Raw genomic sequence first — 576,716 nt, 5'->3', positions numbered from 1 at the left:
CATGACCACTGGAAAAACCATAGCCTTAACTAGATGGACCTTTGTTGGCAAAGTAGTCTCTGCTTTTCAATATGCTATCTAGGTTGGTCATAACTTTTCTTCCAAGGAGTAAGCATCTTTTGATTTCATGGTTGCAGTCACCATATGCAGTGATTTTGGAGCCCCCAAAAATAAAGTCTGATACTGTTTCCACTGTTTCCCCATCTATTTCTCATGAAGTGATGGGACCAGATGTCATGATCTTCGTTTTCTGAATGTTGAGCTTTAAGCCAACTTTTTCACTCCTCTTTCACTTTCATCAAGAAGCTTTTTAGTTCCTCTTCACTTTCTGCCTTAAAGGTGGTGTCATCTGAGGTTATTGATATTTCTCCTGGCAATCTTGATTCCAGCTTATGCTCATAAAGAGCTATTTTCAGGAAATGAATTTTTGTTTCTCAAGTCCACCAATCAAAACACTGCACCTTCTTTAATACAACTATACACTCACAATGCTCCCCCCACCCCCAATACGTAAGCCAAACCAGTTCCAAAAGGCTCAAAGCCAAACCATTTTCAAAAGATTTAATTAGATACAACAGCATAAAAAGCCTATGCATAAGGAATTTCATCACATTTTCCTTCCCTTTTATAAAACAGTTCTAGTTGAAAGATGATGTTATAATTTAGACAGCCATTAGTGTCCATTGTTCTCCATATCTCAAGGAGTAACAAGGCCAAGCAGTTTTAAAAATCTTTTTTCTTTCATGGGAGTATAGCTAAAGATCTCCCAGATCTACAAAATATACTGTAAGGGTCTACAAGATAGAGCTCAGGTTACCCGTCATTAATGATCCACGGATGGTACTGTCAGATATCCACCAGTAAGTACCAAAAGAAACACCAGCGCAATGAGGTCTCTCAGGATCACAGCTCCTTAGTTCAAGAGTGAGGAACCTCCTTTCTCTGTTCTAGATGGTGATGTGTGGGTCCTCGTCCAAACCAGAGATCTCCAGGTACAACACAGGTGGTACAAAAGGGTCAGAAAGACTCCTCAGTCCAAAAGGGAAAAGCCAATTAAAGCAGTGCTCCACTCAGACCAAAGCCAAATGACCAAGTCCCAAACACTGAAGAAAACTTCCAGCCAAGGCAACACAATAGGGAAGAAGACCCTGGTATCATCACACACAAGACTTCTGCTACTCACCAGACACTTCAACCACCTCCTTCAAATGCCATGTTTCCTTCACCACCAATATCAAGAGCTTGTGGGCCAATGACTCCCAGTCAGTGGCAAGCAACAAATGTGCTCAGGCGGCTGCTAGACAGAATCAGAACCACCACAAACTAGGGTCTAAGGTGCCACATGAGAGACACCCATGTGAGGTAATAAGTCCCTACGTGGTTGCAGAAACTGTTACCAAATCCAACTTGGGTCTGCTCATAAAGCCAACCTACTGACTCCAGGCTTTGGTATAGGAAAGTACAGCATTTATTTGCACAGTACAAGCCAAAGGCAAAGGAGGAAAGGAAAGGTATGGTATGCCCATTTGAATGCAAAGTTTCAAAGAATAGCATGGAGAGAGGAGAAAGCCTTTCTCAGTGATCAATGCAAAGAGATAAAGGAAAACAATAAAATGGGAAAGGCCAGAGATCTCATCAAGAAAATTAGAGATACCAAGGGAACATTTCATGCAAAGAAATAAAGGACAGAAATGGTGTGGACAGAGCAGAAGATATTAAGAAGAGGTGGCAAGAATACACAGAAAAACTATACAAAAAAGATATTCACGACCCAGATAATCACAATGGTGTGATCACTCACACTCACCTAGAGCCAGACATCCTGGTATGTGAAGTCAAGTGGGCCTTAGGAAGCATCACTACGAACAAAGCTAGTGGAGGTGATGGAATTTCAGTTGAGCTATTTCAAATCCTGAATGATGATGCTGTGAAAGTGCTGCACTCAATATGCCAGCAAATTTGGAAAACTCAGCAGTGGCCACAGGACTGGAAAAGGTCAGTTTTCATTCCAATCCCAAAGAAAGGCAGTGCCAAAGAATGCTCAAACTACTGCACAATTGCACTCATCTCACACACACCAGTAATGCTCAAAATTCTCCAAGCCAGGCTTCAGCAATACATAAACCATGAACTTCCAGATGTTCAAGCTGGTTTTAGAAAAGGCAGAGGAACCAGAGATCAAATTGCCAACATTTGCTGGATCATCAAAAAAGCAAGAGAGTTCCAGAAAAAGATCTATTTCTGCTTTATTGACTATGCCAAAGCCTTTGACTGTGTGGATCACAATAAACTGTGGAAAATTCTGAAGGAGATGGGAATACCAGAGCACCTGACCTGCCTCTTGAGAAACCTATATGCAGGTCAGGAAGAAACAGTTAGAACTGGACATGGAACAACAGACTGGTTCCAAATAGGAAAAGGAGTATGTCAAGGTTGTATACTGTCACCCTGCTTACTTAACTTATATGCAGAGTATATCACGAGAAATGCTCGGCTGGAGGAAGCAGAAGCTGGAGTCAAGATTGCCAGAAGAAATATCAATAACCTCAGATATGCCGATGACACCACCCTTATGGCAGAAAATGAAGAACTAAAGGGTCTCTTGATGAAAGTGAAAGAGGAGAGTGAAAAAGTTGGCTTAAAGCTCAACATTCAGTAAATGAAGATCATGGCATCTGGTCCCAACACTTCATGGGAAATAGATGGGGAAACAGTGGAAACAGTGGCTGACTTTATATTTTTGGGCTCCAGAATCACTGCAGATGGTGACTGCAGCCGTGAAATTAAAAGACACTTACTCCTTGGAAGAAAAGTTATGACCAACCTAGACAGTCTATTAAAAAGCAGAGACATTACGTTGTCCACAAAGGTCTGTCTAGTCAAGGCTATGGTTTTTCCAGTAGTCATGTATGGATGTGAGAGTTGAACTATAAAGAAAGCTGAGCACCGAAGAATTGATGCTTTTGAACTGTGGTGTTGGAGAAGACTCTGGAGAGTCCCTTGGACTGCAAGGAGATCCAACCAGTCCATCCTAAAGGAAATCAGTCCTGGATGGTCATTGGAAGGACTGAAGTGGCAGCTGAAACTCCATTATTTTGGTCACCTGATGTGAATAGCTGACTCATTTGAAAAGACTCTGATGCTGGGAAAGATTGAGGGCAGGAGGAGAAGGGGATGACAGAGGATGAGATGGTTGGATGGCATCACCGACTCAATGGACACGGATTTGTGTAGACTCCGGCAGTTGGTGATGGACAGGGAGGCCTGGCGTCCTGTGGTTCATGGGGTTGCAAACAGTCAGACACGGCTGAGCAACTGAACTTAACTCCTGTGATGTCAATCTTCCCTGGTTGATGAAACTCTCAGGAGAGAGAATTTATCATTTATGACAATTGTGTTCCTTTTAGATAATCTGTCTTTAGGTAGATAATGGGAATTCAGAGACAGCTTTTCTCTGCATTTGCTATTTTTTAAGGGCCTACTGATCAAAATAATCAAGATGCCAACATGGCATATTTTGCAGTGGTATACTCTGCTACCCTTCAGTATCATCATATCCTATTGGGCTCTGCACCAGGAAAAGCAATGTTCATTTTTAAAGAGAATTTGGAGGCGGAGAAGGGGGTGACTCAGAGCCTACATCAGGATGTCTTCCAGGAATTTACTAATAACAAGAGCATTCTGAAGCACAAATTGTGAAACTGAGCTGGAGCCTGTGGGGCCCTCCTGTTTCCTACCTGCAGAATAAGGCTTCAGTCTCCGAGATTCCTGAAGTTCCTGCTAATTAGGGAAGCGGGGGAATGTAGAAATAAAGGAAAAACAGTCAAGCAAGAAAAGTAATGACAATAGCTCTGTGATACAACAGCTCCTTCTCAAGGATATATATAACAATCTGATGCCTATCTCTGAGTTCTTCCACAGAAATTAAGACCCTCCCAACCAGGTAGACGATGGTAACTACATGCTGACCACAGGTGGTATCACAAAGTTGATGATGGAGATTCCTGAAACACCACTGCTACATTACCACCAACCAATCAGAACAATTTGTAAGCCCTCCTCCGACAACCATTTTGCCTTTTTGCATTTCCTTTTCTTGGGGATGGTCTTGATCCCTGCCTCCTGTACAATGTCACGAAGCACCATCCATAGTTCTTCAGGCACTCTATCAAATCTAATCCCTTGAATCTATTTCTCACTTCCACTGTATAATCGTAAGGGATTTGATTTAGGTCATACCCCAATGGTCTAGTGGTCTTTCCTACTTTCTTCAATTTAAGTCTGATTTTGGAAATAAGGAGTTCATGATCTGAGCTACAGTCAGCTCCTGGTCTTGTTTTTGCTGACTATATAGAGTTTCTCCATCTTTGGTTGCAAAGAATATAATCAATATGATTTTGGTGTTGACCATCTGGTGATGTCCATCTGTAGAGTCTTGTGTTGTTGGAAGAGGGTGTTTGCTATGACCAGGCATTCTCTTGGCAGAACTCTATTAGCCTTTGCCCTGCTTCATTCTGTACTCCAAGTCCAAATTTCCCTGTTACTCCAGGTGTTTCTTGACTTCCTACTTTTACATGTCAGTCCCCTATAAAGAAAAGGACATCTTTTTTGGGTGTTAGTTCTAGAAGGTCTTGTAGGTTTTCATAGAACCATTCATCTTCAGCTTCTTCAGCATTACTGGTCAGAGCAAAGACTTGGATTACCATGATACTGAATGGTTTGCCTTGGAATTGAACAGAGATCATTCTGTCATTTTTAAGACCACATCCAAGTACTGCATTTTGGGCTCTTTTTGTTGACTATGATGGATACTCCATTTCTTCTAAGGGATTCTTGCCCACAGTAGTAGATATAATGGTCATGAGTTAAATTCACCCATTCCAGTCCATTTTAGTTCATTGATTCCTAAAATGCTGACGTTCACTCTTGCCATCTCCTGTTTGACCACTTCCAATTTACCTTGATTCATGGACCTAGCATTCCAGGTTCCTATGCAATATTGCTCTTTACAGCATCGGACTTTACTTCCATCACCAGTCACATCCACAACTGGGTGTTCTTTTTGCTTTGGCTCCATCTCTTCATTATTTCTGGAGTTATTTTTCCACTCATCTCCAGCAGCACATTGGGCACCTAAGACCTGGGGAGTTCCTCTTTCAGTGTCACGTCTTTTTGCCATTTCATACTGTTTATGGGGTTCTCGAGGCAAGAATGCTGAAGTAGTTTGCCGGTCCCTTCTCCAGTGGACCACATTCTGTCAGAACTCTCCACGGTGACCTGTCCGTCTTGGGTGGCCCTACACGGCATGGCTCATAGTTTCATTGAGTTAGACAAGGCTGTAGTCCATGTGATCAGGCTGGTTTTCTGTGATTGTGGTTTTCAGTCTGTCTGCCCTCTGATGGAGAAGGTAAGAGGCTTAGGGAAGCTTCCTGATGGGAGAGACTGACTGAGGAGGAAACTGGGTCTTGTTCTGATGGGTGGGGCCATGCTCAGTAAATCTTTAATCCAATTTCCTGTTGATGGGTGGGGCCACAGGACTGGAAAAGGTCAGTTTTCATTCCAATCCCAAAGAAAAGCAATGTCAAAGAATGCTCAAACTACCGCACAATTGCACTCATCTCACGCGCTAGTAATGCTCAAAATTCTCCAAGCCAGCCTCAACAGTACGTCAACCATGAACTTCCAGATGTTCAAGCTGGTTTTAGAAAAGGCAGAGAAACCAGAGATCAAACTGCCAACATTTGCTGGATAATCAAAAAAGCAAGAGAGTTCCAGAAAAACATATACTTTGGCTTTATTGACTATACCAAAGCCCTTGACTGTGTGGATCACAACAAACTGTGAAAAATTCTTAAAGAGATGGGAATACCAGACCACCTGACCTGCCTCTTGAGAAATATGTATGCAGGTCAGGAAGCAATTAGAACTAGACACGGAATAACAGACTGGTTCCAAATTGGGAAAGGAGTATATCAAGGTTGTATATTGTCACCCTGCTTATTTAACTTATATGCAGAGTACATCATGCAAAATGGCGGGCTGGATGAAGCACAAGCTGGAATCAAGATTGCTGGGAGAAGTATCAATAACCTCAGACATGCAGATAACACCACCCTTACAGCAGAAAGCAAAGAAACACTAAAGAGCCTCTTGATGAAAGTGAAAGGAGAAAAGTGAAAAAGTTGGCTTAAAGCTCAACATTCAAAAAATTAAGATCATGGCATCTGGTCCCATCACTTTACGGCAAATAGATGGGGAAACAGTGGAAACAGTGTCAGACTTTATTTTCTTGGGCTCCAAAATCACTGCAGATGGTGACTCCAGCCATGAAATTAAAGATGCTTGCTCCTTGGAAGAAAAGTTATGACCAACCTAGACAGCATATTAAAAAGCAGAGATCAGAGACATTACTTTGTCAACAAAGGTCCATCTAGTCAAAGCTATGGTCTTTCCAGTAGTCATGTATGGATGTGAGAGTTGGACTATAAAGAAAGCTGAGCACCGAAGAATTGATGCTTTTGAACTGTGGTGTTGGAGAAGACTCTTGAGAGTCCCTTGGACTGCAAGGAGATCCATCTAGCCCATCCTAAAGGAAATCAGTCCTGATTATTCATTGGAAGATGCTGAAGCTGAAACTCCAATACTTTGGCCACCTGATGTGAAGACCTGTCTCATATGAAAAGACCCTGATGCTAGGAAAGACTGAAGGTGGGAGGAGAAGGGGATGACAGAGGATGAGATGGTTGGATGGCATCACCAAGTCAATGGACATGAGTTTGAGTAAGCTCCAAGAGTGGGTGATGGGACAGGGAGGCCCAGCATGCTGAAGTCCAAGGGGTCGCAAAGAGTCGGACACGAGTGAACGACTGAACTGAACAGAATCAGAACAAGGTCAAGTCCTTTGCAGTTTTTATCCCAAATGTTGCCTTTAAAAAACCTTTCCTGAAAGCCACTAGGGAGTTTGGGTCTTTGAGCACAAACTTCCCATTCTTTTTGCTTGGCGTCCTCCAAATGAATGCTGTGCTTTCCTTTATCACAACCTGGTGTCAGTAGATTGGCTTTGCTGTGCAGAGGATAAGCCAACTCAAATCTTCCTTATTTTGTTCCCAGTCACAGGTATTGTCAACACTGCACAAAGCAAAGCCTTGCTCAAACCTCTCTTCCAAAGTTGTTTATTTTATTTGAAATGCAAATAGTAAAGGTGAGTTCTGTTGTGTGTGAAACACAGCATTCATTTATCATAGCAAAGCACAACCGTTTTAATTTCTTGCTGAAAAGAAATGACACTTTTATTTTCCACTGTTTTATTATAAAAATCAACATTTCATTTGTTACAACTCAACTTATTGTAATAATCAAAAGGGGGATTTATACAAGGTATTTTTTATACAGTTTAAAATTAAAGCACTTATTTTACAAAAAGGGGGACGTGAATAGTGGACAAGGGCTGACCAAATGTTGGTCATTAAAATATAATTACATCCTTGCAAAGCACCATCGTACCAAAGTCCATGAACAAGAAACACCAGCTGACTTTAAGACAATGACGAAGATTAAAGCTTAAAAATTTTAAAAACACAGAGGATAAAACATCTGAAAGCAGCACCAGATCCTTCACTTGCAAATAAGGCTAGTCCAGCTTAAGCATCTCAGTATCCTCTTTACTCTCATTAAAATGTTCTCAATTAATCCTACTCAATTTCATGTAACCTTAATCAGACTTGTTTTATTTTCCTTTTCATATTCTTACTTAGGCATTAATATTTAGTGAGATACAATAGAGATCTCTCTCTCTCTCTCTCTCTATATATATATATATATATATATATATCTTTCTATATATCTATACCCCTGCCCTGCTTATATGTGATGTTTACAAAATTATTTCTTAAAGAATGGACAGTTAAGCAAAGCAGACTGTATAATTCTTTGGTGTTAACTTTTGGACAAACCTGAAGTAATGGGAAAATTAAAAGTTATTTCCACTTCTGAGTATAAGACATCACTTTCTTTATAATTGTATCTGCAAAGTCATGATGATTTTCTTTCAGCAGTAACTTAAGAATGGTTTAAGAATGGCTTATAAAAAAAGAAAAAGGAACAATAAAGTTTACCTTAAGAAGGATGAGGTCAGTAATTTCATTCTAAATCATCTAGATAAACTGAAGACTCTCCCTCCCTCTCCATTCAGGTACAGAATTAGTTGAAAAAGAGGCAGAATCCAGTCAAATGTCTCAAGTATATGGATTCACAATTTTAAAATCATGTTATGTGTTAGGGTCCAAAATCCTTTCAAACTTTTGAGAATTTCCAAAGCTAAAGTTTGAGCCCATTGTAAAATGATGCAATTCCAAAAGTTGGAAACTACATATATGCTACAGTACTTTGTAAAATCATCTGTTATTTCTCTGGGTTCACTTAAGGTGTGAAATAAGGAAAGGAGTACCAAACAAAATTAAATCTCTTGAGTTTAAGAATTCTGAGAATATATATTAAACAGTGCTTGATTATGAACTTCTTTAAGACTTGGTCCATGTCTACACTTAGTCTGTAGTCTCATTTATTGATGCTCAAACATTTGTCAGCCATCTGATAATCTCACATTCATATCCACACTCCAGGCATACTACTCATGTCATTATTCAGAATGAAGTACTACACATACTGAAAGTACGACATACTTGGGAGGTATGAAACGGCCAAGGTTTTTGTTTTTTTTTTTTCTGAATCTTGTTAGATGTGTAATAGTAATAACCATCATGCTGCTTTTATGACATGCAAAATCAATGAACTAACAAGTTTTCCCCTGCAAGAGATTAAGCAATTTTTAAAACTATACTTTTTAAGAATCTAGTCTAGGCACAAAACAGCAGCAGCAGACCTATCACAGAGAGCCAGGCTTGTTTGCTGAAGGCAAGCCTTTCCTGTACCCAAAATAGTCTCTATACTATGATTATTGATGTCGTGTCACATAAATATACACAGTTCATTAATAGGTTAGATAAGACACAGCTACTAAACCTACTGGCAGAATTCCTCATTAATGAGCCTCTATAGCAAAACCAAACAAAAAAATTATCCTGCCAAACTGACTGTAATCTAATGCAGACAGTGGCTATTTCTAGATCTTAGTATCAAGTGAACTGGTCTTATATAAATTATTAACTTTGGAATATTTTAAAATGATGAACAAAGTCAATCCTCTGCTCAAAGCGCCATCCCAATTAATGGTCTATATTAGATAAAAATGTACTGTAAAATCTTCATTTCTAAATATGAGTCCTTCAGAACAGCTGTTCTCAAACTGACTAAAGGGTCAGATATCTTTTGGTGGTACATCAGAGTATTTTTGTATTAAAATTAAAATAATGATAATTTTCTGCTAAACGTAATATCTCATGATATGCTAGATTTACAGCAAGTATCAGATGCATAATAAAATTTCCTGAAATAAAAATCAGTATTGAGAAAATTCTACGCCTTAATTGTTTTTTTGTTAATTGTGAATATGCCATTATCTGATATAAACAGCAAAATTCTTTGGGCCAGGGTTCAAAAAACCAAAGCTCTGCAGGAGCCAAGTTCAAGGTTATAAAAATTTAGAAGAATGAAAGACCACTTTAGTGAAGAAAAGCTTACTGTAGTGCACAGAAAGTATGCTATGCTAAAGTCCAATTCTCAGGTCATTTTAATCACATCACTAAGTGGGCACACTTCAAGATACACAATCACAAAAAATACTACTATATTTAAGGAATATAATGAAATTTTATTCATTGCCCCTCAGCATGGCTAATGCATCTAGCAATAATCCAAATTCAAAAATTCAAAATTGTTTTTTTCCCCCGATTTGTGCTTATGTTAATTTTTTATCTTCCAATTAAAGATCTTGTGTTTCATAAACAAGATGGTCTACTTTAAAGCTTAACTGTCCATATAACCTGAGGACCAATAAATCCATCCTGAATTTTGACAATTTTCTCAAACTGTACCTTTCAAATATTCCCCAAAATGTTAAGACTCCATCTCAAAACATTGAGAAAGAGGATTCTGAGACTAAGCTGAACTGCCTTCAAATAATTTCAAACAAATTGGCACACAAATTAGTATTTTGCAAGAAGAGGCCATTGCCATCGCAGTACAAGCACTTGAACTGAGATATAACAAGGCAATATTCTTCTTAGTTCATTACAGTGCAAGTTTCCACATGGGAAGCCCACCAGATAAAGATGCACATTAAAAAATGTAAACATCGAGAATTCTCATATTTTAATTGATACCCAGTTATTGCTAACCTTTCCATCTTCATGTGAGCATCAAGTGCCTCTGTGTGTCACAGAATGCAATTTCAATTTCCATTCTGTTAGAACTTGAGCACTTTGTTTCGTCAACAGGAAGAGTTAACGCTCGTCTGACTGAAATGCAAGACACTGATGGATTACCATTTATTTATACGCAAAATCAAATGCACCAGATTCATATAAGGTACCCCAATAACCGATGTGATATTCTGAAACAGCATTTTTTAATTTTTTAAGAAGATTACTTAGGTATTTTTAATTGCTTAAAAAGTTAGTTCACCTCCACCAAAATTATAAATCCTTTCTTCCATTGTTTTCTCTTGGGCCCTGAAATCTAGACAGGGTGGCCTCAGCAAAACAGAATTAAAACAAAACAAAAAAATCATCATTCATTAAGTAACTGACCAACATCTGTTAAGGTAAAAATACATTAGTTTAAAAACACATTCAACTTTAGCAGAGAAATGCTGGAAACATGTGAAAAAGCAGGAAACTGACTTCTGACAAGGTGGCAGAGCAGTGCCAGCATGGTTTCACGGGTCAGCCCTGACAGCTGAAGCAGCAGCGGCCCCAGTGCCACACGGGGCAGGCAGAGCACGGAAGAGCCTTCCATTATCCCCCTCTTCTCAAGTTCTGACAGCTGAAAAGTTCAGTTTTCCTTCTCATGTAAGCCATATCGTTAAATTTGTTAAATCACCTTAATCCATAATGGAGTAAGAGAGAAGACACAAAAAATATATAAGAGGTGACTATAAGAGTAATTCATGGATAATTTGAAAACAATCTAATATTCACATTAGGTTAACAGAAAGATACTGTATTCAACTCACGCCACACATTAGAAAGAGGTTATGTGTGTAGAGATCATTCTGAGAAAAATCAGCCTAAAGAACATGAAAATGTCACCAACAACTAATAAAGGGAAAACCTAACGATAACAAAAAAAAATCCTCTTTTAAAATAGATTGTCTCTAACCGGAACATATTTAAATGTCTTACTAGGAAAAAAATATATATAAAAATGATTTCATACTGTGATATTATATGCTGAAAGTACTGCAAGGATATATGATTAATTTACAACAAAAACTTAATGGCTAAATTTGTAACTCTTAAACACTTTCTATATGTGCTGTAAAAAGACACTGTATTGAGCATTAAAACAATCTTGGAATAAAGAGGAACCGTAACTTGTCTAACCTTTGATCCTTATGCAGACACAGCAGTCCAATTGAAGAGCTAAGCTGACTGGGGAAAGGAGTTAGTAGAAATATTAAAACAAAACTTTTATTTAGCAAATTCTATTTAATCAATCCCCAGATTTTATGGTGAATAAATTATGGTATCTTGGCAAAATATAATGCTGCTAAGGGAGGAAGCAAGGTGAAATCACCCAGGAAATAAACTGATGTATGACAGAGGGGTGACTTTTAAGATAGGGACAGAAGGCCTGCAAACAAAACGGCCCCATAGCATTCTACCAGACAGCTCATCTCTCCCACAACAGCAGCACCCCGAATGAATTTTTAGAAATATTTATCTTCCTCGCTAAAATTATTGGACCCCTAGAGAAAACAAAGCCTTTTATCCAAAATTAGTATTCTTTTCTTTTGCCTTTCGTTTCTTAAACTTGTTGGGATTCAAATGGTAGTTAACATGAAGGCCACTGGGCTCCTTCCGAGTATATACGGTTTGCTGCTGAGATGGACTTTAATTTCTTTCCTTTTTTTTTTTTTTTTTTTTAATTTTTGGTATCAATAAAACCCCAGACATTCCTGGTCAGTGATGCCGTTTTTTAAATTCCTGTTTCCTTTGTACTCAGTCACTTCACTGGGTTTAAGGCATGCTCTGTGTATTTAGTTTGCAAAAATAAAACTTTTAGTACAAATTTATTATTTATACAAATTTTTATGGCACAAGCAGCAAATCTGCTATTTTAAGAAAATATATAAATATCTTTTCCTTCTGTACAAATATCTCCAGTTTTCCCTACCCCATTTATAATTTTAACTGTACACGGTCTGCCTCATCCTTCAATAATAGCTCCCTCCCCCCCCTCCAGATCTCAACCAAATTCATATTTACACTTTTGTGTTGGAGGCAGTCAGAGGAGGAGGGCCCCTCCTCAGGAGGAGTCTGTACAGGGAGAGGGTGGTGGTGGGTAGAGGTGATGAGAGTAGCTCCTCTCCGTGTAAGGAGAAGGTGGGCAGCTTTCATAGTTCTCTTCTGCTGACAAGTACTGGCTTCGGGGCGTAGGAGGTGGGGGCACAGGCTCTGAGTCATAGTTCAAGTCACTAGTGTAGCCCTTGGCTGTCACCACTGAGGTCATCCTTCGGCTAGGAGCATAGTCACTGTCACACACGTCTGTGCTGCAGGGCGTGGTGGGGGGTGCAAAGTGCCGGTAGCTGTACGGCCTGTAGCTGATACAGGGAAGAAACCAGGAGAAGATGAATTAGTTTATAGAAGAGTGGTTTCTCTATCCAAATACAAAGGCATTAAATGTAAACCTGACTTGGAAGACAATCAACTATGACAATTTAAACTGGCACCAACCAAGAGGCAATTTTCAAAGGCAGGCTGAAGGAGGAAGACAGCATTATCTTGTGAATAATGAACTCATCCTAACCTCTGGATGTGTGCTTACGTATTTAAGTTGGGCTTCCCTGGTGGCGCCACAGTAAAGAATCTGCCTGCAATGCAGGAGATGTGAGTTCGATCCCTGGGTTTGGAAGATCCCCTGGAGGAGAAAATAGCAACCCACTCTAGTATTCCTGTGTGGGAAACCCCATGGACAGAGGAGCCTGGCAGACTGCAGTCCATGGGACCATAAAGAGTCAGGCTAGATTTAGTGACTAAAAAACAACATCTTTAAGTAACATTGTATCAATAAAAAGGAACCACCCAAAGTTGTATTTAATTGTCATCTCTGGAAAAAATCTCTCATTTTGCATTTAGTCTGCATGCTGCTGCTGCTAAGTCGCTTCAGTTGTGTCCGACTCTGTGCGACCCCAGAGACGGCAGCCCACCCTGGGATTTAGTCTGTATAGTGGACATCAATTTCTGCCTTTCCATGATCTGTGAGAATGTGTCTTTATGATTTTACATTACTCAAACATGTGAGCATTCCCTGAACATTCCTCAAACGCTCTATGATTTACCTGATTAATAATTTAATGATGACCAAAGACTTCATTACTCTCTTTACTTCATTCTCTCTTGTACAAATACTGTACAAGCCAGGCTGAATTTTGGTAGACAGCCTAAGGAACATATCTATCCCATTACTAATACTATCAGTACAGAGAAATTACCATGATTTGGGGAAAGGAGTGTAAATTTCCTATACTGTATGTAGACAAGCATGTTGTCATAAGAGCAGCTCTAACTGAACACCAAGATGACAAATTCTAGGAATCCATACAGAACCAGTGAGTTTTCCAAAACATATTTCACAGACCTAATTTATTTCTGTACACCCTTTAAGCTATCTTTTCAACCAATCTATAACTGTTAAGTCTGTAGCATGGCTACCTAAAGAAAAAGGCACACTGGAAAGAGAAATGTACTAGTAAAATTAAGAGCTGACTTAAAAAGTGTTGATTTTTCCATCTTTTCTACTATAACTTCTTATACCACTTTATAGTCTAAGTATAGTAAAGCTAATCTTATTTCATATTTATCCCAGTCAGGATTTATTCATATGCTTTCTCATCAAATAAAATGACTGCAACAGTGGGGCAAGAGCAAGTGTAAAACTGAAGCAACAATTTATAAAACATCTGACGATGTGCCGGGTAACACACCTCAGGATACATGCCATTCGAGGCAAGCCCTCCATATCAAAAGAAATGGCTATAAAAGACCAGAAGTTACACGACCTGCTAAGCAGGTTCTCAAGCACTTTTACTACCAGTATTGACATGATGTCACAGTATTTTTTATGTCTTATCTTTCTGTCCAATCAGGTGGTGAGCCTTGGTGAAATTTCTTGGCTCAACATTTAAAAGGCCCAATACTTCCATTTCCACAGGAGAGGAGGAAAAAACAAAACACCAGAGGAGAGAAATGAAATAGATTAACAAAATGTATTAACTTTTGCAACTTTTCCCCAACCCTCAAGAAAATTTAAATGATAAAAAGTTTCACACTGAAGAAATAAACTGGGCTTAATTTGAGATGTGGGAAACAGTTAAATAAGAACTGTTCTTCAGAGACAGACAGACAGACAGACATAAAGAACAAACTTAGCGCTGCTGGCGGAGGTAGGCGGCTGGAGAAACACAACATGGACCATGGGAGGAATGTACAGATGCAGAATTTGGGAAGGACATGTACACACTGACGTCTTTAAAATGGTTAACCAAGAGCCTCCTGCACAGCCCAGAGAACTCTGCTCAATGTTGCGTGGCAGCCTGGCTGGGAGGGAAGTTTGGGGGAGAACGGGAACAGGTGTTTGTACGGCCGCCACGCTGCTGTGCACCGACACAATCAGCGTAAACTGCTCATCAGCTGGTCCAGTACAGGACAAAACAGTTTTCATAGAAAAGAACTGTTTTTGATGCAATTATGTCTGCCTGAATCAAACAGTGTTTAATTTAAAGAGATTGTGTAAGAGTAAAATTTTAGCTCTTTCCTTTTGTTTTTTCAATTTTCAGGTTTCTGCCTTTCTATTTTGACTTTTTAGAACAAATCTGGGGTAGGGAAAGCAACTCTTTAAGTAAAACAAAATCAATCAGTTCGGAGTCAAAGCTATCTTATCCATGAAGCGACATAAGGATTCTGAATGAGATACGGTATAAACAGTTTCCACTTCATTTCTACACATCTATAAGGTTATATATACATCAGGGCAATCGATTGGAATGCCAGGAAACACCTTATTGAGAAGATAATGGGTGATGCCAATAAGCACGGGCACTAAGTGTCTGAAGAGAATGTAAGTTTTTGACTTTCTGTTGGCTTGTCTAGTAAGAGTAAGAGTAAGGATGACACACTAGGACTGATCCTGTCCACTCTGCTCCACAGAGTCACAAATCAGCACAGAGGCATAGGATCTCCCCTTTTCTGGCTTACAAACACACTGCAGTTTATTTTAATGAGTCATGATTTATTCCATGCAACTATATGAGAAAGCTTTCACTCCAGATTGTAATAACAACATATGTAAGCAAGAGCTGAACTTAAGCTTCTTTCAGCTTCTCTCAAATTCTGTGCCCTTAATACTTCTGCTATTTTAGAGCTCTCCTAACTCTCCGGACCTTCGTCTTATCCCAACATTCCACCGAGATGATCAATCAAACCTAACCTCAGCAGTAACATATTCTGAAATCAAGTCACTTTGGGGGTAACTTTTCCTTAGAATACTGCCAAAGCCTGGAGGCTCTATCTTAATACTACAAAAGCCAGCCACAAAAAAAAATTGCTGCTCTTTTTAAAAAATGTACAGTTCCCTGAAGGCCTGAACAGACATTTTTCCAAAGAGGAAATGCAGATGGCCAACAGGCACATGAAAAGATGCTTGATGTGGCTATTTATCAGCAAAGTGCAAATCAGAACCACAGTGAGTTATCACCTCACACGAGTCAGAACAACTATCACCAAAAAGAACACAAATAACAAGTGCTAGCAGGATGTGGAGAAAAGGGAATCCTTTTACACAGTTAGTGGGAATGCAAACTGATGTAGCCATTGTTTCTCAAAAAACTGAAACAGAACTATCATATGACCTGACAGTTCCACTCTGGGGTATATATCCAGAAAACTGCAAACACTAATTTGAAAAGATACACACCCCCCAATATTTCCAGCAGTATTATCTGCAGTTGCCAAGATATGGACACAGCGTAAGTGTCCATCAACACATGAATAAAGAAGATGTAGTGTGTGTATACACACATACACACACACACAATGGACTACACTCAGCCATGAGAAAGAGTGCAATTTTGCCATTTGCAACAACACAGATGGACTTGGAGGATATTCACTAAGTAAAATAACTCAGACAGAGAAAGACATATTCTGTGTGATATCAATTATACGTGGAATCCAAAAAAATACAAGAAACCGGTGAAAATAATAAAAAAAGAAGCAGGCCCACAGACATAGAGAACAAACTAGTGATCACCACTGGGAAGAGGGAAGTGGGAAGGAGAAATCAAAGGACAGGGGAATGAGGTATGAACTATTAGGTGTAAAATAAGCTATATGGATATACTGTACAACACAGAACTATAGCCAATATTCTGTAATAACTACAGATGGAACAAAACAACCTCTAGAAATTGTGAATCACTAAATTACACAACTGCAACTTACATAATATTGTGCAGCAACGATACGTTAATTAATGGAAGTCTAATGCCCTGAAAGAAAAAGGTTTGCGGTAGAGGCAATACCAGCATTACCCAGACAAGATGCCTGTTCTCTCTTGGTGACCATCATCTACTCAGCCAGGGCCACAGCAAACTCACAACTCAAGCACTTCCTTCTAATAAATATGTGGACTGACACTGGAGGAGGATGTGTATTACCTGTAGGACCTGTGAGTGGAAGGGCTGTTTGAAGAATAACCGAATTCCATGGTGTAATGTGATCGCTCTGTGGCTGGGGATGGCGGAGGGTTCAAAATCTAAAAAGGAAAGAAAACCAAAGGATTGAAATAAGAATAGTCTATCCAGACAGAGACTATTAGCCTTTTCTCAACTTCTCTTCTTTCATCTCTGTTCATATTCCTCTTCACTTCCTCTTTTTCAAAGAATTAACCTAAAACAGTACTTTAGGACTGTGGCTCTCCACCCCTCAAGACACAATTTCATTAGGGTAAATAACACAAGGTGATGAGAAGGAAATCTGCAACCTACAAGTTACTGGTTTAAGTGTAGCACAACTCGGTTCTGATTTTTAAAACTATAAATGTTTAGAGAAAGATTACTTACTTAGGAGAAATACCACATGTTCTTCCTTCTTTTGAGAGGTCACAGAATGACGGTCCTTAGCCTCTCAGGAGGTACTATTCAACAGTTCTACTTTCACCTGGTATATGAGATTAATGTCCAATACTTTCAAATATGCTGGTTGCTACACAGTCATTAAATTGAGCACATTCTAAGTGCTCACATGGTGGTGGTAAATCCTTTGGGCCTTGTATGTCTAAATTCTATATTAAAACCTTTTTACACTACCATCGCTAAGTACCCATATTTAATAAATAAGTTAAACATCTAAGATCTTATTTATCTCAGCATTCAAAGTGAACAGAGGAAAACAGGCTGCTTACTGCAGGGAAGTAAGTGCCTTTGGTGCTTGATGAACTACTTGATGACGCTCCTGTGACGTGGGCTCGGTCATAAGGGGGTCCACTGCTCCCCCCCATGATACTGAGGGAACTGATCATTGATTTACCACGAGACATTCCTAAAATGAAGGATAAATACTGAAGTTGAGTGCAGTCTATAAGAAGGCATGAAATCATTTTATTTAGTCCTAGAATTACAAATATCAATAGTCAAATAGCTCCATTTTCAAACAACAGTATGCCCTCTTTTCCCAATAATCACTGAAAACACTTAATGGAAAAGGCAAACAAATGTTCTCTAGAAGTGGGGACTTCCATTGAGAGCTGGCCTATCACACAAGGCCAAGAATAGCTCCTGGCCCTTCCTACTCGCCAGAGTGGAAGCAGAGCTCTTCAAGACGAGAGGTTTTCAGTCTCTTAGAGGACCTGAGAAAAAACAGAACTGTGAAGAGCAGAAGTGCAAAGCAGGCTAGACAAAGCAATCGGTTTGCTCAAAAGAAAAATAAACCCCTTGTTAAGAGCATAAATTCAATGTATGGGAAATTATTTCTTTATCTACTAGATGCAAATGTTGTTGTAATCACAACCACAATGCTAAAGAAGAAATCCTATTTTTCACAAGTGACTTCCCAAATTCCACCTTTAACAAACTAGGTATGGCAATAGGGAATCTATTAACAATTTAAAAATCATCTATTTCCTTACAGCTAACAACCAGAGTTAAGTTATTTTCACAGGGTTTTTGGCCTGGTATCTCTTTCTCCATATTCATTACAAGAAAGGCTTCTTTTCATTAAGGGTACCAAAAGACACTGAAAAGAAAGCTGTACTTTCCTAGAGGAATGCAGTCTTCCCCAAGGACAGAACATCTGGCACCCTGGCCATGCTTGAATAAACCCTCCTCCCACTGTCTTCATCTAAGTTAGGAGAAAACGTAAGACGATGTATTCCTCCCTGCTATCAATCAGGCATTTCTAAATCTGCTGAAAAGGAAACCTCATCTGTTTTTTGGCCTCCTCTAATTCCTGGGCTCCGTAGTACAGGTCTCTTGGTAGTGAACCAAATGAACTGTGGTTTATAACTCTTTTCAACAAACGGCCAGTTGATTAACTTTAGTAGAGCACATCTAGAAATGCAGAGTGCATGCATGCTAAGTCACTTCAGTCTCTCTGTGACCCCATGGACTGTAGCCCACCAGGTTCCTCTGTCCATGGACTTTTCCCACCAGGAATACTGGCGTGCACTGCCATGGTCTCCTCTAGATGGTCCCGACCCAGGGATTGAACCCGTGTCTCCTGCATCTCCTGCATTGGCAGGCAGGTTCTTTACCACCAGCGCCACCTGGGAAGCCCAGAAATGAAGTATACATGCAATAACTGTATGATATATTAATATAGATGCTTGTATGTGCATGTATTTGCTTTGTATCCTTTGCCAATTTCTATCAAACCATACCTAAGGTCTTCCGTGTAAAAAGAAGGTACTAAAAGTAAGCGAACATTTGTCCTTGTAACTGTTTAAACCCAAAATAGTCTACATTGAAGTAGACTGTAGGCAGTATTCTGTTTCCATAATGGAAGCTTGGCAAATTGCCAAGACTTGATTCTCAATGGGTCAGTCCTGGGTCAGTCCTGGCTCACCTGGAAGAGATCCCGACAAAGAACTGGGGTGTGGCACGTAACCAAGGGGCACGGAAGCTGGTCCATGAACCACATAGTCATTAGTCATGGTTTCCCCATCGCCCTTCATCCGTGGACACAACATCCTCTGGCAGATGAAGTATATGGTTCCAGACACAAAGATGGTAACAATTACTCCAATAACAGAACCCACTGTATTGGTGGCCTGTGGTGCTGGCTCCTCGGTTGGATCTAAAATGGGAATGCAGTCCAGTTACATAATGGAAAAGCAACTGTAGGTTCAAAACAGTAATGGAAAGAGGGTGTGCAAGCAGAATTTGAGCCTAACGAAGACAATCCATATGCATTTTTCCTTTTTGTGAATACATACACACCATGCCCCATGGATACGTAGACAGATAAATGTCACTGTTAGGAATCAAAACGAGACTCCTAGGTGAAAACAGACACAGGACAATACACTGGAAAGTATAACTGTAAATTGGTAACAAAAATGTTAAGTGAATTATAGATTAAAACACCATTAAGAAGTTTAAAAACACATATATAGACAAAATCTATCCTACTTCATTCTGTATATCATAAAAATCAATATTATTTGAAGATGTCTAACAAAATTTTAGGGCCAAACGTTTTACCTGGAATGGTAAAGAAGCCAAAATCAGCTCTGAGCTTGATCTTAGATCTGAAAAGTGACATTTATGCCTGGTGAAGAGAAATTTGAAGCTACCGATGAGCATCAGCTCTCAGGCCCAATATGCTGCTGCCTTAAGGGTGAGTCTAGTTGCCTGAGGGCAAGGAACATAAGGTCTCTGGTACCAGAGTAGCTGAGGGCTCACAGAGAAAAGTCGGAGCATGAGAGGACCATGTCAGCAACCTTCATGGGATTCCAGAGCTATCTGAGACTTTAAAACAGGGCATCAACATGAGAGAGGGGGGAAAATACAGTACAAGGGCTCACCAAATGCAGAACATTACTCTTCTACTGAGAAGGAAAATCCTTCCATTGTGAATAGTCAGACTGTATTTCACAACTGCGTATCTCTTAAAACTTTCCTTTTGTTCCACCTCACCTCAAAACCTCCCATCCTCCTATAAGATGAGCTAAACACATGATTAAATCTAAGAATTGAAAGAAAATGACATTACCAAGTTACATACCATGGAGGGGCTGTGGGTCACATATTATACCACCTATGGGCTCTGAGCCCATAGGCAACCAGCCCATCTTTCTCATTCCCCACCTCCCCCCTGCTTTGGCATTCCTTCTAACACCAACTTTCAAGAAAGAATAGTTTACACTCACTGTTTTCAATTTTTTGTCTCTGGGTCACATTTTAACTCATTGAAAGTAGACTTCTGTCCTTACTATTACAATGAAACTAGTCTGGTAAAGGTTAAAGTTCTCCTATATGCCATAGTCAATACACTCTTCATCTCACTCACAACTCTATACATTCAGTACTACTGGCTCGTTTTCCCCTCAAAAATGTCGGATCCTTTCCCCTTCCAGGACACCATTCTCTTAGTTTTACCAGGTCCAATTATTTGTTATGTTTCCTCTTGTTGGCTTCATTCTCTTCCGTCTCCCTCAAGTACAGGTGCTTCCTAGAGTTCTGTTGACCTCCTGCTATTTTCCTCCTCTGGAGAAGGCAATGGCACCCCACTCCAATACTCTTGCCTGGAAAATCCCATGGATGGAGGAGCCTGGTAGGCTGCAGTCCACGGGTTCGCTAAGAGTTTGGCACTACTGAGCAACTTCACTTTCACTTTTCACTTTCATGCACTGGAGAAGGAAATGGCAACCCACTCCAGTATTCTTGCCTGGAGAATCCCAGGGACAGGGGAGCCTAGTGGACTGCCGTCTATGGGGTCACACAGAGTCAGACACGACTGAAGCGACTTAGCAGCAGCATTTTCCTCCTCTGCTTCCTCTCCCTCAGGGATTTCATCAACTGCCTCAGCTATAATTATCAAGAAAAAACCAAAAAGCCCATCTCTCTCTCGAGCTACAGACTCACAGAGTTATTAACAGCTTTCTGAATAGCTTCAATGCGACACCCAAGGGGGCAGCTTCAATACCACGTAATCCAAACTGAACTCACAGTCACCACCATTTGTCAACATTTTCTAGATTCCAGGGACAAAGCAGATCATGAATAAATAATGGCATCGGTGGCAAATTATAAGCATTTAAATTTATATAAGAAGATAATTAAAAACCTACATCAGCTGAACATGATATCCACTGTCTTTTTAGTCTCTGCCATATAGTCTCATTTATGAGTGCAGTCATTCAATGAGGTTACCTGCTAATTCAACCTAAACTTATCACCTCTAAGCTGGGTTACTAAAACCTTTTCATTCTACTTCTAAAATAACTTTGAAATCTATCCGCTCCCTACTCTCCATCAGTGGTGCTTCCCTTGATTTAGACACCTACCATCTTCTGCTGAACTACAAGTCTCTGAAACATTTTAAAGGTACAGGCTGCAAGTCTTTAGTTGGTAAAAACAATTTAATGTGTTGAAACCAGCATTCTGAAACAGAAAACCTCAGAATGCATTCTACACAATACAGGTAAATACTGTTGCATGACTCTCATTTCTTTAAGTGTACATCCACATCTTTGTATTCTTCTCCATGTGGTCAAAACATTTGAAAGCACCCAAGCTAACAGATTTCTTTGCCTATCATCTTATCACCTCCAATCCATCTACTTTACTACTTTCACAATTACATAGCCATGCCAGTCCTTCACTTCAGGTTTTTAATGGTTCTTCATCCTTCTGGGGGGTTCCCTGGTGGCTCAGAGGGTAAAGAATCTGCCTGCAATGTGGGACACCCAGGTTCAGTCCCTGGGTTGGGAAGATCCCCTGGAGAAGGGAATAGCAACCCACTCCAGTATTCTTGCCTGGAGAATCCCATGGACAGAGGAGCCTGGCAGGCTACCATCCATGGAGTCGCAAAGAGATGGACACGACTGAGTGACTAACACAATAGCAACAACATTATTCTGGAATACTGTCTACAGACTCTTTAGAGGAAAAGCAAAGTCCTTTGTGATCTCACCTTTACATATATCAGCTTCTGCCGACACACCTCAAGATAAAAGCCTATATTTCGGCAGTCCAATTTACAGGTTATCTCTCAAAAGTGCCCATTTCACTCTGGTTTTGGGCAGGACAAGAGAGTCCCTCTACCTAGAATGCAATCTCTCCACTTAACTGCACAAGTAAGGCTATTCACTGATCAACACCCAGCCAACCTTACCACATTTTTCTAAGATGTTTTCCTTGCTGAATCCCATCTTCATTTCTAAAGATCTGACCATTCTCTTCTTTGTGCTACTCCTTGTACAGATCTCTATTATAGCGTATTTATCATTACTCATCACACTCCTTTATCAATAACACCTACTCTGATTTAAGCTGTTTCATATAGATTAAATCATTTAATCCTCTCACAATCACCATACTAAATATTATCTTCATTTTAAAGATGGAGAAATTGAGATCTAACAAGAACAAATAATTTACTGGTGGAGTTAGAATTCAAATCCATCTGCCTGGCTTGAACATCCCTCTTCCTACCCTCCTCTGGCCACAGAGAACTCTCAAGGAACCTCGCACAGGTGCAATGTACCCTCACCACATAGCAAGTACTCAGCAAGGTCTGCTGAATAAACGGAAACAGATCCCAGTAGTCTCAGTGAAGATCCCATTTGAATTTTGTAAAAACACCAGCTTGAAGTCTTTGTCACAATTGAAAGAGTTTTAAAACGAGCTCTGTCTAAATTCCAGAAAATCAGTTTTGACAGGGGAGACCTGGCTTGTGCTGAATGCCATCTGTCAATACTTGACAAATGGAATATTTGGATACATTTCACCTTAGAACGTTAGGCAGTAGCTGTGTACCTTAAAGAAACAACAGGCTATTTAGCCTAAGGTCTCTAGGCTCAGGAATATATATATGTGGTGGCTTAAGTATTCTCAGGCTGTGTTTTAAGGAAGCTCTTAAAGTCACTGAGAGACTGGTAGAAAGTTATGCAAGAAAAAAAAATGGGAAATTTTAAACATGTGTTAATGTGCAGAAGGGGCTTCCCAGGTAGCTCAGTGGTAAAGAACCCACCTGCCAATGCAGGAGACGCGGGTTCAGTTCTTGGGTTGGGAAGATCCCCTGGAGAAGGAAATGGCAACCCACCCCAGTATTCCTGCCAGGGAAAGCTCATGTAATGAGAAGCCTGGTGGGCTACAGTCCATGGGGTTGCAAAAAAGTCAGATATGACTTAGTAACTAAACAACAAATGTTCAGAAACTCTTAAGTTTAGACCACTAATTTCCACATATTGAAACTGAGAATTTCCTAACCTTAGTTTTCACAAAACAATATTCCTTTCTGATGCTTTGCTAAATGTTTCTGTGAAGATTTTTGAACATAAGAAAACTATCTTTAAGAAATTATTAAATGTAAAATGTAAGAAATCTCAGGTACAAATAACTAATATCAATAACTTCCTTAAGAAGAAAGCACTGGTCATAAGTGAACCTCACACATAATGAAAAGGAAAAGAACATTAAAAATTCTCCCTTATCCACCTGCAATGTGGGAGACCTGGGTTCGATTCCTGGGTCAGGAAGACCCCCTGGAGAAGGGAAAGGCTACCCACTCCAGTATTCTGGCCTGAAGAATTCCATGGACTGTATAATACACAGGGTTACCAAGAGTTGGGCATAACTGAGCAAGCTTCACTTTCACACTTTCAAGACTAATAAAGTTATTTTAAAAAAGAAAATTCTACCTTAAGAGTAATACAAGGTTTTCATCATACTTACAACAATCCAGTTCATCTGATTTGTCACTGCAATCCAAATTATGATCACATTTTTTGTGTTTTCCAATGCATTGACCATTGGCACAGCGGAACTGATCAATTAAACAGAGTACTGTGGGGAAAAAAATGTAAATAGTTTTCTTAGTTTTGCTATTGTGTAAAATCTGGCAGAAGTCAAAGAGAGCTTTCCAGGCACACGTGAAAAATCAGACTTTTAGAGAAAACTTACAAATAATTCTCTGGGGATTTCAACTGAGAGATAGAAAAGAGAAGAAAAAGCAACTTAGCAGGAAACTTCCTATTTTGTCCTTTATATTAAATTCCATCTTTCACTAACAATTCTGTTAAGAATTAAAAGAATTCTACATGCATTTCTAGACACTAAAAATTTCCAGAGAATATTTTTGTTGTGGTTGTTTTACACTCTGTTAAAAGTTTGTGGATGAGAAGAAAACATGAAACTACTTTATGTTGTTAATAAGTGCGTCGTGTGTGTGCTTAGTCATTCAGTCATGTCCAGCTTTTTGTGACCCCACAGACTGTACCCCACCAGGCTCCTCTGTCCACGGAATTCTCCAGGCAAGAATACTGGAGTGGGTAGCTATTCCCTTCTCCAGGGGATCTTCCTGACCCAGGGATCAAACCCAAGTCTCCTGCATTGGTGGGTTCTTTACCAGCTGAGCTACCAGGGATGCCCCATTCAGAGCTCACTGCAAACAAGGACCATTTTTACATACTGAAGGGCTAATCTTTTGGTGTCATTTCTCAACTTCAAAGCTTATTAATGTGTATAGATCTTACACACATTAAGTGAATTAAGACAATTTAGAACATGCTACTATGTTTAGAAATAATAAAGTCAAACACACTTGAAAAACCCCAAATCTACCACTGAATGAGCCAAAGTAAAAGTCTGAATTTCGAACAACTTAATTGAGAAAGGAAATCTGTAACCAGGCCTAGGAATTGAGGATACCTTCACAGTTCTTCTCATCTGACTTATCCTGGCAGTTCGCATCTCCGTTGCACCGCAGGGCACCATCGATACACTGTCCGCTGGCGCACTGGAACTGGGACTCTGAGCACACAGGACAATTGAGTTCATCACTGTGGTCTTCACATTCAGTAAACCCATCACACCGCCAAGCCACAGGGATACAGTCAATTTCTCCCGTGAAACAAGTAAACTGCTGAGGAGAACATGTTGGGGGTTCTTCAAATGAATAGGGGGAGGGGAATGAAAAACACAATCATAGTCACACAGAGGTACTGACATTTACACCTGAGTGAAGCCCATTTAATGATTAACATATACAAAACATTTTATAATAGATAAAAATCTACAAATTATCTTACTGAATCGGAAAAGATATAATTTTTACACTACTTCACTGAGATTCACTAACTTACACAACTATAAGGCAGAAAGTTTTCTTATATATTATAATTTAAGTAGGAGTACTGAATTTGCAATTTGTTATAATCTCACACATAACCCAGGAATTACCATTATAATCATCCACCTTCAAATATTTTAAAGTTATCTTAGAATTCATAACTTTTCCAGCCCTGAGGTTCTCAAAGAATGATCTACGAACCCTGGGGGTTCCTGACCTGCGACCTCCTTCCAGGGAACTGACAGACAGTATTTTACAATACTAACGTATCACTTGCCTTTCTCACTACATGTGCATTGATGCCACGGAAGGTAAAACTCTTGGCACCTTAGCAGACTCAGGGCAAGGGCCCCAAACTGTATCAGTAGCATTCTACATAGTCATATACCATACATACACACGGTGGTGGGGCATGGGGGTTGCGGTGGGGCAGTGTCATTCACAAATGTTCTTGATGAATCAGTAAAAAATACTAATTACATTAAAGTCAATTCTCTGAGTACACATCTCCTCCATACTATTTGACAAAATGGAAAACATGTACAAAGCTCAGGCTGCATATCAAGGTTTCCAAAGGGAAAAACACTGAGCTGTAAACGCAACCCAAAACGTGACACCCTTTTAACGTGAAAGAACAAATGGCAGATAAACTATTGATATTTGCTCTTGGGTATCTTGTGGGAAGTTTTTAAAAAATGAACCAGTGATTCAAACAATAGCAAATCATAACGTACTTTTGTGGCAAATTATACAACAATGGAACTTTTTTTCAGAAATTGTAATTTTAGAAGACCTGTATCCAACACTGTTAGCTTGACGGATTCCTAGTACTTAAAAATTCTTATGATGAGATTGGTGGTAATATTAATGTGATTGTTTTGCTACTGTATAATAAAATGCATCTAAACCTGATGATCTGGGAATTTCTGAATGGAATTCTAGTATTTCCAAATGACCGAGACACATAAGGTTATAAAATAGTGCATGGATAAAATATCCATTCATGGTACAAAATAATTAATGGATTTCAATATAAGAGACTATGAAAAGTGAACTGATATGGTTTCAAGTTCCACAATGCAACTAACACTATAGAAAACTATCATATGTCAAGGTTTGGTGTAGAATTCAATATGCATATACATAACTATTTGAAAAGGCTATTTAATTATAGCCTCCAGTTTCCAACTACGTATCTTTGAGGCCAAAATTCTTCATACAGTTCAATGAAGCTACATACTACAACAGACTAAATGCGTAAGTAGAAAAGAGAATCCAGCTCAACACTCAAAACATTTTTAAAAATGTAAAAACAATGCTATATTTCTCACTAAAATTATTTTGCTTTAGAAAATACCATCAATTTTCTTAAGAGTTTTAACTTGAGAACATGTAATGCTTTATTATTATTTTTAACAAGTATTTTTTAAAGTTCTTAGTTTCAAATCCTACCACAGTAAACATAGATAAACATAATCTACACAAACAAAAGCTCTCCTCAAAAATTTTTTAAAATGTAAAAATATGGTGAGACCACTTTGAAAACACATTCAGACTGGAAGAAGTACAAAATGAGATGATGGGGAGGTAACACAGGCTCAAATGAAAACATATCTTGAGAAGGTCAAGCAGAGAAATTCAGACTGTGTATTTCATTTGCCTCCACTGTAAAATCTGAGCTTCCCAGGTGGAATTAGTGGTTAAGAACCTGTCTGCCAATGCAGGAGGCATAAGAGATGTAGGTCTGATCCCTGGGTCAGTAAGTCCCCTGGAGGAGGGCATGGCAACCCACTCCAGTATTCTTGCCTGAAGAATCCCAGAGAGAGGAACCTAGCAGGCTACACAATTCAAGGGGTCGCAAAGAGTCAGACATGACTGAGGCATGCATGCATGCATGCATGTAAAATCTACATTAAATCACAAGAAAAATCTTGTATATAAATTCAAGATTTATTGAATTCACAGTTCACTGCAGTTTCACTCTTAATAACAAAAACTGCAAACAGTTAAAATGTCCCTGAACACAAGAATAATAAAACTGTGGCTTATTTGTATTGATACAATGAAACACACTATACAGCAATAAAAAGAAAACCACAGACTGCGGCACTCCACTCACTATAAAAATGAATCTCAAAATATTACAGTAAGCAAGAGAATCCAGACACAGAGTACATACATCATGATTCCTTATGTAAATTACGTTGAAAAATAAGTAAAGCTAAACCATGGAGATGGAAACTACTCCAGGAAGAGAACTGGGCGCCAAGACACAGGGAACTATTCTTAATGACAATACTGCATGTCTTGATCTGGGTGGGCTTCCCTGAGAGCTCAGCTGGTAGAGAATCGGCCTGCAATGGAGGAGACCTTAATTTGATTCCTGGTTCGGGAAGATCCACTGGAGAAGGGATAAGTTACCCACTCCAGTATCCTGGTCTGGAAAACTCAATGGACTGAACAGTCCATGGAGTTGCAAAGAGTCAGACATGACTCAGAGACTTTCACTTTCTTTCACTTGAAATGGGTGCTAGTAACATCACTGTACACATCTGTTAAAGCACACTGACTATTCGGTTAATACATATGTTAAAAACAATCACCAAATAGGAAGAAAAAAATACTGGTCTTTTAAAAGACACTTTCTAAATGAAAGGTGATATCATTGATTCAGTTTTATCTGTATCTACATAAAGGCATATTTTTCTAAGATTTGCCTTACTGGAGCAATAATCTAGCATTCTGACATGGAAACACTTGCTTTTTTTTTTTTTTTAAATTATGGCTCTGGTGGCTCAGATGGTAAAGAATCAGCTGGCAATGCGGAGATCCAGGTTCAACCCCTGGGTCAGGAAGATCCCCAGAGAAGGGAATGGCTACCCACTCCAGTGTTCTTGCCTGGGAAATCCCATGGACAGAGGAGCCTGGTGGGCTACAGTCCTTGGGGTCAGAAAGAGTTGGACACAACTCAGCAACTAACACACACTTTAAGCAACTAGATTCTGTTTTGGGGCCTTCCCTTATAGCTCAGTGGGTAAAGAATCTGCCTGCAATGCAGGAGACCAGGGTTTAAGCCCTGGATCAGGAAGATCCTCTGGAGGAAGAAATGGCTACCCACCCCAGTATTCTTGCTTGAAAAGAAATCTCATGGACGAGGAGCCTGGCAGGCTACAATCCAAAGGTTCGTGAAGAGTTGAACACAACTGAGCAACTAAGCACACACAAAATACATGTAACAAGTTTACCATTTTAACCATTTTTAAATGTACAGATCAGTGCATTATATATATTTACATCATTGTGTAATACCTGCTATTCTGGGGACAGATACTTCAAGAACCAGAGCTTAACTTTCCCTGTGCACAAAGCTGATCTCCCCAACCAAACTGCATTCTCTGTGCCAAAGATCTTCACATCTCCTGCGGTCCAGACAGAGATCCTCATAGCTACTACTCAATACATGTCATTTATATTTTTTTAAAAACTTGAAAGTTAGAAGAATAAAGTATTCTTATAATACCATCTTATCAACAATTTTTATATTTTGAATGTAAACCCTTTCAATCTTTTTTTCAGAGATTTACTTTTTATGTAGTTCTCATCACACAATAAAACACCATTTTAATATTTTTTTCCCACCTGAGCCAACTTTGGGCTACATTTTTACATCAGTTTATGATCATAATTTTTAACAGCTACATAAGCTCAGTTATTTTATTAAATCATTTTCCTATCATTAGAAATTGTTTTTAAATTCCCGCCACTATAGAAAACAGTCCTTTTCCGTTGGCTGAATTCACATAGAATTATCCCCAGCAGGAGAATTTCTGAATTAAGGGAATAAATATTATAATGCATTTGATGCTACTATACTATGCTTTAATAAAGGGATACACCTTTGTTGTGGTCCTATGAGTAACTGAACCAATTTCACTACAACATTACTACTACTCAGTGATACCTTAAAAAAATATTTTTTTTTTTATTGGCTAGATAAGTAAGAGAAACAACAGGCAACTGCTGATAGATCTGAACAGAAGAGTATTCTTTTCACTGGATACATTCGCAACAATGACACATAAACTGACAGAATTCAGTAGATTAAGATTACAGGAGGTGGAATTCATTCTTGTTACCCTTTGAGGGAGCAAAAACTACTTCATTATTAAGAAATACACTCGTTCACAGTTATGAGATTCTCCCTAAAAGGGCTCTTCTGCCTTAGGCCCAGAGTCACGTCACACCTATCTCTGGTCACGATGCATTCAATCTTAGAAAACCCCAAAGCCTAGGATAGTGCAGATGTATGAAATACAAGGCACCAATCAAGTTAGGAGAAAGTAATTTCACTGTCAAAGAATGCTAGACTAAGTTTTGGAACATGTGATTGGAATTACACTTTTAGAAGAAAATAACAACATATTTACCTCCACATAATAGCTCATCTTGAAGAAGAACCAAGTGCATGGGGCAAGAACACCTTGTAGTACCATCTCCCTTTACAAGACAGATATGTGAACAGCCACCATTATCCTGAGCACAAGGGTGCTGTCCTGCAAGAAAAGACGAAAGAGAAGAGAATGAGAGAGAAAAAAAAGAAAGGGAAAAGAACAGCAAGGGAGGGAGGGAGGAGGAAAAGCCCAGCCAAAATCAATTATTTATGAGTTACCAAGAAAATCAAATTCAAAGTTCCTTTGGACTTTATTTCCATTGAATATAATTACTCACACCATCTCTACACAATCTACAAGAAAACAAGGACAATTTAAGACACAAAATATTTATATGTAGCCACTGTCTTTACATATTTATACATAAAATATTTTAAAGTATTTAAAGTAAGGTAATGGTACAGCTCATGTTAATTTTTGTGAGTAGAAAAAGCTGATTACTCAAAGTAAAAAAATTGCTGGGGAGAATGCTGAAATCTGGATCTTATTCTCTCTAAACTATAAAAATTCTTCCAAAGATTTTTAACTTTCTGAGAGAGACGATGATTTTGCCCAAAAAGTGTATTCTAAGGAGGAATCTGCTAAAAATTAATAGCTGTTAGAAGAAAAAACAAGTTCACATGAATTCAACCACTCAGAGACCATCATAATTATTTGCTTGGTCAACCGCAAAAGAACTTGCAATGTTACAAACGTTTGATTTCTTCCTATTTGGGTTAAATTAAATAAATACACTGTCAGGCACATTTCAAAGTCTGTCTCATAAGTCTCATAAGTTATATTTAATGAAATCATTGCTCTGACTTCTCTACTTAGCTCACGTCCAAAGCAACTTGACAGCTATCATCCCAGAATACCAACAGCAAATGTGGCCACCCATTTATCATCTGACTCTGTCAGTAACACATCAGTCCCGCTTCACTGTATGTTGACAAGATGGAGAGAGTCAGCTATGCACAAACGAGCAGACGTGCTATACTACACAGACGTCCCAAAGCAGACATCAGTCCTCGGATCAGAATGTACAACCTATACTGCAGTGTTTCTCAACCTTTTAATTCCAAGATACTCTTGATAAGCAGTCTCCTTTTCTTTAATGTTTTTAGAAATTTTGAAAAATAAAGTTTTTCTAAATATAAACCAGATTTAAGTGTTGAACTATAAAAAAGACACTCCCCCTGAAATTCTGAAAACACCCATAGATTTTCTGTCATAAAAAGCTCATGTATCAACTGAATACGTAGCCATTACATCATCTCTACCTTATTTCTATTAAATACTCAGCATGAATTACACGTCATAAAATAGAATGACAATTCTAACTATTAAATCTCAAATACCTCTAATTAACTTCTAAGTTCACGAAGAGTGACAACCCAATAGACTTGAACAAGCTATGGCGTTCTCATTCCTGTTTCCTTCTTAAATACTCCAATTTGATTGGAAAACATTGTGCTGAGAAGTTCAGGAGTGAATACTTCTCTCACTAGTCCTCCATTTTAACATCTGCATTCCTGATGTAACTGTGTAAGACCTACAGTAGTGACTGCCGTGACAGTTCATCCGATGAGAGATATAACAGTATTATGTTAATAGAGTTAATAGTATTAATTACTGTTAATATTAACTTATTAATAATGTTGATACTAACTAAAATATTAATACTAACTCTAATATTAATACTGTATTAATAGAGTTAATAGTATTATATTAATACATATTATCTAAGCCAAGATGACTAGTCATTTTTAAGTTTTCAATAATTTATGGCCAATTTCCTAAGCCGTGAATTGAAAAACTTAACCAAAAGGGGAAAAAACAAGCACTTATTAAGCACAGTCTTCTCTAAGTTTATATACTAATTTTTAGTTTGTTTTGTTTTTGTCAAAGAATAGGTTTATTTTCATGATAACTATATTCATCATTATATAAATGTTAACTTCTGCTTCTGTTGAAACCATGGGGGTGTCCGGATACAGGCTTTACACCAGTATTCTTAAAACGGTGAAGGGGAGAAAGAGAAAACATGAAAAGCAAGTCCTTGCTGTTCCTGGGTGGGGAGATTTCTGAAAATGAGACACACCATTCCTTTCTCTAACTCTTGTTTTATAGGGAAAACAAGTTTAATATGAAAAAATTTCCAGGCAAGGTTTTAAAGACATGAAGACTTTTTAAAAAATGGCAAAACTAGAAGTGTATGAAAATCTTAAAATAGAAGACACACAACATCTTAATTTTTGTCACTTCTAATAACAAACATGAATCTTGGGACTAGCAACACACCATCAGCACTTACTATATTCCTGAAGATTCAGCTCCTTTACTGCGTGAATGTCACTAAGCTGGGCAATTCGAGCCTGGACTTTGGTTCTACCCTCTCGACCTGTCATGTCAATTTTTTCAATCATTTGCTGCTGCTTATCGATCCAGTACAGCCAGTTTTCAAACACAGTCAGTCCCACAGGCTGTAGAATGTTGGTGTCTTCTAATACTATTCGGTTGGCCCCTTGGAAAGGAGAATGTTCAACAGAAATGATTCATGTAGTCAAGTCATACATTCAACAGCAACTGACTGAAAACCCCGTTAAGATTCTAGAAGTACTGAGAAGGAAAATATAATAAGCTCTCCAACAGAAAACTTAAAAATCTTTCTCAGAAGATAACAGACTAGACATTTAAGTGCAATCAAGAGCAAATTAAGTGTCCAATACACAGCAAATACTGAGTTCACAGAAATGTAGAAAAGAACTTTAGAGCCATTTTCAAAAAATATTTTTTTAACCAGTCCATTTTTTTCCAAATAAATCTTATGAGGATCTCTAATACATAAAACATACAAAACAGTGCTTCTCTATATGAAGTAGTGGTGGTGGGCAGAGTACTCTGTGCTGTTGGCCACCCAGACGTGCTGAGCACACTCACGGCATCTGTGGAGAACAACAGCCTCACTCACGCACTCAGCCACTCAGAACACTGGCAAAGACTCATACATTACCTGGTTCAAGCTTCGCCTCAAAATAAGCATTTCTAAAATACCCCAGACACAAAGCCAGCCAGATTCTGGAACGGCAGCCAGTTCTATTACTGAACTATGAGAAAGTTTTTTCACACCATATGCTGAAATCTGTGCCCCACTCCTCACCACCCCATGACTGTTTCACCCTCATTCAAACAGAAAACATATATCCATTCGTTCCCTCTTCCTCCTAATCATCCTTCAAATATCTATAGAACTTTTCCCTGGTTCTTAATTGATGAGTTCAATCAAAGAAAGATACTAGCTTAATACTTCAGAAATATCAGGGGAAGTTCCAGGGAAGAGCCAAGCATAAAGCTAAGCTTAATAAATGACGAAAGGCGGGGACATACATACGAGAAGGCACTAAGTCAACACTCAGATCCATGGAGAGTTAAACACAAGTCTATTTACGAGCCCTCCTAAAAATCTACTAAAATGATAGTAAACAATGAAGGCATAATAGGCATAAGGAAAAATAGGACATAAGAGTAGAAAAGCAATAGAAAATTTACAAGCTGGATAAGAGACAAGCAACAGATCTAGAATATTAATCTCCTATGAACCTCCTTTCAAGTAGCTAGTAGAGGATGCGATCTCTCAGGGAAAAGGAATGAGCCAAAGAAACAGAAACTAGGAAATAGCAGGTTTAGCACCAAGACAACTAGCAAGCACATCTCCGGGATAACGGTGAAAGGAGACTGGCCAAAAGCAAGCCAATCCAGAATGACTGAATCAGGATGATAAAGAGGTATGTCTTCAGTGAAACAGGAAAAAAACAAAAAAAGATGGATTGGTTGCTGCATCTGCACATATTGAATCAATATTTAAATTAGACAAGAATAATTTCAGAGAGGAAAAAAGCTGCAAAAAGAAATGAAGGTGATGGCTATATTTCCATACCCATAAATAACAAATAATTATGAGCTTAAAAATTATGATTTAATTTTTTTAAAAAAACTCAGTTTTTAAGATGAATGGGACAATTTTTTAGCTGGGTGGATGATAGAAAAGTTCATATCGGTATTTTAGTAATATATGGTTTAAGACAGCAAATTCTCATCTTCCACCAAAAAAAGTCAAATTGTGATGTCTAAAATTTAAACATCAAGAAGCAGCTGTTTTAAATCAGATATTTTAAAATGACTCTTGATTAAACCATCAGAGATGCCTCTAAGAGTAGGAACTAACAGGAGGAAGGAGCAGAGCAGTAAACTTGGATTTTGTTACAGGTCAAGTAGCATCACTTGATTTCCATATTTACATGTATTATTTAAATAAAAATTAAAATTAAATTTAAAACAGCAGCAGAAAGAATGATTAAAAAAAAAATGAGTTGTTGGTAGTGTAAGGATGGCCTCAACTGAACAACTGGGGAAAATGAGGAGAAGTCAACAGTGTTGCTGGAGGACCCAAGATCTACTCTGAGAGCAGTTAAAAAACACCAGAACCAGCAATGAAAAAACATACTTATTCAACAAACTAAAGCATATACTAAATCTACTCCAGTATAAAAGACTTAAGTAGAAAGACAACCCATGACAAAAGTATAGGATTATTTGTGAATATATAAAAGGAAGGGGGAAAAGAAAGAAAACCCTATCAACATTAAATCAACCTTTTTCAGAAAACAGGAAAAAAGGAAATGTTTCTTTTTATGAGGCCAATGTAACCTTGATGGCAAAACTCCAACAAGTACATTATACTGGTAAGAAAGGAAAATCATGGGGTAATCTTTCTCATGAACACAAATGTAAACATCTTAAAACACTACCAAATTAAATTCAGCAATATAAAAAAGGGATAATGTATCAGGCCAAGTTTGATTTATTCTACAAAAATAACAAGAGTTCAGTTCAACTCTCAGTTGTGTCCAACTCTTTGCGACCACATGGAATGCAGCAGGTCAGGCTTCCCTCTCCATCACCAACTCCCGGAGCTTGCTCAAACTCATGTCCATAGAGTCAGGGATGCCATCCAACCATCTCATCCTCTGTCATTTCCTTCTCTTTTTGCCTTCAATCTTCCCCAGCATCCGAAGAGTCAGCTCTTCACACCAGGTAGCCAAAGTACTGGAGTTTCAGCTTCAGCATCAGTCCTTCCAATGAATATTTAGGACTGATTTTCTTTAGGATGGACTGGTTGGATCTCCTTGCAGTCCAAGGGACTCTCAAAAGTCTTTTCCAATACCACAGTTCAAAAGTATCAATTCTTTGGCGCTCAGCTTTCTTTATAATCCAACTCTCACATCCATACATGACTACTGGAAAAGTCATAGCTTTGACCACAGTAAGTTGTCTAGGTTGGTCATAGCTTTTCTTCCAAGGAGTAAGCATCTTTCATGGCTGCAGTCACCATCTGCAGTGAATTTAAAGCCCCCCCAAATAAAGTTTATCACTATTTCCCCATCTATTTGCCATGAAGTGATGGGACCAGATGCCATGATCTTAGTTTTCAGAATTTTGAGCTTTAAGCCAACTTTTTCACTCTCCTCTTTCATTTTCATCAAGAGGCTCTTCAGTTCCTCCTCACTTTCTGGCATAAGGGGTGTCATCTGCATCTCTGAGGCTATTGATATTTCTTTCGGCAATCTTGATTCCAGCTTGTGCTTCATCCAGCCTGGCATTTCACATGATGTACTCTGCATATAAATTAAATAAACAGGGTGACAATATACAGTCTTGACATACTCCTTTCCCAATATGGAAGCAGTCTGTTGTTTCATGTCCAGTTCTAACTGTTGCTTCTTGACTTGCATACAGATTTCTCAGGAGGCAGGTAAGTGGTCTGGTATTTCCATCTCTTGAAAAATTTTCCAGTTTGTTGTGATTCACAGTTACAGACTTTGATGTAGTCAATAAAGCAGATGTTTTTCTGGAACTCTCTTGTTTTTCCTATGATCCAACAGATGTTGGCAGTTTGATTTCTGGTTCCTCTGCCAAGAACAGAACTTCCTTAATCTGATTTTTAAAAGTTACCTGCAGAAAAACCTTAGCAAAAACCTAATAATGAAGTATTGGATGCTTTCTCCTCAAATCATGGCAAGCAAATACAAAATGAAACAAAAATACCTAGAGATTCTATTATTTTGTTCAATATTGTACTGGGCCGGGGGGTGGGGGTGGGGGGGGGTACCGGGGAGTGGTCCCCAGTCAATGTAGTAAGGCAACAAGGAAAAAAGGACTGAAAAAGAAAAAAATAAACTTTCCTCATTTGTAGACAAATGATTCCATAACACAGAAAATTCTATTAACAATTTAGCAAGATCACTGGGAACAAACTCAATGCACTAGGGTAGGAGAAGAAAAGAAAAACTGTATTTCTGTATTCCAGCCACAGCCAGAAAATGAAATATTAAATATTCAGAATATTCTTTACCACTAGCATTCAACAGCATTAAATACCAAAGAATAACTCCAATGAAAGATAGGCAACCTCAATAGAGAAAATTACAAAACACTAAGGGAAACTGAAGTTTTAAATATATGGAGGGATATACCATGTTCATGGTTTAGAAGACTAATAAAAAGATAACAATTTTTCCTAAATTGCTATAAACTTAAAGCAAGGCCACTCAGAATTCTACTAGGTGTTTTTGTTTTTGGTGGAAACTCAGAGGCTGATTCTAAAATGTATATGGAAATGCAAAGTGTCAACAACTGCCAAGGTAATCTCTGGTAAGAAGTATTAAGGTAGTACTAATCAAGGTAAGAAATACTAAGGATAAACACTGCTAGATAAATCTGCTATAAATTAAGGCAAGACAAAGACAAGGTGACCAAGGGAACATTAGGGTCCAGAAATACTCATACAAATATAATCACTTTATCTGCAACAAAAGTAACAGGAAAAAAGAGTAGAGGAAGAAGGGTCTTCTCAAAAGAGATGGTACTGAATCAGTCACAAGGAAAACAAAATTAAACCCGTCTCACATTGTGCACAAGAATAAATTCCAAATGGATTAGAGATCTAAAATAAGACAAGTTAAACAAAAAAAATGTTAGGAAAAAAAAAAACAAGAAAATATCTTTGTAACTAAGCAGTAGGCAAACATTTCTTAAACATAACATAAAAGAAACTAATCATACAGGGAAAACTTAATAAGCCGTGCAACACTAAAAATATGACTTTTCATCTAAAGACACCACTGGGAGAGTGAAAAGATAAATCACAAGCAAAGATTTATATAAAACATATCTTTTTCTATAGAGGCAAGTATAAAGATGTACCAAAAAGTATTACATATGACTTTTAAATGGAAAGATACACCAGTCATAAATGAAAAGATTGAATTCTTTAACCATAACAATTCTCCCTGAATATGTATGTAACTTAATAATGCATTAATACACTGAATAAAGAATTTCTAGAAATCAGTAATAGAAAAATGGGCAAAAACTAAGAATTGCAATTCACAGAAGAAACATGAGTGAACAATAAATTAATTTCAATAGCAAACAGAAAAATTTGTATTCTATTAATAATCAGATATACCTTTAAAATTATTGGATTGGTAAAAATTCAGAAGTCTAACAGTACCAAGTACCAAAGGAAAAACTCATATACTTCTAGAGGGGATTTTAAACTGATACAATCACTTTGGAGAGCAGTCTGAACAGATATATTCAAGTTGAATATATACATACCACATTACATGGCAATCCCACTACTAGGTTCAGACTACTGCTTTTAATGGCAAAAAAATTGGAAACAGCAGTTTAGATAGCAGAATAGAAATAGAGAAACTATAGAATGATCATACAACGAAACCACTATTTAGCAAAATAACTAACAGATTTGCGGCTCAATAGGGACCATCTCAAAACTGATATATCTGAAAAAGGCAAGTGAGAAAAGAATACATGAGACTATATTAAGTTTAAAAAGTAAAAAAGTTTAAATTTGTATCAGTATACACAGTAAAAAATACACACACAGAGAGCAAACCATGCATGGCAAAGAAACACATCAAAAGTTGCCTCTTAAGAAAAAGGAAAGAAAACAGAATTGGGGAAGGAGACGCAAGAGGTTCAAATTCTCCCTATGTCTTTTCAAGAGAGGAGGAAGGGAGGTTCAAAAGCAAATATGGCCAAACACTAAGATTTGACTAAGTTGGATGGCAGAAATTCTGTACTTTCTGTATGTTAGAACCATGTCATAATTAAGAGAGGAGAAACAAACAGAAAAAAGTATAGAAAAAAAGAAAGCTAATTCATTACAGTATCAATAATGATAGTGTTTTGGATTTTCTTTTTTCTTTTCTAAACTGTCTAAAGAACATGCATCACCTCTATTTAAAGAAAAAAAATCCTAAATGAAGAAAAAAGAGTAAAGGAAAAGTAGGGGAAAAAATCCACTGACATATTATTAAGGGCTAAAACATGAATATAAGTAACTATTAAACAAATGAGATGGGATATAAGAGATACAGGTGATCAATTAAAGTAAAGAATATACTGTGCAAGGCGTGTGCATGACAGTTTGGAATCAAAGAAAACATAGTGGAAGGGAGTCTTTTGAACCTGACGAGAGAACTTGTTTAGTTTTTGAAAAATTACAAATACATTGAAATATATAAAACTTTAAATGATATAGAAATACTCTTAACATTATTAGCATGTTAAACTTTTAAACCTTTCTCAAGATATATTTGCTTGCATATTTTTCAGGGAATACACAAACATACATGTTTACTAATAGTTTATACATATATGTGTAATGTATGTGTATATATATATATGCATGTATGTCTCTCTGTGTACAGGATATATTGCATTTTTGGAGGCAATCTGCCAGTGTATATAGTATATAGTGCGTGGGCATATATATATGTCTGTGTGTGTCTGTATATATATAACAGTTTTAAATTTTAAATAAAACTAAATCTTAATAACATTACACAACTTAATTTTAAAAAATCATCCTTCTATGTCACTACACACCTCATCTATTGAATGACTAATATTTCACACACTTAATATACTCAGATGTATTTCTGTACATGTATTCTTTGTACATATTACAAAGAATGCTCAGCACATACCCCTGTACAACTGGTTCGGTATGTCTGTAAGACAGCTCTCTGAAACGGAAATTCACCGGCACCTTTCCCTCTGAAAAGGTTCTACCAATTTCACTTCACAAAAGTATATGAGAGCATGCCACTTGTTACCTTTCTGGCCAATGCTGGGAATAGTCAACTTTACATTTTGTGGCTCTCATATAGTGTATTATTTTAATTTCATTTCCTTGATCACCAGTAAGGCCACACAGAGTATCTGGACTTCAGAAACTGGGGGTATGGAAACAACTGTGATTGTAAACAGAGGATCTCAGAGAAATGAAAAAGTACATTCGAAGATCAATAAATTATTCAATTTCATTAAAACACATCAAGAATGTTAAGCTCATTTCCATTTATGATGAGTTTGTGAAAGACAAATACCGGCGTAAGCATTCAACCCGACTTTTTCCTTTTTCCTTTGGGTCATGAGACTGCCCTGGAGGGTTTTTTCAGTATGGCAGTGACATGATTAGAAACCATGCTTTGGAAAATTAATTTAGGAACAGTGTGTAAACTTCCAGGGAGGAAAAATCAACAGGGAGGAGACTATTCATAGGCTAGAATTCAGGCCATAGATGATGAGAAGAAAAGCAGAGTGGAAGAATTAGAAAAAGAGAAGAGATGCATTCAAAACATACTATTTACAGAGCCCAAATCAAGAAAATTGGCAAGTTATTAGATAACAGATGGGAGTAAGCATTTTGATGGTTAAAGAAAAAGTGCTTCCCAACCGACTTGCTGCTGACTACTCTTAGCGAATAGAACTGTAAAGAAATGTGTACAACAGAAGGAAAATACAAATGCTATCAGTGAATCATCTCAATTATTGAAACAGAAATAATATTTCTTGGTTACCTGAAAGATCACTGCTTTCAATTCGCCGGAGATCTGAATCAGCCCAAAAGAGTTTGCCCAATCTGCTATCAAGAGCTAAAGCAATTGGTTTACTTAAACCACTGAAAAAGAGGACCTCCCGTTCTGTTCCATCTAAAGCAGCTCGTTCAATTTTGGGAGACCTTTCCTGAAGATTGGTAAAATACATATACCTGAAAAGAAAGGAGGAAACTCTAAGTTTACTGAAGTAAGAAACCACACAAAATGAGAATATTTCTGTTAAGACAAAAGCAAGTAGAATAATATTGTCATTTTTTAAGGTTTTAGAGTTTTTTAAAAGATCATGGAATATATTTCTTAATTTCAAAAACAGTAACAAAGGTTGCACAGAAGTTCTTAGAGAGTTAACTTTCAGGAATTAATAAAGCAAAATGTTAGACACAGGCACCCTTATGCTTTTGGAATAATACGATAAATGAAAGATATAGCAGTAATCAGATTTGGACACAAACTTTTAAATTTCTTTTCTAGTCCATTTCATAACTGAAAATAAGTCATATGTCAATTATTTCTTATATTTAACTTCTTCAGTTCATCTCTTGCCTGTAACTCTTCTGAAGTAAGCTACTTTCCTTGCTGAATTCCTTATCATTCATTCATATTCAATTAAGTACTATTAACTGAATGCAAAGCTCTGTATTAAAGACATACTAGTTAGCTCTGTATTAAAGACATACTAGTTCTTATCCTAAAGGAATCTAAAGCCGAGAAAATACAAGCCTGAAAATAATCAAGTATAAGGTAAACTGGAAAGGACTAAAGAGGCACAGACATAGACTAATGGGCATATAAGAGAGGAGGACGTCACATTCGGGGGAGGGGCGCACAGGGGAGATCAAGGGGAAATTACTGGAGGACGACATAGTTCCAACAGTTCTGGAGGTATGGGTAGAAACGACAGATGAAGCAGTAGTGACTAAGGAAAGACATTCTAGGCAGAAAAACAGAGAAAGCAAGAATATAAATGGGATAAACAGGAAGGCTGATGAGGGTTTCAGACTCCCCCTTGGTAACATACCCTTTTTCTGGGTTTACCACAATGGCTCGAGGTCTGTCTTGCTCGCCCTTTAGCACCACTCCAATTGATCTCCCATCTAATCTCGTTACATTAATGACATTGGTGGCCTCGCAAGTCCAATAGATGTAGCGGCTATAAATATCAATGCTGAGGTCATAGGGCTGGATTTCCAGGTTCTGATTCGGAACTGAGCTCACAACCACAGTAAAGCCCTAAGGAGGGAAAAAGAAACATACACAGAACATGAGACTCCAAGCCAGACAGCCCTGAGATCACTCACAATACTTACACGCACGTGGTCACACACCTGAGTGAAGTCTTAAGTTTCAAGGGACATTTCTTAGTGCGCATTTCAAATGTTCCCTTGGTTATTATGACATAAAGCAGAAGAGTGACAGAGGCTGTTTTAGTTGCTCTAAGAACATGACAGTGCATTGATGAGACACAGGAGTGAGAAGGTGGCAGCTGCTTCCTATAAACTCGAGACAGCTGTGGCTAGAAGAACACTCTAGAAATAGCTCTAAAGCAGTGGTGCTCAACCAGGAGCAATTCTGCATTTGCAAGTGCCCCTGGAGAAGGAAATGGCAACCCACTCCAGTATTCTTGTCTGGAGAATCCCATGGACAGAGAAGCCTGGCAGGCTACAGTCTAGTCTATGGGGTTGCAAGAGTCGGACACGACTTTGCAACTAAACCACCACCTACCAGGGACACTGGTCAATGGCTGGAGACATTTCTGACTGCTACACCTATGGGGGTATAACTGGCTTTTAAAGGGGCAGAGGCCAGTGCATGCGTGCTTAGTCAGTCATGTCCAACTCTTTGCAATCCTTTTGGACTGTAGCCCGCCAGGCTCCTCAGCCCATGGGATTTTTCAGGCAAGAATACTAGAATGGGCTGCCATTTCCTTCACTAGGGGATCTACCCGACCCAGGGATGGAATCTGTGTCTCCTGCATTGCAGGGGTGGATTCTTTAACTGCTGAGCCGTCAGGGAAGCCTTGCTGAACATTCTTTAGCTAAAATGTGATATATAGGTCAGACCTCCCTCACACAGAATTATCCAGCCAAAAATGTTAATAGTGCATAGTTGAGAATCTCTGCTCTAGAGACAACAGCAGTTAGTCAGGGCTACAAACCACATCTATCAGTCATGTCCTCTAATCCTCAAATCTACCCCCTCAAAACAATTAAAAAAAACACACACACCAGGCACTGTTCATCTGTTTTATCTGAATAAATGGTAGTTTATTTACTCGGCATCTCCAAGGTAACACTCCTTACTGAGGCTGTCTCATTTATTTGCTACGTCCTTGGCTATAAAACAACAGTTACAATTTCTATCAACTAGTTATCAGCCAATCAGTCCTGACCTACACAGTGTAAACTGCATCTGTAATATACAGCTATAACTATACCTTGAATTATCTCTCAGCAGACCTAAATACATTATCTCCTCGCTCTTTTTTTGGTCAGATCAGATATTTAAAAAAAAAACTAGCAATCTAATTTTCATACATTAAAAATCTAACAACATTAGTGCTACAAGGAAGATGATAAATAATTATTTATAGTGATCCTGGTGTAATACTGCCTGGACACAAAAAGAAAGCAAATTATGGACAGTGGTGTGTGACTCATGATTAGAATGTAAACACAGATAAGATGTGTTGATAATACTTTCATTCCTATGCCACAATCACCAAGTAATATTTACCAAAACAAAAACAAAACCAAAAACCATTAGATTAATAACAACATATCTTAGATGCTTTTAATTTTACTGAGATTGTGTTTTATGTTTCCCATTCTCTGAAACTTTTAAATGATAGTTACTAGTAAAAGAACTACTATTTATAGAGTACCTATTGTGTAATAGGTAATGGGCTATGTGCTTTACATTCTTTTCACCTAAAGATTTGTAAGAATCCTAGTGAGTGACAGAGCTGAGATTAGAACCAAGGGTCTGTTTGCTTTCAAAGTTTCCAACACTCCATGTAAACGAAACAAAATATAAAATGGAATATAAATGGATATGGGTGGACTGACAAAGTCATTCTAATATATGAGCAGAAGTTATTTTAATACAATACAATCTTCATTTCAATAGCACTAGCAAACAACTGTTTACTCAAAGATCATTTAAGAGAGAAAAAGTGCTGCCAGGTTCAAAATTCCAGCTTTACACACACACACAAGCAGAGTCACTGCATAAGTAGACTAGGATGGCCAGCTGGTCCAATAACTACACAGAAGAACCGGATTTTGAACTGAGCCCTGGATTACCTGGCTGCCATCTTCTTGTGCTTTTCGGATCATGTTTTGTCTTGAGTCAATCCAATAGAGTTGCTTGTCCAGGGGGTCATAGTCAATGGCCCGGACATTCCGAAGGCTGTGGATAGGAAGGATGATGTCAGGGCTCTGCTGTTCATCAATCACCATGCGGTTGATGGCGCTCTTCTGACTGAAGAGCAGGAAAGTAGTTGGAGCTTAAAGAGAGAAGGAAGCAAATATGAAACAGTTATCCTAAGTCTCAGATCACTCAAAGATTTGATTGGTCTGTTGTCTGTATCTCACAAAAACAGACATGTATGTTGAAGACCTGTATGAGACAAAGCCCTTTGGAATGCCTTCAGAACTCTTAGAGGAAACACTGATCACACTCTGGATACTAAACCAGTTATGAATTTTACGCTATGACACAGCCAACTAGCCAATTTTTCTCTGTCCAATGTCCACAGTGGCATCATCACAGGACACCTGATTTCAATGAAGCATTTGACAAACAAAATTCCCCTGTCTACCAAGTAAATAATCCTAACTCCTCCCTCATCTATTCTTGTGGGTGAAAGAAGTCTGGGTCTCCACAGGTCAAAAAAGAGACTTCAATAGTGGTTTTACTCTCAGTTCTCACATAATTTAGTCACTTGATCTTAACTACAGCCTTCAACCTCGTGGGGTCGAAATTTACTCAACTAGGTTATAGTTATGCTGTCCTGCTCACTGAGTTGCTGTAAGAATTTTATAACACGAGTAAAAATAAAAAGGTAAGGTATCATGTCAATTGTACAATGTTGTTGTTGTTTAGTCACAAAGTCATGCCTCTTTTACAACCTCAAGGACTGTAGCCCACCAGGCTCCTCTCCATGGGATTCTCCAGGCAAGAATACTGGAGTGGGTTGCAATTTCCTTCTCCAGAGGATCTTCCTCACCCAGGGACTGGACCCACATCTCCAGCACTGGCAGTAGGATTCTTTACTACTGAGCCACCAGGGAAGCCCCAATTGTACAATACCTGAACAAAAAAACTATAAGACATTATATAAATGTCAAGTAAAAATAGCTATTGCTTATTATCAGTAGTGGCAATAATAAATGTGGTGTTAGTACAAATGAAACAAACCCTCATGGGTTGTAGATATATAGGCTTTGTTTTACACTGTGGGGATGTAATGGTTGCAAGGAGAGGGAACCATTAAAAAAAAAAAATTCACACACTAGTTGATGCCTGAAGTCTATGAAACAGGGAAATGCAGCCGAGACAACACTTCCCTGTCCCAGGGACTAGGCCTCTGATTACTATGCAGTCATCTTTAAGGAGGAGAGTATCTAGAAAAGAACACCATCTGACAACGCTACCAAAACTTCAAAGTCTAACAGTCTTTTTTAAAATCTTCTTTAAAACAAATGTAAAAATTCCCAAATTATACACTCTACTCTTGTTGGTCAGTCATCACCTAAATCCAGCAGAATTTTGTCCTTATCAGGGATATAAACACAAATGGCCAAAACAGAACTCCTTGCTTTATCTCCTCCTAAACCCCATTCTTCACAGTGTTACACCTACACCCATATGTACATCAGTTTAAATCTTGAAGAAATCATTGCTTCTCACAAAGAAACTTGGTATTCACAACCCCGAAATTCTGCTTTAAGTTACCCACTGGCTCAAAGTCCACACCTAGCTTGGAAGATTTAAAAAATATTTCAGTGACTCCACTGCACTCTCCACTGTGTAGAGTCCAGAGCATACTGATTTAACAACTTTCAGCAATTTTAGTAGAAACAACACCTTAATTAGTAAGAATACATGTCACAACAGAGTAGTTAACAAGTCTCCCATTAAAAAAAAAAAAAAGAATTATTTTTTGGCAGTACTACTTCCTTATAAATCAAGAAAATAGGGGGAAAAAAAAAAAGGTCCTGATAGTAAGCTTCCAACAAAATAGCATATTAAGACATACAATGAAACTCAGAAGAAAGACCCCATAGTTTTAGCTGCCTAATTTTCCTGCCTGGGAAATAATTAATCAAATCTATATTGGGCTCCTAGTTATGTTTCACTTTGTATTGTTTTTTTCTTTCTTTGAGTCAAATTTTAACCTTTAGTAAAACATTTAGTAAGCTTTCACGATTAAGTGTTCTAGAAACATAGATGATGACAAAGCCAAATATGGCTCCAAACAAATACTCATTTCAAAAAGTCTATGGATGACATTAATTACAGTTGGCTAAATAGTTCCAGGAGGAAGCTGATATTTTGACTTATTTACAAAAGGGACAAAGAATATGCAGTTCTGTAAGCCTAAACCCATGCTAATTTATGTCACCTCTAACCACCACCCCCTCGTCTCTTGCAGAAGGCTTCAAAACGGTCCTGTCGGGCTGTCTCAGTGCTGCACTCCCACATGCAGAAGCTGGAGGAGGAGGTGTAAGCAGGCAGGAGCTTTTCAGCTCTCCTCTGAAGACACAAGTGTTCGCCTAAAGCTTAAAGAAAGGTACCACTCTGGTATAAGAACATTGTAAGTGACCAGCCCAAGCCCACCACGATGGATTGTGCTATCTCTGAGCTGTGCCAAAGGCCTCAAGCGGACTTAAGTCCAGGCTGCACCTGGGTAGCCAAGTCAAGCACCTGTGCAGCTGCATGTGCCCAGAGGAAACACCTTTTCTCAATCTGCACAAAGATGCCACAAAGGCCAACTGCTTCAGTACTGAACACAGGATTACACAATGTGGCCTCCTGCTTCCTCTCTGACTTAATCCCTTTACACTCTGTTCCAGAGACACTGGCCCCCAGGTGTTTCTCCAACATGCCAGACATGTTCCCCTCTGCTTGACAAGTCTTCTCCCAGGGAGCCAGCAAAGCTCATTTCCTCACCTCCCTCAGTACCTGACATAGTGTCACTTTTATGCCAGGACTTCTCTCGTGATCCTATTTAACATCAAGATCCTCCTACGCACCCTTTCCTGCTCATAATTTTCTCCATAACACTCATCTCCATCTACCTCATGATACAGTTTACTTATTTAGTTCATTATCTATCCTGATGGAACGTAACCTCCACAAGGGCAGGGATTAATGTCTGTTTCATTCAGCAATACATTCTTCATTGGCTCAAATAATGCCCAGTGTGGATTAGCTGTTCAGTAAATATTCACTGAAAGAATACACGAGTAAACAAATGAAGAAAAAGCATGAGATGACATCATTAAGGAGAGCCCTGTAGCCATGATTTTGAAAGAAAACAAAATTTTTTCCAAGAACTGGGGGAAAAAAAGAAACAAGCATTCATTTAGAACCTCCAACATGCCACACATCATACTAGATGTCTTCTAGTCCCCCAAATTATTCCACTTTACAGGTGAGCAAATAGAATAGTTAACTAATTTTTAAAGAAAGGTTAAGAAACTGTTCCCAGGTCACAAAGCTGCTGAATGGAAAAGCACCTGTTTTTCCAAATCCTGTCTTGCTTCTTCATTCTTCTACTGAACAATGATTTCTTGAATGACTATTATTTACTGAAAACTATTTTAGGCACCATAGATATATATCAGTTAAAAACACAGGGAAAAAAAAATTGCTTCCTGGAGTCTACATTTCAATAAACAGACAGTAAGTAATAAACATAATAAAGGTGCTATAGTATATATAAGTAATGAATTACACAGTATACCGGAGAGTGATTAAGAGTCATGGGAAAAAGAATTGTAGATAAGGGGGACTTGGCAACGCAAGACAGGGTGGAAGGAGGACTTGAAACTTTAAAGAGGGCAGATTAGGTCTCTCTGGGGAGGTCACGATTAAGTCAAGACATGGAGGTGAAGTATATGCATGCAAATATCTGCAGGAAAACATTCCAAGTAGAGGAGCTACACAGTACCACAGTCCTGAAGCAGCAGTCACTGGCACCTGTGAAAAGAGCACTGAGGCTAGCGTGACTGCCATGGAGAGAGAAAGCACAGTAAAAGCTGCAGTCAGAGAAGCAAGGCGGTGGGGACGCTGTGAAGGAAATTGTGCAGGAACTTGTAGGTCATTAGAAGAACGAGCTTTTCACTCCTCGTGAAATAGGAGCTTTTGAGCAGAAAAAGGCCATGATCTGATTTAGCTTTTGAAACACAGCTCCAGGAGTAAACAACACAACGTTAGAAAACTTTCTGAGGGCAAGTACTTTGTGTTAAACTTCTCTTGTAATCTCCTTTGGGATTTAATACACCTATGCGCAAATATTAAATAATACACGTTACAAAAAAAGAATACATGGACAGGAAGCCTCTGGAAACACTGCTGATCATCTCAGAAACAGCCCAAGAGAGACATCAGGGACACTCAGCAGTGATTTCTCATAACCTTCATTTACCACCTAGAACACACTGGTATAAACATCCCAAACAATGATCTCGAAAGGCCTTTCCATATTCTTCTATCTCCATCCTCCATCACTTCTTACCCCTATTTTCTCCTTCCAAAGTCAAACTCCTTTAAGAAAAAAAAAAAAAAAGTCTACATGACATATACACTATTGTCCCCTTTCTGTGCTCCATTCACTTGTTGATCTATTTCCATCTTTCACTGTTACTTTCCTGAAATTATGTTCTTTCAGGATTATTAACCATCTTGCCCAAATATCCAGTGGATATTTTAGGCCTCACCTTACTCAGCCTCTCAGCAGCAATCACAACACGGTCCTACTCTGAAACAGTCCTCTCTCCCACCTCATGGGTCCTATCCTTTGGCCTCTCTGGCTGCTGCTCTACAATGTCTACTGTGAACTTTCCCTCCTCCAGCAGAGCTCCTGAGGTTACCAGACCCCTCCTTTTCTCCAGACCAGGAACTGGCAAACTATGGCTCACAAGGAAAATCTGGCCTGCTGCCTGTTTTTATAACAAAGTTTATCAGAACTCATCCAAGTTTAAAAACACATCATCTGTGGCTGCTTTCACGTCACAGTGGACAGGGCTCAAGAGGTGTGTGAGAGACCACAGGCTTCACGAAGCCTAAATATTCACTCCCTGGCTCATTAAAGAAAAGGTTTGCTGACGGCCAGGTATACAGTTCAGTTCAGTTCAGTCACTCATTCGTGTCTGACTCTTTGAGACCCCATGAATTGCAGCACGCCAGGCCTCCCTGTCCATCACCATCTCCCGGAGTTCACTCAGATTCACGTCCATCGAGTCCATGATGCCATCCAGCCATCTCATCCTCTGTCGTCCCCTTCTCCTCCTGCCCCCAATGCCTCCCAGCATCAGAGCCTTTTCCAATGAGTCAACTCTTCACATGAGGTGGCCAAAGTACTGGACTTTCAGCTTTAGCATCAGTCCTTCCAAAGAAATCCCAAGGTTGATCTCCTTCAGAATGGACTGGTTGGATCTCCTTGCAGTCCAAGGGACTCTCAAGACTCTTCTCCAACACCACAGTTCAAACGTATCAATTCTTCGGCGTTCAGCCTTCTTCACAGTCCAACTCTCACATCCATACATGACTACTGGTAAAACCATAGCCTTGACTAGACGGACCTTAGTCTGCAAAGTAACGTCTCTGCTTTTCAATATGCTATCTAGGTTGGTCATAACTTTTCTTCCAAGGAGTAAGTGTCTTTTAATTTCATGGCTGCAGTCACCATCTGCAGTGATTTTGGAGCCCCAAAAAATAAACGTCTGACACTGTTTCTACTGTTTCCCCATCTATTTCCCATGAAGTGATGAGACCAGATGCCATGATCTTCGTTTTCTGAATGTTGAGCTTTAAGCCAACTGTTTCACTCTCCTCTTTCACTTTCATCAAGAGGCTTTTTAGTTCCTCTTCACTTTCTGCCATAAGGGTGGTGTCATCTACATATCTGAGGTTATTGATATTTCTCCCAGCAATCTTGATTCCAGCTGTGCTTCTTCCAGTCCAGCGTTTCTCATGATGTACTCTGCATAGAAGTTAAATAAGCAGGGTGACAATACACAGCCTTGATGTACTCCTTTTCCTATTTGGAACCAATCTGTTGTTCCATGTCCAGTTAGAACTGTTGCTTCCTGACCTGCACACAGATTTCTCAAGAGGCAAGTTAGGTGGTCTGGTATTCCCATCTCTTTCAGAATTTTCCACAGTTTATTGTGATCCACACAGTCAAAGCCTTTGGCACAGTCAATAAAGCAGAAATAGATGTTTTTCTGGAACTCTCTTGCTTTTTCCATGATCCAATGGATGTTGGCAATTTGATCTCTGGTTCCTCTGCCTTTTCTAAAACCAGCTTGAACATCAGGGAGTTCACGGTTCACGTATTGCTGAACTCTGGCTTGGAGAATGAAACGCCATTATGGTCAACAAAAGAATCCAAAATGCAGTACTTGGATGCAATCTCAAAACGACAGAATGATCTCTGTTCATCTCCAAGGCAAACCATTCAATATCACAGTTATCCAAGTCTATGCCCCAACCAGTAACGCTGAAGAAACTGAAGTTGAACGGTTTTATGAAGACCTACAAGATCTTTTAGAACTAACACCCAAAAAAGATGTCCTTTTCATTATAGGGGACTGGAATGCAAAAGTAGGAAGTCAAGAAACACCTGGAGTAACAGGCAAATTTGGCCTTGGAATGCGGAATGAAGCAGGGCAAAGACTAATAGAGTTTTGCCAAGAAAATGCACTGGTCATAGCAAACACCCTCTTCCAACAACACAAGAGAAGACTCTACACATGGACGTCACCAGATAATCAACACCGAAATCAGATTGATTATATTCTTTGCAGCCAAAGATGGAGAAGCTCTATACAGTCAACAAAAACAAGACCAGGAGCTGACTGTGGCTCAGATCATGAACGCCTTATTGCCAAATTCAGACTGAAATTGAAGAAAGTAGGGAAAACCACTAGACCATTCAGGTATGACCTAAATCAAATCCCTTATGATTATACAGTGGAAGTGAGAAATAGATTTAAGGGCCTAGATCTGATAGATAGAGTGCCTGATGAACTATGGAATGAGGTTCATGACACTGTACATGAGACAGGGATCAAGACCATCCCCATGGAAAAGAAATGCAAAAAAGCAAAATGGCTGTCTGGGGAGGCCTTACAAATAGCTGTGAAAAGAAGAGAAGCCAAAAGCAAAGGAGAAAAGGAAAGATATAAGCATCTGAATGCAGAGTTCCAAAGAATAGCAAGAAGACATAAGAAAGCCTTCTTCAGTGATCAATACAAAGAAATAGAGGAAAACAGCAGAATGGAAAAGACTAGAGATCTCTTCAAGAAAATTAGAGACACTGAGGGAACATTTCATGCAAAGATGGGCTCCATAAAGGACAGAAATGGTATGGACCTAACAGAAGCAGAAGATATTAAGAAGAGGTGGCAAGAATACACAGGCAGAACTGTACAAAAAAGATCTTCACGACCCAGATAATCATGATGATGTGATCACTAATCTAGAGCCAGACATCTTGGAATGTGAAGTCAAGTGGGCCTTAGAAAGCATCACTATGAACAAAGCTAGTGGAGGTGATGGAATTCCAGTTGAGCTCTTTCAAATCCTGAAAGATGATGCTGTGAAAGTGCTGCACTCAATATGCCCTCAAGTTTGGAAAACTCAGCAGTGTCCACAGGACTGGAAAAGGTCAGTTTTCATTCTAATTCCAAAGAAAGGCAATGCCAAAGAATGCTCAAACTACCGCCAGGTATACACCTTCTCCCTAAGTGCCCATTTTAAATACATGCTGGCATTTCTAAAACTTATGCCCCCTTCTCTGAGCTAGAGATTCCTCTATCTAATTACCTATTTAATGTTTCTATTTCCCACGGGAAAATCCACATAAACCTGACTAAAATTACTTTTTAATTGTTCTTGAAAATTAATCTTTCCCATTTATTATCAACTGCTCAAATAAAAAATCTAGGCATCATCCTGCTTCCTCCCTCCTCTCCTTCTTCATATACAATCCATTACCAAGTTTCGTTCATTCAAAATACATCCTGAATCCATCAACATCTCTCTACAACTTCCACCACTTCAGTTCAAACTGACCTGCGTTATCACAGCAGTCTGACTGACTTAGCTGCTCCCACTTATTTTCCTCCTCAAATACAGTCTCCAGAGCAATCAAATCATGCTATACTTTATTCAATTTTCACAGCAATCCTACAAGGTAGTTACTATTACTATTCCCACTGTCCAAATAAGAAAAATCAAAAGGCTTAAAAAAATCTCTGACTTGCTTTAAGTAAACACAAACTAATGTGTCACAGAGACTCCAAATCATTCAACTATAAATTGATGTTCTTTCTTTCTCAGAACTAAGCCTTGGGTGAGAACACATTAAATCCTTGCCTATGTGACCTCCTATACTTTCAGGCACAGAATAAAGTAATTTCAGTCATTCATTATATCCAATATCCTATAGCAACTGTTACCTTCTAACATAGTGAACCATACCCTACCTTTCTCCTACAAATCTACTTTTCCTGATCTAATTCTCTATTTCTTTATCGTATCTACCAATTTCTAATTTGTTCTTGTGTATCCAAAAGACATGGACGTTCACACACATGTGAGTCATACATCAGGATTCCCCAAGCCAACAATGTTTTGTCATACACTGTGTCCTGGCGTTCCAAGCAGAGTGTGTGTGTGTGTGTGTGTGTGTGTGTGTCTTTGTGCATGTGAACCCAGATTCATGGGCTGGATGAGACGACCTGCTACCATTAGCTAGAATAAGGTGGCAAGCACTCACTGTGTTCAGAGCCTGTGCTCTCTAGCTTGCCTCTCCATCTACTTACTATTGTTTCATACTGGCTACATTTACTCATAAGCCTGGCCTCTTGCACACTTACATTTTTCATCTTTCACCTATTCTGTGAATTTCAAAGGACAAGCATATTACATTTTGTAGAGTCTCTTTGTGTACTATTTGTACTGTTCTTTTCTTCCCTCACATGAATAAATATGAATTATGTCTAGCACACATGCATGTTCTCTCAAAGAAACTATGCAAATTTTGCTATTCATGTTTAATCCCCAAGGATAAAATACTTACTTTTCCTATAATATCAATTTTTCCATAAAATCAACCAGTTATTACTGAAAAACCTGCACTTTTTCACTTTTAGTCCTTCTCTTTTATATAAACAAATGATCAACTCTGGACTTTGACAACTTCTCCCTCTAGAAAGAATATGAACTACAGTGTTTTCAAAAGCACGCTTCCTTCTCTAACTTTAGTTTGCATTGAGGAGGGGAATGCAGCTTACCACTGCAAGTCCTGTTGTCAGCATTCAGAGAGTAGTGGGCAGGGCATCCACAAACAAAACCTCCAACTGGCACGGCCAAGCAGAGGTGGGAGCAGTGCCCGTTGCTGGAAGCACACTCGTTCCATCCTGCCTGCCGTGAGGAGTGAAACACGAGGATGTCCATCACATAATCCAAGTGGCCTTGAATGATGGTGCGGTTTTGGCCACTAGTTTTGTTGGCACGCTCAATGCTGCGTCGGCTCCAGTCCGTCCAGTAGATGTAATCTTGGTACTGAGTTAAGCCAAAAGGATGAGGCAAGTCATCTGCTATAACTTCACGGTTGAGTCCTGTTTTCAGAAAGGCAGCAGACAGGGGAGACGCAGAAAGATGTAATATGTGAAAAAGCGAGTCTTGTTGGCAAAGAAAAAGAAAAGGTAACATTTAAAACATTACTTTTGTAAGCAATTTAAAGTAGAAAAATTCCTTCAAAAGCAATTCTAAAACCAGACAAGTCTTCTGAAATCAATCCATCTGCAGTCTGACCCCACAACTCAAACTAATATTTTTTTGTTTTAAAAATCACTGAGTTTGTTTAAACTCATGTAGACGGTCTATTTTGACTGTGGTCTTATTTCCCTCCATAAAGGTCTACAGTTCAACTCTCTTTCCTTCCATAAAAAGATGGAAATGTATATATTTATTTTACTGCTACAAAAAGTCACTTCAGAAATATCCAGGGAGTTATAAATTTCAACATAAGCCCAACAGTAATGAAATTTCCACATATTAAAGAGATATGAATCCAAGTCCTTGGCCCACTATTAATAAACAGGATACAATGTGAGACAGAGGATGAACCTAGACATTCATATGAAGTTTTATTAACAGTATCATATCTAACCTATGGTAAACAGCAGCCACTGATTTTTTTCACAGAAAGGATTATATACTATCCCTCTGAACAACAACAAAAAAAAGAGTACAGCTTACCAAGCATATTTGAAGACTCTATCAAGTTGGTGTCCAGGTCTGTCCAATAAAGCCTCCTTTTAGCATAATCAATGGTTAAGCCGTTTGCTCGTCCCACATTGGGAACTAGCGTAGTACGTTCACTTCCATCCATGGCAGCTCTGTCTATTTTAGGTTTTCCACCCCATTCAGTCCAGTACATAAATCTAAATTCAAACCAATGGATACTTAACATTTCACTTTTGATTACTTGGGAGAAACGATCATATTCATGTATGGTAACTAAGTAAATTTAAAGAAAATATACACTAAATCAAGGAAATTGGCAAAGCAAAATCAAAGCTATTAATTTTTTCAATTACATTGGCAGTCTCAACTAAATATTTTTTCTCATATCCTAAAAAGGAAGTGAGTCAGCTTTCCTTAGTGTTTCCAATGAATCTGTTCCATCCAAAACCTAGGAATTGGACACAAACCCATGGTTTCCTTATTGCAGCACTTGCATTTATAAAACTAATATTCAAAAAGAAGATAGCAAAGGATTAAAGTGCTGGTCTCAGAATTTGACTCACTTCAGAACAAAATACATGTATTTCTGAAGACAAGAAATTCGAGTTTTTAAATTTTTAAAACTTACTTTCTGATTTGTGTAAATCACTCTCCCAAAAACCAAGTTGCCGCAGTACATCAAAGGTACAACTTAACAACTGTGAACTGAAGTTTAAAAGCAAAGTTTGAAATGCATTTGGTCACATTGTCCAAGGTAACATACTACTGAATCGCACACATCCCTTAGTGTGTCAGCTGAGCAATGAACACTACTACTACAGTCCCTGTGAATGTACTCTTTTGGGTTTTTCACATTAACTGTAGAGCAACCGCACAGTACAGACTTTTGCAGATGAGGATGACAAGGTCCAACAAGAAGTGCAACTGATCTGTCTAATGTCTTCAAGCCAGGCATACGGCAGAGCTAGAACTAGAAGGTAATTCTCAGCCAAATGCCTTTTGGACTGAACCAGTAGTGCTAGTTTCAAGACGCTTTGAATACTGGGTCTAGGAAAGTTCTCCGCGTGCCAGGTCTCATCAACTACTCAAAGGAGACATTCATTCACCAGCCCATCGGCTGATGGTTGACTTGGTAGCAATGTATAAACACATTTTTCTGAAAACTCAAGCTGTCTTGGGCTTTGTTCTTTGTTTGCATTTGTACTTGTCAGCTAACAGGCACGAGTACATCCCAAGAGCCAAAGAGAAAACAACTGTGGGAGAAACGTCACAGTTGCCAGCAGCCACGTAAACTAGAGTCCTTTGTCCCAACTACTAAATTTATCTGTCTGGTAACTAATAGCCAGAGTAAAAATCACCATAAACTAATCACAACATGTCAGCACAGAGATGGTGCCTTTGGTATGACTTTCTAACTGCATGGCCAGCAAGCTAACCAGGGAATTGACTGATTCAGGGAAACAACTTTGCAATATGGCCATGGTCAATGTGCTGCTATGTTCACAAGGTTAACTTCTGCTTTTTAAAATGGAGTTATTCTTCAAAATTCAGCTTTCTTACATGATGGATTTTTTTGTTGCTGTTGTTCAGTCGTCCAGTTGTGTCCAATTCTTTGCGACCCCATGGACTGCAGCACACCAGGCCTCCCAGTCCCTCACCATCTCCCAGAGTTTCCCCAAGTTCATGTCCATTGCATCAGTGATGCCATCCAGCCATCTCATCCTCTGACACCCTCCTCTCCTTCTGCCCACAATCTTTCCCAGCATCAGGGACTTTTACAATGAGCCAGCTGTTTGCATCAGATGACCAAAATACTGGAGCTTCAGCTTCAGTATCAGTCCTTCCAATGAGTATTCAGGGTTGATTTCCCTTATGATTGACTGGTTTGATCTCCTTGCTGACCAAGGGACTTTCAGGAGTCTTCTCCAGCACCATAGTTTGAAGGCATCAATTCTTTGGCATTCTGCCTTTACAGTCCAGCTCTCAAGACCATATGTGACCACTGTGAATACTGTAGCCTTGACTATACAGATCTCTTTTTAAAACTTGCTAAATCATGTAAGAAGGATCATCTATCCTTGAAAAACATGTCATGTTGTACATAAATTTATCAGAAAGTTCACTGTTTAATATCAAAGTTTCTCCAAGTTTATAATAATAACGAATTATCCATTTTTGAGTTAATGAACATTCTAAAGTAGAGCCTTTTAATGTAGTTATTTCTTAGCACACATTATTTCAGTGGGTTTATTTTCAGAGGTATAACTTGGGAGAGAGTGGAAGCAAATAGATTTCATGACACCTTTCAAAAGGCTGTCTACTTAGCATATAAATACAATCATTAATATTTAACTAATAACTCATTTCACTAATTTTTATTCACCTAATGCTAATAATGACAAAAGTAAAATTTAGCTAATTATTTATCCTACATCAGTGAAATCTCAACTAACGATTTTAAGATAAAACGTTGATTTACCTGTCAGCTCCCCAAAAAGCATGATTTAAAGACATCAAGAATACAATCCATAACTAGGCCATGTGCAATATAGTTGCAAAGAACGGATATGAAAAGCTGTTTACCCTTCAGCGGGGTCCAACGCAAGAGCTCTAGGACTATCTAGGTCTTTCCACACCAAAACTTGTCGGTGCTGCCCATCCAACTTTGACACCTCAATTCGATTGGTTCCCGTGTCTGCCCAGTACAAGTTCTTCCCAAGCCAGTCTACGGCCATGCCTTCTGGATAATCTAAGCCAAATTCTACCACGTGTTCCAGGGCACTGCCATTCATAAAGGCTCTGCTGATAGTCTGCAGAAATAAGATTAACAACGTCACACGGCTTAGGTACCAAACCCTAAGATTTTAAGGGAAGATACAGAAGAGCCAAAGGCACAGTTTCTCAATACAATTCACCTATTTTATGAGCACAGAAAAAAAAAAAAAAATGACGTCAACCTCCAATGAACACAACTGCGACCTCAAGTTTTATTGTCAATTCAGGGAGAAATTTTTCAAAGTCTTAAGAATCAGAAATTTATTCTAGTAATACAGTGGAGCGACTATTCTTATAAAACTTATTATTAGTAATCAAGCGAAAAAGATGTGACCAGAGTATTGTGGACTTTTAACTGGTTGCCAGTTTCCTGACTTCCAACCTGGTGGCTCAGATGGTAAAGAATCTGTCTGCATTGTAAGGGGCCCAAGTTCTGCCTCTGGGTCGGGAAGACTCCCTGAAGAAGGGAACAGCAACTCACTACAGTATTCCTGCCTGGAGAATTCCATGGACAGAGGAGCCTGGCGGGCTACAGTCTATGGGGTTGCAAAGAGTCAGACATGACTGAGCAACTAACACACACAGAGCTTTCTAAAGGTGCTTGAGAGTATGCGAAGTCATTGCATTAACTGAGGAAGAGCTCAACAACCTTATACCTTATAAAATGCATATGACACTACTCATATCATTACCATTATAGCTATGAATCACCTAAAAATTAAAACAGTCATAATTTAAGCTATTAATAATAGCTCCTACTTCATAGAAAGTACCATCCTAAGTGCTTGGTGTACATATATTTTCTCATTTAATGCTCACAAAAGCATCTCTGCTTTCAAGATGAGGAAAGTCACAAGTCCACATAATAAAGCATTTATTTACTCACTCATTTAACAGATTTTACTGGCCACCATTACAGTCTAACCCTGGCTCTAACATGATTTTTGCATATTAGACAAAGTTTTACATAAGCTATCTAAAACAGGTCCAGAAGAATCTGGAAGAAGGAAGAATTATACTCCAGATTTCCTGGTCAAGAGCTCCTCCTTACTGACTCAGTAAGCTTGTCAATATTTATTCTAGGGATGGGAGGGGTGGGGGAGAAAAGGTATGCTATAACTCATAATTGGCATTTTCTACCTCAGTCAGGTGCCAAAAAATTTTTAATGAATCAAGAGTCAAGTCTCTATAAGCCATTTGTGAAGCATACAAGTGCTTATTACTCTCTAGCTGAGGAAAACGTCACTTACGTATTCAAACAGAATGAAGCAGAGGAAGATTATGTCTTGCAGATTTAGAATACTCAAACTATCTTGCACTAAAAACACTAGAGATACTTAACAAAATACTGAGTGGGCCTTCTCCTTGGCTTCTTTTAAAACGTTAAGGGTTTTTTGTTGAACTCTTGCCTATTAAGTAATGAAGGAAGCTGGTAACATCATGAAGACTCAGACATTCTTGAAGCTCTCCCAATTAGTCCCCAGTTTTAATATTCCAATTCTTTGGCTAACCTTGAGTGATATGTCAGTCCAGTAAATCCGGTTGTCTGTCACGTCAAAATCCAAAGCAGAAGCTTCTTTGACACCAGAGAGTGGAATGGCCACATTATTATTATTAGTTTCCAAAGAAATTCTCCTGATGTCAGCTCTTCGTGAAAACAGAAGGAAAGCCTCTGGGACAATGCAGGTCTTCATGTCACTGATGAGTTCAAAGCCAATGGGGCAGGCACAGCGAAGGCCCTGGGGTCTATAGAGGCAGAGATGGCTACATCCCCCATTATCCTCAGCACAGGGGTTGGAACCTAAAATACAAATTCATTATAAAAGGACACACAATTGACATAATCAACATATTTTCAATTTAAATGACTAACACTTGTTTGACAAAGACATAGGATTATATTTGCTCCCAAATCTAGAGTTTCAGTTCTAATCTCACAAATAAGTATTATGAGGATTAACAGGGAATAAAAGGCCAGGCAGTGTGCAGGCCTGCAGTCCCAGCTATGCCAGAGGCTGAGCAGGATGGTTCCAGCCCAGGAGTTCTGACTGGAGCTGCACTAGGCTGACTGGGTGTCTGACTAAGTTGGTGGCAGTATGGTGACCTCCCAGGAGCGGTGAACTGGCCCAACCTGAAAATGGAGCAGGTCAGGAAGCAACCATTAGAACTGGACATGGAACAACAGACTGGTTCCAAATAGGAAAAGGAGTACATCAAGGCTGTATATTGTCACCCTACTTATTTAACTTATATGCAGAGTACATCACGAGAAACGCTGGGCTGGAGGAAGTACAAACTGGAATCAAGATTGCTGGGAGAAATATCAGTAGCCTCAGATATGCAGATGACACCACCGTTATGGCAGAAAGTAAAGAACTAAACGGCCTCTTGGTGAAAGTGAAAGTGGAGAGTGAAAAAGTTGGTTTAAAGCTCAACATTCAGAAAACGAAGATCATGGCATCCGGTCCCATCACTTCATGGCAATTAGATGGGGAAACAGTGGAAAGAGAGGCTGACTTTATTTTGGGGGGCTCCAAAATCACTGCAGATGGTGACTGCAGCCATGAAATTAAAAGACGCTTACTCATTGGAAGGAAAGTTATGACCAACCCAGACAGCATATTAAAAACCAGAGACATTACTTTGTCAACAAAGTTTCGTCTAGTCAAGGCTATGGTTTTCCAGTGGTCATGTATGGATGTGAGAGTTGGACTATAAAGAAAGCTGAGTGCCAAAGATTTGATGCTTTTGAACTGTGGTGTTGGAGAAGACTCTTGAAAGTCCCTTGGACTGCAAGGAGATCCTATCAGTCCATCCTAAAGGAGATCAGTCCTGGTTGTTCATTGGAAGGACTGATGTTGAAGCTGAAACTCCAATACTTTGGCCACCTGATGCGAAGAGCTGACTCTTTTGAAACGACCCTGCTGCTGGGAAAGATTGAGGGCAGGAGGAAAAGGGGACAGACAACAGAGGATGAGATGGTTGGATGGCATCACCGACTCAATGGACACAGGTTTGGGTGGACTCCGGGAGATGGTGATGGACAGGGAGGCCTGGCGTGCTGCGGTTCATGGGGTCGCAAAGAGTTGGACACGATTGAGTGACTGAACTGAAAACAGAGCAGGTCAAAACTCTTGTGCTGATCAACTGGGAATAAACGTATGACAAAATTACTTTCCTGTGCACCCATAGGAAGCTTTAAGCAAACTGCATTATTCATACAATAGTTCTTTTTCTGACAGTGTGTGGGTGTTAAGTTTAGCCCTTCAGTTCAAACTATGCAGCCAGTATTGAACCAACATTTAAAGATCCATCCTTGCCAATCGATCCAATGACTTGAGTTCTCATTTGTCCCTGGATAAACACTTTTAAAGAAACTTGATTCAAAAATTATTCATGGAAACCTAGATGGTACCCAGCACTGGGTCATCCACAAGTATCACTGAACTTGGTGATATGCTGAAAACTCGTCTGGAGGTTTCAGGAACCAGAAGAAAGTGATTTGGAGTATTTCTTCCTGGGACGTTTATTTGGGTTTGACTGTGGGATGTGGAAGGAAGTTGACTGATATAGCCTTGGAAATAAGGTAATTGTCTAAAAACTGTTCACTGTCTTCCTTGACTTAGCCATTATGAAACACCATGGGATATGAAGTGAAAGGCAACAAATTTTTAAGAAAAATGTAAAAATGTGCTTGTACCACAAAGAATTTATTAACTTTGTGAGCTTCAACAAAATCAATAATCTCCTTAAAAGAGGGAAAAAAAAAAAAAGGTCCATTTCTCATTACAGAAGGCTTAACAGATGATTTTTACATCCCCTCAAAACATCAACAATTTACACTGCTGACGTTATAGGCTGCTAACTATATCTTTTCTCATTCCTGGTTCATCCTCTAAGAGAACTGTGCAATTACCTACCAATGACTCGATGAACATTTGTGGCCTTCAGGCCCATGAGGTCAGGGAGCTGATCTATGATGACCTCCCGCTCTGCACTTCGTTTGTGTACTCTTTCGATGCTCCGCCTCTGCCAGTCAGTCCAGTAGACATAGTCCCCCAACAAGGTAAACCCAAATATGTGGGGGATTTTGTCTTCCACGAGCACTCGTCTCCCAGTCCCATCGGTATTCATAACCTTCAAGTTTAAGTTTAAAGAGAAGGAAGAAGAAAAGATGTGTACTTATTCTCTCTATACATAAAAAACAACAAAAATCAACCATACTTTTGTCAAAATCCAAGAGATCTTAGTTACTTCTATTACAATGCTTTCACAAAATGACAACATGCTGTTTAATAAGAATGATTTCAAAGACTCAATACAGGCTCATATTTAACTTCTATTTCTCCATTCTCTTATTAACCTTCCTTCTAGAAATTCTGACATTAGATTTAGTATGCATCTCCTATATTAAATGACCAAATAAAAGTACAATATTGTCACCTTGAGTTTGCTTGTCCATCTGTCTTCAAATTAGTGTACCTTTGCGAACATTATATCAGTATATATTCTGTTTTATGACACACTTTATCCTGAGAGTTTTGCCTTTTTAACATCTAAGGAAACATTCAAATAAGGTCACACAGCTTGTAAATAGAATTGGTGTCTTTTTTAGGACTCCTCCAGTGAATTTCTTATTCACTGTTCGAAGATTTTTTTTAACTACACATAATAGGATTCTCAATAACCTCTCAGTCCTCTAAGGTTCTAATCACAAAACTGTCAAGTGTCTGACATTCTAGATACTCTCTCCACAACTAAGTTTCAAATAACTAGGCTGTATCTACAGTAACATGATTAAATTCACCCTGACACTTTCATTACACACAGAAGCAATTTCTCTAGAAGTGGCAAAGGCATCTAACCTGTCTCTGACACTGCAGACACACGTATTAATATTCTGCTCTAAAAGACAGGAAGTCTTCCAAAGCACCAACTTTCAAATTCCCAAATGAGAACATTTCTAGCATTTAAAGTGGCCTGGGGGATCTCCCTGGTGGTCCTCTGGCTAAGATTTTGATCTCCCAAATAAAAGACGCTTACTCCTTGGAAGAAAAGTTATGACCAACCTAGATAGTATATTCAAAAGCAGAGACATTACTTTGCCAACTAAGGTCTGTCTAGTCAAGGCTATGGTTTTTCCTGTGGTCATGTATGGGTGTGAGAGTTGAACTGTGAAGAAGGCTGAGCGCCAAAGAATTGATGTTTTTGAACTGTGGTGTTGGAGAAGACTCTTGAGGGTCCCTTGGACTGCAAGGAGAGCCAACCAGTCCATTCTGAAGGAGATCAGCCCTGGGATTTCTTTGGAAGGAATGATGCTAAAGCTGAAGCTCCAGTACTTAGGCCACCTCATGTGAAGAGTTGACTCATTGGAAAAGACTCTGATGCTGGGAGGGATTGGGGGCAGGAGGAGAAGGGGACGACCCAGGATGAGATGGCTGGATGGCATCACGGACTCGATGGACGTGAGTCTGAGTGAACTCCGGGAGATGGTGATGGACAGGGAGGCCTGTCGTGCTGCGATTCATGGGGTCGCAAAGAGTCGGACATGACTGAGCAAAGGAACTGAACTGAACTGGGTTCAATCCCTGGTCAGGGAACTAAATTTCACATGCTTCAACTAAAAATCCCATTAGAAACAACTAAAACTCAGTGCAGCCAAATAAATAAATAAAAACTTAAAAAAAAAAAGTAGTCTGGGTGCCAGGCAAATCAGCTTTCAGAAATGTCATTCTGTGGCTAAAAACCTGTACATACAAACATCTGCCACCCACTCAGCTAAAAAGAAGTATCAGGTATAATCAATCTTAGGCAAGTACTAATTTTTTATCTATAAATTATATTCCATGTAAATCAATACTATGATGCCTAGATGGAATGATAAGCAAATACTACTATCTTTCTCTCTCCTCTCTAAAAATTTTAAAATATTTGCTGACCTTCCCAAAACAGCCAACTCTTTGAAACAAAATGTTTAAAATCTGAGCAAAATTGTGCTATATTCTTGTATCTTCAACTGCAAATATTGATTTATATCTGATGGAAGAGAGATTATAGTACATGTTCGTATCTGATACAACAGGACTTCTATTAATCCAACTGAATAAATCTATCCTTAAACAGAATGTTTCTAAAAGTAAAAAATATAGTTCAAAATCATTAATTACTACTCTAACCCCTAATATTAAACACTTTAAAGGTTAATAATTTCTCCTTGAGACATGAGTTTAGATTTTTTTATATTCACATTTTCTAGCAACAGACCATTCCTGGATATATTTCATGATGTCTATGGCTTATCTTGAAGTTATTTTGATGTTTAATGAAAGTAAAATGACTAAGTGGTCACTTTTGATAATCTGTTTACTTATCTAACTAGAAAGTCATCTCAAGAATACCAGGAACCTAAATCATCTACTCCCTTATTACATTGTTCATAGCTATGATTAGAGTCTGATGAAGAACTCAATAAATATTTTTAAAACAATTTTTAAAAGGAGAGCAGTTTCCTCAGACACTCAAGAAACCTTCTTAAAAATGGAAATGAAAATGTACAGAACAGTTCTTATCCTCAGATCCTAGTTTGGCCATGTGCATGAATAAAAATTATCCTTGCTCAAATTTTAAATTCATATAAAAATGCACACTACAGTCTACTTTGGGAGAATGAATACATTCCTGATTTCCTCCTATAACCAGAGCTCCAAGAAAAATTTCTGGCCCCATTTTACTACTTACTGCCTAGAAACTCTGATCAGGGTGAAAAACCTTTCCTATATAAGATCTAATTTTAAAAAAGACTGGCATTTCGAAGGAAGGCTTATGCATGTGTATTTTAAAAAAGTATATGTGAAATTTTAACACAGTATATTAGCATATTTTTCGTTGTTTCATCACTAAGATGTGTCTGACTCTTTGTGACCCTGCCAGGTCCCTCTGCTCATGGGATTATCCAGACAAGAATACTGGAGCGGACTGCCATTTCCTTCTCCAGGCGACCTTCCCAACCCAGGGGTCGAACCATATCTCCTGCTATGGCAGGCAGATTCCTCATCACTGAGCCACCAGGGAAGCCCTATTAAGATATTAAAAAACATAATTTAGAATAGTCGTTATTATAGGTAGGAAAAGCTTACTTTAAAACTTGGTCTTTTTTGCTTTCATCATAATATGGACATTATGTCTTGACTCTGGTATCCTCCTTTACCCTCCTTGCAAGAATTTCCTCCCAATACTATTTCCTTCCTTACCAGTAGCTCCAATTTCTCCCTCTCTATAAAGTCCTTCTTTTTTGCCTTTAACACAACAGTTTCCACCATCTTAGAAAGATGTTTAAAAGCTGAAAGATTCCGTTTTTATTCTTTGACAGTGATCTGTAACTGCTGCCTCTACCTAACATCACTCAGTCCCTTCACTTCCTACAACCGGCTGACAACCTGTGACTCAGACAAAGTAACTACTGAAAATGATCAATGACTACTTCCTTATTTTTCTCAGCTTTTGTTAAGGTTTGCCTCTTTTGACTCACTGAAACTCTACACTGGGTCTTCATGGCACGGATCTGATGTTACTTCTTTTTCTATACAAAGACTGCTTTCTAACTCTTCATTTCACTGGTTCCTCTTTCCTTTTTCAAACCTGGCTGGGGATTTTCCAAGATTTCCTGAGTTGTTCTCTGTAAAACATCATTTAACAAGACAATCAATTCTTATGCCTTTACTATTTATTGCCTTCTGCAGAAAAATTACAAATATGGCAAGCTCTGGTCTAAGACCTCATTAGTCTATGCTGCAGTATTTCCCAAGGCATCTCCCTGAAAATGTACTGTTACCTCACCCAAAATGTCATATACGGAACAGGAAACCTATCTCCTCCATTAGGGGCAGGAGTTCATCATCCTATTAGATAGTATCTAACACAGACTGCGGAACAGTCTGTAGTTTAGAACCCTAAAATAACAGTCTCTTCTAAGTGTACAGTACATTAACACGTTTTTATTTTATTCCTAGATTAAGTATTGTCTTGTATCAGCTATTTTACTTTTAATAAATTAACACTAATTTTGCTGATTACTACACTCAAATACTGGCCTTTCTGTTAAAATTTACTTGCTAATCTAAAAGTATACACCAGTTGCCCACTACTGAACTTGTTTTTAAAAATAAAACCTAAATTTCTACTTCAAAAATACTACAGGATTAACTAACTCTCCTTTTTCAGTTATGTGACCTGCAACATTCCTGATGGTTCATTTTGACAAATTAACAATTTAAACACAAGATAGCTGACTAAATATAAATTCAGATAACAGGCAAAGAATAAAACTGAAAATCACAGGGAGAAATATAACAAAGAAACAATTCCAAAAGATTCTCCTGGTTCACAAAACCCAGCATTTTCTCTTTAGCATTTACTCTTCATTCTTTTGCTCTCTAAAAATCACGTATGGGGAAATTCACTGGTGATCCCATGGTTAGGACTCTGCTTCCACTTCAGGGGGCACAGGTTCGATCTTTGGTTGGGGAACTAAGATCCCGCATGCCTCATGACTCGGCCAAACACAACAAAACAGAACATCTCTTACGATTATCTAACAATTTTCTGGCAGAATTCAATAGATCTGGATTTTACATATAAACTCTATCACTCATGAGATAAGGCAATTTCTCACACAAAAAACAGGAGAACATATCATGCTAAATTATTTAATGAATAAAGAATGTTTACTTATTAGCACAGTATCAGATGTGTAGTAGATGTTTTCTAAATGCTGTTTTTCCCCCTTTGTTCTTAGTAAAATGCTTTAGTCCCTAAAAGTAAATAGCTACACTTAAATGACTACATTTAATTTAGCAAAATAAAGCACTTCAAAATAAAAATAAATAAATAAATATAAAAGGATATGTGGAAATAAAAGACCAAACCATCACACACTTTTCAACAGAATAAAAAGCAACACAGACCTTTCTATATCCTGGCCACTAGTGGGAAACTGCGAGGCTACAGCCTTATGCTCATCTCTAACGCCCATTTTTACTGTTTGCTTATGCAACTTAGATGCACATTAACTAAAACAGTAAGCACAAAGGAGCAAACAGTTGGGCAACTTAACTGGAATACACTTTCACTGTTCTATCAGACCCTCACTTCAATCCCCACAATCAATGACCATACTTGCTAAATGCCAATCACGTGAAAAACATGATACATGCTGAGAAGGTCGCAACAGGCCCCTTCTGGCTAAGGGTCACCATCCAAGTGAGGGGGTAGTCTACGCTTGTATTACAACCACACACATGCATCCTTCTCTGGTCTACAGCTGATCAGAAAAAACTCGAGCAAGTAGCAGTTCAAATCCACCTCCAAGAATTAGAAGAATTTTGACAAAGAAAAAGAGAAAATGATTTAAATGAATGAAAAAGGAATTTATTTAAATGAATAAAAAAAGTAACACACGTTAAGATGCAGTCCAGAATGTCTTGTTTGACTAAAAGAAATGCTGTGAGGTAAAAAGAATACAAAAGGGACTCAAAGAGACAGCTTCAGGCAGATATCACCTATAAAATTCCAGATAAGAAAACTACAGAAAACAAAAGTGAAAGTGAAGTCACTCAGTCGTGTCCAACTCTTTGTGACCCCGTGGACTGTAGCCTACCAGGCTCCTCTGTCCATGAGATTCTCCAGGCAAGAATACTGGAGTGGGTTGCCATTTCCTTCTCCAAGAAACTTATGAAAGCCACTTTAAGGAGAGTGACATAACACAGCTGTGTTTCAGGAAGACCTCATGTAGCGTATCACTGTGTCCTGACTGTGCTAAAGAGAACTATCTCAAATGCAGAATTACGGTTAATAGGGCATTCCTAGTGGCTCAATAGGAAAGAATTTGCCTGCCAGTGCAGGAGACAAGGGTTCAATCCCTGGTCCAGAATCCCACTTGCCACAGAGCAGCTAAGCCCATGCACCACAACTATGGAGCCTGTGCTCTAGAGCCCGGGAGCCCCAACTACTGAGCCCATGCACCCCAACTACTGAAGCACCCTAGAGCCCATGTTCCACAACAAGAGAATGCACCACAAGGAGAGGCCTGCACACCACAACTGGAGAGTAGTCCATGCTCATCACAACGGAGAAAAGCCAGCACAGCAACAAAGACCCAGCACAGCCCCCTCCCCCAAAACTAAGTATTACAGTTAATAAAATATTTTCAATTTTCGTGGGATGATAACATGTCTGTGTGTACAGGTCTGACTCTTTGCGATTCCATGGACTGTAGCCCACCAGGCTCCTCTGTCCATGGGATTTCCAAGGCAACAGAAGTGGAATGGGTTGTCATTTCTTTCTCCAGGGGATCTTCCCCACCCAGGGATCCAAACCTGTATTGTCAGGCAGATTATTTACCACCATGCCACCTAGGAAGCCACAGAATAATAGAGGTCCAAAAATTCCCTTTTCTGAAAGGCTTGGGGTTAATTAGCCCTGTTTCAGAATTCAGAATTTTTTCCTGAAATATAGAAAGGTTAACACAATGCACACAGCATATCACCCCTACCTGGGTCCAGGGCAACACTTCATTGCCAAGCATGATAATATTTTTGCTGAAAGACATACACATATTCCCACAAAGGAGCAAAAACAGAGTCTACAATTAGTTTTACACTGCTTTAAGTCAGGGTCTTTACCAACTTAATTAACAAAAACAATTTTCAGTTTTGAGAGCTTTTTAGATTTCAGAATTGCACATAAGGACTGCAGGTTAGGAGTGCTTTGCTGACCTTTACTCTGATCCCCTGACAAAACTGAGGCTTAGATCAGTTAATGCTGCTCTAAGGTGGCTCAGAGGGTAAAGCGTCTGCCTGCAATGCAGGAGACCTGGGTTCGATCCCTGGGCCAGGAAGATCCCCTGGAGAAGGAAATGGCAATCTACCTCAGTACTCTTGCCTGGAAAATCCCATGGACAGAGAAGCCTAGTAGACTACAGTCCATGGGATCGCAAAGAGTCGGACACGACTGAGCGACTTCACTTTCTTTCTTAAGTGCAAGCAAGGGTCTCAGGAAAAAGAAAAACACATGCAAAGGACATGCTTAAAAGGTAAGGTAACTTTTAGCAACATCTGGCAAAACAACAATTGATAATCTTTAGAACAGCAGAGTCCAAGGACTCAAATACAGTTCCCTAAAAGCCACAGCTAAGGATTCTATATAGCTTTGCACATTAGAACATTAGTCCCTTCTAGCTAGCTATTCCTTCTTCTCTCACTTGAAAGGCAAAACTAAAAGTCTTTTGTTTTGGGGTTTTTTTTTTTGGGGGGGGGGGCTGGTTAGTAGAGTAAATACAGTACTCACTTAAAGCTAGATGTAGCATCTCTTTCAAATTCAACAGTGTAACTAAGATATGCTAAAGACACTTTCAATATAACTTTGTAAGCACACCTGTCCCCTTAACTATCTTCCCATTCTTGACTGCTGTAGCTTTTTACAACAGAGTTGAGTCTAGAATAGTGCTGGCCGAACAAAGAATAATACAAGTCACAAATATGAGTCCTGTGTAATTTAAATTTTTCTAGAAGCCAGATTTTTTTTTAAGTTTAAAAAACATATACTTAATTTATTCAAATATATCCAAATTACTTTTACTTCAAAATGTAATCTTTAGAACTTTTGCTGAGATTTTAATACTAATATTTACAGTCTTCTCAGTATGCATTTAACACTTTAAGCATCTCAATTCAGAGTAACCGCACTGTAGATGCTCTGTGGATACACATGGCCACTGACTACCACAGTGGACTGTGCAGGATTAGAATTTAATGGTGGTGACTATACAGCCCACAATAAAGTTAATTTATTCCTGCTTTAAATTGGACCTCCATCCCCTCTCAAACCTGCCTGCCACCTTCGAGGCTGCCCTAGACTCTCAGGCTCGGTAGAACCACAAACAAATGTTTTCCATTTGAGCTTTCTTCCCTCCCCAGCTAAACTAAATTCTAATATGGTTAAAATTACTTCAAAAAATGATTTCTCATGAGAAGAATGAACAAAACTCCACTTGTTTCATCTTTTATCACATTTGCAAGTTTACATTTCAAAGTACCAGCCGAGATTTGTTAAGAATGAAGACAAAGTCCAGATTTCATTTCTTTTCAGTTATCTCAAAATAGAAGTATTAAAACAACGTTTATATTAATAAGATTACTGCAGATGGTGATTGCAGCCATGAAATTAAAAGATGCTTACTCCTTGGAAGGAAAGTTATGACCAATCTAGACAGCATGTTAAAAAGCAGAGATATTACTTTGCCAACAAAGGTTCGTCTAGTCAAGGCTATGGTTTTTCCAGTGGTCATGTATGGATGTGAGAGTTGGACTATAAAGAAAGCTGAGCGCCGAAGAATTGATGCTTTTGAACTGTGGTGTTGGAGAAGACTCTTGAGAGTCCCTTGGACTGCAAGGAGATCCAATCAGTCCATTCTGAAGGAGATCAGTCCTGGTTGTTCACTGGAAGGACTGATGTTGAAGCTGAAACTCCAATACTTTGGCCACCTGATGCGAAGAGCTGACTCTTTTGAAAAGACCCTGATGCTGGGAAAGATTGAGGGCAGGAGGAGAAGGGGACAACAGAGGATGAGATGGTTGGACAGCATCACCGACTCAATGGACATGGTGGACATGGGTTTGGGTAGACTCCGTGAGTCGGTGATGAACAGGGAGGCCTGGCATGCTGCAGTTCATGGGGTCGCAAAGAGTCGGACACAACTGAGCAACTGAACTGAACTGAACCTGCCATTACATTTATATCTGCCATCTCCTTGGCTCTCCCCATCTCACTGGCTCTCACTAGGGAGAAGCTGGGTGGTTCCTGAGTATCTTTACTCTACAATGTGCCTGAAATTTTCCATAAGTAAAAAAAAATTTTTTTTAATTGAAAAAAAAAATGGAGGAAAGATAATAGTCCAAGGGCATGTGAATAAGTTATTAATAAATGCTGTTATCATTTTTGTTATTCATACAATATAGGAAGCAATTTATAAGAATAGTCTGAAGAGATTAAGGGATCAAAAGTTTAAACAAAACGTGACTGTGAGACCTCACACCTAAAGAACTCTGTATTTCCCTTTATACTGAGTCTAAAGATTACTTTGTGAAATCTTTTCCTTCCATTACTTTTGCAGAGTTGACACTTCTTAGCAAATTGGCTTCTACTCTAAACATTTCTTTTATCAACCACACAATCTCTCTTCTAGGCAAAAGCAACACAGTAAAACAAGATCATGTTGCTCTGTCTCAAAGAAAATACTGTTACATTCTCATACCCAAGGAGTAACAGTTTTGGACAGGTTACTAGGTTTGTAAATACCATTTTAAGCCTCTTTATGTTTAAAATAACAACTCAAATCCTGGTAAAAGACTGCTTGTACACTGTGAACCCAGAACAAATGCACCATTTTAGCAGATTCCAAAAGATTACCCTTATGCTTTAAAAGTTGAGCCAACACTAATTAAATCTTCTGGCAACTCTTGAGGTTGTGCTTCATCGTATTACCTCAGAGTGGTTTAATTAAACTGAAATTAGGCTTCTGTCACTCCTAAAATCTACCTCCAAATCTGAACCAGAGTCTCCAGTGGTTTCAGCTGCTTCAACCGCATTGTGGTACGGATTTAACATTCTGAGGCATTCCCCAATATTACAAACCACACTTAGAATATGGGCTACAACAAGAAACAGATGTGGGTTAACCAGAACATTATCTTCACAGATAGGAGGTAATGGCAAACCTTCTGTAGACATGACATCCGTTTTTGAGCAGTTTCGTCAGCTCATTAAAAGTCAACACAGGATTACCCATCTTGGAATGCAGCCAGTCTGCTACCAAAGTTGCTGCTATGCAACTTCTCTTGACTAGACATGTCCAAAAAATAGATGACAACAGGACAATCAGGCACCCATCATGAAATGAACTGGGAATACTATCAAGTTCCAAAAGAAAATTCAAACGAACCATTCCTCTTATAATAGCCCAGGCAATATTCAAAACAATCAGTGAATTATTAGTTTATATATTACATATGTTAACATAATTAATATATAATTATATATATATATATGACAAATAGGTATCATTGGGGCTGATTCATATACTCCATAGGGTATAAAGTATAATTTCACAGAAATGGCATTTTTGAAAACATACAACAATATATATTGATGGCAGTAACATTTCAGTCACGCAGAATCTCACTGGAGTGAGAAGTGAAGAGAAATGCTTTGCACCCAGTAGGGGAAACAGAGGCATACTCTCCATCTGTTTAAGAGAGCAGTAAGAGCAAATGCAGCGCTGCACTTAAAGACTTTAACCTACTTCAAGACATTCTAAGTCTAAGTAAATACAAGTGATCTTCAATACGGAAGGAGAAGGTGTCACACTTGCACCAGGTAGTTTTACAGTATTTTTACAAGGAGTCATGCTTAAAATACCAAACATTTGCAGTTACTATGCTCTTTTACAGACAAGTGAAAGTGAAAGTGAAGTCGATCAGTCGTGCCCGACTCTTTGCAACCCCATGGACTGTAGCCTATCAGGCTCTTCCGTCCATGGGATTTTCCAGGCAAGAGTGCTGGAGTGGATTGCCCGCATTGCAGGCAGACGCTTTACCGTCTGTGCCACAAGAGCTACAAATTGCTATTGTGACCGAAGCATTCTAAAACAAGAATTACTCAGCAAAACTATAAAACTGAGAACAGATTTTCAGCTAAAGGTATCGTTAATATGAAAACCAACACCACCTTAATCAATTTACTCAAATGCTTCAGAGACACCTCTGAGAATCCCACTGACCTGGAGCCTCTAATAAACCCTACTGAGGGAAATATCAGCATATAACAAGGGAAAACTGATCCCTTTCCTCTCACTCAAGAATAACTTATGTACACTCTATTTGGAGTCTCAGTAGGGAAAAAAATTGACTCTAACATCTTAGTAATTAAGGCAAATTACTCCAGTACCAATGAGCATGCCTTATGTCCAGATTCTGGTTTTTAAATACTCTTCTTCATTAAAAAGAACCATGGCTCCTTGGCATGGGAAATAAAAGAAAGCTGGACTATACTGTTGTTTCAAAAAGTGTTTTTAAAATGATGGGGACTCCTTACAAAATTAAGATTAAATTCCCATATGATCCAGCTATTCTACTTCTGGTACAGATTGCAAAATGGGATGCCAAAGAGGTATCTGCACCTCATATTCATTGTGGTATGGTTATTCACAATAGCCCAGAGGTGGAACTAACTTAAATGCCCATCAAAAGATGAATGGTTAGAGAAAATGTAGTATATGCATAAAATGGAATATTATTCAGCCAAGAAAAAGATGGGAATCCTATCACATGACACAAACATGGATAAACCTTGAGGACACTATGCTACGTGAGATACAGCCAGTCACAAGAAGGTAATACTGTGTAATTCCACTTAGACAAGTTATCTAAAGTAATCAAATCCTGAGAATCAGAAATAAAATGGTGTTTGCCAGGAGTTGTTCAATAGGAATGGAGATTCGATTTTGCAAGATAAAGTTCAAGAGATCTTGAACAGTAATGCACATACAATTAGCACCACTGTATGTTCTAAAATGGTTAAGGTGGTAGCTTTTATGTTATGCGTTTTTCACCACAATTTTTAAAAAAAAAGGACACGTGAAAAGAACATGGAATCACCTTGATGGTACTCCTAGTGCCAATTCTGGGATAATCTTTGCAACAATATAATGATGACAATGGAATGCAATCTGTGGAATAAAATGAACATCCATGGGTTCATACATACATATAGAAATGTGTACGTACAAATATACATGAATAGCGGAATAAATAGGAAAGGGGACACCTCTTCCTTATGAGAGAATTCCAATTAATATAACAGGAATAATGGAAATGGTATAAGTGTTCATTTCCTGGTGATCACTATTCTCTGAGTATATAAAACAAATCTGGGTGAAAGTTTCACTACTATTGCCAATTTTTTGTTGAAGTCTGAAATTACTTCAAAAACAAACAGGCAGCAGAACTCAACACAAGAAGTACTGTACAGGAAACCTGAATTCTATTGTTTTCTTTCTAAGTAGAAAGTTCTATGACCTTTGGCAAATAAAAGAAGCTAATCTGAAAGCAACAAGCACTGCTCCATTTTAAGAAATGAAACCTGGGTTAGAAAAAATAAATGTTTGCTTGAGTATAGGGAATTATGCAGAAACCATCTGATAATTATATCTAAACTGTCTGAACATGGCTTTTTTCCCCCAAAGACAATGATACTCTGAAGAAACATGAAATACTGTTTCCTTACTATCTGCAGACTAATGAAATCCACTGTAACCCAGCAGAGTTTGGGGTTTTCTCCCCCATATTTTAAGAACAACACTGTGACTAACACAAAAATAGTATTATAAATCTCAACCAGACATAAAAACCAAGTCATAAGTCAATCCAAAATCAAAAATGAATGAACAACAAAACTAAGTAACTCTGAGCAAGGGCTAGATTAATAGAAGCCTGGCAGATTTCAGAAGCTCAAAATAATAAATGAAATAACAAAACAAGAGTCTACTGAAAATCTAAGCACAATAAAAGGGATTCTAACTCCTTCCCTGAGATTATTATTTCAGATCATATCTACCAAAAAAAAAAACCAATCACAGTACAATGAATGAAGAGTCTGGGAACTCAGAGTTCAATCAAAAAATTAACAGGGCCTGCATTATAACATTCTTAACATTTTAAAACTGAAAACTAATTTAAAGTGGGGGGAAAAAAAGACTGAAGGTGAATCCTTTGCTCATTATGGATAACTTTATAAACAACTATTACACAAATTCCTTAAATAGCTGGTGATAAGGTGAAAATACTTGTCATTGTTAACACTGTTCAATGTTTTGCAAATTCCCTCCCAACAAGTCCCCAAATTGTGGTCCTCGCCATTTATATGACTGTTTACCCTTTCCAAATCTAATAACAATAAAAATAAAATCTCTGTGACCCCTTTAAAAGTATATATAATAGCTTCCAAGCTACAGGGAAATAACCGCCTGAAGAATGTTTTACATGGACTCTATTAGTATCTACATGTTTGGCAAGCTTCAAACAACAGCTTTCAACATTTATTTAAACCCGTCACACACGTTAATAATGAAGTAGTCTGCATAGAGGTCAATGCAAAATCTAAATGAGTAGCTTACCAGAAGTTAATATCAGTAAAACTGAGTTACAAAGATACTGAACCTCCAACACGCCAAGTTTTCCTTAGGTGAGAGGAATTACTGGCACAGTGTATAAGGAAAAATTTAAAAGAAAAAACAAAACAAAACAGTAATGTCATCTGTGATATACATTCCTTCTTAGCAATCTCCCAGGCAAAATGTTTTATTTGTTCTTACCCTATGATATGCAATTAGTATAAAAGGCATCAGAAAATGTTAAAGCTGGAAGGAACGTCAAGATCATCAGCTTCAAATGATATCAATGGTCAAAATACAAAGACCAACAATTATGTGAATTATCTATAGTCACCCAGGTAAATGGCAAAATCGTATGAGAACTAGGTCAAGTATCACAAAATGATTCAATAAAGATCTAGAGATTATCTCCGTAAGAACTAAAAACTGTTATAAATTGTAAAGAGGTTGACCTCTCTTCTTAAGAAAGGACAACACTGAAAGTCAGCATTCCTGCTACAGGGGTAAAGAAACCAAAGGAACAAAACAGGCACTTCCAAAATAATCAGACTGTAACTAAAAATAGCTCCCCACATATTAAATAGCTTAATACTAAAACATGAGATGAAAACGTATAATAGGATAATATTTTAAAAATGATACAAGTGCAAGTTCAAACTTGGTCACTAAAATACTTTCTAAGTACCAACGTATATCAGATTATCCTAATTTACACAGATAAAATTATTCTAACTCCAAAGTGAGGTAAATGCATCTTGCCTGGTGAGACTCACGGGTTTGTTGCAGCAGTTCAGGAAAAGTATGATTACACCTATCATCAAGCAAGTTTCTCTCATCATAAATATGTCCAATAATTATTTTAGAGCCAAAGTAGAGTGGATAATGAGATGACAGAGCTTATAATTGGATGATGTACTACTCTGCCTACTGCAGATTGTAGTAACAAGTTTAAAAATGTTGTTAGAACTGTACATCAACCTTCATATAGGTATGAAACAGGTAACTTTCATACAGAAGCTTAAAGATGTACATAATCGTAAGATACATCACAAACAGAAATAAGAAATATAATGGGAGAGCATCATGTTTACAACTCAATGAATACAGGCCCCAAAGCCAGGTGTTCTGTTGAGCTGAGGAATCTAACAGTGGAATTTATCAGTATTTTTCTGTTATAATATGTCGAGAATACATGGGGAAAAAAATATATGTTCACATACATATATACTGTGGTAAAGCAGTAGGAATGGGCAAAGATTCAGATTATTTAAGTTCATTATCTGAACCTTTCTCTAAAACTAGAAGTAAAATCAATTTTACAGAACAGTGTTATAAACTGGCAAAGATTTAAAAGGAAGAACTTGTTGGTACTTGTCATATACTCAGGAGAGCTTTACCTCAACAGATGAGATGATTACCCCAATAATGATTACATTATTATAATTTCTTAAGGAGGAATTAATCTTAGAAACAAACAATAAGGAAAACCATCATAAATGGGTCCTTGTGTGTTTCAACAGACTTTCACAATACTCAGGCTAAAGATGCCAGACAAAGAAATTACTTTAAAAAGAAATCTGAATACTTGGGAAACAAATTTCTTTATAAGAGTATTGATTAAATAGAGGAAGTTGTCATGAGAGGAAAACATAGCCCTGCAATTTCAGGCTTAGACTGTGAAACAGAACATTCACCAAAGGCCAAGTTTTCAGTACACATCCTACACAATGATACCCTCTTTATTCAAAAATTCCTTGGTACTCAAGGTTCTAGTAATCTCTGTTTCTCTTTCCCAACAGAATTGTGCCAGGCATAACTAGATTTTGGAGAAACTATCTATGGATGCTGTATTCTCTAAAATAGGGAAATTTACAATAAAAGAGATTTGAAAAAAAATTCTACATGTCTTTGACATAGATCAGAAAATCTTTATCTCCACTAGCTCTTGCTGCATTTGTCAGCATAAGCTCTGAAATAAAAAGGGGGAAAAAACAAATAACAAGTATATATTGAGAAAATAAATCGTGAGAAAATCTCAGAGATTTTAATACTAAAATCTCTATGATAGTATTATTATTTTCAATATAACCAGTGATTGAAATCACATTAATAATGTCAAGTTAAACTGGTATGTAAAAATCGTCAAGAAAAAACAAGCTAACAGTATATTAATTTTATATAAATATTTTAAACTTATAAATTTTCTATGATATGTCTTCACTATTGGTAAGCAATACTGCAGGCCAGTAGTGCAACAAATGCTTAATGCTTTTGGCATTAAGTGGATCAAGAAACATGAGAATATTGTTAAGACACAATGTGCTTCTGCCTACTGTAAGGCCTTACAACACAGAAATGAAGGCTTGTTTAATGTCACCTACCAGAAAAAAAGAAACAACCTTTTTGGCTAATGCTTTAGTATTTATTATCAGAAAGTATTTTAATGTTTATTATTTTAACACCTGAGTAGAGGGTAGAGGGGACTCCAGTGCAGGCAAGCAAACTAGAAGCCTGTGTGTAAAAGGTGATGAAATGATTTGAACATAATGTAGAAACATAAACAAGTACCTACAGTTTAGTGGTCCCTATCAGTTCACAAATACGAAAATCAGACATACACTCACAGAAACATTCTTAAAGCACCAGTCAATACAATGATCATCTTTTTTAAAAGAGAAAGGAAGGGAAAAAAGAGACATCATTAGCACTTCACTATATGGCACTGCTCTCTGAGGAAGTTGGTTATAAATCTCCGGTAAACCTATTTATTTTTTCTTGCAACTCTGGACAACAAAAATGAAGTCTGAAACCCAAAGCTCCCTATTAATTTTCTCTGGTTTTCCCAATCCTCAAACCTAGCTCCCCAACATATCCAGCACCTGGTTACATCACCACTTACCAAAAGAAGTGAGTGAGAATCTGGTCTAAGTCATCTCCACTGAGGGAGCAGAGAGCATAACGGAATGAACATTTTGAGCTCTTCCCATAAGATTCACGCAAAACACAAGAGCGTACTATGCCTTACAGTGCTACGTGATCATTTACCAAACCCCTATTTTTAACTCCCAAATGTACTGGAAACATACAACCCAGGTAAATTTGAAGTCTTCCAGAAGAGAACAGGGCCACTACAACTGTAATTTAATATTTTCTTATAGTCCCAGGAAAAAGCACCTTTCATTCTTAGGCATGACAGAAGAGGCGGGGAAGCTTTCTAAAGAGAAGGGGACTAGCAAGGAGCATGTGACCTAGACTAGGTCAGATGAGCACTAAGGATAAGTTGATTACTTGCGAGCTAGCAAGTAATCTAAGAAAAGAGAGCATTTTTAAAATTATGTATCTTCCCAAAAGTTTTATTCGACCTACTATCAAGTAAGGCAAGATGAAAAGCTGGGGTCACAGCTGCTCCTATAATCACTACTTGTCTCCGAGTAGGAACCTAACAGTTTTTCTTCCTCACTTATGCAAAACTGATTTAGATGGACAGCTGTGCTCTTTCCTTAGTTTGTCATATACCAGCAGTTTTAGATAACAGTATCAGCTCTATTTCCCAGATGCATCAGTAAAAAAAAAAAAAAAACTTATACTGTAATTGTAATTAAAATTACAAATGCATTGAATGCTCAATTAGGGAAACTTCATCAGAATCTCCAGGGGAAAAAACAAGGGGAGGTCTTTGTGTGTATGATTTGGTAGAAGGAGATGTATCATCAACCCTAAACAATCTGTCAAAAAGAGAACAAAGAGCAAATAGCAGTTGTGTTCCAATAAATCTGGAAGAAAACTGAGTGCCAAAGAATTGATGCTTTTGAACTGTGGTGTTGGAGAAGACTCTTGAGAGTCCCTTGGACTGCAAGGAGATCCAACCAGTCCATCCTAAAGAAACCAGTCCTGAATATTCACTGGAAGGACCGATACTGAAGGGGAAACACCAATACTTTGGCCACCTGATGTGAAGAACTGACTCACTGGAAAAGACCCTGATGCTGGGAAAGATTGAGAGCAGGAGGAGAAGGCGAAGACAAAGGATGAGATGGTTGGACGGCATCACCGACTCAACGGACATGAGTTTGAGTAAACTCTGGGAGATGGTGATGAACAGGGAGGCCTGGCGTGCTGCAGTCCATGGGGTTTCACAAAGAGTCTGACACGACTGAACAAGTGAACTGAACTGACTGAAACCTGCAAGAAGAGAAGCAGATCTGAAAGGACAGTTTAAGGATGATGGTGCAAGTCAAGGAAGAAAAAGGAAGTGAGAAAGCAAATGACATCACATACATTTATATACACACACAGCTCAAGAGGCCAGAATTAACCCTAATTTTTAGATCCTACTGCACTTCCCACAAAATAAGAAAATAAATCCTGTAAAGTATTCTATATTGTTATATGATATGTATGCATTTTTACTCTTAAACACTGTCATTCAGAACCTCCATAAATTCCCATTTCTCTACTTGAATCTCTCAACTTCTTGTGATTTCAAATAAATTTCTCTAAATAAAGTAACCTAATTTCAGCCACCTCATGCGAAGAGTTGACTCACTGGAAAAGACTTTGATGCTGGGAGGGGTTGGGGGCAGGAGGAGAAGGGGACGACCCAGGATGAGATGGCTGGACGGCATCACTGACTCGATGGACGTGAGTCTGAGTGAACTCCGGGAGTTGGTGATGGACAGGGAGGCCTGGCGGGCTGCGATTCATGGGGTCACAAAGAGTCGGACACGACTGAGCGACTGAACTGAACATAGACAAGACTTGAAAAATTCCTAGAAAGAAATCAATGTTTTATTTACAATCTAAATAGTCATAATAAGCTAAGAAAGATAAGATCAAATACGGAATTTTTTAAGTCCCTATGAAATAAAAAATCACGTTCTCTTCTCTAATGTAAACTATGTGCTCCTGCCTTATATGCAGACAGTCCTCTGGGACACATGGGCCGAAACTGTTTTTCTAAGAGTAGTAACACATATACACACTCATGGAGACTCCAGGGCGGATCAACAATTCGCAGTTCGTGAACTGGAGGGGAATGGTGTGTGATCTGTACCCCAGTGATGCTCACGGCCTGTCTGAAAAGTAACCTCAGCAGCACCGCACTCCAGTTGCTAAAAATTCCAACACTAAGGTGGATTTAGAGGGGGTGGGGGCAGTGAAACACTAACAACAGGGAAGATATTTGCATAGTCAAGTCTATGCAAAGTTTTCTATTAATGGAAACCAGCTGCAAGAGCAGAAGATGGTTTTCAGGATTTAAGCCCAGTGGAATGAGGTTTTTTCCTATTCCAAGATTCCAATCTGAAACGAAAGCCCTTCATCTCATTATTCCCTGAGAGTCCCTGTCACTCCCAAGAATTACCTTTCTAAAGTAACTGCTCTATAGCCCAAATTATCTATTACAAGATGTGTGCTGTGGCTTTGAAGAGACATTCAAACCTACACCTTATATAAGAAGTCATGTGTTCTCCAAAGAAACACTGCGATCAGAACTCTGTTTTAAGTATGTGACCCACAACACCTCTAGCAGAGCCCAATTTAAAGTTGTAGAATTCAGACTTCACATTCATTATCAGGGATTTTCACCCTTTACAAAACAAAGTAATAAAATATTCACATATGGTGGCTATTTCCACCATAATTCTATTCTGGCTGCCCAACTTAGTTCTATGATTTGTTAAATATTTTCCCTCAAGCCCTGGCTAATTAATTTTCCCCCCACATAGCTCATAAATCAATTTTAAAACTGTTTGCATGTAACCATCTTAATATATACCACCACCTTCCCCAACACCAACAAAAAGTATGCTTTGTTTTGCTGACAATGACTACCAGCTCTTCCAGTAGCAAGCTTATTTAACATCTGATTCACGCAAACTGCCCCTAGGAAATTCAAGCAGTGGTTTTACCCATAATGAGAAAAATCATTCACATAAGCTTTTAAGACTAGAAATAGATGAACATCTATTTCTCATGCAAGTTTAACTCAAAAATCTTCTGATGAGTTGAAAGAAAAGATGTTAATTCCTAGAATCCTAAAGGTTGATTAAAATACAAGAAACCTCTGGCATCCCACTGAAGAGACAAGAATATCTGCATCAGATCACCATCAACTCAAAAACCCTTATAAATGTGGTTTTAAAGTGAAAAAGCAAGAAACAAACCTCAATTTTGTCTGTTTTGGCATCTCCCCAGTATATTTTGCCTTCGTCATAATCCAAGGCTAAACCATTTGGCCAACCAAGAGAAGTGTTAACCAACACTACTCGATCAGAACCATCCAAAGCTGCTCGCTCAATTTTCGGGATTTCTCCCCAGTCAGTCCAATACATGTACCTACAGAAGTATACAGAGTATGAGCTAAAAACGGATAATAAACTGTAAATTTCAGATATCCTAAAGGTGAGATCCAACCTTCTTTTACATTGGTTACCAGTTAACATCTACAGAAGGAAAAACTAGTTAAGACTTAAAACATACAAAGAGTCCATTTAATACATTTATAATTGCAGGGTATAAGCCTTGTAAAAATTTTTTTCAGATAAAACAGTGTTTTCTAGGAGTGATAATGAAAAATGCCTTCCAATAATGAGATTCTATGTTTAGGTTTTTTTGTGTTCCTTACCAGGAACAATCTTCTCTCTCTTTCTAGCTTATCATCTCTGACAAAAAAAAGGTTATCCCAGTAGTAATATTCAGATGGAAAACCAATTTCCCCAAATAACTAACTCTTCTCGTTGCGCTGGTTCCTACGGCTCCTGAGAGTTTAAGGGGCTCAAAGGCATTGGTATGCACTGAAGTGTAATAATTTGCCATTATGTTCACCCTCAGAATGAATCTCATAATAACAAATAACACTGATGAGTATGTAGAAAGCTGTGTTTCCCTGGATCATGATCAGGGTGTAATAGCCCCCCAAAAAAGGAAGACAGACCAGGCGTATAGCTGCATGTCCTGACCAAGTTTTAGAAATCAGGCCATTCATATATTTAGGGACATTTTAAAAATACATATTCTTTACCAAACCATCCTAGAAGTACTGAAAATGAGATGAAATTAAATTTTCTAGGGGAAGAGAAAGAGTTCTGAAAACAATTTCTCTCCATATTTTTCATGGTCATGATGCAACCTTGGCAAAATCTGCAGCCAACACCCAAAGTCAGCAAGTATGGACTTAATTTAGAAAGCAAACGTATTCAAAACATTCAAGGAAAAAAACTAGCAATTCATTCACTTGAGGTTTTATTCCAATCACTGTATTCTAAATATGCACAGTCATTAAAGAACTATTTTTTGGAAAGCAACATATACTTCACGTTGTTTTTGTCAATGTTTTGGGTACCTGCGGAAATAGAAACCCCTGGCAAAATTTTCTGTCAGCAGAGCCTCTTACCCAACCATGGGATCTAGCACAATAGCCCGGGGTTCTTCTAAGTCCTCTGAAATCAAGATCTTCCTCATGGTCCCGTTGAGCCTTGTCACTTCTATCCGATCAGTGCCAGTGTCTGTCCAATAAAGATTTCGGGCAACCCAATCAACAGCAATACCATCAGGATGGGCAATTTGGGCAGTGACCACAAACTGACTGCCAGATCCATCTATGAAGGAGCGGCGGATGGCCCTCACTTCATCATCAGTCCAGTAGATATAGCCTTCCACGGGATCATAATCTATGGCAATGGCATGGCGGATGTCTTCTAACTGTAGAACAATGTCAGTGAAATCTGGTGTATCCAAAGAAATGCGTCTCAAGTCTGTCCTTCGGGCTAGAAGCAGTAATTCAGTGGCACCTAGAACAACAAAGTGAAAAACAATGAAGAAAAAATGGAAACCCACAGGCCAAATTTAGTCTCTAAATAAAGAGTGCAGAACTTTTTCAGGAACTGAGAAGCGAGTATAAAAGGATACTAGGGTCTATTTAGGGTAGAATAGAAAGTAATACAGTAAAACAGGAATAGCTGAACTGAGAGGTCATGCTCTGTAATGGCTGAACTCTCCAAATCAACTTCTGATTCTCTCTCTGGCTTCACTCATTATATAGCCCCTGGAATTAACAACAGCCACTTAAAGAGGAAACGAATATAACTAAGTAATGTCTAAGAAGCTAAGCAGCTAAATATTAGAGGAAGTATAGGATATAGGTCCTTTGTTCAAGAAAGATGTTTAAAAAGGTAAGGAATCCAGAACAAGGATCTTTTGTGATTAATGAGAATGTTCTAAAATTGGATGGATTGTGATGGTTGCACAACTCTGTAAATTGACTAAAAATCACTAAATTATACACTTGAAAAGGCTGAATTTTATGATATGTAAATTACCTCAGAGAAGTTGTTTTAACAAAAAGAACTATAGGGCAACGTCTGACAGAACTAAGGACAAAAGACGCTATGGAGGAGGAAACAGCAGCAGAAGAGAGGGAATGTGAGGGGAGGTAACCAAATAAATGTGACCCAGTGGATAAAGGCGAGAGCTTTGTATGTAACAGAACCAGATTCAAGCAGTTACACAAAGTCAGGCAAAACACCTCGTCTCTCTAAGCCTGATATCTTCGTCGATATCTCATAGAATTGCTGAGACTTAGAGGAAATAAATATAAAACTCAAAAATGTACCAAATATATAAGTACTCAATAAATACTAGCTAATACATTATTTTCTAATAAACTCTTATATTTTATTTCGCTGAGTTTTTAAAATCAGATTTATTTATCAAGTGTTTTAAACCCAAAGCAGCAATCAATACAAATACAGCTCAGAATGAGAACATTAACTCAATCTTGTTTTTTTTATTTTAAATGCTCAAGTCAACCACTAGCAAAAAATCATCTAACATTATACAAAAGTTAACAAAAAGACAGCAAGCAAGTTGACACCTGAAAGAGTGAAAAAAGATTCCCAACCAAAGAAATGAGTCTGAAAGAAAATACTGATATTAAACTTCAAGCATTAACCTGGAATTATAGTAGAAAAAATTAAGGAGAGAAGAAGCTCTCAGCATCAGCTTTTTGACTCATGGATTAATTATAAATAAACCCTACCTTGGAGAGAATACAACCCTAAAGGCCACAGTGGGCACCAAGCAGGAATAACTTTATAAAATTCACTGCCTCCACTAACTACCAAAAGGAGCCAGCACCATAAACTCTTCAAACAAAGAAGTCTTAGAAAGTGAAGCTGTTAATTTGGCAAGGTGATCAAAACAAAATAGTTAACTTAAGGCTACTACATGCCAAATGTATTTCTGAAATTAAGATGCTCGTTAAACAGGTACATTTGCACTGCTTTAAGGCTGTACCAGACCACTATGGCTAAAATAAATCCACTGTTTTAAAGTCAAGCTACATTTTTTAACAAAAAAGCAACATTACATAAACCTTTTGTTTTAAATTGAAACCAAATTATTGTTTTCCATGGAAACCTCTCACAAGAATCAGCCAGTTTCACCTCTGACTAGGAGGATAATTTATCAATGCCAACTCATGACAAATATCCTGCACACCAACTCAATCCCATCTCTCTGACTCCCTGATCCCCTTGCCAGGAACTCTAACCCACTCCTAAATAAAGGCTTATACTTTTCAGAGTTAGATAAAGAAGCCACTGCTAAATACAATTTTCTTACCAGGTCTTGCTGGTGGCTAGAGAACCAGATGGTGATCCATAGGGTTAAGAATGAAGAACAACATTCTCATTAAGAAGAAAATGAGAACTGGCATTCTCCCAAACCAGAAGTACCTTGAAATGTCCTAAATCAGAACATTTCTCCTACATGCCCTCTCTCTACAGGGGACTCAGAGTAAGGAGAAGAGGCAGTGTGGTGGTTAAGGACAGCAACAGGTTGCTTTGAGCAGAACAATAAGGAATTCTTTTCTTCTTCTGAAGGCACTTCTCTGTTGTTAAAAGGCAATTAAAAGTATCATTCAATCATTTTTCAGAAAACGTATCTATCCCATGATAGTCTTTATAATTAAAAGTTTAATATACATCTTTTCCTTGTAACGGTTCTTTATTTACAAATGTTACCTGTTAAATATATATTCTTTATGAGAATATTCATTTCCACAAGAAAAATACTAAAATAATTTATAAAACAACATTCAAGAGATGCCATAAAATGCAAAACACTCCTATTATATAAGCCACTGTGAAGACTGAGGGATTAAGTGACTAGTTTCCCAAAGCGCTGTAATTTACAGAGCTAATTATAGAGAAATAAAATAATCATTACTATCCAGAATTCTTCCTTCTTGGCAACCAACTTCTTACCATCTTTGCAGGTTTTTCCATTCTCCAGGAGTGTGACCCCAGTTGGGCAAGCACACTGATAAAAAGGCTTGACTGGAGACATCAAACATAAATGGGAACAACCACCATTATCAATTCCACATGGATTTGTAGCTGTCAAATATAAATCACACTGGTTAATACCAATGATTATGGATGACTTCCTCCACTCTAGGTACACAAAGGTTAACGACCATAACATGAGCACCTCTGATAAACCAAATTATTACCAAATGTCATCTGGGTGCTTGACAACCAGACCATCTGCAAGGAAGGGAATTAAACGGAGAAAAATCTACTTAGCATTCTGTATCCAAAAAGGAATACACAAGAAGTAAAGCAGGCTGTCCCTGCCCCCAAAAGAGCTTGCAATCTAGCCAGGAAGCCAAAATTCATGAACAGTAATAATGGAAAACAGTACAGAACAAAGAAATTGAGATCTTGCACATTCAGACTGTAAATAAGTAGAGAGTCAAATGGGAAATAAAGTACTAAAGGATTGAAGAACTGAAGAAAAGCTCCATAGCAGATACAGGACATGGCAGAAGCCTTGAAAGATAGGAAGGACAGATAGGAGGACAGTCAAGTGTGGCAAAACCACATGAATGAAAGCCTGGAGGCTGTACACTGTGTGAGATTAGTAAGGTGATCGAGTAATTAAAGATTAAGATTTGACTAACAACAATAAAAGCTGAATGAGCACAGAGAAGGGAATGTCTGTGGTGGAGGCATTGAGAGGCAAGAAAAGCTACACCGTGGAAAGATTTACATGGAGCAGGTAAGCATAATGGATTTTAAAAGGGGAAACTTAGAACGAGAGATTAATTAGAAAATCTGAAGCAACAATAGAAAAGGATGGATTTAAACAATATTCAGAGAAAAATCAACATGGAAACAAAAGTATGAAAGATAAAAGGCAGTATCACATATAACTGCAAATTCTCAAACAAGTAAAACAAAGGCTCAACAGCGCCATTAAAAAGCCGAGAATGATAAGACATTTATTCTCGTGAGTAAACACTCTTTTTTTTTTACAAAAGAGTAACACAAACATTTTAAAAAAATTTTATGAACTCATGATCACTGGATTCCAATATGACACACTCAATATTTGACTATCTCCCCTTCAGTAGAAAGAGCTAATACAAAGTAATGCATAATCCAAAAGCCCTGCATTTTTGGCTCTGGAATACAATCTGAAACACACTCAGACACACGTCAGACATTTATTTACACACAAGTGCCAAACACTTAACATTCTCCTGCAAGAAACTGTTGTCAGCAGTCACAGTCCAAATCATTATACAGGGCGACCAGAAACAGAAGAAAAAGGAGGGGGAGACACACACAGAAAAGGGATAAGCACGTACTTACTGAAGCAACCCGAGGCACTTAAATGAACCAGTTACAGTAATAGTTACATTAACTAATAATTAACAGGTTCCACTCAAGGAAAGTGTCTGTTTCTAAACATACAATGGATGAAATCACTCATTAGTGAGAAATAATATGAATACAAAATGTATTTGCACAGAATCTTAATATATGAGCTATCTCAATTTTTTTTCTCTCTTCTTTACCTTCATAACCCCAGACTAAAACAAAGGGCTGAGGTGGTCTGCAGCGATAGATACTAAGCTACAAATGGTTTAGACTACTGTCTTCCTTGAATTTTGACATCTTTCCAATTTTTTATTCCTTTCCACTCTGAATACATCCTCTCTCCTCTTGCCCCCTCAGTAAAGCTAGACATCAGAGTGCTACAAAGCTATTCCAACTTGCAATTTAAAAATCAAGATCACTTACCATTTGGCTGCCTCTGTTGGCTGAAGACATGTATATCCATGGGAGAGAAGATGTTAGAATGGATTTCACGCAGACCCTCGCCAGTGTACTTGTTGCAAGCCAAAATGGAATGTGTATTCCAGTCAGTCCAGTACAATGTGTCCTCAAATAACGTCAGGGCAAAAGGATGTGGAAGGGAACCTTTAACCACCGCCTGCCTAGTAACCCAAAGAGAAAAGCGCAAACATTTCTAAATTTTCTTTTTTAATCAAAACTTTTTCACTCCCACTGAAATGGTCTTGTAGTCCACATTAACACATAACAAATCCTGGATAACACGTATCTTAAAGTCAAATATACCTATGAAAAATAGTCAGAGAGTAAATTCAAAGTTATTTGAATTCATGGGCGCCAGGCACACACTCCACACAGACAAGGTGAGCGCTAACGCACGAGCACTGCTGTCAATTCCCATCCCCCACCCTGCCACACGATTCATGTCATCAGAAGGAGAAAGGCAGCAACATGAAAAACCCCAGGGTTTAAAGATGCCACTGGGAAGTAGTTTTAATTAGCAGTAAGTTTCTCCCTTCTTCATGCGGAAGAACAAAGAATCTGAGCCTGTTTCTTCAGTCACTTTTATGGGTTTCATAAGTGAAAAGTAAACACATGCACATGAGGCTAGAAAGTCATTCTGGGAGAGCTCTCTCTCTGCAAACTCCAGATTAGCTTCAGCAAATAATCATCTTAGCTGGCTTTCCGCTCTACCGTTACTTCATCTCCACAAGCCAGGGGGCAAAGAGGAAGCCCAACCACTGGCAGAACATGTTCAAGAGACAAAGCAGATCCCCAAATTCACAAGCAATCCTAACTATCGGAAGGAGAGGTAGAGAGCCTGACCAGTACTCAAGATACAGAACTTTGCAGTCTCATGGAGAGTTATGTGATTAGTAAATAAGAAAACTCTTGAATAATGAATAAATCACATGTAAACCACAGTAATAAATCAAGAAAATAAATGCTTTGATATTTTCATAATACCAAATCTTAATATTTTCATAAATCACTCAGCGAGGAGAGAAAGAAGAAAATGTAAGCAATTAAAGAGAAATAAAGGAAAACACACTCAAAGACAATCCAACTTTTACGTCCATAAGGTTATCTGATGATCTCTAATACCTAACAGACCACCAACACTAAATTAAAAAGCAGTAAGATCATTTTCAAAGACTATCTCAAGGCTGTATATTTTCACCCTGCTTATTTAACTTCTATGCAGAGTACATCATGAGAAACGCTGGACTGGAAGAAACACAAGCTGGAATCAAGATTGCTGGGAGAAATATCAATAACCTCAGATACACAGATGATACCACCCTTATGGCAGAAAGTGAAGAGGAACTAAAAAGCCTCTTGATGAAAGTGAAAGTGGAAAGTGAAAAAGTTGGCTTAAAGCTCAACATTCAGAAAATGAAGATCATGGCATCTGGTCCCATCACTTATGGGAAATAGATGGGGAAACAGTGGAAACAGTGTCAGACTTTATTTTGGGGGGCTCCAAAATCACTGCAGATGGTGACTTCAGCCATGAAATTAAAAGACGCTTACTCCTTGGAAGGAAAGTTATGACCAACCTAGACAGCATATTCAAAAGCAGAGACATTAGTTTGTCAACTAAGGTCCATCTAGTCAAGGCTATGGTTTTTCCAGTAAGTCATGTATGGATGTGAGAGTTGGACTGTGAAGAAGGCTGAGTGCCAAAGAATTGATGCTTTTGAACTGTGGTGCTGGAGAAGACTCTTCAGAGTCCCTTGGACTGCAAGGAGATCCAACCAGTCCATTCTGAAGGAGATCAGTCCTGGGATTTCTTTGAAGGAATGATGCTAAAGCTGAAGCTCCAGTACTTTGGCCACCTCATGTGAAGAGTTGACTCATTGGAAAAGACTCTGATGCTGGGAGGGATTGGGGGCAGGAGGAGAAGGGGACGACCCAGGATGAGATGGCTGGATGACATCACTGACTCGATGGACGTGAATCTGAGTGAACTCCGGGAGTTGGTGATGGACAGGGAGGCCCGTCGTGCTGTGATTCATGGGGTCGCAAAGAGTCGGACACGACTGAGTGACTGAACTGAACTGAACTGAAGATCATTTTCATCTAAGCAGAATTAGCATGTGTTATCATTCATGGAATGATTCTAGCCTAAGGTGTTTAAAATTTGAGCCAGATTTTTAAATAACTGAATTCAAATTAGAATGACTAGTTTCACAAACTTTCTATTTTAAAACCTCACAACTATGCCAGCCATCACCACAATTTCCTCCTCTCATTTTTCTTCTCATTTCCCTAGCATATTACTTTCTCTCTCTTTTCCCAGTAACAACTGTCACAATGTCTACTTCTGAAGTGGACTTTCTTTCACTTTTTAAATGAACAGCTTTATAACATTTACGATTGTTACTATGTGAGTGATATCATATAGTTCAAGTTCAAATTTAAATAGCCCTGCATATTTTACAGTTAAGTATCCCAAAATTCATTATGGTAAAACATAAACAGAGAGAGTTCTGAGAAGCTTCCAAGAAAGTAAAGTAACATGACTGAGAAATATAAGTAATACTAAAGATGAAATTACTTAGGCTTTCATTAGACATCTTAAAGTATCAGAAATTACATAATCAGTTCTCTGAAAGACTTTGGGGAGAAGAAATGAGACAGAACTGAGTTCAAATGTCCCCCTGCAATTACAATAGCTTATTTCCACAAATTCCTCACCATTAAAAGATGATAATCTAACCTGAGTTACTGTGAAGATTAAATCATAATATATGAAAAATCGTTTAGGCATTATGCTTGGTACTTAATAAACATTTCATAAATGGCTCCTCAACTTTAGGATGTCTGTTTTCAGTATTTTAGTATTTCTGATTCAGGGATAAAACTTTACAATTTTAGTAAACATTTCATGTGCTAGTTTTTAAGTCAATAAAAAGCTTACTAGAGTCAAGTAAATACTAGACTTTGGCTTATTTATATTCCCAGGATCTCACACAATACAGTATGTATGAATTAGTTAGATTTATTACACACTTAGTAATGCCTGATAAACTGAAACATTTTAAATTAAATATGAAATTAACAAAAAGCACAGCTAAGATGGCTATCATGCATTGTCATATTCTTTGGTAATTTGTCTAGCCAATGGTGATCTGCTCCTAAAAGTACAGATTAGTGTACATTGTCTTCCCTCTCATTGGGATTACTCCCCTGGAAACTGAAGTGAAAAGGAGAAGTTGATCATGGATACTGAGAACAAATGTGGCAGGCAAGATTGAAGCCCAGTTCTTCAGTAGTATGCCTCAACTATAACAGGAATTAAAAAGTGGATCCCTACCATGGGTACCGAAAGAAAGAAATCAAGACCCCAAGTGATGTCATGCTTCAGTGCTGGCAATCTCTAAGCATCATCTCCTCTACCTGTCCATCATTTTCTTAAGAGTTCACTCTCACCGGTATCCCAAGTACAGGTGTGCACTTGCTATCTATCTCAGATTCCATGGCTGACAGGTGCCTCTTTCAAATTCTGAACCAACCAGACTTAGCCTTTATAAAACACCTGTGCACTTGTATTCATTTTCTGTTTCTGGACCTCCTCCCAGAAAGTTGTCCTCCGCCCCTGACTCAGAACTCCCCATGTGTGTAGGAAACAAATCTTCTCAATCACATCAAAGTACTACTCTGATAAATTCTGACATCTGAACTTAACCTTAGAAGATAGTTTCTCCATGTCACAGTGAGGTTTTCATAACACCTAAAAATATGACAACAGCAGTAGCAGTATAGTGTTTGAAAAAATCTCTACAAGTCTTTCACAAGAAAACAGAACAACTAGGAAGGAAAACCAAAACCTCATGGACAACACTTACAATGAAGACAGATAAGAAGGTATTACCACAAAACCCTAGACACAGAAAGGAAAACTACCAACAGCTGTTAAGATCTGATTAGCATCAGCACTTCTGCAGGAGGAATCAGAAGGAAAAAAATAGGGCATTTGGCAGATCCAGGCCCAGGAGAACACGCAAACAGATAGCAATGGAAAGGTTCACAAACCAATCTGAGAATAGCAGCTGACAAGGAATGGTTCTGGCCACTTGGAGAGTGAGTGAATACAAAGACTGGATGGATGGTACGGAAGGGACTGGCATCCTAACAAGGAACTCTCTCAGTGACCCAACAGAGCTCCCTTCCAGACAAAGGCCCAACCTGACCATACACTACTGGGAACAGAAAGACAGTGAGGATGACAGTGCAAGAGATATAATGGAAAATAAGGTGCAGAAAAAGTGGCAGAAGGAAACAGAGCCAGGAGTTCACACAAAGCAAGCTGCCAACTTTTCAAACACACACACTCAAGACTTCTGTGAAGTGAATGAAGTTATGATAAATTCTGCCTTCTTCAACAAGTTTCAGAAAAACAATTTCATGTGAAAATATAAAAATATATTAAGATCAAGCCCTATTTTAAAAGTTAGTATTAAAGGGACTTCTCTGGAGGCCCAGTGGTTAAGACTCTGTACATTCAATTGAGGGGCACAGGTTCAATCCCTGGTCAGGGAACTGACATCCCACAGGCCACAGACATGGCCAAAGAAATAAAATAAAAAGTTAATATTAAAAACAAAAAAGAATAAAGAAAATAACATCCCTAAAGACAATACAAATATGCCAGAGAAACTGGCTCTAGAACAAATAGTTCACAACCTATTACAATATTTTAAATTTTAAATGCTTGAGAGTAGTATACTTGTGATAAAAGAATAACAAAAATTTAAATTTAAAACCTCAAACTGAGGTGAAAGAACTAATGAAAGAAGTCACTTCAGAAGTCAGAAGTCACTTCAATGAATTATCAACTAGAAATAACACAAGAGTGAATAAACAAAACAGATAAGGAAATAGAAACAGCTGGTGAAAAGAATTTTTTTCTTTTTTAGTGATTTTTTTTCTGTTTTATTAAGTAATAATTAACATACTGGGTTGACCAAAAAGTTCATTTGGGTTTTTCTGTAAGATGTCACAGAAAACATCTTACATATTATTATACATATTGTGTGTGTGTGCACATACGTATATAAAAGGCAAAGGTTGCTAAACTGGGTAACCTGAACAAGATCCAGGTGTATGCTGTCTGCCAGAGACACACATACCCAGAGGCCCAAACTCGCTGAGGGCCAACAGTAACCGTAAGCGAGACGAAGCGGCTTCAGACAAAACATGCTTCCAGACAAAAGAATACTAGAGCTAGACCAGCACGCTTTACGATGACGGTCGAATCAAGAAGATGCAGCGATTATAAACATGCACAAGTGAAAACAGCCCCAAACAAACGAAGCAAAACCTGACAGAACTGAAAGAAACAATAGGACAACAGTAACAGTCTGAGATCTCAACCTCCTATTTTCATTAATAGGCAGGACAACTAGAGGATATGGGACTTTGAACATTAGGACAAGTATCAATCAATTTTAAAACACTGAAATTATGTTCATCGCAGCACTGTTTATAATAGCCAGGACATGGAAACAACCTAGATGTCCATCAGCAGATGAATGGATAAGAAAGCTGCGGTACATATACACAATGGAGTATTACTCAGCCGTTAAAAAGAATTCATTTGAATCAGTTCTGATGAGATGGATGAAACTGGAGCCGATGATACAGAGTGAAGTAAGCCAGAAAGAAAAACACCAATACAGTATACTAACACATATATATGGAATTTAGAAAGATGGCAATGATGACCTTGTATGCAAGACAGCAAAAAAGACACAGATGTGTATAACGGACTTTTGGACTCTGAGGGAGAGGGAGAGGGTGGGATGATTTGGGAGAATGGCATTGTAACATGTATACTATCATGTAAGAATCGAATCGCCAGTCTATGTCTGACGCAGGATACAGCATGCTTGGGGCTGGTGCATGGTGATGACCCAGAGAGATGTTACGGGGAGGGAGGTGGGAGGGGGGTTCATGTTTGGGAACGCAGATACACCTGTGCTGGATTCATGTCAATGTATGGCAAAACCAATACAGTATTGTAAAGTAAAATAAAGTAAAAAAGAAAAAATTCAAAAAAAAAAAAGAAAACACTGAAATTGTACAAAGTGTACTCTCTAAGATCCTGATCAATGGCGAAAAAAAAAAAAAATCACTTCTTTCCCCCAAAGGTCAGGAACAAAGCAAGAATGTCCTCTATTCAGCAGAGGGTCTAGTGAGTATTATGAAATAAGACTAAAAGGCAACCAGATGGGAAGGGAAGAAATAAAACTGTCATTATTCACAGATGACATGATTCTGTATGCAGGGAACACTAAAGAATTTAAAAGAAAAAAAAGCCTCAGATGTACTTAATTCAACAAGGTTGCAGCATACAAGATCAATATACAGAAATAAATTTCTACAGACTAGCAGTGAAAAATGGAGAAGGCAATGGCAACCCACTCCAGTACACTTGCCTAGCAAATCCCATGGATGGAGGAGCCTGGTAGCCTACAGTCCACAGGGTCGCTAGGAGTTGGACACCACTGAGCGACTTCACTTTCACTTTTGACTTTCATGCACTGGAGAAGGAAATGGCAACCTGCTCCAGTGTTCTTGTCTGGAGAATCCCAGGGACGGGGGAGCCTGGTGGGCTGCCATCTCTGGGGTCACACAGAGTCGAACACAACTGAAGCGACTTAGCAGCAGCAGTGAAAAATACAAAAAGTGATAATAGCCAACCAATATTTAGCAAGGGAACCAAAAACAGCCAATGGAGAAAAAGCAGTTTCTTTAATAAATGGTGCTGAGAAAAATGGCAAAATAGAAATTTATTAAATAATTTCTTCATAACACCACAAAAAAATAACCAAATATTCGGAAGTGAATTAATAAAAGACTGTTAAGACATCATACATAAAGTGGATCACAAATCTAAATGTTAGGAATTAAAACAATAAAACTCTTAGAAGAGAAAAGCATCAATCCTATGACTTTGGTTTAAGCAAAGATTTCTTAGTACTTCAAAAACACCTAACAAAACCAAGAAAAGCTAGCAGATTGAACTTTTATTTCTAAATAATATTTCCAATGAAGAACTCGTATCTAGAATACATAAAATTCTTACAGCTGAATAATAAGAGAAATAACCAAATTTCAGTTCAGTCGCTCAGTCATGTCCAACACTTTGCGACCCCATGAATCGCAGCACGCCAGGCCTCCCTGTCCATCACCTACTCCCAGAGTTCACTCAGACTCACGTCCATCGAGTCCGTGATGTCATCCAGCCATCTCATCCTGGGTCGTCCCCTTGTCCTCCTGCCCCCAATCTCTCCCAGCATCAGAGTCTTTTCCAATAAGTCAGCTCTTCGCATGAGGGGGCCAAAGTACTGGAGTCTCAGCTTTAGCATCATTCCTTCCAAAGAAATCCCAGGGTTGATCTCCTTCAGAATGGACTGGTTGGATCTCCTTGCAGTCCAAGGGACTCTCAAGAGTCTTCTCCAAGAACACAGTTCAAAAGTATCAATTCTTCGGTGCTCAGCTTTTCTCAAAGTCAAACTCTTACATCCATACATGACCACTGGAAAAACCATAGCCTTGACTAGATTTACCTTTGTTGTCAAACTAATGTCTCTGCTTTTGAATATGCTATCTAGGTTGGTCATAACTTTTCTTCCAAGGAGTAAGCATCTTTTAATTTCATGGCTGCAGTCACCATCTGCAGTGATTTTGGAGCCCCCCAAAATAAAAGTCAGACACTGTTTCCCCATCTATTTCCCATGAAGTGATGGGACCAGATGCCATGATCTTCGTTTTCTGAATGTTGAGCTTTAAGCCAACTTTCTCATCCTCCACGTTCATCAAGAGGCTTTTTAGTTCCTCTTCACTTTCTGCCATAAGGGTGGTGTCATCTGCATATCTGAGGTTATTGATGTTTCTCCCGGCAATCTTGATTCCAGCTTGTGCTTCTTCCAGCCCAGTGTTTCTCATGATGTACTCTGCATAGAAGTTAAATAAGCAGGGTGACAATATACAGCCTTGATGTACTCCTTTTCCTATCTGGAACTAGTCTGTTGTTCCATGTCCATTTCTAACTGTTGCTGCCTGACCTGCATATAGGTTTCCCAAGAGGCAGGTCAGGTAGTCTGGTATTCCCATCTCTTTCAGAATTTCCCACAGATTATTGTGATCCACACAGTCAAAGGCTTTGGCATAGTCAATAAAGCAAAATTGATGTTTTTCTGGAACTCTCTTGCTTTTTCCATGATCCAATGGATGTTGGCAATTTGATCTCTGGTTCCTCTGCCTTTTCTAAAACCAGCTTGAACATCAGGGAGTTCACGGTTCATGTACTGCTGAGGCCTGACTTGGAGAATTTTGAGCATTACTTTACTAGCATGTGAGATGAGTGCAATTGCGCGGTAGTTTGAGCATCCTTTGTCATTACCTTTCTTTGGGATTGGAATGAAAACTGACCTTTTCTAATCCTGTGGCTACTGCTGAGTTTTCCAAATTTGCTGGCATATTGAGTGCAGCACTTTCACAGCATCATCTTTCAGTATTTGAAATAGCTCAACTGGAATTCCATCGCCTCCACTAGCTTTGTTCGTAGTGATGCTTTCTAAGGCCCACTTGACTTCACATTCCAGGATGTCTGGCTCTAGGTGAGTGATCACACCATCATGATTATCTTGGTCATGAAGATCTTTGTTCTATAGTTCTGTGTATTCTTGCCACCTCTTCTTAATATCTTCTTAATATCTTAATATCTTCTGCTTCTGTTAGGTCCATACCATTTCTGCCCTTTATCGAGCCCATCTTTGCATGAAATGTTCCCTTGGTATCTCTAATTTTCTTGAAGAGATGTTTTCCTCTTTCTTTGCACTGATCGCTGAGGAAGGCTTTCTTATCTCTTCTTGATATTCTTTGGAACTCTGCATTCAGATGCTTTTATATCTTTCCTTTTCTCCTTGGCTTTTTGCTTCTCTTCCTTTCACAGCTATTTGTAAGGCTTCCCCAGACAGCCATGTTGCTTTTTTGCATTTCTTTTCCATGGGGATGGTCTTGATCCGTCTCCTGTACAATGTCACGAACCTCTGTCCATAGTTCATCAGCCACTCTATCTATCAGATCTAGGCCCTTAAATCTATTTCTCACTTCCACTGTATAATCATAAGGGATTTGATTTAGGTCATATCTGAATGGTCTAGTGGTTTTCCCTACTTTCTTCAATTTCAGTCTGAATTTGGTAATAAGGAGTTCATGATCTGAGTCACAGTCAGCTCCTGGTCTTCTTTTTGTTGACTGTATGGACCTTCTCCATCTTTGGCTGAAAAGAGTATAATCAATCTGATTTCGGTGTTGACCACCTGGTGACGTCCATGTGTAGAGTCTTCTCTTGTGTTGTTGGAAGAGGGTGTTTGCTATGACCAGTGCATTTTCTTGGCAAAACTCTATTAGTCTTTTCCCTGCTTCATTCCGCATTCCAAGGCCAAATTTGCCTGTTACTCCAGGTGTTTCTTGACTTCCTACTTTTGCATTCCAGTCCCCTATAATGAAAAGGACATCTTTTTTGGGTATTAGTTCTAAAAGATCTTGTAGGTCTTCATAGAACCGTTCAACTTCAGCTTCTTCAGTGTTACTGGTTGGGGCATAGACTTGGATTACTGTGATATTGAACAGCTTCCCTTGGAAACAGAGGTCATTCTGTCGTTTTTGAGACTGCATCCAAGTACTGCATTTTGGACTCTTTTGTTGACCATGATGGCCACTCCATTTCTTCTAAGGGATTCCTGCCCCCAGTAGTAGATATAATGGTCATCTGAGTTAAATTCACCCATTCCAGTCCATTTTAGTTCGCTGATTCCTAGAATGTCGACGTTCACTCTTGCCATCTCCTGTTTGACAACTTCCAATTTGCCTTGATTCATGGACCTGAGATTCCAGGTTCCTATGCAATATTGCTCTTTACAGCATTGGACCTTGCTTCTATCACCAGTCACATCCACAACTGGATATTGTTTTTGCTTTGGCTCCATCCCTTCATTCTTTCTGGAGTTATTTCTGATAATTGACCTCACTTGAATAGTGTCTTAAATATTTAACTGAGCCTCATGTGAAGGAAGACAGAACTCAACTGTATTCAAGAAGATTATAAGCAAAACAGATTAAAGGAATGTTAATAATGTATCTTCTGGAGTAGAGGCAGAAGAGAAGCATAAAGGATCCTAAACCACACTGGCAAAATCTGGTATTACTTTGTCCAAAGTAATCGTTTTCTCCTGATTGCATAAAGAATACATGTATGTTCACTAGAAAAAAACGGGAAATAGAAATACAAAGTGTATCTTTCCATTCCTTTAGTAGGCGCACGTGTGCAACGTGTACATGTATATACACAAACACAAGCGATTTCCAAAGGTCAAGGCATGGAAAACTGGTTTCTGTTACAAAGAGCTGCGGCACAACATGAAACCAACTAAGACAGTACAGGAAACCAACCAACCAATGGAATTCTGAATTAATAATTTGGTAAAATTCATTAGCTCTAAATCACAGCCCCCAACAGGACGAAACAAAACAGCTGAGCCAAAGCAAGAAATAACTGAGGCACCCGCACCAAACCATGAATAAAGAGCATTTATGACCCATCATTACTGAGCTTCTTCACAGGATTATACGCAGTGGCCCCAAGGACCTTGTTACATCTTAATAATGATTAATATGCCCTGAGGAAAAAATGGTTAATTTATGTATTCTGAAAGACTCCACTGTCATCTTATTTAAACAACATCTTTTTTTTTTAAAGAGAGTGAATTTCTGTAAATGCCCAGCATTTAATACATCATAATGACCTGTCTTCATTTCATAATGTAAAGATTTTTATATTATTAAATACTGGTTTCATATTAACTTTAGAGGCTATATAACACTGCACTGAACGTACTATAATTAAAAAACCCATATTTCCAACATTATATATTAAATAAAGCATCTTTAAACATAAACATATATTTTTAAAATTATATAATCATCAGTTGACAAAAATTTTTTGACCACAGTCTAGCAGGAACCTAACTGTATTTCTCCTGAGAACATGGTTCACTACCCACTGTATTTCAGTGTTCTGCTCACACCAAGAAGTCTGCTGATACCATGATCCTGCTTATTCTCTGGCACCACTGAACTCACTCACAGCCAGCTTTAACTACACCTCTGATCTTTGCCTAACATGTTCAATCATGTCAAGTTTGGCTGCCATAAGGTGCATGTCCTTTAGTGTCTGGTATATTCAGTATTTCCCAGAGATGCTAACAGAATCCAGATGAGGCCCATCTTCCACCCTATCCCATCTGCCTCTCACCAGCCTCACCTTCAGCCCTCCATCCTAGAGTTGTGGTTATTACTGTTTATGTGGGTAAATCTCTTCAATTTGCTTCTGTGGGAAGCAGATTCTTCACAGGCTCAGTAGATGACCAACCATGCTGATCTGCCTGGGTTTGAGGGTGTTCCTGGAAACCAGGCAAACAGGGATGGCTGATCAGGAGCAGCTCGGACTGGGACATCCCTCAGTCTTGAAGAAATTCTTCAACATATCTGGTATGTGGTTGTTGTCTCTGCCTAAGTCTCTAGCACTCATGCAAAATACCCCTATGTTTACAGTCCATGGCTTTAACAACCATTAACTTGATAATGGCTATAAATCTAAGTCTCCCTCTGAGACTACCCTGCTGAGCAGCAGGCTCATCCATCCAAAGCTCCCCAGACTTCATCATCATAGTTTTCCATTAGCAACTCAAATGCAAATGCAAACTTGTCCAAATTTGAATTCAATCTCATTCTCTTTCTACATTTAAAAAAAAAAAAAAGGAAGGAAGGAAGGAAAAAGAATCTATCTTCCTTTCCAGAATCTTCTATCTCACTGAATGGCATTTCCATCGAATAATTCTGAAAGAGATGGAAATACCAAACCACCTAACCTGCCTCTTGAGAAATCTGTATGCAGGTCAGGAAGCAACAGTTAGAACTGGACATGGAACAACAGACTGGTTCCAAATAGGAAAAGGAGTATGTCAAGGCTGTATATTGCCACCCTGCTTATTTAACTTCTATGCAGAGTACATCATGAGAAACGCTGGACTGGAAGAAACACAAGCTGGAATCAAGATTGCTGGGAGAAATATCAATAACCTCAGATATGCAGATGACACCACCTTTATGGCAGAAATAACTAAAAAGCCTCTTGATGAAAGTGAAAGAGGAGAGTGAAAAAGTTGGCTTAAAGCTCAACATTCAGAAAATGAAGATCATGGCATCTGGTCCCATCACTTCATGGGAAATAGATGGGGAAACAGCAGAAACAGTGTCAGACTTTATTTTTTGGGGTTCCAAAATCACTGCAGATGGTGACTGCAGCCGTGAAATTAAAAGACGCTTACTCCCTGGAAGAAAAGTTATGACCAACCTAGACAGTATATTCAAAAGCAGAGACATACTTTGCTGACTAAGGTCCGTCTAGTCAAGGCTATGGTTTTTCCAGTGGTCATGTATGGATGTGAGAGTTGGACTGTGAAGAAGGCTGAGCACCAAAGAATTGATGCTTTTGAACTGTGGGGTTGGAGAAGACTCTTGAGAGTCCCTTGGACTGCAAGGAGATCCAACCAGTCCATTCTGAAGGAGATCAACCCTGGGATTTCTTTGGAAGGAATGATGCTAAAGCTGAAGCTACAGTACTTTGGCCACCTCATGTGAAGAGTTGACTCATTGGAAAAGACTCTGATGCTGGGAGGGATTGGGGGCACGAGGAGAAAGGGACGACCCAGGATGAGACGGCTGGATGGCATCACTGACTCCACGGGCGTGAGTCTGAGTGAACTCTGGGAGATGGTGATGGACAGGGAGGCCTGGCGTGCTGCGATTCATGGGGTCGCAAAGAGTCGGACACGACTGAGCGGCTGAACTGAACTGAAGCCATTCAAAGCAGAAACCTAGGAGCCATCATAAACACCATCAGGGAGCCACAAGCGGTTTGACAGGATTGGGGCATAGCAGACAAGGGCGGAAGTGGTAAGAATATTGTCTAAAACAAGGTAAATAAATGAGATCATGTAAATTACAGTGAAGAGATTGTACTTTTTTGGAGAATGATGATGACTAACTGGAAGACTTAACGAAATGAAATCATTAATCTTCATTCTCTATACAACTACCAAAGGTATTTCTAAAAGACAAATCCATCCATGTCAATCTGCACCTTCAAAATCTCCAGTGACTCAACACCTACCAGCTAAAATTCAAATGCCTCATTTTAGAATACTAGACCCTGTGTGATCTGGCTCTTAGCCAGTTCTCTACACTTGCCTCCAACCATCCCTCACATTTCCAACTGCATTTGAACAGGAGGAACACTGACAAACCAAAGCATTAATAACCTTCATAACTTTAATAACCATAACTTGAAAACCTGACTCTAGTCATCAGGAATTTAAAATTTTTCACAGAAAGAGCTTTTATATTCCTCCCAGTTTTGAGTTTATTATCTTTCTTCAGTGTCTGTCAAGGCCGGTTAAAAGTGTGTATTTATCCAAGATATCCAAGATACCTATGTCACAAAGTCAACTAACCATATACATGTACGCTACCTTCTGAACCGTATTCTGTTCCACTGACATCTATCTAGGCTCAGATTTAGTACCTCATTGTTTCAACTACTCTGGCTTTACAGGAAGCCCTGAAATCCAGTGCAAAGTCATAGTACCTGAAGTCCACAGTTTACCTTAAAGATCAGTCTTGGTGGTGGTATACACATATACCTATCATTATCCTACAAGTTTTTTCACTGTCCTAAATTTAAATCTGCTGTGCCTATTCATGCCTTCACCCACCCTCTTTTCAGTCTCTTTTTAACTGAAATATTGATAGCTGATTTACAATTCTCTGCTAGTTTCAGGTGTACTGCAAAGTGATTCAGTTCTATATATATGTAACATACATCTATATATATTCTTTTCAAGATTCTTTCCCACTATAAGTTATTAAAAAATATTGAATATAATTCCCTGTGCTATACAGTAGGTCCTTGTTGGGTATCTATTGTATATATAGTAGTATGCATATTTTAATCCCAAACTCCTAATTTAATCCCTCCTCTCGCCCTTTCCCCTTTAGTAAATTTCTTTTCTATGTGTGTTTTAATCTCTAAGTTCCCTTATCATCTTTGCAGCTTATCTGTTCAACAACCCATGTTATTTGACCTGTTGTATGTCAGAATCTGCTGACGCATACCCATGGTACAGTTCAATGTTTCCCTGTCCTCTACTTTTCCCACAAATTTGCTGCAAATACCAAGTCTGATCAGACTCCTAATGAACTGATCCTTTTGGCAAGATAAAAGGGGGTGACACTCTTTTCTTCCATCAAACAGTGTCTGTTCTTTTCCTTATGAAGCAGCCACTGATGTTCAATGCCTAGACCGAACAGTTCACTGGAAGTAATAAAATGCTGATATTCTAATTATTTCTCATTTACTAGCTGGAATAGCTTTTTTATATCTACTAATTTGTTAGCTACTGGTAGACTCCTATAGAAAAGGGGGGATAAACTGCTGGATTCTTTCTCTTTATTACCAACATTCAAGCTAATGAACTGGTTGGTTCCCTTTCATCCTCTGAAAGTAACTACTTCCTTTTCTTAAAATTTAAAAAAAAAAGAAAGAAAGAAAATCAGTATGAACTCAAGGATTTAAACAAACTTGGTGGGTTTCAATCAATCTCTGACCAAAGAGAGACTTTTCAAGTTATTTCTCTGGGCTTTACAAAATGACGCTAATAGCCTATAATAGCTTCCATGCTATCCACTATGATATAACATCCCAGCTCAACTTGGATATTTCCTGTAAGAGACTTAGGGTTAACCAAATCATACCTAAGGTATGATTTCTTTTAAGGTGGAACAGTTTTCCAAGAATGCAGTCAGGGTGGGATTTTTCCCCCCCTAGTCCTCATCAGTGGTCATAAGAAATAAACATACATATTTCTGTGTATTTTTATAACTTACAATAACTAATGAGCTCACACCAGTATTCTCAATTAAAACTCAGAATTATCAATTTCTCTTAAACTCCACAATACTACATCTATACATCTTTTCTTCCACTTAGAGAGTTCTACATATTCATTGGCATTTGAATTAATATATCCAAAAACTACTCACTTATTTGATCCAAAATTAAAAATATTTATACCAATACACCAATGTAATTACTATAAAGAGTTAAACAAAATCTCTGAATATAGTACCTGTACTTCTCACTCTGATTTTTTATTTTACTCCATTTTTTATTTTTTAGCTATGCTGCAAAACATGCATGATCTTAGTTCCCCAACCAAGAATCTAACTCATGTCCCCTGCAATAGAAGCCACGGCACCTTAACCACCAGATGGCCAGGGAAGTCCCTTCATTCCAATTTTTCAGAATGGTACTTTATTTACATTATCTAAACATACAATCATTACATACCATACTCTCAATTTTAACCATCCGTTAATCTTCACACAAGTCAATTATATGTTTACTGCTCTTCACCAAGCCTTATTTTGTCATCTTGCTCATCACTGTGACTATCTAAAGCTCAGCCACTAGTTCATTTCCACAGTGACTCCGGGAAATAGTGTTTCTTGATTTCTTTCATGTTCATAACAGTTCATCCATAGCTTTGTATACGGAAAGTCAATTTTGCTGGGGGTAAAAATAACTGGCTCACACTCTCCCTGAGTATCTTTTAAAAATACTACTTCACTTAATTCTGACAGGGAGTGTTGCTGTGAGAAAGCCTACTGTGAATCTAATTTTCTTTTCCATTTGAAAAATTATTTATTTTACTCTTAAAGGCCCAGAGAATATTTTCCTTTTTCTACACAGCGTAACTTTACTAGAATATATCTTGGTGCTGTTTGCTTTAACTTGTATTACCAAGTACATAATGTTCTCTTATCAATCTGTAGATTCGAATCTCCTTTTAAGAAACTTTTCCTGAATTACAGTTCCTTATATTTGTTCTCTTACTTTGCTTAGCTTACCTTCCTAACAGGGTTTATTATCTATGTGTTTTTCCTTCTTTGCCTATCTTTAATATTTGTCACTTTCTCTCAAATCCTTTTCATCTATTTCCATTTCTTTTTAGTCCTTAATTTTCCCCCCTTTACAACTTCAATTTAAAATCTTTTTGGGTAAGTCACTCTTGTGTCCCTTCTAGTTTAGCTGGCTTTTCTGAAATTAGTTTTTTCTTTTATTTGTAATTATTTCCTCAGTTCTGGTATCTCATCTCAGAACTTTCTCATCCTAACTTATGTTGGTCTGTCATATGTAATACTGGTGTCTCAATTAGTGATAGTGCATTTTAAAGTGGAGGTTTGATCTGTTCTGGGCTTCCCTGGTAGCTCAGTTGGTAAAGAATCCGCCTGCAATGCAGGAGACCCCAGTTCGTTTCCTGGGTCAGGAAGATCTGCTGGAGAAGGCATAGGCTATCCACTCCAGTATTCTTTGGCTTCCCTGGTGGCTCAGCTGGTAAAGAATCCACCAGCAATGTGGGAGACCTGGGTTCAAACCCTGAGTTGGGAAGATTCCCTGGAGAAGGGAACTGCTACCTACTCCAGTATTCTGGCCTGGAGAATTCCATGGATTGTTTAGTCTATGGGGTCATAATGAGTTGGACACAACTGAGAGCCTTTGGAACAACAGACTGGTTCCAAATAGGAAAAGGAGTACATCAAGGCTGTATATTGTCACCCTGCTTATTTAACTTATTTGCAGAGTACATCATGAGAAATGCTGGGCTGGATAAAGCACAAGTTGGAATCAAGGTTGCCAAGAGAAATATCAATAACCTCAGATATGCAGATGACACCACCCTTATGGCGGAAAGCAAAGATGAACTAAAGAGCCTCTTGATGAAAGTGAAAAAGGAGAGTGAAAAAGTTGGCTTAAAACTTAACATTTAAAAACTAAGATCATGGCATCACTATTCCATCACTGCATGGCAAATAAATGAGGAAACAATGGAAACAATGAGAGACTTTTTTTGAGGGGGGTCCAAAATCACTGCATGGTGACTGCAGCCATGAAATTAAAAGATGCTTGCTCCTTGAAAGAAAAGTTATGACCAACCTAGACAGCATATTAAAAAGCAGAGACTTCCTTTGCCAACGAAGGTCCGTCTAGTCAAGGCTACGGTTTTTCCAGCAGTCATGTATGGATGTGAGAATTGGACTATAAAGAAAGCTGAGCACCAAAGAATTGATGCTTTTGAACTGTGGTGTTGGAGAAGACTCCTGAGAGTCCCTTGGACAGCAAGGAGATCCAACCAGTCAATCCTAAAGGAAATCAATCTTTAATATTCATTAGAAGGACTGATGCTGAAGCTGAAGCTCCAATACTTAGACCACCTGATGAAAAGAACTGACTCATTTGAAAAGACCCTGATGCTGGGAAAGATTGAAGGCAGGAGGAGAAGGGGACAACAGAGGATGAAATGGTTGTATTGCATCACTGACTCGACGGACATGAACTTGAGTAGGCTCCAGGAGTTGGTGATGGACAGGGAAGCCTGGCATGGTGAAGTCCTTGGTGTCGCAGAGTTGGACACAACCAAGCGACTAAACTGAACTGACTGAACTGAGCGTCTTTCACTTGATCTGTTCTATAATCATATTTTTCTGGGGAGTTTTCTACCTAAGGACATTATTTTTCTGTTTCCGCCCCCCCCAGCTTTACCAGGTATAATCAACAAACAAATCTGTATGAGAAACTGTATACAGTGATGATATGATACACATATGCAAGAATACTGATCCAGCTATTTATAGTATCTCACACACTGACGAGGGTTTCCTTTTTAGGGTTTTTTTTTAAATGGGAACATCTATTTCCTCCAACTCCTTGACAGCCAGTTTTCTTTTGTTTCTATGAGTTTGTGACATTTTTTAAGATTCCACATATATGTGACACACCCAATATTTGTCTTCCTTTATCTGGCTCATTTCACTGATCACTATGGCCTCAAAGTCCGTACATGTAACCACAAACAGCAGGATGTCCTTCCTTCTCGTGGCTGAACGATAGTCTACTGAATGCATATATTCCACATCTTCTTTATCCTTTCATCCACTGACAGACATTTTGATTGTTTCATGTATTGGATACTGTGAATAACGCCACTATAAACATGGAAGTGCAGATATCGCCTCAAGATTGTTCTCATTTCCTCTGGATAAGAATTCCAGAAGTGGGATTACTGGATCATATGGAAGTAATATTTTAAATTTTTTGAGGAGGCGCCATACTGTTTGCTTGAGGTTTCAAACACATGCTCACAAAGTCATAACCAACACCAATGTCAAGGAGCTTGTCTCCTGTTTCTTCTCTAAAAATAGTTATAGTTTCAGGTCTTATACTGGCGTCTTGAATTCATTTTTAGTTGACTTTGTGTGTGGTATAAGACAGGGATCTAGTTTCATCCTTTCAGGTGTGGATATCCAGTTTTCTCACACTATTTGGTGAAGATGCTACAGTAACTGTAACGAAGACATTAGTTTCCCCACTGAACATTCTTGGCTCCTCTGCCATAAACTGACCAAATATGCATGGGTTTGTTTCTGGGCTCTCTACTCCATTCCACTGATCTAGTGTCTACGTCTTTACGCCAGTACCATACCACTTTGAGTAATACAGTTTGCAAATATAGTTTGAAGTTAGAAGTATAATGCCTCCAGCTTTATTCTTTCTCAAGATTCCTTTGGCTATTTGCATTTTTTTGCAATTCCACACAAATTTTAGTATTGTTTGTTCTACTTCTGTGAAAAGTGCACTGAAAATCTGATTTGTGCACTGGACTGCACTACATTTACAGATGGATTTCCACAGTATGGATGTTTTAACAAATTAATTTTTCTAATCTGTGAGCATGAAATCTCTCTCAATTTATTTGTGTCTTCTTCAATATCTTTCATCAGCATCATAGTTCTCAGTGTCTTTTACTTCTTTGGTTAAACTTGTTAGGTATTTTTTTGTATGATACAATAAATAAGATTGTTTTCTTAATTTCTCTGACAGTTATGAACACACAGAAATATAGGTGATTTTTGTATATTGATTTTGTATCCAGCAATCTAACTGAATCTGTTTATTAGTTCGAACAGTTTTGTGGTGGAGTTTCCAGGATTCCCTATGTATAACATGAGACCATCTGCAAATAGTTTTACTTCTTCCTTTTTACTGAGATGCATTTTCTTTCTTTTCCTTGCCTAATGACTCTGGTTAGAACCTCTAGCACCATGCTGATTAAAAATGGCAAGAGTAAACATCATTATCTTGCTCTGACCTTAGATGAAAAACTTACAGTTTTCCACTTTTGAATATATTATTAGTTGTGGGTTTGTCATACAAAGCTTTCACTATTGAGGTATGTTCCCTCCATACTCACTTTGTTGAGAATTAATCATGAATGGATGTTGAATTTTATCAAATGCTTTTTCTGCATCTATTGAGATGATCACACGATTCTCATCCTTCATTTTATTAATGTGCTGAATCACATTAATTTGCATATACTGAACAATCCTTGTGTCCACTTGATTGTGGAGTATGATCCTTTTAATGTGCTGCTGAATTCAGTTTGCTAGTTCTGAGTTGAGATTTGTTAAGAATATTGGCCTGTAATTTTCTTTTGTAGGTTTCTTGTTTGGTTTTGGTATCAAGGTAATGCTAACCACATAAATTGAGTTTTTAAGAATTCCAACCTCTTCTATTTTTTCAGGAGACTTTGAGAAAGATTGGTATTAATTCTTTTTCAAATGTTCGGTAGAATTCGCCAGCCAAGTCTTCTGGTCCTTTACTTTTGTTTTGGGGAGGTTTTTGATTACTGATTTAATCTCCTTTAATTGGTTTGTTCAAATTTTCTATTTCTTCATGATTCAGTCATGATCCCTTTCTTCTAAGCTGTTCAATTTGATGGCATATATTGTTGACAGTAGTCTCTTATGATCCTCTGTATTTATAGTTGTAACATCTCCTCTTTCTGATTTTATTTCAGTCTCCTCTCTTTCTTATTAAGTCGAACTAAAGGTTTGTGTATTTTGTTTCTCTTCAAAAAACCAACTCTTGCTTTTTCACTGATCTTTCCTACTGTATTTTTAATTTCTATTTCATTTATTTCCACTCTGATTTGTTATTCCCTTCTTTCCGGCAACTGTGGGCTTACTTTGTCCCTCTTTATCTAGCTCTTTGAGGTATAACGTTAGGTTGTTTATTTGAGACTTTTCTTGTTTCAAATGTAAGCATTTATCACTATGAACTTCCCTCTTAGAAACCCCATAAGTTTTGGTATGTTGTATTTCTATTCTCATTTGTCTCCAGATATTATTATCCTTTGACAGCTTCCTTCAACCACAGGTTTTTCAGGAGAATCTTGTTTAATCCCCCATGTAATCCTGAATTTTCCACTTTTCTTTTGTTTTTAATTAAGGCATAATTGACATACAACATTAGTTTCAGGTTTACAACATAATAATTTAATACTTGTATATAATGTATAATGATTGCAACAAGTCTAGTTAGCAACCACTGCATACCCTGCTAACTGGAAAAGACACATGCATCCCTATGTTCACTCAACATAATTCACAACAGGAAATGAAAAGGAAACAACCCAAGTGTCACTGATGGTGGGATGGATAAAGAAGATATGCTATAATATGTACAACAGAATATTAGTCAGCCATACAAAAGAATGAAGTATTACTAGTTTTGACAATATGAATAGACTTTGAGGGCATCATGCTAAGCGAAATAAGACAGAGAAAGAGGAATACTGTATGATCTCACTTATATGTTGAATCTAAACAACAAACAAATGAACTAAAAACCAAGCTCACAGATAGAACAGGTTGATGGTTGCCACAGGCAAGGTATGGAGGCTGGTGAAATGGCTAACAGGAGTCAAAAAGATACAAACTTCCAGGTATTAAAGAAAAAAAAGTTAAGTCCTGAGAATGTAATCCACAGCATTGCCACTATAGTTAATAATACTATCATCTTATATATTTCCAAGTTCAGTTCAGTCCCTCAGTCACGTCCGACTCTTTGTGACCCCATGAACCACAGCACGCCAGGCCTCCCTGTCCATCACCAACTCCCAGAGACAACCCAAACCCATTTCCATTGAGTCAGTGATGCCATCCAACCATCTCATCCTCTGTTGTCCCCTTCTTCTCCTGCCCTCAATCTTTTCCAGCATCAGAGCCTTTTCCAGTGAGTTAGCTCTTCGCATCAGGTGGCCAAAGTATTGGAGTTTCAGCTTCAACATCAGTCCTTCCAATGAACATCCAGGACCAATCTCCTTAGGATGGACTGTTTGGATCTCCTTGCAGTCCAAGGGACTCTCCAACACTACAGTTCAAAAGCATCAATTCTTCAGCACTCAGCCTTCTTCACAGTCCAACTCTCACACCCATACAGGACCACTGGAAAAACCATAGCCTTGTAACATTTCAAAGTTACTAAAACAGTAAATCTTAAAGGTTCTCATCACAAGAAAAAAATAAAAATAGTGCAACTATATATGGCAACAGATGTTTTCACTTCGACAAATTCCTTCAATTATCTAAGGCTTTCTGTTTCTGCTGGGGTCTTAGAATGAGACCACTAGAAACCCAAATAATCTCCCAAGCACAAGGACATCAAGCGTCTTTAAAAATATGAACACAACAACCTTGTAAATCAACTACTTTTGAATAAAAAACTTAATTAATTAAATAAAAAAAATCTGAACATGATCTGAGTAGGAATTCCATGTTTATATATTATATCTTTGTCTTCTGGGGACACCAGGATACAGCAAACCTGCAGTAGGTTTTCTCCTGATCTAGAGGTCAGCAAACCAGAGTCCACTGGCTCAAAAATGTTTCACTGGAACAAAACCATGCCCATCCCCTTAAGTATTCTATATAGCTTCTTTCACACTACAACAGCAGAGGTCAATAGTTGCAACAGAGATATGGCCCACAAAATGTATAATGACTTCACTCTTCACAGGAAAAATTGGCCAACCCTATCCTGGTTTAGAGGTTTATCAAATAAGCTTCCAGAAACAGCACCTGGTAGGCTCTGTCAGCAATTCGAAAGGATGAACTCTTTGTCCTTCTAGGAGTCCAGCACATTACAGAATGTTTAGTATCCCTGGCCCGCCAGGGAACTAAAATGTTAGCAGTACTCCCAGTCTCTGTGTCAACCAAAATTCCCCACACACTTCCAAACACTCTGGAAGAGAGTGGAAGTATTATCCCTGATTGAGAACCACTGAAGAACTAAATTAGCTCAGAGTAAAGGAGGAGAAAATATAGTCCATAAATTCTAAATGCCACCAAGACAGATGAGAAATGTCATTACCTTTATAAAAAGCAAACTAAAAAATCTATTCTTCTTCACTTTTGACACTTAAGCCAAAAATATGTTAACAACTTCTTGATAAAATTAGGCTTTATAATTTGATTACTCTATCATGGAGCTGACTTAAAGTGGTGGTTGTTTTTTTGTTTTTTTGGGTTTTTTTTGCTTTACAATACTGTATTGGTTTTGCCATACATTGACATGAATCTGCCACGGGTATACATGAGTTCCCAATCCTGAGGCAATCTTACCGATTCGTTCCATCCAGATTTGATCGGTGAATGAAATTAAGTTTTGCATCTGCCCAATAAAGCTTCCGTTCCTCATAATCCAAAGTCAGTCCATTTGGCCAGTAAATTTCAGTGTTTATTATGACGAAGCGATCTGAACCATCCATTCCAGCACGTTCTATCTTTGGTACTTCTCCCCAGTCTGTCCAGTACATGAACCTAAAAAAAATATCAAAAATAAACCCATGACATAAGCAAGTTAACTACCAAGTATCTTACAATCATCACTACTGGATAAAGAAAGCTCTCTCAGAAACACTAAAACTGAAATTCCTAGAAATTGTTATTGAAATTTTAATCATCTATCTTTTTGCTTCCATGATGGTAATAACTGATTCAAGTCCAGCATCATCCATGACAAGAAAACCATGTGATCAAAGCTTTTAGGAGAAAAGGGTATTTACACTGTCTCAGTGTATCTCCCCATAAATTATTAATAACGTAAGAGAAAATAAACTTGGTGGACAACACCTTACTCACACCATCCATCATCAATTAAGGAAAACACTGGCATTATGTATGTAGTATGTTGGGGAAAACTGTACCATTTTTTATGTTAAGTTCTCTTACATAGTATTTCTGCCCAAAAATGCGTAACTTGAACAAAATTATGAAGGAAACAGACTACCAAATTAAAGAACATTCTAGAAAACAACCACCTTTGAACATATCGATGTTAATAAAGTCAAAGAAAGGCAGATAAATTAATCTGGGTAAAAGGAGAACAAAGAGACATAGTAACTACTGCATACAGTGTATCAATCTGGTCTGATAGGTTGGGGAAACTGCTGCTGCTGCGGCTGCTAAGTTGCTTAAGGCGTGTCCGACCCCGAGCTATGGACGGCAACCCACCAGACTCCCCTGTCCCTGGGATTCTCCAGGCAAGAACACTGGAGGGAAACTGCTACAAAGATATTATTGGGAAACTTGGCAAAATCTGACGGTATGTCAAATTCTATAATAGAAATGTATTAATGTTAATTTACTAGGTATGATCATTTTACTGTGGTTTGGGTAAAGAAAATTTCACTGTGAGAATGCAAGACTTCCCAGTTTCCAAACAGTCTTATATGCAAGATAACCTTACTAAATACTTTTTTTAAAAAGACTGCTTAAGGTGATTATTACAACACAGTATTATACAATATTAGAGCTTTATATACAGAACCATAATATATGACAGAAGCAGCAAAACAGAGAAGGAAAAACAAAGATTAGTACTGAAGCAAAGTTTCTGTATTTTACTGGAATTAAATTAGCATTAATCTTAAGTCCAATGTGATTAAAAATGATATTATAATCTCTTAAATACTAAGGAAACATCTAAAAAATTATAGCTAAAAATTTAACCAAGAAATTAAAATTATACCCTATAAAAAATCTGCTTAATGGAGGCAGTAAAGTTAAAGCAAAATAACAAAAAAGCAGGACATAAGGAAAACTTAAATTGAGGAAAGTAGAGAAAACCACTAGACCATTCAGGTATGACCTAAATCAAATCCCTTACGACTATACAGTGAAAGAAAGTGAAGTTGCTCAGTCGTGTCCAGCTCTCTGCCACCCCATGGACTGCAGCCTATCAGGCTCCTCCGTCCATGGGATTTTCCAGGCAAGAGTACTGGCGTAGGTTTCCATTTCCTCCTCCAGGGGATCTTCCTAACCCAGGGATCGAACCTGGGTCTCCTGCATTGCAGGCAGACTCATTACCATCTGAGCCACCAGGAAAGCCCACGATTATACAGTGGAAATAGAAATCCCTTACAATTATACAGTGGAAGTGAGAAATAGATTCAAGAGATTAGATCTGATAGATAGAGTGTCTGATGAACTATGGACGGAGGTTCGAGACATGACACAAGAGACAGTGATGAAGACCATCCCCAACAAAAAGAAATGCACAAAAGCAAAATGGCTGTCTGGGGAAGCCTTACAGAGAGCTATGAAAAGAAGAGAAGCAAAAAGCAAAGGAGAAAAAGAAAGATATACTCATTTGAATGCAGAGTTCCAAAGAATAGCAAGGAGAGATAAGAAAACCTTCCTCAAGATCAGTGCAAATAAATAGAGGAAAACAATAGAATGGGGAAGACTAGAGATCTCTTCAAGAAAATTAGAGATACCAAGGCAACATTTCATGCAAAGACAGGCTCAATAAAGGACAGAAATGGTATGGACCTAACAGAAGCAGAAGATATTAAGAAGAGGTGGCAAGAATACACAGAACAACTATACAAAAAAAGACCTTCACAACCCAGATAATCACAATGGTGTGATCACTCACCTAGAGCCAGACATCCTGGAACGTGAAGATAAGTGGGCCTTAGAAAGAAAGCATCACTATGAACAAAGCTAGTGGAGGTGATGGAATTCCAGTTGAGCTATTTCAAATCCTGAAAGATGATGCTGTGAACGGCTGCACTCAATATGCCAGCAAATTTGGAAAATTCAGCAATGGCCACAGGACTGGAAAAGGTCAGTTTTCATTCCAATTCCAAAGAAAAGCAATGCCAAAGAATGCTCAAACTACCGCACAACTGCACTCATCTCACATGCTAGTAAAGTAATGCTCAAAATTCTCCTGCTGATGCTGCTAAGTCGCTTCAGTTGAATCCGACTCTGTGCAACTACAGAGATGGCAGCCCACCAGGCCCCACCGTCCCTGGGATTATCCAGGTAAGAACACTGGAGTGGGTTGCCATTTCCTTCTCCAGTGCATGAAAGTGAAAAGTGAAAGTGAAGTCGCTCAGTCGTGTCCAACTCTTAGCGACTCCATGGACTGCAGCCCACCAGACTCCTCCGTCCACGGAATTTTGCAGGCAAGAGTACAGGAGTGGGGTGCCATTGCCTTCAAAAATTCTCCTAGCCAGGCTTCAACATTACGTGGACTATGAACTTCCAGATGTTCAAGAAAAGGTGGTTTTAGAAATGGCAGAGGAACCAGATATCAAACTGCCAGCATTCACTGGATTACTGAAAAAGCAAGAGTTCAAGAAAACATCTACTTCTACTTTACTGACTATGCCAAAGTCTTTGACTGTGTGGATCACTACGAACTGTGGAAAATTCTTCAAGAGATGGGAATACCAGACCACCTGACCTGCCTCTTGAGAAATCTCTATGCAGGTCAGGAAGCAACACTTAGAAACGGACATGGAATAACAGACTGCTGCCAAATAGGAAAAGGAGTAGTCAAGGCTATATACTGTCACCTTGCTTATTTAACTTCTATGCAGAGTACATCATGAGAAATGCTGGGCTGGAAGAAACACAAGCTGGAATCAAGATTGCTGGGAGAAATATCAATAACCTCAGATATGCAGATGATATCACCCTTATGGCAGAAAGAGAAGAAGAACTAAAAAGCCTCTTGATGAAAGTGAAAGAGGAGAGTGAAAAAGGCGGCTTAAAGCTCAACATTCAGAAAATGAAGATCATGGTATCTGGTCCCATCACTTCGTGGCAAACAGATGGGGAAACAGTGGAAACAGTGGCTGACTTTATTTGGGGGGGGGGGCTCCAAAATCACTGCAGATGGTGACTTCAGCCACAAAATTAAAAGACGCTTACTCCTTGGAAGGCAAGTTATGACCAACCTAGATAGCAGACTGAAAAGCAGAGACATTAAACATTACTTTGTCAACAAAGGTCCATCTAGTCAAGGCTATGGTTTTTCCAATAGTCATGTATGGATGTGAGAGTTGGACTATAAAGAAAGCTAAGTGCCGAAAAATTTATGCTTTTGAACTGTGGTGTTGGAGAAGACTCTTGAGTCCCTTGGGCTGCAAGGAGATCCATCCAGTCCATCCTAAAGGAGATCAGTCCTGGGTGTTCATTGGAAGGACTGATGTTGAAGCTGAAACTCCAATACTTTGGCCACCTGATGGGAAGAACTGACTCACTGGAAAAGACCCTAATACTGGGAAAGACTGAAGGTGGGAGGAGAAGGGGACGAAAGAGGATGAGTTGGTTGGATGGCACCACCGACTCAATGTACATGAGTATGAGTAAACTCTGGGAGCTGGTGATGGACAGGGAAGCCTGGTGTGCTGCAGTCCATGGGATCGCAAAGAGTCAGACGCGACTGAACTGAAGGAAAACAAAATGACAGACATAGCTACATTCAAGTAAATAACAACAATAAAATATAAATGGATTAAAGATTCCATTCAAAAAAGTAATCAGAGGGTAGAGCCAACAGGTATTTGGGAAGAAAAAACTGACAGGACTTGGCTTGAGTAGTGACGAAGAGCAGGAACTAAAGATGATTTCTAGGTCTCTCGTCAAAAAAGGGATGCCTTAAAAGAGGTAAATATTAATAAACATTAAAATAAATATACAGCTATTAAAGTAAAAGATGTTCAGCCATATACCACCAAGCAGTATGATGTCACATTTGAGATATCACTATAACAGGAACTGTTCCTTTGTTTGAACTCTTCAATTATAAATCATCTAATTTATAACTACAAGTACTTTAAGTGTGGAAAAGTTAGATTATAAAAGATAAGGAGCGATGATGTAAAGCAGAGATTCCAGAGCTAAGGTGCTCAGGCCCGCCACTCCCAGACACATGATTTTGAGCAAGTTATTTCACCTTTCTATCCCTCATATTCCTTATAACACAAGGATTAAAAACAGATGCATGTCAAACGGTTTCTGTCAGAATATAGTTAATATATGCAAAGCACTTAGAAGCTGTATCTATGCCCTATTGTTTTTTACATCATAAATCTCTTGTTCATGGTTTCACTTTTAGAATGAACGGCAAAGTTATTAACACAATCTTTATACTATCTGGCTCCTAACCATCTCTTCAGCTTCAATTAACACCACTCTTCTCTTCATCACCTTGGGTTTCCCAGGTGATGCACTGGGAAAGAATACACCTGTCAATGCTTGAGATGAAGGAGATGTGGGTTTGATCCCTGGGTTGGAAAGATTCCCTGGAGTAGGAAATGGCAACCGACTCCAGTATTCTTGCCTGGAAAATTCTATTGACAGACGAGCATGGTGGGCTATAGTCCATGAGATTGCAAAGAGTCAGACACAACTGAACACACACACATCCTTATTTATTATATGCCAGGTACCATACTCCCTGGCAGTACAGGGCTTTCCCTTTACCTATTATCTTCTCTTTCAGAGTTCAACTTAAATCAAGGTTTCTCTAACAGGCCTTCTTTAAATTACAAATTAGGTCATACAGTCCCATGTAAGCTCTCAGAGTACTTTACAGTCATAGCATTACAACTATACTTAATCATTTGCTTCATGTTTATTACCTCTAACTTACACACTTATGTTTTTGGCAATTTCTGGATTAAGAAAAGGTTTTTTTAAGTAAATGAGGAAAAAATTTTCCATTTGCTGATTTGGTAAAGTATTCCTTTTGCAGAGGCATATAAATACCTCTTAATAATGCTATTACATGAAAGAACTCTTGTCTACAACAGTCAGCAGAAAAGAAAACAACACGTTCAAAGAATAAGCTGGCAGAGAAGCTGACGAGAGGTTTCCCATGGTCACAGACTGAATCTGATGGCAGTATTTCTCCATGTCCTTTGACATGCTAATCTCATGTCTCAGTGCCAACTGTTCAAAGGTCATTCTATCAGTAGATATTTTACTAATGTTCTAGCTAACAGCTCACCTCTGGTTTATATCTCATGAAGTCAAACATAAGAAAGCTAGAATGCAATTATCCTAAGAATTCAGATCTCTTACCATAAGAATTTTAAAAAAGAAAGCAACCAGTCAATGACAAAATACTAAATCAACCCATGTATTATTTGTTCTTTTATTACTATACACTCCAGGTCCAAAGTTTTCCTATCCTGAATGTTTTTTCCTTCTTTAAACTGAAATATAACTGACACATAACATCATGTGAGTTAAAGATGTACAACATGTTGGTTTGATACTTATATACCAAAATATGACTATCATAGCATTAGCTGACACACTTATCACTTCACATAATTACTTTCTTTTGTTCAGTGGGAACAAATATGATCTCATTGTTTATAAATAGCATTGTTGACTATAATCTATACATTGTGCATTTGATCTCTAGGACTTATTTACCTACTAGCTCTAGGTTTGTACCCTTAAACAACACATTCGCAATTCCTCCAGCTCCCAGCTTCTGATAACCACCAGTCTACACTGTTTTTGTAAGTTTGGCTCTTTTAGATTCCACATGTAAGTGATGCTATATAATATTTGTCTTTCTCTGACCGACTTATCTAACTTAGAATAATCCCCTCAAGGTCCACCTATGTTTCCACACATGGCAGATTATTTTTTCTCAATGGCTAACTTATATGCAGAGCACATCATGAGAAACACTGGGCTCGAAGAAGCGTAAGCTGGAATCAAGATTGCCGGGAGAAATATCAATAACCTCAGATATGCAGATGACACCACCCTTATGGCAGAAAGTGAAGAGGAACTAAAAAGCCTCTTGATGAAAGTGAAAGTGGAGAGTGAAAGAGTTGGCTTAAAGCTCAACATTCAGAAAACAAAAATCATGGCATCCAGTCCCATCACTTCATGGGAAATAGACAGGGAAACATGGAAACAGTGTCAGACTTAATTTTGGGGGGCTCCAAAATCACTGCTTCCCTGATGGCTCAGAGGTTAAAGCGTCTGCCTCCAATGCGGGAGACCCAGGTTTGATCCCCGGGTTGGAAAGATCCCCTAGAGAAGGAAATGGCAACACACTCCAGTATTCTTGCCTGGAGAATCCCATGGACTGAGGAGCCTGGTGGGCTGCAGTCCACAGGGTCACAAAGAGCCGGACATGACTGAGTGACTTTACTTACTTACTTAAAATCACTGCAGATGGTGACTGCAGCCATGAAATTAAAAGATGCTTAGTCCTTGGAAGAAAAGTTATGACCAACCTAGACAGCATATTCAAAAGCAGAGACATTACTTTGCCGACTAAGGTCCGTCTAGTCAAGGCTATGGTTTTTCCAGTAGTCATGTATGGATGTAAGAGTTGGACTGTGAAGAAGGCTGAGCACCAAAGAATTGATGCTTTTGAACTGTGGTGTTGGAGAAGACTCTTGAGAGTCCCTTGGACGGCAAGGAGATCGAACCAGTCCATTCTGAAGGAGATCAGCCCTGGGATTTCTTTGGAAGGACTGATGCTAAAGCTGAAACTCCAGTACTTTGACCACCTCATGCAAAGAGTGGACTCACTGGAAAAGACTCATGCTGGGAGGGATTGGGGGCAGGAAGAGAAGGGGACGACAGAGGATGAGGTGGCTGGATGGCATCACTGACTCAATGGACGTTAGTCTGAGTGAACTCCGGGAGTTGGTGATGGACAGGGAGGCCTGGCGTGCTGCAATTCATGGGGTCGCAGAAAGTCGGACACGACTGATCGACTGAACTGAACTGAATATTCCATTGTGCATATATACGGCAACTTCTTCATCCATTTATCTACTGAAGAACGTGTAGGTTGTTTCTGTATCTTAGCTATTGTGAATATCTAACAATGAATATAGGATTACATACATCTCTTCAATTCCTGTTTTCATTTCCTTTGGGTATACAGCTGAGCTGTGAACAACAGAAATTGAAACTGCACAGGTCCACATACAAATTTTCTTTTCAACAATGAAATACTACAGTACCACACAATCCAGTCAATCTTAAGAGAAATCAATCATGAATACTTGTTGGAAGGATCATCTGATGAGAACAGACAACTCATTGGAAAAGTCCCAAATGCTGAGAAAGATTGAGGGCAGAAGGAGAGGAGGGTGTCAGAGGATGAGATGGCTGGATGGCACCACCAATGCAATGGACATGAACTTGGGCAAACTTCAGAACCTGGTGAGGGACAGGGAGGCCTAGCAGGCTGCAGTCCATGGGGTCACAAAGCATCAGACACAACTGAGTGACTGAATAGCAAAAACAGTGACAACCACACAATCCCTGGTAGGTTAAATCCACAAATGTAGAACCTCAGATACAGAGCAATCATGTATATACAAAAGGAAGACTACAAGTTACAAGTGGATTTTCAACTGCACAGAGGGCCGGCACCCCTAACCCACATTGTTCAAATTCAAGTATAGACCCTCCCTGGTGGTACAGTGGTAAGAATCCACCTGCCAATGCAGGGGTCAAGGGTTCAATCCTGGTCCAGGAAGATTCCACGTGCCATGGAGCAACTAAGCCTGTGCGCCACAACTGCTGAAGCCCAAGCACCCTACAGTCTGTACGCTGCAGCTACTGAGCTACTGAGCATGTGCACCTAGGGCCCAAACTCCACAATAAAAGAAGCCACAGCAATGAGAACCCCAAACACCAAGAGGAAGAATAGCCCCACTTGCCACAACTAGAGAAAGCCTACATGCAGCAACAAATACCCAACACAATCAAGAAAAATTAAAAATAATAATAAGCTCAACTGTACATCCAGAAGTGGAATTGCTGAATCATAAGGCAGTTGCATTTTTAATTTTTTAAAGACTTCCATATTGGTTTCCATAGGAACTAAACCAATTTACATGCCTAACAACAGTGTACAAGAATTCCCTTATCTCCACATCCTCAGCATCAGTTATCTCTGGTCTTCTTGATAATAAACATTCCAACAGGTGAGAGGTGATATCTCATTGTGGTTTTGCCTTGCATTTCCCTAATGATTATCAATACGGAGCACCTTTTCATGGCCATTTAGGTTTATTTTCTTTTGAAAAATATCTATTTAGTTCCTCTGCCCATTTTTTTAAATGGATTGGTTTAAGTTGTGTTAAGTTCTTACTCTATTTTGGATACTAACCCTTATCTAATATATGACTTACAAACATTTTCTCCCACTCTGTAGGGCTTGGCAGGGGGACTATTTCCTTTGCTGTGCAGAAACTTTAGTACGATGAAGTCCCACTTGCTGATTTTTGTTCCAGTTGCTTGTGTTGATCTAATTCTTTTCACTTTTACCTGTGAGTTTTTTCACTGTTCTGGATCTCAATAAACAGTAGTAAAAAGAGGCAGGTGGGAAGATAAACTGAATATCTATGTTTATCTTTTCCCAATCAGCTATTAGACCCATAAATTAAGTGCTTGGCTAAGAAGTAGTCATGTATATGGACAACAACATAAAAATGGCAAAATCATATAGAAGATTTCTTCAAAAAAAATTGATGTTTAAACTCTATCTGTACCAAAATACACAATTTTTCAGACTTTCTTTAGTTCATCATTGTATATAGCATGTAACCACTCAGAAGCAGATCTACCATAAATGAAGCATAAGTAAACTTCAGGATTCCTCGTGTAGGTTCATTCTAGTACCTTGCCTTTAATTTTGCACAGGAAGTCACTGCTTTGCACGATTCCACCATAGATGAATTTCAGTTAAATAACATCATCCCACATACACACAACATGGTCAGATTTCACTTATGGTAACCACAAATTTCACTACCAGCTCCACAAATCACTGTGTAAATGACAGATGTGTTTCATGATCCATCATCAATCACACTCCTCTTTCAAAATCTATTACTGGTTTCCACTCAACTGTTATTCAGCTCACACACAGACAGCAAAGTGCATGGCTATGCTGTCTCTTTGTGCTGATAAAGCTATGTGACATTCTATGAAAATATATTATCAAAAGAAAATCGGCCAAGATAGATGAAAGTGCAGCAAAGAAATGAAAAGTGGTAAGTATAGGAGATGAAATCTGTACTGAATATAGAGTTATAGAAGGAACAGTTGGCTATGGGATGTTGACACCACTGTCATTCAACATTCTAGACAGATACGGAGCCAGGAGAACTTAGTCAAAGCCAGCTTACCAACATAAATGAGCAAAGTGGTTGTGCCCAAAAGGATAAACACATCCCAGAGTGATGCCACCAAAAATAACTTCACATTGAAGGAACTCTTTCAGATAATTCACAACACTGGAAACACAAAATTAAATTTTATTAATATTAAATATTTTGAAAGCTTCCTCCAAATACAGAGAGGAATATTATAATTCACCAGGGCACAGAAAACATGCTTGCTCTATATAGTAAGTTATACAGTGAGAAGACAGTAGCATTCTCTGCTCAAACTATTTTTAATGATACTTCTAATATTTTATAGTATGTAAATACATACTAGTTTTACTGTTTTCCTACTTCCCTATACATTTACAGACAGTAATAATATTTAATATTTTGATGAAAAATTTTTAAGTCACAAAAGAACTGTTATTTATATACTAATTAGTAAGATTGCTTTATGTAATTGTGGCTTTGCATGGTGTTCCCCCCTTTTTGTTTTTAATTTTTTGTTTAATTACTTACATTGCTCTTCCCTGCTATGCAGGCTTTTCTCTAGTTGTGGTGCACCGGCCTCTCATTAATGTGGTTTCTCTTCTTACAGAACAGGCTCTAGGCAACGAGAGCTTCAGTAGCCACGGCACAAAGGCTCAGTAACTGTGGTTTCCGGGCTGCAGAGCACAGGTTTAGCTGTTCTGAGGCATGTGGCATCTTCCCAGACCAGGGATAGAACCCATGTCCCATGCAATGGCAGGTGGATTCTTTACCACTGAGTCACCAGTGAAGCCCAATGTTGCACACTTCAGCGTTTGTCTCCATACAAAAAGCTTTTTCTCTTTAGTTAATCTTGTTTCATTTTCATCAATTCAGTTCAATGCAGTAGGATTAACACTGAGCACCTCACCCCAGTTCAGTTCATTGCAGTCGCTCAGTCGTATCTGAGTCTTGGCTACCCCACGGACTGCAACACGCATGGACTGTCCATGGACTGTCCATCACCAACTCCCAGAGTTCACTCAAACTCATGTCCATTGAGTCAGTGATGCCATCCAACCACCTCATACTCTGCCATCCCCTTCTCCTTCCGCCTTCCATCTTTCCCAGCATCAGGGTCTTTCCAATGAGTCAGTTCTTCCCATTAGGTGGCCAAAGTATTGGAGTGTCAGTTTTAACATCAGTCCTGCCAATAAATATTCAGGAATGATCTCCTTTAGGATGGACTGGTTGGATCTCCTTGCAGTCCAAGGGACTCTCAAGAGTCTTCTCCAACATCACAGTTCAAAAGCATCAATTCTTCGGCGCTCAGCTTTCTTCACAGTTCGACTCTCACATCCACACATGACCACTGGAAAAACCATAGCCTTGACTAAACGGACCTTTGTTGGCAAAGTGATGTCTCTGCTTTTTAACATGCTGTCTAGGTTGGTCATGGAAATTTGGAAAACTCAGCAGTGGCCACAGGCCTGGAAAAGGTCAGTTTTCATTTCTATCCCAAAGAAAGGCAAAGCCAAAGAATGCTCAAACTACTGCACCATTGCACTCATCTCACACGTTAGTAAAGTAATGCTTGAAATTCTCCAAGCCAGGCTTCAGCAATACATGAACCGTGAACTTCCAGATGTTCAAGGTGGTTTTAGAAAAGGCAGAGGAACCAGAGGTCAAATAGTCAACATCCACTGGATCCTGGAAAAAGCAAGTTCAGTTCAGGTCAGTCGCTCAGTCGTGTCTGACTCTTCGCAATCCCATGAATCACAGCACGCCAGGCCTCCCTGTCCATCACCATCTCCCGGAGTTCACTCAGACTCACGTCCATCAAGCCAGTGATACCATCCAGCCATCTCATCCTCGGTCGTCCCCTTCTCCGCCTGCCCCCAATCCTTCCCAGCATCAGAGTCTTTTCCAATGAGCCAACCCTTCGCATGAGGTGGCCAAAGTATTGGAGTTTCAGCTTCAGCATCATTCCTTCCAAAGAACACCCAGGACTGATCTCCTTCAGAATGGACTGGTTGGATCTCTTTGCAGTCCAAGGGACTCTCAAGAGTCTTCTCCAACACTACAGTTCAAAAGCATCAATTCTTCGGCACTCAGCTTTCTTCACAGTCCAACTCTCACATCCATACATGACCAATGGAAAAACCATAGCCTTGACTAGACAAACCTTTGTTGGCAAAGTAATGTCTCTGCTTTTCAATATGCTATCTAGGTTGGTCATAACTTTTCTTCCCAGGAGTAAGCGTCTTTTAATTTCATGGCAGTAGTCACCATTTGCAGTGATTTTGGAGCCCCAAAAAAGAAAATCTGTCACTGTCTCCACTGTTTCCCCATCTATTCGTGATGAAGTGATGGGACTAGATGCCATGATCTTAGTTTTCTGAATGTGGAGCTTTAAGCCAAATTTTTCACTCTTTCATCAAGAGACTCTTTAGTTCTTTGATTTTTGCCCTAAGGGTGGTGTCATCTGCATATCCGAGGTTATTGATATTTCTCCCGGCAGTGTGTTTTTTTCCAACCTGTGTTTCATCCAGCCCAGAGTTTCTCATGATGTACTCTGCATATAAGTTAAATAAGCAGGGTGACAATATACAGCCTTAACTACCCCTTTTCCTATTTGGAACCAGTCTTTGTTCCATGCCCAGTTCTGACTGTTGCTTCCTGACCTGCATACAGATTTCTCAAGAGGCACATCAGATGGTCTGGTATGCCCATCTCTTTCAGAATTTTCCATGGTTTGTGACGATCCACACAGCCAAAGGTTTTGGCATAGTCAATAAAGCAGATGTTTTTTGGAACTCTCTTGATTTTTTGATAATCCAATGGATATTGGCAATCTGATCTCTGATTCCTCTGCCTTTTCTAAAACCAGCTTGACCATCTGGAAGTTCACAGTTCACGTACTGTTGAAGCCTGGCTTGGAGACTTTTGAGCATTACTTTACTGACATGTGAGGTGAGTCCAACTGTGCAGTAGTTTGAGCATTCTTTGGCACTGCCTTTCATTCCAAGGGATTGGAATGAAAACTGATCTTTTCCAGTCCTGCGGCCGCTGCTGAGTTTTCCAAATTTGCTGGTATATTGAGTGCTGCACTTTCACAGCATCATCTTTTAGGATTTGAAATAGCTCACTTGGAATTCCGTCACCTCCACTAGCTTTGTTCGTCGTCATGCTTCCTAAGGCCCAGGAATTCACTTCGCATTCCAGGATGTCTGGCTCTAGGTGAGTGATCACACCATCGTGATTAACTGGGCTGTGAAGATCTTTTTGGATAGTTGTTCTCTGTATTCTTGCCACCTTTGTCCTTTATTGAACCCATCTTTGCATGAAATGTTCCCTTGGTATCTCTAATTTTCTTGAAGAGATCTCTAGTCTTTCCCATTCTATTGTTTTCCTCTATTTATTTGCACTGATCACTGAGGAAGGCTTTCTTATCTCTCCTTGCTATTCTTTGGAACTCTGCATTCAAATGGGTATCTATTTCCTTTTCTCCTTTGCTTTTCACTTCTCTTCTTTTCACAGCTATTTATAAGGCCTCCTCAGACAGCCATTTTGCTTTTTTGCATGTCTTCTTCTTGGGGATGGTCTTGATGACTGTCTCCTATTCAATGTCTCGAACCTCAGCCCATAGTTCATCAGGCACTCTATCTATCAGATCTAGTCACTTAAATCTATTTCTCACTTCCACTGTACAACGGTTAAGGGATGAGCACCTACCAAGTGACAAACATCCCTTGAGGGATGGTCCTGGCATTCAAAGGGTTCTCAGAATAGACAGTTTTCAAATATCATAGGGCTATAAGACAGGTAAGTATAACCTCTCTGCACTGGCAGCAACAGAAGAGGGGCCTTGAGGCCAATCAAGAGATAATGACACCTGAGCTGAGCCTTGAAGGAGAAGCAGGTTGGATTATAAGAAATTAGAAGGAAAAAACATTACAGTGAAGCACAAATTATATGTGAAAGGAACTACATGCATTCCAATATTACTACAGCATAAAATGAAAAGTCTGAGGTCAGGGATGAATTCTACTCCAAGACCCTGAGCAAAGCGGTAAATGAAAAAAACAAAGTATTACAAAAGCACTCTTTCCACTGCTGTATACATGCTATTTTATTGTGAATAGTATTATGGTTCCAATTAAACTGAGGCATTATTTTGAGACCAATCACTCAGAGTTTAAAGAAAAATGAACTGCCTAGGTTAAATGTAAATATGACTTCATTAAAAGCCAAACAATGTTTATTACAGCTTTCCAGGTGAAGAAACACACAAAAACTGGGAGACTAACAAAGCTTTCTCCAGCTAACATTACTGAATTCCTCCTACAAGAAAAGTCAATAAAAGAAATCATAGTGCCACCAATTTCCAAAGATACAGTAACACGAAATTTAAGATTTAGCTGCAAACACACACACAGAAGATCATCTAAGAAACTGTGCTTTCACCTTAGTGGTGGTGGTGGTGTAGTCGTCAAGTTGTGTCTGACTCTTGTGACCCCATGGACCGTAGCCCACCTGGCTCCTCTGTCCTCCATGCATGGGATTTCCCAGGCAAGAATACTAGAGTGGGTTGCCATTTCATTCTCCAAGGGATCTTCCTGACCCAGGGATCAAACCGGGGCCTCCTGCATTGCAGGCAGATTCTTTACCAACTGAGCCACCAGGGAAGCCCCACCTTACGTAAGACTGAATCTAAGGAGATGGCCAGACTTATGTTTTGTTTGTTCAACAGGTGTCAGTACCAACTAATCATCAAAAATCTTCTATGTGAATGTTCAGATCAATAAACATTCAAAGTGTTGAATAACTCTGTTGAATTGCACAGACTGCCCTGAATGAACTGTCTTTATTGTTGTTATTCAGTTGCCCAGTTGTGTCCGACTCTTTGAGACACCATGGACTGCAGCACACCAGGCTTCACCATCTCCCAGAAATTGCTCACACTCATATCCATTGAGTCAATGATACCATCCAACCATCTCATCCTCTGTTGTCCCCTTCTCTTCCTGCCTTCAATCTTTCCCAGCATCAAGGTCTTTTCAAATGAGTTGGCTCTTTGCATCAGGTGGCCAAAGTATTGGAACTTCAGCATCACTTCTTCCAACGAATATTCAGGGTTGATTTCCCTTAGGATTGACTGGTTTGATCTCCTTGCAGTCCAAGCAACTTTCAAGAGTCTTCTCCAACACCACAGTTCAAAAGCATCAATTCTTCAGTACACAGCCTTCTTTATGATTCAACTCTCACATCCATACATGACTACTGGAAAACCCATAGCTTTGACTAGATGGGCCTTCGTCGGAAAAGTAATGTCTCTATTTTTTAATATGCTGTCTTGGTTGGTCATAGCTTTTCTTCCAAGGAATAAGTGTCTTTTAATTTCATGGCTGCAGTCACCAATTGCAATGATTTTGAAGCCCAAGAAAATAAAGTCTGTCACTGTTTCCAGTTTCCCCATCTATTTCCCATGAAGTGATGGGACCAGATGCCATGATCTTAGTTTTGTGAATGTTGAGTTTTAAGTCAGCTTTTTCACTTTCCTCTTTCACTTTCCTCAAGAGTTCCTCCTCACTTTCTGCCATAAGGGTGGTGTTATCTGCATATCTGAGGCTACTGATATTTCTCCCAGCAATCTTGATTTCAGCTTGTGCTTCACCCAGCCCAACATTTCTCATGATGTACTCTGCATATAAATTAAATAAGCAGGGTGGCAATATATAGCCTTGACATACTCCTTTCCCAATTCTGAACCACTCCATTATTCCACATCCGACTCTAACTGCTGCTTTGTGATCTGCACACAGGTTTCACAGGATGCAGGTAAGGTGGTCTGATACTCCCATCTCTTTAAGAACTTTTCACAGTTTGTTGTGATCCACACAATCAAAGGCTTTAGCGTAGTCACTGAAGCAGAAGCTTTTCTGGAATTCTCTTGATTTTTCTATGATCCAACGGATGTTAGCAATTTGATCTCTGGTTCCTCTGCCTTTTCTAAATTCAGCTTAAACATCTGGGAGTTCTTGGTTCACATACTGTTGAAGCCTAGCTTGGAGAATTCTGAGTATTACTTTGCTAGCATGTGAAATGAGTGTAATTGTGTGATAGTCTAAACATTCTTTGGCATTGCCCTTCTTTGGGTTTGGAATGAAAACCGACCTTTACCAGTCCCGTGGCCACTGCTGAGTTTTCCAGATTTCCCAGGCAAGAATATTAAAGTGGGTTACTACTTCCTTCTCCAGGGGATCTTGCCGACCCAGGAACTGAACCCATGTCTCCTGCACTGGCAGGCAGGTTCTTTACCACTGAGCCACCTGGGAAGCTCCCTGAACTGCCTCCCTGTGTTGATATTTGCACTGATGGAAAAGCAATGGTGGGTAAAACTGCAGGGAGTGACAATCAACTGTATGAACAGTCACTGCATTTACTCTTCACCACATACAAAAGAAAAGCCAGTATCAATGAATACTGACATTGGTAAGGTGGAGAATTATTAATGTCATTAAGTCACCTTTGACTGTGCATTTAATACTCTGTGTGACAAAATGCAATCTACAGAGAAAGGACTTCTGCTGTACATGAAAGTAGAATGGTTGTCTTGAGAAAAAGCACCTGGCCAACTGAGATAGATGTTTTCATGGAATGCAATTTCTCACTTTAAAAAAATTAATGACAAACCGTGATTAATAAAACTTAGGTATCAGGCAGATACTTTCGTGGAAATAGATGAAATGACCTTGTCACTTCAATTTGTTGCCAGTAACAAAATCTGAGCTTTCCGCATTCAATCTGTTGCAGTACATTATATATATCTGACAAAGGACTTATATTTACAATGTATGAAGAACCCCTAAAATTCAGTAGAAGACAAACAACCAAATTAAAACCTGAGCAAAAGATCTGAACAGAAAAATCAACAAGACATACAAATGGCAAAGAATCACACAAAAAAGGAGTCAACATAATTATTCATCTCAAAAATGAAAATTTAAACTCTAATGAGATATTACTACGTATCTATCAGGATGGATAAACTTAAAAAAAATAGACAATACAAAGTACTAGCTAGCAAAGATGCAGAGCAACTGAAACTCTTAGACATTCCTAGTGTTAATGCAAAATGGTGCATCTACTTCGGAAAACTGTTTGGCAGTTCCCTATGTTAAGTAAACATCCCCATAAGATCTAGTAACCCCATTCCTCTTTTCAAGGGAAATTAAATATGTATTCACACAGGAATCTGTATGATAATATTTATAGCAAATGTATTCATAGTCACCAAAAATTACGGAATGTTCTTCAAATGGGGGTAGACAAACTGTGGCACATTCGAACAATGGAATACTCTAAGCAATGAAAAAAAAAACCACTGTAATAAAAATAAAATTTAAAAAGACATAAAGCAAACCATTTTAGCTGTTAGAAGTCAAAGTAATGGTTATTTCTGGGGAAGGAATGGAACATGGCGGGGGGGCTTCGAGAGTGCTGGCACTGTACTGTTTTTTAATCTGTATGCTGCTCACATTGGTGTGATCACATTTATAAACTTAATTTGCTCTCTTAATATGATGTGTACATTTTCTGTATCTGTGTTATAATAAATGTTTACAGTTTTAGGGAAAAGAACCACCAACACACACAACAACATATATAAACTTCAAATGCTTTATCACAAGAGAGAGTAGCTGGAGTCAAACACTAGAAGATACAAGATTCCATTTATGTTACTTTCTGGAAAAAACAAAACTGTGTGGAGTCAGAAAACAAATCATTGGTTGCCTAGAGCTGCAGGTAGAGGAAAAGGTTAATGACAAAAAGAAAAAAGTTTTGGGAGCCCATGAATTACTCTGTTTTAATTATGTCAGTGATTACCCGAAGGCATGTGTGTGCTCAGTCCCTCAGCTGTGTCCGACTCCGAGACCCATGGGCGGCAGCCCACCAGGTCCCTCTCTGTCCACGGAATTTCCCAGGCCAGAATACTGGAGTGGGTTGCCATTTTCTACTCCAGGGGATCTTCCCGACCCAGGGATGGAACCAGCATCTCTTCCATTGGCGGGGGGATTCTTTACCACTGCACCAATGAGGATCAACACCCAAATGTATATATTTGTCTAAATTCAGGAATGGCCACCAAAAAGAATAAATTTAATGTATACAAATTTTACTCTTTTTTAATAGGTAGAAGACTTCACTAAATACTTTACACAAGAAGATATATGAATGGACAGCTGGCACATAAAAAGATGCTCAATCTTAATCATCACAGAAGTAGAATAAGATACCACTTCACACCCACTAAAATGGCTAACATTAAAAAGATCAATAATTCCAAGTGTCGGTAAGGATGGAGCAAATGAAACTCTCATACACAACTAGTATAAACTTTGAAAACTACTTCGGCAATTTATTACAAAGTTAAATGCACACTTAACCCTATGAACCAGTAATTCTAGTTTTAGGTGTTTACTCAAGAGAAATTAAAACATATCCACACAATGATCTCTACATTTAAGTTCAGAGAAGTTTTATTCATAATAACCAAAAACTGGAAATAACACAAACACCCATCAAGAGGATGATAAACCAACTCTAGCATATTCATACAATGGAATATGAATTCCATTGTACTCGGCAATGTAAAAGAACTACTTACATATTCAACAATAAGGATGTCTTTTTAAAATCATGGTAAACAAAGAATTCAGTCTCAAACGAGTACCTACACAAGGACTCCACTACATCAAGTTCTAGATTCAGCAGAACTAACCTACGGTGATAGACGTTAGATCAGTAGTTGTGGCGGTAGAAGTAGGAACTGACTTGAAACAGACTATGGCAGTTTTCTGGACTGACGTGATAAAACGGGTTTGTTGTTGTTGTCTTTTTTTAAGGGGGTTAATGGTAGATACACACATATATGAAAACTCATGAAGCTTTAAATATTAAAAAATATATATTTTATATGTAAATTTTATCTCAAAAAAGTTGCTTAAAACACAAACAGGAAACAGACTATTTTCTGAGTTACACAAAGATACCTTCTTCTCTACAGAAGCTTTTCCCAGCCTGTCTAGACAAAGCAGAGTTACTCTCTCATGTTCCAATGGCTTGTTTTGCTAGGTCGGAATATTAACACTTATCATGGTTTGTAGATCAACTATGAAGAACTCACAGTGGCAGACCACAAGCAATTTGCACACTACCAAAACGCAGACCACAAGTAAGCACTACTGTCCTTTCTGTATAATTTACAGAGGTCTCACAACTGTCATTAAGCTTGTCTAAAGAAGCACCAAATTTATAAGAACTCAGTGTCTAGTTTATGACATAATAAAAAGTCACAAATGAACTAGTCAGCTCAAGAAGAATTTTAGCAATAAGTAAAATTATCTGTATGCCTCTGCTCATCAAAACTAATAAATAATACTTCCATTACTTAATACTAAGAAATATATCGTGTCATGTTACTTCACAGGTCACATTCATATAAAGGCTTCAAGTGCAACAAATGAAACGGAGGCATTTGTCAGGCGACAATTGGATAAAAATTTAGAATTTTTAAATGAAGCCCGTTGGTATTTTCATTTGTTCTAATGTTTCAAATCTGAAGTAATAAATTTCATCTATAAATACTAAACACTTCCATGTGTAATCTGATTAACTTTTAAGTTTAGAAACTCATTACAAACTTAATAGAGAAAGGGAAAGAGAAACAGGCGGCAGAAAAAGACAATTTTATAAGTTACTAACGTATTAATTTTTTTTAATGTATTGAGCATCTATTAGAAGCTTTTTGGCATCATGTCTGACATGGTAATACAAAAATAAGCAAGGCAAAAATATTGGTAAAATTATCCTTTTACAAAATCACTGATGATTACATTGAGGTCCTGGCTAGAGGGAGAAGCAATTAGATAAAGAGAAAGCACAGAACTTCTCAAATATTTTAAATGAGAACTGAAGAAGATAAAAGTTGAGGGATGGATCCATGTGGGAAAGGAAAGATAAAGGACAGGGTAGGCTGGCAGTCCATATTGGTGTCATTCAACAAATACGCAATATAAACAGATTAGGAGGCAATGTATCAAGTTCAGATAAAGATGGAATAAGCACACTGACCTCACTGTTCTTCCTTCTATTAATATATTCAAAGAATCAGCCAAAAGAGTAACAAACAAACAAAAAAGTGCAAAAATTAAGGAAGGGCTGGACTGAAAAAGCAAATAAAATAAAAAGTAGTTAACAGTCATTGAAGTTGAACTATAGCATTAACAAGGCAAAAGAAACAATTAAGAGCTGCATATGAAACCAAGTGAGCTCCTAAGTGTAAGCAAGAGTCAGGCCACCTTTTAAGGACACAGTGTAACAGATATTTGGTAAAAATCTAACTATAAAAAGCCATGGAGGCCTCAAGAACATTCTCCTACTATAAAATCTGTTTTGAGAAAACTTCTAAAATCACATCCATAATTAATCAAACAGGAACTAAAGCCAGTGAAAAAAAATCTGACCTAATGAGAGTGAAAAGAAAAGGGCCATGTAGAATTCACACGGCCTTCCTCTTCATCCCTGAAGCAGTTCCGTTATACTTTGGTTACGTAGCTATCTCTTTTCAGTGAAATTTTTACGGAGAAGATATAGTAACCAGATTAAAAAAAAAAAAAGATTCTATTACTGAGGCACAGGAAAGAACATGGGTTCTATTAAACACAATCCTTGCTCTGAAAATATGTATGCATCATAATGGAATTCTGCATGTATAAACTGATTACCCTGGAGAAAAATGATCCTCAGGCACCCAGTCTGGCTGACAAATTTAAGAGTGAGTGGACACAATACAAAGAACATATTTAATTCAGAAATAACATCGATGTAACACTACTGGAAAATAAAGCTTATAAATCTGAATTAAATAACAGGCCAAATCAATTTAATTCCCTACTCTTATCAAAGAAAATGTTAACTACAGCAATTCTACCAAACTGCTGTTATCCACATTCCTTTCTGAAGAAAACAAGGTGATGCATTTTGAGCTCCTTTGAAAATAATAAAAATGATACATTAACTTTTGGAATGTCATCCTCCTCCTTTTAGACACTCACAAATATCCTGAAATGTCACACCTAAGTGAAAGCATTTCATGAGTTCCTCAAGCATACCCTCCTCTGTACTCCTCCAGTGCTCTGTACATATCAAACACATATAATATTAGGATGGTTTTCACATTTCCTACCCCTCTATACTCCAGGGCTTTGTTTCATTCATAACTGTATCCCCTATCCTAAAACCATCTAATAAAATGGCAAGCATACTTATATCAGTACTCAAATGTTTAATAATGGTCTGCACTCATCAGCTCTTGGACCATCGTGCATGTGGGTCTCATTAGAGATGATATTCTTGAAAAATACAGGTAAGCTTTTATTTTAATGAATACCATTATTCCTCTACTATGCTCCAGTAACAACAAGCTGTTTGTTATTTCTTGAATGTATAATGAATGGCATGACAAAGGTCTGGTACATAGTGTTCCTACTGACTAAAATCCATTAGTCATTTCCATACCTTGTCCCTCTTGCCAACAACTGCTCACCTAGAAAGCACAAACTGAAATAGCCTCCTGAGTAAAACTGATCACTCCCTCCACTGCACGGATTCCCAAAGCGACACCTACAAAGCTTTATTACACACATTATTTCCCTAAATTTAAAACTGCTGCTGCTAAGTCGCCTCAGTCATGTCCGACTCTGTGCGACCCCATAGACGATACCTAATAAATCTGTGTAATTGGTCTCGTCTCTGTGCACATTTTGTTACCAGGTCACCTCACAGAATGTATTGGAATATCTCATTGCTCAAACACAGAAACTATACAAATAGCTTCACTGACTGCTTTTTTAATGGCCTGGTGAAGAGAACAAAGGTAAAATTATTTCAATCATGCCCTGTGAGGACTTCAACTACATGTCTGATGTACTACAGGAATCCCAAAATTAAGTTTCTGGGAGAATCTTGCCCTTGCCCCTGAGTGCTCAGTGACATTTCCAGCTCCTCTTACCTGCTTTTACTGAACTGCACTGTGCCCTGATGCTGGGAAACACTGAAGGCAGGAGGAGAAGGGGATGGACAACAGAGGATGAGATGGTTGGATGGCATCACCGACTCAGTGGACATGAGTTTGAGCCAGCTCCGAGAGTTGGAGACGGACAGGGAAGCCTGGCGTGCTGCGGTCCATGGGTTCGCACAGAGTCGGACAGGACTGAGGGACTGAACTGAACTGACCTACTTTTACTAAACTGCAATATGCACTGATGCTGCAGGACAAAGGCCAAACTAATGTGTCACTGGTGATACTACAAGGGTGCTGTTCACACTTCATACAGCAGCTTCTTTATGAGGACTACTGGGGCAGAAACTGGTTTCAATAATATGAGTAAAGATGATTTCCCACTGAATGGTATTACTCTTATAATCAGTAATCTGTTCTTTAGACTGGCTTAGATAATTCCTAAGGCCTAGCCCACTTCCAAATTTTATATTTCTATTAAATTCTTCTTCCTTTATATCTATCATCCCACTCCATTCATTCTTTCAACATCAGAAAGGAAAATAAATATAACATTCACGGCATGGGACACATACAGACAAATCCTATGACCATTCACTTACAAAATGTGCTGTCATGGATAGTCAGCATCTAAACTACCCTCCTATGGCTGAAGAATCCTCACCTTATGAGGCAGAACCACTAACTGGAACTAAAGAAACTGAAAACACCAGCTATTTGCCTTCCAAACCTTCCTTGCAATTGGGACAGGTGCATGAGATCTGGGTTGACCAGTCAGACAAACCCAGGAGAGGAGAAGGAAACAGCTGCAGGAGCAGCAGGGACCACAGCCACTCATTCTGGTGAGGCTGTGGGTAAGAACAAAGACTAGTTAAATCCAGTTTAACCTAACTCATCCAGGGGCTTCCCTCCTTCTTCAGTTGGTAAAGAATCTGCCTGCAATGCAGGAGACCTGGGTTCGATTCCTGGGTCGGGAAGATCCCCTGGAGAAGGAAATGGCAACCCCCTCCAGTATTCTTGCCTGGAGAATCCCATGGACAGAGGAGCCTGGTGGGCTACAGTCCATGAGGTCACAAGAGTCGGACACGACTGAGAGACTAAACCACCACCACCATCCTTCTTTTATCCAATTTTTCAAGGGAGCACAGGCATACCTGTTGCCTCAGGTGAGAGAGAGAGTATAAAGAGTGGTGAGTATGCCACCCAACAGTGGTGCCTTCACCACACCAGGTACGTGCTATGATCTGTTACATAGCTCCTGGATGCGGATTCCAGCCTGGTTCTTCTACCATTTAGGAAATTCTATGAGTAACCCAATATCTTCTTTAAAAATACTTTTTCTGTTTAAATTAGAGGAATCTTCCATCTGTACACTGAAACAACAGCTTAATGAAAACTGATGAAAAAGCAACAATTTGGAAAAGCCAGCTTAACATTAAAACATTATACGTATGTCCCCAAACAATAAGGCATAAAACAAAATTTAACTTAACTGTTTGCTTTATCTACATGTTTATAACTTCAAAATCCAATAATCACCAATATATAATGACCATGAGATAATCAGTTCTTGAATATTCAGAAACTAGAATTGTACGTTTAACAGTTCTTGTATGTACATATAACATGTAACGGTTATGCTATGGCCTGAATGTCCCCTCACCCTCTACAACCATATGTTAAAATCTGAACTCCCAAGGTAATGGTTATTAGGAGGTATGGCCTCCAGGGTGGAGCCCTCATGAATGGAATTAATACTTTTATTTAAAAAGCCCCCAAAAGTTCCCTTGCCCCCTCTACCATGTGCAGTCAGAGTGAAGAAAAAAAAAAAAGCCGACTAGGAAGCAGGCTCTCACCTGACCCCAAATCTGCCAGTACCTTGATCTTGGACTTCTCAACCTCCAGAACTGTGAGAAATAAACTTCTGTTGTTTATAAGCCACCAGTTATGGTATATTGTTACAGAAGCCCAAACATACTAATGCAAGTTATCTTGAACACCATATTTCTTATATTATGCACCCCCTTCCCCACACAGACACAACAGTAATAAAAATAATGGTAACATGAATACCACAAATACCAACAACAATAGCAGCAACAGCATGATATACCTAATGCATATATTTTTTAACTGTAGTAGCATTTGAGAATGATCTGAAAAACTCATTAAAAATACAGACTAATTGAGTTCCTCCATCAGAGATTCTGATTAAACTGGTCTGAGCTGGGGACCAGGCATCAATATTGTCTAAAAGCTTCCAAAGCAATGTTAGTACACTCAGATGGGTTTACAAACAGTAAAGAGGAATCTGGCTTTCCCATCTGCCTGTCTATCCATAGCACTCTGCTCTCATACAGGTGGTGTTGATGTGTTTAAATCATTAACCAGCTGACCCTAAATATTAGCTAACAACTAGCCCCAGATGGTACTCACTCAAGCTGCAGAAGACTAATGAGAAACGAAGTACCATACAAATTCCTTCCCACACAATAGCTTTCCATGTTTCTTTCAAGTTCTATAATGTAAGAACTAGGATTCTGAAAGTTCACAATTAGTTTAACTTCTACTAAGAATACATATACAAATATCTGTGAGGATAAAAACTGAGTTTTCAAATTTCTTCTAAAACTTTTCAAGCTTTTGGTATCCCATTCTTTATATATACACTGGCAATTCTTCACTGGAGGTTTAAATTTGCTAATTGATTCAATATTACACATAACATGGTCTCTTTCTACTTATAAGATATGAAAAGTATGGAGGTTCCCGAAAAGTTTCTTAAAATAAGAAAACAGAGCTACCATCTGATCCAGCAATCCCATTCCTGGGCATACATTCAGAGAAAAACACTGTTTGAGAAGATAAATGTGCCCCCAGTGTTCATTTCAGCACTCATTACAACATCTAAGACATGGAAGCAACCTAAACATCCATCAACAGAGGACTAGATAAAGAAGATTTGGAACATATATACAACGGAATACTACTCAGCCATAAGAAAGAATGAAATAATGCCCTTTGCAGCTACAGAGATGAACTTGAAGATTATTATACTAAGTGAACCAAGTCAGAGAAAGACAAATAGCATATGCTATTGCTTATATGTGGAATCTAAAACTAAAAAATAATACAAATGAACTTATTCACAAAACAGAAACAGACTATGGTTACCAGGGGGGAGAAACAGATTGCGACTTTGGGACTGACATGTACACACTGCTATTCTTAAAACAGATAACCAGCAAGGACCTACTGTATAGCACAAGAAACTCTGCTCAGTATTTTGTAACAACCTAAATGGGAAAAGAATTTCAAAAAGAAGAGATACATGCATATATATAAATGAATCCCTACACACCTGAAACTAACACATTCATAAATCAACTATGCTCCAATATAAAATAATTTTTAAAAAATTTTAAAAAAGCCACCATGCCTTAAACAAAACTGCATTGTTCAAAAAACATGTGGTAATTCTGAATTTGATATGCCCCAAAGCTAGCCCCTTCTTTTAAGTATGTATGGAGGCATCATTAAGATTCTTTGACTAAATCACAAAGTTTCTGCCCAAGAACCCAAGAATCAGAGTGAAACAGCATCCAGAGGATCTACAGTTGTCTGATACATGTCAGTTTTAGAGCCACCTGGATACTACCTAGTGCTAACAGATACCTCCAATTTCACCTCGAGGTCAAGCAAGTCCACAGAATAAACATCAAGATAACCACCAAAAACACAACAGAAATACTTTTCTAAAAAATAAAAATAAAAATCACCAGAAACATGTATTTTAGATTTACTCTCCAGTTAGAAAAGGAACTAAGTAAAAAGGTTATTTTAAATAGGTGCAAAATAATTTATAAAGTATTAGGTGAAAGATTAATTTGTTAATAAACTCTACACAAGATGAACAATATGTTTGAGTAGGCAATTCATTAATCTACCAGAGGTGGAAAGCAGGTGAAACAGAAAAAGGGTAAAATCAACTGAAAGCTAACAGAATCAACTTTTTCCTTAGATGAAATAACTGAGAAAAGGAAAATGGCACCAGATTAGGAATTAATTTCTAATCCAAGTCTCAAATTTATTCAAATTAAAATCCTAATATGTATTTCAAAAGCTCTTGGTTGGAGCAGCTATTTATAGTCTCACTCGACTTCATATTCCCCAAAACAAAGAACTAATGTATGGTATAGGAGGCAACCAGTACAGGGAGCAAACTGCACTAGGAATGTTCTTTTTTCTTTTTTTCACTAGGAATGTTCTATTGCTTAGCTGACATAGTAGGCCCAGTGTTCATTATGTTATTCTTTTTATCTTCTTGTATACATGAAATGCAACTATGTGAATGATATATGAGGTTGGTACAAACATAACTGCGGTTTCCAATCATGAATTTTAAACAATCATTACCAGGGTCAAGCACATCTTTATTAACCAAAATAGGAACCATTACAATCAATACAATTTTGCCAATGATAAATAAGTTTGTTTATTCTTGCAGCATAAAAATTTGTGCTTTGGGAGTCAATGAACTCTTGGAAAGTATTTTCTGCCTCCTGCTGACTGTGGAAGCATTTTCCCTGCAAAAAGCTGTCCTGTCGACATGCTTGAAGTGGTAGTCAGCTGGCGAGAAGTCAGATGAATATGGCGGATGAGGCAAAACCTCGTAGCCCAATTCATTCAACTTTTGAAGCACTGGTTGTGTGACATGCACTCAGGCATTGTCAAGCATGTGTCCACACACGTGCACACACACACTCACTCACTCACACACCCGGGTTGGTGGAGAGGGAAATGGTAGAAATACATTACTGTATGAAGAGATAAAGACAGGTTATCATAAAAAATACATGGAAGAGTAAGGAAAACAGATGTCTACTTAAGAGTTCTAAAAGAAAATAAAGGGAGAAAGGCAGTATTTGAAGAGAATTTTCTATAGTTAATGAAAGACATCAGCCCACAGAATCAAGAAACCCAATATATTCCAAGCAGCAAAATAAGAAATAAAAATCTAGACAAACTATATGAAACTGAAGTCTGTAAGAACAACAGATTATTTTTTTAAAGAAAAACTACAGAAAGAGACACATGTACCTCAATGTTCATCACAGCACTGTTTATAATAGCCAGGACATGGAAGCAACCTAGATGTCCATCAGCAGATGAATGGGTAAGAAAGCTGTGGTACATATACACAATGGAGTATTACTCAGCCATTAAAAAGAATACATTTGAGTCAATTCTAACGAGGCGGATGAAACTGGAGCCTATTATACAGAGTAAAGTAAGCCAGAAAGAAAAACATCAATACAGTATACTAACGCTTATATATGGAATTTACAAAGAAGGTAACAATAACCCCCTTTATGCGAGACAGCAAAAGAGACACAGATGTACTGAACAGTCTTTTGGACTCTGGGAGAGGGCAAGGGCGGGATGATATGGGAGAATGGTACTGAAACATGTAAAATATCATATGTCAAACAAATCACCAGTCCAGGTTTGATGCATGATACAGGGTGCTCGGGGCTGGTGCACTGGGATGACCCAGAGGGATGGGATGGGGAGGGAGGTGGGAGGAGGGTTCAGGATGGGGAACACATGTACACCCATGATGGATTCAAGTCAATGTATGGCAAAATCAATACAATATTGTAAAGTAAAATAAATTAATTAATTTAAAGAAATAAAGAAAAGAAAAACTACAGATTATTTCAACCATGAAGAATGCCAATAGACAGGAGAATGCCTGCCATCAACATGGTAAAAAAAAAAAAAAAAAAAAACCTATTGACTTGGAATGGGGGCATAACAGACAGACAAAACCTGAAGAAAGCCAGCCACCAACACATCTTTACTAATGTACATTCTAAAGATTCAGTAAAATTATCTCAACTGAAGGTCTAATGTGCAAGATGACATGATAAATTTAAATTTTAACAATGTCTAGTGAGTTATAGACATGCAAACAGAACTGAAATGCATGGTAATGACATTATATAAGACAGGAAGGTAAAAACCAGAGGTCAAGTGTACTAAGAATTCATAAGTATACATGTGAATAATTCCCAGAGTATCTTCAAAAAGAACAGAATGCATACAATTAATTGGCAAGATGGGGAAACAGTGGAAACAGTGTCAGACTTTATTTTTGGGGGCTCCAAAATCCCTGCAGATGGTGACTGCAGCCATGAAATTAAAAGACGCTTACACCTTGGAAGAAAAGTTATGACCAACCTAGATAGCATATTCAAAAGCAGAGACATTACTTTGCCAACTAAGGTCTGTCTAGTCAAGGCTATGGTTTTTCCAGTGGTCATGTATGGATGTGAGAGTTGGACTGTGAAGAAGGCTGAGCGCCGAAGAATTGATGCTTTTGAACCGTGGTGTTGGAGAAGACTCTTGAGAGTCCCTTGGACTGCAAGGAGATCCAACCAGTCCACTCTGAAGGAGATCAGCCCTGGGATTTCTTTGGAAGGAATGATGCTAAAGCTGAAACTCCAGTACTTTGGCCACCTCATGTGAAGAGTTGACTCATTGGAAAAGACTCTGATGCTGGGAGGGACTGGGGGCAAGAGAAGGGGACGACAGAGGATGAGATGGCTGGATGACATCACTGACTCGATGGACACAAGTCTGCGTGAACTCCGGGATTTGGTAATGGACAGGGAGGCCTGGCGTGCTGCGATTCATGGGGTCGCAAAGAGTCAGACACGACTGAGCGACTGAACTGAACTGAACTGAGAGGGGGAAAACTGAATGACAAATGTAATCAATAAGAAAGAAGCCACAGAAGAACAGAAAAAGAAACAGAAATGGACAGGACAAACAGAAAGCTCAAAATAAGATATCAGTAGTTAATCCAAATACATCAGTAACTATAATAAGCACAAATGGACTAAAAGCTTCAGTAGAAGACAAACTATAATGAACTTAAAAATCAAACTACAAGCTACATAAAAAAGAAATACCAGGAAAGCAAAGGCACAGAAAATTCAAAAGCAGGTAACTATTTATCAGCCAAAATGAACTGACAGAAACTGAACATAGTTAGTAAAACTAAACAAAATAGACCTTAAGTCAGAATGCATTAGTAATAAAGTCAGTCACTAAATAATAGTATGTAGTACATAAGAAGATAATCTACCTACACTTCAAAAATGCCTCAAAGCACACTTTTTAAAAGCAAAATAGGCAGATCGATCGATAGAAACTGTCAGATCAAGATTTTTAACACATTTCTCTCAGCAACAAATAAATCAAACAATCATAAACCAGTCAGACGATTTCAGCACAACTCAACACAACACACATGCTTGATTTAATGAATACACCCAGAAGACTGCAGTCAGAAACTGTAGTACAATCTTTTCAAGCACACATGGGCTATTTTAAAGTCTAACCACACACTGGACCATAACGCAAATCTTAAATATTAGATGCCTGATACACATCACACAGGATGACTGCAATGTAATCAAGCAAGAAATAATAATAGAAAAAATCCATATATGTCAGAAAATTTTAAATCACATTTCTTTTTTTTTTTTTTTTTTATACAAAGGCTTTCAATTTTATTTTATTTTTAACAAACATACATGGGACTCGATAAAGGTTACTAACTGAATGAGCTCTAACAGACAGGTTCTCTGTGGCTTTGACACACTCAGCTTCTAAATGATCAGCTAGCTAGTTAGGACTGTACACTTGGTACTTTTTGCGGTTGTTCAGTCATTCAATCATGTCCAGCTCTTTGCCACCTCATGGACTGTAGCCCACAAGGCTCCTCTGTCCATGGGATTTCCTAGGCAAGATTATGGGAGTGGGTTGCCATTTCCTTCTCCTAAATCACATTTCTAAAATAACAGAGCTCAAAGAAATAAAGCTTAGTGGAAATTATAACAAGATACTAAGTTACTAGATGCAGACAATAAGACCCCTGAGGTACAGGTAAAACAGCACTCGTGTGTGCCCAGCTGCTCAGTCACGCCCAGCTCTCTGTGACTTCATGGACTGTAGCCCGTCAGGGTCCTCTGTCCGTTGGATCATTCCAACAAGAATACTGGAGTAGGTCGCCGTTTCCTCCTCCAGAGGAGACAGGGATTGAACCCATGTCTCCTGCGACTCCTGCACTGGTAGGCAGATTCTTTACCACTGAGCCACCTAGGAATCCTTAAGACAGCACTGAAGGTGTGTAAACCGGAAAAGCTGCAAGGATTAAAAAGAGCTACGCCAAAGAAAGTGTAAGAAAAATAAAGAAGGGAGAAGAAATCCTTAAAGTTTTTAAAAAAAAAAAAAAAAAAAAGGAAAAGCACTACAGAGAAAAGTAAAGGGGAAAAAAAAACGTGCTAAAAAAAAAACTGTGTCAAGATAAAAGTTTTAAAAACCTGAACAGAGAAGGAGAGTAGTTCATCTTTTCCAGAGGGGGAGAAACAGGGAAAACAAAGCCCAAATATTTACTGGTAAATTCTATAAAAATCTGAAGAACCAAATAACTTAAACAAAAATATGTCAGTGTACAGGAAAGTAAGACAGCCCAAAACAGCAGAATAAACAATCTTGTCAAGCACATATGGAATATTCAAAGACATGAGCCATGCAACTAAAAAGAATTAAATTCATTCAAGTATATTTTCTGGCCACAAATATGTACAACTGATCTCGGTAAGAGAAAGATATCTAGATAAACATTAAAATTTCAAAATTAACTAACATACTCCTCTGAACACATGTAGGCAGTAAATTATTAACCTTGTCTTTGGCCCTCAGCTACTAGCAGGTAATGTCTAAACTGCTGGACTGTCTGCCCAGTAAGTGTGCTTTTGCTTATGTGGAGCCCTGGGCCAGCACAGGCAGCCTATGCTAACAATGTGATTTATGGTGGGTGCTTTGGGCCACGCAGTATCAGCTCACTCTCTTGGAGGGGCTGCTGCTGCTGCTAAGTCGCGTCAGTCGTGTCTGACTCTGTGCGACCCCATAGACGGCAGCCCACCAGGCTCTGCCGTCCCTGGGATTCTCCAGGCAAGAACACTGGAGTGGGTTGCCATTTCCTTCTGCAATGCATGAAAGTGAAAAGTGAAAGTGAAGTCGCTCAGTCGTGTCTGACTCTTCGTGACCTCATAGACTGCAGCCCACCAGGCTCCTCCGTCCATGGGATTTCCCAGGCAAGAGTAATGGAGCGGGGTGCTGGAGGAGACTAAAAGGTCAGTCAAGCAGGCACTCTGTCTGCCCCAAGAAAACTGCACTATAGGCCTCAGGTGAGCTTCTCTCATTTGCATTGCTCTGCATGAGGTCACATAACTCCACTGAGAGAAGACACCTGGAGGCTCTCTTCCCTTGGGTGACTTATTTGAATCCTTTCATTGAAATAAATTAGAACAGGCATATTACAATTTCAAGTGATTCCATGAGTTATTCTAATTCTCCAGTGAATAACTGAACCTAAGAGTAGTCTTGAGGACTCCAAATTTGCATCTGGTATCAAAAGTGAGTGTGATTTGGGGGACTTCTTCCAACTTCTCGTAAGAATCAAAATAAAGTAAAGGAAATTAGAAAATATTTATAATTTAATGAAACCAGAAACACATCATATCAAAATAATATGGTGCAATTAAACACGTTCAAAGAAAAGTAAGATTAAATGCTTATATTATAAAAGAATAAAGTTTCTCAATCAATGACCTAGGCTTCCACCTTAAGGAACTAGAAAAAAATTAAAATTGAAGCATAAGGAAGGAAATAAAGATAACATAAATCAATGCAATTGAAAACAGAAAAAAAGAAAATCAATAAAACAAAAAACCAAGGCATTTGAAACTATCAGTAAACTTGATAAAACTTGAACTAACCAAGAAAAAAAAAAGCCACATTCCTACTAACGTCAGGAACAAAAGAACTATACAACACACCAGATAAACATTAAACAGCTATCAGTTACAGCTTAATTACCCCAAGTGTGACAGACTGAAGACACGAAGTATGAAAGCTCTCCTATGAACATTTAATATGTCGATTAAACAAGAGCTTCACAATTTAAAGTCTTACAGTAAAGAAAACTCAAGGACGGTCTAGATGGCTGAATTGGTGAATTTCACCAAAGATTTCAAGACTAAATACCAATCTGACACAAATTTGCCCCCAAAAACAGGAGGGAAAAACAAATATCCAATGCATTTTATGAAGTCAGCATTACCCTGATCCCCAAATCTGAAAATGACAAGAGGAAAAAAACCTATAAACCAGAATCTGTCATGAAGACAAACACAAAAAGGCTCAACAAAATTTTAGCAAATCAACCTAATATATAAGAAGGGTAACTGTCGTTGTTTAATCACTAAGTTGTGTCCAACTCTTTTGTGACCCCATGGACTGTAGCCTGCCAGGCTCCTTTGTCCATGGGACTTCCCAAGCAAGAATACTGGAATGGGCTGCCATCTCCTCAAGGGGATCTTCCCAACCCAGGGATCGAACCTGCATCCCCTGCACTGGCAGATGTGTTCTTTACCACTGAGGCACCAAGGAAACCCCTATAAAAAGTTTCAAACTCCTAGACTCAGTATGTGAGCTGAGCAAGATCTCAGAATAGAAAGTTAATATAAAAATCAATTTATTCTATACAAAAGCAATGAACAATTGGAAATTAAAATTTCTAAATAGTATCATTTACAGTAGAATGATAAAACAAAGTTTTTTAGTAAAAATGTAATAATGTGTATGACCTATGTGCTGAAAACTACAAAACAGTAATTAAAAAATCAAAGACCTAAATAAAAATAATCTATGTTCATGGATGGTGGTTAATATGTCAATTCTCCCAAAACTAATTAGGATTTACAATCAAAATTCCAACAAGATTTAATTAGAGTTTGACAAGCTGATACTAATATTCATTCAAAACATCAAAGACTAGAGTTGCCACAACATTTCTGAAAATGAAAACAATCTTGGAGAACTCATAATAACTGCTTTCAAGACTTCCTATCTTGACTACCGTAGTCAAGAGAGCATGCTATTGACAAAACAATGGACACAAAGATCAAATGAACAATCCAGAAACAGACTCACATATTTGGTTTTCAATAAAGATACAAAGACAGTTTAATGGAAGACAGTCTTTTCAACAAAATGATGCTAGAACAACTGGATATTCACATGCCCAAAGACGTACTTCAATCACACCACAAATTATACACAAATTTTAAGTTAAAATGGGTCATAGAGTTAAATGTAAAACCTAAGACTTCTAGAAGAAAACACAGGAGAAAACTGTTGCGATCCTAGATTAGGCAAAGGTTTCCAAGATTTAGTGTCTGTGTGTGTGTGTGCGTGTGTTTGCATGTGCGTGCTCAGTCACGTCTGACTCTTTGCAACCCCATGGACTATAGCCTACTAAGCTCCTCTATCCAAGGGATTTCCCAGGCAAGAATACTGGAGTAGGTTGCCATTTCCTCAGTGATCGATGCAAACAAATGGAGGAAAACAATAGAATGGGAGAGACTAGAGATCTCTTCAAAAAATAGAGATGCCAAGGGAACATTTCATGCCAAGATGGGCACAATAAAGAACAGAAAAGGTATGGACCTAACAGAAGCAGAAGATATTAAGAAGAGGTGGCAAGAATACACAGAACAACTATACAAAAACGATCATGACCCAGATAATCACGATGGTATGATCACTCACCTAGAGCCAGACATCCTGGAGTACGAAGTTCAGTGGGCGTTAGGAAGCATCACTGTTAACAAAGCTAGTGGAGGTGATGAAATTCCAGTTGAGCTATTTCAAATTCTAAAAGATGATGCTGTGAAATTGCTGCACTCAATATGCCAGCAAATTTGGAAAACTCAGCAATGGCCACAGGACTGGAAAAGGTCAGTTTTCATTCCAATCCCAAAGAAAGGCAGTGCCAAAGAATGCTCCGACTACCACACAATTGCACTCATCTCACACACTAGTAAAGTAATGCTCAAAATTCTCCTTGTTATTCTTGCTAGCAAAGATATACAAGTAACGTTAAATATATAAAGACAAGCTCACCATCATTAGCTATCAGAGAAATATAAATTAAAACCACAATGAGATCACAATATACATATAATAATAGCTCTTGGTAAAGAATCCACCTGCAATGCAGGAGATCGCAGTTCGATTCCTGGGTCAGGAAGATCCGCTGGAGAAGGGATAGGGTACCCACTCCAGCATTCTTGGGCTTCCCTTGTGGCTCAGCTGGTAAAGAATTCGCCTGCAATGTGGGAGACCTAGGTTCGACCCCTGGGTTGGGAAGACCCCCTGGAGAAGGGGGTGGCTGTCCACTCCAGTATTATGGACTGGAGAATTCCATAGAATGTATAGTCCATGGGGTCACAGAGAGTTCGACACGACTGAGCGACTTTTACTTCACAAAGGAAATTGACATTACAAATGCCAATGAGGCTGCAGAACAACTGAAACTTTCAAAGACTGCTAGTGGGAATAAAATACGATATAACCACTTCAGGAAATTTTCAATTTCTTATGAAGTTATTTACAGTTACCACAGAATCCAACAATCCGACTTCTAGGCATTACCCAAGAGGAGGAAGAGACATGAAAACTAATGTTCACACAAAAACCTGTACGTGAATGTTTACAATGGATTTGTAATTACCAAAACTGAAAACAACTCAAAAATCCTTGGACTAATTAATGGAAAAACTAATAGATCAATATCACAGGATACCACTCAGCTACAACAGAAACAACAAAAACTACAGCTACTCACAACAACACAGATGAATCTCAAGTGTATCATGCTGAGTCAAAGAAGCCAGTCTCAAAAATCTATATTGTTTCATTTACATCATTTCATTTACATGACAGTCTGGAAAAGACAAAATAATAGGAACAGAGAACAAAACAGTAATTACCAAGAGCTGAGGACGGGACAAGAAGGTAAGTACAAAAAAGCATGTGGAAATGTGGGGGATGTAGGGGGGGTGGTGCGGGATGATGATAAAACAGTTCCACATCTTGACTGTTTGACTGTGGCGGTGATATGACAAAGACTTCAAACTCTAGCCGGCTCCTGAGTCCTTTCTCAACTATGCCTATGAAGACTTATGTCTTTATGGCTGATAAAGACTTGCATAAAACACTAACACAGTTTCATAGCTGCAGCCCTAGGATGCCCCAGCTCCTCCTAAAGCACCTGCCTGAAAACACGCAAAGCTGCAAGAATTTACTGTTTGTTCCAGCAAACACCTGAGCTGCTTCTGTCTGGCAGGATGTGTGGGATGGGGAGAGCTTTTGATGGGCAACAATTAATCAATCCAGGTAGTTTCACATGAACCAATAACAAAAAGCTTCTCTTCCAGTTTTTTGTTATTTATCACTTCCCCGACTCCAGTGAACCCCCACTAATCCCTTCTCAATTGCACCATTCTCCCTTTAAAACCCCAAGTCACTGCTGTACAAATAAAAGTCCAGTTCCAGTCACACTGCAGTTTCTTCCATAACGCAATAATAAATTACTGATTAAAATCTGTCCTTACAATTTTAACTAGGGTCCAGCTTTGTTCATCTTGAACAGTACACAACTATATCCATTTGTTAAAATTCATAACACCATACAATAAAGATGATAATTTTATTGTATGTAACACTATACCCCTATTAAAATAAGAGAAACTTTTGTAAACAACAAAGAGCTTCTGAACCATCAGCAATAACGCCTTGTAAATGTGGTCCACAGACCAACAGCCTTAGCAAAATGTCAAGCTCCATCCAAAACTACTAAATCAGAATTTGCGTTGTAATAAGAGAATGAAACCACAGTATTATCTTTCATTATATATCTGTTTTTGCAACATCAGAAAATACACAGTAAAACATAGTAGTATACACAACTCTAGAAAACACTAAGCAATATTCCTAGGATAAATCTATAAAGCATTTGGCAAAATGCTCCTTGGTTAATTTGGAAAAACCATCCACTAAATTTCAATCATATTGTGACTATTTTCTGAACCCAAAATTATAGCTGACACAGTCCAACACCAAGATAAAATATTTTAAATCATTCTTCCCAAAAATGTGGTTAAGTATTCATGCCATTAGCCAAGCATAAAAATTATAAAGACACTCCAAGGTTTTAAAGAAATATTTCCCCAGTCATTTCATTCAATCAAACCCATCCTTTCATCAAAAGAAAAAACTGAACTTGAATTTTCCCAAATCTTTATATGCACGTTATAGCCATTTAGCTCAGCCTCCCAGAATGACTAGGAAATGGCCATTCTACAGTCTTTCCACACACTGTTTAACTGAAAATCACATACAAGTATTAGCGCCATTCAAACACTGATGCTGTGTTTCCCTCTGGGAATGAGAGCGAGAGAAGGAGCATATCACATATATTTAAAAATAATTTATATAAAATTACAAATACTGCAACATATGATCATAACTGTGATCAAGGGATTGTATTTGTATCAATAAAAAATCTCCAAGAGATCATTCAAGAACATGGCAATAGTATTGGCCAACACTTGGGTCTGGATTTCAGTCAGTTCAGTCGCTCGGTTATGTCCAACTCTTTGCAACCCCATGAATTCCAGCGTGCCAGGCCTCCCTGTCCATCACCAGCTCCTGGAGTTCACCCAAACCCATGTCCATTGAGTTGGTGATGCCATCCAGCCATCTCATCCTCTGTCATCCCCTCTCCTCCTGCCCCCAATCCCTCCCAGAATCAGAGTCTTTTCCAATGAGTCAAGTCTTTGCATGAGGTGGCCAAAGTACTGTTAGCATCATTCGTTCCAAAGAACACCCAGGACTGATCTCCTTTAGGATGGACTAGTTGGATCTCCTTGCAGTCCAAGGGACTCTCAAGAGTCTTCTCCAACACCACACTGGATTTAGGACTCTCTAATTCTGTAAGATGTGAAAAATCCCACAATACTTATTGAGGCAAACACCTAAAATATTAGCTACAATATACTTTTCAACTACTCCCACCTTGATTATTGGAGAAGGCAATGGCACCCCACTCTAGTACTCTTGCCTGGAAAATCCCATGGACGGAGGAGCCTGGTGGGCTGCAGTCCATGGGGTCGCTGAGAGTCGGGCATGACTGAGCGACTTCACTTTCATTTTTATACACTGGAGAAGGAAATGGCAGCCCACTCCAGTGTTCTTGCCCAGAGAATCCCAGGGATGGGAGAGCCTGGTGGGCTGCTGTCCATGGGGTCGCACAGAGTCGGACACGACTGAAGTGACTTAGCAGCACCTTGATTATAAAAAACCATTCATTCTAGGAATGAAATTTCTGTTTTTGATTGCTCTGAGGCTAATGAACTAAACTCGTATATGATGTATACTTGTATCGACATTAAATTAAGTGTGAGCTCATACTAATGTCTCCAATTCTAATCCATGACCACATGGATCACTGTAGCCTCCTTCCCTTGCTTGTCTGTAACCACCTACTCCAACACTGAGAAACTTTGTTCCCACCACCTACCACCTATCTTCCTGACCTGGTGAATTCTAGTATAGAATCAGAATTGTTAACTATTCCTCTGTGGGAAGAAACATTCAACTTGAGGACACTACTTATGCGCAGTTCCTTTTGCCTTCAGTCTAACAGGTTCCATGCATTTCCAAAGTTACTTAGGTGAGCCCCTTTCCTCCCCCATTCTATTCAGATTTTTTTCATACATTTCTAACAGAATTAGATTTGTTTGGCTCTATCTACATTTTATCCTGGGATCCTCCAAACACCTACAAGGTTGTTTTTTTTTCTTTTTAATTTGCATACGGTAAGGTTCAATTTCTGCTGTAGAGTTCTATGAGCTTTGACAAATTAACAGTGTGCTCTTTGATGATGCTTCTCATCTTCTACATACATACAACAGCTTACAATTTACTACTTATTCTTCAGGCAAACACACAAACTTCCAGAGTCCTCTTTAATTCTACTAAACAGGGTGTAGGGTCTCCATGTTGCAGGCTTATCTCCATCCATATACCACTGTTTTCACTCTCGGAGGAGACATTTCAGAAAACTTACTTTCAGATTACAAACAGTTGTCTGCTCATGATTAGGCTTCAAAGGAAAATGTTACAGAGTTGTAAGAAAACAGATTTCATATCTTATTTTACAACCAAGTTCTGAGAGTTTCACTTAAGCCTCTATCATTAATAAATTAATGAAAACTTTAAAAGACAGTTATGAATTCATTTCACTGCTTTCATTTCCACTTCGGTTTTCTTACATATAAACTGAGATGATATGGGTTCACTTCCTTAGTTCAGTCTCACTGTAAGGAGTCTTAAAGTCAGTCTAGTCTAAAAGGTATGTTTACTGTAGTTAAACAGTATGTAATAAAGAAAAGTTATCATCAGACCCATTATCAATGGCTTAGGGAACTAGAGACCATGACTAAGGATATAAATAAGATATAAAAGCATATAGGTTCTATTCCCTGGATGCCTGCCCCAATCCAAATTAAAATTTCTGAACATGTCTGAAGCTCATCTATCAAAATTAAGACTCTAGATTATATTATGTAACATTCTTCCAGTTAATAAATACTGTATTACTTAAGACTTATGTATTTGGATTTTTAATACAAAAAAGCAAAGCCCTAACTTTCAATTTCTGGTACAGCATGTAAGAAGCTTAGAACTCATCACTCCATCCTAATGACAAACACAGACCTGAACAAACTGAAAAAATGTCAACAATTCTTAGATCCATCAGAGAACTGCGTTACAGAACAATCTGCTGATCCAAAAATTGGAGAGACAAGCAGATACAGAGACTAATAATTGAGCAGAGCAAAAATCCGAAAGGAGAAACCTACGTGGGAACCAGAACCAGGGCAGTGAAATCTGAACTGCTGAGTGATGAACTGCTAGAGGCTTGGTATAAACAAACCTCAGAAACTCTCGAACGCCAGCCAAGAGGTGAGCCTCACACTCTGGAAGGTCCTCCCCCAGCAACTCTGCCAGGCGCTCACTGTGAGGACCAAAGCGAAACACTCTCCCCCTTGCAGCAACGGCAAAGACGAAAATAGTAACTTTTGAACTACATCGGTATTCTATTCTTCTTAACAAGGCCTGCCCTCAAGATCAAGAGAGACTATCTCAGCCTACTGGGTGCTTCATCAGAGCCTTCCAGACCTGAGAGGAAGGAAATCCAAACTCAGCCCCCTCCAGCCATCCCACTGCTCTCATGGGGATGAAAAACATCAGAGATGAATTTGTGGTGCTACCACCCCAGCAACTAAAAGACTCACTAAAAGACCGAGACCTACTCACAGAACTATAGAACACATCCCCTCTCCTAACACTTAACACATTCAGTTCAGTCGCTCAGTCGTGTCTGACTCTGTGACCCCATGAATCGCAGCACGCCAGGCCTACCTGTCCATCACCAACTCCTAGAGTTTCCCCAAACACATGTCCATCAAGTCAGTGATGCCATCCAGCCATCTCATCCTCTGTCGTCCCCTTCTCCTCCTGCCCCCAATCCCTCCCAGCATCAGGGTCTTTTTCCAATGAGTCAACTCTTCGCATGAGGTGGCCAAAGTACTAGAGTTTCAGCTTCAGCATCAGTCCTTCCAATGAACACCCAGAACTGATCTCCTTTAGGATGGACTGGTTGGATCTCCCTGCAGTCCAAGGGACTCTCAAGAGTCTTTAACACATTACTAAATATTTATTTACCACAGTTCTTTTTGCCCAGTATATAATGTCAGTTTTCAACAAAAAAATTGTAAGTCTTACTAAAAGGGAAAAAAAAATTGGACAGAGCAAGCATCAAAACCAGACTTAGATATGGCAGCAATGTTGGAATTATCAGACCAGGAATTAAGACACAACCATGATTAATATGCTAAGGACTCAAATGAGAAAAAAAGGCAACATGCAAGAACAGATGCAATAACCAGAAAGATTCTAAAAAATTCTAAGAAAGATCCAGAAAGAATCACCGGAGACTGAAAACACTGTAACAGAAACAAGTGTCTTCAATGGGCTCTTTGGTAGACTGGAGAGAGCTGAAGAAAGAATCTCTGCATTTGTGAGATGTCCATTCAAATTCCCAAGCTAAAAAGCGAAGAAAAAATAGACTGAGGGGGCCGGGGGAATAGAAAACAATATTCAAGAACTTCGGGACAACTACAAAAGGTGTATCATACGCAGGGCTTTCCTGGCAGCTCAGCTGGGAAAGAATCCGCCTGCAATGCGGGAGACCTAGGTTCGATCCCTGGGTTGGGAAGATCCCCTGGAGAAGGGAACAGCTACCCGGCTCCAGTATTTTGGCCTGGAGAATTTCATGAACTGTATAGTCCATGGGGTCACAAAGAGTCGGATGTAACTGGGCGAGTTTCGCCTTTCACTTTCATACCATATGCATAATGGGAATTCTAGAAAGAAAAGAAAAAGAACTACTTGAAACATATTCTAATTTGAAGAAAATTCTAATAACTTAGAATTTTCCCAAATTAGTATCAGATACCAAACCATACACCCAAGAACCTCAGAGAAGAGCAAGCAGAAAAAATGAATTATGAGGGGAAAACCTACCAATCAAGAACACTCTACCCTGCAAAATTATCCTTCAAAAGTAAAGGAGAAATAAAGACTTTCTCAGACAAACAAAACTTTAGGGAATTCATTATCTAGAGACCTACTTTGTAAGAAGACATTCTTTCAGAGAGAAGGAAAATGATTACAGGTAAGAAACTCAGACCTACATTTTTTAAAAAGTAAGCGTTATTACAGAAGGAATAAATGAATATCAAAAAAAAACTGTTCATTTTACTTATTCTTAATTGATCAAACAGCAATTTGTTCAAAATAACAACAGCAACAATGTACTTGATAATTTCATATATATGTGTGTATGTGTGTGAAACAAAGGACAGCAGTAATGTAAGGTACAGAAGGAAGGAATTAGGAATATCTGTCCCAGTCAATTCTGCTGTGAACCTAAAAAACTATAAAAATAAAGTCTATTTTTCTTAAAAAAAAAAAAAAAAAAACGGCAAAGCTGTTTCTACTTCAGTTTACCATTCCATAAACCCTGGTACTCATTTTTAGTGGTAAGACTGGTACCAAATCTTCATTCTGTGCATTTCCCCAAAGGCAGCTAAATTATGTCTCCAAAGGAAAGAATAAGAAAGAGAGACTGAAGAGATTAAATGTCATTCCTAAAATGCAGTGACCTTCCTGCAGAATGAGGCTCTCTGATGCGTCTTCTCCTCAATACAGTGTTTCCTAGGTTTCAGCCTCAGAATCTGCTTTATGAGACTTTGTCCTTCTCCGGGGAGTACAGGGAAAAAAATGGCAATGGGCCCTGGTGAGCCAGGAAAGCGGAATTCATGGCACTTGGGGATGAAGCACTGAAGCTGATTCAAATGAATGGAAGCTACTGAGCCCTGTGCTCAAGACCCTTGCACAGGTATGTGATGTTGGACAGCTACAACAGCTGATCTCGTCACCAGGTATTCCATTTCTGTAAACCCAAACTCATCATTCAACATGAGGGGAGGAGAAAAATCCTTAGGGGAGAGGGGGAAACAACCCACTGGTATTTTCCTCCAAAATCAAAGTATCCTCTCTATCCAAAGTAGACACAGAGGATTTACTACTCTGCATTTTCAGTTTGATTATCTAAGAGCATTATTTGGTCCAGGTGAGGGGACAAAGTTTGAGTTACAACATTTTAACACTGTTAAATGAATATCAATTTACATCCCTTAGTACAACACAAGACTAGTATGCTCTGCTTTCAAATATATGTAATCCAGACATGGCACAAATATACAATATTTCTATAAATATAACAGACTCTAGTATTCTAGGTACTGGAAGAAACTTAAGGTTTATTCTATGTATCAGAAAGATTATGTAACTTAGAAAAATTCCAAGTAAAGTCTACAAAAGAGATTCAAAATTTACCAGTTAATTTTAACTTTACGATTTTTCACATTAATTTATTATACAGTATATAATTTAAAACAAAATTGAACCCTTTACAAGTTTGTTGTTTTTCAAGATGATTCTGACTGCAAAATTCCCAGAAGAAACTTTACACAGTTAGAAGACAGGTGCCAACAGAAAGCATCATGGGGGTAATGCATGTCAAATAAGCCATCAAGAGTTGTATCTGCACTGGAGAGGTGAGGGAATGTCATTTCCAGGACTAAAATATGGAACATGAATACAGACTCTTGCTCTAACTATTAAGCTGCATAAAACAATATGAAGAAATTAGGCTGATACGGTAAAGAGCATCTTCTAAAAGCTTGAACATCATAGATACTAGATTTAATAAAGGCATTAGGTTTAATGAAGAACAATATTTAGAGGCTACTTCTTCTAAGACAGTTACTCCTAAAGGAGGGTGTGCACCAGCCAGTAAAAGAAAAGCATAAACTTTTTATCTAAAGAGCAGCTAGTAGAATGGAGAACATCAAGACTGCTAGCAGACTAGAGACTTCATGATGTAGAGAAAAAAGAAAATTCCTGAAGAAGAAAAATAACATTCTCCAGATTATCTGGAGGATATGATATAAACAGTTTCAATTATTAGAATGAATAATATTTAACATTGGGGCCTGAAAACCTCCACCCTTAACCCAGCTGCCTAAAAATTAGACTATTAGGTAAACTCCTGGACTATCTCATTTTATTCTGGACTCTTTCCAAAAATAAATAATTGAGGTACACATACTAACTAGCCAGTTTGGTTTTGCTTGTTTTGTTCTTGTTTGGATAGTTAACCTGGCTTAGTAACCTAGGGTTATCCAAAAGCACTTAACAGTAAAGCTGCTAAATTTAACTAGCTGTGTAATATATTCTGCAAACACTTTTTTATCAGCATCATATTTAAAAGCCAAAAGGGTACTTAAAGTATCCTCTATGAAATGCATTAAGTGTTTGATAAATATCTCCCATGGCTTCGTAAAAGCCAAGTAACAGGCTCATTCATATAAGAGAAATCTTTCTTCAGCAACAATTATCACTAACTTTCCAATTATGTAGCCTATTTGGCCTCTTATTTTGGCTTATGCATTTTATCTTGGCTTTGAATTAAGAGAATATAAACGTATTTAATTGATACTGAAGAATTAAATATATGTGGTTACAACTCCACTTTGCAATAGTATGGACATCTGCTATCCATCAAAAATCAGGAAAACCAGTACTAGGTTGTTATGTTCACTACTTTCCACACAAATGCAATTTTATTGCTGTATCTGGCATGATACCCATTTGCAATGCTTTCTGGAAAATAATTTTTAAAATGGAGTGAAGGGTACAGACAGGGTTTAATTAAGAAATAACTAATGTAAGTAAACAGTGACTTTTCAAGATACCAAAATTTCTTATGCCAATAAAATTAAAATATCTCAAATGTCAATCAGACTAGATAGCAGCCATTTTAGACAAATTTATTATGATTCTAAGCATGTAACTTCTAAGATTATATAAGGAAAAAACAATAAATTTTCCAAAATATTCACAAACTCCTAATCTAGTATGTATACTTAATCTGAATCCAGCTTCCCCTAACAAAAATACTTAGAAATGTTCACTTTCAATAAAGCTGAACAGAAGGGATAAATTTTCATCCTTTACAAGATGTAATTACATACAAAGGTGGCTAATTAAGACAACATTTAGAATTGAGTCATAAAAACTAAGTGAACCAGATCTATACTGGGTCATAAATCACTCCATGATCCTTGAAGTTACTTACATAACCCTACCTATAATTAAAAGAAGTCATTAGCACAGATAGTACTAAGTATGAATAATGCCCAACTATCATGCACATTTATTCCCAAGAAGAGAAGGTAATATTTAAAAACATAAAAGTTAGAGTTTCTATTTCTGGTAGTTTGTTAACAACATAACCAGAAAACCTTCCTTTTCCTAGAATCAGTGGCGAGTCTTTTGATTTATACATTGCTATGGTCTGAATGTTTATGTTTCTTCAAAATTCCAATGTTGAAATCCTCAGAGATGATATTATTAAAATGTGGGGCCTCTGGGAGGTGCTTAGATTCAAAGGCAGAGCTATGAGGAGCAGGATTAGTGCCTTATGAAAGAGAGATCCCTGAAGCCCTTCCACCACATGAGGACACAGAAGGAAGGTGCATGAACCAGGAGGAAGGCCCTCACCATAAGGGGACCAAGCTGGCACCTTGACTTTGGACTTTTCAGCCTCTAGAACTATAAGCAGCAAAATCTCTGTTGTTATAAACTACTCAGTCACTGAGGAGCTTCTGGTGTGTTATAATTGGTCAAATGGACTTGATACCTATATATACACATACACAAAATAAAAATACATAAACACTACTTTAAATGGACAACTAAGGTATGAAAGCAGAGGAAATCAAATCTCTCAAGAGCCAAAAGGTAATAGGGAAGCAAAAAGAAGTACTTAGCAAGTAAACAACAACAACAACACAGCAGGACATGCTTGATGCCACAGCCACCCTGAAGGACATTCTCAACTCAGAGTTCTGTTTCAATGGCAAAACAGGAAAATAAGGCCCGGACGCACAAGAAGCACTGTGTTATAACTAAGATTTTTGCACAAAGCACAGACCTTCAGGGAACAATCAAGTACAAAAACCTGCCACTGGTAGAAGGAGGCAAAGAAATTTTCTGCCTTGGCCTAAGCTCTGAAAAGGTAGGAAAAACCACCAAAAACTCTAATCACAATGCCCTCACATAGGTTTAAGCGTCTGAATTTATTCTATCTACACTGTACGGCAACTCCTAACTCCAAAATTAAACACAAAAAATCATCTCTGCTTGAACTGGGTAGTAATACAGGTACATACGTATATCAAAACAGCACAGAAAACCTGTGCATTTTAGTACGTCTAAGTTATACTTCAGTTTAAAAATAAAGTGGTCCCTGGAAACACCTGTAGTGTGCGTGGCAAAAACAAACCTCTCTTCCTGACCCTCTACCTGAAGCCACTACCTGAAGCCACTCAAGATTCACACAAACAACCCCTCTGAAGATCAACTCACATTTTATTTTTTTTAAGTTTTATTTGCATTTATTTTTTGTGGCATTTATTCCCGGGCCATAAGTTTTTGTTTCTTTAGTTTCTTCTGGGATATCTCTTTCTTCTGTGCAACCTCCTCTTCTGGTTTAGGAACAATCTGTTCTTTTTCATCTCATCTCAATGTGGCAGGGAGAGCTCATGTAGAGGTTGATCCGACTGTGAGCTCTGTAAGCCCTGCGTCGCATCTTGGGGGCTTTGTTCACTTGTATGTGCTCAATGACCAGAGAATCTACATCTAAGCCCTTAAGTTCACCATTACTCTCTGCATTTTTGAGCATGTGTAGTAAAAACTCATCACTCTTTTTGGGCCACCGACCCTGCGTCCGGCCCCACTGTTCAGCCTGTGCACACCTACCAGCTCCACCATTGTAACGACGGAACAGCACACATTGCTTCTTTAACGTGACATCCTTCAGGTACTTGGTGGCTTTTCGGATATGCATATCCTTTATGGCCTGGGCGGTTTCACGAGTGTTCTTAAAAGTGAACACGAAGATTTCAACCTCTTGATTTGCATGATTTTGTGGGGTTTTCTGGGTCAAGTGAATAGCCCGCCATTTTTAGGGGTCACTTCAGTCCACTTACTGGAAAAGGAAGCCAACTCACAATTTAAAACTATACAACACCGAAGGAAACAGTTCACCTTAAGAATCAGGAAATATAACAAAGAACAGAAGTGGATGTCTAAGAACTTCAGACAACTGAATAATCTGGATAGAGACTGTAACTATTTTAAATTACCAAAACACATAAAAGACAGACTAAAACACATGGGACAGACATCATAAAAAAGTAACAGACATCCTTAACAAAACAAGAAGTGATCATCAGTGGATGTTAAAATAATCAGTAGATGAGGAACTGGATGTTGGCACTGTACAAAAGGGTCATTGCACAGATTACTTGAAGGATATAAAAGGAAAAGCTCAATATTATGATAAAAATATAAACTTTCATCATCTATTGAGCCATCTTAACATCGCTACAGGTAGAACAAAATACTATGCACTTCCTGATGTGATAAAGTACTCAATACTACCTATGACGCACTTGTGCCAAAACAATGAATTCATTAACCAAGTCTCCTATCATAAATTTTAATTTATACAAGAAACGTAAAGGAGTAAAAATAAATCAAACAGCCCAAGTATCTCTTAGAAAACTCCAAATCGTAACATTCTACAAGACAACTATAGAACCTTCTCAAAAAAAAAAAAAGACAACTACAGAACCTTCTCAATAAAAGCATGAGAAAAAAACAGATAGGGAGGGACTATTCCACAGAAACTAAGAGACATCATCAAGTACAATCTGTGAACTTTGTTTTAAATCCTCATTCAAGTATACCAACTGTAAAATAGCACTTCTGAGGCTATGACAGATATCAGAATATGGACTGAGTCATCTACAATAGTAAAGACTTGCTCATTTGGGGTGCATGGAAGAAGATGGTATTGTGGTTATAGAGGAAAATACCCACTTTTCAGAGTGAGATGTCACTGTGTGGATTTGCTTTAAAACACCTCAGCTAACAAAACAGGAGAGTAGCTGAATACATTATGCTATAATCACACAATGGAATACTAGGCAGTCGCCAAAAAAAAAAAAAAAACAAGGAAGATCTCTACAAAGTGATATGGAGTGATATTCCGGATACATTGTTAGTTAAAAAAGAAAGTGCAAGAGAGCATCTTTAGTATGTTCCTCTTTCATGTAAAAAAAATTTAAAAATTTACATGAAACAGCTCATCTGTGCAAAAAGGAATTCAATTAGATAAAACCAGAAATAAATAATAATAAGATATCCTAGGGGGTAAACAGGGAGGGACAAGCTGGAAAGAAAGGGGAAATGGGACCATCGCACAAGGATCAGGAGGAAGGATGCTACTGAGTCAAGCTTTTTGTGTTATTTCTAACTCTAGGAAACATGGCAATTGCTTCACACAACCCAAAAATAAATTGATAATTAAAATCAACCAGGATACAGGCAGACATTCCAAAAGGAACACAAACAGTAATATATTACAAATGCCACACTGCAACTGATGAGAAGGAAAATTTACCTAAATACATTTGGAAGACAGCATTCTGACTGACAGGATTTTCACAGTAGTGTATTCCAGACAAAAAATTTGTTTCTCACAAGAGTACAGGTTGGCAATTCTGAAATTTGTACACTAGGATTGAGGAAATAAGAAAATACATTGTGGACAATGAGAACCCTGTTTCTCACTATCATAAACTGGAATAACAAAGAAAAGGTGTTGGGGAGAAAGGGGAGAAGACTGTAACATAATTTTGTAAGTGGTGGGTTGGAACTGGAGATAAACATAAGTTCATTTTTTTAATATGTAGATACAGACATACACACACGAACTAGGTGTGTGTGTGTGTACACACACACATGCACATGTTATTTCCTACATGTATCTCTCAACTATTCACTGCAATGAAAATCCAGTGTGAACACACCCAACTCCCAGATCTTAGTTTCTCAATAGCATCTTCCAATAAAGGAGACAGAGCTCCTTGGAGAAAGGGTTGAGTCAAAGGGTGAAGCAAAAGGACAAGATGAATGTGGAACATCTTGTGCTCTGCAGATAGTAAATAAGTGTTTAAAAATGATGAGGGCCTCTCAAAAGAACACAGGAGCCAACCTGAAGAACTCCCAATGGCAAAATCTAGGGCAACTGGAGCAAGAAATAATGACAGTAATGGATTATAACTTATAGAATAAACAAATGCCCCTGAGTCCATATTCATATAAATTATTGGATAAATGCCTAAGTAGGAAAGACAAGACAGTTCTTCCTTAAGGTGGAATTCTAGCTAGTAACGCATGTTTACGAGAACAATGGAACTACAAATATCACCATTTGGCAGAAAACCATAGTATTAACTGTTGCAGGCAAAAACCAACAAAGGTTGCTTAAAAGTAATGTAAGAAGTGGACTTCTCAGGTGGCTCAGTACTAGAGAATCCACCTACCAGCGCAGGAGACTTCGGAGATGTGGGTTCGAGCTTATGTGGGTTCAATCTCTGGGTCGGGAAGATCCCTTGGAGGAGGAAATGACAACCCACTCCAGTATCCTTCCCTATAAAATTCCATGTACAGTGGAGCCTGGCAGGCTATGGTTCATGGGGTCACAAAGAGTCAGACATGACTGAGGATGCAGGCTGTAGCTGTATGATAAGCAGCAAGATAGCTGCACAGTTTCAGGCAGTTATTATAAGGGGGAAAATGTAAACACACACACAAAACCTGGCAGAGAAAGCCGTAAGTGATCAAATAATACATCACCAATACCCACATCACGTATCTGCCGATACGATGCCCTGAGGGGAGAACGTGACCTCTGCTATGCCAAAAACATATAGCTGATCAAAGGAAAACCTCAGACGAGTCCTAAATGAGGGACATTCTGCAAACTGATTGGTCAGTAACCTTCAAAAGGTCATGGTTATGAAGACAAAGACTGGTAAAATGTCCCAGATTAGAAAAGACTAAGGAAATAACAACTAAATGCAACATGGAACCCTCAACCACAAAAAGGACCCTTGTGGGAAAATTAAAGAAATTCAAGTACGGTCTAGAGATTAGTTAACCATATTGTATCAACATTAATTTCCTGATCTAGATAACTCTTCTATGATTACATAAAATATAATATTAAGGGAAGCAAGGTAAAGATTATGGGTTTCTTAAGTGGCTCAGGGATAAAGAATCCACCTGTCAATGCAGAAGCCACAGGAGATTCAAGTTCAATCCCTGGGTCAGAATGATCCCCTGGAGAAGAAATGACAACCCACTCTAGTACTCCTGCCAGGAAAATCCCAAGGACAGAGGAGCCTGGCAGGCTACAGCCCATGAAGCTCACAGAGAGTTAGACAAGACTGAAGGACTGCGCATGCAGGTAAAAGTTATACAAGAACTATTAACTATTTTTCTAACATTTTGTAAGTCTAATATTATTGATACAATATTTCTTCTTTTATGTAGGGTAACCATCTCATAGTAAGTTTTAAATGAAGGGCATAAAGAAATTCTACAAAAGCAAAACACAATCACTGATACTAAGCTGCAAAATTAGGCACAGCTGAACAAAGAATTATCTGGAAGGCAGGTGCAAAAAATAACCGCAAGCCCAGAGAGATAAAGTGAGAGAAGATATGAAAGCAAGATTAAGGGGCATGGAGCATAAAATCAGGTGGTCCACATACATCAAACAGGAATTCCAGAGCAGACTAAAGAGAATAAAGGAAAAGTAAGAAAATGATGGATAGCTTTCTAGAAGAAACAACAATGATGATTATATTCTAGAAACAAGGGTTCTAAGCAGGATAAGTAAAACACAGCCACATCTGGACACAAAGTGAACAAAGCTGAAAAGTATCAAAAATTTAGGAATGCAGGGGCTGCTTTTAATAAACCAGAAAAAAACTAATTACAAAGCAACAATAATTAGAGAACAGACTTTTCACAGCAACAATTAAAAGTCATAATACCCTGGAAGGACTGAGTGAAATAACAATCACAGAGAATTCTATAATCAAATAATTATCTTTCCAAGAATGAGGACAAAATAAATATATTTGCAGACAAACTCCAGAAACTTACCATTAACAGACTTCTGCTGAAATATTAAACAACATACTGCAAGCAGAAAGAAGCTAAAACCAACTGGAATAAGTGGGATGCAAAAAAAAATAGTAGAAGAAATCAGTATGGTGAATATATCTAAAAACACAGAATTTATAAAATCCTCTATTAAATAAAACAACCAGGTTGCATTTTTAAAGTAATTCAACGTGCAAAAAAGACAAGAAAAAAGAAAAAGCTTCAGCAGGACACTTTTCATGGGGAAAAAAAGGACCTAACGTGGAATTGGAAAATCTCAACCAAGAATCTGACTTTCTCTTATTTTACCCAAAGGACAAGGTTTGTTCAGCCAAAAAGTAAAGGTCATTTATCAAGAAGATCCTTAAAATTCCCTACCACTCCCAGGATTTAATTGGCAGAAAACAGGCTTCCCCAACTGACCAAGAGGACACCTTTCAAAATTGTACGTTATTGAGAGTTCAGACAGATCGAGAGCTTTTATACACAGAACTAGTGTTTCAGGATATGGAGCTTTATGGATAATTGGCTATCTGCTTCTATGCAAAAGCTGTGGGAATGTATACGATCTTAGGCAAAGAATAAACGATATACTTTTAAACTTAAGAGTTATTAAGAAAGGAAAAGGGTGGTCCGAGAGGTAGGAAAGCCAACAGTATAAAAATCAGAAAATCTTGGGAAGAATTTCTAAAAGGAATATGGTATCAATATCAAACGCTACCAAAAAAAAAAAAAAACTAAAGACAATCATTTCATTTCTACTTCACAAATTAGCTGTCATAGACTCCTTCCAAAATCTTAAAGATTCAACAACACAAATATCAGGTGTGCTGAAACTAATTTGCTAAAATTTCTAAAAAGCCAATCACTGAAATACAGCAAGGATATATAAGAGCACCACAATGCAGAAAACTCAGTTAAAGGTACCCTATATTTATTACTCTCATAGAATATCATTCTTCTCTTTTGCTAGGATAAATCAAAAGGTCAATGTGCAAGCAAGGAAAGCTTGTATTTATTGATAAAAGGCAAAGAAAGCTATTGAGACTAGGCTGCTGCTGCTGCTGCCGCCGCTAAGTCGCTTCAGTCATGTCCGACTCTGTGCGACCTCATAGACGGCAGCCCACCAGGCTCCCCCGTCCCTGGGATTCTCCAGGCAAGAATACTGGAGTGGGTTGCCATTTCCTTTTCCAATGCATGAAAGTGAAGAGTGAAAGTGAAGTCGCTCAGTCGTGTCCGACTCTTAGCGACCCCAGGGACTGCAGCCTACCAGGCTCCTCCGTCCTTGGGATTTTCCAGGCAAGAGTACTGGAGTGGGGCTACTCAGAGTCATTCAGTCATATTGCAAATACTCCCTTTTAATATTCCCTCAATAAAAGTAGGCCTGGAGACACAGAACATAAAAATGGTAAACCACACAATCAAAACTCAATGAGATGTGATATGTATCACTAGATGTAAAGGATTAAAAGCTGGATGACACTCAACACTAACATTTGAGAATACATACAATTAAATATACACATTTATTTATTCTTAAAAAAAAATTTTACCTTCCATGGGCCTTGATTTCTATCCCAGAGGCTAATAAAGTAAACCTATAATACAGGTTTCCTGGATTAGTGTCTTTCCAACACACTCTTTTTAGGTAATTTCAAAAACACCTATCTACAAGCATATCTGAATATATATAACCTGCTTGAAAGTAATGGGCCACATTTTCCATTCTTCATACAAAACATATCCTTTGATATTTTAAAGTGCTTTTCAGTTTACATCAAGTGGAACTGGAAAAAAGGTTTAAGCTAGTTTTAGAGGTGAAACAGCCTAAAAGAGGAGGCTGAATGTGACAGCATGTGCAATAAGGGCAGTAGAAACAAAATCTAAAGAATCTTTTCTGAGAAACACAAGTATAAAATATCTAAATTAGACTGAATGTGTAACGGTAAAATACAGTTTTTAAAATGAGAGTACTTTCTTTAAATGCCTGGCTTTTAAAGCTTAAATAATGTATTTAAAATGAGATAGACTACTTTTTTTAAATGTCTGGCTTTTAAAGTTCAAAATTGAAAGGAACTCATTTTAGAAATGAGGAAACTGATATCCAAGAAAACAAAGTGACTTGCTTGATAAGTAACAAAGCTAGATGTGACATAAAACATTCTCCAATGAGTGTATCTTTAAAATACGATTTGGATAACTTCTAATGAAAAGACTAAAACTCTTAACCATGTTTCAAATTAACAATTGCAATCAAAGCCATACTGATTTAGAATTCACAAGACCATACTAAAGTTTACATTGCTTAGGAAACAAATGTCCCTCACAAGGACGATTAATAAAGGATTATAAAAGAAATATTTACTGAAATTTTTACTGAACATCTACTATGTGGTAGCAACTATTTTAGCTATCTGGGATACAACCAGTATAGAAAATACTTTTAAACATACTCAAGTTATGACAATTACACATACTTAACTGACAGGGAAATTATAAATCATTCTCTTTCCACTGAACTAGTTCTGCAGCTCCTCAACATCTCTAAGATTAGAACAGTCGCTGTGGATCAGATTCAGGAGCTCCACCATCAGGAGCAGCCACATAAGAATCACCTCTCACCGTAAAGCAAGGATACTGCTTTCTCTAACTACGACTGTTCACTTATGGAACCATTTCCATACACGTTTTTCCCGTTCCTTATTCAGAATTCTACACTGCCAGTCACTCAAAAGAAAGAAAGAAGAAAAAAAAATCTCAGGCTAATAGAAGCCAAATTTAGAGAGGGAAATAAAAATCTTCCTTCAGTCTAGGCTAAATGGACTGACTGCACAAAGAACTCCATACATCCGAAAGCACACAGATGTCTGCACCAGTTCCCAGGGCTCAAACAATGCCAGCCATTCAGGAGCTTTGCTTTTACATAAGCTGATGTGAGAGCGCTCAGTCAGCTCTTCTGAACCTCATAGCCCAGGATCCCGGAACTCTGATACAGCCACCGTTTTCCTCAGCTCTGTTTTCATGTGCTTTCTCTGGTAAGCAAACTTCATTTTTCCCCAAAAAAACAGATCTGGAAATCATCTCTCCTGTTTGCTACTAACTGATACGAGTGACATAATTTAATCCAAAACTACTATTCCATTAAAACTAAAAGTGTTAACACAAATCTAAGATCAACACTGAAAAAACTATTTGAAAAAATAAATTTTTAAATACAGAAGTTTAAAATATAATTTTAAACATGCTTCATCACGCTAAGTATGAAATGACACCATTTGGCTGCATTCTATCTGCTTCCAGTTGCACAAAGTAAAAAACAGCCATACAACACAGAGTAACTTTCCAAAAATTAAAAGAAACTTTCGGAGAACTGCTAAAGAGTTGAAAAAGTGAATTTACACATGCACACTCACACATATGCAACACTAACTACAGACATCAAAAATAATGAAAGGTATTTGACTGTTTTACCAAAACCCCATTTAGACCTCAGGAAAAATATTTTTCAGTGAATGTCCCTCAGAAGCTTAAATAACAGTACTGTCACCTTCAAAGTACATTACTATTGATTCTTTCAATAATATCCTTTACTTGCTGAGTCTGGCAAATTTGAGATTCAAACATTAGTAAATATTTAAGCCACAGAAACGCTAATGTACTTTTTCATCACATGGGAAACTTACTTCCTAAGACACTTATCAGACCTGCCAGCAAGAAGTTAAAGCTCAAGTTTTAAGGGACAAAATGAGAATGACTCATTTAGTTATTAAATTATTAGATCCCGAATAGTCAAAAGAGTTCCCTATAAATTCACCTCCCTTAACTATGTACTATCCTTAAGAGATTTGTGGCTCTTATAATACTCTTTCCCTCTCCACATACACACTACATAATGCAAATAAACATGCTCTGAAGAAGGAAACGTTCTCTAAGTTTTCTCTCCTTAAACAGTAAATCCTTAAAGATATTCCCCACCTCTCCCCAAGGAACACAAAAAAGCAGAGCTCTGAACATACTAACCATTTAATAGATATTTGGGAAATTTTCCATCATCCTTAGAGTTATAAGACTGAATCTGTCAAAAAGGAGATGGGGAGAACTATTTATCTTTTCATCAAAGTATTACTTCCTAATAAGCATGGAAAGCAACAAAACCCTGTATGTTCTACAAAGCAGTAACCTCAGAGACATTTCAACACTCCCTGAGACTTAACAACAAACTTTGTTGGCAAAACAGATTCCATTTCTCAAAAACACCTTGCAAGTTCTCGAGAACCAGATTGTTCAATTAGGACAGTTTACCATACATTCAACATATATGACCTTCTTGGAACACACAACCGTTTCCTACCACTAGAGTCAGTATAATATTTTCTGATGCTTTATTAAAAGAACATCTGACTTTAGCGGACACCGCCTAATGCTTCTCTAAAAATACATCTTTATATATTATATAAAGTATATATATATGCTTTCTAGAACTTCTCGCTCTAAAATTTCACTCACTATTGCCCATGTTATCTTTTATAGTCAGACAAAGCTTCTCATTTTCCTATAATATGGCACTGTCTTAAGACTTTGTTACCAAAAGGACCTGATATCAAGACAAAAGAGCATACATAAACTTTTTATTTTTTCCCAAATTTTAATTTATTACATAATGTTAATCCACTCCCTCCATAAATGAGTTTTAAAGCATTCCAATATACTTGAAAGTCAAAGAAGAAGTAGTACTAAAAGAGTTATTCACAGGTATTTATCTTTTGATTTTAACCAATTAATAGTAGTTCATTTCAGGTTCACACTTTACTATCTATACCCGGCCATGGCAGACTCTGGCGTGACAATGTGGTCAGCAGAGACACAGCGAGGACTCGCACAGGCAGGACCGAGACATGGTAAGAGAGAGGCACCTGGGGGCCAGGTCACATTCTACACTGCAAGATTTGCCCACAGGTTTAAGTTTCTCTCATTAGAAAATAAACTTCATGACAATAACATGTTTAGTGAACTAGATATGAGTGAACAACTTACATTTCATTCAACACTGAAATACTAAAAAATCAGCTTAATAAAAAAACACTAGTATTATAAAATAATGGTGTATATAATAAAAGGTATAAATTCAGAAGATTTGATCTATCTCAGACCACTCTTGTTATCATTCCTTTTTCTCTGCCTTCTAATGATTCTCTCATAATTATGAAATATGCAGAAGATAAAACAAGAACTATAAACATGGCTATCCCCTGATACTAGAAACACAGAACTATTTATAGACACACCTTACTTTAAGAACATGACCTAACTTCCCACATTCAAGTCTACTTGACAAAGAAGTCCAAAGAACCTAAAAGTGGGGTCTCGTGTTTCTTTTCTCTTGGAGTGAGGGGTGTCTATGCTAATGGAAAGAAAACAGCCAGGAGGAGATACAATGACCTTTGTACATTATACAAAACTTACCCACTTGAAGGATCTAAGGCAATTGCTCTAGGTTGATCCAACTCTTGCCAAAATAAAACTTTTCGTAAAGATCCATCTAAATTAGAAACTTCAATACGATTAGTTTCAGAATCTGTCCAGTACAATTTTTCTCCAAGCCAATCACATGCCAGCCCATCAGGGGACAATAATCCAGAAACAACAACATTCTGTACACTCTCAGTTTTGTTGAACTCTATTCGTTTAATGGCTTCTTCGCTGACATCACTCCAGTATATCAAGCCATGACTAAACACAAAGTCCAACGCAGCTGCATCCTCCAAGCCTCCAACTACGATCGTAGCATTCTCTTTGCCATTTGCAGCATCAACCAATCGCAAGTCCCGTCTGTTTGCATAAAGCAACAAAGGGGCCGCTAGAACAAAAAGAGAAAAGTACGTAAGTCAAAATGAACAAAATGTATTGATTCCCATAAACTGAGTTTCAAATCAGAAATGGTAAGCAAATACTATCAAAGAGTAAATAAATGTATAGGAAAACTGTCGAAATCTTTTCACAAACAAAGCATTATTTCTGCAGCATTTTAAATACAAAAGACTTGTAAGAGGGGGAAATCAATTCTACCAGGACAGTCTGTTCTTATTAAAACAGTCTGTCAGATAAAATAAAAAAGCTTGATCATGTCAAGAATTTGACAAGGATATGGAGCCAGTGGACCACTCATACTTTATTGAGGGGGGACCTGTAAAATGGTGCAGCATTTTTGGAAAGCAGTTTGGCAGTTTCTTAAAAGAGTAAATAAACAACCTACTATATGATCCAGCCATTCTATGTCTAGATATTTACTTCAGAGAAACAAAAGTGTAATGTCAGTACAAAGACCTATGTATAAAGTTCATAGCAGCTTATATGTAATAACCCAAGCTGGAACCAACCCAAATGTCATCAACAGACTAATGGATGAATAAACTGTGATATATCCATACGATAAAAAGTAATGAACTATTGGGACTTCCCTGGCAGTTCAGTAATTAAGACTCTGAGCCTCCACTGAAGGGAGGCTGGGTTCAATCCCTGGTAGAAAAACTACTGATAAAATCCTACATGCCACACAGCATAGCCCCCTCCTCCCGAAAAAAAGTAGTGAACTATCTGTTCATGTAACTTCAGCGAATCTCAAAATAGTTATGTAGAATGAAAGAAGTTAGACAGAGAGAAGTATATATTGCATACTCCATTTATACAAAATTTTAGAAAACTGAGATTAATCTATTGTGACAAAAAGCAGTTCAGTGGTTATCTGGAGGTGGGGAGAGAAGGTGGAAAAGAAAAGGAAGGAGGAATGATAGCGGAGCATGAGGAAACCTTTGTAGGTGATGACTATATTGTGGTGACTGATGATGGTTCCAGAAGTGTATACATCTGTCAAAACTTATTAAACTTCACTTATGTGTAATTTACTCTATTATCAAGTATACCTTAATAAAACTGTTCAGTCCGGCAGATATAGTTAATACAACTATTTTTATTGCTTTATATTATTATTAAAATGATCTTCAAATAAGACAATACTAAAAATTATACATAAAGCCTATCCTAAGAGACAATATTTAACTCTGAGAAAGCAGAAGCCATTAGGAATAAAGCAGTATAAATGGTGTTCTTTTTTTACCCAAAATATTGGTTTGGGTTTTTTTTTAAAGCATTTAGTCCAAGCTTCTGACATTTACTTTCCTGGTATCAATAGTTACTAAAGATCCAGAGCACCAATATCCAACAGAAATTTCTACAATGACAGCTGTGTTCTCTCCACTGTGCAATACAATAACCACTGGCCACATGTGGCTATTACAACTAAAAAATTAATTTTTTAACTTTATTTAATCCTAAGTCATTTAAATTTAAGTAGACAAGTGGTCAAATGGACAGCACAGATCCACAGGCTAAGATGAAGAACACAAATGAGGCATCCAAACAAAAAGCCCAGGGTTAAGAAGAAATGACCTACACGGTCTTCTCTCACAATACTCACTAAGGGCCTGTCATCCAAGGCGAAGGCCAACTACCACTGAAAACTAACCACGCCCCATTTAAGAAATTAATCTTTGAAAAAGTAAAGTGTTCAAAAGGAGTAAATAAAAAAGTGATGTTTAAGCCAATTTATGGGCTGTGCTGGCCAGACAGACTTATGAGGGCCACTATTTTCATCAGTAAGCACAACATGAATTTTCCTTCTAAGTCTAAATCCAACTTTCTTAGTTAAAACCAAATGGGCAGATAGCTTTTTCTGAAAGTGATAGCCCTTTCTGCTTGTTTGTGTACCTACAGCTGCTATTGGCAAATTAGTAAATTTCCATCACAGATTCCCTTTTGGCTCACTTCAGCCCTTAATACATCACACTATCAGTCCGCATTGTGTTCACGGCACTGTCTAAAACTGAGTCCCTCATACTATGCATCCATTACAAAAACCAGGAAAAAGGTCATATTAGTCAAGGATATAACGCTAAGTGCTGCATAAGGCTAAGAAACAGCCCCAAAACATTTACAATTTAAAATGCAAGGGTGGTAATAATCCGCTATTTACTGGGCACCTTTCTTTATGGTACTTTCCTTGGAAAACTACAAAATCTGCATACAACATTAAGTGGCAGCTAAATGCCTTTTATGACTTTCAAGTCAAACATTATAATTTCTACTAAACATCTGGTCTACAAAATCCAAAGAACCTTTCTGGTCATTTAAGTCCTCACAAGTCTTAAGAGTAACAACAAAAAAAAGCACGGGGTGGGGCGGGGGGAGGAGTGGACAAGTCAATCTAAGTTAGCAATACTGATTACAACCAAGGATTTCTAAAGGACTATGTATAAACCTATACAAACTATTAAAAAGAAATCCCAGAGTTCATCCTGTCCAAACATCCTTCTGATACTTGAATACTTTCTACAATATTGTCATCAATATCTATTTAGCAATATATTAAATGGGATATCTAAAAGGTGTAATTTGATTTCCAATACTGTTTTAATCTACTAAAGAAATACGCTGGATCCCCACACACTTTCTGAGTTGTAGCATATATGCCATGCATTCAATATTTTCATTCCAAGGCACTTACCTTCAGACTTCCTAATACCCAGACTTCCTAACTCAAATAATCACCACATCTCTTTAATGAACCCTCACAAGAGCTCGGAAATCCTTATTTCCCTTTATTAACTTCCTACCAATCTTTCTCTGTTGCTGCTGCTGAGTCGCTTCAGTTGTGTCCGACTCTGTGCGACCCCACAGACGGCAGCCCACCAGGCTCCCCCGTCCCTGGGGTTCTCCAGGCAAAAACACTGGAGTGGGTTGCCATTTCCTTCTCCAATGCATGAAAGTGAAAAGTGAAAGTGAAGTTGCTCAGTCCTGTCCGACTCTTCGCAACCCCATGGACTGAAGCCCACCAGGCTCCTCCATCCATGGGATTTTCCAGGCAAGAGTACTGGAGTGGGGTGCCATCGCCTTCTCCGAATCTTTCTCTAGTGCCATTCTAACCTTTTTCTGCTTTCCTGAAGACAAATTCCATGCTCTGAATCCTTCATCCCACATCATCTCACAAAGAATCTCAACGAAGCAGGAAATGAGGTAAACATTATACATCCCCAACATCTTAAACCTCTCAAAAATCTCTTTATATCCCATCCATCAGCCTCTATGTTGTCCTCAGTCTCAAATGACAAGTTTCCCTTCCTCCTTTCTCAGTCTATACCTATATTTGCAACTAAAAGGCAGGTTAAGCATGACCAGAATAATTAACACTATATTATATGGAGAACATTCTACATAGGTGGGGATACGGTCAACATTTTTTTTCCAACTGGAAATAGACCTTTTAGGAAGCTCAATGATCTCATCCTCTCATATACTCTCTCGTTTGAATGGTATATATATATTGGTCATTCTGTGAAATCTTTTTTCTTTTGTATATATGTTACATCATTTATATTCAATAAAATGCACAGATACATATTTAAAGTGTACAGTTCAATAAACTTTAATAAATGTATGCAACTGTGACAACCACTCCAATCAAGACAGAATATTTCCATTACTCCCAAAGTTCTCTGTTCCTTTGCCATATATCCCAGTTATTCCTGGCCCTGCCAACCACTGATCTGCTTTCTGTTGCTACTGATCAGCTTTGCCTGTTATCTAGATTTTTGTGGAATCTTGCAGTGTATACTCTTTTGTTGGCATATTTTTGAGATTCATCCATTTTGTTGTATGTATCAACATTATTGTTGAGCAGAATTCCATTGTATGTATATACTAAAATTTGTTTATCCATTTTCCAGTGTGTAGACATTCAGACTGTTTACAGTTTTTAGCTATTATTAGTGAAGCTGCTGTAACAATTCATGTACAAATTTTTGTGGAGTCATACATTTTCACTTCTCTTGAATAAACAAGTAGGAATGGGACTGCTGGGTCACATAGGAAGTTCGTATGCTGATCAACATTTTTGAATGCTGCAAAAAAGTCAAGAATTAAGGACAGATTGGCAAGTTGGATCTGGTTATGAAAACTTGGAGAAAGCAGTTTAGCTGAGTGATAGATGGGAAGTTGGACTAAAGGAGTCAATAGCTGACAGATGGTTAAATGACGTGTACATCAATACTGTAAGATTTTGTGGTTAATTATTCTCTTGGTGATATAAAGGTTAGCTTTATTAAAAACAAAATGTTTTGATAGAGGGGACCTGGCAGGAGCCATTGCAGATATAAGCAGCAGGATGATGAGATGGCCAACCAGAAGCTGTATGGGTAGACCTGAAACTCGGGCTGGAGATGACTTGAAAATCACTGGACTCGAGCTGCTTGTGATCAGGTAAACTCAGCTAACCTTCTCTTCTATACTTCCGTACTTAAAGAACAAGAGAATGGACAAGAAAATTTTACAAGTTGGCCATTTCTCCCTGCCATAAAATTAAATTCATCACCTTTCTCCCACAGGAAACCCTCAAGTCAATGATATCACAATTTTCCTAATTTCTCTGTTGTGTCATGGAGCCATCCTTGAGACCTTCCTTTCCCCCTTCTCTCCGGCCCCCATCTGCCAATTACAATCTTCTTGATTCTTCCTTAGCAGGTCCTTATCTCTGCCTCTTGTTCTGCACTTTTTAGACCACTACCCTACCCTACCCCTTCATTACCCCATGCTAAACTACCTCAACAGTAAAAGATCTCAACACTCTCCCTTCCCTTTTCTACTTCTTGTGTGTGTGTTAGTTGCTCAGTCGTGTCTGACTCTTTGTGACCCCATGGACTGGGTCCTGAGGGGTCCTGCCAGGATCCTCTGTCCATAGCATTCTCCCGGCAGGAATACTAGAATGGGTTGCCATTCCCTTCTCCAGGCGATATTCCCAATCCAGGGACTGAACCGGAGTCTCTTGCATTGAAGGCAGATTCTTTACCATCTGAATCACCAGGAAGCCTACTTCTAATACTTGTTATTTTATCCAATTCAAAAAGGTTTCTGATTTCCTTTGCCTAAAATTAAAAAGCCTCAATACCTCAGGGCTCCACTAGGTGACTTTTACCTATAACTCTACCTTACCCTGGGAGAAGACGATGGCACCCCACTCCAGTACTCTTGCCTGGAAAATCCCATGGACGGAGGAGCCTGGTAGGCTACAGTCCACAGGGTCGCAAAGAGTTGGACACGACTGAGCAACTTCACTTTCACTTTTCACTTTCATGCATTGGAGAAGGAAATGGCAACCCACTCCAGTGTTTTTGCCTGGAGAATCCCAGGGACGGCAGAGCCTGGTGGGCTGCCGTCTATGGATGGGGTCGCACAGAGTCGGACACGACTGACACGACTTAGCAGCAGCAGCAGCAGCCCAGCTGACACACTGACTTGGTCTGACCAGTTTAGTCAGGCTTCTCTGTTCCCCACAGACCCCTAAACTTTGGCTAGCTCTAAGCTTAAGCAAGCCCATCCAGAACACCCTCTCTTAAGAACTCATTTGAAGTACCAGCTGACCACACACACACACACACACACACACACCCCACCCCACCCCTCCTGTTAAAACTGCCCGGGTCATGTCATCCACTAACCTCTAACCACTTGTCCCACTTTCCCACAAAGATCCTGCTGGTACTATTCACTGAAAGCCGTTTTTGTGTTTGATTCTGAGATACCTGCATACCTTGAGGTCAGGGCAATCTCCTTATTGCAAAAGCCTTTTCAAACAGAATCTCTCCTTGCCAAGTAGGAATTTATTTTTATTTGACATCTGTATAGTGACATGACTTGGATGAGGATTGGACCTCACCCATGCCACCCCCACCTCAATAATCATATTTCGAGAGTCTTTTCAACTCCTCTCCTGCTAAGAGATTCAGGTATCTTTCCCGGAGTTTAAATCCTGAACCAGTGCTGCTGCTGCTAAGTCACTTCAGTCATGTCCGACTCTGTGCGAACCAATGCTATAGCCATCTTATCTGCTACAACATGGTGAGAAGTTACTTTAATATTTTCCAGCAAAGAATTTTTTTGACTCTCTGACCCCAACACACCTCAACCATCACATTCCAATTCTTGAGTGGGAATATTCCCAGCTCTTCTGTGAGGCCTCTTTCCTGACTCCTACAGTGGAGATGACAGAAGGGAATTTCCTTGGCTCCTGACAAAGGAATACTCTTTCCCAGCTCTTTCAAAGTCTCATGTCTGGTTTAACTATCTAATCCCATAGATAATTCTCACTACACTGAACGCCCTTCCATCTTACCCAACATGCTTCACCATTACAGCACTAATTCAGTCCAGTATCTTCAAAAAGTGGCAGACTTTTACTACGACAATTTAGAACTTCCATATCCTCCTTGAGAAACAGGATGGATCTCCCTAAAACCTCACCTTTTCCACCATCCTCTCCCTTCCTCCTTTTTACCACCCTCAAGCTTCCCTTCAGATCCGCCTGAATCCTTAACTGTCCTCCTTTAATACCTCAATCTCCTCCACCCTCCTTATCCACTCTTCTCACACCAACCCCTCAGCTCCCTGTAGTCACTATCACTTTAAGGCTCCCTTTAACTCACTAGGGACTCTTGGACCTGGAGTCAAAAATACAAATTGGAAACAGGCTAGATCTTTTATCCACTCAAATTGAGCTTCTGAGACACCCAGACAGCCTGTGGTCTCTCTTCCACCCCTCACTCAAAATGCAGTCCACAGTCTCCGTGAGATTACATGTCAGGGCAAAGAAAATCCAAAAGGTCTCCTCCACAAATCATGGTGGGAAGACGTTAGCCTTCACAGTGACTGAGTAGGTAATCTCAACCTGCCCTATCTGCCAGAAACACAATTAAAAATAAAGGAAGGAAGAGAACGAACTCTTCTATACAAACCATCAGTGAGCTGAAACTTTAAACTGAAGCTGTAGTAAGCTCTCTATTTAAGTGTTCCTATGTGTACATGTGTATGCATGTTATATGTATATGTGTAGATGTGTGTATATGTACATACATATGCATACATGTATCTATATACGTGTGTATATATATCTATATATAGAATATATTAAAAAATTACTTCCCTACCTTCAGTTGGTATTGCCAAGTTTAATCTTACATTATGAAATCCCTTAAAGGAGTTCTATTCTGAGTAGAACTGATGGTGGTGGTAGTGGTGGCAGCGGCACAATTCTGTGAAAAGACTAAAAACTACTGAATTATACACTTGAATTGTATGGTGTCACTAAAGCTGTTAAAATGAAAACAACAGAAAGTGCTCATAGAAGATATTTCCAGAAATTAAGGAAATTAAAATTCTTAAACTTTCACAACTTTAATTATAGAAACTAACCCAAATGTACATTTAGGCAAATCTTTGGTATGTGAGACTAGTTTGATATCATAGGTTTAATAAAAACAGCTATGTCATCTGAGTTACAGGTATTAAGTATAACACAAGAGTACATTTTTGTTCTACTTGAAAACTCTCTTCCTAAACTTTTACAGGTTTATTGATAGAATAAACTAGCATTATATCTATATCTGTATTTAGACAAGTTGAGTCATTATTCTGACAAAGTGTATTTTGAAAGTAATTATATCTTGTAATAGCCCAACTTGAAGATCATTTCCAAAATCTTTTAGCATAAGTCTAAGGCTTTAAGTTACTAAGTTAGTTCGTGAATATTCATTAAATACCTAGGTCATTTCTATGTAAGACAGAACACTGAGGCATAAGCATTTCAAGTTTATATAGGTTTCTGATTCTTATTTTCATGGCACCAAGAAGCTATGTATATTTGAGTCTTTAATAAATACATTCACTTCTGCCACACTGAGAAGTTGTACTATTTGGAAGAATATGACTATAAGAAGTTGTTAAGTTGTAAGATGTATATTCATAAGCTCCGCCAGCCTACTACAAAATGCTGGTGTATGACAATTCACAATTCTTTACCTCATAGTTCTCTCTGTAAAACAGAAGTTACTGTAATTATAAATTACAATCTTGTATGTAAAGGAGACATTTTAAAGGAGAAATGATAACAGAGAGGAACAACTCTGTACACAAGTTATGCAAGATGTTGCTGTTAAGGAAAAAGAAAACAGTACTAAAGTAAAATGACTAGAAGTGTTTCCGAATGAGAAAAAGGAACATGTATACAACAAAACCTGAATAGAACAGAATGTTTTAACAAATTCATGAAAAAAATAATTTTGTCATCAAAGCCACTAAGACCTGACAGATTTGTAAGATTTTCAGAAAATGCTTCACTATCAAATATACTTATATAAAACTAAAATCTGATTTTCTACTAAAATGACAAAAATTTTTTGGGTTACTGATCTGCTCTTAAAGAGGTTATAAAAGGTTTTTCTTTGCCTTCTGAGTAACCAATCTCCCAGGAAGCCAAAAATTCGGTGTCTTTTCAGAATTTCCTGTACTTGGTCTTAATTTTATCACATCTTACTATTTTTAAAAAGTCTTCTCACTTTTGAAAGAGCTAAGGTTGCTTCCTATGTTCACTTTCAAAAAATATTTGTTTTTGACACTGATCCATGATCCTATTTAATAGAATGTTCAAATTTCCTGACAGTTTTTGACATTCTGTTTTTTTAAAATAAAATACTAAATGATGTGTTTTGCACCTATAACTCTTTAGAATTTCCTAAAGGGCCTCTGGAAGTTCACAAAGGATTAAGCCTTTCACCTTGTAAAAAGAGAGGCATTAAAAATAATTGGTTTATTTGATCAATGTTATGCTTCCAATGTTACGGGAAGCACAGTCAAGTCAGAAGAGATGCTTACCCTCCCTAAATTAAATCTGAATGGGTAAAATGTCAATATGATTAAAAGTTGAATGAGGTTCCTGGAAATTCATCATTAGTCTCAGCGTCCACAACGTTTCTATTAATCAACAGACTGAGCAGTGCTTTCTCCAATATTACACAATAGTACAGTGTCAATTACAATTTTCATTACTCTTTTATCATTTTTTTTAGTATTATCTTGGTCATAACTTCATTTCTTTAATTTGAATACAGTATATTCTTGGTAGACCACTGAGGGTTCTCCATCAGGGACTCACACAACTTATTTATGGAATTTTATTAGACAGATGTTCACGACTTACTCCAGACTTAACTAAAAAAGATTTACTTGATAACCTTGATATTATTCTTCATATGCTCTAACTATACGCTTTAAGATACATTATGTCTCAGGATTACTACATACCTTTAAGTCTTCTTCTCTGCAAAGATTGTATTCCTTTATACTCATGAATCAATGTAATATCTACTTCTTAAAAATAAGATTAATCATTATGTTTACAGGTATTTTGCCTAAAACTTCTCTGAACTTATTTTGGTGTGCATACCATAAAAACAACCAAACTTATTTATCAGCTGCATTATTTTCTATAACAAACTCTCATCGCATCTTTCAGTTTTGAAATTACCCATAATAAACTATCACCATCACTTTAAGTCTTGTCATTAGAGTGCTGAGTGTTGTTTTACTTTGATGTTTCTCTGAAAGCACCTGCAAACCAGCTACAGGCCAAGCATTTGTCTTCAACAAGTATTGCTGAAAGAGGACTGTACTCTTGGACACAAGCTTCTGATGGCATCACTGAAATAACTTTGAGACTATACTGAGTCAGGATTATGAATCCATGAGACTGCTAACCCAAGATCTAGCAGAACAAGAATTAATCACTCAGGACTGAATAAACTGACACAGTGACTGTGAGTTTTAAAATACTGCTGATGCTTTAATGTCCTATTCTCTAGATATAAGGAATGTTTCTCTTTTCTCTTAAGCTACCTGTAATTCAATGACAATGTAAGTAAACTACAATGCAAGTCTACTTCTGTAAATGAAAATAAGACATTTATCTTTATCTCCCTGATTCCATCATTCAAAAACAACACTCAGGTATTAACTGAGTTTTCTTATTTTCATGGCAATATAATTATTTGCATAAGTTCAATAAGAGTCTGAAACATTATTATGCAACCAAGGCTTTGACTGGATGTCATATTTGAAAGTCATGTTCCTTTAATCTAATACCACCAGACACTTTCAAGGAGCTGTGGTTGATTTAATGGAGCAATGCTTACAGTCCTCTTGGGAAAACCAGACTGGTACTTGGCTTACATAGTTCTCAGACTTAAAGGTAAAGTAAGCAAAGTTAATTTCAGGCAGGAACCCCAGGATATTCTGGGGACTTCAAGAATTCACCCAAATCTCTAAGTACTGCAAGTGAAATCCAATGGTGAGTACCTGACTTGGCTTTCTTGGCCTCAAGGGGCTTTTAAAGTTCATTCCAAGATTCCTTATTAAAAAATCCCACTGAAGCAAACTTAAAATGCCTACATCTACATAAATAATCAGACCAAACTTACAATGACTTTAGCCTACCTTGTTGTGGACTGAATGTTTGTGCCCCTCAAAATTCACATGCTGAAACCTTACACTCCCCCTCAAGTGAATGTTATCAGGAGGCAGGGCCTTGGGGAGGTCATAAGGGCGAAATCCTCATAAATGGGACCAGTACCCTTATAAGAGTCCAGGGAGAGCTCTTTTCTCTCTGCCCTGAGAGGATACAAAATGAAGTCTTAGCTGTTGCAACCTGAAGAGAGTCCTCACCAGAATCTGACCATACTGAGACCCTGCTGTTGGGCTATCAGCCTCCAGACTGTGATAAATGAAGTTCTGTTGTTTATAAGTCATCCAGTCTATAGTCTGTTAGAGCAGACTGAGTGGACTGAAACATATTCCTAAGACTGACAAATTTTGTTTTAAGCAACAGTAGGACTGACCAAGTGCTCAAAATGGCCCCTGCTTAGCCACTGACTTGGCTCGACCAAAAAGTCTAACTTTAGTCAGAATTTTCTCTTTCCTACAAGCCCCTAAAGTTTGGTTAGCCCTAAATTTAAGCAAGCTGATGTTAGGTCCCCAACAGCTCTTTCCAGGCCATCAACCGACTCTGCAGGAAATTAGAAACTCCAGTTTCACTTTCCTCATCTTGAATCTGCTCACCATCACCCACTCAGCTCACACTCCTACAAAGTTCCTGCTAGACTGCTCACCCTTCATACAAATCTTTTTGTGTTTTATTTTGAAATGCCTGCAGATGGTGCAGTCAGAGCATTCTCCCTATTGCAATTATCTTTCTGAATAAAGTCTTTCCTTACTCAAACCTGGATTGGCTTTTACTTATCAGTAATACAACAAACCACCTACATGCAAACTCCAAAATTTAGTTCAGTTCAGTCGTGTCTGACTCTGCAATCCCATAGACCGCAGCCCGTCTGGCCTCCCTGTCCATCACCAACTACCGGAGTTTACTCAAACTCATGCCCGTTGAGTCGGTGATGCCATCCAACCATCTCAATCCCTATCGTCCCCTTCTCCCGCCTTCAATCTTTCCCAGCATCAAGGTCTTTTCCAGTGAGTCACTTCTTAGCATCAGGTGGCCAAAGTATTGGGAGTTTCAGCTTCAGCATCAGTCCTTCCAATGAATATTCAGGACTGATTTCCTTTAGGACTGGTTGGATCTCCTCGCAGTCCAAGGGACTCTCAAGAGTCTTCTCCAACACCACAGTCCAAAAGCATCAATTCTTCAGCACTCAGCTCTCTTTATAGTCCAACTTTCACATCCATACATGACTACTGGAAAAACCATAGCTTTAACTAGACTGACCTTTGTTGGCAAAGTAATGTTTCTGCTTTTGAATATACTATCTAGGTTGGTCATAACATTTCTTCCAAGGAGTAAGCGTCTTTTAATTTCATGGCTGCCGTCACCATCTGCAGTGATTTTGGAGCCCAAAAAATAAAGTCTGTCACTGTTTCCACTGTTTCCCCATCTATTTGTCATGAAGTGATGGGACCAGATGCCATGATCTTAAGTTTTCTGAATGTTGAGTTTTAAGCCAATTTTTTCACTCTCCTCTTTCACTTTCATCAAGAGGCTCTTTAGTTCTTCTTCGCTTTCTGCCATAAGGGTGGTGTCATCTGCATATCTGAAGTTATTGATATTTCTCCCGGCAATCTTGATTCCAGCTTGTGCTTCTTCCACCCCAGGGTTTCTCAGGATGTACTCTGCAGATAAGTTAAATAAGCAGGGTGACAGTATACAGCCTTGACGTACTCCTTTTCCTATTTGGAACCAGTCTGTTGTCACCCTGCTTATTTAACTTATCTGCAGAGTACATCATGAGAAACCCTGGGGTGGAAGAAGCACAAGCTGGAATCAAGATTGCTGGGAGAAATATCAATAACTTCAGATATGCAGATGACACCACCCTTATGGCAGAAAGCGAAGAACTAAAGAGCCTCTTGACCTCCAAAATTACAATGATATTTATTTTCCCCTATCAAAAGTGATTGGTATCACTTTCAAATCCATAAGGTACAGGTGAATTCAGATGCACACAGAAGGCACTGTGTGTAAAATTACTGTCCAGAGTACAAGCAATCTGGCCTTAGGTCAGTCATTCATCTTTCTAGTGTCAATTAGCAACTTAAAAATGCACTATTTTATTTTTTTGTCTAAAAGTATGATTTCACTCCACATCCCCAAGCTCCTGGCCCTTTCAAGCAAGGTATTACAGAAACAAAATTTAGCACTGAATTACTTAGTTTTCACTAAACTGAGCCCAGGCACATTTCAGAATTTTCCAATCTCTCATGTGAATGACCTAAACCTTTTGTGCGAAAAGTCACTACTGCCACAAATAACACTAACAGCTTGAGAAACAAAAGCAAGTACTAATAATAACAAATAACTGGTTTCCTTATACTTATGATGAATTATGTTTTAAATCAATACTCTCAAAGGCAAACATTCTATTCTTTAGGTTGCCTAGTCCAGGTATCTGACTAAATTTCCAAGTTATTCACAAGAAGCAGAATTCTATTCATTAAGGGGAGGCTCCTTTTACAGAGGAAATATAAAGACTCTCTCTCATATAAAGCATGAAACATACAAGGCAGGAGCTCAGTATAGTATTTACCCACCCTACAGGGAGAAGTCCATCAATCGAATGATTTTAATTATTATAAACAAATAATACAATGACAAACATTTCAATTAGAAATACTTTATTTTCTCCATAAATATGGGCAACTTTAAAATAAATATCATAACCAACTATTTAGTCTTATTTATAATAATCACATAAAAGGTTCAAGTTGTAATCCCTTAAAAGGTAAGATAATTTAAGTAGATAGAGGCCATGTTGTTTATTTAAATTAAAACAGAAAATATCGAAGTATTTCATGTAGTTCTAGTTGCAGAATAATCAAGTTCAAAACCTACTGGCCTAAAACAGTGCCCAAAACATGTTTTGTCTTTCCTGAGCATTAATATTTCTTTTAAATTAGCCATTTAACAATAGAAACTCTTCACGCAAAATCTACTACTGACCATGCATTATGCTATCTATCCCTTTGCAAACAAAAAATGAGTTCTCACAGAAATCTTGGAAGATACTATCCCCATCTAATAGTAGGAACCAAAGCTAGGTAACCTGTCCAAGGGTGCCAAAGTGGTAGAAGACTTGAACTTGGTTTGTCAATAAAGCCTATAGCTTTCTGCTACAGTGCCCCTCCGTATAGTCTTCTCAGAATATGTTTGCAATAAAATTTCCATGATAAAAATCAATTTTCTCATAGTACTTACCCATGGCCTAAACATAACTATAACCTGTTTACTTATTTTTCCATTATGTTCAGTTTATAAATTCACATAGAATACTTTCCATTTATATACTCCTTCAAAGAACCTTCCTTGATACTCAAAAAAAGACTAACCTTTCTGATAGTCAGAGCATATACAATTAACTATACAGAAAAGCATTTCAGTTCAGCAAATGGAAAAATTTCAATTAAAGAAAAGAAAAATTCTCTGAAAAACTGAACCATGGGAAATTACTGTTAGGCCTGATGAAAACAATGAGCTGAAACCCAAAAGTTTCATAACCAAATTATTTCCTAGCCAGATGAGCAAATCTAAAGCCAAGTAAGTAAGCAGGGATTAAAGTATCAAATTTAATTATATGAAACTGTCATCAAATATCAATTCACATGACTCACCCTAATGCTTAAAAGGCTACCTAGCTCAGGTTCTCTCTACATGTGTTCTTGGAACACAGGTTCAGCAGAATGTTACAAAATTACAGAATTCACCAAAAAAAGTTCATTGTTGAGTTTGGGAAACAGTAGATTTTAACAAAGTTAAAACTGGTCTCTACCCTATAACTTCTCAGAGCCCTTAGTGTGTTACTATGAATTAAGAACCTGCAAAAGAAGATTCATTATCCTAATGAAGCTAATGAAGGTGTACAAAGATGAAATGACCTATCCAAGGTCACACAGCTAGCTACTGGCAAACTTAGAATGAGAATCAATTCTGATTCCCACTCCAAAATTCATTCTATCCTCCTAAGGTCTCATTATACTGGATATTAATTAATTTGCCAAGGACCACTCCTATAAAAATTTGAGATGGAAAACACTAGTGGCTTGTGCTAACAGTATTTACCACCACCCCACCCCCAACCCCACCAAAACAAATTAACAACAAAAGATGAGTAGCACAGGATTCTTACAAAACAACAAAGCCTTCTCAAAATATGCTGGGACACAGTATTTATAAAATTTACACACCTACGGTATTTCCAAACTTTTCAGTTCAGTCGCTCAGTCGTGTCCGACTCTTTTCGACCCCATGAATTGCAGCAAGCCAGGCCTCCCTGTCCATCACCATCTCCTGGAGTTCACTCAAACTCATGTCCATCAAGTCGGTGATGCCATCCAGCCATCTCATCCTCTGTCGTCCCCTTTCCCTCCTGCCCCCAATCCCTTCCAGCATCAAAGTCTTTTCCAATGAGTCAGCTCTTCGAATGAGGTGGCCAAAGGACTGGAGTTTGAGCTTCAGCATCATTCCCTCCAAAGAAATCCCAGGACCGATCTCCTTGCAGTCCAAGGGACTCTCAAGAGTCTTCTCCAACACCACAGTTCAAAAGTATCAATTCTCACGTGCTCAGCTTCTTCACAGTCCCACTCTCACATCCATACATGACTACTGGAAAAACCATAGCCTTGACTAGACAGACCTTTGTTGGCAAAGTAATGTCTCTGCTTTTGAATATGCTATCTAGGTTGGTCATAACTTTCCTTTTCTAGGAAATCAGAGCTATAATCTTTTCTAACCAGTAACTGGATGGAAGTTAAGGATGGCAACCTAGATGGTGAGGTCCATCAGAGCAGGGCCCATGTTGATTTTGCTTACCAATGTACCATCAGAGTCTGATACACAGTAGGTATTCCACAGCTAATCGCTGAAAGAATGAATAAATCCATGCTCTAATATTAATCAGCCGTAAGATTTTGATCAAGTTATAATCTCTCTGAATGTGAGTTTCCCCACTTGCAAATGAAGTGGTTAGACCGGAGGATCAAAATCTTTAAGAACTTGTGAATCTCACAGAAATTAAATCTCAAATCCCCAGCATCTGAGGATATGTCTACCATTGAAAATTGTAACAAAAAATAACATTTGCAAATCACTTTATATTCAGTATTTCATTTAATATGACCAAAAAATTTGCAAACTAGCTTGGTAATACTACCCACATTTTACATATAAAGAAACTGGAGCCCAGAGAAACTGACTAGATCAGAATCATAAGGTTATTTGGTAGTGAAGCACGGACTTTAGGAGAAGGCAATGGCAACCCACTCCAGTACTTTTGCCTGGAAAATCCCATGGACGGAGGAGCCTGGTGGGCTGGAGTCCATGGGGTCGCGAAGAGTCAGACAGGACTGAACGACTTCACTTTCACTTTTCACTTTTCTGCATTGGAGAAGGAAATGGCAACCCACTCCAGTGTTCTTGCCTAGAGAATCCCAGGGACAGGATTCCTCATCTGTGGGGTCACACAGAATTGGACACAACTGAAGTGACTTAACAGCGGCAGCATGGACTTTAAACTCAAGATTTGGGTGCTGAAGTCCCCCAATCTTTCCATTACACCTTGTCCTCTGATGATAAGGATGAGGACACAGTCCAGATAATGATAGCATTATTTCCCGGCTTTCAGCTATTGATTTAACTGGGCCAGAGGACCAAAGGTCTCCCAAACTCTCCCATCATCCCATCTTCCCAATGTTAAACCTCCAACTCTTCTGTGAAGAAAAGTGATCTTAATACAACAAGTGATCTTAATACAACAAAGTAATCACTTCTCCCTGGAGTCCAAGATTAACTAATAACACAATTTTAAGAGGATGACATTATCAAGGAATGAGAAGAACCTAAATTATGAATAAAAATCTTTCACAGTAAAAATAGTTTTAGTTCAAATATATACCCATGGTTAAGTATGTTAAATTCAAAGGCCACCTTAAACCATGATTAGACTATATTTAAAATAAAAGCTTCACTTTTGGAAATTCTGTTGGTGGAAATGAAGCAATTTGCACTATTAACTTTTCTAGGTCTTCTTACATAATATCATACGTCACAATATTATTTCAAATGTAACTTCTCTTAACTCCAATAATGAATAAACTCAATTCTGGGCTCAATTCTGGTGTTAAACAAGTGGCATTTACAACATAACCTCCTCTTCCAAGAAATACAACTGGGCAACCAGAAGCATCTGGGTAATGGAATGCAATTTCACCAAGGCTTTAACCCAACAGGGGACGCTATTTGTTAATTCTATTAACCTTCTGTCTTAAAATATACCCATATTCTATGTCAAATAAAATTGTTTCTCACAACTATAGCAAAATCCCCTTCAATAGGAACTATATCATACTAAAATAAATATATAATTACTAGACCTCTCAAGTACATACCACTACATCCAATTCTCTGCCAAGAAAATAAAATAAGCACTAGCTTTCTAACGTTTACACGTGGAAATAGTTTAGAATATGCTTACAGTGAGTTGTAATTAAGTATAAGTATATAAAACAGGCAGACCTAATAATCCTGCTGTTGCGGCTGCTGTTCAGTCACTTCAGTTGTGTCTCAGTTAAATCAACAGCTCTTTTGTGACCCCCAAGGACTGTAGCCTGCCAGACTCCTTGGTCCATGGGATTTCCCAGGCAAGAACATTGGAGTGGGTTGCCATTTCCTTCTCCAGGGGATCTCCCTGAATAATCCTGAAGTGTAACTAAAGAAAAAAATTCCTCCTCCAAAACAATGTCAATCACGCTCATCCAATAAACATATACTCAGAAATGGCATATCCAGCTCATTTATAACACAAGACTGTTACTACTGTGTTCTGGAAACTAAAGTAAGTGTGCACATTGAACATAAATTTAGCCTATTAAATTAACAGCTAAAAATCTCCTTAGACCCAAGAGGTCCCATACCTGAAAAGAACTGACCGTGAACACAAGTGAGAATTGTTAACTGAAACCAAAGCTTCAAGTCATTCCATCAATTGGTACTTAAATTCCTCTGCTAGTAAATGCCCCATAGCATCAGAGTCATCACCACTTCACCACTGATGTGAGAAGAGCTGTTGAAATCTTGCAGGCCAGTCAAAAACCTCAGTGAACTGTCACAAAATAAAAGTCGCAGCATGTATGACAGTTTCGCAGGCCAATCTAAAAAACAAAACCTGGGACCATCGAATTTACGCGATTCTCAGGGCAAATTACCTAGAATAGCCTATGTTATTTACCAACGTGCCACGCAGTCTCCAGGGGAGCGCAGCAGATGATAACTTAGGTCCCAGGACAGGCTCCTCTCCACCAAGGATGACTTTCCTACTTGGTGCCAACTGTACACTTGCATGCTCCGAAAATAGGGGCAAGTCCTGAATGCCAGAGGTTGCAAGGGCAACGTTTCTATTTTATTACGGGCTGGAGCCCAGGCGATTCCCCAAGGCTGAAAACACTCGACCTATAACCTCGGAGTCCCTTTCCAACTATGCTCTCACCCACGATCATTACATCCTCCACGGAAACCAGTTATTAGTTGCTACAAGGCCTGGAAAAAATAGTAAGAGGGCTCTAAAAGTTCACGGGACCCACAGGGAAAAGGTGGGGGCTTGGAGGGAGAAATCCAAGCGCTGAAGCATCTTGGGCTCCAACGTTCCGAGAGCCAAGATCCATACAAAGCCCCTCGTCCCCGGTGACTGCAGGCAGGAGACCCACCGATCTCCAGTCACTCGGACAGGATGGGGCTCCGGGGGGAGGTCACCCCGCCAGGCAGCCCGGACGAACGCTCTGTCCGGACGCGGTGGGGCAAGCGAGGCGGGGGCTGCAGCGTGGCCGGGCGGAGCGCGCAGCCCCTTCTCCCGGGCCCCTTGCTCCCTCCTTCCCCACGACCAGGCCTCTCCCGACTCCTTCCCCAGCTTCGCCTCCCCCCCTCCCCTCCCCCCCGTAGACACAACAGAACGAGACCCCCTCCGTCCCTCCCGCAAACCCCACCAACTTTCGCGTCCCCCCGCTTTCTCTCCCACCTCTCAGGAGCACGCAGAAACTGCAGGCCAGGAGGCTCCTCAGGACGGCCCCCATCTTCCCTGCTCGCGTTCGCTTCTCTCACCGGCGAGGGGCGGCCCGAAGAGGGGGAGGCGAGGAGCCGGGGCGGCCGCCGCAGCGGCAGGTCTGCACGCTCATGCTTCCCAGCTTTCCAGAGAGAAGAAAGAAAAGGGGGCCCGTCAAGGCTCCGCGCGCGCCGCCGCCGCCGCCGCCGCCCTCTCTACCGCGCCGCTCCGCCCGGAGCTCGCGCGACGCCAGCGTCTGCTTCCATCCCGCCGCCTCCTCCCCCGGCGCCCCGCTTCCCCCGCGCAGCTCCTCATTCAGCCTCTTCCTCTCACGCAGCGGCGCAGGGATACGCCTCCCACCGTCACGGATCGCCGCCGAGGTCTCCCTGCGCGCGGGCGAGCCCTCCCCTCCCTCGGTGCCGCCTCCCGGGCAGGTTAGAAAAGGAGAGGAAACCGTGCGCACAGCCTCGGCGAGGAGACCCCGGGAGATCTGCGGGACCAGTAGAAGCGGGCCAGAGGGGACAGGCCGCCCAGTGGCGCATTCCGAAGGGATTCTTTCCCGGGCCGGACCCTTCGGCCCTCCCCGCGGAGGGCGTGAAGCGACGTCGAACAACATCGGGAGCCGGCGTGGTCGGGACTACTTTCTGCGGCTCGGCCCGGCAGCCGCCTGCGCCGCTCTTTGTGCGGCCGCCGCCGACCGAGCCAGGTGAGGCTCCAGGTCCACGCCGGCCGCCACCTGGGCCGGGGCCAAGGTGGGCGGCAGGAGACGGCTGGCTGGGCCTGCAGAGCCGCAGGTCCACGCTCGGAGATTCACCTAGATCCCGATACGAGGCATGACTTTAGTCCCAGGGTTGGAAATCTGTTTAAGCATCTTTTTTTTTTTTTTTTAAGGAAAATGAAAACTAATATTGCTTCCATCGGCTTTCAACATGGATCTGGTGAAGGGTATTCAAACGCCAACAGAAAACTGAATTTTTTTTTAATTTTCTCCTGGTTTCCCAGAACTACAGACTGCTCCCCCCCCCCCCCCCCCCCCGCCCCAAGGACTAAAGGATTTCTAACCCGGCAGATAAAATTCCAAGATAAATGCGTCAGCACCTAACAGAGCAAAGGGACGGTGGGCAGAACGGTGCTAGGATTTTGCAAACTGCGTTTAGTGATGAATGTCTGGCATGTTGTGACGATCCGCTCTCAGATTGAGGAGGAAAAGATTCCTCGGAATCTCAGACTCGATTTTGCACAGCCTCTGGCCGGCTGCTCGCCGCAGCAGCCGCCTTTCACTGGGCGTTCAGGAGTAACGGCCCAGAAGCCCTTGGAATCACGTGGCAGCTTGGGGGTGGGGGGTGCGGGTGAAGCTGGGATGGCACCACTGAGAGTTAACCTAAAGGAGCCATCAGCAGCAATCCACCCACCTGTCACTCAACCTTACTGTGGGCAGGTGGCGCGGAGCTGGAGCTACTCCAGCAGTGGTACTCAATATCGTAGTAACACTGAGGTTCACCAAGTGCTGCTCACAGTCAGATTTGACACTCATAACTACCCTGGGGTAAGACAGGTTGTGTCACTTGGCATCCTCATTGCAGAAGAGGAAAATGGGAAACTAGGGGATTCAATGACTTTCCCAAGGTCACTCACGTAGACCATAGCAAGTCCTAACCTAACCCAGGTCTTCCGACCACAGATGCTCTGCTATTTCCAGGAAATGGACACCGAGCCAAGGTGATGCGTGTCTGTAAGCAGATTGTTTAGCGAATCAGTCGTGTCCGACTCTCATGGGACCCCGGAGACTGTAGGCCGCCAGGCTCCTCCGTCCATGGGATTTTCCAGGCAAGAGTACTGGAGTGGGATGCCATTGCCTTCTCTATCCAGGCAGGCTCAGTTCAGTTCAGTCGCTCAGTCGTGTCCAACTCTTTGCGACCCCATGAATGGCAGCCCGCCAGGCCTCCCTGTCCATCACCATCTCTGGGAGCTCATTCAGACTCACGTCCATCGAGTCTGTGATGCCATCCAGCCATCTCATCCTGGGTCATCCCCTTCTCCTCCTGCCCCCAATCCCTCCCAGCATCAGAGCCTTTTCCAATGAGTCAACTCTCCACATGAGGTGGCCAAAGTACTGGAGCTTCAGCTTCAGCATCATTCCTTCCAAAGAAATCCCAGGGTTGATCTCCTTCAGAATGGACTGGTTGGATCTCCTTGTAGTCCAAGGGACTCTCAAGAGTCTTCTCCAACACCACAGTTCAAAAGCATCAATTCTTCGGCGCTCAGCCTTCTTCACAGTCCAACTCTCACATCCATACATGACCACAGGAAAAACCATAGCCTTGACTAGACGGACCTTAGTCGGCAAAGTAATGTCTCTGCTTTTCAATATACTGTCTAGGTTGGTCATAACTTTTCTTCCAAGGAGTAAGCGTCTTTTAATTTCATGGCTGCAGTCACCATCTGCAGTGATTTTGGAGCCCAAAAAAAATAGTCTGACACTGTTTCCACTGTTTCCCCATCTATTTCCCATGAAGTGATGGGACCAGATGCCATGATCTTCATTTTTTGAATGTTGAGCTTTAAGCCAACTTTTTCACTCTCCTCTTTCACTTTCATCAAGAGGCTTTTTAGCTCCTCTTCACTTTCTGCCATAAGGGTGGTGTCATCTGCATATCTAAAGTTACTGATATTTCTCCTGGCAGTCTTGATTCCAGCTTGTGTTTCTTCCAGTCCAGCGTTTCTCTTGATGTACTCTGCACATAAGTTAAATAAGCAGGGTGACAATATACAGCCTTGACATACTCCTTTTCCTATTTGGAACCAGTCTGTTGTTCCATGTCCAGTTCTAACTGTTGCTTCCTGACCTGCATACAGATTTCTCAAGAGGCAGGTTAGGTGGTCTGGTATTCCTAGAAAGAGCCAAATCTTTCTCCTAAATGCACCTGTGAAAGTCTAGCCACCACTGATCTAAATTACCTTCTTCCATTAACCGTGTCAGGATTCTGCAAGTTTTGTATTCTGTCATCCTCAAATCACTAATAACCGGATTTCCACAATAACCTAGAAAACATTACCTTGAAGCTATGAGGCTGTGGAGACACCCTGATGTAGTCAGGAAGGTATGAGCTTTGGAATAAGACCAGAAGGGTCCACCCCTTTCAGTCACTAGATGTGTAACTCTGGGCATACGATTTAAGCGCACTGCAACTCAGTTTTCTCATCTGTAACATGGAGATTTTAGTTTTCAGGCTTGTGGTAGGAATTAAATTTAAAAATATATAGAAACTGGTCGTTATGTAATAGGTGCTCAATAAATGACCATTTCCTTTCCCAACCCCCACAAGGCAAATGGGATCCTGGTAACTGGGAATCCTTTAGACACCATGGAAGCAAAGGGGAAAACAAATTCAGGCTCAAAATGTTTAGTCCAGGATTATTTCTAGTTGGAGGTCAATAACTGCAAAGCCAATGAAAATTAACCTTCAGGACTCCCTTCCCACTTTCACAGGCCCCTGTGAAACACAATGTGTTCACATGGTTCTATTTGCAAAAGTAAGATAATTTTGTGTTCTTTTTCTGAAAACATCACTCAAAATTGTATAAATTTCAGGTTCACAAAACCTGATCTATTCCTATTTATAATAGAAAACTGGGTATAACCTAAGTCTCATTTAGACTATCAACCTTAGTAGGGAGTTGAGATATTTGTAGTCCTGGAAAATAATAATTTGGAGGCTATAAAACTGTTAGAAAAATGTTTACAGTTCGCTAAGCTTGAAAACTTATAAAAATGCTTTTTTTAAAAAAACTTATTTATTTGGCTGCACCAGGTCTTAGTACAGATTGTAGGATCTTTAGTATGGCATGCAAAGTCTTAGTTGTGGCATGTGGGATCTAGTTCCTGACCAGGGATTGAACTGGGGTCCCTTGCATTGAGATCACAGAATCTCAGCCACTGGACCACCAGGGAAATCCCAAAGTGCATGTAGATTTTAATTGCTGCTGCTGCTAAGTTGCTTGAGTGGTGTCCGACTCTGTGAGACCTCATAGATGGCAGCCCACCAGGCTCTGCCGTCCCTGGGATTTCTCCAGGCAAGAACGCTTCTCCAATAGACTTTAATTACAGCTATATAAAATATAAATATATACATACATGTTTCAACATAAACATATATATATTAATATCACATGCTTGAGAAAAGATGAAAACTAAATGCACTAAAACAGTGATTAGGATAGTGTAATAATAGGAAATTTAGTTTTCTGTTCTTAAATTTGCTTTAATGTATTATTTATTTTTTGCAATTTCTTTAAAGCTACTTAGGTGAAAATCAATAGCTTAAGTTCAGTCAGGTTGCTGTTCTTCTTAATAATTTGTTTCACATGCATTCACGTGCCTATTAAAAATATTCAAGGCCAGTCTCAGTAAAGTGCTGAGCATGCAAAGATGAGATTAATCATATAGTCCCTACTGTCTAGAAGCTCACAACCTAGTTTAAAAAATCCAATTAATGAAACAAAAATAAAGTTAAAATTTATTTATAGTGCATGTTTGTACCATATCAACAAGGAACTCAAGTACACAGCACATATGGCTAACTGAACAATTTAAAGAAGGGAAAATAACCCTGCAGTTGAGTCTTGAAATTTAAGTCAGAGTTTGTCAAGCCATCACGACTGACAAGGAATTCCAAGCAGAAGGAGAGCAGGTGCAAAGGCACTGAATTATTAGAGAGAGAGCTTGGCATGTTGGGAATTTGAAAGTAGATCCATATATCTGAAGCCTAGGGCGCTTTCAGAGAATATCAGGAAATGAGGCAAGACCGTTAAGTAGGTATTGGATAATAAAGAGCTTTTAAAGTCATGCTAAGAAGTTTAGATTTTCACCTCTTGACAGTATGGATATTGAAGGATTTTTCTCATGGTGAGAATTGATTTGAATGTTAAGTAATTCCTCTGGCAGCAGTGTGGGTAACAGAAGGGAGGCAAGGCAAAAAAAAAAAAAAAGTAGGAAGACCAGTGATGAAGTTATTTTTAGTCTTTGAAAGAGATGGTCAGGACAGCAGCACTCGAGTTTGAAAAGAGGTGGTGGATTTCAGGAATATGAGATCAAAACTGCAGGACTTGGTGACCTATCAGATGTGAATTGGGAGAGACAGAAGTAGACTAGGATGAATTTCCAGGTTTCTAAATTATGCATCCCAGTGAATGGCAGTCTAATTTACTAAGAAAAGAAATGCATAAGGAGCATTTCAAGAGGGACTGATGGTAAGTTCAACAATGGGCCTTTTATACTGGCAATGTTTGTAAAACACCGAGCTGCAGCTATCCAGGAGAATGTGTTGTGCTGTTTTTCTTAAATTTTTATTGGAGTGTAGTTGGTTTACATATAATGTGATGTTAGTTTCAGGTATATAGCAAAGTCAATCAGTTACACATATATGTACTCCTGTTTTAGATTCTTTTCCCATATAGGCAATTACAGAATATTGAGTAGAGTTCGCTGTGCCATACAGTAGGTTCTTATTAGTTATTTATTTCATATAGTAGTATGTATATGTCCATCCCAGTCTCCCAGTTTATCCCCCCACATACCTCCTGATAACCATAAGTTGGTTTCTACATCTATAGTTCTGTTTCTGTGGCTTTTTTTTTTAATAGATTCCACGTATAAGCCATCAGTTCAGTCGCTCAGCCATGCAATATCATATGATATTTGTCTTTGTCTGATTTAATTCACTCAGTATGACAATCCCTACGTCCATCCATGTTGCTGCAAATGGCATTGTTTCATTCTTTTTTTTAGGGCTTCCTAATGGTAAAGATAATAAAGAATTTTCCTGCATTGCAGGAGACCTGAGTTCAATTCTTGCCTGGAGAATTCCTGAATTCCATGGAGCCTGGTGGGCTATAGTCCATGGGGTTGCAAAGTCAGCTGAGTGATATTCCACTGTATGTATGCCCCACATCTTTATCCACTGCCCTGTTGAACATATAGGTTGTTCCCATGTCTTGGCTATTGTAAGTAGTGCTGCAGTGGACATTGGGGTGCCTGTATCTTTTCAAATTATGCTTTTCTCTGGATATATGTCCAGGAGTGGGATTGCTGGATCATTTTGTAGCTCTATTTTCAGTTCTTTGAGGAACCTCCATACTGTTCTCCATAGTGGCTGCACTAATTTACATTCCTACCAACAGTACAGGAGGGTTCCTTTTTTGCCACACCCTCCAGGAGAGCGTTTTGATATAGAAGTTTAGACTTGGGAGAGGAATGGAGAACACAGCTATCAATGGTAATTGTGGAGCGTGTACACCATACAATCCAGGGGACTTACTATAGAATGTTAAATAGTAATCAAGAAGTTATTGCCACAATTTTCTGGATAATGACTGTATGACATCTTCAGGAAGGGAAATTCTTTTCTAGTTCAGGTGAAGTCACCTTGGGGTCAATTCATTGGCAGGCTGAGTGCAGAGATGATATAGTTGAAACCATAAACTTCCCTAAGGAGAGAATAGAACATTTAGTGTGACTAGACTCCAGTGTTCTTGCCTGGAGAATCCCAGGGACGGTGGAGCTTGATGGGCTGCTGTCTATGGGGTTGCACAGAGTCGGACACGACTGAAGTGACTTAGCAGCAGCAGCAGCAGCAGCAGCAGTGTGACTAGAAAAGTAAATCTTGGCAGAACCGTGGCAAATCTTGGAAGCCAAGCAGAGTTAGGCCTGGTTAGTACTTGGTTGGGAGAGGTTAGGACAAGAGACAGAAAGAGGCAAGTGGAAAGCTGGTTGAAAGTGATGCCAGGATAAAAAGTGATTAACCATAGCAAACACAGTGGTGGTTTAGTCACCAAATTGTGTCTGACTCTTGTGACCCCGTGGACTATAGCCCACCAGGTTCTTCTGTCCATAGGATTGGGATTTTCCGGGCAAGAATACTGGAGTGGGTTGCCTTTTCCTTCTCCAGGGGATCTTCCTGACCCAGGAATCGAACCCTAGTCTGCACTGCAGGCAGGTTCTTTACTGACTGAGCCACCAAGGAAGCCCAGTTGGCCTTCTGTATTCTGGGTTCTGCATCCAGATTCAACCAACCCTGGAGCGGATGGTAAAGCAGAACCGGGGATGTGGAAGGCTGACAGTACTACACCGCTTTATATAATGAGCTTGAGCATACCAGGATTCTGGTATCCAGGGGGATCCTAGAATCAACCCTTGCAGATTCCAAGAGCCGACTGTACAGCTTACTGCGAAGTCTGCTGAGAGAAGCACTGAAAAGAGGTCATTGTGACGGATAACTTCCCAAAAGGCTGTTGATGGGAACGTACATTATGTCACCATTTTAGGAAAGCAATCTAGGAGTAAAATATATACACCTTTAACACTATGGTTCCACTTCTTGGAATTTATTGGCAGAAAGAAAAGATCATAGAGATACGCACAAATAGATATTTATTATCACATTGTATGTAATAGAAAACAAAACAAAAAAAAAACCAAGCCTACAAAAGTGGCACTTTTATATGCTTCAACCTAGTCGAAAGAACCTGAATGCACTCCAACAGGGTGTAGCTGAATCAACAACAATACATCCTGGGACTTCCCTGATGGTACAGTGGTTTAAAATCTGCCTTGTAATGCAGGAGACACAGGTTTGATCCCTGGTCAGGGAACTAAGATCCCACATGCTGTGGGGCAACTAGGCCCGTACGCCATCACAACTACTAAGCTGGTATGTCTCAACTAAGACCTGACTCAGCTGAACAAATAAATATTTTTTAAAAAGACAAAACAGTGTATCTTTAGTGTGGGATACCATACAACCGTCAGAAAGAATTGTGTAGATTCATATCTGTTGGTTTGTAAGTGTAGCTGTGATGTATGACTGATTGAAGAGAAAGAAGATTCAGTGTGATGAGATTTATGTTCTGAAGGAATGAAGGGAAGGAGAAAGGGAAAAGAGAGAGAGAAATCCTATGTAATGGTATATGTGTTTGTTTTAGATATGGATGAATAAAGCAAAAAGTAAGGAGAAGTAACCATTTCTAAACATGAAATTGTTAAGAGTAGGCATTCCGAGGCATGTACTTAGTGGAGGTAATGGGAAACTTAATTAGACACTTCACTGTTTGAGATACTAGGAGGACCATTACTTTTTAAAATTCTACTGCTTGGGTTGTTGTTGTTTTTTTTAATCACTAATAAAGTGAACAAAACAGTCATTGATGACTTTACCCAAACCTATTTCAGCCAAGTTATGAGAGCCAAAGGAAGAATGCCATGAATTGGGAAACGAATGGGGAACAGGGAGAGAGGCCAGTGGTTTTCCCAGAATTTTGTTGTTAAAGGCAAGGGAGCAAATTGGGTGGCTAGAAAGGAATTTGGAGATGGAACAACCGGGGAGCAGGGGTAGGGGTGGTTGACACTGTTAGGATTGATTGGCTACTTTGTTTTTAAGTTTGAGAGGAACAGAGTCACATTTATAACCTGAAGTGGGTGATTCAGTAAAGGAGGAGGAAATAAAAGAGTGAATCAGAGGCTTCCCAGAAGATCTGGAGCTTGACAGGGTAGGTGGCCCTGGGATGAAAGGAGGACCAGGAGGAGGATGGGGACGAAGGGAAGGAAAAGGAGAGGGGTGGGAGGGGGAGAGGAAAGAGGAAGGAGAGGGGGGAAGATGGGAAGGGAATGGGGAGGGAATGGGGAGGGGAGAGGAGAGAGGGAGGGGAGGAGGAGGGAGGGAGGGGGAGGAGAAGAGGAAGAAAGGGGAAGATGGAAGGGGAAGAGGGAGAGGGGAAGGGAAGGGGGAGATGGGAGGGGAGGAGTAAGGGGGGAGGGAGGAGGGAGGGGGAGGGAGACCACTTCTGGGTAAAAGGAGAATCCAGGGGAGAATGTGTGTGCCTATCTAAGGCTGCCAAAGCCCCAGCTCCCTTCCTCCCACCCCCATTTTCTATAGACATCTTCCAAAGGCCCTCGGAGGGACCCTGGCAAAGATTTAACATGCTCATGTGTTTTTATAAACTTTGCAAAGGTAAATATTTTTGCATCCATTTTTTAAAAAAGTTCTCCCTTCTCCAGCTGTATCTGCTCAGGCACCACAAAACTTCAGTCTGTCCCTGGTGGCTATTAGTAGGTTTAGGGGAGAGTGGAGACAACACTGAGAGAAGCTGACATTTGTTAGCCTGTGTTTGCTTAACAAACAAAAAGCAAAGTTAATTTCTTCAGAGTGAAGTTAGAAAGAATATAGTGGGGGCTTGAGGAAAGTAATGAAGATCTGGAAAGCTGCTGAAGGCATGGATGAGGGTGCTGACCAAGAATTCCCCAAATCACAGAGGGTGCTGCTGTAACTGGTTACCATAAATTTTGTGGGTACCATGGTGAGTGGCCTTCTTCCTCTATTTTCCTGTCACTGAATGGAAATCATATTTGTTCCTAGCTACACCATGAGAGCATTGGGGTGGGTGGGGGGATACCTAAGAAGAATTCATGAAAATTTGAAAAGAATTATACTTTATTTCTAGTAGTAGTTTTTCTTATTTCAAGATCAGCTATATAAACCCCCAATAAAACTAATAAAATTAAAACATGAACAGTAAATAAAGTACTTAGTCCTAGCAGAAGCAGATGACATCTGCAGTAGAGGGTACCCCTGCCATAGGGAACCAGAGTCAGTGCAAAGAAGAGGATGTTCATGCAGGGATGGCGATAATGGTGAAGTTAGAATACTGGATACACACAGAGGAATTGGGGCTTCCCAGGTGGTGCTACTGATAAAGATCCCGCCTGCCAAAGCAGGAGACATAAGAGATACAGGTTCAATCCCTGGGTCTGGAAGATCCCCTAGAAGAGGAAAAGGCAACCCACTCCAGTATTCTTACCTGGAGAATCCCGTGGATAGAGGAGCCTGGCGGGCTCTAGTCCATGGGGCTGTAAAGAGTCGGACATGACTGAAGTCACTTAGCACACATGCACAGAGGAGTTGATCAAGTAAGTAAACACATTAAGGATAATGGAAGCCACGTTTCTAACTACTGGAAAAGGAGTTGCAAACACAAGCGAGATGCATTGCTGCCAAAGACAATGAAAACGGTAGAGTTATTCTCTTAGGTCCACTGAAAAAGCCTGGCAGAAACTGTCAGAGGCAACTTCATCAGAACTTCAGAAGGTCGTGAAGGGTTTACAGAAATGGAGCAAATGCTCGATCGGGAAAAGGGCCCCTGAAGCACGGTAGAGCAGCGGCAGCTGTGTATTTCTTTGCCCTTGCCCAGCCTTGCCTCCTTGGTGTAGCAGCATTCTAGAAATCAGCATCCAGTGTTCCCCGAGGGGGTTCCTTGTTCTGAAGAGACCAGAGGGTACCTTGTCCCCAAGGAACTGTGTTTTTTATCTTTTGACCTGTTTGGAGACTCCCTGAAGGACTGAAAACAAAGGGCTTGCCTTTGCACCACCTAACTCAGGACCCTCTTAATGAACAGAAGTGGTTGTCTGGAGGAGATTCTTCAAAAACTTGGAAAGACGGGTCAAACCACGGACATGTAGAAATCAGGGAGGAAAAGCTGAGGATTGATATACTTGGGGAATAATAATTTAAAAAGCTTCTGTATATTCAGGGGGATCGGGAACACCGTACACATGCTCAGGACATGTCCTCAGGAAAGACCTGGACAGGCCACACAGTTTCACCTCTGGCTGACCTTCAGGCTTAGCACAAGCGACAGGGAAGGCTAAAGCCAAGTTACAAATGGCCTGGCTAAGCACTGAAGCATTGGCTGCAACACAGCCAATTTGCAAAGACCTGGAGAGGATTTACTTATTTATTTTGGCTCTGGGAGTTTAAGAAAGTCTGTTAACCCATCAGTTGACCACCAGGATAAAGAAACAGAGACTTCAGAGACCCCACAAGATAAGGAAAATGACCTTTACAAAAGGAGTTTGGGAAAGTCGCTCAACAAATGACTGCAACCCACAGCAAGCAGCAACAACAAAACCTGGGAAAGAGGAGAATTTGATTTCCGAAGTAGTTGGGGGTGTCAGTCAAGTATGCTTCCTGTAGCAGGAGACTGAGAGACACATATTTATAGCCATCAGAGCAGACCTGGGAGCAGGAGAGACCAGTAGAAACGAACACACTTAGTGTCGAGATCTTGCATCTCAATCACAACTTTCCTTTGAAAGGAACCAGAGATTCCTAGAGAGATGGCTGATCTCACATTTGAGGCAGGGAGTGTGTGAGACTAGAACATCTTGTTGGGACAGAAAGCAAGAAAGGGCTTAAGGAATGATGTGAACATGTCAAAAGGGATACCAGCTTGAAGAGGCTTCCACTGGCCACATCAAGAACAATTCGAGCATCAGAATTTAAAATGACAGGGAAACTTCCCTGGTAGTCCAGTGAATAACACTCTAAGCTTCCAATGCAGAGAACATGGGTTTGAGCCCTAGCTGGGGAACTAAGTAGTATGTTAGTCATTCAGTCGTGTCCAACTCTTTGCGACCCCATGGACTGTAGCCCACCAGCCTCCTCTGTCCATGGGTTTCTCCAGGTACACAGGTGTAGCTAAAATTTTTTTTAATTTTTTTAAAGGGCAGGAAATATTATCACTCATTAATAAAATAAGAAAATTTAAGAACAGACATAAATAAATAAATACAGCAATATTTGGTGAAGAATGGGATGTTTACAGGTTTCAAGAGAAAAAAGGATATATTCACAGAGAATATGCCCGGCAGAGACCACCTTAAGCAACGGATCAAAGGAAACATCATTAGATGTGGGACGAATTGAAATCCTGAGCCACCCGACAGGATGTAATGGGAAGAAAGCAGCATCACTTGTACGATATATCTGGGAAATACCAGTAAAGCCCCAAACTAAGGGACAAGTTACAAAAGAACTAACCCATCTTCTTCACAAGTCCCAAGGTCAAGAACGTCAATGAAAGTTCAGGGAATTATTCCAGGCTGAGGGAAACAGGAGAGGCATGACGATCCACTGCCATGTGTGATTCTGAACCAGATCTTGTTGCTAGAAAAGATTTTATTGAGACATTTGGTGAAACTTGTGTGCACGTGGAGAATTAGGCAGTAGCCATATTTTAAGTGGTAAAGATCCACCTACGGGGACTTCCCTGGTCCTACGGGGACTTTACCTTTGTCCAGGGAAGACTAAGACTTCACCTTCCAATGCAAAGGGTACAGGTTCAATCCCTGGTTGGGGAGCTAAGATCCCCCATGTCTCACAGCCAAAAAACCAAAACATAAAACAGAAGCAATATTGTAACAGTTTCAATAAAGACTTAAAAAAAGAATCCACCTACCAATACAGGAGATGCTGGAGACTCTGGTTCAGTCCCTGGGTTGGGACGTTCCCCTGGAGGAGGAAATGGCAACCCACTCTAGTATTCTTGCCTGGGAAATCCCATAGACAGAGGAATCTGGTGAGTTACAGCCCATGGGGTCACAAAGGGTTGGACTCAGTTGAGCAGGCACACAGGTTATCAGCGTTAATTTTCTGGTTTTAATGGTTACCTTGCAGTTATATAGGAGAGAGTCCTTATTTGTAGGAAATAACACAAAGATGTGTTCGGGGATGTTGGGGCATCAGACCCACACATCCTTTCAAACGGTGAAGGATGAAATGTTCTTTGTATTGTGCTGTGTTGTATTAGTTGCACAGTCATGGCTGACTCTTTGCGACCCCATGGACTATAGCCCGCCAAGCTCCTCTGTCTGTGGGATTCTCCAGGCAGGAACACTGGAGTGGGTAGCCTGTCCTTTCTCCAGGAGATCTCCCTGACCCAGAAATCGAACTGGGGTCTTCTGCACTGCAGGTGGATTCTTTACCAGCTGAGTTACCAGGGAAGCCCCTCTTTGTATTGTACTTAACTTTTATTTAAAACTTTTTGAATGTTTCGAAATAAAAAAGAAAAGTACTTACACTATTTGAAAGATAAATGTGTTATAAATATAATGTGTCATAAATATAAGGTTTAATTTAAATACAAAGAGCCCTTGAACATTTTTTAACGTGATGAGTAACTACCCCCTTTCTTTTCTCCTCATCCAAGATTACTGCACTTCATTTACGAGACTGAATGGAATCTCAACATTTAAATACCTAATCGCTTGCTTTCATCTCTGGCACAAGTGAACTGGATTTCCCCACACATATGAGTCACCTGATAACAAATTTCCCGGCTTAAATAGCTTTAAAATGGCACTATTAGTTATGCAGCAGTATGAACTGTGTCTCAGAGTCAAGGATTTATAGGAACAATATGTTTTTAGCATTCATGTTCTTTCTCAACATGCGCGTTTTTCTTTCATGCTGTAAAAAAGTTTTTCTGATGCTGAAAAGTGTTTTGTGCAACTATTTCAGAATGAAGCCCCTCTCCTTCTTCTGGCTCCCAGAAAAATCAGACAGCCTGATGTGTTTTTCACTTTAATCTGAATTGTAAAACACTGCATTCTTGCAGTTTTCCCACAAACTGAAGTGAAAGAAATATGTACTTGCTATTTTGGGGGGCATATGTCTGGGTAAATAAAACATGCTCCCAACCTCCTGTCTGCCTTTGTGCCATTTCTGAGAGTGAGAAGGGGGAAGAATTCTGTCTTCAGGGAAGGACAAATTCTCCTTCATCATTGTTAGAATCCATCGCCTTTGGAGGGATATCAACCAGCTTTTTGCCTTAGAGATAAAGAGAGAAAAATCAGGCTACCAAAATTTGCTATATCTGAAAATTTTCCCAAGATCAGTCCTTCTCAACAGCGGGGAAAGGAAATAGGTTCCACTCCCCCTCCTCCAAACTTTTAGCACTGCGTAGAGACATTGTAGGTTGTCAAAACTAAGGGTGGCAGATGCTACCGGCATTTCGTGGGTAGAAGCCAGCGATGTTGCTAAATATCTACGGTCACAAGACAGTCTCCACAACAAAGAATTGTTACTGCTGGCTTGAGAAACCCTGCCCAAAATGAATATAGAGAAGACACAGGAGGAACAAGATACCAACAAACACAAACACAAAACACAATTTAAAACTCATATTCAAAATCTACCATATGACCCAGCAACCCCACTACTGGACATATACCTGAGAAAACCACAATTCTAAAGGACACATGCACCCCAACGGTCATTGCAGCACTGTTTACAATAGCCAGAGCATGGAAGAAACCTACATGTCCATCGACAGATGAACGGATAAAGAAGATGTAGTGCATACATACAGCTGAATATTACTCAGCCATAAAAAGGAACAAATTAGAGTCAGTTCCAATGACGTGGATAAACCTAGAGCCTGTTACACAGAGTGAAGTAAGTCAGAAAGAGAAAAACAAATATCGTATATTAACATGTATAAATGGAGTCTAGAAAATGGTATTGATGAACCTATTTGCAGGGAAGGAATAGAGACCCAGATATAGAGAAGGGACTTGCAGACACAGTAGGGGAGGGAGAGCATGGGACAAATGGAGAAAGTAGCATCAACATATATATACTATCATGTGTAAAATGGGTAACTGGTGAGAAGTTGCTGTATAATACACAGAGCCCAGTCTGGTGTTCTGTGATAACCTAGAGGAGTGGGATGGGAGAGGGGAGGGTGGCTCCAGAGAGAGGGGAGCTATGTATAACTATGGCTGATGCATGTTGCTGTATGTCAGAAACCAATACAATATTGTAAAAATTAAAAAAAAAAACATATTCAAACTATGATTTGCACACAGATTTATAAAGACACAGATTTTTAGGGATTAAATTACTATTTTGTGACCTTTCTGGATATAGCTAAGAGGCCATTAAAGCTAACTCTTTTGAGTTTTCCCATATATTTTTATCAATTCATTGGCCAAACATTTCTTGAGCATCTAGTGTGCATCAGATACTAAGAACACAATGATGGATGAAGCTCTCTCTTCCTGGAAAAGCTAAGAGATTTTAGTGGTTGAAATAAAACATTGTAATACAAATGGCAAGATCCAAAAGGGCAAGTAACATATTTATCAAGCATCTTCTCTAAGCCAAGCACTTCTGCTTATCCTGAGTAATTCTGATATCCACTCTCTCCAGTGAGTTTTATCCCCATTTCACAAGGAAGAGAGAGTGAGACTAATAGCAGGAGCTAACAAGTATGTGGCAGGTGCTGTTCTCTGTGTTTTTTTAGTGCATGAATTCACTTTATCCCCATAACTGCCCTATGATATGATTACTGATATTGTCATCCCCATTTTACATACGTGCATACTGAGAGACCAAGAGTTTGGTTCCAAGGTCCTGACACTAGGTCATTTGGCTTCAGAATCTATATAGCCACTTCTTTATGTGGCTATATAGCCACTTCTTTATAGCTATGTATAATCTATAAAGCCACTCCAGAATCTGGCTTTTCACAACCCACTCCAGGGTATCTCTTGTGCTTTGCCACAGATGGTTCATCTGGGTGTAAAAGTCAGAGTGACGGAAGATGCAGGGCTCTCATCTGCTCCTCAGCATAAAACGCAATGCTCTCATCTGCTACCTAGCATTCCATACCCTTCCCTGTACTAGCAGAGCACCGAAGGTCATATAGGCCCACTGATGCTTGACTTTGCCTGGGGAAACCAAGGAGGACTTCTCGCTGGAGGAAGCATGTGAACTCATACCGGAAGTCAAGGAGGAAAATCAGGGAGAGGGACGGCACAAGGACAGCACAAGTCAGAAGAAACTAGGAGGGATTTCACTGTGTTTAAAGTTGGTTGTGGTTGGAATGTAGTACATGGAGGAAGGACTAAAGAGAACCTGGAGAGGTAAATAGGGGCCAGATCAAGAAATGAGGGACTTCCCTCATGGTCCAGCAGCTAAGACCCTGTGCTTCCACTGAAGGGGGCATGGGTTCGAGCTGTGCTTGGGGAACTAATATTCCACATGCTGCAAGGTGCGGCAAAAAAAAAGTGAACTTTGTCGCATGGGCATAAGGGAATAATTAAAAGGCCATAAGCACGGTGTGATCTGACTTGATGTCAACTTGATATCAACCCTTAGAATGGTATTTGGAGATCTAGAACAAATCTCTTCCATTCCTTTCTCTCCCCACACCCCACTCTTGCTCTATTTTTTTAATTGAAGTATAGTTGCTGTGGGCTTTCCAGGTGGCACTAATGGTAAAGAACCTGTCAGCCAGTGCAGGAGACATAAAGAGACGTGGGTTCAGTCCCTGAGTCAGGAAGAGTCCCTGGAGGAAGGCATGGCAACCCACTCTGGTATTCTTGCCTGGAGCATCCCATGGAGAGAGGAACGTAGTGGGCGATAGTCCACAGAGTCACAAAGATTCAGACACGACTGAAGTGACTTAGCATGCATAGTTGCTGTATAAAATTATACAGGTTACAGGTGTACCATATAGTGATTCACAATTTTTAAAGGTTACATTCTATTTGTGGTTATTATAAAATATTGGCTGTATTTCCTGAGTTATACAAGATATCCTTGTAGTTTATTTCATACCTAAGTTTGCACGTCTCACTTACCTACCCCTATGCTGCACCTCCGTTCTTCCCTCTCCACACTGCTAACCACTAATTTGTTCTCTGTCTCTGTGAGCCTACTTCCTTTTTGTTACATTCACCAGTCTGTTGTATTTTTTATATTCCACATATAAGTGATATATATAGTATTCGTCTTTCTCTGAGCTTTCACTTAGCATAACGCCCTCCAAGTCTACGTATGTTGCTGCAAATGGCAAAATTTCATTCTTTTTAATGGCTGAGTCATATTTCATTGTCTATATATCACATCTTTTTTTTTTAATTGAAGGATAATTGCTTTACAGAATTTTGTGGTTTTCTGTCATCTATCAACAAGAATCATCCATAGGTATACCCGTGTCCCCTCCTTCCCAAGCCTCCCTCCCATCTTGCCCCCCCCACCCCATCCTTCTAGATTGTCACAGATCTTGATCCATTCTATATACCATATCTTTATGCATTCAACTGTTGATGGACACTTGGGTTGCTTCCGTATCTTGGCTACTATAAACAGTACTGCTATGAACATTGGGGTGTCCATATCTTTTTGAATTCCATTCTTGTTCTTTTTAACTGCACTTTACCAGGTTTGAATGTTCATGGTTGGAGGAAGAACAGAAAGAATCTGAATTGCCTCTTCTTCAGCAGTTCTCCCCATCAACTCTCAACCCCTCTGAAGCCGGCTGACTTACAAGAGTTGTTGATGGTGACTCAGTGCTGGGGAACAGCAGGAAGCAAGGCAGGGCAATTACAACCAAAATCACACTCTCAGGGTTGATGTGGTTGGACACATTGTGAGTATCATAGTAGTCCTATTAGTAATACTCATATAGCGCTTTATAGCTTACCAAACCTTTTCATACACACTCTCTTGTTTGATCATCAAAACCAGACAAGGAGGTAGGTATTATCCCATTTCATAGATGTAGAAACTGAAGCTCACAGAGAGTGTCTGAGTAAGTGGAAACAACAAACGCCCAACTCCAGAATTCGAGTCTTATGCTCCCTCCCTGGCTTCCTGACTTTCCTCGCTTGTCTTTAACAATGCCTTTTATGTGTGTGTTAATTTTCCCACTTGTGTGGGACAGCAAAAGCCAGGAATCTTGACTTTACTTTCCCTTCCCTGTGGAGGGTCAGCCCACTTGGGCCCCGTTCTTGTGAATGCAGCCCTGTAAAGTGACAGTCACTCAGTCATGGACAACTCTCTGTGACCCCATAGACTATAGCCTGCCAGGCTCCTCTGTCCATGGGATTCTCCAGGCAAGAATACTGGAGTGGGTGGCCATTCACTTCTCCAGGGGATCTTCCTGACCCAGGATTGAACCCAGGTCTCCTGCCTTGCAGGCAGATTCTTTACTGTCCAAGCCCCCATAAGATGTTCCCAAGTTTATCCTCTTGCCTTCAGTGACTGTTCCATCCTGATGGATCAAGTGTGAATTACTTTTCATGATCTTCTGCTTTCTGGCTCCCATCCTACTGTGAACACCCACCCTGGTTTGCCCAGAAAGGCACCAGGGACTTTCTGTGCTGAAACTGAGTTCTGGGGAAAGCCAGACGGCTGGTCACCCTCTAGCTCCTTCATCAGCTCCCTGACCTGCCACTCCCCACTCCAGCTTCAGAGAATCTCTGTTTCCGGCCTCTGTTGTCTTGGTTTTACTCCCTATCTTCAACAACGCTATCCTTTAGTCAGAAACACATACCTCTACCTTTTGTTTTTCCTTAGCTACTTCCTACTTTTCCTTCAAGATTATGTTCTAAAGTATAGGTATGAGTTTCAAAATTGATGCTTTTGAACTGTGGTGTTGGAGAAGACTCTTGAGAGTCCCTTGGACAGCAAGAAGATCAAACCGGTCCATCCTAAAGGAAATCAATCCTGAATATTCATTGGAAGGGCTGATGCTGAAGTTGAAGCTCCAATACTTTGGCCACCTGATGAGAAGAACAAACTCATTGGAAAAGACCCCGATGCTGGGAAAGATTGAAGGTGTGAGGAGAAGGGGACAACAGAGAATGAGGTGGTTGGATGGCATCACCAATTCGATGGACATGAACCTGAGCAAGCTCCAAGAGTTGGTGATGGAGAAGGAAGCCTGGTGTGCTGCAGTCTACAGGGTCACAAAGAGTCAGACACGACTGAGAGACTGAATTGAACTAAACCAGTTTCTCCAGGAAACCTTCCTTGACTTAAACGTCTTTTCTTTGTCCTTCTACATCACTCCCCCCAGATTTTTGTGATAGCATTCACATTTACTGTATTTAGGGACTTCCCTGGTGGTCTAGAGGCTAAGACTCCTCACTCCCAACGCAGGGGGCCTGGGTTCAATCCCTGGTCAGGAAACTAGATCCCACATGCTGCAACTAAGAGTTTGTATGCTACAACTAAAGATCCTGCAGGCTGCAACTAAGATCTGGTGCTGCCAAAAAAAAAAAAAAAATTACTGCATTTAAATTATCTGCGTTGTTGGTCATCTCTTCCAGAATATATTTTACTCCTCTGTAAAGCATCTTTTTATCCCTATTCCTAGTAGAGTTCCTGGCTTATGGTAGGCAGGTTATAAAGGTCTACGAGCAGATCAAATGGTACTAGAATTCTGTAAAAAATTTTCTCAGTTCCTTCCACATACTTCTTGCCAAACAGAAGAGGTCCCCCTCATGATCCATGCTTGCACTGCAGGAGGTGCAGGTTCAATCCCTGGTCAGGGAACTAAGATCGCACATGCAGCATGGTGGGGCCAAAAAGAAAAAAAGTGTGTGACTTTTGTCCCATAGGCACAAGGGAATCATTAAAAGGCTATAAGTGGGGTGTGATCTGACTTGGCAGATAGTCAAGAAGTGGGCAGAGGCAAACTCACAGGAGCCTTGACCTTCCGTTCTCAGGAGTACAGACTTTCATGGTTTAGCAATGGAGACTCATTCACGGAACCGAGACGCACATAACACAATCAGTGGGCTTTTCTCTCTGAACACGAGAAGAGCCTGATTAAGAATAAAGGAAACATGGGTAACCAGCCCCGCTGGAATAGAAACAAAGATGCTACATGGAAGACTTCCTAGTCTATCTAGGGAGTTCTGCACACCCTCCTCAGGGGTAAAAGCATCTGAGTGTGTCTACCTGGGCCCACAGGTATACCTGGCCGGAGTGAGCAGTGAAGAACAAAGAGGGAAACATTTCCCGACAAGAAGACCTCAAATAGTTCAGTTGCAGAGGCACGCAGAAGGCAGATAATGTATAAACAATTTCCTGGCACAGTGGTTCTCAAACTCTGAGCGTGCATCAGACTCAGCTGTGGAGCTTGTTAACACAGAGATGGCTGAGCCCGTCCCTGAAGATTCTGAGTGGGTGGGTCTGAGGTGTGGCCAGTGAATTTGCCCTTCTAAGTTCCCAGGAGGTGCTGCAAATCCGGGGACAACACCATGAGGACCACCACCCTAGCATCCACTCCATGTCTCTTTCCTCAAGAGGCCTGTCCTTTCACAGAGGCCAGCAAGGTCTCCTGCGAGCCAAGACTTAGCAAGACCTCTGTCTTTGCTAACAATCTCCATCATTTTCACCGACTCATTTTTCTCTCCACATTGTCAGATCTCTGCTATGGGGGTTGAGGGGGCAGGGGACAGACAAGAGCACCTTCCCTTAATAGCAGGGATGGACAGTTACTCCTTGACTGTCACTCTACTCCTCTCTCTTTTCCTTGCAAACTTTTTATTTTTGGCCATGCCACATGGCTCGCAGGATCTCAGCTCCCTGACCAAGGATTGAACCTGGACCGTGGCAGTGAAAGTCCAGAATCCGAACCACTTGGCCACGGGGAACTCTCTTTTGCAAACATTTTAAATTGTTTACAGCAGCTATTTTTATTTCCTCACCCTTCATTCTCTCTTTAATGTCATGTAATCTTTCTCCTACTCACATCCCCCACTTTACTGATCGTCAGGATTATTTGTAACTTTATGATCACCAGATCCAGTTGTTGTTTTTCAAATGTGTTACATGATACAGATTTGATTTTATCGACCACTCCTCAGTATTTATAAGAAAAAGCTCTGTGTTTAGAACTTTCCCCATATGCCTCCATCCCTCCATTAACTCATGTTACTTCTGCCTACTAATACTACTTGCTTCCCTGAAATATAGGCTCAGTGGTAAAGTATCCACCTGCCAATGCAAGAGATGTGGGTTCGATCCCTGGGTCTGGAAATTCACCTGGAGGAGAGAATGGCAACCCACTCTAGTATTCTCGCCTGGGGATCCCATGGACAGAGGAGCCTGGCGATGTTACGGTTCATGGGGTCTCAAAAGAGTTGGAGACAACTTGTGACTAATCAACAAGAACAAGATACTTACCTGACACGGATGAATGCTCCTTGATAACAGAACCCCAATTCGGTTCAGGTGTCCAGATGAGAAAAAGTTCCCCTATCTCCAGGGGATAAACCATGATTGAGCTAAGCCACCACATTAATCGCTTTGCCCACTACCAGTGATTAGTTGATCATTCTGCTCTGGCCAATGAAACAAAGGAGAAGCCTGGTGTGGAACTCCTGGGAAATATTTTTTTCTTTAAAAAAAAAAAAGCACAAGGAGAGATTACTTTTCAATGAGGGTGTGATGGAGCTGCAGCAACCATTCTGTTACAATGAAGGGTTATATCCAAGGACAATAGCAAACACGTGGAAGATGTGAAAGCAGAAAGTTGGAAAGCATGTGGGTTATCAGCAACATCATTTTGCAAGTGAATTCACAAACCCCAGAATTATCTATCTCCAGACATCTGCTACGAGAAATAATAAGCCCCTCTTTGGTCTGAGCAAGTGCTTCTCAAACTTTAATGTGCATATGAGTCATCTGGGGTCTTGGTAAAATGCACCTTCTGATTTAGTAGGACTGGGGTGGAGCCTAGCTTCTGCAGTTCCATTAAACGGCCAAGTGATGCCTCAAGGACCACACTTTTGAGTGGCAAGGATCTAAGGTATTATTCTCAAGCATTCTGTTACTTGCCACATAATGCATCCTGACCTCTTAGGAAATCTGATTATTTGTTACAAATGCAGTTGAAGTGCTCCTCACGGATTCATTAAAAAAAAAAAAAAAAAAAAAAGCTTAAAGGCCCAAATCAAACGAAAGGAAAAAAAAAAAAAAGAAGAAGAATTTTGAAGGCCATAAGATCCAGGATATTTCGGGTCCTGGGTATATGTTAGTCGGACACAGATAATTGTATCATTGTATTTGGGGTGACCATGAATGAGGTTAAGGACTAATTTTTTTCTCATTGCTTAGGCAGACTTCTGAGAAACATTTCTCTTCCTGTTTTCACATAGAGAAACCTAATTTCTCTGTGCTTTCCCCCCCCCCCCCCATTGGAGTTAAAAATAGCATGGATCTATTTATTTTGTGCCAATTTCCCTTAGGATGTCTGCAGATGGTAGCAGATACTTCAAAGTCGATAAAGGAACCTCAGATTTTCACATTGGAGTGGGTGGAGAATGGAAGCCCTTGATCCCTATTAATTAATCTAGCTGGGTGCCACCATCGTTTTCACTGCTAAGAAATTTTTCTTTAATGAAAATATGGATATTTAAATTTTAATGGCAGTTTTATATCTACAGTAAACTTGCAGGCATTATGTATACTTCTCAGAAATGTATACTTCTCAGAACCAAGACACACAGGCCATTTAACAAGATACATTTAACATAAGAATAAATTAGACAAGCAGGAAAAATGAAAATTACATCCACCTAGAACTGCAGAAAGGACTTCAAATCACCAGATTGCATGTTACTGCCAATTTTTTTTTAACACTAAAATAAAATACTTTAATTTATTTTTTTATTTTTGGCTATGCTGGGTCTTTGTTGCTGCAAAGGCCTTTCCCTAGTTATGAGGAGTGGAAGCTACTCTGTAGTTGCAGTCCACGGGCTTCTCACTGCAGGGGCTTCTCTTCTTGTGGAGCACAGGCTTCAGGGCACTCGGGCTTCAGGACTTGTGGCTCCCAGGCTCAATAGTTGTGGTGCACCGGCTTACTTGCTCCGTGAAATGTGGTATCTTCCCAGGTCAGGGATCGAACGCGTGTCTCCTGCATTGGCAGGCAGATTCTTTACCACCAAGCCACCAGGGGAGCCCACCAATTCTTGATTAGTGATATTCGTGCAGTCAATTCATTTATTGATTCATTAAAATCCTAACTGAGCACCTCTTTGTACACAGAACTTAGGTAATATGGATGAATACAAAAAAACAGATCTTGAAGTCAATTACATTTTTGAGAAGTGTAGTGTAGTTGAAGACACTTGACATACGCATAGGAAAAACCAATTAATAATTCATAATGGAAAACAACCATATAAGACATTTTGAGAAAGAGTGTGCGATCTAAGTGAAGACAGTCAGTGCTTGGAAATCACAGGCATTAGCTCCTTCGTGACTTCATGAAGTAGTAAGATTCCTTCACAGGAAAGAGAGGGGGAAATAGAGTTTAAAAATATCTAAGATTTCATCAGCCAGTTCCCTGGAAGAAATCAAGATTGGAAGGTTAGTGTGACTGATCAGCATCTAGTGAAGATGAAAATGCACATCTTATAGGTACCGGTCAGTGTCTTGGCACAAAAAATGTGCCCTCAGCCTGGGTCTTTGTGGAAAGTTTAATAAAAGGACCATTTACAGGGACTTCTCTGGCAGTCCAGGGGTTACTTTGTGCTTCCACTGCAGTGGACATGGGTTCAACCCTTAATCAGGGAACTAAGATCCTACATGCTGCACTCAGCCAAAAAAAAAAAAAAAAGATTATTTACAGACACATGAATAGGGTTAATGGAAACTTTAAAAAGCAATAGTAGGGTAGTGACAGTGGGGAATTTGGGGAACTTCATTGCTGCCCTTAGGCCTGCAGGGACAAAGAAATGAGCATCACCAGGTCCAGACCCCAAGGGTCAGCGGCCTTGGGGAGCCTCAGGAAGGGGAATGCTGTCCATTTACAGACATCCAGCAGGAGGGGAGCCAGGAGGATAAATGCTCAGATCTCACTTTGCTCTTCACCCACCCTGCTTTCCTGATGATACTGCCCACTGGCCAAATGGCCAACAGAAAGCCGGAAAGAAAAGGAAATTCACTGGTGCAATCCACAGAGGTCAGTGCAAGTGAAGGAGAGAGTGGCTCTGAGGGGCAAATGGAGATACCATGCAACCCACAATGCCCACATGACCCAGGTTTACACCATACAGAAAGTCTTCCAACATGTGTACAAAAGGACATGCACAGATATTGTCTTGCAGAATTGTTCACAATATATAGCGGGGAAACCTGAATGTTCACTAATAAATGGCCAGATAAACTGAGACATTTTCATTGGCTAAAATATCATGAAGCCATTAAAATGAATGAACTATATATACATATATACATGTAAGTATGTATGTACAGGCTCATGTATGTGTATTGTGGAGAGATACATGCAGTATGATAGATAACTGTATACAAATACTTATATTTGTAGAGAAGTAGAGAAGGCAGATGTTTACACCTACATATATGTAGAAGATCTTCCCTGGTAGCTCAGTGGTAAAGAATCCACATGCAACGGAGAAAACTCAGTTTTGAACCCGGGTTGGGAAGATCCCCTGAAGAAGGAAATGGCAACCCACTCCAAAATTCTTGCCCAGGAAATCCCATGGACAGAGGAGACTGGCGGGGCTACAGTCAATGGGGTCACAAAAGAGTCGGACACAACTTAGTGACTAACCAACAACAATATGTAAGAGAAGTACAAAAACGTGAGAAGAAGAATATGTGAAGTCAGAGAGGCCAGAGTTGGTTTCCTTTGGTAGAGGGAGAAAGGGAATGAGACTGGGGATAGATGGGCTAAAGGACCTTCATCTATACTCTTTACTTTAGAAAGATCCAAAGCAAATATGGCAAATATGATAACTTCCAGGAAGGGCAGAGAAAGGAAAAAAAAAAAAAACAGAAATGAGACAGAGAATGCTGGTGGATAATACTTAAAATGTAGATAGAATGATTACAAATGGCCCCTCTGGGGAGGTGACATTGGAGGAGAAATGCAAACGAAGGGAAGGAAAAGCAGGCAAACACCCAGGGCAGGCGTGCTGCAGGCTGAGCACAGCAAGTCAAACATTGAGGGAGCAACGGGTTTGGCCTGCTCAAGTTCAAGGCCAAGATCAAAATTTTATGGTCACGTTATTCATAATAGACAAAACATGGAAACAACCCAAATGTTCATCAGCTGACAAATGGTTAAACAAATGGTCTGTCTGTTGTTGTCATTGTTCAGACCCCAAGTTGCATCTGATTTTTTGTGACCCCATGGACTGCAGCATGCCAGGCTCCCCTGTCATTCACTAGCTCCCATAGTTTGCTCAAATTCATGGTCTGTCCATAAACAAATATTCAGTTCAGTTCAGTCGTTCAGTCGTGTCCGACTCTTTGCGACCCCATGAATGGCAGCACGCCAGGCCTCCCTGTCCATCACCATCTCCCAAAGTTCACTCAGACTCATATCCATCAAGTCCGTGATGCCATCCAGCCATCTCATCCTCGGTCGTCCCCATCTCCTCTCGCCCCCAATCCCTCCCAGCATCAGAGTCTTTTCCAATGAGTCAACTCTTCGCATGAGGCGGCCAAAGTACTGGAGCTTCAGCTTCAGCATCATTCCTTCCAAAGAAATCCCAGGGTTGCTCTCCTTCAGAATGGACTGGTTGGATCTCCTTGCAGTCCAAGGGACTCTCAAGAGTCTTCTCCAACACCACAGTTCAAAAGCATCAATTCTTTGGCACTCAGCCTTCTTCACAGTCCAACTCTCATATCCATACATGACCACAGGAAAAACCATAGCCTTGACTAGACGGACCTTAGTCGGCAAAGTAATGTCTCTGCTTTTGAATATGCTATCTAGGTTAGTCATAACTTTTCTTCCAAGGAGTAAGCATCTTTTAATTTCATGGCTGCAGTCACCATCTGCAGTGATTTTGGAGCCCCAAAAAATAGAGTCTGACACTGTTTCCACTGTTTCCCCATCTATTTCCCATGAAGTGATGGGACCAGATGCCGTGATCTTCATTTTCTGAATGTTGAGCTTTAAGCCAACTTTTTCGCTCTCCTCTTTCACTTTCATCAAGAGGCTTTTTAGTTCCTCTTCACTTTCTGCCATAAGGGTGGTGTCATCTGCATATCTGAGGTCATTGATATTTCTCCTGGAGTCTTGATTCCAGCTTGTGTTTCTCCCAGTCCAGCATTTCTCATGATGTACTCTGCATAGAAGTTAAATAAGCAGGGTGACAATATACAGCCTTGACATACTCCTTTTCCTATTTGGAACCAGTCTGTTGTTCCATGTCCAGTTCTAACTGTTGCTTCCTGACCTGCATACAGATTTCTCAAGAGGCAGGTTAGGTGGTCTGGTATTCCCATCTCTTTCAGAATTTTCCACAGTTTCTTGTGATCCACACAGTCAAAGGCTTTGGCATAGTCAATAAAGCAGAAATCAATGTTTTTCTGGAACTCTTTTGCTTTTTCCATGATCCAGCAGATGTTGGCAATTTGATCTCTGGTTCCTCTGTCTTTTCTAAAACCAGCTTGAACATCAGGGAGTTCACGGTTCACGTATTGCTGAAGCCTGGCTTGGAGAATTTTGAGCATTACTTTAGTAGCGTGTGAGATGAGTGCAATTGTGCAGTAGTTTGAGCATTCTTTTGCATTGCCTTTTTTTGGAATTGGAATGAAAACTGACCTTTTCCAGTCCTGTGGCCACTGAGTTTTCCAAATTTGGATTTCCAAATTTGCTGGCATATTGAGTGCAGCACTTTCACAGCATCATCTTTCAGGATTTGAAATAGCTTAACTGGAATTCCATCACCTCCACTAGCTTTGTTCATAATGATGCTTCCTAAGGCCCCCTTGACTTCACATTCCAAGCTGTCTAGCTCTAGATTAGTGATCACATCATCATGATTATCCGGGTCCTGAAGATCTTTTTTGTACAGTTCTTCTGTGTATTCTTGCCACCTCTTCTTAATATCTTCTGCTTCTGTTAGGTCCATACCATTTCTGTCCTTTATGGAGCCCATCTTTGCATGAAATGTTCCCTTGGTATCTCTAATTTTCTTGAAGAGATCTCTAGTCTTTCCCATTCTGTTCTTTTCCTCTATTTCTTTGCATTGACCGCTGAAGAAGGCTTTCCTATCTCTTCTTGCTATTCTTTGGAACTCTGCATTCAGATGCTTATCTTTCCTTTTCTCCTTGGCTTTTTGCCTCTCTTCTTTTCACAGCTATTTGTAAGGCCTCCCCAGACAGCCATTTTGCTTTTTTGCATTTCTTTTCCATGGGGATGGTCTTGATCCCTGTCTCCTGTACAATGTCATGAACCTCAGTCCATAGTTCATCAGGCACTCTATCTATCAGATCTAGGCCCTTAAATCTATTTCTCACTTCCACTGTATAATCATAAAGGATTTGATTTAGGTCATACCTGAATGGTCTAGCGGTTTTCCCTACTTTCTTCAATTTCAGTCTGAATTTGGTAATAAGGAGTTCATGATCTGAGTCACAGTCAGCTCCTGGTCTTGTTTTTGTTGACCGTATAGAGCTTCTCCATCTTTGGCTACAAAGAATATAATCAATCTGATTTCGGTGTTGACCATCTGGTGATGTCCATGTGTAGAGTCTTCTCTTGTGTTGTTGGAAGAGGGTGTTTGCTATGACCAGTGCATTTTCTTGGCAAAACTCTATTAGTCTTTGCCCTGCTTCATTCTGCATTCCAAGGCCAAATTTGTCTGTTACTCCAGGTGTTTCTTGACTTCCTACTTTTGCATTCCAGTCCCCTATAATGAAAAGGACATCTTTTTGGGGTGTTAGTTCTAAAAGGTCTTGTAGGTCTTCATAAAACCGTTCAGCTTCTTCAGCGTTACTGGTTGGGGCATAGACTTGGATAACTGTGACATTGAATGGTTTGCCTTGGAGACAAACAGAGATCATTCTGTCGTTTCTAAGATTGCATCCAAGTACTGCATTTTGGACTCTTTTGTTGACCATGATGGCTACTCCATTTCTTCTGAGGGATTCCTGCCCACAGTAGTAGATATAATGGTCATCAGAGTTAAATTCACCCATTCCAGTCCATTTTAGTTCACTGATTCCTAGAATGTCGACATTAACCCTTGCCATCTCCTGTTTGACCACTTCCAATTTGCCTTGATTCATGGACCTGAGATTCCAGGTTCCTATGCAATATTGCTCTTTACAGCATCGGACCTTGCTTCTATCACCAGTCACATCCACAGCTGGGTATTGTTTTTGCTTTGGCTCCATCCCTTCATTCTTTCTGGAGTTATTTCTCCACTGATCTCCAGTAGCATTTTGGGCACCTAATGACCTGGGGAGTTTCTCTTTCAGTATCCTATCATTTTGCCTTTTCATATTGTTCATGGGGTTCTCAAGGCAAGAATACTGAAGTGGTTTGCCATTCCCTTCTCCAGTGCACCACATTCTGTCAGACCTTTCCACCATGACCTGCCCGTCTTGGGTTGCCCCACAGGCATGGCTTGGTTTCATTGAGATAGACAAGGCTGTGGTCCTAGTGTGATTAGAATGGCTAGTTTTCTGTGAGTATGGTTTCAGTGTGTCTGCCCTTTGATGCCCTCTTGCAACACCTACCATCTTACTTGGGTTTCACATGCTACAACGTGGATAAATCTTGAAAACCTACTAAATGGAAGAAGCCACACAAAAGGCTGTGCATCTTATGATTCCATTCACATGAAATTTCCACAGCAGGGAGATCTACAGAGACGGGAAGCGAATTAGTGACTGAGGAGCCCCAGGTGGCACTAGTGGTAAAGAGCCTGCCTGCCAGTGCAGGAGATGTAAGAGACGCGGGCTCAGTCCCTGGGTCAGGAAGATCTCCTGGAGAAGGAAATGGCAACCCACTCCAGTATTCTTGCCTGGAGAATCCCATGGACAGAGGAAGCTGGCTGGCTATAGTCCATGGTGTCACAAAGAGCTGGGCAGGACTGAAGCAACTTAACACAGAGAACAAGGCTGAGGATGCCGGGGACATATGAGGGTGACACCCAGAGGGCATGGGGTCAATCGGTGATGATAAGATGTTTAAAAATTGACTCTGGTGAAGGTTGCACATATTTGTGAATAACGGAAAAACCATAGAATTATCCACTTGAAATGGGTGTATTGTATACCTATGGATTATGTATTAGAGTTGTTTTTAAAAGGGAGGGGAGAGATGTTAGAAAACAGGATTTTGAATTCAAGAGTGACTAGTTATGGGGCCAGAGGAAAAGGAGACAGAAAATGCCTAATACCCATCCATAATGACAGGGAGAATATGATAGAAATAGGGCAGTGTGGAAACAGAGGGAAATAAAAAATGCAGGAAGGTAGGAAGAAGAGCTCTAATAAGGTTAAGGAAAAATATCAGCACACTCTTATTTTTAGGTTGATTTGCATTTTCCTAGCTTCTTTCGCAGAAGCTCCCAGAAAAATGTCTTTTTCATGTATTTTTATACCACATGGGCCTCTGTTAAGTCATGGCCCTGGACCAAACATCAGATCAATCTAGGTGTGACTCAATTGCCCCACTTCCCTTTTTCCACTTAACAGAACCATGCCTTGCTCCAGTTTTAGCTGAGAACACGGCCATGTCCCAGCTTCTCTTTCACCTGTGACTGAGTTCAGCCGGGAAAATGATGTTCTACAAGTTCTAGATCATCTCCCTAAGAACAAAACAACTTCTGGCCGTGAACTCCCTCTGCTCTTCCTGCAGACTGGAACGTGGACATCAGCCTCCCCTGCAGTATATGTAGTTTTATGGAGAAAAGGGAACATTTGAATGGAAAGTCAAGCTGCTTTTCCAAAGAAGAATAGGGCATGGACACTAAGCCACCAAAAGCAGAAACTGTTTACTAAACCCTAGATCAGGGTTTCTTACCTTCGAGGCTGTTGTTATTTGGGGCTAGATAATTGGGCTTCCCTGGTGGCTCAGACCGTAAAGTGTCTGCCTGCAATGCGGGAGACCTGGGTTCGATCCATGGGTTATGAAGATCCTCTGGAGGAGGAAATGGCAACCCACTCCAGTACTCTTGCCTGGAAAATTCCATGGATGGAGGAGCCTGGTAGGCTACAGGTTGCAGAGTTGGACACAGATGAGCAACTTCACCGGTTCACTGGAATTTTTTTTTAATTGGGTTATAGTTCCTTTACAATATCGGTCAGTTTCTGCTGTACAATGAACAGTACAGTATACATATATCCCCTCCCCTCTTGGACCTCCCTCCCACCTCCCCCATCCCACCCATCTAGGTTATCATAGAGCACCAGGCTGAGTTCCCTATGCTATATAGCAGCTTCCCACTAGCTACCTATTATTAACACATATATGTGGAATCTAGAAAAATGGTTCAGATGAACGTATTTGCAGGGCAGAAATAGAGACACAGACAGAATGGACAGGTGGACACGAGGAGCAGGAAGGAGGGGTAGGGGACCTTGGGACTGATGTATATACACCACCATGTGTAATTTGGAGAGTTCTTTCTTGGGGCTCTTTATTGCCCTGTACACTGTAAAATGTGAGCTGTACCGTTGGCCTCTACCCACGATATACTCTCCGGTTATGAAATAAAACGTGTCTCTAGATACTGCCAAATGTCCCCCGGGATGGGGTGGGGGGCAAAAATCTCCTCTGGTTGAGAATCACAACTCTAGAAAGAGTCTTGAAGCTGGCTTTTCTGCCTCTCATCTTTAGTCTTTTTCTTCCACGGCTGGAAGATAAACATGTCATGCTTGGAAATCATTTTTTTTCTGTGTACTCACAGCACAAAATCTAAACTTTCAAGCAAGGCCTACAAAAACGCCTCACCCAAAACTACCTTGCTAACCTTATGTATAGTTTTATTCCCACATACCCATTGCTCTGGGGCTTTCCATGTGGCTCAGTGGTAAAGAATCTGCCTGCCCATTCAGGAGATGCAGGAGACTCAGGTTCGATCCCTGGTGGGGAAGATTTCCTGGAGGAGGGCATGGCAACCCACTCCTGTATTCTTGCCTGGGAAATCCCATGGACAGAGGAGCCTGGTGGGCTACAGTCCATGGGGTTGCGAAAGAGTTGGACTTAGCAACTAAGCAACAAAACGCATTGCTCTAGTGATAACTGAATTTCTCACTATTCTCAAAGTTGCCCTGCTTTTTCTTTCTTTCTTTTTTCTTTTTTTAAACTCATATGCCTTTGTATATCGTATTCTTTCTGCCTAGAATACCATTCTCCACTTTTCTCTTAGGGGAACTCCCCTATACTCTTCAAGACCCAACTTGAACATGCTTCCTGTGTTCAAAAAAAAGTCTTTAATTTTCTAAGAAAACTGTCTCTCTGCAGGGCTTTGCTCCTCCCTCTAGGGTCATGTATGGCACAATTTGTTGTAATTGTTCATTCATTGTGTTTTTTCCACTTTGGGGGGCGGTGTTCTGGCCACACCACAAGGCATGCTGGATCTTAAGTCCCCCAACAGGGCTTGAACCCGCGCCCCTGCAGTGGAAGTGCAGTCTTAACCGCTGGCCCTCCAGGGAAGTCCTCATTCATTGCGTTTGAATCTCTGGTATGCCTGACACAGAGAAGGGGCTCCATCGCTGCTTGGTAAATGGATACATGAAGCAAGGAAAACCGTCTCAGGTCCCTTTGGATTTAACCAATACAAAGGCAGCTTGGCTAGAGATTACTGGCTTTTAAGAACTCAGAGAAGTTTACAATAGGCATCTCTGCCACTGAACTGGAAAGCAGGTGGGAGGTGAACCTCGGGATGTGGAATTAAATACTTTCTGCCCTGCGCCTTGGTAGCCAATGGATCAGTGAGCATGAAATGTGCGAGCAGGCATTTCCAGCTGCTGCTGCCTGGGAGACATTGAATGGTGTTCCCCAGCGAAGACCATGGTCTAATTTGTTACGGGGGAATCTCTGTGAGACAAAACTGGGCACAGTGTGTGCATTCCAGAGCACGGGCTCAAACAAATCCATGTGTCCATTATCTTTTAAAGTCTTGATTTATTGATATTTTAATTATTTATTTGGCTGTGCTGGGTCTTAGTTGCGGTGTGCGGGATCTTTAGTTACATGCAGCATGTGGGATCTGGTTCCCTGACCAGGGATTGAACCCAGGCCCCCTGCATAGGGAGCATGGAGTCTTAGCCACTGGACCACCAAATCTTGATTTAAAGAATTTAAAATATATGTTTTGGCGATAGGACAAGAGGAGTCCTATATCAGTATCTGAATCATAATGTTAGTGTCCATGTAGCTCTGTAAGTCCAAGAGTATGCCCTTTCACATACTCACAAGGCTGGTCTTAATATTATTGCATCTCAGGTCTGTCTCCACTATAGGAGAGGTTTCCTAGCAGAAGATGCCCATAACAACCTAGAAACAGACTCCGAACTGCCTTTGCTGCTTCTCATCACTAGTCTTCTCGCCAAGCTGGCAGAATAACCTTCCCATTAACACAAATATGCCATGTTTGGGAACTGCAGAGTCTGTTTAGGCTAACAGAAACCCAAGTCGGGTCTGAGAATAATAAAAAATGTCAGAAGTGATTCACCAACTCTGGCGAGTTTTTTTAAAAACTACAACTCTCCACTTTATAACATGGATAAGCCAGATGGAAATTCACCAGCGAGAAGACGGAGAATGGGCAGGGGGTAGGAGAGTCCCTTGAGTTGGTGAGAGATAGGCAATCCCAGGGTCCCACTGTCACAGCTTGATTGCCCTGTCTAGTGGATCTCAACCTGTCTTCTGCATACTAGGACCGTCTGGGGAACTTAAAAAATAATGATACTCCTGCCCCTGTTGAATCAGAATCTCAGGGCATGGTGAATACAGCCTCTGCTTAAATGTCTAATCATATAATATCTGGAGTCTGAAAAGTCTTCTCTTTCATAAGCAGAGTACTGTGAGAGTTCCACCAAGTCTATATGGGGCCAAGGAGGCATTGACCCTCTGACCCCACCCTCTCTGATCCCCTAAGCTTGCCAAAAAAATAAAAAGGATAGTGTTACCCAAGAAGTAGAAGGGATGCTGGGCAAGGAAAAAAAAAAAAAAAGAAAACTAATTACTGTAGGTTTTATAATTTTGCTAGGGTGTAAATTTCATAACACTGGGCCCAAGCAGAAATTACTAGCTTCCTGAGTCCTGGTGGCTCAGTGGCAAAGAATCCATCTGCCAATGCAGCAGATAGGGGTTGGATCCTTGGGTCTGGAAGATCCTCTGGAGGAAGAAATGGCAACCCATTCCAGTACTCTTGCCTGGAGAATCCCATGGACAGAGGAGCCTGGGAGGCTACAGTCCAAAGGGTTTCAAAGAGTCGGCCACAACTTAGTGACTAAACAACAAGTCCTATTTTAAAATGGGTCCAAACTTGCATGGATTTGAGCTTGAACCTCTAAGAAAACAAGGATGGGGAGCAGAATCTGATACAGGTAACAGCAAAAGGTGGGGGCCTATCTTACCTGCTGATACAGGTAACAGCAAAAGGTGGGGGCCTATCTTACCTGCTGATACAGGTAACAGCAAAAGGTGGGGGCTTATCTTCTTAACTTTGAGTGAAGGGCATAGAAATTGGTAGGGGAAATTCCCCCTTTTTTTCGTTTGTTATGGTTCTATCTTATAATGTTGGAAATTTGAAGGTAAACATTTATAACACCTCAAAAAAGGTTATACAAGGTCTAGTCAACTGGATTAAGGTATGATTCATAACTTACATGTGTAATTCTGTTTCTTAATCCAAAAAGGCATGATGGTTGTCAGCATTATAACTTAAAGCTTAAGAGAAGAAAGTGAGTGCTGCTTTGGTTCCCTCCTGTTCCAGAGATGCAATAATGAAGGCGGTAACGCTTCATTTTGTGGCTGTGTATACTGGTGTGATGCAGAGATGGTGCTGACACTCCACATGAGAAGACTGATAGCCAGCGATGTCACTATGAATCACCCGTGACCTCGGTTCCTGTCTGGACGCCACCTAGGTGATACTTTTTAAATTTTTATTTGTATTTATTTTATTATTATTATTGGCTTCAGGGGATCTTTGTGGCTGCACGTGGGCTGCAAGGGTATCTCATTGTGGTGGCTTCTCTTGTTGCAGCTCATGAGTTTAGGATCCCACAACACATGGGATCTTCGTGGACCAGGATCGAGCCTGGGTGCCCTGCCGTGGCAGGCAGCTTCTTAACCACTGGACTACCAGGAAAGTCCGCACCCAAGTGGTTTTTAGTGAAGAATGTCTAGGCTTTGTCTGTTAGGCAAAGCGTCACCAGAGAAACCATGATTCTTACTCACATATGCCAAAGCCCATTTTATGAGAGTCAAGAAAGGCAGAACAACAACAATCATAAATATAACAACAATAATGAATATAAACAGTAATGTGCCTTGGACTTAGTTGTACTATGGGGGCTGTCTGCTGAATATTTCACCTGCCATATTTCATCTAACCCCACAATAACCCTGTGAAACAGAAATTAGATCCAGGTCACTTGGCTGAACTTTGTATGTCTGAGTGAGGTCTTTCAAGTGTTTCTCTGAAACCAGGCTTTCCCACTTTTATCCACGGCCCCTTGAATTGGGGACCGTAGCACTGGCTCCTTAAATGCCTCAGCTCACCCCTGGGATCGATGCCTGACGCCCTATCACCATATCTCCCTGTTGCCAATGGCTTCTTTGGTCTTCTTCCAATCACCTGCTGCTGCCTGCCCCACCCCAGCTCTGGCTGACTCTCAGATTCTACAGGGACTTGGCTTATAGAAGTGAGAGTCCATCTATCTTTTCCTCTCAGGCTTATCTTTTCATCTTGGCATTTTCTCCAAAGCCTGTGTCCTTAGTCATACATCTATACTGAGGTCAATGACCTCTGCCCGTTCCCCCTGGTGTGACTGATTTCTGGACTATCCCATGGCAGTTTACAAAAAGAGGTGTTTTATGAAAAAGATGACTTTTCAGACTCCAGGCACACGATTATATATTTAATCTGTAGTTATATATGCTTTTGGCTCAGTGGTAAAGAAACTGCCTGCAATGCAGGAGACGCAAGTTCAATCCCTGGGTCAGGAAGATTCCCCTAGAAAAGGGAATGGCAACCCACTCCAGGATTCTTGCCTGGAAAATCCCATGGGTAGAAAAGCCTGGTGGGCTACAGTACGTGACGTCTCAGTGAGTCAGACTCAACTAGGCGACTAACACACATACATACACATACACGCTTTCACGCTTATTGTAGCAAATGCTTCTTCTCCCAAAAACGTAAATTATGGATCCTTATCCGTTGGGAAGGTTAGATGCTTCTGTATTAAAAATATAAATGTGATGTTATAAGTGTTTTTAAAAATAACTTCTGCATTTTAAAATTATGTTGTTATAAGTATAACAACATTATAACCTCAGATATGCAGATGACACCACACTTAAGGCAGAAAGTGAAGAAAAGCTAAACAGCCTCTTGATGAAAGTGAAAGAGGAGAGTCAAAAAGTTGGCTTAAAATTTAACATTCAGAAAACTAAGATCATGGCATCCGGTCCAATCACTTCATGGCAAACGGGTGGGGAAACAATGGAAACAGTGACAGACTTTATTTTCTTGGGTTCCAAAATCACTGCAGATGGTGACTGCAGCCATGAAATTAAAAGACACCTGCTCCTTGTAAGAAAAGCTATGATCAACCTAGACAGCAAATTAAAAAGTAGAGACATTACTTTGCCGACAAAGATCCCATCTAGCCAAAGCTATGGTTTTTCCAGTAGTCATGAACATATGTGAGAGTTGGACTATAAAGAAAGCTAAGAGCTGAAGAATAGATGCTTTTGAACTGTGGTATTGGAGAAGATTCTTGAGAGTCCCTTGGACTGCAAGGAGATCCAGCCAGCCCATCCTAAAGAAAATCAGTCCTGAATATTGGAAGGACTGATGCTGAAGCTGAAACTGAAACTCCAATACTTTGGCCACCTGATGTGAAGAGCCAAATCCCTGGAAAAGACCCTGATGCTAGGAAAGATTAAAGGCAGGAGAAGGGGACGACAGAGGATGAGATGATTGGATGGCATCACCGACTCGATGGACATGAGTCTGAGCAAGCTCCGGGAGTTGGTGACGGACAGGGAAGCCTGGCGTGCGGCAGTCATGGGGTCACAAAGAGTCGGACACAACTGAGTGACTGAACTGAATTATAACATGATATTTTTCATTTCTTATAGAAATTTGTAAAATACAGGTAAATGTAATGAAACAAAATCACCTTAAGTCCAACGACCCAAAGATGGATAATCACTGTTAAGTTTGGTGTATCTGGTAAATGGTCTTTAAGCCTTTACACACCCATAAAACAACATATATACAAAATCGGGATTATACCTAATATAGTTTTATATTTCATTTAATATTTTCCTGCTAGCATTTACCCATGTCATTAACATTATCTTTCCCAGATTTCTTGAGGGACAATTAACAAATAAAATTATATTTAAAATGTACAATGTGATGCTTTCACATAGATACACATTGTAAAATTATCACTACAAACTGAGTTTCCCTGGTTGTCCAGAGGTTAAGAGTCTGCCTTATAATGCAGGGGACTCAGGTTCCATTCCTGGTCAGGGAACTAAAAATGCCACATGCCTCAGAGTTACTAAGCCTGTGGGCTGCAATTAGTGAGCCCGCGAGCCACAACTAGAGGGTTCCCGCACCGCAAGGAAAGATCCCCTGTGCCGCAGTTGAGACCCAATGTACACAAACAAATATTTAAAAAACTATTACTACGATCAAGTTAATTTACACACTCCCCACTTCACAGTTACCTATTTGAATGTATGTGAGAATGCTTAAGACTCACTGTCCTAGCAAATTTCAAGAGTACAAATTTAGTTGTAGCATACAAGATCTTCGATCTTCGTTGTGGCAGGTAGGTTCTTTCCTTGCGACATAGGATTTATTAGCTGTGGCATATTATATCTATAGTTTCTTGACCAGGGATCCAACCCTGGCCCCTGCATTGGGAACAGAGTCTTAGCCACTGGATCACCAGGGGAGTCCCCAAGAGTACGAATGTCATTCATCATAGTCAGTACGCTACACATTAGATTTTCAGAAAGTATCCATCTTAGATTTGAAATTTGTTCCTCCCTCTCCCCGCCCCCCAGCCCCAACCGGCTTTTTTGGTCACCCCACTCAGCTTGCTCAGATTATCGTTTCTGGACCAGGGATCAAACCCATGCCCTCTGAAGTGGAATCATGGAGTCCACCACTAAATTGCCAGGGAATTCCCTGAAATTTGTACCCTTTGACCAACATCTCCCTGTTCCCCCAGGGCCCCCAACTTCTGGCACTACCATTCTGCTCTGTTTCTATGAGTTCAACTCTGTTTTTTAAGGGTCCATATATAAGAGATAGAATGCAGTATCTGTCTTTCTCTACCTGACTTGTTTCAGCACAATATCTTCCAGGTTCATCCTTGCTGTTGCAGATAGCAGAATATCCTTTTTTCCTAAGTCTATGTAATATTTTATTATAGATGAATAGATAGATAGGTGTTAATAGATACCACATCTTCTTTTTCCATACATCTGTAGATGGACATTTAAGTTGTCTCCATATCTTGGCTTTTGGAAATAATGCTGTAATGAACATGGGGGTACAGATATCTCTTTAAGACCGTGATTTCACTTCCTTTGGATGAAAACCTAGAAGCGGAATTGCTATATCAAATGGTAGTTTTATTTTTAATTTTTTGAGAAACTTCCACACAAGTTTCCATTATGGCTGTACCAGTCTACATTCCCACCAACAGTGTACAAAGATTCCCTTTTCTCTATACATGCTTATCAGCACTTATCACTTGTCTTTCCGATAATAAACTCCCTATCTGGTGTGGGCTGATACTTCATTGAAGTTTTTATTTGCATTTCCCTAATTAGTGATACTGAGCATATTTTCACGTGCCTGTTGACCATCTGTATATCTTCTTTGGAAAAATGTCTATTCAGGTTCTCTACCCATTTTTTTAAATCTGATTGCTTATTTTTAAAATTTTGAGTTGTATGAATTCTTTGACTATTTTGAATATTATCCCCTTATTGGATATATCATTTGCAAATATTATATTCCCACTCAGTAGACTGCCTTTTCATTTAGTTGAAAAAGTGCAATAGCTTTTTAGTTTGATGTAGTCCCACTTATTTATTTTTGCTTTTCTTGCCCTTGCCTGAGGAGACAGATCAAAAAAGATACTGCTGAGACTGATATCAAAGAGTTTACTGCCTGTGTTTTCTTCTAGGAGTTTTATGGCTTCACATCTTAAATTTAAGTCCTTAATCCATTTTGTGTTGATTTTCTTTTACAGTATAAGATGAGGGTCCAATTTCATTCTTTTGCATGTGGATATTCAATTTTTCCAACACCATTTATTGAAGAGATAGACCTTTTCCCATTGTATATTCTTGGCACCTTTATGAAAATTAGTTATCTGTATCATTAAAATTCTTTGCATGTTCACTAACTATATAATACTCTACCTTATAAATGTACTATGAATTATTTAATCATATTCAGATAAACTAATCATATCCAGAGTCTTAGGTTGATTCTACCAATAAATGTGCTGCAAGAAACAAACTGCATAAATTTTTATGTGCAATTCTATGTCCTTAAATGGAATCCTAGGTGTAGAATCATTAGATGAAAAAAAAAAGGATAAGATTATCTAAAACAGTAGTTAATGGATATTTTGGTCTCAGGGTACCTTTGCACTCTTAACTACTGTCGAGCTATAGAGATTTTGTTTATATTGGTTATAATTACCAATATTATATTAGAAATTTTAATGACAAATTAAAGATTTATTACTTCATTTAAAACTAACAACAAGGTCTTCCTGGGTGGTCCAGTGGTTAAGAATCCGCCTGCCAATGCAGCAGACACGGGTTCAACTCCTGGCCTGGGAAGATCCCACACGCTGAGGGGCAACTAAGCCCATGCACCAGAACTAGCGTGGAACCCTGTACACCCTAGAGCCTAAGTTGTGCAAAGAGAAGCCACCGCAACGAGAAGCCCAAGCACCGCAACTAGAGAAATCCCTCAAGTAGCAGTGAAGACCCAGCAGTGAAGTGAAGTGAAGTCGCTCAGTCGTGTCCGACTCTGTGCGACCCCGTGCGACCCCACAGACTGCAGCCCCCATACCTCCTCTGTCCATGGGATTTTCCAGGCAATCGTACTGGAGTCGATTGCCATTTCCTTCTCCAGGGGATCTTCCCAACCTAGGGCTCGAACCCGGGTCTCCCGCATTGTAGACAGACGCTTTACCGTCTGAGCCACCAGGGAAGTCCAAAGACCCAGCAGAGCTGAAAGAAAGATTAAAAAAAAAAAACCCAAAACCTTACAACAAGACACCCATTCTTTTTGAACAGATGGATGAATCAGTGGGGGTACAAGTCGAACATGCAAACTGCCTGCAAGGAACTAAAGAAATTTTTAAGTTTCTAGTGACCCTACTCACAAAGATGGAAAATGGAGGTGCAGGGAATTCCCTGGTGGTCCGAGTGGTTAGGACTCCGAGCTGCCAAAGAAGAGAGCACCAGTTCAGTCCCTGGTCAGGAAACCAAGATCCTGGAAGTCGAATGGCGTGGCAAAAAGGAAAAAGAAAACAGAGGCACAGAGGTGTGGGGACGAGGCAGCCCTAACGGAGGCAAAGGTGGGACAGGTGGGGAGTCTGAGAGAGTTAGTCTGTCTTCCCACAGGACACACAGAAAATTTTCAAGACTCCAGCCCATGCCGTGAAACTTCAAAGGCTTAAGCTACAGTCTTCCTTCTCAAACTTCTAAAATGCCTTATAAAATACCTCCTTTACAGAGTTTTAAATACCTGCTTTATGGGGTTCTTTTACAAACATGAAGCCACTTATTCTCAAAACCCAACAATGAGATAGGCTAGACAGATAGGAATTCTCTCCCTATTCACAAGAAAACTGAAGCCCTGAGAGGTTACCTGACTCGGCTCAGGTCCCTGGGGTGTTTTGGGGGGAGGACTAGAGTCACCACCCACCCATCTGCCCTCCCTACCCCTCTCATTGTTCATCCAGCCATGGTGCCCATTGATTTCGCAGAGTGAAATTGTTGGTCCATCAGTCTGTCTTCTAAATCTGCTGCTTCTAAAAGTGAAGAAAAGGTATAAAAAGTACAAGTTATTCCCTAGGCTACTAGGCAGGTGTCTAGTTTTGATCTGGGGTGATCAGACTCTCTCACCTTCTATTCTTCACTGAGACCGAACATACAAATAGACAATGGCCAAACTGTCTAAGACAATCGAACTCTGACTCACAACTTTTACCACAACTAGCTGGGAAAACCAAACCAGTCAGCTTCCAACTCAGCAGCCCCAGAACCAACCTGAGAAAGCCGAAGATGCCCCCCAAACCAATCACACAGGATGCCTCACTTTTTGGTAGCCCAAGTCCACCCTCCCCATGCCAAGGACCTCCAGCCAGGGCACCTCCAAAGCCTTCCCTTTTTCTCATTATGAAACATCCCCCCTCCCCTCTCTGCCCTGAGGCTCTGCCTAATGCAAGCGGCGGTGGCTGCCTCCCTCCCCACAGCAAGCTCCACATAAATAGCCTCTGTGCTCATTTGGCTCCTCAGCTTATTTCCACACCACCGAATGGGTAATGAAGGATGTTACAAAACCCAGTTATGAAAAAAGCATCAGTTCTTCAACATTTGTAAAGCGCTTTACAGTCGTCCTAGTACGACTTATAAAAACCCTTTGTGAAGTCCTGCTAGCCCCATTTTAGAGCTGAGAAAATTGAGAAGGAACCAGAAGATTAAGCCCTTTGGCTGATTTGCTGGAGCTGGGATCAGAACAGAACACCCCTTCCCTCCCCACCCCCACTGTTGTTTGAGGTCTGTTGTTTATCCACCGAGCTCAGCCTGCACTTTGGGATCATTACCATTTTAAAGCATTTTACTCTGGGTTGAGTGAATATTAAGAAGTAGATCACATTTCAGCCTGGCGGGTGCTAAAGTATTGTTTTTGGTTTGTTTTTCTAAGTCTTAGTAGACGCCATATGGCCTCTATTAACTTTACTATGTAGCACAATTTGGAAGATCGTTTCTTTTCCAAAATATTTTTCACCGTCATTTAGCATTTTAAAGTTCAGCACACACATCAACCCTTGATACTTGTTTTTCTCAAAGCTGTGCCCTTTCTCTCCCAGGCAAGGGGGGAGCGAGGGAGGCCATAAATCCAGCCAAGTGTATATTGTGTTATTGCGGCTGGGTGGGGTGATGGGGGCGGGGGAGTGTAACCTGCCCTTGCAGGACAAAGTCCTCCTAATGCAAAGGCTTTCCTTTTTTTAAAAAAAAGAGCAGCTTTTGGCTTCCCCTCTCCCCTGCCCCGCTTCAAGGCCAAAGATTGCTGATGATGTTGACTGAAGGAGATGAGAAGAAAGCCAAGATGCTCAGAAAACTGACTTGAGTTTCGAGAAGGGCTGCCTGGAAGGCAGGGGCAGGAGGGACTGGATAATTGTAGTTCCATGCCAGCTCCCCAAAATGCAACAGCCCCTGCTCCTCTTCACCTGGGGGCATCCAAAAAGGAGGCTGTGTGGCAGCAGTGTTTGGTCTGTATGCCGCCGCACCTGGTGGGCCCAGCAAGGGACACTGTGAGTGCTTTGTTATGGACATGGGCTGAGGCTGATAAACTTTGCACCATGTACAGTTTCATTAGTGCTTCCCTGATAGCTCAGCTGGCAAAGAATCTGCCTGCAATGCAGAAGACCCTAGTTCGATTCCTGGGTCAGGAAGATCCCCTGCAGAAGGGAAAGGCTACCCACCCCAGTATTCTGGCCTGGAGAATTCCATGGACTATATAGTCAAACACGACTGAACCACTTTCACTTTTCACTTTCATAGTTTCATTAAATAGTAAATAATGACATCTTTTGTGGGCTAATGGTTCTTCTGGAGTCCTCTCATTCACCTATGCACCCTCATTGTCTCCCTAGCCACATCTTAGTTGCAGCAGGTGGGATCTCGTCCCCTGATCAGGGATCGAACCCAAGCCCCCTGCATTGGGAAGGTAGAGCCCTAACCATTGGACCACCAGGGAAGTCCCCTTCATTCCCTCACTTCTTATATGCTAGTGCCTACTTCTATTTTTTTATATTATCATTTTAGATTTCTTAGGTTTTGGGTTTTTTTAAATTATTATTGTGTATAAAAATGCATCAAGGGGATTCACTGGTGGTCTGGTGGTTAAGACTATGCTTCTACTGCAGGGGGTGCAGATTCCATCCCTGGTCAGGGAACTAAGATCTTACATACCATGAAGTGTGGCCCATAAAATCAAATGTCTGCAAATGTGTGTGATCAGGTATGTGTTGTGATGGCTGGTCAGGGCTTCCTTTTACCTCTGATGCTGGGAGTGAGTTTTCAGCGACTGTGAGAACAGGCCCAACACTAAGGTGGCACAAGGGTAAAAAATCCGCCTGCCAATGCAGGAGATGCAAGAGACGGGATTCCTTCCTGGGTCGGGAAGAACCCCTGGAGAAGGGAATGGGTACCCACTCCAGTATTCTTGCCTGGAAATCCCATGGACAGCGGAGCCTGGCAGGCTATAGTTTATGGGGTCGCAAAGAGTCAGACAAGACCACAACTGAGCATGCACACACACACACACGCACACACACACACACACACACACACATACACACACACACCCCTAGATGAAAAACAATAGCAAGTCTAGAACAGGTTCAATCTAACCGACATTTACTGGCAACTTATTCAACGCACGAGCTGGCAATACTTGTCACAACATCAAAAGCAGGGATGGAGAGGCAGAGGAAACTGGGCAAGGCCTTCCATTCTCTGAGCTGTATCTTTCTTATCCCTCACTGCACTGTAGTTAGGACTGATGAGAAAAAAATAGGCGTGAGCGCCAGCCGCAGGTGGGAAACAATAAGTGACGCTAGTAGATAAGAAGAGTGAGATGGAGTGCTGGTTTTCCAGTATTTCTCAGTATTGCTGCGAAAACAGACTGTCCATATAAAAAGGTGAACACAAATAAAATGTTACAGAATCATGCTGCTGGCTCTTAACAAAGACAGCAGTTGCATATAAGCACTGACACAGAATTTAGACTTTAACCAGTCCTCTGCATCCTCATTTTCGAATATTCAATTGTAAATGGACATTTCTCATTGAGAACAGATGAAAAACAAAGGTTTACTGGGATTTCCTTGTTAGTCCAGTGGTTAAGACTCTGCGCTTCCACTGCAAGGGGCCCGGGTTCAATTCCTGGTCGGGGAACCAAGGTCCCACATTCTACATATGTGCACATGCTGGATTGCTCAGTCGTGTCCAACTCTTTGTGACCCCATGGACTGTAGCCCGCCAGGCTCCTCTGTCCATGGGATTCTCCAGGCAAGAATACCGGAGTGGATTGCCATGCCCTTCTTCAGGGCATCTTGCCCTTCATTGCAGGTAGATTTTTTACCATCTGAGCAATCAGGGAAGCCCATGAGGGACAGCCCAAAACAAAATGTTTACTAAAGATATTATAAATTACATAAGATATAATGAGATTGAAACTCAAAATTAAACGCCTGCTTCCCCAGTGTCTGGGTATGTGTATTACAAGATGTGCTATTTCAATAGAGACACAGTCCTGCTCACAGTAGGACAGCTTGGTGGAAACAATATGAGTTAGAAGGTTTGGACTCTTGCTAAACAACATTATAATCTGGGGACAGATAACTTAGATTCTGGGCTTTATTTTGGCAATAAATGTGCTTTAAAAGTTGCCTTAAAATTAAACAAAAATGTAGCCACTGTGGAAAAGAGTATGGAGATTCTTCAGAAAGCTAAAAATAAAGCTGCCAAATGATCCAACAGTCTCACTCCTCGGCAGATATCCGGACAAACTTATAATTCAAAAATATACATGCATGCTTATGGTCATAGCAGCATTATTCACAATGGCCAAGACATGGAAGCAACCTAAATGTCCACCAACAGATGAATGGATAAAGATATGGTATACACACACACACACACACACACACACACACACACACAGGAATATTACTTAGCCAAAAAGAAGGCAGTAATGCTATTTTCAGCAACATGGATGGACCTAGACATGATCATACTAAGTAAAGTAAGTCAGAAAGACAAATATCAAATGACATCACTCATATGTGAAATCAAAAATATGACATACATGAACTTATCTATGAGACAGAAACAGACTCACAAACATGGAGATGAGCAGGTGCCACAACACTGTACACCAACTATCCCTAAATAAAATAAACTTTGAAAAATTAACCGAAAATATAAAAGCACCCACAAAAACCCATTCTGGCAGCCCACCTTCTCTGAAGGCTAAGTAGACTGTACTACTTTAACCCTAAGAAGAGAAATAAACAGAATCAAAATGCTAATCTACTGATTCCTCCGCACATGGTCTTCATTAAAATAAGAGTACACATTTCATCACTGTACACCTGGATTGTATTCCATTCTCCTAAAAACTATGCATAGGACTGCGGTCCTGCTGGATTTTCTCTTCATGATATAGAAGCTGTTACACATCCAGTCGATTACATTACTGCCGGTTGCTGAAAGGCATGAACTTCAACGAACAGGTTTTAAAATTCACTCATGATCATTTATTGGGTGTAGTGAGTTCCAGGCACACAATGAATATAAAAGAACCAGAGGAGTATTGCTCTCAAACACATAATATTATATATAAACTGATACACCTTAAGAGACCATGGAAATGTCCTGCTGATGGTATATATCGAGAACCATGCCAGAAATCCAAGAGGAAGAATACCTCTCCTGGGGGATGCTGGGAAGACTGTGGTGGAGGTGATGTTTGAGTTGAGTCTTGAAAGAAGAGTGGAAATTTGCCAGGTGAAGGGGGGCTATTTACAAGCGGAGGGAACAGGATGTCTCATGAAGTGCTTGGCACTTTTGGGAAATAGTGAGAAAGTGTGTGTAGCTGTAGCCCAGGTTTCATGGGAGGGAAGGCAGCCGGAGGCCAGTTAGGTTGGGGCTAGAACATGGGAGCCTTGTTAGCCTACATTCAGTGGGGGATCGCCCCTACAGGTAATGGGACACAGAGGTGTAATGCACGAAGTTGTGCTTTTAAGGGAACTAGAGGTTGAGCAGAGAGAGTACGTAATTTGGGAGCAGAGGAAGGAGAAACAGGTTAGGGAGACCAACCAGGAGGCGGCAGTGCGAAGGGTCGACTCTGAGAAGCATTTTTGAAAAGGAATAGATAACACATGGTAAATACTGGCTCTGGAGGCTGAGGGACAGGGAGAACCCAAGTATGACTCAAAGCTGCTCAGTACAGGGGAGACTGGGTGGCTGGTGTTAACCCAGATGTGAGAACATGGACACGATGGATTCTCTACAAAGAGTGACCACTAACTTTGGCACAGGTGGCCAGTGACCGATCAGGAAAATAGGACAACAGCAGCTGAGAAGCCTGCTCCAGACTGAGACCTCTGATCTCTTAATTTCCATGCTCCGGCTCATGGTATCTATTACTTGATTCAATACTACTTAAAAGCTGTTATCTAAAATATGTCTGACCTCCCGCAAACTTCTTTTGTTGTTGTTGTTATACTGCTTATCTTTCCAGTTATAAGGCTCTAAGAGTGGGAACTCTGGAGCCAGATCACCCAGCAAGTTGTTCTTGCCTTAGTTGATCAGCTGTGCCCGACTCTTTGTGACCCCATGGACTGCAGCGGGTCAGGTTCCTCTGTCCATGGAATTCTCCACTCAGGCAAGAATACTGAAATGGGTTGCCATTCTCTTCTCCAGGGGATCTTCCCAACCCAGGGATCAAGCCCAGATCTCCTGCATTGCAGGCAGATTCTCTACCATCTGAATCACCAGGGAAGACCTCACCCAGCAAGTAAGCTCAGGCAAATCAGTTAAGCCTTTCTGTGCCTCAGCTTCCTCACCTGCAAAATGAGGATAAAAATTCCTCATGAGGTTGTTACAGGAACAAAGTGAGTTAATATACGTAAAAGGGTACCTGGCATACAGTATAAGTATCTTGTGAGTGTTTGCTATCCTTATTAATAAGTAATGGAGTATTTGACTGGAAGTAGTACACATCAGTTCAGTTCAGTCGCTCAGTCATGTCCAGTTGTTTGCGACCCCATGAACCTCAGCACACCAGGCCTCCCTATCCATCACCAGCTACTGGAGTTTACCCAAACTCATGTCCATCGAGTCGGTGATGCCATCCAACCATCTCATCCTCTGTTGTCCCCTTCTCCTCCTGCCCTCAATCATATTAGAGATTTATTTTCACAAAATAAGATTGGAAGTGGGCAGTTACAGGTTGGAGCTGTTGCTTCACCAACTTATCAAGGACCAGACTCTTTCCACATTCCACTCTTCACTGTCAGCTTGTTAGGGATTTCTTCTTCATGGTGGCAGAACGGCTGCAGTAGCTCCAAGTAGTAAGTCCTCACATGACCATAATTCCAAGCAGGAAATAGGGGCTCTTTACCTTGTGCAGGCCTCACTTACCAAGGAGGGTAACCTTTCCTAAAAGCCCCCAGTAGGTTTTCTTTCAGCTAGAAGGGTCACAGGCCTATCCCTAACTGCAGGAGGGGCTGGGAAAGAATCTGGCACTTCCAGCCAATAAACAAATGAGGCAAAAGTGGAGGTGGGCTGCCTGCTGCCAGGAAAATCCACAGTGCCCCCCACAGTCTGGAAGCCAAAGATTTCACGGCTGCCTCACTCAGGCCAGGGGGAACTGAGAAATAAGAACATAGGGGTATTCATCCAGAGCCAATAAGCTTCATAGGCTTTATCCTTCAGGTTTATCCTTTATTCCTTTATCCTCTTTTAGCTTTCTTTTTAAAATAATTGTTGCTTGTTTATTTATGGCTGTGCTGAGTCTTCGTTGCTATGTTTATTTATTTATGGCTGTGCTGGGTCTTCGTTGCTATGTGGACCTTTCCCCAGCTGTGGGGAGTGGGGACTACTCTCTGATTGTGGAATGTGGGCTCCTCACTGTAGCGGCTTCTCTTGTTGCAAAGCATGAGCTCTAGGATGCCCAGGCTTCAGCAGCTGGGCTCCAGCGCACAGGCTGAGTAGTCGTGGTGCACCAGATTAGTCGCTCCATGGCATGCGGGATCTTTCCAGACTAGGAATGGAACCCAGGACCCCTGCATTGGCAGGTGGGTCCTCACCACCGAGCCACCAGAAAAGCCCTGGTCGTTCGCTTTTGTGACAGTTTGCTTTTTAACCTAGGTGAGTCACTTGAGGAAATATGGAGAGAGGATATCTTTGAGCTGGGGGACCTTCCTAGTCTTCTCATCTGTTCTAGGCTGTCACTTTCCTTCGCTTGAACCAAAAGAAGAGGTACATAAATTTAGTTCACTTGGTCGAGAAGCTTGGATAGGCCAGTCACTCTGAAAGGTATTTCAAAGGAAAGAGATGCAGGCTTTTCCCCTCTTTGACTGCCCAGTGCAGCATCTCACCCACAGTGATGGGTTAATAAGCAGAGAATGATGTCAGAAGAGCTATTCTTTCTCCCAGGAAAGCACGTCTCAGCTCAGCGGTTCCCCTACAATCCGAACCCTCACAGTCACAACCAGAGGTGTGGCCCATAGCATCTCTTGTCCAGGTTCCCAATTCAGGTTCTCCATCACAAGAAAGACTGCAAGCTGGGTGGAGAACTACAGAAGAACCAGGAGGAGGCCTTTATAAAAGCCATTGAAAGCCTTATTTTCACTATCCAATTCTGTTAACAAAAAGAGGAGAAACGTTCAAATTCCAAGGCACTTAGTTACTAATCTGATTCTGGTGTACATGTGGATATTCAATAAATACTTGTTAAATTAAATTGAGTCAAGGTTTTATTTATTCAACCTACTTAAAGCTTATGTAAACCCCTTGGAGATTTGTGTCAAGCTGTTAAGTTGGAAAATATATGAAAAGTAGTATTTTCAATAGGCCAGCTTTCCTCTTAATGAGCTTTATGAGCTTAGTGTAAACCAGGGAGGAGGGGGAGGGGGTACCAGGCAAGGGGATGGGAAGAAGGGAGGAGAAAAGCCAAGCCTGCTTCTGTCTTTGTCTACATTTGCCTTCCTGGGCTCTACTTATTAACCAGCTACTGCCCTCTAGCGGTCAGTGTATAAATTCTCACATGAATCCCACTTTTAACTTTAAAAACCCTGAGACACCAGGAAGGGACCAAAATCTCTTGCTTTGCAAGTTAGTAAAGTTCAGAGAGGTGAGGTGTCAAAGTGACCCAGGCAGCCTCCTGGATTCCCGGTTACCCTGGTTTCACTTCAGACGCTTTCATAACTAATCAATAAAAATTGCAGCATACTAATCAAAGGTCCGTAAAGTCAAAGCTATAATTTTTCCAGTAATCATGTGTGGATGTGAGAGCTGGAGCATAAAGAAGAGAGCCAAAGAATTCATGCTTTCAGACTGCGGTGCTGAAGAAGACTCTTGAGAGTCCCTTGGACTGCAAGGAGATCCAACCAGTCGACGCTAAAGGAAATCAACCCTGAATATTCACTGGAAGGACTATTGCTGAAGCTGAGGCTCCAATACTTGGGCTACCCGAAGTGAAGGGCTGACTCGTTGGAAAAGACCCTGATGCTGGGAAAGATAGATTGAAGGCAAAAGGAGAAGGGGAAGATGAGACGGTTAGATAGCATCACCGACTCAATGGACGTGAATTTGAGCAAACTCCAGGAGCTAGCTGAGGACAGAGAAGCCTGGTATGCTATAGTCCACGGGTTCACAAAAGAGTCCGATATGACTTAGCAACTGAACAACAATAAAATCATTCAATAATGCAGGCAGACCTCAGAGATGCTCTGGGTTCGGTACCAGATCACTGCGGTAAAGTGACTACGGCAAGAAAGTGAGTCACACAAATTCTTTTGTTTCCCAAAGCCTACAGAGTTACGTTTACACCATGCTGAGTAGTAAGTGCAATAGCAGTGTCTAAAAAAAGAAAGTATACACCTTACTTAATATTAAAATATTGCTAAAAAGAATGCTAATCATCATCTGAGCCTTCAGCAATTCATAGCAGTAATATCAAAGATCATTAATTACAGATCCCGAGAACCAATACCATCATTATGGAAAAGCCCGAAATATCATGAGAATTAGCAAAAACGTGGCACAGAAACAGGAACTGAATGAATGCTGTTGAAAAATGGTGCCCACAGACTTGCTTGAAGCAGGGTTGTCATAAATCTTCAATTTGTAAAAAATGCAGTGTGCAGTGTGCACACTGCAACGTGTGATAAAGTGAAGAACAATAAAATGGGGAATGCCTGTCATTTTAAGTGTTATCTGTTATTTCCATTGTTATTCCAAATAAGGCCAAAATTGACTATTGGGCCAGTTTAGATAAGGAATTATCAATCATGCTGTTACATTTTAAACTTACTTAAGTTTAGAAAATGCCTATGTATTTTATTTCTTTGGAAAAAAAAAATATTTAGCTAGAACAGACCCAAAGTAGATTTGGCCATGTATCAGAACTCACTTATCATTGTCTCCATGCAGACTAATATTCTGCTAGAATTCTCCCTAAGGACACCCTTTTGCTCACTGATGGGAAAAGGCGGGGGGGAGGGGGTTGTCATTTTAACTTAGAACACATATTTTCATCATTTAATCATTTTGCTGGTGGGAATAAATTTAAAGTTATCCAACGGGATGTGTCATTTACAGGAACATTACTGAGTACCAAAAGATTTATTCAAATACTTAATTGGAAGGAACTACATCTGGAATAAGTTTTATTGGAATTCTTATAAAAAGGAAAGTAAATCCATTAGAATTAATATCATACACAGTCAACTTTATCGGGAACCAGAAACATTAGTGAAATGGAGCCTAGGAATCCTAACCCTTTTTCTCTGTAAAAAAGCCAGTCGCTTTCCAATTTATGTGGCAATTATTCTTTATTGCTTTAGGTAGAGCTTTGTTTTCATCTAATGGTTTAGAGACAGATCACTCAGGCCACCCCATTTGTTTCTTTGCCCCCTTTCTCTCTAAAGAACAAGCAAAAAGAATGCAGTAAGAGGCATCTGCCTGTCTTCAAAACACTTGAAAAATCCTGCGAAGATCAGAAAGTCCCCAGAAACTTGCTGCAGTGAGGCTAGCAGTAACTACACGAATTATGAGACAGCTAGTGTTCTCTTTAGATGTCAACGTAGATGCCATTGATCAAATAATCTAGCCTCGAGTAACGTCTTCTGCGGAGGGATTCTAGGAGCATTCTGCCCAACAGGGCCAGGCCTATGGCAAGAAAGAGGACCCCGAAGAGCACAGTCCCAATCAGGAGCCACTGCTCAATGGTAAGGCCTTGCTGGCTTCCTGGGGCATTGCTCAGGGAGGGGTCGCCTGCACTGGCCTTCCCATTCTCTTGGGAAGCTGTCATATTTGTAGCTGTCAAATTTGCCACATTTGACAAAGGAAATGTAACAGACTCCCCGGCATCCTCCACGCTCCAAGTCAGATTGGCGATGTCTCGAAAGGGCACCGTGGTGGGTGGGCCTCGTGAGTCCGTGGATGCCCTGGAGAGGGAAGTCGAAACCGCAGTTGTGGTCGTGCTAGTGATCGTGGCTATGGCTGGGGCGGAGGTGGCTCTCCGAGGCTGCCAAGTCAGAGGTGGCATCACTGCCGTGTTGGTGGCAGGGAGGGATGCAGAGAGAGACTTCGGAGTGGCCAGGATGGTGTGCAGAGAAGACACCGCCATTGTAGAGGGAAATGCTGTCACATTTTCAGGCAGCAGATTAGCTATTGCTGGTCCTGAGGAAGACTGTGACGTCTGAGAGTGGCCTTCTTCTTTATAATCAGATGACGGTGGACTCTCCAGATCAATCTTGAGTAGTTTCTCCAAGTGATCCGAGGATCCAGACGTCTGAGGAAATGAATCTCTCCATAAGACCGTGGGCTCTGAGTCACCGGTTGGAGGCTGGGGAGTGGGAGTGATGGCATGGGAAGACCCACCAGAGAAGATGGAGCTTTCCTGGGCTACCCCTGGGCTTGGCAAATCAGTTCTGGCCAAAGATGGGAAATCTGAAAATGGAAAGAAAATAATAAGAAGACTTCGACATTTTCATATGAAGGGAGGACAGAAGAGACAACTGTCATCAGCTTGTTCAATAAGACCTCAGACTGTGGTATGCGCATGGGGGCTAAGACACTTCAGTCGTACCAGACTCTTTGTGACCCTATGGGCTGTAGCCCGTCAGGCTCCTCTGTCCATGGGATTCTCCAGGCAAGAATACTGGGGTGGGTTGCCATGCCCTCCTCCAGAGGATCTTTCAGATCCAGGGATCAAACCTGAGGCTCCTGCATTGCAGGTGGATTTTTTACCACTGAGCAGTCAAGGAAGCCCAGTATTTCATGGTGCAAGGACCTGGCCTCTCCTGCAGAAGCTCTGGTTAATTTTTAGAGTAATGGCACACAGGTTGATTTCTAGAGTGATGGCACCTTCCTTCTAGAGGAAGGAGGAGATGGGAGGGGCCAGCAAAGATGCTAAGAGGAGTTCAGTGGGGGCAGCAAGGGCTTCCCAGGTGGCACAGCAGTAAAGAATCTGCCTGCAATGCAGGAGACAGGGGTTCAGTCTCTGGGTCGGGAAGATCCCCTGGAGGAGGAAATAGCAACCCACTCCAGTATTCTTGCTTGGATCTTAGTTCTCCAGCCAGGAATGGAACCCATATCCCTAAGTGTGAAGTCTTGCTCACTGGACCACCAGTGATCGTTTTGACTCTTGAAGATTAAAATTATATAGCCAGTATCTCAGGTTCTGAAGACGATGGACCAGTATCTGAAGTCATGCTGGCCATGTGGCTGACATAAAAAGCAGACAATCACAGTCCCAACTCCTGCAGAGGAGGAACTAGCCTCAGATGCTCCTCCTGCTTGAGAAAGGTTAGAATTTTGCTCTTTGTCACACATGCTGTTTATGAAAACTCAAACTGAAAAGGCCAGTTAAAGCAATCTGGGGCAGGGAAAGACCAGTTGAATTGCACCATATTATTCTGCTACTTAGGATTTCCCAGGTGGCATTAGTGATAAAGAACTCGCCTGCCATTGGAGGAGACATGAGACTTCGGTTCCTGGGTTGGGAAGATCCCCTGGAGGAAGGCATGGCAACCCACTCCAGTATTCTTGCCTAGAGAATTCCATGGATACAGAAGCCTGGCAGGCTACAGTCCATAGGGTTGCAAAGCTGTGCACACAACAGAGGCAACTTAGCATGCGCTCACTCTGCTACTGGGCTAATCATTACACTTCAGTAAGAACTGCAGAAACACAAGGAAGGAAGCAAAGGAATTTTCTAGAATTCACTGGTTCATTCTCCTCTGTTCTCTTTCCCCTCTTCAACTTCCCTCAATACCAATTCTAAACCCCTCACTCTCCTCTCTCCTAACAAATAGATCCAGAGGCACATTCACACTTGTGACATCTTTGACTACTCTCTAAACGTCACCACTTGAGGTCCTTTAAAACTGTCACTTATTAATGCATCTAGGACAGGGGTCAGCAAATTATGGCCTGAGAGCCAAATCTAGCTGGCCATCTCTCTCTCTCTCTAATTCCCTTTTTTTATTGATTTGCCTGTGCTGGGTCTTAGTTGCAGCAATTTGGGGTCTTCAGTTGCAGCACTCGAAATCTTAGTTGCAGCATGTTGGATCTAGTTCCCTGACAGGGATCAAACCCAGGCCCCCTGCATGGCAATTGCAGAGTCTTAGCCACTGGACCACCAGAGAAGTCCCTGCCACCTCTCTTTATAAGGCTTGCAAGCTAAGAATGGCTTCTACGTTCTGAAATGATTGAAAAAAAAATCAAAAAGGATATTTTGTAACACATGAAAATTATATGAAATTTACATTTCAGTTTCCATAAATAAAGTTTTATTGGCACGCAAGCATGCTCATTTGTTTACATATTGTCTATGGCTGTCTCTACTACAAGGACAGAGGCGAGGATGTCTGACAGATTGCATATGGCCCACTAAGCCTAAAAGACTTACCTGAAAAGCCTAAAACACTTATTATTTGGCCCCTGACAGAAAAAAAGTTTGTGGGCACCTGCTCTGGGACACTCTCAAATAGAATGCTGACGCCTGAAATTCTTCCAACAAAGCTGAAGAAAAGAACTTCTGCTGCAGGTGATATGACATCGGCAGGCATAGTGTCACCGTGAGATAAACAGCATCTGTAGTTTTAGGCTGTGTCAGATATTTTTAAAAAGAGCAGGACTCATCATATTTCATTTTAAAATTTAAAAAAAAAAAAGGCTAAGTAAATGCTCTGTGATGTATGTGAACTCAGAAGTTAAGCCCATTGACAAGAATGACCAAAACAGCTGTTTCCTTTCTCAAGAATGCAAGGTTATAAATAAAACAAAGCGAGGGCTAGTCCCATTTCTTGATAAGATTCATCTATTGGCTAAGGTCCTAGAACCAAGCTGGGACCCTCCACACCTGTTCCATTTACCTCACCCTCTGATGTTTGCCATTGGGGTGTGGTGTTTTCTCTCAGTCACATAGACATGAGCTACAGGAGGTGCTGGGAAACGGCCCTGTGTACTCAGCCCCTCTTTTGAGTTTCATATGCGAGCAACTTGACTAGATAAAACAATTTAAGTATGGACTATTACCGTGGAGACCAGCTGAGCCAACAGACTCTCAGTTTATTCTATTTCTGAATTCCCCTATTCTAGTCTATTCTAGTCCTTGGTGGCATGACAGACCACCAAGCTGCAAAAACAAACAAACTGACATTGAATAATGTCCAGCTGCAATGGTTTTACAGAATGAACAGAGTGCATTATCATCTTTCGAACTTTTGGTCTGTAAATATTAATCACAGGAAATTGAGTTCATCTCTAAACAAACCGCCAAAAATATCTACTGGATTTCACTGGAACCGAGAGGCAGATAATTCATTTTTATGGGGTAATCTCAATCCAGCCACATGGGCAGATTCAGAAATAGTATTACAAACACAATTTGTAAACATCTGTGAATACAGACAGGACACCCAGTCCCGCGTAGGTGACAGTTTGTCCCTAGTTATCAACCTGCTCTGGGCTGGTGGTGCCCCCTGGTGGCTGCCACAGGAACTGTTGGATTCTAATTTCACTTCATCACCTTCACACTGGTGGCTCAGGCGGTTAAGTGTTTGCCTACCATGCAGGAGACTAGGGTTCGATCCCTGGGTCATGAAGATGCCCTGGAGAAGGAAATGGCAACCCACTCCAGTACTCTTGCCTGGAAAATCCCATGGACACAGTCAACAGGGTTGCAAAGAGTTGGACACGACTGAGCGACTTCACTTTCACTTTCACACTGAACCCACTCCAGTATGGCTTGAAAAATCCCATGGACAGAGGAGCCTGGCAGGCTAGAGTCCATGGTGTTGCAGGAGTTGGACACGGCTTAGCGACTAAACCACCACCTTCACACTGGCCGTTAAAAAAACGGTTTCTGCAAGAGCCAAGCTTTCCCTCCCACTTCCAGTGGAGAAAATCTTTACCACTGCTCTCTGTCTCTAATATATGTATCATCAAAGCAACAACATGACAGAAGTATTATGGAAGTTATAAAATAAATTCCACTATCATGTCCATCATGATGTCCCAACAACTATTAATATTTATGTATACCTTAAAACTAAAACTTTTTTCATGTAACTTAAGAACAATCAGGTGTTTTTCACCTGGAATTTAGGTGACCTTTTACTTCTACACCTCAAACTTATTCTTTAATATCTGCATCATATTCCCTCAGGTGGATACATCCTGTTTTACACCCTACCATTCCCTAGCATTTGGACATCTAAGCTGTAGAAACTTTTAAACCAATTTCCTTTAACAGTCACTCCCAGAGTGCTACTTTCACTTTTAAAACTAATTACACAATAAAAAGTTTCACACCAATGCCTTTTTCTTTGTTATAGATTTTATGGATCAATGATCAATGCAAAGAAATAGAAGAAAACAATAGAATGGGAAAGACTAGAGATCTCTTCAAGAAAATTAGAGATACCAAGGGAACATTTCATGCAAAGATGGGCTCAATAAAGGACAGAAATGGTATGGACCTAACAGAAGCAGAAGATATTAAGAAGAGGTGACAAGAATACACAGAAGAACTGTACAAAAAAGATCTTGACGATCCAGATAATCACGATGATACGATCACTCACCTAGAGCCAGACATCCTGGAATGTGAAGTCAAGCGGGTCTTACGAAGCATCACTATGAACAAAGCTAGTGGATGTGATGGAATTCCAGTTGACCTATTTCAGGTCCTAAAAGATGATGCTGTGAAAGTGCTGCACTCAATATGCCAGCAAATTTGGAAAACTCAGCAGTGGCCATAGGACTGGAAAAGGTCAGTTTTCATTCCAATCCCAAAGAAGGCAATGCCAAAGAATGTTCAAACTATTGCACAATTGCACTCATCTCACACACTAGCAAAGTAATGCTGAAAATTCTCCAAGCCAGGCTTCAACAGTACATGAACTGTGAACTTCCAGATGTTCAAGCTGGATTTAGAAAAGGTAGAGGAACCAGAGATCAAATTGCCAACATCCATTGTATTATCAAAAAAGTAAGAGAGTTCCAGAAAAACATCTACTTCTGCTTTATTGACTATGCCAAAGCCTTTGATTGTGTGGATCACCACAAACTGTGGAAAATCCTTCAAGAGATGGGAATACCAGACCACCTGATCTGCCTCCTGAGAAATCTGTATGCAGGTTAGGAAGCAGCAGACATGGAACATGGACATATAACAACAGACTGGTTCCAAATCGGGAAAGGAGTGCGTCAAGGCTGTATGTTGTCACCCTGCTTATTTAACTTCTATGCAGAGCACATCACGAGAAATGCTGGACTGGATGAAGCACAAGCTGGGATCAATATTGCTGGGAGAAATATCAATAACCTCAGATATGCAGATGACATCACCCTTATGGCAGAAAGCAAAGAACTAAAGAGCCTCTTGATGAAAGTGAAAGAGGAGAGTGAAAAAGTTGGCTTAAAATTCAACATTCAGAAAACTAAGATCATGGCATCCGGTCCCATCACTTCATGGCAAATAGATGGGGAAACAGTGGAAACAGTGATAGACTTTACGTTTTGGGACTCCAAAATCACTGCAGATGGTGACTGCAGCCATGAAATTAAAAGATGCTTACTCCTTGGAAGAAAAGCTATGATCAACCTAGACAGCATATTAAAAAGCAGAGACATTACTTTGCCAACAAAGGTCCATCTAGTCAAAGCTATGGTTTTTCCAGTAGTCATGTATAGATATGAGAGTTGGACTATAAAGAAAGCTGAGCGCCAAAGAATTGATACTTTTGCACTGTGGTGTTGGAGAAGACTTTTGAGAGTCCCTTGGACTGCAAGATCCAACAAGTCCAACCTAAAGGAAATCAATCCTGAATATTCATTGGAAGGACTGATGCTGAAACTGAAACTCCAATACTTTGGCCACTTGATGTGAAGAACTGACTCATTGGAAAAGACCCTTATGGTGGGAAAGATTGAAGGTGGGAGGAGAAGGGGATGACAGAGGATTAGATGGTTGGATGGCATCACTGACTCGATGGACATGAGTTTGAGCAAGCTTTGGGAGTTGGTGATGGACAGGGAGGCCTGGCGTGCTGCAGTCCATGGGGTTGTAAAGAGTTGGACCCGACTGAGCAAACTGAACTGAACTAAAGTGATAGGCATTATGGAAGTATAGAATTATTGGATTGCATTATAATTTCTAGAATATTCCATCATTTCTTTAATATTCTGTGTTAATCATGAAATAGATGAGAGAGAGAAAGATGACAGAGGAAGAAAGGGCACAATGAGGAAGAGGTAGCGAGAAGGGATCAGAGAGAGGGATGTGATGGCCCAGCTTCCAACTGATGGGAGCTCTTGAAAGAGAAAAACCAACATTCCAATTAGTGTCCTGCGCCCTGCCACCTTTGGAAACTCAAACCAATGTGTTAAGATCCTGCTAGATCCTATCCCCAGGTGTTCAACAGGCTCTGCAGTGTTCCAGGTGATGAAAAGAGAGGATCAGCTATATCCATACATTACTGGTGGTCCCGGTGTTTTCTTTCAGGATTATATATAGACACGAAGAAGCCAAACAGTTAGGGGCAGCCGCCCTGCCCAGCGTGAAGCCCAGAAAGTGCAGGAGGCAACAAGACTCTTTCCATGCAAGGTAAGATCCTGGATGTTCTGAGAAACCTAATTTGTTCTGTTATCATATGTCACAACTGTCGTAAGATACACTTCATACAACATACTACTTAAACCCTTTTTAGGAGAACAGTCCCGTGGCATTGAGCGTACTCACATGGTTGTACAACCATCACCCTCATCCACCTCCAGAGCACAACTGAAACTCTGTACCTTATCTGCCAATCTTTCAGGACCTGGGCTTCTCTCACCATGTAGGAAGAGTTTACACAAGCAATCTGAGCTTTATGCTCCTATTCAAAGGAATGTTGGATATATCAAGCTTCCCTAGTTCATGAACAAAACTCAGACACAGCTTCATCCAGGGAACAAAGCAAGGTCAGTGTACGGGCGCCCTGGGCAGCACCATGCCCCAGAAAATCTGCATTGCACTCTCCCTCCAACCCTCAAACCGCTTCTCTTCAAATCTTCCCTAGTTCAGCAGACAGCGCTACTGTCCAGCTAGATGCTCAAGTCAAGAACTACAACTCGGGGCTTCCCTGGTGGTCCAGTGGTACAGAATTCGCCTGCCAATGAGAGGACATGGTTCGATCCCTGGTCCAGGAAGATCCCACATGCCTAGGAGCAACTGAGCCCATGCATCACAACTACTGAGCCTGCACTCTAGAGCTCAGGAGCCACAGCTACTGGGACCACATGCCCTAGGGCCTGTGCTCCACAACAAGAGAAGCCACTGTGATTAGAAACCCATGCATCGCAACTAGAGAGTAGTCCCCACTTTCTGCAATGAGAGAAAGCCCACGCGCAGCAACGAAGACCCAGCACAGCCCAAAATAGGTAAATTAAAAGAAAAAAAGAACTAGGATTCAGCTTCACTCTTTTCGTTTTCTCATTCCCCACATCCACGCCAACCAGTAAGCCCTGCCAACACTACCTCTGAAACGGCCCATAGTTTACTTCCCTCCATCTCCTCCACCGCCTCCCTGGTCCCCAAGGCCATGGCCTTCCACTATGATCTTCATCCCGCCTCCCCGCCAGCCTTCCCACTTGCCCTCTTGCTGCTGATTCATGCTTGTCCATTCCGAACAGAGCAGTCAGGGTGAGTTTTGAGAAATCACCTTTAAAACAGCACGTTATGGAGGGGGGATGAACTGGGAGACTGGGGTTAACACATATACACTATTGATACTATGTATTAAATAGATAACTAACGGGAACCTACTGTAGACCACAGGGAGCTCTACTCAAAGCTCTGTGGTGATCTAAACGGGAAGGAAATCCAAAAAGAAGGGATACATGTATCCCTATAGCTGATTCACTTTGCTGTACAGCAGAAACCAACACAACATTGTAAAGCAACTATGTTTTTGTTTAGTCGCTAAGCCACGTCCAACTCTTTGCAACCCCATGGACTCTAGCCCACCAGACTCCTCTGTCCATGGAATTCTACAGGCAACAATACTGGAGAGGATGGCCCTTTCCTTCTCCAAGGGGTCTTCTCAACTCAGGGACTGAACCTGTGTCTCTTGCATTGGCAGGCGATTCTTGACCACTGAGCCACCAGGGAAACCAAAGGAACTACACTCCAATAAAAATTAATCAAAACAAAACAAAACCCCAGCATGTTACATGCCTCCCAAAAAACTCCCAATGGCTTCTTATCACGCCTCTAAATGAAAACTCCCTACCCTCTAACAAGTTTGATGGGCTCGCCCCACTTTCCTCCCTTCTTGCATATCACTCTTCGAATGCTTCACTACGAGTCAGCCACTGAGACTGCAGTGTTTGAACAAACACTCCCAAACCATTCTGCCTTAAGATACTGGATCAGGTTGTTTCCTCGGCCTGGAAGGTCTTCCCACTGTTTTCTCACATCTGGCTCCTCAGTGTTCAGATCTCGGCTTACGGCTTACAGCTTCACAGATGTGTCCCCCGAGCACCTAATCAAGACGGTCCACTCAGTGATAATCTATTACATTGTCTTAGCTTAATTATCTGCTCTTGTGACTCTATTTTTTTTAATGGGAATTTTATGTTTTCAGTTTCTCTGCATTGAAAATGTATTCTTATATAAAGGCCCTGTTTCATTTTTTTCATGATCACTAAGTGTTATTTTTTTAAATGGAGGCTAACTGCTTTACAATGCTGTGTCAGCTTCTGCTGCAAAACAGCTATAAGTATATATTGATATATATCCTTCTAGTTGAGCCTCGCTCCCCTCCACCCCAATCCCACCCTTCTAGGTCATCACAGAGCACCAGGCTGAGCTCCTTGTGCTACACAGAAGCTTTCTACTAGCTCTCTCTTTAACTAAGTACTATTTTTTAATTTAAAATTTCTTATTGAAGTATAGTTGATTTACTATGTTGTGCTAATTTCTTCTGTACAGCAAAGTGGTTAAATTTTGAATATAATACATTCTTTTTTATATTCTTTTAGGATACATTTTTATATTCATTTATATATACATTTTATATTCTTTATAATTTTTTATATAAAATGTATAATCTTTTATACCTTTTATATTCTTTTGTAATACATTCTTTTTTATATTCTTTACCATTATGAATTTTCATAGGATACTGAATATAGTTCTCTGTGCTATACAGCAGGACTCTGCTCTTAAAACGGTTAAAGTAGTGCATTGTATATAGGACCTTATGCTGTATATCCATTCTATATACAATAGCTTACATGTGCTAGCCCCAAACTCCAACTCCATCCCTCCCCCAAAGCCATACTCCCTAGCAACCACAAGTCTGCTCTCTATGTCCATGGCGACTCTATTTTTAAAATTATTTATTTATTAAGGTTATTGTCTCTCTCTCCTAAAACATTAGTGCCAGAAGTGAGAACCCTGTTTTTCATGTTTAATATCATATCTTTGTATCCTTAGGGTATTAAAAATGCTTGCACATAAGAGATGCTAAGTAAAATTTGTTGCTTCTTGAATAAATGAAAAAAACATGATACTGTTTCTACCTAAGGGTATAAGGATAAAAACTTTCTAAAACTTAAAGGAAACTTGAAAGCATTGCATCCTGAGAAATTAACAAGCCAAAGCCTCACCAAGACAGATCTAAATGATTATATTATTTTTATTTGGTTATTTTCTGTATTCTGAGCAAATACGTAATTTCCAAGCATAGAGACTCTATCTCCAATGCCTTGCACAAAACTTGGCACATGGCAGATTCTCAAGAACTTCTTAAATGCGCTTCTTTTCAGGTCTGGATAACAAAATCCAGTAAGTCTGATTTCAGGGAATGTGATAATGAAATAGTAGTACCTAATAACAAATGGAATTTTATATACTGTATTTACACAGGTCTTAACTCTTTCAAAATAGTCACCCTGGAGACCTGTGTACATATTCCAGTGTTGCTGGCATAGTTTACAGAGGTGTTTCAAAATGTTTTCAAGAAAGGTCTGTGTGTCTTTTAGCTTCCGAAGGAAAACAGAAACAAAAGCAAAGCAAAACACCATCATTCCTAAGTCTTTCACTGGGGAGAAGAAAAGATGTTGGGCTGAATCAACTGAAATTTAAATCATGAGATTTTTCTGATGTGCCCCTGTATTTGTGATCCCCTTTGGTAGTTTTTCTTCAACCCTTTGGTAGAAAACCTTTCTAAGTGAACCATATCCTTAAATAATTCCAATCACAAAAGACAAAGAACAAGGTTCTTATTACCTCGAATTATCCTGTAACTCATAAGTCCCTTCGCTGGTTTCAGAGGACAGGCTTCCTCACTGGGACAGAAGAACAGGTAGCAATTGGGTAGTTTAATTTTTTTTTGAGTGTCGAAGATCATCAAGTTACATGCTTTGTCCCCTGTAATGAAAGGTTTCACAAGTAACTATTTTGAAATAGGATTTTCCAAAGAGTATGGAGAGCAGGAAAACTTCATTTATTCTGGTAGCCAACACAAAACCCTTTTTGTTTGCTGCCTGCTGGCTGCTGAGTCATTTCCTTTTCCTTAGTTTAATCACAGAAAGCAATTTTTAAAGACCTTGGGTTTAAAACTCTGAATGGAGGTAACATTGGCAAAGCATATTAAATTTTGTTTAATTAAAAAATTTTTTGGCTGCGCAGCATGTGAGATCTTAGTTTCCCAACTAGAGATTGAATCCCTGCCTCCTACATTTGAAGCTGAGTCAATCACTTGGCTACGAGGGAAGTCCTGGCAAAATACATTTTTTTAAATTATGAAAGTACAATAACACATTAACAAGAGACTTGGAAAATACAGAACACAGTTATATACAGTTCTACTATATATTACAATTATGTTTTTAAGTAGATAAAGATTTTTCGTTGGAGTTTCAATATCAGGCTCTCAAAAATTAATAGAAGAAATAGAACAGTAGAAGAATACAGTAGACTTGAAAAAAAAAAAAACAATTCAACCTAAATAAAGATTTATACAGTTTTCACACAATAGCAGGATACAAAGTCCTATTCAAGTTTCCATAGACTATAAACCAGGAGACACTGGAACATAGCAAGGCGCAAAACCTTCGTGGTCTAAAGGCATTGAAATCATACAGAATCTGCTCTCTTGTCACTGTGGAATGATGTTAGAAATCAATATCAAAAGAGATTTGGAAATAAGACACATTTTCAAGTGTAATGTGATATTTACCAATTGAGATCATCACAATAGTTAAAGATGCTGGCAAAACCCATTTTTAAAAGTACATTAAATTCTTTAGAAAGAAGCCTTCCATTTGCCAAAATATTTATCAAAAATATATATAGAAATACTGACTCTACAATTCAGCACTGAGTTGGACTTCAGGAAATGGATTGATCCCTAATGATTTTACAAGTCTCTTGCATCCTGAAGGCATCTTAGATGCCTATGAAGCCATCAGTTCTGGTTTTCTTGAGGGGAGTAGAAACAGTAAATTTAACCTTATATATATCATGCCTCCTTCCAATGAATGAATGAATCTGCAAAGCTTTACTTTTATCAGTACCATTCTTCTTTTGGGTCTTCAAATTTCCGCTCTTCGTTATCATTTTTGTTTGTCTCCCAATCAGGCAGAGGTCAGAGATCACCCTTGATTCCCTCAATGGGAAATCAGACTGAGTTCGCTTCTGCAGGGGTTTTTATCCTGTCGTCTCTCCACTACTCAGATAACAATAAAGGCACTCCAGTTACTCCGACTTTTCTTCTCCCCGCAATGTGATAATCCTGCAGTACCATTTACGGTGTCACTTAGGTAATACGGAGGGTTCATAGGGTTCACAGTTCAAAAGCATCAATTCTTCAGCGCTCAGCCTTCTTCACAGTCCAACTCTCACATCCATACATGACCACAGGAAAAACCATAGCCTTGACTATGGACTGCAAGGAGATCCAACCAGTCCATTCTGAAGATCAGCCCTGGGATTTCTTTGGAAGGAATGATGCTGAAGCTGAAACTCCAGTACTTTGGCCACCTCATGCGAAGAGTTGACTCATTGGAAAAGACTCTGATGCTGGGAGGGATTGGGGGCAGGAGAAGAAGGGGACGACTGAGGATGAGATGGCTGGATGGCATCACTGACTCGATGGACGTGAGTCTGAGTGAACTCTGGGAGTTGGTGATGGACAGGGAGGCCTGGCATGCTGCGATTCTTGGGGTCGCAAAGAGTCGGACACGACTGAGCGACTAAACTGAACTGAACCGATAGGGTCCACGTTGTACACAGAATTTTGTGTCCTTTGTTTCTGTGGGCATTTTTCTAGAGTCTGTGGCTATGGGCAAATTATCAAACTGGTTTTTTTTTGAGCCCCAAACAGTTGAAAACCAATGCTCTCTGCATAGGGCATGGCAACCTACTCCAGTATTCTTGCCTGGAGAAACCCATGGACTGAGGAGCTTGGGGGGCTACAGTCCATGAGGTCACAAAAAGTTAGATATGACTGAGCAACTGGGTATGCACGCATGTACAGTATAGCAGCGACAGTGTTTTTGCTTGTAGGACAAAGTCTTACACCCTAATTTCTTACTGAACACCCCTCAAGGAACTGAAGAGAATGGCCAGGTGTCCTGTGTGGCCAGAAAACACCCATGTGGCATTCAGTCCTGTTTGCAGGCTGTGTTTCTATTTCATATAAATGTTGGTATCAACATTTAGAGAAAAACTACAAGTTTAAATGAGAGCTCTATCAATTACTTCTCTATAAAGAGTGTCCAAAAGCATGCTTGTCAATTTGAGATCACTGAAGGATTTTTTTCCTCCTGACAGCAAATATAGGTGCTTTCCAGGTGATGCAGTAGTAAAAACCCACCTGCCAGTACAGGAGACACAGAGATGCAGGTTTGATCCCAGGGTGGGGAAGATCCCCTGGTGGAGGAAATGGCAACTCACTCCAGTATTCTTACCTGGGAAATCCCATGGATAGAGGAGCCTGGTGGGCTATAGTCCATGGGGTCGCAAAACAGTCCAGTACAACTGAGCAACTTAACAGGCATGCATGACAGCAAATATATGGTGTCCTTTCTACGTGAATTCTCTGGTTCTCTAACACCAATGGGGTGTCTTACAATTCAACGAGATTCTGATACTAATTGCCTGGAGTGTCAGACCCCACAGGTCTAAGGCTCAGTCCCAAAAGACTGTTCCCACTCAGATGCCAGTCACAAAGCACAGTCACAAGACGCCCCAGGTCACTCACACATACGCCCAGCTAGGCTACCACCTCCCATCCCAGGCTCAATAATTTGCTAGGGCTACTCACAGAACTGAGGAAAATGCAGCACTTACTGTTACACTTTATTATAAAGGATACAAATGAACAGCCAGATGAAGAGTTACACAGGGTGAGGTCTGGGAGGATCCCGAGTGCAGGAGCCTCCGTCCCTGGTGGGGCTGGGGTGCCTCCCGACACATGGATGTGTTCACCAACTTGGAAGCTCCCTGAACTCACCATTTAAGGGTTTTCATGGCAGTTTTATTATGTAGGCAAAATGATTAAGTCATTGACCATTGTGACTGAATTCAGTCTCCACCCCACTTCCCTTACCTGGAGGCAGGTGGGAAGACTGAAAGTTTCAAGTTTCTAAGCAAAGCTTGGTCTTTCTGGTGACTAGCGACCCTCCCAAAGCTATCTGTGCTGGGCTTAGTCACTTCAGTCATGTCCAACTCTTTGTGACCCCGTGGACTCTAGCCTGCCAGGCTCCTCTGTCCATGGGATTCTCCAGGCAAGAATACTGGAGTGGGTTGCCATTCCCTTCTCCAGGGGACCTTCCCAACCCAGTTCTTTACCACTAGAACCACCAAGGAACCCCATCTATCTAGGACCCCACTAAGAGGCACCTCATTAGTATAAGCTCAGGTATGGTGGAATGGGGCTCATTATGAATAACAGAAGAAGCTCCTTTGCTCAGGGAATTGCCACGGTTTTAGGAGCTCTGTGCCAGGAATCAGGGACAAAGACTAGAAATAAATATGCAAAATTTGTGTCCTTCAATTTCATGTCCATATATATTTATATTACCATACCACAATCATTACAGAATGAAAAGGAAATAAAGATCTAAGAGAAAGCATATGATTTTGTTGGCTGATAAATCAAGTAAGGATCACGAGTCCAGTGTTCACTAGCTCTCCTAGGGTCCTTGACAATGGGCCTTTTCCATCTTATTAATGGTTTATCTCCAGCACCAGCAAGCCATTAGATGCTCAATAAATTTAGGTGGTTTTTTTTTTCCAATTAGGGAATTAGGACAGGATCATAAGGAACTAAAACATGATCACTGTTTTCACTTATATATATACTTCTGTTTTCAGGTCATATGTTTGGAACCTGAAATGTCCAAGGACGTGGTTCAAGCCTGTGGGCCTCAGTTTTCTTTTGTGTATTGCAAATGGGTCACTCCAAGCCCCTTCCTGTACCTCTTAGAGTCCTAGAAGCTGCAATGAGTGGTCAGTGGCTTGCTGACTCACCTACGCCACCAGCTTCAGGAAAGGGAGGGGAAATGGAAATTTTGTGCTTCCACTTAAAATGCAAATGCTGATTTTCCTATGAGATGACTTAAAGTTTTTATTTTTTGTCTCAACTCCCTTTCTGTTTAAATGTTCTTTCTTTTTTAAAAATTATTCATTTATTATTTTATTATTATTATTTTAGAATACAGTGTGACTTTAATTTTATTTAGTTATTGGCTGTGCTGAGTCTTTGCTGCTGCTCACGGGTTTTCTCTACTTGCAGCGAGCGGGAGCTACTCTAGCTAAGGTTCACCGGTTTCCCGTTGTGGTGGCTTCTCTTGCTGTGGGGCACTGACTCTAGAGCATGCGGGCTTCAGCAGGTGCCGTCCACAGGCTCAGTAGTTGCAGCTAGTGGGCCCTGGAGCATGGGTTTCATTGCTCCACGGCATGTGGCATCTTCCCAGACCAGGGATCGAACCCATGTCCCCTGCATTGGCAGGCTGATTCTCAACCACTGGATCGTGGGGAAAGTCCCTAAACATTCTTTCTAAAGTCACACTGGGGTTTCCCCAGTGCCTTAGCAGCAGAGGATCTGCCAATGCAGAATACTTACATGGGTTTGCTCCCTGGTCCAGGAAGACCCCACATACCATGAAGCAACTAAGTTCGTGTGCCACATCTACTGAGCCTCTGCTCTATGCTCTAGAGCCCGGACACCACAACTACTAAGCCCAGGTCCCCCAGCTACTGAAGCCTGTGGGCCCTAGAGGCCACGCTCGGCAACAAGAGAAGCCACCACAATGAGAAGCCCACGCACCAAAACTAGTGAGTTAGCCCCGGCTCACCACAACTAGAGAAGAGCCCGAGCAGCAGTGAAGACCCAGCACAGTCTGTAAATAGACAAATAAAACTAAAGTCACACTGTGTTTCCAATATTCCACGATAATGATAGCCAAGCACCTAGGCAGGATTTTTGGTTTCACTATCTTAGATGCCTGTTAGACACCAGTGGTTTTCAACCTTTTACTACCCAGATATCTAATAATACATATACACTCATAGGCAACTTTGACTCAGCTTAGGCGAGAGGAGAGCACACCGTGGAACACTCCCGAGTGACTGTGCCACCCATTTTTCTGAGAATCCCTAGTACAAACTATTCAGCCTCATCGACCAGGTACTTACATCACAAAACATGTGGAATAAAGAGTCATCAAGGCATTGTTACTTACCTGATATATTTTTTGTTGAGCAGCAAGAATTAATGCAGTCCTGATGAGTTAATGTATGTATGGGCTCATTGCCTCTGATTCCCTTGGAAAGAGACGACTGGATGTCAATGACCACATCTTCAAGGCTTTCAGTGAGGCAGTTCTGACTGGTGGACAGTCTTAGTGTCAGGAAACAAATTATTACAAAGGTGTAAGTCAAGATCCATCTTCCCTGGAAGAACATGTTAAATTTCAGCTTAGTCTTAGTCTTCAAAGGTCAGATAAACTCTTCCTCCTGCTTGAGTCTGCTTCAAGAAGATAGTACAAACGATGGAATTCTCTAGGACAAAAATAGGAAATCATCAATGAGTTTTGTTTCTTTGAATGAACCTAGAGAAGCTACATTTCATTTCCTTCAAATCAATGTAAATGACTCACAATTCATAAAAGGCCAGAAATAAACAAGTATTTTTTGTATTCATCTCACTTTTAATAGATTTGAGACAACCTTTCATTAAAAACTTGGCAAAAAGCTAGTAAGCACACACACATATATTGGGTTGGCCAAAAAAGTGCATTGAGGTTTTTCTATAGGATTGTACAGGAAAACCCTAATGAATTATCTGGCCAACCCAATGCTATCCTATTAATTATTAAAATCTGACAAATGTCTAAGAAAGAGGAGTAAAATATCATAGTAGTCTGCCTTTCAGTTTTAGAATCCTTCCTCTTCCTGTCTCTCCTAACAAGAGGGGAAGAGACATAAAATCTGCAGTCATTGATGAAGCGGTAAATGATCGCTGATCATTGGTTTGGACATATTTTCTCTCTCAGTAATAACAATTAACATTTTAAATCACCTACTGAGTGGAAGACAATGTGCTAAACTTTACATATATTATCCTAGTTAATTCTTACACCAGCTCTGCAAAAAAGCTATTATTTTCCTCATTTTACAGATGAGGAAACCGAGGCTGCCTTTTTTTTTTATTGCTGTCTCCTTTTAAGTATCACACCAGAGGCAGGTTAATGCCAATAATCTAATTCTAGGAATTAGCACGTCAGCAGGATGATCTAGCTTCATCTAGCTTAGTTGAAGGAAAGTGTAAGGGCAAGAGTTCTTTTTGACATCCTTAAAAACACAAAAGTCCTAATATGTATTAATCCCAACTCCATGGGTGAGCTGGTTCTTCCAGGAAGAAAAAAAAAAGTTAAACTGGCAATGCTATACCGGAAACTATCCTCATTTCCAGAATACAAATTGTTCACTAATGATAGCCTAGATCAGAATTACCAATTAAGTTTTCTTTTTAGGTCATGAAGCCTTTGGTAACCTTTCAGTCATGCACCCTTTGGTACTCTGGTGATGCTTAGGTTCTCTTCTGACATGTTTTAAAATGTATAAAACACATGTTTTAAAAAGTATAAAATGAAATATATAGAATTACAGAGGAATATAGTCCTATTGAAATGTAATCATTGCAGAGTTTTTTTTTAAGTGTCTTTACAAATCTGATGAAAGATACCAAGAATGAACTAAGAAATCAAGAGATATTCCATGTTTATCAACAGCACTACTCAATATTGTTAGGATGTCTGTTCTTCCAACTTGGTCTACACATTCAATGCAATTTCAATCAAAATCCCAGTACATTATTTTATAGATCTCAACAAACTAATTTTTTAAAATTTATTTTATTTTTTGGCTGCATTGTGTGGCTTGTGAGATTTAGTTCCCCAACCAGGGATGGAATCCTAGCCCTGGGCTGTAAGAGCGCAGAGTCGTAACTACTGGACCACCAGGGAATTCCCTCAAAGAGCCAATCTTAAAGTTTACATGGAAATGCAGAAAGGCCCAGAACAGTCAACACAACACTGAAGAATAACAAAGCTGGAGGACTGACACTTCAACACTTCACCATAAACCACCAGTAATCAAGGTGCTATTGGCTAAAGAATAGACAAATAAATCAACGGGACAGAATAGTGAGCCCAGAAATAGACCTGAACAAATATAGTCAACTGATCTTTGACAAAGGAACAAGGCAATTCAACAGACAAAGGATAGTCTTCTCAAAAATGGTGCTGGACAATTGGACAAAAAGAAAAAAAAATCTAGCCACTGACCTTATGCCTTTCACAAAAATTAACTCAAAATGGATCACAGACCTAACTGTAAAATGCAAAGCTATAAAACTCCATGTAACATAGAATAAAGGCTCTGTGACCTTAGACTGGATGATGAGTTTCTAGATACAACACCAATAGCACAATCTGTGAAAGAAAAAATTGGTAGGTTGGATTTCATAAAAATGAAAAACTTCTGCTCTGTGCAAGACACTGTTAAGAAAATGAATAGCTAAGCCACAGGCTAGGAGAAAGTATTTTCAAAACACATATTTGATAAATAACTGACAGCTAAAATACACAAAGAACTCTTAAAACTTAACAAAAAGAAAACAAACAACCCAATTAAAAGTGGGCAAAAATCTGGACACCTCCCCAAAGTAGCATACAAAAAGGTGCTCAACCTCACTGTCATTAGGGAATTGCAAATTAAAAGAACGAGATTCAGGCTTTCCTAGTGGCTCAGTGGTAAAGAATCTGCCTGGCAGTGCAAGAGACCAGGGTTCAGTCTCTGTTCTGCAAAGATTCCACATGTTGTGGAGCAAATAAGGCCATGCAGCACAACTACTGAGCTTGTGTTCTAGACCCCGGAGCCACAACTACTGAAGCCCATGCAGTCTAGAGCCTGTGCTCCACAAGAGAAGCCCCCTCAATGAGAAGCCTGCACACATCTAGAGAGTAGCCCTCATTCACAGTAGCTGGAGAAAACCTCACGCAGCAACGAAGACCCAGCACAACCAAAATAAATAAATAAATAAAATTACTTTTAAAAAAAATGAGATATCACGACATAAGAATGGCTAAAATTTAAAAAAAAGTTAATACTAAATCCTGACAAAAACCCACAAACAAATATTTATAATAGTTTTTTTTTATAATTGGCAAAAAAAACTAGAAATAGCCAAGATGTCCCTTACTAGGTCAAGGGATAAACAAACTCTGGTATATCCCTACAGTTAAATATTATTCAGCAGGAAATGAGTTATCAAGCCACAAAAAGAGGAACCTTAATTGTATATCATTTGGTGAAAGAAGGAAATGGCAACCCACTCCAGTATTCTTGCCTGGAAAATTCCATGGATAGAGGAGCCTGGTGGGCTACGGTCCGTGGGGTCACAAAGAGTCAGACAGGACTGAGTGACTAACAATTTCACTTTAAGTGAAAGAAGCTGGTATCTGATTCCAACTCTATGACATTCTGCAAAAGGCAAAACAACATTGACATTAAAAGATCAGTCGTTGTCTGGAGGAAAGGGTGGAGTACAAAGGATTTTGAAAGCAGTGAAACTATTTTATATGACTCTGTATTGAAAAGCAGAGACATTACTTTGCCAACAAAGGTCCGTCTAGTCAAGGCTATGGTTTTTCCAGCGGTCATGTATGAATGTGAGAGTTGGTTTTTCCAGTGGTCATGTATGAATATGAGAGTTGGACTGTGAAGAAAGCTGAGTGCCGAAGAATTGATGCTTTTGAACTGTGGTGTTGGAGAAGAAAGACTCTTGAGAGTCCCTTGGACTGCAAGGAGATCCAACCAGTCCATTCTAAAGGAGATCAGTCCTGGGTGTTCTTCGGAAGGAATAATGCTGAAGCTGAAACTCCAATATTTTGGCCACCTTATGCAAAGAGTTGACTCATTGGAAAAGACTCTGATGCTGGGAGGGATTGGGGGCAGGAGGAAAAGGGGACGACAGAGGATGAGATGGCTGGATGGCATCACGGACTCAATGGACGTGAGTTTGAGTGAACTCCGGGAGATGGTGATAGACAGGGAGGCCTGGAGTGCTAAGATTCATGGGGTCTCAGAGTCAGACACGACTGAGCAACTGAACTGAACTGAATGATGAAAACATACCATTATATTTGTCAAAACCTATAGAGCTGTAAAATACAAGAGTGTACCCTAATATAAACAGGTAGATTTTAGTTAGTAAAAAAATTAACATAGTTAAAAAAATATTATATGATAACAAAGCACAATACTTTCCTTGCTAACTGTTATATCTAACTTCCCAAAACAGCAAAATGAAAATAACACTATTTCTTTATGTAAGCACATCACATACATTATGTCATTTAATCCTTACATGAATTCTAGAAGCTAAATCCCATTAGCGTCACTTTCAGTTAAAAAAAAAATAACTGTGTGATAAATGACAAGTGGTACATCTAATCACTGCCATAATTTTTTGAATGACCCATTTTAAAATTAATTTTTCATGGAGTATAATTGTTTTACAATGTTCTAGTTTCTGCTGTACAATGAAGTCAATCAGCTCTAAGTATACATATATCCCCTCCCTCTTGAGCCTCCTTCCTACCCCACCCCTGTAGACGATCACAGACCACCGAGCTGAGCTCGCTGTGCTATATAGCAGCTTCCCACTGGCTCTCTATTTTCCACAGGGTAGTGTATATATGTCAATCTATTCTCCCAATTCGTCTCACATTCCCTTTCCCCCACTGTGTCCACGTGTCGGTTCTCTACACCTGCATCTCTATTCCTGCCTTGCAGACAGGCTCGTCCGTACCATCTTTTTAGATTCCATACATATGTATTAATTCACATAGGATATTTTTCTCTCTGACTTACTTCATTCTGTATGACAGACTCTACCCAGGTCCGTCCACATTGACACAAATGACCCAGTTTTGTTTCATTTTATCACTGCCATAATTTTGAAGTAGTGTTGAATGTAATGATTTTGAGACATATTCAGTAAGGAATGCAATACGGAAATAAGCACCACTTCTGCCAGAGGCAAATCAGAGCTACCCTACCACTAATCCCACTGCGGCTTTTGCCTACATGCCTCTTAATGGAAATACAACACTGCATTTAGAGGTTAGCAAAATAAACTTTTCCACCCAAGTTCACAGATTTTCTGAATGCTGTCCATGGACTCCCCCCAACCCAGGGTAAGAATCCTGGCACAAGTTACTTTGTATGCTACCACACTTTGCAAATCTTTTCTAGTCACTGGAAGGAAAAAAAAAAAAAAAACCCAACAGAAACAAAAATAACAAAAACCAGGCACACATTTAGCTTTGAATGGATTCCAAGAGTCTCTCCTGAAGTTGCTGCAATGAAACAAACTGTAATGTGGGATGCAGGAGGAAAGCTGGGCTTCTAGTACCAGTATCTTTTCTGTGCCTGCAAGCAGGAATGAAGAGCTTATCTCATTAACAATACCTGACCATTACTAGGCAAATTAATTTTTCCAATCCATTTATTATTTAGGCCTTGAAGGTCCAAAGAGGAACAGATTTTTATATGTGGCATACACGTGCAGTAGAATATTATTCAGCTACAAAAAGGAATGAAATTCTAATACAGGCTACCTCCTGAAAGCTTTATGCTAACCAAAATAAAATGGACACAAAAGGACCAATGCTGAACGTGTGCACTTTACTAAGTATCTGGCTTCCCTAGTGGCTCAGATGGTAAAGAATCCACCTGTAACACAGGAGATCCAGGTTCAATCCCTGCGTTGGGAAGATCCCCTGGAGAAGGGAATGGCAACCCACTCCCAGATTCCTGCCTGGAGAACCCCACGGACAGAGAGCCAGGTGGGCTACAGTCCATGGGGTGGCAAAGAATTGGACATGATTAAGGGACTACTAACACTAACGCACCAAGTATCTAGAAAAGGCAAAGTCATAGAGATAAAGCAGAATTGAAGTTACCAGAGGTTGGTGGAGGAGGGAGGCAGAGCTATTGTTTAACAGGTACAGAGTTTCTGTTTGGGGGTGCCCCAGATACACTGAAAACGGGTAGTTGTGGTTTGGGCTTGGGTTGGAAAAGAATTTTCAAACATGAGACAGAATGAGAGGGAAATAAAGTTTATTAGATTGGGAGACATTGTTAGAACAGCAGGCCAGCTCAAGAGAGAACCCATGTTGAACAGGGGTCCTTAGTCCACTTTATACCCAGCATACAAGGAGTGGGATGGGGTCTTGTGGGTCACTTGCTGATTGGATGAGTCACGTATACTGGGTAGAAGGGAGAGTAAGGCAAATACCTTCTCCCTATGGGTAGGAGGGGAGCCAGGTTATACTGCTCAGGAGGATTTGACATTCATTAATAGTTATCATGGGGGAGGGAAGGACGATAAGGGTCTGGTTTTTGCATTCCAAGACCCTCCTTGGTTTTTTTCTGCTCTTTCATCCTTGGGTCACCACAGTAGTGATGGTTACCCAATAATGGGAATGTACTTAAAGCCACTAAACTCTACCCTTAAGAATGATCAAAATGATACATTTTGTTACCTGTTAGGGAGTGAGTGAAAGTCCCTCAGCCCTGTCCAACTCTTTGCTGCCCCCAAGGACTTTAACCTGCCAGGCTCCTCTGTCCATGAGATTCTCCAGGCAAGAATACTGATGTGGACTTCCTCCAGGGGATCTTCCTGACCCAGGGATCCAACCCAGGTCTCCCGCATTGCCGGAGGTTCTTTACTGTCTGAGCCACCAGGGAAGCCCTTGTTATGTGTATTTTACCACAATAAAAAGATCAAAACAAGCATATAATTAAACAAAAAAAAAAAAAGGTTCAAAGTGAAGTTGAATTCTGTTGAAAACCAGTGGGAAAGGGATACAGGTGGGAAGAAGACGCACCTGAGCTTTCATACCTGCTGAGGAGAGTCATGGGATCTTACCAGCAATCACTCGGTCAAATATTGTAAATCATTTTTTCTCGTAGCATAATCTAACTTAATTTATCAAAGTGTTTATAACTGCACACACACACACCTTACAGAGTATTAGACAATCAGCAGGTTGGATGAATACAAGAGACAAAGTATACAAAAGAACAAGGGGAATTTGCCCTTTCCTTGAGGAAGTGTACGGGGCTCACGAAATGATTCTTCTGCCGCAGCAGCTGGCTTGCCCGGAGACCCCCTCGAGGATACAGGGGTCACCAGCATCCGCTCAGCCCATCCCCGCTCCAGCCCGGTGGCCCGAGCTCCCGGAGGAGCGGGGGAACCTCGCTCCGGGAAAGGTGGTCAGGTGGTGATGCTGTCCGCGGGGGCTGGGGGCGAGGGAACGATGGAGAAGAGCCTTTACCTGGCAACGGGAGGCCGAGGTCTTGCTGCCCTCCAGCTTCAGGGCAGCCCTGCACGTTCCGGGAAGCAGCGGCAGGTCTGCGAAGAGCTCCGGGGCTCCGCAGCTCCCGCTTATCCTCGGGTTTGTGGTTCCCGAGTTCCTGCTTCCGTTGCGGCGGCCGAAAGTTTGCCGGAGGGGGAAGGGCACGTTCCCGCCCTGCAACCCGGAGCTGCTTCCCAGCAACCTGGAAAGGTCCCCTGGGCACCGCGGAGAGCCGGGAGCCCCTCCCACACCTCCCCACTCACCCATCGATGCCCGGGGTCCAGGCTGTGCGTGCAGCCAGGACGGGGGGCTCAACCCTGGTGTATGCTTGAGGGTCTGCATCTTCGGATTCCCTGAGAACAGGGCAAATAAGCCATGATGGAAGTCAAGCAATACAAAATATGATCAAACATACCTCCTTTGATTGCACTTAGCAGATTTTGCATTAAAAAAAAAAACAAAACAACTGAAGGTTTGTGGCAATCTTGCCTGGACTGAGTCTATTGGTGCCATGTTTCCCACAGTATCTTTATCTCTGTGTCACCTTTTGATGATTCTCCCAATAGTTGAAACTTTTTCATTATTATTATGTTTCTTAGGGTTGTGATTTGTCGTCAGTGATCCTTGAGGTTACTGCTATGACTTGCTAAATGTTATGATGATTGTTATTGTTTAGTCAATAAATCCTGTCTGACTCTTTGCAACCCTGTGACTGTAGCCCACCAGGCTTCTCTGTCCCTGGCATTCTCCAGGCAAGAATTCTGGAGTAGGTTGCCATTTCCTTCTCCAGGGGATCTTCCCCCTCCACCCAGCACCACCCCCCACCCCCCCCACCCCCGCCCCCGCCCAGGGATCCCCCCAGGCGGATTCTTTACCACTGAGCCACCTGGCCTTGCCCAAACATAACTTTTATAGGAAACCAAAAAAAACCAAACCAAAAAAAAATTGTGTGACTTTATTGAGATTATTTGCCTGTTTTGGTGGTCTGATACTGAACTGTGCTGAATCCAGATACACCTGTGGAGTGAAAACCCTGCCTCTCACCCTGTGTCCCAATCTAGTTCTCCTCCCCAGAGGCAACCTCTGATCAAACGTTCTTCACATTCAAGAGTTTGCAGTGCCTTCTATATGCGGCATAGTTGAGAGAATCCTATTCAATCGTTCAAAGCATGGAGAGTTCTTCATTAGGTTGGCAATACTTGAGCTTATGTGCAAATCAAGACCCCAGGAAGGCATTGGGATTTGGCAGGATTGATTGTTTATAGGTATGAATAATAATGATGAAAACAATGGTTGTTTTTCACTCGCTAAGTCGTGTCTGACTCTTTGTGACCCCATGAACTGCAGCATACCAGGGTTCATGTCCTTCACCATCTCCCCAAGTTTGCTCAAACTCATGTCCATTGAGTCAGTGATGTCATCCAACCATCTAGTCCTCTGTCGCCCTCCCTCTTCTCCTCCTGCCTTCAATCTTTCCCAGCATCAGGTTCTATTTCAATGAGTCAGCTCTTCGAATCAGGTGGCCAAAGCATTGGAGCTTCAGCTTCAGCATCAGTCTTTCCAATGAATGTTCAGGATTGATTTCCTGTAGGATTGACCTGTTTGATATCCTTGCAGTCCAAGGGACTCTCAAGAGTCTTCTCCAGCGCCACAATTTGAAAGCATCAGTTCTTCAGTGCTTAGCCTTTCTTATACTCCAGCACATGACCACTGGAAAAAACCATAGCTTTGACTATACGGACCTTTGTTGGCAAAGTGATGTCTTTGCTTTTTAATATGCCATCTAGGTTTGTCATAGCTTTCCTTCCAAGAAGCTAAAAGCTTCCATCTTTTAATTTCATGGCTACAGTCACAGTCTGCAGTGATTTTGGAGCCCAAGAAAATAAAATCTGTCACTACTTCTACATTTTCCCCTTCTATTTGCCATGAAGTGATGGGACCGGATGCCAAGATCTTAGTTTTTTGCCAGCTTTTCACTCTTCTCTTTCACCCTCATCAAGAGGTTTTTCAGTTCCTCCTCACTTTCTGCCATTAGAGTTGTATCATCTGCATATCTGAGGCTGTTGATATTTCTCACAGCAATCTTGATTACAGTTTGAGTCATCCACATTTTGCATGATGTACTCTACATATAAGTTAAATAAACAGAGTGACAATATACAGCCTTGTCATACTCCTTTCCCAATTTTGAATCAGTTAGTTGATCCTTGTAAGGGTCTGACTATTGTTACTTGACCCGCATATGGCTTTCTCAGGAGACAGGTAAGGTGGTCTGATATTCCCATCTCTTTAAGAGTTTTCCACAGTTAGTTGTGATCCACACGGTATCTATTATTGAAAACAATGGTGTCTGTTATTAAAATGTCACCCCTAATATTTAGCATAGTACCTGGTACATAATGAAGGCTTCCCAGGTGGTACACTGGTAACCTGCCTGCCAGTGCAGGAGACATAAGAGACTCTGGTTCCATCCCTTGGTGGGAAAGATCCTCTGGAGAAGGAAATGGCAACTCACTCCAGTATTCTTGCCTGGAGAATCCCATGGACAGAGGAGCCTGGCTACAGGACTATAGTCCATGGGATTTGCAAAGAGCCAAACACGACTGAGTGACTGAGCCTGCACTCACACACTGGTACATATAACAGGTAAATATTTTACACATACAGTAAATATTTAACAAAAATGTATTTGTTGATTGCATGAGTGGAAAAGAAGGACGAGGTTACAGATTTTATAAGTGTGTTTCTAAATCAATGCTCATTCCACCCACCCCCATACACAGGAGAACAAGTGCGATGTTACTAAACCTTTGACACTTAACTTGCTGAAGTTCTAACCTTTCACAGTATCCCTACTTTGAAATAGGAAAGAGCTTTCAAGCCTAAGGCACCGTGCAGCTGTAGATTGTTACTCTAGGCCTAAGAACCACAGCTCTAGTGTTAACCAATAGCTACTGGAGGCATGTGGTGCTAGAGATGCCTGTGAACAATGGTCCATTGTGTGAAACTAACTCGACTAGTTATATCCAAAGGATGACCCGCTCTTGAATTTCAATAACATTGCAAATATTTGTTTTGAAAGGTTACCGAAGGAAACTCCAGAGTGAATTATCATTGGAGCAATTTTCCTATTGCAATCAGTGACTAATGTGCTCAGTACATTTTATCTCCATAGATGATATAGACGTGGGTCCGGTACCTAGCAAGGTCACACTCTTGGACTCTCCTTTCACAGATGATCCACTCTAGGAACTAAGTAGATCTTTCTTTCCCCACTTAGAAACTTCAGATTCATGGGAAGGGGCAGCAGGTGGCCTGTCGGGCCACGAAGGTGGCAAGAAGAAGCCCCGAAGCAGCCCACAAAGCAAGCCAAGGAGATGGATGAGGAAGATAAGGCATTCAAGCAAAAGCAGAAGGAGGAGCAGAAGAAACTCGAGGAGCTAAAAGCAAAGGCAGAGGGGAAAGGGCCCCTGGACACCAGTGGAACTGAGAAATCTGGCAAAAAGTAAGCTGTTCCTTATGCCAGAGACAATGATGACCTTTATTTCCATTCCTGTTTAATTACCTGGATTCCCTGCCATAATATCTGTTGCCACCTATAGCTAGAATGATGTGTTGTCTTGGAAGATATTGTACATTTAAGAATAAACTTTTGTGGAAAAAAAAAAGAAATTCAGATTCAAGGCTTGGATACAACAAATGGTAATTATTAAGTGATTTTTCAGTTATGACAGTGAACAGAAGACATTGATGAAAATAATGATTAAAGACAAATTTTCTATTGATACAGACCAGGAGTTTAAATCGGAGAAGGCAATGGCACCCCACTCCAGTGTTCTTGCCTGGAGAATCCCAGGGACGGGGGAGCCTGGTGGGCTGCCATCTATGGGGTCGCACAGAGTCAGACACTACTGAAGTGACTTAGCAGTAGCAGTTAGCAGGAGTTTAAATTAGAAATGCCACCTCATTGCTGAAAAGATTCTTGTTTTGAAAATAATTTTTATTCGAATATAGTTGCTTTACAATGTTGTGTTAATTTCTGCTGTACAGCAAAGTGAATCAGTTGTGTGTATACATATATCCCCTTTTATTTGGATTTCCTTCCCATTCAGGTCATCGCAGAGCATGAGTAGAGTTCCCTGAGCTATCTAGTAGGTTCTCATTAGTTATCTGTTTTATAAATAGTATCAGTAGTGTGGACAAGGGAATGGCAACCCACTCCAGTATTCTTGCCTAGAGAAATCCATGGACAGAGGATCCTGGAGAGCTACAGTCCATGGGGTCACAGAGTCAGACTTGACTAAGCAACACACACACACACACACACACACACACATACACACACACCCATCAATAGTGTATATGTGTCAATCCCAGTCTCCTAATTTATCCCACCCCTTCCTTCACCCTTGGTGTCCATACATTTGTTCTCTATGTCTGTGTCTCTATTCCTGCCCTGTAAATAAGATCAGAAGACCCGAGTTCGATTCCTGGGTCAGGAAGCTCCCCTGGAGAAGGAAATGGCAACCCACTTCACTATTTTTGCCTGGAGAATCCCATGGACAGAGAAGCCTGGCAGGCTACAGTCCATGGCTTCACAAGAGTTGAACACGACTTAGCAACTAAACCACCATACTATTTTTCTAGATTTCATATGTATGCAATAATATATGATATTTTCTCTTTCTGACTTACTTCACTGTGTATAACAGTCTCTAGGTCCATCTAGGTCTCTACAAAAAAACAATTTTGTTCCTTTTTATGGCTGAGTAATGGCTTCCTGGTGGCTCTTATGGTAAAGAATCTGCCTGCAATGCAGGACACCCAGGTTCGATCCCTGGATTAGGAAGATCCCCTGGAGAAGAGAATGGCAACCCTCTCCAGTATTCTGGTCTGGAGAATTCCATCAGCAGAGAAGCCTGGTGAGCTACAGTCCATGGGGTCGCAAAGAGTCGGACACAACTGAGGGACTGATACACATATACAATATTCCACTGTATACAAAGAGAGTCTTAATCCTCTTCTGCCAATACATACCTCTCCATTTATGAGGAGGCAGACTTTTTTAAGGTGTTTTAGTCAGAAAATATACATTAAGCACCTGCACTGGGAAATTAAAGACCAATAAGACACGGATCTGTTAACAAACACAAGTTCATGTGCCTGATGCACAGTGAGACCAAACAAAGCAAAATATCAGAGTTTGGAGTGTGGAGCAGAGACAGGTGTATGGCAGAGCCACGCTAGGAAAACAGGTGGCTTGAGCCCCCTGCCCCCCGCCAAAATTCCCTAACTCCCCAGAGGATTCCAGCAAAGCATTTTTAAAGGCCAGGTGATGGAGGGTCCCAGGGTGAGTGATTGTTTCAGCATATTTCTCTGATTGGTTGATGGTGAGGTAACATTATCAATCCTTAGTTGCCAAAAGGATTAAGAGCTATTTGCTTACTATCATCAAGTAGTTAATTTCTTCCATTTGGAAGAAATTGGTGGCGGTTTTTAGCATCTGAAAACCTCATTAAATATGCCTGAATTACCACAGAGGAGGTTGGGGAGGGGCCTGTCCTGGCAAGGCCGCAGAGGGTCCTGCTCAGCTACACACCTACCTTATAGTTCAGTTATAGTTCGGTGGGGAGAAACACAGGTAAATTAATGATTGTGTAAAGACTGCACATTATAATAGAAAAAGCTAGCTAAGGAAGCTCACGAGGGGGATGTCTGATCTGGACTTCTGGGAGGAGGTGCATAAGTTCAATAATTGTTAAGACTTTGTGTTTTAAGAGCACCTTTGTTGTTTGGTTGCTAAATCATGTTGGACTCTGCAACCCCACGGACTGCAGCATGCTAGGCTTCCCTGTCCTTCACCATCTCCCAGAACTTGCTCAAACTCACGTCCATTGAGTCAGTGATGCCATCCAACCATCTCTGTCGCTCTCTTCTCCTCCCGTCCTCAACCTTTCCCAGCAACAGAGTCTATTCCAATGAGTCAGCTCTCCACATCAGGTGGCCAAAGTATTGGAGCTTCAGCTTCAGCATCAGTCCTTTCGATGAATATTCAGGATTGATTTCCTTTAGGATGGACTGGTTTGATCTCCTTGCAGTCCAAGGGACTCTCAAGAATCTTCTCCAACACTACAATTCAAAAGCATCAGTTCTTCGGTGTTTGGCCTTCTTTATGTTCCAACTCTCATATCCATACGTGACTACTGGAAAAACCATAGCTTTGACTACATGGACCTTTGTCGGCAAAGTAATGTCTCTGCTTTTTAATATGCTGTCTAGGTTTGTCATAACCTTTCTTCTAAGGAGCAAGCATCTTTTAATTTCATGGCTGCAGTCACCATCTGCAGTGATTTTGGAGCCCAAGAAAATAAGAACCCCGTAAACAGTATTAAAAGAGCAACTTTAGGTTCATAGCAAAATTAAGAAGAAGGTATAGCGATTTCCCGTAGGCCCCACTCCTCCCATGCATGGCCTGCTCTATTACCAACATCCTGTAGAAGAGAGGTATATTTGTTACACAGGTTTCCCAAGTGGCTCTGTAAAGAATCCACCTGCCAAGTGCAGGACATGTAAGGGACACAGTTTCGATCCCTGGATTGAGAAGATCCCCTGGAGTAGGAAACGGTAACCCACTCCAGTACTCTTGCCTGAAAAATCCCGTAGACAGAGGAGCCTGGCATGCTATATAGCCCATCGGGCTGCAAAGTCAGACAGAACCGCACAACGGAGCTCACACACATGTACGTACAATGAACCTAGACTCACCCATCAAAATCCTTCCGAGTCTGTAGTTGACCTTAGGTTCATTCCTAGCGTTGTACATTCTGTAGGCTTGGACAAGTACATAATGATACACCATTACAATTTTCTACAGAGTATTTTCACTGCCCCCCAAATCCTCTGTGTTTAGCCTATTCATCTCTTCCCCTTTTCCTAAACCCTGGCAAATGCAAGTCTCCAAATTTTTGTCTTTTCTAGAATGTCATGTACTTGGAGTACAGCATGCAGCCTTTTCAGACTGGCTTCTTTCACTTTCTGATATGTGTTTGAGGTTCCTCTGTGTCTCTTCATCTTTCTCTTCCAATGTCTAGATCAGAGGTTGTTTATATACCCACCTAAGGATACCTTGGGCTTCCCAGGTGGCTCTAGTGGTAAAGAACCTGCCTGCAAATGCAGAAAACATAAGAGCTGTGGGTTCAGTCCCTGGGTGGGGAAGATCCCCTGGAGAAGGAAATGACAACCCACCCCAGTATTCTTGCCTGGAGAATCCCATGGACAGAGGAACCTGGCAGGCTGGAGTCCATGGGTTTGCAAAGAGTCAGACATGACTGAAGTGACTTACCAAGGATACATTAAAAGCTTCTTCGCTCAGTTGTGTCCAACTCTTTGCAACCCCATGGACTGTAGCCTATCAGGCTCCTCCATCCATGGGATTTTCCAGGCAAGAGTGCTGGAGCGGATTGCCATTTCCTTCTCCAGGGGATCTTCCCGACCCAGGAATTGAACCTGGGTCTCCTGTATTGCAGGCAGACACTTTACCATCTGAGCCACCAGGGAAACCCATTGGGAAGGATACACTGGTGGCTTCCAAATTTTGGCGTTTATGAATAAAGCTGCCATAAACACCTGTGTTCAGGGTTTTGTGTGGACAGAAGTTTTCAACTCTAAGTTAAACCTTGAAGGATGAAGTTCAGTTAATGAGATGGACAGAGAAAAACTGAATATTCTAGACAGAGGAAACACAGCCTGACTATTCAGGGAATTTCATCCTGATCTGATCAGCATGAAGTTTGACTGTATGGAATGGAATAAGAGGCTGGGGTCAGAGCAATGAGATTCTCATATGCTAAATTTGAAACTTTATCATGAAGCCATGACGAATATTGAAGGTTTTTAGCAGGGCAGTGACAGGTTCAGAGACCTGACTAATATTCTAGAAAATTCTCTGTGCCAGTCACATGAATGATGCATTGAAGGAAGTGAGGCCAGAGGCCTCCTGCCTTCCAAGGAATGAAAGAAGTCAGGAAGCCCTGAACTGTGCATGGAGACAAAAGATAAATTAAGGAGAGAGGCTTTACAGATGTGGTGACAGGTTGGATATGGTGGTGAGGTTAACCAGATTTCTGGCTTGGGAGCCTCCAAGGATTCTGGCATGGAGTGTCCGGCAGGATAAAGACACAGGAGAAGACGCTAGTCTGGAGTAGATAGAGGCATAATGAGTTTTAGAAAATCTGAACCCTGGTTTTATCACTCACAAGTTGTGTGATCAAGAATAAACCCTTTAGGATTTCCCTGGTGATCCTGTGGTTAAGACTTTGCCTTCCAATGCAGTGGGTGTGGTCTCAATCCCTGGTCAGGGAACTAAGATCCCACATGCATTGTTGCTGTTGTTTAGCCACTAAGTGGTGTCTGACTCTTTTGGGACCCCTATGGACTGTAGCCTGCCAAGCTCCTCTGTCCATGGAATTTCCCAGGCAAGACCCCTTTCAGTTCCATCAGCCTGGTGGTTTATATAAATCTCAAGGGATGATTGTATTGTAATGATGAGCAAAGGAAAGAGCATGAGTCCTAAATCCTAGTTTCACCACTTACGACCTAGTTACCAGGAAGAGGTTATCTGTTTATGGGCATCAGATGAGCTTAAAATATATAAAAAATATAAAACAATGGAATATTACTAAGCCATTAAAAAGAATGAAATAATGCCTATTGCAGCATCATAGATGGACCTAGAGATTGTTATACTGAGTGAAGTAAGTCAGGCAGGAAAAGAGAAATATCATATGATATCTCTTATATGCAAAATCTAAAAAGAAAAGATACTTTTATCATTTCTTTAATATACTTCTTTAATGATACTTTTATCATTTCAACATAAATGAACTTATTTACAAAATAGATACAGACTCACAGACCTAGAGAATGAATTTATGGTTGCCAGGGGGGAAGGGATAGTTAGGGAGTTTGGGATTGACATGCACACACTGCTATATTCACAATGGGTAACTAAAAAGGACCTACTGTACAGCACAGGGAGCTCTGCTCAATGTTATGTGACAGTCTGGAGGAGAAGGGAGTTTGCAGGGGAGAATGGATACGTGTATATATACGCCTGAGTACTTTTGCTGTCCATCTGAAACGATTAAAACATTGTTAATCACCCAAGTCACTTCACTTGTGTCTGACTCTTTGCAACCCTATGAACTATAGCCCACCAGGCATCTCTGTCCATGGGATTCTCCAGGCAAGAATACTGGAGTGGGTTGGCATGCCCACCTTCAGGGATCTTCCCAACCCAGGGATAAACCCGCAGCTTTTATGTCTTCTGCACTGGCAGGTGGGTTCTTTACCACTTGTGCCACCTGGGAAGCCCAATTGGCTTATACACCAATATAAAATAAAAAGTTTTTAAAAATTAAAAAAATTAGATTTTGACTCAATTTGTAAATATATGTATAATGAAATCATAGTTGATTTGAAAACTCAGGGCATTAGCTAAAATTTCACGAAACAAACAATACAATCTGTAAAGTTCGGAAAATGCCATAGCCACCCAACTCCTGAATGGGAAAGCATTGCTACCTTGACATCCTTGACCTGCCAAAGTTGACAGTCTCTGTTACACACTATCTCTACTTCCTTCTTGCCTTTTCTACTTTCAGAATGCCTGTGGGTAAACGTCAAGGTTCCCAGAAAGTAGACCTGGGGCATCCACTTTCTTTTGAAGATGCACAAACACCCTAACACAAGAATCAGCATTTTCTATTCATTCGTCTCTCATTTCCAGCTCCTTCCTTCACCATCTAGTGTTTCTCTTTTTTTTTGTATGGTTGCCACTGCCAAACTCCCAGCTTTGGGAACTAAAATAGGAACTTTGTGCTTTGATGTGGATTCCAAACCTAAGTCTATCCAGCACCTCTCTTTTTCCATCTGTAAAAGAGGATTTAAAATTTTGCAGCATACATATGCAAATATCGAGTCATACATCTGAAACTAATATAATGTTGTATGTCAATTACATTTCAATTTTTAAAAATATCAAAAGGGCTTCCCTAGTGGCTGTGATGGTAAAGAATCTGCCTGCAATGCAGGAAACCTAGGCTAGATCAATGGGTTGGGAAGATGCCCTGGAGGAAGGCATGGCAACCCATTCCAGTATTCTTGCCTGGAGAATCCCCATGGACAGAGGAGCCTGGTGTGTTACAGTCCATGGGGTCGCAAAGAGTCGGTCAGGGCTGAGTGACTAAGCATAGCACAGTGGCTTAGTGGTAAAGAATCTGCCAATCAATGCAAGGGGACAGGGGTTCAATCCCTGGTCTGGGAAGATCCTACATGTAGGACAACACCACAACTACTGAACCAGTGATCTAGAGCCCAAGCTGTGCAACAAGAGAAGTCACCTCAATAAGAAGCCCAGCAGGCCCCTTAGTAAAGAGTAGCCGCTGTACCACACAGCTAGAGAAAGCCCTCCAGCACAACCAAACATAAATATAAACAAATGTCATTTTAAAAAATGAAAAAGAGCAATACGTTAAAAAAAAAAACCCGCAAACTGAGGTAAAAACAACTCCCTCAAAAACCTATTAGTAAATCTCCAACTATAGAGGTAACTTGCCTAGCTTATAGATGATGCTTAAAGGTGACTCGCATCACTACCATAGCAACCAACTCAATCTTAGGAGCGGCTCTGCACTTGAGGCGATCTGGCCCTTTAAGGCTGCGCCCGCTGTACTAGGTAGCTTGAGTCTCCCTGCCCTCCCTCGGGCAGGGGGCGGGGCACTCTAACCCGGAACTGACCGCCGAGCGCAGCCGTCGCTGCCAATCCGCGTCGCGGAAGGAACGAACCTGCGGGCCGTGGAGCGAGTGAGTGATTGCGGCGCCGCCCGCGGGTCGCAGGCGTGGCTGGTTCCCGGCGTTCACCCGCCTCCTTGCCTTTGGTTTCCCCAAAGAAGGCGGGCGGGCGAGCGGCGTGCATCCCCGCGGTGCTTCCCTGCAAGCCTTTCCCTAAATAGGGCCTCTTCGTCCCCCACCGTCCGCGCCCCCGCGTGGGCTGGGCGCGCCATCCCCACATCGCAGCCGGTGTAGCCTCTGCATCTCGGTCCCCCGTGCCCTGTTCTGTTGCCCCTCCGCCTGAGCGGTCGCCGCCCGTTCCGTCGTTCCTCTGCTGCCACCGCTGCCGGCATCATGGGCAGTGAGCAGAGCTCCGAGGCCGAGAGCCGACCCAACGATCTGAACTCCTCAGGTCGGTGTGCTAACTACTTTCACCCTTCTCCAGCCAGCCCTGCCTGCATGCCGGGCGGGCTGCCTTCCCTGCTGGGGACTAGGGCTGGCGGACAGGAACGCACAGAAAGCCCTCGCCGTGCTTTTTTCTTAAAAAAGCAAAAAAAAAAAAAAGCCATCGTCTGTCCTAGCCTTCATTCCCCCGATGGAAACCACTGCTGTGATTGCAAGCTAAACCAGCGTGGGCGCCCAAGCCCATTTTTGATTTTCAGAACAGCTATTCGTCTCAGCTGCAGCTTACTCCTTGAAAGACGTTCTAATTAATATTTGGCTTTAGTATTCATGCCTGGCAGGGTGAGATTGGGGTCGCACAGTGGATGGGTCATAGAACCTCAAAGAACAGATTCGTCCTTAAAAGTGGGTCCTAGAAATTCCTTTTGAGAAGAGGCGTGTGACAGGTGTACAATTGCTTTGAACCCTTGCCTGCGAACATGTCCAGAAACTGCATCTTCCCATCGGAAGGTGTCTCGGCTCCCTTTTTCATATAGAAGTTGGCCATGAAGGCAAGTTCTGATGTTTTGCCCTACTTTTTCCGCATCCGTATTTTTTAGATTTCTCTTCGAGTTTAATGTAGAAATGGGACGATTTTTGTTCCTGTAGTGAGCGCTCAAACAGCTGATGCTTAATTGAGGATCGTTTTTGCCTTTATTTTTTTATTTGCTACACGCTAAACCCTAGGACCACTGGGGCTGCCCTGGATAATAAGCTCTGGAGTGGTTAATCCAAACTGGCTTATAACTGGGGCCTAAAAAGGGTTCTGGTCATAAATAGGACTGCTCTGACCTTGGTAGGACGTGTAATTCAGAAATGTAGAAGTTAAGAGAAGGTCACTGAAATGTGACCTTCAAGGCTAGTTCAGACCATTCTGGGGGCTAGATTGAGATAGCTTTTAACTGTGAACAGTATCTATGGCTACATTTTTATTTCTTTGGAAGATCCAGAATGCAGTATCTTATAACAAATACGGCAATAATTGTTATCCTTTACTTTCTTGCCTCTGGGTCAGGCCAGAATCATGTTTTGCAAGAAGTGTGTCATCTTTTTAATAGGCTTGTTCGCCTTCTAACCAACAGCATGGGTTCTGACCAGTACCAGAGCATACTAACCAATACTGCCAAATAGTATAGGCTAAGTGCATCACATGTGTTCATGTTTAATCCTCTCAGTAGCCCCATTTTACAGACAAGTAGTAGAGGCTACCTTGGAGAAGGCAATGGCACCCCACTCCAGTACTCTTGCCTGGAAAATCCCATGGACGGAGGAGCCTTGTGGGCTGCCGTCTGTGGGGTCGCACAGAGTCGGACATGACTGAAGTGACTTAACAGCAGCAGCAGTAGAGGCTACCTAGAATCTAGTGAAGTCTGTTATCCTCTGGAGTCTGGGGATGGAGGAATCACTTTGTCCCAGGAAAGATTTCTGGCTTGAGGTTTGTAAAAACATTAGGTAAATTACCAAAAGAGGCTAAGAGAGATTTCTTGAAGAGCAGTGAAAGCAGCTGAGATTCTAAGAGTGAAGGCCAAGTCTCCAGAGACTTTAGCCTGCAGGAGGCAGGATGGTTCTATGGCATGTTTGGATCAACCTTTGAGACATGATTATGGTAAGCCTGCAAATACTACTTTCTAGAGTGTAAAACAATAAAGATTCATTCTTGCCCCAACCAGATGTTTGGGAATGCAGGATGTCTTGGTCTGGGGCGTCCTTAAATCACTTCCTTCTAAATGGCTTACATTTGCCTAGAAACCTGAAATTGATCTGCCTTTTTAGCAGTCCTTCAAATTTCTTAATTTTGGCTCAGCCTACTGTTGTCCCACTGGTTCTTTCTGCCCTGTGACTTTAAGGGGTGAGGGGGCTGGTGTGGTCATCTAGGGTTGAGAATCAGGGTGTTTTTTGTTTTTTTTTGCCATAACTAGGATCTATTCAACATACCAGGCTTACTGTGGTAGGGTGGCTACAGCTTTGGAACCCCAGCATGGCAGGAATGGGCCATGTATACCAATAATCCATTTACCTCCCATTTCCTTCTTAACTCTGTCTCTAGCACTGTTGACCTTGAGTAAGTAAGTAAGTAAGTAAAGTCACTCAGTCGTGTCCGACTCTTTGTGACCCCGTGGACTGCAGCCCAGCAGGCTCCTCAGTCCATGGGATTCTCTAGGCAAGAATACTGGAGTGGGTTGCCATTTCCTTCTCCAGGGGATCTTCCCGACCCAGGGATTGAACCCGGGTCTCCCGCATTGGAGGCTGACGCTTTAACCTCTGAGCCACCAGGGAAGCCAGCTAAATCTTGTACCCTTATTTTCTCACTGGGAAATAGGGACAAACATCAGGAGGATCAAAGAAACAAAAATTAAAAACAATCTGCTTATTTTGTGTGTTGAATAAACTTTTAGTTACAGAAGCACTTTTATAGATGGCACGTGTGTGTTAGTTGCTTATTCGTGTCTGACTCTTTGTGACCCCATGGACCGTAGCCCACTAGGCTCTTTGGTCCATAGAATTCTCCAGGCAGGAATACTGGAGTGGGTTGCCATTTCCTTCTCCAATGGATGGCATATGTTCCTGTAAAGTTTGAGGATTTTTTAACACCATAGAAAACAGAGGTCCTCTGTAATTCCATCTCCCCTACCCCAGCCCCCACCACAGGGTAAGTACAGTTAGCATTTTTTTGTGTGTAAGAATGTCCTTTTTAATGACTACAGTGAAAACAGCCTTGTTGAGACAGAGGTGGCTAAATAACATGCAACTCCTGAGCGATGTAACTTTATTTTCAGTGACTCCTTCTCCAGCTAAGCATAGAGCCAAGATGGACGATATTGTGGTTGTAGCTCAAGGCTCCCAGGCCTCAAGGAATGTCAGCAACGATCCTGATGTCATCAAGTTGCAAGAGATTCCAACCTTCCAGCCACTTTTGAAAGGTAAGGGTTTGCATTAAAGAAAATTTATTTACATATAGTTGATTTACCAGATTGTGTTAATTTCAGGTATACTGCAAAGTGATTCAGTTATGTGTTTCTGTGTGATATATTCTTTTTCAGATTCTTTTCCATTATAGGTTATTACAGGATAGTGAATATAGTAAGTCCCCCGCTGACATCAGGGGACAGACCTTCCAGACAGAAAGTCAGTAAAATAACAGAGATCCTAACTGACACAACAGAACAATTATACTTAATTGATATCTCTAGGTCTCTCTGGGCTTCCCTGGTGGCTCAGATTGTGAAGGATCAGCTTGCGATGTGGGAGACCTGGGAAAGACTGGGAAGACCCCTTGGAGAAGGGCATGGCAACCCACCCCAGAATTCTTGCCTGGAGAATTCCATGAACAGAGGAGCCTGGTTGGCTAGAGTCCATGGGTCACAAAGAGTCAGACACGACTGAGCAGCTAGCACACTTACAAAGTATATGTGGGTGTCCCAAAGACCAATGATTTTTCTCTTAACTGAATGGGATTTCTGCTGTAAGAATCACTCTTTCTGTTTTCCTCTCCTCACAAAAAATGAGGAACTATAAATGATTTAGTTGACCTTCCCTGATTTACTTACCTGGTCCAGTATAATAGAAAACATCTTACATTTATAGAACTATTTATATTAAAAGTTTCCTTCCCCTACACAGCAGATATTAACTCTTTAGTTCTTACATCATTACATATGTTTGAATGATTTGTGCCTGATCAGACAACTAGCAGATAGAGGCTGAACTTCAATCTGTATCACTGATGTCAAATCTACTAGTTACACTATTCCACGCTGTTCTTAAAAAACAAAAATAAACCCAAATGGTGCTTTATAAATGGTCCATGTACCATCTCATTCTTCCCAGTGCTTTATCTGCTTTACAGATGAGGAAATACAAGCTTTCAGTCTTTCCCCGCAGGCCTCTGTGTTAGACTTCAGTAAACTCGTCTGGTTCTTACACAGCTTGTTGTATCTTGTTACCCACCTTCTCATTAGTTTCTGTTGTTTTAAGGAATATGTGATTCTCCAAAGAAGCCAGCATTAATGAATTTTCCATCTTCATATATCCTTGTGCAATCAGATTTAAAAGATACACCTTTATCTTTAGAAACTTAGAGGAGGACACTTGTATTCTGTCCTTGATCGCTTCTGGAGTTGCAAGTAGTGCTGCTCATAGTCACCCTGATCATGCCTCTTCTTCCTGTTAACTATGCCCTCTCTCCTCCCAAAGTCTTTCTGTCTTCCTCTCCTCACAAAAAATGAGGAACTATAAATGATTTAGTTGACCTACCCTGGTTTACTTAACATGGTATAGTGTAATATAGAAAACATCTTACATTTATAGAACTGGATGAGGCCTGTGTGATCTATTTTTGACCCCACTTTAAGAAGTGAAAGTGTTAGTCACACAGTTGTGTCTGACTCTTTGCGACTCATTGCACTCTAGCCCACCAGGCTCCTCTGTCAATGGGATTCTCCAGGCAAGATTACTGAAGTGCAGAGCCATTCCCTTCTCCAGGGGTATCTTCCAAACCCAGGGATCAAACCTGGGTCTCCTGCATTACAGGCAGATTCTTTTACTGTCTGAGCCACCAGGGAAGCCCCTGTCCCACTTTCAGTTCAGTTCAGTCGCTCAGTCGTGTCCAACTCTTTTTGACCCCATGAATCGCAGCACGCCAGGCCTCCCTGTCCATCACCAACTCCCGGAGTCTACCCAAACCCATGTCCATTGAGTCGGTGATGCCATCTAGCCATCCCATCCTCTGTTGTCCCCTTTTCCTCCTGTCCCCAATCCTTCCCCGCATTAGGGTCTTTTCAAGTGAGTCAACTCTTTAGGGAAATTCTGAAAGCAAACAAAAAACTAAAAGAAAAAAAAAACAAAAAAACCCCAGAACTTTGAGATATATGTAATGTTTTTCTGGAATTACTGTTTCTTCTTTGAGCATTTGAACTAACTTATACTTTATGATAAGTTGACTAGTATGGGAAGCATCTACAAGAAGGTTTAGTGTTAAGGCAAGTTAACCTCAGATTTAAAATCGTCCCTGGGAACTCTGGGAGTGAATAGTTAGTGCACTGCAGTTAATACAACACAGCTGGATGTGGTTGCATCGCTCCCTGGATTTTATTATCTTTTATCCAAGTGTAGTTCATTTGCAGTAGTCTGTTAGTTTCAGATGTACAGCATAATGATTCAGTATTTTGTAGATTATGTTCCATTATAGGTTATTTCAATATAATGGGCATAATTTCCTGTGCTATACAGTGTATCCATGTGGCTTATCTATTTTACGTGTAATAGTTTGCATGTGTTAATTTCATACCTCTAATTTGTCCCTCCCCACTTCCTCTCCTCTTTAGTAACTACAAGTTGTTTTTTTTCTACATCTGTAAGTCTGCTGTTTTGCATATACTTCATTTTTACTATTTTTTAGATTCTGCATATACGTGATGTGATATATAGTATTTGTCTTTTCTCTGTCTGACTTCTGTCATGAAGCATAATATTCTCCAGGTCCATCCACATTGCTGCAAATGGCAGTATTTAATTCATTTCTAAGGCTAATATTCCATTGTATATATATTACCACATCTTAATCCGGTAATCTGTTGATGAGCACTTGGTTGTTTCCGTATCATGTTACTTGTAAATCATGCTGCTGTGAGCATTGGGGTGCATGTATCTTTTCAATTTAGTGTTTGTTTTTTCTGAATATATGCCCAGGAGTGGGATTGCTGGATCATATGGTAGTACTATTTTTAGTTTTTTAAGGAACCTCCATACTGTTTTCCCACAGTGGCTGCACCAAATTATATTCTCACCAACAGTTTGCAAGGCTTCCATAACCTGGATTTTAAGTGGGACTTGGCTACCAACTGGCTGTGTTGCCCTGGCTTTGCTTTTCACCTCTTTGAACCTTGGTTGTTGAGATCATTGAGAACAGGTGCCGGAGAGAGGAAAGCTCATGAAAAGCAGCTTGTAGTTAAGAGGAGTCTTGGGATTTGGCTACTGAAGGTAGAAAAATCACTTTATGAGAGTGCTGAGAGTGATGTGAAAACAGAAATGGCAACAAGAGGTAGTGGCCAGGCTGCCGGGAAACAAAAAAAGCCAGTGAATATTTAAGTTACTGCTCATGCTTCACTCGTGAAGAAGAAACGTCTCAGACAGTGATTAGAAGAGGTAGGCCAGGGGGACGATTGAGTGGAAATAATAAGTATAGTCATGATATTAACAGTAATTGTAGCTAATCCTCACCTCCCATACTATGTGTGACCTTTTTTTCTTTCCCCACTTCGTCCCTTCTTTCTTTCCTCGCTTCCTCCTTTCCCTCCTTCCCTTCTTTTCTTTCTTTCCCTCCTTCCTTTCTTTTTCTGCAGTGGGTCTTAGTTGTAGCATGCAGAATTTTCCTCGGCGGTATGTGGGATCTGGTTCCCTGACCAGAAATTGAACCCTGAGCCCCCTGCACTGGGAGGGTGGCATCCTAACCACCTGACCGCCAGGGATGTCCTGTGTTCTTTCCGCTTTCTAGATTAAACATTGGCATTTTAGAGAGCTTCAGTTCATGGCCTAGAGAACTGCCATCTCAAGTTGGCATCTGGATATCGAGTTTTAACTATTTTGTACGTGGAATAAGACTCAGTTTCAGACTCAGATGCAGAGAATGCATTAGTGGTTGCCAGAGGGGAGGGGAGTTGTGGGGGAGGTACAGACTTGCAGTTATAAAATAGACAAGTCCCAAGATGTAAAGCACAGCAGCAGGAATATAATTGGTAATACTGTAATAACTCTGTGTTGATAGATGGTACCTAGATTTATCATGGTCATCTTTTTGTAAGGTATACAAATATCAAATTACTGTTGTACACCTGAAACAAGTATAGTATTAGAAGTTAGTTATACTTCAAAAAAAAAAAAAGACAACTCAGTTTCCAATTCTAGGGAAACCCATGGTAAAAATCACGAGGCTGTAAAGGGAAATAGCATGATGGATGTCAGCTGGTTTGGATTTTCAGGTGCCTTGTTCCTTACAGAGCCTCCTGCCTTTAAAAAAAAAAATTATTTACTTATTATTTTTGGCTGTGTCGAGTCTTAGTTGCAGTGTGCAGGTTTAGTTGGCCCATGGCATGTGGGATCTTAGTTCCCCCGACCAGGGATGGAACCCACGTCCCTTGCATTGGAAGGTGGTTTCTTGAACGCTGGACCACCAGGGAAGGAAGTCCTGAGCCTTCTGCTTTGATGATCTGCCGCCTGGTATAAAGCCCCGAATCTGCCTACAGGACTGGGCCGGGGTGACTCATCACGGTTGCCTTTATTCCTAATCTCTTTTTTCCCTCCTCTACTGCTTTCGGGATGAGGCTGTTTCTCAAAGTAGTAAAAGGGCCACACAGTGAGGGCTGTGCCCGCAGGTTTTATTTCAGAAAGCTTTATTCAAGTTAATGACAGTGTATTCTTTCAAAACAATATATTCAAGCCCTGCACAGAGTTCAGTATTGTTCTGTAATGTCATCTGATACAGTGCTAATGCTGGTGGGTGATCTGCGGAGGCTGTGCCTGGGCGAGTTTGGGGCGATTTCTCTGACTGAGGTAATGTGTGCGTTTTTGTTTTTTTCTTTATAAGCAAGCAGATTCTTTCTTTGTTCTTAACCCTTTTGGGTAAACATCCCAGGGTATAATTTATGGTCCACACAAATGCCAAGTAACTACATTAGCAAGGTTCCTCTTTTAAGCCTAAAGAATTTCCTTTCTTTCCTAGAAGTCTCTGAAGTAGCAGCTTATTTTGACATGTAACACACTTAAGAGAAAAGCAGAAATTAAAAAATTAGAGAGTAGCAACAAATGACTGTGACAGAGCACAAAAGTAAAATGTAGATTTGATGCAAATTAGATTCCCAGAGGATTTCTTACTTAAAGTTCAACCACTCCTATTTTTTAATGAATCTCACTGTTTTTTATGTCATTCTGCAGAAATGAAATACAAGAGAAATGCAATATTGATGTTTTGCATATCAAAGTTATAAGACTGTTCACTCCTGATGATAAATATATGCGCATGGGAGTGAGGACATGATGGTGCGTACACATATGATGCTTTTGCAACTGACCTTGGATACAAACATAATATTGTCTTGTTGCCTAGGAAGGGGACAGTCTTATTATCAACATATTAGTGTAAAAGCTTCAGTGGTACTAAGCAGATCTGTTGGGAGTTCTGTGCTTGGTTGTTAAGAAGATGATATACATGAAGGTGGAGAAGGCAATGGCACCCCACTCCAGTACTCTTGCCTGGAAAATACTATGGACGGAGGAGCCTGGTGGGCTGTAGTCCATGGGGTCGCTAAGAGTCGGATACGACTGAGCGACTTCACTTTCACTTTGCACTTTCATGCATTGGCGAAGGAAATAGCAGCCCACTCCAGTGTTCTTGCCTGGAGAATCCCAGGGATGGGGGAGCCAGGTGGGCTGCCTTCTATGGGGTCGCACAGAGTCGGACATGACTGAAGCGACTTAGCAATACATGAAGGAGGTTTTGACAATTAAAAAGAGCCTGAGGCTTTCCTTGGTGGAGCAAAATCTCGCAAAACATCAGTGACGGTTCTGAAATCATGTGTAATGTAGAGAGATAGTGCTTGAAGTTTTAAGTGGAAGACGGTGGGTGGGAGAAGCATGAATCGATGGAAAAGGTTGATATGAAGAACACGAGGGAGCTGGACTTCAAATGACCAGTTTATTCATGTCTTTCTCACTCACCCACCTATTAGCCTGACAAATAAAATAATAAAGGATGTTGGCCCTGGCATTCATCAGAGACCTGCCTCTGCCACCTGCCAGGCCTTACCTCCCTCCACATTGGAAAGTGGAGTGACAAAGGAGGCAACCAGGGGTGAGTCTTAATCAGAGCCACAGTCTTCTCTGAGTGGCTTAACGGTGACCTCCAGACCCATGGTTGCTCCTAAGAGTATAGTTTCCCCCCCAGGTACTGTCTTGGGAAGGTTGATAATTCATTCCTTTATCACCTGTTACATTGTATGTGTAATAGCGCTTCAGTTAACTTTTTAAACATGGCCGCTAACCAGCAAAGTGTGAGTCTTATTCAGAAGAGTGGGACGTACCAGGAGGATGGTCACGCTAAGCCGTAGAGAAGATTTGTGAGAGCAACCTCACTTTGTTCCTCACGCCAGGAAATCTCTGTGCCTGTATCCGTTCTTGTTTCTTTCTGTGAAGTCTCTAAGAAGGCGTGTCCGTGTCTTTTATTAAAGACCCTTGAATAATATGTTTTAAAGAAATTAAGAGAAGGAAACCTATATATAGCATATTTACTCGTGTGCTTATCATTTCAGGAATTCTTAATCCCTTCCTATAGACTGAAGCTTCCATTGATGAAATTTGTTCTTAGTTTGAAGAGCTCCTTGTAGCATTTCTTACAGTGCGGGTCAGCTGGACGCAAATTCTGTTTTTATTTATATAAGAATGTTGGTTTTACTCATTATTGTTATAAGGTTTTTTCCTTTTTTTTTTATGATGACTGTGTTTTTGAGGAGATATTGTGAGACTGGGTAATTTTGTTTTTCAAGACCATTTCTTTCACCAGTTATAATATTCATTGATATTTCTTGCTTGAATTCATTGTACAGTGATGGTTTCCAAATAGGGGTTTTCTGACTTTATCATTCCTTCTACATTTATTGGTTTGCATTTTACTGTAAGGAAGACCCTTCTCTTCTCCCCAGTATTTATTCATTTATTTAAGTGGAACAGTGAATTCCTATTTTATTCAGTGGGTTATGATCTGTTAAAGTCATTACACTCAGCCTTCCATATCTGTGGGTTCTGCACCCACAGATTCACCCAAGGGCAGACTGAAAATATTCAGGAAAAAAAATTCCAGAAAGTTCCAGAAAACAAAACTTGAATTTTTCTGAGTACCAGCAACTACTTACACAGCGTTTGCATCAATTTCCATAGTATTTGCATTGTATTAGAAACTATAAGTAATCTAGAGATGTTTTAAAGTATATGGGAGCACTGCGTAGGTTATGTACAAATATTACACCAGTTTATATAAATGACTTGAGCATCCAGGGACTTGGTAACTGTCAGAGTCCTGGAATTAGTGCCTCCATGGATGCCAAGGGACGACTATTCGTTTTCAATCTCAAAATGCTCCAAATTTGGCCAGTTGAAATACTGTCAGTTTAGCTTCCTGTGTTCTTTTCATGTGCTCTCATTATTCTTTGAGCATATTTTTAATTTCTGGCACATTATAATGTTCCAGAGTTACTTTGTTCTTCTCTGGCCCCAGCACTAGAACTGAGTATTTCTTTAGGAGTGCTGTTCTTTCAGTGGAGAGGGGTGTTTAGAAACCACTTCCATACCTTCTCAGTGTTTAAGCAGGAAATATACACATGTGTATATATACAAACTCACACATTAACATCAGTATTTATTTTTATATTTACTTATATATATTGAAAGAGGAGAGGGAAAAAGTTTGCTTAAAACTCAACATTCAAAAAACTAAGATCAGGGCATCTGGTCTCATCACTTCATGGCAAATAAATGGGGAAACAATGGAAACAGTGACAGAGTTTATTTTCTTGGGCTCCAAAATCACTGCAGATGGTGACTGCAGCCGTGAAATTAAAAGACGTTTGCTCCTTGGAAGAAAAGCTATGACCAACCTAGACAGCATATTCAAAAGCAGAGATATTACTTTGCCAACAAAGGTCTGTCTAGTCAAGACTGTGGTTTTTCCAATAGTCGTGTATGGATGTGAGAGTTGGACTGCAAAGAAAGCCGAGCGCCGAAGAATTGATGCTTTTGAACTGTGGTGTTGGAGAAGACTCTTGAGAGTCCCTTGGACCGTAAAGAGATCAAATCAGTCAATCCTAAATAAAATCAGCCCTGAATATTCTTTGGAAGGACTGATGCTGAAGCTGAAACTCCCGGTACTTTCACCACCTGATGCAAAGAACTGACTCATATGAAAAGACCCTGATGCTGGGAAAGATTGAAGGCAGGAGGAGAAGGGAACGTCAGAGGATGAGATGGTTGGATGGCATCACCGACTCAATGGACATGAGTTTGAGCAAGCTCCAGGAGTTGGTGATGGACAGGGAAGCCTGGCGTGCTGCAGTCCATGGGGTCACAAAGAGTCAGACACAGTTGAGCAACTGAACTGAGCAGATATATATTGAAAAGGATGAGTTCATGCTTATGGGCTCCACATGGTCTTTGATCTGTAGGTTTATAGCTTTCTAGCAAATACTTTGGCCATTATTTCTTCAGTATTTTTCCTGTTCTTGCCTCTCCCAGTTTCTGTGTTTGACTAGTTTTGGTGTTTTCTCACACCGATGCACCATTTTTGGTTTTTTAGTTGTTTTTCTTTCTGTCCTGCTTTGGATAGCTTTTATTGCTATGTTTCCAGGTCCAGTGGTCTTTTTTTCTGTTGTGTCTGTGCTGCCCTTAATCCCATCCAACGTATTTTTGGTGGTGGTGGTGATTTAGTCTGACTGTTGCGTGTCTGACTGTTGCGACTCCATGGACTGTAGCCTGCCAGGCTCTTCAGCCCAGGGGATTCTCCAGGCAAGAATATTGGAGTGGGTTCCCATTTCCTTCTCCACGGGATATTCCTAATCCAGGAATCGAACCCAGGTCGCATGCATTGCACGCAGATTCTTTACTGACTGAGCTATGAGGGGAAATGTATTTAATTTCAGATAATTGTGTTTTTCAGCTTTTGATTTTACTTCCCCCTATTAAAAAAACACTTCCATTTCTTTATCGTGCTTATGTTCATTTGTCTCTTTTTTGAACATATCAGATATTTTTATATTAACTCTTAACTCTTGTCAGTCTATCATTTCTGGATCTTTCTTTTTTCCTAAACGAATGAGCTTTCCCAGGTCACATTTTCCCATTTTCCCACTTTTTTCATGCCTGGAAATTTTTTTACCATATGCCAAACATTGTAAATCTTGTCTTTAGATGCTGGATTTTGATTCCTTTAAAGGATGTTGGACTTGGTTCTGGCATTAGTTGTCATCAGTTTGGTTCTTTCTAGGCTTGCTTTTGAGTTTGGTTAAGTCTCATCTAGAGCAGCCTAGCCTGGTTTATTAAGCCTCCCTCACAAGGCAGTACCCTTCTGATCATGCTGCCTACTGCCTTGTGTATTATGACATCTTTCCACTCTGGCTGCTGGGAACATGAACTACTCTGAGCCCTATGTGAGTTTCAGAAATTATTTGGCTTACTGCTGTCCTGGGCCTTTCTCCAACCTTGTGAAATTTCAGCCCATAAATTGTTAGGTTAGTGCCAAGTGTTTGGGGGTGCCCTGTGCACTCTTCCAGAGTGTGCTCATGGAATACCCTCCCCTCCCATCTTCTGTCGTGTAAGTGCTAGACATCTTCATCCTGGCAAGCTCTGTCCCTCTTCAGCTCACTGTGGCTGCTCTTGCTCCCTGGTTTGCATCCTGGGAGCTGCCTTCCAGCAGGAAGCTGGGGAAGCAATAGAGCCCACTTGTCTCCCTTCTCACGGGGCTCACAGTAGCACACTGCCTGTTACACAATATCTGAAAAGAGTGTTTTGCGTATTTTCTCTGGTTTTCTAACTGTCTATGGAAGGCATAATAGCAGGTAATCCTTCATGGGCAAGAAGAGAAATCCTCCCCAAAGATGCTTTTTAATCCGTGTTTTTCTGTCAGTTGCCACTTCTTCATTTTGCTTAAGCCCCTCTTGCCCACAGCTTTTGATTACTACACTGGGCATTCATCTCTGGAAAATCCTGGTAAACTCCTGTCCAGGTTCTAGTAGTCCTCCAGAGAGTGGAGGTACTAAGAGTGTAAGACACAGCTGCTGCCCTTTGAGAGCGTGTCGTTTTGTTAGTTATTTCGGCAGGTGAATAACTCATAGTGTTATAGTATGTGTAATACTGGCCAGGACCCAACAGACTAGGTAGGCACGGATGAGAGACTCATTAATTTGACCTGGAAATTTAGGGTAGGCTTCACAGAGGAAGTAACACTTCAGCTGCGCTTCCAGAAATGAATGGAAGGTAGACACCTTGAGAAGACAGGGTCAAGGAGGGGATTCATGGTTTAAAATCTTTCAAGTAAATATTGGTTGGCCAAAAGGTTCACTCACATTTTTCCCGAATGAACTTTTTTGGCTAACTTACTAAAGAGAAATAAAAGATGCCTAAAGAGTTCTTGACTAAAATTACATCTCAGACATACTGCTTGAATTTTCTGTTCTTAGCCAATGTATGCAGGTTACCCAAATGTATGTGGATTAAATTCTGATTTTAATTTTAAGCCGTATGACAATAATTTACTGGAATAATTATTAGATAGTTTATGTACTGACTATTCATTCTGTTCTATTTCTTTAAACTTTTAATTTGTGTTATGTTATGATTTGAAGCAAAATATACATGGTTTATTTTACTTTAGCTAGAACCCAAGGATATATCTTTTGGCTTCGGGAGACGATGAAGGACAGGGAGGCCTGGCAGGCTGCAGTCCATGGGGGCGCAGAGAGTTGGACACAACTTAGCAACTGAACAACAACGACGGATCTATCTTTCTAAGCAATAACTTTCCCTGCCTGAGTCAGCCTTTTACCCTGGAATATGGCACTGAAGATGGGTGTACAGTATATATTTCCTTTCAAGGTTCTAGTTTTGTCAGTAGTTTCTGCTCAGTGACAGCCTAGAGGAAGTCTAAGGCTGAACAGTATAAAATTTTGTTAGTCATTTTCAATTTTTCTTTTTTTCCAAAAATCACATATAAAAATTCTTCTATTTTAGAACACTCTGGCATTTAAGACTGAAATAGTTTTTCAGGAAAGTCAAAGTTTAAAAGGTATTTGCAGAATTTTGAAAAAATTTGATTTCTCCCAGCCCCTAAATTTTAACTGATTATTAGACATTACTTTGATGTTAATTTAATCATATTTGGAATTGGTACTACATAAGGTTCCTCACTCTGAGCACAAGTGGAAGCCACATGCTTTTTTTTAGAACTGTATACTTCATACGTTTGCTTATTCATTTAACCAAATTCATTAAGCTCTTGCTGTTCGTTGGATATTGTTGGGCTAGACACACAAAAACAAAAACCATAACTCCTTCCCATGAAGAGCTCACAGGTTTAGTGAGGGAAATATATATACATATATATATAGTTTTATAAAGATTCATATATATATTGTTCTTTTAAAAAATGTTTTATTGTACAGTTGCTTTTCAATGTTGTTTCTACTGTACAGCAAAGTGAATCAGCTATACATATACACAATATCCTCATTTTTTTGGATTTCCATCCCACTTAGGTCTCCGGGGAGCATTGAGGAGAGTTCCCTGTGACATACAGTAGGTTCCTATTAGTTATCTATTTTATACATAGTATCAATAGTGTATATATATCAATTCCAATAGAGGGGAACTATTGGATTGGCCAAAAAAATTCGCAGGGGTCTTTCCATTACGTCTTACAGAAAATCACGAACACACTTTTGGGTCAACCCAATATGTTGTTAACAGATAAATTGTGACCCACATGGTAAGTGGTGTAAATAAAGTGAACCTAATGAGTGGAACCATCAGAGAACCTAAGGATGGAACAACTTGCTGCGTCTGAAAGAGGCCAGAAAGGTTGACTAGAATCAGAACAACTTAGAAGAATTCATATTTGTTGTCTTGATAGTAATTATTTCCAGAACTATATTATGCATAATAAAGCCACCTGGAAGAGCATTTTAAAAATTGCTGATTTTAGGGCCCCAAAACTCAAGGGAGTCTGAATCAGTAGGTTCAGATGTAAGACAACCAACCATCTGTGTGTTGAGCTAGGGATTCTGAAATGGGTTCATAAGCAACACTTTGGAAAACAAGGAGCCAAAGTTTATGACCTTGAGTCCTCCTTGAAATCACAAAACCTAATAGATCATTCAACTAAATGATTTAGACATCTTTTTTTTTTTAAAGAGATGTGGTTATCAAAAAGGTATTTTGGAAAATGTTACTAGGTTTTTTACTATTTTTGGATGAAATCAATTATTAAAACAATGATTCACATTTAATACTTGTGCATTAAATTTTAAATTCATTGGTAATTCATTGTAGAAAAATCTGTTAAAAGTCACAGATTTTTTATAATGTTTAAGTGTTTTTCTTTCCACCAAAATTCAGTTTCATAGAAATTCAGTGAAATGCAAAGTGATATTTTAAAAAATGAGTTTGGATAATTATTTACCTTATATAGGCAGATGAAAATCAGTAACAAAGGTTTCTAAACATGTTTACTTACATATGAAATTGTCAATAGACAAATGTGTAGAAATAAAAGTGCAGTTTTGATTTCCCAGATATTTGGAACAGACATACAACCATTGGGGATTTCTTTGTTCTTCATTCAGTCTTTTAAATCGAGGGCTTTTCTCTAACTTATAACTAAAATATTAGTATCATTTATTTCCGTAAATTTTATGTCAAAATTAATATTTAAGCAGCTGCAAGAATGGGCTTTCCAGATGGCTCAGTGATAAAGAACCTGCCTGTAGTGCAGGAGATGCAGGAGCCACGGGCTTGATCTTTGGGTCAGGAAGATCCCCTGCAGGAGGAATGGCAACCCACCCTATCTAGTATTCTTGCCTGGAAAAATCCATGGACAGGGGAGCCCAGCGGGCAGCAGTCCATGAGATCCAGCTGAATGAGCACCCACGCATAGCTTCAAGAGAAGGAAAAAATGATAAATTCCAATGAGATGGGTTAATAATTAAATAGGCCAAAGAGACATTAAAATGTTTTTTAATGCTGGTAAGTATCATAGTTCTTTCTCATATTTTGCTACTTGTTTTCATAAGATGGCTTCCCTGTAATGTGGTTTAATTTATAGCAGTGTTGTTTTTGACACTTTTGCCGCTAGATGTCACTAAACTAAAACGGTTGGCGAGCTGGTTAACCCTTGCAACCTGTGGCAATATTTGCTTTGGTTAAATTAAGTTTAGTGTGTATCTCCTCTGGATTTCTCATAAAACCAGGTTACGGCTTGCTTCGAGCACAGGCTGGCTGGAAAATATACATGTTCTGTGACACATCAGTAATCTATAATTAGTTATTTTACTGCTTATCAGGACAGAAAAGGAAAAAAGTTACTACTGCAGGAACCTTTCAGTGACCTTAAGTGTCTGGAGAGAAATTCCACATTCAGTCTGTCACTATACTCAAAGAAAAATTTATTACATCAAAAATTTCTGAAGAATTAGGATTGTGTGTTAATCGTCTCTAATTTCTCAGTGGTTCCCAAAAGCTTTGGGCTTCCCTCGTAGCTCAGTCAGTAAAGAACCTGCCTGCAATGCAGGAGACCCGGGTTTGATTCCTGGGTTGGGAAGATCCCCTGGAGAAGGAAATGGCAATCCACTCCAGTGTTCTTGCCTGGAAAATGCTATGGACAGAGGAGCTTGGCAGGCTACAGTCCATGGGGTCGCAAGAGTCGGACATGACTTAGCGACTAAACCACCACCAAAAGCTTGGCAATTGGTAGGTATTCAGTAAATGATGTTAAGCATTGAGGTGGTATGTGCTAAGTCTCTTCAGTCATGTCTGACTCTTTGCAGTTGTATGAACCATAGCCCACCAGGCTCATCCATCCATGGGATTCTCCAGGCAGGAATGTTGGAGTGGGTTGCTGTGCCCACCTCCAGGGGATCTTCTGACCCAGGGTCAAACCCGTGTCTCCTAGGTCTCCTGCATTGACAGGTGGATTCTTTACGACTAGTTCCACTTGGGAAGCCCCTAAGGTAGTATATATAGGGGATGTCAAAGGTAAAGGAAGCCACACATCCTGCTCTCAAAAAGCCTGATTTGGGAGACAGTCTGCAAAAACATACACCTATAGCTCACAGTGGTGTATATGTAGCAAATGACTAGTGTAGTCGTTAAATTCTGTGGGATTTCAGTGGATCAGTAGCTCTTGGGAGCTAGGGGCAGTGGTTAAAGGTGTCTTCAAGAAAAGGTATTTGAGATGAAAAAGGAGGGCAGGTATAAATGAAGAAAGCTATGAACCAGGGTTCATGGGTAGGAAAATGTGGGCTGTAAAGATTGAGGTGGATTAACAACTTAAGGGCTCTGAATCTGAGGCTTGTACTTGGGCTTAATATTTTCTAGCAGGGTAGGGAACATCAAAGGATATTGCAGTAGGGGAATAATAATCTGTTTGGTTATGCTTTGTAATTTACAAAACACTAGCGCTTGGAGAAAGGTGAGTTAAAGGTGATTACTCTTTGATTTTTAAAATGCTTCTGCTGTAAAGTCTGTTAAAAACACTTATTTAAAAAGATGATAGAGGGCTCAACATTGTGCCTGATATTTAGTAAACTCTCAATAAAAGATTCTTGTTAATAGTATTATTAAACAAGGAAAAAATGTTAGGGACACTCTATAAAGTGACTACTGTTCTTCATAGAAGTCAGAAGTCATGAAGGACAGGAGTGGCTGGAGAATTGTCATAGATTGGAGGAAACTGATACAGCTGAGCACCAGAGAATTGATGCTTTTGAACTGTGGTGTTGGAGAAGACTCTTGAGAGTCCCTTGGACTGCAAGGAGATCCAACCAGTCCATCCTAAAGGAGATCAGTCCTGAGTGTTCATAGGAAGTACTGATGTTGAAGCTGAAACTCCAATACTTTGGCCACCTGATGTGAAGGGCTGACTCATTTGAAAAGACCCTGATTCTGGGAAAGATTGAGGGCTGGAGGAGAAGGGGATGACAGAGGATGAGATGGTTGGATAGCATCACCAACTCAATGGACCTGAGTTTGAGTAATCTCTGGGAGATGGTGATGGACAGGGAGGCATAGCATGCTGCAGTCCATGGGGTCGCAAAGACTTGCACATGACTGAGCAACTGAACTGAACTGAACTGGAGGAAATTAAGGAGACCTAGTAATGTTGGGTCCTGAATTGGATCCCAGAACAGAAAAGGACATTAGCAAAAAAAAAAAAAAAAAAAAAAGGGAATGTGAGTGAGATGTGTAGTTTAGTTGATTGTATTGTACCATTGTTAATTTCCTGGTTTTGATCATTGTACTATGGTTATGTACTATGTTAATATTAGAGGAAGCTCTGAAGGGCAGATAGGAATCCTATACTTTATACAACTTTTCTTAAAAGTATTTAAAATATTTAAAGTTTAAAAATATAATGATGGCTTACAAAAGGTTGCCATTCCATGTTTGAACTAGGTGTGGTTCTGAGAGTTCAGATATTGGAAGTTTTACAGTCTCCTACCTTGTAGAATTTTTAGGATGAACTTCTACTAGGATGGCTTAAGTCAAGAGTGAGTTCCCTTGAAGACAGGGAAGTAGAGCTTTTGAAGACCCTTAGTCCATTTTAACCCCTGTAGACATATTGTAGCTAATACATAAAATTGTTCAGTGTCTTGGCCTTTAAGGTCACTTGAATTTTGGGTCTTCAGACTGCAGTTTAATACCCTCAGTGCCCCTTTGCAGAATGTTCACAGTAATCTAATGAGACTTCCCAGGGATTTGCCCTCAATCCCTTTGTTGCTTTTCAATTAAAAAATGATTTCTTATAGCACTCTGCCTATGAGCCTTTGTTATGTGTTTTCATCATCTTTACTCAGGTTCCCTGTGGGCCCAGAACAACAGTGGAGGAACATCTCGTGTTTGTAGAGCTGTTGGGTATAATTAAGTCAGTGTGAGAATCTTATATATTATTGGGTTGGCCACAAAGTTTGTTCTGGTTTTTCTGTAAGATGTTGTGGAAAAGTCCAATCAAACTTTTTGGCCACCTCTATATTTATAACGTTGGAGAAGGCAATGGCACCCATGGATGGAGGAGCCTGGTAGGCTGCAGTCCATGGGGTTGCTAGGAGTTGGACACGACTGAGCGACTTCACTTTGACTTTTCACTTTCATGCACTGGAGAAGGAAATGGCAACCCACTCCAGTGTTCTTGACTGGAGAATCCCAGGGATGGGGGAGCCTGGTGGGCTGCCATCTACGGGGTTGCACAGAGTCGGACACGACTGAAGCGACTTAGCATACTTATAACCTTGGGAAAAAATTTTAAATTATCAGTAAAGCATACTTTCAAATATTTATGCTTCTGTGCTCCAGATGTTTAAGAGGAAAATCTACATGGATATATCTGGACATCAGAGCTTAGGAACCTAGCATAAATAAGGGATTCGTTTCTAGTTTTTTTCTTCCTCTTGTGATTCCTTTGCTATGAGGAAACACTGGATTCGTGAAATCAGTTGGGAAGTACTTCCTCCTTCCTTCTCTGTAAGAGTTTATGAAGGATTGGTTTTATTTTATCTTTAAATACTTTTCATAGTGAAGCCCATGGGCCTGATATTTTCTTTACTTGGTATAGATCTATCTATTCAGATTTCTATCTTCTTCTTGAGTCAGTTTTAGTACTTTTGGTCTTTCTAGAAATTTCTGTCACTTATCTAATTTATTGGCATAAAGTTTTTCATAATCCCTTTTAATCCTCTAAATTTCTATAAGGTCAGTAGTGATGTTCCTCTTACATTGCTGATTTTGATCATTTGAGCTGTTTCTCCTTCTTCCTTGATCATCCTGGCTACAGTTTTATCGGTTTTGTTCATCTATAAAGTGAAGTAAGTCATATATTACTGATTTTCTCTATTGTTTTCCTGTTTCTCTTTTATTGCTGCATTTTTAGGTGTGAAATACATTTATAATTATATCTTACTAATGTAGTCACTCTATCATTATGAAATGTTCTTTTTCTCTATTAATACTTTTTGCCTTAAAGTCTGTTTTATCTGGTTTTAATATAACCATTCTCCATTATAGTCCTCTGTACAGTATACAAGGAAGTTAGAATAAATGAGTAAAAACATATATATATATGTATATATATATATATAGAATCTTTTATATAACCCACACATTTACTATTTTTGGTGTTCCTCATTTCTTCTGGTGACTTCAAGTCACCAATTGTTGTCACTTTTTTTTAAACCCTGAAGAGAATTCCTACCCTGGAATGCAAAAGTAGGAAGTCAAGAAACACCTGGAGTAACAGACAAATTTGGCTTTGGAGTACAGAATGAAGCAGGGCAGAGGCTAATAGAGTTTTGCCAAGAGAACTCACTGGTCAGAGCAAACACCCTCTTCCCACAATACAAGAGAAGACTCTACGCACGGACATCACCAGATCGTCAACACCGAAATCTGATTGATTATATTCTTTGCAGTGAAAGATGGAGAAGCTCGATACAGTCAGCAAAAACAAGACCAGGAGCTGACTGTGGCTCAGATCATGAACTCCTTATTGCCAAATTCAGACTTGAAGAAAGTAGGGAAAACCACTAGACCATTCAGGTATGACCTAAATCAAATCCCTTACGATTATACAGTGGAAGTGAGACATAGATTCAAGGGGTTTGGTTCTGACAGACAGAGTGCCTAAAGAACTATGGATGGAAGTTCATCTCATTATACAGGAGACGGGGATCAAGACCATCCCCAAGAAAAAGTAATGCCAAAAAGCAAAATGGCTGTCTAAGGAGGCCTTACAAATAGCTGTGAAAAGAAGAGAAGCCAAAAGCAAAGGAGGAAAAGAAAGATATACCCATTTAAATGCAGAGTTCCAAAGAATAGCAAGGAGAGATCAGAAAGCCTTCTTCAGTGATCAGTGCAAAGAAATAGAGGAAAGTAATAGAATGGGAAAGACTAGAGATCTCTTCAAGAAAATTAGAGATACCAAGGGAACATTTCATGCAAAGATGAGCTCAATAAAGGACAGAAATGGTATGGACCTAACAGAAGCAGAAGATATTAAGAAGAGATGGCAAGAATACACAGAAGAACTGTACAAAAAAGAGCTTCACGACCCAGATAATCACGATGGTGTGATCACTCACCTAGAGCCAGACATCCTGGAATGATGTCCTTTTCTTGAGTGTAAGTCACACTTTGCTGTTTCTTCTGTCTTAATAATTTTTGTGTGTGTGTGAGAACTGGACATTTTTGATGAGATATTTAAGCAGCTCTGGGTTCTGATCTCCTCAAGATTTTTGTTTTGTTTTTTAAATTGAATATATAACAAATATTGTGTATATTTGAAGTATATAATTTAATTAGGTATACATATTCACTATGAAATAATCACCACATTCAGGGTAATTAACATCATATTATTGCTTTTTCTTTGTTCACTGTTTCTTTGTTTAGTAATATGTTTGCGAAACCTGTAAACTCTCTCTTCCCTGTGATTTGTAGCCACTGATATCTCTGCTTCTTTTTAAATGTGTTTTTAAGTCTGCTTTCCCAGGGATTGTCCTTATGTTTCCAAGGCTTGCTAGTCAGCCAGCGATTAGAGAGATTATATTCAGCCACCTTGATCCAGTAAGGTTTCTGTCATCTGTCGTATTTGACTGTTTTGACAACCCCAAAAAATAAAGTCAGCCCCCCAAAATAAAGTCAGCCACTGTTTCCACTGTTTCCCCATCTCTTTGCCATGAAGTGTGGGTAAGTAGCACATTCAAAGTTCAAGTCATTTTCAAGACTCTCCCATCTTTTGCATTGGGTCCTTTCACCTTTCCTCTTGGCATACACACAGCCTCACTCTCAGCCAAGAGTTTGTGACTGGTTAGACCCTCTTGACTGTATTTTTCTGGGCTCCAAAATCACTGCAGATGGTGATTGCAGCCATGAAATTAAAAGACGCTTACTCCTTGGAAGTAAAGGTATGACCAATCTAGACAGCATATTAAAAAGCAGAGACATTACTTTGCCAACAAAGGTCCGTCTAGTCAAGGCTATGGTTTTTCCTGTGGTCATGTATGGTGGTGAGAGTTGGACTGTGAAGAAGGCTGAGCACCAAAGAATTGATGCTTTTGAACTGTCGTGTTGGAGAAGACTCTTTAGAGTCCCTTGGACTGTGAGGAGATCCAACCAGTCCATCCTAAAGGAGATCAGTCCCGGATTTTCACTGGAAGAACTGATGTTGAAGGTGAAACTCCAATACTTTGGCCACCTGAAGCGAAGAATGGACTCATTTGAAAAGACTCTGATGCTGGGAAAGATTGAGGGCAGGAGGAGAAGGGGATGACAGAGGATGTGATGGTTGGATGGCATCACCGACTCAATGGACATGGGTTTGGCTGGACTCTGGGAGTTGATGGACAGGGAAGCCTGGCGTGCTGCAATTCATGGGGTTGACACGACTGAGTAACTGAACTGAACTGAGACCCTCTTGGATCTTTGCTATAAATGCATGCAGCCTTAGCCAGGAATAAACTTGACCCAGTCATGACCACAGGGCTTCCCAGGTGTCTCAATGGTAAAGAATCCGCTTGCCAGTGCAGGAGATGCAAGAGATGTGGGCTTGATCCCTGGGATAAGAAGATCCTCCGGAGAAGGAAGCGGCAACCAGCTCCAATATTCTTGCCTGGGAAATCCCATGGATAGAGGAGCCTGCCCGGCTACAGTCCATGGGGTCTCAAAGACTAAGACGCAGCTGAGCACATGTGCCGTCATGACCTGGTAGAGCTTTTAGCCCTTCCCACCTGCCCGTCTCTGAGATTGTGAATTCTGCTGACACCGTCACTGGGCATGGGTGTTACCTGCTGCTCCAAATCAAATGAACCTCTTTCTCCTGCAACAGAATAATTGCTTATTCTCAACCTGCCCCGTTCTGGGACAACATCTGCTTCAACTGAGGCAGGAGGGATAGGAGAAGCTCCAGGTTAGAATGCCACAGATTCCCACTGTTCTCGACCACGTTCTTCTGTTTTCAGGCATAAATGCTTCTCAGATTATTGTACGCCTTTGGTTGATTTCTCAAGCTTCAAAGTGATTGTTTTTTTAAAATTTGTCCAGCTTTGTAGTTGCTTTTTATGGAGAGGACTTGTTGATCACCTCACTTAACTATAGTAACAAATCATGCCTGGCCCATTCATTTGCTTTTAATCTAACTCTGTTCTTAAATTTCTTACCGCTTTCTTATTCATGTTGAAAAGAGCCTTGCTTTCTTACTCATGTTGAAAAATCTCTGTCTTTTAAATAATATCTTTAACTTTCTTATATTTGATGCAATTTCAGCATGACTGGATTAAACTCTTCACCTTTCTGTTTTCTATTTACTCAACTTATTCTTTGATCCTTTCCCCCTCTTTTCCTCTCTACTTTAGCATTAATCACATCTTGTTATGACCCAGTTTTTATCTCCGCTGTTGGCATATCATTGAAACCTTAGAAGCTTTTTGTGTGGTTGCCTTTGGGGTTATAATGCACGTCTTTAATTAATCACTGCTTCACACAAAGTGTAGAGTTTTTATCGCAGGAAGGTATTTATACTTGTTTCCTCTTCACATTTTGTGCTATTGTTGTTATACGTTTTTCTTTTACGTATGCTGTAAACCCATAATACATTGCTATTTTTGTTTTAGACCAGGGGTGGCAAACTTTTTTCTATAAAGGGCCTGATAGTAAGTATTTTCAGCATTGTAGGCCATCTGGTCTTTGTCTCAACTGCCCAACTCCGTCATGAAAGCAGCTATAGACAATACATAAAGGAATGGGTGTTACTGTGCTCCAGTGCAACCTTACTTACAAAAGCAGGAAGAGGGTGCAATTTGGCCCTTATACCGTAGTTTATTGACCCCTGCTTTAGATGATCATTATTGAGAGCCATTAAAAATAAGAGAAAAGGTGGTTCATATTACCTTCATCTCAGCCATTTCTGGAGAACTTTTAATTCTTTGTATTGGTCTAAGTTTCTGTTTGATATTACATTACTTTTGCCTGAAGAACTTCCCCTTAGCGTTTCTCATAGTATGGATCTGTTGGAAATATGCTCTTTCAGGTTTTGTTGGTCTGAACAAGTCTTTTTTCTTACTTTTTAAAAGACAAATTTTTATTGTTCTTCTCTCTGTAGTGTATTTCTTTTTACTGGCTGCCTTCAAGATTTTCTCTTTTTTTCCCCCCTTTTTCTTTCAATTAAGATATAATTTAAATTCGGTAAAATTTACTGATGTTAAAATACAGTTCTGAGTGTGTTGATGTATCTATACAGTTGTATAGCCACCAAACAATCAAGGTATGAAACACTCTCCCCAACTCCTCCCATACTGCTTTGCAGTCAGTCTTACTCTTCCCCTGCCTACCATAATAGTTCTACCCCTGTAGTTTTGCCTTTTCTAGAATATTGTTTAAATGGAATTATATGGTATGCAGCCTTTTGAGTCTGGCAGCTGCTGCTTTTTGTTTTTTTAATTGGCTGTACCAAGTCTTAAGGGGTTCCCTGGTGGCTCAGTGGGTAAAGAATCTGCCTGCAATGCAGGAGACATAGGTTTGATCTCTGGGTCAGGAAAATCCCCTGAAGAAGGAAATGGCAATCTGCTCCAGTTTTCTTGCCTGAAGAATCCCATAGACAGAGGAGCCTGGTGGTCTACAGTCCATAGAGTTGCAAAATTCGTCCAGATTAGTGACTAAACTACCATGATGTGGGATCTTTAGTAGCGGCATGCACGCTGTTAGATGCAGGATGTAGGATCTAGCTCCCTGACCAGGGATCAAACCCAGGCCCCTGGCATTGTGAGCATGGAGTCTTAGCCATTGGACCACCAGGAAAATCCCTGAGTCAGGGATTTTTTTTTTCTTTCACTTAATAATAATGCTTCTGAGATTCATTCATATGGTTATATCAGTATTTTGTCCCTTTTTTGTTGCTGATCAGTATTCTATCATATGAATCTACCATGTTTTGTCTATGAAGACACTATAACAGCAATTTCATATCTGTCACAATGTATGGCAGGATTGTTTTCCAAAGATTTAATAAGCCAATTTATAGTAAAACCAGCAGGGCCTGGACATGTTAGTTTCATAATATCCTCTTTAACACAGGGCATTATTTACATATTTTTTAACCCAAAGTGGAAATGTCTTTTTATCTAACCATAAAAGTCATACATGCTCATTTAAAAATTATAGACCAGGCTCTTCTCTAGACAAAACAGTTTCAGTTCCTTGTATAAAATGGCACTGCCTCTTCCAGCCCTCTGAACTGAAACTCAGACATCCATTTTCCCTTTTGGAGGGTGACCCCCAGCACTGAATAGAGTGGTAAGGGCCAGCCTACTGCCTGCTCTGCATACTGTGTTTCTTTTTTTTTAATTTATTTATTTTTAGTTTTTTATTTTTTAAATTTTAATATCTTTAATTCTTACAGCCCAAGTTTGAACTTGCGCTTGTGGCAGCCTCATGCAGTGGAGTCACACCGAATCATCTCAAATCTTAAGGCCTCTTTCAAATGTGCTAATATGAAGCCATACCTCCCTCTTTCCATATTTCTCCAGATAGCCATTTGAGCCTTCAGTGAAAGGCTTTACAGGCATGCATAGTTCAGTGTCAGATGTAGCTGTGTCTCTGATTTCTGGGCTATTTTTGGATCCCCACGATTAACAGACTTTGCAGGAGCTCATTCAAGTCATTGAAAAATCTTAACAGGATGGGACCCACCTCAGAGAGCCAGAGAAGAGCTGAAGCTATATTACAGTCAACAGACACAGAACTCTTGCCATCTCTTAAGGATATATATATATTTTTTATTTTCTAATTTCTATTTAGTGTTCCTTGGGATGAAGAGACTTCCACCTTACATGTAATTAATGAGAGGTAATGTTCAATATTGTAAAGTTTATCGAGTCTTATTTTGGTATCTTTTTCTTAGCGCTGTGTTTTATTATATATATCACTGGTGCAGTATTTATTATGATATCCTATGCGTAACCCTATGTATATTATTACAGTACTCATTTAAATTGTTGAGGTGTTTTTCCTGAGACTTTAAACCACATTGAGGACCATGCTTTCCAAACACATAGTGAGAGTCACCAGAGAGATAAGAATTGTATGTACCATTGAGGGGAGAAAAAAAAATCGTATTTTAAGACTTGCCCCAAACCTGAATAGGCTAGTAGTGTCGATGGCTGCCACTAATTTAGATGACATGAAATCAACGAAGATTAACTGCTAACCAGGGATAGTTAATATTCAAAAGCAAAAGAAATATATCTGTCACTAAAGAAGTTAAAATGTTTCATCATGACATCTACTGTTTTCTTTGGATGTGGTTGTTGAGCAGTAGTAGATAAGGGTATTAGTAAAACCACCGTGACGGCTATTCCACAGTAATGCAGTAAGGAAAAATAGGCAAGGTGTGAGTAACTACAGAAGGGAAACCGGGGTCGTGAGTGGCACATATAAGAGAAGGTGTGCATCATTTGGAAGTCTGGTCCAAGGACCAGAGAGGAAGACTAACATTAACATTGTGGCCAGATGGGCTTTATCTTTCTGCTGTTCTTTCCATTTCCTGCCAATGTACTGGAAGAGATGGAAACACAATATCAAGGCAGTCCCACACATTAGAAGTGTGAGATGGAAAAAAAAAAAAAAAATGTTCCCAGACATGAGCCTAACTCCCTTTGGTTAGACAACTAAGCCTTTCTTCTAGCAAGTTGAAGCCAGCCCTCCTCCGACTTACAGCAAATCCTGGCAAGAAGCTGCAGATCTGGGCCATCTTTATTTTGGCTTTGTTTGATCCCTCCTCTTGTTTTGAAAACACTCAATGACTTACTCTTTCCAGCACGGGGATGGGATGCAGGTTGCTGAGACACATGTTGCAGGTTCAAAGAGAAGGCATGTTAGTCGCAGCACGTGACATCTTAGCTGCAGCATTTGCGAGCTTTTAGTTGCGGCAGGTGACACAGAGTCTGCATGCCACAATGCAGACAAAGATCCCGTGTACCCCAGCCAGGACTCGGCGCAGCCAAACAAATAAATTAATTAAAAAATTGAAAACAACAGAGGAAGTATGTTTTTGTTAGTCAGTCAGTCATGTCCAACTTTTTGTGACCCCATGGACAGTAGTGTACCAGCCTCCTCTGTCCATGGGATTCTCCAGGCAAGAATACTGGAGTGGGTTGCCATGCCCTTCTCCAGGGGATTGTCCTGACCCAAGGCTCGAAGCTGTGTCTCCTGGATTGCAGGCATATTGTTTACCATCTGAGTCACTAACTAACTATCCCCAGCCAAATAGTTTCCCCTAGGCCCATTCAAACAAATCCATTTTAGATGAGCATTTTAAATTCTTTCTAATTAATTACGTACACCTTGTGCGAGAATCTTTTTTAAACCTAGCTCAAGTTATGTGATTCCTGCTTAAAGGATTGAGTTGCTCCATACTGATAGCCAGAGTCAGATCTGAACTCCCGGGCTCAACATGAAGATTTTGTTGTTGTTTAGTTGCTAAGTCGTGTCCTACTCTTAGTGACCCCATGGACTGCAGGATACTAGGCTTCCCTGTCCTTCACTGTCTCTTGGAGTTTGCTCAGACTCGCGTCCATTGAGCCGGTGATGCCATCTGACCATCTCATTCTTTTTTTTAAATTTTTTAAAATTATTTTTTAAATATGCATTTATTTATTTTAATTGGAGGCTAATTACCTTACAATATTGTATTGGTTTTGCCATACATTGACATGAATCCGCCACGGGTGTACATGTGTTCCCCATCCTGAACCCCCCTCCAGCCTCCCTCCCCATACCATCCCTCTGGGTCATCCCAGTGCACCAGCCCTGGCAACCACCTCATTCTATGTTGCCCTCTTCTCCTCTTGCTCTCAGTCTTTCCCAGCATCAGGGTCTTTTCTAACTAGTGTGTGCGTGCTAAGTTGCTTCAGTTGTGTCCAACTCTTTGCAACCTTATGGACTGTAGCCCCATCTATAATTCTTTAGAACAGAAGAGGTGCTGGAAGCTTAGACGTAGAAAAAAGTATTTTCACTAAAACGTGGAGGAATGAAGGAAGATGGGGCAATTGAAAGAGGGAAGATAAATCAAAAATTTGGGTCACTGTAAGATTCTATCCGATGGGAACTCTTTGTACCTGCAGAGCTCGCTGCCTTTGAAAATATGGACTATTGTGCCTTTATCAGCCTTGTCTTTTGCAAACTAAACATTTTCAAGGTAAGTGCACAAGAAGATTGCAAATAAGATGCCACAAGGTTCTGACTTTCTTTCTTATTCAACATTGTATCAGTTATTTAGCTCCTATCAAAGGACTCTGGGCATACTGTATAACTCAGTAAAGATTTGTCGACTGACCTTAAATAAAGAGGTAGGAGCGTATTAATCACACTTGCAGATGATAAAATGTTAGAAGGAATATCTAACATGAGGGAGGACAGATCCAGGGATCAAGGGTTCAGAATGATCTCAGCAGATTTGAAAGATGGGCTGAAACCACAATGACATTTAAAAGCAATAAATGTCAAGTCCTGCATTTAGATGAAAAACAGTCAGTTGCATAAGGACAGGGTGTGGGAAAACTGGCTCAATGGCAGTTCAGTAGGGGTTTCTAGCAAGAGCAAGATCCGGACGTGGAAGTGATAGTCTCCGGCTGAGTACTGTACCTGCGAGAGTGTTCTGGGTGTTGCATTTAAGGTGTTTGTTTATAAGCTAAGGTATATCCTGAGTAAACACCCAGAAGGGCGTTGTTTGGAAACCTTGTCATGTAAAGAAGTCTTGAAGCAGATATGAGTTTTTAGGTTGGAAAAGAAATGAATTAGGGGAATATATCTCTTCTAATATTTTTTAAAAATTAATTTTTAAAAATGACTTAACATTTTTTTTAATTGAAGTATAGTTGCTGTGGTCTTTTTTTTTTTTTAGGCTGCACAGTGCGGCTTGTGGGATCTTAGTTCCCTGACCAGGGGTCAAACCTGTGACCCCTGCATTAGGAGCGGGCACAGAACTGCCAGGGAAATCCCTACTCTCTTTTAATACTAAATGGCTGCTGAGCAGATGTGTGATTAGATCTTTTGTGAAGTCCCAGTGATCAGAACTGAGGTCAGAGAAGTGATTGGGAGGTGGAGTTTGGTTTGATGTAAAGGACTTTCTTTATTGAACAGTTGCAGTACATCAGGCCATGAGCTAAGCACTTTTCGTGCAGCCTCTCACATTTAATCCTCACAGCAACCTTGTCATATGAGTACATTTTAGTTCCATTTTACAGGTAAGGAAACCTGTTCAGTGAAACTGGTTTGTTCAGTATTGTGCAGCTAAAAAGGAGTGAAACAGCTGTTCATAACCTAGATTTGGCTGTGCTCATAACTGCTAAGCTGTCTCACAAAGTCATGAACTCTCCATTTCTAGATTTGTATAAGCAGAACTGAAAGGATCTTCTCGCATAACTTAGGATCACTTCTTAAAATTCACAAGGGCATGGAGGAGCAGTGTGGCATGATGGAAGAAGAACGCCAGCTTTGGAGTTAGCTCAGAGGTGGAAATTGTCACACATGTCATGTGATCTTGGGAAAGGCACTTAACCTCTCTGAGCCCCAGTTAATATCGATGCCTGGGGGCTAGAAGGAGGATTAATCTATGTAAGCAGCATGGCTTATGTGTTATATTTACTTGGTACGTATCAGGGACTTGATAAATAATTGCTTTAGTCATGCAAAACATTCTTTTAACTTTTTAACAGTTGTGATCATTAGACTTAGACAACCATCATTTTAATTTTGTATGGTTCTGTATTTTTTAACAGAGAAATTTATCTCTGAGATACTTTATCTCTGAGACAATACATGCTAAATACCTGAATTAGAACAGAAGCTTTGGTTGCTAGACTTGATTTTGTTTACCATTTTGTACAGATCAGGTGTGTATGTTTACTTTTTATACTTTTTCTGTTATCTTCTTTGCTGATAAATAGCAGCCACCTCCTAATTGCTACTGTCAGCTTGGAAACCAAAATAAAAATCAATAGGCCCTCAGAGGCCATCTGAAGGGCTTCCTATTAATAAAAAACATAGGCATCAATGTGGGGGATTTATAATAACTGTTTGAGCAATCTGTAAGCCATTTTGTTTGTTTTTCCTTGTTTTCTTTGCTTTCTAGGGAGGTGAAATCACTAAATAAGTGAAATGCAATTGGATGTGACAGTTTTGCTCCTGGATAGTTTAACAATGTAGTAGAAAAATCAAAGCACAATTATTGACTTAGAGCCTAGAATCGTAGAAGCATAGTTACTCATATAGTATGGTGTGATGTTACAATACCTACCATTTGTGGAATGCCTGTACCATGTACTCAGCTACACTAGTTGCTCTCCATGCAGAATGTTTTGGGTTTTTTTTAAATCTGTGAAAGTCTTATGAAAGAAGCATTAATGTCATCATTTTGTAGGTAAGAAAGTTGAGCTATGAGAAAGAGAAATTAGACAACTTGATCAGTTTTCCACAGAGATTGAAACTTAGGTCTGTCACAATCCAAAGACCCGGTTCTTTTGATCACACTTTTGGACACGGTAGGCCATGGTCCTGGGAAACAGGCATGCAGAGGAGTTATTAATTGAGCCGCGCCTATGGGAACAGGCAGAACTGTGGTGGGATGTTTTGGCTGGTGTTGGGTGGGGGAGTGGGGTGGGAGGAATTCCTGGGTGGGTGGGTAGTGTGAGCAAAGTGGGCCTGAGTCTGCTGCTTTTAGGGAGCTAGAGTGGAGACAGTGAAAGAAACGTTTGAGCAAAGAGAAAGGTGCACACATCCTAAGGAGGAGTAAGAAGTAAGGTCTGAAAGCGAAACCATGGGCAGATCATGGGTGCTCTTGAAATGCATTTGAGAAAGGAATTTGGAGGTGATGCTGTAAGAAGCAATTGGTGTTTTATATTCGTTGGAGTAGGGAACAGGGTGTTGACAGGTTGAGAGCTGTGTGTTTTGGATGCTAAGTATGGCAGTAACCAGAGATGGACACACCAGTTACGAGGCTGCTGTAGTATTCTAGTTTTGAGGAGCTGAGGAAAGTCCAGACTGGGATGGGGACAGTGGAAGGAAGAACGAATTTGAGAGACGTTTTCAAGGAAGCAATGACAGGACCTGACAGATTGGGTGCAGGAAATAAATGAAAGGGAAAACACCTGTAGGGTCGCTTGACCGGGAGAGAGTGAAATGACAGAATTGGGAAGGGAAATTCCTCTTTTAAATTGGCCCTGCAAAACCACAGCCAGGAGGCATTTTGGTGCTGCACACAGAACGTTCCCTGGCTGAGCACTATTCTAGCACCCCCTTTGGTCCTGGAGAAGATACTTTAGAAGGAGGTGGTAGGGTGGGGTTGTAGGAGGCAGTGGAGGGGCAGGTGTGTTTCAAAGTTTGCTCTGTTTGGACTTCCCCGGTGGTCCAGTGGTCAAGACTCTGTGCTTCTACTGCAGGGAGCGCAGGTTTGATCCCTGATTGTGAAACTAAAAATCCCACATGCTGCATGGCACAGCCAAAACAAAAACAAAATCTGCTGTTTTCCTGACTTGATTGGCTGTGGGTCCATTGAGTTCAGTCAAGGCAAATGCCTCCAGCCTGATGTGCGTAAACACAGATGTGACGTTTTGTAAAAGACAAGCTAAAAATCTTGGGTAGGAGTTGGGGGGATTATGACTGTTGAGGTTATTATTTTACTGCTCAGGCCAAGGACTAAGTCACTCTTCTGGGTCTGTGTCTTCAAACAGAGTGAGAATTTACAGTGCTCAGGTTGGAAATTGCCGCCCTTATTTAGAAGCCATTAACCTTTATGTTGATAAAATATTATTCTTCACTGAGCATTGAAATCCGCGCCGAACAGCTGCAGCCTTTCCGGAGCACTAACTTAAAAAGCACTCGTCATAGTTTTGGAAAATAAAAAGCATGTGGGTGGGATGAAGTCACCTGAACAATCTTCTATAATTACAACTCTCAAGGCCTTTTCCTTTGTGTTTTTCTGGCTGACTTCACACACACATGCACACACACACACACACACACGCACACACATTCGCAAAGCTATGATTTTCTTTTTCTCTATAAACCTTTTGTGCTTGTTTTTGTTAAATAGTTGCAGTTCCCCGGGAAGGTATATACTTCCTCGTTCCTCTCCTGTTTATTATTTGAAACCTGGCATCTCCAAGGGCTGGAAACCCCAGACAGATCTAGCTGTCTATCTAGCCTTCTGAGCTATGAGGGACCCCTCTGAAAGTACGTCCGAGTGCCTTGGAACAAATGCCTTGATACCCTAGACAATGCACTGGGAAAATGTGAGTGTCATCACACGTTTTGTGTGTGGATTAGGTTCCTCTGCGCCATCCTAGTCAGCAAGTCCTGGAATGTGACAGAATTGGCAGTCGTGCCCGGGGCCAATCCACACTGGGAGTTCACGTCTGTCTTCTGATAATTAAGTGAGGTTAGCTGCTCATATTCCCCGAAGGAAGGAGAGCGAGGGAATTAATGTTGTTTCCAGTCGTATCTTTTAATTAACCAATGGATGGAATGGGAAGGGTTTTAAGAACGATTTCATGAGGGACGATTAGTACCTTACATAGCTCAGTAGTTCCATCACAGTTGGACACACTTTAGGAATACCAGCACCGACTTTTCCAGCAAACTAACTGAAAATAATTCTGAACTGTAGCTTATTTCATGTGTGTGTTATGTATGTGCTAAGTCACTTGAGTCATGTCCGACTCAGTGCATCCCTATGGACTGTAGGCTGCCAGGCTCCTCTGTCCGTGGGATTCTCTAGGCAGGAATATTGGAGTTAGTTGCCATTTCCTTCTCCAGGGGATCTTCCCGACTTAGAGATTGAACCCACATCTCTTAAGTCTCCTGCATTGGCAGATAGGTTCTTTACCACTAGTGCTACCTGGGAAGCCCAATTTTGTGTAGAATATAATAATTAAAACAAATAAAATTGTTGGCTTTTCAAAATTGTGCATTAAGTAGTGCCTTGCCAGAGTGATGTTGAGCAGGAAGTAGTATAATACATCTGTCTTATTATTTTTTAATTTATTTTTAATTGGAAGATAATTGCTTTAAATATTGTGTTGGTTTCTGCCATACAAGAACATGAATCACCCATCAGTATATCTATATCCTGATGCTGAAGCTCCAATACTTTGGCCACCTGATGTAAAAAGCTGACTCATTAGAAAAGATCCTGATGCTGGGAAAGATTGAGGGCAGGAGGAGAAGGGGGCAACAGAGGATAAGATGGTTGGATGTCATCATTGACTTAGTGGACATGAGTTTGAACAAACTCCTGGAGACAGTGAAGAACAGGCAAGCCTGGTGTGCTGCAGTCCATGGGGACTGCAGAGAGTCAGACATGAGTGACTGAACAATACCCATATCCCCTCTCTTGGATCGCCCTCCTCCCCCGCGAACCCTTCTAAGTTGTCACAAAGCACCAAACTGAGCTCCTTGAGTTATAGAGCAGCTTCCCATTAGCTATCTGTTTTACGTATGATAGCGTATGCGTATCAATGCTACGCTCTCAATTCGTCTCACCCTTTCCTTCCCACTCTGTGTCCACAGTCTGTTCTCTGTGTCTGCATATCTTACTGTTTTAAAGACTATCCAGTTTTGCTCTTTTCCCCCCTAAGTAACAAAAATTCTTTACCTGGACTAGACTTTTGGGGCTCGCATTTTCTTTAATATTGATAGTTCTTTCTTGTTACTGAAAGCAGTGGTATTGTTTTCAGGGAGGTTAAAATGATCATGTTACCTTATCAAGTTCTCTTTCACCATCTTAGTAACAGAGGCTATATTTTGTCTTCCTGAAGCTGTTAGAAGAAAATCTCTGTATACAAGCACAGTGCCTCAGGTCATAGAAATGAGGTGTTATGTCATTTGCTTCAGAAGATAGCCAGTGCATCAGCAACAGCGACAGGGCAAACAAAATGCAGTGAGTAATCTTGCTTCAGAGTAAACGTTTAGGAAGAGCGAGTTCTCAGTGGACATCACTAAATAAGAATGAGTTGATGTCACACTTGGCAAGAAGCAGCTCCGAAAAAAAATTTTTTTTTTCCAAACAAATAGTACAACATGGTGGGGAGGAGGGATTTCGGGCAAAGGGTAAAGAATGAGGGGGAAAAAATAAGCTGGAGAAGGAGTAGGAGAATGAGTTACTTGTTACAGAAACATTACTATGATGGAAAAGCCATGTTTGTTTTGTCAGAAGGCATCAGCGTTGGAACTTGAACTGCTGAAGGAGAGAGAGGTCCCTGGGGCTCTTCCCACACTCCCTGCGAGCCTGTTGTGTGCAGATCCCTGGGGAAGGGGTTGTGTAATCGCCTTGACTCATTTTCAGGGAAGAATGGCCCCTGTGGCTGTTTTGGCTCGGTAGAGGGCTGCTGCAAGTATGAGTGAAGACGTCCCCGCAACCCAGTAATAGCAAACGCAAAACATCCTTTTTGTTAGGATTTGCAGGCACCTGGAGGTAACACTGCAGACTGTGTGGGGTATGTGACACCCGCTGCCTCCATCTTCCCAGAATACTATGCAGCCTTGGGAATGGGGGCAACCTGATGACCAATTTCACGTATTCCTAAACGCCCCTATTCCATGGGGGAATGGCTTACTCACTCTAGTATTCTTGCCCAGAGAATTCCACGGACAGAGGAGCCTGGTGGGCTATAGTCCATGGGGTCATAAAGAGTTGGACATGACTAAGCGACTAATACTTTCACTTAGAGACTCTCTCAGGTACTGCTAACCAACTTTCGTGTCGTCTTGAACTCACGTGACACATTTTAAAGAAAGCACCAAACCCTGATGAACCTTACCTTTCCAGCAAGGTTGAAGAAAATCTTTCTAGAGGTGTCCTTTTCAGTATACAAAATTCCAGGTTACGAGATGTGATGTTTAAGATCTTCGTCTCCTGAGAGCATGCTATGAAAATATTACTCTACCAAAGATGGTTATTAAAAAAAAATTATTCATTTGGGTGCAGTGGGTCTTAGTTGCAGCAGGTGGGTCCTTCCATCTTTGCTATGGCATGTAAACTGCTCACTGTGGCATGTAAGATCTACTTCACTAACCAGGGCTCGAACCCAGCCCCCCTGCATTGGGAGCACGAAATCTTAGTGGCTGGACCACCGGGGAAGTCCCCCAAAGATGGTTTGTTTTTTTTTTAAATTTTATATGACATACAACTTTTTTTTTTCTCCCCCACGGGTGTACATGCGTTCCCAAACTTGAACCCCCCTCCCACTTCCCTCCCCATAACATCTCTCTGGGTCATCACCGTGCACCAGCCCTAATCATGCTGTATCCTGCATCAGACATAGACTGGCGATTCGATTCTTACATGATAGTATACCTGTTACAATGCCATTCTCCCAAATCATCCCACCCTCTCCCTCTCCCTCTGAGTCCAAATGTCCGTTATACACATCTGTGTCTTTTTTGCTGTCTTGCATACAGGGTCGTCATTGCCATCTTCCTAAATTCTATATATATGTGTTAGTATACTGTATTGGTGTTTTTCTTTCTGGCTTACTTCACTCTGTATAATCGGCTCCAGTTTCATCCATCTCATCAGAACTGATTCAAATGAATTCTTTTTAACGGCTGAGTAATACTCCATTGTCTATATGTACCGCAGCTTTCTTATCCATTCATCTGCTGATGGACATCTAGGTTGTTTCCATGTCCTGGCTATTATAAACAGTGCTGTGATGAACATTGGGGTACATGTGTCTCTTTCAGTTCTGGTTTCCTTGGTGTGTATGCCCAGCAGTGGGATTGCTGGGTCATAAGGTAGTTCTATTTGCAATTTTTTAAGGAATCTCCACACTGTTCTCCATAGTGGCTGTACTAGTTTGCATTCCCACCAACAGTGTAGGAGGGTTCCCTTTTCTCCACACCCTCTCCAGCATTTATTGCTTGCAGATTTTTGGATCACAGCCATTCTGACTGGTGTGAAGTGGTACCTCATTGTGGTTTTGATTTGCATTTCTCTAATAATGAGTGATGTTGAGCATCTTTTCATGTGTTTGTTAGCTATCCGTACGTCTTCTTTGGAGAAATGTCTATTTGGTTCTTTGGCCCATTTTTTGATTGGGTCGTTTATTTTTCTGGAATTGAGCTGCATAAGTTGCTTGTATATTTTTGAGATTAGTTGTTTGTCAGTTGCTTCATTTGCTATTAAGATGGTTGTTTTTAACAGAACCAATTAAACCTTTATAGTATTGAAGTATATCTCCTTTTATCAGCTGCATATCAAAAGGGGCAGGGGCTAGATGCATTGGATGTCCCATGATTCTATCAAAAGGTAAGAGCTTTTTAGTTCCAGAAGTTGTGAATCTGAAATTTAGAAGGTCCAGTGGTAATGTTTTTGGTCAAAGTATTTGAAGAGTCCTCACAGATTTTGCCTGTTGAGTCTCAGTAGCGCTATCAGTGCATTCGACTAACCGTGGATCCAAATGTAGTCCTTGTTCTGAGATCTAGTGCCTTAAATATTGAAACTGAGTTTGAGCAAACTGTTATTTTTCTTTGGAGACTTTAAGCCCCCTCAAAGTCAAAAGTTGTTGTTGTTGTTTTTTAAATAATTTTCATTGAAGTATAATTGATTTACAATGTTGTTAGTTTCAAGAGAGGATCTGTTATACATATATCCACTCTTTTTTGGATTATTTTTTTCCATATAGGTCATTATAGAGTGTTGAATTCCCTGTTCTGTACAGTAGGTCCATATTAGTGATCTGTCTTATATGTAGTAGTGTGTATATGTCAGTCCCAATCTCTCAGTTGGGATTCCTTGGTGGCTCAGATGGTAAAGAGTTTTCCTTCAATGTGGGAGACCTGGGTTCGATCCCAGGGTCTGGAAGATCCCCTGGAGAATGAAATGCAACCTACTCCAGTATTCTTGCCTGGAAAATCCCATGGACAGGGGACCCTGTTGGGCTACAGTCCATAGGGTTGCAAAGAGTTGGACACGACTGAGGGACTTCACTTTGCATTTGCAATCTCTCAGTTTATCCCTGTCTGTCTTCCCTCATAGTAACCATAAGCTTGCACTAAGCATAATCACAGGCAGTAGTAGGTACTGTCATGAAATTTTAAAGCTGATTGAAAACTAAGGGCTTCCCTGGTGGCTCAGATGGTAAAGCATCTGCCTGTAGTGCGGGAGACCTGGATTCGATTCCTGGGTTGGGAAAATCCCCTGGAGAAGGAAATGGCAATCCACTCCAGCACTCTTGCCTGGAAAATGCCATGGACAGAGCAGCCTGATAGGCTACAGTCCATGGGGTCACAAAGAGTCGGACATGACTGAGCGATTTCACTTCAGAAAACTAAGAGAAAGAAAAATTCCATATGATATCATTTATATGTGGAATCTTAAAACATGGTACAAATAACTTATTTACAAAACAGAAATTGAGTCACAGCTGTAGGAAGCAAAAGTTTTTAAACAAAATTCTTAAAATTTATTTTTGGCTGTACTGGGTCTTGGTTGCTGCTTGGGGGGCTGTTCTCTAGTTGTGGTGTGGGTTTCTCATGCAGTGGCTTCTCTTGTTGAGGAGCATGGGCTCTAGAGTGCAGGTTTCAATAGTTGTGGCGCGTTGGCTCAGTTGCTGCACAGCGTGTGGAATCTTCCAGGCCAGAGATGGAACCTGTGTCCCCTGCATTGGCATGTGGGTTCTTAACCACTGGACCACCAATGCCAAAAGTTTTAACAGGTGGATGCTGTCTTCTTGTGAAGAGGTTTGAAAAGGGGAGCAGAGAAGCAAATAATCTATGTATTGTAACAAAGTCGAGTCTGCAAAAAACTATATCATCTAAATCAGCTTTCAAGACTTGTGAAAAAATAAGAGGGACTTTGTAAAACCTTGGGGCATAACCTGGGGTACTGCCTTTCTTGTCAAGGGAAAGCAAAAAGGCATTGGTTAGCCTTATCAGCTGGAACACTAAAGACTGCACTGCATAAATCAGTTGGAATGGAAACTAAGCTTTCAGTGAAATGGATGTCAGTAGCCTGTTCAGGCTAAGAGCAACCAGCTGTCAAACAATAACCGTATTGTTTCTTGCTCATAAGTTCTGCACAAACCTCCATCCTTGGCCATTGGGTTTTTTCACAGGTGAAATAGGGGTATTACAGGGGCTAGTATTGATACTATTGTGGCCCTGGGCCTTATAATTCTCTGTTATGGGCTTGATGTATTAAATGGTCTTATTTTTTTTTTCTTCAAGATATTGGTTAATTCTGGGAGGGGTTTTGAGGGATCTCTTTGGATCTTGATAGGAGATGAACTGTGAATTCTGCCAATATTAGTTGGTGATTTTTCCCGTAAGGAGGATAGCAGCTGATCCATTAGGGACAATTGATTAGCGTCCCTAAATTCCACTGTAGTGCCATCAGAAATGGAGCAAATAAAAGATGTCAAAGGATCATTTAGTTCATTTGGTTGGCTATATTGATTGTTACTGTCAAATTCCAGAATACTTTCCCCAAAAGGGGAAACTATTCCAAGAGGTCTCAGCCTCTTGGTTACTTTAGGAAACGCTTTGACTATGGCTCGCAATTTGGCCTTCACCCAGGGAACATAAGATATTTGGGATTTATTTGGATCCTCAGAAGAGTTAAAGGGGCACATTCTGATAGGCTCAGAAGGGAAGGAAATGGAGAGAGGCTCAAGGGGAGGTATGGTGAAAGAATTAGAATTTGGAAACGGTGTGGAGGAGGTGGAGGTGGTGCAGAAGGAAAGGGGCATGAGGGCCCTGGAGGTGGAGGCAGAGAAAGCAGGGGAGGTGAAAGGGAGACCTCAGAAACCTTTTTCCCTTCTTTAATTGTTTGTCTCAGTTAATTTATAATTTGCATTTTGCAGAGAGGCAGTTTTAGGCCCTTGATAGCATTTGAAATCCTCAAAATACCAATCAAAATAGGTGTCTCATTCAGTCTTAACCATTTTAGGGCCATGACTATCCAATTCTGTTTTAAGAAAAGTAAGTCTGGGGAGTTTGGAAGTTCTCTAAGATGGCCACTTTTGTTCTCAGTTATTAATATTTTCAGATTAAGTTGTTCTATTTAATTAGAAATGTGCATGAGGCAGGACTGTAGTTTTAAAACATAAAACTGATTAAGGTTGCCAAAGAGGAGGCACCCTCAAAGCATTTTGATGACTGGGATCTGATTTCTTAGATGTTTTTCTCTAGAGCAAAAAGAAAAATTCCTAAACACCAGCTTCAATAAGAAAAGCCTAATTCCAAGAGGAATTGGATCAAAAGCCAGCATAGTTCCAATAGAAACAGCCCCCTTCCTAAAGGAATTGGGCCAAAAGCCCCAATAGTAGTCTCAGAAAAGACAAGGCCTGTAAACAGATTCCAAATAAAGCTTGGAGAACTGAAAATGCAAAGACAGCAAAGCTCAAAATCCAAGAGAACTTGTATTTGAACCTTAAACTTGAATTTGGCCCTGAAACTCCAAGGTTGGTAAGAAACTAGTGGGCCCAGTTGGCTCTGTTCACTTACCAGCCTCAGAGGTTTCTGGGGGCTTCATTTCTGGATCCCACTTCTGACACCAAGTAATATTGACCTTAAAAATAAAAGTTAGGTATTTAACCCCCAAAATGGGTTTATTCAGGAATAGTAGGGAATTGGAATTCAGGACAAGCAAGCCACTGCAAAAACCATAAGCAGGTCTAATAAATAAAGGTGAGGGGAAAATTTACGTTGTAGAGAGAAAAAGAAGGAAATTGGAAGGGGTTGTTTTGAATGAAAGTCCATTGGAGAAAAATGAGAGTTCAGGGTGATGATGATTTCTCACTGGTTAAATTGCTGGGGTAGTTAATTTCTTGTAGGAGGTACAATGTACCTCTTTTCCTATCTGGTCCTATAATGAATGACTCTTTGCTGTTGGTGATTCTTGAGTTGAGATCTGAAATTGACAGTTCTTGTGATTGATGTCAAGTGGTACCACTTGAGAATTCCCCCTCCCAACTTCATATTAGTGAGGTTTCTCTTTATTAATTTTCACACCCAAAAGAGTTTAAGGATGTGGATAAAGAGCCTTGCCTTAGTAGAGATTGCCAGCTGCTACCTAAATCTTTTTTTTCATTTGAAATATCTTAGCATGTAGCAAAAATAGCAAACACCTGAGTCTTTATTTACCAACTTTGTCAGACTTTAATATTTTGATATATTTGCTTCAGATCTCTTTCCCCTCCCCCTCCAGGAGAAAAATATTTCAAATGAACTTAAAGCCTCCCTCCCTGTCGCTTGTAACCTTCCTTAATATTCTCTCTTTGCAAGGAATCATTGATCTGATTGGTGTTTATCATGCCTATGAGTTTTTTTCATTGCTTTACTTTTTACCAAATATTATGTGTCTCTAGACAGTATCTAATATATTCTTTAATGTGTTGTGTCTATATTAAGTGCATTTTATCATATGTTTCCTTCATATACTTTTATAACTTTTTTTTGGTTTATATTTTTATATTTGTCTATGTTGATATCTCTTACTTTTACACTGCTGCATAGTATTCCAATATTTCACAGTTTATCCATTGTCCTGTTAATGTTGGAGTTTCAGACTTTTTTTAAACTGTTAAACAGTTTTTCTGAGGGCACCCTGTACGTCTCTTTGTGCACATGTATGAGAGTTTTCTTTTTTAAAAAATGTATTTATCTTGTTTTTGGCTGCACTGGGTCTTCGTTGCTGTGCAAAGGCTTTCTCTAGTTGCAGCAAGTGGGCAGGGCACTGCTTTCAAGTTGTGGTGCTCAGGCTTCTCACTGTGGCAGCTTCTCTCGTTGCAGAGCGTGGGCTCTAGGCTGCTTAGGCTTCCATAGTTGTGGCATGCAGGCTCAGTAATTGTGGCTTGTGGGCTCTAGAGCTCAGTCCTAGTACTTGGGGTACATGGGCTTAGTTTCCCTGAGGTATGTGGAATCTTCCTTGCATCAGGGATTGAACCTCTACCCCTGCATTGGCAGGCAGATTCTTAACCACCTGGACCACCAGGGAAGTCCGAGAGTTTTCTCTAGGGTATGTAGCTAGGAATAAATTGCTATCTAGTAGATCATGAACTCCTTATTGCCAAATTCAGACTTAAATTGAAGAAAGTAGGGAAAACCACTAGACCATTCAGGTATGACCTAAATCAAATCCCTTACAACTATACAGTGGAAGTGACAAACAGATTCAAGGGATTAGATCTGATAGAGTGCCTAAAGAACTGTGGACAGAGGTTCGTGACACTGTACAGGAGGAAGAGATCAAGACCACTCCCAAGGTAAAAGAAATGTAAAAAGGCAAAATGGTAACGTACTAATAGCTGTGAATAGAAGAGAAGCAGAAAAACAAAGGAGAAAAGGAAAGATATACCTATTTGAATGCAGAGTTCCAAAGAATAGCAAGGAGAGATAAGAAAGCCTTCCTCAGCAATTAATGCAAAGAAATAGAGTAACATGATAGAATGGGAAAGACTAGAGACATCTTCAAGAAAATTAGAGATACCAAGGGAACATTTCATGCAAAGATGGGCACAATAAAGGACAGAAATGGTATGGACCTAACAGAAGCAGAAGATATTAAGAAGAAGTGGCAAGAAGACACAGAAGAACTATACAAAAAATATCTTCATGACCCAGATAATCACAGTGGTATGATCACTCACCTAGAGCCAGACATCCTGGAATGCAAAGTCAAGTGGGCCTTAGGAAGCATCACGATAAACAAAGCTAGTGGAGGTGATGGAATTCCAGTTGAGCTATTTCAAATCCTAAAAGATGATGCTGTGAAAGTGCTGCACTCAATATGCAAATTTAGAAAACTCAGCAGTGGCCACAGGACTGGAAAAGATCAATTTTCATTCCAATCCCAAAGAAAGGCAATGCCAAAGAATCCTCAAACTACTGCATAGTTGTACTCATCTCACATGCTAGCAAAGTAATGCTCAAAATCCTCCAAGCCAGACTTCAACAGTACATGAACCTTGAACTTCCAGATGTTCAAGCTGGATTTAGAAAAGGCAGAGGAACCAGAGATCAAATTGCCAATATCCATTGGATTATCAAAAAAGCAAGAGAGTTCCAGAAAAACATCTATTTCTGCTTTATTGACTATGCCAAAGCCTGACTGTGTGGATCACAACAAACTGTGGAAAATTCTTCAAGAAATGGTAATACCAGACCACCTGACCTGCCTCCTGAAAAACCTGTGTGCAGGTTAGGAAGCAGCAGTTAGAACTGGACATGGAACAACAGACTGGTTCCAAATCAGGAAAGGAGTAGGTCAAGGCTATATATTGTCACCCTGCTTATTTAACTTTTATTCACAGTGCATCATGTGAAATGCCAGGCTGGATGAAGGACAAGCTGGAATCAAGATTGCCAGGAGAAATATCAATAACCTCAGATATGCAGATGACACCACCCTTATGGCAGAAAGTGAAGAAGATCTAAAGAACCTCTTGATGAAAGTGAAAGAAGAGAGTGAAAAAGTTGGCTTAAAGCTCAACATTCAGAAAACTAAGATCATGGCATCCAGTCCATCACTTCATGGCGAATAGATGGGGAAACAGTCGAAACAGAGATTTTATTTTGGGGGGCTCCAAAATCAGATGGTGACTGCAGCCATGAAATTAAAAGATGCTTACTCCTTGGAAGAAAAGTTATGACCAACCTAGATAGTATATTCAAAAGCAGAGACATTACTTTGCCGACTAAGGTCCGTCTAGTCAAGGCTATGGTTTTTCTTGTGGTCATGTATGGATGTGAGAGTTGGACTGTGAAGAAGGCTGAGCACCGAAGAATTGATGCGTTTGAACTGTGGTGTTGAAGAAGACTCTTGAGAGTCCCTTGGACTGCAAGGAGATCCAACCAGTCAATCCTAAATAAAATCAGTCCTGAATATTCACTGGAAAGACTGATGCTGAAGTTGAAGCTGAGTACTTTGGCCACCTGATTCAAAGAACTGACTCATTGGAAAAGACCCTGATGCTGGGAAAGATTGAAGTCGGGAGGAGAAGGGGAAGACGGAGGATGAGATGGTTGGATGGCATCACTGACTTGATGGACATGAGTTTGAGCAAGCTCTGGGAGTTGGTAATGGACAGGGAAGCCTGGCGTGCTGCAGTCCTTGGGGTCACAAAGAGTCAGACACAACTGAGTGACTGAACTGAACTGAAGGGCACAGTATTTTCAACTTTACTAGACACAGTCAACTCTTCAAAGATGGTGTCGATTTATATCCTTACTAGCTGTGTATTAGAGTTCCTGTTGTTCTGCATCCTCAGGCACACTAGATATTGTCCCAGCTGTTCCTTGTTTACTGATTCATTTAAAGACAGCTCTGTGCTTAGCAACCAGCTCAAACATGAGTCAACAGATGCAAACTTGTTTTTTTATATCAGCCTTTCTCCTTTTAAAGAACTGTTTTCACTCTCAGAGTTATAGAATCAGGTAACCATAACAGGTTACTTTGCCCACATTTATTTTTAACAATTAATGTTTCTTTTTATGATCATAAAGTGAATACATAGGTATTTTGGATAGTTCAGAAAACAGAAGTTACAAAAAATAAGATTAAAAATTCCACCACTTAGACATAGTCATTGTTAACATTTTATTATGTATTTCCTTGTATTGTAAACATATAGGTGATATACATTTACTCTACAATTAGAATCATGCTAAATTTATTTTATATCATAGTTTCACTTAAGACTATATTGTGGCATTTCCTGTCATTGACTGTTATTTTAAAACACTATTTTAATAGCTGCATAACGTTTCTTTGTATTAATGTTATAACTTAAGCATTCTACCCTTAGAGGACATCTTTGATGTTAAAATAATACAGCAGTAAACAGTCTTGGTATAAAAATCTGATGCATTTCAGGTTGTTTCTTTGGCATAGACTTCTAGAAAAGGTCAGTATATGTGTGTGGAGTTAGACTGAAGAAAGAGATTATAAGAAAGGCATCCATACAAAAGAAAAAGAATCAGTTGAGAGAGGAAACAGAGGGGTCATGAGATCTATTAATTTAGCTTCTCTTATATTTGAATTGAGTTAAGTCACTGTGTGTGACTCTTTGCAACCCCAAGAGCACCAGAGTGGGTTGCTATTTCCTTCTGCAGGGGATCCTCCTGACCTAGGGATCGAATTCTGCCTCCTGCCTTGGCAGGTGGATTCTTCACCACTGAGCCACCAGAGAAGCCCTTTGAATTGAGTGGCAAATCTTTAATTGAATCTTTCTCTTAATAGGGATGATTTTAGAGGTGAACTCCCTGGAGAAGGAGATGGCAATCCTTTCTTGCCTGGAGAATTCCATGGACAGAGGAGCCTGGTGGGCTACAGTCCGTGGGGTTGCAAAGAGTCAGACACAGCTGAATGACTTGCAGTTTTAGAGGTGAACTCTACCTGACCATGGATACCGCAGAGTTTCTTGTGTATTGTAGTGTCAAGGTTTGTAGAATTTTAGAATTGGGAGGGAGTTTTAAAGTTTTATCGTCCAGTCTTCTACTTGCAGAGTCCTTAAACTGAGTGTATTTTTTAGACTATCTCATTGAAGTAGACTTACAGGTTTGACTTGCTAAATATCTAATTCCAAGCAGATTGTTGCAACATAAGGCAATCTGTTCCCTTATTGCTCAACTTTGATGAGTTAGTTGAATGTGGTTCTGTCACTTAAGCCCAAGTTTGATTTTCTGTAACTTTCACTTACCATTTCATTTGTTTTTTAATGAAAGGCTCCCTAAAAGAATTGCTGGAAATTCTTCACCTGTATTTATTTGTTAGCTTCTACTATAACGGATATGAAAACAAACATACGTTTGACCTACTTTTTGTCTTGTTTCTTTCCAAGATACAATTTAGCTTTATCTTGACTTTGTAGTGAAAATTACATATGTGAACACAGGTAGGCTAGAAAAACCTTCCACATATTTTTATACTTGATAGGAAAGTTCCAAAGTGTCTATAGGGACTATTCGTTTTATTATTATTTCTAACTTGCATATGAGCAGAGGTTTTGGTTTATACAGTCTCACTTTTCTGCTACTAATAATAGCAACTTTTATCTTTTTCTTTCTTTCCCACAAAGGTTTTACATGTATTACTTCCTTTAAAACCTGTCTAACCTCTTCGAGTGGGCATTTTCCTTATTTGGCAAATGAGAATGATGAGGCTCAGAGAGGTTTAAAGACTTTTTCTGCCACATAGCTATTAAAGGTAGTGCCAGTTTTAAACTCGGGTCTAATTCTCAAACCTGTGTATTTAAAGCAGTTTGCAAGTCTGTCTCTGTAACATTTCTATTAATTTTGCCATCATATTTCATTAATTACATCATAAAATCAGATGTATTTCTGTTAAAGGATGTTCACATCTTTGGCTAACCCAGTTGGGATATCATATTGGTAGTATGGCATGATTATAGGACATGTGTTGCTTCTGCTTGCTTCCCATTTGATAACCCCAGCTCCTCGATCCGTGGTTTGGACACACCAAGGATTTCCTTCCTGTGATAGCCCATCTCTCCCTAGTGCCCTATGGGGCTCCTTCCTGTCTCTGGGGAAACTGAAGCATAGGGTGAGAAAAAGTCACAAATGAATACTTTTTTTTTTTTTTCTGAATGCTGTCAGCTGATACGTTCCATAAAGAAGGATGTTTTCACAGCTGTGTGCTTTAGAGGTAGTGGGGAAAGTCTGAATTTTTATAACTTGGGTGTCTTCTACCACAAAGGGAGTGACGCACATGGTTTGATGAGCTTAGAATGTGGAAACGCGCACTCCGAGCCCTGTCATAGTGACCTGGCATTTGTGGTCACACTGGGATCCAGATATGTCACCTTAGTGAACTTGAGTCCAAGGGTCAGGAGACCGAGGAGGGGACTTGTTGAGTACATGGTTTAATTACACGAGATCAATCAAGCTTTGAGTGAGTGATGACAGGCCAGAGTGTGTGTGTGTTTCAGTAGTTGCTAGGGGAGGAGAACAGAGTTTAATCTGCGGTTTTGTTGACCTTTGTTATCACTTTTATCTGTAGTTCCATAGACCTGCCTTTGCCGAGTTTTCAAAAGACCACAGTCAAGTGATTTACAGATTAAGGCCTCCTGTGCTGCTTGCACAAGAGGAGCCTATATCTTTCAATGTGGGTGACGTAAGTTTACTTTAGAGGCAGGAATGAGTTCATGTCTTTGGAGAGATATGAACAGAATGTGCGTCTCTTGCTCTCATGAGAAATAATTTTCTTTCTTTTTTTTTTTCTGGCAAGCACACTTGAAAGTTTTTTTTTTTTTAACTGAATAGTGTATTGGTTTTAAAATTTTATTTATTTTTGATTGGAGGATAATTGCTTTACAGTGTTCTGTTGGTTTCTGCTGTGCAACAACACAAATCAGTCATAACTATATATATACATCCTCTCCCTCTTGAGCCTGCCTCCTTCCTCCCACTCCACCCCTCTAGGGAAAAATAAATTTAAATCAGAACTTTGCTTTGAGGAAATGGAACGGAGTAACCAAGCCCACAAGCCTCTAGAATTTGGGAGCTTCAGCCAAGGCCCAAGGGGGTACCAATTGGGTGTTTGCAGAATTCATACAAAAGTGAGCGTTCCTCAGTATATGAAACAGCAGACATCTATGGAGTACTACTTTGTATATATCTGTGAGCCACCTATGTGCCTTGGGTCTGAATTTCAGAGACAAAAGTACACGATTCCTTCCTCAAGGACCTTACCCAGTTACTGGAAAGAGAGCAAGAAGGTCAATAACAATATACAAAAACAATGCGATGATAACTGCCAAAAATGAATCTTCCACCAGAGCTCCAGCCCCTTGAAGAGTAAGATTTAGTTATAAATGAGCTATGTTGCAGCTGAAAACATTTTGACTCCAAACTATAACCAAGTTTCAAATAAGCAAAACTGCCTTAAGCATAAATCAGAAGGAAAATGGTATTTTAAATTAATTCCTCAAGTGAGTTGCCAAATTGAGGACACTAGAATTTCAAGAATTGGCAGCTCTACAGCTCTCTTGGTTTGGCTATTATCTCCTTTAAATTACAGTACTATTTCTGTCACCAAAAATCATTAATTTACAGTATTTCTTCTTTGTTAATCCCGTCACTGTGGTTTGTTGTCATGATCATTATTACTGTTTATTTACTTTCTTAGTAGAGAAGGTACTAAAATCTGTCTCCTAAGGTCATTCTGACAATTAAAATAAAACATATAATATGTTTAGCACAGTGCTTGGCTAAGAGAGTGCCATCATTAATGTTAACTGTTGTTTTTCTTGAAATTTAATGCTTTATACAGTGCCTGCCATGTAGTTAAGTTTTAGTAAATTTTGATACTATGTGGTTATAAAGGGCTTTCACATATCTCGTTTAATCCTCTCGGCTGCCTTCAAGGTACATAGTCTTACCCCTCTTTTACTGACAGAGAAATTGAAGTTAAGTGTATCAGTCAGATTTTCCATCTGATTTAAGCCGAGAAAGAATTTACCGAAAGGACAGTGACTGGTTTACAGAATCTCCTGAAGAACTCGAGAATCAGATTTTGAACAACCTACTCAAGCAGATGGCCAAAATCAGGCCACAGAACTGACCCGGTGAGGTCACTGTGGGTGTCATGACCAAGTGCTTGACGCACCTTGTACCACAGACAGTGACGGCTGGCCTTGGAGACTGGGCTTTGCCACTCTCTCTGCTTCTGTTGCTTCCTCAGAAACACTAATTCTCCAGAAACCGGAGAAAGTACCTCTTGGAAGGCCCCTATTTTGCAACATTTGCTCCCTCTTTAGTAGCTTGGGCGGATGGACAGATGGATGGAATTTCAGCCATTGAGTTTGTGTTCTGGCTGCAGGGCAGGTGGGGAAAAAAAGAGGCTTTTTGGCTCTTCAGTTTGGATATAATAGGTGACTAGGCTCTCACGTGTGACGCTTTGCCTTATTGCCAGCTGTTTGGGTCCTAATTCTCCGTGTTAAGAAAAAAAATACTCTTGTTTCCTGTTGATTGTATATAAGCTGAATAGAAATCAAGATTGTTTTCCTTATTAGTAGGCCTCATGTGTGGAAAAATATCAGTTTTTCTCTAAAATCCATCTCGTACTTAGAAATTAGCTGTTAATTTATAACAGTATTGCCTGAGCATTTTAAGCTACTAGTGAGTGTGAGAACATTCTGTCCTTTCAGGGTGTTTTGTTCAGTGTAAACAATTTATTCAATGTGTCCCCTAATCCATGGGACAGAGTGTGTAATCTTTCAAGGAAGGCATGAGTTAACACCGATAAGAAAGATGACTCCTTTGAACAAAGAAGTCCTCACATTAATATTTCCAATATCTTTTTCATTGCATCCTTTTCTTAGTACTTCATTTGTTTTTATATAAAGCAAATCTGCGATTCACCTTTCTGAAAACCTTAAAATTCAGGTCCCCAACGTGCTTGCTGTTGACTCTATAAAGACCCTTGCAGAGTCTGTACTGTGAGGAGCTGTGTACACACACCTCAAACTAAGTGTCGGTGGAATCAAGTGTTAGAACACTTTGTTCCTTGAAGCAAACTCTTTTAGAAAGGAAAGAAGCCCTTGGTGCTCAAAAAAAAGCTATCCTTACTTTGTCTGGAAAGCTACATTTTGAGGGTATTGATGTTTCAGTAAGTGGAGAACACCTGGGCGTGGTGGATGCTTGCTGCCAAGTTGCACGGAGGACCCAGGTGCCCAGTTTACAGGCTGGCATTCATTCTTCGGAGGAGGGAGGCAGAATGGGCTTTCTGCATTCATTTAGTGAGAGATCCTGAAAACCTGTGGCATCTGAACTACGTATGTTCATCAGTTCAGTTCAGTTCGGTCGCTCAGTCGTGTCCAGCTTTTTGTGACCCCATGAACTGCAGCACACCAGGCCTCCCTGTCCATCACCAACTCCTGGAGTTCACTCAAACTCACATCCATCAAGTCGGTGATGCCATCCAGCCATCTCATCCTCTGTCGTCCCCTTCTCCTCCTGCCCCTAATCCCTCCCAGCAGTAGAGTCTTTTCCAATGAGTCAACTCTTTAGACTGCATTTCTCTAATTATTGTTTTAACTTTTTATTTTATGTTGGTGTGTAATCGATCAGCAGTGTTGTGATAGTTTCAGGTGGACAGCAAAGGGACTCAGCCATATATATGCATGTGTCTCTTCTCCCCTTTCATTATCTTTTATTTTCATACTCAGAGTAAGAGTCTTCTGAACTTAAATATGTTCCTTTCTGCAGATAATTCTAAATTAGTCTTAAAAAAAAAAAAGAAACGTGGTATAGCACTCTAGAATAATACTTTCTCTGCAGAAAGTGAAAGTGAAGTCACTCAGTCGTGTCCGACTCTGTGACCCCGTGGACTGTAGCCTACCAGGCTCCTCTGTCCATGGAATTCTCCAGGCAATAGCACTGGAGTAGATTGCCATTTCCTTCTCCAGGGGATCTTCCCAACCCAGGGACTGAACCCGGGTCTCCCACATTGTAGACAGAAGCTTTACCATCTGAGCCACCAGGGAAGTCAGAGAAACTTGGAAGTTTTGAAGTTTAGACTTGGAAGCAAACATGGTTCAACTCACTCAATTTTCAGAGAAGGAAATGAGACTTAGATGTTTTCCCTTGGTTTATCCTTTTATAGTTTTCCTTTTATTCCCTATTGGCCACACATTTTTGGCCACTTTATTAGGTATTGTAAAATATTTTTGTTGAGCGAAAGTGAAAATCAACCTACTTGACTTTTTTTGTTGTGTGGAATATACAGGAACAAAATTTACCATCTTAACCCTTTTTGAGTGTGCATTTCAGTGGCAGTAAGTACATTCATCAAAAAAGCAAGAAAGTTCCAGAAAAACATCTATTTCTGCTTTATTGACTATGCCAAAGCCTTTGACAGTGTGGATCACAATAAACTGTGGAAAATTCTGAAAGAGATGGGAATACCAGAGCACCTGACCTGCCTCTTGAGAAACCTATATGCAGGTCAGGCAGCAACAGTTAGAACTGGGCATGGAACAACAGACTGGTTTCAAATAGGAAAAGGAGTACGTCAAAGCTGTGTATTGTCACCCTGCTTATTTAACTTATATGCCAAGTACATCATGAGAAATGCTGGACTGGAAGAAGCACAAACTGGAATCAAGATTTCCGGGAGAAATATCAATAACCTCAGATATCCAGATGACACCACCCTTGTGGCAGAAAGTGAAGAGGAACTAAAAAGCCTCTTGATGAAAGTGAAAGAGGAGAGTGAAAAAGTTGGCTTGAAGCTCAACATTCAGAAAATGAAGATCATGGCGTCTGGTCCCATCACTTCCTGGGAAATAGATGGGGAAAAAGTGGAAACAGTGTCAGACTTTATATTTTTGGGCTCCAAAATCACTGCAGATGGTGACTGCAGCCATGAAATTAAAAGACGCTTACTCCTTGGAAGAAAAGTTAGGACCAACCTAGATAGCATATTCAAAACCAGAGACATTACTTTGCCAACAAAGGTCTGTCTAGTCAAGGCTATGGTTTTTCCTGTGGTCATGTCTGGATGTGAGAGTTGGACTGTGAAGAAGGCTGAGTGCCGAAGAATTGATGCTTTTGAACTGTGGTGTTGGAGAAGACTCTTGAGATTCCCTTGGACTGCAAGGAGATCCAACCAGTCCATTCTGAAGGAGATCAGCCCTGGGATTTCTTTGGAGGGAATGATGCTAAAGCTGAAACTCCAGTACTTTGGCCACCTGATGCGAAGAGTTGACTCATTGGAAAAGTCTCTGATGCTGGGAGGGATTGGGGGCAGGAGGAGAAGGGGACAACAGAGGATGAGATGGCTGGATGGCATCACTGACTTGATGGACGTGAGTCTGAGTGAACTCTGGGAGTTGGTGATGGACAGGGAGGCCTGGCGTGCTGCGATTCATGGGGTCGCAAAGAGTCGGACGTGACTGAGCCAACTGAACTGAAGTACATTCATATTATCATGCAACGTCACCACCATCCATCTCTATAACTTCATCATCCAAAATTGAAATTCTGTACCCATTAAAGGGTAACTTCCTATTATCTCCTCTCTCAGCCACTGGCAACCATTATTCTTTCTTTCTCTATGAATTTGACTATTCTTTGTACCTCATGTAAGTGGAATCATACAATATTTGCCCTTTTGTGTCTGGCTTATTTCATTAGCATAATGTTCTCAGGGTTCATCCATGTTATAGCATAAGTCAGAGTTTCCTTCCTTTTTAGGCTGAATGATATAACATTGTATGTATATACCACTTTCTGCATATCCATTAGCCTATTGATGGATGCTTGAGTTGCTTTCCTTTCTTAACTCTGATGAATAATGCTGCTGTGAACATGAGTGTACAAATATCACTTTCAGTCCTGGCTTTCAGGTATATACTCAGAAATGGAATTGCTGATAATCATACAGTAATGTTTTGAAGAACTACCATGCTGTTTTCCACAGTGACTGTACTACACATTTTAAATTCCCATCAGCAATGCAAAAAACACTTTGGAGGATTCCAATTCCTCCACGTTCTCAGTAACTCTTATTGTTTTCTGCTGTTTTGATGGTAGCCTTACGAATGACTGGGAGGTAGTATCTTATTGCAGTTTTAATTTGCATGTCCCATATGATTAGTGATTTTGACCGTTTCATGTGTTTATTGGCTATTTATATATATCTTCTTTGGAGAAATATCTATTCAAGTCTTCTGACCATTTTTGAACCAAGCTGTTTCGTTTTTAATGTGAGTTTTAGGAGTCTTTTTTTAATGTATTCTAAATGTTAGCCCCTCATCAGATGTATGTAAGTAAGTAAGTAAAGTCACTCAATTGTGTCTGACTCTTTGTGACCCGTGGACTGCAGCCCACCAGGCTCCTCAGACTGCAGCCCACCAGGTTCCTCAGTCCATGGGACTCTCCAGGCAAGAATACTGGAGTGGGTTGCCATTTCCTTCTCCAGGGGGTCTTCCCAACCCAGGGATCGAACCCAGGTCTCCCGCATTGGAGACAGACGCTTTAACCTCTGAGCCATCAGGAAAGCCCTATCAGATATATATGATTAGTGTATATTGTCTCCCATTCTGTAGGCTCCCTTTTAAATCTGTTGTTAGTGCCTTTTGTTGCATAAAATTTTTAAATTTCCATGAAATCCAGCTTGTCTATTTTATCTTTTGTTGTCTGTATCTTTCATGTCATAGCCAAGAAATCATTGCCAAATCCAATGTTGTGAAGCTTCTGTCATTTCCTCGAAGAGTTTTATAGTTAAATCTGATCTATTTTGAATTAATTTTTGTATGTGGTGTTAGATAAGAATTCAGCTTCCTTCTTTTGTACCTGAATATCCAGTTTTCTCATCACCGTTTCCTAAAAAGACGGTTCTTTTCCCCATCCACGGTCTTCACACCACTGTAGGGAACCATTTGACCACATATGTGAGGGTTTGTTTCCGGGCTCTCTCTTCTATTCCATAGGACTTCCCTGGTGGCTCAGTCAGTGAACGGTCTGCCTGCAATGCAGGAGACCCAGGTTCAGTCCCTGGGTCAGGAAGTTCCCCTGGAGAAGGAAATGGCAAGCCACTCCAGTATTCTTGCCTGGAGAATTCCATGGACAGAGGAGCCTGGTGGGCTGCAGTCCATGGGGTCACAGAGAGTCAGGCAAGACTGAGGGATGAACACTTTGACTTTTATCCTGTTCCATGGATCTATATGTCTGTTTATGCCAGTAGCACATTGTTTTGTTTACTGTAGCTTTTTAGTAAGTTTTGAAGTCGCAGAGTATGAGTCTTCCACTTTTGCTCTTCTTTTTTAGGATTGTTTTGCTTATTGAGGTTTCTTTGAGATTCCATATAAATTCTAGGTTGTGCTTTTCTATTTCTGCAGAAACTGTTGGAACTTCAGTAGGCATTGCATTGACTCTGTAGATCACTTTAAGTAGTATTGATACCTTAATCATCTTGTCTTTTAGATCGTGAAAGATGAGTTGTCTTTCTACTTATTTATGTCTTTTTCTACTTCTTCCACCTGTGTTTTGCAGTGTTCATTGTACAGATCCTTCGTCTCCTTGGTTAATTCCTAAGTATCCTTTTTTCATACTTCAGTAAATGTAATTGTTTTCTTAATTTCCTTTTTGGATTGTTCATTGTTAGTATATAGAAATGCATCTGATTTTTGTGTGTTAACTTTGTATTCTGCTACTGTGCTGTCTCTCTGCTGAGGAGCAGGGCTTCCCAGATCTTTTCTAAGCCTGAACCTTTCCTGGGCAGACACAGTGAATTTCTGATTTCTCCCATATATGTGGTTGCTTTTGATTGTTCTCATGGCCAGTGTCTAGCTCCAGATGTTCTCATGTTTAATATCTAGCTCCAAAAGGGGAAAAAAGAGAAAAATGAAAGGGAAGAGAAAAGGTGCCAGCACTTTAAGTCCCCAGAAATCACTTCAGCTGGAGGGTGAGAGGCCTTGCAACAGTGCGGGGTGTGCACCACGAGTGGCCACTGCCTCCGTGTCTGCCCCTTTGTGATCAGAACCTGGACCCCTGGTGTTCGGAGGGACAGGCTCCTTATTGCCCACCCTGGCTCCTACAAGCTGTAAGTTGTTCACCGCTGCCTGCCACGGGTTTGGGGATGGTAAGATGCTGCTGTGCTAAAAGGCTGAAAGTGACTGAAATCAAGCACAGTTTACCATCCAGACCTTCCCCTGGAAGTTGAAGCCTTCAGTAGACTCCAGAGTTCCAAAATAGTTATATCAGACAGATTCTGCCAGTGCAGTTTTTGTCTAGGTGGAGAGACGGATTCCTGCTGCATCCCATTCTACTGTCTTCCCAGAATCCTCTCTGTTTAATTTTTAAAGGAACTACCGTATTGTCTTCCACAGTGGGGGTGCCATTGTACATTCTCTCCAGCAACCCCTAAGGGTTTCAATTTCAGCAATGTTTTCAAACATTGTTTTCAAAACATTTTACATCCTCATCAGAACTTATTATTTTCTATTATTTGGATAATAGCTGCTATGTCAGTTACAAGTGGATCTCATTGTGGTTTTTTTGTGTTTTTGTTTTTTTTGCATTTCCCTAATGAGTAGTGATAATGAGCATCTTTAATGTGCTTAGTGACATTCTTGTATCTTTGGTGAAATGTCTACTTAAGTCCTTTGCCCATTTTTGAACTGGCTTTTGTTGTTACTTTTCATTTGAGTCCCTGTTCACCTCTGTGTTCTTTGTATTTAAGTCCTACTGCTTCTGGTAATCTGCCTGAGGAGGGAGATCACTTTTTTATTTTTCACAGTCCTGATGTATATAGTATATGTAGAAGGCAGTGCTAGCAGATAATCATATATGGTAGGATTGGCCCTGCTTATTTGATTACAGCAACAGTTGGTAATTGGGGACTTGAGGACATTGAGAAAATTAACATGAATTGAGTGCCTACTCTGTGCCTTACACTATGGCAGGCATCAGTTCAGTTCAGTCGCTCAGTCACGTCCCACTCTTTGTGACCCCATGAATTGCAACACGCCAGGCCTCCCTGTCCATTACCAACTCCCGGAGTTCACTCAGACTTACATCCATCGAGTCAGTGATGCCATCCAGCCATCTCATCCTCTGTCGTCCCCTTCTCCTCCTGCCCCCAATCCCTCCCAGCATCAGAGTCTTTTCCAATGAGTCAGCTCTTCGCATGAGGTGGCCAAAGTAGAGTTTCAGCTTTAGCATCATTCCTTCCAAAGAACACCCAGGGCTGATCTCCTTCAGAATGGACTGGTTGGATCTCCTGGCAGTCCAAGGGACTCTCAAGAGTCTTCTCCAACACCACAGTTCAAAAGCATCAATTCTTCGGTGCTCAGCTTACCTTGGTATAATTTTCTCAGTACTCCTTTAATGTAGGTAGTATTTAATTTGCAGATGAAGGGTTTGAGTTCAGGGAAGTTGAGCATCCACCCTCCCATGACACAGGCGGTAAACAGCAATTCCTGGATTCAAATTCCCAGGTCAGTCTGATTCTAAAGCTTATACTTTCTTCCTTCTGTCAAGCTGCCTCCCTTCCTTGCCCTGTAAGTTCAAAAAGAGTACAAGGCTTTGAGCCTGAAGACTATTTAAGAAGGATAATGAGTTGAACCTTTACTTAACTCTTTGGGAGGAAAAAGTGGAGGAGATTGTAAAAAGCTAAGTTAAGTTCATATTAGTGGATAGGATTCCTTGAAGATGGTGAGGTTTCTCATTTGTAGGTACTGATCGCACTTGGAAAACTTGTATCTGCTTTGGGTTGTTGACATTCTCTGTTCTTGTTTCTTTAGTACCATAAACCAGGGCATTGACCGTGGACAGATGGGTGCCTGAACCTGGAGGGGTGAAATGCTTTCTGTGCCCGACTGCTGATTCCCCCCAAGCCTGAGTACCCCTTTACCTCCTGAGTCTTAGGACAGGGAAGGTGATAGGGAACAGATATTTACCAGGATCCTACTGTATGCTAGGTAAATCCTGAAAGGGAAGTGATTATTATCCCAATTTTACATGAGAAAACTGAGGCTCAGAGGTATAAGGTAAATTGTCAAAGTTTACACTGTTCATAAGTAATGGGACTCAAATCAGCCTTCCCCATGTTCCCTGTCTTGGTCCATTTGGGCTTCTATAACAAAATATCATGGACTGGATGTCTTCAATCAGCAGAAAATTATTTCTCCCAGTTCTGGGGGCCGAGAAGTCCGCAATCAAAGTGCTGGCAGATTCAGTGTTGGTGAGGGACCACTTCCATTCACAACCAGCAGTCTTTCTACTGTGCCCTACATGGGGAATGAATCAGTCGTACCCTCTGGGGTTTCTTTTATGAGGGCACTAAGCCCATTCGTGATGGCTCCAGCCTTATGACCTAATCACCCCCAAAGGCCCTGCCTCCTCATACTTTCTCATTAGGTCTTAGCACATGTATTTTGGGGGATACGGACATTCAGTCTGTATGTAGCACTCTCTCAATGAGGAAGTTCTTTCTTGGCCCTCTGGTAGTTAGAGCCTCTGGTAGAAATGATTAGGAGGGAGCATTCTCTCCACACTGAAAGCTGTGATAGATTGGCTGTTATACTGGGGCTGTCTACACTTGCAGTCTCTTCTGCCACATGGATTAACCGAAACAATAATGGTAGCCATTCTGGGTGGCTGCTTCTCCTGAGTGAGATTGGTGTGCCTCTGAGATGGACATAAAAAGTCCTCAGGGAACCAGTCATGGAGGGCACACTTTTCTGAATACCGCAAAAGAATCGATCACTAACGTACATCATAAGGTCCTGTTTAAATGGGCAGGTGTTTGTAGACCTGAATGCCTTTGGGATCTAGAGTTTAGGTAAATAATACACATGGCTTATGTACTTCTGACTTTGAAATATTCTGTGACCAATAGAGTAAAAAATCCTTGATTTTGTGGGGAGGTGATTTCTTTTTTTTTAATAATCTGTTGCTTAGTTGTACCTTCACAATAGCTGTTGTCAAAGTTACATAGCTTCTGCTTTCTGGTTCTGCAGAAGAAAATGACGCTTGTTATACTATTTCCCAAATTTGAGTGCTATTACTCATAATACTGATTTCTACTCCTGAAAGTAACTAAGTTTTTAAAAGTTAAGGAATTCAGCTTGGTAATAGCATAGGTTAATAGCCATATGGCTCTGTACTATACTTTTAGAAAAACTTTTTTTTCCCACCTGACATTTCAGAAAGAAAAAGATGTCTCAGCAAAAATCTTTTCCAAATTTCTAACCCTGATGGTTTTTCCACTCAACACTTTACAAAGAGAGGTAGGTACAAATGGCAAGTTGCTGTATCTGTGTAATACTCAGACGTGGTCCTCATCCATTCCCCAGAGCCCACTCTTCATTCCTGGGTAAATAGAGTGGTTTCAACAGGATCTTAGGGTATGCCTCAGTATTTACCGTTTGCAAATGTGGAATCTATTAAATCACGTCTTTAGGTCAATAAACATCTACGTTGTGTACATCACTGTGTTAAGCTAAAGAAGAGTTAGAAAGCTGAGGGTAATGGCTGTTCCCTAACACAGTAAGGAAGACATAATTTAGAAACTTTTGTTTAACATGAAAAACTAACCATAAATCGTAAAAGAATAGAATATCAGGGATGAAGTGTCATGATTGCTAATTTTTTAACGGCTTAGGAAAAGACAACGAAAGGATGAAGTATTAATAGATGTGATAAAATGTCAGTGGCTGATTCTAGATCGTATTTGGGTATATAGTTTTTCCTTTCTGTATATTTGAAAATTTATGTAATAAAATATAAAAAAGGAAAAAAAGACAACCATAAAGAGCATTTATAAAACTATACAAAAGATCATTTCAAGGGTATATAGGGTTCATTGTCTGTTACCTAAGCTAAGGGTTTAGGTTATCACTAGAGTTGGTAAGTAAGACTCAAATAGAGGTATAAGCCTAGAGGCCCTCAGAGGCCAGGCAGGTAATGTGAATGAGGGATGCTGGTTGGCTGTGTTCAGGTAGAGGATGACAGAGCAGGAGAGCACATAGTTAAAGCATCAACAATTTTTTAAAATGAACATGTGTTCCAAATAAAAACCTCTTGGAGGGCAGGCAATATATGGTCTCCTGCAAAAGAAAAAAATTTACCATCTCTGAATGTACCCAGCTTTCTGCCTGCTCTCCTCCTTTCATCAGAAGATATAGGGGTGCTTCAGGCATCAGAATGGGGGAGCTGAGTTCCTGACAGTTGAGAACCTGGGAAAACTTTATTCTCATTGCCTGCAGGACCAGCCTGTCCTGTTGGAGCTCTGTAACTTCAGGAGTAGAAAAAGTGGCCCATCTTTTTTTTTTTTTTTTCCTCTTTTTGTCTTGCTCCTTTGGTGTCCTGGAACTGGATTTATGGGCCGATTTTCAGATTCCTGTGAGTCTAAGAAGCACGTTCTGATAATAGACCTGTGTACCTGGGCTTTATTTTTAGGTATTTAGGGGAGGGTGCAGTTGCAGTTTATAAGAGTGATTTCTTTTTCTTTTTTAAATTTTATTTTATTTATTTATTTACTTTTTGGCTATGCAGCATGTGGGATCTTAGTACCCCAACCAGGGATAGAAGCCATACCCCCTTAGAAGTATGGAGTCAACCACCGGACCAGCAGGGAAGTCCCTTCAAGTGTAATTTCTCTGACCTTGGAGTTGCTGAGTGGCTTCCTTTGAACACCTTAGGGTGCCTTCTAGACTTAGCAAACTTTCCCCCCACCTCCCCATTTTTGTAGGAAGAAGGGTCAGGGTTTTGATTAAAGATCCGTCGCTGGTTTGGAGGCTCTCTGTTTCAGCCTCTGGTGCCATGGGCCAGTACTGGCTGGAGCTCTCTTCCCTGCCACTCTTCAGGGCAGGCTCTGGAATCTTCCTCATTCACCTTGGAGGAGCAGGTGCAGGCTGAGAGCAGGCCTCACTCTGAAGTATATATGGGAACACGGAGCAGGGACCCAGAGAAGCCTTTCTCCCCGTGAAGATTTCCTCTCTCTTTTTAAAAATAATTAATTAATTAATTTGGCTGCACCGGATCTTAGTTGCAGCATGTGGGATCTAGTTCTCTGACCAGGGATTGAACCCAGGCCTCTTGCATTGTTAGCCTGAAATCAAAACCACTGGACCACCAGGGAAGTCCCCCATTCTTGATAATTAAACTATTTAAATATGGTAAAGACTATTTAATAACTGCCAATAGCAATTACACAATGAACAGCAAATACTTAAATCTTTACATTTTAGTTCAAAAGCTTGACTGAGATTCCAGCAATTACCACTTACATTTAACTGTCTAAGAGAGTCTTATAAATACAATAGGGGTATAAAATAAGTACTATAGACATTATACATAAATGAAAAAAGTCTTTTTAAAGATATCACCTGAAAAAGCCAAGATACGCTAGAAAAACTTTTACTATATTAATAAGACAATTTGAACATGATAAATTCACCAAGGCAATGTATTTTCTTTATTTTCTATATACCTTTCTTTTATAACTTCATATCCTTGGGAGATTTTTCCATGTGAATATGTACCAGCCTTGGGTTTCCCTAGTGGCTCAGATGGTAAAGAATCTGCCTGCAGTGCAGGAGATATGGGTTCGATGCCTGGGTTTGGAAAATCCCCTGGAGAAGAAGCAGCTACCCACTCCAGTATTCTTGCCTGGAGAATTCCATGGACAGAGGAGCCTGGTGGGCTACAGTCCCTGAGGTCACAAAGAGTTGGACATGACTGAGTGACTAACACACACACGTATAGACCATCTTCATTCTTTTCCGTGGCCATGTAATACCATTTATGGATGTACCTTGATTGATACTGATAGCAAGCTCCCTTGATGGATATTGAGGTATTCTCTTTCCTTTTATTATTATAGTCACTACTACAATGACTAATCATTTAAATAATGATACATCGTTTAGCATGTGTGCTAACGTATAAATTCCTAGTAGAGAAATTGCTGCATTAATGGCTTTATGCATTTATAATTGCATAAATTGATATCTTTACCAAATCATCCTCTGTGATGACATTAGCAGCTTACATACAAGTCAGCAATGCCTGTTTCCTCATAGTTCCACCCACAGAGTTTTTAATCACACTTTTGGATTTTTACCAGTTTGAGAGAAGAATGCACTTCCAGTGAAGTCTTCTTCTCTATTTTTCTTATTATGAGTGAACTTCTGCATCTTATTGTTGTGGCATTGGTATTTACTTTTTTGTGAAATGCCATTCATATCCTTTGTCTGACTTGCTTTTGCTGATTTTTTGCTTGCCAGTTTCTAGGAGCTCTTTATCTAATAGGAAGCTTGCTGTTTATGATACATATAGCAAATATTTCTCGCAGGTTTTTTGTTTTGTTTTAGCTTACCCTGCTTTTTGCCATGAGGAATCTTGATTTTTATCTTTTGGATATATCAATGTTTCCTTTATGGTCTTTGTGTTATCGTGGCCCACTTTTTTTTTTTTTTAAATCCTGGCCCACTTTTGATGGCACAGAATCATTTAATTCCTCTTCTCACAGTTTGTCTTCAATCTTTTTATGACTTCAATCCTAGATTGACAACAAAATGCTCTAGGTGCCTTTCTTCCCAAGTCTGTGTTCCTGGAACTGTACTCTTTGTCAGTAGTGGCGTAGCCATGGATAACTTTGTTAGGAGATTTGAGTGGTCTGAAAAACCCCACATTTTCTCAGGATGGACACTCTAGAAAAATGTTTGGCAGTTACTTATAAAACTGAACATGCAGTTGTCATGCAACCCAGCAATTGTTATTGCTGTCCAGTTGCTCGTGTCTGACTCTTTGCGACCCCATGGATTACAGTACGCCAGGCATCCCTGTCCTTCACCATCTCTAGGAGCTTGCTCAAACTCATGTACATTGAGTCAGTGATGCCATCCCACCTTCTCATCCTCTGTCATCTCCTTCTCCTCCTGTCTTTCCCAGCATCAGGGTCTTTTAAATAAGTTGGCTGTTTGCATCAGGTGGCCAAACTATTGGAGCTTCAGCTTCAGCATCAGTCCTTCCAATGAATATTCAAGACTGATTTCCTTTAGGATTGTCTGGTTTGGTCTCCCTGCAGTCCAAGGGCCTCTCAGGAGTCTTCTCTAGTACTGCAGTTCAAAAGCATCAATTCTGCAGCACTCAGCCATCCTTATGGTCCAAGTCTCACGTCCATACATGACTACTGGAAAAACCATAGTGTTGACTAAACGGACCTTTGTTATCAGAGTAATGTCTCTGCTTTTTAATACTCTGTCTAGTTTTGACGTGGCTTTTCTTCCAAGGAGTAAGTGTCTTTTAATTTCATGGCTGCAGTCACCATCTGCAGTGATTTTGGAGCCCCAGAAAATAGTCTGTCACTGTTTCTACTGTTTCCCCATCTATTTGCCATGAAGTGATGGGACTAGATGCCATGATCTTTGTATTTTGAATGTTGAGTTTTAAGCCAGCTTTTTCACTCTCCTCTTTCACTTTCATCAAGAGGCCCTTTAGTTCTTCTTCACTTTCTGCCATAAGGGTGGTGTCATTTGCATATCAGAGGTTATTGATATTTCTCCTGAGAATCTTGATTCCATTTCGTGCTTCATCCAGCCTGGCATTTCACATGATGTACTCTGCATAGAAGTTAAATAAACAGTGACAATATACAGCCTTGATGTACTCCTTTCTCAATTTTGAACAGGTCCATTGTTCATGTCCAGTTCTATCTGTTGCTTCTTGACCTACATACAGGTTTCGCAGGAGGCAGGTCAGGTGATCTGGTATTCCCATCTCTTTAAACAGTTTTCCACAGTTTGTTGTGACTCCCACAGTCAAAGGTGTTAGTGTAGTCAGTGAAGCAGAAGTAGATGTTTTTCCAGAATTCTCTTGCTTTTTTGATGATTTAACGGATGTTGGCAATTCCACTGGTTCCTGATTCTACTGTCTTTTCTAAATATAGCTTGAACATCTGGAAATTCTTGGTTCATGTACTGTTGAAGCCTGGCTTGGAGAATTTTGCTAACGTGAAGTGAGTGCAATTTTGTGGTAGTTTGAACGTTCTTTGGCATTGACTTTCTTTGGGATTGAAATGAAAACATCTTTTCCAGTCCTGTGGCCACTGCTGAGTTTTCCATATTTTCTGGCATGTTGAGCGCAGCACTTTCACAGCATTGTCTTGTAGGATTTGAAATAGTTCGGTTGGAATTCCATCAACTCCACTAGCTTTGTTTGCAGTGATGCTTCCTAAGACCCACTTGACTTCTCACTCCAAGATGACTAGTCTAGGAGAGTGACCACACCATTATGGTTCTCTGGATCATTTAAGAGTTTTTTTTTGTATAGTTCTTCTGTGTATTCTTGCCACCTCTTCTTAACATCTTCTGCTTCTGTTAGGTCCACACCATTTCTGTCCTTTATTGTGCCTATCTTTGGATGAAATGTTCCCTTGGTATCTCTGATTTTCTTGAAGAGATCTCTAGTCTTTCCCATTCTGTTGTTTTCCTCTATTTCTTTACGTTGTTCACAGGAAGGCTTTCTTACGTCTCCTTGCTATTCTTTGGAATGCTGCATTCAGATGGGTATATCTTTCCTTTTCTCCTCTTCCTTTCACTTCTCTTTTCTCAGCTATTTGTAAGGCCTCATCAGACAACCAGTTAGCCTTTTTGCATTTCTTCTTGCAGATGATTTTGACCACCACCTTCTGTACAGTGTTATGAACCTCTGTTCATAGTTCTTCAGGCACTCTGTCTATCAGATCTAATCCCTTGAATCTATTTCTCACTTCTACTGTATAAGTGTAAGGGATTTGATTTAGGTTATACCTGAATGGTCTAGTGGTTTTCCCTACTTTCTTCAATTTAAGTCTGAATTTTGCAATAAGGCGTTCATGATCTGAGCCACAGTCAGCTCCCTGTCTTGTCTTTGCTGACTGTACCCTTTGTTTTGTTTTGCAGTTGTACTCTTGGGCATTCATCCCGGAGAAATGAAAATCTATGTTTACAGAAAAACCCGTATGGCGACTGTCCATAGCATCTTTGTTTTGTCATAGCCCCAAACTGGAAACAACCCAAATGTCCTTCAACAGGTGAATAGTTAACCAAACTCTGGGTGATACATACCATGGAGGACTACTCAGAAATTAAAGTGAACAAACTACTGATACATGCAACAAGTAAATGAATCTCTGAGGGATTATGTTAAGTGAAAAAAGTCAATCTCAAACGGTTACATTTTGGATTTTTCCCTTTTTGAACATTTTTGAAATGGCAAAATTTTAGAAATGGTGAACAGATTAGTGTTTGTTGGAGCTGAGGATAGAAGAGGGGTAGTTGTGGTTATAAAAAGCAACAGAACTTGTGGTGTTGGAATGGCTCCATATCTGACTGTGGTAGTGATACCCAAACCTACGCATACGAAAAAACTGTACAGAGCTAAACACACGTCCAGGTAAAGTGGGGATATCTGAGCAGATCAGTGGGTCCTACCCATGTCAGTGTCCTGACTGTGATACTGTATGATAGCTTTGCAGAATGTTGCCTTTGGGAGAAGCTAGGTAAAGGAATACACAAGATCTTGTACACAGGATCTCAATAAAAACTTCAGATCTAAAACATAAATCCTTATTGCTGCCAAAGTCAGCCCTGTCAAAAGCTCCTAGGGGGAGGCAGGCTCTGAGGAACTCCAGGCTGTCCCGTGCCAGGGTCGGCAGTGGAGGTGGGGGAGCAGGGCCCTGCGGGGTGCAGCGCGCACTCTGCTGTCAGGCCAGAGGAGGAGCTGAGAGAATTCTCTGGAACAGCTCCATCGGGTCAGCCAGCCTCCATCTTCTTTAGGGGATGAAGAACTTGGCTTACACCCCAGTTCCTCAGAACCAGTGGAGGTTTGACATTGGTGGTTGGGAGGCAGCAGTGGGGAAGGCTTCCCAAGACAAGCTTGGGTGCGCGAGTCCATGCTGACAGTGCCCAGTGCGTGTGCTTGTCATGTTTATTTCGGATCTGCGCTGTGCCATTGGCTCTGGTGTGAGTGTACCACTCTGGGAGTGGAAGGGTGTCCGTGAGATCCCCAGGCTCCCAGTAGGAATTCTCAGAGGTCAAAACCACTTTCACAGTAATACTTAGATGATTGTTAATTACTCACATCCTCTTACAAAAGTGTACAGAAGAGTTTTTCAGAGGCTTCATGATGTAAAACAGCAACATATTAAATGCAGAAGCAGGTCTGAGACTCTAGCTGTTTGCTATGAAGCCAAGACAGTGAAAAGACTAACAAAAATGTAAATGAATGCCACTCTTCTCACTTCTTTGTTTGAGAAAGTAGTTATATCCTTTAAAATATGTTATTTACATTAACACATATGGGGCTATTATTATTAATTTTTTAATTTTAACTGGAGGCTAATTACTTTACAGTACTGTAGTGGTTTTTGCCATACATTGATGTGAATTAGCCATGGGTGGACATGGGTCCCGCATCCTGAAACCCCCCTCCCAGCTCCCTCCCCATCCCATCCCTCAGGGTGTCCTGGTGCACTGACTTTGAGTGCCCTGTTTCATGCATCGAACTTGGACTGGTGCTCTGTTCACGTATGTTAATATACATGTTTCAGTGCTATTCTCTCAAATCATCCTACCCTCGCCTTCTCCCATAGAGTCCGAAAGTCTGTTCTTTATATTTGTGTCTCTTTTGCTGTCTTGCATATAGGGTCATCATTACCATCTTTCTAAATTCCATATATATGCATTAATATACTGTATTGGTGTTTTTTCTTTCTGACTTACTTCACTCTGTATAATAGGCTCCAGTTTCATCTACCTCATTAGAACTGATTCAAATGCATTCTTTTTAATAGCTGAGTAATATTATTTTTAAAAATGATAACTGTTCAGGAGTTTTCTGTTTTTTTTTTTTTTCCATTTTTTAATCGGAGGACATTTGCTTTACAATGTTGTGTTGGTTTCTGCCATACAGCAACATGGATCAGCCATAGGTATACATATGTCCCCTCCCTCTTTTCTCCCACCCCATCCCACCCCTCTGGGTTGTCACAGAGCACCAGATTGAGCTCCCTGAGTTACACCAGCAACTTCTAACTGGCTATCTGTTTTACATACGGTAATGCATATGTTTCAGTGCTACTCTCGATTCTCACCTTCTCCTCCCTCTGCTCAGTTTTAATTTTTAACAGCTTTGAATATTGCTTTAAACTACATACACAAGTGCTTTGGGGTCCTTGATAATTTCTGGGAGGATCAAAGTGTCCTGACACCAAAGTTTGTGAACCTTTGAGTTGGAAGGAAGCACTTGATCAGAAATCAGGGGACTTGAGTTCTGGTCAGGACTTTGTTGTGTGACCCTTAGTATGTCATTTAAGCTCTTTAACTGATATTTCGTGTTTTGTAAATGCTGATAATTATCCTGGTCTATATACCTTAAAGAAAGGTAAGGTAATTCTGTGTGAAAGGCTTTGAAAAATAATATCCTGTTCAAATTTAAGGGAATTTAATAGTTATCCAGCTAAACTGATGTTGGAAGAAAATGTAAAGGATGAGGCTCATGGCATGTTAGTGGACATCTTGCTCAGGTTTTAAATGTCTTCATGTTTGTATTTCCTCCTAACAGTTTCCTTATATATATTTTCTTCTGTTTCTCAGACAACCGTTTTAAAGTTCTTTTGGTCAAGAAGGGATTTATATTCTTAATATCTTAAAGTAGTGCCATAATGTCAGGTGCTGTGTCTTATAGAAACCACTTACTGTGTGACTTTAGGTAAGTTACTTAACCTCTCTGTATCTTGGGTTCCTCACTTGTAAAATGCAGCTAATGGTCATTTACTTTCCTGGGCAATTATAAGTCTGAAAAATAATGCCCAGGAGGCACTTTGCCAAGTGCTTGGTTCCTACTAGACACTCCGTAAATGATAGTTGCTGTGATTGTCACTAGCACATGACAATAGATGCAAGGTTAAGTTTAAACCTCTTACTCTATCTTCCGTGAACTTGTTATTAAACTACTTTATTCACAAGTTTACTAGTAATTTTCATTTCATTTTTTTTTTCTTTTTTTCTGCTTTGAAGGGCTGTTGAGTGGCCAGACTTCCCCAACAAACGCCAAACTGGAGAAACTGGACTCCCAGCAAGTGCTGCAGCTCTGTCTCCGCTACCAGGACCACCTCCATCAGTGCGCCGAGGCCGTGGCTTTCGACCAGAACGCTTTGGTGAAACGAATCAAAGAGGTAATGGATCGCGAGAAAGTAGCATGGCTGACTCAGTCTTGTGATTCCCTGTGACTCCTGGGTCCTCTTCTCCTGGGGTGTAGCACCACTGACCCCAGTTTTTTGGGAGGTAGTCGTTTTCTGTTTCGATGTCTTGACATTTGTCCCCATGACTTTGGGAACATTGTCTTTCCCAGCAGTACAATGTGGTGATAGAAAAGAGTGATCTGTGGAGTAGACTAACCTGAAGTTTGAATCCTGGTTCTCCATTTATTTGCTTGGGAAGGTTACCTCCCTTCTCTTCGACTCAGTTTCCTCATAAGCAAAATGGGTCTAATAGTAATAACCTTCCAGAAGGGTTGAGTGAAGATTACATTGCTCAGTACGTGTTAACTGTTGTTAGTATGTGTGAAGTCCTGCCATACTAATTTGCTTTGACTGACACTTCAGCTCTTTCCTGTGTGTAGTTTATATTTTATATACTGATACTGAGAACTGATACTCCAGTTGAGTATCAGTTCTTTGGGAGCAAAGCATCTGACATCGTCCTCAATTATATTTTTCACTGTGTCAGCAGGAAGAGCTCAGTGATTCTTATTGGTTAGATAAAAACAGTTGTGCCTACTTAACCCACAGGGTTTTTGTGAAGAAAGACACAAGATAATTCACGTGAAAGTACTTAGTAAATGAAAGAGTGTGTGGTACAAATGTTAAGTAATTATGAATAACAATAAGTGGATTCTTCTTTCAAACATTTAAATATATCATAGACTGGGCCAGCACATCACACAGCTCTGGGAGCACCAAGGTATAAGTAAGTATGTTTACAAAAATTTTCAATCAAGAAGGAATTTCTCTTCTGATACCTTGAAGTGATGTCATATAAAGAAAAGGTAAGAAGCTGTAACTTGGAGAAACCACCTGTGTGAATGGCATTTCCTGGCATTTACCAAATTGGTCCTGGTCATTGATTCTGGCAGGAGAAGATGGACAGGAGGAAACACACAGGGAGAAAGTGGAGAATCACTGCAGATTAATGATCAGTTAGTAACAGAAGCACTGCATCCTTGAGGGGACAGAGTAGTCGTTAGCTCTGCTAATAGATGTAAATGTGCCGACACCTCCATTATTTTACTATTTACTCTCCATGGAATGTTGTGTGCATGTATGCTTTTCTTATGGACTGATGACTTTTATATGGAAAAGTATTAAATATGACCTTTTTTATTGATCAGCATGCATGTGGCCTTTTCGATATTAAACTTATTTTACTACATTATGGTCGGTAGAACTTGGAAGTTCCAAACAGGACTATGCATTAGAATCACTTGGATTTTTTTGTTTTAGTGTTGAATTCTCTCCTCTCCAGTAGGCCTAGCATGTGGTCTGTGAATCATTATCTTAATCAACTTATTGAATGATACGAACGTGATTCTCCATTACATGGGATTTGGGAACCACTCATCTAGAGCATTATTTTCCAAGATAAGTTCTGTAAAACTGGTTCCATACAAACAAGGCCAGACTTCTTGCATATTTTATTACCATCCTCAGAAAGTCCCAATACATCAGTTCAGTTCAGTTCAGTTCAGTCCCTCGACTCTTTGCGACCCCATGAATCGCAGCACGCTTCCCTGTCCATCACCAGCTCCCGGAGTTCACTCAGACTCACATCCATCAAGTCAGTGATGCCATCCAGCCATCTCATCCTCAGTCATCCCCTTCTCCTCCTGCCCCCAATCCCTCCCAGCATCAGAGACTTTTCCAACGAGTCAACTCTTCACATGAGGTGGCCAAAGTACTGGAGCTTCAGCTTTAGCATCATTCCTTCCAAAGAAATCCCAGGGCTGATCTCCTTCAGAATGGACTGGTTGGGTCTCCTTGCAGTCCAAGGGACTCTCAAGAGTCTTCTCTAACACCACAGTTCAAAAGCATCAATTCTTTGGCACTCAGCCTTATTCACAGTCCAACTCTCACATCCATACATGACTACTGGAAAAACCATAGCCTTGACTAGACGGACCTTAGTCGGCAAAGTAATGTCTCTGCTTTTGAATATGCTAACTAGGTTGGTCGTAACTTTTCTTCCAAGGAGTAAGCGTCTTTTAATTTCATGGAGGCAGTCACCATCTGCAGTGATTTTGGAGCCCCCCAAAATAAAGTCTGACACTGTTTCCACTGTTTCCCCATCTATTTCCCATGAAGTGATGGGACCGGATGCCATGATCTTCGTTTTCTGAATGTTGAGCTTTAAGCCAACTTTTTCACTCTCCTCTTTCACTTTCATCAAGAGGTTTTTTTAGTTCCTCTTCACTTTCTGCCATAAGGGTGGTGTCATCTGCATATCTGAGGATTGATATTTCTCCCAGCAATCTTGATTCCAGCTTGTGTTTCTTCCAGTCCAGCGTTTCTCATGATGTACTTGGCATATAAGTTAAATAAGCAGGGTGACAGTATACAGCCTTGACGTACTCCTTTTCCTATTTGGAACCAGTCTGTTGTTCCATGTCCAGTTCTAACTGTTGCTTCCTGGCCTGCATACAGATTTCTCAAGAGGCAGGTTAGGTGGTCTGGTATTCCCATCTCTTTCAGAATTTTCCACAGTTTCTTGTGATCCACACAGTCAAAGGCTTTGGCATAGTCAATAAAGCAGAAATCGATGTTTTTCTGGAACTCTTGCTTTTTCCGTGATCCAGCAGATGTTGGCAATTTGATCTCTGGTTCCTCTGCCTTTTCTAAAACCAGCTTGAACATCAGGGAGTTCATGGTTCATGTATTGCTGAAGCCTAGCTTGGAGAATTTTGAGCATTACTTTACTAGCATGTGAGATGAGTGCAATTGTGTGGTAGTTTGAGCATTCTTTGGCATTGCCTTTCTTTGGGATTGGAATGAAAACTGACCTTTTCCAGTCCTGTGGCCACTGCTGAGTTTTCCAAATTTGCTGGCGTATTGAGGGCAGCACTTTCACAGCATCATCTTTCAGGATTTGAAACAGATCATCTGGAATTCCATCACCTCCACTAGCTTTGTTCGTAGTGATGCTTTCTAGGGCCCACTTGACTTCATATTCCAAGATGTCTGGTTCTAGATGAGTGATCACACCATCGTGATTATCCGGGTCGTGAAGATCCTTTTTGTACAGTTCTTCTGTGTATTCTTGCTATCTCTTCTTAATATCTTCTGCTTCTGTTAGGTCCATACCATTTCTGTCTTTTATTGAGCCCATCTTTGCATGAAGTGTTCCTTTGGTATCTCTAATTTTCTTGAAGAGATCGCTAGTCTTTCCCATTCTGCTGTTTTCCTCTATTTCTTTGCATTGATCGCTGAAGAAGGCTTTCTTATCTCTCCTTGCTATTCTTTGGAACTCTGCATTCAGATGCTTATCTTTCCTTTTCTCCTTGGCTTTTCGCTTCTCTTCTTTTCACAGCTATTTGTAAGGCTTCCCCAGACAGCCATGTTGCTTTTTTGCAATTCTTTTCCATGGGGATGGTCTTGATCCCTGTCTCCTGTACAATGTCATGAACCTCCATCCATAGTTCATCAGGCACTCTATATGTCAGATCTAGGCCCTTAAATCTATTTCTCACTTCCACTGTATAATCATAAGGGATTTGATTTAGGTCATACCTGAATGGTCTAGTGGTTTTACCTACTTTCTTTAATTTCAGTCTGAATTTGGTAATAAGGAGTTTATGATCTGAGCCAGTCAGCTCCTGGTCTTGTTTTTGTTGACTGTATAGAGCTTCTCCATCTTTGGCTGCAAAGAATATAATCAGTCTGATTTCAGTGTTGACCATCTGGTGATGTCCATGTGTAGAGTCTTCCCCTGTGTTGTTGAAAGAGGGTGTTTGCTATGACCAGTGCGTTATCTTGGCAAAACTCTATTAGTCTTTGACCTGCTTCATTCCGCATTCCAAGGCCAAATTTGCCTGTTACGCCGGATGTTTCTTGACTTCCTACTTTTGCATTCCAGTCCCCTATAATGAAAAGGACATCTTTTGGGGTGTTAGTTCTAAAAGGTCTTGTAGGTCTTCATAGAACCGTTCAACTTCAGCTTCTTCAGCATTACTGGTTGGGGCATAGACTTGGATTACTGTGATATTGAATGGTTTGCCTTGGAAACAGAGATCATTCTGTCATGTTTGAGATTGCATCCAAGTACTGCATTTTGGACTCTTGTTGACCATGATGGCTACTCCATTTCTTCTGAGGGATTCCTGCCTGCAGTAGTAGATATAATGGTCATCTGAGTTAAATTCACCCATTCCAGTCCATTTTAGTTCGCTGATTCCTAGAATGTCCACGTTCACTCTTGCCATCTCCTGTTTGACCACTTCCAATTTGCCTTGATTCATGGACCTGACATTCCAGGTTCCTATGCAATATTGCTCTTTACAGCATTGGACCTTGCTTCTATCACCAGTCACATCCACAACTGGATATTGTTTTTGCTTTGGCTCCATCCCTTTCCAGTGCATATTATCTTATTAAAAGTTCTTAGCAATGTTACAGTAAAGAACATAAGCACTTTTCAAACTTATTTGATTTTGGAACCCTTATCTTGGGTAGCATCTGTTAACATCTTATATGATTAGTCTTTTTTTTTTAAAGTTGATCTTTAGCATCTTCACAGTACACATACCCTCTGATTTCTCTCTCTCTCTCTCAAAACAACAAGAGTATTTATTTGGTTGCGTTGGGTCTAAGTTGCATCTTGGAGGATCTTCATTCCGGCATGAAGGCTCCTCACTGCAGCATGTGGGCCCAATTGCCCTGCATGATAATGGGATTTTAGTACCTTGACCAAGGATTGAACCTGAGTCTCCTCTATTGGAAGGCAAATTCTTAACCACCAGACCACCAGGGAAGTCCCAGGAGTGTGTTTTTTAGAGCCACCTTTGGGAAGTGCTTCTGTAGACGTAAGACCTTACCATTTTTGACTGTGTTAGAAATTAACTATGTCATTAATTTTCAGATTTTAGAATAAATCAACATTTTACTGTTTCCTGTCTTCTTTTTGATAGGGTCCTCTACTCCATACCTGTCGCTTCATGGTTTAGGAAAATATGGTACGGAAAGATTAAGTGACTAGCTCACTGTCAAAGATCCGGGCAGAGTATTTTGTAGTTGATAGTACCAGACAGACAGAGTTCATTATACCACACTCTCAACTCCAGAGTGGTTTCTTGGGCCCGAGTGAGTGTTAGAATCACCTGGGAATTTTCACTCCAGTATATATGGTGGAAACCTTTACACAGACACTGAAGCAGACAAATACTGGGGCCTTTCCTCTCCTCACTGCTACTGTCCTGTCCTGTCCGGCTACTACAGGCATCAACTTGTGAAGACCTCTGTTTCATCCACATCCCCACTCACTCCCTTCCACCTCCCCAACTGGTCTCTTTTGCAGAAAATCTCAGGCATATTATTTCATTCATGAATATTTAAGCGTATATGTCTTTAAAAATAGAGGACCCCTTTAAAAAACTGTTTAATTTGAATTACTTTCAGACTTAGAGAACAGTTCAAAACATAATTCAGAGGATCCCTTATATGCCTCTCATTATTTTGTCTAAAGCGAGCATCTTACAAAGCCTTAGTACAATGACAAAACCAGGAAATTCACATTGGTACAATACCATTAACTAAATAGAGATTTTTTTTTAAAACCAGTTTTTCCATTGACAAAAACTCCTTTTTGAAAACACAGCCAGAGTACCATTATCATACTTAAAATATCACCTTCATTCATGCAGTATAGCTGAGATGCTTTTAAATGACATGTTGATTTCACTCCAAACCAGTTAGATGGAAACTTCTGAAGGGAGGTGGGTAGGGGAGGGAGAAAGCCAGGCCCTGGTGTTCATGAACACCCTCTGGATAATTCTCACAAGTACCCAGGGTTGAGCACCAGTGCTGTGGAGCGTTCATTAAAAACAGTTAAACTAAGTTTAAAATTCTGTGTTTGAGGAGCCTTGGAATTCACTTTGAGCCATCAGTAGTGGCCAGAATTGTTGCCAAGCAGAGAGAGCAGGACCGGTACAAGCAGTGCCTCATTAGCTCTCTCAGGGCCAGAGAGGTGAGCACAGTTTGCAGGTTTTCAGCAGAGACGTGTCCTCTCTCTTGGTGCAAACTCCTGAAACACACGTGTCTGTGTGCACTCACTTCAAACCCCAGGGTTGAAATTAGTCACTTCCAAAGGAATAAAGCAGAGGATGTCGTTTTGATCAAACACCAGCTCGCTTGTATTATTCCAGATGTTTCCTGGAAATTGGGTTGCAAGTGTAAGGAAGTAACATAATGCTACATGCATGGAAAAGTCAAGGAACCTAATAACCGTGGAGAATGTGTATTAGTGGAAGTAGAACCTGGATCAGCCAGAAGCTCTGAAAGCTGCAGCACTTGGGATCACTTCCGTTTGGCTCAGAGGGAAATGTGGCTGTAACCGTTGCTGATTCAGAGAGAAGAAAACCAAGAAGCTAGCCGGGCTTTCCTATTACTAAATTTGGATGATGCTCTTGAATAAAAAGTTGATGGGAATTTGTTTTATCAGAGAGGAGTGAAAGCTAGGGGTGTCTTCCTTCACACCAGAGAGTCTTGTCCATTGACCACTAGTTTCCCTAGTAGCTTCAGGATGACCCTCAGCCAGCCAGCCAGCCAGCATGGCCAAGCAGCTATTGTCAACTGACCTAGAGTGAGGGGCTTTAAGGGTGATGGAGAAGCGTAATATGGTCCCTGTTCGCTGAGAGCTTCATTTAGGTGAGGGAACGAAGATGAAAGATTGGTGCCATCGATGTGGAGTACTCAATTGTGGTTTACAGCCGAAGGCCTGGAGAGTTCAAGATTCTAATATTCTGGATTGGGTGAGGCTAAAGTCACGTCTTCTAGGAAAACTGGGATTTGGGAAATGAATGGAGAGAGGGGAGTGTTGCCAGCTATGGGACCAGCTGAGAGTCTCAGAAGAAGATTAACCTTGGGGCTTCAGGGGGACAGTGGAGAAACTAAACTTGTTCCAGGAAATCTCTCCAGTAAGAAGCAGGTGTCAGAACTGGAAGGATCTGAGAGAGCTTCTGGTCCAAGGCCCTTGTTACGCAGATGCAGAAATTGATACTATGGAATTAAAAGTGGATGAAAATCAAATGAAATTTGGGGTTTTGGGTTTTTTTTTTTTGTGGGTAGTACATTAGAACAGGCTAGTGGGTTGAGGGTGAAGAGTTAGGAGAGAAGAGGTGGATAAAGGATACAAGGTGAATTCTGAGAGTGAGGCCCCTGAGGTAGCAAGAGCCCTGGGGGCATTTGTTTTGAAAGAACGGGGGGCGGGGGGGGGGGGACTAGGCAGGTTTTTAAAAAGAGGGCGCGGGCACAGACCAGCCACACCTGAGGAGCCTGTGTATTTTTTCTGAAGGAGAGGGTTTGTTGAGAGTGACTGTTGAGGAGGAGCACAGCTGTGAATCCAGGAGTTACTGAGGGCTCAGCAGAGGTGGGAAGAACTCGGGCCTTGATTTTGTGAGTAGTTCTGTGTGATGGTTCTAAGTGCGAACTGCAGAGCCTCATTCCTGCGTTCAGACGCTGCCACTGCCTTTAATGAGCTGTGTGACCTCGAGCAAGTTACTTGATTCTTCTTATTTTTAAATTTGGCTGTGCCCAGTTGAGACATGTCTCTTAGTTGAGACATGTGGTATCTGTAGTTGTGACATGCAGACTCTCAGCTCTGACACGTGCATGAGATCTAGTTCCCCAACCACGGATGGTTTTCCCCTTGCACGGCGAGTGCGGAATCTTGGCCGCTGGACCACCAGGGAAGTCCTGCGACTTGATTCTTCTAAGCCTGTTTCCTCTTCTGTTACGTGAGTATAAAAGTAGTAGTCTGCCTCAGAAAGATTCTGGTGAGGGTTAAATGAGTTACTCTGTGTAGAGTGTGGGACCGTGTCTGCCATATAATAAACACTGTGGTATTAGCTCTTGTTATTGTTTTGAATAAAAAAAATGACTAATAGAAAAAAAATAACAACAGAAAATAATGACTGAGAGAGAAAAGCCTAACCTTACTGCTCTGAATTGGCCTGTGTGAACTTTCCTGATACCAGCAGCAGCCTAAATATTGACTCATCTTAAATTACTATCAACAACCTGAATATCACAAAGAACTACACAGAGGCACAGCTGATCATTTTTAACCCGGTCTGCAAGCCCTGCCTGATTTCCTTCATGCCACAGACATGTGCTGTCTGGAGTCTTTGTAGTTAATTTAACTGTTTATTCTGCTCTGTAAAACACAAACCGGTGCCTGTGGAGCGTGGACCATGGGAAATGTGAAGCTGGACGTGGCACGTGAGTGGTCCTCGGCCTCTAAGCTGTGACTATCTCGCCTCTGATCGTTCCAGTGATTTCTGTTGGTATCTCATCATTTCTAGTTAAGGATTCAGGTTGGCAGGCAGACACTTTCAGTTTTAGGTCACATCTTCCATTGAAATCGGGGTTACTGAAAGGTAAGGAAGAAAGGAACGTGCATCCCCCTAATGTAAGGGCTTTCCGCAGGGGCCGGGGTCGTGGGGAGGAAGGCCAGTGGCAAAGACCTGGAAGGAACCCCAAGGAAGATATAGTTGAGACAGCTGAGTGGCTCACAGTCACTGACCTGGATCTTGTTTCTGCCCCAGTCTAGTTGCTGTCAGTGAGGGAATGTGTTCATGGTTTAGAATACCTTCCTAGCTGAGCTGAAGCTACTAGGTTAACTTTGTTACAGTTTCTGTGTACTTGCTTGCTTCTGGTAGCCTCGGTGTGTTTCATTGTTACCTGTGTTGAAAGCATGCTCTCTTAACATTAATCCAAATGAAGCATTTTCAGATGGACACTTAGGCCACATGATTAGGTGGGATTATAAAGACACCCTCAGATTTCTCTAATTCAGCCCTTTCATGGCACACTGAAAACCGAGGGTCCCTGAGTTTACTGGGGATTTGTCCAAGCTTTTTCTCCAAGTTAATAACTAAGACAATAGAAGATGAATCTTTCTGATTTCCCCTCCTCTTTTTTTGTTTTACCCTACTACTTACATTCCACTTCCACAGAACTTTATCATTGGGTTTTTATTCCTTTTTCATGCTGTAGGCTCTCAACTAGTGTTGGAAGGAATGAGCTCCTGTTCTTGGGCAGGGATTTCTTTCAGTTGACAATACTGTAATGTTTGAGACCCAGCTGGAGCCATTTTCCAAGTATTTGACCTGACTTCCTGTACCATGTTTCCTCCCATGGGGCTGGCGGAGAGGCTGACCAAGGTTAAGTGAGTTTCTCACAGTTTGCACAGAGAATCCATGTCCGAATTGGTGTTAGCATTCACTCTGAGCCCCTTCAGCAAGAAGCCTGCCTCGTGTGAGCCGTTGGCCAGGTGAGGATATTACCCTTTGCCTGCCACCTTGAACCAAATGTCCCCCCAATGACAACACTGTTAGATTCCTGTTGCTGCTTTTAAACATATCCTGGCATTGGTCACTGCTTGCTCGACTTCACATTATAAAATGGGTTTGGCAGCATTGGTTAAAGCTATAAATTTTGACAAGAGCATTGAAATGTTGGGTTTCTTTTTGCTGAAAGGCTGAGGGCGAGGCATTTCTGGAACGTTCCAGATTTCCTTTCTGTCTGACAAGCTACCCTAGTGTGAATTTCAGGTTGAGCCCTTGGGACAGAGTTGTGCCCCCTTCTTGTCCTTTGGGCAGCCTTTCTCACCAGTAAGAAACACAGCTGGTCCCCTGCATGGCAGGAAATCCAGCTAAGGGATTGGGCACATTCTGGTGTATCTGGCTGTAAGGGACGCTGTACAGCACTTCCTCAGACCTGGCCCCTTACTTCCTCTGCACCAGCGCTGGCCTGCCAAAAGGCAGAAATCCTGGACGAAAGCCCAATCGAGTTTATTACTCGCCTCTTGGAAATGTGGGCCTGTGTGCTTTGGCGAGGCCCGAGCAAAACCCAATTATGCGACTGCTTTGAGATTCCCCTCCATTCAGGCTCTGGATCCTGATGTGAAGCATGTGTGAGCAGCAGCCCTGTTTGCGTCCAGGTCAGCGGCCCTAGTCGTGCCCCTGGACAGCCGGCTCGGCCAGCTTTCCTAGCACAGGCCTCACAGGCCAGGCACTGGAGCCCCACTCCACTCTCTCCCCCAGCTCGTGTTCCAGCCTGTGAGGATGGGTGGTATTGGAGGCCCCTCAGCCGCCTCTCTCGTGAGGAAAGCCAGAGGAACTGCAGTCTGTAAGCCAGCAGGTGAGCAGTATTCCGGGCACATGGTAACAGAACTGGAAGTAGGACCAGGGAAAGACAGTCCCTTCCTGTGCCTCTTTCATGAAGAAAAATACGGAAGTGTAACACATTATTGGCCAGAGATGTATAAATAGGTCTTTTGTTACCCAAACATTACTGACTGGAGACTTTCAGTCTTCACTTGCAAAATAAATCATCAGCCACAGGCATTAGCTTCTGCAAAAATCTCCTGATCAATAATGTGTTAATACATTTGAATGTTGCTGCGATGCTCAGCACATGACTGGCACATGGTAGACATTTAATAAATGCTTGTTAAAGGAACAAGTTAGTATATTCTTCACCTGTGTCAATGTCTTTGTCATAGTGACTGATAAGCTTTCTGATTATGTTACAGAAAATAAAGGTTATGAGAGTTCTGTTAGGTAAATGTCCTGATGGCTCAGTGGGGTAAAGAACCCGCCTGCCAGTGCAGGAGACATGGGAGATGTGAATTCGATCCCTGAGTCAGGAAGATCCCCTGGAGGAGGGAGTGGCAGCCTACGCCAGTATTCTTGCCTGGAAAATCCCATGGAGAGACGAGCCTGGAAGGCTCCAGTCCAAAGGGTCACAAAGAGACGACACGACTGAGTGATTAAGCACACAGCACACGCATTAGGTAAATGTAGGCTAGACTGCAGCTATAAATAGACTCAAGAATGTGTAATGGCTCAAATGCCGCTGAAGTTTATTTTTTGCTCGTATTCAGGGTGGATGTTTCTGATTAGCAGGTGACTCCTCCATTGAGTGAGGAATTCAAGGCTTCTCCCATTTTATGGCCCTGCCATATCCAAAGGCCACATTGCTGATAGCATTCCAGTTGGCAGGAGGGGAAAACAGTGGAGTAGCACAGATGCGAGGTTCTCCTGGATCAGACTTGGAAATGTTGCAGGTCACTCTGGCTGGAACTCAGTCACATGGCCACAGCCAACTCCAGAGGAGGCTGGGAAATGTAGTCTGTCGTGTGCCCAGGGTGGTTTGGTTGACTTTTGACTGTGCTGGGTCTTTGTTGCTGTGTGAGCTTTTCTTTCATTGCAGTGAGCGGGGGATGCTCTTCTTTGCTGTGTGCGGGCTTCTCGATGCAGTGGCTTCTCTTGTTCCAGATCACAGGCTCCAGAGCGCTCGGGCTTGAGTAGCTGCAGTTCCTGGGCTCTGGAGCACAGGCTTAATAGTTGCGGTGCATGGGCTTAGTTGCTCTTTGGCGTGTGGGATCTTCCCAGACCAGGGATTGAACCCATGTCTCCTGCACTAGCAGGTGGATTCTTTACCACTGAGCCACCAGGGAAGCCCCTCTTTGCCATCTTTGAACTTATAATTCTAAAATGCATCTTCATTCTGACTTTGAGACTCACAGGGGTTGGTGCAAGGCCCTGAGGTCCCAAGAAAATTTCACTTGATTTAGGTCCTCCTGTCAGTGAAAATCAAGTGATATTAAGCAGTTAAATCATTAAGTGGAAAAAATTAATATACATTATATAGTTAATAGGATTTCAGATATGTTAAATCTCTTTTTTAAAAAGATTAAAAGGAAATATGACCGTTGGCCATGGTTGCTAACTTTAGTGATGAGATGACCAGTATTTGCTTTTAGCCTGGTTCAGTTTGTTTTCCTTTTTAATAAATCTCTATCTTGAACGTGCATTTTTTTCCCCCGAGTTAGAGTAATTCTCTTCTCTCTTTCTCATTTATATGAGCCTTATTAGGGTTCTGTCTCCTTGGCTGCTGCTTTTTCACTCACTGTGATAGAATATGCTTTTCAGAATGTTCTATGCATGTACCTCTACATGTTCATTTCATTTCTGAACTCATTCAGCTCTGAGCCAGGCTCTGCTCCAGGTGGTAAGGATGTATCGCTGAACAAAAGAGACAGACTCCCTTCCTCATAGACCTGAATGTTCCATTGAGGAAACAGATAATAAACAAGATGAAAAAAGTAGTTTTACGTATCACATGTAAGAAAAATGCCGAGAATCAAAACAGAAAGCAAGAAAAAGGATTTGAAATGTCAGTGGGGTGTAAATTTTAGGTAGGGTAGGCCCAGAAGGTCTTATTAGGAGAGAACCATTGATATAGTGACCTCTTGGCTAGCACAGAGCAAGCCAGGAGGGCTCTTCCTCGCAACTGTCTACACCTAAAAGTGATCAAAAGTGTTTCGACCAATGACAATCACAGTACCTAAGTCTATCCACTGTTAACAGTCTGTTCTTTATCACACTGGTTGGGATGTCCTGAACCAAAGGCTCATTTGCTGTCTCTATTGTTTCTTGGGAAGACACTTCCAGAGCCAAACTCCTTTTAAAAACATCTCTCCTTCTTTCAGGTCTCAAGGATTCCCAAAGGTTTTCTTGAGGAAGTGTCCGTAGAGCTTGAGACAACAGTTAACTTTTTTCTGCCCTTGTTGACAGACTGTATTTTGGTATTGTGAGATTTTTATATTTTTAATTTAATTTTTAAAATGCTCCATCATTTTATTTTCTTTCAGCCTCGCCATGTGGCACATGGGATCTTAGTTTCCTGACCAGGGATCGAACCCATGTGCCCTGTAGTGGGAGCACAGAGTCTTAACCGCTGGACCACCAGGGTAATCCCAGTATCATGAGATTTTAGATGCTGTCCTGGCCTCACTCCCCAGGGCTCATTCTGCACGTGAGTAGAGAGCTTGACACTTGTCCAGGGATGTATCCAACCATTGCTAGAGCTGCTCTTGCAGAAAATTAAGGCAACTTGCATTCCAGAGCAAATGGGACAGTGAAGATGCAAGCTCTCTGCAGGAATCTAAGAAGCTGTGTAAATGAAAGAATTATTTTAGTGAGTAAAAGTCATTTCTTTAAAATGCAGCAAGACCACCAGTGGGGTTCTTATAGGATGTTACTGTAGAAGAATGAGCATTAGTGACACAATTAAAAGAGCGTTTAGTAGGGATTTATTCCCACATCCTAGCACAAAGTGAAAGTGAAGGTCGTAACCCCAAGAACTATACAGTCTGTGGAATTCTCTAGGCCAGAATACTGGATTAGATAGCCTTCCCCTTCTCCAGGGATCTTTCCAACCCAGGGAACAAACCCAGGTCTCCTGCATTGCAGGTGGATTCTTTACCAACTGAGCAGGGAAGCATCTGTGCCAGGGAAGCATCCTAGCACACCTCAGCTGTTTTCTTTTTTTTTAATTTTTTATCAAAATATAGTTGATAACAATGTTGTAGTAATTTCAAGTGTACAGCAAAGTGATTCTGTTGTACATACATATACATACATATATATTCTTTTTCCGACTCTTTTCCCTAATAGGTTATTACAGAATATTGAGTATAGTCCCCGGTGCTATACAGTAGGTGTATCTACTTTATATATTGTAGTGTGTATATTTAATCTTTCTTTGTCCGACTTTACTTAGTTTGATAACCTCTGTGTCCATCTATGTTGCTGCAGATGGCATTATTTCAGTCTTTAATCAGCCATTTTCTCTTTCACCTTTTCTGGGACCAAGACTCCCTGTCACCACATACCTGCGTTTCCATCTTGTAATTGTCACAGTTGTGTGCCACAGAATCCACTCGCTTTGGGTGTTCCCTCTGGTCTCCATTCTCACTCCATGCCATCTGTGTGCTCCCTTCTGCTGGACTCTGCTCCCGTCTCTGCCCAGTGCGTCTCCATTCTTCTCTGGATATGCCAACAGCCTGTCTAAAAACACTCCTGCTCTGCCCGGACAAGGGGTCTCTGCCTCATTTTTCCCCTTGTGCCGAGGAAGTGTTCACGGCATGAGTCTGTGTAGGGGAGTTGAGGTGTCAATGACATGGGCCGCTGGACTCTATGCCAGGCACTTGCATATCAGGAGACGTCACCTGGCACAGTGTTTAAGAGCACAGACTCTGGTGTCACTTGAGGTCGACTAGGTTATGTTAGTATAAACATTATCATCAGCATCATCACTGTCTCATCTTGGGTATCTCTGGTTCTTTCCCCAAGCATAGTATAGAGGATGTTAGGTGTAAAATATTTACCTGCACACTACCTCCAAAGTCTGTTCTCTAAGTCAGAGAAAGGGTTATATTCATGTCCAGTTTGCATAAGTGAGGGGATTATAGAACACATTATTAACCCAGTTTTACACTGGTTGGTTGTCTTAGCTCAGGTTTTAAAATAGTGAATGTGTTACTTGGGTCATACAAACTTACTTTTATTTCCCTAAAATCTTGGACACTGGGAAGGGGAGTCCAGGTTACCGTGTGCCTGCCAGATTTTCTTCACGTCCACCCACTTCCATCTATTACCAGGGCTCCTTCAACTCTTCTCCTAATGTGGGAATAAGAGTAGTAACAGTAAGACCACTGTAATTTCTTGTACGTGTTTACCATGCGCCAGGTCTAGAGCAGGCATTTGATGTACCTTGTCATAGACTTCTGACAGCTACAAACCAGGGTTCAGAGACCTGAAAGGCAAACCATTTAATGGCATGTGGTTGTTAAATGGTGGAGCCGGACACTCACATCCAAATCTGAAACCCACATGGAAGACCCCAGGGCCCTTGCTTTTCCTACTGTCTTTTTCTGCTTCTTTTTTTTTTTTTAAGATCTTTTTTATATGGACTATTTTTAAGGTCTTTGTTACACTATTGCTTCTGTCTTATGTTGTGGTTTTTTGACCGCTAGGCAAGTGGAATCTTAGCTTCCTGACCAGGGATTGAACCCACACCCCCTGCACTGGAAATAAAGTCTTGATTACTGGACCGCCAGGGAAGTCCCTCTCTTTACTTTATCCAAAGGCTTTTTACCCCCCAGTTCCTCTCCTTGATAAAACTTAATGCTCTCTTTCCCTTTTCTCATATTCCTTTCTAGTATTCTCCCCATGGTTTCACAGCACACTTTTTTTATTTCAAACGCAGTTCTTATGGGATGCAGCCACACTTAAGAAAATAACCCTGAAGATCCCATGTATCCATCTCGAAGGTGCCAGCTCTGCCAATTTAAGGCTAACTTTTCCATGCTCCTGATCAGTCACTTTTTTGAGAAAGGGGTTTTTACCAGTATCCCAGAGGACTGTGGCAGAAATGAAGGTGGACAGAGGGACGCCATCAGGGAAGCTGGATGGTGGTTTCGTGCTGCCCCCCTCCCACTCAGGAGGGCTGCGGAAAGTGGGGCTTTAATGAGAGAGAAAGCAGAACAGGGACTTCCCAGGGAGGCAGAAGATCCTCTGGGACTGTGGTCCCCAACCTTTTTGGCATCAGGGACTGCTTTTGTGGAAGACAATTTTCCCATGGACCAGGGGGCAGGGGAGAGCCAGATGGTTTCAGGGTGATTCAAGTTCATTATGTTTATTATGCCACCGCTGATCTGATAGGAGGTGGAGCCCAGGCAGTAATGTGAGTGATGGGGAGCGGCTGTTAACACAGATGAAGCTTTGCTAGCTTGCCTGCCTGCCCACTGCTCATCTCCTGCTGTGAGGCCCCGTTCCTAACAGGCCATGGACCAATACCGCTCTGGGGCCTGGGGGTTGGGGACCCCTGTTCTAGGATGTTTATGGGCCCTGAACTAGTATCTTTTGTGGAGTCCAGGGAAAGTCTCCCAGCGGGGAGGGAGGAGTGGTGTTTCTGCCCTTGAGCTTTGATTTTGACCCTGATGTGCTTCTCTTCCTTTTTGGCTGCCTTTCAGTGTCACTTTCTAGCCCATTTCCAGGGCAGGGCAGCAGGGTGCGGGGTGATCCGCCTGACACTGATGTATTGAGCTTTGAGACCCACTTAAAGGTTTTGAGGTTTCTTCGCTCCCATCCTGCCTGGACATAACACCTCCAAGGGTAAGAAAGCACAAAGGAAGTTGGATAAGTCATAAAATAGTTACTGGGGCAAAGTGATGCAATTATTCCTGAGATTCCTGTCTTTTCATTCTCTTAAAGACCCAAATAGAATGGGTTCCTTTGCTGAGACATTTAGATACATTGTTTGAACAAAGGAAGCAGGGTCACTGTGAAATGTCCATTATGTGGTAATCGATGCCATTCAGCCTGTGGTATAATTAATGAAAACACTGGCAACCGTCTGCCCATTGTTTGTCCCTTGCACGACAGGAAATGGCCGACTACTCAGGAGCAGGAGGAGGCTTCTGTGATTCCAGAAGGACACAGAGACTGCACACCACTGTGAGTGATAACCCTCCTAGCTGCAGGTTGAGGCCACCTGAGCATGTTCCTTTTCCTAATGGACGTGGAGACACTTGACTGATTGGACCCTATCATTTGATTTTGACGTCAATTCACGATAGGCTTTTATTTTCCTTTTGGCCAGAAATGGTGTCTTGAGAAGCTTTTATTTATTTATATATGTATTTCTTTATGATGGAAGTATAGAGCAAGCAGGCACATCATCATAGTTGGTTTGCGGTCTTGTGTCTGCTCTGCAGCAGAGTGATTCTGTTACACACATATACTCTTTTTCTGTATTCTTTTCCATCATGGTTTATGCCAGGATATTAAATATAGCCCCTAGTGCTATACAGTAGCACCACGTTGCTTATCCGTCCTGTATGTACCAGTTTGCATATGCTAACCCCAAACTCACAACCCATCCTTCCCCTTCCCCTCCTGGCCACTGAAGTCTGTCCTCTGTGTCTGTGAGTCTGGAAAACTTCTGTTTTAGGTCACGATTGTGACATACACTGACAGTCCGTTTGACCAGGTAGAGCTCGCTGTGGAAAAGCTGGTGGTAGTGTAACGGGGCGGCCCTTTGCCTTCAATCAGATCTGGAGCCCATCCTGGCGCCGGCAGTCCCTGCCATGTGGACTGACCCTCTCCGGGGTGGCCTCCTTCTGTGAAGTGAGGAGGGGTGGGACGAAATGATCTCTGAGGCCCCCTGCTGTGCTAAACCTCCCTGTTCTGAGCCCCCGGGTGAAGTCAAGGATTGTGAAATGCTTGTATAAGTGAGTGTCAGAGTACAAAATGTAACAGACTTTGCCAGAGAAAATGTCACTCAAGTTTATCTGCTAATAAATAGTGTATTCCCTTTGGTCTCCTCTTGGTTTTTGTTTTGTGAATGTTCGTGTTAGGTCTGGCAGCTTGTTCTCCTTGTTATTAAAAAATGAAATGGTGGTGCTTAAGTTAGGAACAAAAGTGTCCTTTCACTCTGCTGGAAAACTGTGAAAATTGCCATATTAACGCATCTGTCAGGGATATCAAAAAGATCCCGAACACGTGGCCCAACATGGTATATATTTCACTGAAGTGAATCGACATTTGAATGAATGGCCTCTGAAGAAAAGATAGGGGGAGATTAGGCTAAAAACCATAGGTTTGAATTCTGACTTCACTGCTAGGATGAGCTGTGTGACCCTGGACACATTTTATGATCTCTGACCCCTGATTCTGCAGCTCTAGTAGAAGAGTATTTTCCTATAGGCCTTTTGTGAGAAATAAAGATAATGTATCTGTGGTATATAGTACAGTGCCTGACATTTAACTGGTACTCACCCAGGTGGTGCTAGTGGTAAAGAACCCACCCACCACTTCAGGAGACTTAAGAGACGTCAGTTAGATCCCTGTGTCCGGAAGATCCCCTGGAGGAGGGCATGGCAACCCACTCCAGTATTCTTGCCTGGAGAATCCCCATGGACCGAGGAGCCTAGGGGGCTACAGTCCATGGGGAGCAAAGTCGGACATGACTGAAGCAACGGAGCATGCATCCAGAGTGGACAGTAGTTGTAACTGTTAAGCATTATTTTATTTTAAAAAATGCTTTTATTTATTTGGCGGCGTCAGGTCTTAGTTGCATCATGCGGTGCATGGATTCTCTAGTTGTGATGCTCAGACTCCGTAATTGCAGTATGTGGGCTTAGCTGCTCTGCAGCGTGTGGAATCTTAGTTCCCCAACCAGGGATCGAACCCGTGTTCCCTGCACTGCAAGGTGGATTCTTCAACACTGGACCACCAGGGAAGTCCCTGTTATTATATGATTTTATTACATTCATTAAAATATCTGGGGAATTACTAAATTATACACTGTGTTCTGCCTTCCTAGTTATCTAATATGATGTACAAGATGACTGAAAGAAACAGTCCAGCTAGTATGGCTTCTAGTTCCTGTTTTTGGTAGACCTTGTAGACTGAGATCTGCCAGGGAAGGATTTCCCTGCTTGACTGACTTACAGATCAAAGGTGTGATATGAGAATAAGTGGCAAGAGTTTACTCTTAGAAGCTGTCACCATAAGCGATTGCCTTTGGAAGCAGTCACTTCAGAACATCTAGTGTGTGGTAATTAATCTCATTGTGGCGTAATTGATGAAAACATCTGCCTGTCATCTGTCTGTTGTGCGAGAGGGCGGCACCCTGGACAAGATTCCCACAGAGAGCTCCTGGTCCTCTTCATGGATGGTTGTCTGGAGAAGGGTCAGAAATCCAGAAACCACAGAGTTGCCTCAGGAGAGTTTTTGTTGCAACCTAGGAAACCCTCACTTTTATAATCTGTCAATCCCCATGAGAATGGATGGATGATGGTGGGCTAGAATGGGTCAAACTTTGGTTGACGGCAAGGGGCAGTCCATTTTCTGAAGCGGAGAGAGCTGATCCTATGGGTCGCACGCAAAATCAGGAGGTAGCGGATATGTGAGAGCTCGAGCAGTGAAGCCACAGCGCCAGGTCTCAGAGCTGAGGAAAGACCTCTGGAAGATGCGTCCAGTCAGAGTGACAGTAGGAAAGTGGCCATTACAGGGTCAGTGCAGGGACAAGTCGGGAATGCGACTTCCCGGGTGGCCTGGTGGTTAGAGACTCGGCTCGGCCACTGCAGGGGGTGTGGGCTCCACCCCTCGTTGGGGAACCGAGATCCTGCATGCCATGTGGCATGGCTAAAAAATAAATTTAAAAATTTTTAAAAAGAACAAATCCTAAAGGAAATCAGCCCTGAGTATTCATTGGAAAGACGGATGTTGAGGCTGAAACTCCAATACTTTGGCCACCTGATGTGAAGAGCTGACTCATTGGAAAAGACCCTGATGCTGGGAAAGATTGAGGGCAGGAGGAGAAGGGGACGACAAAGGATGAGATGGTTGGATGGCATCACCGACTCAATGGACATGGGTTTGGGTGGACTCTGGGAGTTGATGATGGACAGGGAGGCCTGGCGTGCTGCAGTTCATGAGGTTGCAAAGAGTTGGACACGACTGAGCGACTGAACTGAAGGAAGGTTCCAGGCAGTGATCAAGAATGTGAGTTTGAGGTACCTCTCATTGTTTTATAGGATACACTTCAGTGGTTTTTGATGTATTCACAAACTTGTGCAGCCAGTATCACTATCTAATTCCAGAACATTTCATCACCCCCCAGAATAAGCACTGTATAAATTAGCCATCACTCCCCACACCCCATTCTCCCACCCCTGGCAACCACTAATCTCCTTTCTGTCTCTCTAGTCGCCTTTTCTGGGCATTTCACATACATGGAATCATATGGTGTGGCCTGTTGTGTCTGGCTTTTTCACTTAACATAGTGTTTTCCGAGTTCATCCGTGGTGTGGCTTATATCAGTGTCACTTCCCTTTCTGACTAAGCACTACTCTGTTGTATGGATATATCACAATTTGGTTTGTCCATTTCCCAGTTGATGGGCATTTGCGTTGTTACTGCTTTGTGACTATTATGAAATAATGTTGTCATGAACATTTGCTTGCAGGTTTTTCTGTGAATAGACATTTCAGTTCTCTTGAGTATATATATCGAAGAGTAAAATTGCTGGGTTGTGTGGTATTTAATGGTTACCCTGTGTTTAATTCTTGGAGAAACTGAAGTGTGCCGTACCGTTCACGTTCCCACCAGCTGTGCACGAGGATCCCAGTTGCTCCGCATCCTCACCAGCGCTTACTGCCTAGCTTTTTATTTCAGCCATCCTAGTGAGTGTCAAGTTGTAGCTGTTGGTGGTTTTGATCTTCATTTTCCTAATGACTGAAGATGTTGAGCGCCTTTCTGTGTGCCCACTGGACAGAATTTCAAGCTGTATTTTTGCAGCCCCAGATTTTGCCCTTGGGACAGTACTAATTTACTTGGTTATGTCAACTGCTCTCTAATCACAATTGGTAATTCTGAGATTCAGAATGGGAGAAAGAGTGAAGCTTTTTATAAAGCACTGAAGCAGTTTCTTTTGAATGTGATCATATAATTGGGGAATTTCTTAGTTTTATGTTAGTACTTACGAAAAATAGATCTCCAAACAGATTTGGCCATCCAATGGTATTTCTTATAATAATATAACTTTACATTTTTATAGCTCTGGTCTCTTTTTAGGTCATTTTCAATATATCATCTCATTTGTAATCTTCATAACACTACTGTAAAATAATAGGTGGATGGATGGACGGGTATTACTATTCCCATTTTTGAGAAGTAGAAACTCAGGCTCACACAAATAGTAGGCTTTAAATTCAAGCCTTCTGACTTCTATCTTTCTATGGCAGTGAATTATTAGCCAAGTCAAGGATTGGGGGGTGAGCCTGCATTGCTAAAAATCAGTGATACGCCCATCTCCAAAAAGACATTAGAGGCTTGGCCACATCCCTATAGATTGTTACAGACCTGAGAATTCATTATTTGGATATATGTAAACTAGAATGAATTCTCAGTTTTCAAATTTAACCCCTCTAGCTAGAAACAAAAATTATAATAAAAGAGCAGAGTTGTGTATCCCTGTGTATTCCTCACACTTGGGGGTGCTATACAAAGGATATCTATACAAAGGAACAAAGCTGGGACTGGATTTGAAATGTGAGGAGAGGGCAGAAAGCCCTTGGTTCCTGGCCTCCGCCTATCGTGGCCTCCAGCTCCCAACCCCCATATTCTTAAATTGATCAACTTGGGAAACCAGAATTTAAAGGCAGAATGAATGCAGAGAAAGTGGACTGCTGCTGCTGCTAAGTCGCTTCAGTCGTGTCCGACTCTGTGCGACCCCATAGACAGCAGCCCACCAGGCTCCCCCGTCCCTGGGATTCTCCAGGCAAGAACACTGGAGTGGGTTGCCATTTCCTTCTCCAATGCATGAAAGTGAAAAGTGAAAGTGAAGTCACTGAGTCGTGTCCAACTCTCAGTGACCCCATGGACTGCAGCCCACCAGGCTCCTCCATCCATGGGATTTTCCAGGCAAGAGTACTGGAGTGAGGTGCCATTGCCTTCTCTGAGAGAAAGTGGACTATTTGAGACCAAATAAAAATTGACCTTGAAGCTTAAGTTAACTGCGATATCACATTAAAAGCTGAACGTTACTTTTAAAGGATGGGAAAAATGAGTGACTTTTAAAAATAGAGTCTCAAGTTCTTGAGCAATCTCTTTTAAAAAATATTTATTGAGGCTGCATTGGGTCTTAGTTGCATCATGTGTGATCTTGTGCTGGGGGCGCACAGACTCACTAGTTGCCATGCGTGGGCTTACTTGCTCTGAGGCATGTGGGATCTTAGTTCCCTGACCAGGGATCGAACCTGTGTCTCCTGCATTGCAAGGCAGATTCCTAACCACAGGACCACCAGGTGAGTCCCAAGTCCTTAAGCAGTCTTTTTTTTAACAGTTTTTTAAAAAGACTTAAGTAACTTAAGAAGAGGAGGAAAAGCAATAATTTGTTGATTGTATAGGGTTGAATTTTGTTAACTGTGAAACACAGTTTGTCTACTCATTTTCTTTTGATCTGTGAAAAGGTTAAATTTACCATCTTGAACTTATCTACAGCTTAGGGTTTTAGAATTTAGAAGATGTACACTCTTCTTTCTGAAGCTCTTGCTGTTGTCATGTATCTTTTTTCTAACTTAGAGCTATTTACTCTTGAAGTATGTATCACTACTTTGACAAGTTTACCTTTACTTTGAAAGGGAATTTCCATGAAGCATTTAGACATCTTCCATAGGATGACCTACCTTTCCCAAACCAGCATCAAAGCTTATTCTATCAGGAAATTTTAAAAAATAATTTTTGAAGCCGTGTACTCTCGCTAGAGAGGATATCATCTATTGAAGCTCTTCTGCTTGCTTTCAAAATATTTTTTTGAAAAATGTATATATACACGCAAGTATATGTATATATTTTTATTTTACCATGTTGGTAGCACCAAACAGTGGTAATAGTAACTCATTCTCATGACTGAACATATAAATCAAAAGCATACGGAAGGACTTGTAGGTAAATAATGATTTCAGTTATTACATAGTGTGAAATGTTTCTGTAAGGGAACTTGGGGGTAAGTAATGTAAGTGTGTTGTAAGATTTTCAGAAGTTGTAAGATTTAGCAGAAGTGCAGAACAAAAATAAAACTTACCAGCAAAAAACATAATGGTAGATTGTCCTCTGAGTGATTGTGTAAACGTTGAAGATAGTGTAATAGTGATGAGGCATAAAAACTGCTCACCCACCTTTGAAATTCCTTTTTTTTGTTTTTATTTCTTTATGTATTTGGCTGTATTGGGTCTTAGTTGCAGCATGAGAATTCTTAGTTGCAACATGTGGGATCAGTTCCCTTGATGAGGGATCAAACTCAGGCCTCCTGCATTGGGAGCACAGAGCCTTAGCCACTGCACCACCAGGGCCTTTATGAAACAGAGATACATGCGCCTATGTGGATATCTTCAAAGGTCACCATTTTCTCTGCCCATACTTACTTAATCTTGCTTTTCCATTTTTCATGTAAAGAGGTTTCTAGACATAGTTTCTCTTTCAGTTCTCATGTTTTTGGTAATGTGTTTATCTGGGGCTCTTCTTTGTGTTTTGTGCATGTTATCTCATTATTCCTCACATTAATCACATGAGGTAAGCCCTACCATTATGCGTAGCTTAAGGGTGAAGAAACTGAAGCTCAAAGGGGTTAAGTAATTGATTCAAGGTCACAAAGATGATCAGTCATATTCACAACCGAGATTTTGACCCAGTTTTGTCTGACAGCACTGTCTTCAGCTGTAAGCTATATACAGTCAGCCGCAAAGCTAGAATGGTAACATGTTCACAGTAATCCTTTATTTTGTTGCTTCTACTGAAGCCCCTGCCCCCCTTCTGAGAAGCCCACTGATCTCAGAGCGACTTGTGAGTCACTTAGCTCCAGCTCAGAAATGCCTCAGATGTCTGAGCAGGTCATTTTGCAGGGTCTGGATGGTCAGTTCACACCTTAGGCGAAAGCTCTGGCAAAACCTTAGGAGGTCAGCTATTGAGGGTTTAAGCCAATGGATCTGAAAACCACCGAGTGCTTTTCTGCCACCCCAGCTCAGCAAGGACGGGAGCATCTGTGAAACAGGTCCCTGCCCGGTGAAGTGTTCAGCCCCGTGGGCACTGGTGTTCTGAGTAGCCACTTCTCATCTGGGAGCAGTAGCTATGTAGAGACAGGGGTGGCATCCGGGGGTCATCTTGATCATGGACAAAAAGCCTGCAGTGTCCTCACAGTGATATGGCCACTGACCACGATGTCTTCCTTTCCACACTGCGTCAGGGCTTCCCCCTGGGCGTTCTGTGGAAAATGCTGTCTGGTTAATATCTAGCTACTCTTTTTCCTGATCTGTAGTCCAGCTTACTTAGCGGTGCCCATGGGTTCGATCTCCAGGCAAGGTTTACTTTTTTACCCAAGAGATCCAGATTCTACTTCAAGCTCACCTCCGGCAACCTTTTCCCTGGGCTTCCAGACCATTTCCAGTGGCTCCCCTCCTTTCCTTCATAATAAATTCAGTTGACATTCAGCTGATCAGTTGGAGGCTTACTTTCCTGGAAGGGACCTTGATTCTCCTTTTTAGGGCTTCCCTGATGGCTCAGGGGTAAAGGATCTGCCTGCAATGTAGGAGATTCAGGAGATGTGGGTTTGATCCCTGGGTCGGGAAAATCCCCTGGAGAAGGAAATGGCCACCCATTCCAGTATTCTTGCCTGAACAATCCCATGGACAGAGGAGCCTGGCAGGCTACAGTCCAAAGGGTCTCAAAGAATCGGTTACAACTAAGTGATTAAGCATGCATGCAAAAAGATCTTAAAAGCAGATTTTCTTTAGAAATTCAATGAATGTTTTAATGAAACAGAGGCCCAGGTCAGTTCTCCTGGGGAAAAAAAGAAAAACTTGGATTTTTTTTTTTCTTACTATTGAGTTGTAAGAGGTCTTTATATATTCTGAATATATGTGTGTGTGTGTGTATATATATATATATACACACACATATATATATAATACCTTAGTCTGTGTCTGTGTCTTGCCTTATCATTTTCTTAATGGTATCTTTCAAAGACAAGTTTTAAATTTTGATGATCAGTTTAACCATTTTTTGTTTAGAGTTAATGTTTTTCAGACCTAAGAAATCTTTGCTGTCTGTAGGGTAGCAAAGGTTTTTCTCCTGTGTTTTATTCTAAAAGTTGTATAGTTTTAGATTGTGTGTTTAGGTCTGTGATTAGTTTCATGCTAATCTTTGTGAAGGGAGTGAGATGTGGGGGTTCAGGTTTTTTTTTTTTCTGCATAGATACCTAGTTGTTCTATAAATTATTGAAAAACTTTCTTTTCTCTAATATATTACCTTGGAAACTTTGGTTAAAAAAAAGGTCAACTGACCACATATGTTTAGATCTGTTTCTGTACTTGGTTCAGTTACACTGATCTATAGATGCCTGTCTCCATGCCACTATCACACTATTCTGAGTACTGTAGGTTTATATTAGGTCTTGAAACAAGTACTATAAGTCTTTCAAACTTTGTTCTTTTGTGCCTTTTTTTTTTTGCCACATCTTGCACAGCTTGTGGAATCTCAGTCCCCCAACCAGGGATTGACTCTGAACCACTGCAGTGAAAGCCTGGAGTCCTAACCACAGTACATCAGGGAGCTTCCCACATTTGGTTCTTTTTCACACTTCTTTTGACCATTCTATTTAGTACAATCAGCCAATCAAATCCCTAACCACCCCTCCTCAAAAAAGCCATCTAGAATTTTGATTTAGGTTGCAAATGAATCTATAAATCGATTTGGTAAAAATTGACATCTTGATATTTAATCTTCCATGAACGTGGTATATACCTCTCCATTTTTTGAGATCTCTTTTTTCACAGCAGGATTTTGTAATATCAGTGTTCAGGTCTTATACATGGGGTTGTTTTTTTTTTGACATTTTCTCTAAGTTGATGTTCATGCAGTTGTTAAGTTTCATATATATTTTTTCATTCCATTGTTGGGTTGTTCACTGCAAATATGTAGAAATGTAATTGATTTTTGTATATTAACTGTGTATCTTGCAACCCTGCTGAATTCACTTGGTTTTATTAGGTTTTAGGTCTAAGTTTCCATAGGATTTTCTAGGCACACCAGCATGTCGTCTGTAGATTAAGACCACTTTATTTATTCCTCTCCAGTGCTTGTGCCTTTTATTTCCTTCGGTTGTCTTATTGCGCTGGCTAGGATCTCCAGCACAATGTTGAAGAGAAGTGGTGAGAGTGGGAAAGAATCCTTGCCTTACTCCTGCTCTTAGGGAGAAAAGTGTTGTCTGCCACTAACTATGATGTTAAGTGTTGGTTTTTCATAGACACCTTTGTCAGACTGAGGGAGTTTCCTTCTGTTCCTAATTTGCTAAAATGTTTTATAATTGAATTTGTCAAGTGCTTTTTCTGCATTGATTTGAAATGATCGTGATTTTTAACTTTTATTATATCAAAATGACAAACTTTGATTTTCAGATGCTGAGAAAGCTCACATCCTTTAGATAAGCCCCACTGGGTAATGATAGACTGTCCTTTTTGCATATTGCTGCTTGGATTCGCTAATGTCTTGGACCCATTGCTGGCAATGGACCAGCCAGATGGGCAAATCCACATCAGGTATTTGGAATGAGTCTGAGCCCCCTCTACAGATGTCTCATGTCTTAGTAAAGCTTGTACTTGTTCAAATAATCTTGCCTCCTTTTTCACCTGCCTTTTAAAATATACTGCTACCAGTGACAGTGTGTGAATATGTGGGGCAAGTTTTAAAGTATGAATTTTAGAGTAAACAGCAAGTTCTAAGGGTAGGGACTCTATCCCATTCATTCTATCAGTGTAAGATTAAATCCCACTGGTTTACCGAGACCGGAATTACAGTGGCTCATACAGAATGGAAATTTGTTGTTCTTTCCCACTCGTCGTACAAGTTGCATTGGACAAAAGTCCTCATAGGCCGAGACGTCATCTGGTTCACCACTGTGCCAACCCAAGGATTGTGACGTTCGTTATTCTTGTGACCCACGAGGACTGCATCTGCCTTTGAGCATCAGCAGAGGGAGGGAAGGGTTGAAGGAGAAGAGGAGGAGCAGGCCTGCTAACTTTTAAGGAAGACGCCTGGAAGCTCCATGAGAGACTTCCTCCTGTACGTGCCGCTGACTAGTCCTTAGTCATATGGTCACAGCAAGGCCAGGGTTTTGAGGCAAGAGTCATGGGGACTAGTCATTCTCTGTCTGTTGGAAAAATCTAATAGTTTTTTCTCTTGAACTTAAATGTTTTGCTGACAGTTCCTGAAACAAGGTTATGTGCAACATTTCTCCTTCTGGGCCTGAGTTTCCTAGAATAGTAAAGTCATGTTAACAAAGAGAGTGGAAGAGAAAAGTCATGTTAATGTACACAGTCTGCTGTGTGGATGGAAACAGTTGATTCTCAATATCCGTATCGCTAGGACCCCACATGATATGTGGCAGTAAATGTCTGCTGTCTCTGTATATTGTATTTACGCTTCCTCGTTGGAATCTCCATGCTAGAATAAAAATGGGAAAGGTAAACTTGTTCCAGTTTGTCCAGATGGTAAGATTCAGGGCAGAGTCCCTCTGCTGTGCACCTGAAACTGTCACCACATTGTCAGTCAGCTGTACTCCAATACAGAACAAAAAGGGTTAAAAAAAAAAAGGTAAAGGTTCCGAATTGTATTAGATACTGACAGTGCCTAAAGCTGTGTCAGATATGCGAGAGGAAGTCTGTACCTGGGGCTCATGGGTACATACTAGAGTAGGGATTAGGGCTTAGTGGTCAGGAGCAGTGGTAAGAGAGTGAAGGCCAGGCCCTCTTAGAGGTTAGAGTGTTTTGTGCTTGTCTTGATCACACCATGCTCGCAGGCTCTGCGGAAACAAGCGTTGAGCGCCTGCCAGCACTTTGCCTGGTACCAGGGCTCGGAAGGGCCTTGCTTCTGGGAGACACAAGAAGGAAGGACTGAGGGAGCATCTGAGCTTTGAGACAGAAACTTGAGTCTTGGTGGTGTGATTGTTTCTTCCCTGGTCAGGGAATAGCAGCAGGCAGAGAGGGAGTGGATGTGGGCCCGTGCAGAGGAAGGGTACGGGCATCTGACACTCTGGTGGTGCACTCTCCCTGTTTTTATCCAGATGATTGCTTCCAAAGAACCGCATCAAGAGAGGAAAAGAGATCCCAGAAGGGGAGCCCAGAACCCCAAGTCTGTTTGACTGGAGGGAGGGTGCATGGAACAGTCCTATTTACCTCTTGAGGTGCTGACTTGGCTCGGCTGACATTTGTGGTTCTGGCAGAGAGTGCCACTCCCTCCAGACAACTCATGTAGATTGGCTGTGCTCTGCAGCAAGGATGGAGGACCAAGCGAATTGTAAAACTCCTCAATGCCAGGCCGAGTCCTGAGCTGGGGTGGTGGTGGTGTTCAGTCCCTGTCATGTCTGACTCCTTGTGACCCCAAGGACTGCAGCCCCCCAGGTTCCCCTGTCCTCCACTATCTCCCATGCATGGGTGCGTGTCTGCTAAGTCGCTTCAGTTATCTCTGACTCCCTGCAACCCTGTGGACTTTAGCCCACCAGGATCCTCTGTGCACAGGATTCTCCTGGCAGGAATACTGGAGTGAGTTGCCATGTCCTCCTCCAGGGGATCTTCCCGACCCAGGGATCAAACCCATGTTTCTTATGTCTTCTGCATTAGCAGGCGGGTTCTTTACCACTGCGCCATCTGGGAAGCCACCACTATCTCCCAGAGTTTGCTCAAATTCATGTCCGTTGAGTCGGTGATGCTATCTAATCATCCCATCCTCTGCCACTCCCTTTGCCTTTTGCCTTCAGTCTTTCCCAGCATCAGGGTCTTTTCCAATGTGTCAGCTCTTCACAGCAGGTGGCCAAAGTATTGGAGCTGGTGTGTTAGCACACCTCATCCCATTTTGTCCTCCCAACAGCCCTACACATCTGCCGTCAGTCCCCTGATTTTTGCAGATGAGAAACCTGAGACAGGAAGGATGAGCATTAGCAACTCAACTGGCAGGTGTTGTTCAGTCGCTGAGCCGTGTCTCACTCTTTGCTGCCCCATGGACTGCAGCACGCCAGACTTTTCTGTCCTTTGCCATCTCCCGGAACTTGCTCAAACTCATGTCCATTGAGTCAGCGATGCCATCCAACCATCTTTTCCTCTGTTTTCCCCTTCTCCTCATGCTTTCAGTCTTTCCCAGCATCAGGGTCTTTTCTAATCAGTTGGCTCTTCGCATCAGGTGGCCAAAATATCGGAGCTTCAGCTTCAGCATCATTCCTTCCAATGAATATTCAGGACTGATTTCCTTTAGGATGGACTGGTTGGATCTCCTTGCAGTCCAAGGGCCTCTCAAGAGTCTTCTCCAACACCACAGCTCAAAAGCATCAATTCTGAAGCACTCAGCCTTCTTTATGGTCCAAGTCTCACATCCATACATGACTACTGGAAAAACCATAGCTTTGACGAGAGAACCTTTGTCGGCAAACTAATGTCTCTTTTTTAATACGCTGTCTAGGTTTGTCATAGCTTTTCTTTCAAGGAACAAGTGTCTTTTCATTTCATGGCTGCATTCACCATCTGCAGTGATTTTGGAGCCCAAAAAATAAAGTCCCTCACTGTTTGCATTGTTTTCCCATCTATTTGCCATAAAGTGATGGGACCAGATGCCATGATCTTTGTTTTTTGAATGTTGAGTTTTAAGCCAACTTTTTCACTCTCCTCATTCACCCTCATTAAGAGGGTCTTTAGTTCCTCTTTGCTTTCTGCCATAAGGGTGGTATCATCTGGATAGCTGAGGTTATTGATATTTTTCCTGGCAATCTTGATTGTAGCTTGTGCTTCATCCATCCCGGCATTTCACATGATGTACTCTGCGAAAAAGTTAAATAATCAGGGTGACAGTATACAGCCTTGACGTACTCCTTTCCCAATTTTGAACCAGTCCATTGTTCCATGTCCAGTTATAACTGTTGCTTCCTGACCTGCATACAGTTTCACAGGAGGCAGGTAAGTTGGTCTGGTATTCCCATCTCTTGAAGAATTTTCCACAGTTTGTTGTGATCCACACAGTCAAAGGCTTTAGTGTAGTCAATGAAGCAGAAGTAGATGTTTTTCTGGAATTCTCTTGCTTTTTCTATGATCCAGTGGATGTTGGCAATTTGATCTCTGGTTCCTCTGCCTTTTGTAAATCCAGCTTGTTGGTTCACGTACTGTTGAAGCCTGGCTTGGAGAATTTTGAGCATTACTTTGCTAGTGTGTGAAATGAGTGCATTTGTGCGGTAGTTTGAACATTCTTCGGTATTGCCCTTCTTTGGGATTGGAAGGAAAACTGATCTTTTCTTGTCCTCTGGCCACTGCTGAGTTTTCCATATTAGCTGGAAGATTGAGTGCAACACTTTTCACAGCATCATCTTTTAGGATTTGAAATAGCTCAATGGGAATTCCATCACCTCCAGTAGCTTTGTTCGTAGTGTTGCTTCCAAAGGCCCACTTGACTTCACACTCTAAGATGTCTGGCTCTAGGTGAGTGATAACACCATGGTAGTTATCTGGGTCATTAAGATCTTTTTTTGTATAGTTCTTCTGTGTATTCTTGCCACCTCTTCTTAATATCTTCTGCTTCTCTTAGGTCCATAATGTTTGTGTCCTTTATTGTGCCCATCTGTGCATGAAATGTTCCCTTGGTATCTCTAATTTTCTTGAAGAGATCACTATAAGTCTTTCCATTCTGTTGTTTTCCTCTATTACTTTGCGTTGTTCACTTAGGAAGGTTTTCTTACTTCTCCTTGCTTTTCTTTGGAACTCTGCATTCAAATGGATATATCTTTTCTCCCTTGCCTTTTGCTTCCCAACTATTGTAAGGCCTCCTCAGACAGCCATTTTGCCTTTTCGCATTTCTTTTCCTTGGGGATGGTTTTGATCTCTGCCTCCTGTACAATGTCATGACCCTCTGTCCATAATTCTCCAGGCATTTTGTCTATCAGATCTAATCCCTTGAATTTATTTCTCACTTCCAGTGTATAACCATAAGGGATTTGATTTAGGTCATACCTGAATAGTCTAGTGGTTTTCCCTTCTTTCTTCAATTTAAGTCTGAATTTTGCAATAAGGAACTCATGATCTGAGCCACAGTCAGCTCCCAGTCTTGTTTTTGCTGACTATAGAGTTTCTCCATCTATACAAACGGCAGAGCCAGAGTCAAACCCCATCTGCCTGATTTCCCAGCCCAGGATTCTTTCTATAGAGAAAAAGAGCTAGAAACTCCCTGGGCCTCACCTAGGACTAAGTGGCTTATACACCCAGAAATGGAGCTGGAGGCCTTCACCTCTTACCCCCTGCAGAGGGTTCCAGCCACATTCCACAAGGTTTTCGTCCCCCACGCTTCCACTTCCAGGAACACTGGTCGTCCCCCACGTGGCCCGTGGTCCACACCTGTTGCTGACCGCACCACCAACCCCCCCCACCCCCCACACCCCACCCCCATCCTCTTGCCGGGACTTGTTTCCAGGGGACTGAACGTGTCTCATTTCTCTCGCCCCTGCAGATGGATCTGTCTGTAGAAACACTCTTTAGCTTTATGCAGGAGCGCCAGAAAAGGTACGCGAAATACGCCGAGCAGATCCAGAAGGTCAACGAGATGTCAGCCATCTTGCGACGCATCCAGATGGGCATCGACCAGACGGTACCGCTGCTGGAGCGCCTCAACAGCTTGCTGCCCGAGGCCGAGCGCCTGGAGCCCTTCAGTGTGAAGCCCGACCGCGAGCTCAGGCTGTAGCCGTGTCCCCGGCACCACCAGGGCCGCGGGGCCTTTGGAACCAGAGACACGGGAAGTGACCTAGGTCAGGGGAGTGTGGTGCTCCCCGAGGGCATGGGAGGCAATCCGTTGTCCTGGAGACCTGTGATGCCCCAGCCCTCCCCTTGACGCGCTCTCCCCTGCAAAGCCAACCAACCTGCCCTCGATGGTCTCCGAAGTGGGAATATTTGAACTCTTAGGAATTCTGTACAGAACCCTGCCTTGGGAATTATTATTTTTTAATTTAGTTTGCTTTTTAAAAAATTGACAGTGTATATTATCTAATCTAGCTTGCAGACTTAAACTATGAAGAGAAGGGGGAAGAAGATTTGAGGAAGCCCTGTGTCCCTGATGTCTCTGTGACATTTTTCTCCACAGGCTGTCCGGGTTGCAAACATAAAGAGCTAACTTAATCCAGGTGTGCGTGTCATGTTTCCATCGCAGCCAGCCTCGATCCTGCCTGGCAGGGCGCTGGCATCGCTCCTGTGTCAGCTCAGGGTGTCCCTGCCATGTCGTCACTGGAAACCGAAGCCTCCCTTTCCACAACCTGGTTGGGTTTGTCTCCCACTGATAATGGGTTTCCTTGATGCAAACACAGTTTAGGTTTCCTCTTGTTACATCAGCGATGGCAGGACTCCAGTTTCTGAAGCAGGTTTTAGCCAGCGTTGCTTTACTAGTTTCGCAGACGCCTGGAGCAGAAGGGAAGAGCGCGCACCCAGCAGGCATCCACGGGGCCCACTGCCTGGGCCAGACACTGTGTCTGCATACAGAAAGGGCTGTGTAGTCCCTGCCCTTCTTTTCTGAAGAGAAAAAACAACTCAAGCGCTGCTGAATTTCTCTGGGAGTTTAGGAAATGAAGCAATTTGAGGAGCCACAGAAGTTCTTAGCACAGTACTTTGCACGTTATAAAGGTTCTAGTGGAAGAGAAGACTGCAGAAGCTAAGAAATGGAACTTAGGACCGACCCAGGCCGGCAGACAGAGACCAGGAGCTGGGGATAGAGAGAGGTCACGGGGGCCCACGGGGCTCCCAAGGTTTCTCCAAGCCTCAGAGGATGACTTTTTATGTGTCCAAACAGCCTTTAGTATGTTTATAAGGTTACAATTGATCCCATTTAATTTAGCATCTCTCAGGTAAACATCATCTGATTCTTCTAATCAGATTTTGATTGAGTTTGATCAGACTCCTGTAAGGTTCTTAGAACCCAGAGTAAAATATAGAGGATACAACAACTGCATGATGGCTTAAGTATAAACATTCCAAGCTCAATGGAAAATGTAATTTTCTAAAATTTTAGACACGATGTAAAAGTCAACAGCGTCTAGAATTCTCTAAGGCCCAAAACATATGAAGATGGTTCACTCTTTCGGAGCCGGAAAGACAGGTTGGAACCCAGAGCCAAATGAAGAGGCCAAGATGGTGTCTGCCTTCCTCGGAGAGCACCCTTCTGGGAACCGCTTCTTTGCACCATGAGGAAAATGGGTAGACAGACACCCAGCCCAGGAAGGTGAAGTGGCCTGAGGGAGCCAGGGAGGGGTTGGAAGCCCTGCCCTGGGCGTGGGGAGCTAGACTTTCAGAGATCAGAGGTTTGGGGGCCATTCTGGTGAAAGAAGCTCTTCTTTTTCTGCCTTTTCCAAGTTGTATTCCCTCCTTTTTTTTCTTTTTTAAATTATTTAATTAGAGGGTAATTACTTCACAATATTGTGGTGGTTTTTGCCATACATCAACCTGAATCAGCCACAAGTATACTTGCGGTCCCCCCGCCTCCTGAACCCCCTTCCCACCTCCCTCCTCACCGTCCCTCTAGGTTGTCCCAGAGCACCAACTCGGGGGCCCTGAGAAGCTTGTCCTTATAAATGCCTTTGACAGTCAGGATTTTAGTGGGGCTTTAAACCATTTCTAGAGCAGTTCATCAGAGTTCACATCAGGAAAGATGCTCTGTAATTTTAGAAGCCTGCTGAGTAGCTAAGGTTATTCTAGGAAACGTCATGGGGATGGGGAGGCCACAGTGTTTGTTAAATAATGCCCCCACCCCCACCACTGCCACGTGCTTCCCCCCCCACACACACACTTTTAATATTAAAATTTCATAATACCTTTTAGTATCTGATGTGGCTACATAAACACCCCCTTTTTCCTAACTTCACTTTTTTTTTAAACTTCAAACTGGCAGAAAACCTGAAAAAAATAATACAAGGCATTCTCATCTTCCCTTCCACTAGACTGACAGAACGTGGCATTTTTCAGCTCTCACCATCTTTGTCTTTTAAGTTCCTGTGATATCAGAACTTGGTTCTGAACATCAAGTAGCTTGTAGCCTTCAAAGAAGGAAGGGCTGGTTGTCTACCAAGCTGTAAGAACAGCTCAGGGGTGAGGTCCCATTATCCTCACTGCACTTAATACAATTTATAAATAAAAGCACATAACACAGTGACAAACTATGTCGCTAGGCCTATGTCACTAGCGCTTTCTCACTGTTCCGTTGCAGCTGAGATGGTTTGTACGTGGCAAAAAGGCAACCTAGCACAGCGTGCAAAACTTCTCTGTCAGCCACCTCTCCATCCAGTTCTTTTCCTTCTTATAAAGATGCTAGACAAAACATGGTATTAACTTAGATTTGGGTCCACAGGCTACTTATTACTGGGAAGAGGCAGTAAGAACAATAGGCAGATCTGATGTGTTTTGAAATAATTCTAGTCAATTTAATATTTATGGTATGTGGTGGTTTTGCAGTGTTGTCCACTTTGGCCAAATTGGATTACGTTTCCCGGAATTCCCTTCCCTGTCCCTTTTTGAATAGGGTTGGCCACAAGAGGAATTTGCATGAGATTTGCTAGTGGAAGTAAAGCAACATGCATGCGTGCTTGATGAAAGTTGCTGTTGGTCAGGCCCTACTGCATCTTGTGCACATTTTCAGGGATCTGTTGCACCTATGGTGTGGGCAGCAGCTGGGCCAGCTCCCCAGAACTCTGCCTGCAGCTTTTCAGCGTCTTGGATCAGGTATGAGTACCAGCGTCTCCTTAGGTCTTCTGCAGCACAAAGGATGAGGGCTTAGAGAAGGGACGAGGCCAGCGTGGGTTCTGGTGGAGCCAGATGCTGGTTCTAGCTTGTTGCAGGCTTCAGGTGTCCTGGCTCTCCCCCACCACCCATTCTTCCATCCTCCACCACCCATCCCTCCGCGGCCCACTGCCCATCCATCCCTCCATCCCCCACTGCCCATCCCTTCATCCTCCACTGGCCATCCATTCATCCCCACCACTCATCCCTCCATCCTCCACCACCCATCCATCCCCCACCACCCATCCCTCCATCCCTCCGCCCACCACCACCCATCCCCACTGCCCATCCATCCCCATCACCCCATCCATCCATCTCCACCACCCATCCATCCATCCTCCACTGCCCATCCCTCCCCACTGCTCATCCAGCTGCTTTCCCGACCAAAGAAACAGCTGAACCAGGACTCTGACCAGCTCCCGTAATTAATTGCTTAAGGTAAGTCTCTTGAACAACCTCCTTATTCTATTTCATTCCTAACGGTTCTTCATGGATTGAACACTGACTGGTAACATTTCACTTTTTCCTCCTCAATACTTTCCCAAAATCTGTTCAAGAAAGTAATGTAATGGGTTTGCTGTTTCCTAGAGTAATTGAAAATTTTATCTTCCTATTTTGTTTACCTCTCAGCTAAACCTGGATATGTAGTACGCAGTCAGAAATTACTTGAAATGTTGATGCTAAAAACTGAAAGGCAGAGTAGAGAGAAGGGAAATGTTTTCTTGTGGAATTTTTAGGTGTAGGTGTTTTCTTAATTTTGAGAGAAATAATTTTGCTTTCCCCTCACCCTGACTTTCATTCCTTTGTTAAGAGCTACACAGTGCCTAAGAGATGTCATTGTTGTTTTCTGGTTTGTGGTTGGTAACACTGAATTTCTTGCACACACACAAGGCATGTACCTCCCATGCAGATGTTGGGACTACAGAAGGAAAGGGTAACCAGAAAACTTAATTATTCCCATGCTTCAAACCATAATGTTAAAACTTTTTTGGCAACTAAATCTAGTTGCTTATTAGTATAAGCAGTACTCATGTGGTGGGCTGGCTGTGTGTGTGTGTCCATTACTCTAAGGAGTTTGTTCAGGGTCATCAGTGTCAACATAAGACAGGATGGAACTTATTGATGATTCGATTAATTTTCTTCACCAATCAAGGCAAATTCCTGTTGCTACCTTTTATTATATAGTGAAGCAAGATTTATGCTAAAAGCTTTTAATACGTCTTTGAAACTGTCATATTTCCCCTGACCAGAGAAGCTAGGCCACCACTGAGCTATTAACCCTCTCCTAGTTATCCTGTTTGCTTGTGACACCCTCCTCCAAAGTCATACTCTGCATGTCCTACAAGAAAGCATTTTGAACCGACTCCAGTGTGTTAGCCAGAACCAAAGGAATAAAAACAAGTTTCATTCCTTTGGTATAGATAACCAGCTTGGTATCTGTGTACATAAACTGTAACAATATGATTGACTTGCAGACTTCTTCCAAGTTGGTGCTGTGGTGATTTTCATGGTTGATTTTTGCAACATTTCAAAGATAATAACCAAGTATAATTTTGCTGTACAAGGATGAATGAGCCACACACAATGCAAGAAATAACTCACTTTCCTCTTTCATTGAGAGAAGAAGAGTAATATTTATAGAGAAAAAGCCCCTAGACCTAAATTTTGACTGTAGCCTACCAGGCTCCTCCATCCATGGGATTTTCCAGGCAAGAATACCGGAGTGGGTTGCCATTCCCTTCTCCAGGAGATCTTCCCAACCCAGGGATTGAACCTGGGTCTCCTGCACTGTAGGCAGACGCTTTACCATCTGAGCCACCAGGAAAGTCAAATTTTGTTTACTAGACCAAAAACATTTCTGCCTAGTGTCAGAAAAGGAAAACCACCAGACGGGAGCATCTACGATAAAATGACGGTGAGGGTCCTGATGATGAAGTTCTTGTCCCCTTGTCCCATTGTGTACGCCTGACCCTTCACATCTGCACCCACTCTGCTTCCCCTTAGCCTGAGCCCTGGTCTGCTCATGTCACACCCAATCTAGCCCTTCGATGCCAGCCTGCTACAGCTGGTGGTCCCCAAGAGGCCCTCAAGTCTGTCTAAGTCGTAACTGGCTTGACCTTCGGGCCTTTGAACCCCTACAAGTTCCCATCCAAAGCCTCTCACCGAGGCATGTTCTCCCTCCTGCCACCTTACATCTTAAGGCAGTTATTCCTACGCCTTCCCTGGTGGCTCAGACAGTAAAGAATCTGCCTGCAATGCAGGAGACCTGGGTTTGATCCTTGGGTAGGGAAGGCATGGCAACCACTCCAGTGTTTTTGCCTGGAGACTCCCATGGACAGAGGAGCCTGGCGGGCTACAGTCCGTGGGGTCACAAAGAGTCGGGCCCAACTGAAAGACTAACCCTTTGTCTTTCTGTTCTTCTGTCCCACACCCACCTCCACTTTTTGGCAAGGTCCTAGCCAAGACAGCTCTTTCTGGTCTTCACTCACTCCATCCAGTCCTTCTTACTTTTAAATTTTCTTAAATCTGACTTCAACTCGGAAGCCTTTCACAACCAACTGAAATGATGTCACCTGCGATTACCGGTGTCATCAGTATCCTGTCTGCTTGCACTGAAGGTAAATGCTTTATTCCTTTAAAGCATCATCTTTTTCCTTTTAACTAACAACCTGATGAGGTTGAGCTTCTTGTCTCATGAGTCGTCGCGCCATGTCATCACTTAGAAGCGGAGAGGTCATTAGGACGTGCATGATGAGGATGGAGAACAGATCTTGAAATAACTACTTTCCCTCGGTTTTTCCTACAAGAATTCTAAAACTGTACAAAATGGACCATGAATGTCTGTCTTTTTTCTTCCTACCCTGCACCATTCTGGATTCAGCCAGTCAGCAAATGTTTACCTTTGAGGTTTCTGTGCCATAGTGTGCATCTGAGGTACCCATAAGAGGATGAAGATGACGGCAGTAGACTGTTAGCTCTGATGCGTGTTCCCCGTGCAAGGTGGAGCCTGTGACACAGGCTGAAGACTCAGCATTTCGCCTTGAGCTGAACCCTCTGCAGGCCAGGCCCCACCACGGCCTCCCTAACCCCTTGAACATGCTGCAGAGAGAGGTCCCTTCTCATGTTTATGTATAAACAGGTACCAGTTTTGATTTTATTTCATCATATTAACATTCATGACACATCAGAATGAGAAATGCACAATTGTAACCATTCAACAGCTTGCCTTACTCCAAAAGAACACTATATTCATATTAAACATTTATACAGTCTTCCCACCCAACTTTACAAATGTCCTAAACCATTTTCCAGCATTTCTCACATCGAAGTCTAGTTCTGCTGTTTAATATAACCATTCTGTATCATCTGGTAGGCTCCAGCACTCCCTCTCCGATTCACGGTGCAGAGAACCAGCTACTCGGGGCCCATGGCCACCCATGTGGCTCCAGGGCTGACCTGAGAGGCTGTCTCCTCAGCTGGGAAGTCTCCATTCTGAGGGCTGATTATCTGACATTAGTGACCAAGAACTAACAGCTGTAGCATAGGACCACACTGGTCACAGGAAGGAAGGGGACCATGGCCAAGAGAAATCCCGAAGGTTGGAAGGCCTGTTCAGCCCAAAGATCTCATTAAAACCAAATCCCACAGCCCTCCTGAAACAGACAGCACTGGAGCCATTGCTTTCACTTCTCAAAAATGTTCCACAGTTGTGACCAGACTCTGGAAGCTGGGAGCTGTTACGTGGTTGGTGCGTGTGTACGTAACTCATCAAAAATCAATGTGTGAAACCTTGACAGTTGGGTCTGATTACACCCAGAATTTGCATGTATAGAGAAAAGCTAAACTTAACAGAACCTTTCCAGTATGGCAACAATGCACTCCCTACAGTTTACTCACTTCATTTTACACCCATATCACAACCCATTATTTGTGCATAACCAGTTATGTTCTATGAAGCTCAGAATTGTCACGATCAAGTCAGTTTTGAATCATGTCATTCTATGCTGGTTTTAGCAGTCACCATAAGAAACATGAAGTCACATCCGACTCAAAGGACTGTCCATTTCTCACACGTAGAAAAACCTGAGATATGAGTCAGCAACTAGCTACACTTACAGTAAAGAACAACACGAACACCCACCCACCACCCTTAAAAAAAAAAAAAAAGCTGCTGACGTGAATTAAGGCTTCAAAACAGGACCAGACTGTAGCTGACGAAACTCAAGCCAGGAAGTTTAAACGCAGGTAAGTACTATCACTTGTTTACTTGTTCTAATCACCTAGTTTCAGCTGCCAGGGTTGATTCCATACAGTGATTGTAGGTATGGACTGAGACCACTTGGTCCCGCTCCATTTTGGTGTCCCTTCTACTAAAAAATGCTGCGGGTAGTTTGAGAATAGTGTGGGTGTGTCTTTCCACTCTGCTTGCGATGAAACAAAATTTGTCCGCCTCCTCCTCACCTTTCTATACCGTTTAGTTCTGAGCATTCCTGGCTTACGAAAGCCTCTCAGCCCTAGCGGTATGAAAGCCTAAGGAAATCGTAGAAAATACCACCTTCGTCACATGCTAAGGGGGGGAAAAAAACCACTGAGAAAATAATAGCCAACTTAGCAGTAGCAGCTGCTCCTCAGTAGTTTGATCTTGTCCTTCCACAATTTTCTGCCTCTTGTTGTTTGCAATAAAATTCCACTTTATTGTTCCATTTTCACAAAATACCTCTGTGCAGTGAAACCAAAATAGAAAATACCTAGTTTGGCTGAGACCTTGAAGGGGGTGCTTCTCTGCTACCAAATAAATTCACATCTGGCTTGAAACCAGGTTAACCTTTACTTCCCAGGATTAACAAGCCCACCTTGAACAGTTCTTTTGATTTAGAAAGAGGGAGGTAGACTCATTTAGCCTCCCAACATTAGCTTAAATCACCATGCTGCCAGATTCCTGGCTGTTCAGTTGATCTCAGATAGCTTTGTCTTCCTTCTTCACAAAGCTGAGAAGAGGAGCTGGACCACTTCCATCCAGGCCTAACTGGAAATGCCTGCAGAGATCGTCTAAACTGGTCGAAAGGTGTGACTAGCTACCTACCTGTTCACAATGCCTAGAAACCGGGCCACCAGGCCTGGTAGTGGTGAAAGCCCCGACTTTCTGTCTGAGGTACTGGGGTTGCTCTAAAGTAGGTCTTGGCAAGGCCGCCTAATGGTCGGTCAGCAGAATGACGCTGGCCAGCTCAGCGGCTGGCGGGTGCGCTTGGATCTGTGCCTCAGCTTTGGACGTGATGGTTCCTTGTTGATTTACCATTAGGTTTTGTTCCTAACGGGGTCTCCCCGCCCGACCCACAGGCTGGCTCAGTCTCAGCGCTAAGGTGCACTTCGGAAGGGACCAGACAGGACTAGGATCTGAGATCTCTTTGTAGCACAACAAGAGAACGGTGGGGGCTTCCGTCCTCCAACTCCAAGTAGAACTCAATCTAGTAAGAAGGGGAGGATGTGCAATCCATTGCATAGAACTGTGTGACGTGTCTGGCGGAAAGCTGGCCTGGGCCCTTCCATTTGTGTTGAGAGAAGTATTAGCTGCTCTCTCAACTGCAGATGTTAAAAAAAAAAAAAGAATGGTGTGGATCCATGTGTTGTTTTTACACCATAGCTCCATTTTCCAAAAATATATATGTACATATATATATTTCAGATTTACAGGGAATTAGTTTTCGTGAACAAGACAAGCCCTGTCCACGGGAGTCACAAGTGTCCTCCTGCTCAGGAGACCTCGATGATTTCCATGCTGCCTGAAAAGCTTGACTGGCTGCCCACCTTGCCCAGTTCCTCCCGCGACCGGTTCTCGGACCTGATGCTCTCACCGAACTCCATCTGGCAGCTTCGACGCTTGAATTGCTTCTCGAAGGGGCTCTCCTCGTGCCAGCTGCGCCGGGAGTCGGCCCTGTCGCCAGGCTTGTGGCGCCGGCGCACCGAGTGCCCAGGGTCCCCGCCGCACGTGGGCAGCTGGCTGCAGCTGAAGGCAGGGTGGCCCGCGCGGCCCCCGTAGACGGCCGAGGCCGAGTAGAAGTGTGGGGGCTCTGGTGCGAAATACCAGCTCTTGGTCAGGGCCGGCGCGGAGGTCTGGGGGGCCAGGAGGTCCGAGTGCCAGCCTTCCAGGCCCAGCCCCGTGGCCGACGTGGCCAGGTGCTGCTGGCTGGCCGAGAGGCCGAAGAGGAAGCGGGGCTGCCCGCGGTCCTCCACGCTCCCGCTGCGGTGCAGGGGCGACCACAGGGGCCTCCCTGGCCGGGGCCGCGCACCCTGGCCGCTGCCGTCAGAGGGCCGGGGCGGCGGGGCCTCCTCCCGGTCCGGGCTGGCCTCCGGCGTCTGCTCCGACACCTCCTGCACCGGAGAGAACTGGCAGGGCTTGCCCGCGCCTTCCAGGCTGGAGGCAGCGGGCTTGTAGAGCTCCAGGGCGGCCTCGGGGGATGCGAGCCCGCCGGGCGTCGGGGACACCGACTTGATGTCCAGCGAGAAGGAGCGCTTCAGGCGGCCGCTGTCCTCCAGCCTGTCTGGGGGCAGGTGGAGCCCGTTGAGCGCCTGGACCAGGGGGCCGTCGTCGGGGGCTGTGCTGGGGGGCGCAGGCCGGGGTCCCGCCCCCTCGGAGGGAGCAGGAGCCGGGTGGCCCGGGGGCGGCCCTGGGAGCAGCTGGCTCCCCTGTGCACCCTCCACGGGGCCGGGCCCAGCGACTGGCTCGCTTGGCTTCTCCAGGGGCAGCAGCTTCAGTTTGCTCTTGGGCCCAGCGGCCCCGGTCTGGCTCTTAATCCTCTTCTCGTAGTCCAGGAGCTGGCCCAGGAAATTGAAGTTGGGAGATATAGTAGGTCTTTTTTCTTTCACAAATCTGTGAGGAGAGGGAAAAACCAAAAAGGCTTGAATCTGACAGCTGACCTGTTAAAGTGATTAAGCTAGAGTAAGTGAAGAGGTGAGACGGAATTATCAGAGAGGTCCTCCCAAGACCTTTGGAAGATGGCTGGTTTAGAAGTTCAGGGAGTGGGTGGGGCAGGTGAGGGCCTCTGCCTTGGGGAGCTTTACAGACGACCCTGAGGATGTTAGAAAGCAGGGAGCCCAGCCCCAAAAGTTCTAGGTTCATCCTCCCTGTTTTCAAGGACTTAAGGCTTCCAGTGGGCTTCCCTGGTTAGTTCAGCTGGTAAAGAATCCGCCTGCAATGCAGGAGACCTGGGTTCGATCCCTGGGTTGGGACAATCCCCTGGAGGAGGGTATGGCAACCCACTCCAGTATTCTTGCCTGGAGAATCCCCGTGGAAGGAGGAGCCTGGTGGGCTATAGTCCACGGGGTCACAAAGAGTCAGACACGACTGAGCGACTTCAGCATGCGCAGTGTTTCCAGTGCAGCTGGTAACAGATGATTCTCTCCTCACCACCTGGGACACCCTCACCCCCACCCCGCCCCTGCACTGGTGTTCCCATCAGAAGTACAGCCATGCCACCTTCAACTTTCCAATGTCACAGTCCCCACAGTGACTTCGAGACATTTCACATTTTTAATTAATGACCAAAAGAGAGAGGCTATCAGACGGCCAGAGCATCAAAGCACACACTTTCCAGTTCCCTGCTCTTTGTATTTAATGGGACAGAATAACGAGTCACACAGTGGACTTCTGCTAAGCATGTTAATGCACTAACAACAGTATTAGCTCAATTAGCCCTCAAAACTACCTACCATCACAGAGGTACACACAGTCCTTATGTGAACTGCCCCAGTCACACAGTTATTAAAGTATGGGGCTGGGATTCAAAACCAGGTCTAACATCTGGATTCATTCCTGTAACCACCTTAAAAGAGTTAAAAGAGTCACCAAGGGATCAAAACTAGTAGTAAACAGCTTTTCCATTTCGTGGCAGAAACAGACTCAGAAGTGGTAGATACGTTCTTTAGTGGCCCCTGATTCTCACGGACATGCCTCAGAAGATGCAGGAGTGAAACTACCCTAAGAAGTTGAATAAGGAAGGAAAGAGAAAACTCAAAAATAAACTCCTTAGAAATATGTAACCTAAAGCAAATTAACAAAGCCAGAAATAACTGACTCAACTGTGACAAGTGTAAATACAGGGTCTTCATGCTAAGACCCCCATGAGGATATGAGGGTGCCTTTCCTGCTGGTTTGTGTGGCGTTCAGGAGGACCTTAGAGGGCTAAGCCCGAGGGGAGGACCTGCCTCCCCACTTTCTTCCTCCAGTGAGAAGCTATTCGAGTAGCTCATTTCTTTGTTCCAAATTTTCCAAGCTGAGGAAAAAATCCTATTGTTACAACAGGTCTGGTTCTGTGTGCATATATTTATTGATCCATTATCACATGGAGATAATCCACCTCTATCCAACAAGATACACAGAGGGCTCTGCTTCAAACATCCTTCAACAGAACCCCAGTCCTTGGTGCTGCTGTCATTGGCTGCCTTCTGTCTGGAGAATGAGATTGGGGACAACCCAGTCAGAAGTATACACTGCAAAATCTGGGCAAGTCTGGACAGCCACATGTAAATCAATGAGGTTAGAATACACCCTCACATCATACATAAAAAAATAAACTCAAAATGGCTTTAAGACTTAAATATAAGACATGACACCATATAACTAACAGAAAACATAGGCAAAACATTCTCTGACATAAATTGTACTGATGTTTTCTTAAGACTGTCTCCCAAGGTAATAGAAATAAAAACCAAAATAAACAAATGGGACCAATCAATCTTAGGAGCTTTTGCACAGCAAAGGAAACCATAAAACAAAAAGACAGCCAAGGAATGAGAGAAAATATTTGCAAATGATGTGACTGACAAGGGCTTAATTTCTAAAATATACAAACAACCCAATCAAAAAATGGGCGGAAGACCTAAATAAATATTTCACCAAAGACGACATACAGACGGCCAACAGGGACATGAAAAAGATGTCTGTCATCACTAATTAGAGACATGCAAATCAAAACTACAGTGAGATATCACCTCCCACAAATCAGAATGACCATCACTGAAAAGTCTACAAATAATACATGTTGGAGAGGTTATGGAGAAAAGGGAACCTTCTTACACTGTTGATGGGAAGGTAAATTGGTGCAGCCACTATGGAAAACAGTATAGAAGTTCCTCAAAAAACTAACAATTGAGTTGCCATATGATCCAGCATCCCACTCTTGGGCATATACTCAGACAAAAGTATAATTTCAAAAAATACATTCACATCAATGTTCATAGCAGCACTATTCACAGCAGTCAGGACGGAAACCTAAATGTTCACCAACAGATGAATGGATAGAGAAGATGTGTGCACACACACAAATATTACTCAGCCATGAAAAAGAATGAAATAATGCCAGAAGCAGCAACATGGGTGGCCCTCAAGATTATCATAGCAAGTGCAGTCAGAAAGAGAAAGGGAAATACCATATGTATCGCTTCTGCGTGGGATCTAAAACACGAACATATCTACGAAACAGACATAAGAACAAACCCGTGACTGCCAAGGGGGAGGGGAGTCGGGGAGGGAGCGATTGGGAGCTTGGGATTAGCGGGTGCCAACTATTACATAGAGGCTGGCTGAACAACAAGGTCCTACTATATTCAACATCCTGTGATAAACCATAATGGAAAAGAAAATAAAAAAGAATATGTGCCTGCATAGCTGAATCACTTTGCCACACAGCAGAAATTACCAACACTGTAAATCAACTATACTTCAATACATATTAAACAAAACTGGGCAAGTCTAGATTGTGAATGGAGTTTGACAGTTGTTTGGTTTGATACTTAAATATACTGGACTTTATCCTCAGTGAAAGCGAGAGAGTCTGAAGCACAGTAGGAATTCTATAATGAGTATTCTCTTGGAGCATTTTTTCTCATGTGTAAATTAGAACAAATGATATTTCTCCAACTAGGGAAAGATCTCTAGATTTGCTGGTTCTTAAAAAACTCAGGGCTTCCCAGGTGGCTCAGATGGTAAAGAATCTGCCTGCAGTGCAGGAGACCTACGTTCGATCCCTGGGTCATGAAGATCCTCTGGAGAAGGGAATGGCAACCCACTCCAGTATTCTTGCCTGGAGAACCCCATAGGCAGAGGACCCTGGCGGCCTAGAGTCCATGAGGTCGCAAAGAGTTGGGCATGACTGAGCATCTTTCACTTTTTTCAAACTTAATAAAGCAGCTGAGGATGCACTTCACACATGGGAGGGCAGAATTAGTGCTAAATTATAAAAATACATTTTTCTCCAATCTTTAAACATTTAAAAATCAAGTCACCTGTAGAGTGTTAACTAAAATAATCCTGGTCACCCACTCTCATAGCTCATGATTCAGGTCAAAGGAGAAGCCACTCACATAGGGCGTGTTCCTGCCCTCACCTGTAAGCTTCATCCAAGGACATATCCATCCTCTTCATAATGTAGGCGATGGCAATGGTGGCGGAACGGGAGATCCCCGCCAAGCAGTGCACGAGGACACATCCATTGGAGGCTTTTGCTTTCTCTGTAGGAGTCAAATTCAGAAAAGTTCACTAACAACTTTGTTCAGCAGTGAAACGGTGTTTCCATTTACTCACACAATGTCCTTCACCTGCCGATGCAAAGTAAAGCCCCTCTTCTTGATACTTATCTATTTTTCCTTTCAATACTCTTTTAAGGAGGTAGGGGAACACGATTTCCCCACCATTTTCATAGAGAACAGAGAAAGTCCCCACATGTGTTAATAAGCAATTTGTCCCTAATCCAGGTTGCCTCTCATTCAATACATTTCACTGCACTTTTTACATTATGTATTACTTTAATTACTCTGAGTATAAATCATACACTGTGATCACATGATTCTACTTGCTTGGCATAGAAAACTTCAGAAATACAGAATAGTATAAAAGAAAATAACATCCAAAATCCTAAGATTTTCGCTAATATTTTGTTTACCCATGTCTGACCCTTCAGCTTTTTGCTAATTACATAAGAGATGTTCTTCCAGTTTTGAGGAATCAACTGACATATAACGTTGTATTTTAGGTGTATGACATAATGATTTAAACATGAGATTAAATTTTAAAAGCACTTTTTCATTTTAAACATATGTGATACACATTACTGTGTAAAAAGCAGGGTGGTGGGGAGGGGAGAGACCTAGTCACAGTGAGACTACATCACAATGTAAAAAGATGCCACATCAAGATCTTCAAACACCAGCTCAGAACCCATCTTCCTCACAGAAAAATGGTTTCCCCATTTTTCTCCAGGAGACTTTGCTACGACATAAAGTGGCTCCTGAACTTTATTTGCTGAACTCAAGGGAGAAACCATGTGTGCACCATGAATCAGGTTTAGTAGGTCACTTTAATGAGGACCAAGGGAACTCTGACCTCTTCCCTGAGATCATACTGTCACACTGCGTCATGCTAATTGCCCATAACATGGTAGGACTCTGTTAGAACCAAGAACCAAGTAAATTCAATCACACAGTCCTGCCACCTCTCACTGTAGATGAGCTTTAAAAGCTTTCTCGTGGGTAAGGATGAAGTTACCCCAGAGCCTGGAAGCAGCCACCGTTTCAGTCGGTACTATGACTGCCTCAGTTCTGAACAGTTTTCCTGTGTGCTTACCTGCTGCCATCAATTTCTCTTTTCATTCCTGTTTTCACTGATTTTCAAAAGTTTATCAAGCCTTATGTTAATATTCTTGTAATTAACAGGTATCCCAGAGACTCTGCTCTGGCAGTGGAGTAATACAAGGCAACTCCAGTCTCACTACCTCTGTTATACATATTACAAACAGCTAACGTACATGATGCATTATTTGTTATGTACAGAACACTGAAGGGCTTTGAGGTAGTACAGGAACAATCAAGCAGCTCCCCTTTAAATAGCGAGATCAAACACAATAAAACAATAACAAAGGGATACAAGACAACACTGAAACAAAGAAATAAGGACACGCTAGACAACATAATGGTATATAAACTCATGTCCACAAAGTCCACGACTTCCTGGGCCTCCACAGCTCTCTTCCTCCTCTTTCCCAGGCAGTATTTAACCTAGACTGCTCTTAGTACTTCCTTTTTCACTTTGGCTACTGAGAAGCTCAAAGCCAATGTTATCACTCAATTTCAATAAGGAACTATGGTTTGGATTTTACTATACCTTTGCTAGCCACGTATTACTTGGTTCTTGATCTTCCATCCCATTTTAATGGTAATAGGGGTGAATGTGTGTTACCTTCTGATCCCAACCTCTTCCTGTAAGCTGCTTCAAATTCTTACCGGAAATAGGCTGGCTTGAAACATTTTTAATATTTTTTTAATGTTGACAGTATTCTCTGATTTTTAATAATTATCTCAGAACTAGACTCGAAGGGCCGAGAAGGGTTTTGCTTCTAACACTCTCTCAAAGTCCTGAACACTGAGCACACAGTATACACCCTGTGTACACAGGCTGGCTGGCCGATACATATTTTAAAAAGTAATCTTTATAAAAACATTGAAAAAGGCCAGAAGGAAATAAAGCTATGATGATAACAGATGCGTTAGGATGTTGAGGGTATAGGCTTCCTTTTCTCTGTTTTTCAAATTTTCTGTGTGGTACTTATACTGCTTTTACAGTTACAACTGTTTGGATGGTGTATTTTAAAAATCTAATTAAAAAGTGATTATACTGAAGTGGAGCTCATTAGAATACATTTCTTGTCAGAACTGCGTGCTAAGCTGAGTCTCTTAAGGCAAAGGAAGGAATGCCCACAGACCTGGAGGAGAGAAGGGAAACATTCAACAAAGAGCCACAGTGGGGCTGGACCACTGCTCAGAAAAGAGGCCTGCCTGGTGCGTGTTGGGTGGGAAGGGACTGGAAAGGAGGTTCAGAGGTGGGGAGCAGCCGCTGGAGAGTCTAGGAAACTCGGGCAAAGGACCCGAGACACTTAAGTAGCCTCTGCAGGTGCTGAATAGGGGCAATAAGAAGGCATGGATGGGGAAAACTGGAAATTAAAAGCAGGTTGCCACTACAACAATCCAAGGATAAGAAAAAGATATATTTCAATTTTGCCTATTTTTTTCTTTTATCAATTCTAGGTTAAAAAAGAGGAGGTGGGGGAAGTTCAAGAGGGAGGGGACCTATATATATACCTATGTCTGATTCATGTTGTTATCTGGCAGAAACCTACACAATTCTGTAAAGGAATTATCCAATTGAAAAATGAATTAATTTAAAAAAAGATAGCAAATGAAATGGATGAAGGGGAGAAGTTACAAAGGTGAAAATGGAGGAAGTAATAACTGAGGTGACAGAGGACACCTCTAAGAGAAAAAAAAGGCTTCTCAGATAATTTTTTAGTTCAGCTACTATTTAAGACCCAGTTACAAGTCGGGCACCGTGCAAAGTGTTTATATGTATTATCTATTTTAATCCATACACTATCCTTATAAGGTACAATATACCTTATAAGATAAATACATTGTCTTCAGTCATCAGATCAGCAGACTAAGGAACAGAGAATTTTCAGTAACTCACCCAGAATTACTTAACTGATAACCAAGGGAGGCAGGATTCAAATACAGTCTGGCTCCAAAGTATATCCTCTTAATTACCTCCCTGTATTGCTTACAAAAGCCCTGAGTTTGCTGTGGGTGAAATGGGGCAGGAGTCTGTACCAACAGCCAGGTGGGCTGGGGGCCTGGTCAGGGTCCCAAGCACAGACAGCCAATTGTGCTCACCTCTGCCTCCCTCTCCTAAAAGCAAAGGCAACACTCAAACCTGAGCCCTTCCAACAAACCCAGGAACTTAACTGAAATTTAATCTGAATAATAAAAAGTACGAGCCTGTAAGTTAGTAAGTCCTCGTATGAGGGTACATCTTTATATTCTCTGCCATGACTAACCAAGGCTTTAAATGGCCTGGAGGAGATGAACACCTCTAGTGAACACAGGCTGAATTCCACAGTGGGCTGGAGGTATTGCACTGGATGGTCTGGGTCTGGGCGGGAAAAGGGTGGTGAGCCTAACAGTAAATAGGGCCAAGCAAGTGAACTACTGGTAAGTAAAAATATCTTCAGATATACAATTACAATATATATTTGGGTATGTATCTCACCAACTTGGAACATAGTAAAGTTCCTTTTGTATGAATTAAAAGTGGCCAATAGCTCTCATGAAGTCGAAGAAAAGTAAGCTGGAAGCAAAGTCCTCTCTTTGTTACCTACCCTCCTAAAGCTTAGACACTGTCATGACTTAACAGAATCAGGTTTTCTTCTGAATTTAGACTCTGAAACCGTACTTTTAGCTGAAATCAGAGCCAATTATCTCCGGATCAATGTGACGCTTAATGGGAACATTAACTATAATCGTCATCTTTCAAAGAGGCAAACACTGAATGATACTCTGAATACTTCCTAGAAGTAGAATGGTGGGGAAAATTAATTATGGGAGTTTTGTTTGTGATGATTTTCATGCAAATTATCTAAGCCATTTACCTTCTGGTGTTTCACAGGATGCATGCCTATTAAAGAGAAGAAGTCTTGGCAATCTGAAGTCTTGACAAAAGGGGGATCTGCTTCAGAATTACCCAAAGTTCCAAAAGCACTGTTTAGAAAATTCCTCTCACAGATGAAAGGATAGAGTGAGGGGCTTCATTTACACAGTTACATTGTTTACAAGGAATCAGTTCTTTAAAAAAAAAAAACTTTCAGTAACCAATTCAAGAGTATATTTAATTATGGATGAGGGTGCTCCAGCTCATGACTGGGGGGAAAACCAAGGAAAACTCCTCACATGGACATCAAGAGTCACACCTCGTTGTGCTGCCCAGGAGCAAGGAACCCATCTCATTGCTTTAGCCATTTTCCACCAAAACCACATTTCGAGTAAACGTCACTGATTTCCTACCAGCAGACCAGATTTCAAGGCACCAAAAATGTCATAGCAGTGCCAGAAGCTGGGAGGTGGGGAGGCTCCAGGGCTGACGGGCCCAGTGAGCAGAACAAAGTACCATCCAGACCAGACCCTGTCACAGTCATCGCCAAGGAACGATCACACGAATGTGAGTGTGTGTGTTGGAATTTCATTAGACCCAATACTATTAATACTTGAAATTGCTGGCACACAGATGGAGGCTTAGGAATCTTGTGACATAAAAACTTTAAATGTAATGGGATTAGTTTCCACAGGACTTGGCTGTTCTCTGGGGAAAGCACAGCAGCAAGGCAGAAACACGTTAAGGAATGCCACCAGAGTTTCCAAAAGTCTTTTATAGGATCTGATGAAGTGGGTGGCAAGTTTAATCCCAAAAAAGTTTAACCCATTTTCAAACGCTCGCAAATCTGTAATCCCAGATCCCATCAGGCTTAACCCTGGGAATGTTCGAGTTAGCTAAGCTGTCACAAGGCCAGTCCCTCAGGGACACACGGCGCACACACATCACCTGGCCCCTGAATGAGATAAGCACCATCATGCTTGTTTTCAGACTTTCGAAAAATCTGGGAAGTAGGTTCCTTTTCTCTAATGAGAGAAAGGGGGAGGAAGGGGTATACTCATACATGAGACTATAACCCAAAGGATTTGTAATATGACTTGAGCTACTTACCAATAAAATCCACTGATTTGTCCAACCACGGCAAAATTTTCTCACAAAAGCTATCATTCACAGGCACTCGCAGGAAATGAGATTCGGGGATAAAGTCAGGCTTGGGGCAGGTGTTGCTGGCATTTAACACATAACCAATCCCATTCTGTTGCATCAGCTCCTAAGGAAGGAAAGAACAGTTAAAGTGACATAACGTAATAGCATGATCATTTTTAAAGAGAAAAACTTAACACGATGATTAAAATGACTAGTTTCCTTGAAGCGATCAGATTTCATTCAGTCGGTAAAATCCAAAAACCTAGCACAATGACACGTGAAGACAAGTTTAAAGCAGAATTTTTAAAAACTGAAGTATAGTTAATTTATAATGTTGCGTTAGTTTCGAGTGTACAGCAAAGGGATTCAGGTATACATATTACATATTCTTTTTTTTTATAGTTTATTACAGAATGCTGAATTTAGTTCCCTGTGCTATACAGCAGGTCCTTGTTGTTTATCTATTTTACATACTTACATGTTAAACCCCAGTTCCGAATTTATCCTCTCCCTCCCAGCTTTCGCCTCTGGGAACCAAAAGTTTGTTTTCTTCACCTGTGAGTCTGTTTCTGTTCTGCATATAGGTTCATCTGGATCATTTTTCTTAAGATTCTGCATATAAGTGAGATCAGATGATACGTCTTTCTCTGACTTCATTGAGTATGATAATGCCTAGGTCCATCCATATTGCTGAAAATAGCATTATTTCATTCTTTTTATGGTTGAGCAGTATTCCATTGTGTGTACGTATATGTATATGTATATACATACATAAGCATTATAGATATATACATCACATCTTTATCCACTCATCTGTTGAAGGGCACTTGGGTTGCTTCCATGTTTTGGCTATTGTCAATAATGCTACAGTGAATATTAGGGTGAATGTATCTTTTCTATTTATAGTTTTCTTCAGATATATGCCCAGGAGTGGGACTGCAGGATCATATGGTTAGCTTTTTTAAGGAACTGCAATACTGTTCTCCATACTGGCTATAACAATTTACCTTCTCAGCAACAGTGTTAAGAGAGTTCTCTTTTCTCCACACCCTCTCCAGCAGGTATTATTTGTAGACTCTTTAATGATGTCCATCCTGACTGGAGTGAGGTGATACCTTGTTGTTTTGATTTGCATTTCTCTAATGATTAGCAATATGAACATCTCTCCATATACCTGTTGGCCATCTGTAAGTCTTTAGAGAAATGTCTGCTTAGGTCTTACAGCTATTTTTTTATTGGGTTTTTTTTTGATATTAAGCTATATGAGCTGTTTGTGTATTTTAGAAATTAGTTCCCTGTCGGTAGCATCCTTTGCAAATATTTTCTCCAGTCTATAGGTTGTCTTTTCATTTTGTTTATGGTTTCCTTTGCTGTGCAGAAGCTTTTAAAAGTTTAATTAGGTCCCATTTGTTCATTTTTATTTTCCATTACTCCAGAAGATGGTTCCAAAACAATACTTTATGTCCAAGTGTGTTCTGCCTATGTTCTCCTCTGGGACTTTTATGGTTTTCAGTCTTAAATTTAGTTCTTTAACCCATTTTGAGTTATTTTTGTATATGGTGTTAGAAAACATTCTGATTTCGTTCTTTTACATGAAGCTGTCTAGTTTTCCCAGCACCATTTCCTGAAGAGACTGTCTTTCCTCCATTATATATTCTTGCCTCCTTGGTCATAGATTAATTGACCATAAGTGTGTGGGTTTATTTCTGGGCTTTCTACCCCATTCCATTGATGTTTTTGTGCCCTACTGTTTTGATTACTGTAAATTTGTAGTATAGTCTGAAGTAAGGGTGTACGATTCCTCCAACTTCATTCTTCTTTCACAAGATTGTCTTGGTTATTCTGGGTCTTCTGTGTCTCTATACAAATTTAATTTTTTTTGTCCAAGTTCTGTGAAAAATGCCACTGGTAATTTGACAGGAATTTCACCGCATCTATAGATTGCCTTGGGTAGTATACTCATTTTAACGATACTGATTCTTCCAATCCAAGAACATGGTATATCTTTCCATTTTTGCTGTGTGATTTCTTTCATCAGCATCTTACAGTTTTCAGAATACAGGTCTTTTCCCTCCTTAGGTAGGTTTATTCCTGGGTCTTTTATTCTTTTTAATGCAATGGTTAGTGGTACTATTTTCTTAATTTCTCTTTCTGATACTCTGTTGTTAGAGTATAGAAATGCAACCTATGTCTGTATATTAACTTTGTATCCAGCAACTTTACTGAATTCATTGATGAGCTCTAGTAGTTTTCTAGTAGCATCTTTAGGCTTTTCTATCTATAGCATCATGTCATCTGCAAACAATGACAGATTTACTTATTTTCCTATTTGAATTCCTTTTATTTTTCTTCTTTGATTTCTGTGGCTAGGACTTCCAAAACTATGTTGAATAAAAATGGCAAGACTGGGCATTCTTGTCTTCTTCCTGATCTTCGAGGACATGCTTTCAGCCTTTCACTGTTGACTATAATGTTAGGTGGGGGAGTTGTCATATATGGCCTTTATTATGCTGAGGTATGGTCTCTTTATGCCCACTTTCAACAACCCCCCCTTTTTTTGGTTGTGCTGTGGCATGTGGGGGGTGGATCCCACATTTCTTGATCAGGGATCAAACCTGTGCCCCTTGAAATGGAACTGCAGAGTCCTAACCACTGGACTGCTAGGGAATTTGCTTCATTTTTCAACTTTTTTTGTATGCCTACTTTCAGAAGTTTTTTTTTTTTTTACCCATAAATTGATGCTGAATTTTATCAAAAGCTTTTTCTATATATGAGACACTCATGTGATTTTTATTCTTCAGTTGGTGAATGTGGTAGATATGATATCTGCAGATACTGAAAAAATCTTTGCATCCTTGGGATAAATCCCACTTGATCACGGTGTCTGAACCTTTTAATATATTGCTGGAGTCGGTCTGCTAGTATTTTGTTGAGGATTTTTGCATCCATGTTCATCAGTGATAATTGACACAAAAACTGTAAGGTTTTGCGTGTGATATCTTTGTCTGGTTTCGGTATCAGGGTGATGGTGGCGGACACACAGAATGAGTTCAGAAGTGTTCCTTCCTCTGCAGTTTCTGAAATAGTTTCAGGATAGGTGTTAACTCTTCTCTAAATGTTCGTTAGAATTCACCTATAAAGTTACCTGGTCCCACCCTTTTGTTTGTTGGGAGTTTTTACTGATTCAGTTTTTAGTACTGGTAATTGATTTGTTTATATTTTCTGTTTCTTTCCGGTTCAGTCTTGGGAGATTGCACCTTTCTAAGAATTGGTCCATTTCTTGCAGGTTGCCCACTTCATTGGCATACAGTTGCTCACACTAGTCTCTTATGATCTTCTTATTTCTGTGGCATCAGTTGTACCTTCTCCTTTGTCACTTCTGATTTTATTGGTTTGAACTCACTTCCTTTTTTTCTTGGTGAGTCTGGCAAAAGGTTTATCAATTTTGTTTATCTTTTCAAAGAACCAGCTTTCATTCATCTTTTCTATTGTTTTTTTAGCCTCTATTTCATTTATTGGGCTTCCTGTGTGGCTCAGCCGGTAAAGAATCCCCCTGCAATACAGGAGACCTGGGTTTGATCCCTGGGTTAGGAAGATCCCCTGGAGAAGGGAAAGGCTACCCACTCCAATATTCTGACTTAGAAAATTCCGTGGACTGTATAGCCCATAAGGTCACAGAGTCGGACACGACTGATCGACTTTCACTTTCATTTATTTCCTCTCTGATCCTTATGATTTATTTCCTTCTACTAACTTTGGGTTTTGTTTGTTCTGCTTTCTCTAGGCATAAGGTTGCTATCTGAGACTTTCTGTTTCCTATAAGCTTGCATCACTATGCATTTCTCCCTTAAAGCAGCTTTTGTTATATTCTGTAGGTTTTGGATCGCTGCTTTCATTTTCACTTATCTCTGGGTTCTTATTACTTTTCTCTGACTTCTTCAATGATCCATTGGTTGTTTAGCAGCATATTGTTTAGACTCCATGTTTGTTTTTTGTAGCTTTTTCTTGTAGTTGATTTCTAATCTTATAGCATTATGGTCGGAAAAGATGCTTGATATGACTTAAGTTTCTTTACATTTATCAAGACTTCTTTTAAATCAAGGCTTTAAAGCAGAACTTTTTAGGGCATAGAAGGCTATTTTAAAAAATCACACATCACTAATATGGTCAACTCTATTATCTTCGTTACTAGAGAAGTGGAACAAAGAATACAAAATGAAACCATGACCGTTTACTGACTTCCCCCTCTTTGGCATCTATGTAAATTCATTATGACCATGTTAGATGTAATCCCCAAAATGCATGAGTAAGTGCATTGATTTACAAGATTTGGAAGTATACTAGAATACGTTTGTTTGTTTTGTACTGACTTCAGAACATATGCACACACAATGAGAACATTTTCTCCCCAAACTGAACATGGTGGCTGTTCTCTAAGACACAGTCCTGGGCCATCTCTTGGCTCTAAATGCTCTCTCTGAAGGCTGACTATTTCCATGTCTCTACATGCTGATGACTCTTAAATACACATATACATACACACACTTTAATTTTTGATCCATATTTCCAGCTGCTTCCTAGATATCTCTATTCGGATGTCCCTCAAAACTTTCAGACTCAGAAACAGCACATTCTCTTTCTCCCCTCTCTGCCTCAAATTCTTGTTTCCTCTCTGTAATCCAAAATTGGGTTTTGGTAATAATATCCACCCAGACACTTGAGCTAAAAAATGGGATCCTTTCATCCCATTTCTCTTCCTCACCACTCCCCTCCAAATGGTGTCAAACCCTTGCAGCATCAACCCCTCACATCACCCCTTCTCTCTATTCCCAGTCGCTGCTCAGCCAGCAGCCCACACCACGAGAGCAGAAAAGCCGCCACAGATCTCTTAAATTTGCAGTGTTCTCCTCTCCAAACCTGAACTGAACAACAGCTACAGTATCCTTTCTTGTAACCAAACAGGGGCTATGTTTTATGCACACTTATCTTCACCATATCTCACTGCCCGCTCCTGTCCCATACAACCTTCGAATACCCAATATAACATGTGCACCCAGCCTTCCTCAGTGTTGTTCACACCAGTTCTGAGCAGGCCCTGTTCTTCCTGATGACTACCACTTTTCTGCTTTAACCTTCCTATGAACCCTTCTACTGGTGCATAATTAACCATTCCGTTCTCTGCTTGCCCAAAGGACTTGGGACATGCTATTAGTAAAATACAGAGCATACTGTGTTATCAGTAGCAGATAATTCTTGTCTATCCTATTAGGTACTGAGATCTTGGACTAAATCTTGCTTGTTTTTCTACCTTTAGCACCAGGTACGTAGTTGTGGTCGGTATGTGTTTGTTCAACTACCATCCCTGTCTGCCATCTTCCAGTCAAGCCTACAGGACCCGCTTCATTTAGTCGTCCACTGCTGCCTCTCAGGAAACGTCTCCAGCCTGAAATCATTCTCTTCTCAGCAACCATGTCACTTCTTTTCTAGGAATGTGACCTCCTCTACAGATATTTTTGTTAGATCATTTTCAGCCATTGTCTTGAATTTGGTGGTTTTCTTCCTGTTTTAGCCTCCTGCCAACTCCCTAATCCCTCCATTTACCACCTTTGGCACAACGAATATATTCTGTTTTACATAAAAGGCAGACTGAGCAAATCCAGATCAGGGATGAAGCCCTCTCAACTGGAAGATAACAACGTCAAGAAGTAGTTTTTGGAGCTAATTGAGCTCAAAGTGATTGACCCTCATCTTCTGAAGGTCTCAGGGGCTCCCGCGGGGCTAAGAGTCAGGCTGTGACGATCTCAGTGTCTACTATGGCGACATCTGTACATGAGTGAAGGCTTTCTACCACCACCTGATCACCACAGTGTTCCCGACCAAGGAGCTGGAGATAAAAGCCTTTTGGTCCTTTCTCACCAGTGCTCCTTAAAGAAAGGAACCTTTTAAAATATCCTCCTCCTTTCTGTCAACAGTACTACAAAGCTTTATTAAATGAAAAGTAGTCCAACAGTAAAGACACAGGCGTTTCTGAGGAGAAAGGCTGACGTAGGCAATGTCACCCACTCTATACAATCACAAAACCACAGGCAGTGCTCAGCGAGGACAACACTGAGCTGTAACGAGTCATAGTAAGCGTCACGTACGATTTCCCCACAGAAAGATGGGAACCACGCACACTTCTGACAAGCAGCCACAGGACTTCCCTTGTGGCTCAGCTGGTAAAGAATCCACCTGCAATGTGGGTTCAATCCCTGGGTTGGGAAGATCCCATGGAGAAGGGAAAGGCTACTCACTCCAGTATTCTGGCCTGGAGAATTCCACGGACTGTATAGTCCATGGGGTCGCAACAAGTCAGACATGACTGAACAACTTTCACACTCTATAGAAATAATCACTTAACTTAAATTAAAAAAAAAAAATCTGTAGGGCACCTTTGTTATAGGCCTATTAACAATATACTATTAGGGAGCATGGTACATATATAACAACATCCAACATGTTGAATGCCTACTATGTACCTGGTACTGTGCTAAACTTTGTTATTTTTTTGATTGATTTATTTTTGGCTGCCCTGGGTCTTTGTTGCTGCACAGGCTTTCTTCAGCTGCAGTGAGCAGGGGCTACTCTTCCTTGCGTTGTGCGGGCTTCTCACTGTGGCGGCTTCTCTTGTTGCAAAGCCAGGCTCTAGACACATGGGCTTCAGCAGGTGCAGCTTGTGGGTGCTAGGGCACTGGCTCAGGAGTTGTGGAGCACAGGCTCAGCTGCTCCACGGCATGTGGGATATTCCTGGACGGGGGATAGAATCTGGGTTCCCTGCATTGGCGGGCAGATTCCTCACCATTAGACCACCAGGAAAGCCCCTGTGCTAAACTTTCAAATGGATCGTCTCACAGAATCCTCACGAACACCCTTTGACATGGGTACTATCATTATCCTCATTTTAAAAATGAAGACACTAAGACTTAGCAAGTTTACATGTTTCCAAAGTTACACAGCTATCAAGTGGTCCAGTGTCAAAAGTCAAATCCAATTATACTCATCTCTAGAATATGTCTTCTTTATTGCTGCACTCCACTGAAGTTCTTTTGAGAGCTAATTAGATGGACTAATGCTGACTCTAAAGCTTCAATACTTTGACCAGCTGATATGAAGAGCTGACTCATTAGAAAAGACCTGAATGCTGGGAAAGATTGAAGGCAGGAGGAGAAGGGGATGACAGAGAATGAGATAGTTGGATCGCATCACCGATTCAATGGATGTGAGTTTGAGCAAGCTACAGGAGATGGTGAAGGACAGGAAAGCCTGGCGTGCTGCAGGCCATGGGGTCACAAAGAGTCAGACACGACTGAGTGACTCAAAACAAAGATGGAGCAATAAAGCAAAGTAACTAGCCTACACACAGATTTTTATTGTTTACCCAAGTGAAGTAATATAGTGTCATCCTTTTTTACCCTTTTAAACTCTAACCAGTTAGAAAGTACAGGAACACCCATCTGGGCATGGTTCTCTCTGAACAGACTCTTGGAGTAACTCAGGACACTAGAAAGCTATTGAAGGAGACTCATCAGTTGTACTCTGCCTCTTTTTTCCCAACTATTGCCTCGGTTGCAGCCACGGGCATCACAGCGTGGCCCTGCTGCTGGCATGCACGTCTCCCGGCCTCAGGCAGGCTGCTGCCGGGTGCCCAATGGCCATGGCTGAAACATGAAAAGGGGGCAGTTCAGACCTCATGTAGGAAACAGTCATCCAAGCCCACAATAGTTTATATCTCAATAATATTCTCCATGTATAAGATAGTGTGCCATAAAAGATGCATGTAAGCAGTAGCTTTACTTATAACTGACGTAAGGGAGACACGCTTCCCTGGTGGCTCAGACAGTAAAGAATCCGCCTGCAATGCAGGAGACCCAGGTTCAATTCCTGGGTCAGGAAGATCCCCTGGAGAAGGGACAGGCTACCCACTCCAGTATTCCTGGTTGGAGAATTCCATGGATAGAGGAGCCTGGTGGACTACAGTCCATGGGGTCACAAACAGTCAGACATGACTGAGTGACTAACACTTTCTAAGGGTGAAGGGGACATTATTGTGTTGAAATGGAGTGATAACAACTTACATGCAAAATGAAATGAGAAAAAAAAGTGGCAGTTACTACGTCAGTAAAACTGAGTTAAAGGAGGAAATCACTAAAGATGTTACATATATACATAAAACATTTTAATGCAAATACATGTACATTAATTCACTAACTTCTGATGGCGTTCTGGGTTTGTTTGTTTGTTTTCAATAGCTTAGCTGACTGGCGTTCCTTAGAAAATTACAACCAAATGCATCTACCACTTATAGTTTCCATTCTTTAAAGGGCAAGAACTAGTAAACTAATAAATCAGGACAGAATATTTTAGATTTACAGCTGCCTTTCCCCATCTCTTAAGACAGAAAAAATACGTAGAGCAATTTGTTTTTCCTGAATCTTTTGAAAACATTTAGCTCAGAGCATAGACAAATAGTTCTTTTTCCCCATTCATATTTCATTCATATATGTGACACTTTCATGAATGTACATCATTATAATAACAAGTACACTGGCCTAAACAGTCTGAGAACAAACACAATTGCCTCCTGGTGAGCAGACTATTCAAATGGGGCAAGTAGCCCTGTGACAGCCCAGAGCCCACTGCAGCCCAGGGCCCACTGCTGCCCAGGGCCCACTGTGGCCGGGAGGGGGGCTTCCACCTGTCTCCACCTGGGCAGCCAAGCGGAGGGTCAGCAGCTGCTGTTAGCTGAGGAGTCACATGACTGTTCTGTTCCCTTCTCTCCTGATTGTATTTATGGCCGGGCATGTAAGTGCTCAAGAGTGCGTCTTATGTCACAGTTCCTGAGAGCAGAACTGGGATGGAACCACAAGTGTGAAGAGTGTGTACATATTACGGACTAATGATTATTTTTACTCACAGATGAATGTGACTTCCTAAGGGGACAACAGGGGATGAGAGGGTTGGATGGCATCATCAACTTGATGGACATGAGTTTGAGCAAGCTCCAGGAGTTGGTGAGGGACAGGGAAGCCGGGCATGCTGCAGTCCTTGAGTCGCAAAGAATCAGACACAGCTGAGCGACTGAACTGAACTGATGAGGAATTCATGTCACTCGCTCAGTTTTGTTTCCATGTGTTGTGGAAAGCATACACAACGCAACAGTCCTCTGTCCCCTAGTTAAACACAGGCTTCCAGAGAGCAGTCACCTTACTCTGTTTAATATTTAGCTCAACTCTGTGCTCAGTTAGCTAATACATGTTTCCTACGGATAACGTAATCTGTCTTCTCTGGCCTTTCAGATACCCTTCTGACACCCTGGCCTCTGAGTTCTCTGAGCACCTCACCTTGACCACTCCCTCCCCGGGGCCTGGTCTGGTCTCTGCTGTTACTAATAACCACAACCACACACAACCCACTGCGGGACTGCGCCTCCTTCCCGCCAGCTTACTTTCCTCCACCACCATGGCTGGAGTCCCTCAGTCTCCTCAGGACCTACAATCTGTTGCTCTTACCGTCTCTCCTCTGTCCTTCCATCTTATAACGTCTATCCTTCCTTCTGGGCCCAACTTAAATTCTATCATCAGTCATGACACAGTTGACCCTTGAACAACTCAGGTTTGAACTGTGCAGGCCCATTTACACATGGATATTTTTCAACAGTAAGTACTACAGTATTGGGCTCCCTAGGTGGCTCAGTGGTAGAGAACCCACCTTCCAATGCAGGAGACCTAAGAGACATGGGTTCGATCCTGGGTGGGGAAGATCCCCTGGAGGAGGGCATCTCCACTCCAGTATTCTTGCCTGGAGAATCCCATGGACAGAGAAGCCTGGTGGGCTACAGTCCATGGGGGTACAAAGAGTCAGACATGACTGAAGTGACTTAGCATGCACGCAAGCACTGCAGTTTTAGAGAATCTGCTGGTGCTGAACTGGAGGACGCAGAGACCCTGCAGATGGGGAGGGCTGGCCAGAAACAGTAAGAGGATTAACCCCTGCACAGCTCAAGAGACAGTTAGAATCCCTCCCTCACTTTCAACCTCAACTTTTTAGTATTTTTTTTAGACACACCGAGTGCAGGATCTTAAGTTCTCTGATCATGGATGGCGCCCGTGCACCCTTGCAGGGAAGCACAGAGTCTTAGCTGCTGGGCTGCCAGGGAAGTCCCTCACCCTCAATTCCGGTGTCCCTCTGTCACTCCTTTGCACTCACTTGGCAAGATCACAATAAGTCTGGATAAATCTGTCTCGTCCGAGCCTGCATCTGCACTGGGCAGCTGGACGGGCCCGAGAGCAACACAGCCGCGCTGCCAAGGGGCCCCCTTGGGTCCCACGCATCGGCAGGCACCGTATTCCCTCAGTCTTCTCCTGGCCTCTTCTCTGGATGCCGTTCCACCCCTTGCCCTTTCTCTTCCAACTCTCCACACGCCCTCCCTCGCCCTCTCTCTCTGCTCGTGGATGATCTTGGTTCCTACTACTCTGAGAAGATAGAAACCACTAGAAGCAAACTCTAATAAACTTCCTCTACCACCATCCCTTCTGCCAGCACACAGGTACCAGGCTCAGGAAACTGAGAGCAGGCTCAGCGCGGGACTGTTCATTATCCGAATGATCTCACTAACCTCCCTCAGCTTTAGTCTCCTTACCTGTAAAACAGAGCTGATGACGATCTTTTGTAAAGCTGTTATGAGGATGAAGTGACTTATGCACAATATACAAGTCTCATTAAATGTTAGTTCCCTTACTTTCTCTTATTTTTTAAATTAAAAAAAAATTTTTTTGGCGGTACCACACGACATGCAGGATCTTGGTTCCCCAACCAGGGATCAAACCTGGGCCCCCTGCAGTGGAAGTACGGAGTCTTAATCACTGGACCACAAGGAAGTCCCACCTAATCTTATTTTTAAAACAGTTAGTGGGAATGTAAACTGGTGTAGCTACTATGGAAAACGGTACGGAGGTTCCTTAAAAAATTAAAAATAGAACTACCACGTGCTTAGTCGCTCAGTCATGTCTGATTCTTTTCAACCCTATGGACTGTAGCCCACCAGGCTCCTCTGTCTGTGGGATTCTCCAGACAAGAATACTGGAGTGGGTAGATATTCCTCCCAGAGGGGATTTTCCTGACACAGAGATCAACTCTGGGTCTCCTGCATTGCAGGTGGTTTTTTACCATCTGAGCCGCCAGGGATGTCTAGAACTACCATGCTGCTGCTGCTGCTGCTGCTACGTCGCTTCAGTCGTGTCCGACTCTGTGCGACCCCATAGACGGCAGCCCACCAGGCTCCCCCATCCCTGGGATTCTCCAGGCAAGAAGACTGGAGTGGGTTGCCATTTCGTTCTCCAGTGCATGAAAGTGAAAAGTGAAAGTGAAGTCGCTCAGTCGTGTCTGACTCTTAGCGACCCCATGGACTGCAGCCCACCAGGTTTCTCCGTCCATGGATTTTCTAGGCAAGAGTGCTGGAGTGGGGTGCCATTGCCTTCTCCGCAATTCCACTTCTGGGTCTTTACCCGAAGGAAACAAAAATACTGACTCCAAAAGACACATACAACCCTGTGGTCACTGCAGCACAATTCACAAGAGCCAAGACATGGAAACAGCCCAAGTGGCCACTGACAGATGAAGGGTTAAAGAAGACACGGTATTATTATACAGTGGAATATTATTCAGCCTTCAAACAGAGGGAAACCTTGCTCTCTGTGGCAGCACAGATGAACCTTGAGGGCTTTATGGTGAGTGAAGTAGGTCAGACAGAGAAACACAGATACACCATATGCTTTCATTACATGCAGAATCTAAAAACAAACAAATATCGAATTCATAAATACAGACAAGAGATTGGTGGCCACCAGAGGCGGTGGAGGGGAGGGTGAAAGGTGGTCAAAAGGTACAAGCTTCCAGTTATAAATAAGTCATGGAGAAGTACCGTACAGTATACTGATATAGATAATAATACTGAATTATATATTTGAAAGTGGTTAACAGAGTGAAGAAATGTGTAACAATGTATGGCGGTGTATGTTAGCTAGATTTATTGTGATCATTTAGCAGTATATACAAATATTTAATCATTATGTTGTATAGCTGAAACTAATATAATGTTATATGTCAGTTATATCTCAATAAAAAATAGTCTGTAAATCATATGGTGTATCTCAATAAAGTTGTTGCCCACGCCTCGACCCCTAAAGCTTGTAATGTATATTTTTCACTAATTCAAACTGTCCCTCCTCCTAATTGGCCTTCACTAGGGAAATTACAGGCTTCTCTGTTTTCTCGCCTGTCAACGTAGGAGACGTGGGTTCGACCCCTGGGTGGGGGAGATCCCCTGGAGAAGGAAATGGCAACCCACTCCAGTGTTCTTGCCCAGGAAGTCCCAAGGACAAAGGAGCCTGGCAGGCTACAGTCCACAGGGTCACAAAGACAGCTGGACACGACTTAGTGACTAAACAACAAAGGGAAATTACATTGAATGTAGCAGGTTGGGTATAAAAAAAAGAGTTCAGCTGTAAAGCAGCAAAGATGACCCCCTAATAAAAGATTCTAGTTTCAAAACACAATTAAGAAAATGTTCAAAAATAATTTTTTGTGAGTCAAAAAAATAATCTTCATTTTACTACTATGGTTTGCAGTCACTACTTTTTTCCTGTTTAAGTTTCTTTCTCTTAAACCGTGAAATAAACTTTCCCCAATAGTTGGACTAATTTCTAAACGTGGGCTCTGTGCTCTTGTGACATAGACTGTGGAGTACTGTATGGGCTATAGATTTAATATATAGCTTAATTAAACTGCTCTATTTGGTCAAGTTTCCCATGTTCACTTAGGCTGAGGACAGAGGTGTCATTAAATCATGCAGGCACTGCAACTCTAAAGGGACTGCAATCTTTCTTTCTGAAGCCAATTGAATAAGTTTGTTTTCGCCACTCCTTTTGCCTTCAGCATTGACCTACTCCCTCCAGCGAGCCCTCCTCAGCCAGCCACACCCACCGTATCTACCACCCACGCTAGACCTTGGTATACTCCACCCACTGGTGACAACATCAGAGTCCCCTGTAAACCAGGAACTGTGCTCAGTGCCTGGCATAATGCCTTGTCACTGGAGCCTCACGTGAACACTAGGAGGAGGCAGGAGTCATTTCAGTTTGCAGGTGAAGAAGCAGATTCCGTCACCTGGCTCAGGTGCTCTGCCTGGTGAGGCCAACCAGCTGGGATGCAAATCCACCCCGTGCAAAGCCAGCCCTCACTCAAGCCCTAAGTCACCTGTCTCATGAATCACTGACTCATGAACAGGTCTTGTCTATCCAACCTGCACTCTATATGGCATTCTACACACAGTGGACACAATAAACATTTTTACTGCCTGCTTTGATGACATGACCCTTTGTCTTCCTAGATCACAGAGAAACCTGAAAGCCGTATCTGGCTACACGGTACCAGGCTCCTGCCTAACTCTCAGATGGAAACACCAGGGGAAGCGGCAGCAGCCCTGGTGCTGGCAGCACAGGAGAGCCAGCTCCGCACACCGGAGACTGAAACGAGACGCTACCCAGGGACGCCCCTGCTGGGCCAGCGGCTAAGGCTCCAAGTGGGGGGCCCTGGGTTCAATCCCTGGTCAGGAAACTAGATCCCGCATGCTGCGACTAACGCCTGGTGCAGCCAAATAAACAAATAAATATTAACAAAAGAGACGCTGCCCAAAGAAGGCTGGCAGCAGCCTGTTTAAAACGGGGAAAGAGGGGTAGAGTTGAGTTGGGTGAAGAAGCTGAACAGGTTCAGGCTCAAGAACAACGCGCAGTAGGTAACTCCATCACACATCCCGTGTGTAAGGGTGAAACAGAAGTCCACTTCGAATTTTAACTGATAAGGGAGGAGAAAGCATCAGGAACTTTTGTCTTGAACATTTTAACTACAGGACTCTGATTCCAAGCGCAGTCAGTCAGATAAGAACTGGGCAGCTGCAAACTGCTTTAGTACAACTGCCATTCCTGTTGGAACTCCAGCACAAAGACCAGAGAGGAGGAGAGTGTCGGAACAAAGCACACGTGTGAGGGGAAGGGTGTTCTTTTCACTACCGATGCCTGCCTACGGCCTCCTACAGAAGAGCCGGGTCTCTGAGACAGAAGTGAAAACGGTCACACGCTCACAGCATGCGCCTGCAGGGTCTGAGGGGGGAGCTGGCTCGTGTGGCTCATCCACAGCAAGAGCAGCAGCGGCCACAGCACACACACGAGCTTTCCAAGACCCAGTAACGAAATACGTAACGCGCCCGTAAGTTTTACATTGATCGCAGGTTGAAATAATACTCTTGATACCGGGTGATAAATGTTATTAAAATTGATTTCACGGGACTTCCCCAGTGGTCGCGTGGTTAAGACTGCGCTCCCAATGCAGGGGGCAGGGGCTCAACCCTGGTCGGGGGAACTGAGATCCTGCATGTCAAGTGGTGCGGTCATAAGATAAAAAGTAGATAGACATATTTTAAAAATTAGTTTCACTTTTTTTTTTTACTTCTTAAAAAAAGGGCTATTGGAATATTTTGGATTATACGTGTGGCTTGCATTCTACTTCTATGGGATGGTTCTGGTATAGACTATGCTGTAGAAAAAGCAGGGGAAACAAATTTTGATTAAATTCTATAGACCATTAGAATCTCAGTCCTTTGTAAACAGCCTGTTATGGAGATTTCCATTTTGCAGGAGATAAAGATTTCTGGTGTTCTGTAAACATAGGACTCAGAGCCAGAGTAGACTAGGTTTGAGAAAGATCTCTGCCACTGACTAACTCTGAAGTCAATGACGTTCTAGTCACAAAACTGTGGGTAAGCAAGTCATACAACTCAGGGCCAACCTGCCTCTAAATCCTATTATGAGGGTTAAATGCAGTAACATAAAGAGTATAGCACTTTATTTTCTTTTTTTTGAGCCTAGCATTTTAAATGTTAAACACTATTATTCTCCTAAGAAAATTACTATGACATGCTTTTAAGATACTTAGGTGGCACTCTGTTAAAAATAAATAAATAAGACAACTAATAAAATTAGTGGTTTTGTGGTGTTTGTTCTCAAAGACTTCATCTTCTAAGTCTGACTAAAAAGGCAACCCACTCCAGTATTCTTGCCTGGAGAATCCCTGGACAGAGAAGCCTGGTTGGCTACAGACCATGGGGCTGCAAAGAGTAGGACACAACTGAAGTGACTTAGCATGCACGCTGTGACATACTTTGCTTATTTCTCAAAGAGGACTAATAAGAATCACATGCTCAAAGACATCATGACCCCACCAGAAGGCTCAGTGCAAGTATGCGTTATCAAATTTCAAATGCCTCATAGTAAGAGCAGATGTATTAACAATGATGTCCAGGCAAAATTTTGAAGATGCAGGGGTTTTAAGAGCAAAAAAAAAAAAAAAAAGTAGCGAAAAGAATGCGTCCTTCCTGCCCAATGATAGGATGTTTTTGCTTTCCACGTGCTAAAGCAAGCCCGCCTGGAAGTTTATTTTTATAGCCAGTCCAATTCTTCCAGCTACTCAAGGAGAAATTTCTTTCTACATAAGATAGCAGCGCTTATAAATCACCAGCAGCTGAATTAAGATCTCTGAATGCTTTTTCAATTAGAGGTGGTGTAAATAAGACATTTAGGGCCTCCTGGTAGCTCAGTAGGTAAAGAATCTGCTTGCAATTAGGAGACCGAGGTTCAATCCCTGGGTTGGGACGACCCCCTGGAGAAGGAAATGGCAACCCACTCCAGCATTCTTGCCTGGAAAAATCCCATGGACAGAGGAGCCTGGCGGGCTACAGTCCATAGGGTCGCAAGAGTCGGACACGACTTAGCGACTGAACCACCACCAAGTAAGAGGTTTAGAGACAGATCACCTTCCAGGCAATTAGGGGCCTGTGTTCTAGCAACACTGGTTAAGAGCATATAGACTGTGGAGACAGACAGACCTTAGTTTACTGCTGTTATGTGTGTACCGGTAAATACAACGGCCTCGGCCAATCAACACGGCTCCTCTGTTGGGGGCACCTGGCTCAGGACAGCCCACATCCTTTACATCCAGGATTCATGTTCTTCCCTCTTCTGTCTCCACCAAACTGTGTCAAGGAACCTCAGGCAGGGGATCCACACTGCATCCTCTAAGCGCAGGTCCTCACCATCTTTTGACCCCCTCCCCTGCCCCTCTGGAAGGGGGAAGTCATCATGAACTCTTCCTCAATCCAAGCCACTCTGAGCTCTTTTCCAGTTGATGCAGCGAATGCACACGTTTCTAAGTGTGAAATAATCTAGATGGCACTGGCCTTCCTGAGTGCGCCCAGCTACTGTAACAGAACATCTAAGAAAATGGGGCGAAACTTCTGAAAATCCCTGTCCTGTCGCAGCTCTCTTGGACCTGTAAGAACAGCACACCTGACAATGGCTTAGGTCTCCGACGGCAAACAGAACATCACAGCCGACAGCACGGGGGAGGAGGTAAGGCTGCTGGGCTGCTGGCTGGGGAGCTGCTTTGAGAACATTTGTATCTGAAAGGATGGCCCACCGGTGCCTCTCCAGCTGCTGTCAAGAAATCCTGCAATGAAGGATATTTTCAAAGCACCCACCTTGTTGAGGACATCTCGCTGGCAGCCAAGATAGAGATTGGGCAGAATTCGGGTTGGCCCGATGTTGGCAACAGGTAAGCAAGGCTGAGAGATGCAGGTGGGGACTAGAGTGGACTTTCCTTCACAGAGGCCAGGGAAACAGCGGGAGAACTCGGCAAACCCACCTAAGGATAGACATGGTAAAGTTATGCCGTGCACAGAGATGAAAATCAGCCTTCTGGTAACCAGTCAAATAAAGCTGTCTGAAAAGAAAAAGCAAATCCCACAAATGCAAGTGGATCCTGCCGTACACGGATCCCTGGCTACAGCTGCTTGCGCCGGGGTACAGGCCAGCAACAGCCCTGGTTTGCAGGGCCTCCAAAGGGGCCCAGGCCCCGAAAGTCCCCCGTCCTTTTCTGTGTAACTTAAAGAGGACGGAAAGTAAGCAGCAAATAACCAAGCAGAAGTAAAACGGGGATATAACAAATCCTCAACTGAAGCCAGGTGTTATTTCTTCAAAACACAGTTGATCAACTTAAGTTTCTTTCAGAATGAACTTTTAAAATCTTCCTACTATGTAAATATTTAATTTCAAAGATACCACATACACCCTCTACTCTTACAAATATACTCTGTATCGAGGGTTTCATAATTACTCGCGATTCCGGGGTCTCCTGTTCCTTTGCTGGGCGCTCACTATAAACAAGGGCTGACAGACCCTAACTGCTCAGGGTACATACAGAGGCCTTGGGGGAAGATTCCTGGACTTGGAGGAATTCCGTTTTTTCTAGTCCTGTCCTTATAATGACCCATTCATGACCTTTATTAGGTCACAATCTTGCTACTGTTAATGACAAGAAACCCACTGGCTAAGGAGACACTCACCTTCTCTGGGAAAAGAAAAGATGAATAAGGTCTTCACTGGTTTTTCCAATCTAAATACTCTTTGTGATGCAAATCCAAACCCAGGAACTGAATACATTTTGATACATTTTCAGATAAATCCCTCCCTATCCAGCCCTCACTATGTACAAACTCAGGAACCAAAGAGACTCAGAATATGTGAATGTCTGTGTGTGTATATTTAAACAATTTTTTATTTTGTACAGGAGTACAGCAGATTAACAATGTTGTGATAGTTTCAAGTAGCCAGCAAAGGCACTCAGCCATAGGCACACACGTATCTGTTCTCCCCCAAACTCCCCTCCCATCCAGGCTGCCACATGACATTGAGCAGTGTGCCCTGTGCTATAGAGTAGGTCCTTGTTGGTGATGCATTTTAAGTATAGCAGTGTGTACAGTTTTAATACTATTAAATTAAAAAACAATTCACTTGTTGAGAAGATAGAGCAGTCCCACTCTTACCTCTTTAAACAAGCCTTAAAAGGGACCTGCAAATCTCATTAAATATTTACCTCCATCTCCTTGAGCTGCATTCTACACACCTTTCCCTCCCTTCTGGATACATACGAAACACACCCTCATCAGCTGCACCAGTGCAGGGAGCTGACACCGGCACCTGCAGAAGGAGAAGTATCACCCTTTTTTATCCCCTGTGTTGTTCAGGGCAAGGGTCAGCAGGACCCTCTGGACACCCGTGTGCATCATCTGTGCTTACCGTGGCATGCACAGTGCAGCCAGCTGGATGGCAGCAAGTTAGTGCCAATAACCAGTCCACTTGCCAAATGTAAGTGTCCATCCCGAGCCTCCAACCCAGGGGTCTGGACTGTTTTTATTCATAAGCAGTTTGCTTGTAAAGCTCTTATGGGAACATGGGAGACAGAGTAGGAGGTTCCATTACAGAAACCCCACTTCCTTCGTGGAACCGACGGGGTCCTCAGGGTCTGCACCTGCTCAGAGTGAAGATTTCATGTCTTGCCCTTTCCAAACATCCTTCCAGCCACACAAAACTCACTGTCAACTTACATGCTGTTCTCTCACCACCACCAGCCTATCCCACACAGTCTATGTACACACACAGGGTATACAAACCACACACACTCAGGGAATACGAACCACACACACACACAAACAGCATACAAACCACACATACACACAGGGCATACAAACCATACAAGCACACACGACATACAAACCACACACACAGGGCATACAAACCCCCCCACACACACACAGGGCATACAAACCACACACACACACACACACACACAGGGCATACAAACCAGACAGACAGACAGACACAGAGCATACAAACCACACACACACACACAGAGCATACAAACCCCCCACACACACACACAGGGCATACAAACCACACACACACACACACACAGGGCATACAAACCAGACAGACAGACAGACACAGAGCATACAAACCACACACACACACAGGGCATACAAACCACACACACGCACACGCACACAGGGCATACAAACCACAACACAGGGCATACGAACCACATACACACATGACCGAACATCAGAGGGAAGAAGAACACAGGCCGCTGTACTGAGTTCTCGTCCAGGCTTCACCATGTTCTGGTTGTCAGGTTTGCACAAGTGAATGACGCCCTCTGGCTGTTAGTTTTCCTGTTCCTAAACTGGGAGCAGTGATCAGACCCCCTCACAGAGCTGTCAGAGGACGGAGAGGATGGGGCCAGTCAGGATGCCTGAGAGCTTGTGCCTGCAGAGGAAGCGCCCCACGGCACAGGCATCAGACATCCAGTTCCCAGCCTCGTCTGTGGCCTTCCCCCATCGCTAGTCTGCAGCTATTCCTCAGCAGGATTCACCTGAAACAGAACGAAAGCAGCAGTGCTCCGAAGGCTGCATCTCCCAGAGTCGGCTCTGGAGCACTGACCTCCTGCAGGAAGCTGGCAGATGGGACACTGGGACCTGAAACACTACATGGGCATTTCTCCCTAGGAGACTCACAGCTCACATATTAAAAGCTCTCTGAGGAGCCTAAAAACCTCTAAGGAAACTGGTTTACTTTCGTTTAATTCAAGGTTCCCAAACTTATTTGACCATGGAATTTCCCCTCCCATTTTATATCTTTTAATAGCTGGTGGAACTCACAGGAAACATCAAGTTAAGGCCGTTGCAACTACTGAAATAGAGTAAATTGGAATTTCCACACTTAAGAGTATAACCCACCAGCTATCTCAAAAAGGGATCAGTTAATACAGGCATTTTCTGGTAAGATGACAAAGAATCTGCTTGCAATGCTGGAGACCCAAGTTCCATCTCCAGGTCTGGAAGATCCCCTGGAAGAGAGAATGACTACCCACTCCAGTATTCCTGCCTGGAGAATCTCATGGACAGGGGAGCCTGGTGGGCTACAGTCCATAGGGTCACAAAGAGTTGGACACAACTTGAGCAACTAACATGTCCACTTTTTTCCCTTTAATACAGGCATATGTATATGCCTCTCATGATTCAGGATTTATAATTTTGCTTCTATTTATGTTTTGTCCTTTTCAGTCTCTTTATGGCATAATACAATCATTTAAGGTGAGTTTTTTCCCCTCAAGTAATTCTTGTAAAAACAAACATTAAAGAATCTCAACATTCTTGGCCTATCTTACGCTTGCTTACCCAACACAGTAACTGACAGCCGCAATTCTGATTACAATTTAATTGAATGGGTTTAAATTTTAACTTCCAGTAACTTTTGTGGTTCTGGTATTTCTCTAAGAAACTGCTGTCATATTTTTTTTTCCTATTCTGGCTCCAGAACAGTTCAGGGGATGGTCTCTCTCATTTAAATCCAACAAAACGGGAGTCTACGAAGTGTTCTCAGAAGACAGAAACCGGACCATCCAAGGAATTCCATTTTAAACTTATAAGTCATCATATTTACAAATAAGTCATCCTAGAGTTACTGAACATGTACTATGTGACAAGCATTGCTCTAAGCACTTTACAAGTTTTGTTTGATCGTTACAACCCCTTGAAGGAGGTGCCTGGGTTATTCCCATTTCACAGATAAGGTAACTGAGGTTCAGAAAGGCACAGACTGATAACCAACAGGGCTGGGATGTGAGCCCTGGCAGCCCAGCTTCAGACTGTACTCTCATTGGCTGCATTAGACCACATTTCTAAAATGCCATGGAATTAAGTGCCACGTTGCCTAGAATGTGAGCAACGTATCTGCTGCCATCTCTGGGGTCCTGCCTCATTTCAGCATCGTTTCACTAGGCTGGAAATGGCCAAGGCCTCTCCCAAACAGACAGAAGAGCCGTGCCACGTGGCTCAGAAGCGCTAAGCCACGTGGCTCAGAAGCGCTAAGCCACGTGGCTCAGAAGCGCTGATGAGGCAGAGAACAGAGACGGTGGCTTGACCAGAGACGCAAGAGCTCTGTAAGCTCGAGGCGCATGAGACCAGTAGCAAAACCGAGGATGGACTGGGGCTAGCGGCTGGCTCGCGGTTACAGTCTGTGAACTGGTGGTGAGGCTGTCCTGCGTCTTGGTGACTTTCAGCCCGTTCCCTCCAACAAACTACGTTCAGAGGGGATAGAGTCTCTAACCATCGTAGAGTGAGAGTGGCCAGCCTCGGCTATTCCAAGTCCAGCTCTATCATTCATGCTATCCTAAGTCACTTCTAACTTCAGTGGGTCTAAAAAAGTAAAATGTGAGTGCGGTGCCAGAAAATTCTAATACAGAAAACAGAAAGAAAACAAACCACAATTCAGCATCAGAACAACCCCCCAGAGCCAAACAAAACAGGAATAACAGGTGGTAAAACACATCATAAAGCAAACAGAACCCCCCCTTTTTGTAAACAAATTTTTACAACTAATCTCTAGCAGCACAAACCCAAACAGCCTTAAAATATTTAACAAATTTCATTGAAATCAGTGCTCAGTCTGGCTTGAAATGTCCCAAACCAGGACTCCTGGTCACTTCCACAGGAGTCTACCTTGGCAAAGAGTGCATTTCCCCTGATCTTTATCTCTGACAATGTTCCACTCTGCTGACATCCGCCTTTATTGACAGTTTTTTCCATTCACTGACCTTTCATTCATTGCTGGACTCCAGTGACCCTGGTTTCATTTCATTAATTAATCACAGATGAGACACCTCCTGATCTACCCAAACCCTCGAGAAACTATCTGTGGCTTCATCAGCAACTCAGTTTTGAAATATGTCTAAAATGTCCCTCTTCCTCTATTAACTAGATCCACACAAGGAGAACAGTACAATTCATCTACGTGAACTCTGTGACAAGGGGATGACAGATGCAGAGTAGAGAGACATCTCGGCCCTCGCTCCTGACTCTGGTGTCCGGATCCCAAGTTAGAGTCTATTACGCCAAGAAGGCACAGTGTTGGCTCAGGATCCCTTTGTTTACTGTGAGACCAGCACTGGAAAACTGTCACGCTCTTGAAAAGTTTTAAAATAATTTTTAAAGTTGTCAAAGGATTTGACTCAACCGTCCAATCTGGCCAAATTTCTCCCATCCCTGGATTTTATGCTGCTTATCGTCTAGGAATGGAGAAAATAGAAAGTCAGACAACCCATATGTTCTTCCCTAAGACAGACCTGAATCTCGGAACGTTGCACCCACTAGGGCCTCTTGTGAATGCTTGTTTTTAAAAGGAAGGAAGACACATATGCAGACACCCTGGCCTGTAGAGAAACGGAGGTAGGGAGACCAGCAGACAGACACACAGACAGCACTGGCCTCTACAGCTCTGGACAGATAGCCAAACAGATTGCAATGTTAAAAATCCATATTCTGTCTGTTGTCCACTACTTCACCAGGAGAATGCATGTTTATAAATAAAAACATACATATTACTTTGGAAAGAGAAAACATTTGGTACAGCTTAAAGGCATTCGTGATTTGTATGTTGCTTTCTTCTCGCTCAGCCAAGAAAACACTTCTTAAGAACACCTCCTTCATAATTCCAGCCATAAATATAATTTTCTATAGGAGCCAATGTTAACCACCATCCCATTTTCATAGGGAGAAAAACTGCCAAGTAAAAGAAAATATACATAAAGAAACACCACTAAACAATTCTAATTGGTCATCTTTCTCTTTCTTCTGACCCTGGCAGTTATAAATCACAGCGGTGTTTCTTAAAAGTATATTTCCATAATCAACAGAAGTAGCACTGTACTACAGATGAGTGATGTTAATTTTCAGATTCAAGTTCTAAAAATGCATCCCTATCCTTGAAGTCAAACCAGAGATAAACATCAACTCCATGATTCCGAAGACATTTCACTGCAGGAAGAAATAGAAGGCTGCCCACTTATGCTTCAGTTCAAACAGGCAGCAGATCTAAGAGCTTTATCAGCTGTGTGTGCACTAAGTCACTTCAGTCGTGTCCGACTCCTTGAGACCCCGTGGACTATTGCCCACCAGGCTCCTCTGTCCATGAGCTTCTCCAGGCAAGAATGCTGGAGTGGGTTGCCATGCCCTCCTGCAAGGGATCTTCCTGACCCAGAGACTGAACCTGTATCTCCTGCAGCTCCTGCACAGCAGGCAGATTCTTAACCCTCTGACAGCTACCCAAACTGCGAAGTGGGATTCAAGGCAACCCCTTCCCACACTGGGGATGAAGTCCATGGCTATGTACAGAAATCTGTTTACACAAAACTCCACTTCATGAAACACATTCTTCTAAACAGTCACATGCAAATTTAAGTTCCACTCATTAAATCATTTTCACAGTTTACATAGTCTCATAGGTTTTCAATATTGTTTTCATGTAGTTCAATCCTTTTGCAAAACAAAGTTCCCTTTTCTGTGGCATAAATATGACCCATTCATCTACTTATTCTGGAATGTATGTGAAGGACTGAAATGGAGTATTCCTGTGTCTGTACACAACAGCTCTTTCCATACTGAAAGTAAAATCTGGGCTTTGCTACTGCGCAAAGGAGACAACCCTAATATCAAACACTGAAATGTTGAGATGTGTATCTTGGAAGTACTGAGTTGGCCAAAACGTTTGTTCAGGCTTTTCTGTACACTGTCATGGAAAAACCCAAATGACGTTTTTGGCCGACCCAGCATGTTAACTGCTCTTAAGAATAATTACTTTGCACTTTTAGTCTGAAGTGTCTGCTTCAGCCAACTTTATTCTTTAACCATTTAAAAATATTCAAGGATGGTCACAATTCTCCTGGGGTCTGCAGACCGTATATATGGAGAGTTGAAACTAGTTACATAAAATGAAAAGAAGAAGAAACGCAATGTAATTACATATCTGCAAAGAAAGCAAGCAAAAATATGTAACTGTGGGAATACCCTGGTGGTCCAGTAGTTAGGACTCCGGGCTTCCATTGGAGGGGGCATGGATTTGATCCCTGGTCAGGGAACTAAGCTGTGTGGGCGAAAGAAAAAAAAAAAGTAACTGTACTTTTCCAGTGTTTTCCAGTGTACAAAGGTTGGTGTAGGGAAACCCAGCCACACAGGAGGGCAGAGAGCCTGGCACACTTTTCTTAGCAGCATCAGCAGCAACTATGTCCTACCTAGTTAACTGTCTGCTGAGCAGCACAGAAGAGAAAAAAAATTCCAAATGACGTGGAGCATTTATTTTAAACTTATTCCACCCTTCCACTCCCTCAAGAGGAAGGGGGCAGACATGCATTTCTGTGAAGACCTTCCCTCCAGGAAGCCTGAGAAGAAGCCTCCATCTCATGAAACCTGCCCCATAAATGACACTTCCAAGCTCCCTCTGTATGAAGTCACCAATCACCCGGCACGGCGGGGATGGGACATTCCAGCTAAGTTTTGGATTAACATCGTTATCCAACACAATAAATGACTTAAAATTTTGCAAAATACTAGCATTAAAAAAAATCACTAAATACTAAAAGAATGTAACTTATCAGAGTTCTTATGACTCATAATTTCTAAAATTTGCATTCCTTAAGATAGTGTTATCTAGATCGATTCAACTGGCAAAATCCTGAAGTGTTGTTTAGTAAAAGAGTTCTCAGAAGATGTTGACTGACATTTTTTTTTTAACTCTTTTATTGATGTTTTTAAAGTTATTATTTATTTATTTTTTGGCCATGCAGAGCAGCATGTGGCATCTTAGTTCCCAGACCAGGGCTTGAACCTGCACCCTCTGTATTGGAAGCACAGAGTCTTAATCACTGGACCACCAGGGAAGTCCCTGGGCTTTCACACTGGTGATACGTAACAATGCCCAGAGACTCTTTCTCTGAAAACACATACACACAGAGCTAGGCAGGACTCTTAATAAATCCCTTCACACAAAGATTGTTCTGAAGAGTACAGCCAGAACAACCAATCAAAAGGAATTATGGCCAGAACCCACCCGAGTGAAGGCGGTGAGCACTGTAAGCAGAAGAGAGGGTCAAAGGGGCCACCCGCTGGGTCCTCCGGTGACTTGAAGACACAGCCCAGTGAGCAGCCGCCGGGGGCTTCCTGAGGAGGCAGGATGTAGAAGGCCTCTGAGGTGGTTCAGGAGATCACCTTTGCTCTGGTGGTGGTGGTTTAGTTACTCAGTTGTGTCTGACTCTTTGAGAACCCATGGACTGTAGCCTGCCAGGCTCCTGTCCCTGGGATTCTCCAGGCCATAATACCAGAGTGGGTTGCTATTTCCTTCTCCAGGGGATTTTCTCAACCCAGGGATCGCATCCGGGTCTCCTGCATTGCAGATGGATTCCTTACCGAATGGGCCACGCTGTAGTTCACCTGGAAGTCAAGACTTCCAAGGTTGCATTTGGGAACTTGAGGTCCCAAATTCCAATCTAACATTTTCAACCCTCTTTTGGGCATTTGCACTTGAAAGACTTATTGACATTTTAAAAATAAATTCCAAGCCCATGTCTGCTTCTCTTTCACTCTCTATCCCTGTACCTGTCGGCCCCGTTCTCCCAGTCGCCTTAGCAGCACCCTCCTGGCATGGCAACACTCGAATTTGCCTTTGCGACGTCTGTCTGTCTGTCCCTGCCTCATCATCTCCCCTACCACACCCCTGCCTGTGAGCTCTGAGCTGCATCACTGGATAAATTCAGGAACAGCTCTCTTTGATCCACCTGTCCTTTCCCCAACTGGCTTCCACTCTGTTGCCCGATTAAGCTCCTAAAATAGTTCTGATGTAACCTGTGCTCCCAAATGCCCAGAGAATGCAACCCAAAATTCCTGGTTAGCCACTCAAGCCCCTTCATCATCTGACCCCGCTCTACTGTCCACCTTCACTGTCCCTGCTCCACCCACCACATCCCAGGTCCAATCGTCTTCCTCCTGTTTCCCCAACACACCTGTGTGGTCTCATCGCCAGCCTCTGGCCATTCAGTCCTTATGAACCAGAGGCTGGCACGGATCACAGCTCTTCTCCAGCTGCATGCGCCGCGGTTCTCTTACCGTGACCAAGAGAATATACACTTTACCTTCTTATCACCCACAGTGACTCACCACCAAAACAAGCTTCATGATACAATCCTCTCTTACCATGGAGCTGCTCTCTAGTTTCAATTCTAGTACTCTGTTGCATTCTTAAAATCCTGCTGTATTAAAAAAAAACAACAACAATCTTCCCTGATCAGTGTATCTAAATATGGTCTTGCCAACTTAGAACTTCTTTAAAACAACACAGCCACAGTACTACCCTGACAAGCCAGTGGTTATAGCCCCACGCTTCCACCTCAGGGAGCACGGGTTCCATCCCTGGTCGGGGATCTAGGATCCCACAAGCTGTGCAGTGTGACCAAAAATACATATACATTGTTTGTTGTTGTTTAGTCGCTCAGTCATATCCGACTCCTTCACGATCCCATGGACTGCAGCCCACCAGGCTCCTCTATCCATGGGATTCTCCAGGCAAAAAGATTGGAGTGGGTTGCCATGCCCTCCTCCAGGGAATTCCTGACCTAAGGATTGAACTCGCTCTTCTGCTTGGCAGGCAGATTTTTTACCACTGGGAAGCATATACATACACATATATATGAATGTATACACAGCCATCACATGGCAGTATTTTCCACTGACCCGGTCACTGTGAATTCTCATTCCGTGTTTGTGGTGCCCTCCTATCTCTCCAGCTATAACACGCTGCGAACTGTGTGTAAGAATTGTGTCTCACACTTGTTTGCAATCATCTCTGGATTTCGCACAATGCTTAGCATATAACTAAATGTTTACTGAATCCTTTCTTGTTACAATGAATAGCTGTTGATGGACATAAATCTTGTGTATGCTTGGTGTTCAAAAGGATTTCCTGATTCCACTCAGCGCCGAGAGCTCTGTGGGCCTGGGTGGGAGCCAGAACCTCTTCCTACTCCTCCTCTGAGGCCCCAGAGGACCCTCAGGGTGAGTGAGGCAGCTGAGAGCAAGCAGAACATTTCTCTGATGTCAAAAAAAAAAAAAAGGGGGGGGAGGGAGACCTGGTAAATGCTGCCTGCATCATCCAGAATCCCCGGTGAGTCCTCAGGTGCTTCTGTCGTGTCTAGGGAACTTCCCTCAAGACACGTGGCTCAAGGAACCACGGCCAACAGCCCTCAGGAGACAAGCTGGACCAAGGACAGACTGACCCCCGCTGAGGACGAAGTGGCTGCTGTCTGTGCCCAGGGTCACCACCAGCAGGCAGGGCCTCCTGAGACCCCTCACCCCCATCAGGAGACAATGCTCTGAGTCAAAGGGAAAAGGGAACAGGAGTCTGGTCTCCAGAGAAGGGCTCCTCGGAGCCCAAATGGCCTTTCCCCCGTGAAGCTCAGGCTTCTAACCCACACCCACCCTGAGCAGCTCTCCCGTGCGCCCACTTTGCTGTGTCCACTCTAGCAGCCGTCCTCCTCTGGGGCCAAGTGCGCCGCCTCCCCACGGACGTGGTAGAGCATCGGGGAGGAAAGGGGCCCCCGACTGTCAGCCAGATAACACCAGAGGCCACTGGCATCTGCACTTGGTTGAGAGACGGACTCGAGGCTGGGTTGATGGGACCCTGACGATCATGCCAGGGGCTGTCTCTGGAATGGACACTTTAGTGGGACAAACTTCAGCCAATCAATCAGATGAGCAATTAGCTGACTACGGTGCGTGGCCAGAGGAGTGTGTGTGACAGAGGACACGCACCTCTGTGTGGGGACCAGGGGAGGTTGGAGGGCTGCCGTGAGTCAAGTGGGAGATTGACCCAGATATGAGGGAGAGGGGGGCACATCAGGGCAGAGAGGGGCGCCTCAGGGCTGCAGGGCTAGGGCACCCGAGACCCGAAGAACTAAAATACACACACAGAGCAACCTGAGGACGGACAAGGGCCTGAGACGAAGGTGTGAAGGCGGGCAGAAGCTGCCACTGCAGGGCCCCGGAGTCAGGGAAAGATTATGGAATTTACCCCCAAAGTGCTGGTGTGTATTAAGCCAGGGGGTGATAAAATCAGGGCTACATTAAAAATATAAAACAGAGACGTACGCTGGTGAGAGAGTGAGTAGTGGGGTGAGGGGAGAGTGTGGACAGGGTGTGTGAGCAGCGAGGAGGCCCCTGGGCAGGTGTGGAGGGGTAGTGTTGGCTGGAGTTGGTAGCAGAAGTACAGAGCAAAGAGGCCAGAAGAAAGCTCTGGTGGCCGAGAAGTAACGGGTGTCACCGAGTCTCCAAGGCATCCCAGGCCACCCCAGCCTGACCGTATTTCCACTCAATTCCCCTTCCTCTCCGTCACAAAAAGTCTATTCTGTCTCCTCCCTACTCTTAAAATCAATGTTCACTCTTAACATCTGTAATCACGTTTCCCTTCCTTTCAGTTAGTCCACCGAGGTCCCTCCCCCCGCCCCCAAATCTTACTCATCTTTCAAGGTCTGATCAAAATGCCACCGCTGTCACCAACTCTTCCCCAAGCCCGGCAGGCGACACCCAGTCATGCCCTTCACCAGCTGGCACACTGTCAACCGCACCTCTGTTTCGTTGAATGTGGGACTCCAAATTAACTCTGCGTTCTTAGGTGCGGGGGTGAGCGGTGTGCTTTCCCAGCACCCCATCCCCCAGGTGCAGCCCAGGGCCCACAAAAGGAAGCCCTTGGACACTGAGAGGCTGGCTGAATGGATAGGACACAAATGACATGATCGGGTCAGGGGAAGACTGATGTCACCGTTGTCACCCACGGGGCCTCTGGGTGGCTTGTGCAAGGTGTCACGGTGAACCATCTCTAGCATGGTCCGCAGTCCAACTATTGAACAGAAGCAGCCCCAGGCATGACGTCTGAGGTCCGGGTCACTTAGGGAGTGACACAGCTGTCTTGTTACTGTACCGGCAGGTAGCAACTGGAGAAAAGGGGCTCTAGCCTGGATAATCGCATGCAAACTGAGAAACGGAGCCAGCAAACAGACAGCAACCAGGGCGAAACGGAACCGAGTTTTAGTCTGTTTTTAGTGGCTCTTGGTCACCGCAGCTTTTTAAACATGAGAAGAGGCAATTCCTGACTTACTGCGGTACTTTGACTAGACCCCATTAACACCAATCTGTTTCACCAGCTACTGCAGGATCGAAAATGCAGTGATTGAAGACTTCCCCTCCGTAGACACGGGACAGAAGAAACGCCCCGTGGGATAAGACAGCAGACGGTGGCACCAGCAAATGTGTAAGTGGGAGGGTCAGCTCCTGCCCTGCTTCCAGGTGGCAGGACGGTGACTGGTGCCACTGAACCAAAGCAGCACATTTCTCCCATCCAAGTCCTAACCAGGCCCGACCCTGCCTAGCTTCCCAAATCAGATGAGATCGGACACGTTCAGGGTGGAATGGCAGTAGAAAGCTGCACGTTTTGTACACAGAACTGCTGAGTTTAGATTCCCGTTAAACTGGAAGTGAGTGAAGAGTCAAGCACATTTTTATTCACTCCCAGCTCTAACCACACTAGCAACTCTGAATCAGAACAAAGAAATACATACTTGGCCTTTAGCAGACATTCATCGAAGACCTTAGCTGTGTTCAGAGACGAAATGTTTCTAAAAACCCTTAGCACACACACTTGACACTGATCCCCCTGGTGAGTATCTTCTATCGTTACCCAGAGTCATAATTCAGCTCAGAACAGAATAGACTTTTATTTGATGATTCCCCCTGACTGAAAAAGATTAATGCTTAAAAATGTTATATACAGTGTATTTTTATATGTTGCTTCTTTCATACAATGTGAAGTAAGAATATGACTCTGAAGTCCACAAAGAAGCTGAGAGAGGGCTACCACGAAAAGAAAGCACAGACTTGACCTGAAGTGGGCACCCCTGATTCTCAGTCCAGCCTCCTCAAGGAATTCCAGAAGACTGGGCACAGAGCTTGGGGAGAGCTGGAGAGAGTCATTAGTAGTGTTAGTCGCTCAGTTGTGTCTGACTCTTTTGCAAACCAATGGACTGTAGCTCACCAGGCTCCTCTGTCCATGGCAGTCTCCAGGCAAGAATACTGGAGTGGGCTGCCATTCCCTTCTCCAGGGGGTCTTCCTGACTTAGGGATCGAACTCGCATCTCCTGCATTGGCAGGGAGATTCTTTACTTCTAGCACCACCTGAGAAGCCCAGGGAGAGCCATTCCTCATTTATAAATGAAAGGGCTGAGATCTGTGATTCAGCTCCAGGGTTTTTTTGCTTCAAGACTATGCTGTGCCTCATCACAGGACAGAAATGAGGGCTGCATGGACCTCTGCTCAATGTTATGGGGCAGCATAGATGGGAGGGGGTTTAGGGGAGAGTGGGTGTGTGTGTGTGTCGCTCAGTCGTGTCTGACTCTTTGCCACCCCATGGACTATACAGGCTCCTCTGTCCGTGGAATTCTCCAGGCAAGAGTACTGGAATGGGTTGCCATTCCCTTCTCCATTGGGGAAGAATGGATACATGTATATGTACGGCTGAGCCCCTTCACTGTTCACCTGAAACTACCACAACATTGTTAATCAGTTATACCCTAATACAAAAATTCAAAGTTTAAAGTTTGGGGGGAGGGGGGAAGAAATGAGTGCTGGAGAACGAACCAACTGCTGTGGGTCCCTTTTGCTCTTACCCAGAGTTACAAGAGCAAAGAAAGAGAAGGAAATAATAGAAGAGCATTTTTATCTGTAGGTTGATCTTTATTTCTAGTAAATTAACCCATTTATTCTCCATTATGTTAGCATACACAAAAATGTCCAGATTCAGAGGCTTTTCTTTTTTTTCTAATATCCTTATTTTCAATCTGGCACCCTTAGAAATATAATAGACAAAGGCAAGTAGAATTAAGTAATATGATGAATAATTAAACGCCAAGAAACAAGATTAGCTTTTACAGAGTTTCCTGGAAGTTAACAAGACCAAAAAAGTTGATCAATAAGTCAATATTGGCAACTGTTTATACCCATCAATGATGAGGGAGAACTTTCCAAAGGGATCCAAGTTCATTCTTTTTGGCTAAGATGAGGCTACAACTCACAGTAAAATGCTTTAATCCTCTGAGGGATGAAACAATGCTATGGTTTAATCCGGCTTGGTTACTGGAAGACTTTGTAGTTTAGTCACTAAGTTGTGTCCGACTCTTCTGCGACCTCGTGGGCTGCAGCCAGCCAGGCTCCTCTGTCCATGGATTTCCCAGGCAAGAGTACTGGAGTGGGTTGCTATTCCTTCTTGAAGGGATCTTCCCAACCCAGGGATTGAACCGATGTCTCCTGCATTGGCAGGTGGATTCTTACCAACGAGCCACCAGGGAAGCCCATTGGGAAACTTGTGGTTTGGTTTAGTCACTAAGTCGTGTCCGACTCTTGCGGCCCCATGGACTGTAGCCCACCAGGCTCCTCTGTCCATGGGATTTTCCAGGCAAGAATACTGGAGTAGATTGCCATTTCCTTCTCCAGAGGATCTTCCCAACCCAGGGATTGAACCCAGGTCTCCTGCACTGCAGGCAGATTCTTTACCGACTGAGCTATGAACTTACTAGTGGCTAAATAATGAATTGACTTCATATAAACATTTGCTTCAACCAGCCTCAATTCATATGGATTCGAGGCCGTGCCTCCTCCGGTGAGTGGCGTTAGGTTTTCTAGAGCTGTCAGTTCCTTGCCACAGTTCATTATTTCAGTACTGCTCAATTGTACCAGGGTTTTTATTAGATCTTAAAGCCATGCTGAAATCTACTTAAACGATGGAAACATTTTAGATACCTTTCCCGTAACAGCTGCGTATTTCTTAAAAGACTTATTTATTAATTATTATTTTGCTGCACTGAGTCTCTGTTGCTGCACGAGGGCTTTCTCTAATTGCAGACACTTGTGGTGTGCAGGCTTCTCGTTGCTGTGGCTTCTTTTGTTGTGGAGCACGGCCTCCGGGCTGCACAGACCTCAGTAGCTGATGCATGTGGGCTCTAGAGAACAGGCTCAATAGTTGTGGTGTGTGGGTTTAGCTGCTCTGTGGCAAACGGGCTCTTCCTGAGTAAGGGATCAAACCTGTGTCCCCTGTGTTGGCAGGCGGATTCTTAACTACTGGACCACCAGAGAAACTATATTTTTGCTTTACCTGAATGAAGACAACTTGCCTATCATTTATTTCAAAATACTTCAAGTTCTTGCTACACTTTCCGATTAGTTTCATCATTGTTTAATGTAATGCCTTATTCTAAACTAAAAAAATAAGTCGTATGGAATACAAACAGTCTAAACCTACCTGTGAGCTGTGAGCTAATTTATATATCAGATATTTATTGAAAACTGAAAAAGTGCTTGGCCTTGTGGGGAACACAAGATGAACAAGGACAACGTCCTTAGCTTGAAAAAGAGAAACCGGTAGGGGAGTTAGGAAAAAGAGAATCCGGTAGGGGAGTTAGGCTAACAAATGAAAAAGATACGTGACAACACAGGTTTAAAGGAGATTTTAAGAAAATAATCAAAGATGTGCATGTGGCGGATGTCTATCAAATATTAATCACTTGGTTTAGAGTACTGGCTGGGCTTAAAAGGAGAGAAAGTTGATCAGGCCAGGGTCAAGGTCCCTGGCTAAGCAGGCCCACAGATGTAGTCAATACAGGCTGAATTCACTGCAGAATCAGGTCAAAGTTTCAGGATTGGAAAGTCTTACTGATAATCAGCTGTTAAAGTGGCTTAACAGAACCCCTTTCCCTGGCAGAGAAGCTAAAGTTTACCAAGCTAGCCCATCCCAGGGCCGGACCTGCTATTCCATACGGAAAAATTAAGCCCAGAGCCCCAGCACTGCTTCCACTGTCAGGAAGACCTCACTGTTAATGTCCATGTAACTAGGTCCCACAGGTAAGTCTGGGTCTCCTCTTGCTTGAGGGAAAGAGCTTGTTAAGATACGTCTTCTACCAGCTCCTTGGGGAGGTCCTCTTGTTCCCTTTCTCCAGAGTCATGACTCTCTGAGTAAGGTGGCCCCAAAAAGGAGAATGGAGCAATTGTGAATGGGCACAATTCCTCTCCTCATATATAATGACTATAAAAAGCCATTTCACGTGTCTGATACTTTCTTTCTGAACAATCTCAGAATAGCTAAAAGCTCTAACGTGATGGAGAGATTACTGCAAGAAGCCACTTTTGTCTTTCCATTATCAAATCCCCATGGAGCCAACAAGCATACCTAACTGCTGAAAGCATCAAGGGGCAGTTGGTAGTGAAAACTGTCTCCAGCGACCCTGTCATTTCCTGCAGCACCTGTGGGGCGCTAGTGTGCTTGTCAGTTATTTCCCTTCCAAACAAAATTACCGAAGAAACACGTGTCGATGTGTCCTTCTACCCCATATCCCTGGGATGTCCTCTGACCATCTGGACCTTGGCAAAAATAAAAATAAAAAAAGAGCCAAGAACTGACAGCCCTGCCTTCCCCACCAGTCTTCCACTAACTACATTCTTCTGTCTACTCTGAGGAACAGATGCACTAACCAAGAAAATGTCCAACTGGCCAGGGGCCTTTGGATGGCTGGGGAGGCCTTTAATCATCCAGAACCCTCTCTGAGGTATCCTAAGAAATCCGGCTGCTCAGAAACTCCCAGAGAAGGCCATTCAGTGCTTGAAGCCACCTTTGAAGCTTAGAGAAATACCGGATTCTGGGGTGTGGATGGTGACACGGAGATACACATGTGTGGTTCCTGGAGCTGCCTCAGTGAGCCTCCGTTTAGGCCTAGGACACATCCCTGTGCAAAGGGGAGACGCTGAGGGTTCTGACCTAGCACTGGCCCACGGGTCCCTAGGGCTGATCTAGATGATTGGAATGAGTCCTTTCACTGCCTTGCTTTCCAATGAATGCCCCTCCCAAAGCTGGTAAGAATGTGGCTCATAAGAACCTTCCAGGTAACAAGGGCATATTCCTGGAGAAAGGGGAGGAAGCTACTTGAGTAACTAAAACTCGACATGAGCTCATTCCTCTGGGAGCATCTGCCCAGCCAAGTTGTCAGGTCAGAGGCCCGCAGGGAAAAACATCTGAAACAAGAGCCAGGTGGGATAATCACTTTCCAGGTGTGCCTTGTTTAAGAAAAACCTTGGTACTGATGATATGATTCCGAGGTAAAGTCCCACATAGTGGCCCCAGGAAGCATGAATTGCAGTCCTAAACTCAGCAACTGAGGTCAGTGGAACTCTAGAAACAGTAAGAAGGCTGAGTGCTGAAGAACTGATGCTTTCCAACTGTGGTGCTAGAGAAGACCCTTGAGAGTCCCTTGGACAGAAAGGAGATCAAACCAGTCAATCCTAAAGGAAATCAACCCTGAATAGTCACTGGAAGGACTGATGCTTAAGCTGAAGCTCCAATAATTTGGCCACTTGATGTGAAGAGCCGACTCACTGGAAAAAACCCTGATGCTGGAAAAAACTGAAGGCAGGAGAAGAAGGGAACAACAGAGGATGAGATGGTTGGATGGCATCACCGACTCAATGGATATGAGTTTGTGCAAACTGTGGGAGATAGTGAAGGACCCAGAAGCCTGGTGTGCTGCGGTTCATGGGGGTTGCAGAGTCGGACAAGACTTAGTGACTGAACAACAAGTAACAATTGTCAGATTTAACACAATTACACTCCCAGTAAAAGAGTGCGCCTACCATTCATAGTGCTGTGAATTCTCCATTACAGAGTTCTGAGAGCTACATTCTGAGACACGCTGGCTTCACTTAAGGAAAGAATCACAGCATAGAGGAAACACGTGGCAACAGATGACCTGAAAGTGACAGGTAAACTACGCTTATTCTTAAGAACAGCAGCAACAGCTGGTGAGAGAGAACTGGAGACGCGGAAATCTTATTTAAGTCTTCAGAGAGTTTAAAAGCGATAACACACCAGTAACTGATGATTCCTCTGACAACTGAAATACCTGTACCTCTAACACATAATTGCCAACATCATCAAGGTCAACGCAACCTCCTCGCAACAAAAGACAAAAGGTGTGAAAGTGATCATTTCTGTCAATATTTTGTTTTCCTTGGGTCAGATTTTTGAAGGTACGCTTGCCGATCACTGTCGTAGAACCCAATGTACACATAGCGGCTTTGTGGCAGAGGTTACCACGCACTGTCAAACTCTATTCCCTGCTCTGGGAGACCATGCGAGTGGAAGGGCTTTAGGACCATCTGCCAAACAGGGGAAGCCAAGGATGAACAGTCGGCTTTGGAATTCAATGAGACAGAACTCCCACACCACCCTCCTTGAGGGCAGATATAAAACAGCCTTTACCATGTACTTTATAAAGTCATCTGGTTGCTTAGCATTTGCAAGTTGAGACTTAGTTGTGAAAACAAACCACACAAAAATATGTAAATTAGTTTGAAAATACTCCCCCTAATTATTACAAGAAATATTCTACGCACATTCTCTTCCTATCTTGTTGTACAACATGTCCAGGACAGGCGATCTTATCACCCAGAGTCCAGTTTAACCAAGGTTCACATTGAGCACTGGTCGGGTTCTTGCCTTGGGGTGGGAGCTGAGATGCAGATTACGCTGTGTTCACAGACTGCAGGTGAAAGAAAAAGTCCCAGACAGAAGCAGCTGGCTTTGAGCCATCTGTACGGGTACACAGATCTGCGTGGCCTTCTGGCTAATAAACAGCGAATGAAGAGGCATTTGAGGGAAATCAAAAATGCCCTGGCCAATGGGGAAGGACAACCGTATTCAAGTTAGGTAGAACAGTCTCATCAGTCAAAAGCTACAAAAAAATCATTTAATGTGATGACCTCAAAGCTTCATCCATCAGTGCTTTGAGCTCGCTGTGGAATCCTGCCCGCTTACAGGACTCGTGAGATCCTGAGTCCTCTCGCTCCTGCCCCAAGCCTTACCTGCGAGCAGGTGCACAGAGCTGAAGCTCTTCTCCAGTTTACCCAGGAGGACAGTGAGAAAACAGTCTGAAGCCAGAGAGGCCACGTCCTGGGAGCTCTGATCGTATACGACAACCTTCTGACTGCAGTCAAGGTCGACCTACAACGTAAACGTGAGGCTGTGAGGAAGGAGGGTGAGGAACAGTCTCTAAATCGCTGCCACTGGGGCACGTGAACTGCTTCCTGTCTTCACTCATAACCTGAATATCAGAGGGAGGGGACATAGGTTTACTTATAGCTGATTCATGTTGGTGTACGGCAGACACAGCACATTGTAAGGCAATTATCCTCCAATTTAAAAAAGTTTTTTAAATATATTAAAAAATATTTGAATAAAAATGAGACCTGGTCAATGTACTGGATAAACCAGGCATACAAATGGTTTAGATGCTTGTGAAAATCAACTTTTATAAGGCAAACTTGATGATGTTTCTGTGTAACTGTGCTCACAACTCCTTAGTTTTAAATCCATGACACTATAAAAAGGGTACGAAAAGCATGTACAACACAACAGTATGCAACATAAACACAATGATTCTTGAGCTGAAGAAACACTTAGTGATTTCTACATAGTAACATACCAGTGGTTTAGTAAAACTAAAGCATGAATTCATTTTTATTCCTGAACAAAAGAAATCGCCTTACCTATCACAACGTGAAATTCTGGTATCCTAAGAAAAAATTGCCTTGAAGATCCTTAACTTCTGATCATTACCTTCCCACAAATGAAAAGTACTTCTAAAATAATTAGTTTCTACTTCTTCTCCCAGGGCACTTGAAAACAATGACTCCCTTTCATTATGTTTGTAAACAATAAAACACAATGTGCTGTGCATGCTCAATTGCTCAGGTATTAACTGTTAATAACACATATGTAATATTATATTTATATGTAATTACTAATTGAGTATTAATAAAATATTGTATTAAACATAACTTATTTGTGACTGAATTAATAAAACAATTGTTTTAACATTGATAGGAAAACACAGCACGTAATCAAATTAAAACAGGTTACACCTTTCTGTACAGTTCAGGAAAATTCTGAGCAGGGACACTATTTAGAATTAGTGAATTATTTTGAGATATCATAAGGTACCAAAGTTTAAAAAAAGCAACCAAAACTTCCCCAAATTACGTTCTCTCCTTAAAAAGGGGGCTTCATTTAAAATAGATCCCCATTCACTATGTTCATTTATTTTCAAAAGGAAAAGAAAAAAAGCAAGCATGTACCTTATGTTTGGCCGAGTGCTGGATGAGCTCCGTAATTAACACTTTGTCCTGTTGCAACCTTCGCTTCATAAGCTTGGAGCAGTTGATATTAATGGCCTCCAAAATGTGGGACGTATTGTATTCCACGAATGGCCGGCTATCAATTAGCAGCACTTTTTCCGTTCCACTTTCCAGCAGAGCCACCAGCCTCTCAGTAACAATTTGAGTTCCAATCATCTCATGGGCCATGACAACAATAAGTCCTCTTTTCCCACCTCTTCCTTTAATTTGCCACGATGATGTAATGGTGGTGTGCTCAAAGGCTCAGCCACTCCATTGTACTGAAGTGTGTGAGGTCAGGCTGGTGGTGACTGGATAGAGCAGAGTTAAACCCATTTTCGGCGAGAGCCCTCCAAGTGAATGTCTCTTTCTCTTTCCCGTTGATGTGTTCTCGCAAAGGCCTCCGTCCACAAAGCAGCCCCTCACATTTGATTCATAAAGAGATGACTGGAATAACCATTCCAACAAAAGATGCTTTGGGGCGGCCAGTGCATTACATCATTCTTTACCTCTGTTCCCTCGCTCCAACAGCTTGCCACGGGGCTGAAAAGCCTACACCGAGAGAGAATGACAGACGGGAAACAAAACACGGGGGTCAGAGAGAGAAAGAGCAGCGGATTAGAGGGACTGTATGATTCATAATATTTACTCCATTAATCTAATTCCATACTTGACGCACTGTTTCATGTGAACAAACAAACAAAGGACAAGTAGGTATGGCTTCAGAAAACATACTTACGATAATTCACTTTCACCTCAAAATATAAAAACTCAGAGATGACAAAAGAAGACACAGTCATGAATTGTAACCACCTGGGGGCCCAGAACTGACGGACTTATGGTACGAAATTAAAAAGAGCTATAAAAAGCCACTTCGGGTATCTTTATTCCAGATGGGTTTCCTTCATTTATTTGCTTATTTCTTGAAAAGAGCACAAAGATCAGCCAGGGATCAGGTTAGCAATCCCGTGTTATCAGGACAAAAAGGCTCTTCTGATAATGGGCGTGTGTGTGCTGTGAAGATTCCTTAAAACTGCCCTCTGGGAGAAGAGGCAGTAACCCGGGAGGTTCTGTAAATTTTGGCCACCTATTAAGGCAGACGGGGGACAGAATGACCGATGTGCTTGTCACACCAAGTGCTGAACTTGTTGCCGGGGTCTGTGATGTTCTCGCTTCTCTCCCGGCAGACCCACAGCTAAGACGCTGGCCTGGTGCCCTCCCAGCACCTCGCAGTTCTCCTTTTCTTGTACCTTGTTTTTACGAATCTCATGGACTCCCAGCCTCAGGAAACCTCACAGCTTCACTGTGGACTCTAAACCTAACAACCCAGGCAGACAGAGTCCTGAACAGTGGCCCTGACACTTCCTATCCTTTTGTCGTTCAGTCACTCAGTCGTGTCCAGCTCTTTGTGAACCCGTGGACTGCAGCACGCCAGGCTTCCCTGTCCCGGACTGTCTCTGCTGCTGCTGCTAAGTCACTTCAGTCGTGTCCGACTCTGTGCAACCCCATAGACGGCAGCCCACCAGGCTCCCCCGTCCCTGGGATTCTCCAGGCAAGAACACTGGAGTGGGTTGCCATTTCCTTCTCCAATGCATGAAAGTGGAAAGTGAAAGTGAAGTCGCTCAGTCGTGTCCGACTCCTAGCGACCCCATGGACTGCAGCCCACCAGGCTCCTCCATCCATGGGACTCTCCAGGCAAGAATACTGGAGTGGGTTGCCATTGCCTTCTCCTGACTGCCTCCCTACTCTTCCTAAATTCCTCAGACAGACCTTTTCCTATTAACACTAATTGGAGTTTTGTGCCCACCGCTTAGACCTCACCCTGACCTTCACTATCCTCATGTTCCTATCTCCCCAGTCCATCTCTGCTGATAGGAAATGCTCTGCTACGTTAAACGAGACATCCACTGTTGGCATTCAACTTCTAGAGGATAAACTATCTGACAGCAGGTGTTTGTATTATATTTCTCACCTCCACAGTGCTGTGCACATAAGATATTCAATTAACACTGTTAAAAGTAAGTAAAATTCTGTTCCAAAAATGACTTAAGATACTGAATAATTCATATTTTATTAACTGATAGTAGAACCCCTCAGGGCTTCCCAGGTGGAGCTTGTGGTAAAGAATCCATCTGCCCATGCCGGAGACTTAACAGACATGGGTTCAATCCCTGGGTTGCAAAGATCCCCTGGAAGAGGAAATGGTAACCAACCCCAGTTTCTTGCCTGCAGAATCCCATGGACAAGGAGCCTGGCAGGCTACAGTCCACGTGGTTGCAGAGAGTAGGACATGACGAAGGGTCCTGAGAGCACTGAGAACCTCTCAATCATCACTGAGTCCTGTTTCCCAGTCTCAGACTTACAAATTATTGGGCTGGCCAGAGGATCGTTCGGGTTTTTCCATAAGATCTTAAAAAGATCGACAAACTTTTTAGCCAACCCAATAGGAACTGAAGCCTGGAGAAGCAGGAAGAGGTGGGATGGAGAGAGGAGAGGTCTTGCTCTTAACTTCAGACAAATCATATTAACCTCTCAACCACATTCTCCTCATATACAAAATACAGATATATAACATCGGCTCTGTCACCCCACAGAGTTTGTTTTGAGGATGAAATTATCTCAGTAATCTCAAGTGATTAAGTCAGAAAACAACCTGTCATCACATAGAGGAAGGAAGGAGAATGCTGCAAAGAGGCCAATGGTGAACACAGGTGCCTTGCAGCTGGAATGTGAAAGACATCCCTCAGCAGATAAAGACAGAGAAACTCCATGCTCCTCTCGTCCAGCTTCAGCCAGGCTGTGCCCCTTCTCACAAGAGCCAGACACACATGGAGTCAGAAGGCACCTGAGGAACCACCTCGTCCACCCTCACATCTTACAAATCAGCTCCACGTAATATATGGTTTCTCCGTTTCTCATCTTCATTACAGGAATGCATTGCTTTTAGTACAGCCTAAATGGCAGTCAAGCACAAAAGTCATCTCTACTACAAGTAAAGAAATCAGAGCAGAGCATTTGTCCTCATTGACCAACCAACGTCTGTTTGCAAAGCACCTACCCAGGGAGTTTCTGAATCGCGTCCTGCCTGGCTGGGGACACAGTTCACAGCCATGGCAGGACCTCTGCTCAGACGGCCTGACTCCCGCCCCCCCCCCGCAGGGCTCCTACTCCCGGGTTACCCCGTTTTCCTAAGAATCCGCTCCCACAGCGAAGCTGCACTGAGACAGAGTGACGCGCCTGGTCCACACAGGAGCCCGGGCAGCACAGGAGGTGGAAACCCGAGAAAGCGAGCAGACAGACAATGGTCCGAGCCTCGGAGCCGGACTGGCTCCTCTCAATGGTGCAAGTCACTCGGGACAAAGCAGTATCTGGGTTAGCAGATCCAGGCATGAAGGAGAGAGAAGATGGCAAAAATGTGAAAACGGAGTTAGAAAGCTCTTGTGTTTGTTTCCCTTCAGCCAAAAGCCCAAATCACTGACGCTGAAGGCAGCTTGCGGCCAACTGGTCCACCAGGAAGAAAACAGTCACTCCAGACACAATGACCACAGTCTGCAGTCCAAGACAGAAGAAGACCCTTTTCCTTACCAGGAAGAGGTCTGGGCAAAGTAGCCCTGACATGAGGACGTAACAGAAACAAAGAATGAAGGTGAACTGAGGATAAGTTACACCTTTCACGTTGTACTGCAGCCAATTAGAGCTCTCTGACGGCACCTTTACAAGCACGTCTGATTTTCTGTGATCCCAGGTGACTAAGAAGAGGCTGAGGCTGCCAAGGGGGTGTGGAGGGAGGGGTAACAGTAGCCTTCAACCTCATTTACTTGCAGCTACAGAATTCTGGGGAAGTCTTTACCCTGTGCTACAACTCTAAGTTCAAAATTTTCATGAGGGGTGGGATGGGGTGGGAGATGGGAGGGACATTCAGGAGGGAGGGAGCATATGTATACCTATGGCTAATTCATGTTGATGTATGGCAGAAACCAACAATACTGCGTTTGCTGTTCTTTCTGAAGAATGTCAACACTCTGAGATCAGGAACACATTTGTAACTGGTTTGCTCTCAAAATCTTTGGCATCAATTAGGATTTAAAAGGGCTTCCCTGATGGCTCAGCAGGTAAAAAATCTGCCTGCAATAAAGGAGACACTGGAGACACCAGTTCAATCCCTGGGTCAGGAAGATCCCCTGAAGAAGGAAGTGGCAACCCACTCCAGTATTCTTGCCTGGGAAACTGCATGGACAGAGGAGCCTGGCAGGCTACAGTCCAAAGGGTCGCAAAGAGTTGGCCACAACTGAGCAACTGAGCACTAAGCGACTAAGGATTTAAAAGATACACACAGGACTTCCCTGGTGGTCCGGTGGCTAAGACTCTGTGCTCCCAATGCAGGGGGCTCGTTTCATCCCTGGTCAGGGAACTGGATCCCACATACGACAACTAAAAGATCCCACGTGCCCAACAAAGAGCAGATGTAGCCAAATAATAAAAGAAAAATACATCATTAAGAAGGAAAACCTCTTTAAAAAATGAATAAAAGATGATAACAGTATTTGATTGTTGCAACACCAAAAAGCTCATCTTATCCTAAATCTCTTCAAGACGTCAACAGGAATAAAAATTTTCAGATGGAACACAGCAGCCCAAGTGTATTTAGCAAACCCCAGACTGAGTCTTGCTCAGTGGACTTGTGCTCAAGTTCAGATTCTCAGAGAAATTATGGAAAGGATAAAATCAGGTGAGACGCTTACTGTTATTAAACTACAAACTGGTCTTAATTTTTTTTCCTTCAACAAAACTAAAGAAATAGGCAACAAGATACACCAAATAGACTTTCAGCAGCGATTTACAAACAGAATTTTTTAAGAATTTCACCGTCTTCATTTAAAAAAAAAAAATATTTATTTATTTATTTCACTGCACTGGGTCTTCGTTGTGGCATGTGGGTTCTTGCAGCACGTGGGATCTAGTTCCCTAAGCAGGGATTGAACTCGGGCCCCCTGTGTTGGAAGCTAGGAGTCTTAGCCAACAAACTGCCAGGAAAGTCCTCACATAGACCTTTCTTTTCAATTTATTTATCTTTAATTGGAGGATAATTGCTTTACAATATTGTTGGTTTCTGCCACAAAACATTAATTAGCAATAAGTATACATATGTCCCATCCCTCTTAAGCCTCCTTCCCACCTCCCATGCCATCCCAACCCTCATTAAAAAAAAAAAAAAAGTCAAAAAACTCAAAAGGGGAAAAAGCAGCCCATGGTGTCTGGAAGCAAGACCGTCCTGGACTCCAGCCATCTTAGCTCCATATGGGTTAAAGCTACTCTGCCTCATGTGCTGTGAGTTAACCCTGATAGAAATTCTGAGGTCTAGTATTTAGTAAATTATATTCAACAGAGAAACAAACCAAAAAACTGTGCTCAGCAAAACCAAGAAGGCAGTATGAGCTTAACGTGTCTTTCAGTCACCTATTCCTGCCTTGACTGTATTTTCTTACCCCAAAGCAGAGATCGCAACCTGACTAGCGGTGGCTGTAACGGGTTAAAGGTCGCCTGAATCACTGTCTAGACAGAACTAGGCATGGAGACCACACTTGTCAGCACCGTAAAATCCAACCACCTTGCAGCAACTCCCAGCACAGAAGGAAGAACCCATGCTTGGAGAGGCTCAAGCTGTTTATACGCATCTCGAGGATGTTTACAGGCATCACCGACTCAATGGACATGAGTTTGAGCAAACCTTGGGAGACAGGGGAGGACAGAGAGGCCCGGTGGGCTGCAGTCCATGAGGTCGCAGAAAGTTGGACACGACTGAGCGACTGAACAACAAGGATCCACAGATAAAGGCTGGAAGAGTAGCCATCCTGCCAAGACTAAATCCAAGGCCTCTGCTTCAGATGCGGGCCCCTACAGGCAGAGTCCAGATCTGTGACAAGCCTTCACCCAGGTCCTACTGATGAAGGCCACTGTACTCCTGGCACTGGCTCAATGGAAGCCTCCTGTTCACAGTCGCCTGTTCCACTAGCTTCCCGCCTCCCTGAGCACCTGAGCTCCCCTCCTCTCTCCTGCGGCCACACTAGGTATCCATCCCAGACACACTCCTGCCACAGGGCTCCCGCATTCGCCGTCTGCATTTAATGCTTCCTCCCAGGGCCCTGCCTGAAAACTGTCCCCCACTGGAAGTGATGGTCCTGAGGGAGTGAGAATGAAGGATGCTTGGATGGACTGGCTGAGCAAGAGAAATGTGGCCTGAGGCTGCTTTATTGTTTATTTATTTTTGGCTGTGCTGGGTCTTCATGGCTGTTCTCGGGCTTCTCTCTAGCTGCGGTGAGTGGGGGCTTCTCTCCAGTTGCGGTGTGCTGGCCTCTCATTGTGGCAGCTTCTGTTTTTGCGGAGCACAGCTCTAGAGTTTCAGGACTCAGCAGTTGCAGCTCCTGGGCTCTAGAACACAGGCTCAATAGCTGTGGCACATGGGCTTAGCTGCCCTGAGGCGTATGGGATCCTCCTGGACCAGGGATGGAACCCATGTCCTTTGCATTAGCAGGCAGATTCTTTACCACTGAGCCACCAGGGAAGCCCCCAGAGGTTGATTTAATCTGAGAGCTAAGGAGAACTCGTTTTGGAAGGATATTTGCAATAAAGGTGGGCCGCAGCCAGGAAAGAAGACTCAGAACATAAGACGGGGAGTCATCAGTACATCTCGGTTTTCCTGAGCATCTGTCCAGCCCACTGCAACTCATTCAGTCAATTCACAAATGGTTACTGGGTACCTCATAGGTGCCAGGCTTGGGGTGGAAATGCAGCAAAAATGAATGAGGCAAAAACTCTTATCCTCCTGGAGCCTCTGATTTAATTATGAGAAATGCACAATAAACAAGCACAACAAAACATCATATGAAAGATGGTGACCAATGCTATGGAGAAAAAATTAAGTAGGGAAGGAAGCGGGTGCGGTTAAAGTTTAAACAGAGTAGTCAGAGAAGGCCTTGCTCTGATGGTTGAGTAAAGACCATGAGGGAGTGAGTGACGGCTACATGGATGCCTGGGAGACTAGTTCTCTATGTCAGGGCTTGAGGCCAATGCATATATGTTGACCAGAGTAATGCTGAATGGGGTAAACGCCAGGAAAAGATGTGGCAGGTGTTCAGTCTTTCTTCAGAACTATGTTATATCTTTTAGAAATGAAGCATTTTTAGCCACTTGAACTTCTAACTTAAGCATTAAAAAAAGATATATATATATATATACACATATATATACACAAGAAGATATATATACATACCCAGATATATAAGACACACATATATATATAAAAGATACATGTATATAAGATATATATATATAAAGTTTATATACAAAAAGTTTAGTATAGTTCCTTCTTTAAAACTACAAAGGAAGAAGCTGTGGTTCCTATATTAGCGCAGTATCTGGCAAAGAAATGAAAAGAAACACTGTAATAAGAAAGATCATGGCATCCAGTCCCATCACTTCATGGCAAACAGATGGGGAAACAATGGAAACAGTGACAGACTTTATTTTCTTGGGCTCCAAAATCACTGCAGATGATGACTGCAGCCATGAAATTAAAAGATGCTTGCTCCTTGGAAGAAAAGTTATGACCAACTTAGACAGCATATTAAAAAGCAGAGACATTACTTTGCCGTAGGTCCATCTAGTCAAAGCTATGGTTTTTCTAGTAGTCATGTATGGATGTGAGAGTTGGACTATAAAGAAAGCTGAGTGCCAAAGAATTGATGCTTTTGAACTGTGGTGTTGGAGAAGACTCTTGAGAGTCCCTTGGACTGCAAGGAGATCCAACCAGTCCATCCTAAAGGAGATCAGTCCTGGGTGTTCATTGGAAGGACTGATGCTGAAGCTGAAACTCCAATACTTTGGCCATGCACTGTGAAGAACTGACGCATTGGAAAAGATTCTGATGCTGGGAAAGATTGAAGGCGGGAGGAGAAGAGGAGGACAGAGGATGAGATGGTTGGCTGGCAACACCGACTCTATGAACATGAGTTTGAGCAAACTCCGGGAGTTGGTGATGGACAGGGAAGCCTGGCATACTGCAGTCCATGGGGTCACAAAGAGTCGGACACAACTGAGGGACTAAACTAAACAAGAAAGATTACTCTTAATGCTGCTGCTGCTGCTAAGTCACTTCAGTCGTGTCTGACTCTGTGCCACCTCATAGATGGCAGCCAACAGGCTCCCCTGTCCCTGGGATTCTCTAGGCAAGAACACTGGAGTGGGTTGCCATTTTCTTCTCTGATGCATGAAAGTGAAAAGTGAAAGTGAAGTCGCTCAGTGGTGTCCAACTCCTAGCGACTCCATGGACTGCAGCCCACCAGCCTCCTCCGTCCATGGGATTTTCCAGGCAAGAGTACTGGAGTGGGGTGCCATGGCCTTCTCCGACTCTTAATGCTAATTTAATACAATTCTCCAGCTCCACAGATATGTAGTATCTAGTAAGAGAATCTTGGCTTTATAGCACAGAATGTAGTAAAAACATTAAAGACACGTTAAACAAGATGCGTGTTTGAATACAGCTATACAACAAGGACTTCCCTGGTGGCTCAGACGGTAAAGCGTCTGCCTACAATGCAGGGAGACCCAGGTTCAATCCCTGGGTCAGGAAGATCCTCTGGAGAAGGAAATGGCAACCCACTCCAGCACTCTTGCCTGGAAAATCCCATGAATGGAGGAGTGTGGTCGGCTACAGTCCATGGGGTCGCAAAGAGTCGGACACGACTGAACAACTTCACATACAACAAGGAAATCATTTAAAGGAGCTTCACATTAAAATAAAGAAAAATGTTTTCAAGGAGGTGTATCAAATATGCACACAAGGCCTTTGTAAGCCAGACTTCTGTAGGCACGGGGTTGGTCATACTAATACAAACTTATCATCTTTATTCATGCACCAGTTAGTTCACCCTCCCCTTAACAACAAAATTCCACTACATAAAAGGTGTGTTTTCCTGACAAAAAGCCCTCGTCGCTCAGTCGGTAAAGAATCTATCTGTGAAGCAGGAGACCCATGTTCGATTCCTGGACTGGGATGATGCCTGGACAAGGAAATGGCAACCCACTGCAGTATTCTTGCCTGGGGAATCACATGGACAGAGGAGCCTAGTGGGCTACAGTCCATAGTGTCACAAGAGTCAGGCATGGCTTAGTGACTAAACTACCACCATTATGATCAAAGTAAACAACCAACAATGAGAGATCATGATACGTAAAGAGAGTAAAATCAAAGTATAGAACAGTGGATAAAGCAGAACCTCAAACACCCATATATATGCAGGGTGCATATATCCATAAACATGCAAACACATATATTAAAAACGTCATAATAGTTTTGCTTGGATGAAGTAAATGTAATATGTATTACATTCTTTTCTTTCCCATTTTTTCTTTCTGGAAAATGCATGAAAAAAAATTAGAAAAAAGGCATGACATCCATGCAGACCTGGGTCCTCAGTGGATCTAGTCCTCCTTAACAGCGCTGTCAAGAAAACTGGCGGTCTGGGAGAAACAGAAGATGAATAAATGATACAGGAAAACTGAGGTTTACCCTCAAGGTAAAAAGCTGAATCTCTACTTCACAAAAGGACTTACAAAGGATTATTTAATAATGCTGGGGGGTGAATAAAATTAAATTTTAAATCACACACTTGTGACTATAAAACTGGACTTTTAAAAGAGGTCAGCTGATATATTTAAAATGGATGACGAACAAGGTCCTGCTGTAGAGCACAGAACTCTGCTCAACATTATGCGGCAGCGTGGATGGGAGGGAAGTCTCGGGGAGAATGGATACACAAATATGTATGGCTGTGCTTTTGAACTGTGGTGATGGAGAAGACTCTTGAGAGTCCCCTGGACAGCAAAGAAATCAAACCAGTCAATCCTAAAGGGAAATCAACCCTGCATATTAAATTAGAAGGACTGATGCTAAAGCGCCAATACTTTGGCCACCTGATGCAAAGAGCTGACTCACTGGAAAAGACCCTGATGCTGGGAAAGACTAAGGGCAAGAGGAGAAGGGGGCAACAGAGGGTGAGATGGTTGGATGGCATCACCAACTCAATGAACATGAATTTGAGCAAACCCTGAGAGACAGTGAAGGACAGAGGAGGCTGCCATGCTGCAATCCATGGGGTCATAAAGAGTCAGACATGACTTTACAACTGAACAAAAGCAACATATCTATGGCTGAATCCCTTTGCTGTCCACCCAAAACCATCACAACATTGTTGTAACATAATGCATAAATATTATTGGAGTATAATCAGCTATATTCCAATACAAAGAGTTTTTCCAAAGACCAACAATATTAAAAAAAAAAAAAGTCAGCTGTGGTGTGACTCTTTCAATACAGAAGGTTTTTTCTGTATACAAAGGATTCATAGCTAGCTTTCTCTTTAAAATTAATATATTCTCTAACACTCTTAACCTGTATTTTAATTTATAAAGTTTCCAAAACAAATCTACTTAAAGCATCACAAATGAAACACAATGTGACTTTTACTCCTCTCGGTGGAAAAGCACAAATTCTTCTAACAAAGTCTCTGAGCGGCCCCATCACTGTCCTCAGCTCCAAAACAGACGTGCACAAGACTTGAACAGATTCCAGACGCGGCCTTCAAGCCTGGACCACACCTGCTTCTAAGGCCCCAAAGCTAAAAATAACCCTGGGGCCTCAAAAACGGGACACTGGCCAGGCTGGGGGGAGCTGCCGGCCCCCGGCTCAGCTCCACCAACAGTGAAAACCGGAGCTGCAAAGCTGGACAATCACAAGACCCTCCATCACAGGCTCCTGTCTGTCTCTCCATGCCAACCATCTCCATTCTAGGCCAGCTCAGTTTCTTTTCCCCTGTATGCCAAAACTAACCCTAGAAGCTCAGAAGCAAGTGGGCTTTAGGGTACAAAAAATTTTTTATTAAGAAAAAAAACAACCTGTGGACCAGAACTCAGGAGACTTTGTTCCTAATTTCAGCTCCTTTACATAGATGCAGAAATGTCATAACAAGAGATATATCCTCCAAAAAAGAGAGAGAGAGAGATCTTCCAGCCTATTGTTTCCTCGCCTGTGATCATGTAACACTGAAGGATTATTTCACTAAGAACATGATAAGATCAAGGATTCCCAAGTGGCTCAGTGATAAAAATCCGCCTGCCAAAGCAGGAGATATGGGTTCAATCCCTGGGTCAGGAAGATCCCCTGGAGAAGAGAATGGCAACCTGCTCCAGTATTCTTGCCTGGAAAATTCCATGGACAGAGGAGCCTGGTGGGCTATAGTCCAAGGGGTGGCAAAGAGTCAGACTCAACTGAGCAACAGAATGATGAGGTCACCATCAGTGCATCTCAGGTCTTAAGTAAGCGGCCCTGACAAGGACACGGCATTGGGGTTGATGTGATCCCTAAGCAGTCGTGTTGAGGAGCTACTTTACATCCCACAACACAGAAGTTACAACGGGTAAGCCCTGGACAATGGCTCCACAAACAGCATGGTGAGCAGAGAATTTCCTCTGTGGGGGGGGATTTCCAAGGTTGGTTCCGAGACAATGACTCCCGCTTCTCTGCCAGCCTCTGAGTTTGCAGGATTCCCCTCTGGGGCCGTTAGGCTACCAGGTAAGGAAGAATGAGAGGGAAGGAGGTCGGGGAAGGGGCAGCAGCATCCCGCCAGGCTCCTGGGCTAATCTGAGTCATTGAATCTGTCTTCTTGCTTCCCCTCCTGAGGCCAGGGGAGCTGCAGTATCAGGAAGCTGCTTGTTCTCAGTTCCTCAGTCAAGTCCAACTCTCTGCGACCCCATGGACTGTAGCCTGCCAGACTCCTCTGTGCACTGGATTTCCCAAGCAAGAATACTGGAGTGGGTTGTCATTTCCTCCTCTAGGGGATCTTCCCGACCCAGGTATTGAGCTCATGTCTCCTGCGCTGCAGGACAAAGCGGGTGACGGGACTAGGATCTGGGCTGAAGAATCACAGCCCAGAAGGAGACCGCAGAGCAGTGCAGATGCTCCCCAGACGGGAATCAAACTGAGCCTATCCTCATCCCACAGTTCCTTTCTCCACTTCGTCCTTTCCTCCTTCTAGCTCTTCCCTATCATTTGACTCTTACATCATCACCAACAGCATCGTCTGTGCCCTTATACGTTCTCAGAAGCCTTGACGTTTCCCTCTCCCCCTCTCTTCCTCATAGTCACCTTCCTTTCCCTCTTCCTGATTAAAACGAAGCCTCTTCCTTTCTAAAGTTTACCCATTATCATTAATTCATTTTCTTTTTTCGGGAGCATCTGCCAAGGCCCTGTGTGTGTTGCTGTTATAATGAGTAAACCTAAGTGCTCAAGACTGCTTTGAGGTAGTCATCCATGGACTCGGGTGTCTGGTCAACCTTTAAAATCTTTTGGTTATTTACTACTGTAAAATAGTTTTATTTTGGAGGAGAGAGGTAAAATATTTCCAGTGTGGTGTTTCATACGAGGTCATCCTGAGTAGAGATGGTTACTCTGGGATCTCACATTTTCATTAGCCCTTAAATGCCCTGATGATTTAGACTGTTGTTGTTGTTCAGTTACGAAGTTGTGTCTGACTCTGCGACCCCATGAACTGTAGCCCACCAGGCTTCTCTGTCCATGGAATTCTCCAGGCAAGAATACTGGTGTGGGTTGCCATTTCCTTCTCCAGGGGATCTTCCTGACCCAGGGATCCTGAATTTTTACCACTGAGCCACCTGGGAATCCATTCTCTATATTACCTAAGTGAAAATTATTTTGTAGGCATCATTAACCGAAGTAATTAACAGAATCATGGGATATATCCAATAGCAACTTATTAGTATGAGAAAGTGAAAGAGATTTTCAAAATGTAATTACCTATCTCTATGACAACAGTATTCCAAGGCAAATGGCATTCGAATGTATCACAGACAAAGCAGCCTGAGCATATATGTTTTAGTACGGGGCTAAGCTCCTTTTCCAAGGGACCTGCAGCATCAAAGGCCACATGCTCAAAACTAAAGTTAAAAGCAAAATGATTACAAATATAGCAGACTTGCCACAAGTGATTTTAATGTAAAGCAGACTACAGGATTCTCCATTAAGTAGTTCAATGACTTAAAATATCCAATTTCATCATCTCCTCTACAATGCAATCCATGGCATATATCCTAAGGATAATGTTCATAAAGCTCTACTGTTTTATCCCGTTGTCCAGATTCCTAAATGAGTTTAAAGAAACCTATCACAATTTCTATTAACACCTGTAAGCATCACAGAGGACTAAGAACAGTGCAGTCAACATTCACGTTCAATGAGTTGTCAAGACCTACTGAGTGCCGAAGAACTGATGCTTTTGAACTGTGGTGTTGGAGAACACTCTTGAGAGTTCCTTGGACTGCAAAGGAGATCCAACCAGTCCATCCTAAAGGAAATCAGTCCTGAATATTCATTGGAAGGACTGATGCTGAAGCTGAAACTCCAATACTTTGGCCACCTGATGTAAAGAACTGACTCATTGGAAAAGACCCTGATGCTGGAAAAGACTGAAGGGAGGAGGAGAAGGGGATGACAGAGGATAAGATGGTTGGATGGTATCACCGACTCGATAGACATGAGTTTGAACAAGCTCTGGGAGTTGGTGATGGACAGGGAAGCCTGGTGTACTGCAGCCCATGGGGTCACAAAGAGTTGGACAAGAATGAGTGAACTGAATTGATTTTCAGTCTCTCTCACCTGGATGGTGGAGAGGGCAATGGCAACCCACTCCAGTACTCTTGCCTGGAGAATCCCAGGGACGGAGGAGCCTGGTAGGCTGCCGTCTATGGGGTCGCACAGAGTCGGGCATGACTGAAGCGACTTAGCGCCAGCACCTGGATGGCATAAAGGTGTGAAAGCTGTGTTTGAAGTGTATATAATGGCAATAGTAGCAGCTGATAAAGGAGGAACAAGCAGTCGCCCAGACCATTCCACTCTCACAGATGAGGCAGGACCTCCATTTAATCTGATGTGGGACTTCCAGTAGGTTAATAATATCCCTTTTACAAGATGTTAAGTATTTTGCCCAAAGTCACACAATTCATCAATGGTAGAACAGAAACCTGAGTTTCTATGACAGAGCCTTCCACAACACTACAAAGCTTACCAAACATTTTGCAAATTTTAATGGGCTCCTGAAAGGCACAGAAAGCAACAGATTTCAGAGGCTTCTCTGGTGGCCCAGTGGTTAAGATTCCACACTCCCAACGCAGGGGAACATGGGTTTGATCCCTGGGAGGGGAACTAAAATCCTGAATGCCTCATGGTGCAACCAAAAGAAAGCAGAAAGGGAACAATAGATTTCAAAAGATGAACAACACACCCCGTTTAAACGCTTGACGTGTGTGGCTGTGAAGAGAAGTGGTCTCACCACAGGGACAGCCTGTCCCACAAACAGCCGTGTACAGAGTGGAGAATAAGACAGTGAGGCAACAAGGCCTCACAGAACACTCAGGAAGAAAGAGGAACCCTGGAAGCGGAAGTCTGTCTGCGTCATGGAGTCACTGTGAGAACACAATATGCAGAAGAACCATATTTGTACATTGGAACATTCACTAAAAAGCTAACAACTTAAAACAGGATCAACGAGAGTAGTATTTTGGTTAATGCAGTAGTTCTGAACCTTGGCTGCAACATGAAGTCACCTGTGCGTGTGTGTGTGTGTCTGTGTGTGTGTGTGTGTGTGCACGCGCTCAGTCATGTACGACTCTTTGCAACCCCATGGACTGCAGCCCACCAGGCTTCTCTGTCCATGGGATTCTCCAGGCAGGAATACTGGAGTGGGTTGCTACTTCCTTCTCCAAGCCACCTGGGCAACTCTTAATTATCCCGAAGTACCTCAAACCAATAAATCAGAACCTCTAGGAAGAAGGGCGTAGGCATCAGTATTTTTTACACAAACACTTAAAGGTGAATTCTTGACCTCCTCCCAGGGGTCACAAAAGACAGACCGTTTGGAAGGCAGAGTCTACAAGAGAACAAAGGAGAAACGTGGTGATGTGCACAGTGCTGTCATTCATCTGACCTACTTCTTGAGGTATGTGTTTTATAACATCTGCTGGAGGCATGATGTTCTGGATATATTGTCAGTAATAGATCAAGCTGTCAGTGCCACAGAGTCTTGAATTCCAGTAATAATAAAGGAGCACACGTCACTATGACTCCCAACAGAAGGCCCTGAGGATGTGCTGAGACACAGAATCCCACTGTGGCTTCACCAAACAGCTTATGGCTGAAGCAACCCAGTTTCCAATCTTTTCCCCTGTTTTTTTCAGATGTAGATATTAGATATATCCAAAAAAGGTTTTTAAAGTTTGGGAGGAGACAAGGTAAATTCAGTGTTCACCTGTAAACGAGTAAGTGCAGGTTAAACATCTCCGCCCAGGAATTTCCCATTACTAAGGGCAAGTCACCACTACAAGCGGAGACAGTCTTTTGTAACTCTTCCCTCTAGTCCAATCCTGCAAAACTTCATTAAATAAGCTGATGATGGACACCAAGAATTGGGCCTCCAGCCAAACCATCCATATTACAGTAAATAAAGGATATCCCCACCCATCTCAAGGTTTGCCAGCAGTTTCTTAAAAAAAAAAGTGGCATTCAACCAAGAGTCCAGCGTTTTTATTCATGATATAGCTGATTAACAAACAATAGAAGAAACTAGATGAGGAAGTGCTTAGGACTGTCCCCTTTGAACAGCAGGTCTCCCCAGGGCTCATTCACAGAACAAGTTTTTGAACACCCAGTCTGTGTAAGCCTCTTTGCTCAGGTACCTTGGGAGGACACAATTAAACGCAATGCCATAGAAAGAAAATTTGTACACGGGTATTAATAACTGCCAGGCTCAGCAGGATGGGGGTGCTCCAAGAGGAGGAGATGGGAGGACTTGCAGGGATGACGTCTGGGAGTCAGCGAGGAGGCAGCGATGGATCCCACCAGCATATATTTACTCTGGACGCTCCCCTACCCCAGTTTTGATGATGCTACACAAGCTGTATTCATGAACAACCTGTGGCCCCGGGAAGTCTCGGGGGAGCAGGGACGTCACTAGCCAGAAGACCCTTCTACGAACTCTGGAGGCAACCTCTTTTCAGCTGGTCCCTGAGACTGGCTGCTTCCTGCCAGGAAATATAAACAAACTCATCTTCAGCAGGCAGACAGGCTGCTGGTTCTCACTGCGGTATTGACCTAGCAGAGGGGATGGGGGGAGGGAAGAGGTGGTTCATCTTCCTTCAGACCCCAGGTGCGAACAGTCCCCTTTCCCAACACAAATACAGACATAGAGAAGAATGAATGGGAGGTACCCGCTTTACAACTCTGACGGTTATCTGACAAGACAACACTGACCTGACTTCTGTCCAGCAGCATTCTGTCCACCCGCAAAGTGTAAGCAGGAAGAATAAAAAAGAGGAATTTATTAAAATTCGTCCATTTTACTGAAAGGTCCAGTAAGGTAGGTGAAAGGCCATAAGCACTCAGGAGCTGGGCAATCTAAATAGTCACAGACAAGAGAAGTTAGCTGTCTAGGCCTACGGTCCTCAGGCTTTTCAGTCTATAGACCACTTGAAAAAACAAAACTGCCCAGTCCACGTCCCCCTAGCAATTGTTTCTCTGACTACAGGCATCCCTCAGTAAACACAGGGAGTGGTTCCAGGAGTCCCCGTGGATACCAAAATCCTAGGATGCTCAAGTCCCTTAAATGAAATGATGTTGTACAACAGATACAGTCAGCCCTCCTTATCAGCGGCTTTTGGATGTGGAAACTACTCATAATCCATCTCAAACTCTAGAGGAAACAATGGCCAAGAAAGATCTAGAGAGTCTACAGTGACATATGAAGCCTAGGTCAGAATTTAGATATGAGAGTACGCGCAATCCTGTACAAGAATGTTTACGGCAGCGTTGTTTATAACGGCCCCACAGTGCTTCAGCTGATGAATGTGTGTGTGTGTTAGTCACTCCATCACGTCTAACCCTCTGCGACCCCATGGACTAGAATGGATATGCAAAATATAGTCTATATGTCTATATCCATACAGTGGAATATGACTCGGTCATTGAAAGGAATGGATTTGATATCAACTGCAACATGGATTGGAGAAGGCGATGGCACCCTACTCCAGTACTCTTGCCTGGAAAATCCCATGGACAGAGGAGCCTGGTAGGCTGTAGTCCATGGGGTCACGAAGAGTCGGACACGACTGAGCAGCTTCACTTTCACTTTTCACTTTCATGTGTTGGAGAAGGAAATGGCAACCTACTCCAGTGTTCTTGCCTGGAGAATCCCAGGGATCGGGGAGCCTGGTGGACTGCCGTCTCTGGGGTCGCACAGAGTCAGACACGACTGAAGCAACTTAGCAGCAGCAGCAGCAACATGGATACACTTGGAAAACATTAAGCTAAGAGAAGGGAACCAGGCACAAAAGGTAGGGAGGAGGGTGACGACGAGTGACTGCTAATATGGGAAGGGATTATTTGAGGATGATAAAAACGTTCTACGGTTAGATAGTGGTGACAGTCACACAGTTCTGTCACTATACTAAATCACTGATTTGTATACTTTAAAAGTATAAATTTTATAGTTGTGAGATTTATTGCAAGTTCTTTGGAAACATTAATTTTATGGCATGTGAATTATATCCCAATAAAGTTATTTTTTTTAAAAGACAAAGAAAGGCCAAGGGACTATACCAAATAAAAGGAAACGAAAAAGATAAGTGACAAGTAAACATAGCATCTGATGCTCCACTGCGTCCTGTACTCGAGGGAGACCACGCTATGGAAATCTTGCCGGATTGATGGATACAACAGGGACAGAAACGGACTGGACAGAGGTATGAAGTCCACGCTCGTTCACTGGGCTTGACGAGGGAGACCACGCTATGGAAATCTTGCCGGATTGATGGACACAATAGGGACAGAAACGGACTGGACAGAGGCATGAAGTCCACGCTCGTTCACTGGGCTTGACGAGGGAGATCACGCTATGGAAATCTTGCTGGATTGGACACAACAGGGACAGAAACGGACTGGACAGAGGCATGAAGTCCACGCTCGTTCACTGGGCTTGACAGCTCTACTGGGGGTAAAAGAATGTTCTTGTTCTTTGGAGACCCAGGGACGTGCTTGGGGACAGAGGGCCAAGATGTGTGCAAGTTATCTGCAAATGGAAAAATGTATCACATATGTATGTAGAGAGACAGCAAGTGATAAAGCAGAGAGAGCAAACTGCTACCAGTAATGATGACCTTTGAAGTGTAAAATTATTCCCAAACAAAAAGTTTAAAATAATTTAGGCAGCACTAGTGGTGAAAAACCCACCTGCCAATGCAGGAGACATAAGAGACTTGGGTTCAAGCCCTGGATTGGGAAGATCCCCTAGAGGAGGACATGGCAGCCCACTCCAGTATTCTTGCCTGGAGAATCCAAGGACAGAGGAGCCTGGCGGGCTACAGTCCACAGGGTTGCAAAGAGTCAGACATGACTGAAGCAACTGAGCATGCACACGTACATACTGTAAGATCCAAAACTTCTACTTTCAATAAATTATCCTATATAAATATACTTGCTCAAGTACATTTTATGTGAAATATTGTTCATTGAAACATGTTTGTGATTATAAAAAGTCAGAAACAACCTCAATGTCAATGAGTGATAGATAGGCTAAACATATTATATTTCACAGGGCTCTAAAAAAGAAAAATGTCTATCTATAGGTACTGATATAGAATAGTTTCCAACAGTGTATTCTTTTCTGAAGAGAAAAAAACCCAGGGATACAGGAAGAATGGATTTATCCCTAGCAACAAAAGCAACAACAACAAAAAAAACTCAAGAAGCCTAGGAATGTCTTGATTTAGTTAGGAAAGAATTTAAGCCTGTTCTCTGTATTTATTTATGGAGCTCTCTCTATTTATTTGTATCTGTAGATACACATAATTTTCTGTCTTACAACACTGATAATATGAACTTTACCAATGCAAAAAAAAACCTAATACAATCTTGGATGCCATTCACTCCTATGGTTAACTCAAAATATTTCTTTTCATAAACTTTTTAAGTTCAAATATAACATATTTCTATAAAGCATAAAAGTCATGAATGTACAAAGAACTTTAACATACTCATGGAACTACCATCCTGATCACGTAGAAAACTCTAGAATTGGCCTCATATCCCATCCGATCAACTAATCTCCCATCCTAAAGGAAACCACTATCCTGACCCCTATCAATACAGTAGTTTCGCTTGTTTTTGAACTCTTTTGTGTCTGAACTCTTTTCTTCAACATTGTATTTGAGCCCTTGGTGTTGTCAATAGCAATAGCTTTTCCTATTTTATGTTATTTCATTGAATACACAACAATGTATTTCTCCATTCTTATACTGATGGACTATTTGGGTCATCTCTAGTTTGGAGTAATTATGAATTACGCTATGAACATCCTTGCTTTTGGTGAACATAAGCACATGTCTGTTGGGTATACAACTAGGACTGAATTTGTTGGGTCAGAGGCACAGTGCAAATTTCAGCTGTAACAGAGTACCACCAATTTTCAAAACAGTTGTACTAATTCATGATTCCCACCATCAGTGTTTGAGAGTTCTTGCTCCATATCCTTGCTGACACTTGATATTTTCAAGCTTTTTGTTGCTATATTTGTTTTTTTTTAATTGAAGGATAATTGCTTTACAATACTGTGTTGGTTATTTGTTTTTAAATTTTAGCTATTTTGTTCACTGTGTAGTGGTAACTATAGCTTTATTCAGCATTCTTTGGTGACTATTATGTTGAGCACCTTGAGAACCTTTCTATTTGACCTCCTGTATTTAGATCTACAATTCAGTTGGAGTTTTTCTGTGAGTCTGATATGAGATAGGGGTTAAAATCAGTTGTTTTTAATATGGATAAACAGTTTAGGATCATTTGTTGAAAAGATTTTTCTTTCCAGATTCCTGTATAACGTCATCTTAATCATAAATTGTGTCTACGTGCATGTATGTGTGTACACACATACACACACACATTACTTACAAGAGCTTCCCTGGTGGCTCAGACGGGAAAGAATCTGCCTGCAATGCAAGAGATCCAGAGTTCAATCCCTGGGTTGGGAAGATCCCCTGGAGGAGGAAAAGGCAACCCACTCCAGTATCCTTGCCTAGAGAATTCCATGGATAGAGGAGCTTGTTAGGCTAACAGTTCATTGGGTTGCAAAGAGTTGGACACAACTGAGCAAACATCACTTTCAGTTTCACAAATGCACACACATACTTTTATATACATGTGTAAAAAAAAAAAAAAAAAAGACATGGATCTGCTTCTGGCTTCTGTTCTATTCCATTGACCCATTTGTTTATTCTACACTGCATAGTAAAATGAAGTTGCTCAGTCGTGTCTGACTCTTTGCGACCCCATGCACTGTAGCTACTACTACGCTCCTCCATCCATGGGATTTTCCAGGTAACAGTACTGGAGTGGGTTGCCATTTCCACCTCCAGAGGATCTTCCTGACCCAGGGATTGAACCCAGGTCTTCCACACTGTAGGCAGACGCTTTACCATCTGAGCCACTATCCAACAATATAGATTCAGCAGTTTTGTTTATCATCAGTGTTATTACTTTGACTATTCCTGCCATCTGTGTTTCCATATAAATTTTAGAATCATCTTATATAATCATTTTACACATCTTTCATTAGATTTAGTGCTAGGTTTTGATTTTCTTTGCTCTTACTATACATGTCATCTTTCTTAAAATTTCACTTTCTGGTTACTACTGTTACACAGAAATACAGATTTCATATATTTGACCTAGTATCTAAACTTACTTTTTAAAAAATATTACTTTTAATTTATAAAAAGCAAAATTCATGTTTTTTTGGTATATAGTTCTTATGAGTTTTTACCCAGATGTATAATGTAACCCTCACAACAACCAAGACACAACGCTTCCATTTGCCCAGAAAATATCCTCATGCCACTCCTTTGTAATCAGCACCTTCTCCCCACCCTAAACCCTGGCCACAACTGACTTGTTCTCCAATGCCTATAGCTTTCCTTTCTAGAATATGACTTAAATTGAATCATATAGCTTATTACCTTTTGACAGCGGCTTCTCTTACTCAACATGCTGCCTTTAAAAATTCATGCCTGTTGTTACATTTACCAGTAGTTTGTTAGCAGGAATGTACCACCAAGTATATATTCATTCGCTAGTCGTAGGATATTTGGGTTCTTTCTAGTTTGGGGTGATTATTCCTAAAGCTGCATAAACATTTGCGTACAGGTTTTTGTGTGAACCTAAGTTTTCATTTTTCTTAAGTAAATACCTAGGAGAAGGACTGATGAGTCACGTGGTAAGTGTGTGCTTATCTTTATGAGAAACTGCTCAACTGCTTTCTGCAATAGTGGGCCATTTGTGGTGGCGGTGGTTTAGTCACTAAGTCCTGTCCGACTCTTATGACCCCACAGCCCACCAGGCTCCTCTGTCCATGGGATGTTCCAGGCAAAAATTCTGATTTGGGTAGCTATTTCCTTTCCCTCGGCAATTTTCCCCACCCAGGGAATGAACCCGGAACTCCCGCATTTCAGGCAGATTCTTTACCCTACTGAGCCACCGGAGAAGCCCACCATTTTGTATCCCCATCAGCAACACAGGGAAGTTCCATTCACTCTGTATCCTCATCAGAATTTGGCTCATGTTTAGGAAGTCCCTATTCTTGTTTGTTAAGAGTTCTTTTATGATGAAATAGGTTTTAACAAATGGTTTCTCTGAATCGACTGACATAGTCATGATGTTTCTACCTTTTTACAGTTAATGAGATGAATTATATTAACGGATTTAAAGCTATCAAAACATTTTTATACATATATTCCCTGTTCAATTAGAAAAGTTTACTCAATGATCAAATCATTATTCTAATAATAGATTAGACATTACATGGATAAATGAAGTCTGATGATAGTCTAAATGCTACCATCTAGCCAAAACTGTATGATCCCTTCAGGCACACTTCCTAATAATGCCTTTCCCCACCAAATACAAAGCAGATCAGAGAAATGGGAGACCAAATCACAGTCCTAGAGCCACATGCATCACTCTGATGTTGAGCATGTGGATTCTGAAACATCTAGAAGGAAGAAGAACTTCCATTACAAAAGATACTGACGCGAACTGAGTGCATAGTACAGGGAACTCAATGCTCTGTGGTGACCTAAACGGGAAGGAAATCCAAAAAAGAGTGGATATATGTATACCTGTGGCTGACTCACTTCAGTGCACGGCAGAAACTAACAACACTATAAAGCAACTATGCTCTAAATAAAAAAAAGAATAAACAGATTTACCATCAAACGCTTTTTTAAATAAATGATATTGATGTGGCAGTAACAGTAACGTGTTATACTTTAAGAAACCAGAAACCAAAGTATATAGAAATAAGTTACATTTCCCATGCAACAGAAATAAATGGATGAATAATGAAAACATGTGATAGTTTTATATATTATAAAATTCATGAAATGCTACTATTTGGAGGGAAAGCCTTACACCCTTTTGAAAATGATGATGTTAATGGATTCTAGACTACTAATTAAAACCCACGTTAGTTTTGTCTTTTCACTTTACCTGTTTTCTGGTGGTTATGTTTTTTCATAATTCAATGACATGATCAGAGGGATGGTAATGACAAGCCCCTCAGGGCCTCGATAAACTTTTGCTATGAAATCATCATAATGTTACAAAATGCATTTTCAACCCTTGAGCAGACTGTATAATCGGGATTAAGAGTAACACCAGCACACTTTCCTGGTGGTCCAGTGACTAAACTCTGTGTTCCCGGTGCAGAGAGTCTAGGTTTATCCCTGCTCAGGGAACTGGATCCCACATGTCTCAACTAAGAGCTTGAATGCCGTAACTAAAGATGCCACGTGCCACAAATAAGGGCTTCTCAGATGGCGCTGGTGCTAAAGAGCCCTGCCAGTGTAGGAGACATAAGAGATATGAGTTCAATCCCTGAGCCAGGAAGATCCCTTGGAGGAGGGCATGGCAGCCCACTCCAGTATTCTTGCCTGGAGAATCCCATGGACAGAGGAGCCTGGTGGGCTATAGACAGGGTCGGGAAGAGTCAGATACAACTGAAGCAACTTAGCACACACGCCACAACTAAAACCTAATGCAGCAAATAAATAAATAATAAACATTAAAAAAAGAAGAAGAATGACACTGGCTGGCTCTGAACATTTCTGTAGCTTCTCACAACATAGCTCTCTGAAGCTGCCTCGGTCCCTGTGTTACCTCCCCCACTCACACACCTATATTTAGTATTTTGGGCAAAAGAAGGGGCCGGTAATGTTCCACCAAGACCTGACAACAAGCCAGAAGGCAAAGGAGATGCCACAGGTGTTAGAGGGCAAAGACACTGCTTGGCTAGATATCTTGGGTTCTACTCAAGCACTATCAGCACCTCACTCTTCCTGAGTCAGCACGCATGTTCCTCACCCATTCCTGTGTGGTTTACTGAACTCTGCCTGTTTACCTTATTACCTCATAGGATACTGTTGCCATTAGTATTTTAAGTCACAGTGTCTTGTGGCAATAACATAACTCCATATATTAGGAACTAAGATCAGCTCCCTGAAGACTGGATATCTACCAGACAGTATCTATTAGATACAAAATATTTTTTAAATACCACGCACTTGAAACCTAAAAGTAATCCTAAGCAAGTCATATCAGAGTCTATGGTAATCTTCAACATCAACCATCACAATCAACATTGCCGCTTTTTTTTTTTTTTAACTATTACCAAAGTATCACTGTGAAAACCACAGACAAAAAATAAACAAATCAGTTGGGTAATATTTCTTTAAACCTAGCACTTAATACAGAAATATTGCTAGTTTTACCAAAATGAGAATTCACCGGATTTGGACTAGTTCTGCCTGCTCTATGGGTTCAAAACAACAACAAATACACTGTCCAATGAACTTTGGCTTCTATTTCCTCATGCCTGTGAGCAGGCTTAAAAAACAACAACACTGTATATCTCAGGGCAAAGTCCAGGCCTGAGCACCCTGCCACATGCCCACAGAAGGACTTGCGTGCGGCAGCAGGTAACGAACTGACGCGTAGGCCCAGAATCTGGGGGTGACACCACACTATAAAGACCCGAAGGAGCAAGATTAAAAGTTAGCAAAGATCTAATGGGCCTTTGGAGGAGAGCTTCTTACTAGCCATCAAAGATTCCTTAGCCTAGACGTCAGATGTTAATGAGGTTCCAAGGAAGTTGGAGATGGTAAAAGGCAGTTCTCTCAAAACTCAGTATTTTAGAGCTGGAAGATACCTCAGTAATCATCTTGTCCATCCCCTAGTTTTACAGGTAATGAGGAGGAGGATGGCAAGGAAGAGGAGGATGAATCTGAGGCCTCAAATCCTCGTTGGGAGTAAAAGCTCTCAATTAAACAAGCTGCACTGAAACTTCCCTGGTGGTTCAGTAGCTAAGGCTCCTTGCTCCCAATGCAGAGAGCCGGAGTTCGATCCCTAATCAGGGAACTAGATCCCACGTGCCACATTCCATGTGCCACAACTAAGAACTGGTGCAGCCAAACAAAAACTAAATATTAAAAAAAAAAGAACAGACTGCACTAATAATGGTTAGAGATAGGTGAATCTCTCTGCTGTTACCCCACTCCACTCACTGTATTTCTGCACCCTGCACCTGATCTATGAGCAGTTCTACTCTGCTAATTCGTATTTTTAAAAAGAAAATGGCACCTTACAAGTCAACAATAAAAAATTAAATAAATGACCAAAAAATGGGCAAAGGATTGAGACATTACCCCAAAGATGATACACAAATGGTCAACAAGCAGATGAAAAGATGCCCATCATTACTAATCATCTAAGAAATGCAAATCAAAACCACAAGGAGCTATCACCTCACACCTTTAGAACAGCCACTATTAAAAAAAACAAAATAAACAGAAAATAAGTGCTGGCAAGGATGTGGAGAAAGTACCACCTTTGGGTACTGTTAGTAGGATTATGAAATGGTATAGTGAAAGTCGCTCAGTCATGTCTGACTCTGTGACTCCATGGATATACAGTCCATGGAATTCTCCAGACCAGAATACTGGAGTGGGTAGTCTTTCCCTTCCCCAGGGGATCTTCCCAACCCAGGGACTGAACCCAGGTCTCCCACATTGCAGGCAGATTCTTTACCAGCTGAGCCACCAGGGAAGCCCATGAAATGGTATAAATGCTATACAGCACAGTATGGCACTTATTCAAAAAATTAAAAAACAGAACTACCATATGACCCAGGAACTCCACTTCTGAGTATTTATCCAGCAGAACTGAAAACAGTCTCCAGGAGATATTCGTACACACGTATTCCCAGCAGCATATTCACAACAGCCAAAAGTAACCCAAAGCTCTATCAACAGATGAATAAACAAAACATGATTACACGTACAATAATACAATACGATTCAGCTTTAAAAAGGAAGGGGATCCTGTCACATGCGACAACATGGATGAATCCTGATGACAGCACACTAAGTAAAATATGTCACAAACAGATAAATGCTTATGATTCCATTCATATGAGGTTATCCAAGATAGTCAAATGCATGGAAACAGACCACAGAATGGGGCTCACCGGAGGCTGAGGGAGGAAGGAGATTTCAAATACTCTACTGTGTAGAGTTTCAGATGCTGAAGATGTAAAAAGTTCTAAAGATCTGTTTCACCACAATGTGTATATACAAAACAATATTGAACTATACATCTGAAAATGGTTACAATGATAAATTTTACATTGCCTTTACTACAATTTTTTAAAAAGGAAAACAACAACAAAAGAAAATGGCTGTTTTTCTTTTCAAGAGATCCTGGCAACAAGTATGGATATAAACTCCCTGATGACGAAGGCCACAGGCTACATACATTTCTTTGCATCTCTTCTAATACCTCACTCTCAGAAGTTGCTCAGTAAGACTTGTTCATGCTAATGACAGAGACATGCCAACGACCACTGGCAAAAAGAATGAATCTTTTGTCCACCAAAAAAGTCTACTGGATTCAGAAGTCAGAGTGCTCATTTCCATACAAGAACCAAGGTCATTTGTATAATAAAATACCTCCACTGACTTCACAATAATTTTTACTAAGAACTTGTATAAAACTACTACTTCCTGTTACTGGATACCACACTGATTAACACTTGGTAACTGGAAATCCACCCCACCAGCAAATACTGTATTGCCTTAAATTAACATCCTGTTAATTACATCCTCTAATAAGATGGCCACTGGCAACATCTAAAGAGCCAGTCACACAGGTCACTCCACTGCCAGAAAAAATTGCTTGCGTTTATCTTTCAGTTGAGATTGCAGTCAAGAGAAGAAGGGGTTTTCCACTGTACATGATTTTTATTGTTGGTTATAAAGCCAAGAAGCTATAAAATCAAGCTTCCTGAATATTTACATTAATGAGGCTCTTAGTCATCCACAAAATGAAAAATGAAAACAATTGCTTTAATTACATAGTTAAAAGAGTTTCAGTGGGAAGGAAAGGTTTCTGATATTTGGATATTCTGGAGTAATGAAATTAGATGCTGTCTGTCCCTAAAGTTGTTTAAAGCTGCTGTTAAATACATATACCTACACCCATTTTATTCTTAAAAATACCTTCCAAACTGCAAATGACTTCTGGCTCCTTTAAGTGCCAGAGTTAATAATGTTTATCTTCAGGGTCTCCCAATACTGATAAACTACAATAAACCACATTGTGATCCTTCTGTAAGACTTCTGTTGAACAGATTAATACATTTTTAGGTTAACATTTCAAGAGCCTATTCTATAAGCAGTGTTTAATTGCTTTGCAAGTTTCTAGAGCTGAGAATGTGATTTTCAATTCACAGTATATTCAAATTCATAAAATCTTGATGGAATCCTATAGGAAGAGCCAGACTGTCACTCTCTCTGAAACACAGAATCTACCTGAAGATGAGACAGAGGTTCTGCCTCGTTCAAGTCAAGTTGCTACCATGAATGAAGGGAATCACTCTCCTTTAGTTGTCCTCTAATTTTACCTAAGGCAAATATGCAGTGCAAACAAGATTAACAAATAAGAGCAAATGCCCAACAAGCAAAAGGGGGTATTCTACCAGGTTTTAACCACTAGTGCTTAAATTTAAGACATGGTACTGGGGCTATGTTGAGTATAGATTCTGTATGTATATGGATATATCCCCTACTAAAAAAAAAAATGCAATTAGTTTTCCACCTTCGGTGGAAATTTGGGGCATAAGTAATATCACATTATTTAACTGCCAAAAAGCCAAAACCTAATTTTAGCTTTAACCTTCTATACCATCAAGATTGTTATTAGACATACTGCCTAGCTATCAAGATGACTGCAAGACACCATACACTTTTATATCCTCTAATACTGTCCACTTTTTTGATTAAAAAAAAGATATAAATGTGAAATGATCAAAAGACAGGAACGAGGAGAGACAAGAATGTCCGAACCAGAAGGCACCTCCAAGATCAAATATATTCTTATTTCACAGCTGAGGAAGCTAAGACCTAACTATCTCTAAATTAGCTCCACAAGGAGCTGCGATTCACGTCTGTAACCTTCCACTAGAATAAGAAAGAAAAGGCAATCTGTGAGCAAGAAGGAAACACACACAGGATAGTCTCTAGACTCCAGGAAAGTTGCTGTAGCAGGCTGCGGGCTACTCTCTGTGCTTTCTTTTCTGCTTATCTGAGGCAGACACACAGCCAGTCACCCAAGAGACATCTCCTCCCCTCACACTTGCTGAGAGTCCCGGTTCCTCCTGGACAGCGAGCCGCGTATCTAAGCCTAGGAAACGATACACGATGTGCGTCACACCACCCCCCGTACCCACTCCTGTTGGACAGACACTGACGATTCAAGCAAATGAGACACCACAGATAAAGGGAATGGAAGCTTCTGGGAAAGATTTTGTTCTCCGTCAGGCAAGCACTGGAGTAGGAACTGCTGGCTCTTGTCTACTCCCTCCTTCTTGCCTCAGAAAGACATGTGATGCCAACAACTGAGGCAGCCATTTTGTGACCTGCTGTAAGTAAACATGCACAAGATGGCTGACCACCTGGCTGAGGGCCCTGCGGAGCCGCTGAATTGCCTGAGACCGCCCACCTTTGAAATTCCCTGAACTTTTCTGAACCACACAGTAATAAATGGCTTAAGGTTTAAGCCTCTTTATTGACTATGCCAAGGCCTTTGACTGTGTGGATCACAAGAAACTGTAGAAAGTTGTGAAAGAGATGGGAACACCAGACCACCTGACCTGCCTCTTGAGAAATCTGTATGCAGGTCAGGAAGCAACAGAACTGGACATGGAACAACAGACTGGTTCCAAATAGGAAAAGGAGTACGTCAAGGCTGTATATTGCCACCCTGCTTATCTTAACTTATATGCAGAGTATATCATGAGAAACGCTGGGCTGGAGAAAGCACAAGCTGGAATCAAGATTGCTGGGAGAAATATCAATAACCTCAGATATGCAGATGACACCACCCTTATGGCAGAAAGTGAAGAGGAGCTAAAAAGCCTCTTGATGAAAGTGAAAGAGGAGAGTGAAAAAGTTGGCTTAAAGCCAACATTCAGAAAACGAAAGTCATGGCATCCGGTCCCATCACTTCATGGGAAATAGATGGGGAAACAGTGTCAGACTTTATTTTTCTGGGTTCCAAAATCACTGCAGATGGTGACTGCAGCCATGAAATTAAGAGACGCTTACTCCTTGGAAGAAAAGTTATGACCAACCTAGATAGTATATTGAAAAGCAGAGACATTACTTTGCCAACAAAGGTCCATGTAGTCAAGGCTATGGTTTTTCCAGTAGTCATGTATGGATGAGAGAGTTGGACTGTGAAGAAAGCTGAGCACCAAAGAATTGATGCTTTTGAACTGTGGTGTTGGAAAAGACTCTTGAGAGTCCCTTGGACTGCAAGGAGATCCAACCAGTCCATTCTAGAGATCAGCCCTGGGTGTTCTTTGGAAGGAATGATGCTGAAGCTGAAACTCCAGTACTTTGGCCACCTCATACGAAGAGTTGAATCACTGGAAAAGACTCTGATGCTGGGAGGGATTGGGGGCAGGAGGAGAAGGGGACGACAGAGAATGAGATGGCTGGATGGCATCAGCGACTCAATGGACATGAGTTTGAGTGAACTCTGGGAGTTGGTGATGGACAGGGAGGCCTGGCGTGCCTGAGATTTATGGGGTCGCAGAGTCTGACATGACTGAGCAACTGAACTGAACTGATGGCTTTCTATTAACTACCGCTGAAAGCAGTACTGAATTTTTAAAAAAAAATTTTTTTCTGGGCAGTTCCCTGGTGTTCCAGTGGTTATGATAAGCGCTTTCATTGCCAGGGGCCCTGGGTTCGATCCCAAGTCAGGCAACAAAGATCCAACAGGCAGCATGGCACAGCAAAAATTTTTTAAAAAAAAAGATAAAACAAAATCTTTTGTGTCCTATTGTAATTTTCCTGCCACATCACTCCCATTAAAAGGGTGTATTCTGCTCATTTACATGCCCCTAAAAAATGACAATATTATATTTCTCTGGCATAATTAACATCATGCATGCATACTAAGTCACTTCAGACATGTCCAACTCCTTGCAACCCTATGAACTGCAGCCCACCAGCCTCTCTGTCCATGGGATTCTCTAGGCAAGAATACTGGAGTAGGTTGCCAGTGGTCTCTCCAGGGGATCTTCCTGACTCAGGAATCGAACTCGCATCTCATTTTGTCTCCTGCATTGGCAAAAGGGTTCTTTACCACTAGCACCACCTGAGAAGCCACACATAATAGAGACCAGTTCAATTACTTTATAGTTACAGCACATCTCAACAATGATCCTATTAAAATAAACATCATCAGTAGACAAAATGTAAGGGAAAGAAACATGACTTTGAATCATATTTTTTCTTGATTATGACTTTGATCCTTCTTTCTGCCATCTCAAATCCTTTTTGGAAATGAGTATCACATAAATAACAAACTAATGAATAAGATCTATCTGAACTAAACTCTTCTGCTCCTTTAATCATAACTGCTGCTTCAGTTGCTTCAGTTGTGTCCAACTCTTTGTGACCCCATAGACTGTAGCCTGCCAGGCTCCTCTGTCCATGGGATTCTCCAGGCAAGAATACTGGTGTGGGTTGCCATGCCTTCCTCCAGGGAATCTTCCCAACCCAGCGATCGAACCCAGGTCTCCTGCATCACAGGCATATTCTTTACCACTGAGCCGCCAGGAAAGCCCTTAATCATAACCATTAGTAAAAGATTAAATATTAAAATTTCATTCTTGAATTTACAGCCCCCAAAGTGGCTGAGTCAATATTTTCACATATGGATGCTTGTAACAGAAGCCTGGAGACTTCCCAGCACTACACATAATTCATGGCATTGCTGTTTTCTCCTCTAGAGATTATAATAATAGAATTTGAATACTGATAAGACATTAAAAGTCAGACTGCCCAGTACAGCTATTTCAATAGTTATTTTAACTGTATTTTGATGGAACTCTGTCAAATATGTTTACCTCCATGACCCCAGTTGCACCCACCTCTGTACTTTCCTAGGTCCCATTTTTCTGTATTCATCCCACAATATTCCTCTGGCTCCCACTCATCTCCGCTCATCTCCACTCTGCCCACAGCCAGTTCCGTTCTGCCTATACCAGCTCTGTGATCACTAACATCTACTCCACTCACAGCCTCCCTGGTTGAAAGAAACACACAACAGCCACAAACATCTCTTCTCTCAAGTGTGCTACCATCTCTCCCCTACTGTCATTCAAGGAATAAAATGGCTGAGTACCTTGAGTTTGAGCACAGATAAAAATGAGTATGAATATATAGATTTATATGAATGATGTATGTGGGCTCAGTGCTTTTTTAACTTAAAAAAAAAACCCAGAACCAATGCTCTTTTTTTTTTTTTGCTAGGCTATAAAGCACTTTTGGGCTTCCCAGGTGGCTATGCAAGAGACACAGGAGATGCTGGTTTGAACCCTGAGTCGGGGGATTCCTAGAGGAGAAAATGGCAACACATTCCAGTATTCTTGCCTGGAGAATCTCATGTACAGAGGAGTCTGGTAGGCTACAGTCCATAAGACTGCAAAGAGTCAGACACAATTGAGCACACACACAAAAGCACTTTTATAGACTTCCTTTGTGTCTACCCTTTACCCACCACTCTCCGAGGTTACTTAATCTTCTACCCTTGTGGTTTCAGGACACATGGCTCATCCCACACAATAGCATATTTCCTTCTTCCCAACAAGTTAATCAGCTAAGATGGAAACATTATTTTATTGCTACAGATTGTCTGTGTTAGACTACTCTCAAAATATGTTAGAACAAGGCACCAGTTTATATCAGCGATTTCAAATTTTCATGATTTACCCTGAAACTATGATGCTGATATTTCCTCTGATGGCACAAAAGCAATGAAGGGCAAAACTGCTGGCACTTTAGCATCAATTATGGCAAGGATCCAAACTGTACTAGCAGGAATTACATTCTTCACTGTCTGTCAATCACTTTTTAAAATGTTGATTTTATAGTATTTATTTGGCTGCACCAGGGTCTTAGTTGCAGCATGCAGGAATGGCATATGGGATCTAGTTCTCTGACCTGGGATCAAACCTGGGCTCCCTGAATTGGGAACACAGAATCTGAGCCACTGGACCACCAGCAAAGTCCCTATCAATATTTTGTTTTTTTAATAATTTATTTTTTATTGAAGGATAGTTGCTTTACAGAATTTTGTTGTTTTCTGTCAAACCTCAATGTGAATCAGCCATAGGTATACATATATCCCCTCCTTTTGAACCTCCCTCCCATCTCCTTCCCCATCCCACGTGTCTAGGTTGATACAGAGCCCCTATTTGAGTTTCCTTAGCCATATAGCAAATTCCCATTGGCTATCTATTTTACAAATGGTAGTATATGTTTCCATGTTACTCTTTCTCCTATCAATCATTTTTAAAAAGCCAGTTTCACTTAACAATGTCCTTGATAAAATAGTAAAAGTTATTAATTATTAAATCTTGCTCTTGAGAACTTGATCTTTTTAATAATCCGTGTGATGAAATGGGAGCATTTCATCATATCTAATATGTACAAAAAGCATTTCTACATACCTAATACAATGGCCATCTTAAGGAAAAGCATTTATGCAATTGAGTTGTGAGCTGAACTATACACTTTTCCAAAGAATACCATTTCTGCTGAAAGAATGGCTGGCAGACAACTTATTATTATATATAGTTATTCAGACTTAGGTACTTGGCAGACATTTTCTCTAAAGTAGATACAGTGAGCCTGACGCTTCAAGGAAAAAACCGACAATACCTGTTGCTGATGATAAAATTTGAGTTTTCAAGAAAAAATTAGAATTTTGGAAAACTTGAACTGGATACCAAAATCTTGACTGCGCCTCAATTCTCAAGACTTTTTGGACGAGATTAATGGTTGCATTAATGAATGTGATTTGATGAATATTGTGTAACCAAATGTGTCAACATTTGAAAGATCTGTAGAACTCAACGATTATTTTTTAAATGACCAGTGTACAATGTTATAACAATCACAAGCTGGTCAAAGATCCGTCCAAAGTGCAAGATGGACCAATAGATTTTTCCATGATGGAGTAGCACAAAAGATTCATTGACAATGTTCAGATTCAACACAGCTAACTCTTAAGAACACCTTTCTAAAAAAAAAAAAAAAAAAGAGGCAAAGGGATTAAAAAAAGAATCTACCATTTGCTGAGTCTCAATATATTAAAGAACACACACAATTACACGCAAAAGACACTAAAATGCCCCACCTTTTCTCTACTATGTATCTGTGTATAAATGGGGTTTCTTCATATATTTCAAACAAAGCCACATATCACAATAGGCTGAATGCAAAAGCAGTTATGAAACTCCAGTGGTCTTCTATTAAGCAATGCATTAAAGAGTGGCAAAACATAAAACCATCTCACACTTCTCACTGTACTTTTGCTTTGGAATATTTTTTCATTAAAATACGTTATTCATGTTAACCTTTCATGAATTTATCATTTTTAAGTGAATAAGTATTTTAAAACATTTCAGACTTTTAATTTCTAATATGTTAAATATTGATATAGTCCACATAAACAAAAGATCTTTGGGGCGTCAATAATGCAAAAGTGTCCGAACACCAAAATGTTAGAAAACCTTTGGTTTTCAACACCACAAAAAAAAAGAGTGCTTATATGCGTGTGTATATAAGAGAATAGGCACCTGAGAATGAGTCAGAAGATCTTGGCTCCAGGTCCACTTGCTTTGGGATTTGGATAAATTAATCTAAGGTCTCAGTTTCTTCATCTGAGAAATGGGTTATTCATGTCTTGTTCTGAGGATAAAAGACAAAATATGTCAAAACAGTTGCTACAGTACAGGTATACTGTTATTGTTATAAGATCTCAAAGTTAAGAGTTTTAACCTTGTGACTGTATTTCTAAAAAATTCTGTATTCTTAAATTTTTTTGCTAAATGCAGAACTCACAGAAAATGCAAGGCGGAGATTTTCTGATTAGTCAATTAACTCAAATGTCCAACCACATAACTTTACTGATTTAGACTTTGACAGTTATAATCGGTAATGTGTATATTCTAATTATTACAGATATTTCCAAATACACATAGAAGTATAGAAAATTGTAACAAACACTCATGTACTCTTAAAAATTACCAAAAAATTGCTAATATTATTTCATTTCCTATGTGTGTGTATGCCTATTCTGATGTTTTAAAAAACAAGTATTAGGCATCATTTCATTTTGTCTATAACTCCCATATGTATCTTTTTAACAGATGGAATTCAACATAACCCCAATACCATTAACATAGAAATGAACTTTATAGTTCTTAAATATCACCTAAAACATGCGATGCTAAGTCGCTTCAGTCTTGTCTGACTCTTTGCGACCCCAAGGACGGTAGCTCACCAGGCTCCTCTGTCCATGGGATTCTCCAGGCAAGAATACTGGAGAGGGTTGCCATGCCCCCTTCAACATAAAACATACTCCATGTTCTAACTTCCCGACTGTCTCCCAAAAAAAGTCTTCATAAGTTTTTAGTTGTTCTGTAGGATCAAAATGTTCTCAACAATTCAGTTACAAGTAATACAAGATTTTCAGCTAAAGACAAGAAGGAGGTAGAAATAACACCATGCTCTATATACATGCACAGTTTACAAAATCAAGTCAAGAACTATTCTCCAGGGAAATGTGCTTCTTCTCCAACAAAACAACAGAGAAAAATGACAAGAGACACCCACCACAAAAAAGGCCAAACTGGGGACACTTCAGTACTCTGAGAAGTGACCCGAAGAGGCCCACTCAGCTGATCAGGAAAGGCAGAAACTGCAGGAAAAGATGGGGTCGGCCCAGCCCCATGGTCAGGCAAGCTGGAGGGAAGGTCAGGGCCTGGGCTCCAGAGTGACGGCACCACTCAAACAGGCCCCATTACCAAAAGGCTGGATGGCAGCCCCCTGCGGGGTTCAACTCAGAGCTCGAAAATCAGGGCTCCGGGACTTCCCTGGTGGTCCTGTGGTTTTAATACTCTGTGCTCCCAACACCGGGGGCACAGGTTCGATCCATGGTCAGGGAACTAAGATCCCACAAGGCACATCCAAAATAAATTAATTAAACATAAAAAGATAATTGTAAAAAAAAAAACCAGTGCTCTAAGCTAGAAATACAATGCAAATATCATCAGAATAAACTACCTGTGACAATTCAATTTATTCAGCAAACATTTGTCAAAAAAGTCAATTCTACTAGGCACATATTAGGATATGGGCTGTAGTATTTTTGTGTAAAATTATTCAGTGAAACAATAAGCGGCATATACTTCTCTACATATTACTTTCCCCATTAATTTTAAGGGGAAGAATGGACGAATTTACTATTAATACCTTGCCACAGACATGACAATTTATAGTGCAAAACCTGCAATTTGGCGCACCCCTCACCCAGACATTAAAACATATGAATTCTATTGTCCTTCCCAAATACTTTTCAAGATTACATATCACATTAGCTTTTATCATATACATCACAGACTCAGAGCATTTACATCTACAATTCTTTTCTAAATGGAGTATTTAGTTGAAGATCGGCATGTACACACTGCTATATTTTAAATGGATAATCAACAATGACCTAGTGTAGAGCACAGGGAACTCTGCTCAATGTTATATGGCAACCTGGATGGGAGGGAAGTTTGGGGGAGAATGGATACATTTATATGTATGGCTGAGTCCTTTCACGGTTCACCTGAAACTATCACAACATTGTTAGTCAACTATACTCCAACATAAAATAAAAAGTTAGAAAAAATAAAAATAAATGGAGTATTCAGAAGGAAATCAAGGAAAGGCTAAAGAATCTCCCACCTCCTCTGAAAATCGTTTTCTTTTCCATAGGCCTATCCCAAGTGTGTCAGAATGAATTGCAGATGAAAACTGGTCAGATGCATATAGAAAATGTTAAGAGATGTGGTTCCATAGGCACATAAATCCTTTTGGGGATCCTTTACCTCAATTCCACCTATAAGGTTTTTTTGTTGTTGTGTTTATTTGTTTGTTTTACGTTTAAAACTACAGAAAAAGTAGAGAAGGAGAGAACACATTTCTTAAAGAATGCTTAAGAAGTACTTCATAAGTGTGTTCCAAAACATGAAGAGTCACTAAGGAATTTTTTAGCTGACGCTATAAAGGACATCTTGTCAATAACAACAAAACCTGGCAGTCAGACAACTGCAGAGTCCAGACTTCCCCATTTCAAGACTGACACATTTGTATCAGGTCTACTATCTGCAGAAGTTTAAGATAATATTTCCAGTGAGACCACTAAGTCCCCTACCAACCTGTAAGGAGAATGATTAAGTTCACAGAGCACAACGCAGCCCAAATGCCAAATGTACCATGCAGACGAGACCTGGAGGGAACGTCACCCTGGACCTCATTTTCTGGGAACTACGCTGAAGAGCCGACTCTTACTTTCTGTCCACCTTCAGTTTTGTGTGCTCTCCTACAAGGTATCATCAAAACAAACTGTCCTTGGAGTTTAGCTTCCCTTTGTATCACTGTTGTGATTACTGTTCCTAATGGAGAATATACCTAAGTACACAGGCCAGTACACCACAACTCTAAGTAAACTGGAAAGAATGACATTAACCTCACTGCAAAAACATGAGGCTCCTAGCAGACAACAGCAGCAGAACTGCATAAAAATTGTTAACGAGGAGTTGAAAACGCAAAGCCTGCATGCTTCAATCTATAAAATATTATGTAGGTTTCTTTTTAAAAATTGGTTAAAGATAGAGTCAGTGACTGTGTAGATGTCTATTCAAATTGGCTTGGGCTGCAAATAAATATTAAAAAGTTAAATCATTAACATTTTACCAGGCATATCACAGGCAAAACAGGTCATTCACAGAATAAGTAGGGCTGTAACTAGCACTCTGTAATTTCCTTGTCTCTGATCATTCCTATTTTCACAAGACATCACTCTCTGACATCAGATTTTCCATGAAGTGTTTACTTGTTTATTGCCCTTCTCCCACTAGAATGTAAATTCCATAAGGGCAAAAACCTTATCTTACTTTCCACTCTTTGCCGGGTTCAGAGAACAGTGCCAAGCACACATAGAGGTTCCAAACAGATCTGCTGAATGAAGGGATGGCTGAATGGCCGCCCCCTGCCCCTCCCCTTCCTTCACTCCATACACAGGTTAACCATCCTTTGAGGTCAGGGTCAAATTCTACCTCCTCTATGAAAAAGATCTCCCATTCTTCCAGTCTCCTTCTCCTTCATACCATGAATGCCGCCCTTGTCTGCTGTCTGATAACTGTTTATCTTTGCATATGTATATAGCTCCCTTAAAATTCTCATAATCCTCATTAAGGGCATGGACCCGTGCCCTTAAGTTTCGGTATCCACCTCGGGACCTATACATAGTCTACCACTAATAAATGCTCTGCTTGACTGACTCATACCTATAATTAATCCAGAAATCAATTGAGTTAATAGTTTCACCTTTTTATAACCTAACCCTCCCTTTCCAATAACTCAACTGAAATTGCAGTGGGTCCCCTCTAGTTTAAATTTATTTTTGGCAACTTCAAGCTTTACATTCTCATATATGTAATTATAACTGCTCATAATTCACTTTATCCATCCCTCCCCCAAGATTAATTTTTGTATGTAATTACAAAAAAAAATCTTGTGACTTTTTTGGTGATACCTTCAAGTGAAGTATCTAACCCCAATCAAGAAGGAAGTTGGAGTTTCATTACTTTCTTCCTGTTGCTGAGGTACTGAAGGGTATTTTTTCTTTTTATGCCTTTTTCCTTTCATGTCAAGATGGATCCCATTTCCTTCTTTCCTCATCATAGCCCTGGCAAGCTTTCCTTATTGCTTTGTACCTGTCCTTAGTAATCTGCTTTAGACCCTCCTTTCTGAGCCACTCCTGGTTCCTCTAGTCACTTATTTGATCAGATTTCAAACTTTTCAGTCAGCTTGTTTACGAGACTGGCCTCTTCTTAAAGCCTGAGCCTGCTTCTTTAAATCTGGCCATCCCTTCACAAAGCCAACTAAACCCTGGTTATCTGGGCTAAATGAAATGTACAAAAATATCAGATTATCCACAACACAAGAAAATCAGAAAAAAATCTGACATCTGGCTTTGGAATATACCATGTGGCTTTGGGCAAGATTTACTTAAAGTTTTTGCTTAAGCCATCACTGTTAGTAACATTTTCTTTTACGATGGTGGAATATCTGTCTCAATTTTAAATTCTGATGCAGTTTTTTCAAAAAGCCAATCAAATATCAACTGAGGTTTTTCCTATGAAGTCTTTAACTCGTTTTTTCAATCTGTTGAAACTATCATAAAATCTGGTTTCTGTTTCCTCTGATTTATTTCTTCCCTGTTCCTGGGCTTCTGATCCAAATCAGCTTACTCTATATTAATTTACTTCTTTAATTTAAAGTACCATTTGCTTGAGAATGAAAAGCATTGTAATAACACTAAATGTCTAATGAAATTTTCAGTCCAAATAACACTGGACAGAAGACTCTTTTTTTTTTTTTTTTAAAGCTACTCCAGGAAAAGTTGGGTTTCTAGGATAAATTACACTAGTAATTCTAGCAAATTTATATTAGTGGGTTATTATGATTGGCTGAAAAATAGAAAAACATTAAACAGCTATGCAAGTCATCTTTGTCAATATATAATCCCACAGGCCAAAAACTATGAAATTAAATTCTCAATACAGGCATTTATAGAAAAGAGCATCAAAACAAACTCATACATCAACCCTGGCCCCTTTTCCTGACCCCAGCCTAAATTCTGCACAATCTCACACTTGATTGCTGCTGCCTCACCTCCACAAATGAGTTTCTAATGTTTAAGAAAAAGGAGAACTAGGTTAACAGGTTCTTCTGTTTTCTCCACTTTTCAGCTTCTGCCATTGAGCTCTTGGCCAAAGAGATCCCTGATCCTCAATTTTACATGACTATTTTCACTTTACAGGTATTCAATTATTTTACATTCAAATGCACATTTATATAGAGCTTGAACCTACTCTTTTTCATGCTAATCACCATATTACCAGCAGAATTGAGAATAAACTCATTTTTGCGGTTCCCCCTCATAAAGAACTTTGGGAAGTACAAATTATTTTACCTAAAAGCCAACTTTGGGGCTGGTGTCTTTTAGGCCAAGTTTTTCTATAGGATGTTAAATGTTAACTCCCCAAAACTTTTTTAAACAAGATTTCACAGTCATCACACTCAGTTAAGTTCCAGAACTTTACTTAAAGTATAAAAACAAAGTCAGGATGCCTAGTCACACTTTGACTAATATACCCCGACAAAGCCCCAAATTCTTAGTTTTTCAATGTACCTTCTCCAGGCTGCAGCACAAGTCTCAATTAACTACGGCCTCCCAAGCTGTTTGTCCACCCATACACATCATTTCTCAAGGAAAAATAAATAATTCACAAATGACTGATTCAACAGGTAAGAATTCTTTCCTTCTTTTAAAAATTTACCTTAACTTCAAAAATCTCTTTTCTTGATGGAGTTCAGAATAGTACAAATCCTCTGAGGGAAACAGTTGTCACCTATGTGCGCTCAAAAGATGAGTGGCTTAAAGACGCATTTTCTGACAGTCTAGGTTCCCCAAATACTAGTCATAAGGTCTTTCATGGATGGTAAATTTCACACACACACACAGGAAAAAGGAAAGAAACATACCTGGTCATTTTCTAAACAGGTTTGATAGGTTTGGTTCCCTTGTAAGAGCAGAGTATTTACTTATAATCTTTTAAAGCACAAGAGGCAGCCGGGAGAGTGGGTAAATAAAACCTTCAGAGAGGTTTAAAAACCCTGCATCTTAACTCACTTCCCCTTGATTTCAGGGGCCGGTACTGCAACCCCACGGCAAATGAGATTATGTAACAGGTTTTTCCTCTCTCCACTTTATTCATCACGGTCTGATTGGAGGTGTGCTTTCTCCAAACGAGTTGAGACTCCTAGGATTATTATTTAGGACGGTTGAAGTTGAGGTTTGATACATTTCCTTAGGATTTTGCAGGATCCATTCATTTACATATCTATTTGTAGTTTTCTCAAGTGAGAAAACACAATAACCGTGTAGTTGCTGTTGTAATTTCAAGGAAATAAACGCAGCTGCACCTGAAAACTTCCGTTTTGCATAAATATTTTCCTCCCCTGTGTTTCATTCCATGAAACTGCACATGATATACACAGACCTTCGCTCATCTCCCGGGGCTTCTTCCTTTCTCACGTTTTACGGTTGGTGTAAATAAAGAAAAAGTCCCTGGCGCACCGGGTCCCCCAATACCCGGCCTCGGGGGGAGGGGGGGTCCCCGGAGGAAAAGCGAGTGGGTTGAAAAGCGCAGCCCGGTCACCACTCAGGTGGCCCAGCCGCTCACATGGAAGGCGAGCTGGGGATAATGGGGACAGTCAGGCCGGGGCCCCTCTTGGCAGGCGAGTTGTGTAACAGTCGCGCCTGGAAGTGAGCAGCTTGGCCCGCGAAGGGACCGCGTCCGGCGGCGGCTCCTGGCGGCGGCAGCCGGCCGCCCGGCCCGCTCGGCCCGAGCCCGCGCACCCGCCGCCGCCGCCCCGACCCCGCGCGGGCCGGGCCGGCCCCCCCCCCCAACACACACACCCCTCGCGCCTCCGCTTCCCACGCGCTCGCCCCTCGGGGCCGCGATCGCCCCCACCCCGCCCTCGACCCCGGGCCCGGCCGCCCGGAGGGCAGCGCCGGCGGGACGCGGGGACCGGCGTCCATGCTGCCGGCGCGGCGGGAGCCCGGCCCCGCGCCCACCCGCCCCGCCGTCCGCGCGCCCACTTACTTTCGGGGCCGCAGACCTCGCGGCTCCCTCGGGGGGGCGGGGGGGAAACGAAAGTTGTCACGGCGTCTCCCCGCGGGGCCCCCTCGCCTCCCGGACCCGCGAGGCGCCGCGGCGGAGCCGGGAGGGCTTGCTGCGCTCCCGCCCGCGTCCGTCCCGTCGCGCTCTCCTCCGCCTCCTCTTCTTTTCACTATATTATCTTCTCCTGCTCGGAGGGGCGGGTGGGGGCGGGAGGCTTAGGAAGCGAGGAGACGTTTGCAACTTTTCTTCACTCTTTCTCTCCCCCCCCAACTAACCCCCCGATCAGCCTTGAAAAAACACTGTTGAAAGGGGCGAGGAACCTGGGGAGGTGGGGGGACGCGGAGGGGGTCGGGAGAGGTGATGATAGTTGTTTGGAAAACTGATCAGAGCCCCCCCGCCCCAAACAGAGATACCCAGAAAGAGGGGGAAAGGCGGGGGGTGGGGTGGGGTGGGGGGTTGGGGGGAAAGAGAAAGAGTCGCTGGTCAGGAAACTTCAAGCGCGGATGAGGTCATTGGTTTAAAAATAAAGAGATGGCGTCACTTGAAACCAATCCCAGTGAATGAACTCAGCGGAGCCCCGGGGAAAGGAGGAGACAGGCGAGGGCAGGGCGGTGGGCGACGGGCGGGGCCGTGCGCCCGCCCGAACCCGGAGCGCGGCTCGGCGCCTGGTCGCGGCCGCTCGGGGAGGGGTCGGGTCACGTTCCGTTCCGGGGCCCGGCGACTCCGGGGCAGGTTCCGCGGGCGCCGCTGGGAGGAGCCGGGTGGCCGGGGGAGGCGGCCCCGCGGCCTCCTCCTTCCGCGCCCTTGCGCCGGCTGCCCCCGGGGCCCCCGATCCCCGACCCTGGAGCCGGGTCTCGGCCGCGTAGGGCTGCGCCCCAACAGGTATTTCAGGGTTCCCGCCCCAGCGAGGCGCAGAGCCTTTTCCTCCTCTTTGGGCTGTTTCCAGCTGCCTCCCCAGGGTGAAGAAAAGCAAACAATGATTTGAGAGAATTACAGTCTTTTAAAAGTGACGAGTCCAAAATGCAGGACACTGCGGGCTCTAGGAGAGATAAGTTACAGGTAATTTAAGAAAAATCACGCTCAGGTGGTCAGGCGTCAGCTCTCCCTCTGTTTGTCATAGAAAGCCCCCACCAGAATGCTCCTAACATTTATGATTTTACTGTGCTTCTCTTTACTTATTTCTATTTACATTTGTAAATGTAACGAGCACGAGTAGCCTAACACGCTCTTGAAAAGTGTGTCCTTTTCAAGCACTGTGTGCCCTGTGCTTGGGCAGCACAGAATCGTCTGTAAGTCAGACCAGAGGTTCACCTTTTGGGAGGTGCAAGACCCCCGTTGATTTTACTTTACACACTTCGTGCCTTTTAAAATTGGGATTGAAATAGCTTTGTTTTGAAACGGCATTACACACTTTGGGAAATAGAGACCTGAGCTGGTGACACACGAGGATTTGGAATCACTGAGTAGGACAATCAGAGCTTTATTCTAGTGTTCTTTGAGCATTTGAGCATGAAGCTGCTTCTACTGAGAAGTACTCACGTGGATATCACATAACAGATGTGATTAATGACGGAAAAGCACACTCCGAGTGGACTGCTTCATGAGCCAGAATTTGTGTGTAAGAATAAAATATTCCATTTGCAATGAACTAGATTTGGGACGTTGGTTCCCCGAAGACATCTTTGATGGGAAATGTCCGTTTGGACATTGCCTGAGGCTTTTTGTCGTCTTGTTTTCTGTGGGTTTGTTTGGTTTTTTTTTTTTTTTTTGGATTGCCAAAATAACTGAGAAGCATGTTGGAATGGGGGATGAGGATTGTTAGAAAAGCGAACTTGTCATACTTCTTTTTTGCCTTTAAATCCTGCAGCTAAAGCCCATTCGTTTCTATAATCATTTAAGATCAGTATTAGAGTAAGCCTCTAGGAACTTCCGGCCCATCTTTTTTAAGAGGAAAAGGAGTCCATCTAGAGAGGGGAGCGCGAGGGAGCCCTTGAGGCAGTTAAAGAAGCTGAAGGCCACAGATGCAGAACCGACTTTCTGCCTATGCCTTTGACCTCGTTAAGCCTTCTGCAGGGGCGAGATCTCTTCCGCGGCACGCTGTCCTCTGGTGGTCGGGGGATGTTACTGCAGCTCCAAAGTTAATTACTAACCTACGCTCTCACAGGAAACCTAAAATTCGACTGCCTGCTGTTTTCAGAACAGTTACTGAAGAGAGCGTTGGAGAGGATCTGCATCTCCAGTCTGCTTAGTTGAGGAGCTGATATTCGGAAGAAGGAAGGAAAAGAGAGAGAATCCTTGTCCTAGACTAGATCCTGGATCTATTGGATGAAAAGATGGATCCTGCCTGGATGAAAGACCTCTTTACCTGCTGCAGCTCCAGTCGCCTTATTCTGACACATCTTGAAACCTCTCTCTCCTCTTTCTTCATTGACGCAATTAAATTGGAGCACCTTCCATGTGTGTGCTATTATGGGCGTCTCCCGCTCTATACCATCTAATTAGGGAAACAACACAAATTAAAACCAATTAAAAACCAAATTAATGATTGAGTGGCATACAATATTGGTTTAAGGAGTCCAGTGAACTCTTCATGTCGTTGTATGGCAAAAAACCACCACAATATTGTAAAGATATTATCCTCAAATTAACATAAATGAATAAATTTTTTAAGTAAAAAAAAAAAAAAAGTAGAGTCCAGCAGAGAAAAGGAGTGATGTTGGCTGGGTTGTCAGGGAAAGCATCTTCTTAAGCTCTTTGACTTCATGCTTGAAGGATCGTTAGGATTTAGTTTGGTGTAAGAGGGTTCAGCAGAGGGACTATTATAGATAGGAAATGGTGGAGCAGACAAGGAGATGGATTGCATAAAGGGTATTCAGGTGAGGGATGAGTAGACCCCTCTAATAATAGTAGGGACTGGGGTGTAGCAATTAAGAATTAGGCCAAATTTGAAATGTAGAAGCACGTTAAAGACGTACATGAATGGTTCAATACATAGCTTGTTACTAGTCCAGCAAATAAACACTGAACAAGTTTACTTCACTAAAGAGTATTTGCCTTCTTGTTCTACTGAGAGAGCTTCTATGCATGCCAACAACAAAGATATTTTAAATAGTACCATTTACAATTGCTGCAAAGAATGTGAACTATTTAGGTTTAAATCTAACAAACCATGTGCAGGATCTGTATGCTGAAAATTATAAAATACTGATGAATGACATTAAAGAAGACCTAAGTAATTGGAGTGACTTGCTATATTCATGGCTTGGGAGACCCAATAGAGTAAATATGTCAGTTCTTCCAGAATTGACTTATAGATTTCACAGTTTCTATCAGAATCCCAGCAAGGTATTTTTGGTAAGCATAGCCAACTTAACCTAAAACTGCATCCAGTATGTTTAAAGGATTGAGTGAGTGCTTGATTTCCCAAAGGCAGGCTAGGACACCAGCAAAGCAGAGGCTCTGAGGTCTTAGAATCAGATCATTTGGGAAGAAGCTGTCTTTGTTGCAGTACATGTAAATGTACAGTTTAGTACTGGTTCTAGTTAGAGTTTAACATGAGGGAGGTGCACCAAATATTTTAGCTAGAATTAAAGATGGAAGAAGAGCACCATCATCTTTAGTGCTTAGACCCCCTGAAGGTTTTAATCTGTCCCTGGCTCTGGGAATAAATAAGAGAGGCAAGGTCCCATCTCTCAAGGAACTAACATTCTAATGGGAAAAGAAGACAAAAACAGCCAGGGCTGTAACAAGATCAGTTCTACAGGAGAAATTGGGTGTTGTGATAGCGCATGTTGAAGAGGAGTTGAAGGTAATTGGGAGAGGCATTTAGGAGGAGGGGACACTTGAAGCCTGAAGGATAGCCACCAGGGATGTGGTCTGAGCAGAGGCAGCAAGTCACTCTGAGACTGTTCAGCAAAAACAGTGTGACTTGTAGAGAGCTGGTAATGTTTCCAGAGCATAAGGGAGGTCAGTGGTGCTCAAAAGTACAAAACTAGGGCCCAGACCATACAGGCCTTTATAATGCACAGAAAGGAATTTGCATTCTGCTGTGGGAGATTTAAGCAGGTTAGCACAGGACCTGATTTATGAAGAAGATATTTACAAGTAAGCATAATAGTTTAGTTTTGCAAAGAGTTTCAATAATATTCTGTACATATTTTTTTCATTTTACAGCTCCCTTTTCCAATGGGAAGTAAGCATTTTTGATAATTTTGTTAATCTGCAGGGATCCCTTTCATGTTCCCAAATCAAATATTCTTAGCTTAGGGTTCATGGATTCTTACGGAGTACATGGATGGACTTCCGACTCTTTGCGACCCCATGGACTATAGCCTACTAAGCTCCTCTGTCCATGGAATTTTCCAGGCAATAGTACTGGAGTGGATTGCCATTTCCTTCTCCAGCGGATCTTCCCGACCCAGGGATCGAACCCAGGTCTCCCGAAGTGTAGACAGACGCTTTACCATCTGAGCCACCAGGGAAGTCCTCAGAAGGACTAGGAGCCCCCTAAAATTGTGTACTATATGTTTATGTATGTTTTCCTGTGGTCCCTAACTTTCAACAGATTTTCAAAGCGTTTTATTGGTATACATTTAAATAAGACCTACTTTACCTTTAAGTCTTGGCTGTGTCTTCTTGAACAGTAGCTGCTACTATTGTCCTAGGGCTCATTGCCCTGCACAAATGAATTATAGTTCTGGAAGGAAGCAGGTTCTGCCTCAAAGAGGTGATATTATGTTGGAGGAGACACAATTCTGTCAGAATTAGGAGAGAATATTCTGAGTTTGCCTCTGAAGGAAGTTCTGGGAAGAAAATTGTACCTATGTGATATGAAAGCTAGTAGGTACCTAGGTCATTACCTGATACCATCCCACTCACTTTATATATAAGAAATTGAAGGTCCAGAGAGGTTAAGTGGCTTCCCCAAGAATGCACAGCTAGTTAGGGATGAAACTGGGATTAGAAACAGGTTTACTTTCATTCAGTACAGAGCTCTGTGCTCCACATCAGAAAAATCTGGACCACATATCGTACTTAAAAAAGTCTACTGGGAATTAAGTGTTCAATCTCACTCAGTTAAATTAAACAAGAGACTACAGAAAAACCTGAGTGAACTGTTTGGCCCACCCAATACTTGTTCACTCTTAAGGAAATGGCAGAAAGGAGGGAGGTGAAGGAGTTCAAAATCATACAGTCCCAGCTCTGAAAGAGGTGAAAAACCTCAACGTCAAATTAAGACATCTAACCAACAAATAGCAACAACACTGTTATCAGTGTATATCTGATCTTTGTGTAGCAGATATGTAAACAGACACAGCAAGTTACAAAAACTGGATGATTTTTCATTTATCAATTTGGCAAGGATTTTTAAAATGAGTAATCCCAGGACTGAGTCAAGAGTATAGAGACGCAGAAAAGTAGAAAGAAAAGCAGTGGGTGTGGCTGTTACAGAAAGCTAAGAAGAGAGCATCTCAAGAAAGGAAAGAGTGTGTTTCCAGTGAGTTAATAGCTTAAAAAGATACGGTTAAAAAAGTCTTCCTTTGACTTAGCAGATAAGTGTCTCTGAAGAGGATGGTTTCACCAAGGACGATCTCGCAGAGGCAAGATGGCAGTGAGTTCACCAGGGAAAGAGAAGGAAGGAAGGAAGTGGAAACAGTGAAATAGAAGTTATCATTTCAGGAACTTCTAATCCCAGTTTCGTCCCTAACTAGCGGTGCATTCTTGGGCAATAGAAACTGTTAAAAGGAAGTGAAAAGCATCCTACCCAGCTTCAGGCAGATGGAGAACATTTCAATCCCACAAAGATCCTACTGACCTCCTCAATTTCCTCCACTGTTGTTACGAGGGTTAAAAACCCAGTATATACCTTGTACAAAGGAGCTGGTTGTTTCCATATTGGATTAACATGGTGATACTAGTTTATTTTTACATTCCATTTAATTTTTAGTTTCTTTATAGTCGTGATTTGAGATGGTCCTAAAACTCAGTGATCTAAAGAGAACTAGACCTTTTTCTTCAATACATTAAACTCTGGCTTTACACAAATTTTTTAAAGTACTTTTTAATCAAAATGGTATTTGGCTATTTAATCAGAATATCCTTGGGCTTCCAGGTGGCTCAGTGATAAAGAATCTGCCTACCAACATGGGAGACACAGGAGACGTGGGTTTGACCCCTGGGTGGGGAAAATTCCCTGGAGGAGGAAATGGCAACCTACTCCGGTATTCTTGCCTGGGAATTCCCATGGATAGAGGAGTCTGGTGGGCTGCAGTCCATGGGGGTCACAAAAGAGTTAGACATGACAACACAAGCAGAATATTCTATCTTGCTATTTAACCACTGTTGAACAAGAGGTTCAATTACTGAAGACTGCTCCTAAAGGTATTGCTTACATTTACAATAATACATTATTATTGAACATTGTCATTTTTCAGTCCAGAAAACCAGGGAGCACATTAAGACCTACACTCGCTTACTTGTAAAATGGAAAAACCCATCTAAAAATCGCTTATTCAGGTACCATCGGTTATTCATACCAACTCTCCAGAGCTGTTGTGAGGTTCAAATGAATACCAAGGAAGACACCAAGCACACTGCATAATCCACAGGGCAGATACTCACTACGGACTGACTTCTCCCTTTTTAGGAAAGGCTGCACATTGAACAGACTTAGATCTTGAACAATAGTGTTAACTGGGATATTAAAAGAGAAGGGTAAGCCCATTCCAGGAAGAGAAAACACACAGTTGGAGACACAGCAGGGAAAAGGTGTTTAAAATAGTTTAACTGAAGCAGAACATTTGTATTCAACAGTACATAAATAATAAGCCTGGAAAGCATTTGGGGGCCAGATTACAACAGGGCCTGGATCAAAAAAATTAGCTTTTCTATTTTAAGTAGCAGGGAATGATCAATAATTTGGTTCCTTTTCTAAAATTTTGCTTCATTGTTGCTGTTCGGTTGCCTAGTCATGTCTGACTCTTCGCAACCCCATGGACTGGAGCACACCAGGCTTCCCTGTCCCTCACCATCTCCTGGAGTTTGCCAAAGCTCGTGTCCATTGAATCAGTGATGCCATCCAACCATCTCACCCTCCGTCACCCCACTCTCCTCATACCCTCAATATTTCCCAGTATCAGGGTCTTTTCCAATGAGTTGGTTGTTCACACCAGGTGGCCAAAATCTTGGAGCTTCAGCTTCAGCATCAGTCCTTCCAATGAGTATTCAAGGTTGATTTCCTTTAAGATTAACTGGTTTGATCTCTTTGCTGTTCAAGGGACTCTCAAGAATCAAAATTATGCTTTATTGGCCTTATTTTCTATTATAAAGCAATATACGTCCATTGCTAAAAGTCTGTCGATTACAAAAAAGGGTAAAGAAGAAAATGTAAATCACCTTATTCAATGGTTATGCTTGGGAGAGAGACAAAAGTTGTTGTTGTTGGGTTTGTTTGTTTTTTTTTGCGGGGGGTTAACATTTAACTGAAAACCGTTTAACTGACATAGAAAAATATATTCACTGCTGTGGGTTGGGTCACATTATGCCTTAACATTTGGAGAGTTTGATCCTTAAGATTTTACTTCAAGTATGGAACTTGAGCAAACACTACTCAACATGTTGACATACAATTTTAGCATTTTGTAAGCTTTTTTCTTTTTACTGTATAGAATGCTAAAATATTCTGAGGTCAACTATGTTGGGCTTCCCAGGTGGCGCAGTGGTGAAGAATCTGCTTGGCAGTGCAGGAGACATAGAAGAGTCAAGTTCGATTCCTGGGTTGGGAAGATCCCCTGCTGGAGGAAATGACAACCCACTCCAGTATTCTTGCCTGGAAAATCCCATGGACAGAGGAGGCTGGCAGGCTACTGTCTGTGGAGTCACAAAGAGTCAGACATGACTGAACACGCACACACACACACAAGTCGTTAGATTTCTCACTTTTCATTATTAACAACAATACAAATATCATAATTTTCTATTGAAAAGCAAAGCATTAAAGGTCTCTGATTCCTTGAAAAACTTCCCTCAAAGCTTATAATGGCATTATAAGTTATGACACAGATTGCCACTTAATAAAGAAGATGAGTTGCAAATATATATAAGTAATAATCTGAAGTGCCTTTCACTGCTCCTTGGTTATTGAACTAGTTAACTCATCTTAAAATCGCTAGTTAAGGAGTACTCATTTGCTCCCTTTACTAGGGATTGCTAACAAATACTTACTGAGTGCCCGCTCAGCCTAGTCATTGTACTAGTTAATTTTTATAAGCATCTCATTCTCATCATTTAGTCTCAGACAGTTTTTTATTGTTACATCCTTTGTTGGTATTTTGATTCAGCTTTTCTTTTGCCTTATCCATTTGTTGTTTTGCCAGTAGAAATGAAATTTATAAATTATGGACACAGTAAGTAGGTTTTGGTACCTTTTTTAAAATGCAAAGATTTGCCTGTAAAAAATGGAATTATGTATTTGGAATGGTCAGATGATCAGTGAGAAGTCTTTGATGCTGGAACAAATGAAGTCTGACCTACACACTTAAAGGGTACAATGTTTGCTTATCTTTATTATGTATCTTGCCCTATGAGTTCAACCTATAGTTTTTAACCATTTTTTTCTTTTAACTTTAATACAATGAAGTTATTTGATTTTTCAAAAAATATTGCCACCATCACACTGTCCAAGGATAACCTTTGGGAATATTTGGATGTATCCTCTCCAATTTAAAAGTTTGAACTGAGAAATGGATGGGATAAAAGTTGGATTTTAGGTGGCTTAATCTGACCAAAGCATATTAGAAAGATCTAAGCAAGGAGACCATAGAACGAGACAGACCATACTGAGCTATAGTGACAAGTCAGACATGAGTCAAAAAGAGCCAAGGCTGGTACCAGGGCGATGGATGTGGAAAGCAAGCAACAAATACAAGAAATAGTGCAGAGGGAGGATTAAGAGGACTTGGTGACTCATGAGCTCTGAAGGGTGAAGAAGATAAGTCACTAAAGATGATGGTAAGGTGTCACCTTGGGCAATTTATATAAACTTCAATTTCCTTGTCTGTAAAATAGGGTTAACAATTGTACCTTCCTCATAGGATTGTTGGGAGGACTCAGTGGATGACATCTAAAATGCTTAGCACAATCACTGGAATGTATTCCCAGTAAGGGTTAGCTGTTATTGTTTTTATAGACGTTGAATCTAGATGACTGGGTTAATGATGAAACCCTTAAAAGAAATAGGAAAGTCAGGGTGGAGGTCAGATTGAGGTGGGGGAGGTGGGGTTGAGCTATAATCTAGACATGTGAAATTTAGGTTCATGGTGGTCAGTGAATTTAAAATATTCAGCAAGTAGCCACCACTGCGCAGTGATGTTTTTGACAACAGGTACGTTCTAGGAAGATTATATTTATAAGAAGCGGAGCTATGAAGAGTGGATACCCACTGCAAAGTATTATCTGCCCCTCTCCCCATGGCCTCCATTTATTAGAGAAATGACCTTGACTAATGAGCAATCTCTGTAAGAACTGACTTCCTTGTTGAATGGCTCTCTGGGTAAGACATGTCAAAGTAGTGACGCATCCGGATTTTGGAATCAAATCTATGACTCTTGACTCTTCTACTTAACTATCATCTGATTTTATAAAAATTAACTCTAGGAAATTCCCTGGCAGTCCAGTGGCTAGGACCCCATACTTCCACTGGCGAGGGCCCGGGTTCGACCCCTGGTTGGGGAACTAAGATTCCAGAAGCCATGTGGTGGGGCCAAAAAAAAAGAAAAAAAGAAAAATTAGTTTTCTAAGCTTCAGCTTTGTTTACAAAACAGAAAATAAAAACTTCGACCTCATAGAACTGATGGGAGGATTAAATGGAAACATTAAGTGAAACTCTTTACACATTATAAAATGTGACATAAATACCAAGTATGGCTCTTAGTCCTATCTTTCCTGTAGGTTATAAGTTGTATTTATACGTCTTCTCCTTCCTTTATGATGCCAAACATGAGAAGCACGCTCTACCAACTGCTGACCCCTTTGCCCCCTTGACCTTGGTCTTCGGCCTCTCCCTCTGTCTCAGTCTCTTTGGAATTTTGTTGCCCATGATTGTGAGAAACTCCAGAATGCCGGGCAGGATCTGACATGGACTTGAGCAAACTCCGGGAGACAGTGGAGGACTGGGAGGCCTGGAGTGCTGCAGTCCATGGGGTCACAAAGAGTCAGACATGACTTAGCGACTAAACAACAGCAAGGCAGGCTCTTTGGGGCAAGATGGCCTTTGTTTGGAGAGACTGTTAGTTTTCTATTGCTGCTGTAAACAAATAACCACAAACAGTGTCTGAAAACAACACAGATTTAATATCTTTGTTCACTCAGTCAAGTCCGACTCTTGTGACCCCATAGACTGTAGCATGCTGGGCTCCTCTGTCCATGAGATTCTCCAGACAAGAAAACTGGAGTGGGTTGTCATTCCCTCCTCCAGGGGACTTCCCCACCCAGGGATCAAACCCACGTCTCCCTGCATTACAGGCAGACTCTTTACCAACTGACCTACGACGGAAGCCTCTTTATTATCTTATAGTGCTGGAATTCTAAAGTGGGTGTCAGTAGGCCAAAGTCAAGGTGTCGGCAGGGCTGTGTTCCCATCTGGAGATTCCAGGGGAAATGCATTTTCTTGTCCTTTCCAGCTCCTGGTCCCTTCTTCCATCTTTAAAACCAGCAGCAGTAGATTGAGTTCCTCTCACATCCCCAGCCTTCTCCCCTGGTTCTCCTCTTCCTGCTCTTCCCCTACTAAGGAGCCTTGTGATTACATTGGGCTCACCTGGACAACCCAGCATACTCCTGCATTGTTAAATCTGCTTATTAGCAACTGGAATTCTCCCTTGCTCTGTGGCCTGATATTCACAGGTTCTGAGCATTAGGACACGACTTTGAGAGGCCATTATTCTGCTGACTACCGAAAGGAAATTTCAGGGAGGTTTGCCCCTGCTTTTTCCCTCTGCCTTGCAGGGCCTAATTGATTCGTCAAATGATGGGCTGGCAACCACAACTGGAGATTGTAATAGTCACAGTTAGGAGGTATTTCACACTAAGATTTTTCTTCTGGTCTACTCCTGATTCAGCTCCACACTGAAAGATATATTTGCAGCCAAACACAATAAACAGTAGCTAACTAAAATTTTTCAAAGAAATACTGATCCCAGTGAATATTCTCCAGCATGGAAAAAAAGTTTATGCTCAATCCTTAATTTTTTGGAGATTTTTTTAAAAATGTGGATCATTTTTTAAAAGTCTTTATTGAATTTGCTACAATATTGCTTCTGTTTTATGTCTTAGGTTTTTTTGGCCATAAGGTAAGTGGGATCTTAACTCCCCAACCAATTGCATTGGAAGGTGAGGTCTCAACAACTGGACCACCAGGGAACTCCCAATCTTTAATTTTCATAAGTGATATCCATTTCATTTCTGACACATTTTTTATTTCTCTAGAAGAACTTCAACAGCAGTGTTGAGCTAAAGTGTTTCACTTTAGCTCCAATTGATGATGAATGGACAGCAGACTATGGCTTAAAAAAGACAGGTGAAAAATATCAAGTTGCAAAGCAAAGCATGTAAATATATCAGAGACTGGAATTTTTTTGTTTAAAGGGGTAAAAGGCCATCCGTCCTATTTTAGGAGCACCAGGAGTTCAAACACTATAGTTGAAAATGGCTAAAACCTCAATACCTTTGAATTTCACTCTGAAATTGAGTATTCCTGTCTTTTAAGTTCTTCTGTCTCTACTGTATATGTTGTTGTTGTTCATTTTCTAAGTCTTGTCCCACTCTTTGCAACCCCGTGGACTGCAGCATGCCAGGCTTCCCTGTCCTTCACTATCTCCCAGAGTTTGCTCAAATGTACGTCCATTGAGTCGGTGATATCATCCAACCATCTCGTCCTCTGTCAGCCCCTTCTCCTTATGCCCTCAATCTTTCCCAGCATCAGGGCCTTTTCCAATGAGTCGGCTCTTTGCGTTAGGTGGCCAAAGTATTGGAGCTTCAGCATCAGTCCTTCGAATGAATGTTCAGAACTGATTTCCTCTAGGATGAACTGGTTTAATCTCTTACTGTCCAAGCGACTCTCAAGAGTCTTCTCCAGCATCACAGTTCGAAAGTATTCATTCTTCGGTGCTTATCCTTCTTTATGGTCCAACTCTAACATCCATACATGACTACTCGAAAAACCATAGCTTTGACTATATGGACCTTTGTGGGCCTGTCATTTCAGTTCAGTCTATCAGTTATGTCTGACTCTTTGTGACCCCATAGACTGCAGCACGCCAGGCTTCCCTGTCCATCACCAACTCCCAGAGCTTGCTCAAACTCTTATCCATCAAGTTGGTGATGCCATCCAACCATCTCATCCTCTGTCGTCCCCTTCTCCTCCCGCCTTCAATTTTTCCCACCATCAGGATCTTTCCCAATGAGTAAGGTGGCCAAAGTATTATTGGCATGTAAATGAGCTCAAAATAAATGGGTCCAAATCTCCAGTGAAAGTAATTTTTTAAAATTTTAATAATTGATCTTAATTTTCTAGGGGTAAAGAGGCTAGTCTTAGTATGTAACCGAAAGGATATTAAGCTTGAATATCAGAAGAGGCAAGCACTGAATTGTTTGATGACTTTGGGCAGGACATTCAAGAGAGTGCCTACAAGTCCTGAGCATCTCTATTCCCAAGCACTGTGTTTACATATACTATCTCACTTAATTCTCACACCAGAGGGAGGCATCGTTATCCTCATTTTAAAGATGAGGAATTGAGTCTCTAAGACATGAAGAGACACTCACAATCACAGCTAAAGAGGGACAGTGCTGGGATTCGAACCCAGTTCTGCCTGCCTCCAAAGCTTACACATCCTCTCTCCACCACCCTCAACTGCTCTTCCCTGAGCCCCAAGTTTTCTCATCTACAAAATAAAGGATCCGAGTCAGCCAGTCTCTGATGCTCCTCCCCTCTCTCACTGTATGACCTTCATGGTCGGGAAGGGAAAAGGCAATTAGGATGGGGTCTCAGGCACTGGGGAGGGTGGGAGGGAAGCATCTTTCTCTCCTAACTGGTTGGAGAACTAAGAGTCCACATGCCACGGCATCCAAAAAAAGAAGAAGAAAAAACAGGTCTTCTAATTTTCTCGGTGAAACCATTTTTGTTTTAATAAATTTGCATTTCCCAAAACAAATTCATCAACACTTATTGCAGAGAATCTTCTCATGCCCATACTGGGTTAAATTGTATCAAAAACTGGCCAGCAAAAAAGTACAAGAGGTAGTCTGTATTCTCAGGAAATTCACTGTTAACACACAAAGCAATTTTTAGAAGACAATAGACAACCAGGACTGAACTGTGTAGTCTAGACAATATGTATTGGGTTGGCCAAAAGGTTTGCTCAGGTTTTTCTATACCATCATATGGAAAAACCTGTAGGAACTTTTTTCGGCCAACCCAGTAGTACAGGAACCAGAGACAGGAGAGATCAATGTGGCTGTAGTACTCAGAGACGGCTTCATGAGAACTTGGGCAAAGACAATGTTCTTAATCTTGCCTTCTAGACTAGTCTTTCCTGGCCTCCTCTGTCATTGTGAAATCCTGGTATGAGCCTTTCACATAGTTCAAAGATTCTTGGTTTTGGAGTATGCAGTGATGGACTACATATCACGTCATGTGAAGGCCGCTTCACCCTTATTGGCACATAGGGGAGGAGTAAAACCCCCACGGTATGCAAACACCGTCATGGAGACTTGCTCCGAGCCATGGGAGGTTTCATGCAAAACCAGTTTCTCAATAGGGCAAATGTTGTGCAAAGATGTAAGAAGCTTGAGAAACTGGTTCAAGGCAAAACCTGTCACAGCAAGAACCAGATTTGAATTGGGGACACTTTCTTGTCTGTGTCAGCCATGGTCTGCCTCACCTGGGCTCAAGAATTTCCCCAACGCTTTGGCCCAGAGGCCATAGGCCCATCTCATCTACTAGGAGCCTCTTACCTCTCCCCCTATTCATCTGTCCACCCTCATGTGCCACTCTGTTGATAAGATAAACTTTTTCAGAATTCCAGATCCTTTCTTACCCTCAGACAACTAAGCATGTGTCCCATTCTCCGAATTCCACCCTCAATACAATCTGAAAAACCATATTATCCGAAGAGATAGTCTGAGTTGATAAGGTCATCTAGTAGTTCAGATATTCACTACACTTACTCTGTATTCTGAAACAATGCTAGACTGAGGAATATTTTCCAAACTAGTTGAAGTCATAAAGCAAATACACAAGAAAGAGCCCCCAAGAGTGTTGTTGTTGTGTAGTAGCTAAAGCACATCCGACTCTTTTGCGCCCCATGGACTGTAGACCACCAGGCTCCTCTACCCATGGATTCTCCAGGCAAGAACACGGCAGCATGTTATTTCCTTCTCTGGGGGACCTTCCCGACCCAGGGATCGAACTCACATCTCCCGCATTGGCAGGTGGGTTCTTTACCACTAAGCCATCTTGGAAGCCCATCTAAGAGTGTACCAGATGCTAAACTGAGGGTCCCTGGTTTAGAAAAGTGAGAAATCAATTTGTACAGAAGTGATGAGGGCAAGTTTCGTGGAGGCAGGATTCAGGATGGACTTTAGAGAATAGGAAGACTTTGGATAGGCAGGGAAGAGAAATTATGACAATCTAGAAAAGAGATGTACCATAACCAAAGGCAAGAAAAGTGGGAGACATATTCATGAAAAGCCAAGGTAGTCGGCCTGTCTGGAGGACAAGGGGCACAAGAACATCCATAGCAAGAATCAGTAGGAAATGAGATCATAGGCATAAGATGAATTCATCAACAAATCTAGCAAACATTTATTAAGTGCTGATCAGGTGTCAAGCTCTGTGCTAGGTCTCTGGCACATAATAACAGCTTATACCCATTAGAGGTTTTGTTGTGTCAGGCGCTATGTTAAGCACTTTATATTCATTATCTCACTGAATTGTCACTATAGTTTTATGAAGTATTGCACTGGTTGTATCTTCATTTTACAGATGAAAAAGATGAAGCACAGACAGGTGAAGGAACTTGCTCCAGGTCACATAGTTACTGTGTGATAAAGCCTGGATTTGAATCAAGGCAGTCAGCTCAAACGTGCTTTCTGAGCACAATGCAAACCTGCTTCTACACACATCATTTCATTAAATCCTTGTGAAATTCCGTAGGGCACAGGCACAGTTCTCCCCTCTGTGCAGATGGGGACCCAAGGCTCCAGGAGTTAGTGAATTCCTCCAAGTGGTTCTGCTGAGTACAGAGCGGGGGTTTGAAAGCAGATCCACTAATCCCAAGTCCATTAAACTTCCCATTACAATATATAATAACTGCCTGGCAAAGCGATTATCTAGAATGGGGTAAAATTAAAGGAAATTTTAACAACCTGAAAGGGGTTTCCCCGGTGGGTCACAGGTAAAGAATCTGTCTGTAATGCAGGAGCTGCAGGAGACGTGAGTTCAGTCCCTGGATTGGGGAGATCCCATGGAGGAGGGCATGGTAACCCACTGAAGTGCTTACTCTTGCCTGGAGAATCAATGGACAGAGAAGCCTGGCAGGCTACAGTCCATAGGGTTGCAAAGAGTCAGATGCAACTGAAGTGATTTAGCATGCACACAGGGGCTTCCCAGGTGGCTCAGTGGTTAAGAATCCACCTGCCAATTTGATACCTAGGTCAGGAAGATCCCCTGGATGAGGAAATGGCTTCTTGCCTGGAGAATTCTGTGGACAGAGGAGCCTGACACGCTACAAAAGGTAGCCATAGGGTCACAAAAGAGTCAGACACAACTGAGTGTGCACACACACACACAACAGCCTGATAAGGGCAAGCGTATAGGATAGGAATTGGAAAAGGCAATGACACCCCACGCCAGTACTCTTGCCTGGAAAATCCCATGGATGGAGGAGCCTGGTAGGCTGCATCCATGGGGTCGCTAAGAGTCAGACATGACTGAGCTACTTCACTTTCAATTTTCACTTTCATGCATTGGAGATGGAAATGGCAACCCACTCCAGTATTCTTGCCTGGAGAATCCCAGGGACGCGGGAGCCTGGTGGGCTGCCGTCTATGGGGTCGCACAGAGTTCGACACGACTGAAGTGACTTAGCAGCAGCAGCATAGGATAGGAATAGGGAAGAGTTTAAAGGTTAACAGCTGTGACTTAATGAATAAAGACAGGTCTGGCATTGGCCTGGCACAGGGAATTGAATTAGGAAAGAGTGGACATGAGTGGTAGATGATATTAGAGGTGGTGATGACCTAGAAATGGGCATGGGACAAGGGAGGGAGAGAAGAATAGAAATGATGATCAATATTTGGAAGAAAACCTGATTGTTCTTGGGGACTGAATGACCGAGGGCAATGAAAGGAGATTAGATCAAAGAGGACTTTGCTTCTTGCTTGAATGACTTAGCCTATTATTGACAAGGGCTGAGAGGTTACGGGAACAGCTGGTTTGTGGCAAAAAAAAATGAAGGCCACTTTGGACAATCTGTCGCAATCTGTTTGGCAGGATGAGGAGTGGTACATTCCACAGGAAATGACCAGTAGGCAGTCAGGGACATGGGATTGGAGCTCAGGTAAAGAGCTGAGGCTGAGCATTGCATCTGATGCCGAAGCTATGCAAGACCCATAGCTAAGAAGGAGCAGACAAGTCAGATCCCAGGGAGAATAGGTTTTTCATAGTCAGAAAAAGCCAGGAGTCTGCTGAGAACAAAAATGTAGCAGAAGAAAAGAAAACAGGCCCAAGGGCAAAGCCACGGGTCTGGACAAGTTCTTAGGGCCAAGACAGAGATACAAATTAAAGGGACATAATGGCAAGTGAGATCTCACCTGTATCAATGAAAAACGACCTCTGGATAATTTTCCATGGTGTATGTGGTATACTTAGGGTGTTTCCCTATTTCAGGAGACAAACCTACCTTAACCAAAGGGACCCTACTGTCTGACTCCGCAGGCCAGTAAGGACCTTTGACAGCAGAGAGTACACAATCTATTGTACATCGGCATAGAACTGAAGTCATCAAATATGTCTCCCCACTGAATTACACTCTCAAAGATGGTTACAAAGGTAAGTGTTAGGTTTTGCCTATTATACAAGAATAAAAAAGGAAGGTCTCTCCCCTGAGAATATAAATGTCTAAGGATCCCACAAAGATCTGCAAAAGTCCAGCTAATTTGGCATTTCCTGGACTTACCCCTTTTTGTCCAAGGTTTTCTTTCCTTGCCCAAGTTGGTGGCTGTGCTGCTGATGGGAGGAAGGTACTCAGGCAGCCAGAGATGCTGTAGCTACCTGGCCCCTTGGTCTCCTCTGATCTAGAAAGAGAACAGCGTGGTCAGTTGTTGCTATTTTCAGGGGCTACTCCTCTTCTGGCCTTTCTGCTACCTGTTTCCAAAACATGATCTTTTTGGCCACCGCCCCACTCTCAGTGACCTCTTCCGCCTGGCAGAATGAAGAAAGTGAGACTTGGAGCAACTCAGCCCATACCTGGGAGGGACTTACGTGATGCAGGAACCCATCAGTCTGGGGATTTTGATTCTTGGTTATTGTCCTTCAAACACTCAAGTTCTAGGGTCCTTCTAACAGGCTTCACAAGGTTCACCGCCAAGCCTATACACAGTTCCTTCCCCACTCAGCATATGTCCTAGGCCTCAGTCAGGGGTCCTCTGTGAACCAGGGCTGCCTAAAATGACTCCTCCACTCTCCAAAGTAGCCAGGTGGGATTCGGCCTCACTTTTCAAGTGAGTAGACAGGGGTGTTGAGAGGCTCACCCGAGGGCTCACACCTGGGTAACTGCAGAACAAGGAGATGCAGGTTGTTTGATCCACTCTAAATCTCTTGGAGTTAGACAAAGAGAGCCCTGCTGAGACATTTGGAATTCTATTTTTATTAAAGCTTTGCTTTTCTCATGATTGCTCTCTTCTGCCGTCTGTCTCCAAAGATGTTTTAAATGCTGGAAAATGTAAGATAAGGGGACTCAGAAGAGAATGGCAGCAAGAGACAGAGGGAACAAGCCCACTGGTTGTTCACAAAACCATCTCAGGCTGCCTGTTGGGCTGGGACCCCCACCCCCTCCCTCCCTCAGCCCCAAAGCAGCAGAGCCTAGTAAGGGGGCCTGTGTCCTAGGGATCTCTAGTCCTTTCTGTCATGGTTTCATGTTGACCTTGGTCTCTGAGTCTGAAATCCTTGATTACCCATGTCAATAAGCAGCCAGTCAGCTTGGGAGGGGCCCTTCAAGGCTATGGCAAGATAGAAGAATGACAGCACAGCTCATCATAAACATATTTATCAGGCAAACTTCAGGAAAAACTGGTTGCTCAAGCTTGCCACCTCAAGAGAAAGAGTTCTGTGCAAAGCTTGACCTGGTGTGAAACAGACGTGTGCAATTTTGTTCCACTGCCACGTGTGCTTCAGGAGGGCTCTGTGGGGGACATCAGCATGCAAAAAGATTTTTTTTCCCACTGGAGAGCCCTGGGGCTGTAGAGTTAAGCAGAGAAATGAATTATTTGTTTTCACCAAGCCTGTATATCTTTTCTATAGTCACTTCCCCAAAATGCAGGAATTCAAGTTTAGGACATTAAGTCACAGACTCACAAATCACAAGTTGTATGGGACTCTCAAATCATCTCATCCAGGCCCTAAACTTGCAGATGAGGAACCTGAGGTTACCCACTATTGGGTATTGTACCTCTACTATGCAGCCTGAGACCACACTCATTTCTCTACAAGCCAAAAAACTGCACTGTTGGCTCCAGAGAGATGGCAGTTCACCTAAAATCCGTGGTATTTTTCATATAAACCACTGTTCAGTGCAATTTCCCTTGTCCCGGGTTTATAGCCCAGATTTCCTAAAACCTTGTTCAGGCATTTACATGTTCTCTTTCCATTCGGTTTTGTTAGTTTTATCTCCATATTCCAGTCTATGATTTGGATTTTGGTTCTGCCTTAAGCTCTTGTAAGCGTGTTTGGGAATGGGCAGGATCACATGTGAAGTCACATTTTGCAGTGGGCTTGCTGTCTCATACTTAACAGCTAAAGTGTTGTACCAAAAGCATTTCATTTGATATGCATGCATGCTTAGTCGCTCAGTGGTGTCCCCATGGACTGTAGCCTGCCAGGCTCCTCTGTTCATGGGCTTCTCCAAGCAAGAATACTGGAATGGGTTGCCATGCCCTCCTCTAGGGGATCTTCCCAACCCAGGGATCAAACCCAGGTCTTCTGCAACTCTTTCATTGCAGGCAGATTCTTTTACCACTGAGCCACTGGGGTATATGTTGTAAACAGAACCTAAGAATTGCCCCTGATTTCCTTCTCTCTTTCATCCTCCATATCTAATAATAAGAATGGCTAACATTTACCAGGTACTTATTATGTGCCAGATACTGTGGTAAGTAATTTATAAGCCCGACTGATTTAATCCTCACAATAAGTATCACGATTTTACAGATGAGAAGACTGACACTTTCAAGAGATTAATTACTTGCTTGAGCTCATGTATCTAGGGATGGTGGGGCCAGATTCACACCCAGGTTATTGTGGGTCCAGAGCCCAGAAGCCTCCCCACTTAGTTCAGATTCTCTGGGAGAGCCATCAGACCGTGATGCGGGCCTGATCCTTATGAGTCATGGAAGGAAGAGGAAGGAAGAGAGGGGCAGAGGGAGGGAGGGAGGAAGAGGAGAGGAGGGGAGGGGAGTGGAGGGGAAGGGAGAAAGTTGATGGAGTGGAAGAATCTTAGACTGCAGTGCAGTTTTAAGAAAGTCTAGCAAAGCTGATGAAACATCCTGGAACTGACACTGCCCAAGAGAGAAGTCCCGCATTTCCTAGGAATGGGTCTTCTCAGCATTGCCACCCCCCGCACCCACCTCCTGGCCCCACCACATTCAGTCATGAAGCAGCCTTTGAGAAGCATGACCTCAGTAAAAAGCAGACTTGGATTTCAGAGCAGAGAAAGCTGAGGTTATCAGTCAATTGTGACTGTTCCTGAGAAGTACATTTTTCATTGCTGCCAGATTGTGTGTGTGTTAGTTGCTAAGTCGTGTCTGACTCTTGCAACCCCATGGACTGTGGCCTGCCAGGCTCCATTTCCATGGGATTCTCCAGGCAAGACTACTGGAGTGGGTTGCCAATCCCTTCTCCAGGGATCTTCTGGACCCAGGAATCGAACCCAAGTCTCCTTTCATTGCAGGCAGATACTTTTACTGTCTGAGCCACTAGGGAAGCCCTGTCACATTATAGTAAACCAACTTTTTCAGCAAATCTGTTGATTCTGTCAATAGCTGTCTCTAACTACAACCCTCGTTCAAGCCTAGACATGGTTTACCTAGGCAATTCCAACAGTACTTTATTTCTCTCCTTTCAGTCCCAACATTCCTAAAATGGTCTCTTGCAACACTAGCAGGAAGATCTTTCCAATACATAAGTCCAATTATGTCATAATCCAGGTTGAGAAGCTAAGGTGGAGACTACATTTTGTCAATCTAAGAATAGGTATGGGACTTCCTTGGTGGTCCAGTGGTAAAGAATCTGGCTGGCAATGCAGGGGACAAGGGTTCAATCCCTGGTCTGGAAAGATTCCACATACCTTGGGGCAATTAAGCTTATGTATCACAACCACTGAGCCCACACGCCTTAGAGTCCATGTTCTGCAACAAGAAGCCCATGCACCATAGCTAGAGAAACCCTTTGCAGAGCGACAAAGACCCAGGACATCCATAAATAAATAAATAAAAATTTTAAGAAAGAACAAATATGATGATCTCATAGCATATAAATGACAAGAATCTCACCAGCATTCACTAATTAGGCCAAGTACAAAATTGCCTTGTATACTTTTTCGCTAAGCTCATCAGTGTATTTATATAGGGAGTTATCCCAGTTACTATGGGTCATTCATTTGTTCAAAAGCCCTTCAAACATTTGTAAGCTAAAACCCAAGCTTCTGATCATGGTACACCAGGACCTCTAGAATTTGGCTAGTCCCTACTTCTTTTCCAACATCACCCCTGCCATGTCTTACCTGGCATTTGATGCTGCGAAAATATGGTACTAAATTCTCTGTAGCTCCTGCTACGCAGTATCATCACATCACCATGCCTTTGCTTATACTTTTCCCTCCACCTGGAATGCCGCTTTCTCTTCTCTCGCTGTAGTGCCTCATTGCATCTCATTTTAGATTTGGCTCAGCTTCCTCGGGGAAGCTTTCCATGACTCATACACAGCCCAACTCGAAGATCACTTAGTTCAGTCTCTACCCCAATACAGGAGGTCTATCTGAGGTCACCGTGTAGAAGGTCATCAAAGGAAGATTCTAAGTCTTCATAGGGTAATGGGCTCTGGACTGTTCTCTTGCATGCTCAATCGCTCAGTCGTGTCGGACTCTGCAACCCCATGGACCATAGCCTGGCAGGCTTCTCTGTTCGTGGAATTTTTCAGGCCAGAATACTGGAGTGGGTTGCCATTTCCTTCTCTAAGGGATCTTCTCCATCCAGGGTTCCAACCTGTGTCTCTTGCGTCTCCTGCATTGCAGGCGGATTCTTTACGACTGCACCACTGGACTATGATCACGTAAACCAGTCAAAACCCCTTCTTATGTTTTATGAGGGAGTCCATCAGTTCCTGTTTCCCCAGGTTTTCTAGTACTCACCTGCAACTTCAAGATGGAGAGTTACAAGTTGGGAGCCTAACTGAGAAATTCTCTTGGCAGGTCCCTATAGATGGGATGTCTAGCACTGAACTTTCAAATCCTGTCGGGGAGAGGGGGTGGTGGTGAAAATGATGACAGGGAAGGACAGAGCTTGCCAATAAGCCACTGTGTCACTTGCCTCTGCCTGTAATTTCTGAATTTTCTGGCTTTTCACTTATAAACCCTCCACTTGTGATTCACAGAGGTTTTAACAGAACTGAGTGCTGAAGGACTTCAAGAAGGGGAAGGCGTGGGGAGAGAGAGGATGGGCCTCCGGTAAACCACACAAGGGTTAGAAGCCAGCTGCCATGGCTACAGCTACTAAGATTCCAAAGGTTTCCTTAATAATCTTGGTAACTCTCTTTTTTCTAAGAATGAAATGATACATCTTTAAATATTACATAGATGGGAGATACTTGGCTTGGAGGAAAAGATAGCAAAGGTTAATTCTAGGACTCCGCATTTACTTGGGGCTATATGCGGAGAGGCAGGATGGACATGAGCTTTCTTTACCCACCTTCTAGCACACGCCTTGGGTTTTCACCTTTCAACAGGCACTGCTTGTTTTTTGTGCGTTTAAAAAAGTTCAGCATAGTGACTGAGTAAACACTGGGACATTGTTAAACAGTCTCGAGCCAAAAGTTTATTTGGGGAAGCACAAGAAGAAATTATAATACATACAAACACATCAGAAAAACAGATATGAATCAATGTTGTTCACACTGCAATACTGGAAATGAAAACAACAATAAAAAATCGTAGTGGTTATTGACTCATTAAATTATCTTATCCACCATTGTTACTGTACACAAACAGAGCATACCATTACATCTTTTATTGGCACTTGAGAACAGATCATCTGGAAATATAAGGATGAAGACACAAAACATTCTCTAACATAAATCATACCAATGTTTTCTTAGGTCAGTCTCCCAGGGCAATAGAAATAAAAACAAAAAAAACCAAACAGGACCTAATCAAACTAACTAGTGCTGGCACAGCAAAGGAAACCATAAACAAAACAAAAAGACAACCTATGGGGTGGGAGAAAATATTTGTATTAATAAACGATGCAACCAACAAGGGCTTAACTTACAAAATATACAAGCAGCTCACACAACACCAAAAAAAACCAAACAGCCCAATTGACAAATGGGTAGAAGACTTCAACAGACATTTCTCTAAAGAAAATAGACAGATGGTCAAAAAGCATGTGAAAGATGCTCAACTTTGCTAATTATTAGAGAAATGCAAATCAAAACTACAGTGAGGCACCACTTCACATGAGTCAGAATGACCATCCTTAAGAAGTCTACAAATAACAAGTGCTGGAGAGGGTACAGAGAAAAGGGAACCCTCCTACACTGTTGGTGGGAATGTAAACTGGTATAGCCACTGTGGAGAACAGGGTGGAGGTTCCTCAAAAAATTAAAAATAGAGTTGCCATATGATCCAGCAATCCCATTCCTGGGCATGCACCCAGACAAAACTATAATTCAAAAAGATACATTCGAAAATGTACCCCTATGTTCATCACAGCACTGTTTACCATGGCCAAGACATGGAAGCAACCTAAATGTCCATTGACAGATGAGTGGATAAAGAAGATGTGGTGCATATACAATGAAATCTCACTCACCCATCAAAAAGAATGAAACAATGCCATTTGCAGCAATACGGATGGCCCTAGCACTTATCATACTAAGGGAAGTATGCCAAAAAAAGAAAGACAAATACCCCATCAGTTCAGTTCAGTTTAGTTGCTCAGTAGTGTCCGACTCTTTGTGACCCCATGAATTGCAGCACGCCAGGCCTCTCTGTCCGTCACCAACTCCCGGAGTTCACTCAAACTCACATCCATTGAGTCAGTGTTGCCATCCAGCCATCTCATCCTCTGTCGTCCCCTTCTCCTCCTGCCCCCAATCCCTCCCAGCATCAGTCTTTTCCAGTGAGTCAACTCTCTGCGCATGAGGTGGCCAAAGTACTGGAGTTTCAGCTTTAGCATCATTCCTTCCAAAGAACACCCAGGACTGATCTCCTTTAGAATGGACTGGTTGGATCTCCTTGCAGTCCAAGGGACTCTCAAGAGTCTTCTCCAACACCACAGTTCAAAAGCATCAATTCTTCAGCTGTCAGCCTTCTTCACAGTCCAACTCTCACATCCATACATGACCACTGGAAAAACCATAGCCTTGACTAGATGGACCTTTGTTGGCAAAGTAATGTCTCTGCTTTTGAACATGCTATCTAGGTTGATCATAACTTTCCTTCCAAGGAGTAAGCATCTCTTAATTTCATGGCTGCAGTCACCATCTGCAGTGATTTTGGAGCCCCCCAAAATTAAGTCTGACATTGTTTCCACCGTTTCCCCATCTGTTTGCCATGAAGTGATGGGACCAGATGCCATGATCTTCGTTTTCTGAATGTTGAGCTTTAAGCCAACTTTTTCATTCTCCTCTTTCCCTTTCATCAAGAGGCTTTTTAGTTCCTCTTCACTTTCTGCCATAAAGGTGGTGTCATCTGCATATCTGAGGTTATTGATATTTCTCCTGGCAAACTTGATTCCAGCTTGTGTTTCTTCTAGCCCAGCGTTTCTCATGATATACTCTGCATATAAGTTAAATAAGCAGGGTGACAATATACAGCCTTGCTGTACTCATTTTCCTATTTGGAACCAGTCTGTTGTTCCATGTCCAGTTCCAACTGTTACTTCCTGACCTGCATACAGGTTTCTCAAGAGGCAGGTCCGGTGGTCTGGTATTCCCATCTCTTAGAAGTTTCCACAAATACCCCATGGTACCACTTAAACGTGAAGTCTAAAACACAATACAAATCAACATATTGTGAAACAAAAACAGACTCACAGATATAGAGAATAGACTTGTGGTCACCGAGGAGGAAAGGAGGAGGGGAGGGAAGGATTGGGAGCTTGGGATTTAGCAGAGGCAAACTACTACATACAGGATGAAAAACGACATGGCCCTACTATATAACACAGGGAACTGTATTCAATGTCCTGTGACAAATCACAATGGAAAAGAACATGAAAAAGAAGATATAGTACAGAAAAAATTAACACAATATTGTAAAACTGTACTTCAACAAAAAAATTTTTTTAAAAGGATGAGAATAGAGTAATGAAAGGAAGTTAGTACTGTTCATTTTTAAATTCTTCGATTTTATTTTTTAGAAGACTTTGTTTTTCTAGAGCAACTTTAGGTGTATAACTTGAAGGGAGATACAGACTTCCCATTTATTACCACGCCACACATGCATAGCCTCCCCCATTATCCTCATTGCTCATTGTAATGGTTCTTTCTCTTTTTTTTAACCAGGAATGAACCTACCTTGACGCACCATAATCACTCAACATCCATACTTTACCTTAGGGTTCCCTCTTGGTGGTGCACAGCATACGAGTTTGGACAAATATATAATGACATACAGCCATAATAATAATATCATATAGAATACTTTTACTGCCTTAAAGCCACTAGATTTTTAAAAAATGCATTCTAAACCACATCAATGAACAGTACAGTGCTGAAATAGGCAGGTCAATGGAAAAAGGTAGACAGTCCAGATATGAACCCATGTGCAAATGAAATAACTTTTATGATAAAGGGAGCATTCCAAATGAGTAGGGAAGATATTCAATAATCACCATTGGGATAAGTGGTCAGTCTTTTAGAAAAATAATAAAAGCAGAGCTCCATTTTTCTCTGTACATCAAAAATAAATCCAAGGTGGAGAAAAGGTTTAAATATAAAAGTGAAATTGCAAAAAGTACTAGAATAAAACAATGAATTTTTGTATAATCTTGTCATGGAGAAAGCTTTTCCTAACTATGACATAAAATCTAGAAGTCATAAAGAAACGATTAATAAATGTGACTACTGAAAAATGGAATTAAAAATACAACCTACAAAGTCAAAGGCAACAATCTGGGCAAAAAAATGATTAGCATATATGATATCAGCAATAATTTCTTGAATATACATATAGAGTTTTTAGAAATCTGAAGAAAAAGACCAACCACCTATAAAAGAATATGAACTGGAAGTTCAGAAAACAAAATATGAAAGCCCCACCACATACACAAAGAATACCCAATCTCATTGCTAATTCAGTAAGTGCAAATTAAGGCATCACCAAGATACCAATTTTTAGTATATTGAGTTGGCAAAACTTTAAAAGTGTGATAACAAACCATGTTGTGTGGTGAGGAAACATACACGAAATGGAAATTTCTGGTGGAAATAAATGGTTTGTAACTCTTTCTGAGGAAACCTTGTCAGTAACCTGCCAAAATTCAAGGGTTTATATACTTAATCTAGAGGTTCTTCTTCTAAGAATCTGTCCCACAGACAACAGTCACACGAGAACAGAAAGAGGTATAATCAAAGTTGTGTATTTTTTAATTGCTTAGTTAGTAAAAATAAAGAGTAAAACAAAAAGTAGATTCTGAAAGAAAGGAAAGAAAACCAAGACTGAAGGAAGGAGAAAGTTCCACATAACAATGACAACGGAATCGTGCCCAGTACAGGTTGTTAACTGAAAAATGTGCAAACAGTGTAATTTAGTACCATCTATGTAAAAATGAGAGGGAGGTATTTTTACTCCTTGTAGTGTGTTCAACATTTCTGGAAGGCTGGACGGTGGTTAACTCTAGAAAGTGTGTCTGGAAATTTTACTTTTTACCTTACAATCTTCTTTGCTGTTGGGATATTTTAACCATGGGCAAATACTAATTTTGAAATAAAAAGCTCCTTTTTTTTTTTTAACTTTTACAAATGAAAAAGAGAAATTCCATCTGTTTAGGAAAGTTTCTGCGGACAACACAGAGTTTTAGTTTTTCACCTCTCTTAAATAATATATTTTCAACTCTGCTGAATAAATGAAAGGTTCTAAATTCAGTTTCTCTGTCTAACATTCTCTCTATCTGCCCATCCATTTCTTCCTGGCGATATACATCTGGTGTAATACATATATTACAAGTATGACATAGTATAATAAAATATTATAAAATAGGAACTTTCCTGGTGGTCCAGTAGCTAAGACACTGAATTTCCAATGCAGGGGACCCAAATTTGATCTAACTGGGAAGGGAACTAGATCCTACATGCCACAACTAAGAGTTTGCAAGCCGCAACTAAATATCCCTCATGCCACAACAAAGATCAAAGATCTTGTGTGCAGCAAGTAAAACCTGGTGCAGCCAAATAAATCAATATTAAAAAAAAAAAAAAGTGCGGGGGTGGCTCAGTGGTAAAGAATCTGCCTGCCAACGCAGGAGACATGAGTTAGATTCCTGATCTGGGAAGATCCCACAGGCTGCGGCGCAACGAAGCCCACGAACCACAACTACTGAGCCTGTGCTCTAGAGCCCGGGAACTGCAGCCACCGCAGCCCACGGGCCTGGAGCCCGTGCTCCACCAGAGAAGCCGCTGGAATGAAGAGCCGTGCACTACGACGAAAAATAGTCCCCACTCACTACAACTAGGGAGAAGCCTGCACAGCAACAAAGACTCAGCACAGCCAAAGTTAATTAAATTACTTTTTAAAAATATAACAAGGAGCTGCCAGCTGCATGTGAAACAGTCAGTTCCCCCCATATTTGTCACTCTCCTGCTTCAACTCTAAGCGGCTCCTGTGCTAAATTGCTTTAGTCTCTGTGACCCCATGGACTGTAGCCCGCCAGGCTCCTCTGTCCGTGGGATTCTCCAGGTGAGAGTACTGGAGTGGGTTGCCATGCCCTCCCCCAGGGGATCTTCCCCACCAGTCTCTCCTATGTCTCTGGCATTGGCAGGCAGCTTCTTTACCACTAGCACTTCCCTGGTGGCTCAGACGGTAAAGCGTCTGCCTGCAATGTGGGAGGCCCGGGTTCAATCCCTGGGTCAGGAAAGTCTCCTGGAGAAGGCAATGGCACCCCACTCCTGTACTCTTGCCTGGAATATCCCATGGACGGAGGAGCCTGGTGGACTACAGTCCATGGGGTCACAAAGAGCTGGACGCGACTGAGCGACTTCACTTTCTTTACCACTAGCGCCACCTGGGAAGCCCAGAGGCTCCCAAGCACCTTCAAATTAAGTCCCTGCTCCCAAGCTAGACATTCAATGTGCTTCATCATCTAGCTCCTGTATACATTTGGCCCGAGCTCTTGACACTGCTCTTCCCAGCTCCTGAGAAGCCTGAATTATACTCACACCAAATTATGTGTGGGTTCCCCATCGTAATTCCACACCACAATGCCTTTGAAAATGTATCTTTTCTTGCTTTATACTCATCCTTCGAGACTTGGCTCAGAAATGAGCTCTTCAGGAAAGACACGCCCTAGATCCCCTCTACATTTTATGTGTACCTTTATTATCACACTTAACACACTATCCTGCACATACATAGAGAATCCCCCATCAGCATGTAAGCCTCGTGAATCTTGGTGTGTCTAGCATACAGCACAAGGCCTGATGAGGAGTTGCTTGATGTGTTTTTAAATGAATGGATGGATTTATAAAACATGGATGGTCCAGTGGTTAAGACTTTAACCTTCCAATGCAGGGGATACGGGTGTGACCCCTGGTCAGGGAGCTAAGATTCCACATGCCAAAAGAAACGCTGAAATATAAAACAGAAGCAGTATTTTAACAAATTCAGTAAAGACTTTAAAAAGTAAAATGCCTTAAAAAAATAAATCAGTTATCCTCTGGCTACATTCTGCATCTCTCTTGGGTTCCAGCTCCTCCCTATCTCAGTTCCAGTGCAACAGGCCTCCCCAAGGCATTATAGTGCGGTTCCCATAACAATGACTAGAGTGTCAACCATGCTGCCAGTGCATCTTATGTAGGGAAAGGGTCACTTAAAAATGCACCAAGTCAACCTGTATGTATCATTTCCCTAGAGAAGGAAATGTCAACCCACTCCAGTATTTTTGCCTGGAAAATCCCACGGACAGAGGAACCTGGTAGGCTGTAGTTCGTGGGGTCACAGAGTTGGATACCACCAAGCACATGTATCATTTAAATCTTGACAGTGTACCTGTAGGCAGATGCCTGAATTTTTCTTCCTTCCCATAGTTAGCCTCTCTCCAAACAAGCTCAGATAGCAACCTGCTTTGTTTGGCAAATTGATGAATGGGGACATGATTCAATACGCCCGGTTGTATGACATAGCCAGTAGCATTGCCATTTTGTTTATGAGGTGTTGGATAAAAATACTCAGGAATTTACTTCCAGTGGAGGGACCACCTGTTAGCTGGAAACATTCAAGAGGGAAATCTGGGCAGGTAGCTCTCTTGAGAAGTTCCATCACCAGCCTCATCCCCCCTCCCTACTCCCAACCCTGCCCCCAACAAACTGCCTCTTCAAACCTTGGCAACGTGGGTACCTTAGCCCTTTGATTGCCTGAGCTGTTCTGCCAGCACCTGGAGAGATGCCCAGTTAGCTCTTCCCCAACCTGAAGGAGGGCAGAGCTGGACTGGATGTCAAGCGTTGCTTCAGTGGCCAGGAGAGAAGTGGATCTTGATGTAGGGGTAGAAACTAGGGAGAAAAGAAGTGTGAGAGAAGGATGGGAGGTGGGGAGGAAACACAACTGTTGGGCAGAAAACTCGGCCAGTGCAGCCAGGACCACTCCCACCTTACCTCCAGGCCTCTGTGGTGGATATGCGGGAGGGCTGGGAGGCGAGGGGTTACTTCGAAGGAGGTGTGACCCTGTCTGGAAGCTGTGACAGGGCAGGAACGGAGCCGCCTGTATTTGAGTCTTACCTGCAGCAGCCAGAACAGAGCTGATCAACAGACACCTTCCAAGCTGAGCGGGAAAGGAGGCAACCGGAGGGCAACACAGCAGAAGGTCTGGAGTTTTCCAAGACAAAACAAACCGGAGACAATCCTTCAGGTGTAGGGAAAGGATAACTCCTTCTCAGGACTCGCTGTCTGAAAGCATGAAACAGCAAGAACAGAACACCAGGCAGGAACCATGTGAAAAAGGGGAAAGGGTGAGGCACAGAGGAGAGGGTCAGAGTCCACGCTGAGGCCAGAGGTGCCAGACATTGTGGCAAAGGACGGACATGCCGTGCACAACCCCTGACGGCGTGTGCGTCTGCCTGGGTGAGGCCATCTTGCTGGCCTCGCTGGCAGGCTGGTCTGAGGAAGGCAGCGTCACTTAGGACAAAAATTACTTTTTCTTCTCCTGTAGAGAAACATCTAAAGGAGAGAGCTGAAATGTACAGTAAATCTATAAAATCTGAAACGACCTGTATGGACTACTGGTGACAAGTGGAAGGAGGGGGCTGCTGTTCAGGCCTTGACTCTCGTCACTGTGAGAACATCAGGAGGGTCAGGAGAGGGGCAGCACCAAATTTTAAGACTCTTGCATGCCTACATTGCACTCGATCTTCATTTTGTGTTTGTGGTTTTTGTTTGTTTGTTTGTTTTGGCTGTGCCATGTGGCATGCTGGACCTTGGTTCCCTGAACAGGGATCAAACCTGTGACCCTTGCATTGGGAGCGAGGAGTCTTAACCACTGGACCGCCGGGGAAGTTCCTATACCACACTCTAAAATGAGTCCTGTAACAAAATTAGCCAGTCATGCAACCAATGGTATGACTCAAGCCCAGAAACAGTGAAGGCAGAATCACCATGGTTTTTTGTTGTTTTTTTTTTTTTTTTTTTTACAAAATAAGGATCAAAGGATGTCCTTTGAAATTTGAGACATACTTACAGTACATATTTTAAAAGAATTATTTCACACAGCAAGCAGAACGATAGGCTTTAATGACTCAGACATATTTATGAATGACCGAGATAGAAATGGCTACTCAGCAGAATGATGCTAATTTTTAAGGACAGTCATTCTATTCTACCAAAAGACTGCAGCTGGGTGACAGGAACACCATTAGCACGTCAGTCAGCTTCCATGTGGCAATCCTTTAATTCCTCTGAGACAAATTTCATGAAAATAGTTTTGGAAACCAAGTGGTATTACTACTACTACTATTTTATATGTATATTTAAAATATTCTATTTTAATTTTCTTGGTTATATTTATTTTTATTTAATTATTTGGCTGCACTGGGTCTTTGTTGTGACATGTGAACTCTTTATTTGCAGCATGTGGGATCTAGTTCCCTGACCAGGGATTGGAATCTGTGCCCCTTGCACTGGGAGCTTGGAGTCTTAGCCACTGGACCACCAGGGAAGTCCCCTAATATTCTCACAAAATAAGGTGCCATCCCATTCAAGTAACACTGCATTGACCAGAGAAAATTGACATTAACCATATTCAGGCTAAAATGTTTTTGGAAACAACCTTATGCACAAGTGAAAAGGTTTAAAGGTAAATCCTGGAATGGAAGACTTCTTGTGTAGATAAGGAAGGCTTTAAAGGAATTGAAAATATGCTGTAAAAAATTCTTAAACATGTAAACGAGTCAAAAGTAAATGAAGATGCATGATGCTAAGTTGCTTCAGTCCTGTCTGACTCTTTGGGACCCCACGGACTGTAGCCCACCAGACTCCTCTGTCCATGGGATTCTCCAGGCAAGAACACTGGAGTGGGTTGCCATGCCCTCCTCCAAGGGATCTTCCTGACCCAGGGATCAAACCTGCATCTCTTGTGTCTCCTGCATTGGCAGGCGGGTTCTTTACCACTAGTGCCACCTGGGAAGCCCAAAGGAAGATATGTGATACCAAATAGAAAAATTACAATATCTGTAATGTTAGGAGAAATGATAGAAAGAGTCAAAGGTATTTACTTCCAGCAGTAGATAATACTGAGAGACAGGAAATATTAATACTTAAATCCTCATAAATAGTTTGTGGCTTTTAAAAACATCTGGAGGGCCATAAGTAAGTCTGGAGGCTTCCCTTGTGGTCCAGCGTGCAATACAAGGGACACTGGGTTGATCACTTGTCGGGGACGATCCCACGTGCTGCGGGGCAACAGAGCTCGTGTGCCACAGCTACTGAGCCCACGCTATAGAGCCTGTGCTCTATGAGAGCAGCCAGCAAAATGAGCAGCTCACACACTACAGAAGAACCCCTGCTCGCTAGAGAAAGCCCGCACACAGCAAGGAAGAGCCAGCACAGCCAAAAAGAAACAAATTATTTTGAAATTCTATTTTTTTTAAAGTAAGTCTGATAGGGCCACAGGGGTAAATTTGATTGCTTTTTTTTTTCCCCTTCTCTTAGAAATGGAGAAAACTGAAGCAAAATTTGGAGACGTCACTTTGTAAAATAAGAGATGGGTCCCCTGCTGTCCTTCTGAAGTCACAGGTACCACAACCAAGCTTCCTTCTGGATTAGCCAGGATTCCAATCTTTTGTTCCTTAAAAATGCAAGACCTGGAAGAGGAGCCCTGTCAGATTTCCATTCAGCAAACAACTCAGGGTTTACTAAAACTTACACTGGAAACAACCTCAAAAGCGAACTTTGATGGAGGGTGTTTTTTTTAAAAAAAAAGTTTCTAAGCAAAAATGCAGGCTGAGTTTTTTTGTTTTGTTTTTTACTTACTCTATCACAAGTGCCATGGTAAGTTTAAACATCTTCAGGTTTGAATCAGTAGAATAAAATGTGCTTGTCTTATGTGTGTCTGTTGGGTAAATCCTCAGGAGATTTGTGAAAGAAGGTACCTGGTCATTAACTGTTGGCTCTTCATCTGTCTCTGTCCTAACCTCCACAGGCATCCAGGGTCTATTTGGCTGCTCTTTCAAAGCTCAAAGCCATAGCACAGCAATCAGATCTACCCAGATCTCTCCCTTTCTTACAACGCCTATTCTTCAAAACTGTATACATATTCCTCTTTTCTCCCAAACCTAAACCTAATCGTTAGGTAGCAAGTATGAGACAAAAAAAAAAAAAAAAGCAGCAGCAGCACATTCATACTAAAGTGTCAATGACTAATAGTGATGCTTAGCAAGTCATCTCTTAGAAGGGGTAGCTTAAAGAGCTGCTTATTGGCCAAATAAGTATATTTTCCATTTTTTTCTGCACACATGGGCACACTTTATTCTTTCCTGCCTGAGAGTTTTATAAAACTTAGTTATTTTGAGTAGAAACGGTAGCTGGGACGATACTGAGAAAAGTTGTTGAGTTGGAGGTGACAGTTTCAGTACGTTGGTGAAGGGGAAGAGGTAAGGGAAAGTTTGAGCAGGGAAGGTTTTGGTTCCTTGAGCTTCATTTTCTCTTCCTTATTTTTATGCTGATCAGAGCTTTTTTTCTTTCCTCATCAAGAGACTTTTTAGTCCTTCTTGGCCTTATTTCTTCTGCTCCTGCTAACAAGCTAGAAGCTGAATTATGTACTCATTCTGAAAACGTTCCTTTAGGCTCTTTCTTCTGGACTTTCTAGCCAGTGAAGAGAGTAAGTAGGTACTGTGCTGTATGCAAATGTAGGCATATTTGTCCGTGTGGGCAAAAGGGAGGGGGGCATTTCGCAAAATGCCTTTAGAACAAAACCAAACTTTTGAGATGGAATATTTTATAGCTTCATGACAATAAAGTCAAACTTTTCAGAAACAAAAAGCACAGAGGAATACTTATCTATAAAATACATTGGGGAAAAAGAAAACCACACACCAAACAAAACAGAGGACTAATACTTCAACAGTGAGTTCACCTCAAGCATTTCATGAATTTCACATGAACCACCCACTTTTTCTCTGTACCTCTGAAGAGTACCATATCAGCGGCAATAACACTCTGTTGTTCTAGTGCCAGATTTACATATCAACGTAGCCATGGCATTCCTGAGGGCAGAATATCGTACTGTTACCCTTGTTTGTGGTTTCTAAATAAGATTAATTTTTGTTCCTTTACCCTCCTCATTTAATCTCATGCCACCCCCTGCCTCTCTTCAATCAGTGGTTTGTTTTTTTTTTCTTTGAATAGTTTTCCTCCTTTTCTTTCTGGGTCTCTGTATCATATTTGAGACTATCCACAAATTCACCATATAACTCTGCTGAGTTTTGAAAATCTTGATCACTCAGCCACAGACAAACAACTCTTTGAAAAGACAGGCCAGGGACAGAGAAGTAATGACGGGTCACTTCTAGGGTGACTCCAGGATACCTACTTCCCCAAATGTATGGTGTGTGTTAAGGTGGGTCAGAGGTTACCATGGTAGATTTCACAGCCACCTTTGCTCCTTTCTGGGCAGGTTTTGGTGTTCATTATTACTATTTCTAGATTGGAAATGGGTCTAGCACCAATTTGCATGTCAGAATTGAATCAATCAATTTTTATTACCATTGACTGTTAGGAAAGGGCTGGAGAATTTTTAAATTCTTAGACTCATGTGTCAAGCTTAATGGAAAGCCAGTTGGAGGCCAACAAGCTATTTTAATGAGCTTCCTTTCTCTCTGACGTTCCCCATGGGCTATGTGCCAAGCAGGCCCACGTGGCCCAGGGAGTAACAAGATCATCTTGACTCTGTTTGGACACCTGTGCTCTTTTAGCCAAGCAGTAATGGGAACAGGAGAAAGAGAGAGATGAGGGCATGGAAGGCATGCAGATCGAGTGGGAGTGGGTGTGTGCCATGGTGCTTAGGAATTCACTACAAGGAACTCCCCAGAAGCAACAGAGAAGATACGCCACAGGCCATCAGTGCCTCTATGTGGATTGTCTGATAGGCCTCCCTGATGGCTCAGATAGTAAAGAATCCGCTTGCAATGCAGGAGACCTAGGTTTGATCCCTGGGTTGGGAAGATCCCCTGGAGAACCCACTCCAGTATTCTGGCCTGGAAAATTCCATGGAGTCGCAAAGAGTCGGACATGACTGAGTGACTTTCACTTTCACTTTTCTGAGAGTACATGAAAAAACGATGCAGTGTATGTGTGCTGGGGAGGGAGGGATGGGGAGGGCAGGGAGGAGAAAATTATATGCATGTTTTAAAGGAACTGCATGCTAAACAGGTTCCCTTTGAGAAGGCAATATAGGACAAAAAGATTGCAAAGCATGGATACAAAATATGCCCAGGACCCTGAGATTAGAGCCTTCATCTAAGCTTCCTCCCACTCCTTAAAAAAATAAAAAGTGTTCGCTTCACTTTTCCTTTCCTCTGAATCAGCCTGATGCTTGGCTTTCCCCACCCACTCTGAACAACTTAACACAGAGACATTAAACTTGGTCTGTACCGTTCAGTGATTGTTCCTAGTCTCCTGTGTGTGTGTGACTTTCTCCTTGCCGGATTATAGACTCCTTGAGGATTAAAATGAACAGAAGCAAATAATTTCTTTTGTCCTTCCTCACCTCTTTGTTACAAATTCTGGGTATTTCTCAGCAAATGATTAACATTTTAACACAGCACTCCTTCATAACATTTTATTCCCTTTGTTGTTCAGTCGCTCAGTCATGTCCAACTCTTTGCGACCCCATGGACTGCAGCATGCCAGACTTCCCTGTCCCTTACCATCTCCCAGAGTTTGCCCATGTTCATGTCCACTGAATCAGTGATGCCATCCAACCATCTCATCCTCTGTCGCCCTCTTCTGCCTTCAGTCTTTCCTAGCATCAGGGTCTCTTCCAAATGAGTTGGCTGCTCACATTAGGTGGCCAAAGTATTATTCTCTTTACCAAGTCTTATCTTATGATACAATTCAGAGTTTTTTTAAAGATTTTTTTTGATGTGGACCTTTTTTTTCACCTTTATTTTTTTAATTTATTTATTTTAAACTGAAGGATAATTACAGTATTGTGTTGGTTTCTGCCATACATTAATACAGATCAGCCATAGGTACACACGTCCGCTCTCTCTTGAGCCTCCTCCCACCTCCAACCCTATTCCACATTTCTAGGTTGTTACAGAGCCCCAGTTTGAGTTCCCTGCGTGCTAAGTCGCCTCAGTTGTGTTCGACTCTTTGCGACCCCATGAACTGTAGTCCACCAGGCTACAGACTCTGTCCACGGAATTCTCCAGCCAAGAATACTGGAGTGGGCTGCCATTTCCTTCTCCATGAGTTCCCTGAGTCATACAGCAAATTCCCGATGTGGACCACTGTTACTGAATTTATTACAATATTGCTCCTGTTTCAAGTTCTGGTGTTTTGGGCCTCAAGGCATGTGGGATCCTAGCTTCTCAAAGGACTGAACCACATCCCCTGCATTGGAAGGTGCAGTCTTAACCACTGTAGTGCCAGGGAAATCTCCTGAGATTTGTTTTTATAAATTAAGTTTTTAGTAAATAATTTAACATATTTCCATACTTTCTAAAGTGTGTTTACAGATTTTTAAAATTTAAAGTCCTATTCTAACTGTGTAATATTTCAAACATACAGAAATATGAAGGAAACAATACACCATACCTCCACCAAGAGATTTCATATATTTGTTCCATCTCTTTAAAAGCTGTATCTGGGGACTTCCCTGGTGGTCCAATGGCTAGAACTCCACGCTCCCAATGCAGGGAGCCCAGGTTCAATCCCTGGCTGGGGAAATAGATCCCACATACTGCAACTAAGACCTGGCACAGCCAAAAAAAAAAAAAGTTAAATATTCAACTAACCACCCCAAGACCTTCTCCATCTAGTTCCTCTCTCCCTCCCTAGAGAATCTCCCCCCCTCTTCTGAATCTGGTGTACACACTATTTCCCTGGGAGTGTTCAAATTTCCACTAGCTGGCTCAAAAGGTCTTTAGTCCTCCTTCCTGAGGGGCTGGCGACTGTCAGCAGGGATGCAGGGAGCGTGACAAAGGACTAATCTGGAAGAATGGCAGCTCCACTCCAAAAAGGGGGCTTAGCAGGGCAAGGGGGTAGCTGGGGACGAGGACTGAGGCCTTACTGGGCGCTGAAGAGGAGGCTAGAAGGAGGCACAAAGGGACTCAGACCAAAGGGGTAGTAGGTGAGGGAAGAGGAGAACCTGCAGGAGCACAGTCTTGCACTCCCCGAACTGTCAGAGAGGATGCGGCTGGAGTCTCTACCTCTATGGTCTGCAGGTGACAGACGACCCCTGGCTGGGCAGACCTCACCTCATAAGCCCATGGACTGCAGCACGCCAGGCAACCCCACGTCATGATCTGTTAGGTGACATTTACCTTTGAGGAACTGACCTGCTTTAGTTCCTCTGAAGTATGACATAGATTTGATGGAGATGATTCTGCTTTTCTATTTTTATTCTTCCTCAATTTGAAGTTGTCGGAGAAAATAGAAGACACTTTCTCACAGACTTAGAGAAAGAGCTTATGGTTGCGGTGGGTGGGGGCGGGGGGGGATAGCTAGGGAGCTGGGGGTGGACATGTACACACTGCTTTATTTAAAGTGGATGACAACAAAGACCTGCTGTACAACACAGGGAATTCTGCTCAGTGTTACGTGGCAGCCTGGATGGGAGGGGAGTGTGGAAGAGAATGGATACACGTATATGTACGGCTGCGTCCCTTTGCTGTGCATCTGAAACTAGTTCACATCACTGTTAATCAGCTATACTCCAATACAAAAGAAAAAGTTAAAAAAAAAAAAAAGACACCCAGTTGAGTCTGACTTTCAGATAAGCAAAGAATACTTTTTTAAAGTAAAAGTGTGTCTCAAATATTGCATGGTCATACTTATACTAAACAGGTATTTATCTGAAATTCAGATGTGAGTGTCTTGTATATTTATTGCTAAATTTGGTAACTCTACCTCAATTTGACTACAGGAAAGACTTGGCAAAGCACTTAGTAGGAGTCTGAAGAGAGAGTCAAAGGACTCTTCAGGACATTAATGAAGGCACCATTTTGGTCAAGTTCTCAATGGCCTAACACCCTTCAAAACAAGCCCACTGACTTTACTAAAAGTGGACAATGCCAAAACATTCCTCCTTATTTATTATTGAGATGAAATTCTCATACCATGATATTCACTTAAAGTATACAATTCAATAGTTTTTAGTATGGTCAGAGTTGTGCTGCTGTTGCTGCTGCTAAGTCGCTTCAGTCATGTCAGATTCTGTGTGACCCCATAGACGGCAGCCCACCAGGCTCCCCTGTCCCTGGGATTCTCCAGGCAAGAACACTGGAGTGGGTTGCCATTTCCTTCTCCAATGCATGAAAGTGTAAAGTGAAAGTGAAGTCGCTCAGTCGTGTCAGACTCTTCGCGACCCCACGGACTGCAGCCTACCAGGCTCCTCCATCCATGGGAGTTTCCAGGCAAGAGTATTGGAGTGGGGTGCCATTGCCTTCTCCAAGTTGTGCAGCTATCACTAACTCAATTTTAGAACAGTTTCACCACCTCAAAAGAAACCCAATACCCATCAATACGCCCCATTCCTGGCCTCCACACCCCACTTCCACTATATTCCCCAACCGTAGCCCCTGCCAACCACTCACCAACTTTTTGTTTTTTTAAAGGTACCCATTCTGAACAGTTCATTTAAATGGAATCCACCATATGCGATCTTTTGTGTCTTCTTTTACTCTTAAGTGTATTTTCAAGGCTCATCCACATTGCAGCAGGTATCAGAACCTCATTCATCATGAGTAATATTCCTTTTTATATAAATACCAGGATGGGTCTATCAGTTCATCCACCGTTGAACATTTGGGTTGTTTCCATTCGTTGACTACTATGAATAACGCTTCTAGGACTGAACATTACTGCGCAAGTTTTTGTGGGGACAATCAGTGTAATTTCTGGTGGAATTTTTGGCCGTACGGTTAGCGCCTCCCTGGTGGCTCAGAGGTTAAAGGGTCTGCTTCCAACGCGGGAGACCCGGGTTTAATCCCTGGGTTGGGAAGATCCCCTGGAGAAGGAAATGGCAACCCACCCCAGTTTTCTTGCCTGGAGAAGCCCATGGACTGAGGAGCCTGGAGGGCTGCAGTCCACGGGGTCACAAAGAGTCGGACACGACTGAGTGACTTTACTTACTTATGGTCTAACACTGGGAGGAACTGTCAAATGGTTTCTAGAAGCATCTACGATTTCACATTCTTTGTTGTTTTTTGGGGGGGGGTGTTGTTTCTGAATTTTTAAAATAAACAGTCTTCACGGTTTTCTCGGGGTCCGTGAAGAGGGCCTACTCCCAGGGACCGTCCTTCAGGGTTGCCTCTGCCAGGCCCCAACGGTCCCCACCCCGTCCCCAGGCCGCTGGAAACCACCGACCCAAACGTCTCCGAGCGCGCACTGTGGGAAACCTAGCTTCAGCTCCGCCCCCTCGGCGCTCCCCGGCAGAAAAACGGACGCCGCCTGGCTGAGGCTCTGTGGACATTGTAGTTTCCTTTCCAGTCCACCGCGCAGAGACCTCGGTGAGGGAAACTACAATCCCCAGAATGCTACGGTGCTACGGCAGCCGAGCGGGCCAATCCGCGCGACGCGCTCCAGCCCACCCTCCGGTCCGGGCTGCTCTCCAGGGCGTCTGTAAACACAGCCAGAGCCTGTCATGGAGGGGGAGGAGGAGGGGGCGGCGGCAGCGAAGGGAGGCGTTCTGGGCCGCCTCCAGGGTCCGCTCTGCCATTCCTGAACTGGTCCCTCGTCCCCGTGACTGTGGCATCAGGGAACCGAACTGTTAGGCGAGAGGAGGCGGTCAGAACCATATCCCCTTCTTCCCCTGGGGCGGGGCCGGGCCGGACCAGGCCGGCTGAGCCGGGGGAGGGCCGGCCTGTCTGCCGAGATGGATGACAGTAAGGTAAGTCCTGGGTTTTGCACGCTCCGCTGCCGCCGCCGCCTGCTTGTCGCTAAGTGCCCGTCCCGCCGCTGAGCCTCAGCCCCGTAGTCCACCCAGCACCCAACAGACGTCTGCCTTAGACACCCCTGCGCCTCCAGCTATGACCCCAGGTATCCAGACAAGAATTGAGGGAACAGCGGGCTGCGTTCTTCCTACAAGGGCCCACTCGGGAAAGATCACACTCAGGGCGAGCTTGTTGGTCAGCTTTTCCAGGTGGTGCAGACCCTAGTGCTCCCGAGATAAGTGAAGAAACTACTGTGCTTTTTCTTTTTGCCTTCCGTTGCCCCCAACCAGCCTTTTTCCACATCGGAGACCTAAACTAGGGCACCCTGAACCGGCCCTGTTCCCCTAGACCATCCCCTTTTCTTCTCTCAGGCTCCCTTACTCAATGCCCCATTCATATAATCAGTTCACTCCCCCTCTGAGCTGTTTTCCTGTGGTTGGTTGGAACACTCTGCTAATCTCCTGTTGCTATTCGTCCAAAGCCTGGAATCTAACCTCTAGAAAGCCTTCTTCAAGAAAAGAAGTGAATTCCTTCTTGTGACTCTATCCCCACTCCCTCATCGCTTATCCTGGTCACTTATCCCTGCGACGTTAAGATAACAAACAATATTCATTATTGGTTAATTCATACAGTTTGTTTATAACCTTCCTGTCTTTCCACGTTAGTGTCATCTAGTTATGTGTCATGAAGATAGCCATGCTCAGTTAATTGATCATCAGCTTATCAATGTTTTAGAATGTTTCGAAAGTTGGCCTTTTTTTTTTTTTTTTTTTAAGGCATCAGACTCTAGAATTTGCCAGTTTTCAAAGCAGATACTCCTTCCCTCTGCTTTACTTTCCACCATCTCTGGCATGCTGCTTTTGAGAGCTTTTTCCTTTGGGTACCCTTTCCCCCTCCACCTAACCAGTAACACTTTGCTGCTATTAAGTTTTTGTTTCACACATCCTCAGAGAGGCTGAAAAAAATCTCCATCTTCTCTTGCTGCTTGTGTTATTCTCCATTATCTCCTCTTCCTATTCCCGTGGGAGGCTCTGAGAAAAGTGACAGCAGGGACAGCCCAGGGCACTGCTCTGGAAGTAGGACTCACCTCTAGGAACTTTTGCTTGGAAAGGGGTAAAGCCCTCCTAATAGGAAGTGGGATTTCCAAGTAAGAAAGAGGGAGTTCTACAACTTTTCTAGAAAAATCAGAAGGTAATTTTCCATAACAGTCTTTGCTAGCTTGATCTTTCAGTGTCAGTTTTGAAATTAAATCCGAATACTGTATCCATTGTCTTTCCTAGATATGGCTGGCTGGGAAAGGATGCCAAATTAACATAGTCTTTAGTCTCCTTGGTTGGAGACTCTCATGGTATATCCTACAGAACTTTTGGTTGTTTCTTTTTCAAACCTTTGTAATATTTAATAACTTTCTCAAAGTCTTCAGTAATCTCAAATAAATTCAAGAACAAAAAAAAAACATAGGATTTTGAGTTATTTTACCTGCCTATAAAATCACATAGAACTTATTTCTAAAACAAGCAAGCTGTAGTGGAGGGTATGGTGTTATGGTTTTGCCTAAAAGAGTGAGGTTAAATTTTGTAAGTAGACTGTTCATAACTATTCACAAGTAACTTCTTAGATGGTTCATAGGTAAGCAAAATGAATTCAGTTCTCATTCTTTACTAGTTCATTGTTTTTGTGACAGTATTTAGAAACCAGCAGTTTCTGTATTCTTTAATGATTTTGGAAAAGGAAATCCATTTCAGATGTCTGTGGATGGATATTGCTTCTGTGAATGCACTGCTTTCACTTTGAATACATGTCGAAGCTATGGATGAGTAATATTTAAATGCCATGTACTGCAAGATTGGACTACTCTTTGAGGAGTCAGGCGGTATGAAACGGCCTTTTTAAAAGGCTCCCAATCCTGCCTTTCCCTGTGCTCTAATTGTTACAGTCCTGCAAAGTTGTATTGTTCTCCCAGTATATCTATACAGGCTCACACACACAACACATTTTCCCTCCCATTATATATGGGTGATGGAGTCTCAGGTTCTGAAGGAAGCTGTATGGGGAAGCCGAGGGTTGGGGCTTGGAAGTCTGGTTGTGCCAGTGAGAGCATAAAAGATGCCAAACCGACTAACAGAAAGGCCAGGGCAGCAGGATGGGGACAGAGGGGGCAGGATCAGCAGTCAGAGAGAAGCAGTGTTTGAATGAACAGGCCAGGAAACAGAATGACGCTGTGACGACCTCTCTTTATAAAGATTCTGTATTCTGAGTTGTTTTCATCAGTGGTGATGAGTGAGTTTGCAAGAGCACTCCATGTTCTGCTGTCTGGTTTCCTGGAGTCAGAGGAGACAGATTGGAATGGCGGGTGCAGCTTTGCCTCCCAAGCGTCTAGCAATGTGCCTGGTACATTACATCATAGAGTGCTGGTTCACAAAGACTAAGCTGAATTGGAACAGAGAGGCATTAAGGAGACTGCTCGAGGTGTAGCTGGGATTTATTAATATTCATCAATGTGCTCTGCTGAGCCAGAGTATACAGACTACAGCAAACGGGAAAAAGAAAGCAAGAGACAGAGTGGGTATCTAAGACTGGGGGCTTGGGGAAGTGCTGAGTAGCAGATCTCAAATTCTGATTGAGCAGATCTCTACTTAACCTAGTTGGGAAGGAAAAAAAAAATCTTGGCTGAGTTAATCTTTTTGAGCTTCTCTTTTATCTGTTAAATGGTCAGTGCCTTCTTCCCAGGCTTTGTTGAGGATCAGAGGTGATGCATATGAAGCATCAAGTACAGAGTAAACACATACTAAGTAAGTAAAGTCACTCAGTTGTGTCCGACTCATTGTGACCCCGTGGACTGCAGCCACCAGGCTCCTCAGTCCGTGGGATTCTCCAGGCAAGAATACTGGAGTGGGTTGCCATTTCCTTCTCCAGGGGATCTTCCTGACCCAGGGATCGAACCCGAGTCTCCCACATTGGGGGCAGATGCTTTAACCTCTGAGCCACCAGGGAAGCCCTTACTAGGTACCCAGAAATGTTATCATTGTTATATTAGCTGGCAGTGATGTCCTTGGTCTTTTGCACAGTACAGCAGGCGCCCGAGACGCTCACTGTAGTCACTAGGTGTGTGCTTTTTCATGCTCTTTGGAGCTGTGTTTCTCCCATACTACCCTCCTTTCTTAGCAATGCCCCCAAATGGGACAGGGACAATGGAATGGGACGTGAAATGGCCCTTACCTGTCAGATTGTGTGCGAATGGTAGTCTCTTGAGCCCACCTATGTGTCCACCACTGGAGAAAAGTGTTTCTTTTTATGAAAGCCTCTTCTCCCTAACCTGCTGCATTCAATTAAAGAAAATTGAAAGGAGTCATTTTCAGGGGCTTTGATCATAGAGAGTTCTTATTTCCAATTTTATATTTGACTTTCACGTTTATCAAATGAATGAGTGACTTGAAATACCCTAGATCAGCTGTGTTCCTGCCACAGACAAAGCTGGTAAAGATGACATTTCTGTATAGCCTAGCTATAATATATAATGCCCTATGTGATGTTTAGGGCATCAGTTTCCACTTGAGGGACTGGTGAGAGAGTCCCTCTCTCGCCTTAGTATACTCATATGAGCTGCTGTTCTCCTGCATACTTCCTTTCCACCTGAGCTCCACACAATTATCTTAAAATGCCTTATACCTTCCTTACCCCTTAGGTCTTTGTTCCATTCAGTTGTTCTGAGTAGTGCTGGTTCTCACAAAAATTTTTGCTTAGCCAAAAAATCTTTGTTACGTTCCCAGAACTCAGTTGGTAAGGAATCTGCCTGCAATGCAGGAAACCCAGTTTCAATCCCTGGGTCAGCAAGGTACTCTAGAGAAGGAAATGGCAACCTGCTCCAGTATTCTTGCTGGGAAAATCCTGTGGACAGAGGAGACTGGTAGGCTGCAGTCCATGGGGTCACAAGAGTCAGATACGACTTAGTGAATAAACCAAACCAGAGCTGTCCTTTGGCCCCTAAGGTCCCTCTTCTTGGCCCCTTAGCCATCCTTTGCTACAGCTGGAACTACCCTTCTTGGGCAGTGACAGAACTCAGACACTTTCTACCTTTTCTGTCCTCCTGCTCCATCCATGCTTTCAACAAGACCAAGGCTGAAGAGCCAGCTCCTTTGCCAAACTAGACAGTTCATTAACATTTTAAATGTGCCCCCTTTTCCTGTCTAGGTCCCGTGTACATTGGGGTACCTCTACAGATATCAGTTGAAGTTTAAATAGCCTTATTCAGAATGTTTTGTGCTTTAAGATTTTCCCAAAAGTTTGTTCATTTATTCATTTCTCCATTCCTCATCAAACATTTGTTGGACACCTAATATGTACGAGACATTGTGCTAGACAGTAGAGATACAGAGATGAGTAAGAGTTTATAATTATTCTCAGGAGTTGATGTTCCAGTGGCCTAGATAGACATACAGAGAAATAACTACTGCGTGGTGAGGTGAGAAATGAGGGCAGTGACAGCAAAGTGCTTTGGGGGCACCAAGAATGGTGCCTATCTGGGCGTGCCAGACACGGGTTCACACAGTAGGCATGAATCTGTCAAGAAGAATAGAAGTGCCCCAGAAAATGGGAAAGAGGGCATATCCTATACTAAAGCATATTTCACTGGAAAGTAAGTATTTTGGTACAAGCTGGAGCAGGAGTTGGGAGATTTTCTGTAAAGGACCAGATAGTAAATACCTGTGGGCTCTGTGATCGCTGTTGTAATTACTCAACTCTGCCATTGAAACCTGAAAGCAGCCATAGGCGGAACATAATGAATGTGTGTGGCCGTGTTCTGATAAAACTTTATTTCCCAGAACAGGCAGTTGCTGACTTTAGCTGGCCAGCTGGGCTGAAGTTTGCTGATCCCTGAGCGGAGCATAAGGCACAAGTAGAGATGTGGGCAGAGACAAGGATGGAAAGATAACCAGGAGCCCGATCAGGATTTGCTTGGCAAGTTAAGCTAAGAAATTTGGGAAATCTGATTTCCACCACTTTCAAGCTATTATGATTTTGGACAGATTATTATTTTTTAAATTGAAGTATAGTTGATTTACAATAGTGCATTAGTTTCAGGTATACAGCAAAGTGATTCAGCTATATATATTTTTTCAGAGTATTTTCCATTATAGGTTATTACAAGATATTGCATATGGTTCCCTATGCTATACAGTAAATCCTTGTTGCTTATCTATTTTAATCCACCTGCAATGCAGGAGACCCTGTTTCCATTACTAGGTCAGGAAAATCCGCTGGAGAAGGGATAGGCTACCCACTCCAGTATTCCTGGGCTTCCCTGGTGGCTCAGATGGTAAAGAATCAGATGGCCTGCAATGTGGGAGACATGAGTTTGATCCCTGGGTTGGGAAGATCCTCTGAAGGAGGGCATGGCAACCCACTCTAGTATTCTTGCCTGGAGAATCCCCATGGACAGAGGAGCCTGGTGGGCTACAGTCCATGGGGTTACAAAGAGCTGGACATGACTGAGCAGCTAAACACAATGTGTGTCTGTTAATCCCATAGTCCTAATTTATCCCTACCCACCTCCCTTTTCCCTTTGGTAATCATAAGTTTGTTTTCTGTCAGTGAGTCTGTGTTTGTTTGTTTGTTTTTTGTATATAGGCTAATTGGTCTTATTTTTTAGATTCTACATTAAGTAATATCATATAATACTTGTCTTTCTCTGACTTACTTCACTAAGTATAATATTCTCTAGGTCTATCCATGTTGCTGCAAATGGCAATATTTCTTTCTTTTTTATAACTGAGTAATATTCCATTATATATACATGCTATATATATATATATATATATAACACACACATATATTCCATTATATATACATATACACACACACACTATATCTTCTTAAACCAATAGTCTGTTGAGGGACACGAGTTATTTCCATGTCTTGGTTATGGACTTTCATAGTGCTGCTATGATCATTGGGATACATGTATCTTTTTGAGTTAGAGTTTTCCTCTTTTCTGAATATATACCCAGGAATGGGGTTGCCAGATCATATGGTAGCTCTACTTTTGTTTTTTTAAGGAACTGCCATACTATTTTCCATAGTAACTGTACCAATTTACCTTCCCACCAACAGTGTGAGAGGGTTCCCTTTTTTCCTACACCCTCTCCAGTATTTATTACTTGTAGACATTTTGATGATAGCCATTCTGCCAGGTGTGAGGTAAACACCTCATTGTGGTTTTGATTTGCATTTCTCTAACAATTAGCAATGTTGAGCATCTTTTCATGTGCCTGTTGGCTATCTATGTGTCCTTTAGGTCTTCAGCCCATTTATTGTTTACCTTTTGATATTGAGTTATGTGAACTGTTTGTATATTTTGGATAGTAACCCCTTGTCATTTACATTGTTAACAAGTATTTTCTCCCATTCTGAAGGTTGTCTTTTTTTTTTTGGTTTCCTTTGCTGTGCAAAAGCTCTAAAGTTTGATTAGTGCCGTTTGTTTATTTTTGCTGTTATTTTGGGAAACTTTTGCCTTGGGAGACTGATCAATGAAAATATGGCTATGATTTATGTTGAACAGGTTATCAGAACTGAATTTCTTTACCTTTAAGATAGATGTGTTAACCTTATTGAGTTAGTGTAAGAATTAAATGTACATGTATTAGAAAAAAAAAAAAAACATGGTTCATAAGGGGTTCAAAATAAATGCTTGTTCTGTGTGACTCCTCCTCACCAGCTTGGTTACACTGCTTACAAGAAAGACTCGAGCTAAAGACGATGCTAGAGACTGTTAGAATATAGGTGTATGCAGCGTGCATAAAATCTTGAAGGATGAAGAAGGTAGACAGAGAGAGCTGAAAAGACAGAACCCTGGCCGACTCTAAAATGATCAGAAGAGGTGGAGGAGTAGGATTCAACAAAATAAACTGAAAAGAAGCAGTTGGTGATATAGGAGATCCACACACACACACAAAAAAGGGGGTTATTATTCCATCTAAAGGAAGTAGGGAAAAAGTATCCACTGAATTTCAAAAACAGGAGGTGGCTTTTGAACCTAGCAAGAGAAGCTTCAACAGAGTTATGGCGCCGAAGCTGAAATGTAGTGGTTGAGGAACAGTGGGTGGGAGGGAGGCAAAGAGAGTTGAATGCAGTGTGCAGGCCGACTCAGACGCACTGTAGGTTCACTTACAGACTACTGCAGTGCAGCGAATACCACGGTAAAGCAAGCCTCGGGGATTTTTTGGTTTCCCAATGAGAATAAAGGTTATGTCTACACTAGATGGTAGTCTGTTAAGTATACAATAGCATGATCTCTTTAAAAAAAAAAAAAAGTACATCATTGCTCAAAAATGCTAACCATCATCTGACAATGCCGAGTTGCCATAAACCTTCAATTTGTAAAAAAAAAAAAAAGGAGTAAAGTGAAGCACAATGAAATGAGATATGCCTGCAGACCACTGTTACTGAGTCAGTCTATAATAGTTTCGGGGATTGCTAAAATATATGTATAATCGTATTACATTTAGCTTCAAACAGTTAACAGCAAGGGGAGGGGAGGATTAAGGGTTAGGCTAGGAGAGGCAGGGGTGAACACTCAGTCACAAATGCCTGCTTTATCTTGTTACTCCTTCCTTGACTAGAAAACCTGGCAGAGAGGTTAGCAGCAGGAAGATGGGATTAGACTTTCTCTTTTTCTGAAGAGCTGGTAAATAAAAGAGAAAAAGCCTGAACAACAGCTGTGAAGGAAGTTAAAGGAGCCTTAACCCCAAATGAAAGTGTAGCTGCTTGTTTTTTTTCTTTAAAGTGGTAAAGCACAGTGGCTGGCCACAGTCATATCTGTCTTATTTTTCTTTAATCGATGGCAGATAAGGTTTCACTTAATGTTTTCAAAAGAAAAGTGAAACAGGCTTTCCTGCTGTTTTCCTTCTTAGCTGGGGCTGATGATACCACTTCATGTAAATACAGTAGTTCTTATACACTTAACAGCTTGATACTTTTATGAGTTGCCTTAAGAGTTAGAGCATGAGGATGGAAATAAGTGAAAGAGGGGTGGTAAAATAATAAGAGTTATTGATTGGTTTTTCAGATTTTATATCCCTTATGAGAGAGGTTTGGTTTTCTTTTTTCTCTTTTTTTTAAAAAATTTTTACAACTTTTATAAGCTGGCGGTAGTGGTGGTCATAGTAATACCAACTGAAATTAAATTGCAAAATATTGTTAATTTTTCTTTGCATTTATTCATTCAGTCATCAGTCTTTGAATAAATGTCTGGCTCCGGGCCAGATGCAGTGGGGACTGGAGAAGAAATAGAGAGCACAGCTTCTCTGCCCAAGGTGCTCACATCGCTTGAAGGCGACAGAACTTAAATCTGTGAGGCCACTATAACATACAACTCAGTGTGATATTGACTGTATGTTCCAGAAATATGGAGAAGAAAAGTAACGTATGGACAGAGGTGATTGTCAGCAAGAGCTTTGCAGAAAGAGGGCCAGGGCTGACTATAACCAAAGAAAGCTTAGTATTTGCTGGTTTGGATGGTGGGGTGGGTGGTGTGAAGAGGGAACATTTAGAGAATTGGTGAAGACAAGTAGGAATGCAGGGGGCAGGGTGAGGTCCCTAGGGACACTGGCATGACTTGCTGGGGTAAATGAAAGAGAAAAATGGCTTGGTGAGTGGGAGCCTGGGTGTAGTATGCTGAAGAATGGCCTCTACAAAGATATATCCATGTGCTAACCCCTGAAACCTGTGGATATCACCTTATATGGATAAAGAGGGAATACTACATGGCCCCAAATGTGATTTAGTTAAGGATTTGAGAGGATGAGTTTACCTTGGATTCTCTGAGTGAGCTGTATATCCAGTGATAAATGTCCTCCTAAGAGTGAGGCCAAGGGAGATTTGAGAGACAAATGAGGCAGTGTGACCGCAGAGGCAGTGATTGGACCAATGTGGCTGCAGATGAGGGAATGCTCACGGCCAGCAGCGGCTCCTGCAAGCGGCAAAGGATGACTTCTCCCCTAGGGCCTCTAGAGGGAGTGCAGTCCTACCAGGAACAGAGAGAATACATGTCTGTTGTTTTCAGCCACCAAGTTTGTGGTAATTGTTACAGCAGCCACAGGAAACTGGATTTGGTGACCTAGTAAGCAGAGCTGAGCCAGAGGTCTTCTCTTGAGCTGCAAAGAGACACAGCCTCAGTTCAGTTCAGTCGCTCAGTCGTGTCCGACTCTTTGTGACCCCATGAACAGCAGCACGCCAGGCCTTCCTGTCTATCACCAACTGCCGGAGTCCACCTAAACCCATGTCCATTGAGTCGGTGATGCTATCTAACCATCTCATCCTCTGTCGGCCCCTTCTCCTCCTGCTTTCAATCTTTCCCAACATCAGGGTCTTTTCAGATGAGTCACCTCTTCACATCAGGTGGCCAAAGTATTGGAGTTTCAGCTTCAACATCAGTCCTTCCAGTGAACACCCAGGACTGATCTCCTTTAGCATGGACTGGTTGGATCTCCTTGCAGTCCAAGGGACTCTCAAGAGTCTTCTCCAACACCACAGTTCAAAAGCATCAATTCTTTGGCGCTTAGCTTTCTTTATAGTCCAACTGTTATATCCATACATGACTACTGGAGAAACCATAGCCTTGACTAGATGGACCTTTGTTGACAAAGTAATGTCTCTGCTTTTGAATATGCTGTCTAGATTGGTCATAACTTTCCTTCCAAGGAGTAAGCGTCTTTTAATTTCATGGCTGCAGTCACCATCTACAGTGATTTTGGAGCCCCCCAAAATAAAGTCTGACACTGTTTCTACTGTTTCCCCATCTATTCGTGATGAAGTGATGGGACCGGATGCCATGATCTTAGTTTTTCTTATTGTTAAGCTTTAAGCCAACTTTTTCACTCTCTTCTTTCACTTTCATCAAGAGGCTCTTTAGTTCCTCTTCAGTTTCTGCCATAATGGTGGTGTCATCTGCATATCTGAGGTTATTGATATTTCTCCCAGCAGTCTTGATTCCAGCTTGTGCTTTATCCAGCCCAGCGCGTCTCATGATATACTCTGCATATAAGTTAAATAAGTAGGGTGACAATATACAGCCTTGATGTACTCCTTTTCCTATTTGGAACCAGTCTGTTGTTCCATGTCCAGTTCTAACTGTTACTTCCTGACTTGCATACAGGTTTCTCAAGAGGCAGGTCAGGTGGTCTGGTATTCCCATCTCTTTCAGAATTTTCCACAGTTTATTGTGATCCACACACGTCAAAGGCTTTGGCATAGTCAATAAAGCAGAAATAGATGTTCTTCTGGAACTCTCTTGCTTTTTCGATGATCCAGGGAATGTTGGCAATTTGATCTCTGGTTCCTCTGCCTTTTCTAAAACCAGCTTGAACATCAGGAAGTTCACAGTTCACGTATTGCTGAAGCCTGGCTTGGAGAATTTTGAGCGTTACTCTACTACTGTGTGAGATGAATGCAGTTGTGCAGTAGTTTGAGCATTCTTTGGCATTGCCTTTCTTTGGGATTGGAATGAAAACTGACCTTTTCCAGTCCTGTGGCCACTGCTGAGTTTTCCACATTTACTGACATATGAGTGCAGCACTTTCACAGCATCCTCTTTTAGGATTTGAAATAGCTCAACTGGAATTCCATCACCTCCACTAGCTTTGTTTGTAGTGATACTTCCTAAGGCCCACTTGACTTCACATCCCAGGATGTCTGGCTCTAGGTGAGCGATCGCTCCATCGTGATTATCTGGGTGGTGAAGATCTAGGGGCCCTTAAAGTTTATTCATTCTGTAATGATCAGGTATTAGTTTTTCACAATAAAGAAAAACACACTAAAGTTATTTTAATAAGCGGAAAAGAAAAGTTAATTTGGAAGTTCTTTGTAAGCTAGATTAACTGAGGAAGTTAAGGACAGACATGGAGACATGGGAGAGAGACCTGCCAGGAACCTGTGGGAATAGTCTGTAAGTAGGGCAGTGATGTAGGAGGAATAGAAAAGAACTAAACCAAGGACTTTGTAAAGGAGTGAATTGGCATGACTTCAGTGAGTGGGCATGGAGAGTTGAGGGAAATTTCAAAGAAGCATAAAGTGAAAACATTTGTTAGTTAACCTCCTCACCACTGCCCCCCATCAAGTGACTAGTGAGTTGGATTAAATGAATCCAGTCATTAAATGAGTGACTATTTAGCATTAATATAGCAGTGCACATAAAGCATCTGTCAGTTGTAAAGTCTCTTCAGGGAATTATGTGTTCAGGTTAGTGAGTCCTACCTGGGAATCCAGAAGGGCAATAGTCATGCTTGATGATAGTCATCTTGTGACAAGCTGCTATGATGCTAATCAGGGGACTTGGGTTCTAGGCTCTGCTCTGATGTTGAAAATCTTTGAACTAAAATTAGGTCATCCATGCAATGGAGCAAGATAGAAAGCCCAGAAATAAACCCATGCACCTATGGGTACCTTATATTTGACAAAGGAGGCAAGAATATACAATGGGGCAAAGACAGCCTCTTCAATAAATGGTGCTGGGAAAACTAGAGAGCTACATGTAAAAGAATGAAATTAGAACACTTCCTAACACAATACACAAAGATAAACTCAAAATGGATTAAAGACCTAAATGTAAGACCAGAAACTATAAAACTCTTAGAAGAAAACATAGGCAGAACACTAGATGACATAAAGCAAGATCCTCTATGACCCATCTCCTAGAGTAATGGAAATAAAAAGTGAACAAGTAGGACCTGATTAAACTTAAAAAGTTTTTGCACAGCAAAGGAAACTATAGGCAAGGTGGAAAGACAACCCTCAGAATGGGAGAAAATAATAGCAAATGAAACAACTGACAAAGGATTAATTTCCAAAATATATAAGCAGCTCTTAAAACTCAACACCAGAAAAACAAACAACCCAGTCAAAAAGTGGGGAAAAGACCTAGACAGACATTTCTCCAAAGAAGACATACAGATGGCTAACAAACACATGAAAAGATGCTCAGGATTGTTCATTATTAGAAAAATGCAAATCAAAACTACAATGAAATATTACCTCACACCGGTCAGAATGACCATCGTCAAAAAGTCTACAAACGGTAAATGCTGGAGAGGGTGTGGAGAAAAGGGAACGCTCTTGCATGGGAATGTAAATTGATACAGCCACTATGAAAGACTGTATGCTGCTGCTGCTGCTGCTAAGTCGCTTCAGTCGTGTCCGACTCCGTGCGACCACATAGACAGCAGCCCACCAGGCTCCCCCGTCCCCGGGATTCCCCAAGCAAGAACACTGGAGTGGGTTGCCATTTCCTTCTCCAATGCATGAAAGTGAAAAGTGAAAGTGAAGTTGCTCAGTCGTGTCCAACTCTTAGCAACTCCATGGACTGCAGCCCACCAGGCTCCCCCATTGCTGGGATTTTCCAGGCAAGAGTACTGGAGTGGGTTGCCATTTCCTTCTCCGGACAGACGGTATGGAGATTCTTTAAAAAACTAGGAATAAAACCACCATATGACCCAGCAATCCCACTCCTAGGCATATACTCTGAGGAAACCAAAACTGAAAAAGACACATGTATCCCATTGTTCACTGAAGCACTGTTTACAATAGCTAGAACATGAAAGCAACCTAGATGTCCATCAGCAGGTGAATGGATAAAGAAGTTGTGGTATATATACACAATGGGATATTTCTCAGCCATAAAAGGGAACACCTTTGAGTCAGTTCTAATGAGGTGAGTGAACCTAGAACCTATTATACAGAGTGAAGCGAGTCAGAGAAAGTTAAATATCGTATTCTAACGCATATATATGGAATAGAAAAGTGGTACTGAAGAATTTACTTACAGGGCAGCAATGGACAGACAGACATAGAGAATAGACTTATGGACATGCGGAGAGGGGAGGAGAGGGTGAGATGTGTGGGAAGAGTAACATGGAAGCTTACAATACCATATGTAAAACAGATAGCCAACGGGAATTTGCTGTATGGCTAAGAAACTCAAACAGGGGCTCTGTATCAGCCTCGAGGGGTGGGATGGGGAGGGAGATGGGAGGGAGGTTCAAAAGGGAGAGGATATATGTGTACCTATGGCTGATCAGGTTGAGGTTGCCAGAAAACAACAAAGTTCTGTAAAGCAATTATCCTTCAACAAAAAATAAAAAAAATTAGGTCATCCATGAAATAAAGAGATCACCGTGCGTGTTGTGTGTGTGCCTGCGTGCGCTCGCACATGCACGCGTGCACGCGCATCTCCTTACCAGCAGCACCTCTGTGTATTCTGATATGCTGCCCTTTATAATGTTATTACATGTCTGCTGCATTTCACGAGTCAAAATACATTAAAGGTAAGGACCCTATTGTCTTGTATTAACATTTCTAGGGTTTAACAGTGTTTGGGGCAAAATGAGTGCTCAATAAGTGGTTATTAAATAATAAAGAAATGAATTTCCCCCTCCTTACCTGAAAAAGGTGAGGAGAACAGTCTTCCCCTCCAGGGGTGAGAAATAATGTGAGCTGCCAGGTAGAGGGTTAGGGTTAGGGCTTGTCAGCAGAGAGAATGAGTGCTGTCTCCCTGCACACCCTGAGCTGGCTCTGAATTTGTCTTTGTTGTTTGTTCTGAAAACACTGAAAGTAAAATGATACAAAAATCTTTGGAATAGGACTTCCTCTGGACACTGGAGTCTTCCTCTTTTGAAGAAGCCCCTGAAGAACTTGCACCTAAATCACGCCTCCTTTTTCCACGGAAATTAAACCCACTGACTGGAGAGCCGGTGGCATCAGGCCCTCCCTCTTGCCTAAATGCAGTAGTTTTATCTTATTTTTCAGCCTTTTTAAACTCATAAATTAGGAGCTTTATGCTCAAACCCTCCATCCCCATCATGTTTTTTTTCCTCCTCATCTGCTTGTATCTCTGTGGCACCTTCCTTTTTCCTTTGCTGCTATTTTCTGTTCTCTAAGGTTCATGTCATTTTTAAAAATAGCCTGTACTATAAAATTCATCCTTTACAAGTATACAATTTTGTGATTTTTTTTTTAGTGTATTCAGAGTTTGCAGCAATCACCACTGTCTATTGATAACTCTAGAACATTTTCATCACCCCCAAAGAATCCCTTATAAATAAACTGAGGTATATCCATATAATGGAGTGTTACTCATTATTTAGTGATTAAAAAGAAACACATTATTAAGCTCCAAAAAGGTGTGAAGGAACTTAAATGCATATTGCTAAGTGAAAGAAGCCAGTTTGAATAAGGTTACATACGACATACTATATGACTGTACTACATGACATTCTGGAAAAGGCAAAACTTTAGATAATAACAAAAGTCAGTGCTTGCCAAGGTTTCAGGGCAAGGAGGGAGGAATAGGTAGAGTGCAGGAGATTTTTCAGGCAGTGGAAATATTCTGTATGATATTGCAATGGCAGATACATGACGTGATGCATTTGTCAGAACCCACAGAATTATACAACTCAGAGAGTGAACTCTTAAGTAAACTATGGACTTTACTTGTTAATACATACTAACATGAGGCTCATCAGTTGTAACAAATGCACCATGCTAATGCAGGATGTTAATAGAGGAAACTGTGTGGGCAGAGAGAGAGAGGATATATAGGAACTCTCTGTCCTTTGCTGACTTTTCTTATAAACCTAAAACAGATCTTAAAAACAATCTATTCATTTAAAAAACAAACAAAAAGCCCTTTAGCAGTCACTCGCTATTCTCTCCCTCCCCTTCTCAGCCTTAAGCAACCACTGACCCATTGCCTGTTCTAGACAGTCTGTATAAATGGAATCATACACCCTTTTGTATTTCCACTTCTTTCTCTTGGCATGTTTTCAAGGTTCAGTCATGTTTTACCGTGTATCAGTACTTCATTCCCTTGTATGGCTGAACAATGTTCCACTGTTTGGATCCACTGCATTTTGTTACCATTCATCAACCTTTGCACATTTGGTTGGTTTCCATTTTTTACCCTCATGAATAATGGTGCCCTGAGCATCTGTGTACAATTTCTTATGTGGATGTATGTTTTCATTTCTTTTGGAGATATAACAAGACATAGAATTGCTGAGTCATATGGTAATTCTGTGTTTAATATTTTGGAGGAACTGGCAAACTGTTTTCCAAAGTGGCCACCATTTTACATTCCCATTAACCATGTAGGACAGTTCCTTTTTTCCACATCTATACCAATACTTGTTCTTGGCTATCTTTTTGATTACGCAGTGGCAGCAGCTATCCTAGTGGCTTTAAAGAGGTATCTCATGATTTTGATTCATATTTCCCTAATGACATTAAGCATTTTTTCATATGTTTATTAGCATATATCTTTGGAGAACTGTCTGTTCAAATATTTTGCCCACATTCTAATTGGGCTTCCCTTGTAGCTCAGCTGGTAAAGAATCTGCCCGCAATGCCAGAGACCTGGGTTCGATCCCTGGATTGGGAAGATCTCCTGGAGAAGGGAAAGGCTATCCACTCCAGTATTCTGGCCTGGAGAATTCCATGGACTGTATAGTCCATGGGGTCGCAAAGAGTTGGACACGACTGAGTGACTTTCACTTCACTTCACTAATTGGATTATTTATCTTTTTATTGTTGAGTGTGAGTGTTACATTCCGAGTATGTCTCTTACATGTGATTTACAGTTCTTTCCCATTGATCTGTATGTCTGTCCTTGTGCCAGTACCACACTATCTTGATTCCTATTGTTTTCTAATAAGTTTCGAAATCAGAAAGTGGGAGTCCTCTGCCTTTGTTCTTTTAAAAGATTGCTTTGGCTATTTTGGGTCCATTGTGTTTCTGTATGAAGTTTAGGATTATCTTGTCAATTTATGCAAAAAGTCAGCTGAAATTTTGATAGAAATTGTGTTGAATCTGTAGCTCAGTTTGGGGAGTACTCATTTTAATGGTATTAAGTCTACCAATCCATTAACATGGAATGTCTTTTTATTATATCTTATTTAATTTCTTACAATGATTTTTGAGGTTTTCAGTATATGTCTTGCAGTTCTTTTATTAAATTTATTCCTAAATATTTTATTATTTTTGATACTATTCTAAATGGGATATTTCCATAATTTCATTTGCAGCTTGTTCATTGTGTGTAGAAACACAACTGATATTTTATATTGATCTTGTATCTTGCAACCTTGTTCAACTCATGAGTTCTAATAGTTTTTTTGCAGATTCCTTAGAATTTTCTGTATATAAGATCATATCATCCTCAAATAGAAATAATTTTATTTTCCTTTATAATCTGAATGCCTTCTTTCTTTTTCTTGATTGCTGTGGCTAGAACCTCCAACACAATGTTGAATAGAAGTGACTGGGGAGGACAGAATCCTTGTTTTGTTTCTGATCTTTGGAGAAAGAATTCAGTCTTTCACCTTTACATGATGTTTGCTGTGGGTGTTTGTTTCATAGATGCCCTTTACTAGGTTGAAGTTCCCTTCTATTCCTAGTTTTTTGAAGGTTTGTTTTTTAAAATAATACAAGGGTGTTGTATTTGTCAAGTGCTTTTACTGAGTCTGTTGAGATGAACATGTAATTTTTGTCTTTTCTCCTATTGATATGGTATATTACACTAATTCATTTTTAGTTGTTAAACCAACCTTTATTCCTGGAATAAATCACCCAGTTATGGGATATAATCCTCTTTATATGCTGTTAGATTTGGTTTGCTAGTATTTTATTGAAGATTTTTCCATCTATATTCTTAAGACATGTTGGTCTGTAGTTTTCTTATATCTTGGTTTTTTGTATCATGCTAATTTTGGCTCATTGGATGAACTTGGTATGTTCTTTCCTCTTGTTTTTTTGGAAGGGTTTGTAAAGAATTAGTGTTAATTCTTTAAATGCTTGGTAATTTACCATTGAAGTCACCTGGACCTGGACTTTTCCTTATGGGAAATTTTTTGATTACTCTTTCAGTCTCTTTATTTGTCATAAGTCTTTTAAGATTTTTTATTCTTTCTTGAGTCACTCTTGCTACATTGTATCTTTCTAGAAATTTGTCCATTTCAACTAGGTTATCTGGTTTTTTGGCATACAATTTTTCATAGTCTTCTCTTGTAATCATTTTTACTTTGGTAAAGGTAATAGTGATATCTTTTCTTTCAGTTTTGAGTTTAGGGTTTTGAACGTTTTCTCTTGTTTGATCAGTCTAGCTAAAGGTTTGTCAATTTTGTTAGTCTTTGTGAAGCACCAACTTTTGGTTTTATTGATTGTTTTTTCTATTGTTTTTCATTCTCTGTTATATTTATATCTACTCTGATATTTATTATTTCTTTCCATCAGCTTGTTTTCAGTTTAATTTGCTCTTTTTGCTAGTTTCTTAGGGTAAAAAGTTAGGTTATTGACTTTAAAATCTTTCTTAATTTAGGTGTTTGTAGCTACTTCTGAGCACTGCTTTAGCTGTATCTTATAAGTTTTGGTATGTTGTATTTTCCTGTTCATTCATCTCAAAGTATTTTTCTGATTTCCCTTGTGATCTCTTCTATGACTCATTGGTTACTTAGGAATGTCTTCTGTGGTTTTTTTAAAATTTTTATTTATTTTTTAATATATTTTTTTGGCTGCGTGGCATGTGGGATGTTAGTTCCCTGACCAGGGATCAGACCCTCACGCCCTGCATTGTAAGTGTGAAGTCTTAACCACTGGACCGCTAGGGAAGTCTGTCTTTTGTGTTTTATCTGTCATATTTATTAAACATTTATTGTGAGCTCATTGTGAAACCCTACGTGGTAAAGAATGCGCAGTGGTAAAGAATCTGCCTGGCAATGCAGGCAACACAAGAGATGTGGGTTCAGTCTCTGAGCCAGGAAGATCCCCTGGAGAAGGGAATGGCAACCCACTCCAGTATTCTTGCCTGGAAAATTCCATGGACAGAGGAGCCTGGCGGGCTACAGTCTGTGAAGTTGCAAAGAGTCAGACATGACTGAGCGCATGCAACACGCAACTGAAATCTAACATCCCTAATATCCTGCCTTTGTGAAGTAAGTTTGCTGTGCAGAGCAAGAAAAAGCATTGGCTAGTTAGGCTGCTTTTTTTAATGCTGAGTGTTAGGGACACAGGCCCTGTGAGTGTTTCCCCTAGGACCTTCTGTCCTGAGCTAACAAATGTGTCTTGGGGAGGAAAAGGAGGTAAAGTGGATGGTGGATAAAGTACACTGTTTGAAAAACAGCTGTTTAAACTTTTATGTGGCCCTATGTTAGTACAAGTAAAATTAGAACAGAAAAAAAAGTTAAATTGGGGAGTTATTTTAATAGTTTTCTTTGGAGTTGGTGTTGTGCACAAAAATTAGTACTTTTATTTAGCCACATTAATGCGCTTCCTCAGAGAACGAGAGTATGTGGTTGCCTTTGAGTTTATGAAAATTTTAAGAAACACTGATGAGAATAACTTTTGTTTCAGACATATTTAAGGAATTCGTGGGGTTGATTTCAGTTTTAGTTCCTGGTTCCTTATTTCTAATTAACTTCCCTTATCCATCCCCCAAGGTTTACGGCTTATGAAATAACGTAAAGTTCAGTTGTTACGGCAACTATTATACTAACCTGCGTTTGTATGATAATGATCGCCTCCTTTTTAAAACAAAGTGCTTTCATACATTATTTTACTTAAGATTTACAATAATCCTGTGATGTGCTTGACTCTCTTGAAAACTGGTACACTAATCAGATTTTAGCTGGCACCAAGAGCCAAAATTTCAGTTTATTACTGAGGAAAAATTAAGCTAGAGAAGTGGTGGTTATGTGGTCTTAAATGTAATTTTACAGATGATGTGAAGTGCAGGAACCCTGGGTTTATTTACTGTGCCTTTCTAATTAAAAAAAAGGAAATAGTTGCAGTTTAAATGTTTTACTTCTGTGAAAACTAAACAAAGGGTTATACCTTTTGTTTGATTTTTATGACTATACTAAGGTTGTGTAAAAAAAAAATCAGTGAAGTTTGTGCAGTACACTATGTCCTTCTGACTTCTCAAAGGTGCCATTCCTGAATTCCATTCCTGAATTAATTAATTAAAAACAGCAATATATGAAGGTACTGGTTTGTAATGGTGTGTGATCAATGACTCATTTTATTACATAAAGAATAGATGTGATAACCATTTATTTAACTAAGGACATGGGTTTAGGCTGTAAATATATTGCTTTTTGGGAGAAGGCAATGGTGACCCACTCCAGTACTCTTGTCTGGAAAATCCCATGGATGGAGGAGCCTGTTAGTCTAGTCCATGGGGTCTCTAAGAGTTGGACATTACTGAGCGATTTCACTTTCACTTTTCACTTTCATGCATTGGAGAAGGAAATGGCAACCCACTCCAGTGTTCTTGCCTGGAGAATCCCAGGGATGGGGGAGCCTGATGGGCTGCCATCTATGGGGTCACACAGAGTCAGACACAACTGAAGTGACTTAGCAGCATATTGCTATTTAAAAACTATCAATAGCAGATATACTTTGCTTTAATGAAGGGTGATTTCAAAATACTTTATTAAAATTGTACGGTTGATAAGCATAATTTAAAATTTAGCCCATAGTAATACTTGGATCAACTAGTTACCCTGCAATTGCTAATTGTATACTTGACCCTGAAGGAAAGTTCCCAGGCAAGTTCCCAGGCATGTATATTATTATACTGAAATTTAAAAAACGTGATGATGCAGAATAGAAAAGCATTAAAAGAGCAGTTTTTGAAAAGTTCAAACTAATTTGGGAGTAGTACTGAAGCAGTTAGCTTTTACGATGGTGGTAGGAAGGAAAGATTTTTTTTTTCCAAGAGCCTCAGAGTATTCAGTCTCATTTCAGAGTCACTCTAAAATGCTGGATGCAATGGTTAGCTGTCATATTATGACAGGATTTGGTAAATGTAGCTGATTCACATATGAAGTTTGGTTTTCCTGACCAAACCATGATACCAAGCAATGACCTGATCTTTGCAAGGTATTGGGCATTGTTGGTGTATAGTATTAATGGTGATTTCAAGCATAAAGACAAATCAGAGTTTTAATATCCAAATGAAGATTGATCCTTTAAGTTTTGTTACCTAGTTAAGACTTTTACATGTAGTTCAATGGTTTGCCAGTGTTTGAGTTTTTCATCTTCTCTTTTAAAATTTCCTTTAAAGCATCTGCCTGCAATGCGGGAGACCTGGGTTCGATCCTTGGGTTGGGAAGATCCCCTGGAGAAGGAAATGGCAACCCACCCCAGTATTCTTGCCTGGAGAATCCCATGGATGGAGGAGCCTGCTGGGCTACAGTCCACGGGGTCGCAAAGAGTTAGAAACGACTTGAGCGGCTTAACTCTTTAACTTTTAATGCCTCAGTAATATTCCTTTCAGTATACTGAAGTTGTGACATTTTTATTCTCTGAGGGTAATCTTCAGAAAGAACTAGACATCATTGGAACCTCATTGGATAAACAAAGTGAACAATCAGATTGCTTGGGAATTTAAAGAATAATGTATTACTTGAAAGTAATATGGTGCATTGTGTTGTGGCCTATAAGAAACTGGCTCCAAAAGCAGCTTTCAAGAAAGCTTATTCATTGGACTAAATGGATACCTTTCAAAGTGACTCCTTTAAAGGAAATTCATTTGATGTATAAGTTCAGGTTCATGTATTTTAAAATTCATTACCTTTATCTCATAGTTATATCTTGTGTAATAACTTGGGGAAACTCCAAAGCTAAACAATGAAGAAGATTAGATTACTTTGCCAGTCACCAAAAAACCGTGCCTGTGCAGGTAACCAAATAGCAGGGGTATTGAGAGGATGTCTGTGACACCAGTGGGAGCAGGCAGAATCTCCTGAGACAGTCCCAGGGTTATAATTATAGACTTCTAATGGCAGGAGAGAATTATCCTGAAAATGTCAGGGTCTTCCTGTGTGTTCCTTTGGGCTCAACAAATTTGAAGAGGGAATTGAGAGCCAAATTGCTTAGGATACATACTTATTTATATATACACCCAATTTTAAATAGAAATTTTATATTTTCTAATTATAAATACTGAAAATAATTAATTAAAAATACAGATGAGAAAGAAGCTTTTTCTAGTCACAATCGGAGAAGTCCTCACTGACCTTTGGTTAAGATCCTTTCTTCTGTGTATTGTTTTGTAAGATTGAGATCATACTGAACTTACAATTTTCAATACTGATTTTTGTTTACTTTCTTAATAAAAATAAGTTGTGAACAAAATATTTAATGGCAGTTTTTTGTTGTCCAGCTGCTTATGGTTCATAAAGTGTACTATGAATGTGTGCTCAGTTGCTTAGTCGTGTCCGACTCTTTGCAGCCCCATGGACTACAGCCTGCCAGGCTCCCCTGTCCATGGGAATTCTGCAGGCAAGAATACCGAAGTGGGTTGCCTGACCTCCTCCAGGGGATCTTCCCAACCTAGAGATCGAACCCACATCTCCCACATTGCTGGCAGATTCTTTACTGTCTGTGCCACCAGAGAAGCCCAAAGTTTACTATAAAGCTATGTAAAGTTTATTATGAAAAAAAGTTTAGAAGAAATAATGAGCACGTACACTGTTTCTTCCCTATTCTTGGTGTGAAAAGTATCAGAAAAAAATATGAAGCAAAGAATCACAGGCATTTGATGGGATTGTGCTTTCTTAGTTCTGTGGGGTCTATTTATTTATTTGTAAATGTTTTCCTTGCTAATATGCAGCCACAGTCACTTTCCTAGACTCAGAACTAAGAAAAAAAATGACTACTTCTTTCTCTTGCTGAAGGTGGTTGGAGGTAAAGTGAAGAAGCCCGGCAAACGTGGTCGAAAGCCAGCCAAAATTGACTTGAAGGCAAAACTCGAGAGGAGCCGGCAGAGTGCAAGAGAATGCCGGGCCAGGAAAAAACTGCGGTATCAGTATTTGGAAGAATTGGTATCCAGCCGGGAAAGAGCCATTTGTGCTCTTAGAGAGGAACTGGAAATGGTAAGAAAGCCTGTCAGTAAATGTATGAAACAATCAACCTAAACTGTATTAAAACCTGAAGATACAAGTTTTCAGCTATCCAGTTGACGAGCATGAGAGAGAATATTTATTAGCTAGAACACAGGGAAATACTCAGTTTTTATATGTTCCTGGTACGAGTGGAAAGTGACTTATTTCACTGAGGGATTATTTATGATACAAAACAAAAAGGAGAATAACCCAAATGCTCAATAGTCAGGATTGGTTAAATATTATACTGCATTCATATATTGGACCGCTTTGCAGCCCATGAAAATCACAGTGCACATATGTGTGTACTGATCTGGAAAGACACAGTATATCGCTAAGTGGAAAAAGCAGTATAACAAGATGTAACAGTATGCACTGTATGATACTATTAGGCCTGCTTTTATTCATTCATTCAGATTTCAAGAGAATGGAAACCTCGATAGTACTGTAAGCTCAGGGGAGGAGGTGATAGGTTGGAAAAGAGAGAGATAATACTAACATGATCGTTAACATGGGGACAGGCTGCCCCAGCTTTTTAGAAGGTCAAGTTGGGGCATGGAGAGATTCCAGATGCACACTATTCAGGAGACTTTTTTTTAATATGCTGAATTTAACTTATAAATTATTTTTTACCTCCTGCAGTGTAAGCCACTGGAGGACATAATCTTTGGATTGATTGATCTTTTATTCCCCCAAAGTCTATAGTATACACTTTGGTAGAAAGTAGATGTTTAGTGAATATTTATGAACTAGAGAAAGGAAATTACAATTTTACTTACTTTAGGAGTGGAAATAATAATGTGACAGTCAGCACAAAGAGATGAATTTTGATGCATGGCACTCTGCTGCTGCTGCTGCTGCTAAGTCACTTCAGTCGTGTCCGACTCTGTGTGACCCCATAGACAGCAGCCCACCAGGCTCCCCCGTCCCTGGGATTCTCCAGGCAAGAACACTGGAGTGGGTTGCCATTTCCTTCTCCAGTGCATGAAAGTGAAAAGTGAAAGTGAAGTTGCTCAGTCGTGTCTGACTCTTAGCGACCCCGTGGACTGCAGCCTACCAGGCTCCCCCATTGCTGGGATTCTCCAGGCAAGAGTACTGGAGTGGGGTGCTATCGCGTTCTCCGGTGGCACTCCACAGGGAGGTGGTATTTTAGCCAGAGGGGCCTTTTACATCTGAGCAGTACTCCAGCACATCACAGGGAGATTCAGTGGTCGTTTTTCACCCTCCTTTCTGAAGATAGCAGGCCTCATCCATGTCCTAGGTCACGAATAGGAATGCAGTAGCAGGTGGGGTTCCCAGCAGCCAGTTTGACCTCTAGTTATGGGAGTTGTTCTGTCTAGGATTTTCTACCTGACTAGTAGAATTTTACTCAATTATATTTTACATATTTCAGTACAAGCAGTGGTGCATGGCAATGGACCAAGGTAAAATCCCTTCTGAAATAAAGGCCCTACTCACTGGAGAAGAGCAGAGCAAATCTCAGCAGAACTCAAGCAGGCACATGAAAGCTGGGAAGACAGACGCTAACAGCAACTCCTGTGAGTATGGTACACGGGAGAGTTTATCTTCAGAGGAGTGACTCAAAGTAGGCTTTCTGTTGACCACTTCCCTTGCTGTGTGTTTTCAAATAAAATGGCGATGTCATTTGTAATACACTGGTAACCAAGTGAAATGGCATTATATTCTAAATATTGAAATGTGTTATACATGGGGTCTATAAAGAGCAGCTGATAAATTCATGGCAATTTAAAAAAGTAGAGTTAGTCGATAAATGAGAGTGTACCATTCTAGTGAAAAGTGAAAGTGAAGTCACTCAGGCATGCCCAACTCTTTGCGACCCCATGGATAGTAGCCTGCACCAAGCTCCTCCATCCATGGGATTTTCAAGGCAAGAAGTACTGAAGTGGGTTGTCATTTCCTTCTCCAAGGAGTCTTCGCAACCCAGGGATCGAACCCAGGTCTCTCACATTGTAGACAGATGCTTTACCGACTGAGCCACCAAGGAGGTCTAGTTGTCATTATTATTATTGGCCTCACTGCACAGCTTGTGGGATCATAGTTCCCCAATCAGAGATTGAACCCAGGCCCACAGCAGTGAAAATGCCAAGTCTGAACCACTGGACCACCAGGGAATCCGCTAGTTATTGTTAATAGTAACAATACCTTTTATTTTGATTTTGATTTACAAAGTACATTCACTTATATTTATCTTATTTCCTCCAATCACTGTGTTAAGTATAACTGTACTTATTATTTTATAGATAAAGAAATAGTACAGGAGCTTGGTAAGGTGCCCAGGGTCACACAGCTATAGTGGTAGAATCTGTCCTCACCTAGCTCAGGCTCTATCTTTTCAGTAGCCTATCACCATAAGGATTTTTTTTTAGTTATTTAGGGAGAAATTCACATAACATAAAATTAATCATTCTAAAGTAACAAGTTGAGAGGCATTTGGGATTTTCGCAGTGTTGTACAGCAACCACCTCTGTCTATTTAGAAAACATTGTATCGCCCCAAAAGAAAACTCTGAACTCATTAGTGGTTACTCGCTATCACCCTCCCTCCAGGCCCTGGTAACTATGAATCTGCCTTCTGTCTCTGTGGATTTACCTGTTCTAGGATATTCTGTATAAATGGACTCATACAGTGTGTGACTTTTTTGTGTCTGGCTTCTTGAATGACCTAGCATAATGTCTTCAAGGTTCATCCACTTTGTAGCATGCATCAGTATCTCATTCCATTTTATGACTGCATAATATTCTCTTACACATGTATACCGCAGTTTATTTATCCATTTATCCATTGATAGATATTTGTTTCTACCTTTGGCTGTTGCAAACAGTGATACTATAAACATGCATGTATAAGTATACATGTGAGTGCCCGTTTTCAGTTGTTTTGGGTGTATACCAGAAGCGGAACTTCCGGGTCATATGGTAATTCTGTATTTTTTAGAAGAACTACAAATTATTTCCCACAGCAGCTGAATGTTTTACATTACCACCACAGTGTATGAAGTTTCCCATTTCTCTGCATCTTGTCAACACTTTTTATTTTCCATTTTTGAAAAATGTAGCCTTCCTGGTGAAGTGGCATCTGATTGTGGTTTTGATTTCCATTTTTCCTTAAAGATGCTGAGCAACTTTTCATGTGCTTGCTGGCCATTTGTATATCTTTGAAAAAAGCGTCTGTTTAAAATGTCCCTTGCCCATGTTTTAGTTGAGTTGTTTTTCATTTTGTTGTTGAGTTGTAGGAAGTCTTTTTATATTCTGGATTCTAGACCTTTATCAGATACATGATTACAGATATTTCTCCTATACTATAGGTTGTCTTTTCACTTTCTTGATAGTGTCCTTTGGTGCACAAAAGACTTTAATTTTGAGGAAGCCCATTTTATCTATTTTAAATTTTGTTGTTTATGCTTTGGGTACCCATTCTAACAATTCACTGCCAAATCCAAGGTTGTGAAAATTTGCCCCAACGTTTTCTTCTAAGAGCTTTATGCTTTTAGGTCTTAGATATCATTGATCTATTGAGTTAATATTTATATGTGGTATAAGATAGAAGTCCAGCTTGATTCTTTTGCATGTGAAGATACAGTTGTCTCAGCACCATTTGTTGATGAGGCTGTATTTTAGAATGAAGGTGTCATGTGTTGATTTCTTCATCGTTGTGATTGTTTTTTATAAGGAAATGTTATAAATTTTTTATCCTTTAAAACAATTGTTATGAGAGCCTCTCTGGTGGCTCACTGGTAAAGAATCTGAGACACGCGTTCAATCCCTGATCTGAGAAGATCCCACATACTGTGGAGTAACTTAGCCTCTGGGCTGTAACTGTTGAGCCTGTGCCCTGGAGCCCAGGAGCCGCAGTTGCTAAAGCCCGATCTCCGCAGAGCCCATGCTCCCCAAGAGAAGCTACCATAATGAGACTCTTGTGCACTGCAACAAAGAATAGCCCCTGCTCACCACAACTAGAGAAAAGCCCACACAGTAACATAGACCCAGCATAGCCAAAAATAAATAAATAAATTATTTTTAGAATTTTTTATGAAATTGAAGGATTGGCTTTTTGATCACTTTTATTATATGAAGTAATATTTGCCTTAATCTAAATGGAATTAATGGGAAAAAAAACCACTCAGTTCAGTTTTCTTTCAATCTATACTTAAAAATAGTCATCCTGTAGATACTAAGTTTTTAAAAAATTCATTTTAAAACAGGTTAACCAAACCTCTTTATCTTTAAAAACATTCTTATATTACTAACTTTACTTTTCAGGGTGAAGATCATATAAAATGATGAGTCAGTGACTGAAGCCAATATTCTGACCCTATGGAGGATGAATAGGCAAGATTGTGCTTCTTGGCTCCATTTTCTACCTACTGCCCAGTCATCTCTGTAAATCTGCAGTTTCTACCAAAATGTGTGATCATAGATCTTAAAGAATTTTGCTTTGATTTTCAACACTTAGAAAATTTACAGACATTCAGACTCGTTCTGGTTGGTATTGCCACGTTGCAATGCTTGAAAGCACAAGAAAAGAAAGAGTGAGTGAAGATTGTATTTTTGCACCTCAACTCCACATTGCTTTACTGGTTAATTTATATTCTTTCCATGTACTTCATGTAATTGTATTTGTATGTGTGTGTGGGTGTCATTTCCTTTCATGTTTTTGATTGCCCTACAAAGAGAAACCAAATGGGCTGATGACTGACTACTAAGTCCTCAGCCTTTTATGGACCTAATCTGATTTCTTTATATTTACTTGAGTCATGTTTATTTTCTGCATGAACCATGACTTCTCCTGTGAGCCATTCCAGCATAAGCTGTGAATATATAGTAACAAATATATACATTTCTATTTTTGTAATCCATAATGATATGCCTGTTTTAAATAATGTACACATTAACAAAATCCATTGAGAAAGTCCTTAAGATAGCTTCTATTTAAAACTTTAATTGCTGTCTTTTCAAACTGTATTTATACAAGTTTATTAGGGCCTGATCCATACTTGGAGAATAATCAGTCAAACTTTTTATTTTGAAACAAGAAATAACCTGTTAGGCATTTCAGCAGCATCTATCATCTTGACAACCCAGAGTATGTATGTATGTATGTATGTATGTATGTATGTATGTATGTATGTATGTGTTTCTATTGTATGTGTTTCTATATGTATATGAGGGAGGGCAGGAGTGAATGTTCACACACATTTCGTTGTGTAGTCAACTAATTTGGAGAATTTTTCTAAAGACAGTGGGATGAAATTAGCTGCTGAGATGGGTGTTTCTGCCTCAGGAGATCCAGAACCAAATGAGGGACACATTGCTGGTGGGTCAAATGGCTTTAGCTATAACCAGAACACTTAGTTTCTTCCCTGACTTGAGTTTCCTTATGAATGTATTCTGAGCCAGAGAGAAATACACTGCGGGTGTGCATCCGGTTCGGCCCTGGCCCTGCCTCCGCTCCGGAGTGAAGCAGTGGAGCCAGAGTCTTACCCAGCACTGCCAGCCGGGGCCTGGTGGGAGGGGCGAGGGCAGAGGCGTTTTCTCCGATTCCCATCACAGCTGCCTTTGCTTTCTTCCTGGCTACCAAATGGAATGATGGTTGAGGAATCACACTCATATGATACACTCAGACCTGGGAATCTTTTGACGTCCCCACTGAGACACTTTAATACTCTCTCTTTTCTTTCGCATAGTTAAATAAGGAGGTTGTGGTCTCCGTTGCTGCTAAATTGTAATTGTTCTTTGCTTTGATGAAGCAAACATTTGGTTTCCAAATGAAATGTGTTTTGTCACAAAATAGTTTAGGAGGAGGCATTCTAGTCTAGCTTGTCTGTGAGGTGGAACATGAGACGGACCACATAGTTTCAGGTGACAAGGTACTTCCGTCCCTTCTCTGAGGCCATGCGTTGGAATTAAGTGCCTCCCTGAGTTCTAAAGCTCTCTTGTGCGTAGGTCACAGACTCAGATCCCAAGTCCAGTCCTTTGTGACAGCTGATAAACCACTAGCCCAGTCTGTTGGGTCTCTCTGTTCTGGAGGACTAGGGGTTTAAGAGTATTTAATGTCTTTTTTGGATCATAAATATAGATAGTTAATATTCAGAATATAAGTGTTTTAAATACAGTGTTCAGATTGTAATGGGTTATGTTTTTGCCATCTGGTCTACTCAAATGTATATTTTTATTTTGCAAAACAACCCAAGACTTAACTCTCTGTTGCTTTGTTCAGTACCTTTTGAATTCCCCAGAAGAGTTGTTTTCAAAGCAAACATTCCAAATGAATGTGGCTCTTCTATGGGGTGTCTCCATTGTGCTCCAAGTGTTTCTTCTCTGGTTGTGATTTTAAATTACTGGCTCCTTTAAGCTGTTCCCCTGCTGCCCTTCACAAGAAAGAGCACTGACTTTGTCCTCACTGAACTGAGAGGATGTATAATTTTGGGTGAAAGTAAATTATAATTTCTTTGAGTTTATTCTGAAACTGGTCTATTTGGTATCTTGCAGTAGATCAAACCAAGAGAAAGTTCGTTGGTCTTAAATAAGATTGCTCCAATTGCTTTGGGTACTGTGCAGGCTGCACGCCTGGGCCACCTGAAGCATGTTAATAAACATCACTGATGAAGACAGCTGGAGCATTTCTTGCCCCATTCCAGTTAGGGGGCAGCAAGCTGAAATCCTGGCATCTCTTACTTACCTGTAAGGACAACAGACAGACGGAAAGAGAACAAAAGAGGGGGGAGTCAGTGAGCTCAGGCCCCTCTGAGTAGACAGAGCACTTTTCCTTTTTCCCAAAGGAAGGTAAGGAGGGAAATATATTTATGTATTTAGGCCTGTCATATTCTGTCATTAATTTAGCACAGACCTGCTGTGTATTAGAGCAACTGAGTATAACATGGAATAAGTTTGACTAGGTCAAATTTTAGGATATAGTTGACATTCTTAAATTTTTTTCTATTTTATCTAAAATCTTTCTAATATATATGAATCAGAATCTTATCTTGCTGCAGCAAATTCATATCACTCTTTACCAGCTAATTGACAGTATTTATCAGCATCACCATTTAGCATTTTATCATCTTTGAATTGTAGTAGGCTTGATTTGTCTCATTATAAAAAGTATAGATTTAAACTGGTCTCACTTTAGTTAAAGGCTAATAAAAATGAAAAACATAAATGTGATATATCAGAAAATCAGTTGCATATTATCAATTACACTTTTAGTTTTAAAAGAGAGGAAATTTACTTCTAAACCACATGGTATTTGGGGGCATTGAAGGCATCCTTTTTCTGAAGAGCATTGTACAATTATATTTTTATGAAAAATAAAATATCTTCACCACAGCTATCTCAGGTTGTCTGTTTCATAGTACTGGGGTGTGTCTGTATAAGCATAGTAAAAAGAGATTTAGGCAGAACTGGTCTTGAATCCATTTTCTGAGTCACCTTGAATTATTTAATCTCTCAGACTGTTTCCTCATCTATAAAAAAGGGGATGACTTTCCAGAGTAATTGATAGGCTAAATAGAGTTATGAGAAACTGCTTCTTTAGTAAAGAACTACATTAAGTGTGACTGGGTTTGACTGTTGTTAAAATGTCATTCGTTAAAGATAAACATATTTAATGGACTAGAATCTAAATATGTAGTGTTGTATGTATTATGTTTCTGAAGCCTTTTTAGTTATATCATTATGTCTATCCCTGGAATGGTGTAGCTGGAAGTTCTTTTTAGCAATAATAGCCTTTATGGTGTGCTGTAGTCCATGGGGTTGCAAAGAGTTGGACACGACTGAGCGACTAAACTGATGAGACTAAAAAACAATTAATGTTCCACCTGGCAGTAACCACCTGCATAAAGCAGGTTTTCAGGCTGCTAGGTAACCTGGTTCATTTTTCCCTTATTCCATCCACTTGACTTAATCATAGAGTATCATGGATTGAAGCCAGGACTGCTACTGAATGTGGACTGCACAAGGGCACGCAGTTGAAGAAGTGATGGGCCTAAAATCACCTCTTCAATAAGCCACGTGTGCAGGAAAGGGTACCTGCCATTGCTCACCAGGGCATATAGGTGGTGTAGGTCTGCCCAGAGAGGAGTCTTTCTTAATTTCTCTTTATAAAAGGAGGGTACCTTTTATAAAATGTGCAAAACAACTGTGTGCTGCGGCTGGTGTGTTGCTGGCCCCAGAGGAAAGCCAGTAGTGTGCATCCAACCTCACTGCATGCTGAGTGACATCAGGTGGGCAGCTTTTAATCCGTAACTCTGGGAATATCGACACCACAGAAATCAGGGATTTCCCTCCCCTGCCAGAGTGGGTTTTTACCACACCACTGAAAAAGGCCTGGTGTAGGCTGGAATGGCCCTGATCAGAGCAGGCACATTTGAGGCCCCCAAACTATATGACTGGAGGACACATGGAGCTTAAAAGGACTCTAAGTCTGTAGGCAGCTTGGTGTCCATATCAGATTCAGCTTTCAAGACAGATGGATGATGGTTGTGACTCAGAAACTGTTCTGGGTTGCAGAGAAATACCCAGCTGAATTCTGGAAATGACTAGGAGGCAAATCAGCTGAATTCTTTCTTTAAAGCAAGCCTTAGGGTCAAAGTGATAGAACTAATTTACCAACTGTGACACTGCTCCTGGGCTGAGGGTTAGGCTGCAGTTTGATAATAAGCTGTGGCTTTGGACTATTTTGACTCTGCAAGAGGGTAAATATTTGAGCAGCGAAAATATTCTGAGATCCAGCAGAGCCCAGTTCAATCCTGCTGTGCCTCAGTGCCCCTTTCCTGAGAGGAAAATAATGTCTGACAAGCACTTTACAGCCCTAAACCCAATCAAGTCAGCATACTAGAAATGATGACACCTGCGTCTCCACTAGGTAGCCTTGGATAATAGTTCGGATTATTTCTACTTCTTGTGTGCAGAATCAACAGGCCAGAAACCCATAGTGAATTCTGGATTTTGTCACTTCAATGGAATAAAGACCATGCTTACTTATTTCACAAAAGCTATAGGGTTTATGATGAAAAGTAAATAATGATGTCCCTCAAACCTCAGGCCCTTAATGAACTGAATTCCAAGATCAGTCACATGAGCTTGGAAGCAAGATTCTACATCCACTGAACCTTCAGATGAGACCCTAGCCCTGGCCAACACTGATTGCAGCCTTGGGAATCAAACGACAGCCTTGGGAATCAAAGCTATGTCCAGACTCCTGACCCAAGAAGTTATGAGATTAAACAATGTCTATTATTTTAATCTGCCAAATTTGGGGGTAATATGCACTAATAGGGGCTTCCCAGGTGGCGCTAGTGGTAAAGAACCCACCTGCCAATGAAGGAGACCTAAGAGATGCAGGTTCTATCCCTAGGTCAGGAAAATCCCCTGAAGTAGGAAATGGCAACCCACCCCAGTATTCTTGCCTGGAAAATTCCATGGACAAAGGAGCCTAACAGGTTACAATCCATGGGGGCTGCAAAGAGTCGGACACAACTAGCAACTGAGCCACAAACATATGCAATAATAACTAATATAATTTTTTCATTTTTTTCCATATAAATGCAGATTTCATAGTTTATAAAAATAGGCTAGTTTCAAATATCTTTCAAAATAACAGTAAACAAAAACAATGACCACACTCCTCTTTTTTTCAGATCCCTTATTCATCAAGCAACTTACAGTTATACCTCCAGGTTCCCAGTAATTCCAAAATTAGTAAGAATGTGCCCTGAATAAGTCATCTAAGCTTTCTGGTCATTGGAAAGGACTATACCCCCTTGTAAACGAATACATTAGCTTCTGGTTAATATACTTCAATCTCCTATGAGGATGACTAGGGAGAGGAGAGTCAACTTTAGTGTGTGGAATTTATTCTGGGATGGGTGAAGCCAGGTTGGGACAATCACACTAAGATCATCAGCAGTTCCCTGAGGCCAGGTGGTGAATGCCATCCCTCCAGCCTGTGGTCCATCCAGCCTGTGGGCAATCCTGGCTGCCAAAGGGCAAAGTCTCACCTTCCAGAAGGTGTGACAGATAAACAGAACAGAAACAGATGCTACTAGAGATCTCTACCTAGTCTGTGGTATTACACTGAGTTTTAATGTGTGGTCTTGTTTAGTTCAGAGTTCCTTTAAACCACAAAACATATTCTTTTAGTATTTTGCCCCTTTGTCCTTCCAATAGTATACATACTCAAATATCTTTTCTTAAAAAAAAAGCCACAAATCATTTTGCTGGTTTAAATTTTTCTTCAAAATAAACCTAAAAGTTCCTTACAATATTGGTGTTGATAAGTTTCAGTCTCTGGCTTTTCACTGTGTTTTTTTGCCCTTTCACTCCAGTTACTAAATAGCTTAAAAAACAAAAACAAAAAAAAACACCTTAAATTTCACTTGATTTCATTTAAATTTGTTTTTCTAATTACAGTGTGATTCAGTTACAGTTCCACTGAAAATATACAATGGTTACATGTTTTTATCTACAGTTGCCTACAATTAACTATGGCCAAGAGCGCCTTAAGTCCTGTTTCAGGGGTTTTTCATATTCTACTACAATGAATAACAGTTGAAACTAATTTCCCTCTGTCAGTTCTTTCTGTTGTATATGTGGAAATCCCAACTCAAGAATGATGATGAAAGTCTACATTCTCAAGTGTTCTCATAACCTGAATTTAGACCATGACTTATTAAGAAATAGAGCTTCCCTGGTGGCTCAGCGGTAAAGAATCTGCCTGCAATGCAAGAGACATAGGATACTCAGGTTCTGTCCCTGGGTCCCGAAGGAGGAGGAAGTGGCAACCCACTCCAGTATTCTTGCCTGAAAAATCCCATGGATTTAGGAACCTGGAAGGCTACAGTCCACAGGGTTGCAAAAAGTCAGACACGACTGAGCACACACACAAGTACTTTCTTAAGAAATAGTTCTATGGCGGAAAAAATCCCCTTTGGGGTGAGTGAATAGAAGTAGCTCTGCCACCTCCCTGCTTTCCATTCAAGTTCCTTCTCCCAATTCTTTCCACCTTCAGTGTGCAAAATCCTAGCAAGGCTAAAAAAAAAAAAAACAGTTATAGAAGGAAAATAATGCCACAATCTGAGAATGGTATTAAAAACCTGTTTCTACAAGAGTTAGCACATAGCAATAGGTACTAAATAAGTTGAAAATGGAAACATCCATTGGGTTAGCAATGACTAAATTGAAATAACAATAAACCTTTTTTGAAGGCTTCCCATGTGTTTAGTAATGCACTGAATGAATGATTGACATGGATTTGGGCTCATTTTATTACTACAATAATTCTATTAGGCTGGAGCACTCAGTTACTTAATTAAACAGTAGTCTAGGTGTTGTAGTGAAGGTATTTTGTAGTTGCCCTTTGATATGCAATCAATTGACTTAAAGAAGATTATCTTTGATAATATGGTTATCTAATTGGTTAAAGGCCTTAAGAGCAAAAAATGGTTTCCCTAAGAAGAAATTCTGCCTCAAGGTTGTAGCATTAATTCTGCCTAATAGCCTGCCCTACAGATTTCAAACTCAAAACTACAGCAGCTACCTGATTTTCCAGACTGCTGGCCCACCATACAAACTTCCAGCTTGCCAACCCCCTTACTCACAAGAGCCAGTTTCTTAACATATTGTCATCTATCCATCTATCTGTCATCTATGTCCTATCAGTTCTGTTTTTCCCAGAGAACCATAATACAGGTAGACATTTATTTCACCCCATTTTAAAAACAGAGATGCTGGGGTTTGAGAGTAATTTGCTGGTTAATAGGTAGTAAGCAGAACCTGAGCTTCAACACAGAAGCTGATTCAAGAGCCCTTGAAAACAACCATCATACTTGTGATTAAGGAAAATGTTGCTGTCTGGAGGTGTCACTGGAGTCCTGTGCCCAATTTCTACTAATTTTTAAAGGGTCATTCAAGTACAGTGCATCTGCCTGGAGAATCAGATAGCCCAGAAGTTTAAATGAATCTGAACGGATGAACAGCTCATAAATCCGTTCTTCTCAAGAACACAAGGGTCACAGTGTGCCCCTCCAATCTCTCTACCTTATAACTCTTCGCATCTACCTTTTTGCTGCCTAGTTATCCTAGCCATGGAGAATCCCATGGTTGGAGGAGCTTGGCGGGCTACAGTCCACGGGTCACAAAGAGTCGGACACGACTGAGCAACTTCACTTTCTTTCTTTTCTTTACTTTATCCTAGCCAAGGTCTGTCTAGCACACTTAGGGTCCTACTAGCAGAACATAGTCTCCTTAAAGAGACTGTTCTTTGGGAGAAATCACAGGGAAACAGAACAGAGAGTATTCATTCAAAATCCCCTTCATCTCATGTCTACCTGCTGTGGGCAAATAGCTGGAACTGCTCTAGCGACTGCCTGCCGCTGAAACCAGATGATGTTCTCAAGCTTCCAGACTGGCGTCACAATCCTGAAGCCAGATACATTACACATGCACTCGTCACCAGGGCCCAGCATTTCTGGGGGTCATTTTCCTGCAGAACTAAAATCACATATTCTTCAAATTATAGGTGAATCCTAATTCCATGACTCACTAGGGTTGATTAGTATTTAAAGCAATACTTTTAAAGAAGCTGCTTCTAGTAAGTCAGACAGAAAAAGACAATTATCATATGATAACAGTTATATGTAGAATCTAAAAAAAGATACAGATGAACATGTTGACAAACAAAAGCAGACTCAGACAACAAACTTTAACGGTTATCAAAGGGGAATGGTGGGATGGGGCGGGATAAATGAGTTTGGGACTAGCAGATGCAAACTACTATATACAAGATAGACAAACAACAAGGTCCTACTGTGTAGCACAGGGAACTGTACTCAGTATTCTGTAACAACCTATATGGGAAAAGAATCTGAAACAGAATAAACATATGTATCAGTGAATCACTTTGCTGTACAGCAGAAACTAATGCAACACTGTAAATCAACTATACTCCAATATAAAATAAAAACAACATTGTAAAGCAACTACAACAAAAATTAATAAAACAAGTAAAATAAACTGACTTTAATCCAATAAGTGAAATGGAATTATCAATAAAAAATTTTTAAGTTAAAAAACCCCCAGAAATAGATTCACAGACATAGAAAACAAATTCATGGTTACCAAAGGGGAAAGGAGGAAGAGGGATAAATTAGGAATTTGGGATTAACAGATACACAGTACTATATATAAAACAATAAGGACCTACTGTATGGCCGATATATATGTAAGATATATGCAATATCTTACAATTACTTATCCTATAATGAAAAAGAATCTTAAAGAGAATATATACATATCCAGTTTACTGTACACCTGAAACTAATACAACATTGTAAATCAACTATACTTCCATTAAAATAAAATAAGGAGGCGTCTTCTGAGAAGACAGCTTTTGAACAGCAATGTCCAGCTGAGCAAAAAGTTCAGAATGGCCCAGATTGAAGGGGCTCAAAAAATTAAAGAGGTTCTATGGGAAGTGAGACAGGCTGAAAATAAATTTAACCTAAAATAAATTTAACTGCCTACTTACCAGGAACACAAGAACATTTACTTTTAGAGAAAGTCTAGGTTATACTGCTGTGGAATCCATGAATTCGCAAATGATAAAAGAAAAAAAGAGAGAGGCCCCTGATGAGTGTGGGTGGTGCAGCTGCGAGACAATGAGGTTTTCGAAAATGCCGCCATTTGTAAAATGAGTTTAAAATAATATTTTGACAAGACTTCACGCCTATAAAGGGTATTAATTAGTTTGGCATTTCCTGCAGCGTTTAGATGCTTTGTATTTTGGACACACTGACTGATTAGTTAATCTGCAGCTGCTTCTGGGTGCTCAGCAATTCTTACTGCTTTGTTGCTAGGAGATCAGGACTTCCCTGAAATCGCCAGAGTGATGGGTCCTGTGAAGAGCTGCTGGGCTCTGCCCACTGGCCACAGTGCCACCAAGTGGTCAATCTGTAAAACAGTGGGACCAAGTTTTCCATGGCCTTAAGCGATGGACATTAGTTTGAGTAGGCTCGGGGAGTTGGTGATGGATAGGGAAGCCTAGTGTGCTGCAGTCCATGGGGTCGCAGAGTCGGACACAACTGAGCAACTGAGCTGAACCGAATCACAGCTCTCTAAGGTTGCTAGTACTAAAGAACCCACCTGCCAATGCTGGAAACGTTAAGAGATGCAGGTTCAATCCCTGGGTTGGGAAGATCCCCAGGAGGAGGGCATGGCAACCCACTCCAGTATTCTTGCCTGGAGAACCCCACAGACAGAAGAGCCTAGCAGGCTACAGTCCATAGGATCGCACAGAGCTGGATATGACAAAAGCAACTTAGCACACAAAGGTCATCTCTGTTCCAGAGAATCAGCAGGTTCACTGAACAGTGGGGAATTGTTTATTCTCTTCATATTCTTCCCGACACAGTGAAGATTTTTTTTTCTCCAATGAACGCATCATGCCACAGCCAGCAGGATGGTGAATTTAAAGAATGTTGGACTGGTTGGCAGAAGGCATTGTAGTTTCCCCCTAATCTGACCTCTTTTGGACTTAATTTTCTCTTCTAAACAATGGGGGGGGGGGTTGGGTTAGGTCTCCCAATGTCCCATTCCTTCTACTCAACAAGTCTAATTCTTTGCTTTTTTTCACACGTGGTTTTCTTAGAGGAGCATAACCTGGAAGCTGACTCTGGTCCAGAAGCTCTAACAGATCTTGCTTCTGTTGCTTCAAAGCGAGTTTGGCAGGTGGCAGCAAGGCTGGAGGGTGATTGGAGGCACTATGCCCACCAGGAGGGGCAGAAGTGTTGACCTTATCTGGCAACTGACTCTGCTCCCCACGTGCTTGGTGGAGGCCCAAGGGGTAAAATTGTCCTTGCTGAGAGCACTAGCCAGAGCTCCAGCCCCAGTTCCAGGCACCCTGGGGAAACCTGTGAGGGAAGGTCCATGGGAAAGCTGATGGACTCGGAGCAGCAGGCTGGTGGGACTACCACTTTCACTGAAGATTAGAAGGAGAAATTCAAATCCTACCTCAAAGGCTGCAGCCCTGCCCCTTCCTCTGAAAGTTTATGGGCACCTGGAATTGGCTCCAGGGAATTGCTCTCCTCGGAACCTTGCTCCCCATCATTAGCTTCCTTGAATTCCTGTTTTGAGGCCATATGAATCCATATTCACTCATCATGTGCCTGGTAAGGAGACTGGTGTCGTTTTCTTACTCCCCACAATAGCCTGCCTCTTGGTGACTGGTGCTTGGTGGGTAAATCTGAGTTATGGTGAATGTTGTCCTTGTATTGCTGAGTGCATGCATGCTAAGTTGCTTCATTTGTGTCCCACTCTCTGCGACTCTATGGACTGTAGCCCTCCAGATTCCTCTGTCCATAGGATTCTCCAGGCAAGAATACTGGAGTGGGATGCCATGCCCTCCTCCAGGGGAAACTTCCCAATCCAGGGATTGAACCTGCGTCTCTTAAGTCTGCACTGGCAGGCGAGTTCTTTACCACTAGTGCCACCTGGGAAGCCCTTGTGTTGCTGGGATTTATGAAAATCTTTATTAATCTGTATATTACATCCAGTTTCCTCCAAATTCAGGATCAAGTGAGACAACAGGAATCCTAAATATTAAACTAAAAAAGTACAGTGAATTAACAACATGCTGAGAAAATATAGCTGGATTATCATAGGTCTTGAGCCTTTAGAGCTCTTGCTTTTGTGATTTAATTAACTCTATTTGTTATTATTTGGGGGGATTTTTTTCTAAAAAACTAATCTCAGTAAGACTTTGCTCCTGTCACTGAATTTCCACCCACTGGGGTAACTCACAGAACATTAAAGGCAGAATAGAGTTTAGTAATCATCTAGTCATTTTCAGCTTAACCGAGACCAAAAACATATACATAAATAAAATTAATGTAAATCAAATTTTATTTTTTTACAATTTGACTTTTAAAAATAAATAAAAGTACTGCAGGGTCTCTTCTATTTTTTAACAACCATGAATCATAAAAGTCAAGGGCCAAGTGACATCAAACTCTGACTCACTTTGTCATTTTTGAATATCATATGTGGAGGAGAAAGAAAAGGAAGAAAAAATACAAGGTATTCTTTTTATCTTTTGACCTGGTTGATCGAAGGCAGCACCTCCACTTGAAAACATCAGTTCTATGTTTTGTAGATAGAATATTTTATTGTTCTCATTCTTTGCCCCCCAAAACCAAGCCCAGTTGTGTCTTGTTTCCCTGTGTCTGCGAGACAGGATATGCCAGTTTGTTTCCAATCTCAGATGTTCAGCACAAGCCCAGGAACCTAGCCACAGCCAAGGAAAAGGGGGGCGGGGGGTGGCCAGCTCACCAAATTTCTAGGCTCTCCTGTTAAGAACATCATGCTCTCCTAGACCTCAGGTTTCTACCCAGGCAGCAGCTGTTAGGCCCACAGAGGTCTGGATGGGCTTGACTGCTCAAGTGTTCCCTAGAGAGACACCTGTCATGTCAAGGAAAGAGCCACAGACCTGCAGCTAAAAACCAGTTCAGCCACGCTCTGACTTAAGCAAGTCCCGTAACGCTGAGGTCCGATCTCCTCATCTAGAAAACAGAGATGGTTATAAGAACATCACAGACTTTTTTAAGAGGATAACATGAGACGATGCAGGTAAAGTTGCTGAACTACGGATATTATTATTTGCAATTCTTGTTAACTAGGGTGTAAACATGACACCAATCTTGTTTGTAAACCTGTTATTGTTTAAACCAAACATTTTAAAAATGTGCTCGTCCTGGATTTGAAATAATGGAGACCCGACAACCAGAGAAGAAAATCTCAAGTTACCTCGGCCACAGAAGAGTGTGAGCTCGGCGAGGGTATGACCATGTGTCCTGAGAGCGAGATGAGGGACAGGAAGTACTGGCTGGAGAAACGGCCTCATGTCTACATGTTCAGGAGAAAGAAAAAACTGCTCCTTGCCCTTGCTGTCCCAGAGGCTGGGGGCCGCGCCAGGCAGCCGAAGGTGTCTGCCTGAAGGGCAGAGCGCAGAGAAATGGCATCTGCATGACTCCCTTTGGCAGCTTCTGGGCTTGCCCAGCCAGGTTCCCTGCGCATTGCTTGAATTTGACTCAGAAGGGAGGTAAGCATCCTAGACACAGCCTAGATGGGCCTGGATGTGAGGCCCACAGCACAGCAACTTCAGACGCTTCAAGGCATCATCAGCTGGTTTTAAGACCGAATGAGAATGAGAGACAGAAAGAGACGGAAATTAGGCCAACCAATAAGCTTTCTTTCCCTGAGCATCTTCATTAAAATTCAATCACAGAAGGCTACCCAGGCAAGTTCTAGTATATTCCAACATATGGAGTGCTCTCCATTAACAGATCTGGACAGAAGGTAATGTAAAAACATATAAAATATTAACACTTCCTAAGTGTTGCTCAGCAGAAGAAATACAAGTCTCTGAAATGTGTCACACAGGAGATTTGACTTGGAACAGAAGCCTATAGTTAACAAAAATTCAGTAAGGAGGAGAAAAAGGAAACAATAAAATCAGGTTAAATCATCAATCAAAGACAGTTTATGCTTTTTGGACCAAATAGTAAATAAAAAGTCAGAAAGCATTCTTTTTTTTTTTTTTTAATGCATGTACCTAATATAGTAAAGGGACTGTTGACCATAAATAAGCTCAAGGTGAAAAGCTTCCTCTAAAACAAAAAGCAACTAAATTAAAAAAGACAAAAACTAAAATCAATAGCGAATGCATTCTATATAATAAAACATTTCCCTCAGAAAACTGATTGAAAAAAATACATATACAGCTTGTTTTTATAGTTAAATTTTTAACCTCTGGTGCATAATAATAACTGAAAGAATTCTGAGAAATCAGACAAAAGTATTTGGCGGATTTGAATTAATGGGCCAAGCAAGCTTTTTTTCCTTGGCTTCCCTGTCAAACGAATCATAGATTGAGTCTTTGGTTACAGTTCTGGCCGATGGAGGGATTTCTGAGATGCCGACATAGTTTTTTTTGGCCATTCTTGAACTGGTTGTGATAGTATAGGCATTGCTTCGGTAGCACTTCATCGAGGACATGCAGAAAGTCTCTTTCATGCCTCTCCTGAAATTGGCATTGTAAATGGAATACAGAGTAGGTTTAGAGGCTGAGGAACTAAAGGATAGCCACGTGACAGCAGTGAACACAAGGGAGCTTTGCTTACCGTCTCGCTCCTGGGGGTGCCACAGCTGAGCAACATGAAAGGGCAGCCAAGAGACCAAGAACAGCAGATTTAGAATGAGGAGCATCTCGATTGTCCTCACTTTTGTCCTCGGGACAACATTCGTGGTCCGCCTCACCGTCCGGCCATCAGTGCCGATTCTCCAAATGTATTTTATGACCTTTTGGTAAAATAGGATTATGAGGATGCATGGGATCACAAAGCTCACCAAGAAATGGATGACAGTATAGGCGCTTCCTTCCCAAGAGGAGGGAAGGAAATAGTTGCAGTGGTTGTCCCAGCTGGAGCCGTAGAAGAACAACACAGGGGTCACAAAGGTCGCCTCGAAGATCCAGGAGGCGGCGATCATCTTCTTGGCTTTCTCTCTGGACACCTTGAAGCTCAGTGGGTAGACGATGGTGTAGAACCGGTCTATGCAGATGGACAGGAGCACGTAGATCTGGACTCCCGGGGTGAGATACTGAAAGTAGCGCACGGCCCTGCATGTGGCGCTGCCCAGCGTCCAGCGGCCGGTGGAGAACTGCAGCAGGACGAAAGGCGTGCTGGCCACGCTGACCAGGAGGTCGGCGCATGCCAGGGACACCACAAAGTAGTTGGTGGTGGACTGAGTTCTCCTGCTGCGGTGGATGACCAGACACACCAGGGAGTTGCCAAAGACAGAAAGCAGCCACAGGGCCCCAAAGAAAGTGCTGGCTGCGGCCACCTCCCCGGGGCTCGGGCCATACTGTGGGTCTGTTCCGTTGCTCCTCCAGCTGTGCTCTGGGGAGAGCTCCGTCAGGTCTTGGCTCGGCAGAGGGGCGGCCGTCTCTGCACAGCTGTGGTTGTGAAGCGGCACCAGCAGTGTAGGAACAACCAACGGTGGCTTGCTGTTATCCATTCTGTGAGCAAAAACCATATTCATTTTTCCCCTCTTAGTTCTAGATAAGGAAAGAAGAATGAGGCCTCCTGTTAAAACGGTGTTACAAGGATTGATTCCTAAGGCTAACAATGATTTAGGATGCTTAGGTCAGTTGTCATTTGTCAAGGAGGACTTGTGCGTTGGTAGGAAAACATGACTACTACCCAGAAAAAGCTCTGGCTCTGTTTCTCTTTCATTTTAGGGCTGTTTCAGCTGAGCCCAGCTCAGGGTCTCCTTGGCCTCCCCTCTCTCCTGACCTTCGTCAAATGTGGTGGAACACACAGCAAGCCCCAGTCCTCACTGACCCTTGTTCCCTTCACGTGCTGGGGATCGCAGAGGGGTAGGGATCTCAGATCTAGCTCACTTTAAGGGTTTACCCCCAAATGAAGAACTGCTGGAATTCTGGGAAGCATATGAGAAGTTCCTGAATGTCCTAACACTAAAGTAGTGAGGCTGCAAGGGAGGAAAACTTGGGCAGATGGAAACACAGACGTCAGCTATGGAAATAGCTAACGGGAATCTGAATGCAGACTGGCTGGCTACTGGGAAGGACCCCTCACTTACTGCAGAATTCCCATTACAGAAGCATCGTGGAAGTACATGGAGCAAAAGTAACACTTTCGGGTGAGCCAGAAGTAGCTCCTCATTTAATGACACAAAAACACAGCCTATTTTCCCCCAAAAGACGATGACATATTTGATGCTACTGTTGTTACTGTTTCATAAAAAGACACTGAGAATGTACAAGATGTCCCCTAACGAATGTAAAACCAGGTTGCTAGAAACCTTATGGCATTCAGATAATTATAAGCAATCAACTCTAACTTTACCCAGCCTTTATTTTAACTTTTTCTTACTACTATTCAGTTAGGGGGAAAAAGTTACACTTTTTAACAGGGGAAAACACTGTATCATTGTGAGCCATTCAATTAAAATTGAGGTGACTTTGGCTGCGGTCATCTTTAAGGTTTAATTTGGTCTGAATCTAGTAAGCAGAAAGAGAAAGCACAGCAACTGAATCCATAATAACCAGGTCTGGGGCACAGGGGAGGGTGCCCCAGCAACAGGCTCTGCCTCTTGCCCTTCCTCAGGGGCAGCTGTCACTATACCTCACAAAGAAATGTTTCTGTGGGGTCAAAGGACAGTTCCTAATGACCCATTTTGCCTTGAAGGATATTTACAGTGATCTGTGGTCAGGAGAGGATGTTAATATATATTGTCCTCACCAAGAAACCCCATTCAACAAAAGTCTGAAGCTCAGGGTGATGTACCAATGGCCAGGTCCATGTTCCCTTCAAGGCTTTTTTTGTCCATGAAGCAGCCCTACTTAATTTCTTAAAGGGAAACATAAGGTGATTAATTATTTTAATAATTAAAAGACCTTTAAGCATGCCTGGCTGGTTGATAGTAAGTTGTAAGACTAGCAACCATACTTTCCATATAAAAAATTAGGACAGAGTCTGAAAACAGGACATCAGATCTAAAACGAGCACTGTCCTTGAACATCCGTAATGCATGTGTGTCATCCTTACAAAATAAAAATCATCTTTTCACCTTTATGTGTGCAAAAGCTACAACATTGAAAAAAGAAAAAAAACCTAAAGTTTTTTTTTTTTTTAAAGATTTAAAGTTTAAAAGGACTGATACTGAAGCTGAAACTCCAATACTTTGGCCACTTGATATGAAGAACTAACTCTTTGGAAAAGACCCTGATTGCTAGGAAAGACTGAAGGCAGGAGGAGGAGGGCATGACAGAGGATGAGATGGTTGGATGGCATCACCGACTAGATGGACATGAGTTTGAGTAAAACTCCGGGAGTTGGTGATGGCAGGGAAGCCTGGTGTGCTGTAGTCCATGGGGTCGCAGAGTTGGACACAACTGAGCAACTGAACTGAGCTGAAAGCTTAAAAATACAAGAGACAAGCAACATTCCCAGAGAGAAAGGGCAGTTCTGAATTTGTGGGGGAATGCCTGTGGCCGAAACAGAACAGGAGCTGGTGGCACGGGCACTTTCCCGTAGCTCCACACACACCTGGAAGCCTCTGAACTTCCTTCTGCTTCTTTCTTCCTCTCGTAGCAAAGCTCTGCAGATCAAACTCAAAATCACCACCACCACCACCACTGATGCACTGCAGGGGTCTTCTTCTGTCCCTTCCGCCTGCAGCTTTACAAGCGTGTCCGACCCCCACCATACACACACACACATACCCTCCTGGAAACGGGACAAGGGAGGGGCTTCCCCTGTGATCCAGTGGTTAAGACTCCACACTTCCACTGCAGGGGAAGCATGTTTGATCCCTCACCAGGGAACTAAGACCCCACAAGCTGTGGGGTGTGGCCAAATAAGAAAAGGAAATGGGGCACGACACCCTGAGGAGTTGTGGAGTCTAGGTCTCACCTGATTGAAGGCATGGCTTTTCTGATTGGACCTAAAAGTGCCGCACCTCTGTTTACTCATTCAGTACACCAAGAAACTATGCTAGGTGCTAGGAAAACCAACGAAAAGTAAGGCCAGTAAAAGGGTAAATGTATAAATAAGCTGTCTGCCATATTATAACTAAAGTCTATAATAATTAAAATTGACAGATAAGGAGCTAAGTGGCAGAGAAAAACAGGGACCCAATTGTGCTTGGAAAAGGGAAGGAAAGGAAAGGCTTCACATAGGAGACGAAGGTGTGAGCCAGGGACCTGGAGGATGAAGGTCCCTTCTTCAGGAAGACAAGGGTTTAAAAAAGAAAAAAAAAAAGTCCCAAACATTCCAAGGGAGAGAGATAGCATGTGGAATAACTTGGGGGTCATCCTTCTAGGGCTGACCTTTTGGGGGCCCTTTTCCCCTTCAGTTCAGTTCAGTTGCTCAGTCGTGTCCGACTCTTTGCGACTCCATGGACTGCAGCACACCAGACCTCCCTGTCCATCACCAACTCCCGGAGCTTACCCAAACTTATGTCCATTGAGTCAGTGATGCCATCCAACCATCTCATCCTCTGTCGTCCCCTTCTCCTCCTGTGTTCAATCTTTCCCAGCATCAGAGTCTTTTCCAATGAGTCAGCTCTTACCATCAGGTGGCCACAGTATTGGAGTTTCAGCTTCAGCATCAGTCCTTCCAATGAACACTCAGGACTGATCTCCTTTAGGATGGACTGGTTGGATCTCCTGGTCCAAGAGACCCTTAGAGGTATAGTTTTCTGCAGACCATACTGCTCAGACCATACAGTCTCTGCCCTACAATTAAACTGACCTATATTTTTCCTGTGGTTATAATGAGAAGTTACATTTTCCGCATTCATGGGCTGAAATGTAGTCACCCGGTGGATGAGAACATTAACATATGCAGAATGGCTGTGGTTCCCTCTTTCATAGAGCATTTTGTGACTCCTTTTCCCAGTTTGTTTTGCTTTAGAGCCATGCTGGACGTTCTCAGGGAGCTTTACAAAATGCTGATGCCAGGGTCCTTCTCTAGGGATTCCGGTTTAATTGCTCTGGGGTGCAGCCTGGGCATCGGGAGGTTTCAAGAGTTCCCCAGGTGATCCCAATGTGCAGCCCGGATTAACAATCACTGCTTTAGAATTGCTTCCACATTTCTGTCTTCTCCCATTAACTATGGGGTCCTGGGAAAAGGGCGTTATTCTTTGTCCATGCTCCACAGCTTCCACTGAAGTTCTTTACATTAATAATCGCTTATTAGCTATTGAATGAATTGACTTCATAAAGATAGAGAGCTGAAATACAGGCCTCCTACTCTAGGTGGCTCTGTTAGGAGAATTAAAAGCAGAGATATAAAACTCACTGTGTGTTCTCAGAGAGCTGGGATGCTGGTTACCATGGTGACAGGGGGAAACATGGCCCCTGACAAGAGCAGGGCAGGTGAAACTAAAGGCACCCAGGTCAACTCTCGTTTAAGGGCGAGTAAAGGCAGTTTAGGTGACCTCAGACAGCCTCCTGTACCCACTCGCAGAAAACATGGTCTGCCATATTATAACTAAATTCTAAAATTCTAAAGTAAATGTTAAGAAAGCTCTCCCCTGCTCCATTAATTTGGAAATAAATATATCTTTAAGGGAGTATTTCTGAAATACAGAGGCTGCGTAATTAGTAGTTGTGTCTGGGTCATCCATATTCAGTAATTTTAGCAGCAACAGGAAAGCCGTCTTCACCTCTTTCCAGCTCATCCTGTCTCTTCCCAACCAGCCCTGAGACTACCACATGACACACCAGATTGAGTTGAGACGGAGGGTCCCTATTAATATATTCCTTTATCTCTGTATTATCTAAGAGAGGAATTATTCATCTGTTGGGCTCTAAGAGATGCGTTTTAATATACAGGTTGGGAAAATGGTGGATGAGCTGACATGATATAGAGCTAGGGAATGAGAGACCTCTGTAATGATGGGGCTTTGCGTCTATATATAAAATGATATGTCTGTCACTTCATACTATAATTTTTATTTTGAGTGCTGTCTTCCCCTGTTGGGTTATGAATTCCTTAAGGACGGGGACTGTGTCTTTACTTCTATATCCCTGCAGCACATAGATATTAATAAAGGTTTACTGAATAAATAAATGGGTAGATATGTTAAGAAAAATTATCCATTATTTGAAAATAAGGCACAGAGAGCATAGCATAATTTTTTAATATCATGCTAGGACACTGTTACATGGGCTTCCCCAAGGATTATTTAATTCTCTGGAAGAATGTATCTGTTCTTGATTTTGCTATTTACAATATGACTAGCACCCAGACATTACATGTAAACATGCAAATTTGTTTAGTAGAAAAAATAACCCCAAAGGTTATAGATTTATTGCCCTGGAGAAGGCAATGGCACCCCACTCCAGTACTCTTGCCTAGAAAATCCCTTGGACAGAGGAGGCTGGTAGGCTGTAGTCCATGGGGTCGCTAAGAGTCGGACACGACTGAGCAACTTCACTTTCACTTTTCACTTTCATGCACTGGAGAAGGAAATGGCAACCCACTCCAGTGTTCTTGCCTGGAGAATCCCAGGGACAGGGGAGCCTGGTGGGCTGCTGTCTATGGGGTCGCACAGAGTCGAATACGACTGAAGCGACTTAGCAGCAGCAGGACAATAACCAGTTTTGCGCCTCCTAGCAATCTTATGCTCACATTATTTACAGAAACAAACAAACAGGAACACCCCCCCCTCAATCCCTATAAATATCCATTTATTCAAATGCTCTTGGAAGCAACCTTATTATCTCATTGGTTCCTTCAGTAATAAGTTAATGAATTTTTGACATTATGTTCATTTCTATGCTTGAATGAGAATCATGATGAATGAGAACCATGACTTTAACCTTTGGAAAACTGTATTTCGATGGGTATTTGAATGATTAGATACTAATGAGAGGACCACAAAAAAGAATCAGAGGGGCACAGATGATAAACTTCACAGTTTGCCAGAGGCTATTCCCAGATAAGTGACTCATTGCTGGGTAGGTTTCTTCCAGACTCAGGAAACCCTAACAACTGATTTATTTTTCCCTCCTGAAATTACACAGATTCAGAGATATTCCCATAATATAGGAAGACTATGGCAAATTAGAATTTTATGTTAAATTTATATATGATTTGGTTGGGAAAAAAATGAATGGAAACATTTTCTGTAGAATTAGCCACACAGCCTGTGGCTAATGAGCAGTGAGAGTAACTGCAATGAAGACAGGCGTGATAGTAGCATCAGTACCACCAAGAGTTAGCACTTTGTGTGTGTGTGTGTGCTTTTTATCTTTCAGGTATTTCACATGCAGAGACCTTCCAGAGAAAGAGGTAATGTTATTAGCCCTATTTTTCAAATGAAAAAACTGAAGTTCTTCCCCAAGGTCATACAGTTGGAAAGTGGTCACCCAAGACTGCCTTGCTCCAAAGTCCACACTTTTAACCACCACTGGCACTTCATTCACTTTCACTTTTCACTTTCAGGCATTGGAGAAGGAAATGGCAGCCCACTCCAGTGTTCTTGCCTGGAGAATCCCAGGGATGGGGGAGCCTGGTGGGCTGCCGTCTATAGGGTCGCACAGAGTTGGACACGACTGAAGCGACTTAGCAGCAGTAGCAGGCACTTCATCTCCCAGGGGAGCCACAATGGGCTGGATCTAAATTTGGAGGGTCAAACTGGCTGTACATAGACTTCTCAATCAAACACGAATATAAAATTCCCCCACAGACTCTTGCAACCCACAGATACATCTGTTCAATATGTTAGCTCAGAAATATGTGACACAGTGAACATTTTGGGGGAAAAAATCACTCCCACTATATACTGCAGGGAGGCTTAGCATCAAAAGTGCAGTAGACATGCTGGTCTGGAAACACAGCCTTTCTTCAGAATAAAGAATGTGAGAGTGTTGAAAACTCATTATCAGATGACTGACTGCTGCCTTGTAAATGTAGAATGAAAGCAGAACTCTAGCCTTCAGTTTGAATCGAAGTGTAGAAAAAGTCTGAACAATTCAGTATCACCCCAAGTAGGAAATTCTCTCTTAAATTTTAACTGTTGTAATTTAAGAAATATGATGGTGGTAGACATTTTCCTTAAACCTTTCACTGTTTTGTACGCTTGATTTGCCTACATATGAAATAAGATTGGAACGGAGATGGGCTGGGACTAGTTTGCATGGGGCTCCTCAGAGCACATTCCTTCCCAATTCCAAGTTCAATGACATCATGTTGGCATCATGAATCAGCCAAGGTAGGAACAGTCGCACCACGAGACTGACAAGCACCACAAATAGGCTCTTTCCCTGCAGAGCCAGCAGGGCAGTTCACAGACCAACCTATCTGAACGCCCTGAACTTACATACATCCCTGAATTTACGAACGGCTAAGGAGGTCACACAGGCTCTTTGGAAGCTTCCTGAGTTCCTATCTCGCTTCTTGGCTCTGAGCTATGGCTCTGGTGTGGACACTGAGCTAAGCACTTTATAGAACTACATAAGGCCCAGGTAGCTACCAGTATGACTGTGGTGGAGGAACAGGAAAACCAGAAAGAGAGAATACATGTTCTCATAATGAGCCATGCAGACAGGGTTGCCAGATGAAACACAGGAAGCCCAGTTAAGCATGAATTTCAGATAAATAACAGATAATTTTTTAACACAACTATGTCCCATCCTATTATTACTATCCTATTTATTACCTAAATCTGACAAACCCGCACACCTAGAACATAATCTTCTGCTGAGAGATACTCACTTTTCAGCTCACAATATAGGACTATTGCAAAGTGGTTATGTGTACAGGCTTTGAAGCAGACTGAAGCAGGACTACCATCTCTGTCACTCATTATCTAGTTGTGTGACCCAAAACAAGTTATCTAACCCTCTTGATTCCAGTATTCTCATCTGTAAAATGAGAATCTGTTCAGTCATGTTTTTGTGACTCCATGGGCTGTAGCCCACCAGTTTTCTCTGTCAATGGAATTTTCCAGACAAGAATACTGGAGTGGGTTGCCATTTCCTACTCCAGGGGATCTTCCCAACCCAGGGATTGAACCTGCATCCCTTGCATTTCCTGCATTGGCCAGTGGATTCTTTACCACTGTGCCACCTGGGAAGCCCAGAAAATGAGGACAATTAGTCCCTATTTCATTTGATTATTATGAGGATTAAATGAGATAATATATGCTCAGGAGTTAAATGAGTTATTACAAGTCAATCTGTCTGGTACAACACCCTCAGTAAGTGTTATCCTACTATAGTTCCAAAACACACCTAGCTTGGTGTCTGACACATAGCAAGTGCTGAAAATATTAGCCCTACTGTTAGCCCATAAAAGTCTTCTAAGCCATATGACAAGCAAATTTTAGTAACCACAGCACACATCTCACCCTAGTCATATTACTAACATTGGTCACATAATTTAGGATTAAGGATGAATGGCTTTTGTCAAGGGCCTGAATACCTCATCATTGACAGCACTGCTTTTAAGGGGAAAGTCACTGAGGTCCAAACAAATAAACATAATCTTTCTCCAAGTTTCTTTATGTTGGGGATTTTTGTGTGTGTGTGTGTGACATATTTTCAGATTAGGGCTTCCCTGGTGGCTCAGAGGGTAAAGCATCTGCCTGCAATATGGGAGACCTGGGTTTGATCCCTGGATCGGGAAGATCCCCTGGAGAAGGAAATGTACAACCCACTCCAGTATTCTTGCCTGGAGAACCCCATGGACAGAGGAGCCTGGTAGGCTACAATCCATAGGGTCACAAAGAGTTGGACATGACTGAGTGACTTCACTTTCTTTTTGCCAGATGAAACTTTTTCTTATACCCTGAACCAAAATATGTATTGATAATCTAACTGGATTGACTGGGTCTTTCTCAAAAGCATACAGACTCTATCCTGCTTAAATTATTTCCTTTAGATAATTCTGAATAATTGCAAAAGAACCTCATAATTCCAGTGAAAATCAAGTTTCTTCTCCACCATCTGAGACTCCTGGCATTGTGACTTATAAGCTTGAAATTTTCCCTAATGCCCTTCTCTCTTTCCTCTGGTTATACAATATATATAAGTATTTCTTCATAATATTTCCAGGTCTGTGCCTTTCAATCTGTTTCCCAACTGAGATCAAGCAGTTTTCTGAGATCAGATGAGACTCATTTTCTCTTGGTTTGAATATCTGTCCTGCTTTCAAGGAGAGCATGATTTTTTTTGAACAGGAAAGGGTTTTCAAAAAAGCCTCTTCTAACATCACAAATGCAGGAGACCTGGGTTTGATTCCTGGGTTGGCAAGTTCCCCTGGAGAAGGGCATGGCAACCCACTCCAGTATTCTTGCCTGGAGAATCCCAGGGACAGAGGAGCCAGGTGGGCTACAGTCCACGGGGTTGCAAAGAGGCGGACACGACTGAGCGACTAAACACACACACAACATCACAAAATATCCCCAAATAACGACATTGCTGGTGAGAAATTCTAGATATCTAGATTTAAGGAACTGTATTCTTCTTTTGGAGAAGTGGCAACCCACTCCAGTGTTCTTGCCTGGAAAATCCCATGCACAGAGGAGCCTGGTGGGCTACAGTTCATGGGGTCACAAGAGTTGGATACGGCTTAGCAACTAAACCACCACCACCACCATTCTTCTTTTATCGCCTTTACCTTTTTTTTGTTTTTCACATAAATTTGAAAATATTAGAAATAAACAGAGTCAGCATCCTTGGCGTGATTTCCAGAAATCAGGAGGGCTTCTATCCCCTCTGCTTCCCTCACCATTAGAGCAACATTCTTTTAGGGTCCAAGTCCCATTTTAGTATGCATGCTGCTGAAGTGAGCACCAAAGTTCCATTTAAAATGTAAATGCTTCTTAAAGAGTAAATTTTAGAATATATTATCAGTAGAACAGTGGTGATATCTGAGACCCCTTCTATCTTGTAGAGCTATGATCTTAGTGAAAATGAAAAACAGAAGAGATGCCAAAAAGCAAATGCCATAAGGAACAGTCAGGATCTAGAGAAAATGAAGATAGGGTGTTATATTGTGGGAAGGGATGGGTGGAGGGTGAAAGGTTGAAGCTGAAGAAGATAAACTTCACCGACTTGACAGTTTTGTGTGGGTATGGCTGGCACTGGAGAGATACTTGACCCACAGAAGTCCAACAGAAAGGAGCCCAGGCTTCACCCACGTGGAGGATTATGTTGATCACAAGTGGCAATCCTCCCCAGACTCTCTGTAGACCTAGCTGCAGGAGGAAATGTTAGGTCATACCAGCTCCTCTTTGGGGGAATGTATCAGGGACATGATCCAGTATTTCCCACCCCAACTGCCACTTAGTCGGGATCTATGTGGAAGTTTGAATAACACTTCCTGTCTCCCTACTGTTCTCACAAAGTCTGTGGTCAGATAAAATGCGAACGAAACAAACAGCAATAAACTTTATCCCACGAGGTGAACACTTTGCTATGACAGTGTATACACCAGCAGTCCTCAATCACACATTTATCTGATAGTATTTATCATCTAGGAGAAGCCAGGATTGGGCTAAGTGCTGGAAATACAGAAGTAAACTAGAGCTCTCCTCTACTGGGAGAAATAATATTACATAGCTAAATAAGAAAAAGTACACAATTAATAAATGGTTAGTGCCATGGAGAAAAACAAAGCAGAATGAAGGTCCAGAATGGACAGGAAAGGGATGGCAAGAAGGTGGTTGGCTGGTCACACCGTGGCCATTCCCAACACCTCCCCTGCCCTCGTGTCTCCAGAAGCTGACAAGGAAAGATAATCACCTTCCACCAACCCTTGCAGCTAGGGGTGGTCATATCAACATCATCTTCTCTGGCCACTGAGACAAGAGAAAGCCTCCTTGTAGGGTGCTGGGAGGCTCGTGAAAAAATTTTTCTTAATAAAAGGAAAAGGGCATGTTGGGAGGGTTCTTTCTTATGAGCCTGGCTATCCCTCACTTTCTGCCTTTGTAAACTGTCACATAATGATATCAGTGCAATTGGTGGTATCTTATGAGTTCAAGGGAAGTCCTAAGACTCTCAAAGATACCATCCAGTGCTCTGACATTATGGAGCTGCCAGAACACCTGCCTCCACACTACTTATTAAGTAGTCTTTGATGTCTTAAGCCCTTTTGAGTTTTCTGTTCAGTTCAGTTCCTCAGTCGTGTCCGACTCTTTGCGACCCCATGAACCGTAGCACACCAGGCCTCCCTGTCCACGACCAACTCCCAGAGTTTACCCAAACTCATGTCCATTGAGTTGGTGATGCCATCTAACCATCTCATCCTCTGTCATCCCCTTCTCCTCCTGCCTTCAATCTTTCCCAGCATCAGTGTCTTTTCAAATGAGTCAGCTCTTCACATCAGGTGGCCGAAATATTGGAGTTTCAGCTTCAACATCAGTCGTTCCAATGAACACCCAGGACTGATCTCCTTTAGGATGGACTGGTTGGATCTCCTTGCAGTCCAAGGGACTCTAGTTTTCTGTTATTTGCCTCTAAATGCAGGGTCTTATTTCAGATAGTCATCAGAGAAGGATTCTCTGAAATGATACTAGAGCTAAAATCCCATTTACAGGAAGCCAGCCATGTGGAAATCAGAATGCATTCTAGGCAGAAGGAAGAAAGAGTCCAAAGGTCCTGGGGCAGGAACAAGCTTGTTATGAGGCTGGAGTATATGAATGTGGAAGAAAATGGTGGTGGTGGTGGTTTAGTCGCTACGTCGTGTCCAACTCTTGCAATCCCATGGACTGTAGCCTGTCAGGCTCCTCTGTCCGCGGGATTCTCCAGACAAGAATACCGTAGTGGGTTGCCATTTCCTTCTCCAGGGGATCTTCCCGACCAAGGAATCGAACCCAGGTCTCCTACATTGCAGGCAGATGATTTACCAACTGAGCTAAGTGCTTCACATAGCTCAAGAAAGAAAATGGTACCTGATATAATCAGAAATGTAGGCAGGGATTAGGTCACATATAGCACTGTAGGGCACAGGTGTTATTCCAGTGAAATCCACTGCAGGTTTTAAGCAATGGATGAATGAGTATTACCTGATTTGTGTTTCAAAAATACAACTTTAGTTGCTGTGTGGGTAGCTGAGAGTAGAGGAGGAGAGAACAGTTAAGAGGCTCTTACAATTACCTAGGTACATGATGACCAGGGCAGTAGCAGTGTAAGTGGAAAAAAGTAGATGGATATTGAAAACATATTGGAGAAAGAGCCACCAAGATTTGCTGACGTGTGACGGGGTAGGGGATGGAGATGTTTCCTAAGTTTGAGGATCTCAGACGCAGAAAGAAAAAGTCTGGGGAACTGGAAATCAGCACTTCTATTTTGGCTGAATTAAATTCCTATTGGATATTCAAGCAGAGCTAGTCAGGTGGCACCTGGACATATAAGTTTGGAGAAATGTCTCTTCAGATTCTTTGCCCATTTTTATTAATTCATTCATCGTTCCATAAACATATTGTAAGATCACACCGTGCAACAGAATGCACTGTGCTAAGAACTGGATGGATATACAATGGCAAATAAAACTGCGTCCCTGCCCTCATGAAGGTCATGGTCTAATTAGTTGTGGAGGGGTGGACAGAAGAGTAAGAAATAAGCACAAATAAAGACCATAAGTTGCGGGCTTCCCTGGTGGTCCAGTGGTTAACAGTCCATCTGCCAATGCAGGAGACTAAGAGACTCACCTTCGATCCCTGGGTCGGGGAGATCCCCTGGAGGAGGGCACAGCAACACACTCCAGTATTCTTGCTTGAAGAATCCCACGGACAGAAGAGCCTAGCAGATTATAGTCCATAGGATTGCCAAGAGTCGGACATGACTCAAGCGACTTACCACGCATGCACGGGAAGATCCCATATGCCGCGAGGCAGCTAAGCTCGTGCACCGTAACTACTGAGCCCCCGCGCTAAATCTATTGAAGCCCGCACTCCCTAAAGCCCGTGCTCCCCAACAAGAGAAACCACTGCAACAAGAAGCCGTGCACCCCAACCAGAGAGTAGCCCCCACTCTCCAAGACTAGAGAAAGACAGCAACGAAAACCTAGCACAAGCCCCTTAAAGGACAGTAAGTCGTTAAAAGTTGTATGAAGGAAAAGAGCTATTGTAAGAGCTTGGCAGCAAGCCCTTTCTTGGGCTGCGAATCTGGGGAAGCCTTGGAGGCAGGAGAAGCAGGGACAGAGGCCAGGGTGCTCTGCAGTAGACTCGCCAGGCCTCCTGCTGCAGACAGAACACAGGCCAAGGAAATCCAGTCCCCACCGGATCCCCAGCTTCCTTTCAGATCCCGAACAATGTTTCAGGCTCTTTGGGTTGCTCTTGTGACTGGCTGTTGTTCTTAGGGTGACTCAGAATTCTTTGCCCCATCACATGGGGGCAGGGAAGACAGAAAGGAGGAAGCGGGGCCTGGAGGGGCAGGGTACTTCTGGGCACTTCCTTTCACTCTGGTACCACAGAGGGGCTCCCCGTTCTCCCTCCCCACTCCCCACTATGTGCCCATCAGGTGCTCTGTGAGCAAAAAGAGGTAAGGAATCAGGGAGGAGAGAGGTCTGACACTCCTCTGAAGGTCACTGCTCCACGGGGGCAGTGGCTGCCCACGGGTACGTGCAACCGGAAGACCCCACTGGCTGGTATAGGGAGAGGTTAAGTCACTGAGATGCTGATGTGCGCGCACTGTGATCCGCACTGTGCTCCTTGCCGGGACTTTTTTCCTGTCCTCTGCTGAGAATGGACCCAGGGCTAAGCTCTCTTGTCTTGGAGGAGAGCCGTCTCAACAGGCCTGAGACAAGCCTGTTTCCTTGGCTTTTGCTTTCTGGGTGCTGGGTTCTCTGGTTGGTGGGGGAGGGGTGGAATGTCTGTATTTCTGTACAGGGGAGGAGAGAGAAACCAGGACCTCTGAAGCAGGAGTGTGGCTGTGCCCCCTGGAGTCCTGCAAAGGGGAGCCCTGGATGAGCACAAGGGACCTTCTGAGGATGATGAAAAGGTTGTGAAATTGGATTATATGATGGTTGTACAATTCTGTAAATGTTAACAAAAATCACTGAATTGTACCCTTAAAACAAGTGAATTTTATGGCATGTAAATAAAGCAATTAAAAAGAAAAGGCAGGCCTGGGACCCTAGCCTCACTTCCTCACTGTGCTCCAAGTAAGGGACAGGTGGAGATGGAGGTTTGCAGGTAGGGAGGTGGGTTCAAGGAATGGAGCTCCCCAGCCGGAAAAGAGGCCACTGCTCCAGGTCAGGGGCGGGGTGGGGGCTATACTGATGCGGCAGCTTCACCAGCCTTCAAGCACACACACCAGTTCAGGCCACAATTACATCTCTGCTATAATCAGAGGGGATCCAAGGGAAGAGGGGCCACCCTATCTTTTTGTAGTGTGTAAGAGCCCCGAGTCCTAGAAAGAGGATAAGAATCCTAGTAATGTTTGTCACCAACTTTCCCATTGTCCTGGTAGGATGGAGCCTTGCCATTATTTAAAGGAAATAACATGTACAGTCTACGGGGTCACACAGAGTTGGAAATAACTGACGCAACTTAGCACACACTCAGACAACATATAGACAGAATGCCACCCCCCACCAAGACGTCCATACTTTCACTCCTGTCAATATGTTACACTAAATAGCAAAAGGGACTCTACATATACAATTATGGCTGTGCAATTTAAAATGGGAAGATGATCTGGAATTAGCCAGGGGGCCCAAACTAATGAGCCCTTTCAGAGATAGAACCTTCTCAGCTGATAGCAGAGAACAATAGAAGCCAGAGACAGATGCAAGAGTGAGAAGGAACTGATATGCTGTTCTGGCTCTGAGGTGGAGGGACCCACATGCAAGAACCAGGGGGAAGCCTTGGGGAGCTACGGGTGGCCCCCAACTGAGAGCCATCAAGGAAACGTGCCCTTGGTCCTACAAGGACGAGGCACGGGATTCTACCAACCACAGATACGAGCTTGGAAGGGGAATCAGCCCTGGAACCTCTACAAAGAGTGCTGTCCTGTCAACACCTTGAAGCCTTGTGAGACTCTAAGCGGAGAAACCAGCCAAGCCCACCCAGACTTCTGATCTGCAGAACTGTTACGTAATCAATGGCTGCACTTGTGCTGGCCAAGTTTGTGTTCGTTTGTGACAGCAGCAACAGAAACATTCAATATAGATTTGTTATAAAACTGAGTGTGAACAATGAAACTCATACCAGCCATTCTATCACCTTCTACTACCCTACCAGTATCTAGGATATTAGAAACCCCCAAAAGCTTAAAGAATGTAGTACTTTCTACTTCACCTTTAATGTTAGACTGTAGGCTGAGAAACCCAAGCTATAATTCTGATTATAAGCACTGAACAGCAAATCAAGAGACCCAGATCTTATTTTTGTCTCAATGTAAGGACCTCAAGTAAATTAACCTCCCTGCATCTCTGTTTCCATGTCTGCAACAAAAATGAGTTGGTCCAGATGATTTCTAAGGTCATGTTCGCTGTATGTACTAAAACTGGCAGGCAGACATCACAATGAGCAACACACACTCATTTAACTTATAAGCCACCACTCTCAGCTGGTGGAGAGCTCCTCCTGAAAGTGCACTTTGATGGGAGGAAAGGGAATCTGTTAAGGGATGCTGGGGTCCAGTCCGAGGTCACTAGTCTTGGTCTCCAAAGGAGAGAGGAATTGCACTGAGGGGTCAGCCAAGCCCTCCTCAGTAGTTACCCTGGATGTGCCAACAATCTCCTACAGAAGATCCCTCACCAGAAGCGGTCTGGTCTAAGAAAACCTGCCACCTGTGTTTGCTTCCCATCCCAGGTAACACCAGACTTCTTAGTGAGGAGAAGTATTTGCTAGAAACCCTAACTGTCCTCTACCAATTTTTCCACCTGTCTTCCTAGAATGTGATCTTTCAAGTTTTGAAGAAAATAATTTGGCCAAGGAATTTGCACCTCAGTAAACTCAGTTTATTACAACAAACATTGTTTGAACAGCTGCTGTGTGCTCGTTGAATTCAAGTTTTGTAGGGAAATGTTCAATTTCATTTCCAATCTCTGATTTCAGTATCAACATCTTTAGTTATGAGACTGAAATAGGAGAGATGTCGGGAGGCAAAGACCAGATTCATGACACTCAAAGCAAAGAGCTGAACACTGGATGCGATCTACAGCCTTTTGAAAAGAAGGAGAAGGATTCATTAAGAATCGAGTATAAGCACTGAATAGCGAGTTACCAAAAACTTCTCTTTTTCAGAAGCATTTACATGCTGTCTCACATCAAGTTCACATCAACACTCTGGGTAAAGTTTGATTTGCACCACTGTCCTCAATCATGGTTTTCCAAGAAAGCTATCCTCAAGCTCATGGAGAAGCTAGATTTGAATGTGCAGCACATGTATTTTTCATGGACAAATTATGCAACTATGTATGTGGTCAGATGTGATTAAAAATACGGTTGGACACATATCTGCATATGTTTCACATGGTTAATAACATATCTTAGTGCCATATATTTTTAGACATTTTATCAGTTAAAATGCTACTGCTGTCACTTCTCAGTGCTTATTTTAATCCTCTCTGCATATAAGCAACGACTGACCGAAATCACCAACACCAGCAATTTTCAACTTCCTCTTCGGAGGTAGGTGTGACATTGAGTCCATACATGAGATATACTCCTACAGACACATCCAGAATTATGTGCAACACTTGGCATTCAGACCACAATCTTCAAGCCAAGAAGTCATGTAGAAAAGAAAATAATTATGTTGACATCCTTAAATTTATTATAATAAGTTTTTTTAAAAATGAATAACCAGCAAACTTTGGTATTTTATTTAGCTAGAAATTATTTGCCACAGACACCCTTTGTTTGGGACATATTTGACACTTTGGATAAGCATTGCCCTGCTATACCATAAGTGTACGCTTGAAATCCCAATTCCTGAAGGCTAAAGGTGCATAGAACCATGGAAAAAGTTATAAGAGAGAAACACATTCTCCACACTGGGCAATGGTGGGATAAGATAAACCTGTGACAAAAGTCCACTAATGAGCATTTTTCTGGAAGTAACTAATTTCCTACCTATGCTCTTTAAAGCCACTGACATCCCAGGCAGGTTTCATAGCCTGTATCCAAATTCAAAGGTGTATTTCTTTCTTAACACGTAGAAGAAAATACTCGAAACGCATTTAAAATATGAAGAGGCTATGTTATCTCAACCACCATACATGGTTCAAAGCACAGGTTCTTAGACTAGTGGTCCAGAGGCCGTTTTGCCTCCCAGGGGACATCTGGCAATACTGGGACGCTCTTGATTTTCAGAACTCAGGGAGGAAAGTGTTGATATCTTGTAGGGAGAGGCCAGGGATGCTGCTAAACATACTACAGTAAAGAGGACCGATGCTCCATTCCCACCACAGAGCTGTCTGATCCAAGATGCCAACAGTGCTGAGGCTGAGAAACTGTGCTCTCGAGCCAACCTGCCTGGGTTTCAAATCACCTGTTTCTTGTACAAGCTACTTAACATCTATGTGCTTACTGTCTTTACCAGTAAAATTAGAATAATAACAGTCTCCACACCTTATTGATTTGTTGTGAGAAAAAAAATGACACAGAAAGGAGCTAAGAACAATGTCCAGAACAAAGCCAGAGCTTAACAAATGTTTACTTCTGTTATCACTATATGCACTGAAAAAGACAGAAGGAAAACACCAAAATTTTAAAATAAGTTGTTTCTAGGTGGCCAGACCACAACTGATTTTTATTTTCATTATTCTTTTATATGTCTTTATATTTTCCAAATTTTCTAGAATTGTATTTATTACTCTAATATTAAAAAAAATATTTTTAAAAGAATACAGAGGAAAGAATTTTCCTTTGGGACATGGTGGAACCAGAAAGACCTGGATTCAGATGCTGGCTTTATTTGCTGTGTGTGGCTTTGGGCAGATTAGTTACCCTGAGCTTCAGTTTCCTGATCAGAAATTGGGTCTAGTAACGCATATCAGAAAGCTTCCATGAAGATTAAACATGACAGTCATTCAGTGCCTTGGAAATATGCTGAATGACAGGCTGAGAGATGAGCGTTTTCCAAGTTTGGCCCAGGAAAAATGACCCTACAAACAGGGAAATATATTCATGATGGTGACTGTCCTTTTGCTTTTTAAACTGTCCTCTCATCTCAACCCACTGTTTGTCTGGACTCAGAGGAGAAATTGCACCCATACACTGATCCTTGTCTCTATTCCTTCTACCTCCTCACATACACATCCTAGGAAAGGATCTGCTAATCTGGTGGGCAGGGCGGACTAGCAGCTGGAAGTTACTGTGAGTGAAAGGCAGGACCCAGGTATCACTTTCACAAGCTTCACGCACCCTCACTATTCCTCCTCATATTTCTTCTTTCATCCCCAGCCTCCAAGCTGAAAGTGTTCTTAGCAAGGTCTCTCCTCCAGGGGAGCCTCTCCACTTTCTCTTTGTCTGCTCCTGTTCGGCTGGTTGAGAGGACTGTCCCCTTTCAGATTTGAGAGGGACGAGTGGAAGCCCAGAGAGACTTCTAGATCCAGGCCTCTTGTGGGCACAGCCCTGCTCATCTGAGGCCAGCAAGTGTGCAGTGGGCAAGCAGCAACGGCCCAGCTGTACAGTGTTTCCAGCAGGGCTGTTTCTTTTCCACAACTCATTCACTCCAGGCCATACTGAAGGCTGGGAGGATGAGTAGACAGGATTAAAGGACACACACCTTATCCACAAACCCCGCTCTTAATGTTCTTAACGTTCCTTAATCAGATGGAAAAAGAATTGTTGTTTAGTCCTAAGTCATGTCTGACTCTTTTGCGACCCCATGGACTGTAGCCTGCCAGGCTTCTCTGTCCATGGGATTTCCCAGGCAAGAATACTGGTGTGGGTTGCAGTTCCTTCTTCAGGGGATCTCCCCAACCCAGGGATCGAACTTTCAGCTTCTGCATTGGCTTTGGCTCACTGCCGCTGAGCCACCAGCAAAGCTGGGAAAAAGAATAGAATGGGTTATATTTGTTTATGCTATCAGGAGGGGTAACTATTTTAAGCCTAGTTATTAACCTGATAAATTCAAATCCCAAGCAACCTTTAAAGATGCTCTGAGACAGTCTCTTGTACTCAGGTCCTAATCACCACAGTATGGAAAAGGCAGTCTGGCTCAATCCATTCTGACTCTGAAGCTTCTCTAGGGAGGAGTCCTGTAGTCCAGTGGGATGGGATCTGGTGCAATATCCTAGGGAGTGGGAGGGATGGTTGGTTAGGACAGGACGGCCTGGGGCAGGGAACTGACCTTCTCAAGGCATTCTCAAGGTGAACGATCTCAACTTGGGAGATGATGCCAGGCCAAAAAAACATCAGAGGAAAATGAGACTATTCAGGGTGCCTCCATCTAGATGTAAATACAAATATCCGGAGAACTACATTCTAAATGTAAATAAAATGTCAGGGGGACTGGTAATCAGCACGAAAAAAATTTATGGATCTTTCTTGAACTCTAGTCTGCTCCAGGGTTGGTCTGACTAGCATATGTAAATTTCAGACATAACTTTGACTGCTGCCATGTTCTCCCCTACTACTCTTTAACCTCCTCAATACCTTTCCCCATAAAAGCATGCAAAGCAAAATAGATATGGGACCCCAGAATGCTGTCAGAGTCTTCAGTCTTCCCACTCTTCATTCACAAGTGCATATTGAGACGATACCATAAACAGGCCAGGTGCTAAGTGCTAGATATCCAGAGATGGAAGAAGTGGGTCCCTTCTGTCCAGAACCTGACTTCAGATGACTACTGTAGTGTTAAGTGTACTTGTTCCAGGGAAATGTAGATTTCAGCAAGGATCAAAGGCTTAATCTAAGAACTAAAGTTCAATAAAGTTCAGGGTGTCAGGGAGACACCCTCCTCTCAAAGCGTTTTTCAGTGAAAGCTTAAAGGGAAACATCTTATCCTAAGGAATTTCACAAATTTTTAATTCCTACCCCCTTTTCTTTCTCTCTGTATCTTTGACCCACCCAGTAATTTCTCTTAGTTTTCCCACAGCATATAAGAATGAGATGTCATCTTTTCTTATCAGGGGCCAGAAGGGGAATGACACAGACCAAGAGGAAGCAAACCTTATATTTCAGATACTTCCAGAAGTTTAAAAAAATCCCTTTTTCCCATAAAACCTAAGATAATTTGTAAAAGAGAGGTCTATTCCCTGTTTTAAAGTATGATAATGTTATTTTAAAGCAATAAATCTAGTCAGTTTGATAAAACATAGTTTCTGTTTATAATTTTAGAAGTTTTTATTTATTTTGAAAACCAAGTAAGTACTGTTAAAGATATATGGTTAAGCTGGTCTTGTTACTAGGTCCTGAGGATGGAAGAATGTTTCTGGATTTAGTTTAAAAAAAAAAAAATCAACCATGATGTAATTTTAGATTTCTTTTTTCCCTTTAGATATCATTTGGTCACCATAGCAACACAGTGTTTTACTACCAGATATCTATACAGCACAAGGGAAGAGAAGAACAGGCACTTACTTACTGAGTTATTTGGGGGTACAGAATGTGACTGGTGGGATAATTCAAAATTAAATATAGACTTCACTGGGGATCTGTTTTAGCCAGGCAAGCCAATTCAATGTTCTAGTAGTGTCAGCTGAACACAATTTGTAGCCAAACCAACTGTTGACATCATTTGAAATAAAAGAAGCAGGGAAGCAACATAGTTCAGTGGTTAACAGCATGGACTCTGATGTCAAGTTTTTTCACTCCAAACCCCATTTCTCCTATTTGATAGCTGTGTGGCCTTGGGAAAGTTCCTTAACTTCTCTGTGTCTTAGTTTCTTCATCTCCAAAATGTGGGTACTAATAATAATTCCCACAGAAGGTTATTATACAGATTAAATAACTGAGTGTGCTTGGAATGATGCCTTATACATAGCAAGAACTTTATAAGTATTTGTTAAATAAAGAAAAAATAAAATGTAAATTTGCTAGTTCCTTTCTTTGTGCTGGGTAGAAATAACCAAAGGAATCAAGATCTGAGTGCATGGCAGATTCTTTTAGCCTGTAACTCTGGAAGATTCCTTTGAGAACTTCCTGGGAGCCTTCTTGGTAGCTATTCTAAAAGATACGAGATTTGGTGGACAGCCTACCATCCCTAACAGAGAGCTGAAAACAATCACAAGCACTCCTGGTATCAGGGACATGAGAAGGAAGATGATCACACAGCACAAAGAAACAGCATGCTAGCCCACTCAGGCTCCCTCAGCCACAGCCAATAACCTTTGGGAACATGGACACAGAATAAACAGCTGAAAAAGCATGAAACAGGATTTGATTGTAGTGACATATGAAATCTGGCTGGTGTCAGTAACATTATTTTTTCCCTCTTTCCAGGATTCAAAGGAAAAAAATCTCTTTCAGCAATGAGTGCTTTGTTTTATTCATTATCACTGTATACAATGTCCATCTCATTTTTCTTCAACAGGCAGTTATTGTGGTGAATTATGCATTTTACAGAACTACCTAGGCATCTTTTCTGGACCTGTGACAAATCAAAAGCCCCTAACCTGCATGTAAGCCGAGACAAAATCTCCGAATGGCCTGGAAAACAGAAGGTATCATATCCTCTGAGCCAAATTTCAGCCACGAAACCGCGGGGTCTCTAGCACATACCTCCATCTGGACTTGATTTCAGAGACGGTCTCCTTGGGTCTTCTTGGTCAGGTTCAGCGCTTGCAGAGGAGTTTGGAGGATGCCATAAACCACCACAGAAGCTTGGGAACACAGTCATATCTGTCCTCTGCCTTCCCCTTGGCTCACAGCCTGCTTCCTGGTAGGAAGACAAGATGACGCTGTGCAGGGTTGACTGTTAAACCATCTTCCCGCCCCCAGCCCCACTCTCCTGGTGCCCCTCCCTTCTCCTTTCCTGGGCTCTGGAATGTGTCACATGGGAAATGGATCATGTGGCTCACAAGGAGAATGTGGCCAGCTTCTCTCTCCCTTCCCCCTCACTTTTCCTTTCAGGAGCACAGAGGCAGAAATCTCCTACCTGATTGGCTCTAACCAAAAATCTCCATATGAAAAGGGGAAGATTCAACCATCCAAACCTCTAGCCTTCTCCACTTTCTTTTTTATTTCTCATCTGAACGTTTTATCCTGGACATGCAGAATTGCTTGGAAGGGAAGGAAAGGATGCTTTCTCCCCAGGCCCTCCCTTTCTTTCTTGTCGTCTGTACTCTAAGTTGGCAAGGTGCTCCCTAAGCTCCCTCCGGAGCCACCTTGGCACATCTGACAAAAATCAAGTGTTCAGCACCACGGACAGCATTATAACCCCTCAGCGCTCATTTGTCTATTTCACTCTCGAGTAAATAGAACCATTTAAAAAATATTTCCCTGAGGTTTTGTGTCTAAATATACACCTGGCCATATATAAGTAGACTCCAACTTCCCCTACTGTCAACTTACTGTTATTTATAAACACAAATATAATTTTTACATATCATCAAATGTCTATCTTCCCACCCCCATCCCACCATCCATCCACACCCTTTAAACATGCTCCATGTTTTGAGGGTGGAGAGGAAATTCTCATTACACAGTTTGCCATATGCCCATATATCTATGCTCACAGGCACAACCACAGAAATATGTAGGTTTCTTGAGTGTGCATGTTCAGATGTCTTCAGCCCCATCCCTAGGCCTCAGGCAGGGCTGAGTTAAGAGGCAGAGAGCGAGCCTGGTAGGAGCTGTTTTGTGCAGGGTCTTTCCTGCCTCGCTGACGTCCCGGTTGCCATGGTGCTAGGTAACTGCTGAAGGGGATGACTGCGTTCAGAACCAGTCACCATGGGACCCTGCTGACTAAAGAAAGGAAGAGGGAATAGAACTGAATTGCAGAGGAGGACTTTCAATTAGCATTTCAGAGCCAAATTTACCTAATGGGCCCCTTCTTTACTGAATTGCTGCTGACCCTAAATCTTGAAAGGATTCTAGGAATTAGTATGGACACTGTGACGGTAACTCCCTCCATCCTTCATTGCTTCTTTCCTTAAAAATCTATTTAGGTGCAACAGAATGAAAATGCCAGCTTCACAGAACGACTGTGGCATGCCATCAGAAAGCAGGGTGGGGGTGGGGGGGTGGGGGTGGAAGAAGACAGGAAACACACTTCTCAGATTGCGGCTTCTGACTTTTATGAGGCCATTCATCAGATCTAACAGTCTTAAGTGGGAGATACACTAGACCTACACCTGAACTAGGAACAACTGTGAATGCTTTATGAGTTTACAGGAGAAAAGATAAATATTGTTTAATGTGACTTGCTGGATTATTTTAAATAAAAATAAATTTGAATAATAAGGTCAATCACTTGCATAACATTTGGACTATCCCAAGTTAGGAACTGAATCTATACATTTGCCTCTTTAGACATACACATAACCTGTTTGTTTCTAACTCAGAATTCTAAGAATGGCAATTCTGAATACTGTATTTCTATGGGGGGGGGGTGGTTCAGGTAGAAATACTGACTTTCAATGTGCAGTGATGCAAATTCTGTTAAGAAAAGAGGTAGCATAGAGAAGCTCCAGTATAATTTCATGAAACTGAAGCTCTTTCCTGGCTTAATGTTCATAGCGTAAGACATTTTTACTTCTTTTATTCTAGGATAAGAATCAAGTTAATTCTAGTTTTTCTATATAAGGCTCAGAGAAATTCAACTCTGTTAATTCTAACACTGGCCCCTTTCAGAAAATTAATTTATCAGGAAAGCTGGACATGTGTTTGAAGAGATTCTTAAGAAAGTTAGTCAGATGGTAACTTAATATCATCTCTCTTCTCTTAGTGAATAATAAGAATAATCATAACAGCAACAACAGAACCAGCTAATTATATACCATGAGCCATGATCTCATTTAACCCTCCTATCCAACCAGAGAAAAACTTAACTGTATTTTTCTCATTTAATAGACTCTTTGGAGGTTTGGCCTGACTTGATAAAAGAAATTATTGTATTTTTAATAAAACATTCATCACACTGGTAAAAAAAAAATACTGGGATTGGGGTGATGTATTATGTTTCTCAGCAAATTATGGTGGCTCAGACGGTAGAGATTCCACCTGCAGTGCAGGAGACCTGGGTTGGATCCCTGGGTCAAGAAGATCCCCTGGAGGAGGGCATGGCAACCCACTCCAGTATTCTTGCCTGGAGAATCCCCATGGACAGAGGAGCCTGGCGGGCTACAATCCATGGGGCCGCAAAGAGTTGGACATGACTGCGCAACTGAGCACATCCAACCATAAGGAAGGTACTGTTATTAACATTCCTGCTTTACAGACAAGGAAACTCAGGGAGGAGAAGTAACATGCCCACAACCACACCACTAGTTAGTACAGGAGCTAGGACTTGGGACTGTTTAGTCTGACTCCAGAGCAGGTACACTATACTATACTATTCTATATCATAAATAATGGATTCATTTAAAATAACTTATTAATATGACTGATGTGATTCAGTACTATAGGCCTTTGACAGAAGAAATCAGAAAGACTGCTTTAAATCATTTGAGAGCAAAAAAAGACCAAATTATTCATTCTTTTTAGAATGACTGCACATGTACATCATAGCTTAATGATAAAATAAAAATGATCTCATAAGGAATCATAATCTGAAATATTAATACTGTAAAATGCTATGTAATATACTAATTCTATTAAAAATATTTATAATCACCAAACTTATTCCCAGCCTTTTTGAAAAAAACAGACAGTTGTCTGCCATCCAAACCCATAAAATCCTGTAATATTTGTGTAACTGGGGTCATATTTTGAAAATAATTTATGTGATTTTTTTTTCTCCTCTACCTGCCTGGGGAATCAATTGGCCTTGGGGATAGAGAATGTGGCACTCTTCAGAGTTACCAAAGTGATGAGGAAAAAAGAAGGAATAAATATTATAGCTTCCGAAATTTAAAACAGGAGTGTGCAGCAAGACAATAGGCTTGAAATCCAAGCTACTGTTTTGAAAGCCATTCTCAAAATTCCTTTATTTGTCATCAACCAAATATAGAAGACTTTGCTCAGATTGTCTGGTACCATAGAGTAGGCCTTCAGACTGGGGCAGGCAAACATTTTCCAAAGGGTCCCACAGTCTGAAGCCAGTTCTATGGGAAGTAATTTTTAGATCCTTAACTTCCACAAACTGATCTTCCTGTGAACTGCTGCAGTCGAAATATCATGCTGGTTCTTGATTCCCATCTAGAAGTTTTTCTTCCGTTATACCACAGACTGGTGAACCTCTCAGCCACCTTACCTCAAATCCTAATGGTGAATTGCTTGGATTTTAAAAAACTCCTGGGAGCCAAGCAAAGAAACAACTGGAAACACTGAGGATGCTATTGAGATATTAGTTAACTTGAGTTAACACATCCTTTTAAAAAACAAGAGCTCTCCAACTGCTTTAAACAAAGCTGAAAGCAAACCACTAACCAACTGTGCACTGAGATTCATTAAAACAGTTCTCTTAAAGGAAAGCTCTATTTACAAAAGAATGCCAGCTAATAAATGCAGAATATAATAGTTAGAACACCACTTTTGCAGGCCCCAGCGTAATGATTCAGGCAAGGAGCACAACAACTATGAGATGAAAAGTTGTTGGGAACAGGTTGTTTGTCGATTATTTACAAACTTTCAATGGTGAGACTGGGAGAGGGGGGTCATCATCTAAACCAAGTAACCAAATTTAGCATCACTACCAATGGTGGGCCACAGTCCATAGGTTCGCAGAGTCGGATGTGAATGAACAGAACAGGACAACCTGAAATTAGTGCCTAATGTAAAGCAATGTAACCTACCCAACATTACTAATGAAGTATTCTTTCTAAAAACATTTATCTGAATATAATCAAACCTCTATACAGCGTGCCTCTCAGGGAGGGGAGACGGGTGGGAAAAGCAGTGGTTGGATAAACAAATCAAAGGCATTATAAGAAAAAAATCAACCAAATTGAGAATACAGAATATTCTGCAAGAGAACTAGTCTGGACTTATCAGAAGGTCACTGTTTTAAAATAAGAAGGGTGAGCTGTGACAGATTAAAGGAGACTAAAGAAAACCAATTGCAAAGCACGTAATTTGATGAGATCCTGACTGAGGGAGAGTTAAAATACATACATAGTTAAAATATAAAATATATAATATATAAAATAGCTCTCAAATATTTTGGAGACAATTGGGGAAATTTGTCTTGTGATTTGTATTAGGTGGTGTCATGAAATCATTATTTCTATTAGGTGTGAGAAAGGAATTGTAGTTAATGGGTGGATTTTCTTATTCTTAGGAGACGTTGAAGAATTAAGGATGAAAGGTCAAGATGAATTCAAGTTACCCACACATAGTTAAACAAGAAATAATATGTACATACATAATCAGAAAGGGAAAGTAACAACGGGCGCATATAGGTGAAGAGTCTGTGGGTGTTTACTGCACTGTACTTTCAACCCTGTTGTCTGAGTAAAAATGGAAAGTAATCAGTTCTGCTCTGTGGTGGACAAGGACACGCCACACAGAGAGTAAGAGTCTCTCCCTCTAGATCTCAGGTTCAGAGAGAAAGAGATAAAGGAGAATAAAGCAGCCAGTCACTGGACCTGACTCCTAGGCCAAAGAAGGATATGAAAGTATTCATTTTCTCTTGGTGACTCTTTCAAATTACTGGAAACAATGGCTTCAAATAGCACAACTCTATTGTCTTATGGTATTGTAGGTCAGAAATCCAACATCAGTCTTAGGGCTCAGATATGGTGACAGCAGGGCTGTGTTCTCTTCTGGAGACTACAGAGAATCTGTTTCCATCCTTTGGCTTGTAACTCCCTTACTCCATCTTCAAAACCAACCATCCTGTATCTCTTTAACCATTACTCCACAGTCAGAGAGTAATAGAGACTAACTTATGCCATTCCAGAGTCACTCCCTGTGACTCTGATCTCAGATTGGAAAGTCACTAGGCTGGATCCACGAGATAATCTAGGATAACCTCCTCTCTCAAGGCCTTAACTTAGTCATATCTACAAAGTCCCTTTTACTCTGGAAGGTAACATATTCACAGGATCTGAGTACTAGGGTAAATATCTATAGGTGTCCTAATTCTGCATACCACAGTAAGTTACCTCCAGGTTGAGAGGAGCACTCAGGGCAAGAGATCTCTGCTTTTGCTCCCCTCTGGAAACAGCTGCCAAGGCCCCTCACACCTCATTCTGAACTTTGCATGGCCATTTGGGCCAATGGCAAATTTTCTACAGCATACACAGGCATACAGAGCAGCTGACCATCCCAAGCGTTTCCTGTTTCTTTGAAGCATGGATGCTAAACTAACAGCCATAGGGCCTGCTGTGGTCAGGTGAAGTGACTCGATAGCAAGAGCCAAGGAGAAGCAGAGTCTCTAAGGGGGAGAGCCTGTTCCTCCCTAGGAGATTTGCCTGAAGCCAAAAATGGGCCATGAATTCATGAGATCCAGGCTTCAGCATCACAGGCCAGCAGGTTCCCCAATGATCAGGCCAGCAAGGGGCATCATGCAAGAACCCTGCCAGTGCACACACTAGGTCCAGAATGAAGCCAGGGAATACCCCTTACTCATGAGTCCACAGGAATGTATCTGTTACCCCTCCCCACCCTTCATACAAATGGACATTATCGTCAGAGAAGATGTCGGGACCTCCTTAGGAAACATTATGAAATAGGACACATTTTTATCCAAAGGAGACTTATGCTACTTAAAGAAACCACTTAAATAATGAAATTGATTGAACTATATTTGAGACTGAACTAGACACTTAGTTGGTTTTTCTGTAATCAAACAGTTGGGGTGGCTTTAAAATATGTCCACAAATTCTTTGATATGCCTCCCTTCAAATGGTGACAACTAACAATATTTCTCTTGAACATGGGCCATCCTTACAACCTGTTTCCAGTTAAAATGATGTGTTAGAAGTGATTCTCTGTAACTTTTGTGGCTAGATCATCAGAAGGACAGTTTCTGCCTGGCTCTCTCCCTCTTGGATTACTCATTCTTGGGGAAGCCAGCCACCATGTCATGAGGACACCAATGCTGTACTGTAAGGAGGTCCATGCATGGAAAACTGAGGCCTCTCACCATCCAGCGCCAACTAGCAACCGGGCAGTGAGCCACCCCGGTATCAGATCCTCCAGCCCTAGTCAAGCAACTGCAGTCCAGACGACACCTTTTGCTGTCATTGTTCTGCTGGGTCTTCACTGCTGCACATGGGCTTTCCCTAGTTGCAGCAAGGGAGGGCTAATTTCCAGTTGTAGTGCAAAGGCTTCTCATTGCAGTGGCTTCTCTTACGCAGAGCACAGGCTCTAGGGTGTGCAGGCTCAGTAGTTGTGGCACACAGGCTTAGTTACTCTACGTTGCAGTGGAGAAGGCAATGGCACCCCACTCCAGCACTCTTGCCTAGAGAATCCCATGGATGGAGGAGCCTGGTAGGCTGCAGTCCATGGAGCTGCAAAGAGTCAGACACGACTGAGCGACTTCACTTCACTCACTTCATACTTTATCACTGAAGAAGGATATGGCAACCCACTCCAGTATTCCTGCCTGGAGAATCCCATGGACAGAGGAGGCTGGCTGGTCATAGTCCACGGGGTCACAGAGAGTTGGACATGACTGAAGTGACTAAGCACGCACATACTCTACGTTCTGAAATCTTCCTGGACCAGGGATTGAACTCATGTTCCCTGCACTGACAGGTGGATTCTTATCCACTGTACCACTAGGGAAGTCACAGACAACATCCTGACTGCAACTTTGTGAGATCCCAGGCCAGAACTTCCTGGTTAAGCTGTTCCCATATTCCTCACCCACAAAAATGATAAGATAATGCTTATTATTAAGTTCCTAAGTTTGGGGGAGTTTTGTTATGCAATAATAGATAACATACCCACATGAAAACTCTAGAAACCAACGAGAACTACTTTTTATTGACATATTTGAGCAGTAGTGAGTTAAGTAAGTGTCCCTGCTGCATATGTGTGTGTTCCTGTTGTGGTAAATTGTGGTTTTATTAATCCAAGAGCAGGAGGAAACGGAGAACACAACTAGCCACATTAGAGAGCTATCTAAGGGGAAAAAAGAAAGCCACTCGGGTGGAGGTGGATTTATTATAAAGACTGAAGAAGAACTGCAGGGAACTCAAGAACAGGAAGTGGCAGTGAGACCAAAGATGGGACTGAAGTAAGGGACAGAAAGCTGTCAGAGCTGAGATAGCCATCTCTTTCTCTCTTGAGGCTACAAGACCTATTCTCTCCCATTTTCTCTCTCTAATTAGCAGCATTCACCTGCTTCTCTTTTGCAATCAGCTTGTTCTGATTACTGATGCACAAATGGTGGTCTTAGCTCTCTGCAAGTTACACGACCTTACAACTTCAATGCTTCTATCTAAATGAACCAGTCTCAATTAAAACAGAACTACAATATGATGCAGCAAGCCTACTTCTGGGTATACTGTTGTCTAGTCGCTCCGTCGTGTCCAACTCTTTGCAGCTCCATAAACTGGAACCCCTAAGGCTCCTTTGTCCATGGAATTTTCCAGGCAAGAATCCTAGAGTGGGCTGCCATGCCCTCCTCCAGGGGATCTTCCCGACCCAGGGATCAAACCTATGTCTCCTGCGTTGGCAGGCAGATTCTTTACCACTAGACACCTGGAAAGTCCACTTCTGTGTATATACCTAAAGGAAATAAAAATCACTGTCTAGAAGAGATGTCTGCATTCCCATGTTCATAGAAGCATCATTCACAATAGCCAAGATATGTGGAAACATGTCTGTTGACAGATGAATGAGTAAAGAAAATGTGATATACAAATACCCACCCCACCCCACCCCCCCCGCCTCACACCCACACACAATGGAGTATTATTCAACCTTAAAAAAGAAAATTTTGATAAGCCAGACATAGGAAGACGGATACTGCATGATCTCACTCATATGTGGAATCTAAAAAAGTTAAATTCATAGTAACAGTGAGTAGAATAGTGGTTACAGGGCTGTGGGATTTCGCTACAGGGAGAAATACTGGTCAAGGGTACAAAGTTTCAATTATAAGATAAACAAGTTTTCGAGACCTTATATACATATATCATGCTGACTATAGTTAATAACAGCGTATACCTGAAATTTACTGAGAGAGAGTTCAAGTGTTCTCACTACACATGCAAAAATGGTAACTATGTGAGATGGGATATTATTTAGCTTGACTGTGGTCATCACAATGTACATTACAATGTACATATATCACATCACATTGTATACCTTTATTTGTCAGTCATACTTCCATAAAGCTGGGGAGAAAATATATGACCCAGTCTCTCAATATTCTGATCCAAATTCTTAGGAGGCAGTCAGTTTGACTCAGCTCAAGGAGAGCAAGGAGATCAAACTAGTCAATCCTAAAGGAAATCAACCCTGAACATCCATTGGAAGGACTGATACTGAAGCTCCAATACTTTGATCACCTGATGCAAAGAGCGACTCATTGGAAAAAGACCCTGATGCTGGGAAAGACTGAGGGAAGGAGAAGAAGGCGATGGAGGATGAGATGGCTGGATGGTATCACTGACTCAATGGACATGAGCTTGAGCAAACTCCAGGAGATAGTGAAGTACAGGGAAGCCTGGCTTGCTGTAGCTCATGGGGTTGCAAAGAGTCAGACACTACTGAGCAACAACAACAAAGTCAGATATAAAGTGGATCAAATCAGCTGGAGGCACTGCGATGGAGCAGAGCTCTTGTGCTTCCCCCTCAATGCTCTCTAACAGATTGGCAAATATTATAAGGAGGAAGGACAAGGAAGGGGAGGAAGCGACTGGCAGAGGAAATGACTGACGTCTTAGTGTGTATTTTTTTTTTAATTCCATGAACTCTCCACTGCCGAGCCTGCCAATAATCACAATATCCTGGCATCAATAACAGCAGTAGTATGGTGGTTTCAACTTCTGAATTACTTATATCCCTAGAAACCTAAAGAAAGTGCCCTTTCTCTTATAAATTCAAATTCATGACCCACACATGCCATCCTTCCCTGTCCAAGTGATTCTCTACTCACTGAGAGGCGACAAACACAGCCTTGATTCTCACTATTCTCATTTGAAAGTACCGACAGCACCACTTGTGTAGTCAGAGCAGTGGTTCTCAACCTTGGCAGCAGAATGAGGAGCTTTAACAAAATACTGATATCTGGGTTCTACTTCCAGAGATTCTGATTGAATTGTTGAAGGTAAAGCCTGGACACTAGGACTTTCTAAAGCTCCCCAGATGATTCTAATGTGCAGGCAAGGTAAAGAATCTAGCCTCAGGTTCTTTGAATACAGATGCTACATTGAGCATGCACATTTTGGTGAGGAGATGGCAGGCATAAATGGTGAGAAGCTCAAGGCAGAAACTCTTATTTGTTAAATATACACTATAAGTTATGCTAGTAACTCATGCAGTTGTCAACAATATTTTGTTTCATCTTTACAGTCATCCTATGAAGAAGACACTACTGTTCTAATCTGACACACAGGAAAATCGAGACTCAGAGAGGTCACACAGAGAGACTGTCATACCTTAGCATCAAACTCCAGGTCTGATTCTCAGTTCTATACCCTTTCTGCAACACCGTACTGAGAGATCACACCTCTTACAGTTGGATGATCCCACTCCCTAAAACCAAAATACGAAGGCATCAATGCAGAAACCCTATTCTATTGCATGCGTAGATTTTTTTTTTTCCGGACATTTTCATGAATGACACACATGTGGCCCAGTTACTAGGTTACACTAGTGTTAATTGCTCAGTCATGTCTAACTCTGTCACCCCATGGACAGTAGCCTGCCAGGCTCCTTTGTCCATGGAATTCTCCAGGCAAGAATACTGGAGTGGGTTGCCGTTTCCTAGGCTATACTATAGGCTGCCAAAATGAAGTGAACTGCTCTAGGGAGAACTTCCTGATAGGGGACTACCAGGACTGGACCTTTCTTAATGAAGCATTTCCATTCTATTGATTGATACCTGGATCCTTCTCCTTCACTGCTAACTTAAGTCCTGTGGCTTTCTATACTGAGTGTTTCTTACAGATGAAGCTGTATTGCTTACCTACAAGCAATTCCTTTGCTGGTCGACTAAAATCACATAGTGCATCATTCCTCTGCCTTGTACTCCAGACAGTACATAAAAAATCAAAACATATTCCAAATCAAAAGTTGACTAGAGATTGCTGCCAATATCAAGATGGACTCTCATACCCAGTGACTCTGGAGGCTAAAAAGCAGAATGTATGTACTTTTGTAACAAGCTGGTGTCTTGATAGCTCAGTTCCACCATTCCACTCCATGAAATCCACACTGCATCCTGCCTGAGGTGTGGCTGAAGGGACCCACAGGGCCAGAACACTGCAGGAAGAAACTGAATGCTCGCCCAGGTGACCCACGTATCCTGAGAGAGAAAGAAGTCAGATTAGTCAGTTCTGCCAAGATGCTCCCAGAATTCCCAACTCCTCTACTTCCTCATCCCAACCTCAGTCCTTGCTCAGGACTCTGGTTTCTAGACTCCTCCTTGGCCCACTCAGGGACTCCCCAACTTCCACCGTACTCAAGAGGAACTAAATATGGGGGCATTTCTGTCTTTCTGTTTACAAACACGAACATCTTCACACTATCTGATGGGAAACTTTCCCTACTGCAGGAGTTCCCGACCTTCAGGCTCTAATGCCGGATGATCTCAGGTGGAGCTGATGCCGTCATGATAGAAATAAAGTTCACAATAATGTAATGAGCTTGACTCATCCTGAAACCATCCCCTGTCCCCCACCCACCATGGAATAACTGTCTTCCACACTAGTCCCTGGTGCAAAAAAAAAAAAAAAGTAGTGTTGGGGAACACTCCTCCACTACCAAGAGCTCTGTTTTCCTAGTTTCCCCTCTCCACTGGGCTGTGTAGTTACTGCCTGCCTTCACCGCTTCTATTTTCCCATCTTCTCCTCCCCTCTGCATTACCTTACTTCACAATCCCTCTTGGTCTCCAGGAAAAAAAAAAAAGATTTTTTTTTTTCACGGTCCTTAAAAATTTATTCCTTCTGTCGCGCCCAGGGTTATCTTTCCAAATACATAAAGCCCATCACTCTGGTTTTAAAGCCTGAACGACTCTCCCATGTCCACTCCTTTATTATTCGATTCGCTGAATTCTCAGAGAATTCACGGCAGACGCACAGTAAGGAAAAGAGGAACCACCGTACGAGCATGTGGAGTAGTTACTGCAAAATCTCGAGCAAAGTAGTGTTGTGTGTTTGAATCCATCGCGTCAACGTAAATTAACCTCCGACCTTTCTCGAGGGTCAAACTAGCTTGACTGTTATTCACCAAAAAGTTTCAAAATGTTTTCGCGCTTTAAAAAAAAAAAAAAAAAAAAAATTTAGTCAGGCGCATGCGCAACCGCATACAGTTGTGGGGGGCGGGGGTTGCTCTTCGCGCAGGCAAATCTCGCGATGTTTGAGCCAGACCGGAGAGTAGGGTTTTTTCTCCCCTCCCCTCCACCAAGTGCAGTGATTTAATGCTGTAATCAAATTCAAAATATCAAGACTCCACGGCGAGAACAAACGAGGCTAGAAATAGGCAACACGCCAGCGGCTGTTTTCCCTTCTAGGAAGGGCTTCTTGCGACGCCTCGAAGGCCCCACAAGTTCCTCAGAAACAAAAGTCAGAAGTATGTAAAAACAGAAGCCAACCACTGTATCACCTTAGAGCGGTGTGGAGATTCTTGTTTTTCCATTTTTTACTGTACGAAAAATCCTGTTGGCTGCTAGCAAACCAGGTTACACGCCTGTCGCCACTGCGCATGCGCTAGGCTTTGTTTACTACCTCGGACGGCCGCTGGGTCCCGCCTCGAGAGCCTGGCGTGTAAGGACACGTTCTGGGGTGTAGTTGTAAGCTGGGGACACGGATGGGAAGTTGATACCAGGACAGGTTAAGTGTAAGCCTGAAACCAGGGAAAATACGAGCGGTAATGAAAGCTCTTGAACACTCAGAAACCGTTGTCTTGTCAGATCTGTGGTGTACTGAAGGTAATGAACGTGATAGTGCCACTCTTAAATAACTAAGAATTGGTAAGCAGCAACTCTAAGGCCCAAAGCGGAGGTGGAATTTAGGTACTTGTTAAAAATATGGGCTCTGTAATGGAAAAGATGCAAATAACCCTAACGTTTAAGCCCATCTTACTTAAATTTCGAGCAATACCTCCATGATTAAGAATGTCTCTTGCAGCAGAGTCAAGAAGGCAGCCATGCAAATTTTGAAACTAAAAACTGGTGACTCTAGAAGCAATAGCCGGAAAAAGCACCAACCAACAAGCAAATTTTTAAAAAATGGCTTTAAGTTCCCTTCAAAATCAGTTTCAAATGGGTTAGAAGGCTATGATACAAGATGAGAAGATCTGGTGAAACTTTGGTTATATTATAGATATGGCTAGATCAGTTTGAAAACAAGGCAAGTTAAATTTTTTTTAACGTATTTTTGATGGAAGAGTTCCTAATGGTGAATTTTAATGTGCTCTAATCGGCCTTCAGTTGCTGGTAGATTCAGCTAAACCTAGATCTGTATCTTTGAGTTGGATAATAGCATCTGTATCTTTGAGTTTGATGTTTACAATTTGGACGTTTTATGGGACTATTTGTTAGATTTCAAATAATGAATTTGAAGACTTTAATTTGTAATAGAAGAAACTTTCTACAAAAGGAAGGTGAGATTTTCAGGTCGTGAAATTAAGTAAGGGAAAAGTATGTACATGTGTGCAAATGGGGCCAAATTTTCAAGGCTCTGGGCACTTCCACCATGGTTCTCAGAGAGCCTTAACCTTAAAAAGTTAACCTCTAGATTTTTCTCATATTTGACGTGATAGTAAAATGTAGTAAATGTAGCAATTTGGATACTTTTAAGGCAACAATTGGTACCAAAATCAGAAGGAACTTAAAAGTCCTGCTCCATTATCTAAGGTTGCACTCATTTGGTTGAGGTAAGGTGATAGCCAGTTTTCTAAGCAGGATTGAATTGACGTTTTTTTCGTGAAGGAAAAGAAATGTAGATAAGCTGAATTGATTCTTTGTTCACTTATTAAGGTGATTAAGACTGACTCATAAACACTGCTTACTTTGTCAAGGCAGTCAACAACTGTAAAAGAAACTGAATGCTTTTATTGCACATGATGAGATGGTGCTAATGGAAATAGAGAATGGAAATTGGATGAAGAGTTGATACAGAGCTACCAATCCTTTGAGACTACTGGTTCATTTACATGTGATGAAAACGTTAGTGTAAGACCAGTAACTGGTCAAATAAAACTTTTATCTTTGTTCACTGAAAAAAAATCTTTTAATGAGTAAAAGAAACTCACCAGTGAATTGGTTACCCATTCAGTTTGTCATGCAACTCAGGAAATAGACTTCCAGGATTTCCACAGTCAGTAGCTAAAAACGTTATCCATGAAATTAAAAAAAGCTGTCCATATTATTTATTTAGCAGCATTCGGAGCATGCTCTACTGTAATTACCCTGACATTGTAAGGCAGTGAGAAAACTGCTGCCTTTTGTAGTCACATTTATGTAAACGTGGGTTCTTAAATTATTGTGACCCCAACATAAGGAACTGCTGAACAAGGAATCGTCTATGCATTCCCAATTACCCCAAATTTGTTGAATCAATACAATATAATCTTACTTATTGCTTCCCTTGTGGCTCAGCTGGTAAGGAATCTGCCTGCAGTGCAGGAGACCTGGGCTCGATTCCTGGGTTGGGAAGATCCTCTGCAGGAGGGAACAGCTACCCACTCCAGTATTCTGGCCTGGAGAATTCCATGATCTTTATAGTCCATGGGGCCGCAAAAGTCAGATACAACTGAGCGACTTTCACTTTCAATCTTACTTATTAACTGAGTGATAGAATTTTTTTCATGACATAATTTTAAAGATTTTAAAAGTATTAAACATGTTATAGCCAAATTGCAGTTGTTTGTGTGTGAATCTTTATTGGTGAACAAGGGACTGCCAGAGATCTGTGCTGCAGCTTCTAGCCCTGCACTCTTTCAAGTGTTGGGAGTAATTCTAGTACACTTGTCACACCTGAAGAAAGAATACTGCAGTCAGATGGAAGGGAATCATTAGCAAGGGGGGTAGGGGCATATGGGAGAAAAAAGGGTGAACTTTGGTTGTGAATATTTAGCAGTGCCCATTAAAGACATCTCTGCTACAATACTCTTGCGATAGCTAGAGAACTCCACCCTAGGCTCTCTGCCATCCTCATCTTTGCCCGGCTGGCTTTACTGCATTTACATCTTTCTGTTCTGCCATCCTCAACTTAGTAGTCTTCTGTCACAGTCTCAGGATGGCTGCCATAGCACCGAACATCATGTTCTCATATGAAATGTTCAAAGAGAAAGGAAGGGATAGAGGGAGGGAAAAAAGAAAAGAGAAAAATGCTTTCTCTTTGTGTCCTCCATTATCAGAGTGAAAAATCTTTCCCATATGACTTAACAGACTTCCCCTCACATCTCATTGCTCAGAACTATGTCATATGACTACCTCTAGCTGGGAGGAAGGGTAGGAAAGTATGTATATACAGACCAAAAAAAAAAAAATTTTTTTTAAACAGCACACTAGAAATAACAGGACTTACAGAAAATACAAGCTTAGGAACAGACCACTCAAAACCTATGCAGTTTTGTTACCTGAGGACCATAAAAGTTACTAGGCTAATGAAAAATACCATCACAATTAAATCTCCTCTGGTGTTCTCAACATCACAGTAATCTTTTAGAGCAATATTGTCTGTTTTGTCTATGTGAAGCTCTTGAGCATTTTTTAAGATGTTTTTTTAATGTGGACCATTTTTTAAGCCTTTATTGAATTTGTTATAATATTGCTTCTGTTGTTTATGTTCTGGTTTTTTGGCTTCAAGGCATGTGGGATCTTACCTCTCCAACCGGGGATCAAACCTGCACCTGCTGATTGGAAAGTGAAGTCTTAACTACTGGACCACCAGGGAAGTTCCATTCTTGAGCATTTAAATGTACCAATCCAAACTGAGATGTGATGTAAGTATAAGATACATACCAAATATCAAAGACTTCAGTTCAGTTGCTCAGTTGTGTCCGACTCTTTGCAACCCCATGAACTGCAGCATGCCAGGCCTCCCTGTCCATTACCAAATCCTGGAGTTCATTCAGACTCACATCCATCG

The 576,716-nt window shown here is 41.4% G+C and overlaps 6 protein-coding genes, 3 long non-coding RNA genes and 1 other non-coding gene across 21 annotated transcripts; 4 read left to right on the top strand and 6 right to left on the bottom strand.

Annotated features, from left to right (window-relative positions):
• Window positions 1–8,705: 8,705 nt before the first annotated feature.
• Window positions 8,706–182,597, bottom strand: LRP6 (LDL receptor related protein 6). 2 transcript variants are annotated; one of them, XM_069585669.1, is made up of 23 exons: window positions 182,223–182,597; window positions 163,240–163,633; window positions 108,184–108,381; window positions 85,471–85,667; window positions 83,647–83,778; window positions 80,775–81,171; window positions 79,546–79,717; window positions 60,078–60,294; window positions 57,669–57,958; window positions 55,966–56,192; window positions 53,395–53,579; window positions 52,425–52,751; window positions 43,197–43,399; window positions 40,913–41,124; window positions 39,856–40,046; window positions 32,217–32,426; window positions 29,897–30,022; window positions 25,049–25,150; window positions 24,074–24,184; window positions 19,239–19,469; window positions 17,581–17,717; window positions 16,835–16,932; window positions 8,706–12,721 (listed from the first exon to the last, which is right to left on the bottom strand). In XM_069585669.1, the coding sequence occupies exons 1-23, from the start codon at window positions 182,275–182,277 to the stop codon at window positions 12,427–12,429; spliced, it is 4,707 nt and encodes a 1,568-aa protein (XP_069441770.1). In that variant the 5' UTR covers window positions 182,278–182,597; the 3' UTR covers window positions 8,706–12,426. The 2 variants fall into 2 exon arrangements, with proteins under 2 accessions (XP_069441770.1, XP_069441769.1); XM_069585668.1 differs by having other exon boundaries at window positions 25,049–25,285; window positions 182,223–182,314.
• An 8,081-nt stretch (window positions 182,598–190,678) lies between these two features.
• LOC138438325 (uncharacterized) lies at window positions 190,679–195,780 on the top strand. Its single transcript, XR_011256292.1, has 3 exons — window positions 190,679–190,790; window positions 191,177–191,251; window positions 195,285–195,780. It is a non-coding gene; the product is annotated as an uncharacterized lncRNA (long non-coding RNA).
• A 35,937-nt stretch (window positions 195,781–231,717) lies between these two features.
• MANSC1 (MANSC domain containing 1) lies at window positions 231,718–255,567 on the bottom strand. Its single transcript, XM_069581294.1, has 4 exons — window positions 255,321–255,567; window positions 248,154–248,472; window positions 242,692–242,832; window positions 231,718–232,856 (listed from the first exon to the last, which is right to left on the bottom strand). Exons 2-4 carry the CDS (start codon window positions 248,374–248,376, stop codon window positions 231,976–231,978), a joined length of 1,245 nt encoding a protein of 414 aa, XP_069437395.1. The 5' UTR covers window positions 248,377–248,472; window positions 255,321–255,567; the 3' UTR covers window positions 231,718–231,975.
• Window positions 255,568–266,103: 10,536 nt separating this feature from the next.
• On the top strand, window positions 266,104–363,739 carry BORCS5 (BLOC-1 related complex subunit 5). Of its 2 annotated transcripts, none has more exons than XM_069585667.1 (4): window positions 266,104–266,204; window positions 269,390–269,533; window positions 331,937–332,094; window positions 363,078–363,739. In XM_069585667.1, coding segments are annotated over exons 1-4 (534 nt in total). In that variant the 5' UTR covers window positions 266,104–266,203; the 3' UTR covers window positions 363,309–363,739. The 2 variants fall into 2 exon arrangements, with proteins under 2 accessions (XP_069441768.1, XP_069441767.1); XM_069585666.1 differs by having other exon boundaries at window positions 266,118–266,583.
• A 4,395-nt stretch (window positions 363,740–368,134) lies between these two features.
• TRNAC-ACA (transfer RNA cysteine (anticodon ACA)) lies at window positions 368,135–368,207 on the bottom strand. Its single transcript has one exon. It is a non-coding gene; the product is annotated as a tRNA-Cys (tRNA).
• Window positions 368,208–369,506: 1,299 nt separating this feature from the next.
• DUSP16 (dual specificity phosphatase 16) lies at window positions 369,507–460,344 on the bottom strand. 2 transcript variants are annotated; one of them, XM_069585664.1, is made up of 8 exons: window positions 459,597–460,344; window positions 452,448–452,559; window positions 419,032–419,622; window positions 417,760–417,898; window positions 398,626–398,789; window positions 381,963–382,122; window positions 376,765–376,888; window positions 369,507–373,250 (listed from the first exon to the last, which is right to left on the bottom strand). In XM_069585664.1, exons 3-8 carry the CDS (start codon window positions 419,257–419,259, stop codon window positions 372,134–372,136), a joined length of 1,932 nt encoding a protein of 643 aa, XP_069441765.1. In that variant the 5' UTR covers window positions 419,260–419,622; window positions 452,448–452,559; window positions 459,597–460,344; the 3' UTR covers window positions 369,507–372,133. The 2 variants fall into 2 exon arrangements, with proteins under 2 accessions (XP_069441765.1, XP_069441766.1); XM_069585665.1 differs by lacking the exon at window positions 459,597–460,344 and adding an exon at window positions 458,473–458,647.
• LOC138437791 (uncharacterized) lies at window positions 460,228–462,152 on the top strand. Its single transcript, XR_011256152.1, has 2 exons — window positions 460,228–460,496; window positions 461,779–462,152. It is a non-coding gene; the product is annotated as an uncharacterized lncRNA (long non-coding RNA).
• A 19,801-nt stretch (window positions 462,153–481,953) lies between these two features.
• LOC138437792 (uncharacterized) lies at window positions 481,954–489,352 on the bottom strand. The gene is made up of 3 exons (XR_011256153.1): window positions 489,094–489,352; window positions 488,717–488,868; window positions 481,954–484,149 (listed from the first exon to the last, which is right to left on the bottom strand). It is a non-coding gene; the product is annotated as an uncharacterized lncRNA (long non-coding RNA).
• Window positions 489,353–498,494: 9,142 nt separating this feature from the next.
• Window positions 498,495–528,241, top strand: CREBL2 (cAMP responsive element binding protein like 2). The gene is made up of 4 exons (XM_069581293.1): window positions 498,495–498,919; window positions 520,685–520,882; window positions 522,285–522,429; window positions 525,172–528,241. Exons 1-4 carry the CDS (start codon window positions 498,905–498,907, stop codon window positions 525,174–525,176), a joined length of 363 nt encoding a protein of 120 aa, XP_069437394.1. The 5' UTR covers window positions 498,495–498,904; the 3' UTR covers window positions 525,177–528,241.
• A 9,891-nt stretch (window positions 528,242–538,132) lies between these two features.
• GPR19 (G protein-coupled receptor 19) lies at window positions 538,133–573,326 on the bottom strand. 9 transcript variants are annotated; one of them, XM_069581288.1, is made up of 6 exons: window positions 572,488–573,326; window positions 571,589–571,927; window positions 571,059–571,155; window positions 561,121–561,277; window positions 539,085–540,019; window positions 538,133–538,984 (listed from the first exon to the last, which is right to left on the bottom strand). In XM_069581288.1, exons 5-6 carry the CDS (start codon window positions 540,001–540,003, stop codon window positions 538,974–538,976), a joined length of 930 nt encoding a protein of 309 aa, XP_069437389.1. In that variant the 5' UTR covers window positions 540,004–540,019; window positions 561,121–561,277; window positions 571,059–571,155; window positions 571,589–571,927; window positions 572,488–573,326; the 3' UTR covers window positions 538,133–538,973. The 9 variants fall into 9 exon arrangements, with proteins under 9 accessions (XP_069437389.1, XP_069437384.1, XP_069437382.1 ...); XM_069581283.1 differs by having other exon boundaries at window positions 538,133–540,019; XM_069581287.1 differs by lacking the exon at window positions 571,059–571,155 and having other exon boundaries at window positions 538,422–538,984.
• Window positions 573,327–576,716: the final 3,390 nt, after the last annotated feature.

Source organism: Ovis canadensis, chromosome 3 (genome assembly GCF_042477335.2).
Source record: "Ovis canadensis isolate MfBH-ARS-UI-01 breed Bighorn chromosome 3, ARS-UI_OviCan_v2, whole genome shotgun sequence".
Lineage (NCBI taxonomy): Eukaryota > Metazoa > Chordata > Mammalia > Artiodactyla > Bovidae > Ovis > Ovis canadensis.
This window is presented reverse-complemented; position numbering and strand designations above follow the sequence as displayed.

What these genes read in the sequence shown, in the direction of transcription:
- LRP6 (XM_069585668.1), bottom strand. Translation starts at nt 182,277, where the DNA reads ATGGGGGCCGTCCTGAGGAGCCTCCTGGCCTGCAGTTTCTGCGTGCTC. An exon ending in GCCTTAGATCCTTCAAGTGG is followed by an intron (nt 108,382 to 163,239) that starts GTAAGTTTTGTA and finishes TATTTTTTTTAG; the next exon opens with GTTCATGTACTGGACAGACT. An exon ending in TCCACTCACAGGTCCTACAG is followed by an intron (nt 12,722 to 16,834) that starts GTAATACACATC and finishes TCCCTGTATCAG; the next exon opens with CTACAGGCCGTACAGCTACC.
- MANSC1 (XM_069581294.1), bottom strand. Translation starts at nt 248,376, where the DNA reads ATGTTCTTCCAGGGAAGATGGATCTTGACTTACACCTTTGTAATAATT. An exon ending in CTCAACAAAAAATATATCAG is followed by an intron (nt 242,833 to 248,153) that starts GTAAGTAACAAT and finishes CTTTCATTACAG; the next exon opens with GGGACAAAGCATGTAACTTG. An exon ending in GAGTTACAGGATAATTCGAG is followed by an intron (nt 232,857 to 242,691) that starts GTAATAAGAACC and finishes TTCCATTTTCAG; the next exon opens with ATTTCCCATCTTTGGCCAGA.
- BORCS5 (XM_069585666.1), top strand. Translation starts at nt 266,526, where the DNA reads ATGGGCAGTGAGCAGAGCTCCGAGGCCGAGAGCCGACCCAACGATCTG. An exon ending in CAACGATCTGAACTCCTCAG is followed by an intron (nt 266,584 to 269,389) that starts GTCGGTGTGCTA and finishes CTTTATTTTCAG; the next exon opens with TGACTCCTTCTCCAGCTAAG. An exon ending in TGGTGAAACGAATCAAAGAG is followed by an intron (nt 332,095 to 363,077) that starts GTAATGGATCGC and finishes TCGCCCCTGCAG; the next exon opens with ATGGATCTGTCTGTAGAAAC.
- DUSP16 (XM_069585664.1), bottom strand. Translation starts at nt 419,259, where the DNA reads ATGGCCCATGAGATGATTGGAACTCAAATTGTTACTGAGAGGCTGGTG. An exon ending in AGCACTCGGCCAAACATAAG is followed by an intron (nt 417,899 to 419,031) that starts GTACATGCTTGC and finishes TTTACGTTGTAG; the next exon opens with GTCGACCTTGACTGCAGTCA. An exon ending in CAAATCAGTGGATTTTATTG is followed by an intron (nt 376,889 to 381,962) that starts GTAAGTAGCTCA and finishes TGACTCCTACAG; the next exon opens with AGAAAGCAAAAGCCTCCAAT.
- CREBL2 (XM_069581293.1), top strand. An exon ending in TTAGAGAGGAACTGGAAATG is followed by an intron (nt 520,883 to 522,284) that starts GTAAGAAAGCCT and finishes TACATATTTCAG; the next exon opens with TACAAGCAGTGGTGCATGGC.
- GPR19 (XM_069581283.1), bottom strand. Translation starts at nt 540,003, where the DNA reads ATGAATATGGTTTTTGCTCACAGAATGGATAACAGCAAGCCACCGTTG.